Raw genomic sequence first — 576,716 nt, forward strand, 5'->3', positions numbered from 1 at the left:
GGGAAGATGAGGTTGGAAAGGCCTGGATGGGAGAGATTACAAAGGCATATGAGTATACTTTGGAGAGTGATAGATATTTTCTCTAATATGATAGGGATGATATTTTCCAAGATGTACATGCAAAAACTTATCAGTGTATTTTAAATAAGAATTGCTTATTATATATTAGTTATGCTTTAAGAAAACTATTAAAATCTGTCCTAGCAAAATGGTTGGAGAGGTAGGTAAAGGCGGGGTTGTGCAGGATTGTGCAGGCCAGTGCAGTCTAGGTTGGGCAGGCTTCCCTCCTTTCCTAGAGGCCACCCCAGGGTTCCATCATCTTTTACATAGTGCTGTATTGAAGAGTTTTCACAGTGGTCAGATCAGGTTTTGTGCAGCCTCTTTGAGAGGATGAATTTGAAGGGGGCAAGACTTGAAGAACAGTGCCTATTAGGAGGCCACGGTGATATGTAACAGGACAGGAAGCCCTGAAGCAGGACAAGGGCAGTAGGCATGGAAAGATGGGATGCATTGGATGTTAGAGAAAAAGGATGTAGACAAGTGGATCCTGGTGACTGAGGGCACAGAATGTGGTGGGGACAAAGGGTCTAGCATTACTCTAGGTCCTGGCCATAATATGGAGAGAGGAGAAGAGGAGTGAGAACAGGCTTAGCAGAAAAGACAAGAACTTACTTTTGGACAGTTGGAATATGATGCCCCTGTGTGTCATCTAGCTGGATCTGCCCCGTAGGCAGTTCAGGAGAAAGGTCAGAATTTGGGAGTCATCAGCATAGAGCTAGAGAAAATAGATGACATTAAGGAGAATACGAAAAACTCAGGGGGAGGAAGGGAGCCCTGGGGAGTGACGGGGCTCAGGGGGAACAAGCTGAGGAAGAGCCCTCATTGACTTAGAAAGAAAGAAGGAGTCAAGGGAACAAGGGGCTTGAAGAAGTAAATGGCCAAACCTCCTTTTTATTGGTTTAAATGTTGATTAGCGTTTTTTGTTTGTTTGTTTGTTTCTATTACCGAGTAAATATGTACCACCAACTTATAGGCTTAATATAATAATATATATTATCCATTGTTCAGTTCTTTGCTTCACTGACCAAGCAGAGTGTAACTTGCAATCAAGGTCTTCCTGATCCACATTCTCATCTGGGGACTTGATTAGGGAAAAATCTGCTTCCAAGTTCATGCAGAATATTTTTGGCAGAATTCATTTGCCTGCAATTGCACAACTGAGATTCCTGGATTTTTACTGGCTGTCAGCTGGAGGTTTCTCTCCTTTCCCAGAGGCAACCCCAGGGTTCTATGTGGCCCTGTTGTCACCACAGGCAGCTCACTACACAACCATTACTTCAAGATCAGCAGGAGGGAGGGTCTCACTCCTGTCTGCTAAGGTGGATTCTTATATAATACATTGCAATCAAGAGAGTGGAACCCCACCACCTTGGCCATAGTTTGTTGGCCAAAACCAAGTCCCAGGCTTTGCAAGTACTCAAAGGGAGGGTGTTATACAAGTGCATCCTACATAGGGTCACCTCTGAGCCTGGCTGCTCAGAAGTTTTCAGGGTTTGAGGAAGTGAGACCAGTTCAGAGATAGTGATAGTGATTCAGGAAAAAGGTATTGGTGCTTGAGCAGGGATAATGGCTGTAGATAAGGTGATGGGTTTGACAAGAAGAGAACTTCATAGTCTCTGTTATTATTGGCATGTTTGAGGGGAGGGGTAAGTTTAGGGGTGTTATTAGGGCAGATGATGGAGCATCTTGTAATGATATCTGGCAAGAAACATGGTAAATGACTTGAATTATGAGGGTTTACTTGATTAAGATAAAGAGTTGAACATTACTGACATCTCTGTTTTATTATCAGGCAAAGGAATTGACTGGTCCTCTCTTCCATTCCCACAAACGCGTATCACGGAATAAACAGAAGAGTGAGGAGCACCATACCATGCTATTGGTATAAGTCTTTCTATTTTATTTTTAATAATATCTACAGAAAACCAGTGCTAGCGCTCTATGCTGTTTGGATGGCCAGGGTTCAGAGGGAGAAACCTAGTAATCTCTCCCTCCCCCAGGACATCTGCCCTCCATGATGGGAGTAGCTGGAAGAACACCTCCTAAACCATGGCAGATATAGGAGAGTGCACGGGGCTGGGCTGATGGCTGAAACCAAAGAAGCCCCAAACCTGTTGTCAGAGCAGCTGCAGGAGCCATAAATTGCTTTTCCAAGCAGACCAGTGACTGGTGATGAGGCGGGAGTGAAACAGGAGCAGCCCCAGTCCGTACATTTTCCTTTGGCTTCTTCATCCAGCTCAGAGCTGCAGGATTCCAGGTTTTTTCTGGGGACAAACATCCCTGGCTATTTTTTTTCCCTTGGATTTCCTTAGAGTGGGGCAGCTTTTCTTAGCGAGGGTGACTATACCATTGGACTAGCATCCTTTCCCAAGAGAGCAATGAGGAACCTCTTTCTCAAAAGGCCTTCCCTGGGCTTATCATGTTGATCTTTATGGCCTTAGAAATGTCTTTTTGCAGATGAGAAAAAGCAATCCTGTGAACTTGCCTCTGCAAGTCAAGTGGGGTCCTCTGTTGCCAACCTCTAAGACAGAACAATATTCTGTGCATAAAATGTGTGTTTTTGCCTGAGTGGAGTGCGTATGTGTTCAGAAGGGGTAGTTAGTAACAAATTCAAATTTTAACAAGGGCTTTAGTTTACTTGGTGCTACAGAAGAGTTTAAATAAAAGAGGCATCTCAAAACTCAGACTGCTCATTAGAACTATAATAAGAGCAGTAATCTTACATCTTATATAATTCCCCCTTTCCCCTTCTTTCTTCTTCCCTCCTTCCAATATCCTTAAGTGAATAGTTCTTATATGCCTATTGTTATACTAGATGTTATAGTATATACTGTTATACTAAATAAACTAGTTATTGGCTGTCCTTGAAGAACTGTCAGTTCTTAAAGAGCTTCCCCCACAGTCAGCAGCAGGCTTGTTTTGTAGACCAATCACCAACAACCAGCGGCGTATTACCTTGGTGCCATAGCAGACCCGTCCTCTTTGTGGCCTGAATTTGGAGTTCTTTTCCAGCTATGCTACTGGATTTGAGTTGATCCATCCATACTATCATCTAGTCTCCTGGTCAATCTTTTTTGGATAATCTTTTTAAGGACAATCTTTTTTCCCCAATGACTGACCCCATTTGAGGGCACAATCTATCACTCTGGAAGGCAACAAAGACAACCAGAATACAGCTTTGGGAACTTGGAATTAATGAGTGCAAAGTCTGAGCAATGCACCAGGATTATGCCACTCATTGATAATCCATTTCTCTCTTTCTTGGATCCTCTCCATTGTCATATAAGAATGACCCAAGATCCCCATTAAAACAACCACCAGCATCACAGACCTACCAGAGCAAAACTTCTGGACAAAATTATCTATGGTCTTTTTCTGCGTTTTTCATCAGTTTCTCTCTCCTTTTCTTGACAGTTGGGCTTCTATTCTCTCTGTAGTGAAATTGCTTTTGCAAGGTCACTAGTGATTTTCACATTGCCAAATCCAACTGTTTTCTAGAACTATTTTCGCATCTCAGCAGTGTTCAAGTCACTCATTGCATTTTCTCAGTTATTTGTCTTAGTTATTTCTCTTGCTTGGCCTGTAAATACTAGTATGCCCAGGTAACCTCAAACTCTGCTCTGTTATGATCTCTCCCTAGGTGATCTATATAGTTCCAAAGCTTAACATAGTATCCATATGCAGACAATTCCAGGTTTAAGTCTCCCCAGTCTTTCTCTTCAACTTCCATCTTGATCACTCTGTTTGAAAGTCTGAAAGAACCTCAAAATTAACATAGCCAATACTAACTTTATTCTCACCTCCACTTTACGTTCTTTTCCCATTTTTCCACATTTCAGAGTATAAAACTTGATAATTGAGGCCCCAAATCCAGGTTGCTCTCATCTTTGACTTCTCATTTTCTCACATCCAGTCTTTCAGCAAGTCGTTCAAAGTATATTGCATATCTATCTCCTCCTGTCCAGTAACACTTAATTCCAAACCATCATTTCTTGTCCGATTTATAACCACTTTTGCTTCCCTTCAATCAGCTTGTACCTAATACTAGTTTTAACATCATATATCAGATAATTTTACATCATGATTTAAAAACTTCTAATAGAGTTCCATTTTATTTAAAATAAAATCTTAACAGCTTTACCATGACCTCTATAAATTACATGGGTCCTGCAACTTCTCTTGTGTCAACACCTGTACTTCTGCTTCCCTGCTCTGTTCTAGCCACACTGGCCTCCCTTCCATCCCATAGATACTGCAGCTCCTGCCCACTTTGGTCCCTCTATACTTATCCCTCTGCCCCCAGATTTTCACACGGCCATCTCCTGCCTGACATTCCAGCCTCTGGACACACTACTGCTTCAGGATGGCCTTCCCTGAACATCTGAGGATGCTAGGAAGCCTTATCACCCCCCTTGAATCATCATACCTACTTTTATTATTCTGTTTCTCATTATCTGAGATTGTCCCGCTCACTTATCACTTACTGTGTGTTGCCTGTTTTCCCAAGAGGGATGCACCTTTGTGGGAACACAGACCTTGACTATCTTATCTAACACTCACTTCCCAGTGTCTGCAACCCATCCCCAGAGCGCATGGTAGTTGTTCATAAGTCACCTCTCTACTCATGAACCCTCCTTTTTCGTATCTCATGCTGAGTAAAAGTCTTGAACTCTTGATGATCTAAAGGTCCTACATGATCTGCAACCTCTTCTCTATCTCCAGTCACCCTCTCTGAGCTCATCTTTCCTTCTCACTCCAGTCACATTGGCCTGCTTTTTAAATGATGAGCATACCAAGCAGGCTCTTTGCCTTTTTTCTCCCTCTGTTGGGAAATTTCTCAGCTGATATCTTCATGGACTTGCTCCCTCACTCTTCTGTGTCTTTATCTAAGAATTTCCCTGTCACAGATTTTAGTTTCTATCCTAATAATTCCTCTCTTGTATTTTTTATTTTTGTCCTTGACACTTAATACAATCTAAACTATTACCTATTTTGCTTACTTTTCTTCTGTATTTTCTGTCTCTGTCACCTGGCTGCAAATTCTCTGAGGGCAGGGATTATTGTCTATTTAACTCACTCCTGGATTTCAGTGCTTGAGCAGTTCCTAGCACACAATAATCGTCTATAAACATTTACTGAATGAGTGAAAAATTAGGGAGAGCCCATTATAAATTTTGGACTCTATTAGAAAGTCATCAAATGATTCTAAGAACAGCATATCAATTAGCTTTCTGTTGAAAAAGATCCATTTAGAGATTGGGACAAATGGATTGAGAGAGTGGACATTAAATGACATGTTAGGGGGAATCTTGCAAGAAGAGTTTTCAGGAAGAGATGATAATTGCATGCCCAGGGGTGTGGTAGTGAGGTTTTGAAGGGGGTGGATTTGGAAAAGTAAAGAAGCCTAATCTGTAAGACTTGGAGATTGATTAGAAGTGGGGAGTTAAACTGTATCAAGAACAAATCTAAGGTTTCTAGTGTGAGTAACTGTGTGAATGGTAGTTCTATTTCTGGATACAGAAAACACGAGAGGAGGAAGAGCTTTCAGGCAGAAGATCAAGGGCTCAAAGTCTTTGGACTTGCCTAGGTTCGGATGTCTAAGAGATAGCCAAGTGGAAATTCTGTATTGGCAGTTGGAGATTCGGGTTAGGAGCTCAGATGGTTTGAGTCATCGGCACATAGATAGCACATGAAGCCATGGAAGTGGATGATAAATATAAACCAGTATCAGGTCACACCTTTGAGACCAAAACCCAGCAAATATTTTTATAGTTCCAACATGGCTATTTCTCTCTGGGAAGATTCATTTGCTATATTGAATGACATAGTACTCAGTCTTCAAAGTCTCCAACGGGGACCTTGAAGCCAGTTTCTTCTTTCTGCTGGGCCCTACCTGTGACTCTCTCATCAGGGTTAATCTGTACATAACAATCAGCTCTCTCTGTCTGTAGGTTCCTCAAACATGGATTCACCCAACTGTGGATAGAAAATACTCTGAAAAAAAAATGCATCTGTACCAAATGTGCATAGACTTAATTTTGTTGTCATTTTCCCCTAAATGAGCAATTATTTACATAGAATTTACATTGTAGTAGGTATTTTAAATAACCCAGAGATGATTTAAAGTATATGAGAGGATATTCATGGGTTATATGCAAATAGTACATCATTTTGTATAAGATACTTGAGCATCCCTGTATTTTGGTATTCTCAGAGGATCCTGGAACCCATCTCCCAAGGACACTGAGTGATGACTAATTATTATTATAATGCTTACAATAATAATAATTACTATTATTATTCTGTCTTTAAACTCAGTTCTTTTTCACTACCACAGAGTCTGCCCCATCAACCACTGGCTGTAAAAAAGAGAGGAGGGGATGGTGACAGTCACCAAACTCTGCTGCAGATGAGAATTTTCTCCCCTGGGACTTCTGTATGTATCTGTGCTCAGTGTTGAAGGGTGTACATGAACAATGCAATTCCTTTTTCTTCCTCCATGCTTTTAAAAAATTTTCTTTTAAAACTGGTTTAATTGATTATCCTGTTAAATTTTATTTTAACTTCAAACTTGGTTGGGCTCAGTAACTTGGCATGACTTGCTCTGGTCCCACTCAGATTTCTCAGGAACAGCTGTTGGCTATGGATGAATACCTTGCTTATTCTGGGGTCTTCTATGTGGCTTCTCTAAGCAGCTTTTGATTCCAAAGCACCTGGAAGTACAGTCCGATCTTTTAATTCTTGGGCAGGAGATGGCATACTCTGAGGACAGGCAGCTGCCTCCCTTCAGGAAGAGAGGGAGCAGGTGGGGCAAGAGGGCGCTGTGTCACCAAATCCCTTGCAAATTTTTCCCCTTCCTCAGCAGAGACTGCCAATCAGGCTGAATACCACAGGGAGATATTTTCCACTGTGAACAACTGTCCCTGGGACAGGGAGCTGGGGATCATGTTTCAGGAATCTCCTATTGCCCTTAAGAAGCCACACTGATGGCTGTCAAGTGTGTGCAGGGGATTAGAAGGCTCCCAAGAGAGGTGATGAGTCACGAGGCACTGGAGTGGAAGGCAGAATTCTGGAGGGGTGGCCAATGGAGGGGGGTCATATATTTCTTGCATTCACTTCAACTTTTCATGGAAGTAAGTTAACAAAATCATAGTGACTCACACTTTAAAATTAAAATTAATTGAACACATGATAATATACCCATTAAATTTTTTTTTGTAGTTGTGTATGGACAGACTGCCTTTATTTTATTGGTTTATTTTTTGTGTGGTGCTAAGGATCGAACCCAGTGTCTCATACATGCTGGGCAAGTGCTCTGCCACTTAGCTACACCCCAGTGCCCCCATTTTTTATTTTTATTATTATTTGGTTCTGGAATATTTTAGTACCTTCATCCCCAGCAATGTCCATCTGTTTTTTAAATCACACATGTGGTTATACATGAGTATATCTTTTTATGGGGGAGGGGGTACTAGGGATGGAACTCAGGGTCACTTGGCCACTGAGCCACATCCCAGTCCTATTTTGTGTTTTATTTAGAGGCAGGGTCTCACTGAGTTGCTTAGTGCCTCACTTTTGCTGAGGCTGGCTTTGAATTCATGATCCTCCTGCCTCAGCTTCCTGAGCCACTGGGATTATGGGCATGTGCCACTGTGCCTGGCCATAAGTACATCTTCTTAGTAAAATTTCCAAATAATGTCAAATAAACCTTGCATTTAAGCCACAATACTTACAAAGTGTGTTCATATTTATCTTCTCTTCTACTCTCCAAAAGAAACAGATCTATTGCTTCTTGTCTGACAGAGGAAGAATCCAAAAGACAGAGACTGAGAAAGTACAGAAGTCAAATTAGGATCTTCCCTCCTCTTTGCAGCAATTTCCCGACTACACATAGTGGAGGACAGTCAGTCCCTGAAGGTGGCTCTATCCACAGTTGGATAGAGTAAAAAGAGGTCATTTAGTAGAAGATGTCCTCGACTTTTGCTGTGCATCTGCACATCTTTTAAAAGACCCTGGGAAAACAGCACTTGCTAGTAGACTTTTCCAGAGCAATATGGGGAAGGGAGAGGGAAAGGGTGAGGGAGGCTGCTTAGAGATGGGAGGTCAGATGGGAAATCTCATCTAATTCCTAATTTGACTTGATGACCTTACATCACTGCCTGGGATAGCTCCTGATCCTGGCCCAAACCCTTTGTTAAAGTTACCTAATTTATATAAGGCCCCTTTCTTAGATCCCATATCTGGGGGCTAGGAGCGAGGGAGCAGGAGGGGTGATGGTGCATTTTGTGACCAAAGGGATGGATAGGGATTCCAGGAGGCAGCCAAGTAATTCACAAACACCAAGCCTTGGGGAATTATACACATATTCCATACCTGAAACTCTTTCTCCTTGTACCTGTGGCCCATCCCAACTTTGTCAAGGCAAACCAGCCAGGTGACATGGCTCCTCTCCACTTTACTCCCAACCCCTTCCTTTTGAGAACTATTTTATGTGTCTTTGAATTATTTAAGTCAACACTCTGAACTCATTTTGCCAATATTTCACTTGCAAGCCCATTTTGTTAGGGGAATTTGGGGTATTGAGGGTGAAACTTAAGGAATGTTTTATCTGAGCCTTACACTCAATTAAAAGAACCAGTTCTTACCTGGATTCCCTCCTCCAGGGTTGGTTGGGTACAAGGTAAAGAGCTTTGGTTTCATCTCATACTTCTCTCTGCCCTGATACCTATATTATTAGAATTAACTCTCTAAATTATAAATTATTAGATTTCTCCTGAAATGGAGAATTGGGGAAAATAGCTCATTCTTAAAGCATGGGGTAAAGTGAGACTCAGGTTTGAAAAAGGAGGCAATGCCAAAGCTGCAAGAAAAATCTCCCACAATGAGCCTCAGAGTTCCATTTATCAGGGACACTGCTACATCGATGTTCATAGCAGCACAATTCACAATAGCAAGACTGTGGAACCAACCTAGATGCCCTTCAATAGACGAATGGATAAAAAAAAATGTGGCATTTATACACAATGGAGTATTACTCTGCATTAAAAAATGACAAAATCATAGAATTTGCAGGGAAATGGATGGCATTAGAGCAGATTATGCTAAGTGAAGCTAGCCAATCCCTAAACAACAAATGCCAAATGTCTTCTTTGATATAAGGAGAGTAACTAAGAACAGAGTAGGGACGAAGAGCAGGAGAAGAAGATTAACATTAAATAGGGATGAGAGGTGGGAGGGAAAGGGAGAGAGAAGGGAAATTGCATGGAAATGGAAGGAGACCCTCAGGGTTATACAAAAGTAAATACAAGAGGAAGTGAGGGGAAAGGGAAAAATAATACAAGGGGGAGAAATGAATGACAGTAGAGGGGGTAGAGAGAGAAGAGGGGAGGGGAGGGGAGGGGAGGGGGGATAGTAGAGGATAGGAAAGGCAGCAGAACACAACAGACACTAGTATGGCAATATGTAAATCAATGGATGTGTAACTGATGTGATTCTGCAATCTGTATATGGGGTAAAAATGGGAGCTCATAACCCACTTGAATCAAAGTGTGAAATATGATATATCAAGAAATTTGTAATGTTTTGAACAACCAACAATAAAAAAATTTAAAAAAAAAAGAGCAGATAGGGAAGGTGGGCCAAGCACTGGGCCTCACCTTGCCCTCAGCCAGCTGTGGGTCTCAGGCAAGTTATGTTCTGTCTCTAGGCCTCTGTTTCCTCATTGTTAAAATGAGTGCCTGAGACTAGCTGATGATATTGACAATAATGATTATGATAATTGGTAGATGGCAATTCTAATTTCTTCTGATGCAAAAGGCAAGGCCTCCCAGCTCAGGAGATCTGCAAGAACACAAAGAAGAGGGATATTGCTTATTGGCTTTTAAAGCCTTGGGACTGTTTGGCTTTGCTACCCCTTCTAGGGTCCTACCTGCTCCCCTCACTGCTGTAGATTTTCCCTTGTACACCTGTTCTCCTTCTTGACCTAACCCTCTCCGTGTTGATGCCTCTTGTCTTCTGGGAATGGATGCCTGTTGAGGGGTTACCTGGGCATGATGACTCTGTTCAGCCACATCATTCTGCCCCATATGACTGAGAAGAACCCTCTGAGAAGACATAGCAGAGCTGCCTACTCCCATTTGATTGTTCTCTGTTGGAAAGGGCTTACACATGCTGGGTCCCCTCACTTCAGCATCCCATGGGAAGAGTCCTGTTCACAGAAACAAAGGTGCTGCTGTCCACATCTCAGGAGGTCTGTAAGCTCTTTAATTGGCCCTGGATGCCAAAATGTTTGCAATCCAATCTGTGCTCCCAGCCCATCTCATATGCTCTAGGGGTAATAAAAGAGGCATCAGTATACAAAAGAGTTTGCTGCATGGACTAGGTAGCTTCTTTTTTTTCTAGAAATTACTAAATTCTTCCAAACTATAGAAAAAACAACTCCTGAAATTTCATCTGGTGTTTGTGGAATACATTGCTTCTCTCAGATAACATATTGTGGGTGTCTTACATCTGAATCTGTAAATTAGAGTTTCCCAAAGAATGTGGGAACCACTAGTTCCAAGTGAAAAAAATGGATCTGTGATGAAATAAGTAGGATTCCTTTCTTCTGGACCTCTCAGAGGCTTTAGTAAGCAGTTATGCTTTGTCGGTCTTTAAAGAAATGTATAATGTTTGGTTTTTCCTAAAGTTATCTGACCACAGGACTTGGTTTTTCATGGATTGTCTTTCTAGATTATTGAGTCACACAGAATATGCTCTTAAAGATTGCCTTACATTAAAAGAAGTTGCTGTAATGCTACTCTGTGAAGCTGTTTGGTAGAATGATTTTTTTTGGACCAGGTTGGGCACTGAAGAATCTCAAATTTTACATTTTGGGTGGTTATCTTTTCCTCATTAGCATTTGCTTACAAGTGTTTAGTTGTATGTTCATCTTTAAGGGCTCAATATTGCTCCTAGGATGTCAGTCAGATCCTGAATTTTCTGTATAATTGTCCTATCCTTGGGAAGTAACTTCGGCAGTTCCTTCAAAAAAATATTTTTTAAGTCATAGAAAATGTAATAGTGCTATTGTACATGATGTTACTTAAAAACATTTGGCAAAAATTATACATACTTGTTTTAAAATGAGAAAATAAAGGTAAGAAAAATGAAGAAAATAAGAAGAGCCTATAATATTACTGCTAAGCAATTACCTATTATCTCTTTGATGGATTTACCCTTTCAGTCTTTTGTCTACATGTATACATACAAATCATATCTCTCCACCTCCTGAACTAAAGAGAAATTGTATTGGCTTTTGGGGGGTATATTCTAGCCCCAGTGAAGAATATGTTTCTTGAGTACTTTTGATCATTTTGAAGTGGGTAGGATGAGAGAAAGGATAAAATATTGAAGGGGTAACTCAGGAGTTAAGTAATCCATTATGTTATAGATAAATGTACCATGTCTTCCAATAGGTCCTCCATTGAGGCCAAGTGACAGTTTTTCCTGGCTATGTCAGTTTCCTGTGACTGCCATAATAATGTAGTACAAACTTAGTGGATTAAAATAATTGATATACTACTGTACCATTAAAATAATTGATCTACTATTGCACCATTCTGGAGGACTGAAATTAGCATCACTGGGCTACAGAAAAGCGCTGGCTGGGTTGGTTCCTTTGGGCATCTTGGAGGGAGAAAGAGTTTCCTTGCCTTTTCCAGCTTCCAGAGACACTTGCATTGCTTGGATTATGATCCCTTTCTGTATCATATCAATTCTCCTTCCATTATCACATTTCCTACACTGAACTTGATCTTTAGGCTCCTTCTTGGGGACCCTTGAGATTACACTGAGCCCAACTAGCTAATGCAGGATAATCTTCCCATCCCAAGACCCCTGATGTGATCATATAAACAAAGACCCTTTTACTATGTAAGGTGATCAGGACATGGACCTCTTCCAGAGGGCCATTTTCCAGTCATCTACATTGATGTTCTGTTTATTTTTAAAGACTCAAAGGTGAAAATTGGATGTTCATGTTCTGGAAGTCACAGTCTCTAAGGACCATGAATTAATCCGGTGAATATGAGAGTTTGATCATTGCAGAAAGTCAACTACAGTCCACTGTGTCACCTGCCTTGGCTGACAGCTGCTCTCTGGGACTGACATAAAGGACTTTGGACATCTACTGCACTGAGGGGACAAGTGGGCATTCTTGGCGTGGTTCAGAGTTAGATCCCAAGGGCTGTTGTGTACTGTCCTTTCCATTCTGAATTTGAGAATGTAGCACTTCAGAGTGTTCCCTCCACGTCCCTGCCTTGGCTGTGTGCCCCCTTTGAAGTTCTGTAGCAGTTGTTGTCTATAAATAAGGCATGCCCAGGGCCATCAAAGCGCTGAGATGAAGGGCATGGCTCGTTTACGAGAATATTGAAAGTGCAGGACAATGTTAGGGAGCGATCCTGGCTTCATCCTTCTTCCTCAACCTGTCCTCAATCCTCCCACCTTCAACTTGGTGTAAAAAATACATGAAGGCTCCAGAGAGAATAATCAAAGCTCTGTCACACTTGGCAGATTCTTTCTTGCTTCTCTTTAACAAGAAGGAAGAAAAAGAAACAAGCATTTGGATGAGAGCCCAGTAACCCTCGTCAGTTCAGACTTCTGAAACAGCGGTACCTCCTGGTCATCTCCCTAGGAGGCGGCACTAATGATCACCCCGTTTGCTGGGCTTACACTTGTCTTCTTATCTTTGCCTCTACTATGCTAGTTTATCTCATTTCATCCTGTTCACTACACATTGGAGTTGGGGTATAGGAATTTCTATTTTGCAGAAGGGAAATCAGGGCAACAGAGAGGTGAATCAGTGCTTTCCCCAAAGCTTTACTTTTAGGCCTACACAGAAATGATAATATTGGAACTTCACCCTGAGGTGAACTGATGGAACTGCTCAAGGTGGAGATAAATGACCTTGGCCCCAGGTACCACCTAGAAGTGGTGCTGAAAATGGTAAGACTTCTAGATACCTGTGGGCCAATCATGATTAAGCAGCTTGCCCAAAATTAAAAAAAAGTTAAGCTGTAGATTTGAAGTCATGTTTGTCTGCAACTTGAGTCCAGACTTTTTCTCTTCCCTCCCTCCCTCCCTCCTGCTCCCTCCCTCCCTCCTGCTCCCTCCCTCCCTCTTTCCTTCCTTCCTTCCTTCCTTCCTTCCTTCCTTCCTTCCTTCCTTCCTTCCTTCCTTCCTTCCTTCCTTCCTTCCTTCCTTTCTTTCTTTCTTTCTTTCTTTCTTTCACCAGTCACTCTGGAAGCATCTCAAATTGAAATCATCATCTCACCTCTAAAGCATGTCCTCTTCCCAGTTATCTTGTTGTCAATCTTAGATTGGCTTCCCTAGAAACAGAGCCTGTGAAAGACAGTCTTGGGCAAGGTGTTAATTGAGGAAGTGGCCTAAGGAGATAATCTGTAAGAAGGAAAGGAAGCCAAGCAAACATGTGGTTTAGCGGAGTCTAACCTCAGCCTGATCTCTTTGGGGAGCTCTGGAGAGTGTGTGTTGTCATAGTTATCTCTCTTTGAGGCAAGTAGTCTAGATTTTCCCACTTCACAACATCAGTGATTGGGGCTTCTTGGAGTGAAGGGTGTGATCTTCCACATTCTCAGAGAAGGTGGCTCCCAGAGCTGAGTCTCTAGAGTAGGGAGTAGCTACTAAGGAAGCCTTACTCACAGAAACTGGGAAATGGGTGCAACAGCCTGGTAAAGGGGATCTGAGCTGGGCATCAACGTCTCCACCCCATGATCTCAGTCACCACACTGCCATTTACCCAGTTGCCCAAAATAGGAGCCTCACTCATCTTTGATATCCCTTTATGCTACCTTATGTCATTGGCCAAGTTCTCTTGATCCGTACTAGAAATTCCTTTCCAATGTGTTCTCTCTCCTTGATGCCTCTGGATGTTGCTTGGGTTTATTATTATTATTATTATCATTATTATTATATTAGTATTAATATTATCAGATTTTTATATTTGGTCTTTTCCCCTGGACCATTCAACAAATCTCCTTGTTTCTCTTCTGCATCCATTTTTTCCATCCATCAATTCATACAGGCTCCAGAGTTATCCTTTGTGTTTGCTTCTATCACGATATGGCCTAGAAACATGGACAGTTTTCCAAAGACTACAGGATAAAATCCTATTTTCATGGAATGGCCAAAAATGTTCTTTGTAAGTTGTTCTTTCCCACCTGGCTGTCAGTATTTCTCATTCTCCTGGTGCTACACAGTCACCTGAGATGTTTATCCTGTCTCAGACACCTGCTAAGTTTTTGTTAGATTAATTGATGAATAAAGACAGGTGGTTTTGTATAGAGGTTTACATTTTTGGGTTAATATGGAGAAATTGTATATTTCTGAAGGATTAGTATACTGATACTGGGTGTTCTTGTTTTAATTCCAAGTCTGAACCATGTTACCAGGGCATGAACTCTACATTTCACTTGCTTTAACTTAGAATAATCTTGTGATTGCCTTATCTGATTAAGGTCGGTTTGTTTGCTTTATTTTTTAAATACTAGGAGGTCAAGCATTATTCTCTAATGATCAAAATCTTTCCTTTTTTAATCTGCCCAGGTTCTGCCCCCAACCCCACACTGAGCCCATTTAATTTGACTTATTTTGGGGACCCAAGTCAATATTCAGTGTCTACATTGAAAAGATATGGAGGAATCAATTATTTCTTAAGGTGACGCAACTGGTCTTTATAGGTAATAACAAATAATCATCCAGTTTTTACTATTTTCCTATGATGCTGGTCAAGAGTTGGTGAGGCTGGTTGAGGGATACAGGAAATGGAGCTCAAAGGAATGGTGAGATGCAGCCCAAAGGTGAGTGTGGGCCCAGGGGCAGGGGGACCAGCCAATGCACCATTATTCAGAAGTGACTGGGAAGGGTCCACACCAGTTCTCAGTTAGTGAATCTGCAACCAGAGACTGATGGACAAAAAGAACAAGTTTTGAAGACTGAGGAGGACAGAGTCTGAAACTCTAGATGAGGGGCCTTCAATCTTCAACTCGGGTTGAGAGGGAGCTGGATCATATCAGATCATATATATATATATATATATATTTTTTTTTTTTTTGGTAAATGATCTGTTCTCCATGTGTATCAACCTCTCATTTAGAAATATTATATAAGTTGATTTTATCCATAAAAATACAGATCTTCTGTTTCTATTTACTCTACTGGTGTCTGTAAGGCTCATGGCAGTTCATCTACTGAATTTGACCCCAGAAATCTTGGATACAGCATGGGGCTGTGGTTTGGGCCTCAAGACAGCACCAATGAACTCTAATGTCTATAATCTTCAATGTTGTGTTACAGGGTCTCCCAAGGCTAGCTGATCCATCTGCAGTTCTGAAGCTTTATTTTGCAGGCTTTCAATATGCAGTTTCAGTCATACTTTTGTATTTCCATTCCTGTCAAGAAAACATAGTCCTCTTTTCTCTCCATCTATAGAAATCTCACTTATCCTTCCGTGTCTCCTTCAAATGTCAGCTCCTGCAAAGAGCTTCCCGATAATCTCCAAGCAGAGTGACCACTACTTCCTCTGATTTTGTCATTTGTCCCCCTTCTGTAGCACTTCCCTTGTCCTGCTATATGTGGCTTTGTTTGTAATTGTTAATTTTTTTTCAACTAGATTGAAAGTTTCTTGAGGGCAGAGGCTACATAGTGACTTCCTAGCGACTGGTGTAGCATCCTAGGTGCCCAACCAATGTTTGCTTTTTTGTTTAATTGGATTACATTAAAATCAAATGTTCTCTGCCTCCACCCCACACCTCTGTGAGCCCTAGAACATCCACAGAGTCTCCACCAACCAGATTGTCTGTGTGGGAAATGGGATTCACAATAAACCAAAACGAGTTAAGCAGAAAAATCTGATGAGATCACAAAAGATGAGTGGATGGAAGCTCAACAGCCTACATATCTTGCAGGTGGACATGAACTATGTGGTCACATAAGGCTTTACGGAAGCAGCAGAGAAGTGTTGCATGGAATCTGGGATTGAATCCAGTGTGGATCTGAAAACTCTTAATGAGTGAATCTGGAGAGGATTCTGGAGGGTCAGATTCCGGAGACCATGGCATGGATCAACAGCCTCCATCTGGAGTTCTTGGACACAAACATATACCCTTTACTTTCATCTGCAGATTTAGAGTAAAGTTGACCAAGCTGTTCCAGTTTATGAAAACCACCAGTCAACACTGAAGCTGGTAAAATTACTGAAACTGCTACTTTGGGCTCAGAGTGAGCTGGACCAAAATAAAATATCTCCTAAATGACAGAATTTAGCAAAGGTGTGATCGAGGAGCCCAAATAGAGCCTGTACAGGCCAACCCCTCTCAGTCCCATTGTATGGGACTCACCTTCCCTCCTTGTGAAAGATTTTCATTGCAGTAGGTTAATAATGAATAGATAGATAAATTAGGAAAGTTGTAAGTTGTAAAATTATGCCAAGCCATCTGTCATGTTGATTATGAATGAAACACTGTGCTCAGATGTTAGTATTTTATTATTACATGGTTGAGACTTTTGATTTTGTACTTTATTTATTTATTTATTTATTTTGTGGGGGGACTCAGCTTCTTTCTTAAAAGGAAAATGTCCTTTTTTTTTTTAATTGGTTGTTCAAAACATTACAAAGCTCATGACATATCATCTTCCATACATTTGATTCAAGTGGGTTATGAACTCCCATTTTTTACCCCAAATACAAGTTGCAGAATCACATCGGTTACACATCCACATTTTTACATAATACCATATTAATGACTGTTGTATTCTGCTACCTTTCCTATCCCCTACTATCCCCCCTCCCCTTCCCTCTCATCTTCCCTCTCTACCCCATCTGCTGTTGTTTAATTCTCTCCCTTGTTTTTTTTTCCCCTTTCCCCTCACAAACTCTTATATGTAATTTTGTGTAACAATGAGGGTCTCCTTCCATTTCCATAGTTTCCCTTCTCTCTCCCCCCACTCGTCTCTGTTTAATGTTAATCTTTTCCTCATGCTCTTCTTCCCTGTTCTGATCTTAGTTGCTCTCTTTATATCAAAGAAAACATTTGGCATTTGTTTTTTAAGGATTGGCTAGCTTCACTTAGCATAATCTGCTCTAGTGCCATCCATTTCCCTGCAAAATCCATGATTTTGTCATTTTTTAGTGCTGCGTAATACTCCATTGTGTATAAATGCCACAGTTTTTTAATCCATTCATCTATTGAAGGGCATCTGGGTTGATTCCAAAGTCTAGCTATTGTGAATTGTGCTGCCATGATCATTGATATGGCAGTATCCCTATAGTATGCTCTTTTAAGGTCCTCAGGGAATAGACCGAGAAGGGCGATAGCTGGGTCAAATGGTGGTTCCATTCCCAGCTTTCCTAGGAATCTCCATACTGCTTTCCATATTGGCCGCACCAGTTTGCAGTTCCACCAGCAATGTACAAGTGTACCCTTTTCCCCACATCCTCGCCAGCACTTATTGTTGCTTGACTTCATAATGGCTGCCAATCTTACTGGAGTGAGATGGTATCTTAGGGTGGTTTTGATTTGCATTTCTCTGACTGCTAGAGATGGTGAGCATTTTTTCATGTACTTATTGATAGATTGTATGTCCTCCTCTGAGAAGTGTCTGTTCAGGTCCTTGGCCCATTTGTTGATAGGGTTGTTTGTTATCTTGTTGTTTAATTTTTTGAGTTCTTTGTATATTCTGGATATTAGGGCTCTATCTGAAGTGTGAGGAGTAAAGATTTGTTCCCAGGATGTAGGTTCCCTATTTACCTCTCTTATTGTTTCTCTTGCTGAGAAAAAACTTTTTAGTTTGAGTAAGTCCCATTTGTTGATTCTAGTTATTAACTTTTGTGCTATGGGCGTCCTATTAAGGAATTTGGAGCCCGACCCCACAATGTGTAGATGGGAGCCAACTTTTTCTTCTATCAGGTGCAGAGTCTCTGATTTGATATCTAGCTCCTTGATCCATTTTGAATTTACTTTTGTGCATGGCGAGAGAAAGGGGTTCAGCTTCATTTTGTTGCATATGGATTTCCAGTTTTCCCAGCACCATTTGTTGAAGATGCTATCCTTTCTCCATTGCATGCTTTTAGCGCCTTTATCAAATATAAGAAAGTTGTAATTTTGTGGATTGGTCTCTGTGTCCTCTATTCTGTACCATTGATCCACCTGCCTGTTTTGGTACCAGTACCATGCTGTTTTTGTTACTATTGCTCTGTAGTACAGTTTGAAATCTGGTATCGCTATACCTCCCAATTCACACTTCCTGCTTAGAATTGCTTTTGCTATTCTGGGTCTTTTGTTTTTCCATATGAATTTCATGATAGCTTTATCTATTTCTACCAGAAATGCCGTTGGGATTTTGATTGGCATTGCGTTGAACCTGTAGAGAACTTTGGGTAATATCGCCATTTTGATGATGTTGGTTCTGCCTATCCATGAACAGGGTACAGGAAAATGTCCTTTTTAAGTGCTGGAAGCCCTACAGTGAAGAGCGCCCTCTGGGAAGGCTGGCTGGCTGTGCACATGGCATGTCATGAGGATCTGGACACCACCTGTCACTGTTAGGGTGTCCCTGTGCCTGGCTACCACAGGGTGCTGGGTTCCTTGGGCTGCTGGTTAAACCCAGGCCTCCCCTGGAGGGACTCGAAGAGCACCCCTCACTCTTGCTTTCTGCGAGCTTGTAGAAAGATACACAATACATTTGTTAATCTTCCTAAGTCTTGTTGGGCCTTCCGCTTCAAGTTTTTCCTGGCTCCTTGTTTTTCATTTGTTTTTTTTCTTCCATAGGAAAGAATGTACAAATTTATAAATGCTAATTCAAAGATGGCTTTTGTGTGAGGCTAAAATAAAAAAAATTAAATGTTCTCATTTTCCATGTGCTGTTTCTTCTTTAAATGATAAACCAATGCATTCAATTAATGATGACAAGGGGTGAGTTGTGGGGTCAGTTCTTTAGAACCATGGTAGCATATGCTAATTATAGGATTGGTTCTTTAGGACTATTGCTAAGTGCGTCTGTGCTGGGGTCCCTGGGGCTGAGGAAGAGAGGTTTCCTTCTAAGTCATCTATCTTCTCTACGTTACATCTATGGCTCCCAACGCATCGGTGCCCATTCAGCCCATTCAGCAGATACATGTATCAGTTATGGCTGCAATAACACATTGGGTCAGTAATCCAGAGACTTGATTGCTAGACATGCAATGCTAAGCACTGTGACTTTTGAAGAGCTTCCTAATATTTCTTGGTGCCACAAGAAAGTGGCACCTGTAAAGTGGTACAACAATTTATGGGACTGTATTAAGGATCACATGAGTTAATGTATCAAAAAAGAAGAGAAAAACTTAGAGAAAGCAAAACACCTTACAAAATCAAAAATCTCAACCATGTAATAATAAAATACTAATATCTGAGCACAGTGTTTCATTCATAATCAACATGACAGATGGCTTGGCATAATTTTACAACCTTCAACTTTCCTAATTTATCTATCTATTCATTATTTTGCTGAGCATCATATAAGATATAGCAAAATTAAAAGGTTAATCTAATATATGGTGAGACTGGCCACCTGAGAAGGCTGTTTGGCCCTTATGTAGGTCCTTCCTGATGCTGAACTCTCCTGAGCCAATTGCCCAAGTTCATGACGAAGCCCAGTTCAGAAATATGCTTCACCAGAATAACAAGAGAGATCTATGATTTATCTCTCTCTAGTGATCACCAATTTCTAAAACACTACTGTTTTCTTCCACTGTTCATTAGTTTTTGATCTGGGAGATCCTGGCTAGTACATCTTTCCCATTATAGCTGCATCTGAGAACCAGACTGTAATCAGTATTGCTTAGTGGTATGGGATCAGAAGTAACAACTAATTATTTGATTTGAATATTGAAGGACATCCAGCTTATGGACCCAGTACAACCTCTTCCATAAAAGGATGGCACACTTAAATGGTATCAGACTGCCCTGGTTCTCAAGCTCAAGGATACCCTTCACTAGCTAGGTGGTCTTTTAACCCTGTGTAAAAATAGGTACTGGTAAAGCCTACCTGGTAGGGTAGGTGTGAAAAATAAATGAAAAGATTAACATATAGGTCAGTAAAGGCTAGTAATTATTAACTATGTGCATTGAATATCTCATATGAGTATACCTGGTCACATATATTCACTCATTCCTCTAACAGACATTTACTGAGTATCTACTATGTGCTAGCTCCTGTGAGCAACATGGACACTTTCCCTGTGATGCTGGAGCCTATTCAGCTTTATTTAAATAACCCTGGGAGATGGATGATCCGATTTGGTACTGGTGGTAGTGGGGAAGTCTTTAAGATGTTGAGTATCTGACACATTTTTGTCCTTAGCCTTCAGTAACAGCAGCCAAACAAGACGTCGCTGCCTTTTTCTGATTTTAAGTGAGGCAGATTCATAAATGTGGACAGGTAGACTCCATCTTTTAATGAAATAATGGACAAAGAATTTGTAGCCAGTTTTTAACACAAACAGGCTATCTGAAGAGTTTGCTATGTTGTTTTAGTTTTATAGGAAATTTTGATCTGCCACTTGATGTTTTCATTATTTAAGTGTGAAGGCAATCTTGCTTCTAGAGTTTTAGCATTCCTTCACTTTTGTTGCTTACATGTTCCACACATCTGATACTGGAGTTTGTGTTGTTTTATTAACTGTGCAACAGTTCCAGAAAAGGGGCAAACATTTGGTTTTAGTATCTTTTTTGCTGCTGTGACTAAAAGACCCCATCAGAACAATTTTAGAGGAGGAAGAGTGTATTTGGGGCTCATGGTTTCAGAGGTGTCGGTCCATAGAGAGCTAGCTTCATTCCTTAGGGCTCCAGGTGAGGCAGAACATCATGGTGGAGAATGTGGTAGAGGGAGCAGCTCACATGATGACCAGGAAGCAAAGAGAGAGAGGCTCTACCCGCCAGATACAAGGTATCTACCCCAAAGCCACATCCCCAATGCCCATTTCCTCCAGTTATATCCTAACACCTTCAGTTACCACTCAGTTAATCCCCATTAGGGGATTAATTCAATGATTGGGTTAAGGCTCTCATAACCCCATCATTTCTCCTCTGAACCTTCTTGCATCATCTTATACATGAACTTTTGGGGAACACCTAACACCCAAACCATAACACATTTCTTCCATTTTAAGATAATTTCTTTTAAGATATAAAATTTACAGTATAATAACATTCTGTTCCTAAAGCAAGTATTCCACTGGGCTGCAGAAATGTATGACTTCAATGTCACTCATAATTTTAAAACTAACTGTGAGATATACTTCCAAAATCTCAGTTGGGCTCCCAGACCTCAGACAGTAACATGGTATTAAACTAGAAAAAAAATTAATTGCTTTCGTGTTGTTGCTCCCTGCTGGTATGATTTATTTTAAATTCTTCTGAACCCAGAGAAAAGGAGCTATACTGTAATTCAGAAACTGACACATGTTGTTTTGCTCACATCTCTCACAGATGCTTCAAATTCAAAGGAAAGAAGAATTCTGTGGTTTGGGAAACACTGGCTATTGCAACCCATTTTATCTGTTGTGGCAGGAATTAAGTTACTACACATAAGTGAATTCTGTGAACAACTGAGGTCTACCAGCCTTGCGTGCCATGTGTTTTAGCAAATGCTTATTTCTTTCTGGCATAAGATCTGTCTAAATATATCACATTTTTTATTTTTTATAAAGGTAGGGTGATTCAACCATCATGGCTTGCCTGGGACTTTCCCTGTTTCAGCATTAAATGTCCCAAGTCCTGGGAAATCTAGGCTTAAGCAAATTGGGACAGCTGGTCAATCTACAGATAGATGTCAACTAGACTGCATGGCTTTCTGATGACCCTATGCCATTTGTATGAACTTGCTGTGTAGAGTATTATAACCCAATGACACCCTCAGGATGACTGAGGTATATGGTACCATATTGCATCTGACTACCCGATGCTACAACAGCCAGGCAGCTCTGCTTGTCTGAGAGATGATACTCTCTACGTGCACGGGCTTCATAAGCTTTCCCTCTGGGTTACCCAGTTTCCTTGTTGGACTTAAGGACTCTCATCAGAAGTTTGGAGGTCACTGCTGTTTGCCTTCTGGATAAGTGAGGTGGTTGTTATCAAAATACGTTAATGAGCAAAAGGACTTAGGGCAGAGGTAATTTTCTTCTGAATAATTTACTTAGTGAGAAAGAAAACTTGTCAAAGAAATCATGAAGGAAATATTTTGCCTATAGCTTAACCCTCTGGTAGAAAAGATTCATTTTTCATCCAAATTTGAGTCTATGTATTTATTATTCTTGAGAATTTAGTTTAATCAGAAATACAATATTACCCCAGAAGAAAGGTAATCACTTTAATTTGGCTTCTTCATGAAAAGGGGAGACCAGGAGACTTGAGGAAAAGAAAGAAGCATGAGTTGGGTCAGTTCTAGAGAGGTAAAAGGGGAATCTCCCGAGGAGGATTCTGATGACATAGAAAATGCAAGGGTTTAGCTGCTGCGTATCTCACAAGAGATGTACCTGCAGAGCAGAAAGAGCTTTCTCCAGAGTCCTCTTGCCCAGGGAAGTTTTTACTTGGAAGGGCCATGTTAGTGTCCTGCTGTCTTGATGACCTACTTGCTTTCTACAGAAATAAGTGTACAACTTGCAGAGAATGAAATACAAGAAAATGAGAAAGCAGGAGAAATGAAAGTGCATGGAACATTCTTAGTTTGATTCGCTACCACTGTCCCCTCTGGAGTGCTTTTTCTCAAATGAATCCATGATTCTATTTTATTGTGTGTTGACTCAAAATAAGGTACAATACAATATATTTTGGGGTCAAGGAGAAATAAAGATAATTCTTTTCCTTAAGAAATACACCTCTGCTTCATGTATGTATAATATGTCAAAATACACTCTATTGTCATGTATAACCAAAAAGAACAAACAAAAAACAGCAATGTACATCTGAACTTGAAAATATTATGTTAAGTGAAATAAGTCAAACTTGGAAAGTAGAGGATCATATCATTTCTCTTATATATGGAAGCTAGGGAGGAAAAAGGAAAAGAAAGGTGTATGTGTGGGATCTCATGAAAATTGAGGAAAGGGACCAGAGAGAAGGAAGAGGGAAGGGAAAAGAGAAATAATGGGGACTGATATTGACTAAATTACATTATTATATCATGTACATGTACATATATGCAACAATGAATTTCACCATTATGCACAATGTGCAATACACATATTTATTTTTTCCTAAAAAATAAGGGGGAAAAGTAATATATCATCTAGTTTAGGAATGACATGTATACTTCAAATGCTGCCGGCAACATTACCAGCCTATGTATGCATATGAGGTCACATTTACAGTAGCACCCAAGTTTCATTGACTTTGAAATCTGTATTTGTTCATATGGGAACTTAGCTCGCTCTTGGAGTTTATATATCAGTTAGGAGTCCAGTAGGAAAGAGATGGCACATTTGAGCTACAAAATTAACACCAGGATTATTTCTAAGAGATGTAGTTAAGGTTTAGGAAGAGTAATAGGGATAGTATAGTAAAGGAAACTAGCAACAGTAGGAACTGTTACCATCCTTGGCCTGAAGAGGCAAAGAGGTGAAGGGCATCCGAATCTGGCGGGGTGGGGGGAGAGTGAATCTGGCAGGGTGGGGGGAGAGGAAGAGGGAGAGGGAGAGGGAGAGGGAGAAAGTGAGAGCATGGGAGAGATCACTCTATGTAAAAGAGCCCTCTAGTTCCTTTGCATGTACCCCTGAACTCAGGTTATTCTCTAATTTGTGAAGCCAACAAGACACCAAGGAAGCCCACTGGAACAATCCACGTCATCACCCTCTTCTGGCACAGAATAGAAAGGGTAGCGAGTAGGTGTAGAGGAGCAAATGGATGATATCAAGCACATGATTTCAGAGAATTTCCTAGATGATGCCTGTCTTGTCCATCCTCTTGTCTCCTGGCTTTCTTTGTTTCATATCCATGTCCTCCAAAGCTATCTGAAGGATCTTCACCATTGACAGTGCTCCTGGGGCTGAAGTTCTTGCCAATGGTGCACTCTTCCATTATACCTATATTAGTCTAGTTCCTCTCAGAAGCAGATACTAAGACAGGAAATGCTTCTGAGAGATAATGGAGCTGGAGGGCTCTGGGGAAGCTGTTGATCCTAAGGGAAGGACAGAGGGTGGAAGCATTGCAGTCTACCATGTGCTCTAAGGAAGGTTCATAAAGATTGTCAGGGAATCTTTAAGCCAATATTCCTAGCAGAGAAGTCCTAGGTCTTGACTTTCCTTGCCATAGACAGTCCTTGACTGGGAGCAGCCTATAGAAGTGTGTCCTTAGTGAAATAAGGTGATGAATTTTAGGGTGCTGCAGTAGGCCTGTGATCAATTAGGCTTTCTGTAATTGGTGATCTGCAAGGTGCATTCTTACGGCACCCCCATAGGTCTCCAGGAATTCAGAATAGTGTAGGGATACAAGAGAAAGGGGTGAGAGAATAACCTTCTTTCTTGACTTCTCTGAGTTTGCTTAATGAGCCTAAGAAACAATTTTTTAGTGAGAATTTCACAAACAAAAAAAGTTTCCTGTAGAATTTTGTCAATGTCTGGGGTGTGCCTGGTTGCTCTCTTTGGAGTGGCTGGGACCATACTTAGATGCCTTCTGGGGAGGCTTTGTCTTCTCAATTGGGCCAGAGATGTGACTCTAAGACTTTACTTAGATTTCTATGTGAGAGAGGCCTTGGGGTGATTAGATAGAAAGTTGGGGCTTGTCTGGAGGCTGGATTTACATAGAAAACTTAAGTATGTGTGTACATTTGGGGTCTCGGGGTGATTAGGAAGCTCCTCTGTGAACTCCATCATGTGGTATAGAGTTATACAGCTTCTCATTCTAGGTCTTTAGGGACAAAATGTCTCCTTTTACCTCATTTCTTTAAGGATAAAGCTTGATTGTTCACCAGGAAGTTCATAGAGCACAGAAACCAAAGTCTTGGATATCATTAGAATTCTTTTAGTCAACACTAGAGGGATATATCTCCACATAAGAAAATTGGGGTTCTTCTAAGATGGGATCTTGAAGGATGAGGAAGAGGCAATGGGAAGGTAGATGTATATACCATGTTACAAATATGCTACGATGAATCTCACTATTCTGTATGATTAATATATACTAATATAAACAAATTAAAAAATGGAGTCTTCAAGAATTCAGAATAGTGTTGGGATACAAGAGAAAGGGGTGAGAGACAGCTAGGTTGTCAAAAATAATTATAAATGTATTCTATAGGTTATTTATCCTAGGATAGATGGAATTAATTTGTGGATTCATTTTTTTTTTGGTGGTGCTAGGAATTGAACCCAGGATCTCATGCCTGCTAGGCAAGCATTTTATCACTGAACTACTTTCTTCAGCCCTAATTTATGGAAATCTTTTGCTGAAGTAGTAAAAATGAAAACAACAGTTAAGCCTCAGGAGACCCATCAGGAGACTCTATAATACTAGAGCACAATTATTTGATTATGTTTCTGTTTTCCTTGCCAGAGAGCAAGCACCTTGAAATGGAAGTTGTGTCATATTTTTTCAAAACAATTTTTGAATGCATTTAAGTGATTCATGAGTATAATTTCTTTTTACAAAAATAAAAAAAATTAGTAGGTTGAAATCTTTTGTAAACCTGCTCTGTTACCTCCTTTCCATTATGGGGACACACAAATATAGTTCAAATTATGCTGCTTGACCTGCATTGTAGGGATCCAATGTAGAAATAGGGCTCATCAGGCATGCAGGCTTTAAGCTTTTACTCTGATGCACAAATGATTTAGGTGAGTTATAGTCAGGGAGATTTCCTCTCTACCATCCCAACCTGGCCATGCACCCTCTCTCTATATTAATGGCTGCAATTGTACAAGAATCCTTTGGCTTATGACTGGTTGCCAAGATGTGCTAGACAGCAGAGTTGGTGTAAACTTCTACCTTCCCCAGGACAGTTTCACTGCTCTCAGAGTTGTACTGTACTTTCGTGGATTAAATCTGATCTTGCTGGGGCTGTTCTTCAGGTCTATTGATGTTCCTTGAAAGTGGAGACAAGACTATCAAATTCTACCAAAATGATTCCTCTTCCAAAAAGAGAGGGTGGGGGAAAGATGAGAATGTGTTATTATTAGGTACCATACAAACAGATGGTGTAAATTAGAACGGATGGTGGGACAAGGATGGAGAAGTCAGATGTAGACTAAGTTAGATGATATTGACCCTTCTAGGTCCATTGGTTTCTGGGATTTATCAAGAAGATGTGGTGAAAAAAGCACACTCATACATTGCTGGTGGGACTGCAAATTGGTGTAACCACTATGGAAAGCAGTATGGAGATTCCTCAGAATACTGGGAATTGAACCACCATTTGACCCATTTATCCCACTCCTTGGTTTATACCCAAAGGGCTTAAAATCAGCATATTATAGTGATGCAGCCATATCAATGTTTATAGCAGCTCAATTCACAATAGCTAGATTATGGAACCAATGTAGTTGTCCCTCAATAGATAAATGGATTAATAAAATGTGGTATATATACTCAATGGAATATTACTTAGCTTTAAAGAAGGGTGAAATTATGGCATTTTCCAGTAAATGGTTGGAGTTGGGGAATATCCTGCTAAGTGAAATAAGCCAATCCCACAAAACTAAAGGCAAAATGTTTTCTCTAATATGTGGATGCTAATTCACAATAAGGCAGGAGGGCACTAAAGAAGAATAGTGTAACCTTAGATTAGGTAGAGGGAAATGATGGGAGGGGTGTGGAGAGGATGTGGGGATAGGAAAGATAGTAGAATGAAACAGACATTAGTACTGTATGTATATATGTGACTATATGACCAATATGATTCTGCAACATGTAAACTCAAAAAATGAAATTATATCCCCTCTGTATATGATATATCAAGTGTATAAATGCATTCTACTGTCATGTATAACTAATTAAACCAAATAAAAAAAAAAGAAGAGTCAGTCAAACCAATGACTGTCTGGGTCCTACTGGAAAGCAAAGTAAGGAGGGAGGGTGAAAAGTGAAAAAACTAAAGAGGGCCACTCGACCCTTTTGCAGAAGGACTCTGAACAAGACACTTCCTCACTCTGTTTCTTTAGGTGTATACCCCTACAGTGAATGTACACTGTCACCCCATGGTACAGCATGTCTGAGTCATTCTTTTGAAGACCCAGAGACCATTCATGAATGGGGATCTGACCTACAGAGGGCCTTTTTTCTGGGTTTTCTGTTTTGTCACCAACTTTCTGGCAAATTCTTTCAATCACTGAATGCCTGTTTGTCTCACTAGGTTTTTTTTTTTTTTTTTTTTTTTTAACATTCTTGTCTGGGGCACATGCAGTAAGTGTAGCAAAATGTAAGATTCTTTTTCTTTGGTCTTAATAAAAGGCCCCAAGGGAAAAAACCTAAGTAGCTTGGGTTAATCATTAAACATGCCCTATGGTCAGTTCTGAATTTTCACTCTGGCTCACGTTTGGCCAGGATACAAAGGAGTTAGGTAAGTTACAGTCCAACAGGAGTGAGCTACCTGCATGGCAACTGCAGACTGGACTCTCACCAGCTCTCACAGTTTTCAGTTCTTGGCAGAGAGAAACAAGATCATTTGGAAAAGAAAGATAAGTTCTCCCTTAAGTCATGACAGAAACAGAAAAGGTACTGTTTGATTTAGAAAAATCTCTGCTCTCTGTTTTCTAGGTATTGCATCTCTTGCTAATGTGGTGAGCCAAAGGAAACGAGGAGGGAAGGTCTAGAGTAAGAGCCTGGTAGCTTTGTCTTTGGAGGTCCTAGAGAAAGGGAAGCTGAGAGAGGAAGAAAGGAGGAGGAGGGGAAGGGCAGAAGAGAAAAGAGAGTCAAAAAGAGAGGACTTGGCTAAACTCACATGGCTCTCCTTTGTGGATAGAAACTTTCTAGTTAAAAGATACAAAGGGAGATTAAGTTTAGTCTTAGGAAGAATTGGTTATATTTATCATTGATATTATTACTGTATTTTAGAGGAAAAGAGATATTTCTGAACATAAAGTTTAAAAAAAACCTAGTGTTTAAAAGGTTATCTCCATTGTTCTAAGCTTGGGAGTAAACACTAAAATGAAATGTTAAAATAATGCAGCCAGATGGAAAGCAGACTCCTCAGTACTGAGTTTTTGTATTGGGTGTAATAAGCAAGTTCGATCCTGTGCTTCTGGACTAAGTAGCAAATATTCCTGAGGACTAATCTCCATGCAGTAGATGTATTTCTGCAAACTGAATGTTTGTAAATTAAATTCTATTCCAAGTGTATTTTAAAATGTAAGGAAGTCTGTGTCTTAAAGGAACACTTGGAAAATCCACTTGGAAATTTAAGAACTCCTTTCAGAAATGCAGGTAGTCTCTATCTGTACGCCATTTGCTAATGATGAGGGCAGGTACACAAACTTTATCAGTTTTCTTAGCTCCTAGTACAGTGCCCACCATCTAGTGGGCATACGATAAACCTTTACAGTATTAAGTTAAATATAAGTAATTTTATATTTTGGGCTGTTTTAATCGGGACATACCTGGATGACAAGTTTACTGCAACTTTGTTGCTGATATTCTTTTTCTGAGATTGTATTGGGACTCATGTTTTCTGAAATGGTAGAATTACTTCTGCTACTCTCAGTGCTTCCTTAAAAATCTAAATTAAATGAATATTTAGAAGTATATGTGTGTATTTAGTGTTTTTATTTATTTAGTTTTGAATTTTCAGAAGACCTCAGAGACACTGTCTTCAAGAGGATTTTGTCATTCTCCCTGACTGGGTGCTGGAGAGCAGCTAAGCACCCTTTGTAGGGAAGGCTCTGGGTGTTCCCTAAGGCATAAGCGGGTTCAGCCAGGTTTCTATGGATTCTGCCCATCCCACATGGATGTGAAAGCCATTTCTCTCAGATTAGGTAAAACCATATTTAGGGTATTTGAACATGCATCCATCAATTAGAATTTAGTAGGCTTTGTGTGGGATCTTTACACTAAGGGGTTTGTGGAAACGGGAGACTAGTCCTGGTCTCTCCAAAGAAGAGTCTGTTACTGTCTAGAAGACAAGGCCCCTGTGGGGTACAACATTGACTGGCTCAGGTTCACAGGACATGAGCTAGAGGCTTGAGGGGAAGGTCAAGGAGACCTAAGGTGGGCCCTGAGCTGGGCCAGGATCTCATACAGCCATGGAGAAGAATTGGGAATCCAGAAAGGCACAAGTAGCAGCCAAGGCAGAGGCTAATGTGTGGAAGTCTTATCTGAGTGGTAAGAGAACAGCACAGCTACAGTGCAGAGAGTCATGTAAGACAGAAACGGGAAGGTTGGAAGAGGCAAAACAAAGCCAACCCCTCCATGAAAAAATTTATTTCTAAAATTCACCTTTTGATTAATAATGAACTAATGAAAGATATTATTATTCACCCAGTTTAAACATGCATGAAATTAGCTAGTGAAACAAGAGAGGCTGAGTGGTGATCATTTTCTCTAAGATTCTTAGATGATTCCTTTCTCCTGAGCTTGGAAAGATGGTCCCTTTGAAGACACTAGGGCCATATTTATCTCACCTCTTAAACAATTTCTTGCTTCAACACAGCAAAGTGATAGTATATAAGCAAAAATGATAACCAGATTTTTTAAATAACAGATTTAAAAAATCTGTTTTTAGTTGTTGATGGACCTTTATTGTATTTATTTATGTGTAATGCTGAGAATTGAACTCAGTGCCTCAGACATGCTAGGCAAATGCTCTACTGCTGAGCTACAACCTCAGCCCCCCAAATGATAGTCATTTTAAAAATGTTTTTATATAGCTATGCTGCTCCAATCAAAACTGAAAATGCTTTTAACGCCTGAGCAATCTTAAGATGATTGACTTCAGTGGACATGATGGCTGGCTGGCTGCTCTCTGTGATGAGTATTGAAGTACTACTTTTGGCAGGTGAGTAGAATGTAATTGAATGGATTATAGATTAGAACTCATTAGGTAGCCTTGGTAATTATTAATAATAAAAGATTATTTTGATTGTGCATCATAAATATATTTATTTTTTACTTTCCAATTGAAGACAAATTAAAAGTATTATTTTGGAAGGAGGTGTTGAAGGATCTGCTTCTGGGTTTAAATTTTTGTTGAATAATTTTTTTCTGATTTATATCTGAGGTTATATACTAAATTGTTACAAACTTTTAATGGCCAGTTCAATAATAAATTATAACCTTCCTTTTGTAACTCCTTTTAGAGCTACATGATGTAATTCTTTTTAGATTTTTCTGCTCCACCTTCCCTAATGGAGTAACTTTTGTTGTCTTAGTGATTGATGACTGCTTATGTTAAAATCTCCTTTTCTAAATCATGTCTCCGACTTTCTCTGTGAATTTGGTCATCCATGGTCTGATTTGGCTGGGGCTGCCATGATGGTTATGCTGATCTAATGGCTCCCCACTATCCTCAGGTGTTCAGTGTGTTACCTGCATGACTGATGGTACATGGAAGGCCTGTGCCAGCCACAGGTAGCATGGCTTAGATTATTTTTTAATATTTCTGACATGGAAATGAAAACATGTTCTACAGATAACAGTTTCCTGCCTCTTTACCTCATTGAGGAGCTGAATGATTTTTGTTGGTTTCCTTGAAGTGCCTTTACCTGTGGCAAGACCTGTACAGAATCATCAATAAAGATGGAGGGATTTATTAGGATCAGACTCAGTTGATGGTCTGTATGGGAAAACCAATTTAGCCTAGCATGTGAAGTCCATACGGATTTTTGAAAAGGAGATTCCAGTGATGAACCATTCTTCAGTCCTTTTCTGAGCCATCAAGACAAAAAACAATAAAGCAAAAAACAAACAAACAAACAAAAAACCAACCAACCAATCAACCAAACAAACAAAAAACCCCCAACAAAACAAAACAAGACAAAAAACAATGTAGGGAATTTTGATTTCCATTTGGAAGTCATTCTGAACACATGGAAACTAGAGGACAGGGAACTAAGCAGGAAAATTGAAGTGTGAACAGCTTCCAGAAGTTTCTCTCATTTCCAGGAAGTAGAAATACAAGAAATAAATGGTGATGTTTATACTTAAGTGTGGCCAATTGATTAAAGAAGAGTGGGACAGAGACGGGAGGTAGTACTGGTTCAATTAGGAACTAAATGTGTCTAAAGGAAGTAGAAATTCACGATTGTCCTGGTAAACACTGGGATTTTGAATGTCTAAAATGAAAGGGATTAATTTTCCATATAACAGGTGTCAGAAGGAGTGTTCTCCAGACCTGGTTGAAATGTAATTCTGGTATAAATATGTAACAATGAATCCCATAATTATATATAATGAAAATGCACCAATACAAAAAGAAGGCATGTAAATTCTGAACCAGAAACTCAGGGGTTGGGGCCCAATGATCTATGCTTTATCAGGCTCTTGTGATGATTTGGATGCATGCTAAGTTTTGCTTTAAAATATTGGGGAATAGGACCTTCCACACCATGTTTTTCACTTATTTGCAGAACCTTGCCTGAATTTACGTATTGAACCTGAAGAAGGTAGCCTTGCAGGGGGAACATGGATCACAGTCATTTTTGATGGTAGGTTTGGGTTTTCTCTTTATTGACCAACAGTCCTAAGGAATATAAGTTCTTGCTTTCTTGTCTAAGGGCAGGTAAAGGAGCTCGTGAAGGAAACAGGTGGATCCACTTCTGTCTTTGCAGATGCTCACTGGCTAATGTCACAGGGGAGCACATCTCACCGTTGCACATTGAAGCTCACTTTCCTGTTCTAGGCTGTGGGATGGGAGGGAACTCTTAAAGAGACTATATGAAAGTGCATATCATAGTCCTTGGCAATGCTTCCCTTGATAATCTAGGTTATCTTCCTCACAGGCAACTGTATCATTGAGAGCTTCTAAACAATGTGCTTAGCATGACTCTTTCTAGCAAAGTACAGAGTAACTTTGTGGGTTGACAATTCTTTTCCAGATTTAGGCAGACCTGAAGAAAGAAGGCTTTTTTAAAAAAATCAGCACATAAATGAGAGAACTACTCCTTTTTATAGCAGACACAAATGCCTTTGGAGATAAGTATTAATTTGCTCCTTAGGCAAACTGGGTATCTTAGATTGCCCCCAAGTGGCCACTTTTCTCATTGCCCTGTGTGGATTGTCACTGCTCAACCTAGATTTACCATTTACCTTGAGTTTAGGTTTGGAGCCAGGTGTCCTTTACCCCACCAATGGCTCTCAGCTGGAGGTACACCTGGTGAACATGGCTGTGCCTGCATTGAGGAGCATCCCCTGTGACGTCTCTCCTGTCTTCTTGAATTTCCCCGTGGTGACATGCCGGACCAGGTATACCTGTCTAGAATAAGAACAGAAAGGTTGAGTGGGTTTTGAAGACATATTACAACAATTCTGCCGTGACCACAATTATCAGCTATAGCTTTCAGAAAAATTCTGTGTGAATATGGTTCTTACATGTTCCTATCAGGGCTCTAGGACTTAAGGGAAGATGAGAGAATGGGGAAGAATTTTGAGATATTTATAAGAGGGACTGGATCATTGTTTCATTTGTTTAGTTTACAAGGAGTTCTATTGCTATAAAGATTTCAACAAATGCGCCATTTTGGACTCTAAAGTACTCATCACTTGGAATAGACATAATTATAATGATTTTGCATAAAAACAGGAAAGAAATTTTGCTTTGGGTTTAGTTGGTTGCTCAGTTTGATATTATTTCTATTTAGGAAATATTTGTACAGAATTCCAGGTAATCTATTGTTCTTCTCAAATTTTTGTTGGCCTATGAAGATTATAGTAGTTCATTCCTTCTTTTTGTATATCTTAGGGGTGCTTCATGAAAAGAATCATTGGCTAAAGGAAAGAACATTGTCATTTCATTTTGTCTTCTGTTCCTTCTGACTCCCATCTTCCATTTTCTTCTATTGAAATTCACCAACCAGAGTATAAATGCCACCTCTTCCCTGGCCATCCAGCTCAGTGTCATCTCTCCCTTCCTTGACAGGAGCCAAAGGATCCCTTTTTAGTGATTCACCTGCAGGATGCACGTGTGCACACACACTCTTTTGTGCAACTCATCATGCTGTACACAAAATCAAAGCATGTGTTGCCTTGTGGCCCTGTTTCCTCTGCCCTGTGCTTCTCATGACACTCAGTTGCCTACATGTCAGATTCATCATCATAGAATTAAGTGATGATTAATGATGGTGCATAAACCCAAACTTCGTCTAGGGGTTGTGTTTAATCTCACCATCATCATCTTTGGGTGCCTTGCACAATATTTTATGTGTAGAAAATGCTCATCAGAAGTATGTTGAATGAATTTCTTTATAGCACTAGTAATGATTTATAAATTGAGATCATTTTTCCTTAGATTTTTATGGAGTATTTGATCATAACCTTCCTGCAAGTACTTGCCATGAAAAAGCCAAAGCTTTATATGTCTTTATATGTCCAAAGGTTTATATGTCTGATCTCCTCAATCCCAACATACCAATAATTTTAGGATGCATCATTGATTTTGTGTCACTTTTTTAGAAAATAAATATGCCCCCTTTCTTATACTCATTGATTGGAAAATAAATGTAAAATTCAGTTAATATTCAAATGTGAAAAATATAATTTGTCATCACTGAAATGCTATTCTATTCAGTATCATGAAATGATATACCTGCTTTCACTGAGCAGTCATTGTAGCATTGAAATCAGTACTGGCCAAACAAAATGTAATGTGGACAAAAATATAATTTAAAAGATTCTAGTAGCCTCATTAAAGTTAAAAGAAACAAACAAAATTAATTTTAATATTTTATTTAGCCTGATATATACAAAATATTATTTCAACATGTGATCTCAATATGTCATTGAGATATTTTCTATCCTTTTTTGTACCCCAGCCACCTTTCAGTGTGTATTTTATACTCATGGTGTATTTTAATCGAGACCGCCCACATTTCAGATGCTCAGTTAAGCATACAAGGCTGGGGGGAATACAATGAAGGTGTATAGCATAGTCCTTGGCAATGGGAGGTTTGGCAAGGAGGAATTTCTTGACTGTAACTTCCTTTTGTTCACTATATTCCCCCTCTTTCAAAAAACCACATAGATGGCAGCCTTGAAGGGGCAAAGAAACCACAATGGTATTTCTGCAAAAAAGGTCCAGGACTCTCTGTCAGGTTCATGAGATGTTTATGGGCTGCTCCAATGATTGTGAAGCCAAGATTTTTTTTTTTTTTTGAGCACAAGTAAGATAAATGCCTTTTATCAGTTTGTCTGGGATTCAAGCCCTACTTTGCCCTGAACATTTGGTGTTTATACACACGTCTCAATCCACATGGGACTGTCAGATTTTTTAAAAAATGGAAACTGGAAATAGATTATCAAAATTCCTACCAACTCTTAAAAACCTATGAACCCATAATTCGAAGAAATAGGACATTTCTTCATTCAATAACTTTCAATAGGAACAAAAAATTATAACTCCTTTTGCTGAAGGATGCAGTGTTTAAGTTATGGTGATTCTGAGTGGACCGGGGATGAAATGTGATATAAAACCATGTTTGCTTAGCTATGTTTCTCAGTGTGGGATGGCGTTTGAAGTGGTTATGTGTGCTGCTTGCTTTGGAAATTCTTGGTTTCTGATTCATAAGAATTTGCACTTTTTGCCCTCAGATCTCTGCCATCCAAAGCTCATGAGGGTCTGTATTCCCTGGAAGTGCGCTCTGGGGGACAGGTAGTGGGCAGCCCAAGTTCAAGACCACAAGACAGCTGTACTTTCAAGGTGGGTTCTAAGGGTAGAAGATATGTGTCTGCTTAGTCTGAAGGTGTACATGTGTTATCAACAAGCAAGTTATAGATCAGCCAGAGTCTGCTTTGACAGAATAAGAAGAAAGGTGAATGGTATTTATGGGGTTTCTAATGAAAGGATAGTATGTCAGCATCCAGCTCTGTACTTTTTGTACACAGTGTAATGCTCATAACAATTTTCGGAGGTGGCCATTTGTTATCTGTTTTTAGAGATGAGCAACCTGAGGCTTAGGAAGTTTAAATAATTTGCTTATATCACCCAGGTAATAAATGAAAGAACCAGGATTTGAACCTGCATCTAAATCTAACTAAATCTGCTCACTTGAAGTTCATAGAAGAGTGGAAAGATTACCTTTGTGAGTTAGAGTTTCATTTTTTTAGCCGAGCTCATGCTGATTGTTAGGATGATGAGGGGACTCAGGAACCCAAGTTCCCTGGTGCAGGAACCCAACTTCTACCCTCTCATTCTCTCTGCTTCATGGCACATTTCTGCTATTCTTCCCAACACTAGAAAGGGATTTGCTTGTGGAATTCTTTGTCATGTTCAGATAGATCAAAAAGGAGGGAGGAAGAGAGGGAGGGGAGAGAAAGAGAAAGAGAGGGAGAGAGAAAGAGAGAGAGAGAGAGAGAGAGAGAGAGAGAGAGAGAGATTTTATGAGGCCGGTGTCTGACTTATTGTTGAGCCTTGATGTCTATGCAGGGCCTTAATTCTTTGTTTGGATCAGTCTAAGGCTCATTTCAGATGAGTTATACTGACATGTTAATACTATCTCGAAGGTGAGGCCCTAGTCTTTTCATAAAAAAAGCAGAGCTTTGGGAGTGCTGCTAATGGCAAAGAGTGCCTCAGTGTTATAAAGAAGGCAATTTAGTGGTTCACCTGTGCTCTTTTAGAACTTTACCCTTTGGATTCATCTCTAATATAATACATATGAAATTTAGGCAATTTATTTTGAAATTTGGAACACACTCTCCATTGACACTCATCAATTTCTTTCCCAGTTTAATAGAAATCTTGTTTTCTGAAATTTTGCTTTTGCACATATGCAGTGGACAGAAAAAATTTTTTCACCATTCTTTCTTATTAAGAGCAGCATTACCACTTCTGCACCGTCTCAGGAAATTCAGCAGAAGAGAACCGGTCAAGATGCTCCTTATTCTCCATGTTCCTTTTTATCCCAGATAGTAGTTTTTCTACTTATTAAAAGAGCATCAAGGAGAGAGGGCAGGGGGTGGGGAGAAGAAAAACACTTCCTAAAATTGTACATTAAAGAAAACAAGTCTGTCAGTGATTCAACTAGCATGGTGAGTTGATGAAAAATCACCAGGGGATGCAGTTAATGAGAGGCGTTCCAAGCTCAGTAAAATTCAGTGTGTCTCTTTGCTTTGGGACCAGGACTAGGGGAACCATGCACATTAAAAATTAATTCTGTCTTGCCAGTCCACTCCAAAGAGCCTGCTGCGGGCATTGACAAGTTCGAACAACTCACAAAAGGTTTATTAGGCAGCTGGTGGCTGTGGCTTTATCATTCTAATCTGTGCCACCCCCCCCCCACACACACACACCACCACCCAGTCTTGCCATTGCTGACCTCACTTGGGCTCAAGGATCAGCATGTGGGAAGCTTGATTTGGAAGCTCATTAATTTTTCACTGTCATGTCTCTAGCCTGGTGGGTGACCAGGGGCCACTTTCTCTTAGAAATATATCATTTTATGTTGTGCCAGTTCAGAGAGAATCAGAAGTGATTTTTTTTTTTTTTGGTTTAACCCTGAGCACTCTCCATCACTCTCAGGGGAGTTAGGAGGGAACAATAAAGGAGTCACTGCATTCCCCACAGACTTTGGTTGAAGGATCACAGACTGAGTGGGTCTTAGATTTCCCAGTGGAAACTGACAGGCATACTTCCTTATTTGGTTTGAACTCAGTGGTTCCCCTGTCTCCATTTCTAACACGTGCAAGATGGGACAGTACCCACTGCTGTGCTTTATTCAGGAGGTTCCTATGATAAAGTTCCAATTGAAATAACTTTGGTTAAAGGCCATCCTGATGGCAGACGAAGGCCTGGCTGCAGCTCTTGGCTGGAAGGCTGGGATAGGGATTGAATGTTTGGCAGGTGTGTGCAGAACAGTGTTCATTTTTATCTTTTGGTACCACCATAGGCATCTCCTAAACTGTGAAGTCACAGCATTCTTATTTTGACCTCCTGACTGTACATATTTTCTGTGAACCCTTTTCTAACCTTTTTCTTTACAGAATGAGGAAAATAACCTTGATGGAAGATTGTATATCTGTACAGATCAATACACAAACCCACACTTGACAGGCACCATCAGCTTTGTTGAAATGTCTGTTGATTCTTAATGTCTGTTTAGGGCTGTTGATTAACTATTGAGGGATTCTTTGGTGATGTTCTTCTGGGAAGGCAAACTCCTGCCATGCTGGAAGCAGACCAAACAGAAGGATTTGCTGTAGTTTGTTTTGCAAATGGGAAACCTTGTAGGTTGTATGGAATGGAGGCAGTTTAGGAGACTAGGGAAGGTGGGAGTGACTAAGTCTCTCCCTGAGTGAGGCATTAGCTCATGATCAAACTTTGATCTAGTCAGTCCATCTTTTGTGCTTCTTCATTTCTTCACACTGGGCTTGTCATGATTTCCTGAAGGAGTATTTCACTAATCTTAGACGAATCCAGATGATCATAGGTGAGATGGAATTCCTGAAATTCTCCCATCCCCCAGCTTTTCTTCCCAGCAGTGTATTAGTCATTCCAGATCCAAGTTCACAAAAATTTGAACATCTTTTTCATACCAGCCTATGCATGGTGGATGCAGTAGCAACTGAATCAAGCATCATCCTTTAAATATGGAGCTTGTGATCAACAGATGATGTGCTTCATGAGGCGGAGGCATTGAAAGTTGATTTGGAATACTGTGACCAGGCTTTGGCAGGCTCCCATGTCTCCAATCAATACCATTTTCCTCCTTGTTGAAGAACAATATTGTTTTCCCTTCCTTGAGTGTTTTGAGTCATTTTCCTTCCAACAGATATCTTCCATTTCTCCAATGAGCACCTCACTCATGTATTTCTAATTTCTCATTTTTTTTTTTGTTGCTTGCTGATCCTTCCCAGGATGCTGGCTGAGAGTAATTTGTCATGATACTTACATTTAAACAAAAAAATTATTTTCTAGAAAAACAAACACCTTCAAGACTTGAAGACATCAGATTATAATAATGGATTTTAAAGATAGACATTTCTGTGTGATGGCTTGTCTACCTTTCCTTCTAGTAAAATGTGTGCTTAGGTTGGGTATGGTAGGTGAGCAGGTAGAGCAATAGGTTTACCAAAATTTGGACAGTATGGGGCAGGACATGCATGTATGACATGATCAAATTCCCTTTACTTCATCTGTAGAAGAAATGTAATAATTTCTGTCATCTCTGCCTCATGGAAATGTAGGGATGAAGGTGATTTGAGGCAAAGTATCCATTCCCTATTTTAGACTAATGCTTTATGAGAAATGGCTTGTATCTCTGATGTTCATGGATATTTAACTTGGATATTGATATAAAATGTGATGATATTTTTTAAAACAGTTTTCCAAGGCACAGACACCGATTGTTTACCAAGTTAATCCACCAAGTGGAGTTCCAGGTAAGAAATCTTCTATTAACATGGGAATAATTGGGAATCCCTTTTCCAAAGTTTGTTGCTAACTTTTGCCTAGGTGGATGGTCTCTGTAATTGGGAAAAAATAACTTCTTCTCTGTTATTGTTTTGAAAATAAGTCTCGTTCTCTGGTTCATTTTCAACCTGGTTTGGTTTCACCTCTGGGCACTTTTGTTCTATTACTTCACTGATAAGAAAGTCAAACATGATAAGAAAAAGAAGCCAGCAAAATCAAACCAGTTGATGCTGGAGAATGGAGGAAAAAGAAATAACTATTGCTCTTAACTTTATAATCATCCAAGTAAGAACAAACCCTAACCAAACCCTTACTGTGCTCCAAATTCCATTCTAAGCTCTTCATATATATTATCTTACTAGACTTTTGCAGGAACCTGATGATATAGGAGAGGAGCTATTATTATTTTCATTTTGAGATGAGGAAAGGAGATAGCAGGAGGTTATATAAATTGACCAAAGTCATAGAGCTAATCCATGACACAGCTGAGATTGGAATCCAGAGAGGCCCATGGATCCATCATTTTTCCTTATGTTTCATTGTGCTGGATACCATTTGGAAGGCCATGAGCCCTGGTCTTTCTCTAGGGATTTGTTTACAAGTTAGAGAATATATAAAGCAGACACATAATGATTAGGAGGACAGAAGAGAAGGAGATTGTGTAAAGATGGGGGGATTTATATAAAAGGAGATGGGATTACAACTGAGAAATGGATTCAGGAATTGCTAAGTCTGTCTTAAAACTAAGTAGTAAACATGACTAATAAGACACTTTGCTGTCTTATTCTTGGCAAATTTCTCTCTATATTTCAGGCTTTCCAATTTTTCAGTGTTTCCAGAATTGTATAAGTGTGACAATATAAGTTGCTCCATTTTTTATATATGGTTGTGTCTAAATGCATAAATAGATCTAATTGTTTTGATTGACTTGGCTGGCCAAGAATGTCAGAATGAATATCTAAGTTATGGAAAAGTATTTGTGCATTTTTTGTGTTTTTGTGTGTGTGCATGTGTGTATAGACACAGATTATATGTGTATTTAAATTACATTTCAAATAACATGAATTCAGCATTATCTCACTCCTGGGCTTTTCACAGATCTGTTCCATTCCATTAATCTGAGCAACCAAGATGTGATATGTTTTATTAAAGAGATGAGATCTGTGAAAATCCCATGCATATGTTTGGGTTCCTGCTGCTCCAGTGTTAGAAAGCTCCTGTTTAGATGGCAGAAGTCTTGTTAAGGTGAAGGATGAGGAAGGAGCCAGCCCTGAGAGGTGTGAAATGGGATGTCAGTTGGCACTCAGATCTGTCAAGCCCATTTCTACCACTGAGGTGGAGTTCTGCACACTGGGTCCTCCACTTTCTGGGGGAACGACTGGTGGTTGGCCAGGCTGGAGTGGTCCCTCCAGGCAGCATCCACACGGCTGCAGCTTTGCAATCACTTTCCAGGCGATTAGTCTCATTTCATTTGGGAAGCCTGCCCAGAGTAGCAGCTAGGGAGACGGGGGGAGGAGGTAGGGACAGGAGAGACAACGTTTTAGGAGCAGTTGAATTTTGATATGTGGTGGTTAACAGTCCTTTGCTGTGACAGAATCCCCTGGCACAGTGGTCTGGTTTAGCCATTAATCAACCTCAGTTGGGCTTCTTTGTTTAGAAACAAAACAAAAATTCACAGGTTTTCCTAATATCTACAACCTGTTATTTCTTTTTAAAATTGTGCCTACAAAACTAGAAGTCATGCCCATTAAAGCTAGGAAATCACTAGTTCAGCTCTATTAAAGTTGAAGTGAATTATTCTGCCAGTTTTTAGCAGTATCAGAGAACTCGAGACTCTATACCCCTGGGAACTCTGTGACCTTTGTCTAAATCTGGGTTCCTGCTCTTTCTACCCATCCATCTGTGGGATGGCTTTAGTACCACCCTAAAAGTTCCTATCATTTCAGCACAAGTTATCCAATGACTGTAGATGAGAGTTACTTCTTATTAATAACTCACAAGCGTAGTATCAAGGTAGAAGCTTGGTGATGTTTTTTGGTGGCTTTAAGTGTCCGTAGAGAGACCCAGAGTCCTCTGGGTTCAGTGACCTGATGAACCTGGTAGGCACTCTTTTCTTTCTCACTTTATAAGGTTTTATCTCACCAAACAACACCTCTCCCATCTCTAAACATTTTCAGTGAGGCTAGAAGTTTACAGAGGAGATGACTAGATTCTCTAATTATTTGAAAGGCACACACATCCAAATAATTGTGGAGCTGTGTGGTAAATTTTAGCTATATCATCTTATAAGGGTGTATTTGCCTAAAACCTTGTCTTGTGCAGTTCCAAAGGTCCAAGTTTCGTTTTTTTCCCCCAAATATGAAATAAACCAGCTCTTGTAGTATCTGTCAGGGGCTCCCCAACTCCTATGAGCACTGGTGCAGGAGTGGCATGGAGTGCTTTTTGCTGAGGGGGCATTGCTGATAGCTGCATCTGCATTTATGTGTACTCGATAAGGAGCAGATTAAGGAAAAACTTGCTACCTAGTGGAAATCCTTGCAAGAGGTATAGAGGAGGCCCAAGGATAGAAGTCATCATCCATAGATTGGTGTTGGGCAGAAACCAACTGTTGTCATAACTCCAATTTGCTTAATCTGTTTTTTTTTTTTTTTGAGATAGGGTCTCACTATGTTTCCCAGACTGATCTTGAACTCTTGAGCCCAAATGATCCTCTTGATTCAGTCTCCCAAGTAGCTGGGACCCACTGGATTGTCTGATATGAGCTTCTTCATATCACATGTTTATTTTCTTATTTTAATCAACACATAAAACTTGTACATGTTTATGGAGTATGTATACATAGTATGAAATGTTCAAATTGGGGTTTGCATATTGAGTTCCTCAACCTTTATCACTTCTTTGTGGTGAAAACATTTAAATCCTTTCTTCTAGCTTTTAAAAAAATGTTGTACATTATCGTTACATGTAGTCACCCTACTTTACAATAGAACACCAGAACTTAGTTTTTCTTTCTAACTGTAACTGGCCTCCAGCTGACTGACGTTTTTTCATCCCTCCCTTCCCGACTCTTTCCAGCCCCTGGGAACTACTATTCTTTTTTTTAATATATATTTTTTTAGGTGAAGATGGACACAACACAATTCCTTTATTTTTATGTGGTGCTGAGGATCCAACCTGGGTCCCACCCGTGCTAGGAGAGCACTCTACCGCTGAGCCACAATCTCAGCCCCCCTGGGAACTATTATTCTACTCTCAACTTCTATGAAATCAACTTTTTAAGATTTTACATAGGAACGAGATCATGTGGTATCACATGTTTATTTTAGCAAGTGTCCTGGGGAAAGTCCTATAGAGATAGGGCACCCACTGCACATTGTTCTTAGATCCCACGTTGGGTGGATGGTCTACATGAAGCTATGAGAATGGGTGGGGGAAATGTGCATAAACTGGCCCCTCTTTCTGAAAACCTCCCACTTTATGATACCATGAAGAAGAATCATTACCCCTTGTATACTCCTTGCATAGATAATTAAGCCTATGTTTGAAATAATTGGTTATTTTATTTTAGCCTTTCTAGTGTGTAATATTGATCTCTGGATCACACTATTAACTTTACTGTTATATAGTTTATTTCAAAAGTGTGAATTTTAGGCATGATGATCAGCTTTGCCATATTGGGTATATGTATGTTTCATACACATTGCAGGCTGTATGTTTTACATTAATTGTTTGAGCTAACTGCATTCAATCTTTAAAACTCTTCTTAAAACAGGGAAACTAATTAAGGTGTATGGCTGGATTATCACTGGGAAGTTGGAGACCTTTGATTTTGATGCTGAGTACATCGATAGGTATGCATGTTCTGTGTTCAACCCGTTACATAAATGCTGGATGACTTCCTGAGGCCGGCTTCCCCAATAGCAATAAATTTTAAGCAATTGGCACAGAATTGCTATTTTTCTCTTTACAGTTTATGGACCCTGGTGGTGTGGGCTTCAGCTTTGACTTTGTTCATGTAATTGTGACTGGTCGATTAAGTTGGTCCATTTATTTACTGACAACTATCACTTTAGGCTCAGTGCGAATTGTACTGTAGTTACATCCATGGATTTTTTTTTTACTCTTTCTCTTTATCCCCTTATTTCTCAGGATAAAATAAAATCTGTAAAAATAATACGTAAACCAAAAGCACATTAAAAATTTCTGGCTTAGTTTTCCCATTTGTGCATTTAGAAATGCTATTTATAGTGGGATCAGAAGAAAAAATGCACATGGGTATGAAATGCCATTGAACTTGTAATGTTCTCTGGAAATGATTAGGATGTCCACACCAGTTTTTTTTTATTGGACAATCATTAAGTGGAAATGTTACTATTGAGTCATTCATGCTAGGAAAAGACCTGAACAAGATAGAGAGTGTTGAAACTGGGGAGCTTGTGGGAAGCACTAAGCAACTCTCATCATTCAACAGATGAAACAATCCCAGTGAGGATTTAAAAAGTAGACAAACCATATACTCACACTGTTCCCCACCTGCACAGGGCCTGGGTCTAATTAGTCCTTCACCCTGGATGGATCGGAGGCATTCTCCTCTGTTCTCTGTCTCTTTGATTCTGTCCAGCATTCCTGGCATTGAATAATGGTCAGCTTGTCTTATAAGGCTATTTCTCTTCCTGTAAAAAATAGATATTCCAAGGACATTCTTGACAGTATGCCATATTTGCTACTTGGATCCATCTCAGCTTTGTTCTGGGATCCAGTCTTTAAGAGCTGGATAGCTCTGTAGACCCAGTATGGCCAACGTGGAGATAATAGAGGTATGTTTTGGGAGAAAGGACAAATGCTCCCTCTGCAGTCTGAAGGCTTGGGCCATGAGGGCATCCCTAGTTTCTGGCCAAGAATTTGACTAAACATCCATTTAAGACACAGCCCTCAGGCCTCAGCCATATGAACATTTCTGAAGGAAAATGTTCATAACTGTGTGTCCTCCAAGCTTTGACAGGAATGTTTGCTGGGAGCATCACACTACTGTCTCTTGACTTTTTTTTTTTTTTTTTTTTTTTCTTATCCAGCCCGTTGATCTTGGAAGCTCAAGGAGACAGTTGGGTCACTCCTTGCTCTCTGATAAACAGGCAGACAGGAAGCCAGTGAGTGTTTTTCTTTTCCTGATAATGTGTATGTTTTTAGGTTCTTCCTCATGAATATAGCACACACCTTTTAAAAATGTAAATCACTCATGAGTGTTAACTGACTTTTTATGTAGACTTATGTGAAAGGACACAGGAATTGATTCGAAATGTAAATTGAAGTGGAATCTAAAACTTTGTAAAACTTTCCATGAAAACAAATCGCTAATACTTACTAAGAACTTACTCTAGGTCAAGGCTTGCTCTAATGCTTTTACGTTTAAGTCTCTCGATGATCTTGTGAATATGTATGGCCAGTAGTCTGACTCTATAGGTGAGAATGCTGAGGCACAGGGAGGTTAAGTAATTGGCTCAAGTCTTTCAGAGCAAGTGGCAGAGCTATGACCAGAGACCTGTCTGACTAATTGGCCTCCAGGGTTCATGTTCTTAGCCACTATACTGTCATAACTAACCCAAAGAAAAAAAACAAAAAACAACTTTTTAAAAATGAGTATCTATGTGCTTCAGCTTGTGTAACCATCTTGCTAGATTTTTTACTTTGCCCTGAACTGGGTGGGTTTTCTTCGAGGCTCTGGCAAGAATTACATTTCATGGCTTTGCTTTTGGGGACTAGTGTTTAGTAGAGCAAGTTTTATAACTTTTTACAATGTAGTTTCTTCCTAGAGTCTTCATTTACACAGGATCGCCCTTTTTGGGGTTCATACTTTTTTTTTCATAAGAGTTTTGCTATAGATTTTAGAAGATACCAAATGGAAGCTAGGAATAAGTTAAATTTTGTCTCTCATGCCCTGTTTGACTTAGCTTTTTTTTTTTCATTCATAACTTGTTAGTAAGAACTTGCCCAATGAGCTTGTGATAACTTTAGTACCATCAATTTTCTGTGGCCAATTTGCCTTTTATTTATTACTTTGCTGGTTAAAGAGTCAGAACTTGTGAGCTGAGTCATCTGACATTCTCACCTGTTTGTCTTTTCCTTAGCTATCCTTCTCAGGAAGACCGTGGTCTTGGTACTCTGCAGTGCCGTGTGGAAGGCGATTACATTGGTCTGTTAGAGAAGTGACATAATTTTAAAGTCTTACCCATTTCATTCTCTGTATGCAGAAACAACATTTCAACAATTGGTTCTCATGAAAATAATAACTATCATGTGCTGAGAACCCCCTAAAACATACCACACAAAGCAGCTTATTTATAAACTAACTTGATCCCCACAAAGAGCCTGTGAAGTTGTTGGAATTATTTCCACTTTACAGGTGAGAAAATTAAAGCTGGTAACCAGTGGATCAGGATTGAAGTCACACTCAGTCTAAGTCCAGGCTGAGCTCTTAGCTGCTCTGCACTATTCTATTTGTCCTTTTGTCTTTGGAAATCTACATTGCTGATGGTGCTGCCTAAGATATTTATTTTGTGCACCACCAAAAAAAAAAATAAATAACAGGTTTGGGTGGTAATTTGATGACTTCGGAGTCTTTGGGTTTATGGTAGCAACAGCCCAGGAGATTCATGCAGATCCCTGTACTAATGTCTGTTCCTTTGTGTTTCAGGCTCCCAGAATGTTAGTTTCTCAGTGTTTAACAAAGGAAAGTAAGTAACCGGGAGTAGGCAAGTTTGTCGTCATCTTATACTGCCTGATTCTCTCATCTTCCTTTCTTTTTTTTTTAACCTTTTATAATGGAAAATTTCAACCATACATAAACAGAACAGTATAATGAAATAGCATAATGATTTCTTTGACTTGGATGAGCATAATTGCATCCTATGCCTAATCTAGAGGCATTGTACCTATTTCAATGTCGTGGTGGTATAGAGTTTTGGGAATTACCTCTTAGGTAATCCCTAAATTTTGTAGATCTAAACTTGTCCCACATGCCTTATGTGGGATACAGTTTCATGAAATGCTTTGTGCATTTCCTTTCCTTCTTCAAGAAGGAAAGAGTCCAAATACCATCAGCTTTGGAGAGAGAAATTATGATTCTGGATTTCTGTAGGTCTTACTTCATGTTTTGATGCCATATGATTTGCTAGGTACTCCTTTAAAAGTATATCATCTAGATAATATTAAATTAATTGTGATGATAGTGACATGTTACCTATAGATACACAGCCCCAAGTATGAAATTTTTTTCTTCTTTTTCTCTCACTTTGTCCCAAGAACACATCTAGAGTCTCTCTGATATCTACCATAGGCCAGCACAGTACTGGGCCCCTTCACATTTGTCATTTAATGCTTGTGACACTTTTTGAAGGAGTTCTTATTCTCATACACTAATTTTATAGATTAGAAAACAAAATTGACCCGTATTGTTCTTGTGTGTTTAAAGGGAACTGATATCCAAAATGTTCTTGCGGTCTTGGAGTTTGTCCATAGTCTTCCTAAGGCAGCCAATTGAATAAGTATAATCTCAGATGATGTTTTATTAAAAAAAACAGAATTTCTTTTTTTTTTTCTTTTGCAGGTCAGTGGTACACAAAAGTGCCTGGCTGATCAGTGCTAAACAGGAGCTCTTCCTATACCAGACACACTCAGGTACTGTGTCCCTGCATCTTGTAAGCCTCATCCCTTCCTTGATACCTCTTTCTTCTGGCAATTTCTCTGTGACCATTAATACCTGAAGCTGTCCCTGTTATCACGGATAGTTCTTTGGTTTTGTTTGAGATTTGCTTCTATCAATGTCAGCTTTAGTTTCTGCAGTCATGCATTGCTATAGAAATGCCTCACTAGGCAATTCATGTTTGTATGAACCACATACAAACCGAATGCACCACAGGGATAGATCACTCACTCAGGGTGGCTTCTTGAACTAATCAAGAGATGAGCTGAGTGTGAGTTGTAGGAGGCTGCTGCCAGTGTAGCCAAGCAGGCTGTTTTACATAATTTTTTTTGTTTTATAAGTAGAAGTACATTCTAAAATAACAATGAAAAGTATGGCATAGTAAATACACAAACTAGTAAAGCCACCATTTATTATCATTATTATTATCATATATCACTTATTATTATTATCATTCATTATTGTTATTATCCAGTGTGGCCCATAATTGTATGTGCCATATTTTAGAGGACTGGCAGTGCAGTAGGTTCATTTACATCTGCATCACTGCAAACATATGAGTCATGTATTGTGTGCTATATTCCTACAAGAGCTGCCACATCACTAGATGATAAGACCTTGTCAGCTCCATTATAATTTTATGGGGCCACTTTCACAGATGTGATCTGTTGTTGATCAATATTGTTATGTGGCTTGTGATGCACATTAAAAAAGGCTGTATCATAAACTTCTATACAAAATCGATAGATTCAAGTTGAATGAAAAAAAGGAAAGTCATGACTTGTTCTATGTTCTGAAAAATTACAGAAAAGAGATAGCATTTAAACATCTAAGAGCATATTCTTCCAGTTACTCTGATAGCCCATCTCTGAGTGTTCACTGAATAACTTATAATTTGCTGAAATTGATGCTAAGCTATTGCATTCCATCCATGAGTAAACCCTCACACTAGAAAATGAATGTTGAAAATTAGAAATTTGCATAAAATTGCGAACTCAGATAAGTAGTACAAAGTCAGTTGCTAAAGAAGAATACCTAGATTCTAGGATTTGATACAATCACAAAGTCATTGCAGGTATGTCTAAGTGAGTTCATATTCCAGGAAGCAATCAATATCTACAGTTGCAAGCTGGGCTTGGTGGCCCATGCCTGTAGTCCTACCACTTGGTAGACTTAGGCAGGAGAATCCTTTGAGTCCAGGAGTTTGAGACTAGCCTGGGCAACATAGTGAGACCCTGTCTCAACAACAATACAAAACCTCAAATTTGTATTTGCCAAAAGTGCAAGATATTTCACAGGTCATAGGAAAAATGCCATTCACTTTAATTTAATATTTAAAATGTTTGCACATTAGTTACAGAGAATAGTGGGTTTCATTGCAGCATATTTGTATATTCATATAACATAATGCATCAATTTCACTCCTCCTCTTGCCCTTCTCTCCTCTCTGCCCCTGATATCTTTCTTCTACCCTAATGGTCTCTCCTCTACTTGCTGAATTTTAACCTTGCTTTTCTTTTTCTTTTAACAACACGATTAGCATGTTTGAGGGTGAATTTGAAGAAGCACCCAAGGTGATATTTACAGTGACAACATAAACAAGAATGTCAGTCCCTTGCTGAGGGTTTTACATACAACCTCAATATCTATTTTATTAACTAAATTCATTAACTATGAGATGGGTAGCATTAATTACATTTTTCAGATGAGAATACAGATGGAAAGAGTCAAAGTAATTTATCAGAAAGTTCAAGTGCTAAAAAATGCAGATAATTCCAAATCTTTTTTTATTTGTTCTTTTTAATTATATATGGCAGTAGAATGCATTTTGGCATATCATACATACATGGAGTGTAACTTCCCATTCTTGTGGTTGTATTTGATGTGGAGTTACACTGGTTCATATTTATATATTTATATATGAACATAAAAAAGTTATGTCTGATTCATTCTACTGTCTTTCCCATTCCTACCCCCATCATCCAATCTGGTGAACTTCCATTCCCCCTTCCCCATATGTTGTGAATCAGCATCTGCATATCAGAGAGAATATTCAGATTTTGGTTTTGGGGTATTAGCTTTTTTACTTAGCATGATAGTCTACAGCTCCATCCATTTACCAACAAATGCCATTATTTCATTCTTCTTTATGGGCCGAGTAATATTCCGTTGTATATATGTACCACATTTATTTATTAACTCAAACTTTGAAGAGCACCTAGGTTGGGTCCATTGCTTAGCTATTGTGAAATGAGCTGCTATAAACATTGATATGGCTAGGTTACTGTAGTATGATGATTTTAAAACCTTTGGGTGTAAATTGAGGAGTGGGATAACTGGATAAAATGGTGGTTCCAATCCAAGTTTTATGAGGAATCTCTATACTGCTTTCCAGAATGATTGCACCAATTTGCAGTCCCACCAGCAATGTATGAGTGTAATTTATTCCCCACATCCTCGCCAACATTTATTTTTATCTGTTTTCTTGATAATTACCATTCTGACTAAAGTGAGATGAAATCTCAGTGTAGTTTTAATTTGAATTTCTCTAATTGCTAGTGATGTTGAACATTTTTTTCATATATTTGTTGACCATTCATATTTCTTCTTCTGTGAAGTACCTGTTCAGTTCCTTTGCCCATTTATAGATTGGGTTATTTTGGGTTTTTGGTGTTAAGTTTTTCTTTATATATTCTGGAGATTAATGCTCTATCTGAGGTACAGGTGGCAAAGATTTTCTCCCATTCTGTAGGCTCTCTGTTCACATTCTTGATTGTTTCCTTTGCTGTGAAGAAGCTTTTTAGTTTGATAGGATCCCATTTACCGATTCTTGTTTTTACTTCTTGCTCTTTAGGAGTCTTGTTGAAGAATTCAGGTCCTAAGCTGACATAATAAAGATTTGAGCCTACTTTTTTTTTCTTCTAGTAGGCACTGGGTCTCTTATCTAATGCCTAAGTTCTTGACTCACTTTGAGTGGAGTTTTGTGCAGGGTGAGAGATAGGGTCTAATTTCATTTTATCACATATAGATTTTCAGTTTTCCTAGCATCATTTGTTGAAGCTATCTTTTCTCCAATGTATGTTTATGATGTCTTTGTCAAGTATGAGATAATTGTATTTGCATGGGTTTGTCTGTTTGTCTTCTGTTCTGTGCCATTGGTCTTCATGTCTGTTTTGGTGCCAATACAATGCTGTTTTTGTTACTATAGCTCTGTAATATAATGTAACATCTGGAATTGTGATGCTTCCTGCTTTACTCCTTGCTGAGGATTGCTTTGGCTATTCTGGCTCTCTTATTTTTCCAAATGAATTTCATGACTGCTCTTTATGTTTCTATGAAGAATGTCATCAGAACCTTAATAAGACTTGCATTAAATCTGTATAGTGCTTTTGGTAGTATGGCTATTTTAACAATATTAATTCTTCCTATTCAAGAACATGGGAAAACTTTCCATTTCTAAGATCTTTTACAGTTGCTTTCTTTAGTGTTCTGTAGTTTTTATTGTAGAGGTCTTTCACCTGTTTTGTTAGATTCATTCTCAAATATTTTATTTTCTTTAAGGTAGACAATTCTAAATGTTATGCACATAATCAACATGTTCTTGGAAGATTGCTCTCCTTGTCACCCAACCCCAATCTTCTCTGTGAATCTGCAATCACTGTGAACCCTGGCACGCTGGATAGATTGGAAGAATGTCTGATAACACAGCTATTTTGGATTTCTAGGGTTAAAATCTCTTGGAATCAGGACACTCAGGCCAGAACTTTTTCATAGCCAAAGAGGTTGGGGGGAGAGCAGAGATGGCCAACCCCACAGAGCCCCAGGATGAGCACATTCAATCACTAGTCTAGCTTATTAAGCCAATAATCTTTCTAAGTCTCAATTAAACACCTATAAAATGAACAATGTGTTTATAACAACCTATAAAATAGTTGTTATTCTAACTCCAAAAATTATCCAAAGAAATTGATGAGCAAGAATCTTGGACTTCATCTAAGATTTCCTTCCCCCTCTCATTTCCATGTCCATTCAATTGCTAATTTCTCCCAGTTTCACTTCCCATGTTTCTTGGTTGTGATATATTCACTTTATCTCCACAACTACTGTCTAAATCTGGCCCCATCATCGCTTGTTACAGACTATGCTGAAATGGTTTCTAAATGGCCCTTGCTCTGACCTTTGTCCCTTGTTGATCTATACTCTACATAAACACACCTACTCTACACTACATTTCTAGCACGTATCTGATGCTTCTTTCTTGCATGCTGTCTATAAGGGGTCTTATCCCCTACAAGAAATGATCCAGGCGTGCGGCCCGGGTTCAATCCTCAGCACCACATACAAACAAAGATGTTGTGTCCGCTGAGAACTAAAAAATAAATATTAAAAAATTCTCTTTCTCTTTCTCTCTCTAAAAAAAAAAAAAAAAAAAAAAAAAGAAATGATTCAGGCTTCTGTCCATGGCTGATCTGCTTCTCCAGCTCCATTTCTCCATGTATGTTCCAGCAACATTTGGAGACACTGTGCATTTCTTCTCCATATTTAGACTATCATTTGCTTTCAGTGTCCTTTCTCACCTTCACTTGGTCAGTTCTGATTCATCCTTTAAGATTCAGTTCAGATTCATAATGGCACATGCCTTTAATCCCAGAGACTCGGGAGGCTGAGACAGGATGATCCCAAGTTCAGAGCCAGCCTCAGCAACTTAGTGAGACCCTAAACAATTTAGCGAGACCTTGTCTCTAAGTAAAATATTTTCAAAAAGTGTTGGGGATGTGGCTCAGTTGTTAAGTGCCCTTGGGTTAAATTCCCAGTATCCAAAAAAAAAAAAAAAATTCAGTTCATATGTCATCTCTAGAAATTTTGTACCCTCCCCCCATCCCTAAACTTCTCTGCACTTCATATACTTTCTCTAGTTTTGCTAAGCAAAATGACTATAATTTTACTCTTTGATACCTTCTCTATCCTAACATAGTGACCTCCTGGAAGAGAGAAACTGTGTTATGTTTATCTTTGTATCCTTATGCTATAAATTAGTTGTTCTGTGAATGTTGAAAAGTTCACCAAATATCAACTTTGTTAAAAGTTTAAGAACTTCCTAAGTTGATTTTGTCTGTGGTCTGTGTAATTTTGAATGCATATCAAAAGAATGTGTTAGTGGAGTATGGTGGAGTGCTCCTGTAATCTCAGCTACTTGGGAGGCTGAGGAAGAAGAACCACAAGTTGAAGAGCATTCTGGGCAACTTAGTAAGATCCCATTAAAAAATGAAACAAGCCTGGCATGATGGTGCATGCTTGTAATCCCAGCATCTTGGGAGGCTGAGACCAGATGATTGCAAGTTAAAGTCAGCCTCAGCAACGGCAAGGTACTTAACAACTCAGTGAAACCCTGTCTCTAAATAAAATACAAAAAGAGGGCTCAGGATATGGTTCAGTGGTTGAATGCCCCTGAGTTCAATCCCTGGTACAAAAACAAAACAAAAACATGAAAACAACAAAAACAACAAAAAGATAAAGAAGAAAGAATATGTTAATCTTTTCATGTAGCTAGCCAGAAAATTCCAATACCCAATTCCAATATCCAATATCTTATACTGATAAAATGTGATAAAAAGTGTATAAAAAGGGGGAGGTTATTGTTAGAATATTGGAAATGGAGGGAACATGTAGGAACCATTTGTTCTGCCAGGTGATCTGCTTCTCTGGTCGGTGACATCCAGGATGCAGTACGGTGTCCCCACACACTCACATCACACTTACCCTCCCAGCTCAGCCCAGTGGTTCAGCAGCACATTCCCAGTGAATGGCATTGCATGGTGTGGCTTTCTTTCTGGTGACCACGAATTGCCCTAGGCTCTATGGCTCTGCACTCTTTATTGCCTGGCCTCCTTCAGTTGGATGACAACAGTTGGTATTCTATCCACATCTAGCCGTTTGGCTTAGGGTAGGACCCTGTTCACTTCAGTGTGGTCCTGCCATCATATTAATATATTTCTCTATTTATAGATCTACATGAATATTTATATGTATGAAATATAAAAAAATTCTCCTTAGATATTCCATGTGATATTAGACATGTGTCTCCCAAAATACTTGTTTTGTCTTTTAACAGGATCTTATTAAGTTTCCCAGACCGTTCTTCAATTTGTGATTCTTCTACCTCAGCCTTCCAAGTAGCTGAGATTACAGGTGTACTCCACCATAGCCCGCTAACACATTCATTTTTATATTTGAGTGTTGGAGATCATTTTTTGCCCCGAATACCTCCTCTGCTTTGTCTCATGGGCAAAAGCACTATGAAATACTCTCATTGAATTCATATTTTGAAGTGGCAGCTATTTATGATTAGCCCCCTCCTTCATCTTATACGAGAACGCAGCTCCACTTTCCCCTAGAGGGAATGAAATTTGAGCAAAGTGTCATAATAGGAGAGGAAAGGATGAGGTGAAGTGGGGATATGTGGCATATTGCTGTAGAGGACCCAAACAACTGGGAACAGCTTGAGGGGGTGAGCACACAGAGGGGAGCCTGCAGCAGGGGCAGCAAGACTGAGTAACTCGTTCTTCTGCTTAGAGCACATCACAGATTCACATGGGTGACTCAAATTCTTGCCCAGTGCAACCAAAGTTGACTCCTCCAGATGGTGTAAACTGCTGTTCCTGACTTGTAAATAAAGTCCTTGAAGCTGAGAGACAGATTTCCTAAGAAAGCATCATGGTATATAGAAGATTTTCCTGATATGATGAGTGATTCTGCATATCCCCTCCATTTCCGATATTGATTGGTATAATATATATTTACAGTCTTTCTGGTTATGTGCATTTAAAAAATGATTATTAATAGAAAAAAATTTCAACGGATGCTGAACTTGGAAAGTTAGAATAGAAAATAAATTATGATAACTTCTATTATTATATGATTATCTGGGTCATATCCTGATCTATATTTGGAAGCTTACTTTTTTCTTTTTTTAATTTCTTGCAGAAATCCTATCTGTGTTTCCAGAAACTGGGAGCCATGGGGGAAGAACAGATATCACAATTACGGGAGACTTTTTTGGCAATTCTGCCCAGGTTACCATAGCCGGTAACTATGTTGGGATAGCTGAAAATAGTTCACGGTTTCAAACGCTGTAGGAGCTTACATATCTCTTTATGGCCTGGGGGGCTGTGAAGAAAAGCAGTCTTTGCCTTTTCTATCGTTTCATGTCACTAAGGTCTTTTACTGGTGTTTGGTTGTGACCTGGTGGTCTTTTGGTCCTGTTGCTTTGCCAATGGGTTACAGGAACAGGATGTCCTACAGACACACTGAAAATGCATGGGCAATTTCCTCAGGTGTCCCCATCTTGGGGGGTGAAGAGAAGAAAAAGATACAGTTGCCTCTTCACAGAGGTCTACTTCTACTAAAAAGCAAGCCCTTTCCTCACTTGCCCTCCTTACCAGGAGTAGGTGGGCACTGGCTCTGCAGACTCCTCTGGAATAGCCTTTGGAAACTCTGTCACGGTACCTGTCTGGAACCATTGGTTCTGCCAGGTGGTCTGCTCTTCTGGTCGGTGATATGTAGGATACAGGACAGTGTCCCCACACATTGACATCACACTTACCCTCCTGGCTTAGCCTAGTGGTTCAGCAGCACATTCCCAGTGAATGGCATTACATGGTGTGGCTTTCTTTCTGGTGACCACAAGCTGCCCTAGGCTCTACGGCTCTGCACTCTTTATTGCCTGGCCTCCTTCAGTTGGATGACAACTGTTGGTATTCTATCCACATCTAGCCCTTTGGCTTAGGTAGGACCCTGTTCACTTCAGTGTGGTCCTACCATCAAATTGGTGTATTTCTCTATCTATAGATCTACATGTGTATTTATCTGTATGAAATATTTAAAAAAAATTCTCCTTAGGCATTCCATGTGATATTAGACACGTGTCTCCCAGGAAGATTGAGTGCACCACCCAGGCTCCAGGAAAGGGGGCAAGGCTCACTGCTCCTCAGGCAGGTAAGAAAGTCTCCAGGCTGTTCAAAGAACTCTCCAGTTAAGTGCTTAGTCACGAGGGTCTGGAGAATAGGAACAAACATGTTTGAATTCTGTCTCAGCTACTTGGCTGGTTAGCTCAGTGAGCTCCCAGTCTATGATACCATTTCAAAGCTTTCATATCAGGGAGGCTCTGAGCTTTATTCAGTTGCTTCGTGACATTGCACTCCCAGCCCCAGTCAATGTGTAGCCAGCAGAGTTCAGCAGAGACCATGATCCTGACAGCATAACTACCATGCAGACACGAGCTGCTGAAGGAATCTCCAAAACTGCCTCCCTGCATCTGAGGGGTCAGTTGCTTGTTCTTTATCTAAGAAGATAGGAGCAGTGGAGTGTGCTCTTCTGTGCTCATAAGAGTACTATTAGATAAGACAGGAGAGTTGGACACAATGGGGTGCATTTAAATGTTGTTTTTCTCCCCTGTGGGCATCTGTCTACTCCTTTCAAAAATAGGGTTGTATCATAACATTGCCACTAGCAGAGGCCTGCAGTGGGTAGGCACAGAGGAGGCAAAGTAGCAGGTGCCACCTGTCCTCCTCTGTTGAAAGCTTCCGTCTCATAGCTGCAAGCACTTTTCTGCTAAACATTAGTATTGGAGGCTGAAGTGTAGTTGGGGACTAAAGGTGGTTGGCATGTTACCCAGCCCAGAAACACAGGCTGCACATCTGTGCACAGTGCCTGACCTAATGTTTAGACTAGATGCAGTGAGAGTCAACTCTAGAGGCTCAGTACTTGGAAGGAGAGTTGCCCCGCAGGGGAGGAAAACTTTCTAAAGAAAGGCCTTTCAGGTGTGAAAATGCATGCAAAGCTTTGGCTTGAGAATTCTCCAGTTCCCAGATCCACAGTTTTTACTTAAGGAAAGCTCCCATTCAAGGAAACAAAACTATTAAAACAAGTAATTGAGAGAATGTGTGTTTCCTGTGTCAGGAAATACATAGCCTGCTCCCTCGTTGAGCGTTTCCCGCTTTAGCTACTTGGATAGTGGTAGGGTAATTTCCTGAAAGCAGCTATTTTTGACAGTAGTGTCCTTTATGAAATGCTTTTGAAGTTTCTGCTATGGAAGTAGGGCAAGCTACTATGCAAAGAAGTGTTTTTCCACCACGAAGTGTGGTGGATTCTGCCTCTAGGGGACATTTGGCAATGTCTTGAAGGAATTTTAGCTGTTTTACTTTGGGATGGTGGTAATGATACTGGCATCAGGTAGATAGAGGCCAGGGCTGTTGATTAGCATCCTGTGGTGCACAGGACAGCCCCTACAGAGTAACCCAGACCTAAATGTCAACAGTGCTGAGGTTGAGAAACCCTGGGTTAAGGTAACATTATTAAAATATTCTCAATTTTCTGCTTATCCCTTACCTACCTCTCCATCTTATGGAGGAACTACAGTAGAAGTTTAAAATAATAGTAATGACCCTAGCCATCTCTACTGAACACTTATTATATTTTGGACTCTGTATTGAATATATTTCCAGCTTCCTTTTTACTGGGGTATCATCTCTATTGGCCCCATTTTGGTGCATGAAAAAATGAAGACACAGGAGAGAGGCATTAAGCAGTTTGTTCAAAGCTACATGGCTAGTAAGTAGGAGAGCTGGGATCTGAACCCACAGCTACGAGTCCAGAGTTTACCCTTGACCTGAGTCAGTATCCAATATTGATCACACATTTGCTTTGGCCTCAGGTTTAACTTAATATAAAACATAAATTAATAAGCACATTGTTTAAAGTGCCACATATTAGCAGTATGCCACATAATTGGCTCTGAATATACTTCCACACGTTGAGGTTGTAGCACTTGAAACATTTTTCTGGGAAAAGTGAATTTTATGGAATGGAATTTCCAGGCTGAACTGGACCTTTAAAGATACTGAGGTCCACTTGAGGCTTTGGGAGGCACAAAGACAGGCCATGCCACAACACACAACACCCTGTTATCCTTCACTCACCCAAAACATTTGTCTGTTCTGCTTCTCAGTTCTCTTCTCCAGAACTCCTGTTAAAAAGGGCTCCCTACTCTTCTCTGGTCCTCTGAGAGCATCTCCCTTTACTGTTTCCCATCAAGTGTCTCTTTACAAGAGGTGTCGGTCTACCCAAGGAATATTTCTGCTTTCCAGAACATTTGTAGTATCTGTAGAGCCTCTCACCTGATTAGTCCATCTTCTCAGACGACTCACCTTTACAGAGAGTACCTGGGTCATTTTCACTCTGTAATTTTAAATACAGTAGTCTCTCAATTTGGGGAGGGTTGCTGTCTGAAGATTATGAAAAAAAAATATATATGTCTTGTAGGCAATCGAGGGCTTCTTTTTGAAGTCGGAGATGCTTCTGATGGCTTGGAACTGACTGAAGCAACCCCTGGGTACAGGTGGCAGATTGTGCCTAATGCCAGTTCTCCATTTGGGTTTTGGTCAATGGAAGGACAACCTTTCAGGTATGTTGTAGAAAAGGTGGAAGTACTTTACTAGCTTCTGTGAGGCTGATACAGATAATTTAAGGCAGTGAGGTTCTGGAGGAGAACTCATCACACCAGCCGATTCAGCAATGGAGCTGGACAGTGTTCGCAACTGCTAGTGATCAATATGTAAAATTCATATTTTCTACAACTCTGCTTACAATCTGCTTTGGAGATGATAATCCACTAGAATATCAAGCTAAGCAGTCTTGGTGGATAGCAGAGTAGTATCTCCTGCAGATGTAGTGGAGGTAAAGTGAACATCTGGTTGACACCAAAGTAAGATGCAAGAATTTCCCTTTGGGCCTGTGAAGGATCAAAGGCTGGGCAGCAGCAGTTCTGTTGGAGCAGCCATCCACCGCTGAAAGTTCACCTCATGGCCACTGTACAGCAGGGCAATCTCTTGTGGGCTCTGCAAGATGTGGTTTACTGCCATAGTTACTGCTTGTGATCATGATTTTCCTGTTGAGTGTTTTGAGTCTTTACTTTCTTCAATGCTGAGATTTACAACATTCAATAATAATCTTTAAAAAATATGAAAAGTTCAAGACTTGTTTAGACACTGCTTCCTTAGTGCACTCTCAGGATAGTTGGAGAAGCTAATCCTTTGCAGCTGATCCCTTAAAAATCCTTCTCAGAGAGGACAGTGGTGGCTCCTGATGTGAACTTCAGTCCGTCTGAGATCTCCTCAGGGGAATTACCATTTTATATTTCAGCTTAGTTGTGGAATGAAAGGCGTTGTTCCTGGTCTAGGGAATCCCAGGCAAGGAAGAAGCCAAGGAGGGAAGGAACACTGTTGGTGGAATAATGCTTCTTGGAGCTCACTGACTAGGAAACGAACCAACAGTCTACCATTGAAACGTGCTATCACCTGGGGTCCATTGTAGCACCTCGTATGCATCTTTTGATTCATATGATAGGACTTGTAGGTTATGTCCCTTTCACTATCATTTCGAGGAACCACAAACTAGATTGTAAATCATTTTCCATTCTCCCTCTTCTTCATTTTTTAAAATTAAATATTGGTGTATTGATTGATTGATTGATAAGGTAATGTTGTTATATTGGTGACCCTTTAAAACCATTATTTTGGAAACTATTTTCAAATATAAAATTCTCTCTAAAGACAAAAATATATGTATACATTAAAGGAAAGATTTAAAACTTCTTTATTGTGATGACCTGATGATTTTTAGATAATAACATAAGCAAAAACTAGTGTTGATATTTATTTAAGTGTTTTGATCAGTTTTTAAACTGTATCTGTCTCTAAAATAAGATCACTAGAATTTATCTTGAAACATTTCATTGAAATGGTCTTATTTTTAAAAAGTTTCACAAGATTTCCTATGATCTTCTTCAAAGTTACATTTTATGACTTTTAATTTAAAATTATTGACCCTTCAATTGATTTTTCTCTTTGGGCCATAATTGTTTCTAATTTGGAGATTATTCTGCATGTGTTGAGGTTTTCTGGTAATCTCAGAGCAAATTCTGATGGGTGGTCTCTCTTTACTTCTGATCATATGGATTACATTACTTTGGTTGAGTTACCACCATGGTTCATGGCCTATGCTGGCTGTAGCAGGCCCTCTTCTCAGCTAGGCCTTCATAAGGTCCTAAACTGTGGCTGTGATATTGTCAGTGATGACACAACCACAGAGGGATTTGTGATCTTGTGAAGACTGAGGTACTGAGATAATGAAAGATTTATGGCTCTTCCTAGAATACCCTGGACAATCATGTGGCATAAGAGACAGGATTTTCATCATCATTACCATAAAGAAAAGCAAAGTACCAGGACAACCATATGTTGGCTCAGCGATTCAGACCTTGGTTACTCTCACTTGACTCTGTGTTCTTCTGCTTTACAGAGCTCGGCTCAGTGGGTTCTTTGTGGCTCCAGAGACAAATAATTATACATTCTGGATCCAGGCAGACAGCCAAGCTTCCTTGCATTTTAGTCAGACAGAGGAACCAAAGACTAAGGTATTCATCTTCCTCTCATTTTCCTTTTCTTGTACCCTTGAAAAAAGGAAGAGTCAAAGCAGAGTTCTCATTTCTAAAGGTGATTATAATATTCCATGAGATGATCAGGGGCTCTAATTGTTGAAAAAGAATGTGGTTGAATACAATGGTATCTATTATTTATTGAGCATTTACAATAAGCCAGAAATTCTGCTATAGTTTTTACATAGTTCACCTCTAATCTTCACTGTATATCTGTGAGATATGTATATTTATCTCCATTTTCCAGATAAGGAACTTGAGGCTAAGAAAGATTGTATGGCCAATCCCAGAAAGCATGGATAATAAGAGGTATATTCAGGATACATATCATATTTGTTTGACTCCAAAATGTATGCCTTTCCACTAATTTTGGGTAGAGATGTAACCAGCCTCATATAGAAATTTCCTCATAAACTTTGGGGGAGAAGTGAAGATGCCTTTAAAAAATAGCCAAATGAAGCCATCATGTGATATGACCCAGCTATACCACTCATAGGTATTTATCTGAAAGAATTAAATCAGCATACTATAGTGATATGCATACCCATGTTTATAGAAGTAGTACAAATCACAATAGCTAAATTATGAAACCAGTCTAGATATCCTTTAATGAATAAATACATAAAGAAAATGTGGTATATATACAGAGTGGAGTTTTATTTAGCCATAAAGAAGAATTAAATTATGCCATCTTCAGGAAAATGGATGGAATTTGAAAACATATGTTAAGCAAAATAAGCCAAACTTAGAAGGTCAAGTGTCATATATTTTTTTTTCTCATATGTGGAAGATAGAGAGTAAAAAGGAAAAGAAAGGTGTGGGGGGAATCTCATAAAAATTAAAGGGAGATCAGTGGAGTAGAGAAGAGGGACCAGGAGAGGGAGGAGGGGAGAGAAATACTGGGGAGTGATATTGGCCAAACTATATTGTTACATTGTGTGCATGTACAAATATGTGACAACAAATCCCACCATTATGGACAAATATAATGTACAAATAAAATATGGAGAAATAACTTAAACATTAAAAAATGCAGCCAAGATTCAATTGTGCTATTGACAGAGAGTCACCATACTTTTAATTTGGAATTGATTTGCTAGTTGGTTAGAGAAAGGTCATAAATTGTGATGTTGTTGGGTCATTCTAGGTCAGATAAGGAAATTGAGGCTAAGAAAGATTGTATGACCAATCCCATAGGGCTTAATACTACTTTCTAGGCTTAATACTACTTTTTTTCTCTAGGGCTTAATACTACTTTTTTCTCTAGGGCTTAATACTACTTTTTTCACAGCATCATGTAGACCTGTGTTGTTAGGTTGGCTGTTCCTGCTTTAAATATGGTCTGTCTGGCCTCATTTGAATACTATTGAGAGGGAGAGAGAGAGAGAGAGAGAGAGAGAGAGAGCGCTGGAGAGAAAGAGAGAGAAGTGGAGAGAGAGGGAAAGAGAGGAGATGGAGGAGCATGAGCATTAGCAACCACAGGGCTAAGGTGAGTGGCCCACTTGCTGGGAAGGGCTGACTGGTTCAAAAGTCTCACATTAGTAGCTGTCCAGACATTCAAAATTTGAGAAGAAAATGACTGGAAACTTCATGTTTGTCCTGATATGTGAATTTGGGCACAGGTGGAAGTGGCCTCCGTCAGGGTTGGCACTGCTGATTGGTTTGACTCCTGGGAACAGAACGGGAATGAAGGGCCCTGGCAACAGAAGACAGCGAAGTTGGAGCTGTTGGGGGGGGCCAAGTACTATCTGGAAGCAGAGCATTATGGGACAGCCCCCAGCAGGGGAATGAGAATTGGGGTCCAGATCCACAACACCTGGCTGAATCCTGATGTGGTCACCACTTACCTCCGAGAGAAGCACCAGATCCGAGTCCAAGCCCAGAAACTTCCAGAAATACAGGTCTGCATTTCCTTCAGTCCCACAAAGCGGAAAGTCTTGCTTAGTAGAAGTACTGTCTGGGAGAGGGGACCTGAGTTGTAATTATACTGGGACATGTACTAGATAAGATTGTGAAGCTGTTTTCTTAAAAATTCAATTTTATTATTGAGATTACCTTACTCATTGACTTAGTTTTAGGAATTTAAGTTTCAGGTAAGTCTTTTTTTTGAAAACTTATTCTCCAGATCCTTCAAACACACACACACACACACTCATGTGAGTGCACACACAGGAAACACCATTTTTTTGACTAATGCAGGTCCTATTTCCTGATATGCTGTGCTTTCTAAGTCTACTCATAAAGATTGTCCTACTTAGTAGGTCTTTGAGTTTTGCCCCATATTTTTGGTGAGAAACTTTGATGTACTTTTTGTTGTTCACTTTTTGATGTACAAAGACAAATGGATTTGGACTCTGTGTTCTAAATCTTCTAGTCTAACAGTATCATTCACATAGATAACCATAGAACAAAGTAGAAAATGACAGAAGATTTAAGGGATTAAAAGCTACATAGATCTTATTCCAGAATAAAAATGTAATGGGTGCAACAGAGAACGTGTTGGAAGCAGAGACTGAATAAGCCTCTGGGAGAGTGGGACATTTCTTGTGGCTGCTTCTGTCTCCTGGGCCACCATGGAAGAAAGTGCTTGGTGAGAAGGGGTGGAAGTGTGGCATTCAGTGGCAACTTTAAGTCTTATGTTCTCAGAAAATTGGCACAGATAAATGGGGAGGTAGATACATATATTACTCCAAGAAAAGTTTCCATTAGGTGAAGACACTGTGTCTTCAGAGCCTCCTACATCATAGTGCATTTAGAAAACTGAAATTATTATAAAACGGAAATAGCTGGGGAGGAGACATGTTCTGTGTTTCTAGACTGACTGTGTCAGTTAGTCCTGTCTCTCTTGACTTTTTAGATGCTGAATGTATCAGTCAGAGACAGCCTTTTCCTTATGTGGGACAATGTTTCTAGCCAGCCAATCCCTGCAAATGCCACAGCCCATCAGGTGAGATCCTTCTTCAAATAATGAGGAGTAGGGTGGGAGAACTTGGGATGGTCTTGATGCCTACCGTATGGAATCCTGGTAATATTTTTTTTTCCTTTTAATAGATTCAAACCACCATTGAGGAGTTACTTGCTGTAAAATGCACACTGGAACCCCTTTCAGCCAACATCCTCCTCCAACTTGGATTTGAACAAGGTGGTGTTTCTAGCTTGGCAAATTCTTATTCTCTTTCCCATTATTTTCTTCTTCTACTTTTCTGTAAGATAAAAGAACAATCTTTGTCTCCTTTTCAAGGTGCTAACAGATTCAAAGAAAAATGTGAGCACTAGATTTGACACTGAGTGGCCAGAAGAGAAGCTATATGATTGGGAATGAGAAGTTTGGCAGAGGGGTCAGGAGAAAGGCTAGGTGTTCCTCCTGAGCTTTGACATAGGGTAAGGCACTTCCTGGGAAGTAGGAGGTAGGAAGAGGTGCAGACAGACATAGCCACAACTGTGCAATCCTGTTTAATTCAAAATGCATCTAAAAGAATTATTACATTAAAAATTGGTCTCAAAAAATTCTTAACATGTGAGAATGTCTACATGTTACATGTTACATGAGGATGTCTACACTAAGGTGAACTAACTTCCAGTTGACTATCTTTGTCTCTTTGCTTCTCGTTTTTTCTTATGTCTTGGTGCACAGAGAAAGTGGTAGTGGATTTCCATGTCCAGGCAGATGGAAAGGGTTTCTGAAAGCTGGAGTCTTCTAGCTGCAGGCTGCATGGCACGATGCCATGTCCAGCTCTCCTGGGGGCTGAGGGGCCAATATCAGAGCGAACACACAACCATTCCCTGCCCACACATTGGGAAGCTCTATCTGTTTAACATCTTTTCCTGCCTTGCTGTTTTACCTGAACTGCATCCAGGACTGGAAGGTTCCAGCTCTGATGGGGACATCACCAGTGGGACAGAGCCCTTCTGTGGCAGATTCAGCCTCCGTCAGCCTCGACAGCTTGTCCTGACCCCCATAGTTATGCAAATGAGCTATCGACTAGATGAGTACCCTCATGTGAGTAGCAGCCCTCATGCTTCCAAGTCCAGTGGGTCCTGAAGGGTTGATAGTGTTCTCTGGGTTTGAGACTGAAAACTTCCAGAAAGAGGAGCAATTGCTGTGATTTCCCCTAGGCACCTCAGGTGGGGGGTCCTTGGTGTCTTAACTGCTGTTCCAGGTGTAAATAGATACACCTCACCCCCATTTGTATGTTGTCATCTAGAAATGCCTATATTAGCTATAAGCCTACAGAAGGTTTTCTTTGCAGACCCTGCAGTCAGACTGTCAGACCCTCTGGTTTTGAATCCTGACTATACCCTGCAATCCTTCAATATCTTATTTAAGTACAGCATGCTTTGGTTTACTCATCAATAAAATGGGTAATAATGTGGTCTAATTATCAGGAATGTGGTGAAGATTAAACATATACGTATATTAAAGTGCTTGCCCAGAGGTCAGGACTCAGGAGGCTAGTTATTGTTGTTATGGTTATTGTTATTACTGATGGATTGATGGACAGGTTTTTTTGAGCATCTGTTATATCCTTTGCTTCAATAGCTCTGCCATCCTTCATAAAAGGGCAGCAGCTCATTTGCTCTTTGGGAACCACAGTGAAATCTAGAAAGGTGGAGCTCATGGCAGCAGCTTTGTGTTTTCATAGTTGTGCTATTGGCTGTGGGAAAGGGGTTAAATGGTTCTGGTCAGGGGCTCAGCTATCTTTAACCTCTCCTCTATGGCAGGCTCCCACTGGGGGTTGATTGCTCCTTAGGGGAGTGTTGGAAATGCATGGAGATATTTTTGGTTGTCACACTGGGGAATTGCTATTAGTATCTGGTAGGTAGAGACCAGGAATGTCTCTGAACATCCATTAATATGTAGAAATGTCCCCACAACAATGAGTTACCCAGCTCCCATGACATCAAGAGTGCTGAGGTGAAAAGTTTCTTGTGGCAGAAATCCTTGTGTTTATTTGAATTAGAAACCAAGGATGTTGGGGAGTTAGAGTTGAAGAAAGGCTCAAAGAGGGTGAGTGATTTACTTAAATTTGCACAGATAATTGGGTTAAAGCAATTAAGATTGGATACTTTAAAATCCTTAGGCATTTAAAAACTCTGTTGAATGTTGATATTTTTGATCTCAAAAAAGCATTTACTTCACTTCCCTCTAGCTTTATTGAAGTAAGTAAATAACAATTTGCTCTAAATTATTCGTGTCTCAGCTGGACCGGTAAGCTGCAGGAAGGTAGGAACTGGGCTTTCTCATGGCATGTGGCAGGGTTCTAGACATGTGGCCCCTCATTATACATTGTTTAAATGGCTGCTTCTTGCACCAGTGGAACTGAAGAACTTATTTTGTGTCTGTAGCTGTGTATCGCATACAAAGGCTATATGAATAAGATCCTAAAGATGACTGTGTCTTTCACAATTGGCTTTCAAACCATCAAAAAGAAGAACAGCACCTGTGACTGGAGTCTGCCTGGGACCAGCCCTGAGAGGTAGGGATTTAGTAGGAAGGGGAGGAGGGGATTCTTCCAGCTGGGGGAACTGGGGGACAGTGGCCCACTTGAGATACTGAGAGTCTTATATTTGGGACTCAGTTACTAACATGGGGCTTTGAACTTGGTTTTTTTTTTTTTTTAATTTGACAACCAGTTTGACTTAAAAGCAATCAGCTATTAAGAATAGAATAGTGCTGGGCGCAATGGTGCATGCCTGGAATTCCAGCGACTTGGGAGACTGAGGCAGGAGTCTTGCAAGTTCGAAGACATCCTCAGGAACTTATCAAAGACCTAAGCAACTCAGAGAGACCCTGTCTCTAAATAACATATAAAAAAGGGGTGGGGATGATGCTCAGTGGTTAAGCACCCCTGGGTTCAATCCCTAGGGTCAGAGAGAGAGAGAGAGAGAGAGAGAGTTCCTTAAAGGAATAGAATTGTAGAACCCCTATTTGGGAGAGAATTTAGAGACCATCCATTGACATAATAGATGAGGAAAACTGAGAACTTATGATTCACCAAAATGCATTCAGTTAGTGCCTTTGGAAAAATGAAGGCATCCTGATCCTTGATTCAGGGCTCTTTGCACATATTTCTTCTGGGTATTTTCAGCAGCTTTAAACCTAAATGAGTCAGTAATGTCCAGCACCAATCTTCCCTGTGGTTAGAGCTAAACATATAATCTTCTTAAGATGTCCAATTAAATTGTAATTTAAAAATGCTGCTGATGCCGAGTGTCATGAGTGAATGATTGACTTACAGAGTGACTGCCTAGTGTTACAGCCAAAACTGAGCTGAGCCGATGCCAGGTGGATGTTTGTACCCAAGGCACACAAGCTGCTTCGGCACAGGGATTGTGGAGTCTTTGGCTGCAAAGTCCTTGGACAGGACTGTGGATGTTACTCATAGGCCTTTTCCCCACTGTGCTGTCTGCAGCTGGGAGTTCACATGCACTGACCTCTGGGACACATGCATGCATCGCTCCGGGGACCTCCAGCTGCCTCTGTCAAATGTCCCTGTGTCAATTCATCAGATTGTCCTCCTTCCTTTGCCCCAAGAGACTGGTCAGCTCTATATGGATGAAATTATTATCACAGACACAAACATAACAGGTGATGATCAAATGTGCAGTCCTCCATGAACCTGCCTGTCAAATGCCTACCTCACACTTTCCCACTAGAGGTTGTTGTTCTTTTAATAGAGTAATGGCTGATTCTCTACTTTATCTGCTGTGGTTCTGAAAGCAGAATGATTGGAGCTGGGTGACCTTGGTTCTACTTCTCTCTCACTGGTCCTTTTTCTCCTTATTTATCTCATTTATTGACTCTTGTTTCTGGTGCTTGTGTTCTTATTCTATCACTTTTTGGCTGGGGAGCTTTGGTTTCCTCATCTGTAAATTGGGCATAAGAAGGAACCTATCTCACTGAATTTCTGTGAAGCTCAACCAAAGTTTAATATAAACCACTCATTACAGGTTCTGACCATAGTGTGCTTTACAAATTAAGCAGTTATTATTATTGTTATTAGGCCAGCAGGATTTCTCCACCTCTCAATTCAATTTATCTGTCATACAGAGTGCTAGAAGTATTGCAATGATATTTGGTCTCCTATATAGGCTTGAGGTATGATTATGAACTTGAAGGAAGACAGGGAGAGTGAGGAGCCATATGCTTCTGAGAGAATGTCCCTGTCCTTCTTTAGGTCCATCCACACTCCTCCCACTCATTCTTCAGAGCTCAGACCTGGTCCCCTCTTCCACAAAGTTTCCTTTGGCCTGTTTTGGGCACAGTGTTCTCCCCTGGCTGGGTTGTCCTTCTTGTGGTAGAGACAAAGTGTTACCAGGGGCCCAGTGAATCTGGCCATGTTTAATGTGCACCATAGCCAAAACCGAATGGTGCAGTTTGCTCTTAGGGCCTCCCCATTTCTCAGTTTTGTTCCTTTTCTTTTTCTGTTAAATATTTTATGACTTTGGGGCTCAGCTTTCCTGTTTTTTTTTTTTTTTCTTAATAGCTTCTCTCTCTCCAAGGAGAAAAAGATGATATAGTCACTTGAACTTTGATTTACAAAGTGCCTAACTTTTTTTTTTTTTTTTTTTGTCTAAAAATTGCAGATCTGAGTATAGGGAGATTGAGGATAGGTGACAAGAAGACTCTTTGTCAGCCCTGAAATTACATCATCTCTGATACTCATCAAAATTTCATTTCCTATCTGTTTCAGTGAGTTAAGTGTTTTTTTTTTTTTCTTTTGAGCTGCTGGGTCAGATTGGGCCATTGCATATATTTCAAACCATTCTTATTCTGGCACACTTAGAAAATGACAGTATTCCAGAGGCATGCAAGGATACCTCTTGGATTTGTTGGTGCCTAAGATAACTGGCTGGGGGACTTTGGTGTCCCCAAGTGCAGTCTGGATTTCCAGAGGTTTGAGGGGATCAGTATTTCAAACACTTGAACCCACTGGTTGGAAAACTCTGGTGCCATTTCACTTTCTCCTTTAAATGGCATCCTGGCCCTCCAAACCCTGGAAGCAAGGGTCTAGAACCTTTCTTGCAACTGCCATCTTTTCTGCCAGCAAATGCTCTGTGGACCTGGAATCATCTAGGAGTGAGGTGAGGAGGGAAGAAGTAATGGAGAGAGTGGGAACAAGAAAGAAGCCTGAGGTTGGCTTGGGTGAAATGGTTTTCTTCCAACTTTGTCAAGTTACTCTACTGGCAATGATTTTGTTCTAAGGATTAATTCATGGCAACATAAACACTACTCAATTGGGCTCAGGTTTCAAAGTTAATTATATGTTATTTATTTGATTCATTTAATATTTAATTATATTCACCTATCTAATCTCCTCTATAAAAATTATTTTAATCTAGTGTCAGTTTCCATTTATTTTTCATTTAGTTCCTCAGAAGCCCATAAGATGGTCCTATGATCTCCATCCTACGAATGAGGAAACCAAGGCCAATGGGGTATCTCTTAGCCCTTCCCTTTCTCCTTTCTCTTCTTGCAGAGCACACAGCTGGGATGTGAGAGAGATCAGAATCCAGGTATCACTGACACTCGAGCAGACCCTTCAGAGGCCCAGTTGAGCTAATAATCATGTACTGAACACCTACTTCATGTCTAGTGTTGTTCTAAATATTGAGCACACAGAGATGGATAAACCAAAGATGTTGCCCTTGAACTCTTTATAGTCTAAATTGTTTTTTTTTAAATTATTGGTTTCTTTTAGTTATCCATGACAGCAGAAACCATTTTGATATAATTATTCAGGCATGGAATATATTTTATTCTAGCTAGGATCCATTCTTAGGGGTGTACATGATGGTGGGATTCACTGTGTTGTTTTCATATATGTACATGGGGAAATTATGTCAGATTCATTCTACTGTCTTTGAAGTTGTCTTTTTTCCCCAGTGCCTAATAGGAGGGTAAAAGGATATTAAAAATATATGACACTGGTCTCACTAAACTCCCTGCCATGAGATTGTTATCAGTCATGCATGTCAGGATCCCCACTTTACAAATGGGAAAACTGAATCATAGGGAGTTCATGTCAGTTGGCTTACTGGGGATCCAACATAAGTGGAGAAAGTGTTCGCTTTTTCAGCACTCTGGGAATTAACACTGTGATAGAGGACCTGTATGGGTCTGCCTCCAAGAGCACAGTCAGTGACCTTTGGCTGACTCAGAGTTTATGGGACTTTGCCTTGGAATCAATCATCCACTGAAGCCATGACCTTGCATTTCTTTTTGGTATTAAACTGAATGGTGGGTCCTTCTGCCACCTGTCCCTTTGCTTTCTGTGTCAGCAGGTGGGTAGGAACCTGTGCTTTAAGGTTGCACTGTGAGCTGAGTAACCTAACACCTCCATGTGGGATTCTTCATACATTGCTCTGTCGCTTTGAATTACTGGATAATAACAGGATCATTGGTCTCTAGTTTCTCCAGTTGATTATGGAACAGCTCGTCCAGGTGGGAACCTGGTGGAATCCATCTCTGTGGTGGGAACCCCTCCAGTCTACAATGTAGCCTTCTGGCCTGCAGGGTGTGGCCTGGAGCTCCCACTTATCACTGCATGGTAAGGAGTGGCTTTGTACCCCTGTCCCTCCTTAGGATTGCTGGTTGGCTGTGGGAATACAGAAGGGGGACTTCTGTCTGGACAAGGACCTGTTTTACTGCTTAAAGGAATGTTTTCATCTTGAGCATCTAGCATCAGACTCACCAGGAGGTCTTGCTAAAACAGATTGCTGGGCCTCACTTTCAAAGCCTCTAATGAAGTAAGTTTGGGACAAGGCCTGAGAGTTTGCATTTTTTTAATGAGTTGCATTTTTTAATGAGTTTCCTGGTGATGCTGATTCTGCTGTTCTGGGGACCACACTTTGAGAACTATTTTCTATTAACTTTGTTTTAAAATAGTTGAATTTTTGTGCTGTTTCGAGATTTACATTCACATTGTTTTCTGTTTACTCTCCCATTCCATTCCCCATATATTGATCTTGTTGAGATTCTTTGAAGTTAAATGAAATAGTAGTCTTAAGGAACAAAAACAGGCATTTCTGAAAACTCACCACCAGATGGCATTAGAATGCTATAAGTCTGGCTTCTTAGAAGTCAACTATTTCTAGACATTGGTTTACAAAGCAGCAACTAAGGGTCAGGCTCCCAGAAGTCTGTGGAACACATGCATGCTTTAATTCATTCTTTTAACTTTTCACTTAAACCCCAATACAATGGAAGAATTCAGATGCTCTGACTTTAATATGTGTGTTTCATACATAGATATGTAATATGTGTGTTCATGTATGCCTGCCTCGAATCTCTTTCTTTTGTTTCAAAGAATGAGTTCTCATACTTACAACCTGCTGGATGGTATATTAAAGGGAGGGAAAGAAAGCTTGAATCTGTGCTTTATTTTCCTTGATATATTGTTTGTTCCATGGTCCTCTGAGCAGGAAATGTGTTAAATCCACCACCAGAATGAAGAGGTGAGAGAGCTTTGGTGGTAGAGAGGAAGCTTCCATATTGGTTGTCTCTAAATGCTAAAGTTATTAACTCTGAAGTAATAGTGGCTAATTTACATCACTGAGTAGTTTCATGCTGAGAGTGGTCCTCACAACCTTCTTTTCTGAGTGTTCCTCAAATCCCTGTGATGGCTCCTCTGTAAGCTTCTGGCCTAAGCAAGACAGAACAACCTTCAGACTAGGTTATCCAGGATACATTCCCCACCCAGGCAGTGCCACTCTGTCATTTCTCTATGTTGGCTCATATGCATATCAATATGTGGTACTTAAATAATACTATTGACAGATATTGTACAAGTCTCATTGAAATTTTGGAAAATACAGAAAAAACACATAGAAGATAAAATTCATTCATAGTCTCACCATGGAGAAGTAACTTCTGTTAACACATTGGGCCTATATTCTGCTTTTTTTCCCCCAGCAGTGTTTGCATACATATATCCATGTGTATATTGACTTTTTAAATGTCAAACTAGGATCATATATTACATACTCTATGTATTACTAGCCCTTTTCAGCTAATATTATAGGTTGAATCTTTAAACCCCTCGACAATGATTTTTTTTTCTCTTTTTTAATGTTTATTTTTTTAGTTTTAGGTTGACACAATATCTTTATCTTACACTTATGTGGTGCTGAGGATCGAACCCGGTGCCTCGTGCATGCTAGGCGAGCACTCTACCACTGAGCTACAACCCCAGCCCTCAGCAATGATTTCTACTGAGTGAATTGGTCTATTTGGCTTCTGGAACAAAATAACATAGATTGGCTATCTTATATAGAACAGGGATTTATGTCTCACAGTTCTGGAGGCAGGGAAATCCGTGATTGGTGCTCCCATAGGTTCAGTGTTTGGTGAGGGTTTTCTTCCCGGTCCATAGATAACACCTCATCATGTTCTCACTTGGTGGAAGAAAGGAACATCTCTCTGGGCTTATTCTGTAAGATCACTATTCCCATGCATGAGGGCTGTACCCTATGACCTAATCACTTCCATAAAATTTCCACTTCCCAATAGCATTACCTTGGGTATTAGGATTTCAACATGTGACTTGTGGGGACACATATGTTCAGACCAAAGCAATAGCTAAATAGTGTTCCACTTCATGATGTGTCACAATTTATTGGGCCAATCTGTCATTTTAAAAGCAGGATTGGGTTAGGCATGGTGGCACACACCTGTACTCCTAGAGGCTAGGCAGGAGGGTTTCGAGTTCAAAGCCAGCCTCAGCAAAAGCAAGAAAGCAAGGCGCTAAGCAACTCAGTGAGACCATTGTCTCTACATGAAATACAAAATAGGGCTGTGGGTGTGGCTCAGTGGTTGAGTGCCCCTGAATTCAATCCCCAGTATTCTAAAAAATAAAATAAAAATAAAATCAGGATTGGGTGCGTAGTTTGTAGATAGGAGTTATATAAGAACTGGGCTAGCTGGAGTGACTGACAATACTTCAGCTGGGGATACTAGATGAGGCAGCACCTGTGGACCAGAGCACACTGGCTTTTTGTTTGAATATGTAAATGAGACTAGAGAAAACCAAGTTCTCTTTCAACTTTGTGGACTGAAGTCATTCGCTGTTCTCTGCTCCTAGGATTAGTGTTGGGTGAAGGGTGGAATGCTCTTAAAGAATTCTAATGTTTATATTGCACTTTTCTTGCTGTGGTGAAAGAGGGATGCTCAACATATGGGAGCTTGGGCTCCTTTGCCTGGGACCATGGGTGATGAACTAACTGGTCTTTGAGATGGAGCAGTGTTCTATGTGAATTGGCACATCTTGAAGGCTCTGTGGTTAATGCTTTGCTTCTGACATGCTGCAGCTCTGTGCCCACTGAAGAAACAGAAGGATCTGGACCGGTCCATGTGACAGCACAAAGACTACAGAGGACAAGTCCACCTTTGGGAGGACATTTTCGCATCCAATTTCCTAACACAGAGATTCCTGGTAAAGGGGCAATTTGGGGGTGCAAGACCTCCCATTTCTATCTCTAAGGGCATTGTCAGACAAACACGTCCTGTGAATAGTTAGATTGTCTGATAGTCTCAAAGTTATTTTGTTTGTCCCATGTCTGAAAATGGCCTTCTTAAAATTAAAGATGTGGAAAGGGACTTACTGTTTATATAACCCAAACTTTTAAATTTTGTAGATATGGAAATTGAGTGGATTTGCTTCCTGGAACTGTCACAATAAATTATTACCAACTTAGGGACTTAACACTACAGAAATTTCTTCTCTTCTAGTTTTGGAGTCCAGAAGCTCAAGATCAAGTTATTGCAGGCCCACACTCTCCACAGCAGGTTCTAGACGAGGACCCCTTTCCTGACTCTTCTAGTTTTTGGTGGACATTGGCGTTCCTGGGCTGTGGATATATTACTCCAACTTTGTGGTCACGCTGCCACTGCCTCTTCCTCTCTGGTCTCAAAATATCCCCTGCTCTCTCTTATAAGGATACATAGAATTACATTTGGAGCCTACCTGGATAATCCAGGATAAACTCCTCTCAGACCTTTATTTAACCAAGTCTTTTGGCACATGATAATATTCATTCCTTCCCCTTGTAAGGTAACATTAATATGTTCAGGGGATTAGAGCATTGGCATATCTCTTGGGGGCCACTGTTCAGCCAGCTACACTGAGGCACACCCAAAGATCATACAGATAAGTAGTCGATGACAGGGTCTGGATAAGAACCTGTGTATTTGAGTCTCAGGTCAGTCCTCTTCTCTCTAGAGCCTCCTAGGCCAAGTTCCTTGATAGAAGTGTCCTTTAGAGTTAACCTAATGGTGACACCATGGGTTCTTGAGTATTTTAATGGTCATAACAAATGTGGAAAGAAATTGCAGATGCAATTAGGGTAGTGTTTTTAATCTTTAAGAATACACGTTTCACAAGTGATAACAACAGTATGTTACTTATTTGATAAAAGTATGAAGAACCAAAAGGGAGGCTCAGGAAAAACTCAAGAGAGACTGGATAAAAGTTGGTACATAGCTCAAAAATCTCCTGCCGGAGAAGAAAGACATTCAGCTTGCAAAGGATCTTCTTGGGTGGAACATGAGAGTGTTTTTACTGAAATCCGGCAACTTAGGAACAGTTGAGGGCCCCTTAGTCATTATCTGATGCATGAACAAGTGCCTGCAGTGTTCCACTGCCATGATGTCCCTTACTGACCTTTACTTTTCACAAACAAGAGAGATTATTTGAGAGAGTCCTTTCTGCCGTCCTGTTCTGTTGCTGATGTTCCTCACATCGCTGCCTGCAAAAACAAGCAGGGGAAGTCAGATTTCACCTGGCATTTTGAAATGGTGACGGGCCTGAAATTATGTTTAAATGTAGAAAAATGATTTTTTTTCCAATGATGAGATACTTTTGCCCACTGAAGGAACAGAAGGAAAGTGGCATTTTATTAACCCTTCAGGGCAGTGTGGAATTCAAGAGGAAGGCTCTTGCGTCAGTACAAGGCACCCTGTGTTTTAATCTAAACCTCTCTCGTCAGGTTGGCAAGCTTGAGAATATGGTTAGTTTTCATTTTCTTCATCTCTGAAGTAGGCATCAGTACCCAAGTGACCCACCACACAGGGCTGCTGGAAGCAACTAATGAAATGGAAACTTTTGGTAAAGCATGAAGCAGGGTTCAAACACAGAGCTTTGTTATTTCTCTGTGGGGATGTGGAATGGGGAAGCAGGTGGTTGGGCTTAAAGGAAATTCTAATAGAGAAACTGAAGTTAAATGCCAACATTCCTCAGCTGGGTTGGCTAAGTTTTTATGGGTGTCAGCTGCCGTATGCCTCCCCCACTCCCTGTGAAAAGTGGCCAACTTTTCTCTGTTCACAGGGCCAGCTAAAATTTTCCAGGGAAAACCCAATGTTTAATTAGACTTTCAGTCTTTCTATAGATGTCTGGAGCTTATGTTTCTACTTGACAGTCGAGACTGTTTTGTCTGATAAAATGTGTTCTCTGCCTGCTATTTGATATGATTCTGATGGAAGATATTACAACATAAAAAGTGGGCATCTACTTGAGTTTGCACTGGGAAAAATGTTTCAGCCAGGGCTGAAAGTTCTCTTGAAGCTATATCTTGAATTGGAAGGTCTCCTGCAAATTTAGTAGGCATCCTGGTGTTTATTCTTCGTCATCCTTGATGATGAGACCCTGAAAGATGAATTAACCAGACTTGTGTTTTCTATGCCCAAACCTTCCCTTACAGATGTCCCTGTGCACATTTCTGCAAGGCACCTTCGAAAACTCTTACAGGACAATGCTGATAACTTCACCTCCAGATACCTCAATGTCAGTGATTTCACTGTGAAGGAGGATCTAAACTCTTGCTATGAACATGTATGGACCCTTTCCTGGTCCACCCAGATTGGGGATTTGCCCAATTTTATCAGAGTATGTATGATATCACGTTGGGTGCTGTGAATTTGGTGCCTTAGGGAAATTTTGTAAAAAAAAAAAACAAAAACCAAAAACAAAACAGAAAATCAGAATTATATGAATTAAAACCCTCATGGATTATTATTTTGTTGGAATATTCAAGCAAGGGATCCTATGCTTTCTTTCTGGAAGCTTTCAACAAATATTTTGCACTTCGTGTTCCTCTTGAACAATTTAGACTCAATGTCTCTTTTCCTAACTCTCTGCAATAGAGAAGTTGTTGGTCAGTGTCCGTCGTTCAATAATTCCACATCTGTTATTGGATAATTTAAGCAGATGTGATTGACTTAGATTTTCATGGAGGCAGATGGCAGAACAGAAGGAAGTTTAGAGAAGGATTTGCTGTCTTTGGATAATGACAAAACCAGATGCTCTTGCATATTTAGGATTAAAAAATAATCTAATGAACATCTAGCATTTGGTTATTATAAAATAAAGCCCATGATGAAATTTTATTCCAGTTATATGGTATTAAGGGTCATCTGGTTTTCAAACAAAACCATGGAGAGGAGATGGGAAAAAGTGCTCTTATCTCAAAGCACTGTTTTCTTACATTTCATTTTAGTTTTTTGGATTGCAAATACAGAAAATAGAGAAAAATATAGAAGGAAAATATCACAAGACTTAGAAGATTGGTTGGTTATGTCTCTTTTTGAATGTCTCATTTTTTAATAAGTATCTTTCTAATCTACTGGGCTTTCATTAGCTATTATTACTGAAGGTTTCTAGATTTTAATTCTTTGTCACTTCAACTCATTCTCTAGCTATCTGAATATCTCAAACAGAATGTGAAGAACTTCTTATCATTTGTTTTACTCAAGAATACATTTCTATTCTATGGCAGAACTGATCAGAAATTTAACTGTCTCAGGTGTCTGATCAAAGTCTGACTGGGATGAATCCTGTGGTAACCACTCGTGTGGTGTTTGATGGTGGAGTTTTTCTTGGACCCATGTTTGGAGACATGCTGGCCACTGCCAACCAGCACACTCAGGTGAGAGTAGATGGGTCCCTGTGGTGCAGGCAGCAGTTCATGAAGTGAAGGTGGAAGGAAAGTGTCTATTTCTTTGGCCTTTAGTCTCAAAGAAAGGGTTTTTTTTTTTACATGAGTGAGTGGTACCCAGTTGAAAATAGGTTGATTAGCAGTCTATGCAGCTTGCATTTATGACATTTACTTTGTATGCAGAAGAAATTTACTAAAGATTTAGCATATTCAGCTGTGGGTGGTGGTATGTACCCATAGTCCCACCTACTCAGGAAGCTGAAGCACAAAGATCTCTTGAGTTTGTGACCAGCTTGGAAATCATAGTGAGACCTCCATCTTTAAAACAAAAATAGCTCAAATGCAGGCGGATATTAACAAGAGAATAGACAGGAGTACTTGCGGGTAGTTAAGGGCTTAAACGAACTATAGACCGATTCGTAGTATTCATCTATTGGCATTTAGTAAGTTGTACGAAATCTGGGTGGTCATGCTTAAGAGGAAAGATGGGGAAAAGGTAAGGAAGCAAACCAAGAAAGAGAGAGGGAGAGAGGAAAGAAAGAGAAAAGAATAGAAAAGAAAAGGAAATGATAATAAAAAAAATAATAAAATGCAGTAAAATAAAAATCACAATTAAAAAAATAATATAATTAAAAAATAAAAATTAAAAAATTAAAAAAATTAAAAAATTAAAAAAAGAAAGAAAAAAAAAGGCACTGTTAGACTTCCATCTGTATATGGGGTAAAAATGGGAGTTCATAACCCACTTGAATCTAAAGTATGAAATATGATATGTCAAGAGCTTTGTAATGTTTTGAACAACCAATAAAAAAAATAGCATATGTAACTGTAAACATGAATTTAAGTCTTTCTACCATAAATTTAAGAACACTTAACGTGTTTTGTGCCATTCATTATAATTTTAGGTTTTAGGCTTTTTACTGGGAAAATAGAAGAAAGAAATGGGAATAAGTGAATCATTAGCATATTTTAATTTGGGAAATCTTCATAAGTACATTATGGCTATTCTCATGTGTATGAAGTGTCCACGTTGTTTTAACTTCTTTTACTTTGTTTCAGGTGGTTGTACGAGTGAATGACATACCAGCTCATTGCCCAGGTTCCTGTTCCTTCCAATATCTCCAAGAGTCAACTCCCAGCGTCCATTCTGTGTGGTATTCCCTTGGTATGATTTGTGACTTGGCACTGAGACAGTCATGGATCTTAGACTCAGTGATTTTATTTAGAGGCCATGTAGCTGGTGCTGAGGGATAGAAGGTGCATTAGTTCAGTAAGTAGAGGGTGAATAATGAAGCAGAAGGTCCATCTTGAGGTCCATCTAGGGAATATGTTTATTGTTTGAGAAGGAAACAATTTTTTTTTGATAACTTAAATTTTTTTTTTTTTGTCTCTTATTTTGAAATATTCATTTTGATTTTTTTAATTAAGTAGTGGCCTCTCATTACTAGTTTGAGAAAATTTAAGATGGAGTCTGTGTGCTACAATGAAAAATGCAGTTGTCATGGTTGAGTCAGCATTTGACTCTCTGAATTTTAGGAGGGAAAAATGAATGAGAATAAAAATTTGATGTGAGAGAGTGATATCACTAAGAGATGATTTTTTTTTTATTTTTAAATTTCTTTCCTCTTTTCAGATGGTGACATCAATCCACTGGTTTATATTACTGGAACTGGTTTCCCTGATGATTCCCAGTCTTTACAGGTTACGGTGAACAAAATGAGTTGCAAAGTTATTTTCTCAAACCAAACAAATGTAGTATGTCTATCAGACCTGCTGCCAGTCGGAGTACATCCAATCTCAGTGTTGGTGAGACCCTCTGGTCTTGCCGTCAATGCCAGTGGAGAAGGCCTCTTCCTATACGTGAGACCCAGGCTTGATGCTGTGGAGCCTTCCAGAGCTGCAGAGATTGGTAATCTGGGCCTTGCAATGCATCTGACTCTCTGAAGCTAGCTTTCTAGTCAGAATGCTAAATGTAATCCTACAGTATAGTAAATTCCATATATACCATAATTTACAGCTTTATGTTCCTATACATTTCTGCTAATTAGCAACAGACCCTTAAGCCCTTAAGTGAACTCCTTTGTAACATAGTGTAGGTTGGCTTTGGTGTCAAGCGTAATGAGTTAAGTCACCCAGTCACAGAGTCCATTCGCCTAGTGGGAACAATGTAGGATTGGGAACCAGAACATTCCTGGGATTTTGTACTATCTCAAGTCAGATGTGTGAACTTAGAAACTGCAGTTACTACCAAGGGATTTAGTTTCCTAATAATGATGATGACAGCAACAGTATCATTTATCAGGTGCTGCTTCTGAGAAGTCATACATCTTAAAGGCTATACCTGCCCCCCAAATGGAATGATTGTCCACATTCTTCAGATGAGACAATGCTGGTTCTAAGAGGAAAGTGTTTTGGCCAAGGCTTCACAGGTAAAGAGGCAGAGCCAGTGAGCAAACCAGAGCTCTCCGACATCAAGTCTCTTGTTTCCTTTATGTGCCATACTGTCACGGCCTTACCAATACAACCACTAATGATGCTTCACTTATAGGCTAGCTAGCCTTGTGTCAGAGGAAATGAGTTAACAGTTGGGAAAGCCCCTTTAACAGTAAAATCACTCAATAAATGTGAAGTACAGAACTTGTCCTCTAGGAGCTTTGTGCATTGCTGATATTTCACAAATGTGTGTTAACTGACGTACACTTGGCTAGTGTACAATGCAAACTCATGTTTAAGTAGTGAGGATCCAGAGGGCAGTAAGTCTTGTTAATATCTGCCCCATGAACTGGGTCTTAGTTCCATGGAAAACGGGAAATTTCTCCACGACTTGCTACTTTCTAGGGGACACTACCAGTTTAAAACAACCCAGTTGGATTGTAAGAATCTCAGGAATACTCATGCTTATGTTTGCTGATGTAAAAATTTTGGCGCATAAAACTCCTTTCCTTAATGCTTTGGATTTTTCTCATTGTTTGTTCTGGTGACCAGAGGCTTGTAGCTTAGAATACATTTTAAAGCAGTGTAATTTGGCCACGAACTCATTGTTCAAAGGAAGAGTTTGTTTCTGACACTACTTGGACCTAGAAGAGTGAATCACAAGGGCCTCCCCACCTCTTCTCTGTACATAAAACAGAGAAAGCTCTTATTTCTTAGTGGTTTTAGGAAGGACCCAGATGACAAGTGGTGCTCAGCGATCATATTCCATATCGACCCAATAATTACTAGCTTGAGTTTAGGGCATATAGGTCTTCCCACTAGATTTATAAGGGATTGTGATTTTATTACAAAGTTAATTTTGCAGTTCAAGTCACGCCAACTCTCTTCATCTCTCCCCACTAGTTTGTAGACACCATATGAGCAATGGGTGGCTCAGTTCCGTACACAGAGTGCCTGCCATCGGGAGGGTGGCTAAATGTCCCAGTTTTCCTGGGATGGAGTAGGTTCTCAGGATGCAAGATTTTGAGTTTTTAACTAGGATGCAGAACTTTGAGTGTTAAATATTGGTCCCAAGGAAATCAGTTGGTCACTGTACCAGGGACGCTGTACCAATGATACATAGTGAAGAGATTTGAAGGTCTGGGGTGGGGGGTGGGTCATGCATCAAAAGATGAAAAACTCTGAGAAGGGATAAATACCAGTTGGGTGCAAATTTACTTTTATTAAGACTACAGGTAACGGAGGAAGAGAGAGAGGATGCATCCTGGGTCCTGCCAACCTACGAAGCATTAGCCTATGTTAGTCACGCACACAACACTAACTGTGTCACCCAGTACAGAGTCCTGTACTGTAATGGCAGTACATTATGTACTGTATTTCAGTACCAATTGGTACGGAAAGGTGGTCCTGGACCAGCAGTATTGGGATCATCTGGGAGCTTGTTAGAAGCATCGAGCCTCAGGCCTGTCCCAGACCTCCTGAACTGAGGTGTATTTTTAAAGGCTCCTCAGACAATCTCTGTGAATAATACAGTTTGAGAAGTGTGCTAGAGGCGCTTTAAAGAACACCACGTGGAGGACTATGAGAAAAGAACAAAAGAAGACCTGAGTATGTAATGAATATATATCATGTCATCCATAATACTCAGAATCACCACTTCCCCATATGCTGAAGTGCCCTCAAAAAGCTTTTTGAGCACAGTCTTGGCTGTGCCTTACATACTCCCTTGGTCCCCTGTTGTGCTAGGTAGACTGGCCTTCTGCTTATGCAAGTGCCCTTGTGAGGGACCTCAGCTCTCAGCCAGGAATGGAAAGTGTCACCCCCTCAATGACTGCCTTCAACAATGATCAGGATGACAAAAATCGACTTAGCTCTAATATACCAGGCAATATTAATGCCAGGGATATAGCAAATAAAATAAAAAACCCCTCTTTCTGGGAGGGATGGTAGTAAATATATAGGAGAAAAATCAAGAAGGGAATGGGATGAAGAGTGATGGAGGGGTTTGTGTGCTACGATGGTCATTGGCATTGGAGGAATGACGTGGATAACTCTGGAGAGTGGAGACAGGGATGCAGTGCAGGAATGAGTCCTGAGGAAGTCTTGGGGGAGAGAACTTGAAGCAAAAGAAACCTCAAAGGTGCCTTGAGTTAGAATGAGCTTGGCTTGTTCCAAGGACAAGGAGGTTGCTAAGTCTGGACTAGATGGAGTGAGGAAAGTCGGGTAGATGAGCAGATCATATGCCCCATGGGACTATGACAGGAGTTTAGCTCTTATTCTGCATGAGATAAGGGCCAATGGAGGATTCTAAGTGACAATAAGGCCGTACTACAGGAATGCAAAGATGAGCCTGAAAGCTATTACTATCATCCAAGAAAAGAGGTAATGTTGGCTTTCACTCAGGCCATATACAAGTAGATTTGCTCTAGTTTTTTACTCCAAGTGTTCTTTCTTTGAACTTGAAAAATTAAGACATAATTCCCACACAACAAAATTCACCTTTTTTTTTTGGTTTATCACATTTTTATAGGTGCATTGCAGTTGCACGTAATGGTGGGATTTGTTGTTACACATTTGTAATGCATACAATATAACAATATATTTTGGCCAATATTACTCCAAAATTCACATTTTAAAAGTGTACAATTCAATGGTTTTCAGTACTTTTGGGCTGTTAGGAATAATACTCCTCTGACAAGGATTTATGGGGATACATAGTTTCAGTTCTTTTGGGCATATATTTGGGGATGAGATTGCCATATGGTGACTTTGTTTCATTTCTTGAGGACCTACCCAACTCTTTGCAAAATGTCTGCATGAATTCCCATTCCCACTAGGCTACAGATCACCAACACTTGTCATTTTCTGTTTTTGCTTCTGTTTACTTTTTATAGTAGCCATCTTAATGGGTGTGAAGTGGCAGTTCATTGTGGTTTGATCTGCATTTTTCTACTGATGTTTGCATTTCCTACTGATATTTAGCATCTTTTCAAGTACTGATGGGCCACTGTGTAACTTCGTTAGAGAAATGATTGCTCAAATCCTTTGCCAATACTAAAAGTTGTTTTTTTTTTTCATTTTATTGTTGAGTTATAGTTTTTTTAAAAATATATATTCTAGATACTAACTTTTATCAGATGTATGATTTAAAAATATTTTCTTCTATCACGTGGAGTTTTTTTTTTTTTTTTTTTTTTTTTTTAACTTTTTAAACAGTGTTATTTGAGGCACAAAGTGTTTGTTTCTTTTTTCTTCTTTTTGTGGGGCTGGATTGAACCCAGGGTCTTATTCATGTAAGCAAGTGCTCAACTATTGAGCTACATCCCCAGCCCTAAAAATGTTTTTAATTTTGGTGAAATCCATTTCATATTTGTTGTTGTTTGTTTTGTTTTTGGCACTACATCTATGATATCATTGCCTAATCCAGTGTTACAAAGGTTTATGCCTGTGTTTTCTTTTTATAGTTCAGCTCTTACATTAGGTTAGATCTTAGACTATTAGCTCTTACACTTGAGTTACTCTTTTTGTACAGCATGATGTATGTTTCCAGTCTTTTTGATTTTTATCAAATTTTTTAGGAAAAAAAGCAGCGGAAATTGAATAATTTTTAGTGTGTTTAAGAGGCATTATATCTTCTTTTGTAATGAACTGTCCATTTCCTTAGTTCATATTTTCTACTTGAATATTGTTCTTTTTTAGTGATTTTATTTTATTTTTATTATATATATCACATTTATGAATTGCAATAAATAGAAAATAAAGTATGTAAAATGTGTGTGTGTGTGTGTGTATATATATATATATATATATATATATATATATATACACACCCCCATCTATACATATATTTTGTGGTACTGAGGATTGAACCCAGGGCTCACACATATAAGCGTTCTACCCCTGAGCTAAAGCTTCAGTCAATTTAAAAATTAAAAAAAAATTATTTTGAGACAGAATCTTGCTATATTGCTCAGGATGGGCTTTATTTTGTGATCTTCCTGCCTCAGCCTTCTGAGTAGCTGGGATTACAGGCATGTACCAATGTACCTGACTAAATAGCTCTAATTTTAATGTAATAAGTTAGATCTTCTTTTTATGGCATAGGAGTTTATAAAATACTTAAGATGAGCTTTCAATCTCTGAAGTTATATGAAAATTAAAATTCTATTTCCTCCTAGGTTTTTTTTTGGTGCTTTCTCTTATGTGTTTGAATATTTGATGAATTTGGAATATATTTTTGTGAAGGATGTGAGTGAGGTACAAATTCAGATTTAATTTTTTCAGTGTTAACCAGTTTTTAAAATTTACTGAATAAGTAGTCCGTATGTTTCACACTTATGTGAAATGTCATATTTTTCGTATCCTATAGCCACATATTTATCTGTGTTTCTTCCTGGACTCCCATTTTATTCCATTCCATGGAGCTGTCTAAGCATGCTCTGTTATTAGCTTTTGATTATATATTTTTTTCAAGATATTTTAATGCCTAGAAGAAGATATCTTTATTCTTACTTTTGAAATTTGCTCTCAACCTATTTTTATTTTTCATTGACATTTTGAAGTAGATTCTCTAATTTAAGTGAAAATTCTAAAAGAACTTTTACTGGAATTGCATTGGTGTATTTTGTTTAGAGAGATTGTATATTCACTCTCTCTATTAATTTATTTTAGTTTTCTTACCTAAGTTTTAATCTACCCATTAAATTTTTTTCAGTAGCATTATAAAGTTTCTTTATATTTTTCATCTTCATTTGTTTTTCTCATCAAGTTTATTTCCACATATTGTCTCTTTTATGTTGCTCTTGTAGATTGCCTTTTCCTTCTATTTTATTCTCATTTAAAAGTGTATTGTGGTCTTGCTCTGATTCTTCAGGACAAGCTACATCTTTAATTTCAGGATATTATTCCACCCAGTCACCTTGTTGCCAAGGGTTTTCTTCAGGTTGTGTGAGTTCCCTTTCTCTCTCTGACATGCTTCTGACCCCTGCCCTCCTCCTCACTCTCAAGGAGTACACATGTCTATTTGGTGGCCTTCAATACCCTCTTGAATCACCTTCTAGGTAGAAGTCAGAACTGAATCGTTTCTATTTTGAATAATAAGTGGGTTCTCTATTCATCAGCTGGACCAAGGGCTGCTTCTCCAAATAAGACCCTGTATCACAATATCAGTAGGACTGGCATCATCTCTCTTCTTACCAACCTCTGCCGTGAGGAGGGGGGAGTGTCTGTGGCTGCTTTTCAGTGGCTGGCAGAGAACTCCTGATGGCAGTGGGTGATAGCACCAGTCATTCCTATACCATCATGGTGACTAGAACCTAGTACATGTGGTATTAAATCAAAATCAGTAGAGCTAATGCCATCATTTAAAAATGAGGAAAGTGAGAGCCAGTGAACTGAGGGACAATACTACAAATGACCTGCTTTAAGTGGCAGAATATTCTGTGATCTTGACTCTGAGCCTACTGCTCTCTTGACCATGATGCTCTCTTATACTTGGTTTCTCAGGAAAACAATAAGTTTTACAGGATTGACAGGAATGGTATTTTGATGATATTTTCGAATCTAGGACAGAAAGACTTTTCAGAGACTGTGTACTCCTCTGACTTGTGGCAATAGTGCATCCTTATGTTTTATTCTTGAAGATCTTCAGGATGCATTGCTACTACTTTCTGCCCTCTGGCCAATACTTCTGTGTGTATTGTAATTTGTATATTTCAACTCAGTCTTTTTCTGTAGTTTGAGCATGGCCTTGTATTTTGACTAAAGAATTTCATAATTTAATTTCACTTTCTTTCTCTTCTGATAATTAATTTTTGTCTGCCTATATGCCTGTGGATCCTGTATGAAAATGCTGGTTTTGTTACAGGAGGGCTCTGGGCCACCATCCAAGGCTCTGGTTTGGAAGGTGTTAGCCTGGTGTTATTTGGATCTAAGTCCTGTGACATCAACATCACCACAAGTAATTCTCAAAGAATTCAGTGCAAAGTTCCACCCAGGGTAAGTGGAATCTTCTTTTTGGCATTTCCTTTTCTTTGGGTGAACAACCATTATTTACAGAAGGTTTTCAGCTAAAACTGCTTACAATTAAATTAACTAAAAATAACTTCTCATCATAAGAGTTTGCTTATGTTATTTATATTGTCTATTTTGCTATGAAGGGGGAAAATTGATCCCACTGATAGTGTTTCTATTTAACATCTGTTAATTCTTTTAATAATAAGAGAATACAGACAGTTCTATTCTACATGTTCAGTGAATATTAGTGCCACAGAATAAATATATTTTTATGGGGTGCACATTGTGGTAGTAGTTTGCAAAATTTAAATATCCTATAACTTCTCTTCTTTCTTAAGCAAATGACAAAGAACTCAGTGTTCACCAGCAATTTTGTTTTTTGCATGGATGTGAATCCTGGAACTCAGTCTTGTAGAATACCTGATTCCTATGAAGTATCTTTCTAGTAGACTCCTCCATCTTTCTTTTCCATTGAAAGCAAGTCCCTGAGATCTGGTTTTCATTTTGGTAGTGCTCTGTCATGACCCATTAAGGGAGTTGGGGGTCTTTCCTGGTACAGTTGGTGAGTCACTCACAGCTGCAGTTGGATTTCTGTTTAGGGTTGATGGTGGGGTCAACACACCTAGCACACCCATGATCCCCAATGGTGTCTGTCTACTGAACAAAGATCTGTAGGAAGTAGGATTAAGAATATCCTTTTATCCCTGGTTCTGAAATTTTATCTTATCTAGTTCCTTGAATATTATGAAAAGTTGGCTTTTATATGTAAACTACATGCAAATTCCAGTACACTGTATTTTAATTTGTTTAACTCTTTCTTATTGTTGGGCATGTAGAAAATTTCTAGATTTTTCTCTATTATAAATAGTGAAATTTTGATCATATTAAAAAACTATAATTTTTTAGCACACTTCCCCGCCCCCCAGATAAAGTAATCTAAATTCTAAAGCTTTTGGTATCTAGTATTCCATTACTTAAAATTCCTTTTAAGTTTATATTCCCACCATCACTGTGCAAGCTTCTGATTTGGGGCATTTTGGACAACCCTGGGAATTATCTCATTAATATATTTTTAATATATATTTACCATTTGAATGAGTAGAATTTGTACTGTATGGATTTCCTTTATAAGCGTGGATACATATTAAAAAGCAAACTTCTGAGTTTGATCAAAGTCATATATACAAAGGCTCAAAGGAAAATAAGCTGTCATGTTCTCCTACCTGCTTTTCTTCCTTCTTCTAGTCCTCATTTTTGAAACAATAAATTATTTTGAATTCTAGCAACTTAACTTGTTTAATCAATATAGCATGTATACATTATAATTATTTAAATGATGCTGACAGAACCATAGAATTTTTTTTTTGTATTTTGATGTTTTTTTCCTAGAGTTCCTTTTTTTTCTTACCATAGAAATCTACTCTCTTTTTTAAAAAATATCATCATACCAGTTACTTCTTTTATTTGAAGCTTTCTTGTTTTCCTGTGTCAATTTGGGTTGGTTATTTTCTAGGTTATTCTATAGAGTTCACTCCAGTACTTTGGTTGATCACTTTTCTGGTTAGGTTTACTGTTTCTTTGAGTTTATATCTCTTCTTCTTCTTCTTTTTTCTTTTTTTGGTTATATTTATCTGTGAGATCATAAATTTAAAAAAATATGCTACAAAAGAAAATTCAGAAAGAATGAGTAATAAATAGTGTCTGAAAGCACTTGGATGCTTGATTGATAGTTTAGCTAGGTATAAATATTTATTTGAAATTGCTTTTTTTTAAAAAAAAACATTTGGTGTGTTAGTTGCCAATCATTCTTGTTTAACTTTGAGAGTAGATCCTTCTGCATATCTTTTGCACAGAAATTGCCTAATCTCTCTCTTGCTTTGAGAAAGAGAGAGAGAGAGAGAGAGAGAGAGAGAGAGTTAAAAGTCACAAATATACCTCTTATTGACAACTTTATTAACATTTAAAATAGAACCTTTTAAAATAGAAATCCATATGGATTTCTTTTTTTCTCAAATCAAACTGAGATTGGATTTTAAAAACCTATTTTTCAGGGAAAAGATGAATACAGTGTGAATGTGACTGTTATCAGAGAGAATCATTCTGCAGTTCTTCCCAGAGCATTTACATATATCTCCTCTTTAAATCCAATGATTGTGTCTCTGAGCAGAAATCGAAGCAACATAGCAGGTAAAATACATGACATCACAAGATATTTATATTTTTAGAGAACCTACTTATAAAAAAGAAAAGCAATGGTTTATGAATTCTGTTGTATTTTAGATGAAAGCTCCTTTTTTTCTGAAAGCCAGAAAACTATTTTCTTCATGTTAACTGTCATTGAATTAATATTTTTACACTTTTTTCCTTTAAAATTGACAATATTTCTATTCTGAAAATTATGTGAGAATTTGAAGGCACTAATTCAATAAATATTTATTGAGTACTTAGTATGTGCTAATAATAGCATAAACATGTATTAGAACTTTATTTAATCCTTACCACTAATTTGTATTAATTTTTACCACTTATTTATTCTCTAGTCTAAGAGAATAAGTGACTTGTATATTCCTTTTGTAAGGAACAAAGCTGAGATTTGAACCATAGTCATTTTTGGCAATAAGTCCTATGGTGGTAATAATTTAACACAATTTGAGAATAAGGTGTCTAGATTAACTAAGAATTCTTGTTCTTTGAGACACTATGTATGTAAAGAATGCATTTTTTTTTAGTACTAACTGCATGAAACATTTTAACCTTTGATAATTCAAATGACATGACAGGTTGGAATTATAAGAATATCTTGTCATGACATAACAATATAGATTCAGAAAAGCAGCAGGTAAGATCCCTTTCTGGTTTACTGAATGTCAGATAACAGATAGTTTATGGCAGCCATGTCTAAGGGTTTATTATAAAAAGACCATAATATTTTCCAATGAAAAAGCTTGAATTCAGTTTTTCTGGTACTATTTTCATTTTCCATAACTCAAGAGTATATAAATAAAGAGAAGTGTCCTTTAACTTCTTAATATTATTCAGCTCAGATAGTGCAGAAGAAGAATTTGCTGCCTCAGGCAACCAAAGTGTGTAAAATTCCCCAGTGGTATAGATACTTCCCAAGAAAGTAGAAAAACAGGGAGGAAGCTCCATGTTATATTCAGATTTCAGTGACTTAGGCTCTTGATAGACTTTCCTACCCCTAATGAAAAGAGTAAATACATTTCATTAGTGCTTCAAAGACATTCAGGATTAGCTTGACAACTGACCACGTGATATGTGATGCAGTGCCTTCTTTTCAGAATTCACACTTGTATTTAAGTCTTCCTACAGGCATAATAGAGAAGAACATGTTACAAAATCCACAAAGTGTAGTAGCCTATTAGGAAAATCTCTTTTCATTTGGGGAACCGCCTATCTCCATTCAGGAAATGATGCTAATGATAACAATGAAGCCAAGATGAAATGGAAGAATGAGGGAAGAAGGGAGAGAAAACAGGGAGAAAGAATTTGAGGTGCAGAATGATTAGTGTGGTTATTGAAGTCAGAAACAACTTTATCTGAGTGAACACCAGCTCAACCACTTGTTAAAGAAATACTTTTGACAAGTGAATGAAGAATGATTTACAAATTTGGCAGTCCTCAGAACCAGAAGAGGTGCACAGCATTCCTCTCTGCAGTGTGGGCAGGCAGTACATATAGACAAAAAATGGAAGTGAGATAAAAAGCAGCTTGGTTTGCTATAGCTCCCCCTTTGCCATATTTGACCATGGTCACGTCATTTGATGGCCTATGATTGGCTGAACTTCAGCTGCTGTGATTGACTGAGAATTAGCTAGTTATTACAAAGGATATACTCAAAATAATTAGGCTTTCAGTTTGTTTACTATTTTGTTAGATGGCAGTTTGTCATACAGGGATTGAAAGCATGGAGGCAGACTCAGGTCAAATAGAGTTTGATTTAATACACAGCCTCAGACATTAAAGAAGAGGTTGGGAAGACATGAAGAAGTTAAGAGGATGTGCATGTGAGGAACAATATGAAGTCAATTGACATTTTTTGGGTGTGTGTTCTGCACTCTATTTGCTTCCCCAGGATATCTAAGTTAATTCTTACAACAAACAACTTGGGATGGACTTTATTACCATCTGGTTGATGAAAACTCCAAGTTGTTGAGGGTCCAGAGTGAGTCCTCCAAAGCCAAAGAGGTAGTTAAATGACAGATGAAGGATTTGAATGCAGAGTCACAGTCTTCCCATTACATCATATCCCTCTTTTTTGACCTTTTCAAGAAACCTCTTTGTCTAGTTTAGCATGGATTCTATAGATGCTGACTGTGCAGTGGTTCTTCAACGTTAAAGTCTAAAGGAGCTGCAGAGGTGATTTACCTCCAGCTGTGGGCACATTGAAACACAGGAAAGGCAGATACACTTACTTCCACCTGCTATTGTATGCTTGATTTCTGGATTTCACAAAGACTCTAGTTATCTGAAGACTGCATTTCTCTTTCCCTATAATTCTTTTTATCTTACAGACTGGAAGAATACCTTCAATATATTCCTCCTTTGATTATAAATATTTGGAGGTGTTCACAATACATTGAATTTAGTAGATATTTTTCAGGATTAGCTTTTCTATATTCACCCATAGAAGCTCATAAACTTGACCTACCTCCATAGAGTCCCTACTGATATCCACATGTGTCTTATAACCCAGAAAGTCACCCAATTCTATTTTTTTTTTTTTTTGCCCAAACCACTGGGTGACTAAGAGAAAATGCAACAGAAGACTAAATAAAATTGTGAAATTTGAAAAATTGAATTTTAAGTCCCCTATGATTTATCATTGTATCTTGGGATATATCTTTCAAATTGAACTTCAAGTGGCCTCTCGTCCTACCATAAGGCCTTTCCTGACTTCAGAATGTTGTTCTGATTTGAACAATCTCACACCTAATTATGACCTTTATTGTAGCATATCTTCTATAGATGTGATTCTGCCACATATTTTATCATTTTTGAGGTCTTCTTTGAGGGCATATCTGTATTTAACTATTTTTGTGCACCTTGTGGCATGTTTCTATAGGGCTTAATATGTATTTGAGTTATAAGGAATTGAATTAAAGTATTCATAATATACCCAACATTTTATTAAGTTAAATTAATTAATTTATTTTATTTGTTCTTTTTAGATATACACTACATTAGGGTGTATTTTGACATATTATATATACATGGAGTAAAACTTATTCTAATTAGGATCCCATTCTTGTGGTTGTACATGATGTGGAGTTTCACTGGTTGTGTATTCATATACGAACATAGGAAAATAATATCTGATTCATTGTACTGTCTTTAATATCCAGCATTTTAGTAAAGATTCTAATTATACTAAAAAGCTATGGAAATTCAATATGAAGTCTGGGCCCCAGCCTTGATGTTCCCATTTATTGTTATGAGGTTTTTGTTGCTGACCCTGTTTCTTCAAATGCCAAATGTCAGTCATGCTAACTGTCCCATATGTGTCATTAGGATAGTTAGATGATCAAATGGAATTATGTGCATGAAAGTACTGTAAACTATGAGCTGTTACACTCACATACAGCATTATGTTAAGGTTCGTTGCACACAGGAGCTAGAACTTTATATTTCTGTTGGTGGAAAAAAATTTAGAGAAAGGACAACAGGAATTTGCTAGTGGTGAAGACCATTAGCTCTTCAAACTTATTCTTGAATTGTCTTTACATGGATTAAATTCATGCTTTTTGAGTATAATTGCTCTGACAGTGTTGCTCTTCACAATTTTGAAGTTTTAGGCTGTAGCTCAATTAAAAGATTTATTAGAAATTTCATTTAAAAAGTTACGTTAAAATTCTTAATTACATTATTATGTTGAGGGCTGACCATGAAATCCTGAAAGTGTTTTGGCATAGTATAGGAGGTTGAGGTCATAAACCCTCATCAGAGAATATTTTAGTAGGCTTTTTTACTGCTGTGACTAAAAAGATCTGACCAGAACAAATTTAGAGAAGAAAAGTTTATTTAAGGGCTCACAGTTTCAGAGGTCTTAGTCCACAGAAGGCAGACTCCATTCCTTGGGGTTCGAGGTGAGGCAGAACATCATAGCAGAAAGAGTGTGGCAGAGGGAAGCAGCTCATGGTGACCAGAAAGCAGAGAGAAAGGTCTCTACTTGCCAGATACAAATATATACCCCCAAAGCCATGCTCCATTTCTCACCTCCTCCAGGCATACCATACCACTTCAATTGCCACTCAGTTAATCCCTACCAGGGGGATCAATTCACTGATGGGGTTAAGACTTCTATAACCCAATCATTTCTCCTTTGAACCTTCTTGCATTGTCTCACATGTGAGCTTCTGGAGACACCTCATATTCAAACCATAACAGAGAGGTGAACAGATTCTTCTCAACCCAGGAGGGGAGACCCTTTCCATTGGAATGACCCGGCTGCTGAACTATTCAGATTTGGATGTGGAAATACACATCCAGGATACCTTGGCTCAGGTACATGCACAGACGGCACAGGGCCTGGAGGTGGTGCTGCCCCCGCTGCCAGCCGGCCTCCACAGAATTTCAGTCTCCATCAATGGGGTCATCATTCGCTCACAAGGGTAAGGTGGAACGTTCCAGAACTGGGTTGGGATGGGAGGGGGTGGGTATCTGTAACCAAAGAAGGGAAGTCTGTGCTGTAGCTCTTTAGTAAGATTTCCTCTTGGGTTTTAAATACATGGCCTATAGTAATTGCATGGCCATGTCCTTCCCTTAGCTCCCTCTTTGTCCTGAAGTTGCTCTGCCTGGTATTTCTCTAGAAATTCCCTCTCCCATTTCTGAAAAGTAGCTGAAGTGTATGGGACTGATGTTACCACTGATACTGACCCAGCATCTTTCCATGGCATCTTTCCCCCACCATTTCCTCTCTTTTCTGTTCCAGTTATCATTCACTCTTGCTCTCCATCGCTGCTCCATTTCTTTTCTCCCTCCCCTCCAAATACAAACACCTCTTCTGCCTTCCATCTTTATTTTCTCTCTCTCTAGCCCTGTTGGTTATTTCCTAACAATATCCCTGTCTTCTGTAGGGTTGATCTGCACATCCAGTATCTCACAGAAGTTTTCGGCATGGAGCCTTGCTGTGGGTCCCTTTTCGGTGAGTGGTTCTGACATCATTGGTGTCATTTACCCGGTTTGCCTATTTACTGAATACCCAGATTTTACTCCTGGATTAATTAGCTTGTCACCCTGAGATGGGACGTCAGGAAGAGACTTTCCTGAGGCTCTGGTATAATTTAAGGGTGGGAAAACTTGGTGATGCTTCAGCTCAGTGAGCTCATGAAGTTAAAGAGTTTTCATGAAAAGGAGATATGCCTGGCTTTCTTTTCCTAGAGGAAAGGCTGAAATAGCGGATGGGCAGTACTCTTGAGCAGATATTAGGAAAACAAAAGAAGAGCTTCCTGTCTTAACATTTTAGACCCTGCGTGTTCAAGGACCCAAGGAATGAGTCGTTGTATCTGTACTTTCTTCCAGGGATGCAGATGGAGGAACAAAAATAGAGCCACATATATCAATGTGGGAAATGTAAGGACAAGAAACAGAGTGATTCCTAAAACTATGCATTTTAAGAGAAAAACTAAAGAGCTATATATTTACATGTGAATAATGGTTTTAACCTTGCATGAAGTAGCACCTTATCTTTTTGAGCACAGGAAAATCCTTTTTAAATCTGGTTGCCTATGTCACAGATTTGGTTAGGATATGGGTTTTGTTGCTCCAATCTCTGTTCTGAAGGTGGGATTTGGTCTTTGATTATCTCTCAGCTTAAGAGTAAGACAGTGTCTGTGTTTGTCACCACTGTGACTAAAATAACTAATAAGAAAAACTTAGAGAAGAGGAAGGCTTTTTTGTTTTTGTTTTTTGGCTAATGGTTTTGGAGGTCTCAGTCCATGGTCAGCTGACTCTATTGCTCTGGGCCTGAAGTGAGGCAGAACATCATGGTGGAAGGATGTAGTGGAGGAAAACTGCTCAGCTATAGCAGCTAGGGAGCAGAGAAAGAGATTGAGGCACCAGGAACAAAATATAAACCCCAAAGGCACTCCCCCAGTGAACTACTTCCTGTAGTCACTCCTCACCTGTCAACAGTCACCATCCAGTATAGTAGTTTTCTCAGATTATTAATTCATGAAATGGATTAATCCACTGACTAGGCTACAGCTCTCATAATCTCACTTTACCTCTGAACATTACTTCATTACCTAACACAAGCTTTTAGGGGGGCACCTCGTATCCAACCCTTAACAATGTCTGTTTATATGACAGCAAATTCATTAGTATGTTTCACTGGCTTTTGATATCTGATATATATGTAATACAGAATATATACAACATATTAGAATATATAATACTATGTATATGAATTCTTGGAATAATATGTAGAATAATATAGATGATAAATAGAAGACTTCAACAAACTTTATTTCTCTAGTATGGAAGTTGATTGCATATAGATTATGTAGAATAATATGTCATATAATACAACAGATGACAAGAAAACTAAATTTGATTTTTTGTTAGCATGTAAGTGGTAGTTTGTAGGATATACAAAGGTACTTGAAGCGTTTTATCTGAAATATTATAAATATCCTTCATATATATATATATATATATATATATATATATATATATATATATAATTTATATTATTTTACTGTTACATGAATTTTAGTGCATCTGACTCCTGTAGAAATGATCACAAATTTAGCATTGCTGGGGATTGAGGTGAAATCACCTATGTTTCACATACCCCACTTTCCACTGAATTGCCTCAGAGCTGACACAGGGGCTCCAAGTTCCTAGTGAAAATCAGCTTTAACTTTTGTTTTCCATCTCTGCACTTCAGGTGGAACCATCCTCAGCATCTCAGGAAGAGGGTTTGGCAGGGACCCAGCTTTGGTTTGGGTACTTGTGGGCGATCAGCCCTGTGACATGGTGAACTTGACAGAGGTGAGCATCTGGTGTGAGACCCCACCGGCCCCGCTGCTGCCCGATGCAGAGGCTCTCACCATCCCAGCCCCCGTGGAGGTCTGGGCTGGCAACACAACCTTCATCCATGGACCTTCAGCAAGCTTGGTGGGGAAGGGCCTTACCTTCAGGTATGAAGTGGCAGCAACACCAGTGGTCACCGCCTTGTGGGGAGAAGTCACAAACAGTAGCCTGAAGTTGTATGTGGAAGGAAGTGACCTCTCTAACTCTGTCATCCTCCTGGGGAGCTTGAAGTGTGAGGTTGAGACACAGTCTCTTTGGGGCAACCTGAGCCTGTCTGGGTGCTCCTTTCCCCTGCACACTCTGGAAGCAGGTGTCTACCCTGTCCGAGCATGTCAGAAGCACATGGGATTTGCCAACATGTCTGCAGTGCCCCAGCAATTTGTGGTGACACCTCGGATAATGACCATCTTGCCAATGCATGGTTCTGTGTGTGGCGGGACTGTGCTCACAATCAGGGGCTTGGCTCTCAACTCTAGAAGGAGGTCGATTCAGATTGACCTTTCAGGTCCTTTTACTTGTATGATTTTGCATTTGGAAGACCGTATAGTTCTCTGCCGGATCAACCAGATGGGTGACCACTTGCCTGGAGCTTCCTTCACTCTGAATGTCACAGTCGTGGTCAATGGACTGCCCAGCGAGTGTGAAGGGAACTGCACTCTCTTCATGCAAGAGGACGAAAGTCCTGTAGTGGATGCCATGACCATAGACATCAGTGGGTCTCTGACCACTCTGCTGATAAGGGGTCAGCGGCTGGACTCCAGAACTGATGAGCCAATGGTATTTATAGATGATCAACTTCCTTGCAATATAACTTTCTTTAATGCAAGCCAGGTGGCATGCCAAATAAGTGGTTTGACCCCAGGAGTCCACTACCTATCAGCTGTCCAGACAAGTAATGGGTATGCTTGTTTGGGTAACATTTCCAGGAATTTCTCCATCATGCCTCAAGTCTTTAATTATTTCCCTAAGAATTTCAGCACACATGGTGGAAGCCTCTTGGCCATAGTGGGCACAACCCTGAGAGGACAGAACACCACATTGATCTTTGTTGGCCAACAGGCCTGTCTGATAGTGAACATCAGTTCTGAGCTCATCCAGTGCATTGTTCCTGCAGGGAATGACTCTGTTGCTCTGGAAATAGAGGTAGATGGAATTGGGTACCACATCGGAGTTGTTGGTTACAGCGATGTCTTCACCCCAGAATTGCTCTCTGTTTCTCAGAGTGATGGCATTTTAACCTTTGCAGTGGCCCGCATCTCAGGAGCTGCCAATGTTGACATATTTATTGGGAGGACACCTTGTGTGGGTGTGTCTGGTAACTACACGGTTCTCCAGTGCACCACCCCTTTTCTTCCTGCGGGGAAGTACCACGTCAGGGGTTATGACCGAATCAGAGGGTGGGCCTCCTCTGCTCTTGTGTTCCTGTTGAAGGCTACGATTACAGCAGTGACAGAGAACTTTGGTAAGTCAAGCAAGTAATATTTAATGGCTTAATAGCTTCTCTCACTTCTAAGAGTTGGAAAATCAACATCACTCCATGCAACAGAAGAGAAGAGAAGCCTGGTGACTTCTTGGAGTCTCAGTGTCTTCCTGTGACTCGTCTTTGTCATGCTCCATTTATGAACTTTATTTTTCATCAAGGAAACTGTGCCTATTCTCTAAGTATTTTATTTTAATGCATTAACCATTTTTAATTTGTGTTTTAAATTAATATCTTTTGTAAGAGCTCATAATTTCATCATTTAAGAATATAAATGCTTTCACCTAGTTTTAGACCTATATGCCAATTTGCATCATTTAAAATTTATTAACTGTGATTAATTTTGATCATTTTATAAAACTTCACAGATGAATTCAAATGCCACCAATAATAAGCCAATAGCATAGGACAATTGTATCGGTTTAGCTTTTCTCTGCTTTTATTGTTTTGTTTTGTTGTAGTGCTGGGGATCGAAGCTAGGGCCTAACACATGTGAGGCAAATGCTTTACCTCTGAGCCACACCCCTAGATCTTCTGCTTTGCCTGTACTGAGATTTGCCATTCTTTTCCTTCAGATGATGTTTTAGGTTTCTGCTCACTGAAAGCCTTGCTACACTTAAGATCACTCAGATTTGATGGTGGGTATACAGGAAATTATGGATGCAGGATCTTAGGTTGATGAGGTACTAATCAAGCCATTTTTAGAACAAATTTGTCTTCAACTGGGTGGAACACTGTGGAGATTAGAATTTAGGACTGGTGCTGTGACCAACGTAGCTAATTTAGGTTTGACTTTTCCATGCCTCAGCTTCCATTTTTAAATTTTGTAGCATTGGGGATTGAACCAAGGGGTATTCTATCCCTGAGCTTCCTCCCAGACCTTTCTTAATTTTTTTTTGTTTCAAGACAGGGTTTTGCTAAATTGCCAAGGCTGGGCTCAAACTCCCAATCCTCCTGCCTCAGCCTCCAGAATTGCTGGGATTACAGGTGTCTGCCACCACATCCAGATCAGCTTTCTTATTTAATAATGGTATTTGGGCTGGATGCTCACAAAATTTCCCTGTCTATTCCCTAAATTCCATGAAGAAAGAGCATCATAAATACACCTGAAGCAAAAACAAAACAAAACAAAAACAAACAAACAAAACCCCACATTATTCTTGAGTTTGTCAGTTGGCTGTGCAAGTAGCCCCATTCCCCTTGCAGGATGAAGGCTGGAGACTGTGTCTCAGAATGAACTAGAGTGGTGCACCAGCTTCACTATCCTGAGTGTCCCTAAAATATGTAATTCTTGCAGTACTATTAATAATAGCAAAAAGAGAAATAATGAAGGTATCAGGCCATAGAAAATTTGTTAAACAAATTGTGCCTTAATGATGTAATGAGATTCTAAGTAGCTAGTAAAATGAACTGTAATGACATAGCTTTGGAAACCTACCTATACTGTACGTTTAAGTTAAGAAACAAGTTGTAGACTATGTATAGAGTGATCCCTGTGTATCAAAAATATATGTTTGTTGAAAATTCTGTAAGGAGTCACAAAAAACTGTAAATAGAAACAGGTGTTTGGGGGGAACTTTCACTTTCATTTTATGCTCTTGTATGAAAAGTTTAAGAACTATAAATAATCATTATTTTTCGACATAAAATGGTTACATTACAAGATGCTTTATGTTGTTGAATATGGTTGGAATCTAATGGAACCCTGGAGTCCAGAAGCCGGGTGAAGAAGCTAAGGATATCAGAGTCCTCCAGCCAGCTGTGTGGATTCTGCAGGGCATAGGAAGGATAGGCAGAAAGAAAGCAATAGTTTGAGTTTTGAGTTAAGATAGTTTTTCTTCTAAGATCATGAACTTGTGGTTTGTCTTTAAAGGCTGCCTGGGTGGAAGGCTTGTACATGTGTTTGGAGCAGGGTTTTCTCCAGGGAATATCTCAGCTGCCGTGTGTGGTGCTCCTTGCCAAGTCCTGGCTAATGCTACTGTGTCTGCATTCAGCTGCTTGGTTCTGCCACTGGATGGTGAGTAAAAAAATCCCACATATATATTTTTAAAGAATGTGTTTTAAAATGATGTTCTTTGGCTTTTTAAAATATTTGTCATTGCTTCTCTACTAACCATTAATTTTTCCATGTGTTTCTGAAAATAGAATTTTTCTATTCTCTTTCAAAAATGATTGTTACACTCCGGGGCCACGTATTAAAATGGCCCATAATACCTTTTGTCATGGGAAGGGGTCAATATTAAAGGAACTTGAAAAACGTATCGCCTATGTCCTATGGAGTCACGTGACAAGGAAGAGAGTAATTCTGGGTTCTGAATATTAGTTCCAGTGACAGCCATAGACATCAGGAAGGAAACAAGCTCTTGATCTTGTCCTGAGGTAAGGTTGCCGAAGACATCTGCTTTCTGGAGGGACCAGGAGAGGGTGAAGATTATCAAGCTGAATATCTTTTGAATATCAGCTCAATTCCCGAATTCTTATTATAGTCAAAAGAACCAACATTCACAGTATTCTCTTGTTCTTCAACGTCCAAATACTTACCTGATCTCTTACTCAGCAGAAAACTATGATTTCTCTCTGTTTTGAGCTGCATTCCCATCATGTAAATTGTGGTACCAGAAGCACCGTGTTTATGGGGAGAGATTATAGAGGAAGGTGCAAAGCTGAGGGCTTCACAACACATGGTAACTACCCACTGAGCTTCAGGAGGGGATAATCAGAGGAAAGAAACTACCATTTTCATTACAGATCCTTAGTGCATTTGAGAGAACTCAAATTCAACTAGCAATTATCTCATTTACATAATCATAGATCTGGAACCTCTACACTTAAGACCTATTTATAAACATGCTTTGTGTGTAGTGTTTGGAGTTAGGTTCCTAATTTTTTGAATGTGAGATTTACAAAGTAATAAGATCACTTCATCTGAGTTTGGATAATAATTACATGATGGACAATACTATTGCAATGGCAGTTCACAGTGTCCTCCTAAATGATGAGGAAGAGGAAGAAGAGAGGAGGAGAAGAAGATAGTGGTGGTGGTGGTGGAGGGAGAAAGAGTGTTAAGGAGAATGAGAATACAAAAAAACCTTTAAAATACTAGAATTTGAGTTTCCTAGTGTCATGTACACAATGGAAGAGAAATCATTGCACAATAAGAAACCTACGATGCAATAGCAACTTTCAGATGTCATCTTTTATGTTCTTTTGTTTTTTGTTTTTTAACCCTTCTACCTCCTATAGCACAGTGTCAGTCAAGAGAATGTGGAAATGAAACTGAGACTATACACAACTAGGTTCTAAAGCTTACTTAATATTACTTCTCTTTAAAAAAATCTCTCTCATATGCATTGCTTAAACTAATAAACTTTAAAACCCCTTTGGTATTATTTCAAAACACTTAAATCTCAACTAGAAACACAAAATAAAAATCAATGAGATTTCAGGTACAGGTAAATTGTAGTACTGAGAACTCCTAGAAGAAAAATAATAAAATTATTATATTGTAAAAGATTCTTTTAAGTTTTAGAAAAGAACATCTCAAAATTCCTTGATATTTAAGTGTTTGGAAGCTGTAACTTTTAACCTTGCCACTAGGTGTCACCAAAGATTCATCTATTTTACAAGGATCATGTTTGGTGAAAAGGATCTCAACTGTTTTCCTCTTTCATTAGGAAGGAAGGAAGGAAAGAAGGGAGGGAGGAAGAAAGGAAGGGAGGAAGAAAGAGAGGGAGGGTGTTTTAAAATACTTTTAACCACATTCTCTAAAAATGAAGAGCCAGTTCCAAATTTTCCTTACTTAAGATCCAGGATAAGATATGGGGGATTCTGTGATTCTACTGGAACCCAGTGAAACCTTTTGAGTCTAGGATCATAGTTTGGTTTGTTTTTTCTGGTTAGTAGGTCTATAATGGACATCAAAAGTTAAAGGTGTGAGTGTGTGTGTGTGTGTGTGTGTGTGTGTGTGTATGTGTATGTGAGAGAGAAATCATTGGAAGCTACTACTAATTCTCCTGCTTTAAGATAGGATTACATATAACTGTTAACTTCTCTTTAGGATTACATTTTATTTCAAAGAGGTTTTTAGAAGTGGCTTCCCACCAGCTATCCTCACACCTGTTTCACTCTTGCTTTTCTTGGAGAAATCCATCATTCTACCTAACTAGTGCTCCCCCACTTAGCTTCTTCTCAACCTCAATCAGCTGATAGCCTTTGGAAAGCTCAGGTCACAACGGCAGCAGTTCTCAAAGTGTGTTCCATATGGCCAGCACAGCAGCAACTAGTTTTGTGTGTGTGTGGTGGGGTGGAGGCATCTTAGAAATATGAATTCTTGGGACTCACCAAGGCCAAAATTTTCCAAATAAACATTTTAGTATTTCTTTTCTGTTCTGTCTCTGAAATTTCACATGCTTGCCTAATTGAATCCCCAGACAAGGTAACTCTTCTGAGTAAGCAAGGTATAGTCATATTGGGTAACATCATGAAATGCCTGCATATCATCTGGTCCCAGATCTGTTTGTAAAAGTACACTGATGTTTTGCTGGTTTATAATTTTTTGTTACCTATGATTATCCCAATGTGTGTGTGTGGGGGGGTGGGGGTGGGTGTGTTTCTAACATAGCTGTTCACAGCTGGATTTTCCTCATATTTATATGATTTAGTTTTTCCTTCTGTAGTTTATTGCCTTACTGTTTTCATTGGGCTTTTTGTTTGTTTCTGTTAACTTCTCTAATTTACCAAGGCCACTTTGAATTCTGACTCTTGCTTTGAATTTTAATCTTTAGTTTGACTTTGCATGATAGAGTGATGTTTTACATTCCAGGTTATTGATGATGTCTCAGAATCCAAACTTTCTTAATTATTATTTTGTTTGTTCCTATGCCACAGTCCTAATGTGCTTCATTTTCATGACTGGGACAGGAGATTTAAGCATGGGTCTAAAAATAAAGTTATTTTGCTAGTTTTGTGGTCATCTATTTTTACCTTTCCCTCCAAATTATACTTCTTACCAAAGAAGAATTTTACTTTTTCACATGATGGGTTGCTAAAACATCCTGTTAGGTAAAACTAACACTTTGCATTTGTTTAAAAAGAGCAAAGATCTTTGATCTTCCCGTTTCTTGCATTTATACCTTGAATTATACCAAATGACTTTTTCATGGAAACTTTAACTTTTCCAAGAGGCATGAAAAGCTAAAGCGATTAAGGTCACAGAGCTATTTAGCGGTAGAACTTTGAGTAAAACCCATGGATTTTGATCCCCAGCCCTAGGTGCTTTTTATAATCCACCTTGCCAATTTGCATCCACTTAATCACCTATAATGAATTCATTATTTTATAGGTGTTGAGCCTGTTTTTATTTGCCTTAGGGCTTACTAACTGAGAAGTTCTCATGTTTTGTCTATCGCAAGAGAATCTTTCTGTCAGTCATTTTTGTTGCTATTATTCATTTAAAGCACATTCACAGAGAACTTCTTTGGTATCAGGTGCTTTGGAATGTAGCAGCAACTATGATAACATCTGGGTGTGATCACAGAGCTATAAACCCTCTCCTTTGGCCCTTGCTGAGGCACTATAATGAGACAGGCCAGCAGAGGCTCAAAGCCTACAGTCCTTGATGGCTGCTGTGGTACCTGCAAGGACAGGTTAGCCACGGAAGTAACAGACCAGAGATATTTTTCTTTTTCCTCTTTTTTTTTTTTTTTTTAGAATTTTCAGAGTTTTTCCTAAACCACTCGTGTAGAGATTTGTTCATCTCCCAGTTAAAGATTATTGTCATTCTGACTTATTGATGCTTTTTACATGTGTCTCATGACCCAGAAAGGGATGGCCTGAGGGTCAAAAAAACTAAAACACTTGCTTTTCTTCTTAACAAAATATTGATAGTCATATGTATATGATAATCAAGAACTTCTGTTAATCAGGAAACCATGTAAAGAGAGAAGAGTCTAGCTACAAACTTAGGAAAGGTAATAGTTACCGTAAAACCTCAAGAGAATTAGTACCCAGCATACACAAATGAATAGGAAAAAGACAAATAGCCCAATAGAAAAATGGGCCAAGGTCAGGAATGGGAATTTCATAGGAGAAGAAACATTGAGTTATTACTAAATATGAAAAATTGTTCAACCTAAAAAGTAATGATGGAAATGAAAATGAAGGCCACAGTGAGATACCATTTTATACACACTTGATAAAAATTAGGAATCTGATCATTTCAAGTGCTGACAACTGTATGGATAACAGGAATTCATGGCCTGTAGGAATTCAAATGGCATACCCACTTTGGAAAACAGTGTGGCACCGTCTTGCAAAGCTGAACTTACACTTACCATTTGAACAAGATATTTTCTTTCTAGTCATTCACTCTAGAGAAAACCTTGCACATGTTTGTAGTTGCAACTATTTGGAAATACTCCCAATTCCATTGGAAAAAGAATAGGTAAACACATCTTAGCACTTTCATGAAGTGCAGTCTTTATCAACAGTGAGCCTGTATCTGCAATAGTTACATGCAGTACCATAGAGAAATCTTGGAAATTTCATACTGAATAAAAAAAGCAAGACCAAGAATATTTGGTCATGTATTACATTTTATAAAGGTCAAAAGAAAAACTCAACAACCTCTTGTTTAGGAACGCAAACCTGTTTGATAAAGCTATCTAAAAAATGCCAAGGGATTATTTCTGAGAATGAGGAGGAAAGTGAATGGACCCATGAGGGAGCAGACAGATTTAGAAGTATTAGAACTGTTTTCAATCTCATGTTGGCTGGTATATACACCCAAGGTTTTTTTTTTTATGATGATGATTTATATTTTACAAAATTGTTATGTCTTCTATTTGCATAAAATACACATTTAGAGAGTAAACTGATGCTTCATTTTCCTATTGGAGGGGGGACATATGAACTTCGTTCTTAAAACAAAGAGCCTTTGGCTCTTTCTGTGAATTTGCCTAACCTCGTAGTGACTGTTCCCTGCAGAGTCCTTGGCCTTCCTGTGTGGCCTGAAGAACAAGGAGGACAGCTGTGAAGTCATCAGCCACACCTATGTGCAGTGTGATTTGACTGTATCCATGGGGATGGAGAGACTGCCGGAATTGTGGCCTTACCTCTATGCTTGTGAAGAAAGTTCCCAGTGTCTCTTTGAACCAGATCATTGGAAAAAGTCAGACTTTCCATCATTCTCTGGCTTCTTCATCAGGTAGCTACCTTCTCCTTTCCTCTCTGACCTTCCCGATGGCCAATGGACCCACGGAGTCATTGGAAAGCCCTGGCAGGGTGGACGTGGCCTGAGGGCCTGCCGCTCTCTTGGAGGGGCCATTCCATGGTGGATTCCAGCCAGCTTGCATATCAAAGCATCTCCTGTCTTTTTCAAGTGTTCAAGAGAACATCTGAAAAATCTGCCCAGTAAACAACTCACTTTGTTCTTGCTTAGATTTTAATATTTATCTTCCGATCCAAAGCAACATCTGGTGAATGCCAATGGGGAAAAAGATTAGACATTATGAAAAACAGAAGGCTTTCCCCCCTTTTCCCTTTTTCTTTTCTTTCCAAACAGATTCACAAGTATGAAAAAAAGTCATAGAGAAATCCAGCAGATTGCACACTGTTTATTCAAAAGAAGGGGGGTTACACAGAGAATTACTGTAGATCTAGGGCTTAAAAGCCATAAGCTCATAAGGATTTTTTTGAACCTAAAAAAGAAAAAAAAAATCTAACAAATGAATACCACAACCTTCCAGGTTAAATCCCTTTTCTAAACAAAAAAAATTTTTTTTTTTTTAAAGTGTGACTGCGTTGGGAACTCTGGATGGCCTTAATTTCAGTCAGCAGTTCTTTTCCTATATGCAGGGTACTAACTCAGGGATGAACAATGCCCTGCATCCTTATTCCTTATCTAGATAGAGTGGTTACATCTGATAACTTAATGAAGATTAATTTTCTCATTAAGTGGCTGGGGATATGGCTCAGTTGGTAGAGTGCTTACCTCGCATGCACAAGGCCCTGGGTTCAATCCTCAGCAGCACACACACACACACGAAATCTTATTAAAAATAAAGCTAAACAAGACCCATGGCTCTCAGTGAAGGATATAACCAGTCTGATTTTTTAATGTCTTGAGACAGTCTGTTTTATCAGGAACTTGCCACTGGAGTTTGGTGTTTAGCCATTGGAAAAGAGGAAACTCCTTGGCTGATTGCTTCCTAGAAGGATGTGGAGCATCTTGCTGAGGTGGCACAGGAAATGGGGTTTCGCGGGTTGTGCTCTGGTGAGGCTGGATCTCAGAGCTCACAAATGCTGGATACTAAGAAGTACTAGCCAGCGGTTCCTGCTCCACTGAATTCAGGATCTCTACCTGAATCTCCCCCAAAGAATTCCCTTGGATTCTTTGTGCCCTTCTTCTTCACTCTGTGCTGAGCGTGAGGCAACTGAGCCTCAGATACCATTAAAGTTAGACATTTATTATTCAATATCATTTCAAAAGTCTTGTTCAATGTTCTGGCCATTGCAACAGAAAAAATGAGTGTTTTCTTGAGTAGAATTAAATGTCCTAGGATTTAAACAATATGTTTTATATTTAGTGGTGATAGGATGGGGATCCAGTGCTGTCCTTTGTGACCAGTGGGAAGTCAATATGATCATTAGAAGATGATTTGGCAAAGCTCTAATAACACCTTGGTATTCTTCATAATCTATAGCCCAGGAATTTTATGTCTAGGATTTTGTTCTAAAAGAGTAAATAGAAGTTTTAATAGTCACAAACAGCCACATCCTTTGACGTTCCAAGTACAATAAAACATTTTTAAAAAGTTTAAATAATAAAGAATACATCCAAATGATAAGACATTAAGAAACCTATAAAAATCATGATGTAGAGTAGTTAAATAAGTAGAAAATGCTTGCAGTACATTGAGAAGTGAAAAATCACAGGTCACAAAATTGTATATCAATTTAATCCTACTGTTCCATATAATATATATGTATATGTATATACATATATATTTGTACACACTTGAGTGATTGGCAAGAAATATAGGAGAGACATATTCTAAATTGATAGTGTCCATATCTACGTAGCTGAAATACTGATCATATTAATTTTTTTCATTGAATTTTTATGTATTTTTCTAGTGAATATGTGCTGATTTAATAACTGAGAAACAATATAAGTTAAACAAGGGGTATTAAAAAAAGCATGTTTCAAATAGCTTACTTGGTTTCTGTTAGGTTTACGCTTGTGAACCCAGAAGACTATTTTCCATGGTCTTTTCAGGGAATTCACTTTCATCAAATGCTTTATCTCACGGCCAGCATTACCTTATGGCTTTATTTCATTTGTCAAAGACAGACATATAACTGGAAAAAAATATATATATACATATACCTAGCCCATCTGTCCATCTCTCCTTCTATCATCCATCCATCATTTATCAAGTGCCTACTATATTCTAGAATACTATATTCTAGCTATTTTTCCAGGTGCCGGTGACTCACTGGTGGTGAGGCAGGAGAGTGCCTGCTCTTAAGAGTGGGGGTGGAAGACAACAAACAGTATGATCACATGTTGTGCTAAATGTCTTAATGCGGTAGAAAAAATGGGGCTGCTTTGGATAGCTTCTTCGGAGGGAGGAGTGCCTCTGAAGAAGTGTCTTTTATGCTAGTGTTATGGTTGGGATGTGAGGTATCCCCCAAAAGCTCATGTGTGAGACAATGCAAAAAGGATTAGAGGAGAAATGATTGGGTTGGGTGGCAGCCTTAACCCAATTAGTGAATAATTATCTGATGGGGTTAATTAAGTGGTAACTGAAGGCAGGTGAGGTGTGGCTGGAAGAAGTAGGGCATTGCGTGCGTGACTTTGGGGTATATTTTGTATTCAGCAAGCAGAGATCTCTCTCTTTGCTTTCTGACCGTCATGTGAGCTGCTTCCCTAGGGCACACTCTTCCGCTATGGTGTTGTGCCTCACTTTGAGCCTCAAGGAATGGAGCCAGCTGCCTATGGACTAAAACCTCTGAAACTATGAGCCCCTAAACTTTTCCTCCGCTATGAATGTGCTAGTCAGATCCTTTAGTCTCAGCAGCGAAAAAGCTGAGTAAAATACCCTTCTCTTGATCCCAAGAATAAGGGATCACTCTGTAAAGCCAGGGAGTGGGGTGGCAAATGCAAAGGAACCATTAGATCTTATGAGCTGTGAAGAGGCCAGTTGAGCAGGAGTATAGTGAGAAGGAAGGAAAGCTCCTGGGGAGCTATAGGGGCCTTTAGGCCAAAGAAAGAAGTTGGGGTACTCTCCTAAGATAATTACTTTCCAAAGTCCACAGTCAAGGCATGGCAGCCATGGCAGCGGAAGGTTTCTGACTCATGACATCCTTACTGCCATGCTGGACTCTCTGTGTTTGTGATGATAACCTCAGCTGAGCCACATGGGGTCAATGAGATTCCAGGGCCAGGGGAGCAATTTCAGGCTATGTGGAGGAGACAGAATTTCTGCACAAGCCTTTGCTACTTATTGCAAAGGTGTATATAAGAAGATTGCCTTCTGACTTTAGGATCTGATGAGCTGAACCAAAAGGGCAATACATTGGGAGTCAGGAAACTTAGGTTCTAGAACCATCTTTGTCACTATATGAACCCAAAATATTTACTACATTCTCTTAGATATGTTTGTATATATATGCATTTGTACATTCATGTCCATCTTTATCTAAACCTGTATCCATGTCTGTATCTCTACATCTATTTGTACCTATATACATTTTTTTTTCTATTTAAATCTGTCCAATTCATAACATTATTTGGGAGGAAAACATAGCTATTAAGAACATTTGAAATTTTGTAAATGCTCATCTATTTTTGATATACTGGTGTCTCAGCTAATTTGGGTAATGGCTTTTAAAAGAAAAAAAAACAATCTTCAGCGAGGTAATCAGGGACAAATAAAACAGTCTAACAGAAAGGGACTGAACTCTCATCAGAGCAGGAAACATGTGATCAGGGAAGACTGCATGTTGCTGACAGGTATGCACAAGGTGGGCAGTGTGACCTGGCCCACTTGACTCATTCCTTTGCCAGTGGAGCCCTGTAACGGGGAAAGGTGATGGGCAAATAGTCTCCAAACTAGAAAAGAAAAATGGGAGAATTCTGGAAATTCAGACAACTAAGGCTGACATTAGTCCTGACACAATTCTATGAGGAGTGTTTAATCAGATGGTTCGTGAGCCTTCAGAAGTAAAAGAGGTTGTCTGGGAACCAATTCACAAAGAGTATGTTGGTGTCAAAAACCAATGTCATTTCCTTTTGGATAGATCTACTTGTGACTTATGATGTATATGGAGGGCGAACTTTCCAAACTATTCTAACAACCTCTCCACCCCCATTAGCAAAAAGAGTTCTGCAAAGTCCTAAGTGGCCTGACACTAACCTTAAATTACTTTGAAGTCAGGTGTTTTAAAAGTTTATTTTGGTTTTGCCTTCTATTCTACCATATTGCCATATTTATCTAATTATTACATTGCAATTGCATTTTAATTTAGAAGTTATGTTACTTTGCTTTTCCTTTCTGAATCTTGTAGTTTGACTGATTCTCCAGGAGCAAATGGTGTATTTATCCCATGGCTTCATCTACCCCTTGAATAAGCATTCAACTAAATGGGTTTTTAATGTTGATTTTAGTCTCCCAATTTAAAAAATGTTGGAGTGATGTGTTTAAGTCAGTGAGGTGAAATAAAGCAATAAGGAATGTAAATTTTCATATTTATATTTCAATAACACCATCACCTCCACTACCAACAAAAATTGTAACAACAGTTGCCTTTGTTGGATGTTTACTGTGTACCATGTTCTGTGCTAATCATTTTGTGTACTTCATTTTTTTTTATTCCTTAGTACCTCTGTAACATAGGAACTGAGTTATTAGTAATGTCATTTTATAAATGTGAAAACCAAAGCTCACAGAGTCATGTCTTCAAGGCCATATAGATGGGATTCAAATGCAACTGACCTGTTTCCAAGCCTAATATTTACGTGCTTGGGCTTCTCCGAGAATCAACTGACAAATGCAGCATGGGGAAATTCTCTGGCAATTGCAGTCCTGGGACTTTGACTTCACTACTCTCTTCCAGCAAGCTTAGGGGGACACAAAATAAACAGTGTTAGGTGTTATAGGTGGGAGAGCTCAGATAAAGGGAGACCAGTTCCTCAGTGGTCAGCCCAAACCCTGCATTTTGTTCTGGGTGGTATAGTATTAAAATATCAATATAACCCCCAATAGGTCTAGAGGACAGTAGGTATTAAAGTCCTGTCTTGGTGGCACTGGGATGCCAATATTTTAGTATGAAGAAGAAAAGAGTAAATGGTGAGATGTGATAGTTCTGTTGCTCATTATTTCTAGCAAATTGTGGGAGAAACCATTTCAGTATTGATTTGAAAAAAGACGCTGCAGTTCAACATGATTTATAGTTTCTCAGTCAGTGACCTTTTGCCCTTTCCCCCACCCTTCCTGGATTCTGCCATCTTCACTACTGAAGTTCAATCAGCATCTGAAAATTCAAGAGTGCTGCTCCAAGGAAGCAGGACACCTGGATTCTGAATTTGGGAGCGGCATAATTTTGTGTTGACTTTATGCAAATCCCTGATCTCTTTGGGTTACATTTTCTATTCCTCCACCTAATTTACAGGCTGAAATGAGATCATACATATGAAATTGCTGAAAAGTATAAAACATCATGCATTATTATTACTAATAATCTTTGAGTTAGTTGCAACAGTGCCTAAAGCCAGGATTATTTTTGAATAAATATCACACCTGTTGGGGCTGATATCCTGCAATATCCATGCTTTCACCTCCTCTAGACTGCATATTTTCTGTAACGCTACATACACTGCTGTTTTTTATTTTAAATCTAGTCTGGCTTCTCCCCTTAAAGCAAGGGGACTTTTAAAGTGAGTGGCTGGTAGTATAACTGGCACATATATCGAATCTCCTTAGTCTGGGCTGTTAAGTAAGTTTAATTAATTTACTAAGTTAATGTTCCACTGCTAGCAACAGAGCCTCATTGCCATCAGCTGGGGAGAGGGAATTGAAAGCCTAAATGAGCTCATTTTTTCACAGTTGGAATTAGGGACCAGTTAGCCAGTTGTGTGGGTTTTCCAATTTCTCCATCTGCCCTGGGGGGATTCAGGCAATTCACTCCCCCAACACTAAGTGTGAGTAAGATCAGGAAAAGGGAAGGGGAAAAGGAAAAATTAAAAAAAAAAATCTCTGTCCAACATTAGTTTCCATTTTTGGAACTGGAAGTATTGTCTGTGTTAAGTTGGGTTTGTAGAAGCTTTTACTGATGTTCCCGATAGATTGGGAAAAGAAGAAAGGCCTCAGTGAAAGATATTTACCATGTGCATTTTCATTGCAGGGTGAGCAGATAAAGGAAAAACAAATAAACAATAAAAGAATGGAAACAAAATTACAGAAATTTGCAAAATTTGACAAATGGTGGCCTGTAGTTGCCACAAGCTAATGGCTTGCAATGATTAATAAGAGTAAAAATAATTGCATTTCATTAAGATTGATGACACCCCATTTAACCTCCCCTCTCGTTTCAGCCCTAAAGTGGAAAGAGATGAAGTTCTCATCTATAATAGCTCCTGTAACATTACCATGGAAACTGAGGCAGAGATGGAGTGTGAGACGCCTAATCAGCCAATTACCGCCAAGATTACTGAGATACGGAAAAGCTGGGGCCAGAACACTCAGGTATAATCAAATCTTTTTTACAGACTGATTCAAACAGCTCAAATTAAATTTGTAATATTGTGTACATTAAAAAAACAATTTAGTCCAAATGGCAGCGATATATAATATTAAATGCTCTCAAACTTTGAGGAGCTGGTCTAATGCACAACATCTGAATTCATAGTTAACTATGGTTAATCATATATTTTCTCAAAAATAAATGAATGCTGCCTGGGCTCTTTTAAAGCAAATTCTGAACAGATAATCTCCCAGCATTTTGTCCTGATTTCTGCATGCATATTTCTTCATAAAATAAATGGCCTAACATTTAACCAGGCCCTTCTGGAAGGCTTCCAAGTCACTCAGCCCTCCTCAGTGTGGTGGGACAGTGAGTTCCTGGTCCGTCCTGTTTCTGTCTGTTCCGTGGGGGAGCAGTGTGCAAATGTCCACCTTGGTGGGGATTGTGTGGAAGGATTGCAGGGCCGCTGGCCCAGCATCTCTACCTCAATGCATTTGTTTTGAAATCACTCACACCACTCCCTTCAAGTGGCTGTTCTAAGAATGTGTCTTTAAGTCCCCAGTGAAAGATTCACAGCCTCCCCAAGGAATTTGCGAGAATTGAAATCAGAGGCTAAGAGCTCTTTGGAAATGGATCAGATAATCTTTTACAACTCCCCAGGCTTCTCACTGTACACAGACAAAAAATAATATTTATTGAGCACTTTCTCCCCCAGGTGCCTTTCTCTTTATGAAAGCAGTTTTTAGATTTTTCCTCTCTGTCTCTCTTATTTGGAACAAACGTTTATTAAGTGCCTATTATGTGCCACACACTGTTCCAGATTCACTCAAGAGTGCTGTTTGAGTCAAACTGTCCAAATCCAAAACTATACTTCCTGGTTCATAGTGTATGTTTTTGTCTAACTTTTGCACAGGTGCTGACAAGGTATGTAATTGCAAATATTTTTTTTTTCCTGTCCTTCCTAAACTGCTCTCTGTAGTCCTTTCCACCACTCTGGGGGGCTTCTCTGTTTCTTCCATCACTTCCTAACCTTCTCCCTCCCTTTACCCTCCTTTCAGTGATTGTCCAAGGCTGTCACTTCCTGTTTCTTTGTGTCCCCCTCAAATGCCCCTTCCTTTCAATTCACTGTTGATGTGAATTCCTCATTTCCAGAACCACTGTCTTCCCATTGCAGCCTCACCTTCACTCTGTGCCTCTTTCTTAGCAGACAGCTCTAACTGACATTTCAAAGTGAGATGGAACTGCTGTGGGACAGTGAGCAACTGTTAATCCTCTCTGGGCTTCAGTTCCTGTCTGGATAGACAATCGCTTAGTGTTGTTGGGATGCTCATGTAAGCAAATGCTGGTAAAAGGAAGGGAGAGACAGGTTAGCACAGTGGTTAAATCTGTGAGCTTCAGAACTAGAACATTCAGGTTTGAATACATCACTTTCTACCTGGGGGACTTTAGGCAAGTTACTAACCGCTTCTGTGCCTCCATTTCTCATCTGTAAAGTAGATAGCAATAATAGTCACCTAATAGGGTTGTTCTGAGACTCACACATAGTGAATGTCCAGTATTAGCTATTGTTAGCAATGCTAGTTTACTAATAGTCATGCCAGAAAAATGATAGAGAGTTGCTTCTCTATAATTCTTGCTACCTGGGCCAATCATTTAACTTCTAAGATCTTATTTAACTTTTCATTATCTCAAAGTTGAATTTAGAGACTTTTTGAAGGTTACATGCCTCACTTGTTTTAAAGTATTTATGCAACACATAGGTATTGAGGTTTTTTAATATTTTTAGTTGTAGATGGACACAATAACTTAATTTTATTTATTTACTTATTTATTTTTATGGTGCTGAGAATTGAACCCAGTGCCTCATACATGGTAGGCAAGCGTCCTACAACTGAGCCACAACCCCATCCCTATCTACTGAGTTTTAACCATGTTCAAGAGCCTCTGCCATGCTCTGAAGCAAACAAGAAAGTAAGACAGAAAGATGCTCCTATTATTAAGGGATATTAGGAAGTGAGGGCACACATGGAAGTAGGTGAGGTTTGAAAGACAGTATCTAAAGTCAGTTTACCACAGTAGGATGAAGCATTGGGCACCATCCAGACCAGCCGTCTCATTTTAAAGATGAATTAAGATTTAAAAGAGACCTTGGTAAAGGTCACATAGCTCATTATTTGGCATCATAACCCACGCAGCCATAAGTCATTGTGGTGAAGTGAGCCATTTAATCTTCAGGAACCAATGGTGGGGAGGAGCATATTTGTCAGAACCTACTAGACTAGAGCCTGTGTGGGAAACTTCAGAGGGGCAAAGAGGAGGTAGGTGCCACTGCGAGGTAGGTGCCACTGCTGTAGCTTCAAGACATGATAAGCATTGCACTCAAGTGTTGATGATAATGTCACACTCTTAAACACTCTTTTGGGAGCAGAGTCCTATCAAGTAGTACGAGGGGAGCAATAGCAGGGATTTACAGCAAAATCATCAGAGTTTAAGACCTACTTTAGCACCAGTGGAGTCCTCAAGAATGCAACTAAGGTCTCAAGCACAATTCCTATCATGCTGACTGGATCAACACCGTGGAGTTGGGAAACAACTATAGCTAACTGTGCCCGTAATTGTCCAGGGCCCAGAAAACAAAAGGCAATAGAGAAATTATTCATTCTAGATTCTGCTCTCTGGTAGGATAGTTTAGTTTGCTTCAGGATTGGAATATAATGAAACCTATAAATAGAGGGTTTATAACTAACTGAACACAAAATTGACTTATCACCCAAATCAGAATGCCTTTGAGAGTGCAAGGCCGATAATTAATAATTGTGTTGGGATAATATGGCACTCTTGTTGGGGTATGTGGAAACACTACTGGGCCTGGGAACAACTCATCACTATGCAATACATGGTTACTCTATCTCTGAATGTCTGATTTTCCTGCTTTGGCTTGGGAACAACATGCCACCTTTGCTAGAATGCTTGGTTGCCTTATCTTGGCTTAGACCTGGGGAAGACCACCACTGGCAGATGATTAATGAGGTCTATAACCCAGGTTCCCACTTCCAAGTTCAAGGATTTCCTATGTGAGAATATGGGGACATTAATAGAATAGATACTTAAGCAATAAAAGGGTTCCAAAAACAAATACATTTGGAAAGTTGGGTGTAAAATATTTGTGTGCGTGTGTGTGTGTGTGTTTATTTATTTTCCCACTAAAGGACTTTTTTTTAGAGCATTCAAAATGTGAATATATAATGTGATTTCTATAGAAAGCTATAGTGTAGAATGTCGCCCAGACTTACCTACGTCCAGATTTCCTCTGGGGCCGTTACCTCTCCCACTGCCTTCAGTTTGGCAGGTGCCTGTGCCATGATTTTTCCCTGTTGGAGTGAGGGCTCTGTTCCATTATCTTCAGGTGGGTCAGTCCCGTGAGCTCTATTGAAGTATTATATTATGATGTGCAGTGCAGGTAAGTTTCAGGGAAGCAGAAGAGGAATCAGGGCAGAAGGTACTAAAACTCTAGGACAGTGTGAGGTGCATGGTGCATGTGTAGGGAACTCGTGAGTTGCACGTAATTTTCCAGGGCCCAGAAAAACACACACACAGGGCAGAGTGGTGATGGGAAGTGTTACTGAAATCTGGAGATGAATGAAAGGTCTGCTTTCTCTTTAAAGAGAAATTGGCCTGCTCATCCCCCTAAATTCTATCCTCCACCCCACTCCAAAATCCTGGCAAGTCAAATTCTACTCCTCCCAGGAAGGAGATCAGATATTACTCTAGAGAGATTAAACCAGAATAACTGCTCACAGATGCTGGCATTTGAAAGCTTCCTGAAGTCCTACTTAGATTGGTCATCTCCTTAGATTTTTAGTGCGTTGCTATGACATTTGAAGGGACAGATTTCTGGTTTGGGCTAGGAGAGTGTAATAATTTTCAGGCTTACTCACATGCATTCACAACTAGATAACTAGTCAAAGTGTATTTCAGATGTTGCATAACTGACAGCACAAAGCTGAGATCCTTGGAGAATGGAAATACACAAGGACAATGACTTTCTACCTGTGAGCATTATTCAAAACCCAGCACAGGGAAATAGAATCCAGACAGAGTGAAACAGTCTCATTGGAGGGATCATTCAGAGATTGGAGTCCAGGCTGGCTGATGTTGGTGGGATTTGCAGGGCAGGTTGATAGAGAGGAGGGAGGTCTGCAGAATAGGAGCTTAGAAATCTGCATGAGAGTCCTTTGAGACTTTGGCCCAATATTTAAACAATCATAGTGAGTGCAATTCTGCGATGTCTAGCAGTGAATAGCTACCAAGATGCTTGAAGTGAATAAAAATTTTAAAGTACTTGATAATATAGTACTTGGGAAAGTTCAAGTGATGATCAATTAGGGTGCAGAGACCTCATTCAACATCACAGCATTGAGTTGAGACCACAGAAAGGCCATATTTTCAGTGGCAAGGAAATACAGACAACTGAGCTAGATCACAAATAGGATAGGAAAGGAAGGATGCAGGTAGGTATTATGGTCAGGCAGCAGCTTCCTCATGCCCAAACTTGCTATCATTGGTGGTGGAGAGAGTTTTCTTGAGTTAAAAATATTTTGAATAAAGCTGTGGTCTTTTAGTGTGTTATTGATTGGACAAGATCAAGTCTCCATGGGTCACTTGTCCATTCTTCTGGTGACTACAGAATAGCTGTTAGACAGCTATAATGTTTGGCTGGTTAAATCACCATCATTTTTTTAAAAGTATTTATGTTTCAAAATTCATTTGTGTTCTTTAATGCTTTTTTCTCTCTGGAAGATTTTTATTTCCTTAAAATTGAAGAATTTTTCTCTTATGAAATTCCTTAGTACTTTATCATATTCATCTTGTGGAATTTGTCTTCTTATATGTTTAAAATGCATTTATTCATTTAACTATCTTACCTGCCAACTAGACACTAGTCTGAGGTTGAGGTTCATGTAGAATTCTTCCTTGATCTCTCTTTGGTAAATGAATGGATGAAGACATATATTTGTACTGGACACCGATAAAAAATAAAGCCATGTTGCTTAATTTAATCCCTAATTTTTGTTTAAGGAGAGTCTTCTAGAAAATTCATGCAATCCGGTGAAGTAACAAAATTTACCTTTTCTTTATAATGTGTGTACCTCTTTAGAAACTAACTTGAAAATACTTTTCATTCCCTAATCAATTTTGCTTCTCCTGTTACTGAAATCCAGAAACAATTTTTTCCTCTTAAATTTTATTTACTTTTCTTTTATTTCTTTTCATTTCCTTTTGGTTTTTCTTCGCTTCCACCACCCCACTTCTTTTTCTTTTTCCTCTCCCTTTATCCTTCTTGCTTTCATTCAGTTGTGTATCTTTAAGGTTTTTTGTGCCTCAGACAGGGGTGCTATGGAAAGCAGAGCTGAGCTAGTCGTTAGATCAGGGACACAAGCTATAGGGACTTGACAGTTTCCCAACTGACTCCAAGGAACCTTACTGAGTTCCTCATGCCTGTATTTTCTCTGTGAAATGGGGGTCCTAATATATGACAATTTTGTACTGCAGGGGGAGAATGGTCGAGAAGGGTGACATTTCACATCTGAAAGGGCCTTACCTACCTCCTTAGGATAATTAGGCAGGCAGCAGAGACAATGGGACACACAGTAAATGGGACTGCTGGTACTTGGCTTCTGATTCTAGCACTGTCCCTGTCTGTGACTGTGTCAACTCACTTCACTTTTAGATTGATTGGTACTATCCGATGGCCAGCTTTTGGAGTAGAAAGGCAGAACATACCAACCTGTTATAGCTGGAGGAATCTAAGTCCATCTAGAGGCACTATGATATAGTAATTATGAATGTGGGCTCTAGGATAAGCCTAGATTTATTTGAGGCTCATTATTCTATTTGTTATGTAATTTTGGGCAATTTTTTTAAATTTCCCTGTATCTGTTAATTCTATCTCATAGTGTAGTAGCAATTAAATAACGAATAGAGAGACTTAGCATAGTGTCTCATCCATAGGTAATTCTCAGAATGTGCCAGACATCATTGTTTGTTAAATCCTTAATGATGATTCTACAATTGAGAAAGATCATAAATTTGTAAGTGCTCTGCACATTATTATACAAGGTTACGGTCGTCATAATTTATGTCCAAGTTTTTCCTGGTGGTGTCCTAACCAGTGCTTGTTGTGTGAAAGCGGTTTTGCCACTTGCTTGAATCTAAGACCTTGCCCTTTTTAAAAAAAGAAAGAGGACATTCAGGTAACATTTAATATGAATATTGTCTTTAATTCAGCTGACCGAGTTAACTGTGTCTCTCTGTGTATTGACTGAATTCATGACATCAGCCTGTTCCTATCATATGTTCATAGTGAATGAGACTGTGGTTTCAATAGTTATTCATCATATTTTGGCAAAAGAGTCCTTATCATTTCTGGTTACTATTATGTCACTGAATAATTACATCACTATACAGGAGTTGAATCATCATAGGTAAACTATGCTTAATATTTACCTTAAAGTCACACTTACGACCTCAGTGGAAAACAGTGAGTTTTATGAGCTCTATGAAAATGACCTTATTAATGACAGGAAGTGGGCAGTCCCCCAGGGACATGACATGACAATTTCCTTCTAAAGTACAGCTTCATAAATTGAAGCCATCTTGGTCTAGATAAATACTGTGTGGAATGTTCTCAGTGAAACCTGATACTATGCAGAAATACATGAGCTCATTTTTGGGTTTGACTGTGGGAGTATAATAAGCCTTTCAAAATATGAAATTTTAGCTATCTTGCAGATAGGAATGAATGCTATGAAAATTGCTTTGGATGTTAGAAAGGCCCCTATGAGGGTTCTTTGGATCCTACAGAGGAGATAAGGCTTGGGGAATGAAGAACCTGAAGTATTCAAATTAATTTATTAGTTGATTCATTGAATGACTGGGTAACAAATTTCTTTAATCTCACATCTTAATTCCCAGATCTGTGTCATAGAAGAATTATGTGTAAGACTTCATAACAGCTTATGCAAACTATAATATGTGGATGTGTTACATTATCAGCACACTTAATTTTTCATATGAGAGAAAAACTTTTTCACAGGTACATAGTCTAAGGTCATTGTAGTAAATCACAACTTCTGAGGCTTGATAGAAAGTTTAAAACACTCAGCTATGAGTAGGACCCTTCCCAGGTACAAAGGGTCTCAGATAGCAGTTGAGTGGGTTTCAGAAAGTAGATGTCTTTCTGTTTGGTGTGTGGTGGTGATATTATGGTGATGGTACATGTGCATGTGGATTTGTGTTGAAGGAATGATGTGAGTTTTGTTAGTGTTTGGATATATGGTTCTCTTCTTTTTTTGTCAAAAGTAATTAAATGTTAGTTTTGCACCTCATGTATGTAGCATGCCTATTTTCAAGAGGAAATAATCATAGTAGTCTTGACATACAAAAGACAGTAAATTTGGAGATTATCAGTGTCTTCTTAGTGGTTTCTCCTTAAACCTTGTTGTTTCAACCATAGATCTTCCTTTCCAAGGACTTTGCTGTGAGTACCACTGTGCTGAAGTGTGTTCTTTCTTTAAAAAGCTGTGGTAACTGCTTTTAAAATGTATAACTTTATGGAGAACTATAGGAAGGTTTGACAGATAGCTGCAGAGCAGCTGGAGACTGGTTGGTGAAGAAATTTGGGTAAGAGTAAAAAAGGAAGGACATTTCATTTTGGATGAAGGAGAATTTGGCTCTTCAAATATTGAAAGTGTTATGGAAACTGACTCCATCAAATTAAAAATCAGCTCAGAGAGAAAGAACTCCTGTCTCTTAGGAGATTACTTTAGAGGAGAAGAGAAGGAGAATCAGAAGAAGCAGGGGTGTTGAGTGGAATTAAAATTATTGAGCTGGTTTCTGATAATAGCTTTACTCAGAGATTATTTAAATGGTATTATCATTTCTATAAGTGTATGTTAACTTGTCATTGACTCTATAAAATTGTTATTCCAGGCATAAGCTTTTCTGTATGATTTTTGCGTGTTCTGCTCCTTTTCCTACTGGTACATTCCAGCTCTGAGGTAATTACACTAATCTCAATGGAGGGTGCATGTGCCTTACTCCACTGAAGAATTATTTAGCTATAGTCCTTCTGATGTCTTCACAGATTACTTCCGCCAGTGGCAGGAGGATCAGTCAAGATCTCTTCTGGCCCTTTGTTAATCTCAGCTAAAGTGGGCTGATGGTTGGTTTGTGCAGGGGTATTGAGGAATGTGTGACTCCAACAATAAATAAATTGATAACAATCAATAAATTTGGAGAACTTGGGTTTTCCCCAAGGCACAAGTGACTCTCTGGTTACCTTTCTTTATGGAGCTAACACAAATGCAATTGAGAGGAAGAATTTGTGGATGAGGGAATCTTTTCCATAAAATATACTATAAAAGATTATTTAAGTTACATTAGAAAGAAGGAAATAGGTCCTGGCTAAGGGAGGAAGGAAAGAAATGTGTAGAAGTGGTCATTTAATGAGGAAATAAATTGCTCTTAAGAGTTCATAGAATTTACAGGGAAATGGATGGCATTAGAGCAGATTATGCTAAGTGAAGCTAGCCAATCCCTAAAAAACAAATGTCAAATGTCTTCTTTGATATAAGGAGAGTAGCTAAGAACAGAGTAGGGTCGAAGAGCATGAGAAGAAGATTAACATTAAACAGGGATGAGAGGTGGGAGGGAAAGGGAGAGAGAAGGGAAAATGCATGGAAATGGAAGGAGACCCTCAGAGGTATACAAAAGTACATACAAGAGGAAGTGAGGGGAAGGGGAAAAATAATACAAGGGGGACAAACGAATGTCAGTAAAGGGGGCAGAGAGAGAAGAGGGGAGGGGAGGGGAGGGGAGGGGAGGGGGGATAGTAGAGGATAGGAAAGACAGCAGAATACAACAGACACTAGTATGGCAATATGTAAATCAATGGATGTGTAACTGATGTGATTCTGCAATCTGTATATGGGGTAAAAATGGGAGCTCATAACCCACTTGAATCAAATTGTGAAATATGATATATCAAGAACTATGTAATGTTTTGAACAGCCAACAATAAAAAATTAAAAAAAAAAAAAAGAGTTCATATGTTTTTTTTTTTTTTTAAAAAAAAAAAAAAAAACAGGAATAACAACAAAAATCAAGAAAGGTGTGCCTGGATCCTATAGGTTTTCTAAGAGAACATCTGGCCTTTTTAAGGTATGATGATCACTAAAGGGAGATGCAGAAAAAAAAACAGAAGGAATCACTGTGATGTTTTCTTGCTTCCAGCTATAATGCTGGCAACTTCCTCAAATCAATGAGTATTTAACTAATTTTCCATACTCCTCTTTTTCACCTAAGAGAATGTGTGGCAACTCTCAGTTTTTCCATCTCCAGGATCTGGTCTCCTCTGTTTTGAGAACAAGGAAGTACTGTACTTGCCCAGGCTTTTGAAATTTGATGGTGCCCTGTGACTTGCTTAGAATGTGGATAGAAGCATTGCATCTCTGGGGCTTAAGCTCCTTTCATTTGCCAGGGTGACTAGCTCTGACTGTGGACTGAATATATGTCAACATATACGTTCTGTTTCAGGGATTTGCACACATTTGTAGTGGACATTGTGAGAATAAGAAACAAACTTGTGGATATTGTATGAAGAAAAATAAAAATTTTCCCTTGCCCCCACCCCCCATTATGGATCAGCATCCACTTATCAGAGAAAATATTTGACCTTTGGTTTTCTTGGAGTCCAATTACTTTGCTTAGCATGATAACTAATTAGAACAAATAAAAATAAAATAAAATTTTGTTGCATTGTGCCATTGAAGATATGGGATTCTTTGTTACTACATACAATCTTGACAATAGTCAGTCTTGACCAGGTACACATCTTTCACAAGTGGCTCTGTGGTCTTGAGGCTGACCCATTGTGTCCCACATGGTGGCTTTAAATGTTTTTTTTTTATGAGTCCACATGGACATATAACCTGATTTACAATCTTGCTGGCAAATATGACAAGATAGACTATAAAACAGAACCATTAAGCAGAAATTATGGACTTATGTGGATTTAGTGGGGGGGGGGAACGGCTGGATGTTTGATGACGTTTAGTTTGTTCCCATCCTTTGGATTCTCCCTCTGCTCCCCTTTCATTGGTGCTTTGGTCCCTATGCCCTGAAGATCCTCTGTGGACTTTTACAGTGCTGAGAAATTAATCACTTTTTTTGCAATGTTGTTGAAAGTGGGAGTTCATGGGGAGACATGGCTCTTCGTAGCATTTCTGCTCATGCTAAGTCTCTGTTTATTTCTTCCTAAGAAATACTTGTGAATGGGCTGGGGTTGTGGCTCAGTGGTACAGTGCTCACCTGGCATGTGTGAGGCACTGGGTTCGATCCTCAGTACCACATAGATTTAAATGAATGAAATAAAGGTGTTGTGTCCATCTATATCTTAACAAATTTTTAAAAAAGGAATACTTGTGAATATTATGCATCAAGAAAATTTGTTCAAATCAAGCTTGTGTCTATTTCTATGGTCCACATTCATATCCATAGGGCTTTATAATCTATTTATAGATATTTTTCCATTACTCATGCTTTCTCATTTCTCTCTTTAAATTTTGCTGTTTAAAAATCTTTTTACTCGGGAGAGGAGAAGACAGGAGAAAAGAGAGGGCAGAAGGGTATAAAAAGGTCAATGAATCCTTCTAATTTGTACAATTAATATGTGTTAATAATTATGATAAAAATATTGTTATGGATACTTCAACCATAGGCAGAAATAACTCAAATGAGCTTAAATGGTGAGGAGATTGAACAGGCTCGCAGGACAGGAAAGCTCAGAGTCCTAGGAATGGTGTGGTGCGGCAGCTCAGGGCTCTACCCTGCCTTCTACAGTATCAGACTCAACCTGGGCATGTTTCTCTGTGCTCACAAGGTGGTTTGCCAGTAGCCCCCAGGGAAGCTTGCTTTCCTGTTCACATCATATAGGAATGAAAAGGTCTTTCAAGGCAGAGTCTCAGAAGGAGGAAGTTTCTTTCTTAGACTCCAACTTTCAAATGTCTCCTAGTGACACATAGGTCCAAATCAAGTTGACCACACTGCCCTATGCTCAGGGCAAGGGCTTTGATGATGGGTTTTGACTAATGAGTGGACCTTAGAATAGAGCTAATCCCACCTCAAACCTTTGGGTAAGAACCTGGGAGCAATGATGCCTGGGAAAATCTTGAGGCTATTGATGAGTGGGGAGCTGGAGAGAGGCAATTGGGAAGTGAGCTAATGCTTAGCACAATGGTATAGCTTTTGTCTCTACACATCTACAAGAGGGCCTCTTCCTCTGGTCCTCCTCACTGCTCCTTTTTGAGAACTTAAGGCATGCCATTGTATGGAATTTTGATACAGGTTAAAACAATGTTCCTGTAATTTATAAAGGAGTCAGCTAAGTGAAAAGGAAAGAATTTGGTAAACCTCTTGTAGAATTCATTGGGAGAGTTTGCTTTTAACAAACTACTATGGCTTAGATATGAGGTATCCCCCAAAAGCTCATGTGTGAGATAATGCAAGAACATTCAGAGGTGGTATGATTAGTTTGTGAGAATTATAACATAATCAATACTTAACTCACTGATATGAACTTGGTGGTAACTGTAGGTAGGTAAGGTGTGTCTAGAGCAGGTATGTCACTGGGGGTGTGTGTGCCTTTGGAGATTATATTTTGTCCCTGGGGAGCAGAGTACATTCTCTGCTTTCTTGTGACATGTCCTGAGCTTAGTTCCTCCACCACATCCTTCTGCCATGATGATCTGTTCTACCTCAGTCCAGGCCCAAAGCTGTGGAATCAGCCAAGCATGGTCTGAACCTCTGAAACTGTGAGCCAAAATACATCCTCCTCTGCATTGTTCTTGTTAAGTCTTTCAGGCACAGGAATGAAAAAAAAATGGACTAAAACACAAACAAGCAACTAAGAAAGCATTATGAACACATAAAACACATTTTTCCAGAAACCTATAGGACCTCAAATTAGTTTTGTGTTTCTTTTGTAATATATGTCTTTCTTATTTGAAATGACAGTAGTTGTTTTTATGATATATCAGCTTCCAATAGGGTTCTATGCAAGATAACTCTTCTCTAATAATAAAGAAAAGAGCAATCTAAGGAAAGAAATGGCATGTTCTAGTGTTTGCCTCCCATAATGGTCTTCCCAAACACATCACAAATATTAATTAATCCTCTCAGCCTCTGTGTACAGTGAATGCCTATTTATACAGATTGCAGTAGACAAAGTCAACTGACCAAGGCTCATCAGTGGATTAATCTTAAAGACAAGGGCCTTGACTATTGGGGTTCACAGCTATAGTACCAGCCACCTGAAAACATTGCCATTTAGCTTTCTCCCTTCCCAGAGGGAAGAAACATGCACAGCCAAGCAGAAACTAATGTATTTTTTTCTGTTTTTGCCTGATACCCATTCACATAAGTTTGAAGGACATTACCTGATGAATTTACTAAGACATGGAACAAAGGGAACAATATGACCAGCAGAGGGGCATGGTTCTCCTGTGGCAGGAAAGTGAAATAATCATTTTAGATCTTTAGATATTATTTACAGGTACCTCAGAGTGTCCCAGAATGGTTATCTTCTAACAGGACATCCTACATTACTAATTGACTAATTGTATTATATTAGCCATTCTATGGGATTTTCAAAAACTTTTAAACAGATAATTGAAGGCTATGAAATTATGAGGGACTTAGATAAAGTAATGCATTCAAAATCCAAAATGGTAGAACTAGTCCAATCCTTTGAACTTTGAAGTATTGTAACTTTTTAGAGGAATAAGATAAAACCCCTACCTTGTTGAATACAATTTTCAGTAGGAGGGATATAAAAACTTGATATGCAAAGGGTTTCAGTGTGATAACAAAGGTATTTGTATTTCAATGTGGAAAATCAGTGAAGACAAAGAAATCATCCAACTGGAAAAATGACCTGGGACTTCCTTAAGTGTAGCATTGAAACTTGGATCTAGAAGGATTATTAGGATTTGGATGAGAGGAAATGAGGAACAAAGGTATTCTGGTAACTATAGAATCCTAGAGGTGGGAAAAGTAGTTCATATAGAAGTAATTATATTTACCATGGAGTGTAAGATTTGAAAGAAAGCAGTTAGGATGGGAGTCATTGGGAACAAAGGTAGGAAAAAACATCTTGTGTGGTCTTGAGTGCTAAACTCAGGAGTGTAGACTTAATCCATAAGGAAATGCAGGCCACATAGGGGCTTAATAAGTTTTGTAGCCATCACTCTGCCTCATAAAGTGTCCCTTTCAGCCCATAATAGAGTCAGAATGCTAGTCTTATTGAATGGCAGCCCCAGGCCAGGCTAGTCCTTACACAGGTAGAGCTGTTCTCTTGCACTCAGGTGCAGGTACATGAAGGGCTCTGCTGCCAGTCACAGTGAGAATATCAGGAGACAGGGTCTTCTTCAAGTGTCGGGGACAGAGGGAGCATGAGTGTCTTGGAGGTTGCCGTGTGGAGGAATTCCTAGCAACTTTCTCAGTAAGGAACACCATAAGCACAAGGTGCTTGAGTTTCCTGCTGAGATACCCAGAGAGACAGTGGAGTAGAGAGCTGAGAGCAGGCCGTCTGAGTCCTCCTTCCCAGGCTTGGGTTTCCTTTGCCTGTGAGATTATAGGCAAGGCTTCAGGAAAACCTCAGCCTGCCCCCATAAACAGAGAGAAATTGGACTTGTCCACATTTGCTGATGCAAATGCTGTAGGCAATTAGTCAATTAGTAATGTAGGATGTCTTGTTAGAAGATAACCATTCTGTGGTCAAGCGAGACTGAGAAATCCTGCGGACTCAGTTCCACTCTGCAAGTCACCATAGCCAATAACACATTAAAAGCTTGGAGAGTTCTCCAGGAAGGAAGGTAGTTTTACTCTATTCAACCAAGTCTTTCCCGTACTTATTTGATCATAGATTCTTACTGATTTTTCTTCTGTGCAACACTAATTGGCTTTCTGTTAAACACTGTGAGAAATTTTGGAATAGGTCCTTTGTAGGTGTCTTTCCACTTTCATGGTCTGCTTCCGAAAGTTTCTCCTCCTGTCTTGAATTTTAGAATTCCAAAAGAGGTTTATGCTCCAGCCCCATTGAGTGAATTTTCCTCCCTATATTCTAGTATTGACTTTCTCTCACAGTGGAGGCAAGGAGTTCTTTAAAAGTGTTTTTAAAAGAGCTTAGAGATACTCTGAGGAAGATGGTCCCTGGTGGTTTTGTCATATGACTTCATTAGACACCTTGTATGCTAAGGAGCTATCAACTTCAGCTTCCAGTTAGGAATCATCACTTTTCTAACTTACTCTATTAACCAGGAAAGAGCTGAGGGTTTTTTTTTTCCTCTCTCTCTTTTTTGCATCTGTATATAATATAATTTAACCTAGCAAAAAAGACACTGATTGTCTGTCCCACAGGACTTAATTAACTCCCAGCTTCATGGTGCTCCATGGAAATAATAAGAAAAGTAAAAGTTCGAGTGTTCCATACCTGTCCACTTCCACCTCTGGTGCATAATGAGATGTCAGGAACAGTGACACTGATGAGATGTGTAAAAGATGCTGATTGCAGGAGGCAGTGAGATGCTTGCTTAGCTCCTGAGAGCTCTGGCCAGGCTGGAAGAACCACAGATCCGGTGAGCAGTTTTCGCCTTCAGATTACAATTTCCAGCCTTCGCCCCAGTCACCTCTCTACCACCTGAGCAGTGGTTTTGTTAACCTTTAGCTCTGCCTTCTGCACCCTGGTCGGATGTGATGACAATTGTCATGGGGCAGATGCCATGTTTATTACACTGCCTGTAGCAAATCCAGACTGGTAGTGCAGGATTCTACCAGCCAGCCCTCAGGGGAGCCCATTAAGAAATTGCAAGGCTAATGAAAATCATGCTGGATGAAATTGCAATCCTCTGGTGCCACTCCGTGATGGGTTGACTCTGGTTTTACATTTTAATGGGGACAGGGACTGAAGGTTTGAACCAGGACCCTTGAATCAGTGGTACTGGAGGTTGTACCTTCTTAAACCAGAGCTGGAATGGGTAGCCAGAGAAGAGCTTGCTTCTCTCTTTGTGTGAGTTTTCTGCACATTTGAGATAGGAATTTATTAATATTTCTGATATGCTAATACTGTACTGCTCCTGGAAGAAAGCCTCATTCTGCCACAAATTCTGGGGCATGAAATTTGGGCCATAGTCAGACTCTCCCTGCTTCTCATTGAAGTCTTCAGTGCCCCATCCAAGGGGGGTCTTGAGAACACAAGACTCTTAGTAAAATTGCTCTCAAACTTTCCTGTACTGGTGGCTTTTTTTTTTTTATTAGTTGCTCATGACAATACAATGATCTTGACATATCATACATTTGATTCAAATGGTGGCTTTTTAACAAGGACATTGTGTGGCAATAGGAAGAACTGTTCCAGCATTCAAAGTCATCTTCACATCACACCCTATATCCAGAGGTCCCCAGGTCACAAGATAATTCTGCATCCTCTTGCTACATCTCTTCTGCACACATAACTCATAACTTGGATAAATCAATGGTGTTCAAACATTAAAATGAAACAACCAAATATATAATTGCTGTTTGGGGAAGACTGAGGAAAATAGAAGGAAAAACACAATAGGATATTCAATACCAGGTGTGATGCCAATGACAGAAGTATATTCTGCATTTTATTGTAAAAAGTACTGTTGCTACTAACCATAATAGAAAGAAGTAGTATTATTTGCATGCTGACCTCTTATCAGAATTGTGTGACGTGCTTTATTTGAGCTACTCAATCCTCAAAAGAAAGCTGTGAAATGATTACTCTTCCCATCTGCATTTTACAGACTGTTAACTGATCAGAGATGGTTGGGCATCTTGTTTCAGGACACACAGCTGCTAAGTATCAACCTGAGATTGAATAATTCTAGAGTCTATACCACTACTGCTGATTTTCTTTAGAAAAAATAATTCAAAAAAGGAGAACGAAAACCCATTCTCTTTTTTAAACATCACCCAAGATAAATAAACAAAATTACAATACAAATTTGTGGAAGTAGAACACTGGGTAGTGGGAAAGTGTGAATATATTAAAATTTGCTTTCTGAATGCCAGTCACAGCTGTGAGCATGGGTCTGGTGTGCATCACTACAGTTCCTGCCAGAGCCTGCCTGTTTTGGGGCATTGTCCTCTCACTTGTTTTCTGGACTCTTCTAGTGAGAATTTCTGCCTCCTCTACCCTTCTGCTGTAACAGCTGTTTAAGTGGAAGTGTGTGTGAGTGTGTGTGTGTGTGTGTGTGTGAGAGAGAGAGAGAGAGAGAGAGAGAGAGAGAGAGAGAGAGAGAGAGAGTTGGTGGAGATATATAAAAAGTTCGAGTGTTCTGTACCTGCTGTATCTGTCCACTTCCACCTCTGGTGCATAATGAGATGTCAGAAATGAATATATATATATATTTAAGTGGAAGTGTGTGTGAGTTATATATATATAACATATATATACATACTATATATATATATGTATATATATATATATATATATATATATATATATATATATATATATATATTATAGTAGTTACAGAAGAGAAGGAATAAAGTTTTGTTGAATGAATACCTGAATAAACATAATTAAAATTTGTCCTCATGTGCATCTATAGTTCCATCTGCTTGAGAGACTGAAACTGGAGGAAAACTTGATCCCATGAATTTGAGACCAGCCTGGGTGACATAGAAGACCCCATCTAAAAAACAACAACAAAAAAATGTTGCCTACATTGAAATCAGTTTTACTATGAAACTTACTGAAATTGTAGACGTTGAGGGAAAAAAAAAAGTACCATACTCTTTATCAAATAAATAAATTATTCCCAGAGTGGTTTTACTCAGAGATCTTTCCTACTTTAAGGGAAGACATTTTGATGTCCAATATTGGAATAGTTTCACCATTTGCTATCTGGAGCTTTCTGCAGGTTGCAGAGATGTAGGTGAACTTCACACAGGTGATTTTCAGGGTATCTTCTTGAACTCTTTTAATAAGTCTTGATAGTGTAATATTTAGTAGGAATTCTTTATTTTGCAGTATAGAGAGAGTAAGTTCCCTCACTGTAATTTTAGTGAAGGAATGGGTGAGCAGATCTGTAGTTCCAGGATGCTTGGTTTAAGTTTGCTTTTTTTTTAATTTTGAGGGGAATGAGACAATGCTTCTTGAAAGGAAGGGATGAGAGATGCTTGTGTGGAAAATAAAGACATTTTGTGATGTTTAGATGGTTGTCAACATATTGCCCCATAATTCCAACTTCTCTCCCCCTAACACTTGACTTCTTCACAATATTACTTCAGTGGTTTAATATACAAGGAAAAAAAATTTAAAACCACCTTCACATCTTATTAAAAAATACATGCTTAGAGTAGAAAATTTAACAAGAGACCATAGAAAAAGAAAAAGACAAAGAAAAAACTCTCCTTCCACAATTTCAGCATAGAGTTCCTGGTTAAGAATGTTAGTTAGCTGTGTTGTGAATTGTTAAAGGCTTCTCTCGCATCTTTATCATGTAACATGCAAGATGGAGACTGTGGAGATATCTGTAGGCATTGACTAAAGAAGTATAATTTGGTGAAATAATTAAAAGACATTCTCTGTACATTGAAATTTGGAAAAATCATAAGTTTAATGCTAGCAATGATGGGAATCATAGTCTGACTATGACTATGTATTTATCCATAAAACCCATCATTAAGACAATTTTAAAGATTTTTTATTCTTTCTTGGGGAAACTTTCTTTTCAGTATCCTGAGAAATTGACCTATTTTTTTTTTCAGAGCTATCACAAGTAAAACAAGTGAAGGCAGGTCACAATGGGCCTATTGAAGGCAATATGCTTGTTGGGGATTATTTTATTTTTATTAATTTTTACTTTAATATGTATGTATGTATGTATGTATGTATGTATGTTTGTGGTGCTAGGGATCAAATCCAGGTCCCTGTGCATGCACTCTACTATGGAGTTACATTCCAAGTCCATTGTTTAACTTTTTAAATGGACAATTTGAAATATAAAAAGTAGAAAGAATAGCATAATGAACTCTACACACCATCACCCACCTTCAATAGCTGATTTATTTACCTTTTAAAAAGACATTTAAATATGAATGGGACTCTGTTAAGGAGAATTTTAAGGATAAGGACAAATTTTGACTTGAGGATCTCATATTTATTTGAATTTATAGAACATGATGCATCTGTGATTTAGATTAAAACAATCAGAGCAAAATACATATGTAAATGAAGTTTTTCTATAATCCCCTTTCATTGTCTTTATTTTATGTTTCTCTCTTTCATTCTGCTCATTTTAAAAATTTAAATTCATAAGGTTTAAAACCTCTGTGGTATATTTGAATTTTAAAACATGTTTCTTAGAGATCCAAATAAGTAAAGTTATAACAGTAGCATAGCAGAAGATTATTTTATCAAGTGATAGCAGAAAATCTTTTTGTATCCAGGATAGTTTATATCTGGTACCCTATTGAATTCCATTGTCTAAGTAGGTATTCATTAACTTTAAGGCAACAGATAGGAGCTCCAATACATTGAACATTTGTGTGTAACATGCATATGGCATATAAGTGTTGTTTTCTACAAACATTATTTTTGCAGCACTCTGGATTAGATGTTGGTAGCTCCATTTTACAGATAGGGAAATGAACGCTTCAAAAGCTCAAGGCTTTGATAGCTTCTTATTTTGGAGCTGGGAGTTTGAAATGCAGTCTGCCTAACATTACACCTTCTCTTACCCATAATGTGGCCTGCTGAATAAGTTACTAAAATTGATAGTGAATGAACAGCACGATGTGGGAAAAGGTGGGGTAGGAGAGAAAATAAATTTGAGTTAAATCAAAAGAAATATTTAGATAAAAATATCACATCTAGTGAACTAAAACCAGGCTATGTGAGTTCACTTTAACTTCAAGAACATCCCTGTATTTACTAAGTAACAATAGAGTTTCTATTTTATTTAGACTCTTTTTTTTTTTTTTTCATAAAAAGGAAGATTCTTTTTATAGCCCATAACTGTTTGCCTGGCTCTGGAATATGGGAAATCTCTGAAAGATGGGAGGGGCTTCGCTCATTCCTACCCTGAGTTACTATGAAAACATGTCCACAGGAATGAAACAAAGAAATATGCCAAACAAGGAAAGCAAAAGGACTCAGGAGCAGATATTATCAGTGCTTGGAGAGGCAACATCTGCACAAGGTTGTTAAGATGTAGCTAGTCAAGATGGCCGCTGCAGTAACCACAGGCTATGGAGGAGATAAATGGTTGACCCCAGCCTGTGTCAGGCTAGGATTGATGCCACTATCAGCCCTAGTGCCTTCCCAATGATTTTTTAAAAAAATCTTTGATAGAGTGTGTTATCTAGTTACTGGCACGAGGGCAATAGCCTGGAGGGGTGAAGGAAAAGGAAAGAATAAAAGGTCACTCCAGGAGGACAATCTCTGTCGGACTAAATGAGAAAAAAGGATCTGGCTCAAAAAGGGAGGGAATAAATAAATAACAATAAAAGCGGCTGCTAGGTGCATGGATGGGATAAGTGAAATTGCTGTTTCCCTTCTCACTTTCTCTCTCTCTCCCTCTCCCTCCTTCCCTTCTTACTTCTCTCCTCTCCTGCTCACCTCTCTCTCTTTCTCTCTCTCTCTCTCTCTCTCTCTCTCTCTCTCTCTCTCTCCCATCCTCCTTTCATTCCTTCTCATTTTTAAAAGCAAAGTTCTCTTGCAGCAGGGGTGGGGTGTGTTAGCAGTCATAGCTATAGATTATTTTCCTCTTGAACTTTTGTAATGTTCTGATTGGGATTGTTAAGTCTTTTTTGTAAATCTCTAGGAAAGGTGAAATGAAAGGCCTTAGTGAGCACCCCTGTCTTCCTGTAAGATAATAGTGATTCAAGAATGAAGGGGAAAAAAAAAAAGCAAAATGAAATTCCTCCAGGTAATGGAAAATGTCTTTTGAGTATGCCATCAATAATTTATTTATGGTGAATATGTGAACTCAAATCTTCGATGATTCCTGTCTTCCTCTCCACATTCATTCACATAGACACCCCCACAGGTGTACTCAAGTGCACAGTGTTTTTCATAGGTACCTATATATACTTCTGGAACGGTGGGAATAAAATTCCTTTTTGCTCTGTATTCTGTTGCCGAACCAACAGAATTCTATTTCATTGTAATAGGAACTTTAATTGGCTCCTTTTCGCTTTGAAAAAATTTTTTTACAGGGTAAAAAGGAAATAGGGAGAGCTGAAGTAGTATTTATGTCGAAAACAGTACAGCTTTAATTAGTTGAATTTTTCTATTTATTTGACTTGGGAAAATCTAGGCACACACCCTTGTCCCACCCCCAGCATGGAGATTTTTTGTTTGCTTATTTTTGGTACTGGGGATTGAACTCAGGGGCACTCATCCACTGAGCCACATCTCCATCCCTATTCTGTATTTTATTTAGAGACAAGGTCTCACTGAGTTGCTAAGTGCTTCGCCTTTGCTGAGGCTGGCTTTGAACTCATGATCCTCCTGTCTCAGCCTCCTGAGTTGCTGGGATTATAGGTGTGCACCATTGCACTGGCACTCATTGAGTTTTTCTAGGTGGTAAAACGTTGGGACTTCAGGCTGAAGTGAATCCATAGTATGCATATTTTCTTTTGAGAATTCTATGGCATATGAAAGTATTGGTCCTCCCATTACGTTAAGTGAAATAAGTCAAACTCAGAAGGTCAAGGGTCCTATGTTTTCTCTCATGTGTGGAAGCTAGAGAGGAAAAAGAAAAAGAAAGAGGAAGGGGAATCTCATGAAAGTCAATGGGAGATCAGTAGAGGAAAGGAACTCAGTGGTGGGAGGTGGAGTGGAAGGAGGTCCTGGGGAGTAACAATTGACTAAATTATATTGTTATATTGTGTGTATGTACAGATATATAATGAATCTCAGCATTATGTACAACTATAATGCACCAACGAAAAAATGGGGGGAAAAATAAGCAACTCTGTGAAGAGTAAAACAAAATTCAGCAGATTCCATCCTTTTCTGAAGCCATAGGATTTTAGCAACATGACTCTCTGGCTCTGTGACATTGTTCTCACTGGTCAGTGCTGTTCAGGGTCATCTTAAGCATCCCTTCCCCTGTCAAAGGCTTCAGAGTGGCAGAAAGAGCATGAGACTCGAGGCTGGAAGATGTGAATTTTAGTCCCTGCCAACATTTACTAAGTACTTGGTCTGGGACTTAATATCTCAGAACTGTAAATTTCTCCTTATATATATGATGACAACACCCTGTTGTCATCATATATAGGCTAACATCATAGGCTAACAATAGCTTCCTGCAGCAATTTTAAAGTTTAAACAGGTATTCAGGTGTGAAAACCCTCCAAAAGTACTAAAGCACTACTCGAACCAAAATGTTTACATCAGTGTGGACTCCAGTGTGTGTGTGGTGGTGGGGGGTAGGTTATCTGTCACGTGGCCAAAATACCTGCCTAGAGCAGTGTAATGAAGGATTTGCATAGCACAGAAATGAAACAGTGTTTCCTAGAAGTTTCCTTAGGATTATTTAAAGTGGGAGCAAGATAGGAGAATGAAATGTTAAGGCTAGATGAAGAATATGTGGCATGTATTTTTTGAACTTTTAATAGTTATTAGTTGGCAGTGTAAAATATATGCTGTATAATTTCATATCATGAAAGGTTTGAGACACCCAACTTAAAATAAAAGTTTATTTTGTAAAGAATTTCTCTCTTTTATTGCTATGCAAATCATATATAACGAATGCACAGATCTTCAGTGACTGTTCATGAATATATATATATATATATATATATATATATATATATATATATATACCAGGAAGTCCATACCTGTCATGGTCATAGGCAGGACATTCTCATTCTCCAAGGAAGCTGATTTTGCTTTCATTGCTTATATTATTTTATTTTGCGTGAATGGTGATGCCAAAACTAAATCTTTAGAAATTTAATATTATTTTTATTGTTTAAGGAAAATATAGGAAAGGGAAGGACCGAGCAATGATACTAAATACCTGTTACATGTGAGGCTCTGAGTTGGTTTTCACTTACATCGATTAACTCAGTACAAGAACCCTTGAAAAACCTGCATTTTATGAATAAGGGGTTGAGAGCTTAGAGGAACTTAGGTGACTACCAATGGTCACACAGTGAGCATACGGTGAAGTTAGGGTATGAGTTTGTGCTATCTCCAGGGCCTGTTTTCTTCAATTGGCAAAATAAAACAAATGCAAAGATATGGGAACTCAAAAGTCTTCTGTGGGATCAGAGAAATACTGAAAGTCCACATTTTTAGAATAAAAGATCTAAAGAAAAAGAATTTATATCCTGTGACAGGAGCAAGCTATATATATACCTTCTGATTGGAGATTCAGTCTGATTTGATCATCTTTCTGTTTCTGAGAGTGCATTTTTCTCATCATTTCAGATTTACGAAAACTTTCCTATTATTGAGGCTAGTTTTGATATTGCTCAGGGCATAGGCTACATAGGTTTGAAAGCAGAGCCTCTGGCTCCCCCTCTTTCTAGGGTTTTGTCTCTGGGTGTGTTCCTCTGCTTCTGCAAGTCTCACTTTTGGCATCTGTAAATAGGCTAATAAGGTGGATCTTTATAGATGGAGTGTAGTGAGTTATAGGTATGAAAGTTTAGCGTGATGTGTGGCTTCTACTAGTGTCCCAATCAGTGCTTATCATTATTGTTACTATTTTTTTTTTATTTTTGCAGCCTTATGCCTTCATCCCTGAGTGCTATCATTGTTCTGGTTTTCATATCAATATTTTTCAAATCTACGTACATCTATTTAATGTACTACCAAAATGGTAGGATCTGAGTGGATGACAAAGCAGTCAGATTCTGAGACTATGCCATGTCCATGTCTTGTCCCCAGCCCTCAAGGGCATCCTGGGCTTTGCTGGCTGGTGCCCTATCCTGATGCCCTCATGTCATCTGTGCCTACTACCATACCTATTCCTGATCTTGTTCTTGTTTTCTGTTAGATTGTGTATGTGTCTCAGGGGTACTCCAGGCACCCAGTACTGTGCCTGGTTATTAGAGGGTCTACTGATCCACTCTTTGTTGAATGAGTAGCATTTCCAAATTTCATTTCTGGACAAAACTCCTGATAGTGTCATGTATTTTGCCAGTTTTAAAGTTTCATAACATCTCAATCTTCTCTTTTCTTTGGGGAATGAGAAATATACTTCAGGAGTTTTCTAGACAACTGAAAATTTTCCCTTAAAATATCAAACCTTGTTTATTTTGGATATTATCTTCTAAAACATGAAGTATTTTTTCTGCCCTGTTAACTGATTAGAGGTAGTAGTATCAAATAGTCATGCTTCTGGATGATTAGAATCAACCTTAGTTAATTTGCTTTTTTAAAAATAATACTTAGGGCTGGTGATGTAGTTCAGTGGTAGAGCTCTTGCCTAGCATGGACAAAGCCCTGGGTTTGATCCTTAGTTCTACAAGGAAAATAAAAGGTGGAAGATAATACCTTTGCCCTAAGTCATAGTACTGAAATTGCAAGAAGGAGTTCCTCACTAAATGGCCCATGACTGTATTGACAGATTTCATTCTATTCTGTGTTATTGGACTGCAAGTCTCCTGTCTGGGTGCTGTCAGCAGCCTCTACTGCTTTCTAATTGCTCCTTCACAAGCTGACAAAATAAGAACATTTAAAAAATATATATGCAGAATCTGAGTGCTGTCTTGAAGGACACTTTCTGAAGAATGCACAAGGTTTTGAGTATGCATATTGTGACATATTCTCCTCTCCCCATTGCTCACCAGTCATCCTCATGACTGAGACTGTGGAAGATTGGCTTTGCTCCTCTCTATATTCAGCAAGGCTGAATATAGCTGGGAGTGAGAGCACTTGCCTAGCATATGCAATGACCTGGGTGAAAGAAACAATATGGTGTATCCATAATTCCAGAACCAAATGCAATTGCTTACATTTCTGAATTTTCTAACTTAAGAGGTAATTATAGGTAGACATGTTTCTAAAGAAAAGTAATTTTTTTGTATTTATTCCATTAAGTTTATTTCACTTTCTCAATTTTATAATTGGAAATATGCTAACTAAAAATAAATTGTTAACAGGATCAGTGCTATTTGTTAATTAAAAACTAAAGTACACTCTGATTCCTTAATGGTTACTGTAAGTTATTTTTGACAAATACAACTTGTATAGCTTTTAGAGATAATTTTGAAGTGATGTTCCTTTATGACAATAAAGGAACATTTAAAGATTTTATTTGGTATCTTAAAAGAAATTATAATCCAATGGTTCTTGTTATTTCTATGGGAAGAATATCCAGTAATAACAAAATATCTTTGAATGGAGTCCAGCTTTTCTGCTTTCCCCTTCTTCTTCCTCCAGGTAGGACTCTGAATCATCTTTGTTGATTTGGCATAACCCATGGGCCTTTTCTCAACTTTGGTTTGGTGAATGAAAACCTTGAGAGTCTATGTTATTTTTAGTTCATAGATCCTGAACTTCCTCTTCTTTGTAACTGAGATTTCTTCTCCGTTCTTGGAGGCATCCCAGATTAGGTTATAATTTCTGCTTTTACTTTTACTTGGTCCAGAAATGCCTCTGGCAACGGATACTTCTACATTCTCTAGCAGAACACTGGCTTCAGGGAAAGGGTAGTGGTTCTGAATTTCATACTGATATTGGCATCCAGGAATGTTCAAGGTCAAGAAACTGCACAGGATCATTGCACACAGGACTGTGCCACAAAGATCAGAACAATGCCCCCCTCATTTCATGACATCATGCAGGTGGAATTAAATTGCAGGCTACCTGCAAGTGTTCTTTTATTTCAAGCTCATTCCCTCTGTTTTATTTCTTTCTCAAACAAGTCAGAATGCCTTAAAGCCTTCTTCGTTAAGGAGTAAAGCAAAGAGCTCCCTTCTAGGCCTGCCTCTTGGGGAAACCACTTGGTTAATAATGAATTCACTTTCATTCAAAGGACCAGAGTTTTAGTTAGCAAGAATCCACGCCATTTCCCCAGCTTCATTCATCTAGTCACTGTGTTTCCTTCTGGATAATGGAATTACCAATAAAGCATAAATATTTTCATCTTGTCTTTCTACTGAGCAATGGCTCGGGCTGAAGTCTCTGTGATCTTGCTTTATTTTGCCTTATGGTTAGCCTCTTTGTCATAGCTCAGAGTTTCAGACCTGCCTATATAATCCAGGTTGCTGTAGAGCAAAGGACTTCATTAAGGTTTTCTTGCTAGGTTTGAAAACAATTAGAACAGCAACTAGAAAGAGTTAAGAGGGCCCCCCCCCAAACCCTGGAACTAAACAGACATCACACAACAGGGATAGCAGGTAAAGTGGTTGCTATAAACACTTTCTCTTGAAAGCTGTGTCTTTTCAATAAACACACTGTTAGGCTCTAGCAAAATATTTCCAGTTGACTTCATGGGTGGTGCACTGCTAGAAGCTGTTAGCTCATGCTCGGTTAAATTTCAAATGTCAAAGCTCATTAATAGTGATTTTAGCCAAATACAGCTTGTAAGGAGCTGTGCAAACTTAACTTCCTCAAATAAAATGAGAAGAAAGATGACCATTTAACATTGCTTTTCTTCCCTCCCTCCCCCGCCCCTACTTTCTTCACCTCCGCTTCAAGTTTATTTTTGGTTTTATTGACAGTAGGTTTCAAGTTTATATTCCACATTTCCCTTAATTTGCCTTGTCCTTTTATCCGCCCCCGCTTGGGAAACAGGCCTATTACAAAGGTGTTGCAATGTTTCTTTGAGTTTTAGGAGGAGTGTGTTGTGTGTTTGAAGCAGGCCTGGAGGAGTCTGTGAAAGTGTTAAGGCAGAAGGTTCAGCTTTTGAGAGAAACACACTGTGATATGATTATGTGCTCAGATGCCGTTTCCCAGCCCTGTCTGAATACAAATGTAAAAGGAGATTCCAGTTACACAATAATGATGTTTCAAACTAAAAATACCAGTACTGGAAAGCATCCCCATTATTTGTAATGTGGCCAGTTCTCACCACTGTGGTTACCTGGAAAATTAAGTGGAATAAAAGTTTTTTAAAACCTGGTCTAAATTTACTTGTGCAGTTGTGACCATGACTCAACCCAGCTGCTGAATTACATTCCATAAAAAACTAATTAATGATTGAGCTATTGATTATAAATTTCATATCAATATGGTGTCCCTTTTGATTTTGGATTTTCTTAGCAGCAAACTTTATTGTGTTCCCTGTCTGAATTGTCAAAGGCAGCCTGCATTGAGTAAGCAATGACTGGGACTTTGGCATGTGGTGTGAGTGGCTGGAGGAATCCAGGCAAATATCTTAGAGGTGGTTGGTTCTTGAATAGATGTTTTGGAGCCTCTTTGTAGCTTCAGTGCTTTTGAGGAATTTGAGCTTGGGTTGAATCAAGATTTCTGTGTGATTGTAATCAGGGTAAAGGGAGAGTATAGTGGGAATAGAATGTAGGGTGAGTATCAGGAATCCTATTGTTAGCAGAGATTTCTTCTGAGGGTTATAGAATTTCCTGCTTGGGGGTAATCATTGGTCTCAAATGGAGGTTATGAACCGGTAGCTTTTTTTTCCCATTTTTTTTTTGACAAAAAAGTCAATTTTATCCTTCCCCAATAATTTGTTTAGATTTCAAGAAGCTGACTGATTTGGATAAATGCTGCTCTGCTGTGGCTGGGGTTGTGGCTCAGCAGTAGAGCACACTCGCCTCTCATGTGTGAGACCCTGGGTTCGATCCTCAGCACCACATAAAAATAAATAAACAAAATAAAGATTAAAAAAAAGAGGCTTTAAAAAAATGCTACTCTGCTACTAAAGGTGATTAATTGCAAATAGTCCATTAACTTGATATCAAAAGGAACCAGTTACTTTGTTCAAATGGACTACATTCAGATATTGTTCATAGATTTCAGTGTTTTTTTATATTTGACTCAAAGATAAATCTTTTATTAATATTGGCACCGCATATATAAATAAAATAAAAGGTACACTGACAACTAAAATAAATAAATAAATAAACAAACAAACAAACAAATAAAAAGTTTGTGTGTTTCTTTGAAAAGTCTGAGATATTTTTTAGGTATTTCTGCAAGTAGGATCTTGGGGACATTCCTAAAAATACTACCTTTTAGTTTTTATTATTCTCTACTTTTGTCTATAAACATTCAGATTTTGTCCTTCTAATAAAAAAAAATAAACCTGTTTGCTGTGATTGGCTTGCGTGTTGGGTGTTGGTCTCTTCTCAACAGTGAGCTTCCTGAGAACAGGAAATTGTATCATTTATCCTTTTGTCCTTGGGGTCTGGCAGAGTACCTGACCCGATAAATGTTTATTGGTTGAATTTAGTAAAATTTCATTAATTGATACACTAACAACATTATGGTTGAAATATTTAACTTAAGAGAAAAAAATCAATTTTATGGACTCTAACACATTAATTATCTGCATACAAATAGGGGCTGCAAATTACAAATAAATGCTATCAATTTATTGAAGCACGTCTGGAGGCGTTCTGCTGGCAGACCCAGTGCCAGCAGTTTGTTACGCCTGAATGGGTATTTTTTATAGTCCTTTAAAAAAAACATTAAATAATTTTAACAGAGGACAAAGAAATTTTAGGATTCAAAGCAAGAGAAAGCCTTTCAGGAGTTACGGAAACTCATGTTGCTCCCGTTCCACAGTCATAGGGCTGGTTGAATGTGTTAGTTGATCTAATTATTTGATAAGTGCCTACTATGTGCCAAGTATTGTGCCAGTGACTGGCAATACCTAATGAACACATGTCACCCCTGACGTTGAAAACTCAGAATCTAGCCAGGTAAAGCATTGAAATAACTATGGAGCACAAAAGTAGTTAAGAGCAGAGTGCAGGGCAGACAGAGAGATGGACAGCTTCTCAAGGGCCTGAGAATGTCACCACAGGGAGATTGAAATGGAGCCCTTTGAAAGATTCTCTCAAGAGAAGGAGCATATGTACCAGCATGGCCATGATGTGTTAGTGTGACTTCTAGAACAGTTTGAGGATGGTACCTGATCCAGTGGAGGCTTAGGGAGGAGGCCTGGGGAGAAGCTGGAGATGAGGCTAGAAAGACGATTATCGGGTAGTGGCTTATCTGCCTGTTTTAATCTGGATTTTTTTCAGTAGGCATTGGAAATCAGCTCTTATCTAAGCTCCTCACCTGTGTATCCTAAGTGTGTGTGTGTGTGTGTGTGTGTGTTTGTAGAGAGAGAGAAAAAAAAGAAGAGGGAGAAGGAGGAAGACAATGAATCAGGTTATTTTTTCATTTGTTTAAAACTTTGTTCTTTTAGTTATGCATATGAATCAGGTTAATTTTTTTTTCTAGGAAGAAAATATTAGCAGTAGGGAAGAAAATGGAAGGGTGTGGGGAGACTGGAATGGGAGGCTAGAGTGGCTATTGCATGAAATGGTCACTCATTTATTCATTTAATGAGTTTTTGTAACCTATGATGTGCCAAGTGCTGTGTTAAGCTCTGGATGCCTGAACAGAAATACTAGCTCTGCCCAGAGTCAAGAAAATCCAAATAAGAAATGAGAACTCCTTAAACAAAGGTAGTTAGCACTCCAGATGAAGAAAAGGATGAACTAAGAGGCACTGTGAGTAATGACCACTATTTGATGACTGTGGGATGGATGTCATAGGTGAGGGCAGGAGGGGTTGTTAGGTGACTATGGTTTTGGAGCTGAGGAACTCTGTAACTTGATTGGTATTGATGACTAAGTATGTTGGAAGGGAACTATAACACATATCATTGCTGAATGTTCAATATAACATATGGATGATGACGTCAGGCCATTTAGAGAGTACCCAAACTCTCCTTTCACTCAGAGTTTGAGACATAGGTGTGAGAACTGGGGCTTTCTTGTGTTTGTGGGAGCAGCAAAGAAAAGGACCAGTCCTACCTATGTTCTAGATTTCTTCCCATCCCTTCTCAGCAGTGCTGGAGATCTAAATGGCCCCAACCTGTTTTGAATTTTCTATCTCTGTCTAGCTCATCTTCCTCAGTATGCTGTTTAATCTGAAATAATGAATCCCAAACTCCCCCTGACCATTGTCTGACCCCATTTACTAAGTGGGTGGGTTTCTTCTTCCCTCACAGCCATATTTGCTGAAAGGGTAGAGACGTTGGCTGTTTCCGGGGTCCTGACTTCCAGTGCATTCTCTTACAAGCTTCTTGGCCTCAATAGCCACTCCATACTAAAATGCCTGCCCAGGATCTTCCATGACCTCTGACTAAGAAAAAAATTGGTTGTAAGTCTTCACAGTACAACCTGATTCGAATGTGTTACTCTTGGTGGGCCCCAATACTCTCCTAACTCCAATGTAATCCAGTGTGATTTTAAAACCTCAGAATGTATTAAAATTTTAAGACCCTTTATACCCCCAGATGGCTTGGAAGTCTCAGTGTGTGAAGTGAGACCTGGCTCTTTCTCTCTTCTTTCCATCTTTTCCCCTAGTTCTTAGAAGTCTGTCAAGGAAGAGTGGCATGGCAAAAGGAGATATCCTGTGTGGCAGGTAAACTATCTGGGTGAGGTGTGCAGTTGTTAGCCTTCTCATGGGTCTTTTTGTGGGCCCATCAGATATCCCTGCTGGGGTACTTTGTGACTTTCTCTGACTGGAGAGCTCATAGTTTTCAGAGTGGGAGCTGTGCTGCTCTCTAGACAACCTGGTCTGCCTCTTGGGAAAGCTCCCTTTCAGTCATACCAGACCTGTGCCCGTTGGAATCCCCATCCACCTTTGTCCCTTGTGAAGTGGCACATAGCTTGCTCCCAAATCAGTACTCTCTTATCTCTGCTACTAAGCAGGGACAGCTCCAGCAAGGCTCTTGCCTTCAGATGTTCTAGGTGTGAATCAAACACTGGTGCCTTTTCCAATAAGCTGTCCCATTAGCTCTCTGGAAGCTCCTCTTGCTTAAGTGCTGCTTGAGAGGGGACAGAACACACCACAACTTACCAGCATCATGAGTAGTGTGCGCTAAGGACTGCAGCAGGAGGTACAAAGACCCTGGAAGCACAAGAGGAGTGGGGTAGCTCTGTTTTGGAGAGAAGGAATGCTAGTAAAAGCTTTACAGAAAGGGCTGACCTGGTATTTTGAAGAATGAATTTGTCTGGTGGAAAGGGTTGATAGCCTTGCTAGATGAGGTAATAGCAGTAATGAGGATAGAGAATGTGAAATAGGAGTGTATGACGACTGTAGGTGATATCCATGCACTCTCATATACCGAGCAGGAGCGATGGAGACGTGAATGAGGACTCAGGCACGGGGCTTGTAGATGCACATGCACTCACACCCTCGCAGACACAAAGTGTATAAGCCCACATTCCAAAGACACATGTTGAGAGTTTCCTTCTTTTTATTCTTTCACTGTTACTGAGACCTTGAAAAACTTATTTAACCTCTGTTCCAGTGTATTCACCTAAAAAATGAGGAAATCAGATATTTCATAATTCCCCAATATCAAGTGAGGTTCTATAAAGGCACTGAATGAGCTGGATAATTTTATTGTTTTTAATCCATTGGTTTGTTTCATAGAACTACAGAACAACTTAAGAATGTTGGTAATTTTATGAAATTCAAAGACGCATCTTTTTTTCAGTTTTAAAAAGTTGTAGTAAAATATACATAACATTTCACATTTTTAACCATTTTAAGTGCACAGTTCAGCAGCATTAATTATATTTACATTGTTGTGCAACCATCACTACCATCTATCTCAAGAATGTTTTCTTCCCCTTCTGAAACTCATACCCATTAAATCTTAAGTCCCCATTCTGTTCTCTCTAAAACCACCATCCTACTTTCTTTCTCCATAAATATAGCTACTCTAAATACTTCAGTGAAGTGGAATTATGTACTATAAATATTGCGTTGTGTCTCACTTTTTCTCTTACCATAGTTTCCTCAAAGTCCATCCATATTGTATATAGCATGTATCAGAATTCCCTTTCTTGTTAAGTCTGAATGATATTCCATTGTATATACTGAGCTTAGTGCATTCATCTGTTAATGAACACTTACTTGGGTTGTTTCTGCCTTTTCAATACTGTGAATAAGACATGGATGTACAAATCTCTTTGAGATCCTGCTCTCAATTATTTTAGGTGTATGTCCAGAATTTCTTGATCAGAGGATGATTCTATGTTGAATATTTTCAGGAACTGCCTTACTGTACTTCACAGTGACTACAACATTTTTCATATACGTATGCAAAGTACAATTTTTCCACATTCTTTCCAAACTTTTCATTTTCTACTTTTTAAAAAAATTTTGATATTAGCTATCTTAATGGATGTGCAGTGATATCTCATTGTGGTTTTGATTTTCCTAATGATTAGCAATATTAAAATCTTTATATGTTCATTGGCCATGTATATTTATTTATTTATTTTGAGAAATATTTGTTCAAGGCCCTTTCCAACTTTTAAAATTTAGTTTTATTTTGTTATTGTTGTTGTAGGAGTTCTTTATATATTCTGGGTATCTTCTACATGGAATACACAATTTGCAAATATTTTCTCTTATTCCATGAGTTGCCTTTTCACTCTTTAGTTTCCTTTGATACATAAAAGTTTTTAAATTTGATGAAGTTCAACTTACACGTTTCTTCTTTTGTTGTTTTATTTTTGGTGTCATATACAAGAAATTATCGCCAAATACAATGTCATAAACATTTCACTTACATAAAACAAGCAAACAAAAATAAACTGTAAGTTAGTCTAAGTTCTATCTTTAAAATTGAAATGTTTAACCTGCACATTATAATTAAACTTCTTTTTTTTCACTCTCAATATTATATATGCTAAACATACTTTGGGTGCCTTCTTATCATTTTCATTGCTTAGAGAATCAGGCAGGGTTTCAATTGTTTATCACTATTACATTGTCTTCATACGTTCATAAATTGTTCAGAATGTTTAGAATAATGTTTTAAACTAAGCAAGGCATAAATTTGCTTTGGTCTCTCCATGTGAAAAGCTTAAAGACTTGTAGATTGGTTGTCTATAATGAAAAGGAGGAGAGAGTAAGAAGGAAAGGTTAATTCTTTCTGATTGACAAATAATGTGGGATTCTTCCCACTACCACCTATTTAATGTTCCTTTTTGTTGTTGTTGTTGTACTATAAATTGAATCCAGGGGTTCTCAACCACTGAACCACATTCCAAGTCTTTTTTTTTTTTTTTTTGAGACAGGGTCTCTCTAATTTCTTAAGTCCTTGCTAAATAGTTGAGGCTGGTTTTGAACTTGCCATCCTTCTCCCTCAGTGTCCCCAGTTGCTGGAATTATAGGTATGCAATCCACAGGCCCAGTTCACCTATTGATTTTCTAAAACAAAACTAAAAACTACTTTGAGTAGATCCCAGTCAGGGGAAATTTCAACTGAGGGAGGGTGGTGTTAGAAATGGTCAATTATTTGGAATTGGGTAATGAGAGAAAGATGTGCTACATGCTTGCCAGGTTTTTCTTGGGCTCTATTGATGTGTATCTTCTTTAGAATACATAGAGACTACTTCATCAAAAAAAAAAAAATTCTAAAGGGCAAAAATCACTTTGATTGGACTCTGGTCCTAGCTCTACCCTTACTCAATTCATTAAATAATCTTGTAGTAGTCACTTAGTTTCACATTTATAAAACGAAGTATTGATAAAGATATCTAAACTTTTATTAGCCCAAAGTAATATGGGGGAGCATATTGGAAGCTGCATTTCCTCCCATTGGGAAAATGGGGATAAAAAGTTTCTATTTTCTTAAGGGAAAGTACATCCACAGGAATAATTAATCCTCAGAAAGTTGGGCCAGTTGATTTTCAGTAAAGGAGAAATTCCCCAATGTTGGGAGAATTCTGGGAAAAGACATTGTGCATTCATTTCTGAGAGGTGTTGTGGTCTATGATGCCTTTTAATATGGCTCCTTGAATTAGCTTGACCTTCAGTTCTTGGGCTGTTGATTACTTTAAGGCTCATTTCACGGGGGTCTCTGTGGCTTTTGAAATCCAAAACCAGGAGGGGCTTTTTTGGTGATAACTATGCCTGTGGATTGTTTAGTATTTGCCAAGAATTCTGAGTTTTCTGCCTTAAAAGCACATAATAAGAAAAGTTTTTCAAAGTATTTGTATAAACTTACATGTATATGTTATATGCCTGTGTTTATACATTGTGTGAAGAGTATACAATGAATTCCAGGTGACTCTAAAGCAAATGATAAAAGTGGATTTTGCTGTCTGGAATTATATTAAGCTTTATGAATTTTTAGAAGGACTTTGAAATAATTTGCTTTATGAGTTTTCTCTGAAGAGTTTACTGCAAAGGAAAATGCACATATTTCATTAATCTCATTTATCAACAGTCTGAGCAATAAATTATAAATATATATATATATATATATTTTAAATCTTCAAGTACATTTCTTTGATATATTGCTTATGTGATAACCAATTTTGGGATGTTTTACTTATTATCACAGGAAGATTTAAATTATGTCACCAACTTCTTGCTCCTTTTTCTCATATTAATAACTGGCTTATGGAAATTTGAAAAAATAAAATGCAGCTATTTTCAACCTCATGTCAAAATGGCATGTGGTTTTGATCCTGAGAGTGGAAGGTTTCCATCAGACTGCTCTATCTGAAATATCTGGGTCTATTTCCTTCTTTGCCTGGACTGCTGTTACTGGTAGTTGGTGTTATTCAATTATCTCTACATTTTAACCTTGGTGTTTACCTCTAATGCTGCTCAAGTCAGTAAGTGATTCATTGCATCTGAAACTAATAAATAAAGTTCGGAGGGAAAGGGACAATGTGTGGCAGATGCATTTGGATTAAAGTGAACAATGGATTTTAAACAGGTCTCTAAGAAATGCACTTAGAAATGTAATTACACATTCATGATTATAGGTGTAGGGACCATACTGCCTAGTTCATAGTGAGCACCCTGTGAAGGTTCACAGATGTGATGGTGATGGTGATGAAGATTATTTTAACCAAACTGCATCTGCCCTGCAATGAACAGGCAAGCTCCTTGAATCTTAGATTCCTCAGATTTCATCCCAGCTCTGAAACACTGCTTTCTGGGTTTTCTCATTCCTCAAATCAGACTAGTAATTTTATGGTATTAGCATTAACAGAATAATATTGTGCATTATTGAAATCAGAAAATACATGCATGAATATTTAATATTACACAATGCTGCTTTCAGAAGATTTAAAAACTTAAATTAACATTTCATTTGCCCTCCCTAAAAATTACATAAGTCTCTATTCTGAAGCTTAAGGATACAGGAGAGAAAAGTTATTTAGTTGAGGCCAATGAAGATGCCAGATGCAGGATGGATTTCTCTGTCTTCTAAAACTTGGTTTTCCCTTGCAGTGAATTACTCCCTCTCTCCCACTCCTCTTTCTTCTCTTTCCCTCTTTCCTCCCTTCCAGGGAAGGTAAATAAAAAGTCAAATCCTCTTCTCTCCTCAGGAATCAATGTTTGTGGAGAAAGTAGTGTTATTAATACCAATTATATTCAAATACCATTCTCAAAAGTAGAGTCAGAATATGGACTTTCAAAAATTCTTAGCTTCTCTCAAAGGACGCACATCATGGCTATGTTTCGCATCAGGTGATTTTGCAGTTCTTCAGCATAGATAAAAAGGGGTTCTAGTGATATAGAAGTCCTTGTGGCATGAGCTGTTTCTTTAGTAGTTAAAACTCTTCCTGAGTGAATAGAAGGTCTGCATCTAGTCTTCATTTACGCTTCTTAGCATCCTAAAGAATTTCATATTTCCTCACATGTCCTGTATGTGAGAAGTCATTTCTGCAGTGAGAGAACCTGCCTTCTCTCTAGTAATGGCCTTCCAATGTGATCTTGTTATCTCCCCTTTAGAGAAGTTACTTCAATGAAGGAGGAAAAAGAAATTGTGTTCTCTGTAAAAATTGCTCTTCAAAGAAGGCCATTATGGTGGCACATTAGTTTTCTATTGCTGCTTAATAAATGACCACACTCTGGCAACTTAAAATCATGCCTATTTTTTATGTCACCATTCTATAGTCAGACATCTCACACAGTGTAGCTGATTTCTCTGTTCAGGGTCTCACAAAGCTGAAATCAAGGGGTCAGCCAACTGCATTCTCATGTGAGGCTCAAAGTCTTTCTCCACACTCATTCAGGTTGTGTGCAGAACTCAGTTCCTTGAGTCTGGAAGAAGCAGGTCCTCATTTTCTGGCTGGCTGTTTGCTAGGGACTACTTTTAGCTTCTAAAGTCTGCACTTGGACCATAGCCACATGGTCCCCTCTTAGTCACATGGAAATTTTAAGGCCATTGGCAGAATCTCTTTTAAGCACTTACCTGCCTAGGCAAAGTTCATCTCCCTTTTGAATAACTCAATCAACTGACGTCTGTAAAGAATTACATTTGCAAGAACTTTTTGCTATTGCCATATCACATAAGCTAATTATGGGTATGATATCCCCTCATATTCATAAGCTCTATTCCCACTAAAGAAGAGAGAGTTATAGGGTATGTGTACTGGGGTTGAGAATCCTGAGAGGAGCATCTTAGAAATCTGCTTAATGTACATAGTATGTTAGAGGACTTGAGAAGGTCACTTGGCCTCAGTGAAAGTTGAACTTCTGCTAGTATTTTAGGGATCTGCTCCATGTCTTTCTGGACTCCACATATTTCATTTAAGTTCAAGGAATGGACTGATAATTCTCTCCTTGAAGACTTTACTGGGGCTAAGTTGGCTCCAGTCTTCCTTTAAGCAGCTGAGGCATGGGGTTCCCCATAAGGGGTTCCTTCCATGAGGTAATCTGAAATCTTAGAAGGTTACCTAGTCCTGTATGCAGTTTCCTCAAGGTTACGGTGTGGTTGATGTCAACCAGAAGCCTGAGAGAAGACTTGGTTTAGTTTGGTTTGGATCTAAATGTAAGGAACTCTCATGGAGTAACCTGAGACCCATAAGTGTGTCTAGTCAGCTTCTTACCCTCTGTGAGCTATGGACACCACTCCTCCAAAAAGGTGGGCAAAGAAGAAAAGGGAAGACCCACCAAGGGAAATCAATTTGTTTGTGATAATTAGAGACCTACCCATTCTCCTAATTGATTGTTCACCACAAAGTAGCTTGACACTTCTTTAGCCTGGGAGCTAAATATAATCAACTTTTGTTTGTTTCTATGAAAAATTTTTTTTTTACCCTTGAGGAGATCATTATTTCTATTGTATGAAGATGGTAGCCCAAACATTCAAAGTAATTAGAGCAGATGGCAGTGAATACTTTTATAGTAAAATACACTGATGCTTATAAACTGGTTTTCATTCTTTGGGCTTCTTTCTTTTTTTCTTTCTTTTTCTTCCTTGCCATGATATATTCATTTTGCTTCCCTTCAGGTATAAAGGGGAGGAAAAAAAGAAAATGAGGAAAAAAAAAAAGGTTCCCCTGGTGTATGAGACTGAGAAGCTGTCAAAGGTTCATAGCAGGGAAAGTGCGCTCCTGTGTATTCAATCACTGAAATTAAGTGTTTTCGAAAGCGGTGCAGTCACGGGTCCATTGCATGGGGAAATAACATGTTGTAGTCCATCACTTAAAATGTTAACCTTGTCTCTTACTAGTGACTAGGAGCAGAAACACGTGCTACATGCTCGCTGGTTAAATGGCAGTGTGTCAGCTCTGTGAAAAAGGCTAGCGTGTATCTGTCAATCTTCTGATTCGACTCTGTGTGTGTGTGTGCATGCATGGGCACACTTGCGCATGTGGGTGGCATGCATACACACACACATTCACACATGTACACACATATACACACACACCAGCCCATACTTGCTCTTGCCTTTATGTGGTCTCCTGAGACCTGGTCTATTACTAGAAAATGAGAAGAATTGAACCAATTTTCAGTACTTTAGCATACATCCTTTCCTAAGATGTTTTTGCTTTCCAGTTCTATAACGGTATTATAATTACTTATTTTTAGTTACAGAATATTCCATTTGAACATATTTCAATATTGGTAGCATGTAGATGTATTATGCAGAGCATATTATGGTACTATACTGATAGTATGAATCAGAACATACCAGGCATCCCCCAGCTTTTTCTCTAAAGAGTTAGATAGTAAGTGTTTTAGGTCTGGCAGGACATGCTGTAATTGTCATGAACAGAAAGCAACAAAAACAATATGTAAATGAAATGCTTAGGCTGTGTACCAACATCAAAATACTGTTGGGGCCAGATTTGGGCTGTAGAGTGTAGTTTGTGGACTGTTATATGGTACTGATTATTCCCCTTAATTCTCTTTTCTGTGACATGTAGAGAGCTTGCTATCCACCAGGTTTTATGCAGTCCCCTGCATCAGCAGGAAGGTCACAGCACAGCAGTGTCCCTTCCTTCAGTTCCAGCAGCACCTGCCTATCCTTGCTGTACACACAGGACATCAAGCGTGCTTCTTCCTCAGGGTCATCCTCAGATAGCCTCTGCTTTTCTCATCTAATCCCCTATCAGGGTCACAGACCTGATCACTCAATATCATATAGTTCCTCCCACCCTGCCGCTCAACTTCATCTTGTTGTTTTTTTTCTTTCTTTCAAAGCATGCTATTTGTTTTACATATCTATCTATTATGCTACTAAAATATAAGCTTCCTAAGATCAGTGATTTGATATGTTTTGTGTTTAGATCAGTGACTGGGGTATAGTGAGGGCTTAATAAATAAGTGTTGAAGGGGGCCAAGAGGAAGGAGGAGGAGAGGGAAGGGCAAAGCACTGGCAAATGAAATAGATCAAATTATATATCACATATATTGTTGTATGTGTAGGTGAACAAATATGTCACAACAAATGCCACTATTATGAATAATCACAATGTACTAATTTAAAAAAGAAGAAAATATTTCTTGAATGCATTGGACTCATCTACTGTAGTTCAGGCAAGTCTGAAAAGAGTCTGTGATTATTAAATAAGAAAATACCTATTAGGTGCACTCATTAAATCTTAGTCATCATTATTAATTTTTTAACCTTAAACTTTAAATGGAGAAAGAAACATCTGTTTTAAAGTTGTGAGGAACAATGACTCTGTAAGTCATTAGAGGCATCTGAGTAGCTATTGTTATCATTATTTTCTCCAGCAAGTGGAATGATCCTCAGATTGAAAATTCAGAAGAAATCATGTTAGAGACAATTTATAGACCCAAATAGAGGAGACCATAGACTGTGAATCTATTCTGTTTGCAGACTATGATGGTCCTCTGGAGTTCTGAAGTAACTTACCTATATGAACCATTGAGCTAGTATCAGTAATTTATGAGAAATCACAGAGAATAGGAAGAGTGTCAAATTAAGAGATAGCCTGGTGGATTGGTTCACTTTCTAAGGGGGACAAAGAGTAAGCTGGAACTGGGTATATGTCAATGGAGAAAAAGGTATTATTGGTATTTCTTTGAGTGTTCAATGATCTGGGCAGTTGGGAAAGAATTTCTCCTGTTATCTTCCTATCACAAAGGGTTTATAAGCATTGAGGAAAAAAGTGATCACTTAGGGCCAGCCTGAATTTACTAGGAATAAATTATGCCAAACTAATTTAATTTCCTTTTTGTTCCCTAAAGAGTTATTGAGTTAATAGGATAAGGGCTCTATTAGTAATCCTGGATTTGTAGATGGTTGACTTTTCTACAATGACTATCTTTTGTTTCATAATCAGCTGAAGTAATCTCAGCCTGTGTTAATTTATCTGTAGTGTCCAGATTAAAAGTAGAAAAAGGGATTTCATGCACTGGATTTCACCTGGAAGGCAGTCTAAACAAGGGTCAGCCATCCAATATCCTGAACTCCCAAAGCACATTGGTTATGTTTTCAATTATTGAACTAATCACACTTTAATTATCTGGCTGTTTGTCTTTTTCTAAATGATAATGGAAGCACCTTAAGATCGTGAATGGATGGTCACATTTCTCTGGAAGAGATGCCTTTGCATTAGCTTATGCACAAAAGGTTTGGAATTTTAATTGGTTAACAGGTATAATATCACTCAACATTTTAATGCCCTGTTAAAATAGCCAATACTATTAGTTAGGAGATCAAATATATAATGAATAGTGTAAAGACAATCATTTAACTATTAGTGGGAAGAAAACTAAGAATAAAAAACGAGAAAAAATGGAAAACTTTCTACTAACAAATTTCATGTTAGTTGAGAAATAACATATAAACATAAAATGCTACAAATCAAGAATGTATAAGTAATATTCATGTCAGAATTAAAGAAGGATCCCCTCACAAAATAGTGAAGGATCTCACAAAATGAAAGGTCAATGAATTAAATTATTTTTTCCTGATGTGTTGACATACACCTGTAATCCCAGCTATTCAGGAAGCTGAGGTAGGAGGATGGCAAGTTCAGGGGCAACCTGGATGTTATGGTTTAGATGTGAGGTGCCCCCCCCAACAGCTCATGTGTGAGACAATGTAGAAGTGTTGGATTATGAGAGCTGTAACCTTGTTAGAGATTAATCCATTTTATGGATTAATAATTGGAGTGGATTAATGGGTGATAACTATATGCAGGTAGAGCATGGCTGGAGGAAGCAGGTCACTGGGGGCATGCCCTTGGGAATTATATTGTCCCTGGATCCTTGCACTCAAGCTCTCTGCTTCCTGGCTGTCATGAACTGAGCAGCTTTCCTCCATCACACCCTTCTGCCATGATGTTCTACCTCACCTCTGGCCTAGAGGTATGGAGTTGGCAAACCATTGACTGAACCTCTGAAATTATGAGCCAAAATAAACTTTTCCTCCTCTAAGATGTTCTTGGCAGTCTTTTGGTTACAGCAATGAAAAGCTGACTAACACATTGAGTAACTTAGCAAGACAGTCTCAAAAATGTAAAAAGGGCTGTGGATATAACTCAGTTATGAAATGCCCCTGAGTTCAATCTTCAGTACCAAACCAAGCCAAATCAAACACAAAAAAATGACAATAACTTCTATGTAGAATATTGGATAAAAGTAAAAATAATTTCATGTTCACATCAAATTTTTGTAGTTATGAAGATATTCTGAATTATGGTATAGTGATTATAAACTCAAATAAGAGTTGGCCATTCTTTCAAATATATCTTAGGGGTACCCACTCTGTGCCAGATATTGTTATGGGAACTGGGGATACAGCAGAAAGCTGAGAAGCTCTTGTGAAACTTCTGTACAATTTAGTAGGGATTGACTGATGACAAACAAAAACAACAATGTATTGGATGGTGATAAGTACTTTGCAGAAAATAAAGGAGGGTAAGGAGGTGGAGAAAATGTTGGACACAGTAACTTGTCTGTTCTTATTTCCAAGACTTGCATACTGAGCAAGAAGGCATTATGGTGAGGTGTCAAAACAGTTCTTCCTTGTCTTTGTCAGGCAGGAGATACTGACTAGAGAGATTCCCATAACCCACCTCTGCCACCCCAGCTCAGTGCATACGCTCACAAATAGGTCTTTGCTTTGCCTGATGTTTCAACTTGCTGATCAATGACTTCTTTCAAGATGACTCTGGTGGTGTTGCAAGTACATTTAAGGTGACAAGTAAGATTTGCAGACACTGCACATTCCCTGAAGTTCAGAGAAGTGCTGACATTTTGTAAGAAGAAAACAAATTGCATAAGCTTCCAAGCAGAGGCAGGAAAGTTAAATTGCTTTCTTTCTTTCTCTCCTTCCTTCCTTCTTTTCTCAGGCCTGTATGATTTGAACTAAAGATGAAGGCATGTGCTAGGCAATTCTTACTCATCTATTTCCCTACCTGCTCCCTGTGCTTGTAAGTAAATTAGCTGCTTCATCTGCAGAATAGATATGACTAATTCTTCTATCAAAGAACAAAACTAAAGCTAGCAGGTGGGCACCCTGGAAACTGAAGTGGGTAGAGCTTATGTTAGATGGAAATAAAAAGTACATTGGGCTATGAACTAGGTTCATGACAGAGCATATTCTTGACCAAAAACATCACCTTGGTTGACACTGAGCTAGTCTTTCAAGCTCACTCAGAGCTAGGTAACAAATATGAATGCTAATTATTACAATTTTAAAGTATTAATGAAAGGCACCATGGAATAAGTTGACACCCTTAAGTACCTAAGTACCTAATTGATTCCTGATTGTTTCAGATTTTTTTTGCTGTGGGTGTCATGAGGTCTGGTTTTCTTTGTAGTTCCGTGGCTATGGATCTAATCACCTGGCTAATATCAGAAAGAGTTACAACACTGATGATCATTCTTCATAATTCTAATAGTTGTTCCACACACCACCCTACCCAGTCTGCTGGAAGTGAGGGGACTCAGACCAAAGACCCTGAGCTTTGTGTGCTGGTTTGTAGGAAACTTCTTAGTTTCCTTTTGGGAGGTATCTCTCTCTCTCTCTCTCTCCCTCCTTTAGCCCCTCCCTTGACTTGGTCCTCAAACTTTGAAGCATCAGAGGAGATCCACTTAAAATTATAGATCCCTGGGTGCCACCTCCTGAATTTTGATTCGAGAGCTTTGTGAGGATGTCTGAGACATTGCCATTAGGACGAAAGGACAGGATTATGCTAGAACCTTCTCTCTCTGACTTGGAAATTCAAACTTTTGCAAATGTCATTTTACTGGGGACTCTGAACTGACAGTACAGATAACCTTGGCCACCTTGTTTTGCAGTTGATGTTACTGTATTTTTCCCACTGTCTCACCACTTTATTTCCCTCCAGTTTCCTCCTATTTGCCTCCCTTTCCTCTGTCTGTATTTGCAGGAGTGAATTGAAGGATTATAATAATGTATAACATATAGCCCTATAAGAAATTATTTTCCTTAATTTTACTTGATAGCTACCTCTACAGGGACATCAACTGGAGAGTTACACTTTTTCTTACTTTTCTAGTCTGTGGATGGTCATCAAGCAGACATCGTTCATATGTCTGACAACGATGCTCATGGGAAACCATTCTTTTTTCATCCTATGCCTTTCCATCTCTTAAGCAAGGATAAGTCATAGAATTTATTTTCTTCTTTGGGATAAAATGAAAAAACAAAAACAAAACAAAACACAAACCTATGCCTTCTCCTATCCCAAAGCTCCTCAGTGTTTGTGTTGGTTCTGCAATTCAAAACTATCGGCTTAGGAGTCAGTAACCTCTTCTGGAAAATGTACTGGCCCTTCATGTAGCACAATTTTCTATTTTCTGTTAGAAATAGTGCAGGGCACAATTCTCAACATAGGTACAGTTGTTGGCATTACAAATATCCTTTCCTTCTTAATGATTTCCTTCCATCTGCCTCTTCCACGTCACCAGAGGACCTTTTAGGCACTTCATTTTGCAGGAACTCAGGCTTTTCATTTGCTTGGAATCTGGACGGGAAGAAGACCATGTATGGAGAGGCACACACATGCAGTGTGTGTTACCTTGCAGGAATCACCACCTCTATTCTGGTTTTATTCTATTTATCATCCTAATAGTTCCATCACTTCACAAGATATTCAGACATGTTTTCAGCCTCTCACATGGATGAATACTGCTCTCTGTGATTTTTATGTCCTTGTTTTGAAAAAAAAAACATATGACTTTAGAGTGGTCCTACATTAACAGAAGAGACAAAAGTTCTGAGAGGAGAACTGCGGCTGGGATGGTTAGGGGCTGCTTCCTTCTCTGGCTCCTTCTCCCAGTGCTGCTCTTTGCCTCTCACTCAAAGGTTTCAGGCTATTCACTTGTCATCTGAAGTTGGACTGCATTTCATGTATGCATGCATGAGCTTTGTTCAGCACCAATGCACACGCACCAAGCACAGAGGAAAGGCAACAATAATATAAAAAAAAAAAAAAGTGGGAGGATAGATCTGAGCACTTGGAAAGAGGAATGTTCCTATAAAACAGGGACACTTGGCAGTAGAGCCAGTGAAAAATGATACCAATTACATAAAGCAAAATGCCACCCATCAAGCAGAACATTTTAATTCTCCCTATTCCAGGCTATTTATGACTTTTTGTCCAAGACTCAATACATGTCTGTAAAAATAAAAAATGGAATCAACTCCATCTGTTAGGTAGAAGGGAGCCTGTGCTGGAAAAAAAGAGTAAATTCCAGGGGCTGAGCACTGAGGCACTTCGAGTATAACTTTGTCTCTTCCATAGTTTCCTCCTATTTGGGTTAGTTATATGAGGAAGAGAGGGGTGACTTGTTTTATTAAGACACTTAAAATATTTAAATTAATTTTAGTTTCTTTGAAAGTTTCTACAATGATTGATCACCTGCATAATCTTGATTAAAAAAAAAAAAATCCTCTCTGTTTCCCAGGGCAACTCTTCCTTTCAGTTCTGCCGGAGATGGTCCAAGGCTTACAGTTGGTTTCCTGAAAAAGTGCCACAAGATGGCGACAACGTCACAGTGGAGAATGGCCAAGTCTTCCTGCTGGACACCAATACTAGCACCCTCAACTTACTGCACCTCAAAGGTCTGTGCAGTTGGAAGTTCGGTGGCATTATTCTATGCAGTTCTATCACTTGTAGTGGGTAGTGGGGAGGAGAACATTTTCTACGAGTTCTGGCATTTAGTTGGCAATTTATTCTCAGGCCAAATTGAGATTTTACTATGAAAAGGAAGAAGTGTTTGGGGGTTCAGAGTCAAAGGCCATCCTTTTGGTGTTTATAAGTACAGAGCTTGATTAATTTAGTTTTCAAAACCAAAAAAGTTAACTGTGCTCTCAATGAACACGATGCTCTCCTTAGACCATTTATAGTCCTGCTCATTCAGGGCAGCCTCCACAAGATAACAAAACACCCCGAAATGGGGTAATACTGCTGTCTTTGAAATTCACTGCCGAAGAAGAAAGGCCTTCCTGCTTTTACCCTGTTGTGGTTTTGACTTCATGGTCCCATGGAACATCCTGTAAATTGGCTTCCTCATTGCAAAACCAGACACCAAGCTCTAGGATCTAGGAAATTGGAAGAAATTAGAATTCAGATTTCAGTTCCTCCCCGACTTTGCCAAATGGCTAAGCAAGTTATTTCACATCTTTGTGTATTTGTTTTCTTATATGTTAAACAAGAATCAAAATCGTTGTCTACTTTAGGGGTTGATAGTACGGAATGGTTATCAAGTGATTGTGCTCATTGGCAAATAAAAATTGCTTGGGAGACGTGATTTGTTATGGATGTCTATAAAACTCTATGCTAAAACATTATTCTTTACTACAAATACACCTAATACAAATATTTGTTCTTGTTAAAGTAAGAGCATGGCTGTAAATAAAGTATTTCAAAGGGATAAATTAATGTAATTTGGGTGCCTGTGTATTACAGACCCCAATCAGGTTTTTCTGACTAGGTATTTTGTCATTCTGTAGTTTGGAAGATGTCCCCCCAACCACCACTTACCCATCCCAGTAGGAAGGAGAAGAGTTTTCAGTCAAATCCATTAATTGGTTACCTTCAGGGGGAAAATGGCCTGTCAGCTTTGACTCTTGCCCCATCTTTGGAGTGTGTATGTGTGTATGTGCATGTATGTATGTGCAGCTAGTGGCTATGGAGAGTGATCTATTGACAGCCATCAGCTGTCTAAGGACTAGCAATGACAAAGGAAAAGGCCAGACTCAGAGCCTCATCTCAGAGCAAAGATTCTTTTGTCAAGTCTTTAAGCAGGGCTCTCCCCTTGGGAATCCAATTCTCCGGGGTACCATCAGGTGCTGAAAGATCTTGATCTTACATTACCACAATCATGTGGGAGAAGTTTCCTAGCCCAAAATCATGGATTACTAAATCTCTGGATGTGCTATTACTTTCAGGTAAATGTTCAATCAAGGAATGGTCTTCATAGGACAAGATACCAAAGATAAAAATCAGGCATCAGAGAAACATTAAAGGGCGGGAGCAAGGCAGACATGTGTAATATATACATGTGGCTTCTTACCCTTGTAGATTTCAAGATCTGAACAATCCAAATACTTTGCCGTCTATAATGGTTTTCCTTAATACTCCTGGTTTAAACAATATTTTATTCTCTGTTATTAAGAAAAAGTGAGATATGTTTGAAATGACAAAACCCACCTTCTAAAGAGTGAAACTCAGGTATCTGTAGGATCCCCTCTTTCTTCTGGGTAGGAGGACTGTTGGTAAGAATGTGAAGATAAGTAGTGGACATCATCTTCTATATAAATAGTACAAAGGAGTTGAGTAGGGAGAAGGGTTGTATAGAGAGACTTCTTGAGCTTTTTATCATTAGAGACAAGAGTTATAGCTTTTAGACATAGTAGTAAAAAAGAAAGAACCCTGATCAAATTTTGTTCAACAGATATTTTGTGAATGCTTATTAAGTGGCCTAGGAACTCTCTGTAAAATACAAGAAAAAATAAATAATACTTAATATCAATTATATCTAATATGTATAAAAGAAAATGTAACTGGGGAATAAAAGCAAAGGAGTAAAATTTCTAGTTCTAAAATAGGTGATACGGGCAGTGAGGAAGAACGAGGACTGTGAGATTAGAGTTGGATTGGAGAAGGTAGGAGTAGCATTTCATTTGCATCTGAGACATGTTTTGATCACATAGATATAATATCTGCCCAAAATCAAAGCATGGGGAATCCCCCTAGCTCATTTATTGGTACTGCATCTGTTCAGTGGCTCAGGTCAAAGACACTGGGGGCATCCTAGATTTCTTTCTTCTGCTCATATCCTATGATCAGTCTATCAGTGAATGTTGTTGGCTGAATCTTCAACATGTATACCAAACATCAAAACTTATATTTGTGTTGATTTAACCCTAATACCAAAATTTGGGGCCAGGACTATGACAAGTTGTCTCTACATTGGTTCCTGTTTCTCCATTTCTTTGTCTTCCTTATAAGCAAAACCCCAAATTCATTTGTGGTAGTAGTGTACCCAGCTAAAATGCTGGGTTTTCTGGCCTCTTTGTTGCTAGACATAATCTTGTGGTTAAGAGTGGGATGAAGAGATGTAAGAGGAATGTTGTGTGGGAAACCTAGGAAGTCTGCTAAAGAGAGCTGATCCAGTAGGAGGCTTATACATTCTTCCTTTTTCTTCTTTTCTGCTTCCTGTCATGTAAATGTAACAGCTACAGCGTTGGCCGCCATTTATCATGAGGTGAAGAATGGGGAAGAAAATGGGAGAAACCCAAGACCCTATAACTTCAGAATTGCTATATTAGCATTGGACTGCCTACCTCTGAATTTACTTTTTCTGATTGAAAGATAAGCCTTCATTTGTTTAAGTCACTGGTATTTGGCATTTATGCTGTATGCTAAAGTAATCCTAACCTTTTATAGTCAATATGCTTTAAAAATATGTCAGATCTTATTACTTCTCTCCTAAAAACCCTCTAATGGCTTCTCATCTCACTAGGAATAAAACCCAAAGTCCTCTGATTAATGTCTGATTCCTTCTTTGATGTTGTCTTCCCTATTGATTCTGCTCTAGCTCTTCTGTGAATATACCCGCTGTAGGTCCTTTGCCTGGAATATTTGTCCTCCAGACCCACATGACTGGCTCACTCATTTGCTCTTTGAGAAAATATCAACTTACCTAAGAAGATCTGATGGCCATCTTTTCCCAGTTACTACCTCTGTCCATTATTTGCTATCCTTTTGATTTGCTTTACTTAATTTTCTTAATAGTTCTTATTACTATATGACATATTATACATTTACTTGTTTGTTTACAGTCTGTCTCCTCTACTAGAATAAGCTAAAACAATGTGAAGGTCTTCACCAATTTACTTACTGTTTTCTCTTCAGGGTCTAAAATAATGCCTGACATATAAAAAGGGCTCAAAATTATGTGTTGATTATTAAATGAATGGACCAATAAAAGGTACAATGGACCAATTCAGGTACTGAGTGAAATTTAATAAGTGTATTTTAAAAATCCTTGCTCTCTTAAATATCATTTTCTCAACTAAGTTATTTGGATTGTCTTTATTTGTTTTCAATCTGTATCATATACACATGTATGCACATGTGTAAATGCATACATAAACACATTTATTCACATATATACATGTATAGTGTATCCAGACACACATACTTGTGTGTGCATGTGTAACGTTATGAGTTCTTAGGAACACAAATTGGCAAATTATTTTTCTGTTTTGAAAAGGCATTTGAAGAACAACTTTAGTGGTAGAGAATCAAAACTCTTCAATATGTAGTTGATAGACTATAATTCCAAATCTTTAATATCTTCTATGATCTATAATATGTGTGAAAGCACTTGAAGTATAATATAGATCTATTTGAATATGTGACTGAATCATTATTATCATCACCACCAACAGCAATTCACTCTGAATATCTGTTACTGCCTGTCTTTTTCATATCTATTCATGATATCAGAAAAATAGCTGAGTGGAATTTTTATTTTTGTGATTCAATCTACAGGTTGAGAGAAAGCATGAGATTTTCAAGTCCCCAAATAATTCTTTCAAAATACTTTAAGCGAAAAAAAAAAATAAAGTACTATGGTAGAAATTCTTTCTCAGCGTTTTCTATGCTACAAAGAATGGATTCTATAGGAAGTATATATACTTTGAAAAGATTAGCGGTAAATGAAAAGGAAACTGGATCACTTAAGAAGCACACCAGGAACTACTTCTTGAAGAGATGCATCTGCTGTATTATGTTTCTATTCATAGAAGCCAGAATCCCCATGTACAGAGGATGAGGCTCTTACATTCAGAAACCTAAACTTCTACCTGTGGGCCCTTGGGAGTCTTGAACTCTGTGCTTCACTCATATTTTACCTTAAAAGAGACTTAGCATTTTTTTTCCTTAACACATATGACTTTATAGAATAGAAGATAGGATTATAAACTTCTTGGTGGGCTTGGGAAATGGCACCAAATAGTTTTGTGCCATTATTTATGAAGCTCTATGCATTGATTTTTTGAACTTTATTGAAAAATGCCAGATTTTTTTTGTGTGACCATAATAAGAGATTCAGTTATGTTAATTATTATTTTACTTTAATTAGTAAAAGATCCAAAGCTTTCATCTACTTACTGTCTCTACTTCTTCCTTCCTGCTCTCCCTCCCTCCTTTTAAAAAATTACTTTAGGGGCACCTTTAAGCAAAAAAAGAGAATTAATCAACTGATACTAATGATCTGGGATAAAAATATGCATATTGTCTTGATTTCATTGATTATATTTTTTGTCCTTTTATGATAAGATATCCATTGACCATAGGCATTGCTGAATTAAAATTTATTATTTTTATTCCAAATAATTTTGATGAACCATAATAACAAAGAAGCAATGTTACCCTCTTGTCAAAACCTTATGCATCCTGAGCAAGGATTTGGGAATTCAGTCTGTAGTCAGGGAAGCATTCATATTTCCTCAATGAAGAAATGAATCTCTTTCTAACCTAGTGGTCAAGCACCTTGATGTGTGGTGGAATAGAGATAATGACCAATACAGACTCAGTTAGGGGAGCCTGAACTTCCCCATGGTGTTGAGCTTTTAGCGTCTCTTGTACACACACACACACACACACACACAGTATCGTAATTTTGATTGATGAAGCTATTAATTTGCTAGACTTTAGTAATATCTATAAATGTCATATTGTCTACCTTGAGTATACACAATAAAAAGGAAGATGTTTTGTGGTTTCTTGCTACTTTGTTTTAAAATGCTTGAGCAGAAACTTGTTTCCAGTTTCTATTGCTGCTTAATGGTGCACTTGTCCCTTGTAATGTGACTCTCTATTTCTTGGTCTGCTGGTGTATACTAAAGCAATTAAATGTGTGTAAGCCTTTCAAGCCAGAAAGAACTGAATTTGAGTGTAACCTTCACCACTTACCATCTCTGTGACCTTGGGGACCCTATGTAATCCTTAGGTTTTTCCTAAGACAATGCCTGATTATAACAGCAACAGTGACAATGATAGCTAGAATTTATTGTTTGTTGTGTGGCAATATTTCCATGGATTGCCCTCCTTGTGTAGATGGTTTGAGTATGAAATGAGGGAATATATGTAAAGCCCTTATTACAGAGTCTGGCCCAGTTTAAGAAGTCAATTAATTAACACTGGTTGTTGCATTGGAACTAACTTAGGCTGAATATCAGGCCTAAATTATAGTTTTACGTACAAATAGTTACTGTTTCTATATATAAAACCAAACTAGATTTTTGAAAGGATTATGTAATAAAGACCTTGGGTTGCTTTCTTTCTATTACCTTCAGAATGCATATGGAAGTATTTTTCTTTCTATTGAGAGAGAGGGAGGCATACAGAGGTTGAATTAGTAGAACCTGTTTTGCCTCCACTCACCTTGTTGGACTTTGTGGAAATGGAGGCATGTTTTTCTTTTGCAGCTTGGAAAGTGATCACATTTTTTCTAAACTTTTTAAAAATTGTTTTTAGTTCATAATGCTGAGACTCTCAGATCTTTCTGAGTCTATTATAGATGAGATTTCTATAATATAAAAGTTCCTGGTCTTATTTGTTGAGATGAAGTATCTTCTCTTGACTCACCATCAGGTTCATTGTCAAGTTTCTTTATCATTGGCAAAGGTTTGAGGATTTCAGAATGAGGCATCAAGTGCTGTACCCAGCAGTCTTCTATCCCAGGGATTGCATACTTTGTTTTTCCTGAATTAGGTAACCCCTTATAATGCAGTGATTTAGGCTTGTCTTGAAATATGGCTGCCTGAAATATCACTTGTGGTCTTTCTTTCTGTACATCAAGCTGATGTGTATCCCTTGGGAAATTACTCTAGGCCTATAGTTTCACGACTTTACAGATACCACCTTGGATTTGAAGGAAACCCATCTGAAGGCAGGTTGGAGTTTGAGACCAGTGACATATTATGCAGTAATGTTTCTTCTTGTAAATATAGAACGTCTTGATGAACATGAGATGTTTTTGTAGGCTGGTACAATTGGTTGCAAAGTGGTAGATTTAAAATAATTTATCTTCAAGTTAGCTGTAAAAGATTGACTGAATTGGCTCCTTTCTTAGTTCAAACAGCTGCTCTTTGAGGCAGGGGATGGGATGATTATGGCAGATAATACAAAGTTGACCCACTCTGGTTTGGTTAGCAAACTGGGGCCTGAGTTCAAGTTTAAGGCAATTACTGACTCTCCTATGGCATTGAGGAAGCCCTCTCACCCTTGAATTAGTGCACAAGGGGGAAATTATAATGATTCCCTTCCCTTTGAGGGGGAAAGTGCTTTTAGAAGTCTCTCCTGGATGTTACTATTGTTTGTGTGAGCATCCCGGTGGAGAAAGAGTGGTACCGAAGATAATTAACTCACGTCTGGTGTTAGCAAACATGGTGCTTCAGAGGGGGCCTGTCTGTGTAATAACCCAAAGGGGAAGCTTGGTGAAGTCAGCATCAGGAAGAACTAACCTGAGTGGTTTTGAAATCTCACCCTCAACTAACTCTCTTTACTTTGATCGCCTTTGTATGGCAGGATTTTCTTGGTGACAAGTTGGTGTTACTCATTTTATGGGGGGAGTTGTCTATCAAGTTAAGTGGATAATTGATAGATTTTTTACTTGGAAAAGAACTTGATTTACTATTATATTTAATTCTTCACAAATTTAATATTAGGGTGTATTTTCTTCTTCTATCTTTGGGGAAGTTTACAGAGATCTAAATTATAAGCTTATGTTATTTTTCTGATATGAGGTGCCTCTCCCAAAGATCCTGGGTTAATGCAGAAATATTCAAAGGTGACATGATTAGATTGTGAGAGCTGTAACCCAATCAGTCCATCCTAATTTGAATGGATGGGTGGGGGTGGCTAGAGGCAGTGGGTCACTGGGGACAGGCACTGGATGGGGGCATCTTTCCTGTGGCCCCTCTCCCCCTCTCTCTGGCTCCTGGCCAGCATGCACAGAGCAGCACTCCTCTGACACACCTTTCTGCTATGATGTGCTGCTTGCTTTGGGCTCAGAGTGATGGAGTTGGCTGACTATGGACTGCGCCTCTGAAACCATGAGCCAAAGTAAACCATCCCTCCTTTAAGTTGTTCTGGTCAGGTATTTTGATCACAGTAATGAAAATTTGACTAACATGGCTTAGGAAAGCCAAATCTGTTTTTGCTTACCTTTATATCACCAGCCCCATCATGTCCCACAGCATGTAATATGTACTCAAATAATTGTCGAATGAATGAACTAATGAATGAGTTTCTGACCTGAAGAGACTGATGAATGTTAGTTGTGAATTTGTCTATAATCAGAGTCCTTCCTGGTATCCTCAAATGTTAGTGGTTCAGTCCAGACAGTGACCAATTTCATTTGCTATTTGTATATCAGGAGATCAGAGACAAAGGCTTTTTAATGTGGGGGACACTTGGCTCTGAAACCCCTTGTTTTTCCCAATCAGACAATGACTTACATTATTTACCTCCAGAGAACAGTCCCAGACACACTTGATTAGCCTTAAATGAAAGATAAGACACTGCTGTGAGAAGGGGCATGTTTTCAGTACATAGGCAGACAGACAGATAGATAGATATTTAACAATTTACAGTTTTATGTCTTGACAACTTGGATATTGTAATATGAAAAATGCTACCAAATGGGAGCAGTCTTTTCCTAGCACAGCAGCTATAATATTTTCAGTAATGAAAGATAAACGTTTCAAACTTCCTTACTTAAACCCTTCATTGGCTTTCCATTAGCCTGTAAGTTCAAGTCTAACCATAATATGGCTCACAGAGTCTTTCATGACTTGGTTTCTCCTTACCTCTCTATTTCATTTGTTGATTAATGACCCCTACATCCTATTTATCCAGACTGGGAATGGAGCTAGAAATCTGGGATACTTTGGTATCTGGGATTCTTGTGCAGATGAAAATATATTGAAAACTGAGCTTTTGTTTACTATGGGTTTTCATGCACTGGACAATATTCCTGGGGCCAGGTAGGAGATATTCTCATTTTTTATATTATTGGAAGAAATAACTTCTTTCATTTAGAATACTTTTATGGTATAGCCAAATCATATGTACAATATTCAGAGAATAATTATATTTAGAACCTATTGAATAAATAGATTGCTCAGAGAAGTGTATCAAATAGCAGGCTGGTCAGAAATGTGACTGGATGAATGTTAAGGGAACTTTGATAAAGAGAAGGAAGAAGATTATTTCAGTGAATTTGGTAGCTAGGGAGATTTTTATCTATTTATCTGGGGGAAAGACAGTTTTTTTTTTGTTTGTTTGTTTGCTTTGTCTTCTTTGTTTCTCTTCAAAAATAGTTTTCTTTCTGAAGTCTTAAGTGACTTTTTAGAAACCCATGGAATAGCTGAGGGCCTTGAGCACTTAAATGCAAGAAGCTTTATTGATAAAACAATGTAATGAGGGCTGGGACTGTGACTAAGTGGTAGAGCACTTGCCTGGCATATGTGAGGCACTGGGTTTGATCCTCAGCACCACATAAAAATAAATAAACAAAAATGAAGGCATTGTATCTGTCTACAACTAAAAATATTTTTTTAAAAATAATATAATGACTTTCTGGAAGTAGAAAGGAAATCAAATTAAGTAGTAATTGATAGCAGTAGCTATTGACAAATGCATTTAGTTATATCTCAAGTGTTTGAGTTCCTTTAAACATTTCTGTATAGTTTGTCTTTAAAAAATGTTTTTATTTTATAACTAGAGTAGACTTAATTCACATATAAGGCTAATGTATTTTATATTTTGAAGAAAAAGCAAAATCTGAGTTGTACATTCCTTTTTTTCTGTTATCCATAAAATAGGCCAATTCACTAAAATTTGGGTGTTTCCATTTACTGAGAGCAGTTCATTTTCACTATGAGGTTCTGGAAGTGGAGAGTGTATGTTTTCACGTTTATTTTAGCAGCTGACAGAGGGACTGGAAATTAACAGTAAATGTTAGTTAAATGATTTGAGTATTAATCTGTAGTTCCAGGTTTGTATTTCTCAGGCTGTTTTAGATGACAGTCAACATCATGAGACAATGGACCCCCACTCCATACAGCATTCACTTCATTTGCCTGTAGCAGTGTATGAGTACCTTTAGTTCTCAGTGTGTGGTCCCCAATCCACAGCAGCAACATCACCTGGGAACTTGCAAGTAATGCAAATTATTGGGGCCCACCACAAACCTACTCTGGAGGTGATGCTGCCCAATCTTTGTTTTAAGATTTCTAGGTGATTCTGAGGCATGCTCCAGTTTGGGAGCTACTACCCTGAAACAATAAAATGAATCTTGTAGAATTCTCAGAACTGGAAGGCAATTAACCTCCCCTACTTTCTTTTTTTCTAAAGGCTATGTGACCTTTGCAAAGAACAGTGGCAACTAAGCTGGCCACATTGAACGGGCTTATCCTGGGCATAGTATTTTTAGCTGAATCTGAGCTGATGAAAACTCTCTCTTCCAACTGCTATTATATGCAACTCTAAGTCAGTGATTTTATTTTAGATATATATTTTTTTTACCTCTACATTTTCCCCATTTGGCTTCAGTATCAGAATAATTAAGGAATTAATATGTGGCATTAGTTCTGGGGAGGTATATGATTCTTTTCCTGTATCCTGAGAACATTTTTGCAAACACTTTCTAGTTCATATTTTCTTTTTTTAATCAGGCAGAGACATTACAATTAAAATACCGTTAAAGTGATTCTGGCAAGTATTGCAATAAGCATGTTTTTTAATTAAAGGAAGAACAGGGGGATGCATAAGCAGCATCAGCTAAAGGGGAAAATTTCGTCCGATATCTATTTTAATTGAAATGAAAAGCAAATGGAAACACAGCAGCAGCAGCAGCCTTTGCCTGCCCGTGTGTGCGTGGCTCCGTCCCAGGTTGCTTGGTTTAGGTGTTCTGTGCTTGATTAATTAGTACCCAGTCAGAGCGTCCATTCCCTTTGCCCCCAATCCTTAAAGCCTGATTTATGCCTCACATCCCCCATGAATATGTGAGAGCTCAGGCATCTATTTCCTGAGCTGCTAGTGGATAGGATTATGGAGCGTGGACTGAGCTCTTGGGGGCTCTCGTTTGCCAGCCAAATTGATTTTCCGCCTCTCTGGCTGGGGACAAGCCCACCTCGAAGGCTTGCCAGGCTCTGCTCCAGTGGATCAGGCACAAGTCTAATCCGGATCTTTCCAACAAAGGAAACTGTGTGCATCCCCATCACAATGCAGGTTTCCGGATGGATGTGGCTGCCTTTGCTGGGTGCTACACTCCTGTTCTTCCTGGCCTCCTCCTGGCTCCCACTACCACAGCCCACAACAGTAGGGCACAGTGATGAACTCCAGCTCTGCCCAGATCATTCAGCCATACTCGTGATGGAGGCAGAGTCATATCTGTCCGTCCAGGATGGTGATCATCTCTATTCTTCAGGAGAAGGGAATTTCCCAGGTTTCCCTTACTATGATGTGACAATTTAACAATTGAACAGTAATGAGATACAGGCTGCTAAAAATTTTAAGAAGAAAAGCTAAATGGCCGTTAGTCAATGTGAGTAAATAAATGGGACGGTTTGCACCTTAAAATTCAGGTAGTTCAAGCTTTGAGTAAATGAAATATCTAGTCTGGTGATACAGATTATTTAATTAGTTGGGGTCCTCAGATCTCTGCCTGGTCTCCCTTCCATTCACCTCCCACCTTCCCTTTGCTTGTGATGGAGTCACTCTTTGAGTTCATCTTATCACCTGACACTATCTCCTCACCCAGCCTGCTGGCTCTGGCATTGCCTTGATCCTTCTAAAAATGACATTAAGTGTTTGACACTCTCATTACCACTTTTATAACCCTTGAAACTTTTCTTAAAGCCTGTGTCTCTGCAGCCTTTAATGTCTTCTTTCATTTATCTAATTCATTGACTCACTTTCAAGAATCTCTGCTACTTCTCCTCATTCTAGTCTTTAAATCTGGGTGTTTGATAGTCTCTTCCTCTTGTGACTCTCTGTCTTCATTCCACATTTCCTTTCCAAGAGACCTCATTCACTTTCACAGCCAACTTGCCATTTTTACTTGAAAAATATTTAGTGACGACATACCACATTCCCCATGTGCCAGGAACCTTTCTAGGCACTGAAGAAGCTATGGCTATGAACAAAAGAGATCTAAATCTTTCTCTGTGGAATGTACTTCTCTAATGAAAATAGTAAGTAAGTAAGCGAATTATATTTTTGTTGGATTGGCTTACTACCACAGAGCAAAATGTAGTGAGTAGAGAATGCACATTGAGGTGGGTGGGAAAATTTGCACATGGCAAGGGCCATTGCTATGAGGAAAGAAAGCAAGTCAGTGTGCACAGAGTACTGTGAGCAAAGGGTAGAATAGAGGGAGACTGGACCAGAGAAGGCAATACAGAAGAGGGTCGCTGGCTTTGACTCTGAGCCATCGGAAGATTTTGAGCAGAGATAACTGATATGGTTTACATTAAAAGGAAAACCAGCAACACTGGGTGCTGTTTTGACAGTTGACCTTGAAGCAAAGTAAGGGCTGAATAATCCAGAGATGAGATGAAAGTATCTTAGACTTTAGAAGGATTTATGGAGGTGGTGAAACGATCATGGAAATATTTGAAGGTAGAATGCATCAGATTGCCTGAAGGTTTGGTTGTGGGACAGGAGCAAAAGTCGACCCTATGGTTTTCAGAATGAGCAACAGATTGGAGTAAGCCATTCATGGAAATGGGAAAACTATGGCATGGTCCATGAGGCCATAGGGGGAGTTGATTTTGGATGTGCCAAGCAGAGAAGCCTGAGAGGCATCCAACTAGAGATGTTGGGTGTATGAATCTTGAGGGTGGAAGTCAGGCTTGCAGATATAAATTTGGGAGTGATCAGCAAGTAGCATAGGATGATGTTTAAAATCTTGAGACAGGATGAGACAACCAAGGTGGTGTGCACAGTCTGATAAGTGGCCAAATTGTCTTGGGATATACCAAGTGTTGGTTGGGATGATCAGAGAAATCAGATGGAAGGGACTAAGGAGATACCTGGGAGTTAGGAGGAAAATAAGGAAGATATGGTGCTAGGCAAGTGAGAGGAAAGAATTTCAGGAAAGAAGAAGCACCCAGGGTGTCACAGTCTGCTGGCCACTCAGGAGAAGTGAGGGCTGAATTTCTCAGCATGGTTGCCATTTATGACCTTGACAGGAACAGTTTTGATAGAGAAGACAGGCAAAGGCCTGACCAAGGAGGGTTCAGAAGAGAATGGAAGAAAAGAATTGAAGACAGGAGGGATGGCCAGCTCTTTTAAAGAGTATTATTATATGGTAAAACACTTAGGCTCTATTTTTTTCTGTGAAGGGAAAATAGAACTTTAAAAAAACACAACAAATTATTTTGTGGTCATTATAGAGGATGGTTAATTGTAGGGTTAGCCAAAAATAGGTTTTGATGTGCCTTGCAAACATTAGCTAGCTGTTAAAAGTCTCTTTTACTTCCCTTTAAAAGAAATAAAAGAGATGTTTAATGGAAAGAAGTGATTACATGTAAAAAGTTATGATCATTTACTTATTTTAGAGGGGAAGTAACAATAATGATGGTTGATTGATTTTTATAAAATTACTCAAGGTCACTTGTGGGATGTAGTCAGCTTTCAGGAAAGCAATTTAAGGGTCACAGTCAAAGGCTGGTCTCAGCCCTGCTCTTTATTTTAGCTTTCAGAAATGGGGTCGAGCTCTATAAAGTGAAAAGATAAAGTCCTCCCACTGTCCTCCCATTCTCAAGTCACTGTCCTGTGAAGCAGGCCACTCTGTATTTATTGTAAAGCAATAAAGCGTGAGGATAGAAATCTTGAGGTCTTGGTGCAGATCTGGAGCACATATAAGCTTTATTTTCACAAAGAGAAGCTTTCACTCTGCTTATTGCTTATTGTTTCAGGCAAAAAATAGCTGAATTCCTCATCAGTCTCTCCTCTTAATGTACCTAGATGCACTTGTATTTGCCACTGATGAAGTGGGGAACAGTTGGTTTTTGGCAGGGGTCAGTGATGTTTGCATTAATTAGTCCAACTGATAGCACTCTTCACAGTACAAACTATTCCTTTTCTTTGAGTAGAACTCTTCTCCCTTCATTAACAGCATTATTGGTTCTGGTCAGTAACCAATGTTTCAAAATTTCTAAAATTTGTTTCGGTGTATTTAATATTTTGCTTACTGCTATAAGGGACAAAGCCCAGGTTTATTCATTTGTCCACTAATCCTTATAATCTTCTTCAAATCCTTTTTGGAACGAGGTGAGGTGTATCTCCATTAACAAAATTAAAATAAACCATATACAAATAAGCCATAGGCAAAAGTATTTAGGTTAACACTTGTTTTTTCTTAACCCTAATTAGTAAAAAACTACCATTTGTAGAAATGGGTAAAATATGAGCTTTTCTATAAGGTGGCCCTAGGTTCTAGTGCTTGGCTCTACCTCTTCTGGGCTGGAGGAGGTCTGAGCTTCTTTCTCCAAGCCCATGTCATGCTTTGCAAAATAGAGAATGGGAGGTTGACCTTGAAGACTTATTTTAAAAGTCATTTCAGACAAAAATTTAAAGATTTTTTGGTTCATGGTAGTGCCTAACAAAGGTTAGCACCCTTGTTTTCCTATAGTCTAATTTGAATTGTTGACCATACATAGATTTTTCTCAAGTGAAATTCTAAGTTCACTGCAGCCTAGTTGGTGTGGGGAAAGCATGAGCTTCATGTCTCCATTAGTGTCAAATGTGCAGTTGATTGCACTCTTAAAGATGGGCATGTTCAAGGCTCTAGAGTGGGGAGGACCCTCAGTGTATACACGATTCTACCATCCACTTTGCCAATGAGAAAACACACTACACCTGAGTAATCTGAAGCCCAGAGATTTTTTGAGGGTCACTTAGAACCTGATAGCAGAGTCAAGATAGGAACTCAGAGTCTGTACCCCGCTTTTGCCACTTACTCATCAAGGTCATTTTGGATTTCCTGATTATTTGAAATAAAGAGTCCTGCCATGCAAATCCATGATCCAGCACTTGAACATATTTAGTTATGATGTCAATGAAATGTGACTGTGTATGAAAGTTTTAGTTAACATAAATATGTGAACCACATCAAAAGATGTGTTTTTTTCTCCTTGTTTTCAGGGGGATTCATATTGATTACTGCATTTCTAGGTGCAATGATAATGGAAGGGAAAATTAAAGTCAAAATTGCTCGTGGTTCCTATGGATGTCTGGTAATCAGAGTACAATTGCTACAGCATGAGTCTATAGACTGACAGAAGAGAGTTCCCTATTTTTGCATTTACTTACCTTACAGAATAATTTTTATGATGTGGTCCAAAGGGAAAGTCAGGACTGGTAGCAGTGAGATGCTAAAGTGATGGGACAACGGTAGCAATAGCCTGGGGAGCCGAAATGGTGAGTGTGATGGCAGCAGACTCCATTACATTAAGAATCCGGTAGCTATCAGACCTTAGAGCAAGGACCTATAAGTATCATTTTAATAACTTTCACCATAATTCTCTGAAGGAGGACTTCTTCCCATGAACATCTTACAGAAGGAGAAATTGTATGCCTGGATGAGGTCTGTCAATCTAATTGTGGCTGAACAGAAAGAGTCATGAGAGGTCAAGTCCAAATAAATATCTTGTGCCTGTTACTGATGGTGTGTGGCTTGGAATTTGTGAGTGAAGACTGAAAGTCTTGATGAAGTGAGGCAAAGAAAACTCAAGAAAGTTTCAGAACAGAAGGTCAGGGAAGAAGTGGCCTCTACATTTGACTATTGGTCAAACATTTATTAATCATTATCTCTGCACTAAGATGAAGGTTAAAAAAATAACTAAAGGCATCTTAGCCTTTTCCTTCTCTACCTCTCATTCCTCCAGAGTGTGATTAATCACTCTCAGTTGTTATTTCTGGACAGAAGCAATGATTCAACTCGATAATTTGGCACACTGGATATAGGAATAAATTTAGCAGGTTCGGGTCTTTGCTGTCTATAGCTCCTCACTAAGATTCACCGTGTAATAATGGAATCTACCCTTTGAGCCACTTTTTTCTGGGCCGAGGGGGGGGGGGAGAAGGGAGATACTAGGGATTGAACTCGGGAGCACTTGATCACTGAGTCATATCCCCAAGCCTATTTTGTATTTTATTTAGAGACAGCTCTCACTGAGTTGCTTAGTGCCTCGCTTTTACTGAGGCTGATTTTGAACTCATGATCCTCCTGCCTCAGCCTCCCAAGCTGCTGGGATTACAGGCATGAGCCACCATGCCTGGCTCCTTTGAGCTATTCCTAACATGCAAATTCAGCAAAAGAAATTCTAAGCAAAAGAAGATCAAATGCATAGGATTTGAGATCTGATTGAAAACCAACAGGCAGGTCAATATATTTGGAATATGTAGTAGTCAGCTTTTTATTACTATAATGAAGTACTGGGTGCAGGTTACTTTATATAAAAAGAGATTTATTTTGACTTAAAGTTTAGAGGCTAGAATTCCAAACAATATGGTGCAACCTTTTGTAAGGTCCCCCTTAGCTATTGCATGTGGCAGGAACATGTGCATATCTCTGTGTGGTCTCTCTCCCTCTTCTTATATAGTAACTAAGATTCAATCACAGGGGCTAGACGCTAATGATCTAATCGAATCCAATCTAATCACTTCCCAGTGGCCCCCCCTTCTAAACATAGCATGTCAAGTTTCCAGCCTCTTACTTCCATTAACATAAAACTTTGGGGTATAAACTGCTGCATGAGTTTGAGGGGGATCAACCATATTCAAACTATAGCAGAGCAGATGAATGAAAGAGTATATTTCAAAAGATGATGTTGGAGAGATGTTCAGAGATGGGTGGCAAATCAAGAGGGGTCTTTTGTAGCTCAGTATAAGGACTTTGAATTATTCTGAACAAGATGGGAAGCTGTTATAGGGTTTGGAAAAGAGAACCTCTGGTGCTTCCAATATAGTCACAACTTTAACCACTTCTGTACAGAGTAGAAAAGTATAGTGCAGTACGTTTGCAAACCACTTTTAGCAGGAAGATAGATTTAATAGCTTGTTCATGTTAAGTGTTTACATGTGATACTTTAATTATTTCAACATTATTGAGAAATTGTATATGACATGTAAATATTTTAAATCCTTCTGAAGAAAGATATTATAGAGATAAGAGTATCTTTTTGATATTGAATTATTTGCTCTCACTATTGAGAATAGTTTTATCTTAAAATTATATTTCTGTGTTATAGATAACTGGGACATTAGAGCAGAATGGTGTCTGAATCAGTTAAGGTTATGGGTTGTAAATAACAGAAGTTTAACTCTCTTTTAAAAGGAAACATATCAGGAAGGTATTGGGTAGTGTACTGAATCAATGGAAATCAGTTCGCAAAGCAGGCATAGAAACAAACAGGAATCAGGGCATTGGATAGGGAGGTGACAGGTGGAGGTCTCAGAAGCAGGAACTCTTCCAAGACTCTTTAGAATACCACCACTGGAATTAAGATTTAATCATTTCCTGTCTTTTCTCCCCCTTTGCTTCACATTCCTTTTGAAATTTTATTATGTGTCTTAAGCTATAGTAGGAAAAGAAAGTCTTGATTGGCAATGTCCCTCAAATCTATTCAATGGAGGCAGAACTCTCAAAGAAATTAGTGTCTATCATCAAAAGAAAGTATAATGGATGATACCAGTTAAAAATGCCACAAGTGACATTATGTTAGTCCTAATTGTATTACCTTTTATTGTAATTCTTTTACTTTTGGCACATTTCTTCTCTCCCTATTTTTTTATACTTGTTTCCCAATTTTTATAAGCTTTATTTTGTAAGCTGTTTTTATTTCTTGTTAAATGATAAAGTTAGAAGCCTTCGAATGCTTTGTTTAACCAGTCCTAAATTTCTGTATGTTTAGATTATTGTCTTGAAAAATATTACAAATGAAGCTTTAGAATGCCTTACTTAACTGGCTTAATAAAACATTGTTTCTATTCTTGAGTGTCAGATATACCCTAATATAGTTCTGGAAAAGAGTGTAAAATAAAATAAGTCTAAGTTCCAGAAAAAGTATATAAATGAAGGGGATTTCATCAGGCATTGGAACTGTCAAAAATGGGTGAGACATACCCTCTTAGGGACTGACTGTTTTCTCTTTGTCTATTAGGGGGCAAGCTGATTTTTATGGATCCAGGACCCATCCAGCTGAGGGCCCACTCCATCCTTGTTTCTGATGGTGGAGAACTCCGGATTGGATCCAAGGGCAAGCCTTTCCAAGGCAAAGCTGAGATCAAACTCTATGGGAGTTCCCACTCTATGCCCTTCTTTCCCTTTGGAGTCAAGTTTCTGGCTGTGAGGAATGGAACTCTTTCCTTGCACGGTGAGTGAGGCAGTTGACTAGAGGAAATGAAATAGGGCTCTGTATAGTAAATGTGCAAGCAGTAAAAATCGATGTATAAAAATGGAAAATTTACATCTTTCATCAATCAGTGAGCATTCATAATCTACCTTTATGTGCTTACAAGTCTTTGTGATTAAGCAAATACCAAAGAAATCCCCAGTGCCAATGCTTACAGTCAGTATGATGAAACTGAAGCACAGTAGATGAGTCATGTGTTTTGAGAATTTTGAAAGTTAAAAGACACTTTGCCTCTCCAGCTGTGCGATGCTACTGGGTATGGAGAGTGAGACCTCCTTTCCCTCTGCTTCTTTCATTTTTATCTTCTCTTTCCTTTTCCTCCTTTTACCCTATTTCCTCTTCTTTATTCCCTTTCTTCCTCCCACCCAACTTCCCTCTCCATTTATGTTTTCAGATTAGACTGCCATCAGTGTCTATTCAACTGCTTCCCCAAAGCCCTTCCCTCAGGGGGTGTCTAGGATCTCACATGACATAGAGCTTGCACATTGAACACATGTGAAATAAAGCTATTTCCTCTCTATATAAGACTGTCCCCACTTCTATATTATATAGAAAAGAGTAGCCACTGATGTGAGGTGTATAGTGATGTATCTATCAGAGAATCCCAGGCACCTCTGTGGCTCATCAATCTTCTCCCTCACCACCTGAGGTCTCAAACAGATTTCCCCTCCAGCATGGTGGTATATCATGGTTAAAATCTTTGCATAATGTCCCTGGCCTTTTCCCAGGGCCAAAGGTGGGTCTGATGACACTGAGGCTTTAGAGAAAAACTAATTTTCTTTTGCTGTCAAGTATGCAAAAGAGTGAGCAATGTGATTCACTGCTTTGTACCCAGAAAGTCCCTAATGACCCAACATTCACTCTACTTCTCAGAATAGTATAATTCACCATTATTAGGTGCATAGAAGACTCTTTTGGGGAGAGTGTATAAATCTAGATTTCTGGGTCTCATCCCCAGAGTCTGATTCAGTGGGCCTGGGGTGGAACCCAGGAATGTGCATTTCAATGGAACCTACATGTGGTTTGATTCAAATGGTCCCCTGACTGCACTTGGAAATTCACTGATTTTAGTAGTTGACAGTTGTGGAATCAGAAATCGGTTTAGTTCTGTTACTTTTGAGCTATGACTTTGGACAAATTAATCTCTATGAAAGCAGAAAACAGCCCCCATGCTGTGCTCATGAAGGGTTTCTGAGTATCTGGCACACAATAACACACAAGCAGTATTAGCTATTACTATTTTGATTATATTCTTTTTCTTTTTCCTAAATCATGGAGTACCCAGTACCAAATATATCATATTTTCTTTTAGGGGGTAAGGAAATGTTGAGGGGGCAGAGGCTTTTATTTCAAAATTTGGCATAGGGCCTGTCCTGCCTAGCAATTTTTGTCCTTATTAAATTTTGTGCCTATCTCTTCATCAGCTAGGAGAGGATTTAGCCTTGGAGATTATGAGTCAACAACATTCCCAGGCACCTTTTGTTCTGTTCCCACCACCCAGTGAATACCTTTAGATTTTAATCTCTCCGGGTGCAGCTGCTTTTCAGCACAGGACAACCACTGTTCCTGGACATGGTTAGAACCAAGTTCTTGGAAACCACTTTCGTGGGCCCTAGCATACTCAGAAGTAGAGCACTGCTCAGCAAATCAGGCCCTTTGCAGCCTTGATTTTGAACATACAGAAGTACAGCCACTGATGGATTCTAATTTAACTACTCCTTGGGTAATACTGTTCCCATCCTCTCTCTCCCTTTGTGTTCTTCATTATTGCCCTTTGTAACCCTTCTGCTCTAGCTGATTTTTATCATAGATTAAAATGCTAAGCAAACAGGCTTTGCTGTTCAGTTGTCACAAGAAAAGCTGGAGTTGAAAGCACATTTTATGTCTTTCTATAATTGATGAAACTTGCACACACTCATGTATAGAAGACTTTCACCAGACATTAAACCACCCCTTCTCCCATATACAGCTGTACAGGACAGGGGATGTTCTGAATCTTGGGTGGAGTTCAGATTATTTAGTAAGCTCTGTCACCTGCTCACTTTGATGTGTTATATGATGAAAGGGTTGTAGGATTCCTCCAGAGTAAAGGTCTGAGGTTTGGGTGGTTGTAGTCAATAAGGAAATTTCACTCTTGCCTTTTGCCTTGGCTGTCCCATCTGCCAATCCAGCTTCACCACCTCGAATAGAGTGCCAATCACTTGTCACTTTTCAAGGGGGTCGCTGTCAGCCTGGGCAACTTGAATTTTTGACAATGTAATTATGGCTCTTGCTTCCACAGTGGGAGGCTGAGCAGAATGGTGGGACTTTTATTGATTGTTCAGCAGGGAAATTTATCAATGTCTCTCATTTCATTTCCAGTTCCTCCCTGAGAAATTTGGTTGACAGTTTCTTAGGAGAAAAGCAGTATTACGGCCTTGACTGGACTTCTGTCTTTGTCCTTTTCAAGAAATTACAAGATACAGACATTAAATATAAATGGAAATTTCCGAGAAAAAGCTAGTATGTGGGAAATGATTGAGGAAAACACTAGTGCAATTGTTATGATCATAAGAATTTAGTAGAAATAAATAAGGGAAAAAAGCAATGTAAGTAAGCAAGTTTAGACATGGCTGGTTTTCTTTCTGTAAGTACCATGTTGTCTGTATTTCACAGTTCTTGTGAACACTGTACTGTATTCTATTATTTTGGTTGCTAAAGAGAATAAGGCTGTGGTTAAGCACAATCCAGTGTGCACGGAGTAGGATGTGTATGTAGAAGTGTGTTCCTGATTAGTGATTTTCAAACTGTGTTGCATGGAACCCAAATGCTTCCCGGAGGGCCTTTCAGGGTTCCAAAAGCTGAAGTATTTGGAAGTCACCTTCTCACTCCATTACCACTCTTCAAGGTCCATAGAGCCATGTGAGAAGATGCGATTTTGCTTTGCAAGGACCAGGAAGTGTGGGGTGTGTGCACCTGAGTGCTCATGCATGTATGTGTATGTGTGCTTGAGTGAGGATATGTTCTGGGAATCATCGCACCCAAAGAAAGATAGTTCCAGAAGAAAAGTGTTGCTGGGAAGACAAAACCCATAGGTACCCTCTAAGTTACTTCAACTAAAATCTTAAGATTTTGACTTTTAATTCAGGATCTAATATTTCAAATTGACTGAAGATCGTAGGGAGGAACAGTCATCTTTGGTACAATATTTACTATTGTATAAACTGGAGCATAAAGTTGAAGTCACTTGTCATTTAGGCTGAATAAAATGTGTGTGGGATCAGGCAAATGAAAATGCCTATTAAGTTCCTGGTACAGAATCCGGAGCATAGAAAGGTCTTATCAAATATCAGCAGAGATTTAAAAGATTGCTGAAATGTTTTCTCTAATTGGACCCCAAATTTGAAAGTTTGATGTTTCCCAGAATTTTGAAATCTCTCTTTATCCAAGAGCCATTATATACTCTATTTTTTTTTAGTATATATTATGGCTTTCCTCCTTCCTCTCCAGCGATCTTGGATTTCTTCAGTTCAGAATTGAAAGGATTTTCTGCCTTCCCCTAATTTTATCACCACAAAAAATTAGATGGGATTTCATGGGAAACAAGCTGGTATGGTGTGTTAATTGGCTGCAAGGCTACACAAATGGGAGAGGTACATTTTTAGGGATGTTTGGGAGACAGAATAGACTTGTTTTTCTTTGATCACTATCATTTTCCTCCTCCTCCCCCCACCCTCCTCCTGCGTATATGTATGTATGTTATAGGAAGTTGAACCCAGGGTTACTCTACCACTGAGCAATATCCCTAGCCCTTTCTTTATCAATTTTTATTTTAAAATTTAATTTAACTGTTTTTGTGTTGCAGTACTAGGGATTGGACTAGGACATTACACATTCTTGACTAGCAGTCTGACACTGAGCTACATCCCCAGCCTTTTAATTAATTAATTAATTTTGAATTTTGAGATACCATCTCACCATGTACTTGCCAGGACTGGCCTTGAATTTGCAATCCTCCTGCCTCAGCTTTCTGAGTTGCTGGAATAAAGGTGCACCACAGTTCCCAGCTTCATCCATATTCCAATGGATATTTTTTTACTGTCCTTTAACAACACCTTGGGCTGGTACTTTTCATTTGCTTTCCCATATTACAAAAGTCAGGTTTAATGAATCCAGTTTAAGCCTTCAGTCTTGTACTTTTCAAACATTCCTTTCTCCCCCTAAAAAGCTGTAGCAGAGGTGCTTGGAGTGGTAGGCGTGCAGTCTGCTGCTTCATTCTTCCTTCCAACTTTCTTGTTGTACATTCTCTTGCTGTGGGCAAGTAGGGGAGAGGTAAGGCAAGAAATTGAACAAGCTTTTCACTTAACTGTGCAGTGTGTGTTCTTTTGGGTGTTGCTACCTCTCTGGATAACACTGGCTGATTGTTGATTCTCTCTCCTAAGGTGTCTGCATGACATCATTGGAGCCTGGTAGGAGATCTTCCCAGGGCACAGTTTCCCAATCTGGAAAACCCACCAGGGTTTGTAATATTCTAAGCTTCCACCGTGGGGTTGGTCTTGAATGGGGTACCAGAAAGTTGGTTCAGGTCCGTCTACCTTGCCTAGAATCCACTTGATCATAGGAAGTTTTTACAAATCCTTCCCTACCCATAGATGCTCCACTCATCACCTATTTCACTGTCCTGTGCATATGCTAATTCTTACCACTGCTCAGAGGTATGAACAACAGCAAATATGCTACATATGCAAGCATTTAATCTGGAAAAATGTCCATCTCCCCTGCTCTCAGGAAGCTTCATGGGGATATGTACAAAGCTCTCTGTCTTTGCTTATATGGAAAAAAATAGCCTCATGCATTCTCTGAGATCCTTTGAATCTTCTCTCTTTATCACTTATAGCCTGAATGGGGTCTGCTCCAGAGATGGCTGAGATGGTAGATTTAGATTAGTCTCCTTTAGCTAAGTCCAAATAGATGCCTACTCCCTAAATTTTTAAGGCTCCTTCCAAGGTGGGGTGCTTGTCATCTCTTGTCAAATGCTTGGTTCATCCTGGTGGGTTCTGCTCAAATACATGTAACATATGTACACAGGGACACTGGTTCAAAACAGAGGAGCCATTGTTGTTTTGTTTGTTTTTATAGTATTTTGTTGTCATTTAGGGCTGGGAAGGGAGGAAGATGTAAAAGAATGGAGAAATGGAGTGTGAGGAAAATTAAAAACATTCCTGCAATGTTAAATTCTAACAAATTTCAATACAGCTTTGGGGTTTTGGTCACCTGGCATGATGTAGCAGATTGCGATTAGACAATTAACACTAGTGTATGTGAATCTAGTGTAGTTCAGCATGGGAAGACAGCCAGGGACAGAATGGCTAGCTCTCCCTTGAGTGCATGAATAGTGGTTCTTGGTTCTATATTGTCCAAAACATAACCAGCATCACCAACAAAAAATAAAGCAAAACATTTTCTCTGTTTTGTTCAATAATGCTTCAACAAGGCCAAAAATAAACTGTATTGTGCACGGTGGCAGAAACTTCCTTCCAAAATCTTATTGATCTGGACAAGAGTGATGATGAAACAATCTATGAGAAAGGGATCCCTAAATTAATAGTAGAAACCACACTTTAAGGAACTTTTAAAAACACGTCTAAGTGAGCATGCTGTTTTTAAGGTCTTTTAATTTTAAGTGTTTACATGTAAATGTATACTGCTAATTAGAAATGAGTTCTAGCTATTCAATAATCCAAGTACAGCAGGAACCCCACTTAGAAACACATTGGAAGGTACTTCAGGTTTCTATATATACTTGAAAATGTTGGCATTACTCAGGTCTTTTTTGGTTGCAAGTGACAGAAAACCCAATTCAAGCAAAAATAAGGGCATTTATTGCCTCATATAACTGAAAAACCTTGAGGCACAACTGAGTTCAGGTGCTCTAATGAAAGCATTAAGACTTTGTTTCTCTGTAGCTCTTGGTTCTGCTTTTCCCTGAGTTGGCTTCACTGTCAGGCAAATTCTTCCCTCATGAAGCAGAAATGGGGCCCTGTTGCTCCTGATGAAAAAGATGATTACCTATTTCCCAGAGCCACTTGACCTTTGGGTACACTTTGACAGTCCCCCGCTTTGTTATGGCTTAGATCCAGAATAACCCTCAAAAAGGTCATGTGTTAGAAACATGGCCCCCAATGTAGCAAGGTTCAGAGGTGGGGCTTTTAGGCAATGATCAGATCAAGGGATTTTGATCTCATCAGTGGATTAATGCATTTAATGAATTAATAATTTGAATGGAATTCTTGGGAAGTGGTGAAAACTATGGGCAAGTGGAGCATTGCTGAAGGAAACAGGTCACTGGGGGAATGCCCTGGGAGGGTTTAATCTTCTCCCTAGCCACCCGCTTCCCAGTTCATGAGCTGAGCAGCTTTCCTCTGCTGTGCCTTTCCATTATGGTGTTCTGCCTCACCACAGGCCCACAGTTTGGAGTTGGTTAACCATGGACTGAGACCTCTGAAACTATGAGCCAAAATAAATCTTTCCTCCTCTAAGTTTTTTAACCCTTAGCTTTTAACATTACCTATTACATTTATTTTATTAATTATATTTATTTCACTTCCTCTCCCAGTAAAATATATATACATCAGAGGGGAGGTAAAGAGAAAATACTGGGGAATGATATTGGCCAAATTATATTGTTAGATTGTGCACATGAACAGATATGTAACAACAAATCCCATCACTATGGGAAACTATAATGCACCAATAAAAAATTAAAAAACAAAACTAAACTAACCAACCTGTGAAGTACTTCCTTATAAAATCCCAACTGTTTATAAAGTAGTAAAAATGGTACCTATGTTCTTATGGTTCTAAACTTACACCTCTATTTTCTTTTGGCTGGGATTTCATATGATTATGGAGGCTGGGAAGTTCTAGGATTTGCAGTTGGCAAGATGGAAACTAAGGAGAGACAAAGTGCTGTTCCCAGTCCAAGTCTAGAGCCTGAGAATCAGGAAAGATGATGGTGTGGGTTATTGTCTGAAAGATGGCAGACTGGAGATCCAAGAAGAGCTGATGTTTCAGTCTGAATCTGAAGGCCAGATAAGACCAAAGTCTCAGTGGCCAGGAAGAAGTTCCCTTATCTAACCCTTTTTTGTTTATTCAGATCTTCAATTGATTGTACACGGGACACACCCATTAGAGAGAAAAGTCTGCTTTGTTCAGTTTACTGATTTAAGTATTAATGTCATCCAGAAACGCCCTCACAGACAAACCCAGAATTACATTTGGCTAAATGTCTGGACATCCTTTTGTCCAGTCAAGTTGATATATAAAATCAACCATTGCAGTCACCAAAGTGGACCCCATTTTCTAGATATATCTTGTACACATAATTCAGACAGAGATCAAGCCTCTTGTCTTGACACAAAGTTTTTCAAGGGAAAATAACTAGGTCTACAATCTTTCTCTTCTGCTCAGGATTTCTAGCTTCCTTTTCTCTCTACAGTATGGTTGAAGGCATCTTCTCTAGGTGAGCTTGAGTTTACTCAGTCATGGAGTAGTCACTAACCCATTTTCCTATGGATTAAGTGTTAAGATCTGGGTCCAAATTCCATCTCTAGCAGGAACCAGCTAGGAGTCTTTGAAAAGCTTCTCAGTGTTTAATCTGTCACATCTTGAGATGATGCTAAAACATTTCTAATGGTGGTGTTACAGTTAAGCCAAGTAAAATATATAAAGTACTAAGCACAGAGACAGGCATTATGCAAGTACTCAATAAAAGCTTATTATTGACAATGTTCTTGTGTGCTTCCAGTTTTGATTTGGTGAGCTTGCCTCATTACTATTCTAAGAAGGATGGCATATTTTTTGTTTGTTTGTTTTCTAGTAATCTCTCAGCCAGAAATCCGGCTGTCATTCTTCATACCTCTTTTTCTCTAATTTCTCATATTTTGTCTATCACCAAATTCTGTTTAATTTTGTGTTTACTCATGAACCCACATGTTTCTCTCTATCTCCCTTATTGTCACCTTAATTTATGATACCTTTGACTTGTGCCTGGAGTATTGGATTAACATTCTAATTCATCTTTTTGTTGCTGTTCTTTTCCCTCTCCAATTCACATTTGTCCTGGAATCAAGGTGATATTTTTAAAACACAATTCTGTTTATAGCATTCTGATGCTCAAAATTCTTCAGTGGCTTCCCATTGTTTCTAAGATAAACTTCAAAATTTCTGCCATGACTCTAATGTACTAGCTAACTTGGATCCTGCCTAGACCTTCTATCTTGTTTTCCTTCCTCCTCATTTCTATTCTCCAGTAGTAAACTTCTTTTAGTTTATTAACTGGTTAATATAGTCCAGCTTTTACACTTTTTACATTTCAAGTATCAAAAGAAACTCATCTCTGTTAAGTAAATGGAAAGCTATATATGCACAATCTTGTGATTTTCCCTTCAAAGAGCATTCTTTCACGTGTGTCATCAAAGCAAAACTATTAATAGCCTGGTCATGGAGAAAGGGTACCATTGAATTAGGTATTATATTCAATATTTGTTAAAATTGGATTTCACCTAGACTCTGGCACTTTATAATTTTCAAAGCTATTTCCATTCTTTCCTCTCACCTAACTCTCACGACACCTCTGTGAAGAGGCAAAGATTGGAATTATTTTGAGAGATGATGAAACTATGGCTTGGATGTGGATATAACTAAAGTTTGTGTCATCCTCTTTATGGCTCAGATGCACATGGGATGCTTCTGTTTTGTGTACACATCACTGATATTTCTCTGTGGCAAACATAGAAAATATTCCTTATGAGTGTCTTAAAGTCTTCTCAATTTTATTTTTTTTTTTGGGTTATTTTGGTATTGCAAGTGAGGCTTTATTCCTTATGGTTTCTTTTGTGATATTCTTCATAGAGGCACAAAAAGCCTCCTTATTTCCTATTTTTTTTAAATTTTCTTTCACTGTTTTTATGCAATTTTATGATCTCTGTAATTGCAAATATACAAAAATTTGCCTTTATGATTTTTCCCTTTAATTCTGTGTCAAGAAACTCTTTCCTATGCAAAAGATTAAATATTTACCTATTTGTTTCTGAGAACAAAAATATTTTATCGAAGCACAGCAATAGCTGCTTTGCCTTTCAGTAGCAAAATTGAGTATTTAGGATAGAGATTGGCTCCTTGAGAAAAAAGTTTGCTGACCTCGACTTTAATCAATCTAGAATTTATTCTAATATTCCTTGTAAGTCATCTATCCAATTTTCCCCTGAGTGGCTAGTTAATGTTCTCAACACTATTTACTCCATATTTTTGCAATTATAGGAGGCTGAAAAATGACCCTGAAACATGTTTCTGGTCCTGATCCAGGAGACCCACAAATATTACCATATTTGGTAAAAGGAACTTTGCAGATGTAATTAAATTTTAGATCTTGAAATGAAGAGAGTATCCTGAATTTAATCAATCTAGAATTTATTCTAATATTCCTTGTAAGTCATCTATCCAATTTTCCCCTGAGTGGCTAGTTAATGTTCTCAACACTATTTACTCCATATTTTTGCAATTATAGGAGGCTGAAAAATGACCCTGAAACATGTTTCCGGTCCTGATCCAGGAGACCCACAAATATTACCATATTTGGTAAAAGGAACTTTGCAGATGTAATTAAATTTTAGATCTTGAAATGAAGAGAGTATCCTGAATACCAGTGGGTCCTGTGTAATCACGTTGGTCCTTATAAAAATAATGCAGAAGGTGTCAGTCTGAGGAGGGAATATGATGCTGGGAACAGAGATAGGAGAGATGTCCTTTAAAGGAAAAGGAAGGAGCTATAAGCCCAAAACTATGCATGATGCTGAAAAGGGGAAAAGGCAAGGGGATGAATTATCCTCCCCATGCCTCTGGAAGGAGGCAGAACTGACAACACCTTGACTTTATCTGAATGCAAATAATTTCAAAATTCTGATCTCCAGAACTGCAAGAGAAGAAATTTGTGTTCCCACTGTATTCAGTAAAGGAATTTACAGAAAAAAAAAAATGGTATGTGTATTCTGCTCCACCTGTCCTAGACAGAGAGCTGTCTGCATGTGTGTGCTTTCCCGCCTCCTTTCCTGCAGGGTCCTTGGTCACTATGGCATAGTAGAGGCAGCAGTGCCTGTCATTGTTGGCCTTTGTAGCAGTGGCATCAGTGCCAGGCTCTGCAGAAGCCACCCCCAGGAACTTAAGCCACGGCCCTTTTCACAGCATCCAGCAGCAGTATTGCCATGACCCACAAAGATACCTTGAAGTAAGCACATTACTTACTTATCAAAGCCCCATAACATAACCAAGATCAGCTTCCTAAATAATGAATCACTAGTGGAGAACTTGATGCCTCTCATCAACCAATCAGATGTGGGGGTCTGCAGGGAGCCTTGGTCTTTAGACAACTACCTGGAGGTATCCAAGCACTGTAGACCTCATGGGTTCTCAATTGATAAGGTGAAGGTGGGCTTCACATCTGAGTGGCTGTCTGAATGAGTTGGTCAGTGGCTTAGACAACTATACATGGCTTTCTTCCCTGGGATGTATTGTATATTGGAGAAAATGAGCTGGAAGGGGTTTGACTTTGATGTCCTGATGGATGTAAATAACCTGGAGACCATGCCAGATGAGCTTTTAGCTATGTTGAATGATATGTATGATCTTGTGTCCCCTTAATCCAGGAGACTAGTAATGAGCCCCCCACCAGGCAATGACCCATTGAACATCTCCCAGAAAACCCACCAGTTTTCCCCTTTCACCTTCTTGCAGCTTCTTCACCTTTCCCCATCATCCTCCATTCCGCTCCTTTAATTTAGAGCTGGGCAGTGAAGTGGGTATCTCTTAGAGATAGGAGGCCTGACTACTGCTTGTGATCATGTATAAACATAGCATAGTGGGTAAAGGAGAAAAAGACATCCCCTCAAATAACAATGGTGGCATCTGTAGAAGCTCTGAGTTCTACCTGGGCTCTACCTACTACCACTCCTCTACTTTTGGGAGTTCTCCAAATAGGAGTCCTCCATCTTCCATCCCTAGGTGTCTGCTGTAGCTCTGCATCCCAAACCTTATGACCCTCCTAAAGAGAAGATGGTGACAGTGAAAGTGAAGGGTGAGGAACTGGATTAGAAGCTAAAAACTACAAAGCAAAACAAGATAATATACGTCAGACCGCAGGAGAGGAAGAGGTGGAGCAGGAGGCCCTCACTGGGGAATGTAAAGAGTTAAAAAGGATAAAGGAGGCTCTGAAAAAGAGGGTAGATTCCCTGGCCTAGGAGATCCAATATTGACCTCTTGATAGAAGAGGTATCCAAAGCAAGTGGGGGAAGAGTCCCCTAGTGGGATAATAGAAGAGTCCTGCACACAGGAGTCTTAGCACTGATGCTGTGTTGTAATAAATTATTTTCTAATAAGAGTAAAGAAAGAAAAGAGAAGGTATGCATAGAATTATAGCATTTTCTTTTACAAATATTAAAGTTTTTCAGTATATACACATAGGAAAGGAATAATAGGAAAGACCTATATTAATGAGTTAAGATTGCAAGTGCTTTTCTGTTTTTTCCTTCTCTAAATTTGTACTTTAAGTATAATACATTCATAATTTTTCTAAAAGTAGTTATTAAAAATTAACCTTTTTTTCTTGTCACCATCACCTCTCCTGGAAGATATAAAACCTAGTAATGATAATCAAAATGATTATCTATCTGATCAAAAGTATAGCTGATTTATATTATGGTATCCCCTCAACTCTCTGAAAATTGTGTTTTATGGTTGCATTTGTGAGGCTTACATAGCTTATTTAAAAGCCAAAATTGCTTTAACTCTTTTAATTTTATTTTTTAATTAACACAATCATATTACATACTTACAGGGTGCTGTGTAATGTTTTAATATGTGCATACAGTTTGTACTTATTAAATCAGTGTAATTAGCATTTCCATTTCCTTATCATTTCTTTATATTTAGAGCCTTCGAGCTCCTCTCTTCTAGTTTCTCATAAATATATAATAGGTTGTTGTAAAATATAGTTACCCTATTGTGCTGTGGAATGCTAGAACTTATTCCTCCTGTCTAATACAATTGCTTTTATGACAGTCTTTGAAAAGAGATGGAAGGTCTCTGCTGTGGTTTAGAAATGGTTCAAGTTTTTCCCCCAAAGTTCATGTGATAAAAGCTTGGTCCCCAGTGTGGCAATATTGAGAGATGGAAAAATTTTAAGAGGCAAAAAATAAAATAAAATAAAATTTTAAAAAAAGCATAGCTGATTTTTAAATATATTTTTGGGGTAATCATAAGTAGATGTTAAAGATATTTCATAGAAGACTTTAGCTCTTCTATGACCAAGCGGGTTTTACATCACTAACTGAAGGACATTCACTTAGTTCTGTATGGCCTAAGCATGGTGTTTATTGAAGACCTGAAATCCTCACAGGAGCTAGAAACAAGGATCCAGATGTTTCCACTTATCTTACAATGTCCTGCTTCTTCTCAGACTTGTTTCAAGTCAAAGCCACAAAAATATAAAGCTCTAATTGCATAGAAATGAAAGCTAGATTTTTCTCTGATACCTTTAGGAAAATATTGCTCATTGTGCCATTTTAAATAACAATGGTTAGCTTTAGTCTAAACCCTTGTGCCAAAAGAACAGTGGAGTCCTTAGTCTTAGAACAGACCTTGTCCCAATTCCCTTTCATCACAATGCAGAAATGCTCACTTCAGCTGAGGATGTAGCTGGCTTGATCTGCCCTTTTTCAGAGGATTGCTGGTGATTCATCCTCCTTCAGGGAGGGAGTTCCCTGCTTGCTCAGGACCACTGAGATGAACCTGTAATGATGCAGAAGGCTCACGGTGCACACACACAGCCGAGCTCATGCAGGGTACCCTTCCAGATTTTGTCTTTATCCAAGGGAGATATCACAGCAAGTGGTTCTCAAGGGCAGAGGGAAATGGCACATGAACAATGTCTCTTCTCATTTTGTCACCTGGGCAAAAGGCTTATCCTTCAAAATCCAGCTCAGCTATTACTCTTCTGGGAGGCATTCCAGAAACAACCACTCCCTTGCTGTGAGTGAAGTGTTCCCTGTCTGTGCACCACTAGACCCTGGGTCTCCCCCAATCTCGTCTCTTAGCACGGATCATTTGTGGTTTTACTCTGTGTAGTTCTTGTACTAGTAGTGAGTATTGGATATAGGGGATTCTATTCACTTTGTTTTGTCTTCCAGGTGCTTGAGAAGTGTTTACCTGTATATGTAGGAAAATACAGCATTTCTTGTTTTGCCATAATAATGGGGAAGCTGTGTCCAGAGATAAGGGTGAAATACAGTGTGTATACTTGAGAATAAAATTTTTGGCTTCTTTTGTGAGTTCCTTTATATTTCTATTCTGATGTCAATATTATTTTAATCAAATAGTTCCTTTCTCTCTCCCTCCCTTCCTCCTTTCTCTCCTTCCTTCCCTTTATTCCTTCTAAATGGTTTGGAAAAATCTTGGCAGTTATTCACTTGAAATAAAGATTTAATTCCTACAATATAAACAGAAGACAATTAGAGATTTTAAAGTGTGTCAACCCTTAAAGTTTATTTTCTTTCTCTCCATGCCCATTTGGTAAGAATGGTTCTCTGGGACTGACTAATTATAGATGAATGACACTGAAATGCTTGAACAATAATTTGTAGAAAATATAATTATGAGCAGAAGTCATTAGTGGGAGTAAATGAATAGTTTGTTGGTTAGCAGGTCAATGTTGAAAGCCAAATGTGGTTAAACACTGGATTAAATTACAAGACCATACTCCTTTTGTCATTTAAGTATATTTATAAATTACTGAGCTTTTAAAACTGCTTTTATATGCTTTTTGATTTATGGTACAGAAAGGAAAGGAGCTGCCCAAGCTGGGTTTCAGGAGTTTGACAAAGAGAATGACTCACACATGTGCCATGTTCTCTTCAGCAGAGGGTTCGCCAGTCTGCCTTGTGTGGTGCTTAAATAACCTTTATAAAGTAATGCATGTGATTTTTGAGAATCAAAGCTAATTGGGTATAGTTAATTTATAGAGGCTAGGAATTTAATTACTTATCTAGTTTTCTAATCCTGGATTCAGAAGTCCTGCTTTCAGAACTAGGTACTGAGGCTTCATTATTACACAACCTTGTTTTTGAAGAATTTTAGTTTCTCATTTGTGCAATTTGTAAAATAAAAAAAAAATGAAACCCAAGGAGTTCTCACATCAGAGAAAAACTAGGTTGTGTTTATTCAAAAATTCCAGTAACTTTTTTTCTGTTTTATGTATTGGATATTGTATGCTCAGTTAGGTATAATCTGACAGGGGGTTACAAGTGATTGTCTATAGGAAAAAAATTTTAAATAATTAGTTTAAACCACCCTGAGTTGAATGCTGACCACAAATCTAATGCTTTGTTGGGAATTGTGACATAAATAAAGGAAACACAAAACAGTGGTCATGCATTCATGATCCATTCTTCAGGAGGAGAGATGAATCATGCACACTGTGATAATTACAGAGCTATTGCATATTGAAATCTATGGCACTGGCTCTAGGTTAGAACTGTTCCATCCTCTCTAGGCTGGTACTCCTGAAATATTCAGGCTCAATGTGATCGTGCATAGATATGTCATTTCTGTAATTCGAATGAAAAAGTTATGAGATAGTCTTACTGCTTTCTAAAGATTCTGTCGACACTTGAAAGGACATAAGTGTATTTTAATAGTTTAAAATGGCCTTTAAAGATTCTCTATAATCTTTTCCCATTCATTCTGACTTGACCACTGTTAAGAAAAATTAGTTGAGTAGTATCTTTGTGATCTCTACTCTCGATTCTGCCACACATAACTTGCATGTATATAATCGATGATCCTTGCATATTGACTGAGCATTGTGAACATGTGTCATTAAGTTTGAGAGCATTTTGCATTGTACTTGATAAACATTTTCTATGCTTGGCATGAATCTTTCTACATAGACAGTCAAGAAGAGGTCAGAGAAATCCACACATATGCATATACATAAAAACAAACTTTATTTCATTTTATTGTTCCCAAAGGTTAAGATATACAAACAAGCAATAAAATTAAAATTATTTTCTTTTGGGGATGATTTATGTCTTAATTTTCACCTGCCCTATAATTAGAAATTTTGAACTCTGTAAATATTTTTAAGATAAAATTATTGCCTGAGTAAACTTTAGAAATTACATCATTAACCTGAGACCTTCCTAAGACTAGAACAAAATTATTGGTGCAAGTGTCTGCACACACACAGACAAATAAAAAAAGGGAAGTTTAAAATAATTTGAAAATGATTTATGGTTGGCTACCTCTGTAGTTAGAGATTCAAGTATTATTACTTTATTTTAGTGCAACAAGGGAGGACAGTAACTTGCTGTGGGCTAAAGGTAAATTATGATCTATTGCAAAGGAGGAAGGAAGTGTACTGGGGAAAAAGGAAGGAGTTGGGAGTAACCCATGTGCTTTTTAAAATATTGCTTTAGATAATGCCTTAAAAAATTTGCCATAACCTTTGCTGGAAGTCCAGAGTAAACTGAGAGATAGATGATCTTCTTAAATCTTTGCTAGTTAAGGACTAACATGCTTGGTATGAGGAGAGTCAGATGGAGATGCCAGAGTGTAGTGCAAACTAAGAAACCCAGACTCATGAGGTTTCCCTTCTTCAAATTTTCTTAGCAAGCCTGTCCTGGATATACTCAGGTTTAGTGTTTTAAGGGATCATTTAATGCACCAAGACAACCATCCCTAAGTAATTTTGATTTTGCACTCTGCTTACCTTATTTGTAAAATGAGTTGAAGTCTTCATATGGGAAATTAGTTATTGCCTCCTATATCAGAGCCTAAGGATCATTTCTTCTTTTTGGAATAAGAAAGAAGTAGTAAAAAATCTCATTCTCAAAACACTAATGTGATGCAGGAAAGAAAGAAAAAAGAATAACATTTATTGAGAGTCTATAATGTAGCAAGATCCAAACTAGATGTTTCATACATATTGTCTCATTTTAATTTCTCCTAAAACCTCGTGATGGAAGACCATGCTATTCCTGTTTTAACTAAAGCCTGTTCACTGAAAGGAACCTGGTTATGTTATGGCAACACTGTGACACCAATCCAGGTTCAGTCTGATGACGTTTGCTGTGTTCTTCATACCTTACTACTCTATCCTGGATTGCTTTCAGAGATGAGAAAATAATACTCCCTCCCAGCTTACTCCAAACCAAAACCAAAACTAGTATCCAAAAATTGGTGCTTTTTGATTTTGAAGCTTGTTCCAGACTCTTTTTCACAGAATTCTTTGGCCAAATAACATCACATTCTCTATTAAATATCTGAACTTTGTTTCTCTGGGCTGCTTTAGGTTCACTGCCAGAAGTAGTTGTCACCCATCTTCGAGCAGCTGCCCATGCCCAAGACAGAGTGTTGTCTCTGGAAGACGCTGTGGACTGGCATACTGGGGATGAAGTGGTCATTGTCAGTGGGACAGGTGTCGAAGGTGCCAGACCAGCGGAAGAGACTGTCATTGTGGAGGCCGTGCACAATGCTGACCTCCACCTGAGGTCGCCCTTGAGGTACTGAGTGACAGCTTGGCTGGGTTCACGTGAAGAAGAGGAGGTTTTAACTGTGTTGGGGTCTGGACACTGATCTTTCAGTGCTGTATTTTAAAATTAAATAATGCTAACATTCTGACAAGAACATTACAAAGCTTGAGATGTTTTGAAGACTAAGACTTCTTAAATAAGATTCTCTTGTTAAGACTCTCAAACTTTGGTGTTATATCAATTGGATAGTGCATAATCAGCACAGTTTCTAATTCTTATATATTTCTGTAGCAGTTCACTCCTTTAAATTTGAGTTTCTGTAAAATAGATCCTCAAGGGAAGAATCTCACTCATCTGGTGGCTTACTATCACCATTCTGAATAAGATTAGGGGTGACATCTTCAGATGTATCTTCCTCTTTTTCTCTTTTCAGATATTCTCACAACTTCACAGAGATTTGGGTGGCTGGAGAACACCGCATTTTAAAGGTCACAGTGGCTCTGCTCAGCAGGCGTATTACCATACAAGGAAATCTCACTAGTGAGAGGAAGACATTCCTGGCTTCCTGTCAAGAGGCCAACATGGCAGAAGGTTGAGAATTATTTCAAAGTTCAATAAGTAATGGAAAGATCAATAAGTAAAAACAAATTTTCACCATCAAATGATATGTGTCAGTGCTATGATTGACCACTTTCAAAACAGAATAAGCTCTTAACCTTTGCATGTCCATAAAATTCTGTAATTTTCAGAAGGCTCTTGAGAAATTCTCATTCCACACCCCCATACTTCCCAAGGACCTTAAGAAAGAAAGAGACAAATGACAAAAGAAATAGTAAATTAATTGTTTCTCTGGTGTAAAAAAAAATCCTGTTGAAGAATAAAACCTGAGAGTTGAATTACATTTCTGGGTTAGATGTCAAAGTCTTAGCACTGATTCCAAGCTTCTTCTAAGATTCTCAAGGAAACCCTAATGCCAGAATCCCAGGCTCAAGCAACACATTCCTATTGATTAGGCTTGTGCTCCCACTCCTGTTGAGGTTTCTTTCCTGAGTGAACTACCACATACTTTAGGTAAGTGGTAGGAAAAGTCCATTTATCTTCTAGTAGAATAGCAGGCACTGAATCACACTGATGTGCCTATTAAACATCTATTTCAGGGATGGTTAGTTTAGTAGGTTATGTTTTGGTTTCCCAGGCTGTAGATTATGAGGCTTTCATATGTTGTGAAGACATCATTTGTCAACTTTGGTCCAGGATGGTGTGGGTGTCAAGGATGACTTCCAGGCATAAGCGGTGGATGGATGATGAGGCTATTTACTGAGATGGGAAGAGGAGCAGGTTTTGGGGTGGGAGGGTGATGATCATGAGTTTAATTTTGTACATGTCAAAATTGAGATGGCTGGCCAGCAATGGTGCAGAGATGTTTGGTAATATCTGGAAGCTGGAAGAAATGCCAAGACGAGAGCCAAAGATCTGAGTGGTATCTGCGAATGGGTGCATGTAGATATGATATGACTGGGTAGCGTGTTGTCAGTATATGGAGAAGGATACTGACCTCATCCCCCTCCACCCAAGTCATCCACTGATGAATATGTCATTCTCTAAAACAATGTTTGGGAAACAGTCGGTTAGAATCAGTTGATTGTCAACTTTAAGTATTCTGCAAAATTGCCATCTGTGTATTATTCAGACTCTCTTGATAATTCTCATATAGGTTTTTTCAGATTACATTTTGCAAAATATTGTATTCGGTCATGCTGCCAATGTGACATTGCTTCCAGGTCTGAGTCATTATAGATCCATTAACTCTTAATGGAAAGCATTCCTCATTTCATCATAAATCTTAAATGTAACTACAATATCCTCAGAATAAGTCACTCAGCCTTTGGGTGGGGCTGAAATATTAGGCACCAGTAGCTAAAGCCAATCATAGGAGACCTGACCATTTGAAAACATTATCAGAAGCACCAAGAGTTATGATAAAGCATGCAAATACAAAACATCTCATTATCTGCCTCTTATGTCCTCATCCTCTGGGCCTTAGCAAATAAGCCGACTCTGAAATTTACTATGGAATGACACATTGTTTTGTATCATTGCTAATTCTTGTTTTATTAACATGAATAATAAAGAATCAATTCAGGATATGATGTCTTCTCCATCCTGTGGTTAGTTCATACACCCATAAATCATGTGTCAGCAGAAAGCATTCTGGATCCTGAGGTCCCAACACTGTAGCCATGGGAGTTGTGTCTTTTGGGTTCAGGTAGTTTGCTGTCCTCAACTAGTGGCACAGCTGGGGAAGGAGGAGATGTGCAGAGGCAGCCCTTGCTTTGCCATTCTGTGGTGGCCTTATTGCTAAGTCCCTAAATTGTAAAATAGTGCAGGAAAGGGGAAAAACCCACTGGACTGTGTAAAAAGTTCTGTGACAACATTCAGTATCCACATCTCTTCCGTAAAATTGTGAACCATTTGAAGGTCATCTTACTGTGCATTCCCTTCAGTGGAATTTGGGGATTGAAATCAGCTTCTGTTTAGGTTGGTTGTGGGTTGCAGTCTGCTACTTTGTGACAATATTTAGCTGAATATTTGGGGGGTTTCTGGAAGCAGTAAAGACAACATCATGCCCTAGTTATTGAATCTTTTAATGAATAATCCAGAGAAAGGAATCAAAGTAAACATGAAAGCTATTAAATGAAATAAACAGTAATAGTTTGTCCTTGGTGCCAACAGTACCTTTCCAATGGGGGGAGTTGTCTGGAGGTATGTTCTAGTTGCTTCAGGTCCTCTGGACCTTATCCTGTGTTTCAGGCAACCTGCAGCACTGTTTGTATTCCAAGAGTGAGAAGATACTGGGATCCAGGGATCTGGGGGCCAGAGTCATTGTTTGGTCCTCCCCAGAGGAACCCAGCCAGGTCCAGTTGGAGGGGGTGGAGTTCCGAGACTTGGGACAAGCCTTCCATAAGTACATGAGATCGCTCACTCTGGTGGGCACTATGAGAGGTAAGCCAGACCTACACCTTCTCTTTTCCCTTCTTCACTCGTGTTTGAAGGCACTTTTCTTTCTTCTCTCATGTTCATGCAGGGGTCATAATAAGTAATATGTGGGAATTGAGGGATTCAGAGATAGATAATTGCTTATATTGTTGATCACTGTTTTTCAAACTTTAGTGTGCCTAAACAAGCAACTTGTGAAGCTTATTGAAATTCAGAGTTCTGGACCTTTCCCTAACAAGTCTTGTCTAAGGTGGGCCTATGGATCTAAATTCTAAATATAGAACCTTATTATTCTGGAAAAAGTAATCCAAGGAGTAAACTTTGAGAAACATCACAAGAAAGTATGGTACTTGTGGAGTGAACCACAGAATCCTGTGCTTTGATTCCTGCTACTGCCACTCACTAGCTTTGTGACTATAGGCAGATCACTATTGAATAGTAGAAATAATAAACACACTGGGAGTCCAGGAATAGTGGAAGGCATTACTATGAAAATTTGTCCTAACTCAGAAGGATCTTCTATCTGGAAAAATGGGAAAAGATGACTGAGACCAGGTGCTTTTCTTGGGAACATGGAATAGGCAGGGGTGCAGATCTTAGGTAGGAAACAGGAAGGATAAAATCCAGGTGAGAACCTCCAGATGCAAAATGAGATCAAAATCAGAAAAAAATAATGTAATCAGATTAAAGTATAAAAGTTCTGAAACCAGGATCAGAAAGTTGTAGGATGTGTCTCAGTGGTTGGGTGCCCCTAAGTTCAATCCTCTGTACACCGAGCCCTCTGCCCCCTACCAAAAAATATTATCCTTTATTAGTTTCTATTAAAATGCAGATATGTTTCTTTGCATAACAGGGCAGGTAACACAGTAGCCCAGAGGTTAGATATTTCTGTCTGGCATACTTACCAAAGAACCTTTTATTAGGCCTTCATGAAGGCTCTCGTGCCCTGTGAGGTAAATTGACACTGACAGTATCATTAAAAGTTGTTAGAATTTTTTTTTTTTTTTTTTTTTTTTTGGTACTGGGGATCTAACCCAGGGGTGCTTTACCACTGGGCCACAATCTCAGCCACTTTTTCTAATTTTTATTGTGAGACAGAGCCTAAGCTGCTAAGGCTGACCTTGAACTTGTGATCCTCCTGTCTCAGACCCCAATGTCCGTTGGATTACAGGTGTGTGCCACTACAATGGTGAAATCTTTGCATAGTGCTTTCAGCAGTTTACTAGTCCCGTAAGTTCCACTCACAAGAGCTATTCAGATACATTAGTTGTTACTGATTATTTAGATGGACAGGCATGTTCTCCTGGGGTGACATGGTGGAAAGTCAGTTTGGAAAAATCTGTAACAGCCATTGTTTCTGAAAGAAGTAGATATGAGTGAGGTAATTTACGTAGTGCATCCCTGATAAGTAATATGAGGTTCCCTGGTTTAAGGGAAGCTGAGATTGAGAGACACGGGGAGGTAGTATCTATGAGGTATCACAGTTGAGAATTTTCTGGGTAGTTCAATTTTAAAAGTAATATTCCATAAACAAAACTAACCTTTCCAGTATCCCAAATATTTGTCATCTCCATATTTTAGTACCTGGTAATAATACCAAACTCCTTTTTCAGGATTTACAATTTAACTATTTGCATAATAACTATTTTAGTGTTTTAATGTCAATTTATTTCATCAGACTGAAGATACACAAATTCATCTTAGTTTTCTTCATCTTTACATCTCTAGCATAATTAACAATTCCTAAATATATACTATTGTGCATCAATTAATAATTTGGGAATGTTTTGAAAAATGCATAGTTAGGTAATTTTCCTTGTATGGACATCAGAGTGTACTTATACAACATAGGTGGTCTAGGTACATCATTCTATGTGATTTCTTGAGGCAATCAAGAGAGGAGGTTAAATATGAAATATATGAGGTTGCTACTGATATATTGTTTTACAGCAAACTTTTTTATTTTACAAATAGAAAGATTATACTAAAAATTTTGTTTTATACAAATACCAGTAACAAAATCATATATTATCATTACCAAGTATTATATACTCTACATAACTATTTGTGCTGTGCTTTTATATACATGGCACTGCAGAAGGTTGCTTCACACCAGGATCACCACAAGCATGTGAATAATGTCTTGTGCTCCAATAGTATGATAGCTATCACATCACCGGCAGATAGGAGTTTTCCACTCCATTATAATTTTATGGAACCACCATCTGATATGCAGTCCATCATTGACAGAAACGTCATTAGTTATTAGGTGGTGCATGACTGTGCCTGATAGTCAGTAAATATTTATTCATTGACTGATCCAGGCCATATAATTTGATTTGGGGGGGTCATATATACAGAACGCAGATACAGAGCCAGACTAACAATTTTCCAAAATGTCAATTCCTTATAGCATAATAGAGGATACTTCCCTGTTAGCTTCATAAACCTACCGTATTCAAATGTGAGAGTCATGATCCTCAGGGTCAGTGTTTGGCCTTGCTAACATTGTGGAATAGGAATCTCGGACTATCTTTGGCCAAGAATACTATTGCTTGGCAATTTGTATATACTAATTTACAGCTCAAGGAATAATGACCACATTTCCTTAGGCAAGATGCAGTTTTCAAGGATCAGAGGTGATCCATAAGCAGTACTCTCCACAGTCCTTAACTTCTCATCTTCCCATGCTGTGGGAAGAGTTTATGCCTATCAGGAGGCCAGATAGAGTTCTTAACATCATGTATTCTATTGTGGTTTGAAGATCCTTTCTTTTCTCGGGTGATTCTTTCTTAATACTTGATCCTTAGATTTCAACCTCTATCTTTGAGGGCCATTACCCTGAGTTGCCCATTTTCTTGATTTGATTGTTGCTTCAGTCTCCTCTACTGAGTTCCCTTATTGTGTGGGAAAATATTTTTAGCCATGGTGTAGCTTGCTGTGAACATGGCCAACAGAATCTAAGGAGTCTTTGAGATCCCACTGTGAATGACACTTACTTTTTCCTGCTCAGATTCCTATGTCCAGGGCTGTACTATAAGGAGCTCCTTTAGCAGAGGCCTCAGCATATACAGGACCTTGGGCCTGAAGGTGGACAGTAATGTGTTCTACAAGATTTCAGGTCATGCTCTGCTGGTGGGTGAGTAAAACAAGCTTGTTTAATTTCAGAATTCTTGAGTAGGATGCACAGTTTTCCACCAGGAATTCTCCTAAAACATTGAATTCCCAATTTATAAAAAAAAATTTAGCTTTCTTATTAAGTTTAATTATTATTGATTGGCTTCCTAAATTTTTATCAATGGGAAACTGATCTTTTAAAGGTTCAGATGAAATTATCAACTATATAATGGGAGGTATTAAAATTTTACTGCCAGAAATTTTAAAATTCTAAGTCAGATGAATATATCCATGTACAATTTCACAGATTGTCAAACTTGGATATTGGACAAGGATTTAAAAATCTTAAATTCTCTTCTTAAATGTTCCTATGACTTGCTGGAGAAGTTCACAGTCACCCGATTTCCAATATTGTCTCCTAAAGTTCATTGCAAAACCTAGAATTATTATCCTTAGAAATCTCAATTTGGAGTAAGGAGGGTAGGGAAAAGAGAGGTACTGGGGAACAAAACTAGCCAAATTATAGTGGTATATTGTGTGCATATACAAATATATAACAATAAATCCCTCTATTAGATATAAATTATAATGTACCTACAACTCTAAAAATCTCACATTGCATTATATCATCCCTCTTTTTAAAACCCTTTAAGAGTTTCTTATTGTTGTTAGAATATAACAGGAAAGTTATAATCTGGTCTAAAAGGCCTTTTTAGTGATCATTGCCCTGATAATCTCTGTAAACTTGTCTTGCTATTTTTTTCTCCTTCTGCACCCTAATGAGGCTGATCTATTTTATTTTATTCTTTCAAAAGATCACACTTCCTTCTGCCTCAGGGCCTTTGGACAAGCTATTCCCTTTGCTCATGCCACGCTTTTATCTGGTACAAGATCCTCCCCCCACCCCCAAACCCCTAAGTTCAGTGCTTCTGTTAAGCTCTTTAAACACCAATCAACAGTCATCAATTTAAAATTATATGTCACATTTGTGACTATCTGATTAATGTCATTTTACTACCAGATTCCATGAGGACATCGTCGTCTTAGTACTTAGCATAACCACTAGTGCATTGTGGGTCCATCGGTTGAAAGAAATGTATGAATTAATGAGCAAAAGAGTCTAGTTGTATCAGAATAAAAAAGCAAATCAGAGATTTTCACTGAAAGTTAGATTAAACTGTATTTGTTAAATAGTGTTTTGTATTTAACTCTGTGATATGATCAGTGGGAAAATATATGTTTCATTTAAGAACAGCTGTTGAGATGAAAGCTGCAAAGGTTCTAATCCTGAGAGAGAAACTGTTTAGTGAGGAAATATGGATCTTATACACTTGCTTTAAAACAAACTCCAGCTCTAAAAGGCACAGAGCTAAGAATATTGGAGATGCTCAGGTGCAGAAAAATCTTTTGGTTATAAAAAGGGAGTCCAAGAGAAGTGAAACTAACCAACATTGGATTTCTTTATTTTTATTTTTGTCTGTGTAAAAGGAAGGGTGACACCTTCAGCAGAAATTCAGGAAGAGATCCCAATGATATGTAATGGACATTAATCAGGCAATAAAGCAAGCCCACAGGAGGAATTCTCCTTGGATATTATGAATTATAGGCTCTTGACATCTAGTGTATTATAATGAGGAAATTAAAGTATTTGTTAACACATTCTATATAAAGTAGTCTATCTTGTTGCAAGTTTGCAAACACAGACCTGTGAAATGACGTGGACAGGGTTCTGTTGAGCTGTTCCCTGTTGATATGGCTTAAGTGATGAATCTTTCTCTACGTGTCATGACCCAGGCATATTCCTCTGTTCTCTTCCTCTCTATCTCATTGGGTTTGAGGGTCCCTGGTACCATCCTGTTCACTCCTCCAGGACATTCCAGATCCTTCAGGGGAGTAGGGGACCTGTGGATTGTTGGTGGTCAATTTGAACATCTAGGGCTGAGACTATACTGACACAGCTTGTGTCTGCATTTGACAATAGAGACAGTCTCCAAAGTAGTGAAATAGAAGACAAATTACTCTGCTTTTCTTTTTACTTAAAGTAAACTTCTGATCCATAATACTCTAGAACTAACATGTTCATACTATTTATATTTCTTTATATGGTTCATAGATAAAAACATAAAAATAAAATTAGAACAACCAATACCCCAAGTGAAAATAGGTTGCAGTGTCCCATGTTTTCCTGAGTGGCATCAAATATGCTGAATTGATATGGTTTTTTGTTCTTAGGGACGTACATGGGGATGAGCTATATCTCCTGGGAAACGATTCCTGGAAGAAAAAATGGTAAAATATATAAGTTGATTTTTTAAGTCTGTTATAAATCTATTACAATCCATTTTCAATTGTTATGTATTTTATACACAGACCTGATGGCAAAATGTTAGATGTCTCCAATTTATTCAGCATACTAAATGTTTTCTAAAGATGTATCTATATTTGTATCTACAAATAGACATATATCTACATATAGAGTACATTTTGTGGACTCTAATATTATTAGTAAAATCCAGTGTTGAGCTGTGCAAATTTTGATTGTGTTTGTGAATTCCCTGGGTTTGATTTATCTTTTTTGAAATTAGACTGGTCAGAACAGGGAAATATGATAAGAAACAATGTGATCATCAGTGTTTCTGGTGCTGAAGGCCTCTCCAGTCCTGAAATGTTGACACCATCTGGCATCTATATCCGTAGTCCCACCAATGTTATAGAGGTAAGAGCTTCATCTCCCCCAGAAGGGTTAGAGATAAGGGCACACAATTTACTCCAAAAGCTCACTAGAGTAGCAACATATGATTTGAAACATTTGCTTGCTCTACATTAATATCAAGAAATTAATTTATGCTTTTATTTGTTAGACAAGCACTTCAGAATAAATTTAATCATTTCCTCAGGACTCCTATAAAGAACTCTTTGGAGCAATATTTATATAGAACATAAAGAACTCTTTGGAGCAATATTTATATAGAACATAACAATGGAGATATTGATTATTTTATAGTCATTCAGATTAATGCAAAGCATATGATCTCTCTGAATTATCCACTGTGAATGCTGATTTTGATCTCTCTTGATTCCAATACCAATTGCTTCGAATACCAACATGTTTACTATTTTGCTATGTTAAATGTGACCATATTGTTGCCTTTTAAGCGTGTTCAAAATTAAATAAGGAGGTGTATGAGATCATGTCAGATTTCAGGAGGATGAGGTATACATCTTGTTTTTTTTTTTTTTTAACCCCACTTACTTGGTGCAAATTAACATTAATTTCTCTTGGCAACTTTTTAACAACTTTATAACATTAGTCTTTCTGTGTACAGTTTAATCATAGAACTGTGAGTGAGGGATTGCCTCAGAATAGTGGAAGATCACTTAATTTCTTCCTTCCCAGTGACTTTGTCCCCTCCACTGTCTATGCAAGGGGGCAGGGCCATGGTATTCCAGGACACTGCTCTGAGCATCTTCTGTGCCATGACAATTCTGCCAAGCTTCTGAGGAACTCCGAGGATGAGCATGTTTCTCACCAAGCATCTGTTTTTTTTCAGCTGAATAACTCTTATAAAAGTTGTGGTTACCAGTTCAGTCCTCCTTAGACTCTTAATTGTGCTTATTCCAAGCACATCATTTACACACCATTTTAGGCGCCTAATAGGGGTGGCTAATATGCCAGCGAGGAAAGGAGGCAGAACTGCATGCATTGTAAGAAACCAAATTCTAGACAAATTGCATTTAACTTGTTGATCACTACAAGGCTTGTTGCACAGCAAGCTTGGGGTCTAAAGAACTATGTATTCATGTACTTTCTTGACTACATTGAAATGCCTAGAGGAAGGAAACCCTTGAGATTGCCCAGCTCATCTTTCAGAGTGAGGCTGAGATGTCCTTGCCTCACTGTGTAGGAAGTATACTTTCTCCCAGGCAGGTCTCTTGGCCACTACTGATAGGAAGAAGTATCAACCTGCCTATAGTTGCTGTGAGCCAGAGAACCATCTGAAGAGCTGGTGGGTCTCCTAAGCCTTTGTAGACTGACCTATAGAATGATCCCCTGTGGAAAAACTGGAGGGGAGGGAACGGAGGGAGTGAGATAGGTCAAATTATGTTATGTACATGTGTGAATATAGCACAATGAATCTCACTATTATATATAATTATAATGTGCCAATTAAAAAATTTAAAAGAATTGAGTTCACAATAAGCTATTTGTTTCTCATGCAGACGACTAAGGAGGACTGAATGGGTAAGCACAACTTTTATCAGGGGTTATTTAGCTGAAGGTTACTCAGCTGAGGAAAGTAAGGAATCAAATCTAAAATTTAAAAATCATTTTGATGATTGAGAAATAGAAGTTTAACCAGTGACAGCATTTAGATCCTGTTGGACTCATCTGTCAGTATTAAATCTTTCCAAGTCCAGCCCAATTTTTCATCCAGGTTGCTGGCTTTCTAATATGCTGTATCTTCTGTGTTCTATTGTCTGGACTGTGCCATCACTGAAGACAAGGGTGTTAACTGAGCTGAAAGAACGAACAAGGCTTGTCGTCAGAGCAAATGCCCGTTTATTGAGGAACAGCTCTGCATATTTATAGAGCCAGGGGTGGTTTGACAGTTGTCATGGGGTGCTTTTTGATTAGAGGGTAAGGATCAGGTGAGCCAGCAGGACTAGTCTGATTGGTGGTTAGGATCAGGTGAGCCAGCAGGGCTCTGATTGGTGGGTAAGGATCATGTGAGCCAGCAGGGTTATGATTGGTGGGTAAGGATCATGTGAGCCAGCATGGCTCTGATTGGTGGGTAAGGATCATGTGAGCCAGCAGGGCTCTGATTGGTGGGTAAGGATCATGTGAGCCAGCAGGGCTCACCATTGGAAGGCTCTTCTTGGGGGATGGGGAAGTTAGTCTTTGGAGCCTGGGTGACTCCCAACAGGGCATAAATATAAAAGCATGAGAATTATAAACTTCATTGGACCTTGAGGGTCATTGAAGGTCATTTCAGTTATTGAGCAAGTGATAAGTTAGTGTTTGTTGAGGTTTTCTTTTCTGGATGATACACAAAGTACTCTGAAGAATATATTCTAGAAATGTAGTTTTATTGCAAAGGGGTATGAGACAACAACGATAGTAATATGTATATGTGTGTTTGTGTGTATATATCTGTAGTGTGTGGAACAGAAAGAGGAGCTGTTTCATGGGTAGTGGTTTTCGTTTAGCTATGTGACTGGTTCAGGACCAAATTGCCCCTTGAGAGAATGTATATAAGCCTGTGTATCAGTGGATTAGTATGTTTAATTCAGACTGTCTTTGTTATTTTAAACTTTAAATTTTTGAAATAACTTCAAACTTAGAAAAATTGCAAAAATATAAGAGAGTTTCTATATGCCCATCACCTAGTTTCCACCAGTGATAGTGTAACTACCACCTGGTCATGGAACAGTATCAAAACCAGCACATTACACTGGTATGATACTGTGAACTAAACAAAAGCCTTTATTTAGACATCAAGAAGGTGGCCTAGGCTTTGTGTCTTGGCAGCATTCCCAGGAGCCTAAACTTTCTCTCTCCATGTGCATGAGTCTTCCCTTGAAATCTCTGACCTGACAGGCAGGAGAAGAGATCTTAAGTCTATGCAATAGTTTGTGGATTTATATTATTCCTCAGTTGTCCTGACCCAGAGCCTTGGACCTTTCTCTCAGTCACAGTGTAAGGAATTCACCCTGGCTTCCAGTCAGCCACCTTTACAGTTCCCTCACCTTCTACTCTGCATGGTAGAAAGGAATTTCAAGTGCAGTATCTCCATTTAGTTTACACATCCACAGATGGTCTGCTGTGTCCCTGTGCAGGCTGCAGCTTCTCCAGCTTCAGTTTCTCTGAAAAGCAAACTCTGAGTCCTACACCTTTTTACCCGTGAGGACTCACGTGCTATATCCTGTTGGAGTCTCCCAGGGCCTTATGGGATTCCTTTGTACACTCCTTTATAGGCCTTTGAGGTGCTTTCTAGAAAAAGGTGGCAGTTCTTCCACACATTGCCGTGGTTTCTTGGCAAACTTCATGCCCAGTCTGTCTTCCCTCAGCATTGGTGTCTGTGGCTCCTTTCACAAGCATTGCTTGTATCTGTCCAGAGGCTCCATCTTGCTGGAAGGTGTAACCTATGTGAAACTGTCCCCATCTTCTCAGGCTGGACAGTCTTTGCTTTCAGATACAAGGGACAGCTCATGTCCAGAGCATCAGAGTCTCCCATGTTTATGTAGATGTTGGAAATTCTCTCTGAGCAGACTCCTGTTTAGGAGAGTCTGTGGGAAAATCCTGAAGAAGAGCCCTTTGGAGACACCATTTAATTTGAGGGGAATTTGTTCTGGTTTGTGAATCAATTTTGTAAGGAATTCTGTGTTTAAAGGCCCAACTTCAGTTCTCTGGCTCTCTCCACTCAATAGGTAATGCATATTTAAGAGCTGCCTGAAGGGTTAACTCACTTTTTTCTTGTGACTATAGATGCACACCTCAAGGAGCTGGCTTACTTGGGCAGTTAATTTCTCTCTGGAATTTCTCTTGCTTGAATGTCCATAATACATTGACTTCCGCAAAGAATTGATTTCCACACAAAATTCCCTGCTTGCCTTAAACCCTTCCCCGCAAGCCGTTGGCTGCCTGCATAAATATGTGGTTTCCTCATGAATCGTTTGTAGCATACCCAATTGGAATTGAGAGTAAAAGGGCTGGGAAGAAATGTGATCTGACTGTCGATGTGCTTCTTTTATGAGAAAAGTGAGACTTATCGACTGATAGAGGACCACGGTTGCAATCTCCTGCCCACCTGACAAGGCACCTGGAAAGTGTTTATATGTGATCATGCAAATATTCCATAAACGCTAATGGCATTAGGGCAGATGAGTCAACAAATCCAGCCATTAGCTAAAAATGCATGCTTTCTGAGCACTGGTGCTGGCATTGGTGATGAAAAGAGTTATAAGCCATGGACTATATTTTTGAAATGTTGAAAACTTTCCCCTTTTCATAAAGTCTTGGTAATGAACTGTCATTTCATTGGTAATGAAGTAGAAGTGTGTATCCAAGTGAGATCATCAACTTTAGCCTTCAGGGTACAGTTCTCATTATATACTTTCAGAAAAGGTGGGTTTAAGAAACCTCTCTCTCTCTCTCTCTCTCTGGCCTGAGGATCACAGGTGTGGGTCTTGGTGTGATCACTTGTGTGATAGGGATCTGGACACTATGCACAGGTTTTCTTGAAGGTGGGGCTTCACAATTATTCTGAAGGGAAAGATTTTAGTAGTTAATCATGATTGGGAACAAGAGCTATGGCATTTCTTGTGTATTGATGAGGATCAAAGAAATATACTGGGCATTTATATTTGCCCATTCAGAGACAAAGATTCTTCATGGGCTTGAAACTCATTAGTGCATACTCTGTTTTGTGCATAGGGAAGAATTGAGATAGCTGATTTAATATTACTAAATGTACTTTTGACATGCATAAGGCCAGATTTGATTGCTTAAAAACATATAAATACCCACTTCATTAGGACTATTTTTAAAGCATTGATTTTATAACTGATAATATCTTCATGCTTAAGTTGGAAATATGGAATTCCATCAAAATTTAGAGATGGGCTACTGGAAAGTAGGTATGGATTATTTTCATGGATCCAGTGTAGATTGAAGACTACAGTTTCTCGGCTCTGGCAGTGCTGATATTTGGTCCAGGTGATCCTTTGTGATGCATGCTGTCCTCTGTGCTGCACTATCTTTGATTTCTACTTACTGCAGATAGCACTTTCCTCCACCTTCTGAGTTGTAACAATCAAAAATGTCTCCAGAGAGTTCCAAATGCTCTCTGAGGAATGAAATTATCTTTGGTTGACAAGTTCTGCAATAAACTAAGATCAATGAAGGCTTAGAGAGGACCCTGGATCCCTGAAGTCATGTTAGCATCTTGAATAGTAATTCAACTGAATATCGTTGATATCCAAAATCCACTTTTGCTGAGTACCACGTGGTGAGACCTGTGACAAGCACTGTAAATGACCTCTGGAAGATGGAGAAGTGCTCAGAATCAAAATAATGAAGTGCAGTGGAGAATGGGTCAATTAGTCCACAGAGGGGAAAAAAAAAAAAAAAAAAACTATTCTGCAACTGAGTAAAAACCATAAAGAATGGCTGTCTTCCTACTAATACCCAGGATAGGAGAACTTCCGGGGCCCACAGTGAACAACAAGCAAAAGTTCAGTAACAGCATGATGGCTGCATTGATGTGAGCTGGTTCCCCTCACCTGGCCGCCTGCTCATCTGACTTCCAGCCTCAGGGTGAGCTCTGGTTCTGCCTCATATTCCACCAGAGCCTGAAGCCCTCCTGGGATTGGGATGTTAGTCCCTCCTGATAGGAGTCAGGGAACTGAAGAGTACTGGTTTAGAAATAGTGCATGTTATTTAAAAATAGTGCATTGTTGGATGTTGCATACATGTAATCCCAGCTGCTGAAGACGCTGAGTAAGGAAGATCACAGATTTGAGGCCTGCTTGTTAACCTGAGGGAGACACTGTCTCAAAATAAAAAATAAAAATGGCTGGTGATGCAGCTCAGAGACAGATTGCTTGCCCTGCATATTGGAGGCTTGGGATTCAATCCCCAGAATCCTGACCCAAATGGAAAAAATAAATGTAAAAAATCCTATTTCAGATTTTTTCTCCACAGGGGCTGTGCTTGGCTATGAGTACATGTGTGTATGTGTGTGTGTTCCTTGTGGAATATTTGACACATCCAGAGAGGAGCAGGGTCTTCAAGCTCCCCTTCTGTCAAGGGTGCTGCTACATCGTGATTACCAGTGGGTCACTCAGGGTCAAAGAGACACCTTTAGTAAGACCTAAAGTTGTTATTTCGTTTATGTGTTAAAGTCAATAAAATATTACTTAAAGGGAATGAGGATGTTATGGAGAAGGAGAGTTCTGGAATCCCAGAATAATGTGCATCTAAATGTCACATCTATTCCCAACCTACCTTTGGGAAATGTCACACATCCTTTCCCTCAAGTCTCTCTCTGCACTCTGAGCTAAGCATGTTTCTTTTCTATGTGATGACGGTGGAAGGGATTCTATATTGTCTGGATTTTGGGTGTGGAAAGAGAAACTCCTTAGCTAAATTTGACCTGAAAAGCATTCTTTAATTTTGGAGAAATATGTATTTATGTAGCAATATCACTTACCCTAGTCCTGTTTACCAGGTAACCTTGTGTCTGAAGGGCTAGACTACTGTCTTTATGGTGAGATTAGATACACACCTAAAGAATTGACTTACTTGTACAGTTCATTTGTGTTCTGTTAATGCCCACAAAACACCAATTTTTGCAGAGAACATGTTTCATATGCTGTGCTCATAATTGGAAGGCCACAGCAAATGCCCCTTCCTCCCTGCCTGGTCACCAGACTCTGCTTTCTGCTCTGCTGTGTATATTTTACCCTACTATTTGGTATTCTGTTTCCCTGATGTTGGGGAGAAGAAAGAGAGGATAGGCTCTTCTGAAATGCACAGAAGTGTTGTTTCCAGATCTACTCTAGGCCACTGTTTCTATCATTTCCCATTTTGACTTGGAGTTGGTTTTGGCAATTATTTACTCTCTGACTTTGGGGAAGTTACCCAGCATTCCTGAGTGTGGGTTTCTTTTCTGTTACACTTGTAATCATAATATATACCTCACAGAATTGTGAAAATCAATGAGACACTTGAATCTGGCAACTGGACTAAAATGGCTTCTCTATAAATCTTTATTTAAGATGAGTATTATCATTGTACTTTGTAATAACTTCTTTTAGAAAATATAAAAATACATCTAAGTTTCAAATTGAACTGAAGTGTAACTTGCACAGAACTGGACATTCTTTTTGCTTAGGGTATAGTAACAGATTCCCACCCTGATTTTCTAGGTTTCTTTCCTCCTTCAGTTTTCAGCAGTGATTTCTATTTGTAGTGAGTTTCCAAAGCAACTTATGGCAAAATCACCAAGAAGTGATCTTTTCCAGTGTCTCTCTCCTCTTTGAACATCTTCTAGTATGAGTAACTACACAGTACATTGTTGCTCTCTCAGTCATCTATAGGAAAGTCATTCTCAAAATGGGGTCAAAGATCACATACATCACAACCATCAGAGCATCTTGTGATTAAGAGGGCACCTGTGTCCCCATCTCTTCATCATGCTACCATCTGCTAAACTGGAATGTTGGGTGGTAGGGCCTAGAAATCTTTCTCTTGCATACCCTCACGTTAGGGTTCCCAGAGAAAATACAGCATACCTGGCCAAATTTAAATTACAGATATGCAACATATCTGTATATGTATCTTCTTTTAGTATATGTATCTTCTGTATCATGATTAGAATATACTTATATTCCAATTTCTGGGTATTTAAATAATATGGAATTCAAATTTCTCTGGCAATTCTGTGTTTTGTTTTGTTTTGTTATGGGGGCCACATCCCCAGCCACTTTTTTTTTGTTATGGGGGCCACATCCCCAGCCATTTTTTTTTGTGTGTGTGTATTTTATTTAGAGACAGAGTCTTGCTTAGTTGCTAAGTGCCTTGCCAAGATGCTGAGGCTGGTTTGAATTTGCAAATTCTCCTGCCTCAGCCTCCCAAGTCACTGGGATTACAGGTGTGTGCTACCATGCCCAGCTGAATTCTGTTTTTGTTTGCTAAATCTGACAACTTTACACTACTACACATTAAAGTTTAAGAAGTGGTTCTAGTCTGGCACAGTGGCGCATGCCTATAATCCCAGTGGCTCTGGAGGCTGAGGCAGGAGGATCCAAAGTTCACAGTCAGTCTCAGCAACTTAGCAAGACCCTGTCTCAAAACAAAAAAGTAAAAGAGCTTGGATGTGACTCAGTGGTTAAGCACCCCAGGATACAATCCCCAGTACCAACCAACAAACAAAAAACCAAAGTGGTTTTAGGAGGGTGTGCATAGTGTAGATGCCACTGAGCCCAGCACAGAGGCAGGAATTCCACAGAAGTGTTGTTTACAGAATGGTGTTTAATGCCTTGCTGGGTCAATGGTGTTACAATTCTTCCTTATCCCCATTTTTCTTTTCTGTGTCCTGATCCGTGTTCAGGATGAATGTTCCAAGCCCTGCATTGTGTGCTGTTGAGACTGAGTTACTTATAGGGAGGACACCCTGGGCGTTCTTTGCCCCACACCACCCCAACTGTGTCAAACCTTGATAAGGTCAGGATGAACCATGTGGAAGCCTCTGAGACTCGCTGTATTAGGGTGGAACAAGTGTAGCCTGCAACAGGCTGAGCAAGCTGTTCTTAACTTGGATTCCCTCACTAGACATGAACATCTTGGCCTCAGACAGGCTCTCAGGCTGGGGGCGCATATGTGTACAGTGACATAGGAAGCAGTCCAGCAACTCCATCGATGGCCTTTATTCTTCCCATCCACAGTGTCACCCTAGTGCAGTAGTCTGATGGGGTCCCTGGTTTTTAATCAGAGTTCTGTCTCCCTGATGTTGGGGAGAAGAAAGAGAGGATAGACTCTTCTGAGATGTGAGCATCTGCCACTGGCAGGGCTCAGAAGCAATTCAGAAAAAGGGTCAATAGAAACGTCCATGGAATAGCCAACATGCCAGTTATTTTAGTGCTTGGAGTTTAGAGGTTGCAAATTCAAAAGTGTACAGGGTCTAGGGAAAAGCATCATAAATATATAAAACCAGAAGGGTGGGGAGTACGGAAAGATAATCCATGGCCAAGAAGGTGGGTCCTTCTTATCTCCAGCTGATCCTGGACCACACCACAGGAATTTGGATTCAGAAAAGCTAAAAGTCTGATTTTTTTTATATTGTCTCCTAATTTTAAAATGATGGAAATAGAATAAAAAATTTGGAAACATTGGGTAAGCCAAGTAAAATACATCTGTGTGCACTATCAAACCTTTTAGAAAGTCAATTTTCTTAGCTATCTTACACGGTATTACATAGCTACGAACATGTTATAGAAACTTCTTAGAATTTATAAAAATAATCTCATTATGTTTAGTTTGTGCAAAATTAGATTCCAAAACTCAATGGTCCAATAGAGAATTTAGATTTTATGTGAAAATATAAAAGACACTAAATTATGTTGATAGCAAATCCTATAAAGAAATATTAAGATGATTTAATAATTTAAGCAGCACAAGAGGGCATTGAGGAGATTTGGCTTGTACTTGAACTCCACCACCATGTCTCAAACTCAAGCATGGCTAACTCAATCATTTGGCCTTCTGCTCAGAGCCAAACCATTGACTGTGTATCTTTGTGTATATCATAGAGGAGAGGCTCAGATTAAGTGTCACATGTAACCCTCTCGCTGTGCAAACTTAAAAGGTAGACAGTAAAAGATGCTAGTTCTTGAAGTGTGCAAATTATGATCTAGGTGAGCTGCCTGGAGGAAAGGGAATGGGAAAGATTTTGATCCTGAGGGGGAAAAATAAATCCACAAGCGTTTCAGTATGTTAACGCAAAGTGTATAAAAATGTAGAATCATTGCAAATAAACAGTTTTTTCTTTTTCAGCAACCTCAACATATGTGGAATATATTTCAGTTTAAAAAAAATTATTCATAATTTCTGTAGGGGAACAGAGTGTGTGCTGCTGGCTATGGATACTTTTTTCATCTTGTGACCAGCCAAACATCGCAAGCTCCGCTCCTGTCATTCACTCGGAACATTGCACATTCTTGTACAAGGTAACTTTGGGAAAATTCAAATGTGAAATGCTTGTGATTTAGCATTTTTCTTTGGGACACTCACACGAGGGAAAAACATTTGACATTTTCATTTGATATTTGGTGATGCTGAAACTGGAGTTTTGAGATGAGACTATATTCCCTGCTTCTGTTGGTGGATGGGGTTTGTGCAGGCCATAGGCCTCACCGACTGCTTTCTGGGTTCTTTTCTCACAAATTTGAGGAATACAATCCATGTATAATAACAGAAGAGAAGAATGAATGGAGTAGGATTTACTTAGATAAGAAAATAAGACAGAGCACTCCCACAATAGAGGGGAGATTGATAGCAGAAAACCCTTGTTGGTGTGCTAGCCTGAGGGCCTATATGATTTTTGATTATGATCATTGACCAAAATTTATTTTAAACAGGCATTGAAAAAGCACCAAAGCAATTGGTCAAAATCTATGTTAAATAGATGCTGTTTAACATAGATAACAGATAACATAGTGTTAAGGCTCTTGGCTTGGTTCTTTAGTCTTTGAGTTTTAATCCTTCCAGTAACACCCCTCTGGGTTCATCCCCACCTTCCATTTTTCCTCTGGGACAAAGGGGTTGACTAGAATGTTCCCAACATTTTACTTACTTTCATAAGTAAAGTCTCATGGTCTTTACTTATGAAAAAGACTTTGATGGGGCCCATTACCCGGATTGCTTGACCATTATATATTCTTATTTAATGTTGCCAATTTATTTTTTTAAAATCACATTATTGAAGTGTGATTAGTGTACAAAAAGCTGCATATATGTAGTGTGTACAACTTAATAAATTTGGAGAGAAGTATACACCCATGAAACCAATGTCAAATCTATGCTACAAGCATATTCATTACCACTAACAGTGTTATGTAACCTTGTCCAGCATAGCATCCTCTAGGTTTATCTACATTGACACAAATAGGGGGATTCTTTTCTCTTTAAAAGCCATATAATATTCCACTGTCAGCGTGTACACATTTTCTCCATTCATTCATCTGTTCATGAACACTTACAGTACATGCTTGTCTTAGCTACTGTAATTGTGTAAGCATTTTGGATCATGAAAATTTGGTGGTGAGGGGAAGGAAGAAGTCACTTGAGAAGGCAGCAGGTCAGACTGTACCTGTTGTACCTGGAGAGAATTCTACAGACAGAGCAATTAAACTTCCAAGACATTGAAGCAACTGGCGATGCAAAGATCATAGGAAGCTGGTGAGTCTGACTCAGGACCCCAATGGAGAAAATAGTCTTGGAGAAGAGGCTGGGCCCCTGACTTGCTCCTTTTAAAAGAAGAAGAAACTTGTTAAGTCTTTGTTATGTAGACAGAAAGGCCTTCTAAGAGCAAGGACTTGGGAAACAGGTGGGGGAGAGAATTTGAGAAACATGAAAAATGCTGTCTTTTAGAATCAGATTCTGATTCAAATCCCTTAACTCTACTCCCAGTAGATTCACTTTTTTTTTAAGTCAGATACCTTATTTGTAAAATAGGCACAAATCTGCATTGAAAGTTCAGTGTGAGGGGTTGGGCTTGTGGCTCAGTGGTAGAGTGTTTACCCTAGCACATGTGAGGCACTGGGTTTGATCCTCAGCATGACATAAAAATAAATAAAGGTATTGTGTCCATCTACAACTAAAAAAATTTTTTAAAAGAAAGTTTGGTATGAAAATTAGAAATGATTTATGTGATACATTGAGGAGAACACCTGAAATGTAATAGCAACTTGATACTTGATAGCTATAAATAATTATGACAATAATTTTAGTAATGTAACTATGATGTTAAATGATAAGATGAATAGAATAAGGATTATGAACAATTGCTCAGCAATGTTGAGATGCCAGTTGAGGCTGGGAGCAGTACATGCTGTTGAAATTATCATTATGACCATGAAGATTTTATCCAGCAGCTCTGAGCAGTTCTGGAATGTGAGGAAAGAAAGTATCCCTACCCAGAGTACAGTGATGGTCAGGCATTCCAGAAAGAACAAAAGGTGAAAGGATTACAAAGGCCAGTATCCACTCATGTAAGAAGGGTGAATTCAGAGGGGTTGATAGAATAACAAGGAACCTATAGGCTGCATTTTGTTAAGATGCAGGCCCCAGAGGCAACAGATTGGAAAGGCTGAGGGATGAGCAGTGACAGAGAGGAGGTTCACAGGCTTAGTGACCTCCACTCTCTCATATTTACTACTTTTATGTCTGATGAGGGATTCATATTCAGAATATATAAGGCAAATGCTTCAATAGCAAAAATAGGGGCGGGGGCAATAGAACTAAATTGACATTTTTTTTTCCAAAGAAGTCATGCAAGTGACCAAGAAATATATGAAACAAAAAATTCTTAAAATCACCAATCATCAGGGAAAGGCAAATCAAAATCACAGCATGATAACACTTCATAGTTGTTACAAGAGAGATAATCAGAAAGACAAAAGGTAAGTATTGGGCAGGATGTGGAGAAAGTGAAAAGCTTGTACAGTATTGGTGGGAATATAATGTGTGGATAAACACTCTGAGGAGCCCTCAAAAAATTAAAAATGGAACTACCACATGATCCATCAATTTCACTACTGTGTATGTATCAAAAAAAATGAAATCAGTCTGTTGAAGAGACATCTGTACTCTCATGTTCATTTTAGCACTATTTGTAATAACAAAGAAATAGAATCCATGTGTCTATCAAGTGATGAAAAGGAAAATGTGGTACACATACACAGAGGAATATTTTAAGCTCTAAGAAAATGTCAAATACTGTCATTTGTGACAATATGAATGAAGCCGGAAGACATTATGTTGAGTGAAATAAACCAGACTCTGAAAGACAAGGACCCCAGGATCTTACTTATATGTGGATTCTAAAAAGTTTATCTCACTTAAATTGAGAGTTGAACAGAGGTTAGCAGAGTCTAAGGAGAGCAGGAGAGAGAAGGATCAAGTACCAAGTTACAGTCAGGAGAAATAAGTTGTGGTGTTCTGTTATACAGCAGGCCTGGCTGTGTTGTAGGATTCTTGCACAGAGAGACAGGATACCAGGGCTTTCAGCAGGAAGCCGTGTTTATTGGTGCTGGAACTGGCCCAGCAGGTTCGTAACTAAAGGCTGACCCCCAGCACAGCAGGGCATTGCTTCATATACCCTGTGTTAGTCCTCCCCATACCTGTTAGCCCTGTTGCCTCCCCTATATGGTGCCATACATTCTGATTGGATATTCTCTACTATAGCGATGCAACAGAATTGTGGTAGAGTTACCACATATTTTGGACCTAGGTACTAAGTGTGCCATGTCACCTTCTTTTTGTTGTGGGAGAGCTAGCTACAGATAATGATAATTTCAAAAAATCAAGAAGAAAAGATTTTGCATATTCTCATCATGAAGAAATTATGTTTGAGGAGGTAGACATACTTACCCTACATGAACATTACATAACGTGTACATGAATAGAAGGATCACATGAATTCTATAAATATGTACAATTATTCTGTATTAGTAATCCCAGAGACTCTGGAGGCTGAGGCAGGAGGATCTCAAATTCAAGGCCAGCCTCAGCAATTTAGTAAGGCCATAAGCAACTGAGCAAGGCCCTATCTTAAAATAAAAATAAAAAGTTCTTGAGATAGGGTTAGTAGTTGAATGCTCCGGGGTTCAACCCCTAGTACCCAAACAAAGAAGCAAATGAAAACAACAACAAAAAATGAATAAACAGAAAACAAACAATTATTATGTATCATTTAAAAAAATAAAAACACATAAAACTTTTGTAATTCCAAGGTGAAAAATTAGGAAATTAGAAAATAGCAATTGGCTTAGTTTTATTCTTTGTTTCACTTTGTAGGTATGGTCTCTTTGTATATCCTAAATTTCAGCCACCTTGGGACAATGATTCTGGCCCCACTGTGCTCCAAAACTTCATGGTTTGGGGAAGTGCAGGTGGTGCCCAGGTAAGTTTCATTAGCTTTTTGAAAAACTAAAACTGTTTCTTATTTTATTCTGACAGTGTATTACATATTTCTAATGAATGGGATGATTTATTGGTGAGAGTGACACTGACACGTCACAACACCAGTAGCATCAGAGGTGTGTGTGGAGTAGTTGAATGAACAAAGTCTTGTTGGTCATCTAGAGTTAGGTCATTTTCTCTATGGGACTTTTCAGCAACCCCAATAGAAAATAGGATTTAATAACCAGGATGAATTAGGGATTTTAGAGGTCCATCCATTCTTCCTTTCCCATACCTACTTGCAGATAATAAATCAAAGTACAAAATATAAAATTTGTCAATGTCACATAGTTGCTTAGTAGCACAAGCAGGTACATAGTCCAGATACGTTGTTGCACACTGGATACTCTAATATCCTGAATAATGCCTATACCAGTCTTAGGAAGAAGCATGGCTCATCATGAGAACACAATTCCAGCTCAAGCTGCCATCCTTACTTTAATCAATAAATTCTTCATGTTTAATCATTTATGTTTTATTATCACATGATTTTTTAAAGAAGACACTTTGTATATTCAATGCTATTAGCAACATATAAAACTATACAGGGTGGCGTTGATGCTGTATGAATTGCATACATTTGGTCTCTGAAATCTGGTCTTAGAAATCTGAAGCCAAAGATATATAAATGAAAAAAAATGTTTATAGCACATTCATGAAATAAAATAAAATCATATAATTAGCTCACAATTAAAGTCAAATATTTATTTTATATATCCAACAAGAAGGAGACACTTGTAAATAAGGAAAGCTCAAAAATACATCATTAATATGAATAACTGGAAGACTACCACTTGCTTTTGGTAGTTTGTTTTCATTTCTTTCGTGGGGGGGCGGGGGAGTACCAGGGGTTGAACTCAAGGGCACTGGACCACTGAGCCACCTCCCCAACCCTATTTTGTATCTTATTTAGAGACAGGGTCTCACTGAGTTGCTTAGTACCTTGCTTTTGCTGAGCCTGGCTTTGAACTTGCAATCCCTCTGCCTCAGCCTCTTGAGTCTCTGGGATTACAGGAATTTGCCACCACCACACCCGGCCTGTTGTCATTTAATTTTATGAAACACTTTCTCTCCCATAAAGGATGAAAAGTTGACTAGACACACAGGTTTACAGTCTGTGCTCCCTGTCCTTGAGGACATCTCCAATGAAACAAGACAATTAAAAGACATTTATTGAAGATAGTTTTTATTTTTTATTTTATTTTATTTTTTAAGGGTCTGCCATCAGGAATTCTAATCCTGTGAAAGAAAAAATAGGCCCATACAGATTGAGCTCTTGTGCACTTAAGTTTAGTGAGTCAAAGAGTTCAAATAATAAGAAGGTCTTTGGAACTTCACTCTTATGAGGAAAAATAAAGAAAACGAAATAAAAAGCATGATGGCAGGGAATTTAGAAAGTAATTATCTCCAAAATAATCCTGAGTAAAGAATCAAGATTTATTCTTCCCCACTTGAAAACTTACTACAAAGTGATGATAGTCAAGACAGGTAAGGGAACAAAAGTAGAAAAACCAAGCAGTGGAATACAGTTGAGAGTCTAGAAATAAGCCCCTAGGTTTATGATCAAATGAATTTTGATGAATGATGTTTAGACCACTCAACGAGGACAGGAACAGTAACAGTCTTTCCAACAAATGGCATTTGGACAACCAGTGCGCCTCATGCAAAAGAATGAAATAGAATCCTTTTCTTGTACTATTTACAATTGGCCCAATGAATCAAGGACCTAAATGTAAAAGCAAAAATTATAACACTCAGAAGAAAGCATAGGGTAAATCTTCTGGACTAAGGATTTGGCAATGAATTCTTAAAGACAACACCAAAAACACAGGTGACAGAAAAAAAAAAAAAAGCAGATAAATTGGACTGCATCAAAATTAAGAAAATTTAGTGCCACTATCTAGACATCCTATGTTATTTTCCTCAACTAAAAATCCAAAATAGGGAAGACTACAGAGGTAAAACAACCTATAGAATGGTAGATTATGTTTGCAAATTATGTAGTTTAAATACATAAAGATTACTGTTAACTGCTATAACTCAACAACAAAAAGACAAATGATCCAATTAAAAAATGAAGGTAGTGATCTGAATATACACCTCTGTAAATAAGCTCTTCAATAATCATATGGAGAACTTTTTTTTTGTTTTAATTTTTATGATGCTGGCTATTAAACCCAGGACTTCATGCATGCTAGGCAAACATTCTACCACTGTGGTCTGTTCACTACCCCACAGGAAGAAATATGTGACATCACTAGTCATTAGGGAAAGACAAATCAAACGCTAAATGAGATACCACCCCACACCTACTAATGTGTCCTGAACAAAGATGATAAGTAGTTGCTGAGAATGTGGAAAAATGATTCTTAAATACTTATGTTGGGAGTTTAAAATGCTCCAGTCTCTTTAGGAAATATTCTGGTAGATTCTTAAATGATTAAATAAATAAATAAAATAAAGTTACCATATAACTCATGAATTACAGTCCTAGGAATATACCTAAGAAAAAAAAATTAAAAAATATGTACAAACAGAAACTTGTATCCAAATGTTTATAGCAGTATCATTATTCATAATAGCCAAAGGACAGAAACAACCCAAATGTTTATCAGTGGACAGATGGATAAAGTGTGACAGATTCATGCCATGGAAAATGCTTCACCCAGAAAAAGAAGTGAAGTACTTACATATGCTGTCATATGAATGGACCTTGAAAACATTATGCTAAATGATAAAAGTCAATAACAGAAAAAAAGGCACCCTATGTTATTTTCCTCAACTAAATATCCAAAATAGGGAAGGCTACAGAGGTGAAACAATTAACACTTACTTAGGGGTGGAGGGTCAGAGATAATAGTGGAAATGGAATGAGGAATGATAGCTAAAAGGACATGCATGAGCTTTCTTCTTGAACTGAAAACAAGGTTCTAGAGTTGACTGTGGTGATGTTTGCCCATATCTGTGAATATAGTAGTACCACTGAATTGTAAAGTAAGTTAGGTGAATTGTATAGAATATGAATTATATTTTAATAAAGCTGTTTACAAAAGGGTAATATCCTATGTATCTGGTTATGCAAACTCTCAAATGTTCCCATTTTCTTTTAATGACTTTGAGAAAATCCTCCCTAACTTCTGCTTCATTGGTAAGATGGAGACAGTAATGGTAGCTAAAGAATATTTGTTTTAAGTGTTAAATAAATCCCTAAGTACCAAGTTACAATTCCATAGGAGAAATAGTTCTGGTGAAATAGCACAGTAGAATAATAATCCTAATGTACTGTATATTTCAAAAAAATTAGAAAGGTATTGAATGTTTTCTGTACACACACATGAATGATGATAAGTATCTAAGAAGACAGATAAGCTTATCCTTACTTGAACCTTATATACTCTATACATGTATTGAAAATTCACATGACCCCTATAAATATGTACAATTTTATGCATCAAAAAATGATGATGATGATGATGATGATGATGATGATGACAATGATGATAACAGTAAGTCCCTGAATATGAAATGCCCACAAGATCTTCCTGAATGCTCATGAACTCTAGCTATTATTATTGTGAGTTTCACTAAACAGGATTGGAAAGTAATACACTGATGTTGATAATTATGTCTCTCAAAATTATACCAAAAAGTGCCCTTTACATCATGAAAACTACATTTGTATATAAGTTTCATAAACTCCCATTATTTCTGATCATTTAGACCCAAGTGTTATGTATATAGATACTAGAACAGAGTATTTCATTACTAAAATTCCTATTTTTTCTCATTGGATTTATTTTATTTTATTTTTGCTAATTGATTTTAATTGACAAAAAATGTACATATTTATCATGTACATTATCATGTTTTGAAACATGTATAAAGAATGTCTAAATTGAGCTAAATTGTGCATTAACTCACATACTTACTTTTAGTGATGAGTACGCTTTAGATCTGCTCTCTTAGTGATTTCTAATATATAATACATTGCTATTAACTATAGTCACCATGTTGTACAATCTTTCTCTTGAATTTACTCCTCCCACCTAACTGAAAATTTGTATCTATTGACAACATATTCCCATTCTTTGTTCCCCTCCTCCAAACCCCATTCTATTCTGTGTTTGACTTTTTCAGATTTCATATGTGAATGGGAATATGTGGCATTTGCCTTTCTTTGCCTGTTTTTTTTTTTTCACTTGGCATTAAATCCTTTGGATTTATCCATGTTATCACAATAATGACAGGATTTACTTCTTGTTTAAATCTGAGTAGCATCACATTTTCTTTTTTCCATTCATTAAGTGATGGACACTTAGGTTGTTTCCACATCTTGGCTATTGTGAATGGTGCTGCAGGTGGATGCAGGTGTCTCTTCAACATATTGATCTTTTTTTCCTTTGGATATATATGTAGTGGTAGGATTTCTGGGTTACATAATTGTTCTTGTTTTTACTTTTTTTGAGGAAACTTCACATTGTTTACCATAGTGGTATACTAATTTATATTCCCTCCATCAGAGTGTAAGGGCTCTCTTTTCTCCACATCCTCACCAACCATTATCTTTCTCCTTCTTGGTTATAGTCATTTTGAAAGGTTTGAAGTGATATTTCACTGTGGTTTTATGTTTCATTTCTCTGATGAGGGGTAAAGTTGAACAGAAATTTTCTATTGTGTGTAAACATGAGGCTGGCTGTATCTATTTGATGATATTGTTAAGATTTTTGAAACTTTTCTGTTTTAATAATCTTAACTTTGAGGTTATTTTATTTCTTTTGTATGTAAAATTATCTAAGGGGTAAAATATTTGCTAAAGTCTCACAGCAAAAATGTTAATTCCAAGCAAGTGATTTGACACTTCTATGTTAAATAAAAGTTGAAAAAATACTTTCTTTTCATCAAGTTTCATAATGCAAAGTAATTCTTCTAGAAGAGGGCAAATTGACAACACACTGTTAAAGTTGAATTGTCTCTAAAAATAGGTGCATTTTGCTATTGTATATTGGTTTCCTTTTCAAATCAGCACATTTCTTAGCTCATGCTAGGTGTTAGCTGGTTTTGAACATGAATGTATTTGCAAAAAGAGCATATTTGTGGATGTATGTAATTAGGTAATAGCTGTTATCAGTTTTCAGCTCATACCATACCTACTTGTTTCAAGTAAACCTATGCCTTCAAAGAACTATCATTTTATAGAAAATATATATGTTATGCATAATGAAAATTTCAAATACAAAGACTGATTGACATGTAGAAGAATGATAGTATGATAAATCAAATTAAGGATACCTTGGCCTTAATTAATAAGAAACTTCCAGTAAAGGTATGATACTCTTTAATGAATAATTAATACATTTTATTATTATAATTAACAAATTGGTTTTATTGATTATGTTAATGAATAAAGGGATGAGTCTTAGTTTTAATAATAGTTCTGACCTGCACCCTGATTTTAAAGATGTTGAACCAAAGCCTATGAGAAGTTAAATATCTTACCTAAGATCATATAGTTAACATAAGACCAGTGGGATTCTTTCAACATTAACAAACTAATTTTGTTACTACTTGAGCACATACAGCCCAGTTGTCATAAATGTACATATGTATCATATGCTGAGTCCACACACAATTAATCTGTAGCCATGCTAAGTTATTTATTTTATATTTACAATCTGCTGACTATACGAGTTAATATATACTGTATTGAAGAAAACGCTAAGCACTGAAATTCCTGGGTGCTGTTTTTCTGCATTAACTATGTACTTTTTATGCACTGTAAAACTATTTTAAATAGGTGAAGAATCCACTCTGACCTTTCAACATATTAATTCTTTCAAGAGAAATGGAAAGTACAAAGCGGGTATAAACAAAGGGGACTAGTTAGTGCTAACCTTGTGGCAATGTCTATATGTATATGCATGAATAAAAGTTGCTTAAAAATGGCATAAAATGCTTATTTATATTAATTGATAATTAAAGAAGTTTCAGGAATACTGTAAGACAAACCACACCTCAGACCTTTGCCATAACATATGCTCTTATCTTATAGATTTTTAGAAGTAGCAATCTTCATCTGAAAAATTTCCAAGTTTATTCATGCAGAGACTTTGGAATTGACATCTTGGAAAGTGATGCAAATACTTCGGTTACTGACAGTTTATTATTTGGTCATTTTAACCAAAAGGTAAGTCCTTAGTGTGATTGTTTATAGGTTGTCCATAAAAACAGAATCATATGTGCAGGGATCCCTGATGATCCACGATGTGTAATTTTAATACTATTCTTTAGTGGATCTTATATTTAACTGGTAAAAACTAGAAGAGCTTTTTATTTGTAACAGTGATGGTATTAAAAATAAGATTCAAATATACACTGAAACTCAGTGTTTCAGTGTTGGGTCCTTATAAATAGTAATATAGTAATAGCTAGAAGAATTCTTATTTGATTATAATTCAGGCTTACTATTAATTTCTATATTGAACCTAATAATTTAAATTTGTCTAACCTTACAAGGATTATAATATAGTAGTTTCATATTGTCTCTCTGCTCCATGTTTTACCATTTTATTAATAAGACCCTTACTCCATTTAAGGTGCCCAGAGACTGAATCAGATAATATAAATTTACACAGTTTGTTACAGTACAATAAGATTCTGTATGTATTCCCTAGCTCTTGTTTAAGTATGGGTTCTACATAAAAATTAGACTATAGAAGATGTCTCCTCCACTGAATGGTCAGAGTATCAGAATACAGATGAGACAAAGTATACTTCCCAAGGGAGCAGTCCTAGTTCTCCTTAAAAGAATTCAGACTACAGTAATCTCTTAGGCTTTAGTCCTTTATGGAACTCCTATATTTTTTGCTTCAGAAAGAGCCATCTGCATACTAGCAATCATATTGTCCGAAAAATCATAGACAGAAGAGGCCTCCAACATTCCTGGGAACCTTGGGAAAAACTTTCTCTCCAGTTTGTTGCTGAATATGTTGTCCATTTGAAATTTAAATGATAGTTATTGACTTATGCTTCCACTGGAGATTATTACATAGCTCTAGATAGAAACACTATGATTTACAACACCATTTTCTTACTGAGATACATTTTTCTGTATTTGATTTTAAATTTTCCTTAGTTCAATTTCTTTTAAACCATGCTTTCTGAAAGCAGGAACCTGACATTTCTTCCTTTTCTACTATAGGGTCACCAACACAAAGGATGAGTCTTTTCAGACTATAGTTTCCAAGAAAGGATGGCACTCAGATTTACATTTTGTGATACTGGTAGATCAAAGGCCCTTGAACTTTCCAGAATAACTTTAGAATAGATTCTAGAAACAAAACACCCATCAAATTGGATAACTGTCCTGGTAAATTAATGCTGCTGAATATCTTAATTGATGTTAAATAGACATCATAATTAAAGGGAGAGTGACATAAATTAATATATAAATTATGATAAAAGGGTGCTTATCATGAGATAATCACAAATAATCACATGCCTGGGGTGTAACTCACTAGGAAAGCAGTGCAGCTGAGGGTTTTTTTTTTTAAAAAAAAAAAAAAAACTCTTTTAACAAGTGTAGGACAAGAGTCTTCTGATACAAAATGTTAAACTCTTTTGTTCTAGAGAAATCTAGACACTGGTTAGTCATCCAAATCTTAAAGCCATGTGATTTCATTGTTCAGTGTTACCTAAAAGATTATCTGAGTAGAATTTCTCAATTTGCAGTAAAGAAATGGAAACTTGGGGGAATCGAAATACAGCTCAAGGTCTATTCCTAGTATTTCAGATCCAGGGATACTTTGATATCTTCCCAACTTCTGATCCAATAATCTTGATTATATATGGTAAATGGCTTTGCCATGAACATGCATTGGTGCCTACACCAATATTCTCTGAAGCATTCTCTAGGAGTGCCTAGCCCCAAGAATATGTCTGGGAAAGAAGATTAATTATGTCTACACTATGCTGCTTTCCATATTGTCTGTTTTCCAAAACTTTAAATAAAACCTAATGTACAATATGAGGACTCTAGTTAATAAAATTGCATTGGCAATTTTTAAAAAATAAATCAATGTTAGTTGATCTTGTAAAAAATAGTAAATATATGAGATAACATGGTATTTGCTTCACTATAATAAACATTTTACAATCTGTATATATCCCATAACATCATATTATAAACCTTAAAGACACACAGTAAAATTCATTTAAAAAAAAAAAGAAAGAAAAAAATTACAGGTTCTGAGCAATTCTAGGATTAAAACAAATAAGAAAAATATCCATTAATCATTAATTAATACATTTCTGAAATTTATTTTGCTAATCTCTTTATCACTAGGTATCAGTTGTTTGAAGTGGGTGGAGCAGAGGTTGTAGAACTATGACTTCAGCCTCTATCTCTCATTCCTGAGATTTCTCTCATGCCCGACATTCCTTTAGGAATTAAGATTTTTAGTGGATTTGACCCCTTCCATGTATAGGCCTCTCATCCACATTTAATTTATAGCATTCTATTATCAGGGATTCATGTCCTCAAATAGATATCAATTTCTAGAAGAACTTTTTTTTTTTATCATTAGAAAGGGTTTATTTGGTACTCTCACACCCAATCTATAGTAGATAGAATATTTTAATTGACATGAAAAGATGCACTATGGCATTGCTACACATCTCAGTCTGGTTGAGCAGTGTGTTGATACACTCTCTCCTGACATTCAATCTAATTAGCATCCCCTTTCAGACTCAAAAATACCCTGATTTGGATTTAATCTATGGTCACCCACCTTTTGAACTATCTTTGGGGTGATTGTCTTTCTGTTGCTATTATAATTAATCTGAGCAGAAGATGGTACTTTTAAAAATATCTTATCAGGCACCAGGCAAGGGCTGATGGGGATGCTTTATTCTTTCTCCTTCTTCCCTGGCATTTAGTTTCCATTTTCACTTGTGGATCTGTCTTCCTCAATTTAAACCTTTCATCTTTTTGTTTCCCTAAAGTCTGGTGTAGGGCCCCCTCTCTTCTCATCATACTTGCTCTCCCTGGGAGAAATCTCATTTTCTCTTGTGGTTTCAATTACCATCTTCATGCTGATGTCTCTCATATATTTGCATTTTTTTCCCTACTATCTTATTCTGTGCTTCCAGTTTTGCAATCCGTTTTCTTTCTCTTTCCGACTTTTCTAACTTGATTTGTCTTGCATTGTATCTCTTTAATAGTTTCTCATTTGAAAATTATTTGTTCTGTTTTGATTGTCTTTTCTCTTGGCCTTAAATTTTTAACATGCTTGCTTGTCTTAATGAAGTCTAAATTACAGTAGCATGCATGAACATTACCTGTGCATTTCAAGGACCTTCAACTGCTCAGCTTCTTTCTTTAGCCTTTCATGCTCTGTGTTACTTTCCCTTAGTATTTGTCCTACTTTTTAAAATAAATGTTTTGTGAAAATATAATATTTATGAAGAAAAGTGCATAAACCACAAGGGAAAAAATCAGTGGATTTTTATAAAGCAAACCAACCATGTAAATATCACCCAGATGAAGAAATAGCACATTATGGGTTCCTCTGAAGCCCTCCTGTCCCCCTATTCCAAATCCTACCCATAACTCTACAGTCAGAGGGGAAGTGTTATACAGACTCACATTAGTACAGATTAACTTTTCTTTCTTTTAAATTTTATATCAAAGGAATCATAGAACATGTAACTCTACTTTACCTGGCTTCTTTGGCACAATACTATGTCTGTGAGATTCAACTATGTCTTTATTGTTTTCCAATAATTTATTATTCCAACCATTACATACTATTCTTTTTTATGACTATTCCAATCATTACGTATCTTTCTGTTTTTAAAGGTATGTTACTACTGATGACTATTAGATTTTTTTTTAATTTTTGCTATCTTTTATCAATATCCTTCTACATGTCTTTTGGTGTTCATATTCATACATTTCTGTGGAAAATAAGTGAAGTTGTAAAATTGTTGATTGTAGAGTACCCCTTCATCTTTAGTGGATGGTGCCAGGCAGCCATGCAGATGGTTAGCGCTCACATCAGCAGAACCTGAGAAGGGTCTCCTTGTGTACCTTGGAATTTCTCCTTTCCATGCCCTGGAGATTTCCTTCATGTTTCTATAGTGTTGGAATTCTTGGTCCTCATTCCCACCTCTTCCCTCCTTCTTTCTAGTTTATTTCCTCATTTTGTTAGAGCATAGCCTGTAGTAACTTTCCAGAGGAAAGGGAAGTTTAAAAGGTGAAAATTTTGAGCTACTTATAAAAAACCCCTTATAGGTACTTTGTTGGCTATAAAATTCCAGATAAGAGTTAACTTTGTCCTAAATTTTTGAGGGTAAGCACTATTAATTCCAGCTTCTAGTCTCGAGGATGATGGTTTGAGATACTCAGATGCTGGATATTTTATATGTAATTACTTATGTTTTTTCTTCTTGGTAGCTTTTGGAGCTTTATCCTTGTCCCAGTGTTTTACGTCAATACCATGTTTTTGGTGTGGCTCTTTGTTCTAGCTACTGTGTTAGGTATTGTGTGGGCCTTTAAGGACTGGAAAATTTTACCCTCCCTTTTTAGGAAGTTCTATTCAATTATTTCTTTGATAGTTGTCTCCCTTATATTTTCTTCTTTTTTTACTTAAAATATTATTATTTGAATACTTGACTATATAGATTGCTTTCCTAATATTTTTCTGATTTTTCGTCTCTTTGTCTCTTTGTCTTGCTTTTTAAGATATTGCCTTAATTTTTCTATTCAGTTTTTTATTTCTGCTCTCCTATTTTTATTTTTTTTAAAGAATTCTCTTAAGGGTTCTTTTGTTTGTTTCATGGCTATACTTATTTCTCTTAAGTTATTAATAATGCTGTTTAAATTTTCCTCTGATCTCTACAGTATATTTATCTCCATTTGGTGTTTTTTTTTCTTTTTTTGTCCCACTGATGTTTATTTTTGTCACTGTTTTTCATGTTGAAAGCTTTTATAAAAATTCTACTGATTTTCAAAATGTAACTATTTTTAACAATGGAACAGTGAGCAAGTCCCTAAGAAATTGACTGAATGGGGTTTGTTGAAGTGCTTTTATGGGAAAGCTTAGAAGCTTTTCTTTCACTTCAAACATTATTTTTTTTTTCATTTTAAGTTTTTTATTTAAACAGTGATAGACCTGCAAAACAAATCTAGAATTTGTATTTGAAATTCATGCATTTTCTTTAAGGGTACTTGAGCATATACTGAATCCAACATTTTGTGATAGTTTATTTTTCTATATTGACTATGACAAACCTGACATTTTTGATGAATAATTCTCAGAATTTTAAACACATACAAATATATGTAACCATGACCACCACAGTCAAGATGCAGCAAGTCAGTTACATCAATCTGAATTCTGTGGAGCACCATCTTTGGAGCCACATCCTCTTCTCACTTCTGACTCCTGACATTACTAATCTACTTCCTGTGAACAACTGCCTTTTCAAAAACTATATAAGTGGAATTGACATGGCTCTCCAGTGCCAAACCTCTGGTCCCTGTCCAGAAGCAGCAGAAGAAGGGAGGAGCAGTGGAATAAGCAGCTCATGTAGGTTGGAGCACAGGTGCAACCATGACCTGAGGTGATCCTGAAATGCTGGGAGCCAAAGCTCATTGATGGTCACCCTTCAGCGATCAAGCCTGGGCACTGTATGGACACCTGCTGCAGAAACCTGCTCCATGCAGCAATGTAACCCAAAACCTGCAAGCACAGACCATCTCACGACCTCAATTTCCTGCTCCCTGGAGAAAATGGAAGAAGGCAGACCTGAAAGGAAGTCTGGTTTGGACAGTTGACCAATAGCGGTGGTTGGGTTCCAAACCGTAATTTGAATACAGTTGGACCAGTAGCATTTTACTTCTGTCAAACCCTAATTAGCTTAAGTTTGAATCTATAGCAGTGATCCAAGTACTATATAAACTCCTAGACTTGCACTCTCAGAGAGGAAAAAACTTAATAACAGGTCTTTTATTGCAATGCACTAGTTGTGTTCCTCTTCTGCTCATAAATAAATCATGCTATTACACTCAGTCATCCTTGTCTGTATACCTGAATTTTTGAATTCACAAGACAAGGACCCTGAAAGAAGAAAAATTGACAGTGAGCTGCAGGGGTCAGCTTCCACACTGGATGGTATGGCCTGCTATTAAGAGTTGCCTCTTTTCAGCTGCAGCTGCACCTGCCGGCAGAAGCAGTGAATTGAGTTTCATCTCAAAACTTTGTTTTCAGAATCATAAGGCACCTAACTTTTGGGAACTGACTTTTTTTCATACCCAAATGTGTTTGGGAAATCATGCGATTTGTTTCAAGTATTTTTTTAAAAAAATTCTTTATTGTTACTGAGCAGTGATAGATGTAATATGGTTTGTTTATCCCTCCATGTCTAAAAAAGCATTTGAGTTGTTCTTCAGATTTGGTGGTTACAAGTGGAATCATAACCATTTATGTCAGGGTTTTGTGTGAATGCAAGTTTTCATTTCTCTAAGGTAAACACCTTGGGGTTAAATTGTTACATCTTATGTGAAGAGTGTATTTAACTTTATAAGGAACTGCCAAACTGTTTTCCACAGTGGCTATCCCATTTTGCATTCCACCAGCAATGTATGCATTTTAGTTGTTCCTCATCATCAGCACTCTTTTTTATTTACTCAATCTAATAAGTATATAGTGAGTGTATCTTATTTTGATCTTAATTTGCATTTTCCTAATGAATATTATGTTAAACATTTTTTTCATGTGCTGATATTTCCACTTTATTTAGGGAAATGTCTTTTATTTTATTTTTAAGATAAATTTTCTGTTTTATTGCTATTGAGTTATGCAGATTCTTTTTATATTCTGGATCTAAGATCTTTGTCTTATATGTGATCAACAAGTATTTTCTCTAAGTCTGTAGTTTGTTTTTTATTCTTTTTTAATGTTTATTTATTTATTTTACTAATTATTACTATAATTCATAATTTGTATTACTTTCTTTGCTTTTTCTTTCTTTTCTTAAAAAAAAAAAAAAACACAGGAAAGTCTTTGTATGTCAGCTGGGATTAAAACTCCCAAAAGATGGGAACTGCTGGTTTCTAAAACAACCTTTGTTAATTTTGATCTCATCAACTGTGTGGCCATAAGAACCTGTTCAGGCTGTTCCCAAGGACAGGGTAAGTTTGAATAGACAGGGGAAATGGTAAACATGGCCAATGTTCAAGTGAACATGATAAATAGTGGCAAATCCTTTATGGGTCAATATTTCTTTCAGATCCAAGATTGCATCACTAGAAACTGTTACTCTGGCTTCTTAAAAGAATTCCTAAAGGAGGCCCAGTATTCCTGTGTCATTTCTGTAGTTCCCTATCTTCTGCTTGTCATGATGCCCATCAGATTCTATTAGTATGTTGCTGTGTCTCAGTTGAATGCTGAGCTTCATAAAGGCTCTCTTGCTCAATGTTTTATTACTAGTACATACTGGAGAGCCTGGTACCTAGAGAACAGTTCATTTATAACATGAATAAATGGACACATGGGCATAAACTCGCTTGCATATAACCCCTTCTGAAGGATCCAGTTCAAGTGCTTGATGTTTTCAGCAGCTTAATGCTTGATATATGCACAAATAGAGCCATAGCATTCTTGCTTACTTGCTATCCACATCTCAGAGGTGGTAAGAAATACCTTGGAGGACTCATGAGTGGAAGGAGGTAGAGAGCAATCTAGTTTATCTGATCATTGTAAACAGCCAAGCAAAGTAATTCAAGTAAATATGCTCTTGTGGTTTAAATCACCAATTTAGATAATTGTTTGTTTTTTTTTAATTAAATGAATAATCAGCAAGTCTTCACTTGACTTTTTTCCCCCTACATAGGCAGAATCAAAGATTGTTCTTATTTGAGAGGTATCTAGGTTTAAAATTTTAAAAATAAATTGTATAAATAAAAAATGCCTTATGGCAAATACTTCAAATCACAATTCTACAGTTCTTTAATAGCTTTACTGTTTCATATCATTCATAAGTCACTGAAACAAATACCATTTTCCCATCATTGTATAGAGAGTGATGAGTACAATATCAGAGAACCAACACAGTCAGCAAAGGGGTCCAGGGAGAGGGAATGTAAGACTTCATGGGAGTGACTTTTGAGTAAGGTTTTGAAAGGTAAATAGATGTTTGCAAGGGAAAGTAGGCAGAGGGAAATGCCTAGGTTATTTGCATATTAGCATATGCAAAAAAATAGAGATTCTAAAGATAAGTCTGTTTGGGGAATCACTAGAATCCTCCAATATGTCTGAATTGTAGAGCTATGGGTGGTTGTGTTATTAGGTGAACTACACAGATTTCAAGAGGTAGAATTGTGGAGTCTTTCCTACATAGCTGTATTTACTGCATGTATTCTATTGCTAATGCAGAATGGAAATATTAGTCTCAGTTTATGTCTTATTCTTTTTTATTTCCTTTTTTCAATATTTTCTAATGTATATAATAATACAGCACCATATGTACTATAAAGTATATACTCAGTTTTTCTTTTTTAGTGGCAGGTATGTGTGTTTGAAACAATCACTGCTTCTTCCAGGGCAACTGGGCTGGCAGTACCAAAGAATCACCTGGTGATGATGTTAGGGAAAGCACTAAAAAGTATAGCCCTAGAGCTAATACATTGAAAGTATGTTACTATTTATACAAATGACTAATCAAATCTTGCTTTTGAAGGTGAATGTTTAAAGTATATACCTCACAGTTAAAAGTTTTGCTGATAGGGTTAGAGTCACCAGAGAGGAACAGAAGCTGAAAGATTGGAAGACTGGAGTATAGCACCTTTAGTATTTAGTATTTGATAAATTAGTGTTCTCTGTCTCTGTTTCCCACAATACCAGTGTTTTTTACCCTTGGTACTATTGGTATTTAGGGCCAGATAGTTTTTTGTCATGTGGACAGTCTTATACATTGTCGAAAGTTTTGCAGCATTCCTGGGCTCTACCTACTAATTGCTAGCAGCACTGTCAATCCTCCCTCCAGTTGTAATGGCCAAAACCAATTCCAAATGATGCCAAATGTGCTCTGGGGAGCAAAACCTCCCCTGGTAGTGAACCACTACCATAGAGCACAGGGTGTTTGACAGCTGGGCCAATGCTGCTCTTTGGTCCCTCAGTATCTCAAGCACTCATAACCTGTCATAAATACTTGTGGTGTTTTTTTTCTTGAATGAATAAGGGAGTGAATTATAAAAGTGTATAAATATGCAGCTTAAAAGTATTAAGATGAGCCTGGTGAATTGAGTTGTCATTTGTGATAATTGTCTCATGCTGTTGATTTGTAGGTGGATTTACTGTGAAGACCAACCAGTTGAAGTTTACAGACTCTTCAAATTTAGTAGCATTTCCATTTCCTCATGCAGCAATTTTGGAAGACTTGGATGGTTCTCTCTCTGGGAAAAATAGAAGTCACATTCTGGCCTCTATGGAAACCCTTTCCGCTTCTTGTTTGGTCAGTGCAAGCTTCAGTCAGATTGTCCGGGGCAGTGTCTGTGGGGAAGATGTTCTCTTTCATCGCATGTCCATTGGTTTGTAAGTAGAATTAATTATACATTTTAGCTTTCCAGTGAACATGTGTGGGTCATTTGGGTTATTGAGGCTTGTATAAAGAAATTGTTTTCTGACTATTTAAAGAATTTAGTTCCATAAAAGTGAAGTGTGAATAATTTTGATATTTTCATTCACATATTTCTGATAGTTTCAGCCTGGTTCAAATGGCAGTTGTCAATATCTTTGGGCCAGATCCCATACCCACAACCTCTTATGAACATTTTAAGATAACAGCTTCTTCTTTAAAAGATTTGCAACCAACAGAGAATTTGAAATATATTCAAATTAAAAATATTATTGAGAAAATTCCAATAATGTCCATTCTCATTTATATACATGTACTTTCTCCGAGCTCTCTTTACGTGCTCACTGTGCTCCAGGGAAGCAATGGCTGATGCCTCCTATTACTTGCAAAGTTGCTCCCAGTTCATTTTCCTTGTTAATTTCATGAACTATTGGATTCGTACAATACCTTTCCTATTAATATTGAAGCAAGGACTCCTTGGTTATACTACTCAAAGTACCATTAAGTCAGCAGCTGGGCTGTTTATAATGCATAATAGGATTGCTTCTGCCCTCTTTAATTTCCAGGTAATGATTGCTGAGTGTCTAGGGTTCTCTCTTTTACCTATTTCAAATGCATTGTATATATTTAGCCACACTTATTTCCTTCCTTTATTTTAAGTGTCCTAACTCCATGAATATTAAGTCACGTAATTCAGTCAGACCACGTTGGCATCTTATTTGAATAGGTAAACTCCAGAGAGCGAGAATAATTGTGGTCAGGATTGCACTAACTCTGCATTTTGAATGCATATGGAATCAGTATCTTGTCGTTCTGTTTTGGAAGTCTCGATAATACACTGAAAGCATCGGAAAGTCACTTTTACTTTCCATATTCATTATTCTAACATTAATAGGCTCATTTCCAGTGAGTTAAATAACAATAATAGGGGGATATTATTTTTATATATATTATTTATATACATATTATTATATATATTTTTTCTTTTTTAAAATTTTATTTTTTGGTGCATATTAATTATACAGAATGGTGGGTTTTGTTGTTGTATATTTATACATGCATATAACATAATCTGATCAATATTACTTCCTAATACCTCCCCCACTTTCTAACCTTCTCTCCTCCTACTTCCCTTCCTCTCATCCGATGATTTCCTCTCTACTTTCATGAGAATTCTTTCTCTCTTTTTGTTCTTTGAAGGGATATTTTTTTTATTCATACTCATGATTGGGTACAGTGTGACTTACTTTTTCTTATTATTCTTAGAAATAGGCTAATTTGAACTGTTCATTAGAGGTTTTTTTTTTTTTTAGTGCTGGGGATTGATCCCAGGTCCTTATGAATCTGAGGCAAACACTCTACTAAGGGAGCTATATCGCAAGTGTCATTTAGAGCTCTTACCAAAGATGACTTTAATGTATGTTTGAGATTTATGAACATTAGTGATTAATTTCCTGAATATACTTTTTTTAATGAGGAAAATAAAATAGATTTTGTAGTTAAGAGGAATATTTTATGCTTGTATGATATTTATTTCTATGTATTCATGACAATCTCTTTTGTAATTGCTTTGGGACATTCTTAGGTTGTTTCTTGAAGCAGCCCTTGTCAACATGCTGATAGAATGTTCTGCAGAGCCTCAGCCTTGTCTGAGAATCTGCTTTTTGAGATCTTCATGGTAGGAGACTTAGGTCCTTGCCTTGGCGACAGATCATGCTGTCACCACTCAAAGACAGACGAAGTTGAGAAGATGATAATCCTGATGCTATGATCTAAGTTGATTCAAAAGACTCCGCATGGAGTGAAAAATTCATCCTGATTTTCTTGGAATTTCCTGTTTTAACATAGAAAAATTCCAAGTCCTGGAAGACTCTTTAGGACCACAAAAACCAGGATGACTGATCACCCTTTACTCACTATGCTTCCATTTAAAAACTTCAGACTGACCCACAGGTTTATGGACAACAATCTGAATTTAATCATAGGGAAGTCTCAGCATACCTCCAGTTGTCAGTCTCTTGGCCCTTGTGTCCTGACCTCTAGGAAAAGGCAGCTGGATTAGGTGAACTCACAGGCCTTGCTCAAAGTATACTCCAAAGGCTCACCAACATCACCACTACCAGGGAGCCCCTCAGAAATTCTGAAACTCAGTCTGGACTTTGGACATCCTGAATCAGAGTGCCCAGGTGATTGGTATGACAAGTTTGGGCAGCACGCATGGCTCTAAGGTCCTTCTAATTTTATCCTTCTATGATTCTAGCCTTAGCTATTTGTGCTCCGGGGCTTGATCTTTGTCCCAGAGCATTATAACCTCATTAGGAACATGTCAGAGCTAATGAGCAATTTGGATTCAGTGTAGATACAAACTTTGCTGCATTTCATGGAGAAAGGATTAATTTGTTGTGCTATTTGCCTTGGGGCAAGCACCCTAAGAGTTGATTTACAAAGCTCTCACAGTCATGATCTTTTGGGGTTGCATGTTGATGGAGATCTGATATGGCACAAGCGCCCTGCTGTCTTCACTTTTAACTGTTCACCCCCTCCCTCAGCAAGAGGTCCCCAGAGGGCAAGAGTGAGGCTTTATATAGCGGCATCAACAAGGTGCTCCTTCCCCCAAGTGCTTGGAGTGTGATTTCTTCCGTCCCCTCTCTGGTCTGTTTTTACTATAACTGTAACTTCTTTGTTTGACTTCAGTGACCTTCTGTTCCTGTCCCTCACTACCTCATTTTAATCTGATGAGTGCCCACCATTGTGATACTTTCCATTTTATAGGTTCAATGCTAGCAGCTGGTTGCATATAAATATTTGAAGTCGGTCATAATATATTTAATGTTTGGTTGAATAATAAACTGCTCCCCTGTACAAGGTGGAAATCAAGTTTATGTCTTGTTAAAATGACAACATGCTTGATCTGCATGGTTGCTGCGTATGTTGGTCTCTCTTGTACCTGTTCTAAGAACATGCTTTCTGTTTTCAATATTCTGAGTCATGTTCCTTCTCTAGCTTCTGTTCCTAACAACCTCCCTCTGTGAACTTCATTCTTCCTAAAGAGGCAAGGGTTGGGGCCTTATTTTACAAAAGGATGTCATTGAACATTTTTTTCCAGAGCCCCCAGGATGACATGCTTTACATAGTTCTTGAATTAATCTGTCCAAAAATTTAGATAAATGATTTGCTCTGCATAGAAATAATTTTGCACGGAATGAGGATAACATTCTTGATAGATTTTTATGTGCTATTTTTAAATGTCTTTTGTAAATTCCAGTCTCTGTTCTTTAAATGCTGGTTTACTTTAGGGTTCTGTGAACTTTCATTTTCTCTCAGCCATGTACCCATCCCAGGCAGTCTTGGTTACTTTCACGTCAGTTAAGATTCACTGATGATTACCAATTGTTTCCTCCAGTCCAATGAGTGTACACTCTGGAGCCATTTTTCTGCTGCCTTGAGACTCTGCACCGTCCAGTATTATAGCCACTAGAAATGTATGACTGCTGAGCACTTGACATGTGACTAGTCTGAACTGATGTGTGCCATAAGGGGAAATTAAACACAAATTCTTGAGGCTTAGTATGAAACAAAAACAATATAAAATAGTTTAATAATTTGCTCATGTTGGTTACACTGATGATATTTTGGATATATTAAGTTAATATGTTACTAAAAGTAATTTATCTGCTTCTTTTTACTTTCTTATTTTTTTCCTTCTTTTTACTTTCGGAGTGTGGTTACTACCTCTGACTTCTTCATTATTGCTTTTGTGGGTTTCTTGAATTTCCACTGAACAGCAATACCTTGAGTATTTCCACTAGTAGACTTAATAGTCATTTCAAACTCATCTTGCCAACAGAGAATTTATGATCTTAGCCTTAGACCTGTAATCCCTCCTTGGGTGTTTAGAATCCCGCTGAGGCAAATGTTTATCTAAACCAGAAACATGGAGTCACCCAAAACCAACTCATCTTCTTACCTAACTCATTACATTAATTATCTAATAGGTCCATTTTATTTTCAAAAAAGAAAAAAACCCCCACAAATCAAACAAAACAAAAGAAAAACATCCTTCCTGAGTATTTCTGCTTCTCTCCTTTACAACTTGGCCCACTAGTCCAGGCTTCTAACATGTATAACCATGATAGCTTCTGAGCATACCACTTTGCTGTGTTCCAATGCTTGAACTTTGAAAATAAAGGTCTGGTCTTGCTTGAAACTCCAGTACCTCCAGAGGAAGGTCCACCATTTTCAATGTCTCCTGGGCTTTTCATTACCTGCTCCCTGCTACAGTTCCAGCATCATCTCTCAAGACTGTCTACCTTCCCTTCAATCTGTCCTCCAGCTGCTTTCAACTTCTTTGCCCCTTTCAGTTCATGAGGTTCAGCCTCTGTGAACTCAGCATGGAGCTTGTTTCCTCTGGTAAGCTTCCCTGAGCATCCTGGGTAGATTTTGGTCTCCAGGCTGTATGTCAGCTCTGATCAATACTTTTAGTCCCTACGTAGATCAGCAAATTGTATGTTTTTTCTTGTGCATGGGAAGGAGTGTTTATTTGTTTGTCTTAGGGTGCCAATACCATGTTGAACAAACAGTGGTTTGAAATTAGTTTTGTATAAATTAATATTGATAAAAATATTGGAGACTCCTCAGAGGCTTCCTTTGGTGTCATTATTGCTCATTTCTCTCTTAGGAGCATATTCATGAGGTGTCCCTGGCATTGACCTTTGCTTCCAAAGACATACACATAGAAAGAAATGGAGCTGTGATTTGTACATGCAGATCATTTTTAATTACATCTCTATTCTCTACTTTTGAAAAATAATTTCAAATAAACGTATATGTCCTGACCATGTTTATTGTACAGCCTACAAAAACTCAAAAGGGTTGGTTGGACAACTTAAAACATTTTGCAAACATCTAATTTCCATCACACTCAAGCCAGTCAATAACTGGAAGACAAAACCAAGGTCTGAAAAAGTCTATGAAAACTGAAAAAGCTAAAGAGGTCTCTAGACCTCTAGATGATCACTGTGAGGGCTCATTTATCATTCTCCTCCATCCCAATTCCCTGTATGGATAATACCAGGGCAAGAAAATAACTACAAATGTATGCAAACTTCTAATAGAGGGAGTGGGCTGAAGGTCCCCTGGAGAAAGAGTTGGCTAAAATAAATCTTCTGCTCAACTGATAACCTAGGAAAGCAAAAGTTCAGAGGACATTAGGAAAAAGCATTAAGTGTTAGATGCTTCTAGGAATTTTAGAAATAAAGACTGAGAATAGCATTTTAATCCCTGAGTCTTTTGGAGCAAAAATAAAAAAAGTGCCTGCATTTGTTTTTGCTTCTAATCTCACATCAGTAAAATGGGCATAATAGCATTTATCTCATAAGGTCATTGTCTGGCAGATAATAGGTGCTCAATAAAAGTGGCCTTTAAAAAAATCTCTGTTTTACATTTGTTATATACAGAGGAACACATCAGCAAACTACTACTTGATTAAAACACTATAGATTTTTATGTTTCTGAGAAACAAATGCCTGGCAAGGAAATTAAATTTGCTCAAATGTAACTTAATCCAATTCTTGCAAACAAGTGAATCATTTCCAATAATCACATGACATTATGCCAATGGAGCAAAATCTCCCAGGTGGTCATAAAATCTGGAGTCATGCAGTACATAGGCTTTGATTCTTTGCACCCGAGTACCTTCTGTTTCTTCCTTCCTTCTTCTAGAAAAGAAAAGGTTAATGTTCTTGTTGATCACCTTGATTCTTAGATCTTGCTTAATATCCTCTCCTGTCGTGCTTGCGTTCAGTTTTTACCTATGCAACTGCTCTTAATGTGTCAGTGTTCAAAGTATGAGGCACCCCCTGCCTCTGTGAATGCAAAAGTAAAGAAGAGTTCAAATGGAAATTTTGGCCTAGCTTTTCGTCTAATAATCACCTAACTCTCCTTCCTAGGGATAAAGAGGCATAGCATCACTAATGATATCTTTTCAGTCCTTAAAAAACAAAAAGAAAAAAAAAACATGTAAGACAGGGAAATTTCAAGATGTATTATCCTCTAGCAGGGTTACGGAAGTAAAATAGAAAGTAATCTAAAAATCATAAAGGACCCAAACTGTGCTATACCAATACTATAGATTATTAAGTTTCATGAATAATAAAAGAGTACAGTGGTGTGCCAGCAAATGTTTTAACAACTAGCTCTGCAGAAAAAAAAAGACCTGGATAGTAGTATTTGCATACTTCTGCAGTGAATATACTCTCATATAAATTATTTGAAGCTGCAACGTTACGCTGAACATAGAGTTGGGAAGAGAAACTAAGAAAAATTCTCACGAGCTGATGTCAGCTAGTTCTACCACAGTATCAGGTATGTCTGTATGTGTGTGTATATTATATATATACATGTATGCATTTTATATACATACATTATATATGTATATATGTATGTGTGTATACATATGTGTGTGTGTGTATATATATATATATATATATATATATATATTTGAAAAGGAACAATACATATATATGTATATATGAAATGGGAGAATGGAAGATAGGTGTATTAGTATAACTCCTACCAGATGCATATTGTTATTTTTCAGTATCCCTGATAAGTACTTGCCTGCATTCTGGTCACATAGCTCTGGGTATGGTATTCTGCTCTGAGGCAGTTTTCTAGCTAGATGCAGCAGATCAAGGCAAGAGATGCCATGGTGTATAAATTGGATGATGGAAGACTCTTTTCTTTGTGGATTAAGATAGAATGAGCAATAAGTAGTGCCCAAATATGACAGTAGATAATTCTATTGCAAAATGGTAGAGGCTACCTTAGAGGTAGTGCCAGGTTGGTTCTTGGGGTCCTCTACTATCATTTATTACTTTAGCCAACTCTCAACAAAGAGAGAAGTATATATTTAAAAAGTCATGGAGGAGGAATGGTCGGGTGAACCCACCAGCAGCACAAGAATTATAAAGTTGTATGACTTGACTTTTGGGGTACTCATTTTATTTTGCCTGATAATTTAAGAATTTTTAAAGTTAGGGGAAAGGCTTAGTGATTTTTTTTCCTTTAGGTTTCTTACTTTACTCAGAAGGAGCAATATTTAAGTATTTCTGAGTCAATAGTTTATATGGAGAAAAACCTTACTGATAGGCATGAAATATTACTGGATGGTGGTAGGACAGCAGATAAGATAATAACAAGGACTAAACTTAGTGTACTTTTAAAGGCTGCTCATACAAATCCAGTCAACAAAAGCTTGTTGGTGGAGCTCAAAATTTCAATTTTTGTCCTTTTTGTGCAGTAAAGAGAAACAGCAGTAAGCGCAAATATCCAGAAGTTGCTTGCAGCACCCTTTGAGGCTAGCTATTATGATGTGTCTAGCTTAGGAGATGTGTAATTATAAAGAGTTTATTTCACAATTGTTCTGAATCAAGAACATTTAGAGCTCAATGCAGTGTTTTTGTAATACACAGAGATATGAACCCTCAGGAAAAGTAAGCTAATGGTAAACACAAACCAGGGAGTTAATATTTGTTCTCATTGGTATTGTTGATTGCCTAACAAATCCTTTGTGGGCAGTATACATTCAACAGTTTTGCACAGCACATGGGCACTAAATTACGTAACTGTTTAAGCAACTCATATGGTAAATTGGTACTTTGGGAAGTTTTTATCCAGAGATAGAGTCATATTTCTAACGGAACATATCCCTTAATTAAAAGGAGATTTTTGCCTTTAAAAAAGAACAAACATTAAAGAACCCCACGGAAAAAAAAGCAGCATGTTAGGCCTACAGTCCTTTGTCTTTTCAGTTGTATACAGGAGCTGCTGCTAATGCAGAAGGAAGGGTTAACATTTAAAATGGACTGGTTGCCTCCTGATTTCTTGCACATAAAGCCATGAGAAGTTCAGGGAGAGACTTCTTCGCCTAGTAATGAAGCTCTCTGCTGCTAATGGCCCATGCAGACTCCCTTGGCTCCTCCAAATTAGAAATACTTTTGTGCTCCTTTGCTTCATTAACAGTAAAGAGAGGGAGATTGGTGGCTATTTAGGGCACAGGGAAATTGGTGGCTATTTAGGGCAAGTGAAAATTGTAGTAATTATGGTTGGTAAATTCTCTTCATGGTGTTCTTTGACTCTTGATGTTCTTTTGGTGCTTTTCAGAAGAGCCCACCACTGTCAATGCTGGCATTTGGCCTAGAAGGATAAAAGCTGATGTGACTTTTAATATTTGGCCCCTGGTAATGGTCAGTGTGAGGCGTCTTGCTTACCAAGAGATGGGTCTTTTACATTTTTTATTTGCTCTTTGCAGTGTGCCATATGACCATATCACCAGCTGTGATGGAGGGATGTTTGATAGCCCCCTGACCAAAACTGGTGCTGTTCATGGTTGCCTGTGAATTTGTCTCCTGAATAAACCTTGGTTGAAGATGGATCAGGTGGTTTGATAAGATCAGAATTCTGAGAGAATATGCCTGGCATGAAGAGGGAAGAGGAAAGTTTAACTTAGGATCACAGTGTGCTCTAGTGCCTTTTTGGGTTGACCAAGGGGACAGCATCACTGAATCACATTATTGGTGCTGACTGGAAGGAAAAGAACCTCAAAAGAATGTATAAAGGCCTGAAGACAAGTAGAACTTAAATGCTGTGATTTCATTGTTTGTATTTGAAGAAGGGGACGTGTTTGTAAGGGCCTTTAGAAACAGGAGTCTTGAAATGCTTCTTTCAAAAACTGAAATACCAATCTATAGAAACCGAATCAGAAGAAGTAATATATAAAAATTGGTTAGTGAGTGTGGTACTGGTAAAATTTTGAGAAATAATTATGTCCAATTAAGATGACCAGGTAGGGAGATTCTTGGGGCCACATTGATGGCATTTCTGAAAATACCTAATTGGTTGTATTGATATATATTGATATAATAGTTTCTTAACTCTCAAGGAGATGTGGGGGATTGCTAAGCAAAGAATGGCAAAATATAAGCTGGTGAGGCAGGAGGAATCAAATGGGAACAGATGAATGGATTTGAACAAAAGGAGTTTTGTTGTTGGATAATTAAAATAGAACTATTCTTTAGTGGCCCAAACCTGAGTCCTAGGCTGTAACCTTTGTCTACAAACAACATTGGGCTTTACCAACTGCCCCAACACCTTCTACACCAACTCTCTCTGTAGGCTATGGCTGGTCATGAAACCACCTAGTTTGACTGGCCAGTGGCACAGCCAGCATCTGTGCAGGCTCTAGAAGCTCAGGTTCCCAGGTCTCTTCTTTCTTATTCCACCAGTATTCAGTGTTTCTGAGGGCCCAGGAAAATGGTTGTGGGTTTGGCTGGGGATTGCTTGGGAATGTGTAGAATCCAAAGCGTGAAGACCATGTAAGACCAGAATAACCACCTGTCCTCCACCAGGAGACTGAAGACTGGTAATTGGAGCCTAAAGAGCAAAATTCAGGAATACCTGGAAAAGAGGGGTCCTCAAGGAGATGAGGACTCAGATCTTTGCAAAGTCACTGGACAATGCCCAGATTGTTCTATAGATTGACAGGGTATATTTTGCTGCTGATGGTTTTATGGTCAAGTGTGAGTTGGAGCAGATCATATGCCAGTCTGAAGAGTGACATCCATGGGCTTCCCAAGGTTACTGATGACACCAATACCACTTAACTGTAGCTGGAGATGGAAATTGATGCTCTTGGAAGGAGTTGATATTTGTGAAGGAGATTAAGGAAGAACTGAAAGGTCTATAGCCAAGAATACTAGTTCTGGGTTGACAGAATAGAGGAATGCCCCCAAATATCAGGACCTAAGCAAGATCGTGGAAGAAATGTGGACCAAGTATGATTAGCTGGCTCAGAAGAACTGAGGAAAGTGAAACAAATAGGTCCCAACAGAATGAGGAGAGCTGTAATCCCCAGAGATCAGAGTTCCTGAGATGAAGTTCATACAGCTGAGAAGCACAGTCCAGTCCTCAGAGATTGACCTTAATTCAATGTGATATCCAAAAATCAGGTTGGAAAAATAGCCTGAGGGATGTGGAAGTCTGTTAAACCATGCAGAGGGAGCAATTCAATAGGTCCTGCTATACCTAAAGCGCAGTCTGGCACAGACCAGGAATAAGAGACCCTATTGAACATCAAGGTCAAGGTGGAGGCCAAGATTGCCACCTACCATCACCTGCTGAAATTTGGAGAGGACTTCAATCTTAATGATACCTGGTCAAAACAACTCCTTGCAAACCATTCAAAAGATCACACTTCACAGGATTACACATGACAAAAAAGGCGTCTGAGACCAGTGACACAAAAGTACTCAGGCATTGAGGCAAAAGAAGCAGTGTTCCCTTAGGGGAGCAGGGAGGCAATAAAAGTTCAGAGGTCATTGGATATATGAAATTATTTTCCAAAGTGTTTCAATTGTGAGCACTTGAGTAGAATAGAAGAAATATGGGTTATTAAGGAAAAAAATTAACATTTTCCTGAACCAGGACCCACTACTAGTGCATATGATTTGTCCATGACCCAAAGAGGTTTTCTGACCACTAAATATAATGTTCAAGTCCTTGAGATAAACATTCTGTAGATATGGGTTGACTATATCAAATTCTGATAACTTAAGATCAGTTGCTTATTTCCTTTGATGAATAAGTTCACAAGAAATATTCTAACACCCATGCAGTTTGCTAGCTGGACTTCTCTGTTGGGGAGAAATGTTACTCAGTAGCCAATAGGAGTGTGCAGGTACATTTCACACTTATTTCTTCATTTGACAAATATTTTATTGAACTCCCATACAAAAGACAGTTTTATTTATTACTGAAATTAATTGGAAATTCCAACTTATTGATTAGTTTCTCCTGGATTTAGGACTTACAATTCTTTATTCAGATCCCATTCATCTCTGTGGAAGCTGAAAGGATGCACTTTCACAACCTGAAACACTTGAACTCATTCTCAGGATGGTGGGGAGTCCCATCCCATCCTAACTACTGACCTTGGTACCTATTACAGACGACTTATCTACCTCTTTGATTTCTTAATTCTCACCATCTCTTCTTATCACATTTGTTTGCATTTATTCCCCCAAACTTATTTTTATTTATTAAATATATTCTCTAGGCAAATCCTGGGACTGAGGGTTTCACTCAGGGGAAGAGATAGCCAGGGATATTGAAGACAAATAGCTAGAAAATACAAGAAAGACAATTCAGCATTCTAAAGGTGTTCTAAACATTACAATTTTAAAATAAATTCTATAAATGTAATGGTTTTCTTTTTGAGGATGTGAACACTCAGAACTAGAAGTGGGGACGGGGTGAAGTACCATGGAGGCAAGTCATGCAATGGCCTGTAAGTTAGAACAGAGGCTCTGTGTGTCCACCCTGAGCTATGACTATAAGCTAAGGATTGTCCAGTTATTCTAATTTAAATGCTGATGAAAATGGAGCATATGAACTCTCAGTATTTCAGGCCCGAAGAGAAGAAGAAATTATCCCCTCCCCCAAGATTTGTAAAGGTACCCTTAATGCTGCATAGAAAATATGGGGAGGGCTGGGATTGTGGCTCAGTGGTAGAGCACTTGCCTAGCATGGGTGCAACCCAGGTTCGATTCTCAGCACCACATAAAAATAAAAGGCATTTTGTTGTGTTCCATCTACAAAATAGATTCTCTCTCCCTCTCTCTCTCTCTTTAAAAAAAAAGACAATATGGGGAAAGAGTAGTTGCTTAATTTACAAATTATCCCACCACCAGCACTTTTATTTCATTAACAGATTAAACAAACACATTTACTCTCACCAGGTGTAAATGTGTGTATGCATGTGTGCGTGTGCGTGTGCGTGTGTGTTTGTGTGTGTGTATCTCAAGTGCTATATTGACAAGTCCTATTCTCTGTAACATGAAAGCTTTGGGGAATGTTTTAAATGAACAAATACCACGGATAGGCTTCTAGACATACAAATAAGTTGGGAAGAATGGCAAATCTTAAGTGAGCTGTAGAGAGGTGCTGTTGGGCATGGTGATGCCTACTGAGTGCTAAATGTAGATGATCTTTTAAAGTTTCACTGTACTTACAGGAAGTTTATGTGCACTATCCTTGTCTCCATTTAAAGTTGTGGTTCAGTGGTAGAGCGCTTGCCTAGCATGTGTGGGGCCCTGGGTTTGATCCTCAGCATCACATAAAGATAAATAAATAAAGGTATTGCATCAATCTACAACTATATATATATATATATATATATATATATATATATATATATATATATTAAAAAGAAATAAAAATAAAGGAAACCAAAGCTTAAACAGAGTTAGTCATTTGCCCAAGTTCATATGCACTCCTGTGTGCAGATCTACTTTTCTAACTTATATGTATTAGACTCCAACTTGCTGAAGCATTTAACATTAATAAATTTCCCTTAGCTGGGCATGATGGAACACCCTTACCCAGGAGGCTGAGGCAGAAGTAGTGCTTGTACCCTGGAGCTCAAGGCCAACTTGGATGACAAATCAAGATCTCTCCTACCAAATAAAAGTTCCCTTTTGATAATATGCCACCGTATTATAAATTGACTTTAGATATCCTCATGTACCACTTCACTTTGAAAACCCAACATCCTCCTCCTCAATTTCCTCTATTTTGAGAATTTAATTATCTGCCCACAGCAAAATGCCACAAAGATTCACATGAAAACTGAACCAAAGGGGAAAAGAGTCATAACATGTACTGATTTAAAAAAAAAAAAAAAACTTTTGTTTTATTTTTTAAGACTATTTTGACTCACTTTTAGAGACTTAGCATGTGACTAAATCTATTTATGTTCTAATAGAGACTTAAAAATCACTTTCTGGAATGGGCTGAGTAGAACAACTTGGGAGACATTGGATCATAAATTTCTGTCTTATGCTATTTACATATTTCTGCCATACTCTGCATCAGTTCCTCCATTTGCTAAAATGTAGTTCTTGAAACCCTTTATATAAATTAGAATGACACTGTTTGCTTTTGGAAGATCTTATCATGCATTCTTCATTCATATAACAAACACTATCTGGATGCCAGGGTCTGCAGGACCCAGTGCTGCACAGCAGGTATAAAGAGGCAGAAGAAATATCTCTAACTTAAGGATTTTATAACCTATATTTTTAAAAAAGCAAACTCAAAAACACTGAGGGGCTGTGCTAACAGTGAGCACTGGACAATAGGCCAGCCCACAGAACAGGCACCAGATCACCTCTTCCTTCTAGGGAAGGCTACTGAGGGCTACTTGCTAGTCAGTTGAAGAGGACATCTTAGAGTCTAGGCACGTCAGGTTCTGGACTTCTATCATTGCACCCCATAGATATATCTAATTACTCAAAGTAATGTGTTTCTGCTGTTAATAAACTTGGTAAATGGGCTGAACTCATTGGCACATGCCTGTAATCCTAGCGGCTCAGGAGGCTGAGGCAGGAGGATTGCAAGTTCAAAGCCAGCCTCAGCAAAAAGCAAGGTGCTAAGCAACTCAGTGAGACCCTGTCTCTAAATAAAATACAAAGTAGGGATGGGGATGTGGCTCAGTGCTTGCGTGTCCCTGAGTTCAATCCCTGGTACCCCCCCCAAAATAAATAAATAAATAAATAAAAACCCAAACTTGGTATATGGGAAAATTCTGACTGTAAACATTTCTTTGTTAAAATAATCATATATAGTTCTGGCCCATGTGAACTCACTGAGGGAACATGACATGTATTAGTGAACTTAGATCTGAGTGTTACCAACTGCAGTGTACCAGGCCAGGGTAATTTGGAAGTGATCCAATGCCAACTTCCCTCTGGAGTGTTTTGATCCACACAGTGACTGCTAAAACCTCTACAGATACTCAAACGATGTGCCTAAGACACACAGGAGAGAATAGAAATATGATTATAATTGATGGACAGGAAATACACTAGATCCAGAAGGGACCAATAACCAAGAAACGCTTTTTTTCTCTCTTTTCAAATTACCCTAGGGTTAATTCTCCTGATGTTTCTTATGATTTAACCCTGAAGGACAGCAGAAATAAGACAACCACTGTCAATTATGTACATGACACATTGTCCAACCATTATGGCTGGATGGCTCTGCTTTTGGATCAAGAGACCTACTCATTGCAATTTGAGAATCCTTGGATCAACAGATCTTTGCAGGTAATCCCAGGGATCCATTCATTGGTTGGTATATCTCATCCCCAATATGTGATTCTTGTGTTTCCTTCTGTGAAGTAATGAGTTGCAAATATTAGCATCGTCTGATGCTGGGGAAGAAAACTAAAGCTGCATTTTTACTAGGTGAATATAACTTGAATATGAGATTTGGTTGGTTTGTTAACTTGAACATTTCAGAATCTGCTTAAATCCCATCTTAAATGCAGAACGGCTCTGCTTGAGAGATTTAATTTATTAAATCAATGAAAACAGCCTTGCAGCATTATCTAGAACTGCATTTTTAAAAATTTCAGGTTAAAAACCAAGCAGTTTTTATACCCCAATTTGTAGCCAGAGAAAATGTTTTAAGGAGGCATTTGTACATTTCATACTGCCACCTTGTGGTCAAAGATTAACTTCTCAAGCAGAGGTCTCAGTCCACAGGCTGGGTGGGTTGAAGGAGTCAAAGGTCTTGGGGAGCAAGAAGGAATAGCTACATGGAAAGTGTGTATATTTTGGGGAAAAAAGTAATCCAGTGGATCCCTCAAGTCTCTTTTCTTCCTTTAACACAGTTCTTCCTGTCTCCTACACATTTCCTCAGTCATGATCCATGCCAACTTCCCTCTGGAGTGTTTTGATCCACACAGTGACTGCTAAAACCTCTACAGATACTCAAATACCTAAAAGAGCCTATTTTAGGGAGAGAGAAGCTGCTTTAGGTGCATTATGGTTATGAGGAATTCAGAACAGAATCTCCCGATCCTTTCACCACTGCCCTCAGCAAGTATATTCACCTCTCTTTCCTTCGCTTGAGGTTCCTCTGGGAACATTCTGGGGAGTTTTCAGAAAGTAAAGGTGGTGGGATGTGGCTCTGGAGGTGGGCATCCCAGGTGTTATTCTAGCTCAGCTCTCTCCTGTTTTATGAAACAAAGCAAGTTACTGAACCTCTTCTTGCCTCAGTTTCTTCCACTGTAAAATGAGACAGTAAGAGTAGCAATCACAGAGGGTCTTTTAAGAATTGAATGACTCTAATGACTAGTGACTGAGGGTGCAGTGATTGCTCTAACACTGCTTGCTGTTACTGTTGCAAATGCATGTCACTCTGTCATTGCCTGCCTCTTCAAGTTGTGAGAGAAAACTGGGAAGGGATTCTAGATGGGGCCCTGGCTCTTCTAGATGTTTGACCTGAGACAAGTCAATTCACTTGTCTGAGCCAGGGTTTTCTTCTTTGCTAACCGAGGTGGTTTAAACAAGATGAACTTGATGGCTTCTTTCAGTCTTCCTGTTCTATGGTTTTGTAGCTATGAAATTTTGTTTGTAGTTTTGAACTTTTTATGGAATAGATTTAAGTAGGCCCAGTTCCCACAAGAGAAGTTTTTGTTTCTAAACTACTCCATCTGTGTTCTAAACTCTTGGGTTTTTTTTTTTTTTAGGGGAGAAAGGGGTGTTCTTACTAAATGATTGTTATTTTGGTGTTTTTTTTTTTTTTTTTTTTTTTTTTACTTCAAGTATGAAGCAACATTTGACAACTTTGCTCCTGGCAATTACCTACTGCTGGTGCACACAGACTTGCCACCTCTGTCTGATATTCTTATAAGATGTGGGAGTCAGGTGGGTCAGTCTCTGCCATCTCTGCCATCACCTGGGCGGGACCACGGCTGTGACTGGTTCTTCAACAGAAAATCAAGGCAACTCACATATCTGGGTAAGTATTCAACTGGGGGAGCATTTTGAGGGCATTGAATCAGAAACCACCATTTATTTTTGAATTCTAGACTTTTGTGCTATGATGTGAAGCACTGAAGGGAACAGCTATGTATAATTTATAATTGAATGAGTAGGCTCTGAAATCAGATTGCCTGGGTTTAAATCCCAGCTCCGAGACTTAATAAGTAGGAGACACTAAGCAGGTACTATTTCTAAGTCTGATCCTCCCAATACCTTCTTATTGTTCATTTTTTCATAGGATCCCAATGTTAAGATCAGGATTGTCTACCTCTTTTGGCTTCCTGGAGTTTATGTCTCATTCTTTTTCCATCCTAATATCAGCACTGGTCACTCTGAGAACCTTGGTGTCCACTTGTACCAACCTCATCAACTCACTGTAAGACCACTTCTTATATGGTCTGTAAGAAAGAGAATCTGACAAAACTTATCTCAAATGATGACTTTCTCATAGATTGCTCTTAATAAATCCTGGTCAAATTCAGGGTACCTTGTCAGTATGGCATATCCCCTGCCACAAGCCACACTTGGTCCCAGCCCCTTGTCTTTCCCACCTATGCCTACCCATGTCACATCAGGGTCTGGGACTCTTCAGTTTTAATTGCACCAGAGAGGAGAGTCTGGTGCTTTTTCAGTTTCTTGCCAATTGGACTATCATGTTTTCTTTATACTGAATTTTACCATTTACATTTTATTTCTAATTTAATCCATCCATAAATATAACCTAAAACTATTAAAACTCAGGATGGACAGAGATTGCTGACAGCGTTTTACCACTGGAGCCAAATACAGTCATTAAGTAAGAGCAAATAGTTGCCATTAACTTTATAACTATTTACTTGCTATGTACTCTTGAAAAAAATCAATTTTAATTGCTCTCTTTCTATTACTTAGCACACTTCTGAAGGGGCTGTCTTTTCCATTGGTCAGGTTTTGTTCATGAACTGCAAGCTAATTTGAATACTCACTTAAGCCAAATGTTTATGACACAAAGGAAAACCAATCAAATGATGCAGCCACAGATTTTCTCCCCCTTTGCTAGCATTATTAATTGAATTAAAGCAAGTCATGCCGTCACACTTTATGTTCACTTCTTTGGTATAAATGCACATCTGTCTAAGTATCTTTACCTGTGTGCATATGTACTTATGCATAGATGTATATTTTTGTGTGTGCTTACATATGACATAGGTGACTATTTTAATATAGTTCATTAGGTAGTCTTTATTAATTTAAGAAGTATTTGTATCAAAATGTCCTAAAATCTCTACCTTTATTTATGTTTTGAGTAAGGAACAGGGAGTCACAGAAGGTTGGTTGAGAGTGTCTTAAACCTGGAGACCCTTGCTCCCTGAAGAGGATTCCCAGTAGTAGCTCTCATGGTCAGTGGTACTGCCCTCAGCAGCACAAATGAATGATACAGCCACTTCTCTTCCCATCTCGGGGCTGGCCCACTGAGGATGGAGGATTCCAGAGGAACTGAGGCTTGCACCACTCCTCCATGGAGGTTCCCTTGCAGCTGCATTGGGTTGTGTAGATTTGGATGTAATTTTTGTATATCCTCTGCATAAATTTACAACATTGGTAGGGAGGTGGTGTTAAGGTACCATGATTTCTGCAGAACTGTCAGCATTTCCCAGTGCCATGTGGCAGGGAGGTAGTTATTGTAGACAGTATCCCAACAAAACCCCAGGAAGTAGAGTCCCAGTCCTTGGGCCACACATTTGATATATTGATTAGATTGCTACTTTTACCTAATTGTCTTTTCCAGACTCTATAACTCTAAAATATGGACTGAGATAATTTACATGAAATACCTTAGGCCAAGACATCGATGTCTACATGGGCAGGTGCTAGAATGGAAACGCATGGGAGGAATGGTACCCACAGAAGTTTCATTTCATTGTAGGGAGCTCCTCCACCTCTTTCTCTGCTGTTTTTTCCCGGGTTCTGGGGGTGCTGCTCCTCTCTGTGCTGTTATTTCATTCCTAGTGCTACTTCACTGATGGCTGCGTTTCATTGACTTTCTAAGTGAACCCTCTTTGTATTGTTTGCTTGCAACCTCAGCACATGCCTCAGGACAGGAAGTTTTTACAAAGTCACAATTATCTGTGTTTTCCCTATTGGGCTGCTTCACATGTGATTAATCTTAGACCCAGCTGAGAATGGAAAAGATCCGAACCCAGGCATTCTAGCTCCTGGCTATGGATCCCTCCACTAGAGTGTGCTGCCCACTAAATAATCATTGATCACTGACCAAAGAGGATGGGGGGGGGGTTTGCTAGGCAGGGTTATGGACGAAAACTTCTCATTGATCCTCAGTAACAAAGAAAAAAGTGCTGCATGTATGTTTTGACTCTTGTATTTCTCTTTTCCACCAAGTCAAGTTTTGTCTTTGTTCAGCCAACATCCTTATGGAGTGCTAGGTTTTTGAAAAGTTCATAGCCAGTACTTGGGGCTTACAATTTTAATCAGTGACTGACTGGCTATTCTATGTAGGGCATGGCATTATAATTGTTCCATGCCTTTACTAGCTTCATTTATACCACAAGATTAAGAGTATTTACTTGTCTTGAAAATGTGGTATTAAATGCTCAAATATAGTATGATAAGCATGCCATATTACTTTACTAACATTTTTCTCAAGAGATTAGTAGGTTTTTTCTTTTTCCCCAGAAAATTACCAACATTGTGCATCTTGATTTTGGTGTGCATGTGATCAGTTCTTTTCCTTCTCTTTCTTTCTTGTTTTGGTACTGGGGATTGAACTCAGGGACACTTGACCACTGAGCCACATCCCCAACCCTATTTTGTATTTTATTTAGAGACAATGTCTCACTGAGTCTTTTTCTTTTTCTTTCTTTTTTTTTTTTTTTTACTAGGTTTTGTAAAAGAGTTGAGGTCCATGATCATATGACATTAATGGTATATTGTTTCCATGACCGAACTTGAATACCACTTAAGCAATTGTTATCTGTAGAATAAGATAACTTAATTCATTTGAAAAAAATATCTCTTAAGGAGTTTGGTTCAGGTTGCCTTTCCAAAGCTACTAAACATTTTGCTCGAAGAGCTTCTTACAAGAGGCCACAAGTTTAAGAGTTTGTGAGCTATGGTTGCATTAGGAAGCAGCAGGAGCAACATTGGATGTGATAAACTGTTAAGAATGACTCTTCCCAATACTACTTGTCTGCCATGCTTGGGAATGAGTGTGACTGTAGAAAAGTGTTCTTTTCTCATTGACAAAGTTGGGAGTCAAATCCAGCAAGCCTGTTTCTCCCTCCACACAGTTTCCCTTATTGGCAGCTTATGCCTCTGCCTCACAGAACCAGTTCCCTCTGCCTCTTTCCCTGCTGTTTTTTCCAGGGATGTTTCAGTTCATGGTGAACTATTTTTATTTTTTAGTTACATTAACGCTATGAAATAATTAGTCAGCTAATTAATCTGGTTTACAAGCTTTGTAGGATTCTTCAGCTGTCAGTCAGGCCCAGGCCCGAGGCCTCCCTCTACTCTCAGCTCTCTTGCTCATGTGATTCCTGTTGCCATGGCTACTGGCTACATCTGCTGACACCCACTCTCTATTTATTGCTTAATTAAGAATTTCACGCTCAGCCCTTATCTGCCTCTAAGAACAAGCGCACACTGTTAAGAAATTCCAAATTTAGGCCCAGACACAAGGAAAGCCTTTCTTAAGGGCTTGGCTGTATGGAGCCTCTCTAACGATCCTCTCGGCATCCCAGCCGCCACCCTTCAATCAAAAATCATTAAATGGGGCAGAGATAATGAGCATGTAGCATATCAAAAGAAGGATGTTTGCTTGGTCCAAAGGAGGAAAAGCTGCTAGGCCCCATGCTCAGCTCCACTTCAAAGGGAGATGAGACCCCCTCATCACTGGGGCCTGATAAAGCCTCATTTGTTCTGGGCTTGACTTATGCAAAAGGTCTGGTATGTCAGAGTCCCATCTCACAGACGTGAGCTCCCCCCCACCTCTTGCTTCCACCTCCACCAGCCCCCGCCCCAGCCTTCCCCACACTCGTGTGTCAGCACTTAGGCAGCTGGGTCCCCCAAAGCATCAGGCGGAGCGTATAATCACTGACTCTCCACTCACAATGGACACTTGTAGGGGGGTGACCAGGAGGAGGTCTTCATCACAATAGAAGCACAATTATTGCAGCTGCTGGGGAGGGCTGTGCTTCTTCCTGTAGAAATATAATAGGACTTGCCCAAAACAGGAGGTGAAGGTTGGGGGGTAGGGATGGGGGTTGAGAGGGGTGGAGAAACAATCTTGAGTTGATTATTCATATTCTGACTCTTGGAAGCCCGATGTGGAGCCAGTGGGGTTCCAGCAGCTGCTCGTACACAGCCCTCTTCTAATAATTGTACATTCTGTCAGGGGTCAACTTACTTTTGACCCTCTCCTTTTATATTGGTAAAAGGCTCTTTAGGGCAAACTGTTGGGTTGTGGCAGGGTGCATTAAATACTCAGAGCCCCTTCCCTTTGCTTTATCCCCCACCCAACCAGCAGCCGGTGATAAATTCATATCAGATGCTGCACCATTCACGGTTGCCCTCCTGAGTTCACACAGCCCCCACTCAGGCAGCAGAGATGCGGAGGAAGCTGGGATATTGTGTGAAGCAGCAGCTGAACAGGTCCGCCTGGGAGGCTCCAGAGGCTCCTGCTGCACTACCTTCTTCTGATCTGACTGAAAAAAGCCCTCTCTTGGCAGGCTGGCCAACCCACGTGTCCAAATGTCCCCCTCACCAAGATAAAGGCTGGCTGTGTGTCCAGGAGCCAGGGCTGTGCTCTACAGGGTGAGAGCACCGTGGACAGGAGGACAGATGGATTTAATTGTCTGTGCCAAGTTGCTTTGAAGAGCTCAAGTCACATCACACAGAGGGATCAGAAAATGTGCTGTTAACTTGGGGGATCTGAAATTAAAGAAGCTTTCCTGAGTTGGAAGCCAGGCTCAGGATCCTGGCTGTTGTTCAGGTTTTCTGTTCTCAAAGCAGTGTGGGCGCTGGCTGATGCCCGGACTCATCTGTTCTTCAGGGCGGCTGGAAGACCCCGTGTGATTCCTTGAGAAGGAATTCTGTTAGGATCTGAGGAGGAGACGGGAGTCCACTGGCTCCCCTAACCTCTTGGGAGGATTTTGTAGGCAGAGCGGAATCATAATCTTTTGCAACTCTGCAGCCATTCCCATGCTGAAGCCCTCTAAGGCAATCTATAGCATTCTAGTTAATAAATTAATTTACATTCTTATAGAAAACTCATTCCCCAAAGATCCCCAAGGACCTTTACCAGTAATGTAGAGGATTGACTTGAGGGAAATGTACTAACCTTTGCAGCAAAAATATAGATAATGGAATAGGAGGTGGGGATGTGAAAAGGGATTTTGCCTCTTGGTTAGAAGCAACTTCTCCAAAAGGAAAAGATGTGGGGGAGGGGAGAAAGGAAGGAAGGAAGTGGGGGTGGGGAAGAGAGACAGATTGAGAGAGGGAAACTTAGAAGTCAGAATTTAATGGACTTTTTAGTAATCTTTCAGGTTAGGGAACTAAGTCTCTGCAATACTAAATGGCCAACTTTTATTCACACAGCTTATAGGTGGTGCAACCAGTACTCAGACTCAGGTGTTTTAACTCTGGGAACATTGCTTTTACTATGATGTTACTTAAAAAAACAAACAAACAAACAAACAAACAAACAAAAAACTATGCTTTTGTAACTACCCTTTTTCCATTTACAAGAAAACTCTGTACTTACTAGCTAACATTCTGCTTCCTAGACTAGATATACAAGCACCATTGTTATACTTTTGTTACATTCTTTTGACTCCTATACTACCATATATTTAATAAATATTTCCAAAAACCAATTCATAACTGCCTTATTTTTAAAACCTAACTTCTTATTCATATAAGCATGGATTTAATGGGCTAGTTCTTTTTTCTAAATACCTTAAAATTCATAGCCACTAAAACAAAACTTTTTATGCCATCAAGATGGTCACTACATGTTGTATATTTAGGGAATATAACGTGGTGGTCTGCAAGGTTTTGGTTGAGTTCATAAAAGGTGGCTATATAAGGATCTTTTCTATCAGGGTCTTTCTCTTCACTTGTTAAGCACACCTGCTCTTGTGAACATGCCATGTGTGAGTATGGTACAAGAGAAGTTGTATAATGCCTTAAATTGGTATTTTTAAAATTTATCTTAAGGGCAAGCCGGCAGAATGCTTGTTCCTAGGTCCCTCCCTGAAGTTTGTGGTTCTGTAGGTCTGCAGGAAACTCAAGATGTCATGAATGCCTCCACATAAGTGTGGTAAACATCCCTCTGAGTCAGTGCCACAATTGCTATTGTTCTCTGAGTTAATTAAGAAGGTTTAATTGAGCTAGCTCTCAGGACCGTGGGTAATTCAGATATATCTGTCGGTGTCTTGATCAAATTCTTTTACACATAAAAACTTACACTCTTTCATGAATGAATGCTATTGGGGTTAATAGAAGACTCTAAGGTGATCACAGGATTGTCATATTGTATTTCCACGAAGGTCTTTAAAGGACCATGTGTTATGAGGGCCAAGGTGACTTTCATGGTTGTCTCTGTGAAGCTGAATTCATAACAGGAGTGTTGGTCCTATGAATCAAGCTGCCCAGGGACCAATTGACAAGCAAGCCTTTTCTGCCACTAAATAAAAATGGTTTGCTTCTGGGGAATGAGTTTAAGTACACCCAGCAGGACAAGACAAACAGCAGGAGAATGCAGGTATATGAGGCAGTTTTGAGGAGAAGAGGTGGAGAGAGCAGACATGGCAAGCTAAGATGAGAGAGGACTAGATCCAACAGCTATGTCAAGAAGTCAAAGCTGGGTCCTGGGTCAACTGCAGACAGAAGCAGAAAGCAAAGCCATGAGCCAGGGTGGGATACGGTTTGTAGAAATCAACTGCAGTTTGCTATTCTGCGTTCTTTTCATTGTGTGGTCAGTGGCTGACTTATTGGATTAACGTGGACTCAATGAGGAGTTCTAAAAGGTGAATAAACTGAAGTATCAAAGTGAGACCTGGGATATGAAGGGAAGAGTCAAATAGGGAAGGAGTCCGCGGCTAACTAAGATGCCACATGCATTTTTCTTTTTAAATAGGTACTATTTCTCCCTCCAAAATTTCAAAAGAGAATGAGACCTGTTAGGGAAGAATTATTTATTTTCTTCCCTAGCACCCTAGAGGGGACAAAATTTACCAGATACAGCACCTCACCCTGTAGGCACTTGCATGGCATCTACTTGGATAACTCCCCTTCCTCTTACCAGGTGCCATTTCTTGGCACATTTTTCTCCTCCTCATACATGGTTGTGTTTATAGCTAGCTTAGATCATATAGTACTCATCAGAAGAATATGGCAATTATTGAGTCAAATGCTTTCCTTCTTTTGGAGAACCAGTTCTTAAAATCTAGGAAGGATCAACTCCATGGGACTTCATTTACAAACAAGGAAGATTAACCATTCTCATATTATGAATATAAAATCAGAAATTCGAAGCACCCAGAAAGCATGCCTACAATGGCACGGCTTGTGGAAGGCTTGGGAAAACTCTTCCCAAGTCCATACCTTTATTCTTAAATGACTTTCATTCCTCTTTATACTTATTCAAATTGGAAATGACATTTCACATTTACAGTCTTTTAGAGTCAAAATACTTAGCAAACTAGCAGATCTCGTTAAGTTGCTTACAACTCTGTAATAGTGCAGCTCATCATGATTAGGTGCAGCTGTAAAAAGAGCGGAAAGAAAGTAAAAGCATATTTCTTGAGCCTTGTTAACTGGTGCCTAGCATAACATGCATGCCATAATGGTAGTGTTGATAATAGCTAATGTTTATTGTTCACTATGTGCCAGGCCCTGTACTAAGCATGTTCCATAGAATATCTCACTTTTTTTTTCTTTTAATCAACAACCCTAGAAAGTAAATAGTATGATTTTCCCATTTTCTGATGAATTGTGTGAGGTTCACAAATGGTAGCTAACTTGTCATTTGTCCTTTTCCAGGAAGGGGAAGAGCCAATATTCAAATCTTGGCTAGGGACCCTTCCACATTTCCCCCACCACTCTCCCTTGTCACTCCTGACTTGGAAATGGTGTTTGGGAAGATTTCCTCTTGCAACCTGTGTTCACAGGTTCAGAACCAGCCCCAGAGGTACATAGAGAGCAGTGGTGTAAAAAGTCATACTCTGCCAAGATTTCCTACTTTTGATAATGTCTCTGTCTGTTTTGATACTGAAACTGCTTCATGGCCTTCTGACACTTAACTTTAAAGGATGACTAATAGATTTTTAATATGCCTTTTAGCTTTTCAATGTCTGTTTGGGGAAGAGTTCCTCCTAGAGGTGAGGGGGCATTTGTGCATATGTAGAGACAAGAAAATCACTGGCCACTCAGTGCAGGAGCTATCCACAGGGCGCAGTGACAGCTCCACATTTGTCACGCACTGCACCAGGAAGCCTCTGTTTACTAGGAATAGTACCTGGGTACAGGCATAAGGGAACAGAGGACAAATGGAGCAGCCTCTGATGGATGTTAGATGTGTGGAGGATGTGCTTCCTCAGTCCCAGAAGTCAGTGCAATTAGATCTGCAGCTCAAGGTTGCTTGCCAAATCCCTTCTCACTCAAGGGATTTTGGATACATTGGTTCTTTTACCTCTATTTTAATTTTTTCATCTATGTGGTGGGAAAAAGAGCTGTGAATCTTCCTTTCCCCCAACTATTCTCTTATAGGTATAATTTTACTTACTTTAGGTTGAATAAATCATTGTAAAAACTTGTTAGTACTTCCCTTACCTCGGGCTCTGTCATAAAGAAGAGGGTACTGAAATCTATGTTGCTTAGAAACCATTAAATAAGAGTGATTTTTTATAACATCTTTAAATGAACTGATTTCTCTTTCCAAATGTTTCCTAGACTTCTTTTTAATTTCCCTTCCTTAAGAGTTTGATTCTAGGGGCTGGGATTGTGGCTCAGCGGTAGAGCGCTCGCCTAGCATGGGTATGACCTTGGTTCGATCCTCAGCACCACATAAAAATAAAAGGCATTGTGTTGTGTCCATCTACACCTAAAAAATAAATATTTTTAAAAAAGAGTTTGATTCTATGGCAACATTTAATCCCTCGTCTTGAAGAAAGGCATTCCATTGTTACTATCTTTGCATGTTTTCTGATGATGCCATCTTGTCTATTATTGTCTTTTCCTTTTCTGAGTACTGGATACTCAGAGTAGAGCCTTGTAAACTTGAGATTTCTAAATTGGCCCATGAATATGAAGTCTCTACCTTTCCAGAACTACTTAGGGTCATAACATACATAAGAAAAATCCCTCTCTTGAATATTTGGAGCCAGTGGGTTTAGCTCAGAAGAAGCACCTGCCAAGCATGTATAAGACCCTGGGTTCGTTTCTAAGCATGTATAAGACCCTGGGTTCGTTTCCCAGCACCACAAAATGAAACAAAATATGAAGACAAAGCTAATTACTGATGCAATACTAAATGAACTGTTGCTAATCAATAACTAGGAATTGAGTTGAGAACAAATTTGGGATAAATGTCATAGTATAGAATTGGAAGGGCTTTTCAACTTTTAGAAAATGTATAGATCAGTGTACACAAAAGTGGATATGTCAGAACTTACAGATTAAAAGAGATGAGATGGTTGATTTGTGGCTTTATTATTATTATTTTATGTTACAAAGGTGAGTAAAATATGCAAGAAGATAAAGGAACAATATAAGCAAAGTCTTGGAAGTAGTGATAAAAATGGAACACATCAAGAGCATGTTGTCATTATGCCTGGTCTCAGGATGTGACAGTACAAAGAGAAAGTCAAGACTCATGCATTTTATTATTGAAAAAAAATTAAATTAGAAAATGATCAAAATAAGAATATAAGAATTGGAGAGCTCTCATCATTAATCTTTTTAAGGATTATTTTCCTTATAATGTTCCGAAGATTATGCTTTGTCATTAAAAAGAATGATTTCTAGTCTATCCCATCTGTGATGGAAGAAAGGGTTTAGGGTCCCAAGGAAACAAAAATGGAGAGCAGGGGTTTGACCAAGACCCCAGCATTGGGCCCTCCAGTGGTGGGAGGTGTCAGCTCACCTGAAATCTGATAAGGCAGAAAGGTAATTAACCAATAAGAGACAAGGTGTTACCAGAAAAATGGAGTTCGCGCACCTGATTACTAATTAATCAGGCGTGAGAGCACCTTGTAGATGCATTCACTATTTAATTATAGCAGCCTCTCTTGGCAAAGGAGCATATGTTCCCAGCTTAATCTACTGGTTTATACTGACATCAAATTGTCATTATCAGAAAGAATCAGGCCTTTTGATTATTTCCACTAATTTATTGAACACTTAAAATTAATGAACCCCAGGTCTTTTAAATGTGCTCAGTTGGTTTGGAAGATGGGAGGAAAAGGGGGTGGGGGAAAAGACTTCATTAAAAGGGCAATTTGTTTGGATAAAGGTAAAGCAAATACATTTCATGGGTGATCTGAATTATATTGGCAAAAACCACATGAATTCTGAAAAGTGAGCCTACAAAATGATGAAGACAAAATAGGATATGGGGACTGACCTACTGGACACCATTGGCTTTCTAAGCACATATGGCTAAAAGTCCCCCCATTCCTCAACTATTATTTGCTAGTTCTCTTGGAGAAACTCATTGTAATTAAGCTAAATCAAATTAAAGCAATCAAAATAAAATATTAGAAATCAATTTTTAGGTTAACTAACAAGGACATCATTTATTTTTATTCTGAAAATTTAGTTAGTCTGGGAAGCACATGTAAAGTCATCTTTCTCACAAATGAATTTCCTTAATATTAAGATGATCCTTGTGTGACATCCATGTTGTGGCTTTTTATATTCAGTTGCAGGTGAAGGTCAAGTTCAAGTGATTCTCCTAGTGAAGGAAAGTGTGCCCCCAACTATTTCAGGTGAGTATCAACCCACTGAATGGAAGTGCCTGGTACAGAAGAATGTCCTCTAGTAGTTGTAAACTTCTCCTCATTGTATTTATAAACAAGAAAATATCAGCCCTAATGTGTTTATGCCTGACAATTCTCTACTGTGTTACCCATATAACTAAAATATGTGTCTGCATGTCAAAGAAAGATATAAGGGTGCATTTATTTGTCAAAACAATAGAAAGTAAGAATTAAAACATGTAAATAAGCACATTTCATAAATTATGGACCATATGTGCACATAGGACTCCAGATCTGCAGATGGGCCATTAGGCCCCCTCCAAATGGAAAGAAAAATTCAGGGTATCTCTAAACTTTAATTGTTTCTGGTAATTTCAGAAAAAACGGGTAAACAAACTCTCCCCAAAAGTCAGATGATTTTGTGAACTTTAACTCAAAAAAGCCAAATTCTCACAATCTGAATGTCTCATAACAACCGTTTAATGTATTTCATGGTTTATTTTTGTTTACCCTGAGTCAGTTTAACACTATGTTTGCAGGAGGGATAAATCTTTTCAGAGGTGGAGTTTTCCTTGATTTTCAGTGTCATTTTGTGTTATGTCAGAACAACCCATATATAATAATCAGAAAATTGTCTAATTCCTTCATTTGAATTAATAAATTAATGAGGCAAAGATATTGGACTAAAACTATGAACTAAAAGAACTAATGGCTTCTAGTCGATGCTTTTTGGGCAATGAAGAGTATAAAGTGAGATTGTTTTTGTAACATTTTCTGAGCTTCTATAGTACTTTATTTTCTATTCCCTCTGTTTTTAATCCCTCTTTTCCTTTAGCTGGCTTAAAATGTGTTTACTGAATGCCTCTGAATCAGGTATGGGGGATTCAATAATGGACAAGATGGAATCGTCTTTGACCTCATGGGGTTTTATTGTCACTTGGGGATGGATCTCAAACAGGTGACTAATTTCCTCAAAATAACTGTAACAAAGAAAAGGTACCCTGTAACTCTTATCTCTTTGAAAGTCCTATACTCAAATTCCCTAAGAGATTTTAATGGATTGGCTGAGCCCCTACTTTGAAGAGGCCATATGTTGGGGAAGCATTCAAGAGAACACCAGACTGACCTTTTTCTAGTTCAATCATTTATAGTCAGGGTAGCATGTCATGCAGTTCCTCATGTGAAGATTTCTGTATTAGGGATTCTGTGGAAGGACAGCTTGGGTGATCAGCAGCTGAGGCATTTCAGAAGTTTCACTTTGTCAAAGACAACACACTGGGTAAATAGGAAGTCAATGCTTCATAGAGTAGTTTTTTTTTTTTTTTAAGGTATTGGAGATTGAACCTGGATCTTATGCACACCACACAAGCTCTAGCCCAAGTAGTAGGATTGTAATAAGAAAAGGGACCATATAGGTATTCCTATCCAATCTGCTTTACTTTACAAAGGGTGTGGGAGTCTGGAGATTAAACAGTTTCCATAGTTATATCTTAGTGTTTGAGCCTAGAAAGAACTCACATGTCCCAACTCAGTCCAGTGTTCTTTATGCTATCTCATGCAGCCTCTGATGTGTTTAAATTACTTTTTTTGGACATATATTAACTTATGAATTAAACTAAATTCTAGTTTAATTAGAACTAGCATATTATCATTTATTAGGAAGAAATTTCAAATAATATGGGTCCAAGACACTGCCTGATTCCTATGGTATAGGTTATATATGCTAATGCCAAAACTTAAATATGGGAGTATATTTTATTTAGTGAAGGAAGGGTCATATTGAAAACAATAAAATTATTGCAATATCAACAATCCTTTGCCACAAAAAAATAGAATGAATAATGGAGTTCTCTATGTCAACCCATTCAATTATTTAATACAAATAAGTAATACTGATGAAATATTTGGGAGACATATTTTGCAGAGAGACCCTCTCAGTTCACTCAGTCAATTGAGGGCCTATTTTGTGTACAAAATTGTGCTGTCATTGTGAGGGCATTGTGGACAAGAAATTGTTGAACTGTTCAGGGCTGCAGAAACTAGGGTACATATGGGCCAATATCAGAGAAAGGCAGAGAAGGTGGTGGTGGTGTAAGTTGCTATATAAAAGCTTAGTGGTTTTGGTGAGAATGGAGGCTGTTTTGGGTTAAGGAGGAACCATGAGTTTGAAGAGCCTAATTCAGGTCTTTGGTGCTTCTCTAACATTTTAGCTTTACTGGTATCTCTCAATGTCCACCATACTATACTGTATACAAGACAGGAGAGAAAAGGATGAGTGAAGCAATTCCCTCTTCACTTGGTGAAAGATGAAGAAATTTCTGAAAAGTCTGTGCTTCAACCACATTGTCATGTTGGGAGGCTAATTGGCAAATAATGTCTACAATCACATGAGAACATCATCAGACAGTCTCTTCCTAAGTTTGTCAATCCTTTCCCCATAGACCTAAATTTATATTCTTTCCTCTGGACTCTGAGAATCAGTCCCTTTCTTGTTTGAAGCCAGCCTATCCTTTCCAGCATCTGCTGAACTTTACCTATCAGATAACGACTCTGTCCTGTCTGGTTGATTTTTTTGTTTGCTAATTCCTTGTGTTCAAGGCTTCTCAATGAAAAACAGACACCCCTCACCCAAAACATTGTGGAAAGGAAATCTTCCTTTAGTTGATATCTCTTCTGCAAACTTCCCGAAAGGCTAGCATCCCTTTGATGCAAAGCCACAAAAAGTGGGGCAAGTGAAGGCATGGTAGGCAATATTTCACTCACATGTCAAGCTTGAGACCATCTCCAATCTGGCTACTTTTGAGTGACAAACTTTTAGAGGGAAACAGAATGACACCTTCTTATAAATGCTGGTCCTGACAAACTTTGTGGACTTCAGTTTGAAAAGAAGTTTCATTCTTCAGTGACTGGAAAGGCAGACTGAGAGTCTGCAATCTGAAAGCTGTCCTCTCTTCAGTGAACTTCTGGGAAGATCTGACCCAACATCATTCCTTCTTCCCCTCCAGTGCATTCCGCAGTTCACTGCAATATGGTCTCCTCCTCCACCACTCCACAGAGGCCACTCATGTCTTGATCACCCAAGCCCTGATACTATCAATGGTCACTTCTAATTCCCTCTTTTACCCGAACTTTGCTGTTAATGAGATCACTTCTGCCCTCTGGACTGCTATTTCTTAGGCTTCTAAGGAAAGATGAACACTGTATCTCTGACTGTTGCTCTTGTTGGCTCCTTTTTCTGTCTTCAGCTTTCAATATCAATAATAGTCATATGGGGTAGAAGCCTGGTATTAACTGTTTAGAAATCTAATTACCCAACAAGGGACTGAAACATGTTTTAATCTTGAGGCAGGATGGTATGTAAAATGGTCAACTTTGCACATAACATTTCCTAGTTAAAATAGCAACCTGAAGGTCTGGTTTGTTCAATTAAAAATAGTTTTACCCCTCCTATAAGCTTGATTGAAAATGACAGAAGTGATATTACTTTATATCACCACTATCTGTGATATAAAGTTGAAGTAACAAAGGGTATTTGAGGTTTGGCATGGAGTTTTAAAGAACCTAGCCATTGCCCCTTTAAAATATCACTAAAAATGCATTAGAAACATCCTGTCTGGCCATTGTTGTGTGAGTTAGTGGCCACCCCAGGAGTTTCTCTTATCAGATTCCCACTTGGATATTCAGTTGTAACACTGAGAAGGAGGGAAAACTGGAAGAAGGCTTGGGAAGGCATTAGAGGGTAGATGTTCATAAAACATTTAAAAACTTCTTTTGAGTGAGGCTTAATCCAAGACATTATGCCATGGTGTATGGTGTACTTTGTGGTAATTAAATTGCCTATGATTTCCGCTTGGCCACAATCTCCATACTTTCAACTTATCCTGGTGTTCTAATTAGACCATGGCTACTGGGAAATTGAGTGCTGGCAGAAAAATAGTAACTGAATGTTCCCCAAGGTTCTGACATCAGACATTTTCTCTTTTCACTTTGCAACCCTCTGGAGCTACCACAATCATCATTGGAGATAAAATACAATCTCTGGGTAGATGATGCCAAATCTCTCTCTCTCTCTCTCTCTCTCTCTCTCTCTCTCTCTCTGACTCAAAGCTGTCTCCCAGCTTTCAGATTCAGGTTCATACACTTCTTGCTTGTCATATTTTTTCACCTGGAGACTTCAGAGGTATTCTGGACTCTATATGGACAATTCATATAGAAGTTGATAGAATTCATCAACTTCTGGAAATTCTGGGTCTCCCTGCCTTCATTACCCTTTGCACTTTGGCCTCTGATCTTTTCTCCTGCCTCAGCATTTACCTCCTGCTAGTTCTGTGATTCAGCAACATTAGGTCTCTATGGTTCCCTGACTTGATCTCTTGTTTCTTGTCTTTGCTTATGTTCCTTCCTCCATCTATGGTGCAAACCCTTTCCCATACCTTTACTACAACCACAACATCTTTTTACCTGTGTAACTTCTTTTTCTTTCTTTCCTGCCCTTCTGGGGATTGAACAGGGCCTTGCATATGCTCGGCAAATGTTCTGTCCCTGAGCTACATCCCTAGTCCTTTTGATTTATGTTATTTTGATACAAGTTCTTGCTAAATGGCACAGACTAGCCTTGAACTTCCTTCCTCAGCCCCCTGAGTAGCTACAGGTGTGTGCCACCATGCCTGACCACCTATAGCTTCTAAGTTCTTAGAAATACTGCTCAGCTACTTATGGCTCCTTCAGGAAGCTTCTTTTGGCCAAGTCTTGCTTCCTTCCTTTGTTAGGTACTATTAAAGAAAACACCTCTGTGTACATGCATGTTTTGATTCTCCCAATATTTAATGACAAGACGGTATTAGCTCCTTAGCAGCCCAGAGATATTTTAGTCCTTTTTGTATCCTTACAATTTTAGGGCAGTTCTAAGAAGAAAGGTGCTCATTATTTGTGCTTGCAAATTTAGCCAGTAATAGGTGGGATTCACTCCACTCATCAAAAGAGGAGGGCTTTTCATCTTTCTTTTTGAAATAGTCTTTCTGCCCATCTGACTCTGTCCCAGTGATTCCAGAAAAGAACAAGAGGATACAGTTCATTGTGCTGTTGTACATGGTGTGATACTGGAAGTCTCTATTACATTCACATTTGGATTCTTTCATAGAGATGCCAGTGGAATGGTTGAATGCCATTTCATCATCAGAGTTAGAATCAGAGAGAGCTAACTGGAACATATGATCTCTGTGTAAATTACTGCCCTGAGAAGTGCCCAGATCACTATCCTGCCACTGATATGTGTTAAGAGCTGTAAGGAGATCACACTGGCTTAGTCATGTACTAAGGAGTTTTTTTTATGAAGATAATCAGGACTATTAGCAGATTTACATAGAGAGATAGATCATACCCCATTACTTACAATTAAAAGAAAAGTGGAAAGATCCTAAATGTCAGACATCAGTGACATTATGGAACGTAAATTATAGATTTTTTTTTTGCATTGAGGATTGAACCCAGGGGTGCTCCACCACTAACTTATGTCCCCAGCCCCTTTTATTTATTTTTAAATTTTGAGACAGGGTCTCACTAAGTTGCTAAGGCTGGCCTTAAATAAATGATGATCCTTCTGCCTCAGTCTCTCAAAATGCTGGGATTACAGGTGTGCACCACATATCTGACAAATTATAGATTTTGGTATGAGAGAATATTAGTAATTATTAAAATTATGTTCACAAGGAATTTTAAAGACATTAGAAAATGCATAGGAAAATGGCTAAGCAAAAATGGTTATGCTATCATTCAACTATATAAAAATGCAGATAAATTCTAGAAGGAAACACCAATGAAGGGTTGATAGCAGTTATCACTATGAGGTGGTGACATTATAGGTAATTACTATTTTTTCATTATTGAAATTTTCCAAATACTCTGTGATAAGCATATGTGATATTTATAATAAAGCAAAACTCAAATGTTTAATAAGATTGGAATATATTTTTCCCAGAAATGGAGATAATAAAAGAATTGAGAAATTATTTTCTAGGTGAAAAATATTTTTAATAGAATCTTATAAAGTATCAATATCCATGATGAATATAGATGCAAAATTAATAATAAAATTTTACTGTCAAATTATATACAAAACACATTAAAAATATAGTGCACCATGATTGAGTGGGTTTCATTCCAAGAATTCAAGGTTGGTTCAACATATAGAAATCAATAAATGTAATTCACCACATCAATAGACATACAGGCAAGATTCACAAGATTATATCAATAGATGTAGAAAAAGCATCTGACAAACAGCATCCATTCATGTTCAAAACACTAGAAACACTAGGGATAGTAGGAAAATACCTCAACATTGTAAAAGCATATATGTTAAACCCAAAGCCAACATTGTTCTAAATGTAGAAAAACTGAAAGCATTCCCTCTAAAAACTGGAACAAGACATGGATGCCCTCTTTCACCACTTTTATTCAACATAATCCTTGAAACTCTGGCCAGAGCAATTAGGGAAAAGAAATAAATTAAATGGATACAAATAGGAAAAGAGCTTGAAATATCCCTATTGGCCAATAACATGATCCTATATTTAGAAGACCCACAATCTCCACCAGAAAGCTTCTAGAAATCATAAAAAAATTCAGCAAATTAGCAGGAAAATAAATTAATACCCATAAATCAATTCATCATCTTAAATGATGAATCAGCTGAAAGAGAAATTAGAGAAACTATCTCGTTCCAAGCATTAAAAACAAAAACAAAAACAAAACTGGGAGTCAATCTAACAAAAGAGGTGAAAGACCTTTACAATGAAAACTACAGGACACTAAAGAAAAAAATGGAAGAAGACCTTAGAAGATATAAAGATCTCTCATGTTCTTGGATAAGCAGAATTAATATTGCCAAAATAGTCATACTACTAAAAGTGTTATACAGATTTATTGCAATTGTTTTTAAAATTCCAATGATATTCTTCATAGAAGTAAAAAAAAAAAAGGTCATGAAATTCATTTGGAAAAATAAGTGACTCAGAATAGCCAAAGCAATCCTTAATGAGAAAAGTGAGGCAGGAGGCATTACAATAGCAGACCTTAAATTATACTGCAGAGCTATAGTAACAAAAACAGGATGCTCTTAGCACCAAAACAGGCATGAAGACCAAGGGATAGAATAGAAGACACAGAGACAAACTCACATAAATACAGTTATCTCATACTAGACAACAGTGCCATAAAGATACATTTGAATAAAGATAACTTCTTTAACAAATAGTTCTGGGAAAACTGAAAATTTATATGTAGCAGAATGTGAGTCCTTCTCATCCTGAACAAAACTCAATTCAAAGTGAGTCAAAGACCTAGGCATTAAACCAGAAACCCTACATCTACTAAAGAAAAAGTAGGCTTAACAATCCATCATGTTGACTTAGGAACTGAATTCCTCAACATGACTTTTAAAGTGCAAGAAATAAAACAACAATCAATAAATGGGATGGAATCAAACTCAAAAGCTTTGTCACAGCAAAGGAAAAAAACAAGAATGTGAAGAGTGAGTCTATAGAATGAGAGAAAATCTTTGCCACCTGCACCTCAAAGCATTAATTTCCAGGATAGATGAAGAACTCAAAAAACTTAATACACAACAACAACAACAACAACAGCAAAACCCAAATAGATCTAATCAATAAATGGGCAAAGGAACGGAATAGATATTTCACAGAAGAAGAAATAGTCAATCAACAAATACATGAAAAAATGTTCAACATCTCTAGCAATTAGAGAAATGCAAATTAAAACTATACTGAGATTTCATCTCACTCCAGTCAGAATGGCAATAATCAAGACTACAAGACTACAAATGTTGGCAAGGATGTGGGGAAAAGGGTACACTCATACATTGCTGGTGGGACTGCAAATTGGTGCAACAACTATGGAAAGCAGTATTGAGGTTGATTCCTCAGAAAACTTGGAATGAAATCACCATTTGACCCACTTATCCTATTCCTCAGAATATACCCAAAGGACTGAAAATCAGCATACTATAGGGTCACAGACATATCACAGACATGCTTATAGCAGCTCAATTCACAATAGCTAAGCTACAGAACCAACCTAGGTGCCCTTCAACAGATGAATGGATAAAAATAATGTGGGATATGTATACAATGGAATATTACTCTGTCACAAACAAAATTATGATATTTGGCAGAAAATGGATGGATCTCTTATGCTAAGTGACTTGGTCCCCAAAATAAGGCTTGAATGTTCTCTCTGATACGTGGATGTTAACACACAATGGGAGAGGGGATAGAAGTTCAGTGGATTAGACAAAGGAGAATGAAGGGAAGGGAAGGAGAAGGGAATAGGAAAGACAGAATGAATTGGATCTAACTTTCCTATGTTAATATGTGAATAAATCACAGTGAATCTCCACATCATGTACAACCACACAATTGGTTGAAATAAAATGTACTCCATGTTCATACCAATATGTCAAAATATACTGTACAGTCATGTATAATTAAAAAGAACAAACTAAGAAAAGAATCTTATGAAGTATTAAAAAGTGGTTACTTTTGGAGATGAAAATACCCCCAGATTCCTAAAACAAGGATAGAATTTGGAAGTTTTATAGTGAATTTACCTGTGGTTTTTTTTTCCCTTTATTTTTTAGCTTCCACCTCTGCACCTGAATCAATTTTAAAGTGGTCAGTTCCTGAAACATGGCAAGACATTGAAGAGGGATGGGGAGGACACAACCATACCATACCAGGCCCGGGGGATGACGTCCTGATTTTACCCAGTGAGTGATACACCCCAAGAGATTAATCACAGACAGACTGAGCCAAGTCAACCTGATTGGGGATTATGTTTTACTTACATTTTACAACATAGTAAATACAGTAGAAAGGAATAACCACTTGTTTTATAGCCCTCTTTGAGATAACATAGGAGTCTCACAATGCAGTGAAATCCAGAACAGACAGTCTGGACTATGTTTATTAAAAGTGAAACGAATAATCATCATGCCAAAAGAAGGGAATCATTTGCTAACTAGATCACTTTCTAATGTTTCAGAGGACAAATTTACAGCTTCCAATATTCTTAAGTCTGAAAGACACAAGGAAAAATGGAGAACAACTTATACATGCCTCCTTATTTTTGCCTTTGTGAATTTTACATACAGGATTTAGGATTTAGGTGGTGCACGTCTATAATCCCAGCAGCCCAGGAGGCTGAGGCAGGAGGATCGTGAATTCAAAGCTAGCCTCAGCAAAAAGTGAGGTGCTAAACAACTCAGTGAGACCTTGTCTCTACATAAAATACAAACTAGGCCTGGGGAATGTGGCTCAGTAGTCATGTGCCACTGAGTTCAATCCCCAGTACCAAAAAAAAAAAAAAAAAAAAAAAAGAGGTTAAAATAAAAACAAAACAAAACTCTCCATTGTCATGACTTCTCAAAATTATAGAAAAGAAATAGTTTAATAAATTATAAAAATATCTATCTGTCCATTCGTACATACATTCATGTGTTCATCCACTTCCAACTGTCTCCCATATACCCAGGTACAGGAGAAAGATAATTCTTAAGACAAACAGAAACACACACCCTTATTTACAACATTCTTTTTCCTTAAAAGAAAGTTCAAGATAGTTCCAGAAAATCTCCCTAGCCTGAGAAGGAAATATTTTTCATAGAATAATTATATTTCCTCCAAAAGACCTAATTTCATTTATGGTTTAATTTGAACCTCTTAAGGTAATAGGAATTAAAAGAAGATCTGTCATGGAAGAAAATTTGGCCATCTGTGAAATAATAATAATGTCAAATACTAAGCACTAATAGTGTACCAAAAACTGTTCTCTGTGTACTAAATTAGCCCTCAGGAAGACCTTGTAAGGGAAATAATATCACAATTTGCATTTCTGCAGACAGAGACACAGAGGCCCAGGACAGTTAAGTTACTTATTCAAGGTCACACAGCTTGCAATTCAGCAGAGTGAGGAATTTGAACCCAAACAGTCAGATTCCAAGTCTTTATTCTGAAACACTACTTTCTCTTTCTAAAAGGACTGAGGGTAAAATAAAATGAAGTAGTTATGTTGTCTGCTCTATTTACAATGGCAGAATGAAGACAGAATAAAACAAAATACACTGATCACCTTCTGGGCCCTGGTGATGCCTCTGTGTAACCGCACAGAAGGATGCAGAGCAGGAGGGAGTGGACTGCCCAATACAAACTCGAGTTATTGTCGTCCGGCTTCCCCATCATCCACCTCTCTTCAATGGAGGATGTAACTTTTTGAATAAACAAGCTTGTGAGTCATCTTATACGGAAAAGGAAAATCTGTTCTGTCTCAGCCATCTCTTTGATGAATCTAGCCAGCGGATTCGCCCTGGGCTATGGTTTTTCCCACTAAGCAAGCTGTTTCTCCCACCCCATGCAGGAAGCAAGAGAAGCTTTTGAAGGTTGCCAAGCTTTTAGCGTCCTCTGGGGCCTTTGTGCTGAGCGATGAGCCATCTCGCCCATCCTGCCTGGCAATGCACTCCCTGTGCCCACTGTGCCCTGGCTCCCGGGAGCCCCTGGTGTTCCCCGTCGTCCTCTGTCCCTTTGTTCATGGTTAGCTCAGAAAATGGGTCTGAATTCTCCATGAAGCTGCTCTTAAAGAGCACAAATCTATGCTGAAGGAACAAGGGAGGGGGCAGTGGGCACTGGAATTGTAAGCTACCTTCTCATTAGCCCTTCAGTGCTGTGGGGAGAGCAAGAGAGCCAGTGTCTCTTCAAGGCACACAGTATGTTCATTATTTGTAGTTTTCAAGTGGAAAGGCAGGTGAGTGAAGAGAGACACAGGACATAGAGTCCGATCCTGGACCTCTGCCCATTGTGCTCTCCTCTTCACACATAACCTCTCTTCTAAAGCCAGCAAATGACCTGCTCCCGGGTAGCACTGGAATCCATCCTGCTGCCCAGTTTTGAGGCTTGTGCAGGAGCTGCTGTGATTTTTTTTTTTTTCCCTTCTGACTTTTGGTGAATGCCTCCTGATGCTTTGACCTCCTCTGGACAGAGCCTCGCTCCTCTTCCTGCCTGTGGTTTTGCCTCTCTCTCAACCCTTTTTCACCTTTTCTTGGCTGTGCTGTTTCCTGCATTCCCACTCTGTTTGAATCAAGTTTCTTCACCTAAGTCTGATCCAGGATGGATGCTCAGGAAGTGTAGCTTAGGTGATGTGCATGAGCTCAGGGATACCAACCCTGATTCAATCACACCATGAATCTGGGGTTTGACAATACTAGTACTAGACCTTAGGAATCTGTGGAAAATAACATCCTTTGATCAGATTCCTGGAAATTATTAAGTGATTTTTATGATGGTAGCAAGTGTCATTTGAGTGCTTGGTGTGCGTCAGGTACTGTGCTCAGTGTTTTATGTTGATTTTTTTCACTCAATACTCACACTTACAATACAAGAAGTTCCTATTTTCCACATTTTTGCTGACAGAGAATTTGGAACACAGAGAGGTTAAGTAACCCGCTCACCTTTTACCCAGTCAGTAAGGAAAGAAGCTGGAGAAGGAAATCAGAGAGTTTGGTTAAGAACTCTAATACTTGATTGTATACTTTTTTTTAAAAAGTTACTACCTTTACCTGCACTGATTTTAAATTAGGCTGCATATTATCCTGAATTTCGATTTCTCTGCTATTCACATTGTTCCCTTAACTAGAACTGAAAACAAAAACAATATTATCTATTATCTATCTATTATCTTATTCACTGTATGTTAGATGTTCTGTTTAAGGGATTTAATCTTACCACACTTGAAAAATCTAAAGAAACTTTCAAATAGGTATCTAATGCAAAGAAACATTATCAAAAGCACTTGCCTTGCATCTATCAGCAAACGTAACTCAAATTAACAGCCGTTTCCTGTTCAGTTTAACAAATATTTACTGAACATTTCCAGTGTTGGAGGTGAAGTGCCAAGTACTTAGGATCAGGGCCCCAGAGACAGTAAGGTACAGCCATGACCTAAAATAGCTGGTCAGTAATAGCTGATTTAGCTGAGTTAGTAAAACTCACAATGCCTTATCATACAACATAGTTATAATAAACACAGAAGGTCTTTAGAATCAAACTGTCTCAGGTGAGAGAGTAAAGATTTCATGGAGGAAGAAGCATTTGAAACATTTTGAAAGATGATGTAAGAAGTTGGGATGCAGTTATGAGGCACATGGGGGATATTGAGGATTCAGCTGTTAAACTAGGATAAACCTGGGTTCACATTGGATTCTGATGTTTACCAACTGTGTAACATTGGTGGAAACCTTTCTGACCCTCATCTACAACATGAGGGCTATAATTAATATATCATACGTTAAGAAGATTCAATGAGATGGCAACTGTGCACATGGTCACTGTGTAGAATATGGTGGTAATGAAATTATAGATGAGAGCTGTGATTTGTAATGTATCAGGTGCTTTTTTCCTTCATTTTTCCATCTGGCCGCCCCTCTTGGCCTCTGGTATTAGCGACACTTTGTATTTGCTTTCCAATGGCTTATTATTTAATTTTCACAACATCCTTGGAAGCTAAATAGGTAATAACTATTATTACAGTAAAAACCCATTTTTACATAATACGATTTTAATGGAACTGCTGATTTTACAAAATGAAAGTGACTGGTAAAGAAGATTTAAGTGATACTTTTGAACCTCTAATATAATTTTATGGTGTTTTGTGTATTTTAATTCATTAATAAAGGAAACGTGTAGAACATTCCCATCATTATTCAAATAGAATAGCATAATTTTTCAATAAAATTCTTAGGGTAAATTGCCTATTTCCATTTTCTGGGAAATCAATTTTATGGAATGACCTCAGACCCATCCTATTCCATAAAAATAGGACTTTACTGTACTAATAAAAGACACCACTACCTTAAGTATGGTACCGTTTTCCTTCAAGGCGTTCTTTCTTTACAGACATTGGATTTTGAAAGAGCTATTCATTTTTCTCTGTGGTATTATATGGAGTAAACTGAGTTGATCATGAAGAACTAGCTCTTTTAGTTTAGTTTATGATAACTTTGCCTCATACAAATAAGTACATCTGGCTGTCTCTGCCTTCTAAATAGTTGGTGAATTGGCCCAATGTATTCTAGAATTCTTAAGTGTTGGGAACAAGGTCTATGTAACTTACATACAAATTCTAAGCCTTGAAGATGAGTTGGTCAGTTGGAAAAATGATCCCTTTAGCTTCTCTTCTCCATGCTTTTTCCTGAACTTACCTGAGAGGATTTTTGTAAGGTGTTTTGGGGCTTTTCTCTGAAGGATTCTCACCCTTGGAAGGTTGATACCTTTTGCACGGGGCAGACTTAGTGGAAGAAGAATGTGTTATAATTCCAAATGATAGGATTCTGTTTTGAAGGGTACAGCGATGATATCATGTAGCCTCCAGCATCTTTTTTTTTTGTGTGTGTGTATGTGTGCATTTTGGTTAAATTCACTGTTTTATTCTGTGTATTACTTTGAACTGTTCTTATTTGCAAAGATGAATGGGAGAGTACTGTTGTTTCTTTTATAATAATCCCTCTGTTTGTTCTGATTTTCAATACTTGGGTACTTTAAATGGCAAGAAAGGCTCATCAAAGTTATGTGATGATCAAAGACGGTAATATTTAATGCATTTCCTTGTTTAAGTGCAAGGCATTATAACAGATTGGTGATCTGAAGCAAGATGATCATAAACTAGGAAACAATATTTGAGGGGAGGAATTTCTATAAAATACTGTGATTATAGAATTATGGTCTTTTTCTTATCTGTGATTATATTTAATATGAATTGCACATACATAGCAATTTGGGTTTAGAACACCAATTAGAAACAAAACATTATAAACATTGGTGTTGTTTCTTTAGCTGGAATAATTCTTGTAATATTGGCTTTGTGCCATTTGTATGGGACAGAAAACTATAGCTTGCTACCCACTTATTCTGAATTATTAGCAAGTGGGAGGGGAAGAAATTTATGCTTAGATTATTGGCATCCTTTCTATGATGCATGGCATCAGAATGGTATAGTTGGAATGTGGATGTTCTGGAACTCTATCATTACCTGACAAGCTGCCAAGAAACCTACAAGCTTAAAACACCCATTTTATTTTGCTCATAATTTGTTAGTAGGGCCATGTTTGAGAGTTATTGTTTGGTTTTTTCCAATAATTACAGTCAGACCACAGCTAGAGTGAGGTTAACTAAAGGTTAAACTTGGCTGCATGGTCAAAGATGTCTCAATCATGTGGCCAGCAGTTGAGGCTGATTTTTGGCTGGGAATTTATCCAAGAAAATCAACTAAAAGTCCTCAGTTCCTGTTCTCATAGGTTTCCCTATGGAGCTGGTTGGGCTTCCTGACAACATGGTGGCTAGATTCTGAGAAAGAGTAGCTTAAGAGAGAGTACCCCAAGAGCGGGTGGTCCAAGAGAACTAGATGGAAGCTGCATGCCTTCTGAGCCAGTCTTATGTCCCCAGAATATCATGCTCCTCACATTCTATTGGTCAAGCAAGGCACCAAGATAGCCCAGGGTCAGGGAAGGAAGATTAGTTTCTATTTCTAACTGGAAAGAATAGCAAAGACTTTGCAGCTGTCTTTAATCTACCACTGTGTATATGTTTATATGTGTGAGTATGTGTGCATGTATGTAATTAAGAGAAGATGTATCTGACTTAATTGCAAAGGTATTTTAGAATCTTCTAAATTTGTGCTGTTTTTCTCATCTAGGCAGACCTTATTTAGATTTTGTTGGCTTGTGTGAATCAGAAATTACATAATACCAGGAGAAAGATTGGCCAAAGGATTTCAATTTCCTTATTTTTATTACTTACAATGCATAGTGTTATTGCACGTTTTCTTCTCTTTAAGTTCTATTCTTCAACCCTTCAAACATAATTCAACCCCTGATTTAGGATTACTCACTTTAGAAGAGGATGAGTGACAGTGTGTGGGCTGCAACCTGTGGCCAAATTCCAACATTCAAGACCAGGAGCATCTTCTCAGAAGGGAGGAGTGTGGGATTCCAAAGAGGGTGGGGGAGATAGAGGAAAAAAACGGGGGAACTTTATTTCAGGGCAGAAATGAAAGATTGAAAGAGAAAACAATCAAACATTTCTTTGACCTTATTTAGAACACAAACTGGAAAGCCATTTTTTTGAGACTTTATAGGGAGAAATAGTAGACAAATACATGATTTTTAAAGAGGTACCTTTGACACAGAAGCTTTTATCAGTGTTATTATCAAATAAAAATAATCAAAAAGAAAATCTAAAAGGATCTTTAAAAATAGTATAGTCCTTTGTTTTTGCCAGTTAATTAGAAGAGAACAGAGATAGATTTAGTGAATCTTACTTCATGATAAAGGATGCTGAGACCATGTCCTAAGCACAGAAAGGAAAAGTAAGGATTTTAAGCTCCATAAAATAGATGTTCCCTTAGACATCTCTAGGCAGGATTGTTTTATTTTAATATTGAATGTAAATTGACTTTTCATATATCTAATCATTGAGAAATATACTATAGAAAATTACTATTTAAAAGTAATATAAGAAAAACATTTTTTTGCAATATAGAGTCCTTCAATGAACAGAATGATTAGCAACTTATTTGTTTTATTTTGTGGTGGATTTACTTGTATTAGGTAAATATTAATATGTTAAATATAGATAACATGAAATTATTAAGTTGGTAGAAAACTTGGTGTCTGTTTAATCCAAGTAAAATAAGCTAAAATGATCCAACTGTTTTATAAATTGTGAATAATATGTTAATATTATTCTCCAAATTATATGATGCTTTGTACCAAGACTTAGAATTTCAGTCTTCTTGTTTCCAACCCAAATACTGTTATCTACCTCCTAAAATTTAGGAGAGGGAATACAGAACTTGTCTGTTGTGTTTTAGATTTGTGTCTGTCACATAGGATTGCATTTGTGAGACACAGCACTCAGAGGTTGGTAATTGCTTCTAAAATGCAATGGACATGATTCAAATGGCTAGTCTAAGTAAACAGCACTAGCTCTTAACTTCCTGGCCAAGACAGGTGACATGGTGTCCTTTGTAGGATGGACATCCAAGAGATGGAAGTTTTAAAAAAATTACAGATATGTGTAGTTTCCTCATAAAAATAAAATTTTGATTAAAGCAACAGCAGCTATCTTTATTTCCTTTAAGTGACATAAAAGGAACATAAAAATATAATTATGTTGAGATAGGTTAGCACTTTTTCTCTAATCTCAAATTGTCAATCTATGTTTGACTCAATCATAGTGTTTGTTTCTAGGATAATTAGAATCCGCTTAGAATCTTCTCTTGGGATCCAAAGTCATGAAGCCCCTGACACTTTTTATGGCTTGCTAACTTGCTGGAACTAATTAGAGTTTTACTCTAATTGAGTGATTTTTTTCCAAACCCTATTCTTTTCTCACTCACCTGAGAAACATACTCATTGTCAAAGTCTGTTAGTCTTAGTATCATAAATTGTAGTAATTTTGGGAGGGGACATACTTCCTCAGGACACATAGATCCTAATTTAGGTGGGTGTAGGGGTATAAATCTTGGTTAGTGTGAACTATTTAAGAGACCCTGACTTATTTTTGTACTTAGCCTCACCTAGGGATCCATTGATTGTACATTTCACATTCTCTTCTTCCATCTATGAGAGGTCTGGGCCTACTGAGCACCTGTGTTCCAGCTTGAGTGGATCCTAACAGGTATACTTATAAAATAGCCATGATGCATTCCTTCACTTACAAGAGGTGTGATCTATTTATTTATTTGCTATTATAGTAACTTCTTTCTCTTGCATAACCTCTACAGAATTCCATCTGCAGTTTGCAACTAATTCTTTATGGGACTATGTATTAACCTCCTCAGAATTTTGAAGAATATTTTAGGCTTTTCGATACAAATGACAAGCTTCACAGGAATGGTAAATGTGGTGGTGGTTGCCATATAAAAATATTATGTAGCATAAATTTGATTGGAAAGCAGAATTAGCAAGTTATCAGTTTTATGCAGGGTAAAGGGAGATGAGTCTAAGTATGATCAGAACCTTTACATGCAGGTGACTGGCTATGGGTGCCATCAAAAGAAATAGAGGATGCAGGGAAGGAATAGGTTTAGTAGGAAGAATAATAATGTTCATTATAGATGTATGCTAAATTTCATGAGCAGATGCCTAGATGGTAAAAAGGAATGTGGAACAGGAGTTTAGAAGGAAAGCCAATGGGGAATTTGGTTTTAGATTTGGTAACCCTCAAAAGAGTTGAGCAAAGAAGTTTTAGGGATTGAACAAGGGTTAGAACCAACATGGGGACCATTGCAGAGAAACGTAAGAAGGTGGTAGAAGACAAGATCTTGGAGGAAAATCTAAGTGGTAAGAAAATATACTAGAGAAGGGGTAGCAATGGAGTCAAGGGAGAATCAGGACAACATAGGGCAATAAGTGAGCATACCAAGATAATGGAAATTAGGAGGCCAGGAGGATGGAATTAAGGAACAGTTGGAGAATAAATTATGTACTCTCTGCTGGCTCCTATAAATCAAATTCAAAATCTAGTGGAAAGTCTCTTGCTTGTCTTGATAGTTGCACATATTTAGTTTGAATTAGTGTCTTCAAGGAGCCACCATATCTTCACTAAAATGAAAGCCATCACTCCATGATGAGACAGCAGACTTCTAGGGAAGGCAGTAAGATTGTCTTTGATCATCGGTCACTCTCTGATTAGCATGCTGCCAAAGTATTTGGAATTAATAGGCTCATGTGATAGGTTCAGACCAATCAAACTGTTTAATTTGCACAGCTCAATTAGTTCAAGTGGAAAAGTAGAATAAGCTATGTCTTATAAGATATTATTGTCATTTTTAAAGGGGTATTGTGTTACAAAAATATAAACACCCTAAAAATATTTTTAAGAAGATTTAGGGATCATGTGTAATGCTTATAATAAGTTCAACTCTAGAAGTAAATATTAAGGTTCCCATTATTCAAAACAGGCAGCATTCGTCTGTCAAAACACACTGTTTAATTTCTTTTAGTTATAGAATACTGAGCATAACATCCAGAGTTTTTGATATTTATTTTGTGATGTCAATCTCTTTAAAATCATTAATAAATTGATTGGCCAGTTACCCTGGTTTCTCCAGGACCGAGGGGTTTCCTGGAACACAGAACTCTAGTAAAATCTGGAAAGTTGGAGATCAACTGGAATACGTAGATCTCCCTAGGAGGAAAACACCTTTAAAGTCATACCAATCCCATTTTTCTGTGATTTGCAGTGCAACAGATTTGCTAAGGGTTAATGAAAATTTTCCTTGACTTAAATCCATCAGTTTATATTTTACCCAGTTTTATTCCTCCAAGAACTTTGTCTCATGGAATTAATATTGCTTGAGGAGACACAGGCCTTTCTAACAAGAGAAGGAGACCTGAATGATTGCACATGTATTTTACCCTCCTGGTTAGGGTTGGGGAAGTGCGAGCCAAGCAAGGAACACTGCCCATGGAGGTTTTTAATGTAGAGCAGGGCTTTATTCACTTGCTCTAATCAAATTACTTCTTTTTCTCTTTACTTTATGGTCTGTTTTCCATGCAGATATTTTTGGAATGTAGAATTAAATAATTCATGATTTCCCTATTATTGGTTTAGGTATAGTTGCCATTTCTTGAATTGATTATCTTCCCTGGAGGGGGCTTTTGGAGTCTCCTCGTATGCAGAGGTTTAAGATAAGAATTTGGCCAAGTAACTAAGCATTGCAGGTACAGATGGGCCAGCAGGCTCACTTTTGACCCTTGGGCTTGACTTCACTGTTATACTGCCTAGGGGGTCTTAATGTATTTGTGTCCTAGTTCCCTTTAGGAGTCTGGCGAAGCCTAAATCTAGTCTCAGAATAATGTTTTTGATACATAAAATAAACCAGTTATGATTATAAAAATAAACCAGTTATATTGATAGAGCTATGAAAATATTAAAAATAAAATTTGTGATATAATAGCATGTTTCTATATGAAGACTGAATAGCAATATCTAGAGCTGGTTCTAATAACTATCATAATTTCAATGTCATCATTGCAGAATTTTTCTCCAAAAAGGGGTGCCATAAATGTCCTTTTGTGTAAATGCATGATGTGGTGTTGTAGCCCCTGTGGAGAAGTGGAAGCTCATTTCTCTTTATTTAAATCTGGGCTGGCTTTAGTGATTTGCTTGACAGAATGTAGGCGTGAAGTTCTGGGAGCTCAAAAGACTAGATCACAAGGACACTTGCATTAGGAGACCTGTTCTTTGGGTGTCTCTTATTTGTTATTGGAATGATCCTCTCTTTTTGGAACAAGGTCCTTAGGCAATGGGAATCCAAAAATTGTGTGGAAAGCCCATGTTTTCCATACTGGTTAACAAGCCAAATAAGCCCCAGCCAGTAGGCAATGTTAATTCTCAGCTATGTAAGCAATCTGTGTTGGACGCCCAGGCCAGTGAAGTCCAATAGTGGGTCATAAATGTTGACAATTCTGAAATTTTCTTCCTTTTATCTGCAAACACATTATAAGTTCCAAATTTTATTCATAGGTCAACATTCCACAGAATTTCTTACCTGTGTCCAACAATGTTTCCTTAGAAGGGGAATCTAATATTTGGTTCATTTGGATGACACATGGGCACTGGTAGTATTAACAGCCCACATGCTATCCAAAGGAGACAGAACATTAAAATCTCTCTTTGAAATGAGTATTGTTCTTCTCTAAAATTGATTTACACTTGTTCCATCACTGTCATTTGCACAATGTGTGTGGTATTAAAGCCTCGTTCAGAAATCATGTGCTAATCGAATACCTATTGACTGGGTACATCACTCAAAATGTGTCAGATACTTTTCTGGGGATAAAATAGTAGGCAATAGAGTTGCAGAAACTGACCTGGGTCTCACTTCCTGCTGGTAGAGACAGAAATGTAATCACACCTATAATCATAAACAATAAAACTAAAAAAAAATTTGGTATAGGAAACTTTCAGAGCCATGAAATCATATACCACAGGGATCTGGATTGGAATGCAAATGATTCCACTACAATCCATGTTGTAAGGCTAAAACCAGCCATTTAGTGCTAATTAGCTTTAATAATAAATTGACCTAGCATTTCTCAAAGTGTTTCCCATGAAACTAGTTCTTATCAGCATCACATGGGAGAAAACAAATAAGTCAAATAAATTTGGAAAAGCACAGATAAATTTCTTTTCATCTGGTCTTTTTAAAGCCTTTTATATGATCACATGGGTTATATAACTTCCACAGAGAGAGAGAGAGAGAGAGACAGTATGTGCTGTTTCTCAAATACTTTTGATCATCTAACTCTCATCACAGAATAGATTGTCATGTCAGTGTTTGAGGGAAATAGAGCACATTGTACTGTCACACTTAATCTCAACTCCCTTACTTAAAAATAATATTTGATGTTGTCTTGGACTCCTTCTATCTTCTTGGCCCACCATTTGTTGTTTCCATTCCCAAAGTTACCCTGTATTCCAATGTCTGTTGGAGCTCCAGCCATTCCAACTACTTTCCAAGCAACTGGAAAATAGATTCTTCCTGTAAGTTTCACATAACTTTTCTGTTTATATCTTTTGGGCCTAAATTTAGCCAAATTTTGTTAGTTTTATTGTTTATAATTATATGTGTGATTATATTTCTGTCTGTACCATTTTCTTACTAAATCCCATGAAAAGAGACTTGGTAAATAAAATATTTCAGCTAGGTGATGGTGTATTCAGCTGAAAATTGGAATTTTCATAACTAAGGAAGGAAATAATAAATGAGTTCCCTCTGCCACATTTTTTCTCTCATTTAAGAGCTGAGGAAAATGGGTTCAAAACTGCATGCTCAAGAAAGAGCTAAAAAATCATAGAGACAGTACAGAGTCAAATTTGGCCTCAGGATTCCTTGAGTCTCTTGAGTTCATTACTCCAACTCCTACATAAGCATGAATGAGAAACAAAAACAGCTTTTCAAAAGGCTTATGACACAAAGGATGCAGGTGTGTGTACAGATAAGACCATTTTAGAATAGATTTTAAAAGATAGAGTAAATTGCTTCTTGGAAGCATGTGCCCAGATTTGGAAATTAATGGCACTTGATTAACAAGATCCTGCGAGTGGTGCGTGGCATCTTCATGTTTAACTTCATTCTTCAGATGCAGTCTGAAGCCACCTATTTTTGCCTGGTTCAGCATCAGTGGACTAACCCATCTAATTACATTTCTCCGGCAGTGGTAAGGTATGGAGAGGTAGGTGGTGTCAGCAAAGCCAATGTGGGAGAATCTTGAGGAGGTGATGACTTTCTGTGATCTGCCTGACCTGCCTGGACTGGGCACTGTGAACGGCCCTGTCTCTCTGCTGTCTTCCAGCACATTTTTGATATCTTTGTGCTTCCATTGTTAGCACAGATACGGGAAAGCTGTGTGGAACCCCTTTTTCCTTGAAAAATACAGAGGAATGTGTGTCTAGAGCTGAGTTTCCTTCCACTGGTTCAAGTATTGGTAATTCCCATCCTCACCACAGTGGCAATTTTTCTTACTAAATCACATGAAAGAGGGAAATGATCCTATGAAGGTACAGATTTTATAAATAGGATTTAAGTTTAGCAAGGCCTCCTCTGTCAAGGGATAATAGTGTGGTTCACAGATTACTGACTTGTAAATCCTCTGGGTTAGGGTAGAAATGGGGCTGAAAAAATTTCCCCTTGAAAAACAAATCTCTGATGTCCCAGCTTTGTGGTGATATGGAAAGAACTTCCAGAACAGAGACTACCCTGGAAGGCCTATGATTGCCCTGGCCCTTGGCCCCTCAGGGGAAATGTCCTGCCTCTAACCTTCTGACTCTGTACCAAGTTGCTTTTCTTGCGTTAGAAAGATGAAGAGCTTGCTTTATAATTCATTTTATCTTTCACCCTCACACTGACACCAGTAAACTGAGGAAAGGGTGTGATTTTCTTTCCAGTCCTGGTCTATTGCCTCAACATGTTTTTTTGTTTGTTTTGTGTGTGGTGCTGGAGATCAACCCCAGGGCCTCCTGCATTCAAGAAGGCACAAACTCTACCACTGTGCTACATCTCCAGCCCTGCCTCAAAATTTTGGGGCTACATAGCCTACCACATGGACTTAGGCATGTTACCTCATCAGCGTCCTTGATTAATTTCTTTGTCTGTTTTTCTTCATTTGACTGATTTGGATTATTGAATAGCATGTTACCATTAACATGCAACTACACAAAGTATAGGGGAGGTGGGCCTGGCCTGTATTAACTGTCTAATGCAGGACACATTCAAGAGGGGGGTGTGAAAAAGAACATGCTGAAGAGCAGATAGAAAATATTATAACTTTTATTTTTATCCTGTCCTTTGAAAAGTTTCTCTTCATGTATGTTTCATGATGTAGGTTTTATTTGTGACATTAGTATTATATCTGTGTAATTATCAATTCATCAATACGTTTATAATTAAAATAATACAGAGAACATATGGTTAAATTTTTACTCTTCCAAGAGAGAAAAGAAGTACACAGGTTCTTGAGCCCAGGAACTGTATATATTTTAAAAAAAGTTTGAACACATGTTCTGTGAAAATATTTCTGTACTTAGGAGAACACAAGACTACCATTTGCTTTGGGGTACTCATAACTTGTGAAAAATCCACCCAAGTTTCATGATCAGTTTTTAAGTCTCTTTTGTCAATGTATTAAAACTTTGTTTTCTAAAATGTTTTGTAGGGCATTAAAGATGGTGTTATTTGGCATATATGAACTGAAGAGTTAACAGCTTATTTTTTTTTCTTTTGTTTGATTAATTGGAAAACAAATCAACGTATGAAAATAAAATATATTTAACCTCAAAAAAATTTTTTTACTCTTTCAGAGAAGGGCTATTTGTTATTTATTTAAGTTTTAAAACCATATCAGTGTTTACTATGGTAAGAGTCCCCTTTAAAAATATGTGGTAGCAAATATGTACTATATATAGTACATCATCATGACTGTATATCAGATTTTAAAATGCAATGACAAAATATAAAGTTAGCAAACTGACCTCAGGAACCCAAGCTTAGGTAGGAAGATGAACTTAAAAGAATTTTATTTTTCTCCTATTTGATCTTGAAAAATCTGTATAGAAATCTGAAAAACCTAGTTGTCAAAAGCAGTACAGAGATTTAGCCTTGTTTCTCAATACTGAATAGTATTTGGGGGATTTCCTAAAACTTTTAGGATAAATTTAAAACTTGCTCATTTGGACCACATGTTTTTGGGGCCCTGACTTCATTGGCCACTACTTCCCTGCGTGTGTCACAGCTGAGCCATGCTCACCTACTTTCTGCCCTCTCCTTAGATAGAGCAGACTGTTTCTCCTGTCCACTTATTTATACTTGCTCTTCTCTCTGCCTTTCTTTTTCTTCTTCACCTCTCCCAGCCCCGATCATCTTCCAGCTGACTCCTTTTCTATCTTTTAACACTCAACTTAGTGTCTCTTCTAGAAAGTGTCCTTGATTTTCCAATTCGTTTCATTCTCCTTCCTATGTTCCTATAACACCTTGGACATGTCTTACTTAGATCCTTGTTCTGTTGTTATTGTTGTTATTAGTATTATTTAGCAGAGATTGATTGACCCCAGAGGCACTTAACCACTGAACCATATTCCCAGCCCTTTTTATATTTTATTTAGAGACAGGGTCTCACTTAGATCCTCACCAAATTGTTGAGGCTGGTTTTGAACTCACAATCCTCCTTCCTCAGCTTCCAGAGCCACTGGGGTTATGGGCATGCCTCACCGTGCCTGGCTCTTATTCTATAATTATTACTTACTTTTATGTCACCTTGAGAACAGAGACATCCTTATTAGATGTTTTATAACTCCAAGACAGAGCGCAGAATTTGGCATGTGCCATGAACTCAATAAATGCTAGAGTGAATGATTAATGACTGAGATGCAAATACTGACCCATCAGTCCCTCCTAAAGTATTTCTGGGATTCTGGAAACTTAAGGAGGATATTTCACTGTTATACTGAGAATTTTGCCAAACAAAGAATGGGTAGAGAGTGTCGGTCTCTAAAGACCTTAGCAAGTGAGGAGGGGTGCTGATCTTGTCTGGAAGACCTGGTGGTCCTCTGTAGCACCTGGTCTGGGACATATTCAACACAGTATGTATTTACAATCTCTGGGCCAGACACTTGCTCTGCTGAGATGTGCTTCCCCTGCAGGTAAGAGGATGCTCTATGCTGGAGAAAGTGGGTTCATTCCTTTTCTTGATGGAGTTCTCTCAAACTCTAGTATTCCCAGTAGGTGCCTCTCATTTCCCTTCACCCCTGGTAAGCTGGTGGCCTTTCATTCAAACTCCTGCACACAGCTTGCCTCCTCCCTCCTCCCCATGTCTTCCACCTGAGCAGTTGATGGGCCTCCTGTAGCTCAGCACCTGAGGAACTGATGGGCCTAGTGTGGCTTGCCAATCAGGAGTTTAGAGCTCTCCAGGGATTTACTGCCATCCCAGCCCTCAGGCCTCCTGTGGCTCAGCATCTAGGCAGTTGACACACCTCCTGTGGTTTTAGCTAGTGAGCAGCTTGTGGATCTTCTGTTTGCTGTGCAATAGTTTCAGAGGTTTCCTTTTCTCATTTGCATAGTATGGATGCACCTGTTTCTGTTTGTTTTCTTCTTTGGTGAAACTCTAAGAGTGTAAATGAGAAAATGATGTGGTTTAGAGCTAGGACATTGGCTACTGCTGAGGGGCCCAAGTTTTGCTGTTTGGAAAACAGCTGAGACCTCAATTCTAGTCCTTTTGAGGAAATTATCTGTGACTGAGGGAATTTCAGAGGGCCGTAACTCTTTTAGGCTCCTGGCATATGTACTTGGTCTGTATTTAATGCTATCTTGACCATCTGAATGAATCAAAAAAACTTCATTCACTTCTTAATTTATCTTATTCATCAGAAAGTACCACTTGAGGGAAGGCTTCAGGCAGAACAAACTGGCTGAAATAGTTCAAGTGGAGAAGGAAGGAAACAGTTAAAGGATTTTAAACTGCTAAAGAGGGCTTTTACATTTTTCTGGGAAAGCAGCAGTTTGTATGGAAATCACAGCTTTTATACATTAAGTATGGTTATGAGTCTCTTCCCTTAAGCTGTGTGAGAAATGTGGGCTTCCCCCCACCCCCAAAGGAAAAGGAGACTGGAACCAAATACTCATGTAGCTCTCTGCCCAGGATTTTCAGGTAACAAAGAGAAGGGAGAGGCTGGTTGGTTCTTAGGAAACAGGAGATTTTATGGATACCATAGTTGTTGTTATACCATGCTTTGTCTAAGCCTTGCTTAGAAAGGATAACTTTGGCCACAATTTTTATAAACTGTATTATCCAAGTATCTTCTCTTTTCCCATCGTGATTCACCATCTTCCATCACAGACAAACAATGTCACATGCACTGATAAGGACCACATCAGGATGTCAGTGCCAAGGGCCACGTTTGTTTTTGCAGGAACCCTGGTTACTTGAATAACAGCTGTTGGAGGGATAGGTTAAAGTCAGAAGACCATAAAACATTATCAGCAAGAAATGACACAGGAATTGTAAAGGTATTCAAATATCTTTTTTTTTTTTTTTGAGCCAAAAAAGGGACTAAGACTCTTCCTGTAGTAATAGCATTTTGTAGAGTATGCTGATACAAGTGGTACTACAATTAATAATAAACCCATTATTACAATGAGATAATAATATGAGCTTGGATTTTTAATGTCTCATGCACTGCATTAATTTTTTTTAATCTCACTGAAGAAGTGGTCAGACATTAACACCATATTTTATCAATAAGGAAAGCAAGATTAGAAGCAGAAGCTCTTAACCTTTAGTATGTGTGAGAATCAACTGAGTTGGTTTTAAAATATTAGTCATCTAAATTTTGAATCAGTTCTGGTACTGAAGCAGGGCATCCCTGGACCACACTTTTGAGAAAGCCTGACTTAGATGTTTAGTAATAGTCCTGAGGTCCCACAGCCAGAAAGTGGGTATGTTTTACTCCTGCTGCCCTATCTACACTGCCCTTCCTGTTGTTATGTACCAGAAGGAAGGTTCAGTATTTCTTTTGTTGATCTTATATATCAAACTGTATATGACTATTGGTCATTCCTTACTTGGAAGCATCCTTATACATCCTTGGACTTCTGTAACTTGATTATTAAAAAAATGTAAAATAGTGCATCAGTTGTTTTCTGTACAAAGTAATCAATAATAAGAGATACAAAAGCAAAATATCCAAGAATACTTTAACCTGTCTTCTTGCCCTTTCTTGGATAACTACTGTTATTAACTGAGCTTATTATATAATTTTAATGTGTGTGTATATATATATATATATCTTTTCTATGACTAAGCATTACTTTTCTATCCTAAGCATCTTGGATTAATTCACATTGGGATTTTCCTAGCCACCTTATGAGGCACTGTTAACTCACTTTATCAGACATCAGGGCAAGCTGAAAAATGAAGATCCTAGCTAATTGGTGGAGAAATAAAATTTAAACACCATCATCTGGATTCAGAGCTCTTTATGCTGTGCTAAGCTGTGCCTCAAATCATTAGTGAAAAAATATGTTCTTAGTATTCATACATGACTTCAAAAAATGTTGAACAATTGAAATACTATCTTATCAGTAAAGAAAAAATCTACCACATCCTTTTAAATGACTGCATAGCACCCCAGAATAAAATGTGGTTTATTGAACTACTATCTTGTGATAACACTTAAGTTTTTTCTCCAGTTTTTCACTTTCATCAGCAATATAAACAATAAAAATGTTAATGCCTATTGTACTAGTAGAAGAAATTTCTCTATGCCAGTTGATTCCCACAATATCATCTATAACCTCCTATATCTGAGATCACACAGAGGCCTCTTTAACAATGAAAATCTAAATTAAAAAAAAAAGAAGGTGAGATATTGATTTTAATATTTTAGATGAAAGCAAATATACTCCAACTAGCAAGGGTTTTTGAAGAGACTGATTTGGAGAAATTTGCTCTAGATAATCCTTAGCAACCAAATTCTTAAAAGGACACAGAGATGGAAGAAAATAAACAAAACAGAGTTCAGAAGCAGATCTGTGGATATATGAGAATTTACTTGGTGAGTAAGATTTTGCTCAAAAAACAGTGGGAAAGACTAATTTCAGTAAATCTTATTGGAATAGTTGTCTACCCATATGTTAAAAAATCCTGTTATAATATCAAGCCATATCATGCAAAATCAACTAAAGTTCTATATTAAGTTTAAGGGAATTATAGGAGAATATATTTTATATTCTCTTCATATTCATATTTCCAAAATATGCCTGAGAATATGCTGCAGCTAAATTTTCCCCTTGTTCCATTGTGTGTGCATTCGCTCTATTTTGGGTCTTGTCTCTTGGAATAGTGGATTGACTGTTCAGAATCACTCTCATAGTTCTGTGGTTTTGTGATTAAAATGACTGTATGTCTTCCCATGAATCCTTATTTCAGGAAGTTGTCTCCAGTGAATATGGGTGAGCAAAGTTGAGATAAGGAAAACTTTTCAGAGAGTAGTATAATCCATGCAAGGTAGCAGAGTTTGGTCTTGACCTAATATTGAATTAGCAAGCAATAGCTGAAGTCAAAATGAATTAAAACTTTGTACCAAACTCCAGTTCAAGTAGCAGAGTCAAGTTTTTCCTTGTTTCTCAGACACTCAACAATGTGAAGTATTTCACATGAATCCAAATGTAGAAAGGGCAAAGGTGGAGATAAAATGTAAACTAAGAGAAGTTAGAAACACAAAGTAAAATAAAGTCACGTCAATTAAGAAGAGATTGCACAGCTTACTGTCTTTCTCAAGGTATTGCTGGCAGTGGGAGAAAATTGCAAGGACAAAAGAGAACTCAAGAAAAGAATTATATACATACAAAGGCATACTCTAATACTTATGGAGGACTAAAATTTCACTGGAAACAAATACAAATCTAACTAGTCTTGACTTTTAATTTCACTTTCAGTTTTTGATTTTTTAAAAAAGGCGATTTATATTCCTTGCTCAAAATTCAAAGGCATAAAAGAATAGTTCTTGAAATTTTGTCTTCAGTTTTGTCTTCCTGTCCCCCTGCTTTATTTCCTGGAAATAACAATGTTACTGATTCCTTGGATTCCCCTACAGAGATATTCTGTGCCAAATATATGAAAAGTATACATTTTTTTCTTATTACCCTCCCTTTACATAACTCTAACATATTATGAATTGTTGCATCTTGCTTCAAAAGGTACACTGTTTTGAAAATGCTTGTATATTAGTACATAAAGTACCGGAGGTATAATTCACATACCATTCAATTCATCCATTTAAAGCATACATGGCTTTTAGTGTATTTACAGAGTTGTGCAACCATCACCACAATCCATTTCAGAACATTTCTTACTTTCAAAAGACACTCTGCACCCCCTTACCTGTAACCCTATAATCCCTCATTCTTCCCAGCCCCAGGCAACCATATATATATACTTTCTTTTTTGCTTATTCTAGACATTTTATATAAATGGAATCATACAAGAGCTTCCTTCACTTTGTGTATGATTTTCAAGGTTCATCCATGTTGTAGCATGTGATCAGTTTCTATTTACAAATGGATGAATGGCTAAAAAGATCCCATACATAAAGTATGTGTTTATTTTGGTATATAGGTATATAGACATATATTCGCTAATTAGGCTATTTCATGTGTTTATTTTTTTTTAATTTTTAATGGGTGTTTTTAGTTGTAGTTGGACACAATACCTTTATTTTATTTATTTATTTTTATGTGGTGCAAAGTATCTAACTTAGTGCCTCACACATGCTAGGCAAGCTCTTTACTGCTGAACTACAACTCCAGGCCTATTTCATGTGTTTATATAGCAGTCACTCATTCTTATGTATCATTTCTCATTAATTACATTTGTTCAAATACCCAGATATATGGATTTACTTCACACAGAGTTTTCTAAGAGATCATCCCTAACTGGGTTTGGGCAGATGGAGTCTAATGTTTACCTTATATGACTAAGAAGGGAACTGAAATGGTTCTAATTTCTCAGGCCATTGAAGATATCTTAATATTTACTCCTTGTAACAGTCTCCTTTCAAAGGTCCTTTTGAAAAGAGATAAGTGCACATGGGTTACATGTTCCCCTGGCTTCTCCTTCTTCTTTCCTATTTAAAGAAAGCAGTCATCTGCTCTCAAAGAGAGTCTCCCCTGCTGCTCTCTGCATCCTATGTTGTCTTCCTTTCTCTGTCCCTAAGTCCCCTAGATGTCTTCTTCTCTCCCTTATTTGAAGTCTTGACTTCTCTACAGGATACTTCCTATCGGTGTATACCATTTGTTTGTGTGTATGCACCATATGACTAAACAAATTCCCTTGAATCCTCATCTACTTCTGGACACGAATTCTTCTCTCCACATTCTACTATTGCTCCTTTGGTGATTTCTGAGGACATAAATTTTCTAATTGTGAAGCTATTGACAGTATTTGAAACTATGAACATGTTTTTCTTTTTTTCAAGTATCACACCCATATGCCCAACTGTCAACTGAAATCTCTGCTGGGATGATGTCAAAGTTCAGAAGCTAAAATAACTCACTGAGATCCTCTGCCCTTCCAAGTCTGCTCTCCCAGTTCCACTTGTACCTTCTCCCCCCTCCAGTTTTCTCACATCAGTCCATGACATCTCCTGCTGTTACTGATTGCTGAAAGTTTTCTTAACGCTTCAACACACCCTGGTTATTTTGATTTCTGAAAAGTACTCAATATGCATTTTTGCAATCTTTTCTCTCTCTACCCTAACTTATGTGTTATCATCTCTGGGATGGACCACTAGAATGCCTCTTAATTACTTGCTTGCTACATTTACCCTTATTTACTTCATTCCGCAGAGACATCTTTTGATAATACAAAATGGCTATGTGATTTCCCTGCTAAAAACCCATTGGTGGTATAAACTGTGTCCTCTCTACTTTTTTCATTGTGACTCAACCTTTAGATCTTGGTTCTTCTATTCTTCACTTTTCAATGTTATTCTCGTAGCATTATGAATTTTCTTCCTTAGCAATTTGCACAGTTTGTGCCTATGTAATTATCTTTGTGATTGTGTTTTAATGTCAATTTCCTCCTCAAAACATTAGGTTTCATGAGAACTGAGTCTGGTTTCTTTGGTTCACATAACAGGTTCAGAGAGAGCACTCAAACGTATATGCTTGACATAAAAGAGGGGGTAACTAGCGATTGAATGCCTCTTACATATCAGGCACTGGAATATTTTGTGTGTGTGATTTCACCAAATCTTTACTGTTGAGCTCACAGATTATTCTCTACATAGACATGTATCAACGAGTAGAGCCTGAAAGGAATGCAGACGTAGTTGAAAAACCATTGGAACTATAGAACTACACAGACCCTGGATATGTGTGGAGTATGGGTAGATAGAGTACCAATGGGATTCTGAACAGTAGGGCAGAATTAATCAGCTTTTTTTTTTTTTTTGCCTCTGTGACTAAAGGATTCAACTAGCACAATTGTAGAGGAGAAAATTTTATTTAAGGGCTCATAGTTTCTGAGTTGTCAGTCCATAATACAGCCAGCTCTACCATGGCAGAAGAATATGGCAGAGGGAAACTGCTCACATGGTGATCAGAGAGAGAGAGAGAGAGAGAGAGAGAGAGAGAGAGAGAGAGAGAGAGGAAGGGAGAGAGAGAGAGAGAGAGAGAGAGAAAGAAGAATCTCCAATTAGCATATACAAATATATACCCCAAAGCCCCAATTCCCACCTCCTCCAGCCACACCCTACCACTTCAATTACAATTCAGTTAATCCCTATCAGGGGATTAATTCACTAATTGTGTTAAGACTTTTATAACCTAATCAGTTCTCCTCTGAGCCTTCTTGCATTGTCTCACATGTGAGCTTCTGGGGAACACCTCACATCCAAACCATAATAAGGGCATTATAAGCAAATTAGGTTTCTCAGGCACTAGAAGGAAAGGAGGAACAGACACTGTCCTACTTGCTTGGAAACATGCCTGGACTTTGCAATGATTATTTTGGAACTGTAATTATTTTGATTATTACATCAGAAGCAGATACTTCTTTTACTTTTTCCTTCCACCAATACTCACCTGATCAGTCTTGTAAAAATAGTTACTTCTCTATGTGAAATGGAAGTCTTATTTTGTTTATGGATTTTTTTGCATATACTGCAGTGTCTGACAAAGAACTTGACAATATTTGCTAGGTGAATGAACAAATTTGTTTGTCAGTAATAATACTTTTCTTTATATACTGTTCTCCTCTGGGGGACTTCTAGAGACCCTGGGTTAAAAAGAGGGATTCATTCTGATGACAATATCTTTGCCAGACAGAATGGAGATATTTTAGAGTATTGTGACTTCTGGAAGAAGTTGTAGAATCTGGAAATTATTATTGGAATACTTAGAAATGTGAATAAGAATTCTAGAAACCTTCATGATTTCTGGGACAGTATTTTAATTCAAGTGGAAAGGAATTTATTTTGAAAACCCCAAGCAAGAACTCTTTGCATTGAATATATAGAATTTACAGAAATCACAGACACATTCAATAAAACCTCTTGAAGGCTTTGGGACATTATAAAAATATGGAAAATATGGAAATATTAAAAATACTAAAAACTTGCATTGAAATGTGTGTATGTAAGCACATTAGTAATGTAGGAGCATAATATATAGACTGGTTTGCTCAGAAATTATAAATTTTAAGACTATATCAAAATGTTGAGTATTTAATCAGTATTGATTAATCAGTATTAATCAGACTTGAATCATTAGTCAGGTATTATGGTCTAAGCTCTCTCAAGCATTACCTATTCATTTATTAATAATGTCTATCATCTTAAAGAACAAATGGCATATTAGTATCTTTCAAGAATTTAATAAAATTTAATTAGAAGAAATAATTTAAAATTTGAGAAAAATAATAACAGTGAAAAGAAATTAAAAAAAAAAAAAAAACCTCAGTTTTTTGGATCTATTGCCCTCTCTAATGTCAAACAGAGAAAAAAGGAGAGGATTTCTTTTCTTTTTTTTTTAAATTTTTTATTGTTGGCTGTTCAAAACATTACATAGTTCTTGATATATCATATTTCACACTTTGATTCAAGTGGGTTATGAGCTCCCATTTTTACCCCATATACAGATTGCAGAATCACATCAGTTACACATCCATTGATTTACATATTGCCATACTAGTGTCTGTTGTGTTCTGCTGCCTTTCCTATCCTCTACTATCCCCCCTCCCCTCCCCTCCCCTCCCCTCTACTCTCTCTGCCCCCTCTACTGACATTCATTTGTCCCCCTTGTATTATTTTTCCCTTTCCCCTCACTTCCTCTTGTATGTACTTTTGTATAACTCTGAGGGTCTCCTTCCATTTCCATGCAATTTCCCTTCTCTCTCCCTTTCCCTCCCACCTCTCATCCCTGTTTAATGTTAATCTTCTTCTCATGCTCTTCGACCCTACTCTGTTCTTACTTACTCTCCTTATATCAAAGAAGACATTTGGCATTTGTTTTTTAGGGATTGGCTAGCTTCACTTAGAATAATCTGCTCTAATGCCATCCATTTCCCTGTAAATTCTATGATTTTGTCATTTTTTAATGCAGAGTAATACTCCATTGTGTATAAATGCCACATTTTTTTTATCCATTCATCTATTGAAGGGCATCTAGGTTGGTTCCACAGTCTTGCTATTGTGAATTGTGCTGCTATGAACATCGATGTAGCAGTGTCCCTGTAGCATGCTCTTTTCAGGTCTTTAGGGAATAGACCGAGAAGGGGGATAGCTGGGTCAAATGGTGGCTCCATTCCCAGCTTTCCAAGAAATCTCCATACTGCTTTCCAAATTGGCTGCACCAATTTGCAGTCCCACCAGCAATGTACAAGTGTACCCTTTTCCCCACATCCTCGCCAGCACTTGTTGTTGTTTGACTTCATAATGGCTGCCAATCTAACTGGAGTGAGATGGTATCTTAGGGTGGTTTTGATTTGCATTTCTCTGACTGCTAGAGATGGTGAGCATTTTTTCATGTACTTGTTGATTGATTGTATGTCCTCCTATGAGAAGTGTCTGTTCAGGTCCTTGGCCCATTTGTTGATTGGGTTGTTTGTTCTCTTATTGTCTAATTTTTTGAGTTCTTTGTATACTCTGGATATTAGGGCTCTATCTGAAGTGTGAGGAGTAAACATTTGTTCCCAGGATGTAGGCTCTCTATTTACCTCTCTTATTGTTTCTTTTGCTGAGAAAAAACTTTTTAGTTTGAGTAAGTCCCATTTGTTGATTCTAGTTATTAACTTTTGTGCTATCGGTGTCCTATTGAGGAATTTGGAGCCCGACCCCACAGTATATAGATCGTAGCCAACTTTTTCTTCTATCAGACGGCGTGTCTCTGATTTGATATCAAGCTCCTTGATCCATTTTGAATTAACTTTTGTGCATGGCGAGAGAAAGGGATTCAGTTTCATTTTGTTGCATATGGATTTCCAGTTTTCCCAGCACCATTTGTTGAAGATGCTATCCTTCCTCCATTGCATGCTTTTAGCCCCTTTATCAAATATAAGGTAGTTGTAGTTTTGTGGATTGGTTTCTGTGTCCTCTATTCTGTACCATTGGTCCACCCGCCTGTTTTGGTACCAGTACCATGCTGTTTTTGTTACTATTGCTCTGTAGTATAGTTTGAAGTCTGGTATCGCTATACCGCCTGATTAACACTTCCTGCTTAGCATTGTTTTTGCTATTCTGGGTCATTTATTTTTCCATATGAATTTCATGATTGCTTTCTCTATTTCTACAAGAAATGCCCTTGGGATTTTGATTGGCATTGCATTAAACCTATAGAGAACTTTTGGTAATATCGCCATTTTGATGATGTTAGTTCTGCCTATCCATGAACAGGGTATATTTTTCCATCTTCTAAGATCTTCTTCTATTTCTCTCTTTAGGGTTCTGTAGTTTTCATTGTATAAGTCTTTCACCTCTTTTGTTAGGTTGATTCCCAAGTATTTTATTTTTTTTGAAGATATTGTGAATGGAGTGGTTGTCCTCATTTCCATTTCAGAGGATTTGTCGCTGATATACAGGAATGCCTTTGATTTATGCGTGTTGATTTTATATCCTGCCACTTTGCTGAATTCATTTATTAGCTCTAATAGTTTCTTTGTAGAGCCTTTTGGGTCTGCTAGGTATAGAATCATGTCACCTGCAAATAGTGATAATTTAAGTTCTTCTTTTCCTATTTTGATGCCTTTAATTTCTTTCGTCTGTCTAATTGCTCTGGCCAGTGTTTCGAGAACAGTGCTGAACAGAAGTGGTGAGAGAGGGCATCCCTGTCTTGTTCCAGATTTTAGAGGAAATGCCTTCAGTTTTTCTCCATTCAGAATGATGCTAGCCTGAGGCTTAGCATAGATTGCTTTTACAATATTGAGGTATGTTCCTGTTATCCCTAGTTTTTCTAGAGTTTTGAACATAAAGGGATGCTGTACTTTGTCGAATGCTTTTTCCGCATCTATTGAGATGATCATAAGGTTCTTATTTTTAAGTCTATTGATGTGGTGAATAACATTTATTGATTTCCGTATATTGAACCAGCCTTGCATCCCAGGGATGAATCCTACTTGATCATGGTGCACAATTTTTTTGATATGTTTTTGTATCTGATTCGCCAGAATTTTATTGAGGATTTTTGCATCTAGGTTTATTAGAGATATTGGTCTGTAGTTTTCTTTCTTTGAAGTGTCTTTGTCTGGTTTAGGTATCAGGGTGATGTTGGCCTCGTAGAATGAATTTGGAAGTTATCCCTCTTTTTCTATTTCCTGAAGTAGCTTGAAAAGTATTGGTATTAGTTCCTCTTTAAAGGTTTTGTAAAACTCTGCTGTATACCCATCCGGTCCTGGGATTTTCTTAGTTGGTAGTCTTTTTATGGTTTCTTCTATTTCCTCAATTGATATTGGTTTGTTTAGGTTGTCTATATCCTCCTGACTCAATCTGGGCAGATCATATGACTTAAGAAATTTATCGATGCCTTCACTATCTTCTAATTTATTGGAGTATAAGGATTCAAAATAATTTTTGATTATCTTCTGTATATCTGAAGTGTCTGTTGAGATATTGCCTTTTTCATCCCATATGCTAGTAATTTGAGTTCTCTCTCTTCTTCTCTTCGCTAGCATGGCTAAGGGTCTGTCGATTTTGTTTATTTTTTCAAAGAACCAACTTTTAGTTTTGTCAATTTTTTCAATTGTTTCTTTTGTTTTGATTTCATTAATTTCAGCTCTGATTTTAATTATTTCTTGCCTTCTACTTCTTTTGCTGTTGTTTTGCTCTTCTTTTTCTAGGATTTTGAGATGAAGTATGAGATCATTTATTTGTTGGTTTTTTCTTTTTTTAAGGAATGAACTCCAAGCAATGAATTTTCCTCTTAGAACTGCTTTCAATGTGTCCCATAGATTCCGATATGTTGTGTCTGTGTTTTCATTAATCTCTAAGAATTTTTTAATTTCCTCCTTGATGTCTTCTATAACCCATTGATCATTCAGTAACCTATTGTTCATTCTCCAAGTGATGTATTCTTTTTCCTTCCTTCTTTTATCGTTGATTTTCAGTTCCATTCCATTATGATCAGATAGGATGCATGGTATTATCTCTACTCCTTTATATTGTCTAAGAGTTGCCCTGTGACATAATATATGATCTATTTTTGAGAAGGATCCATGTGCTGCTGAGAAAAAAGTGTAACTGCTTGATGTTGGGTGGTATATTCTATATATGTCAATTAAGTCTAGGTTATTAATTGTGTTATTGAGTTCTATAGTTTCCTTATTCAACTTTTGTTTGGAAGATCTGTCCAGTGGCGAGAGAGGTGTGTTGAAGTCTCCCATGATTATTGTATGGTGGTCTATTAGACTCTTGAACTTGAGAAGAGTTTGTTTGATGAACATAGCTGCACCATTGTTTGGGGCATATATATTTATGATTGTCATGTCTTATTAGTGTATGGTTCCCTTAAGCAGTATGTAGTGTCCCTCTTTATCCCTTTTGATTAACTTTGGCTTGAAATCTATTTTATTTGATATGAGTATGGACACTCCTGCTTGTTTCCGAAGTCCATATGAGTGATATGATTTTTCCCAACCTTTCACCTTCAGCCTATGTATGTCTTTTCCTATCAAATGTGTCTCCTGTAGGCAGCATATTGTTGGGTCTTGTTTTGTGATGCATTCTACTAGCCTGTGTCTCTTGATTGGTGAGTTTAAGCCATTAACATTTAGGGTTATTATTGAGATATGGGTTGTTCTTCCAGCCATATTTGTTTATTTATGTTACTAAACATGGTTTGTTTTCCTTTTTGATTATTTTTCCCCCCTTTACTGTCCTACCTCCCACTGTTGGTTTTCATTGTTATTTTCCATTTCCTCTTCCTGTAATGTTTTGCCAAGGATGTTTTGAAGAGATGGTTTTCTAGCTGCAAATTCTTTTAACTTTTGTTTATCGTGGAAGGTTTTAATTTCATCTTCCATCCTGAAGCTTAATTTCGCTGGAAACACAATTCTTGGTTGGAACCCATTTTCTTTCAGTGTTTGAAATATGTTATTCCAGGATCTTCTAGCTTTCAGAGTCTGTGTTGAAAGATCAGCTGTTATCCTGATTGGCTTACCCCTAAATGTGATCTGCTTCCTTTCTCTTGTAGCTTTTAAAATTCTCTCTTTATTCTGTATGTTGGGCATCTTCATTATAATGTGTCTAGGTGTGGGTCTCTTATGATTTTGCACATTCGGCGTCCTGCAGGCTTCTAGGATTTGGGGTTCTGTCTCATTCTTCAAGTCTGGGAAGTTTTCTCGTATTATTTCATTGAATAGATTGCTCATTCCTTTGGTTTGAAACTCTGTCCCTTCCTGTATCCCAATGACTCTTAAATTTGGTCTCTTGATGTTATCCCATATTTCTTGGATGTTCTGCTCATGGTTTCTTAACAGTCTTGCTGAGCTGTCTATGTTCTTTTCAAGTTGAAATACTTTATCTTCATTGTCTGATGTTCTGTCTTCTAAGTGTTCTACTCTGCTGGTAGTATTCTCAATTGAGTTTTTAAGTTGGCTTATTGCTTCCTGCATTTCTAGGATTTCTGTTTGTTTGTTTTTTATAACCTCTATTTCCCTGTATAGTTGATCTTTTGCTTCTTGGATTTGTTTATGTAATTCATTGTTGAAGTGATCTTTCATTGTCTGATTTTGCTGTCTGATGTCTTCCTTGAGACTCCAGATCATCTGAAGCATGTATATCCTGAATTCTTTATCTGACATTCCATCTGCTGCAGCTATTACCTCTTCTAACGTTGAGTTGACCTGCAATGCTTGTGGTCCTTTCTTTCCTTGTCTCTTCATACTGTTCCCGTTCCTTTCTACTTGGTGAAACTGTTGTGCTATTGAACTTTCCCCCTATATATTTATATTGGTCTTGTATAGTTACAAAGTCTCCCTCGCAGGCGCGGGCGGGGGCTCTGCCCCTCCTCCAATTGGGGCAATGTGCCTACCACGCCGGCAGGCCGCTGGGCCTGCTCTGCCGGTCGGTAGCAGGTCCGCCGACCTTGCAGGCGCGGGCGGCGGCTCTGTCCCTCTGCGGGCCGCTAGGCTTGTTCTGTCGGTGGTCGCAGTTCTGCCTACTTTGCAGGCGCAGGCAGCGGCACTGCCCCTCTGCAGGCCTCTGGGGCTGTACTGCCAGTGGGTCACAGGTCCGCCTACCTTGCAGGCGCGGGGGGGGGCGGCTCTACCCTTCCTCAGGCCACTGGGCCTGTTCTGTCTGTCGGTTGCAGGTCTGGCCTGTTCTGATGGTGGTCACAGTTCCGTCTACCTTGCAGGCGCGGGGGGGAGGGGGCGGCTCTGCCTCTCAGCAGGCCGCTGCTCCTCTTCTGCCAGTGTGTCACAGGCCCGCCTACCTTGCAGGAGTGATTGGAAGCTCTGCCCCTCCGTGGGCCACTGGGCCTTTTCTGTCGGTGGTCACAGTTCCGCCTACCTGGCAGGGGCGGGGGGTGGGGGGGTGGCTCTGCCCCTCAGCAGGCCGCTGGGCCTGCTCTGTGGGTGGTCACAGTTCCCTCTACCTTGCCGGCGCAGGGGGAGGGGGCGGCTCTGCCTCTCAGCAGGCCGCTGCTCCTCTTCTCAGGATTTATTTTCAAAAAGGAGCTGATGAGGGAAATAAACTCCTTGAATGCAGCGTTTGCTGCATAGAATATTGCCTAAAGAGCTTTTTTAAAGAGTGAATCACTTATTTTGTACAGCTTCATATATTTTTTTCTTCAGGTTTAAAGTGTGAAAATGTATTAATTTATTAGTAGTTGTTCTTAATGTCTTTTCTAAGGAAACAAATCTAAATGCAACCCACATATGAAGTAAGTGTGACGTCTGGTTCAGCTTGAACACAAACTGCAACTTGTAAAAACATAACAGTATGCTCACCTGAGCATTGCCACAATCTGCCTTCGTAGGTATGTGAGCACATTAGTATTCACTATTAGGGCTTGAGAGGGATTGTAACCCCAAACCTCAGGTCAGCCCAGATTCATTAACAATGAACAGGAGTAATAGAATTACGTGAAGAAAGCCAAACTATAGTTTAACATCTGACCTCAAATTTATTGAAATGAATACTCTCCACTTTTAGGTCTTCAGGGGATTGTAGGTTCTAAGGATTTTTGTGAGACTAGATTATGTGAGCAAGCAGAGCACAGGGCACCCTGTTTCAAATGACAATGCCAACTCAGCCACTCAGAGACTTCCAGGCCCTATAGAGAGCTCAGCAGCATGACTGCATCTCAGAAGAAAAACCCAAACAAAGCAAGGCGGGAAGAGAGAAGGCAGATTCCTTTCTACCTTTATGAAAGCAGCCACACTTTCTAGCAGATTTTCTTTCAGAATTTGGGATCCAGAGGATTGATCTAATACAGTTAGTAATTTTATTTAAAAACCTTCCCATTAAATAGATTCAAAATATTTTTGAAGAACAGATGGTGTAGGCTAGAGGAAGAAATAAACATTGTATATTAAGCATTTTATTGATCAATTAAAATATCATAATTTAAATTGTTGATTCTACTGTGGGAATTATGCTTGTCTCTATGTGACTTGAGACACAGAGAGTAAATATGGGGAGTGGGATGGAGATTTATTATATGAAATTTAAATGGGTCTCTTTCCATTTGGTAAGAATAAGGGCTGTTCTCCTTTTCCCCTCCAATTCTCCTTCTCTCCTTCTCTCTCTCTCTCTCTCTCTCTCTCTCTCTCTCTCTCTCTCTCTCTCTGTCTCTCTCACACACACACACACACACACACACACACACACACACCAGGTGAGCAGATGGGTTTTCATGAAGTTGTTGGGAAATTGGCTTTCAGACTTGAATCATGTGCCTCTGGGCACTTTGAAAACTGCCTCTTCTGCCTATTTTTAAGACCAGTTTGAAAAAAAAAAAAGAAAAGATAGAGTAGAATAAAGAAACCACCTGTGTGGATTTGATGAAAAAGTCAAACTATAAAGTTTGCAGCTCTTTGAAGAGTTTGGTTATAGAAGGAAGGTAACCTCATCTTCTAGAACTGTTTTATTCAGCTTTTTCTACAAGGAACTATTGAGAACCAAATACTGTCCTTTCAGTAAATTAGTCTACTTGACACTAATTTTCAATCATGTTACCCTTTCATCCCTGTGAATTATTTATGTCTGAGAGCTTCCACTACTTTAGGAGTATTTTTCTTGGGTGTATGAGCCGTCTTCATAAATTATGATAGACTATTTGAATAAACCATTAGATTGACCCAAAGTTAAACAAGACCACAAAGAAAACACCACCAATCATTGTGTAAAAATGTATGTTTAAAGTATTTTAAGTAATCATTTTTGAACTACAAGCATTGTTTTCTTCACCTTTTAAGAAGGAAGGCTAAATCATTGAATAGTTATGCAAATAGTATTAAAATTTACTTTCCCCTTGGTTTGCATATTCATAGGAAAATATTTTGTAGCCAAAACTGAATGCAGATGCAAACCCGCTAATTATGGAAGGTGCAGGAAAACAACAGCCTATAAATGGTCCTTGTATGTCCTCCTGTTTTCTCATGTCATTGCTCTCTCTAAGCACTCTCCAGGACATCCAGAGTTGGTGCAGCCTGTGTTCCTGACAATGGCAGGGTTGTACTGGGAACCACCTAAGTTAGAGGCCTTGTACAGTGAATACCATACAGTGGGCCTGCCTCCCCTAAATTATCCTTGTTCATGTGACCCCATCATTATTCTGAGGATCTGTGCCCTTTGCCCTTGATCTCATTTCTATGGGTTTTAGACAAGTGTCAGACCCTTGGAATGTTACATGCTTGTGACCTTGATTGCTGAACTTTGCTGGGCCAAAAAAAAAAAAAAAAATGAGTTTAAATCTAGCATTGAAATTATATGGAATGCTTTGTAACTCTAGTAGTCGAATTATTCCTGATACAAAAGGAGCCTGAGAATCTCCATCAGAGATGTCTGTCTTTTCATTTGGCTCAGGTTTTCTGGTTTTGATAGTGGCTAATCATTTATAAAAGATTGGACCTTTGTTGTTCTTTTTTCTTGCTGTTTCATTTGGTGCATAGGGAGACTCAGGGATTTCTTTAATGTTGTTTCCAGATATTATTTCTAAAGCTTTATTTTTAATTGTCAAAGTAGACACTTTCAGAAATACAATAAAACATTGCCTGGTGATAGATACTAGGGTAAAGATGGTGGGTGTTTAGTGCTTGATGGATGAACAAGTGGTGGGAGGGTATAATTTGGAACCAAGAGGCACTACCCCATGGCTGGTCTTGAGCTCCTTTGGGGGGAAAACAGTCTTTAATTACATCTGGAACTCATTAATTCTTTTTGGAGCCTCTTTCCAGATCAGCTCCGCCATCAGCCTCCTATTGAGCAACAGAAATTCCAGATGGTTCCCTCCATATGCCAGTGCTCATTCTCTCAAGTAGGATAGATTGGTCACTGACAGAGGAGGATGGAATAGCTGAGGCCAAGGCAGGACAAGGTGGAGAGCATTGGGGTGGTCCATCATTCATGTTTACTAGATGCGTTGTATAAATAGCTATTTCCAAGTGAGTGCTCTGGAAAGTAATTTCACAGAAAGGATGTTACTTCTGGAGAAAGTGGAATGTTGACCCCAACTCACACCTGGAAAAAAAGAAAAAGTCTCCACAGGCTTTCATTGCAGCTAAGAACTGGTCAATTGGCCTGCAGCTGATCTGCCCTGGAGGGTGCTTTGGTGTGGATTCTTCTGCTTGTGCCACTGTGATCTCTGCTATTGTGACTCAAAGAGAACCCACTTATAAAAATCTTATAGGACACATTTTGTTTTAGCAGAATTTTGTTAAACATAGATGCATTGATAGACTTTTCAGTTTGAAGTAGCTGAGAGTGACGATAGGATCGATCTTTTTTTTATAAATAAAGGGTGTAGTATCATTTCAAGTCTAACACATTTATACTTATTTTGTTTATATATTGTCTTTATCTGATGTTAGGAGATACCTCTTTGAATTCCTGGCACTTGACAAGACTTGACATGATACTAGGAAGGAAAAGAAGAACAAAGAAAAGATGGATAGATGGATCTAGGAAATTTTAAGATAAAGTGTGGAATCAAAATAATTAGAGCAATGTTTCTGCTCCTGTCTTTATGCTGTCACTTTCCTCTTGTAGCTGTTGGATTTGTGTGTGTGTGTGTGTGTGTTGTTCTTCTTCTTCTTGTGTGTTATTTTTGAGCACCTACTATATGCTAGATATTGTTCTGGGAAAATAAATGTGAGGATGGTAGCTATGGTTCCTGTTCTTGTGAAGTTATGATAGTTAATCTGTACAGACTCTTGGGAAATTTATTGGTATATTTGGAGTGGGTAGAGCAATTAAAAGGAAATATTTCTTCTAACAGGTTATGTGATAGAGTCCAAAGGGAAAATTAAACTCTGGGCACTTGTATTTTAGCTGGAAATTATGTTTAAAGTGCCTACCATCATATGTGGGGGTGTGTATGTGTCTGTGGATATGTGTGTTTTTAAGAGAGAGAAAGAGAGCGAGGGAGAACTTTGTGGGTGAGAGAAAGAACTTACTGAGTTAATTTTATTATTTTCTTCTTTAATTTCAATAGCTAAATTTAGGTCAAATGGGATAGATTTTGGAATAAAGGCAATTTGTACAAAACTCTTGTTTTAAAATTTACTTGCTTGGAATAATTTTTCTCTTAAATTTATGAACCCATGAAATGTGTGCTAAACATAGAAAATTCTCTTGATATTTTACTTTTTATTAGAATGTTTTGAAAAGTACCAGAGATGGGACTGAAATATATATTTATTTTTATCTGTTTAGCCTGATCATTCATTTTGTACCAGTCAATAATGAACTCTTGAATTTAAGGTATGCAGGGAACTAAACTCGATAGATGTAGGCAACAGTTGTTTACTATTTTTATTTTTAACATTACAATAAGCATGAGGGACTTTTTTAAAAGCCTTTTTCTCTAAAACATAAATACATTGAGGCGTATACCTGCTTACCTACAGTAATGTATGTTTGTAATTCAAGTAATTCATTTTAGTGCTGTGATATTAAGTGTGTGGACAGCATCACATCAATGGAGTGATAAAGAGAGGTTGTTTCCCCAGAGGGAGTAGTGGAGCCATCGAGAAGACTGGAAATGACCAATTATCAGAGAAAAAAGCGTGTATTACCTTCTGAAGGATGAGTGGGTGGTGCTGATGATGCTGGACTTCATGTCCACCTGAGGGACAAAAGGAAGAAGAGTGGACTTGCAAAACCTATGGACTAGGCCTGGAGATGTTATACTTCAACTCTGCCTGCACTTTGTTGAAATAGAACTCAGTCACGTGGCTTCATCTAACTTCAGAAGAGGCTGGAAACTAGTTAGGCTAGTTAGAGACTAGAGAGTCTATTAAACTAGAGTCTAACTGTGAACCCAAGAGAAAAACAGAAATGATTAGTTTATGGCCATTATAGTATCTGCCACAGGAGGGCATGACTCATATCTCTGGAAGCAGGCAAGGGCTAAGAAAGACAACTGATAGCAAGTTAATTGGCTTGGACAGGTCCTTATGAACAGCGGGGTGCATTGTTTTCTGGACTGAGGTATGAGATTTATGTTAACAAAAGAACTCTCTAAAAATCTTTACATGTGTCAGTGATTATGGTACTTGAAATTTAAGCAGAAACATTTATTTTGATATCTTTAATTCATGCTGAATTACTAATAAGCTTTAGAAAATAACAATTAGTACTTTGGCATACATGAAATATTAACTACTTTAAATGAGAATGTTTTATTCATATATTACTTTATTGTGTATTTCAGACAAAATCCATGATAATTTCTTCTGGAGTTTTATGGAACAAGATTTTATGAAAGTGGAGATGAAGGATAGTGGTTTTAAATGGTTCATGGGCTCTATAAGCATGCCAAGCAAATGAACAACAGTGCAAATAGTGATTTTATCCAGCACTTGCTAAGCATGCGCCACATATATTGCCTTACACAGTGGTAATTAGGAAATTACCAAAGACTTACTAGGATTATTTAAGTACTTTAGATCTATTAACTCATTTGATCCTCACAGGAAAAGTTCTAGGAAGGAAGAAGATTTTTTTATTATTATGCCAATTTCACAGATAAGGTAACTGAGGTACAAAGAGATAAAGTTGCTGGTCTATACTTCAGCAAGTAGTGGAGCTAGAATTTACATCCCATTTTTTGCCTTATGAGGCCCAGGTCATATCTACTGATTTGTGTCTCCCTGAAACTACAGCCCAAAGTAAAGGGACAGGGACAAAGGGCAGGCAGCTCACTTGATCTGTGTGTTCACACTGAAGTTTGGGACAGGAGCAATGCCTTTCAGCCAGAACACTTGTTGTGTTAGGCAATGGCAGCATTTACTATTCATGGCTCCCCGCCTGTCCTTTTAATAAGGCCTAGCCTTTGGCAAACTCTGTTCTTTCAGATGCTGCACCTGTCCTGGCAAAACGTTGCAATGTAAACAGCTCCCGAATTGTCAGGGGGAACCCCACAAAAAATCACTGGAGGAGAGATGGTGATGCTTACTTCAGGTCTGTGTCTAATTTCTTTTTCTTCTGCAGACAGGACTGTCCTTGTGGATATCGATCTTCCCTTCCTCAGAGGCCTCTATGTAATGGGGACTTTAGAGTTCCCTGTGGACAGAAGCAACATCTTGAGCGTGGCATGCCTGGTTGTTGTAGGAGGGGAGCTGAAAGTCGGTGAGTAGAGTCACAGGGAGGGGCAGCAGCATGGGAATTAAGCTTGGTGAGAAAGGGCTCTGGGAAATGGTTGGTGGCACCAAGCAGTGGCTTAACCGAGGCTGGGAAGGGCTAAGGCAAGGGATGGGTTTGCTAATAGAGCTGTGGTCATGGACAGAGGGGACTTCTACTGGTCATTTTCTTATGTTCACCCTCTGTAATCAGTCCATATGCCTGGCCTGGAGTCTGCATGCTGCTACTCATTTCAGGGTGCTTTTTGCCTCCTCCAGGCTACAGATCAGTTCTTCTGTTAGTTATTTGTATCAGACTTTTTGTGGCTCACTCTTGCAGAAGATATCATCGATGGAATTGAGATCATCTAATCAACTACCTTGCAATGAAATTTCAATCGTGGTTTCAACATAGTTCTCTCAGAAAACTGAAGGAAAACCAAACTTATGTCCTAAGACATGATTGGGGGTATATATTCCCAGGGGTGTTAGAATGAAGGGAAAAGAGAAGTGAGGGAGAAAAGGAGGAATATCAAACACAAGGTGACCTCTCACACCTCTCGAGGAAATCACTGTTTCCTTGGTATATAGGAGGCATGGAGAGAAGACTTTTAGAACCACCACATCTTGGGTCAGTATTAGGCAGAAATATACCAGGTCAGGCCATTCACTCCTTTTGTTTGTTTGTTTGTTTTGTTATTTCTGTGTCTACCTGGGAAGATAGTGGAGCGGGGCAGATAACTCAGGAGATTCTAGGAGATAAAGGTCCTCCAGTTGGGACTTGAGGCATGTTGCTGGTGTCCCAGGCAGGGAGGAGAGGATATGGAATGATGTATTCATCAGATTGGGTTCATTGTTTTAAAAAATAACAAACAAACAAATCATGAGTTGCTATCAAGAGATTATATACTTGGAACTACTGCAATCATAAGTATAAATGCTGAAATAGTATATATCCTGGCCCCGAAGGAATATACCTTTGACTATATTAAAGACATTCTATTTTTGCCTCCAAAAGAAATTAAAAGAAATTTCTCAGAAAATATAATATCCCATCCCAAAGAAAGAAATCTTTGATGGGAAGAAAATATTTAAATGTCTTTTTTTTTTGGCATCATCTCATTTTGGGATCTCTGTACAGAGCTGAAATCACTGTTAAGAACATTCCTGAAAAATTATGGTGAAGCCTCTTCTTGAGTAAGAGAGAATTCACTGATGCAGTAGAGAGAGGCTAGCAGCATTCTGGGACCCTGAGTAGGGCAGAAAAGGGCTGAATTTGGAAAGGGAGATGTCAAAAGAAGTGGTCCAACACAGTCGACTTCCTGCTACCATCACAGATACAGTTCTCTTAAGACAACCAATGACTAAACTGTTTTTCTTCAGCCAAGCCACCCTCTCAGTCCTGCCAGCTGTATTGTCAACCCTAATTCCTACTCTTTTTTTCTATGTGCCATCCAAATACACATCTCCACATGGTACTCTCCTGTAGGAGTTATTTTATTTTCCCTTGGGTTTCAGGAGAATCTAAGACTTTTTACTTATTTCAGTGCATCTTTCCACACTGAGGAAATACTTTTGGATTCTGGACTTTACCTCCCAAATTAGTAATATTTGCCCATCTGTTTAGTATTCTTATCAAACCCCCATCTAATTCACTAATAGAAATATTTAATAAAACTAAGCCCTGCTTTTGTTACCAGAGAACTTATTTCAGGTTGGTATCTTCTAATGCTAAAGTTGGTCTTTTAAGTTATTTTTAAGTTTCTGAAATCACTATAGTATATAACTTATGGTCTGAATATCTATACCTTTGAAGGGAAGTTATACTACATCAATTTCCAGTTTTTCTTTATAAATTCCAAATCTTATTTTTTTTAAGTTTCTTCATTTTCAACTTTTTTTTTACCCATCACTAGATAATGGTGTATTCTTTTTCTTTGCACTTCATCCATATGTTCCAGGCCTAAAGGTTGATTATTGGAACCCATCTGCCCAATTCTATGTGTGTTATGCCTGAAGGAAGACTTTCAACCCATCTGTCCAATTTTACCACACCCTAAAGAAATCCCAACATGAAATAGATAATGTGACTAGTTAGTAAACAAACTTAATAGATGTGGACATTGGCACAGAGTGGTGCCAGAATGTATCTGCTATCTGATGCCATTTGATCCAAGTCCCCACAGTATGGAATCCTATTTCTTGGTGGTCCTGCTTTTAAGGCAACTGGTGCTGGCAAAAGGTGCCAATTGACTTTTAGTAGAGTAAAATCATAGAATGCTGGCATTAGAAGGAAATTCAAGATCAAAGCTTTGCTCAGAGGGCTACAGCTGTATCACAAATGCCAAACTCAATTTCATTCTTTCTGTTCAGCACTTGTCTCATTAGTGTGATAGAGCACTTTAGATAAGCTTAAAGCATTTCACTCCTGTGTCCATTCTTTCATTTATCATGTGTATTCAGAGCCTACTATGTGCCAAGACCAAAGGAGATATTGAATGTATAGAAATAGAAATCCTGAATCCTTGCTTTCAAAAGGTGTCTAAATAAAATGATAGAGAAAAAATAAGTAAAAACATAATTACAGGGGTCATATCTTTTGAACTGGAGAGGGTTTAAAGATTCAGGAAGAAAGCGGAAGACACATATTTATGGACTATCAGTATATGGGTAGGGCAGGCATGAATCTGCATTGTAAGATTTAATCTGGAATGGTGGTAGCAGATGAAGCTTCTTGGCCTTTTATACTATGCCATGAGGGCAGTGGGTAGTCTCTGGGTAGTTCTACACAGGGAAGTGGTATGATTTGGTTTGATCTTAGCAGTGTGGGAAAAGCAAGAACAAATTATAAAACTGATTGATTATAACTAAGGTACAGGGGTTAAATAGGAAGGAATAAATTAGGAAAATATGAGAAAATTAAAATCTCCAGAATCTAGTGACCATTTTGATGTGCTATTTAAGATGCATCTTAGGCTCTGGGCTGGGAGATCCTTATTAATGGGTTGCAAGGAATGAATCCTCTTTTCACCACTTGTTAGTTTAGTGACCCTGTTTCCTTACCTCTAAAATGGAAAAAAAAAAACTATAATTTTATTTCAAAGATTTTTATGAAAATTAAATGAGCTAGTATTTATTAAAGTGCTTGAATATCACTGGCACATAGTAAGCCCTGTGCAGTGGTTGGTTAAATAAATAAACTCATACATCTCAAGCTTAGATTTCAGTGGCATATGTAAGGTACAATCTCTAAAGAGAAAATAGATATATGAAAAAAGGATCTAAGAGAGAAGTTTATACTGAAGGTGTATATATACGTGTAGGATCATGAGCCTGATTTTGAAATCAATGGTAAGTATAGAAATAATCAAACAGAATTTGGGAACAGGGAAGGAAAATGACTGAAGGAGTGCCAGACTTTTAAGGATGGTAAGGGAATCTGATCTGAGCTCAAAAAGGAGAAAGGAAAACACACACACACACACACACACACACACACACACACTCAACACAACTGCTATATTGGTAGAAGGAAAATGACATGACGAGAATTTCATCTTGAAACAAAGGGGGAAAATTATAGGAAAGAGAAACTGGTCAATAGTATGAGATTCTGTGAAGAGGACAAAGAAAGTAGGAGAAAAATCATCATTTATCTTGCTCTGGCTTTTTGTTTTTTATAATGGCTGATTAAATATAATCCTGACAAATGTTACTTTGCATGGGGAGCAAATAACAACACATATTTCTCAAGAGGCACTAACTCTTAATAAGTGCAATATCATTTATCTATTCTTTAACAACTTCATTTTGGATTTTAATATTCTTTAGTGTGATTGGACACAGTAAATATCATCATCAAAAATGAACAGTTGATCATATTGAGTGACATCCTCAAACCTGTGTAGAATTGATTTCATGAATAACTAATTTACATTTTTGTAAGAAATGGGAAAAAATAAGTGGGGTATTAGGGAAATAACAATTCCTCCGATGGAGTGATTTTTTCAGTTTAATTTTAAATGCGTGTGTTCCTTTCTCCTTTTCTTCCCCCTTTCTCTTTCTCTCTCAACTGAATGCCAACTCAGTGCCAGATAATGTTCCTGGGACTGGAATATTGATCATTGATCAAGACAGATAAGATTCCTGTTGGCATTTTTTTTTTTCTGGGGGAAAATGACAAAGAAATAGTAATGAATGGGAAAAATAGGTTTAGATGGCTATCCATGCTTCAGAGGAACACTAAGTAGGGGGATGATTTCAACAGAGGTCTAGGTTGGATGTTTTCTGTCACAGGTCACTTAGTAAAAGATCTTTCTGAAGCATCAATATGACCTCAGATCACAGAGACAAGAATGGACTACACCTGCAAAAATTTGGACAAGAGAGCTTTAGACAGGAGGAAGAGTTGGTGTAAAATTCCTGAGGCAGGAATGTGCTTTCCATGGTGGTGAGGCTGTGATTGCCCCTGTAGCTGTAGATAGTAAAGAATAGCAACAAATGTATCCTAACATGACCTTCAAGATTCAGGCCGGATTTTAAAATATAGTGTTGCTTTCTAAAGCATAAAAGTAAAAAAATATCCAATTTGTGCTGAGAATTGCTACTTACTAATATCTACATCTACCTGTCTATCTATCAATCGATCCACATTATATATAAATATATAATGGGAATATATATATATATATTTTATATATATATATATATATATATATATATATATATATATATATATATATATATATAACTGAGACTCTGAAGGACTACTTATTTGTTCCAAGGTCTTATATTTGGTAAAGAACAAGACCAAGACAGAGGCTATTTTAGTTATCTTTAATGCTCAGCCTCAGCCTTCACGCTCTCCTCAAGGACTATCTTTACTCTGAAGCCTTTCCTGTCACCATTCAGTAGATTTCAGAATATTCTTTTTTCAGGTCCATTCTACTTATTCATGTTGTCATTTTATTGCTGTATAGTGGTATGTTTTCATAAATGTCCTCTCCCTTAAAGGGTAGATTTCTTCAGAACATTTTACACAATCCTAGTCCCTTCTGCATAGTAGGCTTCTGATAATGTGTGTCTCACTGATTAGCGTACACAGAACTGCATGCACATATCTGGTTCTATCTTTCAGCTCAGTGTATTTTTCTTGTAACACATCATACTTAAATGTCTGTGTCTGTAAAGAAGGAATTATAGTGTTCATGTTTAAATGACTGTAATACATTTATTTCCTATATGAAAGGAACAAAGCAAGTGTAAAAAACACATTGAAAAATTTGGTGATTTTATACAAATCCAAATTCAATTTTTATAGTCTGTTTAGGAGTGATGAAAAATTCCCAACTCAAAGCCTGATAAATAAACATTGGTTTGATGAATGTTCTAAGTGTTTGCATTTATTTCCCACAAAGAGCTGTCTGAACTCATCTCCTTCAGTCCTGCTTCTTCCTAGGTAAGATGTTGTTCCTGTGCCTTAACTTGTCTTCCTTGTTATCAAAGGTATCAGTGATGCTAGCAAAGTATTGACCCAAATGTTCAGCTTGTGGGAGACTGTTGTTGTCTTGTACTTTTATAATTTCATATAATAATTTTTCTTGTAATAGTTTAGAGAAAGATTTCAGAGAGGATAATCATCAATAATAAATTTCTATAACTTGTATTATTATTGTATAATAATAATTTATTATTGTGTAACTTATAAAAATAGTAATATCAAATAAATGTACTATATGTAGTATATAATAACACACCTATTTAGATACTCAATTTATATAAATTTGTATAATTTATTTATTTTATGCAAATAAATTTATGTACTGACTCTTCTGGTGATATTTAAAATTTAGCAGACCCTTAGCAATGGCTAGGTCAGCAAGGCATACCCCACACATCAATGTAACTGGGACACAGAAGTTCATTGTTTCTTTGGCCTGTCACAGCCAGATCATGTGATGAACTGCCTTGTTGTTCAGTAATTACACTAGGTACTTGGGCTTTTGTCCTAAAACTTGTCACATTTTGTTTTTCAGAGCCAGTGATGGGTATTTGTCAGCCCTGTCTCACATTTGTAGCCAGGAGCCTAAGGTCATCATTAGCAGATGACTTTGATTGTCAGGAAATGAAGTACAAGGTCTATGGAAATTTCATTCATTGCTTCCATGATTGGGGTTTCTCAATCCTAAAGAAGAAGAAAAATCCATACACAGTTTATTGCCTTCCAAACTGCCAGTTCTGTAAGGCTCATTGGATGATTAAGTAATAAGAAGGAGACAAACCTGAGAAAAGTGTAGATTAAAATGTATCCTCCAGCCTAAAGCCACAATACCACCGAGCAGCCAGAGAATCTTGTGTGTGATGTTTGTTAAAAAACAATATATTAGGGTAAAGAAATATTAATAAATGTCCTCTTTCAAATTTAACATTTACTGGAAAACAATACAAATACCGATTTAAGTTGTAAATATAATTTTCACATAGATATTTGTAATAGATGGTTTGTAAATTAGCTAATGAAGATTATCAGTCAACAAATCACATTGTTTACATTGACAGTTGTCCAATCAAACTAATAATTAGCTAATAAACTAAAAATAAAGCATCAAAGGGATATCACTATTATATTATTCTTAATTCTTTGTCTTTTAAGGATACAGAAATGAAGTCCCATTTCTGTGTTCAGAGCATCTTTAATGAAACTGACATGTAACACTTAAATAATATGTGTTTCAAAATGAGGTTAAACATAGAAATAATCTCTTTATTTTCTGACGGATATTATACTTTCGCAAAAATCACATTACCCATGAATTTTCTGTATGTATTGTCAAGCAAAACACTAACATAGAGATTTTTCTGATGTACTGAATATATTTGCAGTAATCATGTTTAGGATTATAGTGTTGTCAATATTAGTATTTCCTAAACTGTACTTCTAACTCAGAAACCTCTATAACAGTAACATAAGCTTTCTTAAAGAGCCATCAATTTTCATTTAATTATAAAAACAATCACATAATAAAACATTAAATACTATTTGATTAGTTAATTTTGCCTGGAAAAAATTATTTTTAAAAAATAGTTGAATAAGTTAATAAGTGAATGATATGGGCTATTGTGTTTTGGTGTTTTATTTTGTTTGGTTAGAAAACTGTTGTAAGATTTAATGAATTTGAGAGCAATATTCTTTTTAATTTTTTTTATTTATTCTGATTTGTTGTACATGATGGCAGAATGCAATTCATTTCATATTATACATATAGAGCACAATTTTTCAAGACGCTGATTGTACACAGAATATTTTCACACCATTCGTGTCTTATACATGTATTTAGGGTAATAATGTCTAACTTATTCCACCATCATTCCTTTTTTTTTTAAGAGAAAGAGAGAGAATTTTTTAATATTTATTTTTTAGTTTTCGGCAGACACAACATCTTTGTTTGCATGTGGTGCTGAGGATCGAACCCGGGCTGCACGCATGCCAGGCGAGTGCGCTACTGCTTGAGCCACATCCCCAGCCCACCACCATCATTCCTACCCCCTTGCCCGCCCCTTTCCCTCCTCCCTTCCCTTTGCACTATCTAAAGTTCCTCCATTCCTCCCATGTTCCCCACCCCACAATCGCCATTATGGATCTCCATCCTCATATCAAAGAAAATATTCAGCTTTTTGTTTTTTGGGGATTGGTTTGCTTCACTTAGCATTATATTCTCCAACTTCACTCATTTACGTTCAAATGCCATGATTTTATTCTCTTTTAATGCTGAGTAATGTTCCATTGTGAATATATACCAAAGTTTCCCTATCCATTCATCTACTGAAGGGCATCTAGGTTGGTTCCATAATTTAGCTATTGTGAATTATGCTGCTATAAACATTGATATGGCTGTGTCCCTGTAGTATGCTGTTTTTAAGTCCTTTGAATATAAACCAAGGAGTGGGAGAGCTGGGTCAAATGGTGGTTCCATTCCCGGTTTTCCAAGGAATCTCCATATTGCTTTCCAGATTGGCTATACCAATTTGAGTCCCACCACCAATGTATGAGTGTGCCTTTTCCCCTACATCCTTGCCAGCATTTATTGTTGTTTGTGTTCTTAATAGCTTCCATTCTGACTGGAGTGAGATGAAATCTTAGAGTGTTTTGATTTGCATTTCTCTAATTGCTAGAGATGTTGAACATTTTTTCATATATTTGTTGATTGATTGTATATCCTCTTCTGAGAAGTGTCTGTTTATGTCCTTGGCCCATTTGTTGATTGGGTTATTACTATTATTTATTTATTTATTTATTGGTGTTTAGCTTTTTGAGTTTTTTATAGACCCTAGAGATTAGTGCTCTATCTTATGTGTGAAGGGTAAAGATTTGCTCCCAGGATGTAGGCTCTCTGTTCACCTCATGGATTATTTCTTTTGCTGAGAAGAAGCTTTTTAGTTTGAGCCTATCCCATTTATTGATTCTTGATTTTAATTATTGTGCCACAGGAGTCTTATTAAGGAAATTGGGCCTAATCCCACATGATGGAGAGTAGGGCCTACTTTTTCTTCTATTAGACACAGAGTTTCTGGCTTAATTCCTAGGTCCTTGATCCACTTTGAGTTGAGTTTTGTGCATAGTGAGAGAGAGGGGTTTAATTTCATTTTGTTGCATATGAATTTCCAGTTTTCCCAGCACCATTTGTTGAAGAGGCTATCTTTTCTACAATGTATGTTTTTGGCACCTTTGTCTAATAGAAGATAACTGAAGTTACGTAGGTTAGACTCTCTGTCCATTGGTCTACAGGTCTATTTTGGTGCCAATACCATGCTGTTTTTGTTACTATTGCTCTGTAGTATAGTTTTAGGTCTGGAATAGTAATGCCACCAGCTTCATTCTTGTTGCTAAGGATTGCTTTGCTATTCTGGATCTCTTATTTTTTCAGATGAATTTCATGATTGCTTCCTCTGTTTCTATAAGGAATGCCATTGGGATTTTGATTGGGATTGCATTGAATCTGTATAGTGCTTTTGATAGTATGGTCATTTTGACAATGTTAATTCTGCCTATCAAAGAACAAGGTAAATCTTTCCATCTTCTAAGGTCTTCTTTAATTTCTTTCTTTAGTGTGTTATAGTTTTCATTGTAGAGATCTTTCACCTCTTTCGTTGATTCCCAAGGATTCTATTTTTTTTTTTTTGAGGCTATTGTAAATGGGGTGGTTTTCCTAGTTTCACTTTCAGTGGATTTGTCACTGATGTACAGAAATGCCTTTGATATTTTGGTTTTATTTTATATCCAGCTACTTTGCTGAATTCATTTATTAGTTCTAGGAGATTTCTGGTGGAATGTTTTGGGTCTTCTAGGTATAGAATCATATCATCTGCATATATTGATAATTTGAGTTCTTCTTTTCCTATCTGTATCCCTTTAATTTCTTTCAACTCTCTTATTGCTCTGGCTAGAGTTTCAAGAACTATGTTCAATAGAAGTGGTGACAGAGGACATCCCTGTCTTGTTCAACTTTTTAGAGGGAATGCTTTCAATTTTTCTCCATTTAGAATGATGTTGGCCTGGAGCTTAGCATAGATTGCCTTTATATTGTTGAGATATGTTCCTGTTATCCCTAATTTTTCAAGTGTTTTGAACATGAAGGGATGCTGTGTTTTATCAAATGATCATCTCAATAGATTCTCAGCATCTATTGAGATGATCATATGATTTTTATCTTTGAGTCTATTGATGTGATGAATTACATTTATTGATTTCCATATGTTGGACCAACCTTGCATTTTTTTTTGGATGAACCCTACTTGATTGTGATACACTGTCTATTTTTGTATTCAATTTGCCAGAATTTTGCTGAGAATTTTTGCATCTATGTTCATTAGAGATATTGGTCTGAAGTTTTCTTTCTTTGAGGTGTCTTTGTCTGGTTTTGGAATCAGGGTGATATTGGCCTCATAGGATGTGTTTGGAAGTGTTCCCTCTTTTTTTTTTCATGAAATATTTTGAGAAATATTGGTGTTAGTTAATTTTTAAGGGTCTTGTAGAACTTAATTGTATGTTCATCTAGTCCTGGGCTTTTCTTGGTTGGTAGACTTCTGATGGTGTCCTCTATTTCCTTGCTTGAAATTGATCTGTTTAAATTGTGTATATCACCCTGATTTAGTTTAGGCATATCATATGCCTCCAGAAATTTGTAGATGTCTTTGTGATATTTTCTATTTTATTGGAGTACAGATTTTCAGAATAATTTCTAATTATCTTCTGTATTTCTGTAGGGTCCATTGTAATATTTCCTTTTTCATCATGGATGTTAGTAATTTGAATTTTCTCTCTTCTTCTCTTTGTTAGCATGGCTAATAGTTTATCAATTTTTATTTATTTTTACAAAGAACCAACTTTTTTGTCAATTTTTTCTATTGTTTCTTTGTTTCAATTTCATTGATTTCAGCTCTAATTTTAATTATTTCCTATCTTCTACTGCTTTTGGGGTTGATTTTTTCTTCTCTTTCTAGGGCTTTGAGATGTAATGTTAGGTCATTTATTTGTTGATTTTTTTCTTCTTTGAAGGAATGAACTCCATGCAATGAACTTTCCTCTGAGCACTGCCTTCATGGTGTCCCAGAGATTTCAATATGTTGTATCAGTGTTCTCATTTACTTCTAAGAATTTCTTTAATCTCCTCCTTGATATCTTTTGCAACCCATTATTCATTCAATAGCATATTATTTAGTCTCCAGGTATTGGAGTAGCTTTTATTTTTTATTTTATCATTGATTTCTAATTTCATTCCATTGTGGTCTGATAGAATGCAGGATAGTAGCTCTACTTTTCTGTATTTACTAAGATTTGCTTTGTGGCATAATATATGGTCTATTTTAGAGAAGGATCTATATGCTGCTGAGAAGAAAGTGTATTTGCTCATTGATGGATAATATACTCTATATAGTTAAGTCTAAGTTATTGATTGTATTATTGAGTTCTATAATTTCTTTGTTTAGCTTTTGTTTGGTAGATCTATCTAGTGGTGAAAGAGGTGTGTTAATGTCACCCAGAATTATTTTGTTGTGATCTATTTGACTCTTGAACTTGAGAAGAGTTTGATTGATGAACATAGATGTTCCATTGTTTGGGGCATATATATTTATAACTGTTATGTCTTGTTGATGTATGGTTCCATTAAGCAGTATGAAATGTCCATCTTTATCCCTTTTGATTAACTTTGGCTTGAAGTCTATTTATTTGATATGAGGATGAAAACCCCTGCTTGTTTATGCAGGCTATGTGAATGACATATTTATCTCAACCTTTCACCTTCAGTCTGTGGGTGTCTTTTCCTATGAGATGAGTCTCTTGAAGGCAGCATATTGTTGGGCCTTTTTAAATCTAGTCTACCAGCCTATATATTTTGATTGGTGAGCTTAAGCCAATAACATTTAGGGTTATTATTGAGATATGATTTATTACTGGTCATTTTTGTTATTTAGCATGATTTGTTTTCTCTTTTTTGGGGGGCTTTTATTTTATTGTAGTTCTGCCATTGGCAGATTTTCATTTCCTCCTCATGGAATATTTTGCCAAGAATGTTCTGTACTGCAGGCTTTCTTGCTGTAAATTCTTTTAGCTTTTGTTTATCATGGAATGTTTTTATTTCATTGTCAAATTTGAAGCTTAATTTTGCAGGATATAAGACTCTTGGTAAGCATCCATTATTTTTTAGAGCTTGGTATATGTTTTTCCAGGATCTCCTAGCTTTGAGAGTCTGGGTTGAAAAATTTGCTGAGATTCAAATTGGTCTTCCATTATAGGTAATTTGATTTGTCTTTCTTGTGGCCTTTAAAATTCTATCCTTATTCTGTATGCTAGGCATTTTCACTAGAATGTGTCTTGGTGTCAACCTGTTTTAATTTTGTACATTTGGTATCCAATAGGCCTCTTGTATTTGATTTTCTAATTCATTCTTCATGCTTTGGAAATTTTCTGATATTATTTCATTGAAGAGACTGTGCATTCCTTTGGTTTGAATCTATGAACCTTCCTCTATCCCAATAAATCTTAAATTTGGTTTTTTGATGGTATCCCATAATTCTTAGATGTTCTGTTCATGATTTCTTACCATCTTCACTGTTGAGGTCAAGTTTATTTTCAAGATTGTATATTTTGTCTTCATTGTCTGAGGTTCTGTCTTCCAAATGGTCTAGTCTGTTGGTGATCCTATCTATTGGGTTGTTTACTTAGTTTATTGTTTCTTTAATTTTAAGGATTTTTGTTTGTTTTTTTCAGTATCTCTATCTCTTTTTTGAAGTAATCTCTTAAAACCTGTATTTGTTCTCTTATTGCTTTGTTGAAGTGATTGATTATTGCCTGTATCTGCTCACTTAGGTCATTTTTTAATTCCCAAATCATTTTAGTTATGTATATTCTGAACTTCTTCTCTGAAATTTCACCTTCTTCACTACCTATGGATTCTATCATTGTAGTGTCTTGGTTTGTTTGGGGCACTTTCCTCCCTTGTTTTTTCATGATGTCTATGTGTCTTCCTCTCTAGCAGTGTAGATCTGAGATATTATAGCTTCTGCCCTATTGTCTTATAGTGTGCCTGCAGGTTACCAATACTTCACTTTTAAGGGAGAGATCAATATTATAGCACTCAATGTAACCAATGTGCAGCCATATATCAGCTTCTATTTTTACATTTACAGTTTTGTCACTATAAACAGAAATGATGAGTTCAGTTATCTTCCACAATATAATCAATAGGTTTGCATAATGGTCTACAGTTTCTGCTGGTGGAAATATCTCATGGTCTGGGGGTTTACTGAGATGTTTATGAGGTAGGATGTGAGAATATAGATGTATTAAATTATATGACTAGTGGGAGTATAACCATCGGAAGTTGGCTGTTAGGAGAAATAAGAGATAGGCAACCCTATGCAAGACTCTCTGTTACATCAGCAACAGGATAACTGTTAGCACCCCTAGTAGAGAAAACTCTGGTGCAGCCAGGCCACAGGGACCTTGGTGTTGTATTAATAGGTCCTTACTGTTGTCTCTTGATGGAAGCTGCCGCAGACGGCTGCAGCAAAATAACCGGGGGGTGACGAACAACTTGTGTACGTTGATACAGCAGGAGTGGAAGCCGTTTATTGTAGGACAACAGAGGTATTTATACATTCCACACAGCTTATCTAATTAACATAAACTAGATACAGCAGTCAACCAATCAGGAATCTCCACACTTAATGGCTCGCTGGTGTTACTTCACAAACCACTCCCTCTGCAAAATGCCAGGCGCCATCTTGACTTGTTTACAGACTCTAGCAGGAAGCAGTGATATTACAGTTTCGTGGTGGTGGCAGCCTCAAGCCTGTATGTTTCCTGATTTTGGGCTGTGGAGCCATGCTTTGGTGAATAAGGAACCCCAGTGCAGGTTGGTTCTCTGCACGAGTGTAGAGTGGCTCTGCCCTGGAACTCTGGGCCACAAATGCATGATGGGAAGGTGGGCTCTGCCTGAGAGGAATATTCTTTGTGTTCCTTATAGTTCCTTGGGCTGGCCAAATGAATGATCACTTAGTTTTTATGCCTCTGAAATGTCTAGTGTCTTAACACTTTGCAAGGTGGACATTAATTGCTAAGAAGAGCTTGCCTTATTTTTCTTAATTTTGAAATGAATGTCATATTTTTATTTTTACCTCTACTGTTTTTATTATTATCATTATGAGCCAACATTTTTTAAAGGCCTGTTTTATATTAAGACATTGCATTGTGCTTTGCACTATTGAAATACACTAAATCATTTAAACTGTACAAGAAATGAATGATATTATTGTAACCATGTTACCATTGGGATACTCAGGCAAATAGAAATAAATTAATCTGATGAACCTAATGTATGAAGATTTATATATTTTGCAAGTAGTGAATGAATAACACATTTGCATATTTATTTTAATATTTTATCAATTATTGATAAATTGAGAGGCAACATTGAAGATAAAAAATTTGTCATCCTGAACAAAATCACCCTGTGAGGGCTTAGACTTAATTATATGATAATGACTACTGGTTTTTATTACCAGTTATTTTTAAAAGTTTAAAGATTTTTAAAATAATATATAAAATTATACATATTTATGGAATACTCTGTTATGTTTTGTTACATATATACATTGTGTGATATTCAAATCATGTCTGTCTATTTAAATGTTTGTCATCTGTTACTTCGTGAGCTGCAAACCCCTTCCACTATCCTCTTATTTTCTGGAAAAAAAGTATGTTAGGATAACTGAGGCAAATATACACTAGGAATTAAAGCTAATTTAGAAAAGAGTATGCATCATAATTTAATTGGTTCAGAACTGCTTGCCATCTAGGATCTAATAGTGAGACCATTCTGGAGGCTCTACTCTGGAGAAAAATAGAGCAGGACACGAGAAAAATAGTCATGCTTTTCAGTAGAAGCTCAACTTACAGTTATTACCATATAACCTACTTCTAATGGCAGGAGTGAAATGAGTAGAAGTGATTTGGGTGTTGGTTTCCTAATCCATGTTTCATGTTCAATCATTGTATTTATAAGAATTTCAAGGTTAATTCAGGTACAAATACAAACTATTTCAGAATTTGGTTATTTTCGATTCAGTGAATAGCAACTGAAAAAGTATTCAGAAGATATATTTAGAATTTGGGCCAGTTTTCATTTGTTTTAGAAAATGAAACTTACTGATGAGTGTTCTTGCAACATAATAGTCACTTAATAAATTCTTAGTCATTGTAAAAGATGACATGTATATAGAAGATTTTCAGAAAATAAAAATATATAGTTCAATTACACATTATTTATCAATTCCAGTAGAAATATAGTGAGATTTAATTATTATTTTAACTTCATATATCTTATTTCTAATGTAATCAAATAAATTTTATAAATTTCTTTTCTTTTTTTATATTTATTTTTTAGTTGTAGTTGGATACAATACCTTTATTTTATTTATTTATTTTTATGTGGTGCTAAGGATTGAACTCAGGGCCTCACACATCCTAGGAGAGCGCTCTGACCACTGAGCCACAACCCAAATCCTATAAATTTATTTTCTATTTGGGAACATCTTGTGAAGTAATTGTTCTCTTACTCTTTTTAATGACAGATAATCTGTTTTTTATTTACCTATTAAAGACATTTATACTTTTCAGATATAATATTTTTTGGCTACATATATGGAAAATGTATTTTCTCATATATCTTGCATTTTTATTTTTCTCACAGTATCTTCAGATAACTGGAAAATCTTTATTTTCATATGGCTCTTACTTTTCATTGTAAATTATACATTTTGATTGAAGTATAGTCAGAAAGCATAAGTTATATAATTCTGATCCTTTTAAATTTGTTAAACTTGCTTTATGGTCATCATATAATCAGTTCTTATAAATGTTTTCTGCATGCTTGAAAAGAATGTGCATTCTTTGTTGATTTATTTTTTCATCTTTGCTTATTATTCAAGCAGTGTATTTTTCAAAAGTGCTGTAACCTTATCTTATTTATCCTGAGACAGGTGTGTTGACTTTTCCACGTTTGTTATAGATAGATCTATTGTTTCCTCATAGTTATCTCATTTTTGCTTAGTTTATGTATTTTGAAGCTAGGATATTAAATGCATACAAGTTTAAAATTGTGAAATGAGATTTTTTTTTAACTACTACAGAGTGTTTGCTTTATTTCTAATTGTTTCATGGTGGAGAACTGGTAAAAATTATCTAGTTCACTATTTCTGTATAAAATTTTTACAAATGAACTCTGCTGGCCACATACTATTTACTCTCTCAGCTCACCAAGGAAAGAGTTAGGCAGAAGGCAGTTTTTGAAGTCTTGAGGTAATACATGGCATACTGGAACAGCTGGATAGGACAACAACCCAGACTTAGTTGACAAAGAAAGATCCAAAGAGAGGTGGCATCTGAATTGTGTTTGGCAGTAAATAAGAGCCATGATTCCAAGGGGAGGGGTAATGTTTCAGGCCAAGAGAGCAGAGGCAAGGGAGCAGGTGGAATGCTTAGGGCTTGTGAGGTCAGCTATTGAGCTTGTTAGGAAGCCAGGGGTGACAGGAAGGGGTTCCACATGATCAGAGACATTTCTAGTTGTTTGCTGTTTCAAAGCATTTAAAACTGTTTGTGATTATTTATAACAATAACATTGCAGCGAAGAATTTGGGCATTAAATTTTGTCCATACTAGCTCTTCAGGACAAATTTCATGAAGTAGAATTATTGCATCAGGGGGCACAGATATTTTCATGCACAAAAAGGGGGCATCTAAGTCAAATGCATAGAAAACTTTTAGAAATCAATTACAGGGAGCCAAATGTTGAGGGGAGGTTAAGAGGAAGAATGAGGGTTAAAAAAAAAAAAAGACTGAAGGCTCTTGTGTGCATGGAGAATGCTAAGAGATTGGTAAGTAATCCAGTATGGGTTACCCAAGTACAAGGTGTGGGGAGTCGTGTTGATAGAGTGGGCTTACGTGTAAACTTGGATTTTACTTGATTCCATCAAAGAGGTTTAGTTAATAAAATAATAAAAGGTCCTTTCCCCCTTTTCTTACCTTTTGAAGTTCATGGAATCCATTTGTACCATATTCCCCAAATCATTATAATGGTTATCTTTCATACACCAGAACTTATTTTCTTCCATCTCCCCAGGTGATTTTAGCATCTGGAACCTGTTCTGTTTCCCCTCTGTTACCCACCATCATGCTAAGTAATAGCAACTTTGCTTTATTTCTCTTTTATTCCTCCACAGCTACATATCCTAGAATGGTACTTATTAAGTCTAAGGCCCAACTTCACCACCTAATAGCTATGTAATTCATGACAAGTTACTTAACCTCTGTTTGCCTCAGTTTCCTCATGAGAACCTCTACAATATTTATCAAAAGCCTGCAAGAATGAAATGAAATCATGTCTGCAAAAACATCTGGAACAGTTTTGCAGCACAATGACAATTCTTTCCCCTCCCATTATGTGTATATAAATTCCTCCAGATTTTACATGTTTTTTTGCTATGGTTTGGGGCAGCTGGGAGTAGCTTTATGTTGATAAACCAAGGACAGACTATCTTATCTGGAGCATCTTCTCTTAGAAGTGGCTACTCTCATTTAGGGGCAAAGTCCATGCTGAAGAAAGTTCCTCATCTTTCTTTGCTAGATCTGAGAATAACACCGAGGATCTCAGCCTTTAGTTTTCCATTTGTCAAGCTTTTACAAATTCAAGAAGCAGTGCATCTTGATGTTAGAATAGCTTTTATTTCCTCTTTTATCCTTGCCTGGATTCTACCCAGTCTCTATCCTCTGCCCCCTACCCCTCATCTTAACAAAAAAAGAATCCAAACTCTGGTTACTTCGGATACCAAAAGATCATGGCAGGCCGACTAATTTTGCCCAGGCTTTCTGCGAAACTCCACATGTGCTGCAGTTTTGGGTTGCATAATTGATTTAATCTCTGATTTTAGAGAAACGCTGAACTCTTTTTGTGGGACTCTGCATATATTTCTCTAGGGCAAAAACTGTCCTACTTTTTTTTTTTTTTTTCTCTCTGGTATCTGTTTAGTGCTAGGCCATTTTTTTTTTTTTCCTCAAGACTTTAAACTACCCTCCGTGAAATAAATGAAATCACAGTTGGAAAACAGCTTACTGGACAGACTTATAACCGCAAGATAAGAGCTGTGCCCTACACATTTGCTTAACATTCTCCTCCTCCCCTGCTTCCCTTCTTCCTGCTCTAGCACATCTTTGTTTGAGCTGAGAAGATACACTTGTTTTTCAAGTGGGGATGGGTATTACCTATACAGAGCAGCAGCGGACCTTAGTGTCCTCTTGGAAATATACAGCCAGTGGGCTCTAATCCTCACTCTCTTGTGACCTGACTCTAGGCACTTTCGCTTGCCCCTCTGAGCCTTCCTGTCAACAATTCCTTTCAGAGTAGAGACTGTGAAGCTTGCAGTGTGCAGATGGGTATTTAGCAGGCTTCAAACTCACCTGGAGCCTTTTGTCTGACCAGTTACCTATGAAATGCCAGTGGGGACAATGATTTTTATGCTATTTGAAAAACCACTAACCCAAAGGAAAACTGGGTAATTTTAAGTTTATCAGTTATTCATATGGTAACTGGCAATCTCACTTTTGGTTATGTTTTCAGGAAATTTCTGAACTGGAAAGTCTTGTTTTTGTGAACTTGTTTGATTCACTATAGGGTTTGAGGACTACTTTTCTACCACTTATTTCTTAAATGACCAACTCTTTCTGATATTTTCTGTACTCTATGATATATTTTCAAAAGAATATATACTATATAAATCCTTATTCGCTAGCCCACTTCAGCAAATTCCCTGTACAATTTCATACTGTGAAAGTGACCAAACACCCCTGTTTGTAGCCATAGGCTTAGGTCAGCAGTGATTTTCATATGTTGCCTGAGTATCCTTGTCTCATACCTTTATGTGTCTTTATGCTGCTAAAAGAATTTATAAAAATAACACTTGCTTAATAAAACACAGGCAAACAGACCTTTGTTCAAACATAGTTGCTTACTAGTTGCCTACATTTAGACAAGTCCCTTAACCTATGAGCCTACTCATGTATGAAAATTTTAAATTGGGCAAGAATCATCCTTCTTGGGTTTATTGTGAAGATTCAATACTAAATTGCATATCCAGGGATTTGTGAATCCCACAGCCTTAGACAACATGTCAGCCAGGTTTTGCTGCAATAATTGTGTGGAATAAGTAATCTCTAAATCTCAGTGGTTTGTAAAAGAAAGATATTTATGTTCAACTGGGTTGTCCTTGGCTCCAGCTTGCATGTTCAATTCAGATTTGTTCTGTATGTGGTTCGAGAGCAGAGAGGTCATTGAAGGAATTCTCCTTTCCTGGCAGAGAAGGGCACTGTAAGAGATCTGATGAAAACCAGCCTGTCTCTATAAACATCTACTGAGAACTTATATCACTGTCACTTCCACCAAATTGGGGCTAACTATTAGTAGATCAGGATAGTGTACCCTGAACTAAGGAAGAAAGAATGGCGAATATTTGCTGAACAGTAATCTAGAGAAGTTCACTTGTACTCATTTCTTTCCCTGCTCTTATTCCATCTATGTGACTGTTAGTGCTTCTCTCTAAATTTCTCAGCAGCAACTTTGCATACTGTCTCAATTTCAAAGTACTTTGAAAGATATACTTTTCTTTGTAAACAGGTACTTTAGAAAATCCATTAGAAAGAGCCCAAAAGCTACTGATTCACCTTAGAGCATCAGAAGAAATCTTTTGTGATCGTTACAGTGAAATTCGTATTGACCCAGGAACAATTGGTGAGTATAAAATTGTTTTTATTAAAAATGGATTATTTGTGCATGTCTCTCTGTGTGTGTGTCTGACAGAGAAGTGACATTCATAAGACATCTACTAAATTCTGTGCATTTAGATGATTTGTATTTATTATTTCACTTACCAGTTTACCTGTGAACAGCACTTATTTTACAGATTTCAAAACTAAGACTCATGAACAATCTGCAGAAGGCTACGCAGCCACAGCTTTGTAGTGTCAGAACTCAGAATTATATCCACATTGGTCAAATATCACAGTATGAACTAATAATGCATATTATCAACAATAAATACTATATGATTGTTGGTACATTTAAAACTTAAAGATACTTAGATTACTAAGAGACATTTACTGTTAACAGTTTCTTCACTTGACATTGCTATGATACCATATCCTATTTTAAAATTGTTCTGTATAAGAGCATAGAAACTGGGTCTAGACTTGTATAATCATGTCAGAACTTCAAAGCCACTCAGTCTTAAGGGATAAGAGGATGTTCATCAAATTTCAAGTATTTTTTTTCATTGTCTCTGTTGGCATTACTAACTTCATAAGTAAAGAGGGATAGCTAGGTATCCCTCATACTTTCAAACACTGTATTTCTTCTAGTTATTTCCTTTCCCTCACTTACTGAACAGTTAAAAGAATCAGTTCACTGTTCTTTCATTATGTTTGTAAATACTATGCTGTCACATTGCTTAAATGTGTTTCTGCTATTGGCCAGGGTACTGATTTCACTGGCTCCTCCCCTACAGCAGTGTTGTGTCATGTTTTCAAGTGAGTCTGCTAATGTTGGGGCAAAAGAGAAATGACCATTCTGTATGAAGATTCTGAACACTATGAGATATTAATGTTAGGATAGCATGACATTTGTTAACTTAGTTTTAAGTTCTTAGTTCTAATCATTAGCATATAATACTTTGATAGTGTTTTTCAGTTTTCAAAGGATTTTCATGCATACTATCTATTTATTTTATTTTTCCAATAACTTGAGGTTGAATCATTTTTGCACTTTTTCCAGTTGACAAGCTAGAAGGATCCTAACAAGCTTGTTTGACTTCTGTTCTGGGGAGTGATCCCATTGTATTAAAATTTTAGTTAGGGGCATACATGGATGTATGTCCTGATCCCTGATCCAGCCATGTAGTCAAATCAGTGTTTTTCAAATTTTCTGTGATACTAAATTGAAATAAAGAATGAAATATTTGTTTCACTGCATGCTTAAATTTTTATGGTATCCTAAGTAAATGAAAGATTTTAATCCTTTAAAATCCTTTATAATCTCCTTGAAACAACTATGAAATGGTGTTGTTTTACAGTAAACCTTTGATGATTGGAAATGACCAAGAAATCTGCTTTTCTGGTCAATTGAATTTTCTGGATAATTCAGATTTAAGGACATGACTGCTTTTTGTTATAAACGTTGTTGTTGGAAATCTCTGTAAATTACTTCAGAATTATTCTGTGCCTAGTTTACTTGATCTAAGGTGAAAAAAGATTTTTTTTAATTAAATGATATCTTGGGGAAAATACTCATGAAACTAAATTATGAAAGGTTGGTTCAAGAACATGTCCTGAACATGGGATTATTTTTAACCCATTCATTCTATTTTTTTTTTTTTTTCTTTTCTGGTACTGGGGATTGAACCCAGAGGCACATCCACTGATCCACATCCCAGCCCTTTTTTAGTATATATTTTTGACATTGGGTCTCACTAAGTCGTTTATGACTTCATTAAGTAAGTAGTCAAGGCTGGCCTCAAACTTGGGATCCTCCTCCCTTTGCCTCTTGAAACACTGGAAATTCAGGTGTATGCCACTGTGTCTGGCTCATTAATTCTTATTTTAGTTTTGTCTTCTAATTTTTTTTTTGAGTTAGAATATGGGAAAATTACAGATGTTAATATTAATAGTCAATTAAGTTCTAAAATGAGGATTTTATTTTTTTAGACCACAATGGATGAAAAGCCCAGGCATATTATGGGTGTCTTATTGGTATTTACTTTATTTGTAAATTTTTCTTCTGAATATTCTGAAATTTTTAGATTCTTAAAAGTTTAAATTTTTTAAAAAATTAAATTTAGATTTTAGATTAGTGGCTTGCAACCAAATGGGGTCCATTTGAGCATAGGAAAAAAATATGAAAGCTTCAAGTCAAATATGCATATGAACATGTTCACATATATGTATATTTATTTATCTAAAATAATGAATATTATCTAAGTTCATCTAAAAAGCTTACATATGTTTGGAGTACATGGTTATAATTTTTTTCTTTTTACTTCTGGAGTTCATGGTCACAATATTTTTAGATCACTACAATATGAGTAAGTATGCTCAGTATGGCTGAAAATGGCAAAGAAATATGTAAGAGGAGACACCTGAAGGAATAAAATGAGAGTGCACCAAGCATGTTCCTGTTAAGACTTTAATTTGTGAGGCTGAAATAAATTATAGTTTGAAACTAAGGGGCCTAGAGACCTCTCCCTTGATATCTGTTAAAAGACAAAATATTAAGTCTAACCACTGAAAGCAAAGCTAATAGTACCAAAACCCTATTCTCAGGAAATAAAATTAGCTTTGCCTCTTGGAGAATCTAGGGTATAACATAAAACATTGAAACCAGTTAACTTCCAACAGAATTGCAAATACTTTTAAGTTGTTTAATGGTGGAAAGCAATACCTCTCCAAATGTAACTAGTTAGCCATTATAGCAGTCTGTGTCCCAGACTTTAGGTATGTAGCATTCACTTCTTGATCGGTTTTGAGAAAATACATATCACACCCATGTGAGGTATATTTGACTTACTGTAAAACACAGCACTGAAATATTCTATTTTCTGACAAGATGGACACCTTTATTTCTAGATTCTGTATCACATATTTCACACAATAGCCTCTGAAGTGAGTTTTACTTACTTGGTCATAATGATTCTGAAGGGTTTTCTCCTTTTTTACTTTTACTTCTTTTACTTTTCAGGGGTTTATGGAAAAGTTCAGCTTCACAGTGCTTATCCTAAAAAATCCTGGACACATCTTGGAGCAAATATTGCCTCAGGAAATGAAAGGTAAGGAATGGTTAAATTAGACACTTTTATTTTTTGGTTTAGTTTAAATATATATATATATATATATATACATACATATATTTATATTTATATATATATATATATTTATATATATATATATATTTTGTTGTTATATATATATATATATATATATATATATATATATATATTTAGTTGTTGATGGACCTTTATTTTATTTATTTAGATACAGTGCTGAGAATTGAACACAGTCCCTCACACATGGTAGGCAAAATGTTGACCATAAATTAGTTCTCACAGTTTACCCTGCCACTGAGCTACAACCCCAGCCCATGGGTTTAGTTTTTTGTCTACTGGAGGTTTTGTTACAATGTGGGATTGGATTTTAGATTAGGCATAGTAATTCAAAATTGAATTAAATGGCAAAGTAAAATGTTATAAGGTACTTGAAAAACCTCCATACCATAATTAGGAGAACGGAACATGCAAAGAATGGAAGAAGAGCATAGTTCATTCTAGGAGTGAATTCTAGATAATGCATATTTGTTATTGTCTACAAAAAGGTTTTTTTTAAATATCTTTATTTTATTTATTTATTTTTACGTGGTGCTGAGGATTGAACCCAGGGCCTTGCACGCGCTAGACAAGTACTCTACTGCTGAGCCATAACCCCAACCCCAATAAAAAGTTTTTTAAAATGTGAATTCCATGAGATAACAGATGAAGTGTGAGTTGAGAGTACGATAGAACTGAAAAATCATCAGTTTAGGATACAGACAGAAATCAGAGTGAGAATAAATAACAGTGAGAAATGGCATGAAATTTAATGGTTCAGCATAAAGAAAAATCACCACTGCTTTAAATTGAATATCAGGCAATATGAAGAACCAATTGATGCAAATCTACAAAGAGTCAGAAGACAAGATCGGCAGATAAAAATGACAAAAGAGAAGGTACTAGATAGAGATCAGAAAAGCACTAAGACAAAGAGATTGAATTGGATTTAAATTAGGGGATAGGAATGAAATTCAAGAATTCTATAAAATATGATAAACACTGAAAATGATTTAATAGTGTAACTACGGTACATTTAAACCCTTAAAACAAAACACATTCTAATAATTGTTCTCATGAAAGAAACTGTTAATGTGTCAGTCAAGAAATCAAGATTCTGTTTATCTAAAACAATGGATGGAACCACCAGGTGCATGCAAACACTACTGGTAAGTTGGAACCCTGAAGTGGGGGTTGGCAAGGTGCAAAGTTCTGAGCAAGAGCTGATGTTGCTGTGTTGAGGCAAGAAACTGAATTTCTTCTTCTTCAGGAAAATATCAACTTTTTTATTTTTAGAGTCTTCTGACTGATTGATAAGGATCACCCGCATTATTGAAGATAAGTGTGTTAACATCTATGAAATATTAAATACACATCAACTGACTGTGTTAACCACATCTACAAAATATATTCACAGTAACGCCTAGATAAGTGCTTGATGGTGTTATATAGACTAACAATGTTGACCCATAAATTAGCTATTACAGTTCAAAATTCTCAAATAAAATCTGGGATGATAGTCTTGGAAAGGAGGGTGGAAATGGCACATGAGAGTGCCATAGGAAGTTTAAAAATAAGTTAATTAGTTCTAGCAGAATTCAATATAAATAGATATTGTTATGGTTTAGAAGTGAGGTATCCTCCAAAAGCCCATGTGTGAGACAATGCAAGAAAGCTTATAGGTGAAATGTTTGGGTTATGAGAGTCTAAACCTAATCAGTGCATTAATCTCCTGATAGGGATTAACTGGTTGGTAACTATGGAGAGAGAGTGTGTGGCTGGAGGAGGTGAGTCCCTGAGTACGTGCCTTTGGGGTATATATTTTGTCCTTGCTGAGAAGAGCTCTCTCCCTCTCTCTCTTTCTGCTTCTTGGTTCCATGTTCTGAAATGATTTACCACCACTTACTTCTGACATGATATTCTCGGTCACCTCCCACTCTAAGGAATGGAGTCAGCTGTCTATGGTCTGAGATCTTTGAAACTGTAAATTCCAAATAAACTTTTCCTCCTCTTATTGTTCTTGTCAGCTCTTTTGGTAGGTCACAGCAATGGAAAAGCAGACTAAAATACCTTCCAAATCACTGAAGGGATCAAGAAAAAAAGAAAACATAAATAAGTAGGAAAAGAGAAGAAAATGAATAGTAAGAGAACAAAACAACTAAAAGATATATAAAACAGAAGAAAGTAAGAATAAATCTTTATAGTAGAAATAAAATATTGTTAAAATTACCCAATTTAGGAAAAATATGAGCTAAAAAATCAAAATATTTTATTTTCTTTTTCCAGAGAAAACTTTCAAACCAAACATAAAATATTTAAATATTGGATAAAAATGAATTATTTAATTTTAAAAAGAAAGTTCTCAAAATTATCAACAAAAGTATAAAAGTCAAAATAAATGTCTCAAATTGTTCAAATAAGTACATTTTACATTAATAAACTTCAATTTCCATTGAGATATCAACAGGAAAGCTTTATACATGATTACCTGATATAAAAAATATATAAATGAAGTCTCTTAGAAATATAAAATGAAATTGACAGAAACCAAAATACAGCCAGGTGCAGTGGCCCACACCTGTAATCCCAGAGACTCAGGAGGCTGAGGGAGGAATATCACAAATTCAAAGCCAGCCTTAGCAATTTAGTGAGGCCCTAAGCAACTTATTGAGATCTCATCTCAAAATAAAAAAATAAAAATGGGCAGAGGCTCTGGCTCAATAGTTAAGCTTCCCTGGTTTCAATCCCTGCTACCACAAAGCAAATAAACAAAAGTATAGTCATCTAAAAAAATTTACTTACCCCTTTCACATTTATTTTGAAATGTTAATAATTTGACTAACATAAAGCCAATCTCATTTAAATATAAAATTCTTTAAACCAGAGTATACATTAATATTTAAAACCTTGATAAATTTTAATGCTAATAAGGTCTGATCACAATATAATGAATGCAGAGACAAAAACAAGATATAAACAAAGAACCTGAATTTCTTACAACATAAAAAAAGGCAAAAAACATTTTTATCAAAGAGGTCATCAAACCATCATCAACAGAATATTTGGGAAATAACCAACAATAAGAGTACTACAAACCATTTGACCCAGTCATCCCCCTCCAATCATCCCACTCCTAGATTTATACCTAAAGGACTTAAAATCAGCATACTACAGTGATGCAGCCACATCAATGTTTATAGCAGGTCAATTCATAATAGCTTAGGTGCCCTTCAATGGATGAATGGATAAAGAAAATGTGATCTATCTATCTATCTATATATCAAATAAAATTATGTATATGGTATATATTTATTTATAAATATATATATATATACATACATATGTGTGTGTGTGTGTATATATATATATATATATATATATATATATATATATATATATTACTCACCAATAAAGAAGAATGAAGTTATGGCATTTGCCAATAAAGGGATGAAAATGGAGAATATTATGCTAAGCAAAATAAGCCAATCCCAAAGAAGCAAAGGCCAAATGCATTCTTCTCTGATATGCAGATGCTAATTCACAATGGTGGCTGTGGGAGAATAGAGGTATTTTGAACTAGACAGAGGGGAGTGAAGGGAGTGAAGTAATGTATTTAGGAAAGTGGGCATAGGGGTAGGAATTATAGTGGAATGACTCAGACATTATTACCATAAGTGCATATGTGACTGCATGACCTCTGTAACTCTACATCACATACAACTAGATGAATGAAGTTATACTTCATTTGGGTATAATGTGTCAAAATGCATTCTACTGTCATGCATAATTAAATAGAACAAATAAACAATAAAAACCCAAGAATATAACATGTGAAATATGATTGAACTTGACAGCACATAAGATGTTTCATGATTCAATGAGAAAACAAAAATAAAGAAGCCAACCTGTCCATGTGAGAAATCAGAAACAAAACAACTAATAAGTCTAATGAAATCAGTCAATGCAAGGTAAAGGCAAAAATTGGAAAACTTATTAAAGTTTTAGCCACTGTATTCAGGCAAGAAAAATGGATTAGATTTAACTATTGTCAACAATTCAAACGATTTTTTGTATGGATTATAAAGTATTTTGTCCTAGAAAACTAGAGAACCATCTTAAAACATATTAATTGCATTTAGCAAGCACATATCAATAGCCTTTTAATATATGAGCAATAAAATGTTAAATTATAGTGTAAAATTCAATTTAAAATATCTAGAAGGAAACTTTAGAAAACTTACAGGACCAATAAAGGAAAGCTATATGACACTATTAAGAGGCATATAATGAGATAAATATGATGAGGCATAATATAAATTGAAAGATTCAAAGTTTTAAAGATGTCAAATCTAATGCAACTTTAATCAAAAACCAAATATATGCATCAGAATCTGCTCATTAAAGTCTAAGTTACTTGGGATAATAAACATTTGAAAATTGCCAAACATTAGCAATTTGTTTTTTAATATATGCCTTTAGTGTGAGGAAAGTAATGTGTTATTAGCACCCACATGGAAAAGAATGTCTAGAAATATACCCGTGCACATATAACTGTATTACTTGTAAATTGAATAAATTAGCAATTTATTTGAAAACATGCTGGAATATTTAGTAAATGCTAGGGAAAATATAAAATTAGATTTTCACTTTATACTTTACTCTTAAATTATAAATTATAAATGGATTACAAAATAAAATGTAAAAAAGTTAAAACCATAAAATTTATTTGAAGAAAATTAAGTGAATATTTGTAACTTAACCTAGGGGGGACTTTTCTAATAATAAAATTAAGGGAACAACCATAACAATAAGAAATAATATATTTGATGACATAAAAAATTAAAATTTCTACATGTCAATTAAAAAATGTAAGGGCAAATTTTGAACTAGAAAACATTTGTAACATACAACAGTGCAGATGGAAGAGTAATGTATTTAGAACTCATAAAAATAGTTTAAAAAGTGTGAACCAGAAACATAATCTCTAAAAGATTTGAATATGTGAGCCATAAAAGAATCCATGCATCTGAGTAATCCACATAGAAAAAATATATCTTCTTCTCTACTATAAATGAAATAAATGTTAATTAGAATAGCAATTTAATGCATTTTAAAGTTTTTAGTTGGCAGATAAAGAATAAATTTTGAGTTGACAAAGTGGAGAAAATAAAGGAATTTAGTCAAAACTAATGTTTTTTATTAGCCTAATTTTGTAAATAAAATATCTTTGTATACATGCATTTGGATAGAGAAATGTCTAGAAGGATATGCAGTACAGTAAGGCTCCCTGTGGGTGAGAGGATAGGTAGTGATTGCTTTGGTGTGCTTCTCTCTCTCTCTCTCTCTCTCTCTCTCTCTTCTCTTCTCTTCTCTCTCTCTCTCTCTCTCTCTATATATATATATATATATATATATATATATATATATTTTTTTTTTTTTTTTTTTTTCCATAGAATAGGTATTGCTTCTGTTGTTATTTCAAACTTTTTATTTGCACAACATGGTTTTCAAGGATGAATATCTAGTGTCAAACATTAAACTATGGTCTGGAGATAAAATAACAAGTAAAGACTGACAAGAACTCCATCCTCAGACATTAATCAAATAAATATTCAACAAATGTAAAAAATTATATATATGGTAAATGATGTAAAAGGAGGGGTTGATAGGATCCCAAGAATATGTGCATAGAAAAACTCAAGGCAGGGAGGGCAGTTAGAGAAGGCTTTCCCAAAGAGTGATTTCAGAGAGGGAAATTTAAAGACATAGGAGCTTTATTTAGGCAAGTTGGGGTGTGTGTAGAAGAAGAGCTTTGGACAGTAGCAGCAGTCAACACGCAGCCAATATCTGAGAAATACTATATGCCAGGTCTGGTTTCAGCACTAGGATATAAAGACAAAGTAATAGGGATTGCTGTCTTCCAGGAGCTGACATCTCGGTGGGGAGAGAAACAACAAACAAGCAAACACAGAAATACAGACATAATTGCAGAATATAAAATGTGCCAATAAGGAAATCAGTAGGGTGGTATGATAGAAAATGGCTAGGGTGGGGAATGTGACAGGGTAACCTTTTGGATTACCTATGTCTCTATGGGGGGATTTCTCTATGGGGAAGAAAAATTGGAGCTGAGATCTGATGGAAAACCAACTGTGTAATATGAGTGGGAAAGAATGCACTATGAAGAGAGACGTACAGTATTCTCCCCACAGTGGCCTATGTGTAATGGAAGGGTCAGGAAAAAGGTCACTATCACCAGAACCCAGTCAGCAGAGGGTAGAGTTGTATGATATGGCAAGTGCCCAGTTACATGGGACTTTGGGCATGAGACAGCAAAGGTGAAATTTTTGCATGGTTTTATGCAGTGGAATAATGGAGTCTGGGTTGTTCTTAAGAAACAGGTCTGGCTTTGTAGATGATAGGTTGAGGTGACAAGAACAAATGTGGGGTGTTGAAACTGTGAGATGAAACTTGATTCTCTACTTCTGCTTGTGGCTGGGGTCTGTGTAAGCTGATATCTCTATAGCCAAGAATGCCTGTTGTAGTGTTAGCAGCTAATCACAGCAGGGGATGCCTGCTAGCATCAGCTCCCAGAGTAACAGCCAGCAATGCTGAGACCAGTTCTCCTCCACTACTCTCCAGTACATTGCAGCTCTTAATGGGGGCTATGCCTTCCAGTGTCTCAACAAACCCCAGCAACTCACTGCCAATTTCTTTCCAGTTCTTGTCTTGTAAACTCAAAGAAGGAAATCCACAGACAATAATAAAAGGCAAGAGTGAAAAGAGAAGGGTTTATTCACATGAGAATACAAGAGACAGAATTCTTGCAGGGCAAGAAGGATCGTGTTAGCAGGTTGAAGCTGGGATATGTTGGTCTAGGGGTTTATATAGCTCTTGGGCCAATACTGTTGGCCCATTTTTCTGCTGCTACAGGACCAAGGCTTGGATTCAATGTCATGAGACCAATTGAGGACAGAAATCATGGTTGCTAGAAAAGTAAAGGAGGCAGTGAAGATGAGAAGAGACAGATATGCTAATGACTGCATGTTGAGGTGAGGGAAGTGTGCTCCAGGTATTTTGATTGTACAACCTGGTAGATGATGGAAACTTGCATGAAGATGAGAGGTCAGGGGGGTGGGAATGTTTTTCCCAGTAGAAGGTGGCTGGTACATGTTAATTTGGAGACAGCAGGCAGAGATGTCAAAATGCAATTAGGTTCATAACTTAGAAGTCAGGAAAATAGAAGGAAGTCCTCCTGGAAGTAGTTTATGACAGTAATTCAGAAGACAGAGGTAGAGGAAGAATTTGGAGCTTAAGAATAAGATTAGGGTCACTCTGACTTTTTAGAATTTGAGAGTAGAGGAATCAACATAGGAGGTGATGGAGAAGGAGAGGCCTGAGAAGTGATTCTGTTGCAAAAAGAGAGGGTGGAGAGAGTGCCAGCATGTTTGATATGGAAGGCTGGGTCTGAGCATAATAGGGTTTCAAGTAGTCATGGGGGTCAGAGCCATATTGGTTGGTAATATTAAGAGGTTTAGTTTTTAATCTAAGAGCACTGTGATTCTGTCAGATTTTAAGGAAGCAGTGTGATTGTGAAGTATTCCCTATGATTATATTTATAGGAGAGGTCTAAAGTAAATTTTGGGATGCCAATTAGGAGTCCAGAGCAAGAGCCAGGTAAGTGATGGTTGGAAACTGCAGGCCATGGAGAGAAGTTGGAAGAATTATAAAATATAAAATATTTAAGATACTGAGTTAGTCAGTGCTTTCCAGAGAGGCAGACACAATAGGATAGACACACACACACACACACACACACACACACACGAATGGGAATTTATTAGAGGAATTGGCTCATATAATCAAGGAGACCAAAAAGTACCATGGATGTCATCTGCAAGGTGGAGAACCAGGAAGGCTGGTCAGTTGGGTCATCAGAAAGCCTCACAACCTGGAATGCTTGTGTAACTCTCCATCCAGCACTTCAGTTCTGATAACCTGTGGGACCACTGGTATAAATATTAGAGTTCTGATGTCAAGGGTAGCATAAGGAAGTTCCTCAAGGGTAGGATAAGGAAGTTCCAACCCCAGAAGAAAGAAAGAAAATTCATCTTTCTTCTACCTGATTTTTATCCTGTCCCCTACCAATTGAATGGTACCTGCTCACACCAAGGGCAGGTGTTTTCCCTTCAGTCCACTGACTCACATATCAATCTCCTTTGGAAACACCTCCACACATACAATCAGAAATAATGCTTTACCAGCTTTCTAGATAGCCCTTAACCCAATCAACTTGACACCCAGGATTCACTGTCACTGTGTCACTGACACATCCGATGTGAGCGGCTTTCCTGTGTCTCTGTGTGGAGCGGTGGTAGCCTCATTCTCTAGAATAGGATTGAGTGTGGGGAAAAGTTTATGAATTCAGACATGGTCATGCTAAGTGTGAAGTGCCTTTCTGAACCCCAGAAGAATCTATGAAGTAGGCATTTCTAATAGGGATCAATAAGAAACTTTAATTATAATTAAAAGGTTAGCAAGTTGGAATTTGGCAGGAGCCATATGAATGGATTTTTCTCATAGAATGTGTTAAAAACCTCATTCTGAGTCTGAGCTACAGGCTATTTTGAAAGAAATTCAATTTTATTAATTAAAACTATCCATAGTTATTAGCAAGCTACCATTTATTGAGTTCTTATCATGTAGGTTTGCTATATATCCGGCCTCTCTAAGCATTTTACATGCATTATCTCATTTAAATCTCTCAGTGCTGTAAGTAAGGTATTATCTGCATTTTATGGATGTGAAAATTGGGGCTGGAGAAGTTAAAGAAATTTTCCAAGTTTGTAAAGCTAGAAGTTCCTGTGGCTGAATTTTTATCCCAGTTTGTCTAATTCTATTGCTTGTGTTCTATGTATTATAAATTAAAAATGAAATTTCTTAGTATCAGTCAGATGGAGGAGTGATTTAAAGAGATTATAAGAATGGTATGTAATTATCATAATGTCATAATGTACTGGTTTTATGGATGTTTTTCTTTATATATATATATATGTGTGTGTGTGGGGGGGTGTATATATATATATATATATATATATATATATATATATATATATATATATATATATATATAAATTTAAGACTCACAGGAAATTATAAAAATAATAGTTTCCATACACCCTTTTCTCAGTATTCCCTGATAATAACATTTTACATAGCTACAGAACATTAGCAGATCTGGCAAGATGATACTGGCACAGTATTGACTGAACTAAAGACCCTGTTCAAGCCATTTATTTAAGTATTGCCCTACAGTCTTAATGCTAAGTCAGTTTAATAAGCCAAATGTATTTTGGTAAGATCACATTTTATTTGGACCTCTTTCTAAGCTTCTACCAACAGATTTAAATATCTGAATTTATTTGTATATAAATAATTTATCAATAATATTTGTGTGAGAACTTAAGCATAAAGATTTCATGTTAGCTATAAACTTACATTCATTTTTTTTGCACTACCAACAAAGTAAGCTTAGCAAAATATTATAAAGAAAAAATGTTTTTCTTTTTGTCCTATGTTATTTACAAATTTATCTCTAAATTACTCTTATCATAGCTTATTTCTGTTGGTTTTGGGAATACAGATGAATAAAACTGTTGGAATTTTTATGTAGTGTAAGTAAATCAAAACAAATTATATAAAGATAAAGAACTTGCTTTTCACCCATTGCTCTGTTATGTATGTGTTTCACTTGGGCGTATTTGGGTAACCATGTGTTCTTCGAGATGAAATGGTGACTTTGTCAATTAATCTTATGAAAATATTTATATTTTATTCTGACCTTTGGAAGATTTTTAAACAAAACAGAAACAGGGCCTGACTTGTGCTTGAATCTGATTTAAGCTATGCAAAAACTGACTGCTAAGACATTGCAATAACATAGCAGTTTTTCAGGTGACACCAGATAGTGGCTTAGATAAGGGGTTAGTGATGGAGGAGGAAAGAAGTGATTAAATATATGTTGAAGACAGGCACATCCTTTACTGATGGATTGAATTTTACATAAATGAGAAAAAGTAAAAGCATATTCTGAACCATTTTACCTGAGCAACTGGGTGAGGAGCAGTGTTACCTATAGGAAAATATGGAGAACGTTTTGCAAAGTTTCTTTTTTCACCCCTGATTCCTTACTGCCCTTACTTTGTGGTAATAACTTGATCAATTTTACTCTCTTTATCCTCCCATCTTACCTCCACCTGGTTCCTTTCTTTTTCCCTATGGGTCTCCCTTCAGTTTTCATGATATTGTTTCCCCACTGCCCCTTTTCTCCCAATAGCTTCCACATATAAGACAAAATATAGGTCTTATCTTTTTTCTAAGTCTGGTTTATTTTGCTTAATACTCTGCCCTCTATTTTCATCGATTTTCCTGCTAGTAAAATGATTTTATTCTTCATGGATGAATAAAGCTCCAATGTGTATTTATACCACATTTTCTTTACCCATTCTTTTGTTGATGGACACCTAGGCTGATTCCAAAACTTGACTATTGTAAATTGTGCTTTGATAAATATGGCTGTGCATGTATCTCTAAAGTATGCTGACTTTAATTCTTTTGTATAAGTATCAAAGAGTGGCATAGACAGATCATATGGTAGTTCTGTTTTTAGTTTTTTTGAGGAATCTCTGTATTGATTTCCATAAAGACTATACTAATTTACATTCCAACCAACAGTATATAAGAGTTCCTTTTCCCCTCATATCCTCACCAACCTTTATTATTATTTGTATTCTTGATAGTTGCCATTCTGACTAGAGATGGAATCTCATTGTCATATTAATTTGTATTTCCCAGACAGTGAATGATGTTGAACATTTTTTTTTCATATAATTATTGGCCATTTGAAATTCTTTTGAGAATGTTAGTTCATTTGCCAATTTGTTGAATGGTGTGTGTGTGTGTGTGTGTGTGTGTGTTGGTGTGTGCGCGCGTGTGTGTGCGTGCGTGTGTGTGTGTGTGTTGGTGTGTGCGCGCGTGTGTGTGCGTGCGTGTGTGTGTGTGTGTGTGCATACGTGAACCTTTTTTGATTTCTGGATCTTAATCCTCCATCACAAGAGTAGCTGGCAAAGATGTTCTCCTTTTTCATAGGCTGTCCTTTCACATTGTCATTTACTTTGCTGTACAGAAGTTTGAAAATTTATGCTACCCTATTCATGGATTCTTGCTATTAGTACTTGAACTATAGATGTCCTATTTGGGAAGTTATTGCCTGTGCCTGTTTGTTGAAGTGTTTCCCCTATCACATTTACCTTTAGAGAAAGAAAGTGGATAAGGCATTATCCAGTATTTTTGTCCTATAGTGCCTTGTTTCTCAAGTGATATACTCATTTATTTTATTTAAATTTATTAACCAATAAGTTTAAAATGACATGCATTTATGATGTGTGAAATCATTTGGAAATATGTGTACATTGTGGAATAGCTAAATTGAGCTAATTAACACATACGTATGTATCTCATATATTTATTTTTTTGTAAATGGTTAAAATATACTTTCCTAGTAATTTTTAAGAATGTGATATATTGCTAGTAACTATAATCATCATGATACACAATAAATCTTTTCAACTTTTTTTCCCCCTCTAACTGAAATCTGTTTCTTTTGACAAGCATCACCCCAGTTCTCCAACCACCAGCCCCTGGTAATCACCCTTCTATTCTTTGCATCCATGAGTTCAACATCCAGATTCCACACATAAGTGGGGTCAGGAGGCATTTGTCATTCTGTACTTGTCTAATTTCACTTACATAATGTCATCCGGGTTAATCCATGTTGTTGAAAATGATGGAGTTTCCTTTATTTTTAAGACTGAATAATACTCCTTTGTGTATGTGTACCACATTTTTTTTATTCATTCATCAATTTGTGAACACTTAGGCTACTTGCATTTCTTGACTGTTTTGAATAAGCTGCTATGAACTTGACAGTGCAGATGTCTCATGGGTATACTGATTCCATTTCGTTTGGATACGTACCCAGAAGTAGTCTGCTGGGTCATGTGGCAGTTCTACTTTTAATTTGTTAAAGAACCTCCATACCGTTTTCCACAATGGCTGCACTTATTCACATTCCCATCAATAGTGTGCAGGGTTCCCTTTTCTTTGTGTACCCATTGCCCTTGTTATCTTCCATCTTTGGTATAATAACCATTCTAACAGGGCCAAGGTGTCTCAAGTGATTTATGAATTTAGTCTGTTATTTACAAGGAAATAACTCTGAGCTGAAAAGCAAATTAAGTTGTTCGATACCTCATCCTTTCCCCTGATCTTGAGCATCATATTAATAGTATCTCTTCCACAAGCTCCTGTATCAAATTAGTGACATATTCTTTGGATGCATTGTGTTTAGAATATTTTTTTTCCTCTTCTCGTTGCTTCATTTATCACTTAAGCACTACATGTGTGGCTTTCTATAACAATTTTACTATTGGGACTCTCTAAATACTTAGTAAATAAAATAAAGGTATCAGATGCAGTGCCCTCCCATCTCTTCTTTATCTGTACAAGTTTTGCTTATGCTTAAAGATTCCATCACATTCTTCACAGAGTTATCAGTCTTCCCTCTGGCACATATTTTTTTATCATCCAAACCATTATAACATGTGGTCTTGACTTTATGATTTCTAATTTTAATAACAATATGCTTCCTAACCTGTGTCAGTAAGCTGCTTAAGGTACCTATGTCCTGTTCCTCCAAGTGACCTCTGCAGGAGAAGAAAATATATTTTTATTGATTTGGTATACCACTTATATCTGGTACAAAGCAGAACATAATGAAAGTGTCCAGTATATGCCTGTTACATTGAAATTATGTAAAAATCTTTTATGGAAATCAAAACTTATTGAGGTTCTTGGCTCAATAGCATATTATCTAATAAATAAGAACATCTTTTCTGGAATTGAATTTAAAAAGTGATCACAACTTATTTTGCTTATTACTCAAACTTTATTATAACAAGCCAGTTCAAGTATTAGAATATAGAGTCAGACCTGGTGCAGTGGTGTATGCCTGTATATCCCAGCTACTCAAGAGGCTGAGGCAGTAGGATCCCAAGTTTGAAGCCAGTCTGGCTAACTCTATGGAATTCTTCCTCTCAAAAAGAAAACAACAACAACAAATGATATAGAGTTAGTAGCTTTATTCACTTATTAGCAAATCTGGGCCACATGTGTAACCTTTAAAAGAAGATGATTCCCTCTAGTTCAATAAACTTCTCTGTCTTTACTTAAATGACCTACTCTCTCCATGCAGGAGAAATGCGTATGAGTTTGGAAAGTAAATTAGCAATAGTATTTGACAATAACAAACAGTTTGATCTTTGTGGTCAAGCAAAGTAAAATAATTGTAATTGTTCAGTGAATTAAATGTCTAACTTTAGGCATTTATCCCTCTAACCAGTTTCTTTTTCTTTAATTATGAGAGCAATAATACCTAGCTTATATAATAATTGTAAGGACTAAGTGAATTAGTGTATGTGAAATTTTTAGCCCAGTTTCTGGCACAAGACAGGGTAGCTAGTGTAGAAATCAGGGTTATTTTAGGTGGAGGTTAAAGTAAAACTAACTCTTCTTAATCCACTTGGGGAATTCTACTACCTTCACTCCCTCCTTCTCCATTTTTGCATTTTTCTATTTCAGCCACAGTTTTCCTACTGAATAGTAGTATTCCCACTTTTGTAGGCTGCAAGCAAACTCAGAGCTGTTGGGGTTTTTTTCAGCTATACTACCAGAGAAGACATTACTCTTCCCTCAGTTTCATTCAAGAGTTCAGGGGAGAGATTTTAGCAAACATTCCTAGCCCTGGTGAGAGCTTTATGTGACTTTAATCTATAGCTCTCACTAGAGCCACTTAAGTAATAGGGTGGCTGAAAGGAACAGTTCTCAGAAGAGGTGTGATGGATTTCCTGGAATGAGGGAAGAAGGAGGTCAGGTAGACAAATAATTGATATCTACTATAGCTATTATAGTTGTTGAGTTCTTTTTAACATCATTATAGGACTCTATTTCTTTAATACTCAGCATAGTCTAATGCAGTTTTAGATTCCTCATTATATTTCAATGTTACTGACAAAAAAAATTAAGCTGGAGTTAGAAAATAAAAAGATTCAGTGTTAATAGAGCTCAGAAGTCGGTGGCCATTGCTATTTCTTGGGGGAAAATATTTTTGGATCGCTATACTCTGAGCCTGGGGTCAAATGCAGCTATTATCATTAAGATCTCCCAAAGCGTAGTTTAAAATTTAACTTGTAGGTGTTTATTTATGAATGTTTTATACATGGTTGCAAGAACCTTTAAATCAAATTTGCATATACTTTTTGTTCTCTGTAACTAAATAAGTACTATATTTTTGATTAATAGGCATTATATTTTCCCAGAACTAGGTTAAATATTAATGCCAAAATAAAGGAAACTGCTGATATTTTGTTGATATTTCTAAAAAGTTATCTTTCAGGAGACTTCCTAAGTGATTATTCATAGTTTCCTTTCTCTTTCCATATGGTTCCCATTTGTATCCAATTATTTTTCAAACAGGTCTTTTGATCTTTGTTTGTTTATTGTTTCAAGTATGTTTTTCTCAGAACAGGCAAGTTTCTCCTCTTCCCTATAGCTGCAGGACTCTCACTAGAATTAATCAGAAGCATAAAATATAGCTGCATTTTTAAAAAATTTATAGTTATCAAGTTAGGATTTCTTGAAATGACTGAAGGATAACCAAAATGGTAGAAGACTGGGACTAGTAACAGTGGCTGTTGAAATTGAAGGAAAACTGATACTGGGACCACAGTTTTCCCTGAAGTACCACTGTTACTATATAGACACATTAGAAATGGAAGGGACGATGTGCTTTTAACACCTTTGTGTTGTTCTTGTGACATATAGAATTCCAAATCTCCAGGTAGTATAGAGGAGAAATTTATTTTCCATGATCTTATAAGGTTTTGAAACCTTCATGGAAAAGGTCAGATTAAGCTCATTCGTGTTTTTAATGTAATGTTTGGACTAATAGTTTTAATAATTCCATGTACTCTTTCCCTAGTGCATTATTAGATGCTATGGGATGTGCACATCTAGATGGTCATCTTTTCATAAACAGTAACTAAAATACTAAAGTTAGATAGACACAGAAGAAATGAGAACAAGGCACTAGTATTATGTGAACTTTTTGATGGTACAGAAAAGGCTGAGCATTCAGACTCCCAGGGAAGACTTCTTGAAACAAAGTAGAATTTTAGGATGAGTGAACTAAAAGGGAAAGTAAGCTCCTCTTACTGGAGTAGAGGACTTATATAAAAGAGTTAGTGACTGAGTATTTTTTTTTTCAAGCTTACATAGGAGTTCACTTGGAATTTTATGTTCTATGAATTTTGATATATGTATAATGATGTGTATCACCTCATACACTGCTCTCAAAACTCCCTGTGTTCCATGTGGGAGAAATTTAATCTCATTTATAAGGATCTTTTTACACTATTATGGTGATCTATTTCCTGAAGAGCTTTATTCAGCAACACAAATAATAAAAAAGATTACCTAATACAGATTATGGGAGAAAAGACTGATTTTTTGTTATTAATTGACTTTGGTGTGATTTTAAGTATTTTTTCTTACTGTAATGTACTTCCTGCTAAGTTAAAAAATTTAGATTTAAGTAAAAATCATGAATAAATTCATTGCTCATAGGTGGGCTAATATTTTAACATGTATTTTTCCTATCTTCTATTTGGTATGCATGTATTATGTTTTTTGTTTGTTTTTAAATGAGGCATGTTGTTTTATATCCTGCTTTTTAATCAATGCCTCATGAGCAAAATTCTTTGCAATTTTGTACACTCCTATAGTAATGTATTTTTAAAATGAATATATAGTCTCCAGTGTATTTACCAGTTTTTTTATTATTTCATGATTACTATGATATATTATGAAATGTGGGAGTAGTGTGGGTTTTTTTCCCTTACAATTTAACAAGTGAAGAACTAAGAATTAGGTGAAGTAATGTTATTTAGTGTAAAGAATTTTGGGCGTGATCAGGTTCTCCTTTGTACCAACTCATTCTCTGACTCCATTCAGTTACCTAATTTGAATTTTGCTATATCTTTGAATCATGGTCTCCTTGCTTTTTAAAGTTAGCATTCATTTTAGTATTCTGTTACTGCGTTTCCTTAGAAATCATAGAAAATCAGGAACAGAAGTAATACCCTGATTTCTTTCATTAAAATTGCATGAATTTGCTGTATTCCCATTTTATATTTCTTTTTTTTCCTAACTTAAGGTGCACAGGTTTGAATTAATTACAATCTTTGGTTCATAAGAGACTCATGTTATTGGCACATAAATGGTCAGCTAATCCTCCACCCCTACGGTAGAAAAATCTCTAAGCTATTATTTTAAATACACATGACATATAGTTTTTTTTTTTTTTTTTTTTTTTTTACTGTTGTGTCTGTAGGACCTCTATAGTGTCTATAGAGCAGTGGTTCTCTCAGCATATTTTGCATGATTGAATGGCTTGCATGTGTACCCTGTGCCTAGATGAGCATTCATTGATAGGAAAGCATCTGGGGGGCAAAGCTTGCTAAGATTTGGGCATTAGTTAAAGAGGAAGGGACATTAAAACAAATTTACACTGTTGGAATTGGTAAAGACTGTGAATGGAGAATAAAGCAGCCATATTCACCAGGAAAAGCTTGGCAGTGTGACAGACTGGTCAGTGTCATGCAGTAGAAACTGGCACCTTTAAGACTCACACTTGTATCTGTCTGACCATGAAGCTTTAAGGGTTAATGCATGATAAATTGTCCAAAAATGCAACACAGTTTTTCAGAAAAGTTGAGGAAAGATTTGTTTATTTATCATTCTGTTTCCCAATCAATAAGGAAGATTGCTATTATAGAAGACCACATGAAGATGCACACACTGTGCTCTGGAATGCATACTGTTTTATATTCCTTTGCCTTGAACTTCATGGCTATAGAATATCTTTGCATCCCTGTAATGTGTACATAAACAAGTCAGAAACTGGACTCCATTGGGATTAAAATGTACGCAAATGCCTTTTTCCTTGTCTTCTTGTTTCCTTCTCAGTTTCCTTGAAGGATTTGTCATTTGCTGGGATTTCCTTTGCTCTCTGTAGAATTAGCTGATCTCTGTTGCACTACTCATATATTTGACACCATCTTTATGCTGTTACAGAATTATAGTAGAAGATGCTGTGGACTGGCAACCCTATGACAAATTGGTCCTTAGCTCCACTTCTTATGAGCCTCATGAAGCAGAGGTCCTCACTGTGAAAGAAGTCAAGGGTCATCATGTCAGGATCCACGAACGCCTCAAATACCAGCACACTGGTAAAGCTCTGGTTTGTTGGTTGAAGGAAGTGAATGCGTCAGGTGCTCAGACACCTGCCTATGGATCTTTCATCTGGTTGCCATTCAAAGGAAAGGATATGCCTTTATTGCTGCCCTGGACTTACCCCAGAAGACTTTATCTTTATTTCTTCATTCATTTTAGTTGTTAAAGAATACTTAGATATAAGGGAGGTTTTTTTTTTTTTTTTTTTTTTTTTTTTTTTTTTTTTTTTAATTCATAATGACAAGTCTAAGAGTAGAAGCTTTGAGAATCTTGTTCAAGGTCACTGAGCAGTTTTGTGGCTAAGCCAGAATAAAAGTCATAGACACTAACTTTCCAGTTAATTTCCTGGCACATTGAATTCGTAATCCCATAGAATATGCTAGTTATTGTCAACAATTACTTCATTTTCCATACTTAGAAATGTATCCTTCCTGACACCAAATACATATTATATATTGATTGCTGCTGCTACTAAGACTAAAAAAGGAGAAAAACTTACAATATCTTTTTGTAAAAATACTTAATATTTTTATATTCTATACATAGTACAAATGTACTCTATATAAATAATAAACAAGTATAATCTTCCTGTTCTATTAAATAAATCCACCTCAGGAGATATAGCTATTTAGTGACAAAATATGAAAATAAAAGGGTTAGATAATTTTTTTGTATTATATATGTAAGAGGGAATTATATGTTTCCACCAACACTGTCTGAAACTACTTCTAAGTCATAATTTCAAGGATTAATTCCGCCCCCCTCTCTTTCTTTCTCTCTGTCTATTTTTGTTGAGATGAGGGTCTCACTATGGTGCCCAGGTTGGTCTCACACTTCTAGGCTCAAGTGATCCTTGAGCCTCAGCCTCCTGAGCAGCCTGTGCTACCATGCCTGGATTGATTTCTTTAAAAAACAAAAACAAAAACAAAAAAAAACGTAGCAAAGTAAAGAGAAATCATCAGCAATCTTTGCTCATAAAAGCCAAAGTAAAATGGCAATGGAGGCCATGAGACTGGCCAGTAGGTCCTTCCATCCTTCCATCCCATGCTGTAGGAGCTTGTTCAAGAAGTGGAAAGCCTGAGACTTGCCGTGAGAGCGTGCTGCTTCTCTTTTTGCTTTACTCTAATACCTTGCAGCTTGTGCTCTGTCACTGCCTGGGCTGATCTGCGATTCCTTACTCTCCTGGAAGAAGTTGGTGGATGATATACAGCATCTCACAATGGCGATTTAAGGAAGGGAGCTGGAAACCTGCTAATTGGACAGGTCTGCCTTGATTTCTCTGTACCAGTGGCCTGTTCTGGTCCCCACAGTTATTGAGAAGAGATGAATTCTCACTCAAACACTTACTCTGATCCCAAAGAGAGACAAGTGAACAGATTTTTCATTTCTCAGCTGACATTTGTGAAGAATGCCCGAGGAAAAGTAGACCTTAATGTTGGTAGGACTTCCGAGGGGAAAGAAGTGTTTTCATTTGTGAGATGCACTGGGTCCCCAGCTAGCCATTTCCAAAATAGGTTTTTAAATGTTTTTTATTTTTTCTTCCCAACTCCTTTTGCCCCAGGAAGTGTCCACGTCACGGAAGATGGCCAACACATCCATTTGGCTGCTGAGGTTGGACTGTTGACCCGAAATATACGAATTCAGTCTGACACATTGTGTAAGGGGAGACTACTTGTGGGGTCCTTCAGGAAGTCTAGCAGGGAAGAATTTTCAGGTAAATGAAATTTAAGTTACTAACCATTACCACTTGGGACCTATTTATCTGGGACACTCAGAAATTCTAACTGTGAGAATTTTCACTTACAATACAGAATGTTCAAATTAGATGTTCCTTTGTCCTCTAAAAAGCTATGAATTTTCAGTCCTAATCTGTGCTTAATTATCAATGTGATGTTAAAATAATATACCAGAGATCAGCACATATGCACATTTTTACCTCAAAAAAAAAAAATCTTCAGCAGATGTGAAATTTCCTCTGCTTTGAAATTATAGATGATTTAATGACCATTTGAATTTTATATCTTTCCTGAATTTCTATTACTTGTTCCCAGTAGCATGCTATATCTGATGGCAGACATCAGCTCATGCTATAAATTAATGGCTTAAATTTAAATAAAAATGATTTCCATATTTTCCACTGCTTTAAGGATCAATTCAATCTTTCTTTTTTATTCAAGCTTTAGCCCTTTTGGAATGTTGCAAAATTGTTTGATTAGGACCTCGTTTCTTAAACTTAAACTTGTGCTTCTTAAACATTCCAAAGTCGCTCCCAAAGTTTGGGAAAGGCTATCTTTGTGGTTCCATTTTGGAAAGTTGCTACGAACATAAATATAATGAAATCTCAGAGAAAGTCTGTAATAAAGGATCTAGCCACTTTCCAAATATGTTCATCATGGGACCTTCTGTTGATGCATCTGTCTCACCAATTTGGCAAAAGGCAATATTTGAACTCTAAATTACAGATTCAGGATTTCTGGTCCATAGAACAAGTTTTCTCTCCACAAGTTCTAGTTCCATAAAGTCTTGCCAGAGGTGATTTTTTTTTGACCCCTAGGAGGCAATTGGCAGTATTTGTAGTCAATTTTATTTATTTATTTATTTATTTATTTATTTATTAAAAACCTTTTTTTTTAGTTGTTGATGGGCCTTTATTTATTTATTTATATGTGGTGCTGAGAATTGAACCCAGTGCCTCACACATGTGAGGCAAGTGCTCTACCACTGAGCCACGACCCCAGCCCAGTCAATTTTATTTGTCACAAGTTGGGCATTTCCAGCGTCAAGTAGGTATATCCTGTAATTTCCTACAATGCACAAGACAGTCACCCATCTGGGTCAAATGTCAATAATGTGGAGGATGAGAAATCCTGCTCTAGAAGACTGAGACAAAGGCTGGGTTCTGGTCATGTAGAAATGAGACATTTGATGTTATGAATATGGAGAATAGGAAAGGGACAAGATAGGACCTCCGTTAATTGAGACTGTAGGCCAGGCTGGAGCATGGACCTGGAACAGGAGAGAAGACCGAACATAAGGTTTTAGCTGAGCATGAGGCATGAGCAGAACTAGCATCAAGACTTATCTAAACCTCTTACTTTACTCATTTAGGGCTTTCTAAAGTATCGCCAAGGCGATAAAGAGAAACTATATTAAATTCTTATAGGAAGCATGCTGGTTTTCACCCAGTGGAAACTTTGTTCTTATTTAATCCTAATAGTTTTGTGAGAGAGACATGTTATCTTCCTATAGTAGGAAACAGTATGTAATTCAATTTCCTATTTATTTGTATAACTCCTTAATAAGCTTGTGAATTCCTAGAGGGTAAGGTTGGGTCTTTCATTTCTGCTCTCCTAGTATGGTGACTGCCATGTATTAGGTACTTATTAAATATGAACAGATAAAATTAATGAAGAGTAATAAAAGTCATTTAATTAGTAAGTGGCAGATTCAAACCTTACTCTTAAGTCCTTATTAAATAAGAACTTAATTCTGTAATAATTTGGGGGTTTTAACAAAGTTATAAAGATAGTATGAGGAACCCCAATAATTTTTTCACCCAGTTTACTTTACTGTTAATATCTGACATAACACTGGTACATTTGTGAAAACTAAGAAATCAACTTTGGCATATTAATATTAATCAAACTCAAGACATTTTTCTTATTTCACCTGTTTTTTCACCCATATCCATTTCTGTTCCAGATTACAACACAGGTTATCTTTCTACATTAAGAAACCTTGATGATCAGGAAAATAAAAATCAAAACTGTACTAAGAATTCATCTCACTTTAATCAGAATGACAATTATCAAGAACACAAATACAAATAATAATAATAAATGCTGATGAGAATGTGGGAATAAAGGTACACTTGTACTTTATTGGTGGGACTGCAAATTAGTACAATAGGTCTAGAAAGCAATATAGAGATTCCTTAAAAAACTAGGAATGAAACTGCCATATGATCCATCTGTCTCAATCATTGGCATTTATCCAAAAGAACTAAAATCAGTATACCATAGTGATATAGTCTCTTAAATGTTTGTAGCATCAAAATTCACAATAACCAAATTATGGAATCAGCCCAGATGCCTGTCAGTAGATGAGTGGATCAAGAAAACTTGATGCATAGCCAGGTGCTGTGCACACACCTCTAATCTCAGCTGCTTGAAGGGAAGCAGGAGAATACCAAGTTCAAAGCCAGCCTCAGCAACTTAGCAAGGCCCTAAGCAATTTGATGAGATTTTGTCTCAAAATAAAAAATATAAAAAAATTATATATGGTATATTTAACATAATGGAGTTTTAATCTCACAATGAAGAATGAAATAATGGCATTTGTCAGTAAATGGATGGAAATGGAGAACATCATGCTAAGTGAAATAAGCCAGACTTGGAAAATCAAGGGTCAAATGTTTTCTCTCATATGTGGAAGCTAAAGCAAAACAAGGGAAAGGAGTCAGATGGTGGTAGGAATAAGATATAAATACATAGAAAAGATTAGTGGAATAGAAGGTAGAAAAGAAAAGAAAGGGAGGAAGGATGGGAAAGTGGAGGAATTGTGGAATGAATCTGTGAAGTGTCCCCAAAAGCTTACATGTGAGGCAGTGCAAGAAGGTTCAGAGGAGAAATGATTTGAGTTGTAAGAGTCTTAACACAATAAGTGGTTTAACCAGGATAGGGATTAACTATGTGTAACTGAAGTGGTAGGGTGTGGCTGGAGGATGTAGAAATTGGGGCGTGGCTTTGGGTATAAATTTGTATCTGGCATGGGGAGAACTCTCTGCTTCCTGACCACCGTGATGTGAGCTGCTTCCTTCAGCCACACTTTCCTGCTATGATGTTCAGCCTCACCATTAGCCCAAGAAATGGAGCTGGCCTTCTAAGGACTAAGACCTCTGAAACCGTGATCCCTCAAATAATTGCGCTGGTTGGGTCCTTTAGTCACAGCAGCACACACACACACACACACAAAAGACTAAAACACTAAGAAAATCATGTTATATACATATATAAGTGTACCAAAGGAAATTTTACCTTTATGCATATGTAGAAAGTACCAATTAACAATAAATAAATAAAGAAGCAAAAAGAATATCAGTCAAGTAGAAGGAGGATAATAGGGAAGTGAGGAGGGAAGGAAAGCAAGGATGGGGAATGGGGATTAAAATCAAATTACTTGCATGCATGATTTTGTCAAAATGAGGCTAACTGCTATGTATAAATTATAATATTAAAAATTAAAATATCAGCACCCCCACCCCAGCCCATCCCTAAACACACCAGAGCCTGGATGAGGTAGAATTTGCAGGGGTAGGTCAGGGAGGCCACCCATAGGGGTTGAATGGTTATAGGACTGCAAAGCAGGCCAGGACAATTCCTACTTTAAATTGGAAGGCTATATCACTCTTCTCTTTTTGACCAATAACATCTAGCTAGAAAGTTTTTCAGAACTGTGATTCAAAAGGAAAAGTAGGAAAGTACTTAAGAATGAAATTATTGCTTAATTCTTCATATAATTGCTCAAGACATTTGAAGTATTTGCTACCGATTAATTTTTAGTCATTGGTTACTTTGCATGCAAGTAATAGGTCTTGAACAATTTAAAACTGTGAATTACAATCATACAAGTATAAGCCATTAAAAATAATTAAATGATGCCTTGACTGAGGCACTAGAACTACCATCTGTAATAGAAAACGAGCTATTTGTGTGTGGACTTGCTCTTGCATTCGGTGCCTTTTGTGCCAAGGCAAGCTATATCACCTGATGAGTATGTTTTGGATGTTTTATCATTGTGAATGTTTCTATAACATCTATCAGTTCCTCTTCAAGCAGTATTAGCTGAGAAATGCTGGAATCCTGTTGTCTGGTCACAAGGAGACCCATATGTCTATCACTTTGTGTCCTTCCCACAGGGCTTGTTTCTTCACAGAAGCTGATTTTCAAGGGTTCTAACTTTTCATCTGTGAAAAAGGCAGGGGAGAAGTGAAGGGTTTAGGCTGGACTACATTTGAGCTTTAAATACGATTACTTAAACAGTGAAATTGAAACTTTAAATGCATAGTGTCCTAATTTTTAATGGAAGAAATAACTTTCTACTTTACCTTTGTCAGTACTCAGTACCTCAAAATTCCAAAAGCCAAAGAAAGGAGTGAGGGCCCAAGGTGTGCCCCACCTAGCAAAAAAATGCATGATGTGTTTTTGGCATTTATAGCCCAATTACCTGAATCCAATCCAAAGTTAGTCCCTTTGTACCGCCACAACTTCCACTCTGGTTAGTGTGCTGCCTAGGTTAATAGCACAGCATTATGTATAGCAGCATATGCCCAAGTCCCAGTCCTAGTTTGTCAGTTAAACCTTTTTTCCTCTGTTTCCTTATCAGCAAAATGGGGATAATGACTATACTGACCTCATAGGATATTTGTAAAAATTAAGATTTGACATATACATGAATTAGAATAGGACCTGGCATATAATAAGCTTTATATTAGAGTTATGTATTATAGTTACTAATTCAGTTCATTATTAATTTATAAGAATTCACCTGTCATCAGGAATATATACACTGACTTATTAATGTTCATTATATTTTAAAATCAATGTACTGGGTGAATATTTTTTACCCATGGTAACAATATCTCCTTAAAACAGTACAAATAAAATCCTCAAAGAGACTAAATAATTTACTATTCTCTTCTGATATAAAAGCTGCAGAAAATCTTGTTATTATAGAAACGAAACAGGAAATAAAGTATAGTTAGGACAAGAATACAGAAAAGATTTCACAAGGTCTTTTGAATTATTTTGAAAGTGTGTTATGGTTTCTGTTATATTTCCATCAAGTAGCACATTTAATTTTAGATTTCTGGACATTAGTTGGACACAAGTAAATTTTGCACTTGTACTTCTCTTAAGAAATGTTTGGAGTGTTTTAAGGGGTTGGTCATTATATCATATACACGATATCTTTGTGGAGATGGTTGTGGTCTTTTTACTTGAACTCACTGTGACAGAGAGGGAGATTTGACTCAGGTGAGAAGCCAGGAACACATGTTCCTTTCATTGTTCCCCAGGACCTTGACTCAGCCCTCCATAAATGCACAGAATCTTTAAACCAGCTATACCTAAATCCAAAGCCTCTTTCTTTTCCTTACATTTTCTTTCCTCTCTCCCCATCCTATTCTAGACACTTCAGATTGCACATGGAATCTTTTTATGAATTAATTTGATATTACTAGTGATTCATATTTTGATAGTGAGACTCAATGGTGTGAAATATAGATCTGTTGTTGTGTATAAACTGCTACATTTTAATTTAAAAAATCTGCATGTTCTGATGCCCTGTAGTGGATCTTCCTTTTGCATTTTATGAGGAAGAAGCCTGATGACATGTGTTTTGTTGATAGGTGTCCTTCAACTTCTAAATGTGGAAATTCAGAATTTTGGCTCACCATCACATTCATCCATTGAATTCACTAATGTGTCAGCAGGATCCTGGATCATATCTTCTACGGTACACCAGAGCTGTGGCGGGGGCATTCATGCATCTGCAAGTCATGGCATAATTTTAAACGACAATATAGTGTTTGGCACAGCTGGCCATGGCATTGATTTGGAGGGTCAGGCCTACTCTCTCACTAATAATCTTGCAGTTTTGATGACACAGTCAGTGTGGTCTGCCATTTGGGTGGCAGGAATCAAAGTGAACCGCGCAAAGGATATCTACCTCCATGGCAATGTTGTGGCAGGATCAGAGAGACTTGGCTTTCACCTACGAGGACACAGGTGCTCCTCTCAAGTGCTTTGGTCTGGCAACGTGGCCCACTCAAACCTTCATGGTCTTCATGTGTTTAAGGAAAGTGGACCTGACAACTGTACCTGTATCACTGGCTTCCTGGCTTTCAAGAACTTTGACTATGGTGCGATGATACAGGTGGAGAATAGCGTGGAGATGGAGAATATCACTCTGGTAGACAATGCTATTGGTCTTTTGGCAGCAGTGTATGTGTCTTCTGTTCCACAGAGATCCATCAGAAATGTGCAGATTGTGCTTAGGAATTCAGTCATTATAGCCACCAGCTCCTCTTTTGACTGTATTCAGGACAGAATGAAGCCTTACTCGGCCAATGTGACATCAACAGATCGAGCGCCTCCCAATCCTAGAGGAGGCCGCGTTGGTATCCTGTGGCCTGGGTTCACCTCAGAACCAAACCAGTGGCCTCTGGAGCCATGGCACAAAGTGAGGAATGGCTATTCAGTTTCAGGAATCATGAAACTTGAAGGTAGGGTGTTTGGACTTATCCAAGTAATCCAAACGGTTTCATACATGTGTGCATAGACTTTTAAATAGCATTCTGAAATTATATCAACCAAAAGGTCTAGTGTAGTCTAGTGCTTGTGTCCAATTATAGTCTTCTGTTTTTATAGCCACAATGTGGTTTATAATGAAAGTGAGTTATTGCAGTTAATTGGTTTATACATGTTGGAGAGGTTTCATAGCAATTACTTAACTTGATTATTTGACAATTCTTTTAGCTAGATGCTATTTATCCTGTTATATAATAGAGTAAACTGAGATACAGGGATTATGCCTCATGTGATGTTGCTAGTAGAGGGATGAGTAGCTAAGGTTAAAATCATAGTTTTACCACAATTTGTGCAGTTCCTCTTATATCAGATCATTTTTGGATTAATGTACACACTCCCCACTCACTTAGTTTACCTGGCAGTTGGTTTTTCTGTAAAATAAATGGATTTTGATCAAGTCTTTGATAAAAGTATTATTCTAAAGACTTTAATGTGTTAGAATACTCTTTTCTTCTGCATACAATGTCCATGTGTTAAAAATTATGGATATTTTATATCAAAACTTATGGAAACTCCTGAGCCTATCCTGAATAGCTTTAAACTGACTCTGGGATATCCATTATTTATGGGAATATTTCATTGTGGAATCCATATTTGTGATTGATGACTTATATGATATAATATTATAGTATATTTTTAAAATTTTTCCAGGTGTCACCTTTTCTGGTTTTGTAAAGAGTTGCTCTAGTGGTGACCTGGACATTTGTATTCTGCCAAATGTAGAGAGCCCTGGAATCATGCACCCAATAATTGCAGAAAGGACTAGGATGCTCAGGATGAAAGATGAGAACAAGTTCTACTTTCCTCCATTACACCACAGGTACCACTTTGATTATTGAGAATAAGTCATGTTTTTGAAGTATCTGGCAATTCTTCAACCATCCCCAGCTATTTTTTAGAAAAAATGAAATCATCAAAGATCTAGAAATAAGTTGCTGTAGAATGAAATAGGACATTGATTTAATGACCTCAGTTCTTTACCCCTCCTATATTCTTGTCCTTTCCTGTATGATTTTTGAAATATCTCTTCCAACTAGGCAGAAGTTATTTTCTTCCCCCTGAGTTTGGACTAAACCATCTGCCTTTCTTTGGCTGACAAAAGAGGTAGAAGTGATGAGGAGAACTATTTATTGATGCTGTTTTATAGTTTTGTCTTAATTAGAGAGACATTTTTGGAATATTTTCAAAATAACTGGAAACAAATTGCTCTAATTCATCACTCTTTTATGCAGTAGTACAGTGTTAGTAGTATTCAGAAAGAGATCCTGGTTATGAGGTGGCAAAGATCTTGAGAGACTTTGTGCAGACACAAGAATATAGAAGGAGATTATGTCTTCTCCCCAGAATTCTTGAGCTGAACCTCGAGACAAATACTCACATTTCAACCCTGTGGTACTACTGTTCTTTGACACAGGATCTGAAAGTTTTTCAAGAATATGAAAATTAGACAGGGAGTATGGATAACTTGTACTTTCCCACAACACTGGAGAAACTCCGTTAATTTACGAAAAGAATCTAAAAAATCCCACCCTAACTGGAAACTTTATGTGTTTGGCCTAACACCAGTCCCCCCCACCCTTTTTTTTGATGTTCATTCTTGAACCATTTTAGGTACCTAAGCACTTAGATATGCAATCCATTGTGAATAGCCATGTTTCCTTCTATTGTCCAATTTTTCTTCTGTTCACTTCTCATACCTATGGGTTGAAATAATTGTAAAGCTACATGTTGTAGTCAGTTTGTGTGCCTTTAACAAAATATCATAAACTGGATGATTTGTAAAGCCCAGAAATTTATTTCTTACAAGATCAAGGCACAAGCATGATTGGTATCATGTGAGGGCTGCTGTCTGCTTCGTCCTTCTGAGCGGAGGAATATGATATCCTCCCCTGGTAGAGTGGACAGAAGGACAAAGAGTCTGTCTTCAATGTTGAGCCCTTTTATTAGGGTGCAAATCCCATTCATGAAGACCCTATCCTAATGACTCAGTCATATCCCAAAGGCCATACTTCTCAATACAGTTGCATTGAGATTAAGTTTCAACATGAATTTTGGAGAAGCAGCATCATTCAAACCACAGCATTACATGATACTTCATTCTTTGTACTATAATACCAACATGTTGTTGACATAAATCAATATTTAATATTTTTACTACTGGCACCTAAAAATAGTAGATCAGCCAAAGTAAAATAAATGATCTATAATTCACTGTTATAAGGTACATACCTGTTACTTATTTTATATACTACTCAACTAAATTCTAGAAGTGCAGGGATAATATATAGTTATATCACCATTACATTACCCAACCTGTCAGTAGTACTTTCCAATAGATCTTTGAATGAGATTATCTATTTTTACTGTTTGTATATAGTTTAAATATAGTTATATTTATAGATATAATCTTAAAATATTACAAAACTCTGAATGTCTATGAAGAAATTATTATAGTGTTCAGTAGATACCAGAAGTGGAAGCATGTATCATACCTTGCCTCTTAGAAATTCAATAATTCATATAAATATTACATAACCAGATGTCCAGAATATTTTGTTAATAAAATTCTCTTTCTTCTTGACCAAGTAACTGGGAAATAACTTATTTTCTATGAAGTTTTATTTCATATCTACTTAACATATTATTAATGATACAATTCTGTTGAACTTATTATATATGAGCTTAGCACTACCCAATGTTTTCTTCTTGCTGCCTATCATGAAATGAGAGCTGCTTTTTGTCTTTCTTCGTAGGAGAGATTTGGAAAGAGTGACCTGCCCTGAATCAGATTGTGAAAGTCCAAGAAAATATCTCTTCAAGGATATGGATGGTAGAGCCCTGGGTCTGCCTCCACCAATCTCTGTATTTCCTAAAACTGAGGCAGAATGGACTGGATCTTTCTATAACACAGGTTGGTTGTGTCTGCACAGGATGCCAGTGGTAGTACTAGCATGTGTGTGAAGGAGCTGGTTGGGCTGTGTGGTCTAGTGGCAACAAAATATACTGCATAGGAACTGAGTTCTAGAGTTGGAGTCTGTGCTAATATACCATGAAAGTCACATGCATCACAGAAATGCTGTCATTAAGAGGTATCATAACATTACTGCCGTGCCCTGTATGGTTTACCTGTGTCTATGTTGCAGGCACAGCATCCAGGTCTGTGCATAGGTGGAAGAACACTCCTCTCTCTGGCTGGGTCATCTGGTTTAAGCAGCTCTCATATTCAGTATTCCACAGCATGCATTGAACCAGCCCTTTTGGATTTTGAGCCCACCTATCTCTTCTGTCAGAACTTGAAGGCTCTCACTCTGGACAGGGTGGTACAAGAGATACCACGAAGTTTGTCTCCCTTTTCTGCAAGTGTCCCTTAAACTGCACTGTGCTCAGAAGTCCTTCTTCTTTCTGATACAACCAGAGCCACTTTGCATAACAACTTTTATATCTGGATCCCTGGGAAGATCATTGTCTTTATATTTCCACTAACAGTGAGACTCTGAATTCCCATTTGAATTCATCTGGAACCTGTTGCAGGCATATTTAAAGAATATTTCCTGCTTTCTCCCTGCTTCATTGGTTGATTCTTTTAAAAATTTCTTTTCTGACCACTCTTCTCCTTTTTAAGTTCTGAATGTATGACTGTCCCAGGACTATATGTTCTTAGAACTTTTACTTCTTTTCCCTAAATTTGCTCAGGACCAAGATGGAAATACCATTCGTTCAATGGTGATAACTTTCAGTTTGTAGAACCAGTCCATAGTCCAATCTTTACACAATAGCCAGAATTATCTTTTTAACTTTCCAGTGGCATTCCATGCACACAGAATTAAATCCAAACGACCAGCCTAGGAGAGTTGGAGTATTTGACTCCTGCCTGCTCATTCTCGCATCACGTATGGCTTCCCCTTTGCTTACCTATCATGGTCTTCTTAGCAATTTTTCCTTTAATGTAAAACACTTATCCCTAGCTCAGGGTATTTGTACTGGCTACTATTATGTTTGGAACATCTTATTATCTCTTCTTTAAGAACTGATTCCCTTTTTTCAAATAATGACTCCTCAGAGAAACCATCCATAACCACTCATCTAGAGAATTATTTTGTCCATTATTATCTGGTCCCACTAGGCATGCATTTTTATTATTATTTTTTGGTCAGAATCCCATTACCTGACAATATATTATAAATATAATTGCTTAATTGTTGATCTGTTTTTTTGCCCCTTTAAACACAAACTTGATGAGGGCTGGGATTTTGTCTGGCTTACTGATGTGTATTTGGGATGATGCCCAACAAATATTGGTTGACTGGCTCATCAAATGAATGGGTATGGATACCCAGGAAGAATGTTAACAGTATTTGTTCCAAACCATTCAAGAGCATCCAGAAGAAATTAAGGCCTTCAGGTCATTGGCTTATGGATTTATCTCTAATATTGAAGTCTGCAATGCAGAAGATTCTAGGTAAATTTTTTACTTGGCTGCATCTTTCTTCCATTTGAACTACTGTCACAGTATAAAATTTGGCATTTAGTATATTGGTATAATTCTTTTAATTTCCATAAAATTCCATGTTTGAACAGTTATACTTTTTTTGTATTCATCTTGCATCTTTCTGTATAGTGAAGACTTATCTTTGCAATAGAGTGACATGCTATGTGGACTATAGTATAGGTTTTAAAGTCATGCTAAGAATGTAGAAATGCTGAGTAAATATTAATTTCAGTATATCGGTTATATTTTTGAATATAACCAGCAAATACATGTTTGCACAGAAGAATGAAATTCAGATACACACACACACACACACACACATACATGTACATATATATGGAGAGAGAGAAAAAATATGTGGAGAGTTGTAAAAGAAAAATAAAGATAATAGGCAGCTACTCTTCCATTTACTGCTAGATCTACTCAAATAGATTTCTATAGTTAGATTTTCTATTGGTTTTAAGAATCATCTCATTTTTACAAGTGTTTGTACCATCCCATGTGTAAGTCCATGAATTGTAGGACTTTTCTGGACTTGTTATTTGGTAAGGGACATATTTCTGTGCAATTAATAAAAAGGGATATGGGTCCTATGATGTTTAATGAAAATTAAATTTCATCCTAAAAGAAAAGAAAATGGACTAAAGATAATGTCTAGTTTAGATGCAAAGCTTAGAATCAAGTGGTTTATGTGGCTAATCCCAGAAAACTTCAGTAGGAAAGTGGGAAATGAGACTGGGAAATAAAGCCAATAAAGGATGTGTCATCAAGCAAGTGAGCACTGTGTAAGCTAGAGCTCAACTCTGCTGGAAACGCCAGGAGATCATGACCCCAAATGGTCCCAACCAAGTCCTGAGGAAGCTAATGATGCACTTATAAGTTATACCTCTTCTTGCCATAGAATGAGAGATGCTTCAAGCTATATGGACTCTCTAGCCCTTGGGCTTTCTCTCACCACAGACCAAATATACTCTTTCCTGTAGCCAGAAAATATTTTTTTTTTCTTAGAAGGAAGTCATAGGTTTTTGCAGTAGCACACTTTGATATACAAAGGTGGGTGCCAAAAACAAGGATGTGAAAATATCTGTTACAAATAGAACTCTGAAATATAAATCCAATACTCCATGTTTAAATCATAGGGGCATTTTTATGAACTTTTTTAGGTGGTTGCTTACCCCAATATGCAATTCATTATTTGGGCACAAATAAGCTGTTGCCATTGTTTGCAATGCTGGTGTGCTAGTTTTTTCTTAGCTCTCTACCATGGCTATGAAACACCAATCAATGGTAAAACTCTGGAAGGTAATATACTACTACCTGCCATTTACTATCAGGGTATGGACTAGTATATATATGTATGTGACTGGCTGAGTGTATATATGAAGCAGTGTATTACCAACTGTCTAAGGTCCCGATGTTTTGAAACTTTATAAAAATTAGATGACGTTGCTATAGGTGCCAATGGCAAGGATTCCCACAGTGGAATTTGCTGTTTGGTGCATTAGGAAAATAATACATGTCCTCCTTCAATGAAGGAGACAACACTGAATCATGGTGCTTTCTAGGTACTAATAGATTTGTAGTATTTTCCTTTGATTTCCAAAATATGGGTAAATCTTTTCTTCTCTAAGGCAAGGCTTTAACATTTTTAAATTATTCTTTCTTAGATACTTTCTACTCTTTGTCCACAATCTATTAGATGAGAAAAGCATAAATTTAATTTTAAGAGAATTGTATTTTGTATTTTTAAAAGAGCAGTCTGTGCTCTTCTGTCAACCAGAGAAAGAATTGTGACTCAGGTGGAAATGGAGACCACTAGAACTAATGTCATTGGGTTTGTCATACCCTTATGTGTTTTATCTCTTTCATTGGCAAATCTCTCCTATCCATTTGGAATCCATTGTTCTTTGAGGTTTACTTTGAATTTGGAAACAACTGATTTTATTTGCACATTTAAGTTGTACTCACTGGGTCCCAAGCATACTGTCAGGCATCAGGAGCAAAAACCACCCATGTGGATCAGCTAGTAGAAACGCTGTGCCAGTGTTTTGCTATCTGTGTAGTGCAGGGTGTGTAGCCAGGGGAAAAAGTGAACTGTTAATTTTGCTTTATACTTATCTGCAAGTTTGCATTTGCAGCCAACTTTGAAAAATTCATGGCAATAGAGTGCAAGACAGCTAATCCCAAACAGGCGATCCTTTGCAAACTACTTGCATTTTATTCCAGAAAGAATTTCTTTTGATTAGATCTGTAAGTCCAGAATCATTTAGAAAAAACAAAGCCTTGAAATTGATATCTCACTTAGATGAATATTAATACCAGGGCTTTCCGTTCTGGCTTCTTAATCATTTCCTGTTTGTCCCCTTCTAAAATGAATGGCATCACCTCACAGACTAGTTCACACCTGGGAAGGACCTGTGCTGGTGTGAGGAGACTGAAAGAAATCAGAGCTTTAGTTTTGATAGCAACCATGCTGAAGAAGGCTAGGAGTGAGATAATATAGAAGCTAGTATTACTTGAGCACCTTTCATGTGCTAAGTGCTGAATTTGGCATTCTCCTTCCTTCCAAAAATGTGTTTTTGTTTGCTGACTATCTACCAGCATCTTTCTACGTGGAAACCATATAGTGACCAGGATGGTATCATGAAATATATACACGAAACACAGTAGAGATAAGAGGGATTTAAAAAAAATAGTGTTTTAGACTAGAGAATTAAAATTGTGCATGGGGGTATATGGAAGTAGATATTTGAAATAGAGTTACATTTCAGTTAAAAATTGAAGGAAGAGTGAGGAGTCACTACTCTGAGAAAGGGGAAGATATTTCCAGGGATGGGGACCAGTTAGAGCATGGGCTCTGAGATAAGAATGATCTCAGCAAGTTTGAGGGTGTGGGTAGAAAGGAGACCAGTGTGAATGGCATGTAGTTAATGAGAAATAGTTGCAGGTAGACAGGAGCAAGCTCCTTTGTAGGCCAGGTTAACAGGCTTCCAATTTGTTAAAATGGAATTATTTAATTTTATTATGTATGTTTAAGTTGTACACCATGATGTTTTGATATGCATAGAGAAATGGTTGCTATAGTCAAGCAAATTAGCATATCTTCATCTCAGATAGTTATTCACCTTTTTTGTTATTTTTTGTGGCAAGAGCACCAAAAATTAATTATTAGTAAAAATTTAATTATAATACAATGTTATTAACTGTAGCCCTCATATGGTACATTAGTCTCTAGACTTATTCTCTCTATATATCTGTAAGTTTGTCCACTGTTTTACATCTACGTATTTCCTCTCCCCTCTACCCCTCTATCCCTGGTAAGTACTGTTTTTTTTATTCTCTATTTCTATGGACTGTGTTAAAGGTTCAGGAAGGAGGTGGTAGGATTCTGTCAATTCTCTGCAAAGAGCCTACTGCCTGCTGGGGAGTGATTGCCCAATGGATTGGAGAAAGCTCCAAGCAGACAGTGCACTCAGGAAGCTGTGTAGGTTGAGACAAAAAGGGGGCTTCTAGAGGTGCTGTCCCACACCAGTGCCCCACCAGTCTGTGCCGGCCCACAAGCTCTTGGTGACCACTCAAAAGACATAATTACAGAAATTTACCATTGAGAAACATAGCAATTTGGGCTGAGGATGTAGCTCAAAGGTAGAGCTCTAGCCCAGCATGAGGCCATGGGTTCAATCTCCACTACTGAAAAAAAAAAAAAGTGCTTTCCCACAATGAGGCAGAAGGGAATTGTGCATCAGAAGGTAGAAACACAGCAATGTGAACAGAGTCTCTTCAGTCTAACAAACAAAATGCAAAATGTGGGGCTTACATTTCATGCGTCTAATTTGTATTATAACTTACATTTATGAATTTACATTAATTTATGTCTTTGATAGAAAATTTTAAACAAAACAAAACCCCCAATATTTCTTCACAATGTTGTCAGGATAGGGCTTCCCAAGGCTGGCTTATCATCAGATTCATCACTGCCATAGAATTGTATATGCCCTTTGAAGGAGAAAAACAAGGTATTTAAGAAGGCAATACTTTTAATTTAAAAAGAGGGCAGTTTCAATTTCTCATGAGAAATCAAGAATTAGTTCTCCATATGGAATACTAACAGACATAAACATTTACATATATACACACTGGATATATTTCTGAAAGGGAAAAAAAAAACATTAAGAAGACACAGGAATGTTTGCAATCTAGATTAAGTCTTGGAATAAAAACAATATGTTAAACCCTTACGTTTTAACAGATATCCTCTAGTACTGAGGTGAGTCAAATAACCTCAAAATGTCACCTTCATCGCAAATCACTGAATACAAATGGGTTTGATATTGTTTATTTTTTAAACTCCACATTGAATCATTATTTTTTTTTAAAAAACTAAGTTTCACGATAAGCTTTTCCCACACTCTCCTTGACATTATTTTCATCAAATTAGGGCTGTCTGAGCAGCACTTTTGATCAAATCTACATTTAGGGCAGGTGTGAATTTCCCATTCTTTACAAAGAGGGTGAGGGACATCTTTCAAATTGTGTTACTTCTTGGACACTTCTCAAGAAAGTTATAAGCCATAGTGAGACCTTAAGAGTGACTTGTCTCAAATCAAAAATAAAATATTAGGCTGATAAAAAAGAAAATAAAGTTGGCCTTTGACTGTCAGCCCACATCATGATGAAGTGGCTTCTAACTGAATAAAGGGAGAGTTGGAGTAACCGGCAGAGTGGCAAGCATTTTCTCAACTCTCTGTTGCTAGATCTCAAAATGCGCCTTTTCTTTAAGCTTACTAGGCTTCTATTTCTTCCCATTTGTCCTGAGAGTGACAGCAAGGCGGTATTATAAAATGAGAGAATGGAGAGGGCGGGAGAAAATGAGAGGACAGAATGGAGAGAGGAAACGGTTGTTAGAAAATTTGTCTGCCAATATCTGTGCTTGCAGAGGTCTTTTTCTTCTAGCTAGAGGGGGAAATACCATTCTCTTTTCCCAAGCAATTATAGGCCCCAAAGATTGAAACTTGGTATATAGCTCTTTAATCTCAGCAGATATTTATGGTTAAACATTAGACTTTTAGGATTCCAGATGTCAGGGTATTAAAATATAAAGGCACAGTGAAGTCTCAGAAAATATTAGACTCTTTGGGATATGTGGCTGCAAGGGATTTTTATCCCAGGCAAGGATAAGGCATCTAGTGGTACTTTGTAAGACTCAAAGAGCAACTTTCCTTCACCTCATTTTCTCACTCTCCCAGGACTTGCCTGGTCTTCAGGCAATGAATGGCATAGCAATAACTGATTGCTTTTTGGAGTAGTCCATGCTGAGCTTTGGTATGATTTTCATGTGTGATTTGTAAAGGATGACATGAAAAGACATGTGATTGGTGGGGACAATTTCCTTTACCTTTCCTCAATCTGGACATTTTATTACTGTGATTATCTTGCTCCTCAGATCTTCCATTAACAATAACTATCATAAAAAAAATTCACTATATTCCTGGCTCGCTGCTGAGGCTTGTAGATGAATCATCTCATTTAATGTCATTAACAGGATCTATCCTATGAGAAACACTCTTACTGCCTTCATTTTTTAGATATGGAAACTGATATGGAGATGTAAGATACTTTGTCCAAGTCACTTAGCTAATGAGCAAAGGACTCAGGACTGAAGTGTGTTCTTAAGACTGTGCTGTATTCTGTCCAGAGCCTACCATCCAAGTTTTCTTCCTTCTTTCTCTATGTTCTTTTATGTTAGCTATCTTAAATCTATCAATTTCCTCCAAAGCTCTGTCAAAAAGTACAGAGCATACTGGGACTGTGCAATTATTCCAGCAATCACCCACCCAACTAGTAATAATGATTGTCCCCATTTATTCAGTACACTCCATGTGCCAGTCATTATACTCTGTAGTTCAAACATCCTCACTTATCCTTACAACAACCTGAACATCTAAGAATTGTTTTCCCTTTAAGCATTTGGGGAAAATTAGGTTTCAGAGAAGTTAACTAATTTTTCATGCTTCCACAGCTAGAATGTGCAGAACTAAAATTTAAAACTATGTTTGACTCCAAACTTGGGCTCATAACCACTTCTAGATAATTACCATGTGGTCTAAATCATCTGGTATAACTCTGTGCAGATATATATTTAACCAAATAATTCACATATTTCTACTGTATTTGATAACAAATAGATTTTTAGATTTTAAAAAGTAACTGTCAGTTCCTTTAGCATTTTTGAAAGGCAGTGTAATAACAATAAAAAGTCTCATTTAGTTTATCTTATTTGTATGTAATACAAATATGTATTTATAGATGGCCATTTCTTTATGTACAAAATAAAGGGACTATGTTGCACCTAAGACAAACCAAATTTTTACAGCACTAACCATTGGAGGTTATTTGATGAAAATGAAGTAGTTATAGAGAACTAGCTATGGTCCTAAGGTCAAATTTTATTGTGGCAATTTTTCTGTAGCTTCCCCTTTATGAATGATGTTGTTTTTTTCTTTTTCTTCCAATCTAGACAGTATCTATTGAGTACTCAGTGAGAGCAAGGTGCCATGCACTTTTAGGAATCCAAAGAAGAGACAATTCCTTCCCTCACACATGGTGGGAGGCACGCCACGGCATGGGATGGAAGAATACAGTTGATCCAAAATCAGCACAAAGTACACTGTGGAAATTACATGTAGTGGGGCATGTAGACAAAGGCACTGGGGAGAAAATGGAATTTTTAATGAGATCTATGGATAAAGATTGAAAAGGACTGTGTGAAAAATGTAAGCAAAGGCATTGTGTTTAGAAACAGCAGGTGCAGGTCTGTCCTCTGTAGTGCAGTGTAAGCACCTGCCCTGTGAAATGCTCACTGCCTTTTCCACATGGGTGTGGATATCCTGCTCTCAATGCATCTGCCTGTCACTCAACTCCATTGCTGTACTTCTCATGTTCTACTGCCTCTATTGCACAGGTCTGCCTTTTCAATAGACAATAAGTATCATTGTGATGATATATATATATGAGGTATTCCCCAAAAGCTCACATGTGAGACAATGTAAGATTTTTTAGAGGTGAAATGGTTAGATTATGAGGTGTAACCTAATCAGTGGTATAATTAATCAATCCACTGACATGGATTAACTAAAGAGTAACTATAGGCAGGTACTAAGTGGCTACAAGAGATAAGTCATTGGGGATGTGTTTTGGGGATTTATGTTTTGTTCCTGGTGAGTGAAGCTCTCTGTCTCTGCTTCCTGGTGCCATGTTCTGAGAAGCTTTCCTCTGCCATGCCCTTCCACCAAGATGCCTTGATTTGCCTTGAGCCCAGAGGTAGAGAGTCCACCATATGTGGATGGGACCTCTGAAACTGTGAACCAAAATAAACTTTTCCTTCTTTAATTGTTCTTTTCAGGTCTTTTGGTCACAGTGATTAAAAAAAAAAAGTTGACTAAAACAACCATGAAGGCAAACATTTTTGAATTTTTAGTACAGTTCCTAGAACATAGTACAAACTTGGTGAATGTTCACCAAATGAATGAAAATGTCAAAAGTCACAAATTCTAATGTGATAGTCAACTCTCCCACAAAATACATTGCATAGACTTAATTAACGCATAATTTATATTATCATTTTCAAAGAATGTTCCTCAATCATTAAATCAGGGGATTGTGAAAATTATGGTCCATGATCAAATAAATTTTGAAAATTCTTTTTCCAATTAAATTTATTAAAATCATCAATTAAACTCATTGAAAAATACACAATGTAGCCTTGTAAGTGTGTGAACTTTCTGAGAAAATAAAGGTAGAGGCCACCTATGCATTGAATGGGGATAGAACCTATTCATCTTACCAAATCAAAGATGATAAAATCTTATGATTTCTTTCCAACTTACATGTCTTCCTGCAAACTAATAAATTAATATGAGGCAATATTTCCCAAAATGTATTCTGAAGCTCACTAACTGCAAGGCGTGAAGTGTATAGAATCAACAAGTATTATTTGAGAAATACTGGAAAACACAAAATTAATCAGTAGTTTTGGTTTAATCCCAGAGCTTAGAATTTGTAATATCTCGATATATACAGAATTGCATGTGGTACCACTAAACTACATCCCTAGAACATTTTTAAATTTTTATTTTGAGGTAGGGCTCTCACGGATTGCTCAGACTGGTCTTGAGCTTGTGATCCTCTTATTTCAACCTCCTCAGTATTTGAAATTACAGGAATAAGTCACTAAGCCCAGCTGAAAGAATCTTTGATTTAGTTTTCAGTGTTTGTTTTTTTATATGCTTATTTATTTATTTATATTTGCATTTATATTTTTATATTCACAGTAGGTGCAAAAACTGGTTCTAGTTTTTGATGTTTTAAGGGCAATAATTAAAAATACCTTAGAAATAGAAATGTTGATAAAATAATTTTTACAAAATCAGAAATAGTTGGGTGAGTGGCACATACATATAGGCTAATGGCTCAGGAAAATAAGGCAAGAAAATTGCAGGTTCGAAGAAATCTTCAGCAACTTAGTGAAGCTCTAAGCAATTTAGTGAGATCCTGTCTCAAAAATAAAAAAATGAGTTTGGGGTATGGCTCAATGGTGAAGTGCCCTTGATCTAGTCCCTGGCACAACAAAACAAAACAAATAAATAAATAAATCCAAATTCATTTGAGGATTTTTGTCTACAGCAAAGATGGCATTTTAAATCAGAAGGAAACACAAACTCCATGTAGTGATGTTGGAGTATTTGACTAAGCATATAGGAGAAAAAAAATTATTTAGAAATTTACATATTTCTCTTTATAAAAATAAATTTCATGTGCATTAAAGTTGAGAAAAGCCACAGGTTTATCAGAAAATATTAATGAGGTTGTATAATCATAAAATAATGAAGATATTTTGTTTCATGAATTAAAATTAGAAAATAGAACAAGGTTTGAAAAATGTTATATAAAAATTAAAAACTTCTATAAAGAATTTCTAGAATAAAACTTAAAAACTAGGAAAAGATTGTAACCCAATATGTGTATATATATGTGTGTGTGTGTGTGTATATATATATATATATATATATATATATATATATATATATATATATAAATTCATATAAATATAATAATTATAGATTTATATTTATATGAATTTTTACTAAAACTTAAGATGGAAAATAATAAACTATTTGAGAAAACATGGAAAAATTTCAAAAAGCATTTCATAGAGAAATAAATACAAATTTAATAAACATAAATAAAATTCAATTTATTTCAAAGCAGAGTAAAACTGTTGCACTGAGTACAGTCACCAGAATTGGATATACTCACTACATCTGCAACTCTAAGCAAGTTACTTATCTTCTTTAGTCTCTGTATCCTCATTTAGGAAGCAGAGATATTAGTACTATATGCTCATATGATTATTGTAAGGATTAAAAGAGAAAAGCTCAATGAAGTGTCTACCACTCCTATTAAGACAACAATGACTACTGCTACTATAATTAAAAGCATTATTGTTTTACCAATCAGATTGCCAATAATTAAAAAGTGTGATAATTCTCAGTGTTGGGGAAAGTGTGGGTAAACAATTCTTAAACATTGTTTTCAAATACTACTTGTTATAGCATTTTGGCATCTAACAACCATCTGAAGGCTTATATTTCTATGGCAGCAACTTCACTTTTAAGAAATTATCCTACAGATTTTTGTTGAATGAATAAATGAAACAATAAAACATATACAATGGAAAAGTAAAGATCCCATGCCTCTTACCCATCTGCTATCCTGATATTCAGGACTGTTTCTCAGAGGGAAAGATTAGGAAGTTATATTCTTTTAAAAAATCATGTACGTGTACTACTTATTATTTTAACAAGAACAGTGATTCTAAACTCATTTATATGACCAATAGAAATCCTGAAAAATGAATTGGATGTTAGGTATAGCATGTCAGCAAAAGGGAAACTGAAGAAAAAAAATTTTCCTAGACCTAGCAGCCAATCTTTCTGCTATGGAATTAAGGACTCCCAGTGGGACCCGATTCCAATTTGCTTTGCTCCCTCACAGGAGGCATATTAATAAAAATTGAATGTAAGTTTCTGAAAGTAATTGCTATGCAGAAATGGAGGTGAAGCTAATTTTTAAAAATGTGGTTATGGATAATAATCTCTCCCCTTTTGGGTGATGTTCATAGGATGCAACTTTCCTTATGCCTTGCTTATGTAGAAACTAGCCTGTCCGTACATCTGCGCTGTACTCTTTGTGTTTGACCACGTTAGTGGCAAAGGGGCAGATCCTAGAACATGATAGCTTTAAAGAAAGATTGCATATAAAGACCTTAACCCCATCCTGGCATGGGATAAGCATGAAGTACCTCTTAGTGACTAATATTCCATTGCTGTTGCTGCCCCTTTTTATCACGGCAGTGCTTGGGATGGTGACTTTGAACATTTGAGCATCACCAGCTTCATTGGTTTTGGCATTCGTTTTCTATTGCTGCTATAGCAAATTGATAATACTTTAATGTCTCGAAACCACTCCCTTGTATTGTCTCACAGTTTAGTAGGTCAAAAATATGGTGGACTTGACTGACTGTCCTTGTTCCAGAGCTGTCTGAGAGAACTTTCTGCTGTCTCTGGGCATGAATCCACTTCCAGTCTCACTCGGGTTCTTGGTCAGATTCAATTCCGTGTGTAAGACTGAGGGTCCATTTCCTTGCTTCATGTAGGCTGTGGTTTCTGCTTAGTTTTTAGGGAGCCTGCATTCCCTGACTGTGGCTCCTTTTATCTTCCAAGCAGGCAACAGTGAACTCTCATGCTTTGAATCTCATTTTCTCTTCTACAGTTCTCTGAAACCAGCCAGAGAAAGTTCTCTACTTCCAAATGCTCAAACTGCAAGAAAACCTCCCTACTTTAAGAACTTTAATCACATCTGCAAAGTCCCTTTGCCATGTTCACATATTCAGGATTAGGGCATTTTTTGGAGGAATATGCCATAATTTTTCTAAGGCCTTAATTAAAGTTGGGCAAGGTGAAGTAAGAAATAAGAGATTAGAATACAGATGCTGTCTTTGTAAGATTTTATTTTTCTTTCAAGAAAGAAGTTAGATCTCATTTATCTTGTTTCAGAAGTACTATGGAAATGTGAATAACTTCATATTTATTCTGTAGGGTAAATATCAAGCTTTGATGTAAAAATTATCAGTATAATCTTGTTGACCTTGACATGAGTACGTAATGTTATGAATATTAACATCATTTTGTCTAATTTTCATCACAAGTTGAAGCAAGAAAATATTTTATTTTGATGTACATTTTAAATATGTATTTTACTACTTAAATTTTAATTATAATTGTTTACTATAAACATCTTTGCTGATTTTTACTATGCTACTGCCAGCATTTGCCTCATCCTCCAATTGTCCCTGAGTTAATGGAACCAGAATTTGGGCATTAAGGAACTTCTGGATGTCCAGTGCCTGATGATGCTTGGTGACACAAATGTGAACTTCTATAATAAAGGAAAAAAGCTCATTTTCCCCAGATCTCTCAGGCACATCTATGGCCCGCCCAAATAGCTGAGTATGAGCTTGCAAAAGCTTAGATGAGGGAGCACTGCATTTTGCAGCAATTAATTTTGCAAAGGAAGCAGTCTGTTTAAAGATGCCTGCAGCACTCACTAAAATGGGGGTTGTTTTTCAAGGCCACCAGAGCTGCATTTGGCTAAGGCTGGCTCATCAACAAAACAACAATGCTAAAATATGGCCTCTTGGGTTTTGCAAAAGAAGGGACTAGAGGGGCAATGAATTATGCTCACCTGCTAGAACTGGGTGAAGGCTGTAATTGTTTAGCCCCCTAGCACAACCCTGCAAGGGTTAAAATGACAGAGATATTAGTTTGTGATGGCTAAAATTGTTGGTTTGAAGCTCTCGGCAATACGCAGAATGTTATTTACCGGACTTGGTCGATTTACTTCTTAATGCAATAATGACCTGTGAAATGAAACGTGAGCTAGACAATTGTTCCTCATTGTTTCCAGTAAAACATCCTTTCATACCCCATTAAACCACCATTAATTCCATATGAAAGAGAGTCACGCACAAGCACCCTATGGTCTCTTTCTTTCTTTCTTGGACTTTCTTGCCCCCATACTTTTATTTTTTCCTTCTTCTTTGTAGTTCTTCTTTTCTTTCCATTTTCCTCCTTATTCCAATGAAATATGAACATAATGGGGTACACGATGAATAATTCCTTTTAAGGAAACCCTGAGTCACATCTCTTCCAAAACAGGGGCAAGGTTTCAATTGCTGTGCATCCGCATGGCTCTTCATTTACCTTGGAACTGAAAATAGCAACAGAAACAGAAAAGTGTTTTGGAACAAGGAGCAACTGTTTAGTCCTACTTAAAAAAGATCCAGATGCCTATTCCAGATGATTGGGTGCACATCCTCCATGCTGGTGTGCTGACTAACCACTAGTGGGGAAGCCAGCCAGGTCATCTGACCCCTTCACCTGCCTGGGGAGGAGGCCCTATAGCAGAAGCACGAGTGGGTCACGAGAAGCCCAGCTATTTTATAGCAGCCTAACTCGTTTTCAAGTACTTCCTTTTATTTCTGGATCCACCTTAACTTTTCCATAAAGGGCTGAACCAAGAAGAGCCAAGCCACAGGGCATGCAAAGTGCTCCTGTAGTATTTCTTCTTTCTGACCTTCTTCTCCCTGCAGTAGCACACCTGGGGGCTATCTTCATTTTGTTCACTTCATGATGGGAATTTTTAGCTATATCCGGCTTGCTCTTTGTTATTAGCATGGTCCCTACAGCATTCTAATTTCTGTCCCTGTGGTTCCATTGCCTTCTCCTGTTTCTGTAATCAAAACTTCCTTAGCCTCTTTCTCATTGTGATGCTTATGGCTACATTTAGAACCCACCTGGATAATTTATCCAGTACATCCTCCCACCTTCAGATCCTTAACTTAACAAAATCTCTTTTGCCACAGAGGTAACATTCATAGGTACTGTGATTAGGAAATGGATATCTTAGTGCCATAATTCAGACTAAGATGCACAGTGATTCCAGGAAACCAAGATTAAACACACACAAACAAAACAAACATGTACACACACATACACACATAATCTGAAAAGTATCCTAAATCACTTGATTGCACACAAACATACAACCCATCAAAAATGTCATCTCACCTTTGATTGTTTTTAAATAACCATTCTTATTTTAACTTCCAGTTTGAGAGTTAAAAAATACATCATCACTCTTTGAAATTCTCAGTAATTAATTTCCCCATTTCTTTCAAAATTGTTCCACATAACCTGAATTGTGCTTCAATAGTCAATAGGTTTATAGGCATAAATTCTGACATTTATCTATCTATATGATACCTATCTGGTAATTAGAAAGGCCAGATTCTTTATATTCCACTTTCCAAACTGGGTCCTTCATGCTGGGGGATTAATGGTGCAAGAGGTGGAGCACTAGCAAAGGTTTTCTTTGCTTATGACATGGAGAGAAAGCTTTGTAGACCTACCATATGAACTCACTGAATTGTTTTAAAGTGGGGCTCATCACCTCACTCTTTGCTAGATGCTTCCTATAAAAAGTATATCCACATTTCTTATGCTACTGTTGATATTAAGGAGGTCTCAGGACAGGATGACTCCTTTAAGATCATGCAACCTATGGAACCAGACTTCTTATACTTGATCTAAACTGGAAGGCCGAGTGCAGTTCAGACCAGATTTTTAGTCCCTGTATTAGGATGCCTTTAGTAAAAAGGTAATTAAAAAGAAATCAGTAAAGTAATTAGTGAAGTAAATAAATGATTAATGGCTCATTTAAAATGACTGTCATTTTATTTCTTTTAAAGAAAAAGCAAATGAGTAACCCTTTACTCATCAGAGTAAGCCCATTCCTGTGGGGGTTTCATGTGGCACGGGAGTTTGCAGAGGCTGCTTGTACTTCAGGGGACACACCGTATCCACCCAGGAGGAAGGAAATCTCCCTGCTGCACAACCTTGGAATTTACTGGTGATATCATTCATTCATGTTACATTTTCCTTAGAATGCTTAATAATAATAACACATGATGGTAACTCTCTCCGCCATCAGATTATAACCTCCTGGAGGGCAGGAAAGATTTATTAAGCTAATTTTATTTTAACTTAACCAACACATCTTGTTCTCTATTACCATCTAATAAGGGTCTTACCCAGTGCCTTTCACATGTTAGACACTGTGTTAGTGCTTTATTTATCTTTACAATAACTTAGGAAGTTATTGTATTATCTTTCATATTATTTCACCAGAGGGAAGAGGTACCACTGAGATATTTAGCAGGGGTTGGAAACTCTGGGATTGCAGCTACATTTTGAATATGAAGAAACTTAGCATCTCAGAGTTTCAGGACTTTGCTAAAGATTATATAGCAAGTGGTAAAACCAGGATTTTTGTCCAGGTCTTTCTGAATTTAGTGTTCAAGCTTTTATTGTAAGTACCTATGATAATTCCTGCATATAAGCTCTGTGGAGAACATATAAGTAAGATTCTATTTTAACTTTAAGATAACAATTTAGTAGGAGGGGTAACCCAAGGAGTTACTCCAATAACATCAATGTATGTATGCGTAAATATATATACCATATTCCAAGAGCATTTATTGGTATAGTTGGTAGGATTTTGGCAGAAAAAGAAAAGAGATTTTCATATTGAGTTTAGGCATAAATAAACAACTCAGTTTTACAAAACATGAGGCTTTTCCTTTGGATGCAGTATGGAAAACATGTTGAGCAGAAAGAGAGGGTGGAGCCATATTGATGGAGAGACTTTACTGTCCAACCAAAATACTAATAACACTTGTGTTTTCACTTCAGTAACCATTGAGAAGGCCTTAAAGATTTTGGAACAGAGGAGGAGCCTATAGGAAGCTAGGCTACAGAGCACAGCCTGTAGGAAGATTGATCAGGCATAAGGAAACAGAATGAAAAAATAGTTTGGAGCATGGACCAAGTAGAATGACTCATGAGGATACTGTCCCAATTGTTTAGATTTGGAGGAAATACATTGACTTGGAAGAGATTGATGGCAACTAGTATGGAAAGGATGGAATAGATCAAAGAAATAAGAGAGGAAATCAAAGTTTCCTTACTTCTGACTTTTGGGGACTGTGGAAAAGAATCAACAGTGTCTCTATTGTCCATAGACAGCCTATTTTGGAGGATAGAGGTTGCAAAAGCAGATATGGAGGGATGAGAAAGAAGAGTATGATTGCTTAAGCTTTGCTTTAAAGAGTTTGGAGTGCCCACCTTATGGAAGAGGAGCCAGTGAGATATTCATCAGGTGGTTGAAACCTCTGGGATTGGAGCTTGGTAAATAAATTTCAGCTAGAGTTAAAACTAAAATTTATCTGGAATAAAGTGGTAGATGGAACAATACAGTAAGTGAGATTGGTAAAGAAAGGGGAAATAAAACTAATGGAATGAAGAACTTGGGAAATACATTTTAAGGCAGGAGAGCCTTTATTTGAAGGTGTTTGCAAGCAGATGAGCAACATATAACATTTTATTGTTTGTCACAGAGGCAAGAGGGCACAAAGGTATCACTATCCACTGGGGAACCAAAGCTCTCACTGCATGTTTACCTGTTTAGTTCTAAGCTGCTTTAAGGAAAATAATAACCCTCAATGAAGATGAATTGGGGGGCATTTAAAGAGAAGAGATGCTGGGTCAATCTTCTTCACTGAAGGAAGAAATAGGTGCAGATACACTGTGCTGTGAAGGATTGGTCCTTCTTGGCCTTGCTGACCCTCAAATACATTTCTTATCTGAAAATTTTCTCTTTTCTAGTCTAAAATGGCTATTGTTGCTTCCAGAGCTTTTCCTTTAGGAGGTTCAAGTTAAAATGTGCACACTTATTCACTTAGGAAATCATTGATTCAACAGATACTTATTGGACATTTCCTGTGTGCCAGGTACTAGTGTACAAAATGACACCTTGTTATAACATTCTATTAGAAGAAGTAAACCATAAGAGACAAAGCGCGCACACACACACACACACACACACACACACACACACAAATGTATGATTGCAACTATTATAAATGCTATAAAGAAGAAAAACGGGTGTGCCATAATTGCATCATAGTTAAGAATGCTGATGGTGGTGGCCAGTGGAGGGTGGCTAGTGTTCATGGAAGTGCACACTGAGACCAACATGGAGTTGGAGATGGCCAGGTAATGTATGGAGGAAAAAGTCTTCTAAGCAATGAGAATTTTTTGAGAAAGCCCCAAGTGAGAAGAGCCTGAGCATTAAGAGGAGAGAAGGGTAAAGGACTGATGGAGAATGGAAGGCAGATGAGCAGCCTGCGACAAGAATGGGAACCTGGAGGGAAGTCAGGTCCTGAGGAGTCTTGAGGGACATATTTTAAAAAATGGAATTTTGTTCTGCTCTCAACGGAGGCTTATGTAATTTACTTGGCATTTTTAAAACTCTGGAAGGAAGAAGTTTGTGAAAGTAGATAAGAGGAATGAGTTATTAGTTTGATCTCAGTGATCCATAATGGCAATGTGAATTATTCCGGTGGCAGTGGAGACTTGATAACTTTCTGAAAATTATTGAAATCTTAGCATAATATAAAAATATAATTCATAGTAGAATAGATTAAGGATGTTTCATTAGCAATGCCCACCCCCCAACCATGCACTCCTGTGGAGGAGCTTTTCTAGTGTTAGAAATGCCAAATATATGTCATTCATGAGAATCATTGAAGTTGAAACATTCTTAAAATATACACAGTAAATTCTCTTTGAAGACCTCCTGTGTGTGTGTGTTTGTGTGTGTGTGTGTGTGTGTGTGTGTGTGTGTATTTGTGTCCTGGGGATTGAACTCAGGGGCTGTATCCCCAGCCCTATTTTGTATTTTATTTAGAAGCAGGGTCTCACTGAGTTGCTTAGTACCTTGCTTTTGCTGAGGCTGGCTTTGAACTCATGATCCTTCTGCCTCAGCCTCCTGAAAAGCTGGGATTATAGTCGTGCACAACTGTTCCTGATGAAGATTTTCTGTTTCTTTCACAAAAGAGTTATGGGTACAAGCCATGTATACAGGAACTGGATTAGGCTCTGGGGATACAAATATGAGAAAAGAATGATCTTGTTCTTGAAGAGCTGCAAGACTTGTTTCTTGATGTATGTGGCCAAAGTCACTATACCCGGCCAAATACATAACTAAGTTTTTACTAAAAGAAAGAATGCCATTTAAAAAATGTAATTTGTCCAATTAAAAGATTGGAAAAATGTTCTATTATTATATAAAGAAATATGATTATTTGTAAGGTAACTTACAACTTATAAAAACAGTAACTTTTTTTCATTTGGTTCTCATAAGAATTCTTTAGGTCAGTGGTTCTCAATGGAGTGGGAGAGTGATTAATGTTAACTTTGTCTCTGTGTGACAGTGGAAAATATTTGAAGATAGTTTTATCTGTCACAACTGCAGAGATTGCTCTGGGGACCCAACAGGTGGAGACAAGGGAGGCTACTAAGCATCCTACTATGTGTTACATAGCCCTCCTCAATAAAGGATTATCTAGCTCCAAATGTTAATAATTCTGAGATTGAAAATCCTTGTTCTAAATTCGATTTCCTTTTTTGATCTATAGGAAAAATTTGCCTAAAACATAATCTAACTCTTATTTTGGCATGTTCTGTATTACTGTGTGTTACCTGTTTCTGAAACTTTTAACATCTGACTGACACTGAAGTCCAATCTGTGTAAGTACTTAAATTGGCTGTTCTTTGCACATTTCTATGAAGCTGTCATGTCAGTATATTGGCATGTGGTCATTCTTGTTAGCTCAGAGTTTCATAAGCCTCTAAGGACTATGTACTGAATTAAGTAAGGTGGTGAAATGTTTGGAATGGCTTAAGTACACACAGTATAACTCCTGTACCATGTTACAAGTAGTTAAATGATAATTTCTCACAACATAAATAGGAAATAAACTGCAAACACATGATCATTGAATTTGTATTTGCTTTTGTCTTGATGCAGGGTGCTTGCATCTATCATTGTGTGGAACTGCATTATCAACTTTAAATGCCGCTTCCATGCTTTTTTATTTGATTATGTCTCCATTTATAGTTGTTCTCATTTTATGTGAAAAAACAGGAAATATCATAAATCACTTTCATTGAGACCATCTCTATTTATCTATAGATCAGATGGCAGATAATAAATGTTATTTAATGATTGTGACATAGTATGGCAGTATAATCTTTTCTCCGTGCTCAACTTCAGATCCCACCAGGAATAACCTTATTGCTTAAACTTCAAGTAGATAATCTGCAAGGGAATTTTTAATATTTCTATGTGTCCTCTAAAATTTTAACTCTTAGGAAACAGTGACTAGATCCACATTTATAGTCTGCGAACATCAGTAGTACTACTTGTGATTCAGTGGAAACACAAAGACAACATTTCCCTGGATTTTTCTTTCCAAGAGGAAGTAGTAGGTGTGGGTGAGATTCCTAGAGTAAACAGCATTCTGCACATTGTTGGGAGAATGTGGTGCACACCTTGGAAGAGTGGTTTAGAGAGGGAGCAGGGCTTGCTGGGAGGCCAAGTAAGCCTTGGTTCACTTGGCATGATTTGAAGGAAGCTGGGGAGTGGTTCCTTTCCCTCCTACAAGGTCTGTTCAACTTGCCTGCCCACTGGGCTTGAATTCCAGCATAAAAAGTGGATCCTTTGGGTATAGTAAAGATTTTTTGTGTGGCACAGGCCACTATTAAAATGTTAATGCTCTGAGATGAAGCAGAAATTTTAACCATTAGAAAATAACTACTTAGCCAAGGTTTATTTAACCTAAGTTTTCTCTGCTGGGTCACCTTGTCAAGTGTAAGGCCCTTTGCATTGAGACACATGGTGGTACTTGAAGTGAGAATTAAAAAAAAATAAAGTCTTTTTCTCTCAGTCTGGCTTTTGCCTACATGCTGGCCTTGTTTCTTGACAGAGCTCATCCCTCTGAACCCAGGCTACTTTCTTCTGCAATGGTGCTGTATGCTTTCATGACGGTGTCCGGCTTCTCTCTTCCCAGAATCTCCTTCCTTATCCTGCCTGTCAAGAGATTACTTACTCAAAATATTAATCAGGGCAAGGAAGTGAGTCACAACCATGAGAACTGTAAGCAACAGATCGATATTTGGCTTGTGCCTCTGGGAAGGACATTGCAAACTCTAACAGAATTGAAGAAGTAGAAGAACCAGGCCCTTGAGGACTAACAGGAACTGAGGCCAAGGACAAAATGCTGCCGACATCTCTCTTTCTCTTTTGTGCTTACCTCTGCTGCTCATGACACTTAGCCTCATTTTCTCCTGCGGTCCAAGAGCTTTTGTTATACGCAGTGGTGGTGAGGAAGAGGGGGAATAGACTCAGTTATCCCAGCTCAGTAAGCCCTGGTGAAAACACTTCTTTTTCAAGATTTGTATATCAGACCTGGGTTAATATGGATAATTCTTATTTGGCCACTAGCACTTCAGGATCAATCACTAGATCCAAAATAATGGAGGAATGGTATTGACAAGATTTCAGTTCTAGATCTCTGTGGGAGAGGTCAGGATCCATAACCAGGAAAGGGAGGAAGAGAAGACATGCAGAGCAGCCAGGCAGCAGCTTCACAGTCAGCCCCACTCAATACTCCAGACCCAGCTGAGCAGGAGCTTTGTGCTGCTTTTCTTTTTATTTATATATGACAATGGAATACAATTCTTATTACACTATAGAGCACAATTTCTCTGGTTGTTTACACAGTATATTCACACCAATTGTGTCTTCAGACCTGTATTTTGGATAATAATGACTATCACATTCCACCATCATTAATTACCCCATGTCCCCTCCCTTCCCCTACCACCCCTCCGCCCTATGTAGAGTTTATCTATTCCTCCCATGCTCCCCCTCCTTATCCCACTATGAATCCAGCCTCCTTATATCTAAGAAAACATTTGGCATTTGGTTTTTTGGGATTGGCTAACTTTACTTAGCATTATCTTCTCTAACTCCATCCATTTACCTGCAAATGCCATGATTTTATTCTCTTTTATTGCTGAGTAATATTCCATTGTGTATATATGCCACATTTTTTAATCCATTCATCTATTGAAGGGCATCTAGATTGGTTCCACAGTTTAGCTATTGTGAATTGTGCTATTATATACGTTGACGAAGCACTATGCAGATTTAATGCAATTCTGATCAAAATTCCAATGACATTCCTCATAGAAATAGAAAAAGCAATCATGAAATCCATCTGGAAAAATAAGAGACCCAGAATAGCTAAATCAATCCTTAGCAGGAAGAGTGAAGCAGGTGACATCACTATACCAGGACTTAAACTATACTATAAAACAAAAATATAATACAATAATAACAAAAACAGCATGGTATTGGCACCAAAACAGACTAGTAGACCAATGGTATTGAACAGAGGACACAGAGACTAACCCACAAAATTACAGTTATCTTATATTAGACAAAGGTGCCAAGAACATTCACTGGAAAAAAATAGCCTCTTCAACAAATGGTGCTGGGAAAACTGGAAATCCATATGCAACAAAATGAAATTAAACCCTTGTCTCTCACCATGCACAAAACTCAACTCAAAATGGATCAATGACTTAGGAATACAACCTAAGACCCTGCATCTAATAGAAGCAAAAGTAGGCCCTAATCTCCATCATGTGGGATTAGGCCCCAACTTCCTTAATAAGACTCCTGTGGCTCAAGAATTAAAATCAAGAATCAATAAATGGGATGAACTCAAACTAAAAAGTTTCTTCTCAGCAAAAGAAACAATCTGTGAGGTGAATAGAGAGCCTACATCTTGGGAGCAAATCTTTACCCCTCACACATCAGATAGAGCACTAATCTCTAGGGTCTATAAAGAACTCAAAAAGCTAAACACCATAAATAAATAAATAAATAAATAACCCAATCAATAAATGGGCCAAGGACTTGAAGAGACACTTCTCAGAAGATGACATACAATCAATCAACAAATACATGAAAAAAAATGTTTATCATCTCTAGCAATTAGAGAAATGCAAATCAAAACCACTCTAAGATTTTATCTCACTCCAGTGAGAATGACAGCTATTATGCATACAAACAACAATAAATATTGGAAAGGATGTAGGGAAAAAGGCACACTCATACACTGCTGGTGGGACTGCAAATTGGTGCAGCCAATATGGAAAGCAGTATGGATATTTCTTGGAAAATTGGGAATGGAACCATCATTTGACCCACCTATCCCTCTTCTCAGTCTATACCCAAATGACTTAAAAACAGCATACTACAGGGACACAGCTACATCAATGTTTATAGCAGCACAATTCGCAATAGCTAAAGTGTGCTGCTTTTCTTAAGTTAATGTGAGAATAGGCTCTTCTACCTTGAACTTCTACCTCTGAATAAACTCAAATTATTGTATTATTTTTTGTACATTTGAACATATTTACATGATTCTTTCTGAAGTTGGTGATGGGTATTTTTATTGTTTCATTTTAGTTATACATGACAGTAGAATCCATTTTGACATTATTATAAAAGCATGGAATTCATCATGTTTTAATTCAATCCCTAGTACCTCTCATTCCCCTTCCTCCCCAACCCCCTGTTCCCTTTTCTCTATTGATCTTTCTTTCATTTACCCATAGTTATTTTTTTTAATTAGTTTCTTATGAATGTGCACAATGGTGAGATTCACTGTGGTATATTTATATATGTACTTAGGAAAGTAATATTAGATTCATTTACTGTCTTTCCATATCCCATCCCGTCTCTCTTCCCTTCATTCCCTCTTTGTGTATTGGGTGTACCCTTTTCTCCAAGTCCTCACCAACATTTATTTTTACTTGCATTCTTGATAATTGTCATTCTGTTTGGAGACAGATGAAATCTCAGTGTAGTTTTATTTGCATTTCTCTAATTGCTAGAGATATTTAACATTTTTAAATATATTTGTTGACTCTTTCTTTCTTTCTTTCTTTCTTTCTTTCTTTCTTTCTTTCTTTCTTTCTTTCTTTCTTTCTTTCTTTCTTTCTTTCAGAAGTATCTGTTTAATGCCTTTGCCCATTTATTGATTGGGTAGTTTGTTTTTTGGGTGTTAAGTTTTTTGAGTTCTTTGTATATCCTGAATATTAATGCCCTATCTTTGGAGCAGGTGGCAAAGATATTCTCCCATGCTGTAGGCTCTGTCTTCACACTCTTGATTGTTTCCTTTGCTGGGAAGAAGCTTTATAATTTGATGCCATCCCATTTTATTGATTCCTGATTTAACTTCTTGTGCTTTAGGACTTTTGTAAGGAAGACAGTTCCTGAGTCAACCTGTTGGGAGTGTTGGACCTATATTTTCTTCTGGCAGGTGCAGGGTTTCTGTTCTAATTTCTAGGTCTTTGATCCACTTTGAGTTGAATTTTGTGCAGGATGTGAGATAGGAGTTAAATTCCACTTTGCTATACATGGATTTCCAGTTTTTCCAGCACCACTGCTTAAAAGGGCCATTTTTTCTCAAATGTATAATTTTGCAACCTTTGTCTAGTATGAGATAACTGTATTTATGTGGGTTTGTCTCTGTGTCTTCTATTCTATTCCATTCATCTTTATGCCTGTTTTGGTTCCAATACCATGCTATTTTTGTTACAATAGCTCTGTAGTATAATTTGGAGTGTGACATTGTGATGTGTCTTGCTTTGCTTTCTTGCTAAGGATTTCTGTGGCTATTCTGGATCTCTTTTTTTTCCAATGAATTTCATGACTGCCTTTTCTATTTCTATGAAGAATGTTGTTGGAATTTTGTGGAAATTGCATTGAATCTGTATAGTGCTTTTGGTAGACTGGCCATTTTGACAACATTAATTCTGTCTTTCCAAGAACATGGGAGATCTTTCCACTTGTTAAGTTTTCATTAATTTCTTTCTTTAGTGTTCTATAGTTTTAATTGTAGAGATCTTACATTCACCTCTTTGGTTGGTTAGATGGATTCCCAAGTTTTTCTTTTTTTTTGAGTCTATGATGAATGGTATAGTTTTCCTAATTTCTCTTTCAGCTGATTCATCATTGGAGTGTAGGAACATGATTGATTTATGGGTGTTTATTTTGTATTCTACCACTTTATTGAGTTCATTTATGAGTTCTCAAAGTGTTCAGGTAGAATTTTTCTGGGTCTTCTAAATATAGGATCATGCCATTGGCAAACACAGATAATTTGATCTCTCTTCTCAGCTCCTCCATCTAGGTCAAGAGTGTGGCAGTGACTCATAGGAAGGATGTGGTCAAGCTACGTTAAAAGAAAACCATTTCAATCTCATACCTCTCTTTTGTTAGCATATCTGGGCAAAGCCTTATTCAGAGAACACTGTTTTAGTCTTCTGTTGGCCATATATATATTTGTTTTACAACAAATAACTTAAGACCAAAGTACCTATAAAAATAATCTGCATTCCAGCAAAAGCAGCTTTAGTAACTTTGCTCTCTTATTTTTAAAAACTTATTTGATTTTAAAGAATTCCACCTTTGTGCTATAAAGACAAGCATAATGAACATGTGCATACCCACCATCTACCTCTAGAAGTATAACTTTTCAAAGCTTATAAAGACAATTGAAGCCACTTTTGGACTTTCTGCTTCTAATTGGATTCTTTTCCCTATCCCTGTGGAATTTGGCATCTCTCATTCCCTTATATTTCTTCTGATTTTTCGTTAAGCATGGTTACAAGAGGAGAGAGAGAGAGAGAGAGAGAGAGAGAGAGAGAGAGAGAGAGAGAGAGAGAACGAATGAACCAGCATCTACTGTAGGTAGGCATGTACCCTATCAGCAGCATGATCTGAGGTCAAGTGACTCTATTAGGTGACACATTTCTCTCCATGTCCTCCTAGAGCTGGCACTGACTGGATTGCTATTGTTGAATAAATAACAAGATATCCTCAACAAGCAAAGTGGGATTGTTCTCAACAAAACCAAAACATAGCTCCCAATTTTGCTGAAGGAAATGGAAATCCTCCAGTGTATTTCTTTTGTGTCCTTCATCAAACCAGGTGTTTCTCAGCATCCTGTTAATAAAATTTAGCCTTTAATTTTAATTCTGAGCATTCTAGGCATCTGGGAGAAGATACATAATTGATAAATGAAAATCGTGATGATCTTTGAGAGCAGCTCAATCTGAATTCCGGCTTTTTCTGTGTTAGTAAGAATTTCTTTCCCAGGTTCTTCATGTCTTTCAGGAAGAAGCGCAGTGAGGTGGAAGGAGCTTTAGCATTCTTGACTCTCCCAGTCACCTTTGGCAAGTCATTTATGTTCTTTGAGCTCATTTCCCCATTCGTGCCATGGGCAGGCATGCTAATAATGGTTCTGCCTGCTCTTCTGGGTTGCTTTTAGAAAAATAAAAGAAAATTTACATGGATTATAAAACTATAAAACCTAGAGGATATATAGCTTTGGTGAATGATATTCTGTGTTCCATCCTGTAATTAGGAATGATGGAAATGTTTACTGTAGTGGAGTGGGTTTTTTTTAGACTTGAGATTCAATCATAGAATTTTAATTAATCATTTCCACTTTATGTATGATATAAGCATTTAAAAATGGTCTTATATTCATGTGCTTTGACATATCCTTATCCAGAATCCAGATGTTAAAAATCTGCTTACTGATTATGTAACAAACTGGTAAATGTGAATCTTCCTCATCTATTATAACTTAGCAGAGGCTCTAAGGTCTAATGACAAAATAACAGTCTAGAAAACATTTGCCTTCAAGGGAAGATTTTGGAGTGTTTGCCCTCTCTATGCAATGTTCTGCAATGATGAAAAATTTCTGTCTGTGCTGTCTAACATGGTAACTGACAGCCACATGTAGGAACTGAGCACTTATAACATCACTAATGAAACTGGGAAACTTCATTTTTTGCTTTATATTATTTTGAATAATTAAAATTTAAACCTACATAGCTACATGTAGTAAGTGGCTACTATGTTGGACAATGCAGAGTAAGATCATCTCTTTGGGGCTTGTAAAGGAAGTGGCTGAAACCTAGTGTGATCTCTGTTTATCTGGCCCATCCTGTATCTCCAGTACACAGGAGGGGGTGAGAATTCATTGCCATGAGAGAAGACTGTGGGGAAGATCATTTGTAGACAGTTTCATTGTGTTATGCATTCTCCATCTCTTCTCACAGCAGGTGGAACATAGTGCTTGCCCTCATATTTCACACTAAATAACTTGGTCTTCAAGGCATCACTAGCAGAAATTTATAGATAGAGATTGTTGTCTAATACTCAGAAAACTCTACAACTAAGAGATTGGTTGAAGCAACTTATGCTGAAGAAAGCTCCATGTCCAGCATGCTGAGCAAAAAGACACCTGGCCAACTAGACCAGATATGGGCCTGTTAGAGAAGTGCATTATGGATCATGTTGACAGGCACCCACCCAAGAGGATGAGGTCGCGTTAAGTGAGTTATAGACATCACACAAAAGACTACCAGAGAAGTCTTAAAATGGCCAATTGGAACAGGCACTTCCCATGCCTGGTGGATAAGTGCAGATTCCAAGGTTAAATCTTTGTTGAACCAACAGAAGTTTCTGATTCCATAAAGGGTCCATCCAGGCAAATGTATTACCAACATTTTTAGTCAAGGATGATCTTTTTCACACTGTATTGCACTCCCTTCTCTCAACTCCAGGCTCCAAGCTCAAACCTAGAGAACCAGAGTCCTCAAAGTAAGTGGAGGAAGAGGAATAAAGGAAAATGGTGAAAAGTCAACCCAAATTCCCTCCTGTCCCTGTCACTGAGACGATCTCAGGCAGAGGAAAGTAAGAGGTTTTTGAAAGGATCTGAGATGATACTAGATTGGTTTGAGATTTTTCATATTTGAAAGTAATCAAAAAAATTGTATCCTCTTCCTAGAGTCTCATCCCAGGATCTGAGAAAAATCATAAGACAGCATGAGTTTAAATGATAATTGTTTAGAAATACTAAATCTCCTCCCTTGCACCTGCTGAGTCTGGCTCATTCAATAAACTGATGGAAATAATAAGGATAATTAATTGTGCATTATTAATGTAATGATAAATAGCTAACATTTGTAAAGTGTTTGCAAACTGCTAGTATTTGGGGGGTGTTGGCAGGGCTGGGAATTGAACTCAGAGCTTCTGCATGAGAGGAAAGTCCTCTGTCACTGAGCTATAAACTTAACCCCCTGCTAGGCTTTCTTCTAAGTCTTTTATCTGTTTTAACCCCTCAGCTGAATATTCATGTGGGATTTATTCCTGTACATCTGAGTTCAGATACGAGGACCATAGACTGTCTCAGTCAGGCTAGAAATTTCAGTCACACCTCTAAAAAGTGACTATCCTCTACTATTAGTATTTATCAAATACTTTACATGTACTATTTCACTCATTACTTTAACAGTACTATAAAATTAATATGCATTTTATCCGTCATTTTGAGGAGTACATTGAGATTCAGAGAAGCAAAGCCAGTTTACCTAGTGCAAGGCCTGATCTGTCAGACCTCAGTGCTTTGGTCTTTGCCAAAAGACCAACTATATGGGCAGAAAAGGCTGATGATCACCTAGTTTTCTCTTCTTGAAAAGAAGTATGTGAATTATAAAGAATAAGAAGTGTTTTGCTCAAGCAAAATTAAAAAGTTAATATATTCAAACACTGTAAACCACATGGAGTACTAAATAAGGAATAAGTAACAATAAATGGGTTTCTCCTCTTGACTTAATCTTGATAAATTCTTAACTTCAGTGGGGAGAAGAGTATTCAGAAAATGGCTCAAATTCATGGTCGATGTGAATTATGGCAAATACACTAAAAACAAAACCAAGGAGAACTGTTCATTTCTGACCCCCTCGAGTACTCCTGACCCTCTCAAATCTTCCTCTCCATTTTATTTCATTGTTGTTCTTGAAATGAATTTCAAAACCCAAGAGAGGAATAAGGCTCCTACCAAAAAGAAAAGGAAGAAGCTATGCTGTTACGGTTCAGTGTATTCTGAACTCTTGAAATTTGGGGACTATTTATACTTCAAGACAAATAGAGATCATGTTAACAATAGCAGATGTTGCAAGGAAGGATAGAGTTTATTATAGGCTCGTCTATGTGGGATCAGAAGCAATAGGCTCTTCCTGTGGAGGAAGTCGGTGGGCAGCTGCAACTTGGCTAGAGAGAGCTCATTATTGTATTATGGTCTAGGCTGAGAGCACAGTGTGGTGCCCATCTCTGTTGGTGAGATGCACGTGCAGCTTCGCTACTCTGAGTACATTTTTCTTATTTGTCCCAGGCATTACTTCCAAATCTGAGTAGGTTACTCAAATGTGAGGAAAACATGTAACTATTTTGGAGGGCACAGAAGATGCCTCATATTTGCAAATATGATTGGAAGCATTTATCTTTCTCCCCCCCCATCTTCTAAATATTAGCATTTAATAAAATACACATTTCTTTCATTTATTTTGAACTCCCTCCAAAGCCAGCAAATACCAGAACCTCCAATGTTATGATAGGATAGGTTCTTTATTGGTTTGTTTTCTTTTCATTCTTTCTGTTTTTACTGTGATTCTTTTTCATTATAAATCCTTATGTTTCCAACTCAAGGAGCCTGACTAATCAGAAGGGCTTCCAGCAGAGGTAGACAAATATTCTCAACATGGTCCTGAGACCCTACAGATGCAGATAGCTCTGCTATTCACAGGAAATGAAGAAGTCAGGTCCATCCGAGACAGGGGATTTCCTCTTCAGATAAAGTTTGTTAGCTATTGAATATAGTTCTATAAAGCTGAGGGATAGAGACAAGATGATTTCAGATGGTGGAGGAAATGGCTTCTTCTTATCCTGGATGCCACCAAAAGCAGGGCCCAAGACCAAGCCGTGCACATAGGTTATTGATTTGGGAAGTGGTCCCAGGGAATAGGAATGAGGGACAGCAGTAGTAAAACAAAGTGGAGGAAGCAACTCAGGATGCCTACAGGAAGCACTGACCTTGGGAGGTTTTTTGAAGACCCTTACGAAAGGTATTTAAAAACTGTTCATGGGCAAAGGGAGAAGACAGAGATTCATGTCTGTGATTGGCCAAAAATATCTTGGTTACACATGTATGAACACTAAGTGGTTCACCTCATGCAGTAGCATCAGAAAGGCCCCCTGGGCAGAAGGCAAGGCACAGTTAACCTTCTCTTCATGGAACTGGGAGCCACAGCAAACTGGAGTAAGAGATGGGACTGAGAGAAGCTGAAGTAGCTTATAGGGCGTGGCTAGTGCAACCTCCAAAGGAAATGGGTATTATAATTCTTAGTCAACTTGGAAAGGTCGGACATAAGCCCCATCTGTATCACTTTTCAGCTATGTATTCCTGCTCAACTTGTTTGCCCCTAGCACTACTAGTTTTTTCATTTTAAAATTTCTGAATTGGTGGCACTTCCTTCATCTGATTGTTTGTAATGAGGAGAAGAGTTACATAAGGTTAGTGTCTGTCTATACATCATACGTGGTCAGTTCTAACATTGTTATTGATAATATTAGATGTGTATTTGATGAGTTTGGACTAGACCTCAGACCAGTGATGGCAAGACATTTAGAAAAGAAATGAACTGGAAATTTTAAAATATTTTCTATTGGATAGGGAAGATTCACGTATGCCTAAAGTGGAAAATAGATTTCAGTATGATGAGCTGAAGCATAAAAATTCAAAATGATTTCTAAATCATTTTAAAAAGAAATAAAATATAAATATGATATTTGATTATTGTGTATTTAATATTGCTGAAGGAGCTTTACACACCGTAGCAACATTTACTTTCCTGGTATTCCACATCTGTATTCACAAAAGAAGGGCATTGAGTCAGATGTGATTTCAGTTCCTAAATTCTGTATCCTCAAATGACTCATCATTCCCAAACACTGATTAGTCAGAACAGCCGATTCTCCATTTGGCATGATTGTGCATGGCACACACAAAAAAAGAACTTACCAAAAAGATATTCATTAATTGTAAAATATACTGACTATTCCAAACTCATGATAGATTGATTTCCAAGAATTTGGTTATTTTCCATGTGTTTTCACATAACGACCATGTTAAAAATAATAAGCTCATTTCCAGGTCAGTAAACAAAATGTATTTTAGTTTTTATGTTTCATAAATGCAGTACTTTATTGATAAGTTTTCTGGATTCTGAACACTACTTGTTATGATGATTCTTTTCCCAGCAGAAGAGTTCTGCCATTTTTATACAAAGGTCACTACCGTCTCTACATCAATGGTCTAGGAAATCCCTTCTTTCAGACAGCTGGGCCTATAACATTTTCTAAGTTTCTTAACTTGCTCTAAAGTAGGATACTTTTGAGAGGGAAAGAAGGAACTATTAATTATTTGGCTGGGACAACGTGCATAAGTAATTATCGTTTTGAAAAAATTAAGATAAATAATAGCCCTAGTCTTATACCCATGGAAGTGCTCTCAGGATCTATATGTGAACCCCAGCAATGTGAAAGACGTTATTTATTTTCACTTTCATTTTGGCTAATTAAAAAAAAATGTTTGCTGAGATTACCACGTACTACACACTTGGGATACGGTATGATAACGATGGATATGGATATGGTAACTCTAGAGGGTTTAGAATCCAGTGTGAAAGAGACGTTAAAAGAAGCTAATTGTAATATAAAGCATGGATGTGATAACTGGGAAATTCAAGAACATCAAGGGACACATAGTGGAGGAAACTAAGCTTATATCTAAAGCAGGGTTAGGAAACTTTTCTGGAATGTGTCAAATAGTAAATATTTTAGTTTTTAAAGGCTACTGTTTGGGGCTTGAAGGGCTGTATATGAAATTCAATCTGCCTGGAGAATAGCACATAATATTGGGATAGGAATAATACGTTCTCAGAATATCTAATAATCCATGTTAAGCATTTTGACTTCATCTTAAGAGTGGTGATGATTTCACAGAGAATTTTAAATGAAGAAATATTATGATCATTTCTACAGTTTAAAAATTATGTTCTGAATTTCCAGTTAAAGTAACTTGGATGGGGGCAAGAGAGGACACAGAAAATCCAGAAGGTAAGGAAGCAGAAGAAAATGAGGCAGCACAGATTGGAATGATAATATGAGAACTACACAGATTCAAATGGGATTTTTCTGGAGTGAAATTGGCTGGCCTTGTGACTGATTGGATTTAGGGGATCACAAAGACAGAGAGGCAAGGACATCTCCCACGTTGCTCCTTTAATAGTGAGTGGTTGGTGGTGCCGTGTACGGAAGAGAACAGGTTTGGAGAAGAATTCAGTTTTACATTGAATATGCTGTACATTCAAGCAATGTAGAAGGAGTCAGATATACAGCTGTGTACATAGTTTACATGAGAAATAGAGGATTTGAGAATCCTTCAATGGATGGCAGCCAAGACCAAGAGACAGAAGGAAATTGTCTATAGAATGAGAAGAATCCCTGCCTCATGCTGAAGCAATGGCTAGGCAAGGAGGATCTTACAATGCATATTCACAAGGAGTATATAGATGTGAAGGAGGAATTCAGGGCAATTGTAAGGTCACTAAATTCCTGAACTGAAAACATTTCAAGGTGGGTTAGATAATAGTGTCAAGGACTGCAACTAGGGAAACACAGTAAGCTTTGATCACCAAAGAGGTCATTGGATCCAGTAACAGACCTCACTGGTGATCTTGATATAAACAGGTTCAGAGAGATCTTAAGACTGGAAGTCAAACAGGAATGGGTTGGGGAATAGGAGTATGCAGATATGCTGAAAGTAAAGCCTTTTGTTAGGAAGTCTAGCAAGTACAGAATGTTTGGAATTAAGGGAGACAGGATAGTAGCTGGGGTTAATGGGAAGGGGGAAAGGATTTGATAAGACTGGGGAGATCTCGGATATACTTTAAAGCTCACAAGGACATGTAAGTAGACATAAAGAGCAAGATTGCTTGAGAAATTGGGAGGATGTGGGACTCAGAGTACATACAAGTCTGCTGAGGAGGGCGACCAGGGTTGCTATCCAGCCTGTGCTCTGCTCACTAAGGATTGCTTCCTGGCATGACTGCATTATACTGGAGATTCCTTGTTCTCTTTTGCAGACAGTTATCCTTTGGACTAGAAGAGGTCTTAAATAGAAATAGAAACATCTTAAATGAGGCAAAAGAAAGCAGAAAGAATGAGCAAAATGTGGGTCGTTGTTTTTTTTTTTTTCAAATGTCATTTTCAGTTTCAACATTCTTCATTAGGGTGAGTTTCAAACTTTTTGATGGGACAATCATCCTCTTTCTCTTAATGTCAAAAAAACTAATCAGAGTATCACAGTGACGATTGTTACTTATTATTGATATTGGAAATATGCATTTTGACAATAGATACCTATATATTCAACAATTCTTTTAATTTAACATGTTTTAGTAATTGCCATGAAAATAAAAGTTGGAATCTATGTGTTAAAATACTATATTTTCCATTCTTTATGATGCTTCATTACTACATGAATTCTCTAGTACTTTGTAATAATTTTAAAGGTTCAACTTATAGCATCTCCATCATTGTTCAAACCCAAAAGTTAGGGTCTGGGCTCAAATGCTATTTTAGACAAAGGCAGAATAACATACACATATAAAACAAATTGTTCGTCCTTGGCTATCCAAAGCATTGAAGTAAACTTCATTCATATTTTAGAGAAGAATCACACTTTCTTAGATGTTTCATAATAAAGAGTTTTACCTGGGATTGGACTACAGGAAAAAGGAAGGAGTGGACAGACAAGGTAGTGAGACACAAACCGTCAGTGATTAAGTAAATAGAATTTTTTTTTTTCTTGTGTCTATTGGCTCCTCTTCCACCTTCTCGTTGTCTCATTTCTCCTTTTTCTCTCCCTTACTTACTATTTATGATACCAGTGTCCTACTATGGACTGATTCTGAAGTGGAGGTAAGAATTGCAAGTGGTGTCTGTAAAGTTGTCCTTTACAGGAATGGGAAAGTATGTTCAACTTTAAGTAGAAATGAAAAGCACCTTATCAAAGGTGCAGTATCTCTCAGACAGATTGAAGCATTACTTCTAGTTGTTCACATGCACAAAGAGGCACATATCTATGGGGTATCTATAAAATGTGACTGATCTGCCTCCACTCTATGTAGACCTATGAGGACAAGAAAAAGAATTGAGATGAGATAGTAGCAAACACTACAAACACAGGCATCAGGGGTTTGTTTCAATTGATGAAGAAATTTCCAGAGAGGAAAGTCACCTAGGAATCACTGTGAGACTTAGATTTTCCCACTTCCTTCCTTCTGTTATTGTAAATTGTAGGGGGAAATTACAATTGATTCCCATAAGTTTAGCCCTGGGGCATTTAACATTTGTAACTGCCTCCTGTATCACCTTAATAGATTTAATTTTGATCCATGTTGGTATTAAATTTAAGTTGAATTTTTTATTCTTAGAAATTGATACTCTGTGTATGATGCCCCTCTGTGTATAAGGCATAAATGATAACTTCAGCTAGTCAAAGCCAGTAACTAATCAGAACTCTTCTTTTCTGACCATATCTACACACATCATTTTTTAATTATCAATAATGATTGAATTCAGGTCCAGCTCAGGAAAAACCATGAATCAGGTAAAAAAAAAAAAAAAAAAATTTTTTTTTTTTTTTTGCATTTGCCTTCTCACTTTCTGTTTCTTCTTCAAGCATCAGTCCTGGCCTCATTTCCAGTTGTTACTTGGATATTTGCACTTTAATAGAAAACTGCTGCCAGTAAAAAGCCTTTAAGGCCCAACTAAATGAGTGGACTTTTAGATGGAAATGGGACCCTATGGGAGAGACATTTCCTAGAGAAGGGCAGCCTTCCATTTGTGCTGCTGGCTTTGCAGGTGTATCACATCGGGTTCTGAGGAGTTGCTCCAAGACAGGGTTTCTACTTGTGTCTCAAAACTATTTTTGTGAGTCTTTGACCCGACATCCCTTGGGGCTAGTGTCATATCCTTCATCTCTTCATAGGCAAAATTTTCAAAGAGCAATCTGCCTTCGTAGACTTCCTTACTTCCCGGTCTCTTACCACTGCACTGTGGTCCCTTCCCCATTTTTTTTTTTTATGATATTGCACTGTGAAATATTAGCTACTGCCAAATCGACTAGATTATTTTGCCCTTATTTATGTGAACTTCAGGGAATTTGACACTGAATCCACCCCCTTCTTCTTAAAATTCTACCTTCCTTTAATTTCTAAGGCAGTGCACTCCCCTGTTTCTTCTTCCCATCACTACCAGGATAACTGAAAAGTGGCCTGAGCTGGGGACATGTCCATCAGCAGCCCTCATGTCCTTTGCTATGGACAATGGAGTTTTCTCAATTCTTATATCAAGTACTAAGCACATGAATCTCCAAATGTTCCTTTGACCTGATCATATTTCTCTTTTAAAAGAGAAAGTTGGGAGCCAAAATTGTCCCAGCCATTCCTTCTTTCTCATATTCTCCACCTGAATCCTCTTACACTGTTATCTTCAATGTTAATGTTCTCTAAGTTCTTGTCGTTAATATCTTTTCTTTCTCCTCTTTCCTCTCTGAATCACATCAATGCCCTGGCCTTTGACTCCCAGATCTTTGCTGAGGACTCTCAACTCTCTACTCTACCCTGACTCCCACTCCCAGCCTCAGGCCGAAATATCAATTATCTATCCAACATCTCCATTCTGGTTGTTTCAGATTGCCTTGTCCTCAACACTCCACTCTTGACTCAGTCTTCCAAATCAGCAGTCACTAATTTGGATGTGGCCTTTCTCTCTGATTACTCCTTCCCTCCAGTGTTGGCATGGCTGGTGTGACAGTGTGACAAACAATCCTTTGAGAACGTATCAGGTTCAAATGAAGGTCATTACTGCAGTGATGTGAACAGCCTGCATTACCTCAGAAACTGCAGAGCATCTTGACTTTGTATGTGTGTTTATTGTCATCTGAGGTTTCCAGAAACTAACACAAAAAGGGTAGACATCCGCATCCTTTTGGTATGGAACAGGGAGATGCTGAAGTTATTATCTGATTCATATCTGAAGAAAAATGGGTCCAAGTTTCTTTGTAGTTCATCAGTCAGACATGCTGCTCTATTTTAGGTCATAGTTCACCACAGAGCAGCTTTGGAGGGAGGAAACTGAGAGTTTGGTTTCTTTTTAAATTTATGTAAAAAGGTATGGTTTTAATTCTTGAAATTACTAGGGGAAAGTCCTGCTTTAACTGGGGCCCTCAGAATCTTAATTGTTAGGAGAAAAGAAACTGTATTATGATAGTTGTAGTAGAAACATAAAATATATCTTAACTTTGTCCTCATTGTTCCTTCTGATTTAGTCAAAATCACCTGGAGTACCCTGGGATTCCCAGTGCTATACATCTGTATAATGAAAATGGATCAGAACAGTCATGCAGTAGCAATGCAGCCATTCTTAATCAATTAAGTATTCTAAGAGCCAGGGAAGAATTAGATATCTGAAGAAAAACCTTCAACAGTGTTTACAGAAGACCTCCATCTATGAACAATAGCACTTTATACAAATGTTTATGGAGCACCATGTATATACATTAATCATATCACATATTACATGCAATTATTGTGCTTTGTCTTTCTTTCTTCTTTGGGATTTTAGCAATTTGAGTGCAGGGAGCTATTTGTCTTGGTGCCTTCTTTATCCAGGACAGATTTAAGGAAAATTCAATGCCAATTAGTTGAAGTCAAGTACAAGCAAAGAAAAAGAAAAAAAAAAAAAAAAAAAAAGAAAGAAAGATGGATTTTTGCTAGTTTTGAGTCCCAGAGAAAATGTGGTACATTTGAATTCTTTATTTTTTATTGTTTTATATGAAAAATGTAGAACAGTTCTGCTAATTACATTGAAATATGATAAATCTGATATAAGTTTTGAATTCCATAAACAACAAATGGTGGAAATTTGTTTTTTTCTTTTCTTATTATACATGTATGTGTATATATTATTATTAGTTTTGCCTCTTGACCCACAAAACCTAAAATACCATCTGGTCACTTAGAGGAAAATTTTGTTTGATTCTTGCTCTATGAAATACTCAGATGAATTCCTATTAATTTGAAGAACTAATTAGTTTCAAAAAATTTTCCTAATGCAATATTTTAACACTAGCCTGGATTTTAAAATCATAAATTTTATGTGACACTTGTATCTATGTCTGATCCTTCCGTTTTTTGTTTATTTGTTTCTTTTTGGTCCTACGGATTGAACTCAGTATCTTGCCTGTGCTAGGCAAGCACTCTGCGCCTGAGCCACATCCTCAGTCCATTTTATTTCATTTTGAAACTGTCTCCCTCTAAATTGTCCAAGCTGACTTTGAATCTACAACCCTTCTGTCTCAGCCCACACATGCCTGGAATCACAGGTGGCAACCCCATGCATGGCTGGTCTAACCCTTCTTATATGTCTCATTTTTCTTAGCAAGGGATGGAATCATTATAGATCCTTAGTGAAAACTGGCAAGTTTGTATATTTCTTTAGCTGAGTAGTCTTAGGAAAAGACTGTACCATATCCCACTAGAATTTAAATTAGTGGAATCTTCAAAAAGTAATATAAACAAAAGTATTTAAAATGAGGATCATTTTAAATGACTTGGTTGGACTATAAGAAACATATCCAGAAATAAATGGTGAAAATTTCAGAAAGATTTAAATCTCTGCCTAGCATTAGAAGTTGGTGAAATCTGGTCTAGGGTATCTGTCGCTCAGTGGTAGAGTACTTGCCAAGCATGTGCAAGACCCTAAATTCAATCCCCAGCACCACAAAAACAAACAAATGAACAAAATGAAAAAAGAAGTTGGTGAAATCTATGACTGACTGACAGGCAGTGAATTCAGCTTGTGAGATTCCTTTGGATTAATATCTCAGGACAAATAAGCGAATTTTTGCTTAATTCTAGTTTAATAATTTAAAATACAGCATTACCAGTAATACTAACTATAAAAAAATTTTAGTTAACTATATAGCAAAGGAAATTTCATTGTGTAAAATATAACAGAGAGTTAAAGTCTTGGGTATTTAAGACTAGTGTCTTAATGAAACTTTTTTTTCCTTTTGGTTACAGGGAAGTCCATACTAATCTCACTTGTTTAAGAGAACGTGCATTTTCGGCTGCCTGGATGAGGCAAGTTGTGTTGTAAATCTTGCCTAAATTTAGCTTGAGTAAACCAGTCAAGAATTTAACCTCTGTTTGACAAACTAATTGGCTGGAAGTTTAAAACCATCAGTTATGTAATAAAACTGTATGCAATCAATTAGGGTGAACTGATTATGTTCAGGCTGCTTCATTTCTGAAGAAGCTTGTTAGCAGTTGAATTCTTGAGTTACTTGCTTAACTCCCAGAAACTGACTCAGCCTTTTGTATAAGCATGAGGTTCTCAATTCCTTGAAAATTTCACAGGGTTTTCAGGTAATGGGCTGCATTTTACCACAGGTAGCAATGCTAAGTGCACAGGGATAGAAGGATGCTGGCCTATTATCCCTTCCTTAGTGTATCTCAAATGAGCTATTCATATCAGATTTCCCCTTTGAGTGACATAGATGAGGAATGGGTGCAGTGGATTGGGATCCTGAGATGGGGACAAATCCAGTTTTTTACAGTCTCTTGCTTGCTACTGGGTAGCTGCAGACAGGCTTTAGGGGCAGTAAGCCATCCATCCCAAGGAATTACAGCAGGAGAACCCTGGTATGGCCCTATATGGAGCTGGAAAGCTAGAAATCTGAACTAGAGTGAGTTTTCAGAGAAAAGAAAGCAGAGCAGAGATGGAATGTGGTGACACTTCTCAGGCAAAAAGGGGAATTGAGTCTTCACCATTGATGACATTCGAGAGCTCTCTCTATTCATCTACATTTTTGATGTTTTAAATATCTTTCATAGTTTTTCTTCTGTCTGCATTCTGGAACTACTTTTTCTAGAATCTTGGAAGTGACGGTTTTTATTCAGTTACTAAAATTTACATATTTTACTTCATTTCTAATTTGTTCTAACTTCTCAGAAACATCTGATAATTCCATCATTTTCTATGAAATCAGACTTAAAATACCGTTGATATTTTATGATATTTTATTTATGTTCTCAATGAATGAGTACCTGGAATTGATCAAACCAATGCTAAATTCTCTTGGAAATAGTTCCAGGTAATATATTATAGGCCTATCCTTAGAATGAATAAATTCTCATGTAATTGATCACTGTTATCTGAAAAACACCACCCACCCACCCACACAGATACACACCATGCCTCATGAGGACAAAGGCCTGTTGTGTCCTATTCACTATTATTCTCAGAATAATAGTATAATAACACTCTCCAGGTATTTGTTAACGAATGTGTTATGGACAGTCTCTAAAACATGGAGCACACTTTTATGGTAAAATATTATTTTAAAAATATTAACCACACAGTTCAGGCCCATTACAACTCCTTTTAACAAATTATATAATAGAATTGTAGAGGATCTTTTAAAACTGTATTAATACTTTATTGTTTCATATTTTTAATATCAAAATATATTCCATAAAACACCTTATTGGAAAATAAAATAATGCTATTTTCCAGTTGGATTGCTAGCTGCTTTATAATAACTATGTCCTAGCCTATCTTACTGATGTGGACAGACATCTGTTTTAATCAAGTCATTCTAGTGTTCTTAGATTACAATTCTTGCTCTAGAATACCAAGTGCTGGTGAAGGAGTGTAACTTTTACATCTTATTGACAGGAGTGCAAAATTGTGTATCTATTCTAGAAAGGGGTTTTCAAAGTCTCTTATGAAGTTATACATATATATTTAACCTAAGCCCAAGAAATCCCACTCCAGGTCATTTAAACAAGAAAAATGGAAAGTCATGTTCAAGGAGAAGCCTGTAGATGAATATATACAGCTGTTTCATTTTGTGACAGTCAAAAATAGAATCAAACAGAGTATCCTTCATCTAATATTGACTATGTTTTTACATTTCACTAGTGTTCAGAAGCAAAAAGGAACAAGTTCTTGATATATTCACAAAATTGGACTATTCTCAAAGACAGGCAAAGTCAGAGAGTACATTATACCAAAGGCTACACATTGGTATAATTCCAGTTACATAACATTCTGGAAAAGGGAAAGCTATAGCAATAGTAAATCGATGTGTGGTTGCCAGAGGTTATGGCATGATGGAGCTATCACCATGTTTCACTGCATAATCATCACCCTGTATGTTCATGAATATTCTGTGCATCCTAATCTTGCACCAAAGATAGTTTAGTAATAAATGATTTTTAAGTAATACCAGCACTTTAGAAAAGAAGTTTCATATAATGGTTGCACCCTACTCTTTGAAAAAAAAAATGGCGTAAAATCTATGACAATTTTGCAGTGCAATATAGTACGATAAAGGGTGATGCAAAGGAATTTTGGGAGATGAGGGAATTGTTTTTTATCCTGATTGGGGGTGTAGTTCCATGAACTCCATAGAACTGTACACTAAAAGAAAAACCCTACCATATGACACTGAAAAATAAAAAAAAATCTCTCAGCTTATGAGCATTCAGTAAGTCTTCATATAAGACTTACTTACAGTCAAGTGTACATTCTTTGGCACAGAATAACTGGAGACCATGTGTTTTGGAAACCATGCACAGTTTTCTGAGAAGTGGAAAAGTGGAAAATGTCAGAAATATTATAATTTAAAAAAATAAAATAAAATGGTTATGATCAAAAAGAAAACTAATTCAAAAAGTAGAGTTGTGGGATCGTGTTTGAACTTGTCACTTTATTGTTCAGTTATGTGGATTTCTCCCCCTGGTACTTACTCTGGCATTAATTAATATAATAGCATTTGAAAGAAAGATTAGAAATGTGTTATCTTAGAAATAGACTTGCTCTAAGGGACATACATATTGATATACCAGGAAAACTTGGGCAATTTTCTCACTGCTGAGATTTTTTTTTCACCCACTCTGGAGTCCAATGGAAACCACATATTTATTAAATGATTGATGCTTGTGCTCCTTAGGAACCATGGGAATTACCATCCTAGATCAGATCATTAGTCTGCCTAGTCTAACATCTTGCTTCTGGCTTAGGTAATTATCTGATGCTTTTGAGGGACGTTTAACTCTTCCTTGTAAAGTATTTGACCACTGTTTCACATAGTGTTGATTTTCATTGTTGAGGTATAGGTGAGAAGTCTGGGCAGAAGATAAATAATACAGCTCAACTAATTTTTTTATATTTTTAAAATATATTTTTGTTTTTACCATTTGATGAGATTGATTAGCTCACATATGAGAAGGAATGTTGTGATACACTTGATTTAATTCTCAAAGATGTAATTTTTATACTCTACAATGAGGCTACAAGATAAAAATTCCATTGAGGCTAATAATTTTTACACTTCTAGAAGTTTTTTGCATTTAGTTTAAAAGAAAAAGAAATTTTCTTCATATTTGTAATGTAGTTATACGGTGCTGTTCAGTGTTCTCAGAGTTAATTTTTTTCTAAATAATTGATAATTGCTAAATCTTTATAAAGTTCTTCTGTACTATTCTGATATATTGCTTTGATTTCTAAGAGTGTAACAATTTAATTGGCTAAGATGATAGGATCCTTCTGCTTTCCTGTTTCCTAGGTAGATGTGGTATAAGCATTATTTTAGGGTCACAGTAACTTATTTAGCAGTTTTAAAATCTTAATGGGGAGATTTTGTATAATCAGAAAAAAACCTGGTAAGAGACAAACCATTTTGCAAATCACCAGAATCGGAATTTAGGCAGCCTGATAAATGAGAATATTTGAAGTAGTTGTTATTGTTTATAAGCAGAGTTCTAGTTGAAGTTTCAAATTGGTAAAAAGGCAACCAAGAGCCTTAGGTTTACAGGCATGTGAAGAATCCTTCTACAGCACTGACTTCTCAACTAGGATAACTTTGCCCTTCAAAGGGCGCATTGGGCAATGCCTGGAGACATTTGTGGTTGCCATAACTGGGCTAGATGTGTTTACTGACATTTGGTATATAGAGGCTGGAGATGGGCCAAATGTCCTGTAATGCACTGGGCAGCTCACTGCAGCAAAGTGTGACCCGGATCAGTATGTCAAAAGTGCTGAGTTGGGGATGCTCTAAAGTGGAAAGAGTATTTCAGCACTGAGCACAGCTCCTTAATAAACATGTTAAGTGCAGATTATATATTGACAAGATTTTCACAAGCAACTTCTCAGTACAGACTCAGGGCATACAGGGAAAGTATTCATTATTGTAATCAAGCAAATTGCAAAGAAATGTTAATCTAACAACAAATTTCATGATATTTTTTTACAATTATTGCACAGCGTGTTTGATTAGGCACACATGCAAAGCAACTCATTAAAAGGACTATTCCTAGTATAACTTTTAACCTGAAACTGAACATTGTTTTCCTCTCTCCTCTGTTAATTTTCAAGGCTTGTTCATTAGGTTTTGCTCATCTCCCACTGTGGATAATATGAAGTTTCTGGAGCTCATGCTTACTAGCAGGGCTCTCTTGCTCCCACTCACAGTTCTCCAGGGCTATGTGGGACTCTTATGTTTCACCACCTGTTTTCTAGTTCACAGATCCTCCCTTTTGCTGCTCTATGACTAAATGTGAAGGGGTTGGGAACATTCAATCCAGACATTTTGTCCCTCTCCCTCTGACTTCTGAGTCTTTAAACTTATTATATTGAGATAGGAAACAGCAAGATAGGAGCTCTGGACAAGGAGAATGTTATAACATGAGATGTCCCAGAAACAGTACAGAGGAGAAAGGTTCAAGTATCTCAGACCCTGGTTTGGGAGTAAAAAGAGTCACTTTCTGGACATTCAGACAGATTTTTTCTTAACTGGGTGGTGTTCATGAAGGCTGCCATGAATCTTGCTTTACTGTTCTGAAAAGTCATCTTCCGGAATCTTCTGCCCTATTTCCTTCTCTTTAGGAGATCAATAATGCATCTGATGTCCACAGAGCAGCTACCATTTTCCAGTGACTTTGTGTCTACCCATTGCTGCCAAATGCTTAAAGCAGAGCTGGCTTCAAACTAGCATTTTAAGTGTGACGGGTTAATAGAGACGGGGAATACTCCTTTCTACAAATCACAGCATGGCTTGAAACTTGGTGTTTATAATTCCTTTTAAATCCACAACCAGATAATTTTTTAAAGTTCAAACTTATAAAGGCAAACTGGGACTGCTAGCTTATTAAACATATTTTCATTGAAATTCAAATAAGGAGAGCAGATTCTTTCTTCAAAGGAAGAGAGGGTAGTTTTGTTGTTGTTGTTTTAGCCCTAAAATGGGAGAAGTTTCTTCAGGAACCAAAAAGATCATCAAAGGAAACTGTTTCTACTTCAAATTTTTTCTTTGGGCTTTTGCTGTCCTTCTTCTGCTCTCACATCCAGATGTACGACAGATATAAGAAAATAAGGCAAGAAAGTGATTAAGATTTCCATTCTAGAGTTCATATTGCATCAAGAATTTTATCCATCTTATAGCCTTTGCAAAACCAAGAAATTTGTAATTGATGCGCTTTCCATGCTTCCTAAACATATTCACATACACCCACATTGTTATTATTTTAAACCAATGATAGGGGACAGCCATCAGTTTTGATTTTCAAAACCTTTGAAGAAAATGTTCTCAGGATGTCAAGAGTGTCAGTCTCTGAGACTCTGGTGAATGCAGCATTGCTTCAAGCTGAATAACTGTAGACATGCATCCTAAGCACAGGTTGGATATACAGATGTTATGTCTTGAATACCACCAATATAATAGACCTCTGGACTTCAAGGTTTCTGCTCTTTTTCTTCCTTGTCTCCTTTTTTCTTTCTCTTCTTCCTATCCTCCATTTTCATTGGACAAAGTGGTCTCCATGTTTTAGAAATAACAGGATTAAGTACTATGGTGAGGGGCCATAGGGTTGAGATTGAGGTTGCATTATAAAGACAAGTTAAAAGCTTTAATTTATACTTGAGAATAACAAGATATGAAAGGATTTTGTTAAAATCCTTTGTTCATTAGATAATGTTTATTTAACAAGATGAGTGTTTTCAATGAGATTAAACTGTGGGTTTTATTGAAAAGACTCTAAGAAGTAAGGTCTCTGTTCTTTAAATCCCACTGATTTAAAGAAATATTACTAAATACTTTCTAAGTCCATTTTTATTCAGCTTCGTCTACTTGCCATTGGTTATAATAGACTTAGAACTTTAAAACGTGTTTTTTATTCTTCGTTTTCTGTTTTAAAATTTGGGCTAGCTTGTTTTCTTTGAGCTTGTTGTTATTCAAAGTTTCCAGCAGAATTCCAATCCTCCCTAGTCAGTGCTATTAGAAGAAGCCAAGGTATCATGGCCAGTGACAAAGCTGTGAGTGAGGACATCTCTTCAGTGACAGAAGGGATGTGCATTACCTTCTATGGGTCAGAAGTGCTGTGACTGTACACCTGCTCCACCCAGAATAGTCCAGGACTATTCATGCTGTCCCAACATGATGGCAACAACACTCATGTCCCCAAGTGTCTAGGTTAACCAATAAATTATAAGATCACTCTAGACTTAGAAGGCCATAAAGAGAAAGTGTCAATGATCTCTAGTGTCTCAAGTGGTTTTGTTTTGTTTGGTTTTTCTTTTTTTTTCTTGTAAGTAGATGGTGTGGTGGTTTGTGAATAAGAAAATTAGATGAGAAATAAAGTGGAGATAATCCTCAATTTTTAATGGTTTCACTTATAATTTTTCAACTTTTTGTTAGTGTAAAATCCATATGCATTCCATAGGATCTGCACTTTGAATTTTGATCTTTTCCCAGGCTAGTGATGTGCAATAGGATACTCTCTTGTGAGGCTAAGTAGCCACAGGGAGCCACAGCTTCCAGTCAGGAGCGGAAAGGATCAGTGCTCTACAGCATGCTGTGTTGCTAAACTGTGCTGTTCAGTAGGTTAGGCATATTAAATGCATTTTTGACTTGGGATATTTTTAAGTTACAATAGGTTTATAAGGACATAACTCCATCATAAGTCAAGAGAATCTGTATTTTTTGTATCATCAAAGCAGTTGTATGTATGTGTGTATGTGTGTGTAATTATGTGATTGTCTACAGAATTCTTAAACTTCCGTAGGAAAAGGATTAGATGCACAGCTTTGTCCAGTGTGGGGGATTTTCAATGGAGACATGGTCAAGGACAAAGTGAGAGGTTGGTAAGGCTGTAAATACTGATGGCAAAGGCCATGAAGAGGGAAGTAAACATCAGGTAAGACATAGAAAAGAGCAGGGAGAGGCCTGGAGAATGGAGATCAAAGTCAATGAGTTCAAGGAATGTGTCCAATAAGAGTATAAACACAGAGACACAAAAAACAAGAGGTTTGTTTGATGAGACAGATTTTACTTAGGATGTTGGAGATGGAGTGATCCTGAGAAATGAAAATGTCAGGGTAGCCAGGTGTGGTGGCCCATTCCTATAATCCCAGCAGCTCCGGAGGTTGAGACAGGAGGATTGTGAGTTCAAAGCCAGCTTCAACAATTTAGTGAGGCCCTAAGCTACTCAGTGAGACCCTGTATCAAAATAAAATATAAAGTAGGGCTGGGGATGTGGCTCAATGGTTGAGTGCCCTTAAATTTAATCCCTGGTACCCCCACTCTCCCAGAAAAGAAAGAAAATGCCAGGGTATGGCCATAAGAATGGGTACTAGCTTGGTGATCACTTAAAGGTAAAATCCTTTTAGTGGTGATTTTAGTAAAATCCTTTTTTAGTGGTGAGAGTTGAAAGGAACCTCAATAATAACTTATTTAATCTTATTTTTAAAATGGTGGGTGTGGCACTCCAAGAGCTAAGGCAACTTATTTAAAAACAGGTAAATTGAGCAAAACTGCTGGTAGAACTCAGGTTGCCTTATCCCCAATATGGGGCTGTGTTTAATAAACCACACCTTTGTATCCTTAAAACAGCCAACTCTTGATATGCTCAGTGAAGGCAGAAGCACCATAGAATAAAATGGCTCAGGATTGTGCTCTGATCTCTCCATGCACACTTCATCAAGTAAATTCATGGTGTCAAATTCTAGAAGCCTGCTGTGACCAATGGCATGTACATCAGAGAGAAAATGTAATCCCAGTGACATGTGACATGGAAAGGTCACATTGCCTAGCACAGGCCCTTAAGTCTAGTTAATTAGTGGTATTTTTTGGTTAATTCAAATGGATAGCGCTCAAGGCAATACTATTTGTGGAATGTAGTCTGATAGTTTAGTTATTCTCTCTATACTCTAATTTGAAATACTTTAATTATTAATGCACATGGTTTATGAAAATAATTTCAAGATAACTTTGGAGATTGTAGTGTTAAACCTTAACTGGTTTATTCATTCATGAGCCTATTCATTGTATGAGAATTTTTATGGGCAACACATAGAACATCACGACATATGTCAGGAGGCCTGTAGTGTTTGTTAATTCATTATAGTTTGTGTCAAGTTCTAAGTAAACTGTATGAAACTTGCATTTCTCTTCAGCAAATGGAAATACCACTTCTCATACTGGTCATCCACTGTTATTGTGAAGGGCAAATGATGGTAAATGTAATGGTGGCAGAGAGAATGATGTCTGGGAATGGTTTCCCATCCTGACTTGCAACCCGACACTTGGGTGTCCATGTGTATTTATTTAACCAATAGGAACTTCAGTTTAGTCATTTGTAAAATAGAAATAAAAGTACTATTTTTCATTGTTTGGCTAATATCTATATATAATTTATATATCTGTAACATAAAAATATTTATTACTAATGTACCATAATAAGAATAAAGTCATTGTATAAGATATTAAAAGGTGCCATGCAAACATAAAGTATTTTTTTCTCCTTTTATCTTCCAATTCATGTTGAAATCATTCCATATTCTTCATCTTCAGATTCCCTTTATTCAGGCAATCAGAATAAATTGAGAAGCCTAACTTAGTGACCATCTTACCTCCTGTTTCATTCATTCCTCTATTTGTGGGGGTGGGGTACTGGAAACAGTATCATCCATTTCCATGCATAAAAAAAAAAAATTAGCTACAAATGAGTAGAACACAGATTCCTCTTAACTTTCAAACTGACCGTGAGCAAAGCAGAAAATATGGGCATTATTAATGGAAAGAAATTGATGTGTTAAGTTTATTTAATTTAATACATATTTACTGATTGTCTGCTGTGTGCCTGCTACTTTTCTAGGTGATAGTTGGGGTTCTCAAGTGTGAAGAAGACCCCTGTCCTCATGGAGTTTTCCTTGTTGAGCAGAGAAGGACCAAGTAATTACACATAATAAATGTTATCAAATATATTAGAATATCCTAAGTATAAAAGAAAAAAAAAACAGTAGAACAGCATAGGAGGTCATAGCATGTGTGGACACAGGCTGATCAGAGTGGGTCTTGCTGAGAAGGACACATTCAGTCAAGTAGAAGAAGGCATGAGTCACATGAACATCTGGGAGAAGAACAGAGAGGTCTGCCTTGGCAGAGGCCCAATGGGATACATGCCCAAAGAGTTTGAGATGCAACCAGGAGGTCGGAGTGGACTGAGCAGAGTGACTGGAAGGGGCAGTAGCAAAAGATGTGGGTCACAAGTAAAGTGCCCTGGTCCCTGACCATACTTTTGGTGTGGTTTCAAAGATCACAAAGTATAATTCCTTTAACATATAAATCTGAAGGGCAATCATTCTTCTTTACAAGGGGAGCATGACTCAATGGTTTGTAGAACTTCTCGCCCTGAATCGGGAATGCCATTCCATGTTCAGGCCAGGTCAGATTTATGTGTGGTTAGCTAAACCTGCCATTCATCTATGGCAACACTGTTGATTTGAAAGTAAATTATGGAATGAATTCTGTCAGTCAGTGATCAGCACAGAAAGAGCGTTAGAAAAACTTTTTAGAAGCTTAGAACATATCAGATATGGAGTGGGCAATGGAACTTCCATGGGAGTCTAGGTAAGGCAGCAACATCAAATGTTTTACAGAAGTCTTATCGGGGCCAGATGTCCTTATAGAAAGTTCATCCATGTTTTCCTGATAGTAAGTTTAGTCCAGCCTCTGACATATCAGCCATCCCTCACACCATACCACCAGAACCTTTCAACATATGTATACTTTTGTTTGCATGCACAGTGTCAGGGAGATTGTAGGCAAGTGCTCTACCATTGAGGGACACCCACAGTCCTAATATCTAAAATAATAATATTAACTCCTATTAACGACACTCCTGGGATAATAACAGCAACATAAAAGATAGTACCTTTATTTTCACTTTAAAGATGAATAAACTGAGTCTTATTATGCTTAAACAAACAGACATCCAAATATTCAGTTGCAAGTCAGGATCTGAACCATATCACAGTCATTGTTCTAGGCACTTCGTCACCATTTCACCTGCCATCCATTTCCCCTTGGTCACTTTTCCTATCAAGGTCCTAATGTGGCCTGGTAATAGTTCCTAAGACAACACTTTGGTCACTGTCACAGGAAGACGTAAACTCTTGTTAACCAAAAGAACAATTTGCTTGGGAGAATAGTAAAATGAAGTACAAAGAAGCAATTGGTAAAGAACCTTTGGTTAAGGGCTAGGGTTGTGGCTCAGCGGTAGATCGCTTGCCTAGCATGCGTGGGGCTCTGAGTTCGATCCTCAGCACCAAATAAAAATAAATAAAATAAAGGTATTGTGTCTAACCAAAAAAAAATAAATCTTAAAAAAAATAACCTTTGGTTAAAAGTCGTACTGTGCAGGACTTCTGGATGGGAGATGACAAAGTGAATAGTCTTTGAAGCATCAGGAGATACAAATACAAATTTCAGTTTCAAAGTAGTAGTAAAAATATTTCTTTTGTCTTTACCCTATTTCATAACATGAGAACAAGTATGCTCTCAATGAAATTAATAGTGGGAAAATTTAAGACAAATAAAAGGAAATACTTGTACAGTTAACGTGTAATCAGCCCATAGACTTCTCTACTGAGGAAGGTCAGGGAGTCAAACGCCGAAGAGGAAAAGAAAAGAGAGGAAAATCTGGTTAATTTTATGACCAATAACAACATTGTAATTATGCCCTAAGTTAAGAATAACGAGATTGAAGCTTTGGGTATAAAACGATCGTCTCAGAGGACAGGAAGGAATTCTCCCACTCTTACCCCTAACCATTTGAATGACACCAAAGATTCAGCCAGATGCATTATGGGGTGCAGTATCTTCCCAAGAGGCAGCTCCTATTAACCTTGAAAACCATTCTTGAAAGACCAGTGGCTGGTTTTATCTGGAAAATCCTGTATTTCAGGGGAAATCAGCCTTGAATTTGAGCAAAAAGAATTTTGTCGTTGGTGGAATGATAAACTCCCCAGTGATGGATACGGTCCAATTTTGCTCTTGATTCAGTGTGTGAATTTTTCTAAACATAATATTCATATAACTAACTTAGTATATTATAATGGATGGTAGTTGGCCTTTGACACAGAGCAGGTCCAATGGAAAGCACATGAGCTGTCCCTTAGGAATTACAAATATGCTCTTGCCCTTTTGCTGAGCTTTTTTTTCAAAGTTCAAACGAGCTGCTTGTAGCTTCTAAGTTGGTTTCTTGGTGTGCAATCTGCTGCTTGAGCGCTTGTTTGAGACCTTAATGAAGCTTTGAATCCTTAGCAGTCTCTAAGGGCTCTCAAATTAGTTTTGAGCAGGTCGCCAAGTAGAGAACGCCTAGGAGGGCAAAGCTCATCTGTAGCCACTTTTTAATGAACTTCCAAGAACACAGAGTAAGGGTGATAATGCCCTGCAGATGCTCTTGGAGCCTCCTTAAATGGTAGATGTAGCCTCAGTCAGAAAGTCAGGACACCTGTCTTTGCCTCTTAGTATTGCTGCTAAACTAAAGGGCACCTTGGCAGTATTTGCTCTTTGTCTTTCTATACTTATTCACTTAAAAATTTTACTTCATTTACTCACAAAAAAACAGGCATAATGTGTGAGCCAGGGTTATTAACAACAGCTAACAAATAAACCCCACATCTCAGTTGTTTAACGAAATAAAAACTTTGTTTCACTCCCATCTCAGGCTGGGGAAGGTGAGGTGGCTCCCTTGACAGATGTCATCCTAGTGGTGACTCATGGAGCCAGGTTGCTTCTAACTTCTGGCTCTGACATCTCAGGCTCCTTCAACTCCAGTGCTTTGGTTGTTTGTTTTTGTTATGTTTTGTTTTGTTTTTGTATTGAGGATTAAACCCAGGGGTGCTTAAACACTAATCCACATTCCCAGTTCTTTTTATATTTTGTTTAGAAACAGGGTCTTGCTAAGTTGCTTAGGACCTCACTGTGTTACTTAGGGCCTCACTAAGTTGCTGAGGCTGGCTTTTGAACTCCTGATCCTCCTGCCTCAGCCTACAGAGTTGCTACTGCACCTGAAAAGTTCAGCATTTTCTTTTGGAAAACAGAAGCAGTAAGAATAAACCTCTTAGTTTGTCGTGATAAGTAAGTAAAATATGACTTATGTTTTGATGACTTTCACAGTACCTGTCATATAGCACACACTCAGGAAATTTTGGTATTTCTTCCTTTTGTTGTACACAACAGGTACTGGTGCAAATGTATGGGAAACCTTGGTATGCTACGATGAGCAAAGCTGATATCTACACTCAAATTGTTCCTGAGCTTAGTGTTGTTACGAGCAATTTTTTTTTCTATAAATGTGACTCTAATTAGGCTTCTCTCCTGAAGGCAAGCATGAGATCTCTTCTTTTATTTTTAACCACCATATTCCCAAAGTTTAGCTCAATATCAGAATAATGGCAAATGCTCTAAAGTAGTGTTAAAACAATGCTTTTAAAATATCAAAACCATACAGGTGGAAAGGCTAGAAAATGACATTCTTTTCTGGTTTCCTTCTCTGTCACCCAGAATTTATTTAAATTTAAAATATCTAAGATTATAAGATAATATCTATGGTGACTATTGTTTTTCTGAATCTGTATCAGGTGTCATACAAATTGAAGAGAGCACCTTGAAGTAGTTCTACGTGACCATAGTATACCAGTGCTTATTGTTTTTCACTCTTATGAGTGGTTGAGTATAACTAAACTTTTGCTTAATTAAGTATTCTCTTCCATTTTTGAGATTGCATATTATTTTATTAGAATCTGTAAATAAATCTTTTAGTAATTGTTCTTATAGCTCCCACTACCACTTTGCTTCATAATTTGTCTAAATCCTTTGTTAGAATTAAATTATTCTTTCTCCACATATTTAGTGCCAACTGTTGCTCCTCAATAATCTGGCTATGTTTTGTTGCTCAAAATTGCCCAAATTGTCTTTACAATATATATCTTCCTCAGATCTGATGCACCAGTTTCAGGAAGAGTCATTAAAATTAAAAGATGACTTGTGAATCACTTGTCTGCAGTCCCCTAGCTTAGTACCCTATTGGTAAGAATTCTAACAAAATCGATTTATGAGAATCCTGACTGCTGATTTGTTGAACTGACTAAGCAGCTTCTGGTTGATTTCACAATATTTCCCAAACATTCTCCCTTCCTGATGCCTATTTATTACCTTTAGTGAGTAGATTGCTTGGTGAGCACCATCTCCTCTTTCAATCCACTTTCCCCTGCCACGTTTTACAGACATCTGAGCCATTAATTGTTATACAATCTCCTTGTGCTAGATAGATATCTAGATAGATTGCTCTCTGTACATGAAAGGGAAACTGAGGTGGACAATGATCTGTCAGTGATCGAAGGTCACAAGGAGTTAAAAAAAAATCAAAATTGGAATTCACACTGCAGACTTGTCTCTGTTCATCGGATCAGAGCACTTCTTTTGGCAAGATTCTCTTTGGCTTTGCCTTCTATGGCTGATACCAGGAGCACAAAGCATGATGCTCTCATGGTCTCCATTTCTCTGTTTCCAAAAAGCAGCATCAGCAGCAGCCTGTTTCTTTTTCCCTTCAAAGGGAAAGATCTAACATAGCAAAATGAGCAAGTGAGCCATCTGTGTGCATGTTTCTCCCATATTTAATCTGTTGAAGCCCAAATGTAAGAACTCATCCTGAAAGACTACAGCAGGCCAATTTGGGGTTTATGAAAATATCTTCCTCTAAGTACTTCAATAATTTTTGGGTGTACTGTATTAAGGAAATTCCTTTTCTTTTGTACCAGGAATTGAACGCAGGGGTGCTTAACCACTGAGCAACAGTCTCAGTCCTTTTTATTATTTTATTTTTAGCTAGGGCCTCCCAAATTGTTGAGTCTGGTTTTGAACCTGCAATCCTCCTGCCTCAGCCTCCCAAACTACTGGGATTACAGGTGTCACCACTGTGCCCTATTGGAAATTTCATCTTTATAAACACAATGGCAAAGAAGGCAAATTTTCTGAGACCTATAGAAATAGTTTTTCATAGAATTTTAGCAGAAAAGCTTAATTCTCAGATATTATTAAATGAATCAAATACTGGGATGATTCCTATAAGGGAAATTTGTGTTTAGAGAGGCAAAAGTTCCAGATTAAATGTTGGTTGAGAACTTAAACACAATCTTTCTTCATGCTAAGTTTCCTGATGACAAAAAAAAGAAAAGAAAAAGAAAAAAAGGAAAAAAAAATTCCCTTAGATTCTTTGCTCCCTTTCATAATGCAGCATGCTATATATATATATATATATATATATATATATATATATATATATATATATTCAGAAAAAAAGAGGTGCATCACAATATAGCATATAAACTTCATCCATTAGGGTAGGCTATATTAGGGTTTAGGAAGCCATATCTAATAACCTGCAAACCTCAATAAATTACAACAGCAAAGTTCTATTTCTGGGTTGCTCTTCTCTGTCTAGGGTTGAGGGGGATCCAGGATAAGAGATCAGCCTCTATCTCCTACTTTGCTGGTCTCTGTGTGAGAGACAAATTTAGAACTGGTAGAACAGAAGTTTGTAGACATTTTCTGTAAAAGGCCAGGGAGTAACTATTTTCAACTATGTAGACAAACAGTTTATGTTGCAGTTAGTCAGATTTCTTGCTTTTTCTGTTGTAGTTCAGAGCAGTCATGAGATGATACACCAACAAATGAGGACTTCTGTGTTCCATAAAACTTTATTTATAACAATAACCATTGGGCCGGATTTGGCTTGTGGTCTATAGTTTACCAATACTGTCAATTAAATTATATGGCCCCAAAGGAACACTTCTTACCTCTGCTCAGCAGTTAATGACTGATTAATGATCCTGTTCCAACTTAAGAGGGAAGTACAAGTCTGTCACTTCCTGAAGTCAGATTGGGCTTATCTGTACACACACACACACTACACACACACACACACACACACACACACACGGGAAGTAATGAAGCAATAGTGAAGCAGTTATTTTTATGGATCTTAATCAATGCTTGATTAAGTATTCTGGTCTTATAAAGTTCCTCTATCCTTTTATGCTTTCCCTTTAACTGAGAAGAGTCAACTTTACAAGTTGACAGTGTTAACTTGCTAGTTAAAAGGCCTTAGAAGTGGCTGGCCAATCAGAGATGACACTGGTTTCCCTGGGTTTATTCAGCATTGGTGGCTCTCTGGGGTAGACATCTGGAGTCCTTCATAAATCTTCACCTTTGGGAATCTCAGGGAAAGTGAGGAGCTGCATCCTAGAAGCAGGACTTAGGAAAAGGATTTGGAAGTAGCAAGGGAGGCATTTTATCAGATGACATTCCATAACCATGAAATCGCCTCAGGGAAAAAGTCCTTTTCTCACAGACCAATATCTAAGTTTCCTAGATGTTTCAGAGTAGCCTCTACCTGGGGTGCAATGACAAGGTGGAGTTTGCAGGTGATTTTACTAGAAATGGAGTAAACCCATCTTACCAGAAGGGTGCCTCTTCTGTATTTCATTTTCTAGCAGGCCTCCATCTCCCAGTCACAACCAACTCATTTAACTATATATTTATTTTGTCCCATCTGTGTCCCTCATAGTTTTATTAAAGCCACACATCCCTTTACCTTCAATTGGCACTCTTTTGAAAAAGTTTTGTTGGTATTGCTCTAAGAGCAAAATTTTCATATTTCATTTGTCTTTACATAGCTCAACTCATTACTATGTCTGGCTTTTCCCCATCATTTAACTAGCTATGGAGAAACATATATCCAAGTGGATATTTCATTCAGTCAAAATGATGATAGTAGGAATCTCTGTGTATACCTCTATAAATGGAAATATCTGTTCGTATTGATTCTAATCCATAGCTCCTAAAATTTTAAAGCACTTTCTTATATATGCTCACATAAGCAAAACACTTTAGCAAGCCATTTTTCATTATTAAAAAGTTAAAAACAAAAGCAGGATCAGATCACATCCTTGGACTACAATTCATTAGATGAGGGAGCTCCTGACTTTTGTCCCCTTAACCAGTGATATTTCTGTTGAATCTGAGAAGACTCTAGAGTCATGGCAAAGAGCACCACCTTCAAAAGAGTGAAAACAATCTTCATCTAAAAACACATCTAGGGTCTAGTTGATGTCTTTGATTCAGGTAATGCTGTACTAGACCTTCACATTGTCATTGATTTAAATGAAGGTACTATTATGGTTTTCTCCCCGCAAAGTTTTAAATTCCATTGCCAATGTCAAGCTGTCATAGAAAAGAGATTCAATATTGCTAAAGAGACTGTATGCCAAGTTTTTGTTTGGTATAATTACAGGTTTTCTGTGACAGGCACTATTCTGAGCATTTTAAAATATATTTGTCATGTTCACATTATGAGTGTGTTACCTGCTATGTTTTGAATATGATTTGTTCCTTCTAAAACTCATGTTGATATTTAATTGTCAACAAAATGGTATTGAACAGAGGGGAATAGCTTTTAAGAGATGTTGGGTCATGCAGGTTCTGCCTCATGCAAAGATCAATGTAATGTGTGAAAGAATGGGTTTGTTACATTATAGAGCATGTGGTCCTCTTTGTCCCCAGCTCTTTTGGCACAAACTTGTTTGCACTTCCATTTTTCTGCCATGTGTAGAGTAGCATGGGACTTTCATTAGAAACACACCAGTTGTGCCCATCTAATCTTGAATGCCCATCCTCAATAACTGTGAACTAAATAAACCTCTTTTCTTTATAAAATACCCAGTTAGGGGTGTTATGTTATGGCAACAGTAACAGACCAAGACAATACCATATCTTTAAACTTTCCTAATGTAGGAGGAAACTGAGGCACAGTGACATGAAGTTACTTGACTAAAGTCACAGAGAACATAACAGAGCCAAGATTTAAATGCAGACAGTTGGCACCATAGTTCATTGACCCAAAGTCATGAGAATCACCACTGTGCTATATCATCTTTCCCAACATGGTCAACGAACGTGTTTTTTCTTTAATATTTATTTTTTAGATTTAGGTGAACACAATATCTTTACTTTGTTTCTATGTGGTGCTGAGAATCGAACCCAGTGCCTCATGCACTCACACATCCTAGGCAAGTGGGTTACCACTTGAGCCACATCCTCAGTCCCAGACGTATTTTGAAGGTCTTACAAACAACTGAGCAAAATTTAGGCTCCTTTTATTTATGTAAATTGGCCAAAAATTCACTGAATATTGGCAACTTTATTTTACTGAAACTATGAAGAAAATGCTAACCACCCCCCGCCCTGGCTTTTTTATTTTTTATTTTTTGGTAGTACTAGGGATTTAATCCAGAGGTGCTATATACCATTGAGCTACATCCCCAGCCCAATTTTTAAATTTATTTTTTTCTTTAGAGATAAGGTCTTGGAGAGTAGCCCAGGCTGACCTTGAACTTGGAATCCTTCTGCCTCAGTTTCCCTGATAGCTGGGGTTATAGGCATGTGCTACTGCACCCAGCTGCCAAATCCCTTTACTAAGGCAACTTTGGTGTACAGATATTTGTTCTTGAATAAAGTCAGTGCAAAAGGAAAGAAAGAACTCACAAGCATCAGTTTGCTATCCACAGGTAATCAGGGAGTTGGGTCATTACTGATACCTCTCTTGCTCTTTACTTGAAACATCTGGCATGGCTTTTCTGCCAAACGCTTTCTTAGAAACTCTTTACTGTACCTGAGTTCCCATACAGGGCAGTCTTGACTTGCAAAGAAGATTAATATAAAATATCAGGCAAAGGCTTTGTATTCCCAGCCCAGATCTTTATCTCAGAATAAAAGGGGGAAATTTATCTCCTGTGAGTCACGGTCACTGAGGAGCTGGGAACATTTCCCTGGCAGGGAGAGTTGGCAAAAATAGTCCTAGTGGATTTCAAGTTAATTTGACTAATTCTTTCACCACTTGTCAAATGAAACTACTTTTGTTTAGGTAACAAAACAAGCTGTTTCCTCTGCCATTTCTCCAGTGAGCAGTATAGGCACTTGTGGCGAACACACATTACTGCTAACTGTTATGATGTTTGCTGTCAAATTCATTTATTTATACAACTGCTGTAAAAAGCCTGAGGCCCATAAGCAGCCATGAAAGATTTCAGAGTCATGGTGTGGGGTCATGAGAGGGGGGGGAAAAAGTCTCCACTGGTTATGAGAAAGGAACTGACACAGGAAATGGTCACATATGGCGCAGATTTATTGTGTCCGGGGCTTCCCATTCAAATCTCATTATAGCCACAGCTCAGAGCAGGCCATGGCACAGTCACATTCATTTCAGTTTTGGCATCCAGCAGAAATTACTGCCGCTGCTTCAGAACGAGGGCTGGAGAGGTGATAAGTTTATCATTCTGGGGAAAGAGTATGCCAGGAATCTTATTTGTAAAGAATGCTGTTGGCTGTCCTGCCTTTAAACTAACCCATGAACGTTGCTTTGTTTAAAGTTGGCAGGCAAGGTTTGCTAGCAAAAGAGAAATAGGAGGTGGAGAGTAAGGGTGGGGCGGGTGGAGAGTACTACAAAATGAATGAAGGGGAAAGTTAAGAAGAGATGAAAAGGAAAACCATCTTGGATTTTGCAAGGTTTTTATTTTTAAAGGAATAAAATAAGTGCTCTACTGATAGACACATGTGCATGTGCATGCAAACCCATATGTACATATGTACATCTGTACATACACATATGTGGTTCTCTTTTGCCTAAAACATAGATTCTTGTTTTTCACTTGTAACTTGCCTCTTTCATCAACATTCATATAAATGCTTGCAACACGTATACATGCTATTCCACACTATGAGGCAAATACTAGTTGCTTCTTGAGGAAAAGAGGAAAGAACCCCCCTCCCCAAAAAAAAAAAAAAAAGGCAAAAGCAAGTGTGACATTTCTTTAAAAATACTCCTTTTCTGATTATGGCAAGTGGAACAGCTTATATGTATTGACAAGTTTGCTGTGGACTTTGTGCATGTTTCATATCATTTAACCTTCTCAATCAGCCTAACTGGGTACAATTCTTAATCCCTTTGACAAATGAAAAAACTAAGTCAGAGAGAGGAGAAGTAACTTATCCAAGGTTTTGCAACTAGAAAGTGGCAGATGCAGAATGCAATGCAAATCTCTTCAACTCTAAAATGATCTTTCACTTGGTAAGCTGTACTTCCTGAACTTGAATTTGTCCCGGCTGCTTTCAGTGTAGTAGTCAAAGAATAAAAGTCATGAATAGGACCAAATTCATTGTTATTTGCAGGTGAAATTATATCACAACAAAATAGCAAAAATACAATAGCACTTTCCAAGACATTTATTTCCAGCGTATATTAATGATGACATTTCAGCACAATGAAAAATGTATAGAATATTTGCTGGAATTTGTTCCACTAGTGTTCCGTTGAGAAAAGTAAGGGTTTTTTTTTTTTTTTAAATCTAAAAAAGCAAAAACAAAATTGAAAATGTATGAGTCAGAAGAAAGTCTTTCTACATGTATGACCCATTACTTGTCCTTTATTACTTATTTTTTATTTCCTGATCATTATTTTTCTCTAAGTAACACTTTTATTAAAAAATAGAAAACATTCAGAAACACCCATAAGAACTTAGTGAAGGCAGAAGGACTTCTGGCACCCTGAAATGGCTGATTTTATGTGGTTTTCCATTTCTCTAGATTCACATGGAAATGTGTCCCCATGGAAAAAGGAGCTAAGTACAGAACTTTGATGAGATGGTGCATAGTGTTGAGACAGATGCTATGATCTGTAGCTCCTGAGGTGACCAGCCCTTTCCATAGCTGTAGATGTGTGCACCTCCCCCCCCCCACATCTAGCAACTTCCTGTTAAACTGCACATCATCTTTGGTCTGTTAGAACTGTCTTTTCATGTGGGGGGGGTCTCAGGATCCCAGAGCATTGAAAGACATTTTACTGCACTGTCACTGTGTAACAAATTGTGAAAACCAATCTGGAAATGCATTTATTTTGAAATTCCAGGAAATAAAAATTTCAATATTCATTGTACTTTTTCAACCAAATGAACTTACATTTCTCAAATGACTTATAATAATTACTATTATAATTGTATATATAATATATAATTAATATATATTAATATAATTAATATAATTATAATTAAATGCAACTTACTCATATATTTCTGAATATAAGTAAGTGTACATGTCATTTGTAATAACTAGAGATTCCATATTATAGTCACTCAGTAGACTCTAAAGATCTCTGTTCCAGACTTTAAATTAACAAAATTGTGTTTCCTGTCATCTAGATTGAATATATTATGCATAAGAGCATCACTTCTAGTTACTTTCACTTTATAAATATAATATCCACCTATTATTTTGAAGCTTTTAAAAACGTAATTTTTAGCTAGCATTCCTCATTTTGAAAAAGCAGGCTATTTTGCACTACCATTACTAATATGACCAAAACATATTTTCTTTAATAATTCTACTGAAGATCTCTTTGACTAACTTTGTATACTTAGGAACATGGCTTTGAGATTTTGGAGTGTCACTCCTCATAGCCTGAGGACCTGTGACAACATATATAAGTGGGGATAAATTCAACCTGTCTTCACTTTATTTGATCTGTGCCTATTTATATTTGTTAGATTAGAAATAATGAGGTGTAAATGTTGTTTGACAGAAAAAAAATTGTAAATGATTTCTTTTCATTTCTTGAAAGTAAGAGAATGATCATATGTTTTGTTTTTGTCAAAATGTTGTATATTTTACTGTACCACAAATTGTGAAATTTGTCACAAAATGGCTAAAAAAATTATCGAGGGAAATGGTGGTGTTAACCTCGAGGAAAAAAAAATCATTAATGTTGATGTATTTCATTCAATTTTAAACACATAATTTTTTCTCTTTTGTTGAAAATGGGAAGATGGAAGGATTCTATGTGCCTTTGAGTCAAAACATTTATTTTAAAAATACTTTTTTTTCTTTCCTTCTGATCCATTTTTCTAAATAAAAAATTGAAGTTGTTTCTTTCTTTTTTCTTTCCTTTTAATTTTTTTTTCCCTAGCAAAGACAACCCCTTTGGCATATTTTCTTTTCAAACGTGAAATGAGGTGGAAAATCCTCATTTCACGACAGGAAGGACAAATATTGACACAAAGTTAATATTTGCTAGAACCCTGGAAGCAACCTGAGTGTATGTACACACACACACACACACACACACACACACACACACACCCCTGTTCCCCTTCCTCCTTCTCCAGACAGATCTAGCTCACCTCTTGTCTTGGTTTTTACATCCATGGTTTCCAATCTAGGGAAAGGTGGACTGAGCATATTTCATGTCCAGGATGTTTTTAGAAAGTAAAGTGTACCAGAGCAAGTGCTCATGTGCACACATGCACACACATATACAACCTGCTTCATCTAATTTCCCCCACTTAGAGAAGAGCTTCTGGACTTTATCACTGCTCTTGTCCATCTTGAATGCAATAGCATATGCCAAGCCAATACTCATTGGTCACTCAGCATTCATTAAGTGCTGTCCACTCTTGCCTTTTTTGAGAAGAATGCCCTGGGGTGACGGGGCGGCTGCCCTGACAGGCTGGATCACTTATCTGTTCACATTGATTATCAGAGTCAGCTGTGGCCAGACCTTGCTTTTTCTCCTTCTTCCCTCAGCCCCTCTTACAAGCACCCCTGCCTGGATTTTCATGAGGAAATAATCAGATTAGGCCTTTCACGGTGAGTTCATATGGAGTTCTCTTTCTCCAGTGTGCTACTAACTGAATAAATGTGTTTAGTGGTAAATTGTAAATGACATTATGATTACCAAAGCCAGCATGGGTTTCATTTAAAAGTGATCAGAACTGTAGACCACAAAAATTGTGACTGGCAGATAAGGCCATTTGGAAAAGTGGGAAAAGAAACGACAAAAACAAGTAGGAAAGATAATCATTACTCAAAACTAAACCTTCTCCAACTGAGAAAAGCAGGAGGGAAAGAAATCTGCAGGAAGAAACAATGAAACCCAAGTTAGAAATGATGTGAGACTGTTACCATGAGCTCCTACCCGTTAGAGCTGGAGGACTGAACTGTAAGGCTGCCTGGCTCTGTGTGCACTGTCTCTTAAGGGTACCTAAGTAATCACTCTGTGTGCTCTCTGCCAAATGAAAATCGAAACGACTGTGCTGCTTCCCTGTGTGTTGGTTTTGCCCCCTGCTAAAATTTGGGATGATAGAGTTGATTAACTCTAGAGATGACATTGGAGGAAAAATGGTAAGATACTGATAAAAACTACCCCATCACCTAATCATTGGTAAGTCCTGGAGAAATAAAAATAAAAAATCTTGGAGTAATTTATCAAGACCAGGATTTCAAGTTAGACTGCAAAACTGCCTAATCAAGATTACTTGTTGATCATTTTTCTACTATCACCTTTTTTTTATATTTGTGACTATACTTTTATCCTCCTTTTAAATATTTATTCAAAAGGCCAAATAATAATATGAAAAAAATGAGATTTCACCAAATATGTGATTTGGCAATAAGCAAAATTCTTTCCCTGTGTGCCTGTTAATACATGGTACAGAAAAGCCCTAAGGATTGTAGCCCTCTCTCACAGTGTCAGTCATTGTACCTGAACCTCACGTCTAAATGCAATCCAAAGGGAAATTGCTTAGATTACATATCATTTTGCCAGAGGCATATGTAGAAAGAAATTTAGAAATATGTTTTTTTTCCCTCCCTCTTCTACCTCATTATTACTACTAAATAGTACATTGGGTCAGAATCGCTGTGACTCATTTATTTTTTAATCTATGAATTAAGGATCATTAAACTTGCTATCAAGAGGTTTTAGATAAGGGAGGCTAGGGAAGAAGAGTAAGATAGAAGGCAGGCAGGCAGGCAGGCAGGCAAGAACCGCTAACCATGTGATGTGAAGGCTTCTTGTAGGGTCAAGATTTGTCCTTGGCCTGTCCATTCTGCGCCCCTTCCAGGTTCCACACCACTAGTCTGTAGACTTCCTGTTAGATATTTTTGTGCCTACAGCTTGCCTAAGCAATCATTCTATGTTGGGTGAAATGACCTTGGGGTGACCACCATCCTGTCCATATAAAATCTGCTTAAGTAGTAACTCAGAGCCCCCCAGGGACAAAGACTGCCTGAGCCCTCAGATCCCTTCTCATATTCCATAACCACAATACCCTTAGTGTGAGGATGCAGTGTCCTTTTCTGAACAGTCTACCTACCATGCACTTTCTACCACCTCCAGAATGAACATCTCTTTCCTGAGATGTTCAGGAGCTCATCTAACCTTTTACACCCCTTTTCCAAAATTTGCTCCCAGTGCTGCATGGAATTCTTAAGCTGAAATCAGCACGATCTTCTTTAACTTCAAAGAACATTCTTTTCACCCTTTTCTTCTGTTGGAACCTTACTTTCTTGTAAAAATGCCCACTCCCTTTAAGTACCTCTTAAGTCACAGCATCAGATCTTGAGTTTCCTTCCTGTTCCCATGCTCTGAGGAACACCCGTTAGGTAAAACTCCTGCACCTCCCAGGCTGCTCCCATCTGGCTTACTATCTGCGCTCCCTGTTTCCCATGGCTTATGCTCATATAGTAGGCCTTGCTCATTATTCTCTGATTATAGGGACAGGATCGCTGTTTTCTTCCCCATTCTAACTCTGACATGACTCTTATCAAGGTAGATAATTTAGCTAAAACCTTGACTGCTTTGGAAATAAATATCACTCAAAGGAGAACAAACAAAAACTTTTTATCCTGAATTTGCTACAGCAAGAGAGTCAGCTGTCATCACCTATCTTTGTAAAGAATCAAAGGTAGAGTGAGAAGTCTTTATGACCAAGAAAAGAGAAGGCTTCAGGTGCACCCTGAAAGGAGGCTGTTGGTCTGGGAAACTGTAGGTGGGCCAACTAAATAGGGTATTCAATGTGATTGGCTAGGGGTGTATATTTGGTTAGAATCTACTAGCTTGGAGGCTAGTGGCAAAACAGTAAATTTTTATGAAAATTTGCAGCTATTAATCAAGTATTGGCTATCCAGGAGTTATTGTTTACCTTTCTTGAACTGGTTGCTGCTGATAATGGGGTGGCTCAGTAGACTGGTTCCTGTAGATAGTAGGTTTTTTGAGTTTCATTTTTCTATTATGGTATGGTCATTTGTTTGTATATTCAGACTCTCATTGCTCAAGTTATCTTTTGGTCTTCTATAGAGGAATAACTGACAGGGATAGGCTTTTAATAAAAATTATCATTATTATTAATTTTTTTTTTTAATCAGGGATATTTTCTTTTCTCACTCACTGCATTTACCACTCATTGAAACAATGATAACATTGAAGTTGTCATCACCACTGACCTTCAAAATAATGAACACAGGTATCCTGCTATCAGACTATAATTTATGTTTTTCTAGCTCACTTGTTCAAAGCCCTTTATTTGTGCTTAAACCCAGTTACATGTATATTTTTCTCCCATATGCAACTGCCACCTCCTTTTATTTTCCTTCGGACGCAGCTTAAATGATCTATGCTTCACTTTAATTCTTTCACAGATACTATTAATATTGTGACCCTTAATCTCTTATTCTCAATTGCTGGGCATAACCCCAGCCCTAAGTGAACCTGTTATCCTAATTGTCTGAGCTTTTACTAGGCTGTCAAGGCTTTGGCTCATATTCCCTGCAACCCAGACCAATTTACTGTGAAGACAATGCAGTTTAGGTTGTAGGGTCTTCATTTACATGAGTCCCTTCCAAGAATCCTAAAAGAGTCCTTGAAATGTGTTTGCATGGATCTATGCTTTTGTAAAATCTTTAATGTTAAGACATTTTAGCTAATGTTAGTTAATTTTACATTCTCTTTCAATTCCAGATTCCCCTTCAACATAAGTGCTATAGGGTTAGGTGACAATGGACTGACCATAGCATTTTCTGGAATCTGGCTAAGGGGAAGTTGAGTTAGACACATGTTTGGTCTGGATTTGTAGGGAGTTATTTTTGGTTCACAATCACTTTTACATTAAATTACTACTGAAGATCTGAGTCTACTTACCCAGTGCTATGGCACACAGGAACCAGATCCTAGGTGTGATGTGAATATGTCTTAGGATATGCAAGGATAAAGCAAGAGGTGAAGGAGATGTAGTGTTGAAGTCACAGTGCCATAAATGCACTGAAAATTTATTTGGATAAAACAGCTTATATAGGAGAAAAAATCATAAAAATATCCTATATTTTTAACAATTCTGAACATTTATACACACCAAAAATGAGTTGTGGAACTGAAAGAACTGAACTTCTAAACTATCAATGCTAGAAAAAAAAAAGGTTTTAGTCATCTAGACTGAAGAAAAGACTAAATTATCTTTGTAAGACATTTATAGTAAATCTTACAATCTTTTTCATAAAAAGAAGCAACACAAACATATATAATAAGAAATAAAGGAAAAAATATAGAGGTGAGTTGGTTGTATCAAGAAAACATTTCTTTCCCCTAGTTTCTACCAAATTTGTGCTATATATAAGGCTTGTTGAACTTACAATTGTGTTGTGCTTCTTTTTCTCATTTTAAAGAATATTTGTTCTTACTCATAAATTTGAATTTATAAATTTTTGCCTGCATTTATAGACTGATTCCCTCATGTAATACTGAGTTTAAGCCTCTGCCACAGTGAGTATTTTACCCCATTTTCTCAATCCACAAATGTTCCATCCAACCTTCTGCCCCTAATTTTCAACACCCCAACACTTTGTTTCCCTTCTCACTCTTGGCTTTCAGCTGATGACCTTGATTTGTTGCACATCTCCCAGCAGAAAAGAGTGCTACCCACCTCCACCTCCTACTTACCTCCGCCTCCTACTTACCTCCTCCTCCTACTTACCTCCACCTCCTACTTACCTCCACCTACACATGTGTTCTCCCTCCTCTATGCTCCATGGGAGATATGCATCTTTCAACCTATCCAATCTCACTCGCTTTTGAAAGGGCTCTGAACTCTGTTCTTCCTTAGCCTCTCAAGATGCTTACTCTGCCAATCATCTGCTCTCCTACCTCAGTCTCTTTTTTCAGGGATTTCTTATCTGTAGAACTTTATCTTGCATCTAAATACAAGCATCCATCTTTTTTTCCTTGTACACTTTAAGAAGCTCTGAGTTATCTATTAAATGTTTTTTTACAATTTCATCTTGAGTATCAGACTGGTTTGCTTCAATAACATTAAAGACTTAAATATTTTTTAAAAAACTGATTTTTCAACCCATGTAGAGTATTTCCTGTGATTGAAATCTTATTGTTAAAACTCATAGAAGTAGTAGGCTTGTACTACCAGAGATTACTGTGTAATTGTTTGGTGGGAATATGTGTTGGTTTTGTCTGTTTTATCTTCTTTTAAAAAATAATCTTTTCCAGTTAACTACAGCAATGTGTTCAACTATATAAACCCCTGCTTCCATTGTGTAAATGATACTCACTGGTAGGTTCATCTCCCTTATGAAGAGGTTGAGGAAGTCACTTCCTGTCATTGTTCTCATCCTGTGGTCAAAAAACTTCAGCTCTGACTGCTGAGTAGCACAGGACTAGAGGAACACGGTGTCTTTCACAAGCCTGGGTAGCCTTAAACATAGTTAATTTGTTATTTATTACAGATTTTTTTTTGCATAATGTTATTCCTAGGATAGCAAAAATGTTCTTTTGTCAAGAAGATCTAAACCAAAGGATAAATTTATTCTTTGTATTCACATTTATTCAAAATGGGTGTGTCCTTGATGAGAGGAAAGCATGGGGAGATTATTTTATAATAACCAATGTTTGTTGAAACGCTTTGTGCTTAAATAATGATTTGATTATGATTTATCGCCTCCAAAAATTTATGCTGAAATTTAATCCTGGTTATGAGGTGTCACTATGGTGGAAACGGAATACAACCATGTTGTTTGTTGTTTAGAGGTGGGGTCTTTGAGAGGTGATTAGGATGAAACAGGTCATCAGGGTGGAGTCCCCGTGACTAAATTATGGTGGTTTTATGAAAAGAGAAAGACCAGAGGACTCACACGTGCTTCATCTCTTTCACTATGTGATGCCAGGACCTTCTTCCTCAGGACTCTGAAAGCAAGAAGCCATCCCCAGAAGTGCTTCCTAGATCTTGCACCAGTACTATGAGCCAAAACAAAACTCTTTTCTTTATAATTTGCCCAGTTCATGGTACTGTGTTATTAGCAATAGGAAACAGACTACTACAAGGCACTTATCACCAAATTTGTGAAGGTCATGGTCGTAAATTTTCAACTAAATGTTGGAGAAATCAAAATGCTTTAGTCCGTTCACAGAAGATGCTCATACACAGAAGTTTAAGAGAAAAAATAGGGGAGAATTAGGGATGGGAACAATGCATGCAATTGGCATTGCACTTTTTCCTTTGAAGTCAGGAAGGTAATTGGCTAAGCTTAAGCCAGCAAATAGTTAACATGTAGTGGAAAAGCCCTCTGTGCCTGTCATTTAATCCCTAGTCCCAGCACTCTGCTTACTAGTAACAATAAGACAACTAAGTCTTTATTATTGAAGAGAGAGGTTATGAGGTAACAAAATCTTCTTCCTGTTTTTTGTTTAAACATACACATGGAACTCCAGTGAATATCTATTCACGTCCTTTAGTTTCTAGATCTTTTAATCCAACTCACACAGAACTCCAATGAATCTTGAAGATGTGTGATTTTTCATAGTCTTTGACCTTACTCAAGGGCACGAAGCCTAAGCTAGACTCTCACAAGTGTACATGTGTGCTTACTACACAAACTTTCGGCAGGGATTGTGCCCTCTCAAATGCTCACCTCAAAACTCTAACTCTTCCTATCTCAAACCCTTCTCTCCTTCTTTCCCTTATTCTCTGACTCAAGATCTTGCCATCTTTAAGTCTAGTCTGCCACAAAGAGGGTCAGCTCCATTCTTCTCCAGCCAGTGTCACTGCTGAATAGATGAATAGAGGCTCTGGAATCCTGAGGGCAGAGATGGCTTGGGGGACTAGACTTTGGGGGGGATTTGCTTCTGGGTGGAATTGGAAAAATCAATCAATAAATTAAAAGGACTTTTTCAGTGGACCTCTTTGAAGAAGTATGTATGTATACAAATAGTCCCTGTACCTTGTTACTCCAAAAGAGTACTTGACTCTTAAAATAAACGATTCACTTTTGTTATTTTAGCCTTAGAGTGCTCCTGTTATCAGGAATGTAATTATGGAAAAATCCATGTACCTCCATGTTTGTTTATTTAATGAATAAATGAGTGATTCCCAAAACACTCTATGTCACAGTCTATTGTGGACAAATCAATGTGAATCAAGAACAGAAGAAAATCTATGTAAACATAGCCAGTCATAACTTTCATCTTATGGACTCATGAAATAGTTGAATTTCTCAGAGTTATCATGTATTAATAGTCAACTTAGGGGAAAATACAATAAAATATTTGATAGTCTTGATTATTATTTTTATTTTGCATTATCTTAAAAATCTGTGAGCTATGGAATAATTTTATCACTAGATGCTTAGAAAGAATAACAGAAAAAGAGGAACTTTTAAAAGAATATTACATGTTAATTAGCCAATATGTATTATGGAGCTTCTACTGTGTTTGAGGTAAGATGTTAATCTTTGGTGTAATTTAAGTATGAGATATAGTCCTGTCCTTGAGCAATAACCCCTTAAGGGCAAGGTTGTGTACTTTGGTTAGGTGAGATATTTAATTACATATAGGTATCTAGTAGCAGAGACTGATTGAGAATCAAATCTAAGAATTTAACAGTCCAGAAAAAGTTTAGAACTGCTCTCTTCCATCTGTAGGAGAGATCTACATCCCTAGCAAGTTTATAGGATTTTATTGAACTTGCTACTAAATAGAACCTTGGAAGCTAAAAATGTATGGAGCCCATATATAGGAAAACAAGGTAATTGAGTTTCATGGATTCTAATTTCTCTACAAAGGAGAAAGCTGAGAATGAGGGAAGTATTTGTATAGAGGAGAGAGAGTTTGAGAGAAGAATGGAGATGATTGAACTAAGCAGGAGGGACAGCGGGAGGGAGTAAACCATGAAGTAGAATAGGACTTCCAGTTAGGATGGAACGCCCATTTAAGTTGGTGAACATGGCTATAGAGTAGACTCAATCTGCCCATTTTGTGTGGCCTTTTTCTACAACTCCCTTCTGCTTGGGTCAAGGTATTGAGAATACAGATAGTTGGATTGATCCTAATCCCAAATCCAATGTTGGATTTTGGCTCTGTGGGTATCAAGCAAAGAAGCAATATAGGGTTTTTGCCAAGAAAATTATTGAAATAATGGGCCAGCATATCCAAGATAGATACTGATGGACATGAGATTTAATTGTGCTATGGTCTGAATGTCCCCAAAATCCATGTGCTGAGACAATGTGATAGTGTTAAGAGGTGGGGACTTTAGTAGAGATACAGAAGCTCTACTGAGCAAATAAGTAAATGAATGCCCTCACGAACGGAAACATCAACCCCATATGCAAGAGGGAGGCCCTTTTTGCCCTTTCATTCCTTCTATCACATGAGGACACCAAGTTTATCTTCTTAGGAGGCTTCCAGGCACCATTTTGGAAGTAGAGACCTAGACGTCACCAGACATTGGACCTGCTGGCACCTTTATCTTGGACTTCCCAGCCCAGATTTGTGAGAAATAAATTTTAAAAAAAATTAACAGTCCATAGAGGTCACTTTAGAAGACATTGTATCTCTTATATGAGAAGCAGGAAGAAGGAAGAGATGTATAAATAACCAGAGATGTGTAAAACTGGGTGGAATGTGAATGATTAATCAATGACATCATCATGGATGGAAAAAAAAAAAAATATATATATATATATATATATATATATATATATGAAAATAGTGAACTCTAGAACATAGAAAAGGAAAATCAATGTGATTCAAGGATTTTTCATGAGGAAAGGCCAACTGTCACTCGGAAAGGATAACTATAATTGAGACTGGTCACCAGGGTCTCAAAACATAATTTCTATGGCCACCAAGATAAATCAATGAATTTACTTCAACTGGATCCATGCTTTTGAAGATAATTCTTAACTTAAAATCTGCACTATCATATTATTGAACCACAAGGAGAAAACATACCGTGTAAAAGTGACAATTCTTTTGGATCTGATAATTAAATTTTTGCTTAAATGAATAATTCAGCATTCAGTTTAATAAGCACAATTTCTTTAAGAGGCATAGAGCAATTCAAAATTGTTTTATCCTGTGTCAGTTTTTAAGAAATCTATTTCGCCTACATTGTTAAATTTGTTGGCATAAAGTTTCTAATGTTAAATTATCCTTTATTGTAAGATCTGTAATAATAAACCTTGCATTCCTGTAACTGGTGATTTGTAATCTTTCTCTTTTTCTTTTTCTATGGTCAGTTTATGTTAGATTAATTGGTCTGTTGTTATTTCCCAAGAACACTTTGTTCACTTTTTCTTGTTTTGTTTTATTGTTGTGGTTGTCTCTTTTCAATTTCACTGATTTCTACTGTCAAATTTATTATTTCCTTACTTCATCTTACTTCGGGTTGTGTGCTCTTTTTCTGAATTCTTTTTTTTTTCCCACTCTTGATATGTTGGTCCTTTTCCATATATAATGAGGCATAAATGAGAAAAAATTGTATATACTTAAGGTGTACAATGTGATGTTTTGAGATGCATACACATTGTGAAATGACTTTCGTTATCAAATTAACTAACATCCATCAACAATTACCTTGTGTGTGTGTATGTGTAGGTGTATATGCATCTCTGTGTGAGAACATTTAAGATCTTCTCTTTTAGAAAATTATAAGTATGCAAGTTAATATTATCAAGTTGTATTTTAGATGTTTTTCCAATTTCTTAAAGTGTATTATAAAGCATTTCTCTTAAGTTGTTCTTTCTGATATAAGCATTCAACACTGCAACTTTCCTTAGAGGTAATATTTCAACCACATCCCACATATTTTCTTATGTTAAAATTTTGATTATTCAGTTTGAAATGTTTTGTAATTTCTGTTGTGATTTTTTTTTACCATCATTGTTTTTGCTATTATTTTCAAGGGAAAAGGAAAGCGTGTTCTATATTTCCAAAGCAACATTTTGGTAATTAAATCTAGTGATATCATGGACAATATTGAAATAGACTTATAATAACATCATATGGAAGGAAGACTTGGGTAAAACAGATCATGTTCAAACAGTGTTTCTTATATTAGTAATTTTGATATTTTTTAATTCTTCAAATTACTTTGAAGAACTTGCACTAAGGGAAATTCAAACTATGTAGAAAACAATGCAAAAATATTTTGTGAAAATTTATTTTAAAGCAAAGGAAATCTTTTTGGGAGATAAAATATCACTGGGGATTCAGAACGAGAATTATCATAGGTTCACAGGGCAATTAGGAATGGTGGGAATAATGGATAATGATATTTCTTTAAATATTTTTTATTAGCCTAACCATCCTCAACTTGTGCTTTATTTAATGTCAACAATTCTCCCAAATTATTACTTTCTTCTTTTTATCTTACTGCTCTTCTTTATTCTTTATATTTGGGGGAAAAGAAAGTGTGAGAAAATTTTGAAGTTTGACATCTGAACTCTTTTACAATCCAATCATAATATGTATTTTCAATGTTAGCGTACCTCCATAAATTCTCTTTTACAATCCCCTCAATTCACCTCTTTGTCCATTGACTTGAACATTATTACTGCTTCTCCCTTACTCTTTTTCCATTATGGAGCTGGGATATTTTGGTATAGTGAGAATCACACATATTGGTCTCTGTTACAATGGAGTTAGAGCTCCTAGAACCTCTTTGGATATGGATGATAGGAAATATTTTGTACTTATATTTAGGGGTTCCTAAGCCAAAACTCCTGAGATTTTTGTCATTTTCTGTGTGATAGGAACTTCTCACACAGAGCTTTTAAATTCTTTGAATTTTCTGGGTGATAGGAGCATCATTTGTCCTACTGAAGTGAGTTTTGATAGCCTCAGGCTGGTGGCTGGTGGCCAGGGGATACTACCATGTGACTAGAGGATTGGAATATTTAGCCCCACCCCTTTACAACCAAGGAAGGGAGAGGGGCTGAAGGTTGAGTTGAGCACCAAAGGCCAATGATTTAATCAATTTTGCCTTCATAATGAAGCCTCCATGAAACCTAAAAGGACTGGGTTTGGGTAGCCTGTGGGATGACTGAACATTGGGAGGTGCCAGGTGGTTTTTTTTTTTTTTGCCTCTTTCCATGAACTTTATACTATGCATCTCTTCCCTTTGGGGGTTCATTTGTATCTTCTGTTGTATCTTCTATAATAAATGGTTTAACATGAATAATGTGTTTCCCTGAGTGCTGAGCCTCTTTAACAATTAATTGATCCCAAGGACAGGGTAAGGGAACCCTGATTTACAGTTGATTAGTCAGAAGCACAAGTCACTTCTGGGACTTGTGATAGTATCTGAAGTGTGCGTGGGGGGATGATTTTGTGAGACTAAGCCCTTATCCTGTGGGGTCTGATGATAATAACAGGTAGTGTCATAACTGATTTAAGTTGTATGGCATCCAATTGGGGTCAGATGGAGAATTGGTTATTGGTGGGGAGAAACATCCCTGCAGTTTTGATGAAGTATTCTGTGTTGTATAGCATGTGTGAGGATGGGAAAAAAATTTTTTTCCTCCAAATTCTTTAGTGATTATTTATAACTTAAGTCTTTTACTGATCCAACTCTTTTTACACTTAGTTATTATTTTTACCAACTTCAAATAGTATACATCATGTAGTATCATTAAAATACAACAAACAGCTATTATTTAAGGCATGTATATCTTTTCATATTTTTCCCAATTTCTTTGTTTGTACTCTTGCTGGGGATTCAGCTCAGTGGGTAGAATGCTTGCCTCTCATGCAAAAGGCCTTGGGTTCAATCCCCAGCACCACCACCAAAAAAAAAAAAAAAAGAATCTTTGTATTCTCAATCCAGCACTCTTAGATGTTCAATAGATATTTCAGGAAGTTACAGAGAATGGGAGTGATGGATTGCAGATCATCTTTGAGTTATCATGGCTCATGTGTCATTATTTTTCTTTGTTTTATAGGTACATATAGAGAAGAACAGAAATGTACTTATCGAGCATTGATACAAGGCTTTATGTGCAAACAGACTGACCAAGTACTCCTAATTATTGAAAATGTTGATGTCACTTGGGCAATCCAGAATGTATATCCAGTAGTATCTGTTACTAGTGGTTTTGTTGATGTATTTAGTAGTGTAAATGCCAATACCCTCTGCTCTACCCCTAGGCCTGTATCCACTTTCTATACCATTTTACCCACCAGGCAAATCACCAAGGTCTGCTTTGTAGATCAGACTCCTCAAGTTTTACATTTTCACCTATTGGGAAACAAAAGTACCTCTAAGTTTCTTTTGGCTGTATTTTACCATGAGCTCCAGAGACCTCACATTTTCTTAGGGGAAAATTTTATTCCACCTACCCTAGTGCAATCAGTTTCCTCATTGCTGGATGAGCCTATTGGTGCCAACTATTTCAATATCATGGATAACCTTTTGTATGTTGTCCTGCAAGGAGAGGAGCCCATTGAAATACGCACAGGGCTTTCCATTTATTTGGCCTTCACTGTGACAATTTCAGTCCTAGAAAAAGGCTGGGAAACAGTGATGCTTGAGAAACTAACTAACTTCCTACAGATTGATAAAAACCAAATCAGATTTACTCATGAGATGCCTGGCAATGAAGGGACCTTAAAGATCATTGCTGACAGTAGAGCCAAAAGAAAGCGCAATTGCCCAACTGTGACCTGTGCCAGTCATTATAGAAGAGTTGGTCAGCGTAGAACTCTCATGGAAATGAGCTCAGACATAATCTTACCACCAGCCACTATGGAAACTATCTCAAAAGTGATCATCATTGAAATTGGTGATCTGCCAAAAGTAAGGAGCTCTGAACTGATCCCATCCTTATCAAGTAGCAAATTACAGAAGTTGGCTCGCCAAGTCATCACTGCTCAACAGACTGGAGTGCTGCAGAATATTATGAATATGACTTTTGGGGCATTAGTGGTGACTCAATCAAAAGGAGGAGTCATTGGCTATGGGTAAGTACTAACATAATAATATCAGAATCAGGGCTGATCTTTCTTAAAGCATTTTTTGGTGATTATTAATTATAGATAATGATGTGTTTCATTTTGGCTAACTTGTGTATATATAAAAATATAATTTGATTAGTTTCACTCCCTAATACCTTCCCTGAAGACTGATTTCTTGAGTTCACATTGACACGTAATTGCGAATGTCAACCTACTTACACTGAGTCACATAATCTGGCTGTGTTTTAAAGATGAGAATAAAAGCTCAAAAAGTCATTTAAAGATTAAACTATCAATTTTTAAATTCATTATTCAATCCACATTCTTCATGATTTTTCTATTTTACAGGCATTGGAAGACATTTTATTTTGGTAACTTAAAGTAAAAGTATATAAAAAAATGTTTTTCTGAAGCAACTTATTTTCAGTTAATTTGCTCACTTACTTATTCATATAATAAATTTAAGCAAGGGGCTAGTCTCTGGGGTTGCTAAGGTCAAAAAGTAATTCTTTTGCTACTTTTGTCATTTTTTGGTAGTGCTAATAAATAAGCAATTAATATTTAATGGATAGTATTTATTTGTAAATAACCATCTTCTATGTGTGTGGGGTTCTCTAGAATTGAACAAAAAGGAGAACCAAAAAGAGTGACTCCTTCACACTCACAGGTCTATTCACAAATACATTCATTGCCTTTTTATGCACAGGGTGACCTATCTGAATGATGCTTAGCATTTTTGTACTGTGTCTTTAAAATGGAGACAGGTGTTCTTTCTCAGTGAAAAGAAGCTGAAGCAGTTTTTGTTTGTTTGTTTTTGTTCCCCCCCGCCCAATCTGGTGTATTTGAAGGACATTGGAAATTGTTAGCTTAGAATTAAAAAGTACTTATAGTTTATGATTGCTCAAGCTATTAAATCTTGAATATTTTTGCCAGCCATCAAACTTTTACCTTATTAGTGATGTTACTATATTGTACATGAAATATTAGGAATCTAAAAAATTTTATAAGTAATACATCTTAGCTTATGCTTAATTTTTTTCTTTTCTTTACCATAATTTTATTTAGGTCTCACTGAGTTACTGTAAGTATATTATAGGCATGTGTACCTCATTCAGCCCATTGCTTGATTTTACTTAGAATTATAGTTCTGACCTGTCCTCATGGGTCATCATTCCAAAATGACTGATTTTGATTTTTGTATAAAACTACTCGGTGAATATTAGATCCTTAGCTGGAAAGAAAAAGTCAATGGGGGCTGAGCCGCCCCCTCCCCCTGTGCCGGCAAAGTAGAGGGAACTGTGACCACCCACAGAGCAGGCCCAGCGGCCTGCTGAGGGGCAGAGCCGCCCCACACCCCCCGCGCCTGCCAGGTAGGTGGAAATGTGACCACCGACAGAAAAGGCCCAGTGGCCCGCGGCGGGACAGAGCTTCCAATCACTCCTGCAAGGTAGGCGGGACTGCGACCCACCGGCAGAAGAGGAGCAGCGGCCTGCTGAGAGGCTGAGCCGCCCCCTCCCCCTGCGCCGGCAAAGTAGAGGGAACTGTGACCACGCACAGAGCAGGCCCAGCGGCCTGCTGAGGGGCAGAGCCGCCCCCCACCCCCCGCGCCTGCCAGGTAGGTGGAACTGTGACCACCGACAGAAAAGGCCCAGTGGCCCGCGGCGGGACAGAGCTTCCAATCACTCCTGCAAGGTAGGCGGGCCTGCGACCCACAGGCAGAAGAGGAGCAGCGGCCTGCTGAGAGGCAGAGCCGCCCCCTCCCCCCCGCGCCTGCAAGGTAGACGGAACTGTGACCACCATCAGAACAGGCCAGACCTGCAACTGACAGACAGAACAGGACCAGTGGCCTGAGGAAGGGTAGAGCCGCCCCCCCCCCGCGCCTGCAAGGTAGGCGGACCTGCGACCCACTGGCAGTACAGCCCCAGAGGCCTGCAGAGGGGCAGTGCCGCTGCCTGCGCCTGCAAAGTAGGCAGAACTGCGACCACCGACAGAACAAGCCTAGCGGCCCGCAGAGGGACAGAGCCGCCGCCCGCGCCTGCAAGGTCGGTGGACCTGCTACCGACCGGCAGAGCAGGCCCAGCGGCCTGCCGGCGTGGTAGGCACATTGCCCCAATTGGAGGAGGGGCAGAGCCCCCACCCACGCCTGCGAGGGAGACTTTGCAACTATACAAGACCAATATAAATATATAGGGGGAAAATTCAATAGCACAACAGTTTCACCAAGTAGAAAGGAACGCGAACAGTATAAAGAGACAAGGAAAGAAAGGACCACAAGCATTGCAGGTCAACTCAACTTTAGAAGAGGTAATAGCTGCAGCAGATGGAATGTCAGATAAAGAATTCAGGATATACATGCTTCAGATGATCTGGAGTCTCAAGGAAGACATCAGACAGCAAAATCAGACAATGAAAGATCACTTCAACAATGAATTACATAAACAAATCCAAGAAGCAAAAGATCAACTATACAGGGAAATAGAGATTATAAAAAACAAACAAACAGAAATCCGAGAAATGCAGGAAGCAATAAGCCAACTTAAAAACTCAATTGAGAATACTACCAGCAGAGTAGAACACTTAGAAGACAGAACATCAGACAATGAAGATAAAGTATTTCAACTTGAAAAGAACATAGACAGCTCAGCAAGACTGTTAAGAAACCATGAGCAGAACATCCAAGAAATATGGGATAACATCAAGAGACCAAATTTAAGAGTCATTGGGATACAGGAAGGGACAGAGTTTCAAACCAAAGGAATGAGCAATCTATTCAATGAAATAATACGAGAAAACTTCCCAGACTTGAAGAATGAGACAGAACCCCAAATCCTAGAAGCCTACAGGACGCCGAATGTGCAAAATCATAAGAGACCCACACCTAGACACATTATAATGAAGATGCCCAACATACAGAATAAGGAGAGAATTTTAAAAGCTACAAGAGAAAGGAAGCAGATCACATTTAGGGGTAAGCCAATCAGGATAACAGCTGATCTTTCAACACAGACTCTGAAAGCTAGAAGATCCTGGAATAACATATTTCAAACACTGAAAGAAAATGGGTTCCAACCAAGAATTGTGTTTCCAGCGAAATTAAGCTTCAGGATGGAAGATGAAATTAAAACCTTCCACGATAAACAAAAGTTAAAAGAATTTGCAGCTAGAAAACCATCTCTTCAAAACATCCTTGGCAAAACATTACAGGAAGAGGAAATGGAAAATAACAATGAAAACCAACAGTGGGAGGTAGGACACTAAAGGGGGGAAAATAATCAAAGAGGAAAACAAACCATGTTTAGTAACATAAATAAACAAATATGGCTGGAAGAACAACCCATATCTCAATAATAACCCTAAATGTTAATGGCTTAAACTCACCAATCAAGAGACACAGGCTAGTAGAATGGATCACAAAACAAGACCCAACAATATGCTGCCTACAGGAGACGCATTTGATAGGAAAAGACATACATAGGCTGAAGGTGAAAGGTTGGGAAAAATCATATCACTCATATGGACTTCGGAAGCAAGCAGGAGTATCCATACTCATATCAAATAAAATAGATTTCAAGCCAAAGTTAATCAAAAGGGATAAAGAGGGACACTACATACTGCTCAAGGGAACCATACACCAACAAGACATAACAATCATAAATATATATGCCCCAAACAATGGTGCAGCTATGTTCATCAAACAAACTCTTCTCAAGTTCAAGAGTCTAATAGACCACCATACAATAATCATGGGAGACTTCAACACACCTCTATCGCCACTGGACAGATCTTCCAAACAAAAGTTGAATAAGGAAACTATAGAACTCAATAACACAATTAATAACCTAGACTTAATTGACATATATAGAATATACCACCCAACATCAAGCAGTTACACTTTTTTCTCAGCAGCACATGGATCCTTCTCAAAAATAGATCATATATTATGTCACAGGGAAACTCTTAGACAATATAAAGGAGTAGAGATAATACCATGCATCCTATCTGATCATAATGGAATGGAACTGAAAATCAACGATAAAAGAAGGAAGGAAAAAGAATACATCACTTGGAGAATGAACAATAGGTTACTGAATGATCAATGGGTTATAGAAGACATCAAGGAGGAAATTAAAAAATTCTTAGAGATTAATGAAAACACAGACACAACATATCGGAATCTATGGGACACATTGAAAGCAGTTCTAAGAGGAAAATTCATTGCTTGGAGTTCATTCCTTAAAAAAAGAAAAAACCAACGAATAAATGATCTCATACTTCATCTCAAAATCCTAGAAAAAGAAGAGCAAAACAACAGCAAAAGAAGTAGAAGGCAAGAAATAATTAAAATCAGAGCTGAAATTAATGAAATTGAAACAAAAGAAACAATTGAAAAACTTGACAAAACTAAAAGTTGGTTCTTTGAAAAAATAAACAAAATCGACAGACCCTTAGCCATGCTAGCGAAGAGAAGAAGAGAGAGAACTCAAATTACTAACATATGGGATGAAAGAGGCAATATCACAACAGACACTTCAGAAATACAGAAGATAATCAAAAATTATTTTGAATCCTTATACTCCAATAAATTAGAAGATAGTGAAGGCATAGATAAATTTCTTAAGTCATATGATCTGCCCAGATTGAGTCAGGAGGATATAGACAACCTAAACAGACCAATATCAATTGAGGAAATAGAAGAAACCATCAAAAGACTACCAACTAAGAAAAGCCCAGGACCGGATGGGTATACAGCAGAGTTTTACAAAACCTTTAAAGAGGAACTAATACCAATACTTTTCAAGCTACTTCAGGAAATAGAAAAGGAGGGAGAACTTCCAAATTCATTCTACGAGGCCAACATCACCCTGATACCTAAACCAGACAAAGACACTTCAAAGAAAGAAAACTACAGACCAATATCTCTAATGAACCTAGATGCAAAAATCCTCAATAAAATTCTGGCGAATCGGATACAAAAACATCAAAAAAATTGTGCACCATGATCAAGTAGGATTCATCCCTGGGATGCAAGGCTGGTTCAATATACGGAAATCAATAAATGTTATTCACCACATCAATAGACTTAAAAATAAGAACCATATGATCATCTCGATAGATGCGGAAAAAGCATTCGACAAAGTACAGCATCCCTTTATGTTCAAAACTCTAGAAAAACTAGGGATAACAGGAACATACCTCAATATTGTAAAAGCAATCTATGCTAAGCCTCAGGCTAGCATCATTCTGAATGGAGAAAAATTGAAGGCATTCCCTCTAAAATCTGGAACAAGACAGGGATGCCCTCTCTCACCACTTCTGTTCAACGTAGTTCTCGAAACACTGGCCAGAGCAATTAGACAGACGAAAGAAATTAAAGGCATCAAAATAGGAAAAGAAGAACTTAAATTATCACTATTTGCAGATGACATGATTCTATACCTAGCAGACCCAAAAGGGTCTACAAAGAAACTATTAGAGCTAATAAATGAATTCAGCAAAGTGGCAGGATATAAAATCAACACGCATAAATCAAAGGCATTCCTGTATATCAGCGACAAATCCTCTGAAATGGAAATGAGGACAACCACTCCATTCACAATATCTTCAAAAAAAATAAAATACTTGGGAATCAACCTAACAAAAGAGGTGAAAGACTTATACAATGAAAACTACAGAACCCTAAAGAGAGAAATAGAAGAAGATCTTAGAAGATGGAAAAATATACCCTGTTCATGGATAGGCAGAACTAACATCATCAAAATGGCGATATTACCAAAAGTTCTCTATAGGTTTAATGCAATGCCAATCAAAATCCCAACGGCATTTCTTGTAGAAATAGAGAAAGCAATCATGAAATTCATATGGAAAAATAAAAGACCCAGAATAGCAAAAACAATGCTAAGCAGGAAATGTGAATCAGGCGGTATAGCGATACCAGACTTCAAACTATACTACAGAGCAATAGTAACAAAAACAGCATGGTACTGGTACCAAAACAGGCGGGTGGACCAATGGTACAGAATAGAGGACACAGAAACCAATCCACAAAACTACAACTACCTTATATTTGATAAAGGGGCTAAAAGTATGCAATGGAGGAAGGATAGCATCTTCAACAAATGGTGCTGGGAAAACTGGAAATCCATATGCAACAAAATGAAACTGAATCCCTTTCTCTCGCCATGCACAAAAGTTAATTCAAAATGGATCAAGGAGCTTGATATCAAATCAGAGACACGCCGTCTGATAGAAAAAAAAGTTGGCTACGATCTACATACTGTGGGGTCGGGCTCCAAATTCCTCAATAGGACACCCATAGCACAAAAGTTAATAACTAGAATCAACAAATGGGACTTACTCAAACTAAAAAGTTTTTTCTCAGCAAAAGATATAATAAGAGAGATAAATAGAGAGCCTACATCCTGGGAACAAATCTTTACTCCTCACACTTCAGATAGAGCCCTAATATCCAGAGTATACAAAGAGCTCAAAAAATTAGACAATAAGAGAACAAACAACCCAATCAACAAATGGGCCAAGGACCTGAACAGACACTTCTCAGAGGAGGACATACAGTCAATCAACAAGTACATGAAAAAATGCTCACCATCTCTAGCAGTCAGAGAAATGCAAATCAAAACCACCCTAAGATACCATCTCACTCCAGTTAGATTGGCAGCCATTATGAAGTCAAACAACAACAAGTGCTGGCGAGGATGTGGGGAAAAGGGTACACTTGTACATTGCTGGTGGGACTGCAAATTGGTGCAGCCAATTTGGAAAGCAGTATGGAGATTTCTTGGAAAGCTGGGAATGGAGCCACCATTTGACCCAGCTATTCCCCTTCTCGGTCTATTCCCTAAAGACCTAAAAAGAGCATGCTACAGGGACACTGCTACATCGATGTTCATAGCAGCACAATTCACAATAGCTAGACTGTGGAACCAACCTAGATGCCCTTCAATGGATGAATGGATAAAAAAAATGTGGCATTTATACACAATGGAGTATTACTCTGCATTAAAAAATGACAAAATCATAGAATTTACAGGGAAATGGATGACATTAGAGCAGATTATGCTAAGTGAAGCTAGCCAATCCCTAAAAAACAAATGCCAAATGTCTTCTTTGATATAAGGAGAGTAACTAAGAACAGAGTAGGGTCGAAGAGCATGAGAAGAAGATTAACATTAAACAGGGATGAGAGGTGGGAGGGAAAGGGAGAGAGAAGGGAAAATGCATGGAAATGGAAGGAGACCCTCAGAGTTATACAAAAGTACATACAAGAGGAAGTGAGGGGAAGGGGAAAAATAATACAAGGGGGACAAACAAATGTCAGTAGAGGGGGCAGAGAGAGAAGAGGGGAGGGGAGGGGAGGGGAGGGGAGGGGGGATAGTAGAGGATAGGAAAGGCAGCAGAATACAACAGACACTAGTATGGCAATATGTAAATCAATGGATGTGTAACTGATGTGATTCTGCAATCTGTATATGGGGTAAAAATGGGAGCTCATAACCCACTTGAATCAAATTGTGAAATATGATATATCAAGAACTATGTAATGTTTTGAACAACCAACAATAAAAAATTAAAAAAAAAAAGTCAATGGGTAGAACAATCAAGGTACATCTGAGGAATTCCTGCAGATATTGGGTCTGACACCAGTCAGGTACACACCCACATAGAATGCGGCATATCATTCCATCACGAGGAATTGAGAGAGCATCAGAGAAAAAGATCACTTTTACTTTTCACCCACCATTCATCATAGTCCCCATGTTTTCACTTTTGACTCAGATATTTCTGATTTAATAAGAAACTACTGAACGTGTATATTGTAGCATTGATTTTCTGTTGGAATGTGTTATATCCTCCATTTCTTTCTATTTCTCTGGTATTTTAAGAGAGGTTTCCTAGACATAATTCAAAAAGTAAATCTTCTGAAGATAAAGTCTGCTTTTTAAGCATGTCTGAACAAATCTTTGCAGAATGAGAAACCCATGTTTTATGCAATTGAAAGAGAATTAGCAAGGTTTCTCAACTCCTAGGAGTTGCCAAATATGGTAAGTACAGCCCCCCAGCCTTGCAGGCCCCAAGGCCAGCTTTGTTTCCTTCAGCTTTGATCAGTGTCAGTGGAGACTTCCATTCAACTCACTGGAGAGCCATTGACAAGCTAATGAATTGACCTTGAGACAGCAGAAATGCGTCCAGCAACCAGTCCTTCCTGGAAAAGTACCATGTATGTTCTCCAGAGATTCATTCTTGTTAATCTAATGGGGCTTTGGAAATTTCAAAAAATGAGGCCATATTGGATTGCTGCATTTCCAGGAGCATGCTGCTTACTTTCAAGAAGGTACCAACTTTGGCTTTGTGGGAGAGAAATATGTATATTTGGTATTTGGCAGAGTTGACCATAAGCTATAAAATAGGGAGAATATTCTGGATTATCAAAGTTGTCTCAACCAAGCACACGACCCTTAAAAAAGGAGAGCTTTCTCCTGTGGTCAAAAATAGCAGAAGAGGAAAGCAGAGCCTTTGAAGTGTGAGAAGGTCTTATGTGTCACTGCTTTTAAGGTGGAAGAGGACATGTGAAAAGTATGGTAGGTAGACTCTATGAGGAGACAGTGGACATTGCTTGACCACTAGTGAGCAGACAGGGACCTCAGTTCTACAGCCTCAAGGGATGAATTCTGCTGATACCCAGAATGGGTTTGGAACTGGATTCTTCCTGAGATCCTCTTCAAGTGCATGGAACTCAGCTGAGCCTATTTAGATTCTCACCCATTCCCTAATGAATAATACACTGGTGTAATTCTAAGTTGTGGTATTCTGTTATGCTGCAAAGCATAAAGCTCTTTGATTGTGACATTATCATGAACCATGGACCCAGAAAACAGCTGTGGGTCCATGAAAGGGATAATGACAATGTGGGAGATTACATCTGTGTGCTTGTGGGTGTGTGTATGTGTGTGTATTTATCACATTAGTGGCTTTTTAAGTTCCCCTCTTCTACATAAGAAGTACACTTTTAAATTGCCTTAGAACAGAGAAGAAAACTAGGAGAGTCAATAGGTGATGCCAGTTAACTGATATCAGTTCAGGTTTTTATTCTGCATTTTTTATTCTGTATTTATTTCTGCAACCCAGGCACCTGCTTCTAGGAAACAGCTACTTGAAGTATGCAAGGCAGAGTTTTCAACACAAGAGGATTAGCTTTCAAGATTGGTAGAAACTTTGTCCTGGAAGATAATCCTGTGTTGCCATTTCCTCATTGCAAAGCCATGACCTTACCACTGCAGAGTATTTTGATGCCATATCGTCTTTTCCCTACAGAGTAAATTCACTACTTCATTAAGTTAGGTGAATGACAAAATTATTGTAATACTGTTTCATATTTGTGGCCTTAAGTTCTGCATAAGCAAGTTTTCTAAACAATTAAAAGTTGTTCCTTTAATTACTAGCAGCATTTTAAAAAGTCTTCAACTAAAACTAAAAAAAAAAAAAGACACATTACATAACATCCAGCCTTATTAAATGGGAAATAACAGAGAACATTCACACTTTTATTGATGATTCATGGTTATCATTAAAACTATCATTTATTTCACAGCACTGTTTCTGCAATAATGCCCTTGGGGACTATTGTTCTTATACTAAATGGTCTCAGAACACTAAATCTTTGATTCTTGTTCTGCAGTTTACATCTTTTATTTTCTATTTTCCTTGTGAACAGGATGTTAATTGTAATCTTTTGCTGCTGCTGACATGTCTGCATCCAAGGATTCCCTGCTTTCATGTATTTGAGATTCTAATTCCAAAATTGAATCACACTACCTAAAAATCAAATAAGTTAAGATTTTTGTGCACACATGGCAAATTTATAAGTAACTGCAATAGACTCATGAAATGCTACATTTTGGTGTTTTTTTTTAATTCTCCAAACATTATTTTAATAGCTATTATGTTCAAACTATTATATGGATTCTATAAAATCTAGATCTTTTTTTAGTGGAGGGGTAAAAAACATTTATTCAGCTAGTTCATTAGAATATATTAACGTCATTCTATCTTTCTTACAAAAAAAATCATTAATTGAATATGAACCAGCTTAACCACTAGTATAGTTTTCCATAAAACTGACTTGAATTTATTTTCATTTTTATAGTTATTCAGTAGTCAAGGTTTCAACTTACTGCTGTATTCCCAAGAGTTCCTAATACAGTTTCATTCACAATAAATGATCATTTGATATTTATGACAAATAGTGAAATGTAAACTTAATGGCATCTCTATTATTCTGACAGTCCTATGTAAATAATACCTAATATCAAATCTCTTCCTTAGAAAAACCTTGAGTGGTTTCTGCTTTTCCTGGCCAGACTGTGACTGTCTCCCAATATAAACAGGAGATTTTGAATATTTTTGTAAGATCTTTAAAATTCAGTTATAGTTTCCATTCTTGATAAAATATTTGTTAGGTTTATTATAAAATATTAATTCAAATCATTTACCAATTACAATACTTCACTTTTGTTTCCTAAACTTAATGTTTTAATTGATATTATTGAAGACATATCAAATTTATTCCATGTCTTTATATATTCCTAACACAGTGCAGTTTACACCTAGGTTGCCTCAAATCTCAATTTTAAATGAGCAATGGAAAGGAATCACAAGAGTTTAATCAAAAATACTATAGCAGAGCAGTAAGCACACTGCTTGAGTGGCTCATCAGAACTTGAAACTGGCCAGGCCAGAATGGGTGGTGGCTTTCCATAGTCAATAGTGACCTGAGAACAGGAAGAACACAATTGGCACTGAGCTGTCAGGATTACTATAGTGAAAAATATTGGGTGCCTATAATGTTCCAGGCTCAAAACCACTGCACCATAGCGCCCAAAGAAAACTGTCAGATTATAAGGCACATCTTCTCTCCTGGGAGTTGACAGCTTCTGAGGAAGCCTGAGTGGGTTTAATGGGGAGCATGAGTCTCATGGAATGGAAGTAAAATGGTATGCATCAATTCAGAAGGAGAGCCAGGAAAGTTATTTTTGTCTTACAAACTATAAAGGAGAGCATTCCTGAGGGGCAGAGGTCATGCTGTTTTATTTATCTTCCTGTATCTCAAGGTGCCTTGAACAGTGTACATAACAGGAAGACTAACATGTTTGTCCTGCACAGTTGAGTAGGGGACTTACTTTTTCCCCCCAGGGTATAGTATCATCTAGACTCCTATTGAATTTAAGTCCCCTCATGCTAGAGACTATTCTGCCTTCTCTAATCTATTTTATTTTTAACTTTCATAGTTGAAGATGGACAGAATGCCTTTATTTTGTTTATCTTTATGTGGTACTAAGGACAGAACCTAGTGCCTCATACATGCTAGGTGAGTGCTCTGTCCCAGTACCCTTTAATCTATTTTAAGCAAAAAAGAACAAAAATTCTCAGGACACCCTGATCATTTAATCAAAATAGGTTCTTTCAAGGAACCTGACTAGTAGCTTTGAGAAGGCTGAAGAGGAAGGCTTCCTTTTCCTGATCTCCACCCTCATCCCACCACACTTGGTTTTGACTGATGTTAGTTTTTCACCAATAGGATTTATCTGTTTGCTGAGTTTGCCATGCAAATAAAAATAATCCTGTCCTCCTCAGGGTAAACATTTCAGATGTATCAGATTTAAAAACAAGAATTGAAATGAATACTGGTAATCTCTGAACTGGGAATTTTCTGTATTCTCTTGATCTCTCTCCTTTATCCTGCACTTAAGCATTGGAGAGAAAAAAATTTTTTTCCATGTACCTGAGTGGATATTGGAAGCTATTAAATGGTGGTTAAAACTGGGAGGGATAGAGGGAACTTTCCTCCCCCATTTTTTAAAGTTTGGCTGTAGGTCCTTCTGCCTGCAGGCTACAGTCACATTAGCAGTTGGAAATTGGATAACGACAGCACAATGACAAATCCAGGTTGCTTGCAATAAGTTGCTAATCCCTTTGCTTTAATATTGGAGCAGCGTGTAATGATGTTTGGACATCACTCCAGTTTACTGACGACCCCACTGGGGCCAGCAATAGAACCTTACAACTGTCTAACAAGGCGTCAGGTGACTCCCGTCGTCACAGCAACGGACACTGGAATCTAATCTTCCCTCCATCCCTTCTAGCACCCAATAACGCCTAGATTATATAAGTGGCCCATCATTGCTTGGTAACTTGAATCAATTAACGTTAATTCGCACAATGCTATGATGTATTGTGATCACTTTCATTTCAGGGAAGGGGGAGAAATTGCTATAAGTCACCTAAAATGAGGTTGTCTGTGGTGCTGAGGTATTAATTGGGTGTCCATATTAAATGCAAAAGGAGCCCCATCGTGAAAGGAAAGTGGATGAGTGACTCTCTTGGCTGCTATTGACCTATCAGAAGAAGACAGTGCCCTTTTCCTTTGCTTTTATCTATTACAGTTTTCCCTATTGCGTGTCAAGTTGATGTATTATAAAAAATTCATTTGGTGACCTTTCACCCCCTTAGCAGATTAAACAATTTCACTTGGATGGCATCATTAACAGGACCCTGCATTTAATGATGATTTCTCTAAAAGGCCACGGAGATTCGATTTTAAGCTAACAGATTTATTGCACTATTATAACATATCGTAAAAAACTGTACCACCTACGGTCAGGTTTTAGGATAGAAACTGCTTAAGAGTTTATGTGGAGCTTAAAGTGGTATTACCTTGGGATATGCTGCAGCAGCAAGTCTCTGACCTCCAGTGAGATGCTGTTTACATTTAATAAGAGATGTTTGCTCACAATAAACTTTGAAGTGTGTCAGGGACAGGCCTTTCTACAGTGTTCAGGCAGTTGTTTCTCATCGCTTTGTCTCCAGACATCAATGTACTTATGTCAGAATCTTTAATGGGTCTCTCAGTTTCTTTAACCCAGACTGCTTGCCTGCACTGGCCCCTCATCAGAAAGCCTTTAAGGACTAGGTTAGGAGAGAAATAGGATCTGGTAACAATGTTAAAATTTTCCAATAACATGGGACCTATGGAAGGATAGAATTAATGGCACAGATTTTAAAAATCTGGTTTAAATTAGTCCCTTTAAAAAAAAGGGTTGGGGGAAGGGCCCATAGTCACTCAGGCTAAGCAAATTAATAAATGAAGATTGAGCTAATTGAATTCCTAGGGAGTGATTCTAGCACAGAGGCCAGAACTTTAGTTGGTAGGTGACCAAAGGTATGACCACAAATGCCCACTCTGCCTGCTTGTCCTAGGGTTCCCAGGGGAGAGGGGAGTTACTTCGTACAGAAACTTCCTCATGTTGTGATCAATGGATCGAAGCGGTGTTTGCTTTTCCACTATTACTCCTTTCAGGACTAGTCTTCAGCTTTACCAAACATGTACCCTTCGGGAGGGCAAATACTTTCTCCTCACATGAAGAAGGGGAAGAAGTTGGGCAATAGAATAAGTGATTTGCATATATTTACTGAAGGGAGAGGATAAGATACTCAAAACAAAACAAAACAAAACAACCTTCTTAGATCTGCTCTAGGCTGATTTTAAGGCAACTCAACAAAGGATGCTATGTTAGGGGAATATATATGATACGTATGATATATAGTGTCTGTATATTTCATTTAATTGTCAAATATATGTTGCATGCCTGTGATTTAAAACATAATAGATTTAATGGAATATAAGTGTTTAGTGTCCTTTTAATAAAGCTAGCTTGGTCATCCAACATATTCAAATTCTGGGTGAAGATGTTTAAGTTATCATGGATTATGTAACTATTTTAATACTAAATAACATCAGCAATTAACATGCTTGAACAAGATGAGAAGTGATGTATCTCACTGCTTTACCACTTAAGACCTTGGTGAACAACAACTAAGACCTTTATCAAGTTACGTAAGTTGTTTGGACTTATTATTCCTCAAATGTAAATAAAAGCACCCATATCATAGCGTCATTTTTAAAATGCAATGAGTTTATACTTGGAAAGTTTTTAATAGCTGGTACGCAGTTTTTGCTCAGAAAATGTCCCAAGCATTATACTCCTCAGATGCTTCTTGCAATCACACTAAATTAATCAATTAGTGCCATAGGTATGGAATCTACTTAATGCATACACACCGGGAGAACATAAATGTGAAATGGTGGTTGTGAGGATACTAAATGCATAAAGTGCTGGTGCATTGGAGTTTTCTTTTGGCTATCTCTTCCCAGCTCTTTTCAGTTACACTATCTTGGTTACCCAGGAATCAGCATGTCAAGAGAATGTTTACACCACAGAAATTGGAACACACTACAAATCACAGTATTTTTTCCTCCACAAAACCAGGATGTTTTCTGGGAGAGCTGGTTAAATAGCCTGCTATTCAACTTATAGCAGCCCCTAAATAATTCACTCTGATAATTTCCTTTACCAAGGCTTTATTTTTTGCTGAACTTAATACACAATGATAAAAATATAAGTGCATAGTTTGTGCTTCTCCCCTGTCCCACCTAGTTCACTTTTTATTATGCCTAAGCATACATATCAAATATACATATAATTTACATATCAATATAAAATGAGCCATTATATAGTATATTATTAATTTTCCAGCAATAAGGGCAAACAACATATTTTCACTGGTAATAATGTCTTTGGAAAAGAGTTACTGCAATGATATTTGTAACCCTATGGATGTATTCTGTTTTTATTTCTGCTAGAAACACAAGTAGTTTCAAAACTGAGAACTGGATATACACTCGGCCCTATGTTCTTTCAGTGCTAGTCCAGCCTTCAGATGGAGAAGTGGGAAAAGAGCTGCCCATGCAGCCACGGCTTGTTTTTCTGGATGAACAGGTAACTTTGCACAGGTAATGGACTTTATATAACACGTTTTAGGTTTGTCATCATTGATACACTTTTGCAGAGTAACCAACGTGTGAAATTTTCAACACAAAACTGTTTACTGTTATTGTCATTTTTCTTCCAAGTCACAGTCTGCCTCCCTTCCATTTTCTATGAATGTTCAGAATTTTATTAAGGATAAAGAAAATTCTGATACTTTTCTCCACCAGGAAAATTCTTGAAGCATATTTCTCATATCTTCTCTGAAATCTAGCCTTCCTTTTTAGTCAGCTTTTTCATTTCTGTAACCAAAAACCCTGACAGGAACAATTTTAGAGGAGGAAAAGTTTATGTGGCACTCATAGTTTCAGAGGTCTGAGTTCATAGACATCCAGAGGAGTATGTGTTTTGGCCCATGGTTTCAGAAGTTCAGTCCATGGTTGGCTGACTCCATAATTCTGGGCCAGAGATGAGGCAGAACATTATGTTGGAAGAGTGCAGAGGAGAAAAGCAGCTCAAGACATGGCACCAGGGAGCAGAGAGAGCTCCATTGACCAAGGACATGATATAAACCCCAAAGCTACCAGCCCAGTGACTCACCTCCTCCAGCCACTTCCCAGTTAATCCACATCAGTAGATTAATCCACTGATTGAGTTGAAGCTCTCATAATTTAACCCCTTAGCATTGGAATCTTCCTGCATTTTCTCACACATAAACTTTTTGGAGACACTCATATCTAAACCATAACATCTATTCAAAGAAGAATGTCTACATCTGAAGAGGTCTTCTCATAGTGAAAAGCTCATGACATCACATATATATTATGGTTCTATGTTATCTTTTGAATTATCTCTCTACATGTGGTTCAGTAAGTCATTAACAAGAAGCTTCTGTACATAATACTATTTTCAGGCTCCATGGCCACTGGTTGTATTTCATCTTTTCTAAGTTTATAAAATTTATGAGGAAAATGAAATAGGTTTACCACATCAGTTTTCTCCTCTTTACAAGTACATCTCTTGACACATAGGGCTAAGGTCCATACTTGGAACCTGTCACCTTTGATCTAGGCTAGCACTTCCAACTCTCTCTTTCTTCCTTCTGCTAACCTTTCCCTTCTTAGTGACCTTAAACTAATGATGACACTCTTCTCTTTTATAAACTTAGATGTCCTTTCTCCTGTTTTCTGTCCTGCTTCAAATTTTCCCATCATAATCTCTATTCTCTTTCAGTAAGCTATTTTGGTATCTTTTTAATATGAGAAAGAAAGCATTTATTGTTTTCCTTCATTTATTTCTATTGAACATATATTCAATAAAAATTTCAGTCTGAATCGGCTTTTCTTTTAGATAATTTCACAGAATACTCTCCTGAATCCAACTTTTTCTCTCCACCCCCCATTTTCAGAATCGAAGAGTGGAGTCCTTGGGGCTCCCTTCAGAGCCTTGGATCATTTCAGCTTCCCTAGAAGGGACATCAGATTCAGTGCTAAAAGGTTGGTATTAGTGACTTTCAAATATCTATTATTACTTTGTACAGAAAATAAATATTTTCTTTATCTTAGTCTATGTTTTGTTTTTATAACAAAATGCCTGAAGCGGGAAATTTTTATAGAGGTTTATTTGGCTCAAAGTTCTGGAGTTTCAGGGATCTGCATCTGGTGTGGCTTTCTTGCTGGTAGAGGTCTGAGGTAGTGCAGGGCATCACATGGCATGAGATGGGAGTGCATGTATGTCCATGTCTGTCTGGTCTCACTTTTATAAAGCCACCAGTATCTATTTGTGGCCACTCTACCCTGATGATTTATCCAATTCTAAATACCTCCCAAAGGCTTCAACTCTAAACACCGTAGCCAGATTAAATTTTAACCCTATTAATATCTCACAAGTAATATTAAATTTCAACACATGAACACTTGTCTGCCACGCTTGAACCATATCCAAGCCATAGCAGTTCCCATTAGGAATTCATAGCATCATTCATTTATTCTCACTATGGTGTAAAATAAAGGGCACAGATTCTTTGGCTTGGTCTCAAACCCCAGTTTTTTTTTTTTTTTTTTTTTTTTTTTATGAACTACTTTCTCCATGACACGTAGTGGTTTGGTACAGTATCATGGGCTGGTACAGGATGGAATTCACCAGGTACAATGTAGTTTCAATGAGGAACAGAAACACTTGTTCTCAACGTTCTGTAGAATAAATCATTGATAAATGCAAAAGCATCTGATCCTCAGAGTTCATTTCCTCCTCTCTATCCTTTGTCTTGTTTCTGTTCTTGCCTTTTGTTCAATTCCAGCACAACTGCCAGTTCCATCTCTTTTTCTTAGAGCTTGTGTATATGAAATTGAAAATGGGTTTACTTGGAATAAAGATTCCGAAGTCTTGGCTCCCCCCAAATTATATCAAATATTCTATAGAGAGGACCAGGAATGTGCATTTTTGGGCCAGGTCCATATAGAAACAAACATGTATAATGTGGTTTTTGAATAAAAATTAATTCTGAGTTCTAAATTCTTGGCCATAGAATCTACAAAAAGAATCCCACTACAACATACCCAAAGATTAAAGAATGTACTTGCAGGTGTGCCTAGTAGTCTGCCACAGATGAAGAACTCAGAATTCCAAGGATCATTTCTGTGCCACTTGTTTAGTCTTTGTTTTAGAGCTTAAAAAGGACACCTTCTCTAATTACAAAGTAGTTTAATTATTGAATTTTAATGTTTTAAAACAGTACAAATGTGATCCATGTAAAATAGTTTTAGGAGGGAAACCACAAGGTAGAGCAAAAGGAACAGGGGGAGGGAGGAGAAGGAGTAGGGGAAAATACTGGGAAGTGAAACTGATCAAATAATGTATTCATGTAGCAATACACCACAATGAAAACCACCATTCTGTGTAATAATAGGCATCAATTAGAAATAATTAAAAATAATATTTCCAGAAGAATATATTTGAGAAACAGAAAGAAGGCAAATAAACCTAGTAACTATGGGAGATAAAGGGGGTGGTAAAGTCAAAGAGTTGGCCTGGAGCCAGACCACCAAGGGTTCTGGAGACCACATGGGGGGTCTGAACTGTATTCTCAGTGAGATTCCAAGCCTCTGAGACTTCTAAGCAGATCAGCAACAACCTGTGACTTCCATGTTTTGATTCCCACTCTGCTCTAGAGGGTGGATTGGAGAATAAGGATGAACCTACTAGTCTAGGGATCAGTGACTGGAGAAGACCAGACAAGAAATAATGGAAATAAAAAACAAAGCACAAAAACAAACACAAACCTAAATGTTGTTTCAGAGTGTCTTTTATAAGTAGAATCAACAGAGTGTCGTGTAATGGAAGTAAAGGAAACAAGGATGTAAGAATAAATCTATATTTTGCCTCCATATATTGTTTGGACATTGGTCTCCTTTACTGAAATAGGAAAGACTAGACTAGGAGAAACAGAAAAATGTCAGTCTAACCCATTTGCTGGGTCAGATTAGATAAAGGTATAGAAATACCTTTACCTTTACCTATACAATGGTTTTAAGTTTTAAGGCAAAAGGAAAAAGAAGTTTCTTCTTCTGGTTGTTATGGTTTGTGTTTCAAAGTGTGAAAAGGGTTGCCTTGCTTCAGCCTATCCAAAGTTATTAATCACTGTTCCTACTATGAGTCTTTTCTATTTCATGAGCCAAAGTTTTCAACTCCCAACATAAGTTTTGCCTAAAAGCTTCAAACTCCCAATGCGCACAAACTTCCTCTCTACACAGGGACCTTAAGCTTTTATCTGGCCACAAGTAGGATTATGTGCTTTTCTTCTCATTTGAGGAAATGCCAATCATGCACAATCACAGTTCAATTCTAAATTTGGCTATCAGGTGAGGAAAATTCATTTTAGATCAACTGGATATAATCAGGAACAGGATGGTTCATTGGAACTTTCTAAAGCCATCTTCGATGTTTGAACAGGAGGTCAGAGATTTTAACAGTCTAAAAAAAATGAACCTGTTAAGTCCCTTTAATTATTCCATAGTTTCAGTGAGAAAATTCATAAGATATTCCACAAACTCAAACTGGTTAAAACAAATTTTAAGGTAGGTCATGGGAAATATTTCTAGAAAGGAAAGCAGCTTCCCTCATCCACACAACATTTATCCCAGATAGGCCTCCTCAAAAAAAAAAAATCTTTATGGGGTGATCTAATTTAAAAATTAGAACCAATGAATTTATCTTGTCTGTTTGAATTCAGAGCTATGGAAAAATTTAGACCAAGAGCTGGGTCACTCCCAATCAAGTCTCTAAATTAAACATTTCTATTGCTGTTTCAGATTTTAAATACTTTCTAAGTATTAGCTTTATTGTTTTTCAAAAATAATAATAAATGTTTTTAAAATATGCACATTAAGAGATATCTGTCAGTAATGTTAAAACAACAACAACAAAAACCAGAAATAAAAGTTTTAAGTAAATCTTATATTAGTACCATGATATTTACATAGGGAAAAAGTGGGGAATATTGTCGAGTTTTACAAACCATTCTTTATAGACATATGGTTTTAAGCACTGGTTATTCATGTAACATTATTGCTGTCATGGTAATTATGTGCCCTTTGAGATTTATCAGTAATATGTTAGAAGGAGGTTTCATACCAATGAATCACTGGCAATTTTAAATTGCTATGGCATATATATATATGTATGTATATATATATATATATATATATATATATATATATACACACACACACACACATATGTATATGTATATATATGTATATATGTGTGTGTGTTTGTGTGTATACATACACACACACATACACAAGGTAATATACTTTCATATAATTGATCTACTAGCCCTACCTTATACAAATTTAAGGATTATTCACAACTCAGATTTCTTACATACTTCATGGGCATTTCTATTGTTTTTATATTGCCTGGAATATTGTTTTTCCAAACTTAGAAATGATTGATCTGCCAGTCTAAACATCAACCTACCTACAAAATTGTCCATTTCCAAGAATAGGCTGAAACGCTACATTTATTTCTTGCTCTATCCAACCTATGTGTCTAAGATCCTTTACATGACATCCAGAAAGTACATAAAATGCTACAATGAATAGGAGTAAGTCCATCACAGAAGAGCTAAATCTTGTCTCATCTGCTAGCTATAGATATTTTTGACCTAAAACAGATCAGCTAATCTGGTACAGAACGCCTAACTCTCTTGAGGGTATTGCTCTTTCATTTTTTTTTTTTTTTTTTTTTTGCTATGTGTCTTAAAAAAAAGAGAGAGAGAGAGAGATGAAGTTGTTATGAAGAAGTTTGCAAGGTAATGAATTCTCCTTCACATAGGCTTCATGATTCAGTCTCGGATCTTGGGTTGTTTAGCATCCCATTTTGTTTCCTACAAGGCTACACCTCATCAACTCCAGAGAACAGAACTCTCTCCTGAAAAGTCTCTTGAGGAGGCAATCACATCTTGTGATTAAACATTTCATAGCTTCAAAACTCTCGCTGTTTAAAGCTTGTTGTTTTCTTGTTAGAACTATTTTCCTACCATCTCTTTTCAAGTTGCCTTTCAATTATTATGGCTTGCAAATTCCCTATTTATCTACCTATTTATTAAGAAACCAAATCCCTTCAGCCTGCCCATAAAAATAATTTTCTTCCAAACTTCCAAAGTCCTAGTACCCTCCTCAGTTTCTTTTTATACAGTTTAATTTTACAGGCCCAGGGAACACTGTGTGTTTTGTGAGAATCTCCCACAAAACTTTGCAGAATTACATAACCTGTTTGTGCTCATATTGGTAAAAATAGCACCCATAGTACAGACTTCTTGTTTTTTGCTTTGGGTCATTTTTTTAACCCGAATAGTAAAGTCTGAAGATGAAAGCAGAGTCCCAAATGGTCTATGTACAAATTTCCAGGAATAAGCCACATCATCAGGAAATCATGGTAATAAGTAAAGGCTCCAAGTCTGGCCAATGTGAAAAATCAAACATTCAAACCATGTTATGAGCCAGTTTTGAACTGTTGGTTTTGATGGAATCATTCTGCCATTGTTCAAGGCCATTTTGTTGTGTTGGTGTTATGGTAAAGAGAGTGCTTAGGATATAACAGTAAGTTCCCTTTTGATAATAATCTATCAGCATCAAATATTAATTTCCAGCCTTTCTCATGTTCCAGTATTACAACAGATATTCTAATGTGTCTATTGAAATTTACCTACTTCTATCCTTTTCTCCACAACTTAATAATACCATATCTAGGTTTTATACATATTCCATGCCTTCCCCACATTCTATTCCTTATTTCTAATTCATTCCTTTATCAATACTTTATGTTTTGCCCACACTTCATACTTTATCAGAGTCCATGCCTCATTAATTCTTCATGTCTTTTCTAATCCACACATTGCCCATATTCAGTACCTTACCTATACCTACCTTCTCCTATATCATTCTTTACTCATATTTTCTTCCTCATTCCATAGTTTGTCTTTCCATACCACCTTTCACTAGTGTTCCCTTAATTATCTTAAGGACATCCACACTGATCATCTTAGGATTATATTGGAGCCATGCAAAAAGAATGATGCATGAATCCATTTGTTATTACATTCTGTTAATATCTAAACATGCTTAAGCCAGTTGGCCCACCTGGATCAGTAGCCTCCCTATTGTCCCTTTCAGGAGATCTGATGGGAGAGTATGAGGAATGACTGAGGGTTTTTTCTATGCACAAATTTTGTGTGTGTGTATCATAAAGTAGGGAAAAATCATATGTATTTTTTCATTTTTAGAATGCTCATCTCACAGAAAGCACCCTATTTCATATGATTGAAAGTTTCTCTTGAAGCCATCATGAAATATTTCTCTTTAACTTCATAGGAATAGTACCAAAAGCATTTGGGATGGATTATCTAACTTGTTCTAAGTGTTTCCTGGAGAAAAACAAAATAGCAACTGCAAAACCATATTTATATGTCTAGTCTCTTTTATTCTGCCATTTAACTTCATGTGCTTTTTTCTAAGGAGAACCTCCTTCATGAAAAAGATGTTTTTCCCCCCAAAAGTGGATTTATATACTCAAAAGACAATTATTTAAGGATCTTCCAGATCCTTCGACATTTTATTATATATCCTAGTGGCAGAAAAAAATGTATTTCTAAAGATAATGCCTTAACATTAATTATACAATAGTTTGCTAGTGTGTACAGCAAGGGGGAAGTGAATTCGTTGTAGAGATGGTTTAAGTTGCAAAGATATTTTAGAAGCCATATACTCTGTGGAAACACATTCAGGTAATATTCTCTGGTAGCCATGTAATCAATTTCAATATTGCTTCCAGCCCAGCACCCTACTTCATCCAGCCAGTGCCTTGTTTATACCAGCTTGATCAGGGAGACTGTCAATGGCATTTGTATATTTTATAATAGCTATTCCAAAGATATGATGAACCCTGGAGTAATGTACTGTACTTGGCAGCAACTGCTTCAGCTTTTGGGCACATATGCTTCAAATCTGAGAATATCATAGATATATAAGGAAATCTTTGTGGAGATCTCTAAGGCAAGCTGGTATTTAACGCAAAAGCAAACCCATTTGGAACTAAAGTACTTTCCATTAGGCAGTTTGGCGGCTGTTCTATGAGGCAGACTCACTGTGCTCCATGGACACATTTCGATTAAATGCTGCTTTGTATTCTTCCAAAGATGGGAACAATAAGGACGTTTGTCAAAGGAAAAACTGCAGCAAATGATTTCATGTTGAACATCTGTACTCTGCAGTTCATTGTTTGCAAGAGTTTATTGACCATAATTTTGATGCATATAGGTTTTAAAGAGTATAAACTGCATTTATCTTGGGCGCCTATCATTTATTTGAGTCTTGGCTTATTTATTTCCATTTTTTCTGGGCATTTTATTTATTTTGGGAGTCTAAAGAGATGAAAGAAAAGATGTTTCCCCAAAAAGTTTTAGTTAGCTCTGCAAAATTGATGAGGAAGACACTGTTTTCACAAAAAGGATTGAGCAATTGAATTGAAAAATGTACCACTAAGCATGCTATATCTTTATGATACCTTTCAGCCTTAGAGATCTCAAACCAATTTATAAACTTTAACACCACTCTATACTCTGTCCACCATAACAATTATAGTGACATTTCCAGAGTGAAGTATAGCAGCTGTTAATTAGCAAAGTAATTTAGGGGTAGTAGAGTCCAAAACAAATTTATGGTGTTGGCAATGTAATCCTGAGTTAAGTTGCCTCTTTTCCTTTTATAAATGTATGGTTTATTGTTATAAAATGTGAACTTTCTTGTTTGCATTTAATTCAGTGAAACTAAGACCCAGAGACTATGCTAAAGCATGGTATATATGTTGGTCATGATTTTCTGACTAGCTGTTATTCTGATCTATTGGCTTAACTCTGCTACCACATAAATACTCATAAAAATACTGACCCCCTGGAAAGATAATAGACTTTTTCCTTGACAGACTTCTAATAATAAAACGTCAACCTATAGTAATAGTTAAGAATACAAATTTTGAAATCAGGAAGATTTCGGCCATAATCGCAGAATTAAGTAATTTTTATGCATCTACTATTTTAATCTCTAGAATATTGGCAATAGCATATTTTACAGGGTTGTCATATAGTTATAGATAATGATATGTATAAAGCACAGTGTCTAGCATATGAATGTTTCAATATATGTTTTCTGTTATTATTCTATTTTTAAATATTTGGTTTTAAGACTTGTCTAAGAACTTGATGGGTTTGGTAACCTCTCTAATTTTTTAAACATTTTCCTTTATTGTCCAGTTTCTTGTCTTCAGAAAAGACTTGAAGACACTGATCTCGAATAGATAACTAATAGCTACATTTTGTTTTGTGTTTGTTTATAGGGTGTACCCAGGCAGAAACACAAGATGGTTATGTGAGCTTCTCCAACTTGGCAGTCTTGATCTCTGGGTCAAACTGGCACTTTATTTTTAATGTTACTTCCCCTCCAGGTAATTTCAGCACAGTGTGCTTTTATTATCTGTTTCCTTTCAAAAAATGATCCCTTCATCTTTATAATGGAAATAACTCCTCTTGTGAGTAAGAAGTTATACTAGTTTAGAAAAAAAACTCACTTGGCTGTATCATTAACCATGTGAAGAGCAAGCACACATAGAAATTAAGCCTCAGGAGGCTTCATGGTGAGCAAGAATCCAAGTGTATATTTTCCTCTAGATGTGAAAATTTAGTTTTGTGTGTTCTACTTATTTCTTTTCTTATTTCTATGATACTCAGTTCAATATTAGTGAGAAATTTTAATTTATAAGAGAAGCAGTCTTGAGATATTGAGTATTATGAAATCTTCTCTTTGGGTCCCCCTCTCCTCATACATTCCCACGTGGAAAATGGTGATAAAGCCTAGTAACCTCCTGGGACTTCAGAACCACAGGTAGAGGGTGTGAACAAAATGTGATATGACTCAATTTTCCTTGATAAAACACTTAAAGAAATTTCCCTTTTGGTGCATTCAGGGCATATCTTGTGAAAATATATAATGAGTACTTGTCAACAAGTTATTTAATTCATTAATGAAGGAACCAGAAGGATGGCAAAACTATTTTAAAGAGCATTTGAAGTATAGCACCATATAGCCAAAAGAGAAATTCTGAAATAAGTTTGTCAATTGGATACAGGGCAATAAAGCCATATTCTCTGAGGTTACATACTCACATATCATTTATTTATTTATTTATTTAACACCTCCTCATGCACCTTTATTTTTATTTTTATTTTTTGCCATTATACTGAGCTTTATTATTATTACTATTATTATTATTATTATTATTTGCATTACAATTCTTAATACACCTTTATACCACCATTTATCATATCTCTGATTGTATATAAGGTATGTTGACACCAAAGTCACATCTTCATACATATATTTTGTATAATGATGAGGGTCTCCTTTCACCATCCATGCTATTCCTCTTCTCCCTCCCTTTCCCTCACATCCCTATTCCCTATCTAGAGGTAAGCTTCCTCCCTTGTTCTCCCTCCCAGCCCCATTTTGAGTCACCCCCCTTATATCAGAGAAGACATTCTGCATCTGTTTTTTTTGGGGGGATTGGCTAACTTCGCTTAGCATATTTATATCTTTATTGGATGAAACTTATTTGCAGCTTATCAATCTTCTACAAATTAACAAGTTTAAACTCTAATTAATGATAAACATTACTATGTGCCTGAAATCCCAGCTACTTAGGAGGCTGAGGTAGGTGAGTCATTTGGGTCCAAGAACTCAAGACCACATTGGGCAACATAGCAAGACCCCAACATACATAAATAAATAAATAAATAAATAGTCAATCAAAAGTATACTCTAGAGAATTTGATAAACTTTTGATAAGACCATTTTGAAAAAATGCCAGTAGGTCTTGAATAAAGTTTGAAATCATCTTCCTTTAATTCCAAGTTTTGTATTACTTAACAAACTATTTTTTGAGGTGATGTAATACTATTAAGTATAATTTTGTGGGGCAGCTATCCTTTTAATAATACCTTTGAAAGTGTGCTGATGTAAGCACAGTTTCACAGTGTGACATGTTCAGTGTACTTGAACAGGGAACTTCAGGTGTTTTATCTTGTGCATGAGTTTCTGAATGGATGTGTTTTAAAGGGTCAGATAGGCAGGGCTGGATATTGGTCTCAGATTTGTTCTGGTATTTAAAAGACTTTTGTCCTTTAATTTCCTTAGTGATTATCTAAGACTAGCCAAATACATAATCAATGTTATTTTAAGGAAAAAGTTATAAAACTAAAGGTAAGATATATTGTAGACAGAAACTTCTCAGTACCACATGTGATACCCAACTGACCTTGGCATTCACATTTGGTACATCACTACTTTTAGTTTCCTCCATGTAACTTATAAAGTAGAATAACTAAGGATTTGTCTTAAAGTTTTTTCCCTAAATTGTTCTTCACAATTTTCAAGACCAAGTCTATAAACTGAGGCTCTGTAAGAAAGAGATTTTACAAAAGAACAGTAAAAACATTAAATGGTCTGTACTCTAGGGACCTCTTATTGACATCATGCTGATTAATGGTACAGATCCCAAGAGTAACTGCTTGTTTGCAAGTGTATCAATTTCTAGTGCTAGAAGGTTTGGAAAGCAGACTTTATTCACAAATTCAGGCCAATTAATTATTTTTTTTTGTTGGCACTCAAAAATAATAGGTTTGATGAGCATTGATTCATATAGCTTTTTCATTTATATGTGAATCAAGCAGAGAGCTGGTAATAATGTTCTTCAATTTCTTGGGTAGAGGAGCAATTGAATAGATATTACCGTTGTGGATACAGAATCCTCATAAGTCTCTCATACATTACAAACCCAGCTCATTATGGCTTCTTTTTTTTTTCTTTTGGTACCAGGAATTGAACCCAGGGGCGCTTAACCACCAAGTCACATCCCCAGCCGTTTTTAATATTTTATTAGAGACAGGGTCTTGCTGAGTTGCTTAGGGCCTCACTAAGTTGCTGAGGCTGGGTTTGAACTTGTGATCCTTCTGCCTCAGCCTCCTGAGTCAGTGGGATTACAGGTGTGTGCCACAGCACCTGGTTCCCCTTTGACTTTTGTTTATTCAGTCCCCAACTGAAGGACATTGAATTATTTCTGGGTTTAGGTATTTATGCATAGAATTACCATAAACATTTGTGTATAGGTTTTTGTGTGTATAGGCCAATTCCTTTTCTAGATTATTTTATGCCTTGCTCCATAATTAATAATACGATAAAACCCAAACATTTCAATCTACAAAATTGCAAGGGCTTCAGGTGAATTCTTAGATATATTTTCTCAATAGGAAATTCCTCATCTTGCCCCATTATACATAACCAAACTAGCTCCGTCTGCCATTAGTCTACTCCCATTTTCCAATTCTTTCGAACTTCAGAAAGTCTGTTGGCACTCTGGGAGTTTCTGTGCCCCTATTTTAATGTGATACCTTCCATATTTAAAGCAAATACAGAGCAAGTAGTTCTAAGCATTCTGGAACTGTGAATATTCTTTTTTCCTAATTAGAAGAAGAATGAATGAATCTATAATTTTGTGTTGATGGATAAGGTATGTCTGAGAATAACATGAGACAATTGAAAAAATTGGATAGAATTACACAGGTTCTGCCTGTGTTGGAAGGAATGAGTATGAATTATTGGTGGTATCGTATAGTTCTTCAGGAATATAACTCTTGGATTTATTATTGACTCAGTTATTTTATAATTTAATTTAATAAATATTTATTGAGTACCTGTTAAGTGGCAGGCACTATCATAAACAAATCTTTTCCACAAGTTTTTATTAGTACCATTTGAATATATTATGGAACTTTTTTTTTTTTTAAACAGGAGCCAATTTTACAGCTCGATCTAGGCCCTTTGCTGTCTTGCCTGTGACTGGAAAGGAGAGGTCAACCATTCTGATGGCTGCTTCCCTGTGCTCAGCGGTCTCGTGGCTGGCTCTGATCTGTCTGGTGTGTTGTTGGCTTAAGAAAAGCAAAAACAGAAGTACGTGAATTTTTTGTTTTGGAGGGGGAAGGAATAAAAATATTTAGAAAAAAAATCTTGTATGTTTATTTTTTTATTTCTTCAAAGAGTAATGTTTGTGTGCTTTGCAATACATAAAACTATGTGGAGTCAAACTGTTCAATTAATATAGTAGAGACAAGGATTGCAAAATCTTAAATAATAGCAGCGACAAAATAATAAAAGCTCAAATTCATTGAATATTCACTATGTACCAGGCTCTAAGGACTTTAGATAAATTAATTATTAATGCTCACAACAACTCAATTATGCAGGTGATAAATATTATGCCTACAGTACAGATGTGGAGAATGAGGCATAGAAAGGGCAAATAACTTGCCCAAGGTTACACAGCCACAAAGCATCCAGGCAGTTAGCTCCATGTCCCTCTCCCTGAAACATTATGTTCCATTGCCAGCTGACCCTGCAGAAAATGGGCTAAAGAATCACACAGAAACATCCTTTTCTCCTTCAAAAGAGGGAAACAAGTGCTGGGCATTTTTCTCTGGAAACAAAGAAATTAAGTATGTCCTTGAATATTTCCCCAAAAGCAGAGTATCTTTTCATTTTTTATTTTTTAAGCTGAGTCATGAGGGAAGGGGGTCTCTGAAAGAACTTCTGTCTATCTTTCTAGCTGGTTCTTAGGAAGAGAAAGAGAGGCAGATAGAGCATTAGTAAATCCCTTATACTAGCCAAACATTATGCTCCAGACCACCACATGTATTTATTATAACATCAAAGTTATAAGCAAGAATGAGTAAAAAGAGCCAAAGTTATAAGCCAATGAATAAAAGAGGCAAAAGGCAAAATAATAATAATAATAATAATAATAATAATAATAATAATAAAGTACAAAAGAGAAAGGAAAAAGGAGGTAGCACAGTTCTACCACCCAAATATTCGCTGTGCTTGAATTTCTGAGGGATCTTCAGGAAGGGTTGCTCACTTATCAGACCCTGTATCTGAACTTCACGATGGCCAGTTGGCCCTGCCTCTCTCTGTGTCCTGGTTATTCGGGTGGACAAACTGTCTGTGATTTGTTGAAAAGCAGTTTTTTATTTTGTTTGGGTTTCAAATCCAATCATCTACCCACACCACACCCCCGTGTGTGTGTGTGTGTGTGTGTGTGTGTGTGTGTGTGTGTGTCTGTGTGTGTCTGTGTGTTTGTAGTACTTTCGGTTTTGTAATAAACTTCTGTTTTTTTTTTTTTTACATCAAGTGATCCTGTGTAACAGGTGATTTAATTCTCGGCCTCAATTTACTATCCAAACATACTAGCCATTTGAGGACTCTCATTAAGCTCTGCAGATCTTATCTCCTCTTGTTTGTTCCCTCAATGCTAGAAGTAGCTTATTCTTGAAGTTACTTGTATCTATTATTTCAGTCCTTTCTGTTCTTTAAAACTTTCAGTATCTGTGAGCACATTTCCTTATATTAAATCTCCACATTTTTCTGACTGGGTACATTCCTAGTTAGTTTAAAAATTATAAAGAGATGGAAAGAAAATTGACAAAAAATTTCACAGCAATTAGCTCTATATGAATAACTTGCTTTTTCTTTTTTATGTTCTATACTTTCTGTACTTTAATTTCTAAAATTAGCATTTCATTACATTAGAATCAGATAAATGTACTGCTTTCTAACTTCCTCATAAAATAATTCTCCAATTCAGCTTATGTTCTATGTCAGAGTTGGCAAAATTTTTGTCTGAGGACTCTATTATACTGTCAAAAATTATGGAGAACCTAAAGAATTTTTGTCTGTGTGGGTTCTATACATTAGCATTTCCAAATTAAAAATAAAACAGAACATTTAGAGTTTATTTGTTAATTTATTTTGAAATAACAATAATATAGACAGTGAATGTAAGCATAATTAACACTTTTATTTTTTTAAAATGTATATTTTTCAGAAAAGACATTATGAATAAAAAAGTGGCAGTTTTACAAATCTTTTAAATGTCTTCCTTAATGGGAGTCAGCTGGAATCTTCTAGCAGCTTCTACATTCAGTCTGTTGCAATGTATTGGTTTGTGCTGAAGTATATCAAGGAAATCCAGCATCATACAGCTATATAGTAGAAAAATGGAAAATAACTTATTAGGCTTTACAGATAATTGTGAATATTCTTTGACAAGAAGGACTTAAGGTCCACCTCAGTTGCACTATTACAAGCACCTCTACTAGTCTACCGTGTATTTTTAAGTGGAGCATCTACCCAGGCATGGTTTTGAAGCACTATCTCTTGGTCATTTGATACATAATTTTTCACTGAGTTTTGCCGGCTGCTAAATGTTGATATATATTTCCTTCTACAATTAAAAAAATCACAAGTGTTCATATTAGTCTGTAAGATTTTCAAATCCATGAAATTCATGGAAATTAATATAGGTTTTCCAGAATTCTAAGTTGCCCATGAAAACTTGATTTAATCACTCATGAAAAATGCTGTAAGTTCTTTCTTTCTTACCATCTTAGTTCCTTCATTTTAAAAAAGAAAACCTTTCAAATACCCAAATACTAATGACCAGTTTGTCCTCAATCATCCTTTTTAGTTTGGTGAGTAGAAATGGTGTTCCATAAAAATATCAGCAAGTTCACCTTGAAACTCACCTATAAAATTATTTTCCCTTTAGGAAATCACTATTTATATTTTTAATAAAATTAAATCTCTTTATAGTTTCATCAGAGATATTCTTAAGCGAGATAGACTTTTTCTTTGTGGCTGTTGATTTTCATTTTGTTGACTGTGATTTCATCTCCAGGTATGTCCTTCCTGATCACACCTATCTCCAAACATTTACTTTCTCCCCCACAACAATCGCCTTTTCACACTACAACATAGCATTTCTTGACATTATGTTACAAATGTATTTATTATCTCTGTCATCCATACTAGAACAAAAGCTCTATGGAAGCATGTATGGAGTATTTCTCATTCATCATAGTTTTCACAGTGCCCAGAACAGTATCTGGCATGAAAATGTAAATATGTTTGTGATGATTACATTTATTAAACAAATGAATGGAAAATTAAGTATATGTTCAGCCACAGATGGACATAAGATTTAAATTTTTCAGTCAAAAGCATGCATCTGTTTGAATTCTGTTGATTGTACCAATATCAATTTCCTGATGTCGATACTGTTTTAGTCAGCTTCACATTACTACAATGAAACCTGAGACAACTAACTTATAAAATGAAAAGGTTTATTTAGCTCATAGTTTGGGAAGTTCAAAATCCAAGACCAGATGGTCCCATTGGTTTGGCCTCTTCTAAGAATAACAGATAGAAGCACATCATCCAGGGAAGACCTATAGTAACAAATATTTACAGCTCATATTGGGTGGAGGGAGGGAAGGAGGGAAGGGGGGGGGAGGGGAAGGGAGGGAGGAGAGTACTAGGGAGAAAGAGAGACCAGGTCCCACAGTCTCCTTTGAGGTTATGTCCCTAGTGACCTAAGGACCTCTGAGAAGGCTCCATCTCCTAAGGGATTCACTACTTCCCAACAATGTCATCCTATGAACCAACCCTTTTTAGAATCTATAATTATTTCAAATCAAAAAGTTAAAAAAGTTAGTAATATTCTGTTAATTATTAGCTCTGTCCAACAGAAATATAACATGATCCACAAATGTGAAACACATAGTAATTTTCTAGTTGTCATTCATCCTAATATAGTGAAAATATCATTTTAATGTGTAATGAATGAAAAAAAAAAAAAAACAGTATATACCCCAGCACAGGATATTTTACTTTTTTTCAAAACCAGCTATGCATTTTATACTTAGGGCACATCTCCATTCGAGCTAGTCACATTTTAAGTGTTCAGTAGCCACACGCGACTACTACTGTTTTGGACCGACAGTTTTAAACTGTAATGTTGGTGATTGGTACATGGGATTCATTATTGCTTAAGTTCTGAATTTATTATATGCATTCTATTGCGTGTATTTCACAAGGATACTGGGAGGAGGCTTAAAGAGAAACATTTTATAAATAAAAAAATGTTCTTTTAATCAGAAGAAATACATTTTTGTGTTAATACAGAAACAAAACCTGAAGAGGTACCTAAATCCCAGACTAATGATCAGAAGAACCATATCCATGTCCCATCCAAACGCCGTCGATCACAAGAAGAAAAAGAAAAAGAAGATGCTTTGGCAGAAGAAGGTGAGTTTAGACAATGCCAACAACTCCACAGAGGAGACTCACTGGGAACAAACTGTGGGTCCATTACCTCCCCCCACGAATGTCAGTTTCTAAAGCAATTCTGTTAAAAGCCTTTTCTTTTTGTTTTTTTGTGACTTTTTTTCCTCAAGCAAGTATACCCCAGCATAAGAAGGTACAGGTTCAGCTGATTTTCTCAGCTAGTAACCAATTATTTAAATTGATGCTTATATAGTTTTTCTTAGTAGATTATTGGTTTAACATTTGAGTTGTTACATGAGAAAAGGGGAAACCAGAGTATAGGCATATAATCTTTCCCTCAGCTATTACAAAGCTGCCAATTTGGCAACATTATTGAATTTGGGAAAACAGAGAGTGTAGTTGCCAAATACCTACTATGCAAATTAGATGGAATGTGGAACCCTCAAGAAATATGTCAGCTTTGCTATACCCTGCTTTGTCATTTAGTTGTATTTTTTAGCAAAATGCATGATTTGCCTATATTTTGCATTATACCAGATGATTTTACTTGTTATATTGTTAAATTGCCATTAAAATTGGTGCCAAGCAAAGATTAGCATTTACCTTGGATCAATGCTCTGCCCTTGTCCTGTTAAGGATGCATATAATAGGAATATAGAGCCCAGGACACAAGATGGTTTTGCCAAGTATGGCTATGGTGTATGAAAAACATTCATGTGATTTCCATGGGTCTGAAACATTTTAAAACATACTCTAAAAGGAAGAATGTTCTCTTTTTTTTCCAAGTAAGAATCAATTATCATATTTTCTGCTTGAAAAAGGAATACCAATCTTACTGAGTTCATGTTTAATCAAAATAGAGCAGCTCAGTGCACTGATGTGTGTGTGTGTGTGTTTTGCCGGGGGGGGGGGGGGGTGTTTGGGTGTGTCTGTGCGTGCATATGTATGTATGTTTGTTTGTTTGTTTGTTTGCCTTTTTGTGTCTTTACCCATGGATAAAATGAGTTTCAAAAAAATTCCAGATTATCCATCTCTTGGACATACAAAAAAATGTTAGTAGGAGGTGTGGGTTGAAGTATGAGTGGAGGAGATGAGAATGGAGATGGAGAGAGGGAACAGGTTCTTTCTAGGTGCCATTGAAGATCATTTTAATTTTGGCTTCTTGTCTTTCTTATTAATGGATAAGACTCTTGTCCATATTATTGCATGTAAACACAGGGCAGGTGTTTGAAACAGTGCCTGGACTTAGCTCTTGACATTCAGCTGCACTCTTCAGTGAATGGCGGGAACATTGCTGATCTCTCCCCTCATCTAATTTGGTCATCTACATGACTTTCAGTTGTCTCACTTAAATTAACCACATTAAACAGTCCACACACCTGGATGTTTTAATAAGGAACATTTATGTGGTGGCTTATTAATAAATTATCAGGAATGAGACAGGGACAGGGCTTCTTGGAAGAGGTTTATTAGAAAATCGACACTGAAAATAGAAAGATGTGTTATCCAACCCACCTCACTGTAATCCCTGTATCACAGTGGATTTATTTATTTATCACCTAAGCTTCTTCCAAATCTTAACAGAATCTTTTCCAAAGCAAATAATGAGGTATCATCTATAGTTTTTGAAAATTATTATCATCTACCTAATTATTGCTAGCTTGAAATAAATCTGGTTTTATTCCCCTATTTCCACAACATTTTGTTTTTCCTTTTCTCGCTCTGTTTTTAAACTTTTGGGGTGTACTGTTAAAGTGGTTGGCTGTCTTGCTGCTTGGCCCTTTGCCATTACTAAGCATTATTATTGCATTTGAAATTATTTAGCTGATGGAACTATTACTACTAAATTTAGGTTGTAAGCTTATTGTGATATTACTTTTACCAAAAATCTCATGAAAGTAACAGGGTTTCTAGACAGTTGCTACAGAAGGATAAGGGAAGTAAGGTATATATATCTTATACTGTACTGTTCAGTGCTTTTGATGTAAAGAGTCATCTAAATCACCTTTCAAAATTCATGTCTGATCATGTTGCTCTGCTACTTATAGATTTAATGGATTCCCACTGTTGGTTGGAGGGGCAGGGGAATGTGACGAGATTGGGCATGGAACCCAGGGTTGGACAGATAAGATTTAAATCTGACTTCCTTTAAATCTGACTTCCTGGAAAAAGATATTACTCATCTTTGTGACATTTAGGTGAGAACCTGCTGAAGTGTCTATAAGTTACTATTTTAATCTCCCCATAAATAGAAAATAATATTTACTTAGTACACAACAAAGTCTTGTCTGTACATTTGCAATGGATGGTATCTGGTTCCTTGTCCTTTATGAATTCCCAATATGGTTGGTACACAGGAATAGTATTTGGTGGACAATTGGAGAACAAGTTAATTCAATAAACAAGTGTAAAGCAAATGCAACAATATCTATTGGAAGAACTGAAATATGGGAGGGAATGTGAAAGGCAAGTATATCATTTTTCTGAGTTGAATGTTTAATCCTCTGAGTGCTAAATCACATCACACGGTTTCATATCTTATTTAGTGAAGGCTTGATTGTCCATTTTGCAGAAACTCTGGTTCATAGAAATGCCAGGAAAAGACTTCTGCTTTGCCCTGTCAAAGCTCAATCTCACATCACTTTTACTCAATGGTTTCTTTGTTCCTTTAACTTGGTCAATAACATCCAAATCTCCCAATGTAGACATCTCAGAGTTATAGATCTTGAATTCCTAGTTCACTCTTTCTTTTTTTGAAGAGAGAGAGAGAGAGAGAGAGAGAGAGAGAGAGAGAGAGAGAGAGAGAATTTTTTAATATTTATTTTCAGCGGACACAACATCTTTGTTTGTATGTGGTGCTGAGGATCGAACCGGGGCCGCACGCATGCCAGGCGAGCGCGCTACCGCTTGAGCCACATCCCCAGCCCACCTAGTTCACCCTTTCCCACTCTGTCCCTTTCTTGCTTATCAACCTCTATCATTTCCACTTCTTCTGTGTCCTTGAGTTTCCTCTCTTGTTGCTTTACCTCTCAGATGTGTCTACAATTCAGTCACATTTACCACATTGCTGGCAGGTGTCTCTCCTCTTTCTCTTTCCCTTCCAGGACAGAATTCCCAATCTGTAACACAGGCTTCCCCATTTCAAAATGTTCTTCTCCAGTGTATCCGCATAGCCACAGTCTCCCATTTCTCCCAAATCCAGATCAAATACTTTATTTTCTTTTTTAAATTCTCTTTATCTAGAAGGAGTGGTTCCCATCTCTCAACTTCTAGAACTCTACCCTTGTTTACATAACACTTACTATGTAATGTAATTGTTCGGTTTCTCCTATCTTTTGTATAAATTCTGTATCTTTTTTAACCCCAAAAGCTCTTTACTATAGAGACTTATTGTTTTAGTTATTTTTTTTTTTTTGCTATGACCAAAAGACCTGAGAAGAACAATTAGAGGAGAAAAAGGTTATTTTGGGGCTCATGGTTTCATAGATAGGAGATTATTTTCTTTGGGGCCCAAGGTGAGGGAAAACATCATGATAGAAGAGGTGGCAGAGGAAAGTGGCTCAGGACATCATACCAGGAGGGAGAGCAAGCAAGTTCCCTTCACTAAGGACAAAATAGGAGCCCAAAAGGCACACCCTCAAAGACCCAACTCTTTCAGCTATACCCTACCTACTACCTACAGTTACTACCCAGTTAATCCCTAGAAGGGGATTAAGATGCTCATTAGGTTAATTGTTCTCATAACCCAATCTGTTCACCTCTGAACTTCCTAGCATTGTTTCAGATGTGGATTTTGGGGGACTCCTCACATCTAAACCAGACCAATTATGATATAAAACCACGAATAAATATTATTGAGTAAATGATGAAGATAGAGATGAAATGATTCTCCCTTCTTTCCGAAGACCCTTGGATCCCAGCAGTTGTTAAAAACTGGTAGAAAAGAATAAAGAAAAATTATCCTCAATTTCTTTAAAAACAGATCAACAACAGGATAATGCCCATGACTGACGACAGTATAAGGACTGCTCATCACTGTTAGCAATGGGCAGAATGTGACATGGTGTTTCCTGCAGTGCTTTCTGCTGACTACTATGGCTGCCTCTCTCAGTTGTCTTGACAGTCCTCTGTCTTTGCAGATGTCAGTGCATTTTTCTCCAAATCTTGCACTGATGTTTGGCCACTCACGAATTTTATTTGTAGAATCCATACATCCAATGTTGGGAATTAAAATTCTACATGTAAAAAAAGGCTTGCCTTTATACATATATGATTATGAACTTCAACTTCAGGGACTCCTTATCTCTATCATTTAGAGACTGTTAACTATATCTGATATGCTTCATGAATGTGGAATAAAAAGGACTGTTTATGAACTTATCTTTTATGAGCATCAATCTAAAAGAATGCCAGAGGGTGAAGAGGAGAGAGATGGCTTCAAGGTGTTTAGAAGTAAGGAACAGCTGAGACATTTCCCAAGCTCTCAGAAAAGTAGAAATATGTTTGGAATTCATTAATGAATAACATGTCTATATCACATAAGGAAAAAAGATAAGAACATCCCCTATTTTAAAACCATGAAAAAAAAATTAGCACTTATTCAATAAGAAAAGCTTAATAAACTTATAATGGTTTTGATATGAGGTGTCTCCCCAAAACAGCTCATGTCTGAGAAAATGTGAGAACATTTAGAGGTAAAGTGATTGAGTTATGAGACCTTTCACCCAATCAGTGAATTAATCCCCTGCTAGGGATTAGCTGAGTAGTAATTGAAGATGGATGGATAGGGTGTGCCTAGAAGAGGTGAGTCATTAGGGGCATGCCTTTGGGGTACATACTTGGTAAACTGAGCTTAGTTCCTCTCTCTGCATACTGATCACCATGTGAGCTACTTCCTTCCAACATACTCTTCTGCCATGATGTTCAACCTCACCTCTATCTCCAAGGAATGGAGCCAGCTGTCTATGGACTGAGACCTCTGAAACTGTGATCCCTCAAATAAACTTTCCTCCTCTATGATTGTTCTGGTCAAGTCTTTTGGTCACAGCAGTGAAAAGGTTTACTAAAAGAGAAATATTGCTAAATAAGTGTTTGAACACTATGAAATATTATATTTAACAATGGAATATTAGAGTACTTGTACTGAAATGAGGACACATTGTGTAATGCTGAGGAATGTAGGTAGAGATAAATTAAAAGGACAATGTTGGAGATGGTTTGCAGATGATATAATTGTTGGAGGTAACTGCTATAGTTTATAATTAACTTGAGTAACTTATTCAAATAAAATGTCAATCTATAAAGACATAATATTTTATAAATGCTAAATAAACATCTTTTCCTTATAAGTTTATTCTGCCTCAGGTATTTTATTATATTTTTATTTATTTATTTTGTACTGGGGGTTGAATTCAGGGGCATTCTACCATTGAGCCACATACCCAGCCCTATTTTGCATTTTATTTAGAGACAGGGTGTCACTGAGTTACTACGAACCTTGCCATTGCTGAGGCTGGCTTTTAACTTGCAATTCTCCTGTCTCAGCCTCCCCAGACACTGGATTATAATCCCACTGTGCCTGGGGTATTTCATTATAGTACACAAAATGGACTGCTACAAGAAATTAGGAGTACGTAGTTACAAAATGTGATAAAATATACAATAGTGGCCAAGGGATATGATATCTTGGGAAAAATATTAATGAGAGATGTGTTGAAGGTATATAACAATAAGATGTGTTTTGCTGAGTAGTTTAAAGAGAAAACATGAATGTAAAAGGAAATATGTTTATATTTAGACTGACTAATATTTCAGGGACCTCAATTATTTATAAATTAGCTTGGTTTTAATGCAATTTCAATAATTTTGCACAGTGTAAAGTGGCATAAGATGAATACAAAGTTCATCAGAAAGTACAAACCAATGATACAAAGCAAATTTTCTAAAAGAAATTGATTTTTTGACAATGGGAATGTGTAACTCTAGCAGAGAAATAATATTTATGTTACTATTCTTAGTAAAATGTGATACTGATAAAGGAATACCCTAATGGAAATAGCCCCAATGAGTGTGTGTGTGTGTGTGCATGTGTGTGTGTGTTGTGTATGTGTTAGGGTGTATTCTTGTGTTGTATCACATTATGTACATATATATGCATATATGTATATTGCATAAGTATAGGTTATAATTATATATTATACATAATAAATATATATGTTAGGTATAAAAATGTAATACATGCTTAAAAAATAGATTAAAGCAGTCTATACATAGAGCTAAATAATTTGACTATTTAGAATAATTATTAACCTAGATTCTCACTTCAAAAAATATACCAAAGTAAATTCCAGAAGCATAAATGAGCTGAGTTTGATTTACTAAAATGCATTCATTGTTAGAGGAACAGAAAATCAATGGAACAGAGATCACTTGTGATTCAATGTGGGAGACTAACAGTATGTTTTCCTTCCTTTTATTTTCTCTAATTTTTATAACTTTTGATTGACAATCCATTGCTTATTAAAATAAATGATAACTTTCCACTTAAAGGAAAAGTAGTCTAGATAACACTGGTGATATTGTTTACTAATTACTGCATATGTATTTTCTAATATGTGGGCAAGACGTTTTCCTTTATCAATAAATGATAGAATCCATTTTTGACATATTAGTTGTCCACTTCTCTTCCTCAGACCATGTTTAGACTTCAAAAATGTCAACTATTTTGAGACTGCTTATTGAATCTCCAAGTCTTCTAACACTGAACACTGCACATGGAATTGGCATGAGAAAAATAGAAGGGAAATTCATTACTAATGCTCTGATAGCAAAAGAAGCCAGCGACCAGTACTCACAGCAATCTTAAAAAGCAAGGGCATAGTGTATATTCACTGCTCTTGAAAGTTTCATAAGCCACAAGATGTTAAGAAGAGCTGTAAAAATTGCAGCCGATTGTAGGTTTACCTGGAAGCACCCCAAATCAGACTGTAGGTGTACCTGGAATCACCTCAAGCCAGTAAGGGCCTCATTTTGTAGAGAAGGGATATATGTGCCCCATATTTGGTCTCATTCTCCCTAAAACTTGATCATACCTACCAATGGAACTCTATGAAGCATGGGTACAGGCAATTTGAAATCTCCTCTTTCCTTTCTAATGGAAACTCATCAACCAGGCAGTGATGGGAAGAAGGCATGTTAATTCATATGTTTTGATACTAGCTATCCTTCCTTCCCTAAAACCCAAACATTCAACTGAATGCCTTAGGACACATATCTGCTATAAATTCATTTTTTATCTAATTTGTCTGAGATCTAAGCTTCCTGTGGAGGTCCTAGATCAAAGGAGCTGATTCCTTCTGATGTCGGCACTGACATGTAATGTGTGCTGACTTAGTTCTGTCTATAACCTCACAGTGGGAGGTGGCCAGCCTCCCTGGGCACCTTTACACAGTGAACTTTCATTTCAGCTGGGGAGTCTGTCAGGTATGTTGCTGATTGGAGCTTCCATGTAAATAATTTATGGGAGACTTTTAAATGTTTTGGGGTCTGCAAAAGAAAGCTAGGCTTGCATTAGTCTTTTATGAAGAGGTACAGACTTGAAGAACAAGGGGGGGAAATATTTCCAATGAAAGTCTCTCAAAAACAGGATAACAATATTTTCAATGGCTTAAAAATAGGTGACTTGTAGCATTTGATTCATCTTACACAAAGTGCTATTGGTTTTACCAAGGGATTAAAACTCAAAGCCTCTTTTCCTTTTTTAAGTTTGCTTCTACCTGACAATTTATTCTTCTTGTTCTTTGGTTATTTGCTGATCCTGATAAACTATGCCTTTTCCTCCTGGTGAGAGCAGTAATTATGGAGATGATACCAAGCCCAGTGCTTGGTATAGAACTGGGCATAATGAGCGAACAGGGTTGATAGCACAAAATATCTCCTTCCCTAAAGGCACTCAAAGTCCTAAGAGGAAGATGGGACTGTCACACAAAGAAAGGTGACCAATAATAGAAACAGCAGCACAGGTCAAATGAGAAACTCCAGTCAACAAGTATTGAGGCATAAATCAATGTAGTTGAGCTGTCAAGAAACACTTCTGGAAGGAGTTTCAGATCCCATAGGAAAACTAGAGTAACCGGAAAGTTCTCACAGCTCCAAGCAAGAGAAATCCTCCAGGCAGGTAGCTATGGCAGATAAACGCTAGACAAAAAGACTGTGTGGAAAGTGAAAGGGAGATATGAGTAATACAGACTTATCAGGATATTAATATAAGCATTGTGGGAACAATTGAACAACATGATTACTTTATCTTATTTACTGGTCCAAGTAAAAAGCATTTTAGAAGTCACACACCTGTAATCCCAGCTATTTGGGAAGATGAGGTAGGAGGATCATAAGTTTGAGGCCAGCCTGAGAGACTTAGCAAGACCCTGTCTCAAAAAAAACAAAAATTAAAAAATAAAAAGAATTATTACGTTTTCATAACCTCACCTCATTACTTCATTTTCCACCCATCATCTGTTGCTAGATTAGATTAAACTACTAATAAATTGGGTTTTTAATTCTGATATAGATAGCACTATTGTCTTCTGACACAAGCCAGGACAGCTCCCAATAAACTGAGAGAAGCATAATACACAAGTTAATACGTTAGCATCTACATTGTGTGTAAAAAAAAAAGAGTAGTTAATGAATTTAGTGGTGAAATGCAAAAACATTAGTGATAGTAGATGTCGATGACCTACTTCCCAAGGGTTGAAGATGAGTCTTTTTTTATTCATCATAAGGCACATGAAAGATGACCTTTGCACATATGACATACTGATACGCATATATCCAGCCAAACACTCTTCTTAATTCTTCATTGGTGTCTAGGACTTTATACATTGTTGTATGGTGCTGACAAGCACAGAATCTGGACCAAAAAATCTAGAATTCTCTAAACCAGATCTGCCCTTGATTTACCTGTGGTATTGGGAAGGCATACTTAGTCACTCTGGCCCTTAATTACCTTTCTTCTGAAGGGCAGATAATAGCTGGGCATGGCACACCACTGTAATCCCAGTAAATCATGTGGCTGAGGCAGAAAGATCTTGTGTTCAAAGCCAGACCCAGCAACTTTATGAGATCTTGTCTATAAATAAAAATACAAAAAAGGACTGGAGATGTGGCTTAGTGGTTGAGCACCCATGGGTTCAATCCCTGTTATGTATAAATATATAAATGACAGATAATAATAGCATGCACTGCAGAGGGTTATTCTAAGGACAAATTACATACATGATGTAGTGCTCAACATGTGTTATTTGGTATACTTGCTGTATAAATGGTACTTTAAATTATTAAAGTAAATTTTGAAGGCAAAAGAAAGCCTAAGTTTAAACACCTAAGGACTATCATATTGAGGTTGTTTGTTGCTGTATTTTAATATGAATTTGTTACTGTCTATGTTGGTGTATTTTAATATGAAATTATCTTACTGTCTGTGAGACAGAACTATTAATTTAAGGTACTTTTTATTAAAGTAAGTTGTAGACAGAGTTAGAAAAGAAACTTATAGAATCATTTAATAATTATTTTAAGTGATTAATGCATGGTCACATGAGATTATTTGAATTCCCATGTACATACTTAGAAGCTTTACAAATATGGTAAGTAAGCCTACCATCTGTACTTTTGACTTTTGTGAGATGAATCAAAAAATATTACACAGACTGGTCTTTAACTCTTGGGCTCAAATCATTCTCCCAACTCAGCCTCCTTGGTGGTTAGAAGTACATACAGGTGCATACCATCATGTCCAGCTTCACTTTCATTTATTCTTCTATACATCAAGGACGATAGTATTAATGGTTTCTTGGGTTGGCTCTAAGAATTGAAAGAATGAGCGAATATTACATATTGAAATCAGCACTTGGCACTATTATTTAAACATTAGAAATTTGAACAATGATGGTTACTATAATGGTAATGGCAATTATCATGATAGTTATTTTAGTCAGCTTTGAATTGTTCTGATCAATGTACCCAACAAGAACACCTTAGATGACAACTTTATTTTAGCTCATGGTTTCAGAGATTCAGGCCATTGTTGGCCAACTCAATAGCTCTGGAATTGAGCTTAGGCAGAACATCACGGTGGAAAGGTTTGGTGGAGGAAAGATGCTCAGTTCATGACAAACAAGAAGAGAGAGCAAAAGTAAGTTGCCAGGGATGAAATATAAACCCCAAAGGCATGCCACCTGTGATCTACTTCCTCCAGTTTCCTATCTGCCTATAGGTACCACCCAATTCAAGTGGTTAATCCACTGGTTAGGTTAAAGTTTTTATAATCTAATTTTTTCACCTTGTGAACATTGTTGCATTATCTCACACATGAGTTTTATGGGGGCACCTCACATCCAAACCATATGATAGTCTTTACCATATTGTTGCTTTTGGGCAGTACTTCGCGTGCTTCAGCTGATTTAACTTTCAAATAATCCCACAAGATAGACACCAGCACTATTATTGTTTCAAAGATGAGCAAGCTGAGGCACAGTGTGATAAAGAACAGTTTACATGTTTATTCAGCAAGTAAAGGACCAAGCAGGAAGTATAACCACATTTATTTGATTATAAGCCTATGCTATTAGCTGCTATGTTATATAGCTTTGGGGAGTCATATTTTATATATTTAATAACATAAACAACTGTTCTGGTAATTCTGACTATGATATCACTAAAATTCTATGTATTCTTAGTTCATCATTATTTACTACTCCAGTAATGTGAGAAGTTACTTAACTCATTTACTTGGAGCATGATCACAGTATTAAGTGTGTGTATATATATAATAGTGCACTTCCAAGAATTGGGCCAGATTAGAAAAAAAAAAAAAATGCCTAAATCATTAGTTTACCAATATTGTACTCTTCTGAGTTAATTTTTAATTATGTTTAATAAGAAAACTAAAGTACAAATGAAATCTCAATGAAAGAAAATAATAACTAAGGTTACTAAAATGAAGGAAATTTTAGTAAATTAAGTAACGACTGATAATAATATGAAATTTTACAATTGAAGCCATGACAGACTAAGAGGTGGAATGAAAGTCACACAGCCACCCAGAAAAAAAAAGGGGATTTTGATAAGAACACTAACTTCATGACTAAATTACAATTCACTTTCTCTCCTTCCACTATTATACAACCAAACATGCACATGCTCATAAATGTATTCATATATTTATATTAGCTCCACCTATGTTTATATTCATTTTTATAAAATCAAAGAGGTTTAAATTGTAAATTTGGTGTACAAGCCAAAATACTAGATAAGACTGATTTTTCAGGTTCACATTTCTTAATATGGGTGTGGGTTTCCCAATAATTAGACCTGCCTAAAGTCTATATATCAAATTTAAGCTCTGTGCTTACACTTAAAATCCTTGTTTATTTAATAACATCATAAAAGTGGGGTTTTTTTGAAGACATATTATCAAACTTATTGGATGGTTAATTACAACTTGGGTGTGGGATACAGTACTCTTATTTTAGGAAAAAGTGTTTTTAAAGGTATTTGGAAATTGATCATCAGTTATAATTCAACCTTTAATTAGTTGATAATATATTGTCAAGATTCCTAGATATTCAAAATATGTTATCAACTGATTAAAAACTAAATGATTTCTTCCCCTATTTCTCTTTCCACAGATTTGAGAATGAAGGTCATGCTGGGCAGGCTGAACCAGCTTCCCAACCATGCCCTGGACGGAGTGTCCAGAAGGAAGGTGAGCAGCCACACTGTCCCAGAGGAAGTGGCTGCTACGGCTGCTCCCAGTATTACCGGTGTCACATCCCAGAGGCACACTTGTGCTCCGGGGTCTCCTTCTCAGCAGTTGTACCTGCAGGAGAGTGGGAACTGGAAGGCAGCCCAAGAGCAGCTGCTCAGATACCAGCTGGCAGGCCAAGATCGACTTCTGCTGCTGTGCCCAGACCTCAGACAAGAGAGCCATCAGTGGCAGGGACAGAGTCAGCTCATCAAGAGAAGTAGCAGCTTGGGGCTTTCCCAAGAGAAGAAAGCCTCCTGTGGTGCCACTGAGAAGTTCTGCCTTCATTCTGCACAACCAGAAACTGTTCAGGAACAGCTGTAACCAGGGAATGGTGAGGGCATTTGGACTGAAAAGCAGAATGTTCAAAATATTTCCAGACAATAAACAGGGGAGGTGAGGGTGAGGCCTGACATGTGTTCCTGAGTAGGTAGAAGGAGTTTGACTATGAATCCCATTTAGAGCTTTAAAATGTCTGTGGACTGAAACAGTGTCTGATTATATATCTTTTGAGTCTATCACAGATCATTTGCCAATGCTGGACAAATAATAGATTCTTAAACACTTGATAAGTTTTTATTTGTTTTTAACTTAAGCCATCTCTGCTCCTAGTTCACCAACTTAATAATTGTATTAATACTGACTTATACCGGTAGGAATTGTTATTAAACTTCCCCTGGGATGACCACCCACAGCACTTTGGACTCCTCTTATGGAAAGAATCATGGAAAGGTCTCATCTGCAAGAGTTAGTTTTTCAGTATTACAGAAAAGCATTTGTTTTCCCTGTTCATACAGGTATAAGCTGGTCACCTGCATTTGAAGACTGGAAAACATCCTGCTTCCTCCTGTATCAGGGCTTACCTTCCAATCACAAGACAACTACCTAATTTTTTACAAGTGGCTTATTTTGTAGCTTAAATTCAGTCATTATTGAGAACCTAGAGTAGTGCATGCATATCAGGTTTGCATCTTATGAGTATTTACAGTCAAAAATTGATATTTTCATGTGCTTTGCTGAGATTTTACTCAAGAATAAAGATGTCAAATACTAAATCTGAGAAATAAAATTGTCAATGTATCATAGCTATATTTCTCTCTTAATTAGTAGCTGAATCAAATTTATAAATGGAAGACAGTTTTATTGGAGGACCAGAGATAACCAAGTGTCTAAGTAGATCTCCAGCTAACTCCTTTATTAAAGAGCTGCTTTTTTTTGGAGAAGAAATGCATAAAGCTGCCCAACAGAAGGGAAGAGAGATTACATCAGGTGCAGCCTTTCTAGATTGTGCTTAGGGTCTAAGGGAGACCATAGCAAAGGATCAACTCATATTGATAAATTGAGTAAGGATATAAAGGTCAATTCTCCTAATTCATACACTTGCGAATGTTCAAACTAGAGGATACTTTAAGCAGCCAGAATGTGTCCTTGGCTCTGTATCCAGAAGGATTTATGCTCCAAGAGTGAAAAGTGCAGGTAGCAGAAATGAGAATTTCCAAATGGAATTGTCCTCAGATATTCCCAAAATGTAAAACATGATTTCCCAATATCTGAAAGGCTGAGGGGCACTCTTGAGTTTGGGTTGAAAGAGAAGAAGGACATACACTCTTCTATTGCTGAATTTTAAATAATGAAATCTGGGATCAGGACCCATGGAAAACACTGACAGAAAACCATCATCTTCAGGGAATCCATGGGAAGGTATGAGTCACCCGCCATGAGTGGAGAAGAACAGTCTCAGCCTCAGATTTTAGTACTGTCCCTGAAGGGAAATGAGCAACATGCTCTTTGGTGCTGCGTTGGGTTCTGAGTGAGATAGAAGTTAGATATCAGGGTTGGTGCTCTCCAGGAGATTTCAATCCAAGCTATTTTGTGTGTAAAGAAGGACACTGAAGTACAACTTAGACTGTAGGAATTTACTCTGTAGGTATAAGCTGGTCACCTGCAGGACATATCCTCTTTGTAGATGTGTTTTGGAAGGCAACAGGATTTAAGAACATGACAAAACAGAGTTGGGAAGATGGCTGAGTAGAGGCACCCAGCACTAGTCAGCTCCTCAGTGGGAAAAACAAAGAACAGGTGTGAATTGCTTGAGGAAGTGGGTGGCTACAGGTGACCACTGGAAAGTGACAGAAGAGAAAATGTATTCTGGTGAAATTCAGAGAGTAGGGAGAATAACAAAGCAAGAGAGGCAAAAATACCCCAGTACCTACTACTTGGCATATTGGTTGGGAGAAAAGGGTTGACTGTCCCCTCCAGAAGGGTAAAGGTGAAAGACAGAGTCACAGCATGATGCAGAAGGCTATACACCCTGCAGATAAACAGCTTAACTGAGCAAGTAACCTAGAGTCTGCACAAGAAACTCGCCTGACATTTCACTGCATCTCTCAGAGTGCTGTACCCAGGAGCCATCTTGAGAAGGGTCCTATTATTGTCTGAGAATCCCTGCTCTTCTGTTCAGAAAATCTGGCATAATCATATCTCAGGGTCCCCATGAACACCTTGCTGCATCGGCTGGGAAGTTTGTGGCTACACGAGACATTCGTGGCTTGGGGGTGCCTCTGAGACAAACCTGCAGAGCATCTTATGCTGTGGAGAGTGCAGGCTGTGACAGGGAGGGGACTGGAAGACTATGCTCTCTAGAATCAGTGGTATTAATGAACCTGCCCTCTGGCTGGGAAACCAGTCACATGTGGTTTCATGTGGGGGCCAGAACTGAAGGCACAGGGCTTGAGGATAGTCAACTGCTGTGTTCCCACAACCCCTTCTCTAGCACAGAACTCAGTGGTTCAATTTCTTCTTTCAATCTCTGAGGCATTGACCTTTACCATACCCCAGGTGCACAGATTAAAAACTTGCAGAACAGATATATACACCAAAGGTGTCATGGAGAGACTTACCTGTCACAGCCCTGGAACTGGCCCTTTCCCTAGGTACACAGACTGAAAACCTCCAGAGAGAATATACCCCTAGTACAGCCAAGGTTCTGTCTTAACCCACTGGGCAAGAAACACCTGACACAGCTTCTACCCTGGTGTGAGCTGGGAAGAATTTTCATAAGTTGTAGCTTCAACACACTACCCCCACCCCACCATACTAGGCAGGTTCTAAATTTAGAAGACCCAGAGAGATTAGCTTGTCATGGCCTGCTATCAGCTTCTCTTATTTGAGTCTCCAAACATCTTGCCTAGGAGAAATTTTTGACTCAGTTTTTTTCTCTGTCTATTCTGTCTTTTATTACTATTACTATTTTATTTTTAATTTTCAATATACTCTTACTTTCTTAATTTTATTTTATTTCATTTAATTTTTAAGATTTGATTTTTCCCTTTCTCATTTTTTTTTAATTTCTATTTTTATTATTTACTATTTGTTCTCCTTTCTACTTATTTTCTTCATTTCAATGATTAATTTTTATTTCTTAGTCTTTTAACTCTCTCTTTTTCCTTCTGGTGCTGGGCATGGAACCCAGAGCCTCATGAACACGGGGTAATTGCTTAGTTTTGAGTTATACTCCCAACTCAGCAAAAAAGAATTAAGCCCATTTCCAACCACAATCCAGTCCCATTCAAAATTTTACTTAAAGAAAATATTTATTTAAATACCTTCTAAAAAAAACACACACACAAAAAGAACATAAGCTCCCAGATATCAAACCCTCCTTGGTAGGCATAGCTAGTGGGAGGCTGAGGTCCAGCGCCTGGGCAGATACCTCCACAGTAACTACAGGGAGAAAAAAACTCAGTGGCTGACATTGAGTCTATGAGGGGATCTCTACATAGATTGTAGCTGCATATGGTCTAATTGCATAGGGGTGAAAAGGTTGAAGGGGAGGTCCAACGAGGGGAAGCTCTGATTCCAGTTTCCTCCCCATAAATTACCTACATCTACACCAGTCACCAATCAGAAGACGAGAGTTCAACCTTTTAACAAGAGTTCAGAAACACACATCAGAATCACTTTCAAACAGAACTTCTGTCAACAGTGCCTGTGGAAATCCCCAATGGAAATCTCCCATAAGAGAAATAACCACAGAGGACACATCCCACATACTTTGCTGCCTACGCCATATATTCCTGATGTTCCAGAGTGTCCCTACTCTCAGGACTTGCAGAGACAGTGGACCTTTCATACTCTAATACAGCATGTTCTATGTCCAAAGCCAAGAACTACAACAAAGACGCTACAGAGAAATTATACCATAGAGCCCAGTTGGAAATAAACTCAACATTACATGATAAACTAATAATTACAAGTCACATTAAGAGAAGAAATCCACGTAAAATGAAGAATACCACATAAAAACCTAAGAGAGTTTCATCCCAAGAGATGCACATATCTCAACATAGAAAAATTAGAAATATCTATAAACATAGTAATATCACCTCCTAAGATTCATAATGCATAGTAACAAATTAAAAAGATATCAAGGTGGTGCTGGAGTTGTTGCTCAGTGGTATAATACTTGCCTAGCATGTGTGAGGCACTGGGTTCAATTCTCAGCACTGCATACAAATAAATAAATAATAAAAAGGCCTATTAACATCTAAAAATTTTTTTTAAAAAGATATCAAAATGGTAAAATGCTGGATGAAGAATTCAGAGGAATGCTTTCAGGAAAGCTCAAGTAAATCCAAGAGAACACAAAACGAATATTAAATAAATTCAAGAAGGCAATGTGGGATATGAATGAGCAATTCAATAAAGAGAGACTTTGAAAAAGAACTAAACAGAAATCAACAAATCAGATTTTTAAAAACTCAATTGAAAGCCTCATCAAACAGATTAGATCAAGCTGGAGAAAGAATATTAAGAGTTTGAAGTCAACTTTAGTACATATTACCTTCTGATAGTAATAAAGAAAAAAATAAGACAGAATAAAGGGAACATGCAAAATCTCTGGGACACCATTAAAAGACATGAAGACCAATGGGACAGAATAGAAATCACAGAGACAAATCCACATACCTATAGCCATCTGACACTTGGTAAAGTTGGCAAAATATCTGTTGATAAAAAGAGACTTTAAAAAAAATGGTGCTGGGAAAACTGGATAGCTATATGTAAAAAATGCAACTAGATTCCTATCTCACACCCTGCACACACACTATCTCACACCCTGCACAAAAGTCAAATTGAAATGCATCAAAGACTTAGGAATTAGGTCAGATACCTTGAAACTGTTATAAGAAAACATAGGGACAACACTCCATCAATGTAGGGGCAGGTGTTGACTTCCTAAATCATAAAATTCCTAAACCAGAAATAAAACTAAGGATAAATGAGATGCCATCAGATTAAAAAGCTTCTGCACATGAACATGATTAGAGAGCCCACAGAATGAGAGAAAATCTTTGCCAGCTATTCTACCGGTAGTAAATTAATATCCAGAATATACAAAGAACTCAAAACACACACACACACACACACACACACAACACAATCAATAAATGACAAAAGAATTAAACAGAAGCTTCTCAAAAGAAGGAACACAAATGGCCAACAAAGATATGAAAAAATGTTCAACATCTCTAGTAATCAGGGAAATGCAAATCAAAACTACACAAAGATTTTATTTTACTCCTATCAGAACAGCAAAGATTAAGAGTACAAACAATAATAAATACTAGCATGGATGTAGGGAAAAAGGTATACTTGTACATTGTTGGTGGGACTGCAGATTGATAAAACCACTCTAGAAAGTAGTATGAAGATTCCTCAAAAAACTAGGGATGGAAACATATGACCTAGCTATCCCACTCCTTGGTATATTCCCCAAAGAACTAAAATCAGAATACTATAGCAATATTATTATCTCAATGTTTATGCAACACAATCAACAGTAGCTAATTTATAAACTCAACCCAGATGTCCATCAGTAAACAAATGGACTAGGAAACTGTGGGTATATGTACACAATGGAGTTCTACTCAGCCATAGAGCAGAATGAAATTATGGCATATGCTGGTAAATGGATGGAAATGGAAAACATTATGCTAAGGGAAATAACCAGACTAAGAAGCTCAAAGGTCGAATGTGTTCTCTCACCTGTAGAAACAAAAGTAAAAAGAAAAGTGGGGGTGGAGGTGAATAATAAGATATCAAAATACATAAGGAAGATCGGTAGTGTAGACGAGGAAGATCAAGAGGTAGGGTGGAAGGATGGGAAAGGGGAGGCAAGGCAGAAGGAATTCTTTAAAAATCATGTTATATGCACATATAAACATACCACAGGGACTTTCACTATCCTGAGCACTTGTAAAAGAAGAAATCCAACTAAATTAAAAACTGGCAATAATCAAACATAATAATTACAGTAAACCATTAAACTTCTAAGATGAATATGAGAGTATAAGAATATTCAAAAAAAAGAAAAAAAAATAGAAGTAATCAACCAAATGACAAAAACAAGCATATGAATTTAAATAGTAACTGAATGTAATAGGTCTTTACCCTTCAATTAAAAGACAGCCTGGCTAAGTGGATTGAAAAATAAGAATGAACAACATGCTGGATACAAGAAACTCAAGTCACCAACTCAGGCAGAACATCCTTTCTCCTCACCATAACTATTTGTCTCTTTTTTGTAAATTCCTGGCTCATGAATGGCATTGTAAACTCTAGTGGCTACACGGGGTTTTCAAAGAGCTGCAATCTTCTTGGTAAACATATTTCAGAAGTTAAGGGTTTTGAGGATTATCACATCACAGCCATCTTAATCCTTGCTCTACTTACTGAGAACTGAGGTTTATCCACACATACCCCCTTTCACTCTAGTAACTTTCTTCACAACTTCAAATTTCAGCTGTCTTTCTCTATACCACATAGTTATCTGCCTAATGCGAACTTCCACAAAGTTATCTCACAGCCACTATGTTAACACAATCTTAAAACCTGAGGCTCCTTATGCTTTTTCTAACTCAATGAGTGATGTCACTGCACTCAGAAATCTGGAAGTCAACCATGACTCCTTCTTGTCTGTTATGCCCAGTCAGCTCCCAGGTCTATTATTTCTACTCCTTCTTCCAATCTTTACTATCCCTCTATCATTCCTCCATGTGCCACAAGACCCATTGCTCTGGAAGGCAAGTTTCATCCTCTCTCAGAACCATAATTAACCTATTAATTATACCCCACCAAAGTCTGGGATCTTTGAGGTCAGAATTGACTGAATAGCAGCCAGAAGCATCTGGAGTAGTATTCAGAACTACAGTATATGGCATGGAATTTCACAGTGGAGCCAGCCTTCTCTGACCCATAGCTAAACTAGTTCTCTATTTTTCTCTTCAAAAATTAGGAGAACATTATGTACAACCACAAGAATGGGATCCTATAGGAATAGGCTGTACTCCATGTATCTATAGTATGCAAAATATACTCTCCTTCATGTATATCTAAAACAAAAATAAAAACGTTGGAGAAATGGATAATCACTAGAAACAAAGAAAGAGGTTCTTAGTTCATTCATTTCTGGAGATGAGCCAGTAGAGTACCATTGTAGACCAACCCCAAACTGATTTAGACCATTAACTTTGGCAACTATGAAAAGCTACACCTTTTGTCCAAATAAATTATTGAAAATGACTTCTTCCTGTGTAATTTTAAAGAATATCTTTTTGTTGCCCATTTCTGATTTTCTATACATTATGGACTCCTTCCTCCCAAGAAACTGAATATACTAAAACTTTAAGGAGCTCAAAATGTTTTAACAGTATATTTTAAGTGTTTTTACTAAAAAAATGATAAATTTGATATGTCAAAATGCATTCTACTGTCATGTATAAGTAATTAGAATGAATAAAAAATTTAAAAAAGAAGATGAAAGGGAAGAAGGAAAATATTATGGAATATGAAGAAGAGGAAAAGCATGTGTGGAATAAGTGTGTATGTAAAAGAACTACATTCTAAACATCTATGGCAACCAATGATGTTAATTATTACTAAAAAGATCAATACATAGCAGAATAAATATATTATTTTGCAGCATGGACAAAAATGCCCAAAGAAATAGCTGAAAGTATTCAAAGCAGTTGTTTATGGAGAGTGGGAAAATTTTTCCAGGGGATTATCTAGATTTTGCTCTATGTCTTGCTGTACTATTTGAGTTTTACAATGATGTACATTATTATTTTGATTAAAAAAGTAATAGAGCAATTAAATAATTGTTGTGTTACCAAAATTATAAGGATGTACAGTGATGCATGTGTTAAATTAGAGCCAACTTGAGCCATTCCATAGTGTATACATATTTTAAAACATTATGTAGTACATGAAATATATATATGATTTTTGTTTCTCAAATCAATACAAAAATGTTTATAAATATTTATGAATGCCAAGACTGAGAGGGAAGTATGAAGGGAGGTAGAATAGTTTGGACAATTTTTTTTCCTACTTTTAGGATTGTATTTAGGATGGTATTAGATAAATATCTCTCCCAGAATAAGAAACTAAACCAATTTGATCATGGTGTGGATGTGGCATATTTGACCATAATATTGCCCAGTGAGCTCGCCAAAAACCAAGATGCCATGAGCTCCCTCAGGGACCATCCCTTTCAAAGATTATTCATTTGAATGAGTCTCTTCCATCAAGCAGTCTGATTCCAAATGTATGAAATTACTATACATTAAAATACATGCAAACTATATGCAAAAATGAGTATGGAGGGATAGAATGTAAATTACATGCAAATATTATTCAGCCAAGCTTCTATAAAATTGTACATGTCAATAATAGTAAAGAATTTTAATTAATTCTGTCATTTAAAATTCATGTATTTATTCCACCTTTTGCTTCCAGAATTTTTAATGCTTTAAGTGTCAAATTTGAAAAAAAACTATAAGCAGAAGGAATTAAGCATGATTAAATGGCAAACAGTTTATTTCAACCTATGTTATAGCACTGTGGCCAATTAATTATAGGCATGTTTGAGAAACAAACCACGCTTTCAGAATGTAATTTTTAAAAGTCAATGCAACGCTCTTTAAAAGTTAAATGAGGTCTAAATGGTAGAATACAGAGATTTGAGTATTTGTTAATATTTTTAACACTTGTTATCATGAAGCTTTAAAAAATTACTAAAAATGGCTGAGAATCTCTTTGCTTGGAACGATGTAAGAAAAGAGATTCTTCTCATCAGTCTGGTCTGTTTTGAGACACAGGATTCATTTAATGCATTTGTAGCACATTCTAAAATTGCTGAAATTCGAAGAATTTTTCTTTATCATCTTTAATTTTAGTCTCAAAATGATCTCATTTATTATTACTATTATATCTTTTATTTCAAAATTAAAATCTGGAACAAAGGGATAGAGAGTATATTTCCTTTAGGACATGTGGGCAATACTCACTCTTCTCTCAATTTTGATGTAACTAACAGTCAGTTGTAATAACTCTGTTATGGTCCAAGCCAAATTGGAAATTTATTTGGAATGTACTTGCTTTCCTTTGAAAAATCCCCCAAATTTAGAAATACATTCATCTAGTAGAAGGATCACTATAGAAACTACTCAAGTTATACCACTATACTAAAAAAAAAAATGCTAAACAATTTGTATAATAAGTGTTTACCTATACTTTGTTTATATATGGAGAGATAGCCAAGATGATTTTGTAAAAAATAATTATCTCTGGGGGATGGAGTAGGAAATATGGGTTGACATGTGCTTCAAATTGTATTTCAGTAATATGTTACTATTAAGACTAATTTAGGGCTGGGGTTGTAGCTCAGTGGTAGAACACTTGCCTCACACATGTGAGGCACTGGGTTTGATCCTCAGCACCACATAATAAATAAATAAAGATATTATATCTGTTTACAAATAAAAAAAGTCTTTAAAAAGATCTACAACTAAAAACATAAAAAATACTAATTTAAAAATATTTTCTCCAAGTTATGATTAACTAGAGTTTGGCAATCTTTTTAGATCACAGAAATATGATATGCTTACAGGAAATGCTCTTAGTCCTTGATGGAGGAGAAAGTTATACACAGAAGAATCAGAAAAGAGTGTAGTAAAAGATAAATGAATCAAGAAGTCAAGGAGGAATAAAAGGAACAGTAAGGAAGGTGTATATATGAAAAGGATGTGCTATAGTAGACAGTGGTTAGAGTGTGGCTGAATCTGCTTTCTTAGCACAGTGTCCCAGGTATGTTAGGTATGGTACCACCACCATCCATTCTGTTTCATAAGCCCACAAGTAAAAGATGTACATGGCAATGGCCTTAGCATCTCTTAATAAAATTCAGGAGTAAAAGAAGAATCTTCCTATTTCTCTTGTGGAAGAAATACTGGGAAGGCAAATGCTCATTCTGATGAGCAACATGATCCCCTTGGTGATGAGAAGCAACCACCTGATAGCACACTTGCCTCCTTCAGTCAGCACCACATGGCTTGCTTCTACTAGTCCCTATCTGCAGAAACTTACTCTAAACTAAACCAAGTTCTGTAACCTTGAAAACAAGGGCTGACTCTTGTTAACCACAATTGTTGCATACTTTTTAGGGAGGTTCCAGTGATTAAAACTCTTGTGATGAGACCTGAGTCAACAGGCTGTGGCCTTCAGTATGTAAATAATGGGTGCACTTGCAAAAAAAAAAAAAAAAAAAAGCTCCAATATTTAATTAAATAATCCCTGCACAGCAATGGAAACAATTAAGAATGAAAAGAGATAACCTACAGAATGGGAGAAGATCTTTTCTAACTACTCTTTTAAGCTTAACACCAAAACAACAAATAACCCAATTACTAAAAGGGCAAATAAATTAAACAGACACTTTTCCAAAGAATAAATACAAATGACTAGCAAATACATGAAAAACATGTTCAGCATCATTAGCAATTAAGGAAATGCAAATCAAGACTACACTGAGATTTCATCTCATACCAATAAGAATGGCAGTCATCAAGAATACAAACATTAATAAACACTGGAGAGAATGTGAAATACAAAACAAAACAAAAAGAACACTTTTACACTGTTGGTGGGACTGTAAATTAGTACAACTACTATAGAAATCAGTATGGAGTTTCCTCGAAAGACTAGGAATGAAACCACCATATGACCCGCTCCTTGGTATTTATTCTAAAGAATTAGTAATCATATTACATTGATACATTCATACTTGTGCTTATAGAAGGACAGTTCACAATAGCCAAGCTATTAAACCAGACTAGGTGTCCATTAATGGATGAATACAAAAAGAAAATATGATATATATATACACAATGGAGTTTTATTCAGCCATAAAGAAAATAAAATTGTATCATTTGCAAGAAAATGGATGGAACTTGAGGACACAATATTAAGTAAAATAAGCTAAATTCAGAAAGTCAAGGGTCCTATGTTTTCTCTCATATTTGGAAGCTGGAGAGGAAAAAGGAAGAGAAAATTGGAGGGGGATATCCCATGAAAATCAAAGGGAGATTAGTAGAAGAGAGGAAAGCAAATGGCAGTGGGAGGCTGGAAGGAGGTGGGGAGGTCCTGGAAGTGACATGGTCCAAAATATTTTGTTATATTGTGTGCATATGTAACAACAAATCTAACCATTAAGCACGTATAAAAAATCTGATGGGAAAAACAATATCAAGGGAGCTTTTAAATTACTTTATTAGAAGACTGAATAAAGTTCTTGTTCCTTTTCTTTGAAAAAAAAGTAAATAGATAAATAAATAAACAATCTTGGGTACTTATCCATACTTCCCATGATTCTAGAAGTGCTATAAATTCAGGCTATAAATATAGTAATAGCAAATATCAAATCTACCCTACATACATATTCTATTTCCAAAGATGTCACTGCCTCAATTATCATCTCTCTTTGCAACATCACCAATTTTTCCCCACCTACTAGTTTATTCCTCAGCATGGTTAAGAAGTTCCCACCTTACCTGTAACCCCAGTGACTCAGGAGGCTGAGGCAGAATGATTGCAAATTCAAATCCAGCCTTGAGAATATAGGGAGACCCTGTCTTGAAATTAATAAAAAAGGTTTGGGAGAGCTGGGGATGTAGCTCAGTGGTAAAGCACCACTGGATTCCGTCCCAACACAGCAAAAAAGAAACAAATGTTTCCATCTTAGCAAAAGATTTGATTCTATAGACAACTTCAAATCTCTTTCCATTTTTCTACTTTCATTCCAGCAGTTATCGAAAAAAACTCTGGTTCACACATTTCATTACTTCCTTGTTTTCTGTTCAGTCAACCAACACATTAGTGTGTCACTGGGTTTCTCCTTGGAATGGAAGCTGATTCAATGCCCATCACCATTGACCTCCAGACTGCCAGTTCTGAAGAACGATTCTCCTCCTCACCTTGCATAACCACTAAGGAGCATGAAATCCAGGCTTTCTCTCACTCTTTCTCAGACACCATATCTTCTCAGCTTTTTCTCTCTCCTTGGTTTCCTCATATATCATCACCTTGTATGTTTTCTTAATAAACAATAGGGTAAAAGCTCACACCTTGGTCTATGATCCAAAATTCATGTTCTTTTTCTAAAACATGATAATTATTAACATATATTACTCATACAAATTAATAGGATTCACTGTGACATTCCCATACATGAATCTCTCAAGCACTGATCATGTCTGCCCACCTTTCTTCTGCCTTCATCCCACTTTCCCCCTGCCTTCTGTGCTTTACCTTCCTTCCAGACCCTCATAGTCCCTCTTCTACTTGGAAGACCATTTTAATTTTTTAGGTTCCATATATGATAGAAAACATACAATATTTGTCTTTTTGTGTTTGGATTATTTGGCTTAATGTGATATTTTTCCAGTTCCATCCATTTTCCTGAAATCAACAGAATTTCATTCTTTATGGCTGAACAATACTCCACTGTGTCTGTACCATGTTTTCTTTACCATTCATCTGTTGGCAGGTACCTAATCTGATTTCATACTTGGCTTTTGTGAATAATGTTACAATAAACATAGATATGCAGATTATCTTTTTGTATGTTGATTTTATTTTGTTTGGATATACACCTAGGAATGAGGGTATTTAATCCTGCTATGGATTGAATATTTCTGCCCCCACCCCAAATTCCTGTTGTAATCTTAATTTACAATATGATAGTGTTTGGGAATAAGACCTTTAGAAGGTAATTAGAGTTATGAGGATGGGGCATTTGTGATGAGATTAATTTCCTTATAAAAAAGGAAGAGTTGTGAGGTCTCTACCTTTCCTCCACTCCTGGCTATGTGAGGGCACAATAAGAAGCTGGCCATCTACAAGCCTGGAAAAGGAGCCTCACCCGTAGCAGAATCTGTTTTTAAGCCTCTCAGGCTATGGTATTCTGTTATAACAGCCTGAATTGGCCAGGACTCCTTCAATGCACACTCACATCATCAATACGGGAACATGTCATTTCTCTTTATCCTTTCTATTGTTTGCTTTAAAGGTTGGCCAACTTGGAATGAATCATATTATTGCTTCTAATGAATATACTTAACATACATTTAAAAATATACTTTTACACTCCTGCCTCAATCTAGTCTTATGAATCTAATTTTTTATTGACTAGTAGGATCAATAATGTTAACAACAGATTTTACTAACAGTGATGCTAAATTAATCTTTTAAAATATTTCTCATTTCAAAATGATGTTATCGTTTGCATTTCATGTTACAAGCAAACACTTAACAACTATTTAGATGTATCTTTATCCTCAATTTACTTCTATGTTCAGATATGACATTTTATATCATGGACCTTTTATTCATATACGATTCATTACCTTTATTTTATCTGAATATGTTGAAGTACATGTAGTAATTTTTGCAAGGAATGAATGAGGACTGTATGTTTTCTGATGCCCTTTTGTCATGGAAAGTAGCTTTCATACACAAAAACAGTTTGGCTACATATAAAATATTTTAATCACAATCTTTACTTTGCAAAGTTATGGAAACATTCCAGTATTTTCTGACTTTAGTGCCTTATAGGATACATTCAGAAATGAACATGAGTTTTCTTTCTTCCTGTCTAGGGATGATTGAAAAACCCTAGTATCTTTTTTCCTACTTTATTTTAACTTATGCCCTGATAATTTTCTATAAATAAAATTTCTCTATGAAATACTCTATATTGTTTAATCTTTTGTATATTAATAGTAATTGCAAGGAGAATGTATGTTGTTTGAATAAGGGAAGTAGTCTTCATAGGGAAGGGGAACTTAAGTAATATGTTTGGAGAATGGGTATGATTTAAGTATATATAGGGGCTGTTTCAGGTAGGGGAACTGTGTACATATGACTAGAAGAATTCCTCATCCCCACATCATGGATTCTTCAATGATGAATTATTGCTGTTGGATACAGGAAATAAAAGGCTGAATGAATAATTAATGACCATTTTAAACACTTGAGGTTATATTTAAAAGGTGGTAGAAGTGGTTTCAACTGGGACAGATAGAAGGATACTCTCTGTAGTACAAGAGATTAGGCATTAGGAAAAAAAATCTGATGGTTTGGAAAAATTGTCAGTAAATATGAATATTTCAGCATTCCCCTCTATTAAAAAAAATTAAGGCATGGTTAAATTCCCCTTCTCTAGTCTAATTTATACACCAGAAGAAAATGGAGTAAATAACCTCTAAATTCTCTCATGCCCTAATGTGTCAAATGAAACTTGGGTCACAGATAAATGGCACTCCAGTCAATAGTGCTTTCAGATCTAGTTACTATGCATTTCCGCCCAAGATGCTGATTCCCAGAGGTCTCCACTTTGTGCCACATCTCTAACTGCATTCTCTGATGAGTGGCAGAGAGGAAGTTAGTTATTCCAAATGTGGGAAGGATTCTGTGCATCACTGCTGCTTTAAAGATGAAGGAGGTCATCTGGTAAAGGATGTACATGGCCTCTAGGAGCTGAATGTGTTCCCCAGAAAACAGCCACTATGGATCCAGGAACTGTAGTTCTGTCTATGCAAGGAAATTAGTTCTGCCAACAGCCTGAGTGTGTGTGGTAGCATAGCCAACTCTTCCCCAGATGCTCCAGATAAAAGCCCAGTCAGGCTAACATCTTGATTTCAACCTTGTGAGAGCCTAAGGAGAAAATCTAGTTGTACTAATCAGTTTTATTTATTTCTTTTTCTCCCCCTCCCACATTTTTATTGGTGCATTATAGTTGCACATAATAGGAGACTTGTTATTTTGTATTTGTACATGCACACAATAACAATGCATATTCTTTTCAAGTTCAGCATGGGACAACTTGAAGAATAGTGATCGAATAAATGGGTATTAATTTAAGCCACTATTTTTGATAATAGAAAACTGATATAGATACAATGGCTTCACTGAAATAAGGGAAATTGGTCCTGTCCTCCTGTCTCTTCTCCATTTCTTGATCTCTTTTTCAGCTGGCATGAATCACTTTGAGGCCTCCATAAGCTTAAACTCCCCATTAAACCCACATATTTCCCTCCCCAGGAGCAGCTGGATGGTATCAGTTCCCAGTGCTTAACCAGGTTTCACACTGGCACACCACCTCCTTCCATTGTGGAGATGGCCAACTATCAGGTCTTTGAGGCTCAGTCAGTTTATTTCCATCGCTGAACTCACAAGACAAAAACAAGCTAAATTATTGCCTCTTCCTTTTCCTCCTCTCTGACTTCTCATTTCTCAGTCTGTTTCCCCAACTAGATTCTGACAAAAGTTATTTGCAGCATTCCCATCTGCTCCATGAGTGACAGGAGACTGGTGTCAAGTGAGAAAATGAAATGTAAATTTTATTAAACACCCCCTCTCATCTCTGCGTATCAATCCAGATTCCAGCCGAACATAGCAAATCAAATCCTGTCTATGCTGGGCCTCAGGGCACACGGAAAATCATTTCTCCTTAATACCATTCCCTTCTAGTAAAATATTTTCCTGTTTAGTAAATGAAAATTTTAAATGCAAACCCTGTATTAATCCTGGTGAAAAGTATATCTTCAAAATGAGCATTTGAAGGAGGGAGCACAAAAGAGAAGAGGGAAGATTTGGGGGCAGAGGAGAGAGAGAGAAAAGGGACGGGGAAGTGGAATTGTATTTAGCTGTGTCTTGTGCAGTCTTGTCTGGTAGCTGTGCAGGGATGCATATCCATAGAACAAATGGTAACAGTCTTTGAAAGCTTGAACATTAGGACATTTATCCACATGCTGTCCTGACTCAGAGATAATAAAGGCCTTAAATCTGATACACTGACTTGAAATAGCATTAGAAATATAGATGCTTCATTTTAGATGTGAATATATGTACAATTGTTGACTTGTTTGTGGTTTGACAGGTGGTGTCGGTGCATAGAGAAAGATCTAAATTTGGGGCTTTAAAATATGATTAACTTCAAAGAAAGAAGCACGTTTTAATTGCACATTGAATTAAAAATAATATTTAACCAAAAATTAAGTTAGCATTTAAAATACCAGTACAATTTAAAACACACTCTCTATTTACCCACGTTTCACTATGTCAGTTTAAATTAAAATTATAAATATTATGGTCTATTTAAAAAGAAAGTAATTTAATCTATTTTCTTTAGCAAATCTTGAAATATTATTAAAAATAATTGCCTTCAAAAATATTTTGCTGGAAATATGAAGACAATATGGACATTTCCATTTAATTAAAATATTAGTTGTATTTATTATTGATATGCATAATATTTGGGTTCATTTTGAAATAAATATAAAACATGGAATATAATTTTCTCCAATTCAGTCCCCTGTTCCTTCTCTTTCCTTCCCCTCAGGAGACCCTGTTCCATTTCCTCTACTGATCTATATTTACTTATATATTTTTTAATTAGTGCATTATGGATATACACAAAGGTGAAATTCACTTGGTTCATTCATATATGTTCATAGGAAATTCTAATTAGATTTATTCAAAAGTTTTTTCCTTTTCCCATACTTCCTTCTTCCCCCTCATTCTCTTTCCTTTACTTCAGTGATCTCTCTTCTATATTCATGAGATTCCTGCCCCCACATTTACTTTTATCTTTTTCTTCCCCTTACTTTCATCTAGCTTCCTCATAGGAGAGAAAACATTTGACCCTTGATTTTCTGAGTCTAGCTTATTTCACTTAGCATGATCTTCTCCAGCTCCACCACTTAACAGCAAATGCCATAATTTCATTCTTCTTTATGGCTGAGTGTTATGGTTTGGATATGAGGTGTCCCCTAAAAGCTCATGTGTGAGACAATGCAAGAAGGTCAAAGGAGAAATGATTGGGTTGTAAGTGTCTTAACCCAATTAGTGATTTAGTTCCCTGATAGAAATTAACTGAGTGGTAACTGAAGTGGTAGGGTGTGGCTGGAGGAGGTGGGCATTGAGGGTGTGGCTTTGGGAATACTTTTGGCTAGTAGAGTCTGTCTCTGGGCTTCCTGATCACCTCCTGCACCATGATGTTCAGCCTCACCTAGATCTCTGAGGAATGGAGCCGGCCTTCTGTAGACTAAGACCTCTGAAACTCTGAGCTCTCAAATAAACTTTTCTCCCCTTAAAATTGTTTTGGTCAGATCCTTTAGTCACAACAATGAAAAAGCTGACTAAAAACTAAGTCAAACTCCATTGCGTTCACATACTACATATTCTGTTAGGCTGGTTTCATAGCTTGGCTATTGTGAATTATTGTCTTATAAACATTGATGTGGTTGCATCCATATACCCTAGAGTATCCTGACTTAATATCTTTGGATATATATCAAGTAGTAGGATAGCTGGATCATATGATGGTTCCATTCCTAGTTTTTTGAGGAATCTCCATGCTGTTTTCCAGAGTGATTGCAGTAATTTTTATTCCCACCAACAATGTGTAAGTGTATCTTATCCCCCACATCCTCACCAACATTTATTATTGTTTGTATTCTTGATAATTGACATTCTGAGTAGAGTGTGATAAAATCTAAATGTAGTTTTGATTTGCATTCCCCTGATTGTTAGAGAAGTTGAAATTTTTTTTCATGTTTCCTATTGGCAATTTGTATTTCTTCTTTTGACATATTGTCTCTTTAGTTCTTTTGCTCATTTATTAATTGGATTTTTTCTTTCTTTCTTTCTTCTTTTTTTTTTTTTTTGGTGTTAAGTGTTTTGAGTTTTTTATATATTTGGAATACTTATCCCCTATCCAAACAGCGGGTAGTAAAGATCTTCTCCCATTCTGTAAGCTCTCTTTATATACTCTTAATTGTTTTCTTTGATGTGTTGAAGTGTTGTAATTTGATACAATCTAAGTTATTAATTTTTGGTTTTATTTCTTGCACTTTAGTAGTCTTGTTGGAAGCAAATCTGTGCCGGTACCAGTATGTTAGAGTGTTGAGCATACATTTTCTTCTAGCAGTTGCTAAATTTCTGGTCTAATTTCTAGGTCTTTGTTTCTTTCACTTTGAGTTGACTTTTGTGCATAATGAGAGATAGGTATCAAATCACATTATGCTACATATGGATATTCAGTTTTCTTAGCATCATGTGTTAAAATGTCTGTCTTTTTCCAATGTAAGTTTTTGGCAAATTTCTTGAGTATTTGATGATTGTATCTATGTGAATTTATGTCTGTGTCCTGTATTCTACTTTTATTCTATTTCATTGGTTTTCACATCTTTTTTTCTTTTGCTAATACCATATGTTTTTGTTACTATAGCTCTGTAGTATAACTTAAAATTGAGTAATTTGAGATTGTGATGCCTTGAACTTTGCTCTTCTTACACAGGACTGCTTTGCCTATTCTGGGTCTCTTATTTGTCCAAATGAATTTTAGTACTTTTTTTCCCCTAGTTCTTAGCAGTTATTTTTCACAAAGAAGAAACACTTTTGCATAACAAAAATATTAAACAAATCATCCATCGTAGGTTACCAATAGAAATTTTGATGTTCAAATTATGCAACATTCACATGAGAAAATTTGAGCATTTTACATTTACCATATTATTCCACTTAATTCTGTATTTCATTTCCACATTAAGCACATCCTTATGTTATTTATGATTTTAATTGATGAATAATACTTCTACATATTTATGGGTAAAATGTGTTAATTTGATGCATATCTATAATGTGTAATGATCAAATTATTCTTAAACACTTATTACCTTTATGTATTAATAATTTATAAATACTTTATTTTAATTCTTTATACAAAATATAAATAATTCAATGTGAACCATTGTCATGTTGTTATACTGTAGAACTTTAGTTATTTCTCCTACATACCTGTATTTTGGAACTCATTATCAAACTTCACTTTACATCTCTTCTCTCCTATTCCTAGCCCCTTTTGACCACTATTCTACTCTTTACTTCTGTAAAATCAATGATTTTAGCTTCCAAGTATGAGTGAGAATACATGGCATTTGCTTTCCTGTGCCTGGCTTTGTTCACTTAACATACTGTCCTCTAGTTCCATCATTACTGTCATAAATGGCAAGATTTTATTTTTTATATGACTAAATAATATCCCATTGTGTATGTATTGGTGAACACCTGAAATCATTTCATGTCTTGCCTTGACTATTGTGTCTACTGCTGCAGTGTACATGAGAGTGGATTTGTCTCTTTGATATGCTGATTTAATTTCCCCATGGCTATCTGGATCATATGTACTTATATTTTTAGTTTTTTTTAGGAATCTCCATACTGCTTTTCATAATTACTGTACTAATTTACATTGCTTTGAACAGTGTAGAAAAGTTCCTCTTTCTTCATCCCTTGCCAGTATTTATTTTTTTCACCTTGGTTATAGCCATTCTAACTCATAACTTATTGTGCTTGATTGGCATTTTCCTGATAATTAGTGATACTGAGTGTCTTTTCACATATTTTTTTTTGCCACTTGCCTATCTCTTTGGAATAATATTTATGCAATTTGCCCTTTTAAAAATTGCATTATGATTTTGTTTTTCTATTGAGTCTTTTGAGTTTCTTATGTATCATGAATAGTAATCCTTTACCAGATAAAAAGTTTGCAAATAATTTATCCCATTGTACAGGCTGCCTATTCATTCTATTGATTATCTCCATTACTATGTGCAAACTTTTAGTTAGATATAATAAAGTTTGTTTATTTTTGCCTTTTTTTCCCTGTGATTTTGGAATTTCTCCAGAAAGAATCAATTCCTAACCTATTTTTAATTTGTTCATTTTTAGTGAATCAAAATATCTCTGAGTTGACTTTTTTGGGAATATATTTGTATTTAGACCATCTATCCTTATTTACTAAAATTGGAAGTTTAACTAGTACATGAAATTTTCATGGCTAAAATCAGAAAACCCCAGAAAGTCGCTGAAAAATAAATGTAAGTTGATTACTTCAAAGCAGAAATTTCGTATACATTTATAAATAAATATTTTAGATAATATTCATATTTTACTCATAGCTCCTACATTCCGCAACTGTAGTTCTAAGCTTCATAATGGCAGTTTTGCTTCTGGAGAATGAATGGAGGGAGAGACAATGATCATAGGGCTAATATCATGTGCACCTTAGCTCTCTCTAAGAAAGATTCCTTGCAGCTGCTAATGTTGCATAAGTTCTACCAATGGTGGTAGAACTTAGTCACAGGTGTGTATCTAGCTTTGAGAGAGCTTGGAAATGCAGTCTTTAGTTTTGGTAGTCTTGTGCTCATCTGTGAACAAAGGAGACAATAGAGATTGGGGGACAAATTTGAGTCTCTAATATACTAAGTGAACTTCTAGCTGTGCCTGAAATAGTACAGTTATTTACTTGTTGTAACTAGTTACAATGGACAGAAATGATTAAATAAATTTGTGCTATTTATATAATTAAAGACATATTCATTAAAAATTATGCTTTCACATAAAAGTGGCATTATTTTTAATAATAAGTGAAACATGTAGCATGCAAATCAATAAAGATCTGACCTAGATTTGCATGTGCATTTATACCCATTTTTATATTTGCTATGTGTACTAGGTAACAGGAGACACCTGAGAAAAGTGGTATTATTTGCACCTTTTATATTTTGTTTTTAAATTATTCTGAGTTTCAGCAATTTAACCTGTTACCTTTAAATGAGGGAGTTTTAAAAATTCAGTAAGTTCTGTTTAAATGAGGATCAGAAACCCTAGCCTCTTCATTAAAACATATATCTCCCAATGTTAACTCTGTGGATGCCCACCTGTACAAGTTCACTCATGCTGATGTGTTTTCCTCCTTCCCATCCACCTTGTAGGTGGATCAGCTGTAGGTTTTGAGCACAGTCTTTAGCCTTTAGAAGACTTGGGGAACATGCCAGTTTTAAAAGGTCATGGAGCCCCGGCCTCTTGAGAAAATTCTCCATTTCCTGTTTTCTTTCCTCTTCTTTGTCAACCAAAGGTGAACATGGTCTATTCATCAGAGTACAACAAAAGAATTTTACATCTGGGAAAACACTGCTCTTATCCCTGCTCTCCCAACAGTTGTCTGGCCAGGAATGGATGGAAGAAGTATGCCTTAGTGTGCAGCCAGCAGAGGATGGAAGTGTAATAAACGTGAGCACTGACTAGACCCAGTATTAGTGATGGTGCTGGGAAGCTGTCCTGGCTTTGGGCTGCCCGAAGGCAGTGGTGATCCCCTGCTTGTCCTATCTGTCAGTCTATTTGATCTCCAAATGAATTGCTTTTGATAACAGCTATATAAATGCAGAACTGATCCGCTGGGCCTTCTTAAATGAGACTCCTCGCTTTCATCTCCCAGTCATTTCAAAAAGCAGATAGACTTGTTAGAGGTTTTAATGCAATGATTTATGTTTTATCTTGCTTGGTTTGAGGCAGCATTTATTTAGCACTAAATTCTTCCCAAGCTTCTATGTGAGGGGAGGAATGTTTGAACACACATTATTTAGGGTTTGCTTTTTTTCGAAAAAAAAAAAAAAGCAATAATACATGTTTTCCTGTTTTATTTTATTTAGGATAGGCAAAAAAAAATCCTTTATTTTGAGGAGGCAGGGTGGGGAAAGAAAAGCCACTATAACAGACACTAGTATGGCAATTTGTAAATCAATGGATGTGTAACTGATGTGATTCTGCAATCTGTGTATGGGGTGAAGGTGGGAGTTCATAACCCACTTGAATCAAAATGTGGAATATGATATGTCAAGAAATTTGTAATGTTTTGAACAACCCACAATAAAAAATTAAAAAAAAAAAAATTAATAATCCCATTCTTGAAGAAGTTATCAGGAAAGAAGCAATAGCAATTTGTAAATTCTTTAAAGCAAGTGATTTAGTTCTTTCCATGTACTGACTAACAGAAAAGAAATTGCAATTTATTTAACTAAAACAAAAATTAATAAGATTTTTAGGGGTTTTATATGCAATTTACATTATCCATAAGAAACAATCTATGGAAGTTGAAATTATTTCTGTCTTAGACCTTTCTCTCCATCATTTTCTAATCTGTTTCTACTTTCCTCTTCTCTCATTATATGAATGAAGATGTCTCTCTCTCTCTCTCTCTCTCTCTCTCTCTCTCTCTCTCTCTCTCTCTCTCTCTTTCTCTTTCTCTTCCCCTCTCTCTCCTTATGGACCCCAGGACCTTGCATTATGCTAGGCAAATATTCCACCACTGAATTATGTCTCCAGATAAGAAAACTCAAAACAATGGAACATCATTCATAATATAGATCTTTCCAATATTTCCTACTTTTGTATGAAATTGAAGCTTGGATTATTTTCTTCTCACATGCAATAAGAGGTCAGACTTTAAGAGCAAAGATAATTCACTGCAACTAAAGAATGAAATAGAACTTGATTTCCATTTTATTAGAGATTTATCTTACTTCATGAAATAATTGTTATAAGAAACACAATTCAGATTGTATACATGTGTATAATTCAAACCATCTAATTTATCTGGGACAAATTGCTATTTAAAATTTTAATTATGAAATAAAATGTGATTTTCAAATAAAACAAACCATCAGCCCAGATCTGAATTTTTCATTGATTCTATTTGGTGCATGTGCAACCATTCTCATACAAAATACCATGCCAATTTAGTTCAAAAGGTAAGATTATAAAGATACCCTCTTAAAAGCAATATATAGTAGAAAGAGAAATGGAAGCTAGAGAGTAAAACATATTTGACATGTTTATGTCTAGGAGATGAAATTTAGTTTTTGAGAGGTGAGGGGTCTCAAAATTCATGTGTTGAAGCTAGCTAGAGATGGATATATTCTATGCAATAGAAAAACATTTGTATCTTACATAAGGCTTTTAATCTAAATTCTTTTTGAGTCAGAAGAAAAGATGAAGCTTTTAAAATGTTGGAACATTTGGTTGAAGCAGCCTATTTTGTTGTCTCAGCATTGAGTGCAACAGGTTTACAGCTGTTGGTGATAATTAAATGGCCCCAGTGGTTTTTTTTTTTTTCCTTGTTACTATTTCTAAGTATTTCTATAAATACTGAAAAACTTGAGTTTTTTTGAAACAGAATATACAAGAAAAAGGAAATTTAACAACTATATATAGTTTTCCTAAAAGATACCCTGTATTGATAATTGTAAAAATATCAATAATAGATTATTGTGATTAGAATATTCTCCAAAGAGGAAAATATGACAAATAGTTTGATTCCCTTTTTTTTCAGAAGAGTAAGCTAATAGAGTTAACTAATAGACATGTATCTTAGAAGCAAATGTTATGGATTAGCTATGAAGTGTTCTCAAAAGCTCCTGTAGTAGCACAGGAGGCGGATTGATGGATTAATCATTTAAATGATATACTGACCGATAACTGTAAGTAGGTGGGTCATGGCTGGAAGAAGTGGGTCACTGGGTGACTGGCTTGGGAGTGATATTATTTCTGGCTCACAGACTCTCTTTCTCTTTTTCTATCCTAACCAGCTGCCATGAAGCAGCTTTCCTCCATCATGCTCTTCTGCCCTGGTGTCCTCCCCACACTGGGCTCACAATAATGTAGTTGGCCAACTATGGACTGAGATTTCTGGGACTTTAAACAAAAATAAACTCTATTTACTCCTAAGTTGTTGTCAGTTCTTTTGGTCACAGTGATGAAGAGCTGAAAACCTTTGGTACTAAGAAGTGAAATCATTGCTGTGATGAACCTGACCATGTGATACAGAAGGAATATGGAAAATTTTGGAGATGCAGAATGAAGAAGCCTTAGAATGTTGTAAGGAAAGCTTAATGGGCAATTCTGATGGGATCTTGGAAAGCCAGAATACTGATAGGAATGCAGACAGTGAGTACTAAGCTAATGAAATTTCAGAGAGAAATGAGAACTCTACTTGGATTTGGATTAGATCTGGCAAAGAACTTTTTACATATTGTCCATTTCCTGGGTATTTCAGCGTGACTGAATTTAAGGGTGAAGGACTAATTGTTACTGTTGAGGAAATTTCAAGGCAGTACATTCAGCATTCAGGTGATGCTATGGATATTGCTGGTATCCTTTAGTCATGTTTACTGGGGCAGAAAGAAGAGCAGAAGGATTTTAGAACCCTGTAGTTTAGCAAGAAAAAAATTTAGGTTAAGAAAGGTATGATTGTTGAAGAGATTCTGCACTAAACAAAGGGTAAGTAATTTGAACAGAGACAATAGGAAAGATGCCTCAAGGGCATCTAGAGAATTAGTAAGACCACATCCATAACAGACTGAAGAGTATAAAAGTGAAAACTTATTTAAGTATTTCAGAGACTATGGGGCACTCTTGTTGCACAGGGTACCTAGAAAGTTGTTTCCCCAGGATTCATCTCAACATGCTCAGCAACACAGGCACTCAGAAGCCACTGCAACCATGTCTAAGGAGGCCTGGCTACTATGCAAGCTGTATGCAGATTCTGGCATTGTCCGCAAGGGGCTGATCAAGCAGAAATGGAGGATGCTGGAGTTAGGGTGTTATGGAGGCTTCCACCATGATTTCAAAAGAATGTCTAGGAGGCCAGACAGAATGTGCAGTTTTGGAATCCCTGAAAACATCCCATGAAAGGGGGAATGCATCAAGCTGTAAGAAGATGCCAAAGCTTCAGTGGAGACCACAGGAATTAAGAGTTGCAATTAATACCCTTCTTTCTATGCCCCTGTTTCTCCCTTTTGGAATGGGAATGTTTATTCTGTGCCATTATATATTAAACATATATAGCTTGCTTTTAATCTCTATAGGAACTCACGGCCAAGAATTTGTCGTGAATCTCTGATGAGTCTTTTCACTTGAACTTTTTGGCAATTCTGAAACTGTTAAAACTGTAGTACTCTTGGGAGTGAACTAAGTGCATTTTGCACTGTTACACAAGCTTTTGGAACCAGAGAAAATGTTATGTTTTGGAGGGGTTCCCCCAAAGCTTCTGTGCTAATTCACCAGGTAAAATTATTAGACTATGAGAGTCATCACCTAATTAGTGAATTAATCCATGTACTAATGTATTTTCTGGATTAATAAGAATGGATGGTTGAATGGTAGCTGGAGAAAGATGGGGCATGGAGAAAATGGATCAATGGGGACATGACTTGGGGATTATATATTTTGTCCCTGGATCTTTCCATTCCTTTCCCACCCTCTTCTTTCCCTCTTTCCTTCCCAGCTACCATGAGAAACTTTTCTCTGCTATGCCAACCTGCCATAATGTCTTGCCTCACCTTGGACTCAGAGCATTGGATGGAGTCAGCCAATCATGGCCTGAGATGTCTGAAGCTATGAGCCCCAAATAAACTTTTCTTCCTTTTAAGTTTTTCTTATCAGGTCTTTCACTCACAGTGATGAAAAGCCAACTAATACAAAAAAAAATTATGATGCCTGTATTGCCTGATAGTTACATTGCTGACTTTCCCGTGGGATACAAAGATGACTTATACCTTCTTCTGAGTGCACAAATCTTAATTAAATGTGTAGTGCCATATAAATCACCTTAGGAAAATATGTTATTAAAAAGTACAAGACCATTTTATGTTCTAGAAAGAGAAATCATTATAGTAATGATTTTTAAAACCTTCACAAATAACACTATCCAAATGAACCCATTTATGAAAATTAAACCCACTTAACAGATAAGAGTATCTATTATAAATATTATTCTATAAAATTTGAGATATTTCATTGCTATAATTTTGGACAGCATTTTTTCTTTTATACATATTAAAGCTTCAAGGTTTAAAGTGATCTGCCTAATATAATAGAACATATTAGTACTACTTGTTTTGAATAAACTTGGGTCTTTGACTTTAAGACCAAGGCACTAAATATTTGGTGAAAGAGAACTCACATTATTCTCAAGATGAGCTCTTCTGAAGTGGGTGGCATAATGATGATCCATTTCTTTCCAGTAGAAAAATCCAGGCCACAGGTGTTTTTGTAGCTTACTCAAAATTGCTGAACATCAGGCATATTGAACTCTCACTTTCATCCTTTTGATTTGTGTGCTCCACTCCCCCATGATCCCAAACATATTTCTTGAGGAAAATGTCATGGAATTTATTATCCACATGTATTTCCAAAATGATCTCCATTTGGGACAAGATCATATCTTAATGAAAGCATATTTCACTTCTTTTTTGAAAGTGTACCATCTTCCTCACTCCAAGACATGATACGTATATACTGTCCAGGTATGTTACAGCATACTTTCTCTGTCTTCAATGTATATATGTAATTATATTGCTCTCCATTCATCCAGAAAATTTTGAGATCATAGGAGTCTTGATTTCTGTGTCAGTTTGTGTCACTGTGACCAAAGCACCTTACAAGAACAACTTACAGGAGGAAAGATTTATTTTGATTCAATTTTTCAGAGGATGCTGTCCATGATCAGCTAGCTCCACTGTACTGGGCTTGAGGTGAGGCAGAAATAAGGCAGAAGGAAGTGACAGAGGAAAGTAGCTTAGGTTGTGGCAGCTGGGGAGGAGAGAAAGGTTGGGGGAGAGAAAGGGAGAAGAAGGGGTTGGGGCATATCACCCCCGTGACCTATTTCCTCCAAGTAGGTCCCTCCTCCAGAAAGTCCAACAGTTATCAATGTATTATTTCTGATGAGGTCAAAATCTGCATGATCCAATTATTTCCTAAGACATCCTCCTCTGTACCTTGCTGCTTGGGGACCATGCTCTCAACACATGAATTTTGTGGGACATACCAGATCCAAATTGTAATAATTTGCCTTAATAGATTCACAATATATGGACTTGTAGAATTAGAATTAGTAGGAGCTTAAGAATTCCTCCCTATATAATGTGCTTGTATTAAAGATAAGGAAACAATCTAAATAGATTAATGTATCCACAAAGAAGGAAGGTAATGGTTGGTAATAGGGGGGTGGAAATGGTCAAAATATGTTATACACATGTATAAATATGATACAATGAAACACACTGTTCTGTATGATTAATATGCACCAATAAAAACAAGCCTTCTATTTATTCAGTCACATGGACCTAGTGGTGACTTTCAAAAATCATTGTAATGTAAAGTGTGATAAATCGACTTAGTGGATAGAAAAGGAAGCTCTGAAGTCAGGTGTTGGGATGTTAATCTTTGCCATTTACCAACTCTTCAGGTTTGGGTAAGTTAGTTTAACTTTCTTTTCTTCTCCCTTTCACTATTTATTTTTTAATTGACAAGAAAAATTGTGTATATTTATGGCATACAACATAGTTTGATATATGTATACATTGTGAAATGACCAAGTCAAGCTATTTAATATAAGCATTACTTTATATTATTTATTATTTTTATAAGGAAAACACTTAAAATATACTATCTTAGCCAATTTTAAGTGTACACTATACACATAAGCATAAATTATGATGTTTCTGACCCAGACAGCTTGTGTCTTTTCCCTGCTTTATGAAATTATGAAACATTAACTCACTGGTTACAAAAGAGTAAAATTCAGACCCTTCACAATTCTTTTTTTTTTTAATTTTTTTTATTGTTGGTTGTTCAAAACATTACATAGTTCTTGATATATCATATTTCACACTTTGATTCAAGTGGGTTATGAACTCCCATTTTTACCCCGTATACAGATTGCAGAATCACATCAGTTACACATCCATTGATTTACATATTGCCATACTAGTGTCTGTTGTGTTCTGCTGCCTTTCCTATCCTCTACTATCCCCCCTCCCCTCCCCTCCCCTCTTCTCTCTCTACCCCCTCTACTGTCATTCATTTGTCCCCCTTGTATTATTTTTCCCTTTCCCCTCACTTCCTCTTGTATGTACTTTTGTATAACCCTGAGGGTCTCCTTCCATTTCCATGCAATTTCCCTTCTCTCTCCCTTTCCCTCCCACCTCTCATCCCTGTTTAATGTTAATCTTCTTCTCATGCTCTTAGTCCCTACATTGTTCTTAGTTACTCTCCTTATATCAAAGAAGACATTTGGCATTTGTTTTTTAGGGATTGGCTAGCTTCACTTAGCATAATCTGCTCTAATGCCATCCATTTCCCTGCAAATTCTATGATTTTGTCATTTTTTAATGCAGAGTAATACTCCATTGTGTATAAATGCCACATTTTTTTTATCCATTCGTCTACTGAAGGGCATCTAGGTTGGTTCCACAGTCTTGCTATTGTGAATTGTGCTGCTATGAACATCGATGTAGCAGTGTCCCTGTAGCATGCTCTTTTTAGGTCTTTAGGGAATAGACCGAGAAGGGGAATAGCTGGGTCAAATGGTGGTTCCATTCCCAGCTTTCCAAGAAATCTCCATACTGCTTTCCAAATTGGCTGCACCAATTTGCAGTCCCACCAGCAATGTACAAGTGTACCCTTTTCCCCACATCCTTGCCAGCACTTGTTGTTTGACTTCATAATGGCTGACAATCTTACTGGAGTGAGATGGTATCTTAGGGTAGTTTTGATTCGCATTTCTCTGACTGCTAGAGATGGTGAGCACTTTTTCATGTACTTGTTGATTGATTGTATGTCCTCCTCTGAGAAGTGTCTGTTCAGGTCCTTGGCCCATTTGTTGATTGGGTTGTTTGTTATCTTATTGTCTAATTTTTTGAGTTCTTTGTATACTCTGGATATTAGGGCTATATCTGAAGTGCCTTCACAATTCTTGACGATGGGAACTTTTAGGATCCCTGGAATTAACTGCTTTAGGAAACTTCTTCTAAATTTACCTTCTCATTGGCAGAGTATTCATTGTGACTTCCTTGTCCCTATTCAGTGCATAGTTTTCCATAGCTCATACTACACTAACTCTCCCTATAAAAACTCTATCCACTCTTGGGAGAATAGAACTAAAATACTCCAAGTTGGTCCTCTCTCCCATTTGGCTAACAGCTGGCACATAGGAAGTATTAATGTATATCTTGATTTGTCAAACTTTTCAATGTCAACTCAGTTTTAATGTTGCCACACACCATTTTAGTTTGTCCAGGAATAAAACAGGTACTAATCCTCCAGGTTATCCTATATATTTCAAGCTCTTCAATGAGTCCCATGGAAGTCACTTTTATTGTCAGCAGTCCTATCCTTCTCTAAATGTGCTCTTATGAAATAAAATTTTTGTAAAGAAAACTACTCATACATTTCTACTTATTATTTGACTTTTTCATGGTATTTCTGTTAAAAGTTCAAGGATCATAAAACTGAATATGGCACATTTCATTTAAAAGTCTTGCATGTGAATAAATGCTTCATACTTAATTTAGTATCTTATATCTATCAAATTAATGTCTTTGGAGCAATTGAGAAAAAGAGAGTTTCATTTAACAGGTTCTATAAAATTATTATTATAATAATTCAATGAATGATTGTGTGGGTTTTCCCTGTGTGGTTTTCTGCAGATTGGCAGCAGACATGATACGATCATGAAAGTGAATGGAACTCATAACATATTCAAATGAACAATTGCAAACATGTGAATTAAATACTAATATTAGAATTATCAGCAAATTATACAGACTAAAAGGAAGAACCAAACTAAATTTTTTAGAACTAAAAAGAAATTATTAAAATAAAAATTTATTTATGGTCTCAGTAACAGAATAGAGATGTCAAATGTTCTAGCCAAAGTTGAAGATAGATCAATAGAAATTATATAATCTGAAAATAAAGAGGAAAGCATTAGAAAATGAGTAGACCCTGAGCAAGCTATGTGCTGTCTGGAGCAAACTCACTTAAATATAATAAGCTCAACTAAGAAAAAAGTGTAAAATGATATATAATGCAAACTTTAATCAAATAAAAACTGGGGATTTGGGATGTAACACAATGGTAGAGCATTTGCCTAGCATATGTGAGGCCTGAATTCAGTCCACAGCACTGAAAAAATAAAATAAAATGAAAACAGGCTGGGATTATTACCTTAATATCAGATACGCTAGATTTCGAGCAGAAAAAAATTATCCAAGGAAGAAAGGGAGGGCTGGGCATGTGGCTCAAGCGGTAGCGCGCTCGCCTGGCATGCGTGCGGCCCAGGTTCGATCCTCAGCACCACATACAAACAAAGATGTTGTGTCCGCCAAAAACTAAAAAATAAATATTTAAAAAAAAGAAAGGGATATTACATATTGATAAAAGAGTTACTTCATCAGGAAGAAGTGACAATTCTAAATGGGTATGAAAGGGAATTTTTTTTAAATGTACAAAATAAATAACTGAAAAAATGAAATGAGAAATAGATCCATCACTAAATTGGGAAACAGGACTTTTCTCTCAGTAACAGAATTTATTCAAGAGAAAATTGAGAATGTTATAGACCTTAACATTTCCATCAGCTGATTATGCTTGAAAGTTACAAAACATGGCACCAACTGAGAGCATAACACATTATTTTTCTAGTGCATATGTGAGAATTACCTAGATGGATCATAAAACACATCTTAACAGTTTTAGAAGGATTGAAGTAATTCAAAATGTAATCACTAAAAACACTTTGGAATATATAGATACACACTTTTGGAATAATAAAAAAATATCCAAACATTTGAACATTAAATAGCATACTTCTAAATAATCCATAGGCCTAAAAAGGTAAGTTTTATAGAAAATTACATGATATTTTGAATTGAATAAAACTGAAAATACAGCTTATTGAAATTTTTGAGGTATAGATAATGTAGTGCTTATAGGGAAACTGATAGAGCTAAATGCACATATTAGTGCAAGAAAAAGTAATCTAAACTTTCATCTTAATAACCTTAAAAAATAAAAAAAAATAAGTCCTAATCAAATACAAGGAGGAATATAATAAGAAGAGCAAAGGGAAATAAAATGAAAAATACAAAACAGTAGATAAAGTCAATAAAAGCAAAAACTGATTCCTTAAAAAGATCAATAACTGATAAACTTCTAAAAATGTCTCTAGAAGTTAGAGAAATATAAATCAAAACTACACTAGTTTCTTCTCACTCCAGTCAGACTGGCATCTAGAATACAAGTAACAATGAATGTTGGCGAGGATGTGAGAAAAAATGTACACTCATACATTGCTGGTGGGAGTACAAATTGTTGTAATCACTCTGGAAAACAGTATAGGATTCCTCAGAAAGCTCTGAATGAAACCACCACTTCTTTGTTTATAGCCAAAGGACTTAAATGTAGCATACTATAGTGACACAGCCACAATAATGTTTACAGCCTCAATTCACAACACCTAAACTATGGAAGCAGCCTGGGTACCCTTTAACAGACTGTATGGATAAAGAAAATGTGTTGGGGCTGGGATTGTGGCTCAGCGGTGGAGTGCTTGCCTAGATTGGGCAGGACACGGGTTTGATTCTCAGCACCACATAAAAATAAAAAAAGGCATTGTGTTGTGTCCATCTACACCTCTCTCTCTCTCTCTCTCTCTCTCTCTCTCTCTCTCTCTCTCTCCTTTAAAAAAAAAGAAAATGTGTTATAGAGAACTAATCTCTAGGGTATTTAAAAAACTCAAAAAGTTAAACACCAAAAAAACAAATAACCCAATAAATAAATGGGCCAAGGACCTGAACAGACACTTCTCAGAAGATGATATACAATCAATCAACAAATATATGAAAAAGTGTTCATCATCGCTAGCAATTAGCAAAAGGCAAATCAAAACCACTCTAAGATTTGATCTCACTCCAGTCAGAATGGCAGCTATTATGAAGACAAAACAAAACAAAAAGTGTTGGCGAGGGTATGGGGAAAAAGGTACACTCATTTACTGCTGGTAGGACTGCAAATTGGTGCAGACAATATGTAAAGCAGTATGGAGATTTCTTGGAAAATTGGGAATGGAACCACCATTTGACCCAGCTATCCCTCTCCTCAGTCTATACCCACAGGACTTAAAAACAACATACTACTGGGACACAGCCACATCAATGTTTATAGCAGCACAATTCACAATAGCTAAACTGTGGAACCAACCTAGATGCCCTTCAATAGATGAATGAATTTTAAAAAGTGGCATATATACACAACAGAATATTACTCAGCAATAAAAGAGAATAAAATTATGTCATTTGCAGGTAAATGGATGGAGTTAGAGAAGATAATGTTAAGTGAAATTAGGCAATCCCTAAAATACAAATGCCGAATGTTTTCTCTGATATAAGGAGGCTGATTCATATGGGGTAGGGAGAGGGAGCATGGGAAGAACAGACAAACTCTAGATAGGGCAGAGGGATGGGAGGGAAAGGGAAGGGGCATGGGGTTAGAAATGATGGTGGAATGTGATGGACATTATTATCCAAAGTACATGTATGAAGACACAAATTGGTGTTAATATACTTTGTATACAATCAGAGATATGAAAAGTTGTGCTCTATATGTGTAATAAGAATTGTAATGCATCCCACTGTTATATATAAATTTTAAAAATTAATTAACAAAAAGAAAATGTGTTATATATTCACCTTGCAATATTACTAGTTCATAAAGAGAAATGAAATTCTGGCATTTGCTGGTTAATGGGTGGAACTGAGACTATCATGCTAAGTGAAATAAGCCAATCCCCCAAAACCAAAGGCCAAATGTTCTCTGATACAAGGGGGCTAACTGACAATAAGGTGGGGTGGTGTAGGGGAGAATACAAGTACTTTGGGACACACAAAGGGGAAAAAGAGAAAGGAGGAGTAATGGAAATAGAAAAGATGTTAGAATGAATTGTACATTACTTTCCTATGTTCATAATATGAATACTCTACAAATGTAGTTTCACATCATGCACAACCATAAGAATGGAAAGATATACTCCATGTAGTATAACATGTCAAAATATATCCTACAATCATGTATAACTAAAAAGAACTAATAAAAAATCTGACAAAAATAAGAAAGTCATGCTAGGCGTGGTGGTCACATGCCAGTAATCCCAGTGCCTTGGGAGGCTGAAGCAGGAGGATCATGAGTTCAAAGCCAGCCTTAGCAAAAGCATGTCTCTAAGCAATTCAGTGACACTCTGTCTCTAAATAAAATACAAAATAGAGCTAGGAATGTGGCTCAGTGACTGAGTGCTCCTGAGTTCAATCCCTGATATTCCCTTGGCCACCCCAAAATAGAAAAGACACAAAATAACAATATAAAGTGTAAATGAACATCATTATAGATCACATTTATTGTATGGTTTGTATTTATGATTGCATATCATGTTAAAAATGGGAAAAGAGCAAACTACAAATAGCTCAACACACATAGATTAACTTAACAAATTATTCTAAGCAAAAACACAGACTAAATTGAACAACTCTTCTGAATCTACAGAAATACAAATGCAAGTAGTTCAACAAAGAATAGAGTCCTTGAGGTCAACAATATTGCAGACAATGAGTCTGCTGACTTTTCTTCCTCCAGAAGATGCAATGAATGGATAGCTACATGTGGATTAATTCTCTCTGGGACAAATCCAGAAGCTAGGTTAGAGACTATCAAAAAATATCTGTATTGAAAAGGTAGGAAAAGCTGATATACACTAATTGTATGAACCCTGTATGACTCACAATTGGGATGGAACCATCAGCTTCCAGCTTCTGTCTAAAAAATGAAGACCTAAACTTAAAGCTCCCAGTAAAGGGACTGGTTCATAAATTTTGTAGCTCTGAGAGTGAATGGGGCTCTACATTTTTCAGTTTTTTGTGTCCAAAGAAAGAGTCCTTGAGGTCAACAAGGTGGCAGACAAAGAGCCTTCTGCCTTTCCTTCCTCCAGCAGATGCACTTTGTCTGCCATATTGTTGACCTTAAGGACGTTATTCTTTGTTGAATTACTTGCATTTGTATTTCTGTAGATTCAGAAGAATTGTTCAATTAGTCTGTGTTTTTACTTAGAATAATTTGTTCAGTTAGTCTATGTGTGTTGAGGTATTTGTAGTTTTCTCTGTTTTCTTTTATAACATAAAAGTTTTCCCAGCACCATTTGTTAAAGACACTGTCTTTTCTCCAATGTATGTTTATGGCATCTTTGTCTATTATGAGATAACTATTTTTATGTGTAAGTTTTCTTGTGTCCCTTATTCTGTTCCACTGGTCTTCATGTCTATTTTGGTACAATACCATGCTGTTTTGTTACTATAGCTCCATAGTATAATTTGATGTCTGGTGTTATGATGCCTCCAGCTTCACTTTTCTCACTAAGGATTTCTTTGACTATTCTGGTCCTCTTATTTTTCCAAATAAGTTTTATGATTGCTTTTTCTGTTTTTATGAATAATCAGCAATCCCTTTTATATATATCTTTTATGGGTATAAATCCAAAGGAATTGAAACTAGTACTTCATAGAGATATCTGCATTCCCCTGTCCATTGCAACATATTTAATAGCCAAATTTTAGAAACAACTGCTGTATCCATCAATAGATGAAGAGATAAAGAAATTGTGGTATACACTGAGGAGTGGGATAGCTGGGTCAAATGGTGGTTCCATTCCAAGTTTTCTAAGGAATCTCCATACTGCTTTCCAGATTGGTTGCACAAATTTGTAGTCACACCAGCAATGTATGGGTGTACCTTTTCCACCACATCCTCTCCAACATTTATTATTGCCTATATTCTTAATAATTGCCATTCTGACAGGAGTGAGATGAAATCTTAGAGTAGTTTGGTTTGCATTTCTCTAATTGCTAGAGACGTTGAACATTTTTTCATATATTTGTTGACTGATTGTATATCATCTTCTGAGAGATGTCCAGTTCCTTAGTCCGTTTATTGATTGGGTTATTTTTTTTTTTTTGGTGTTTTTATTTTTATTTTTTGAGTTATTTATATACTTTAGAGATTAGTGCTCTATCTGATGTGCATGTGGTAAGAATTTTCTCCAATTTTGTAGGCTCTCTCTTCACCTCACTGATTGTTTCTTTTGCTGAGAAGAAGCTTTTCAGTTTGAATCAATTCCATTTTTTATTCTTGATTTTATTTCTTGTGCTATAGGAGTTTTGTTAAGGAAGGTGGGGTTAATCCAACATGATAAAGATTTGGGCCTACTTTTTTCTTCTATTAGATGCAGGGTCTCTGATCTAATTCCTGGATCCTTGACCCACTTTGAGTTAAAAACAGCATACTAAAGTGATGCAGCCACAATGTTTATAGCAGCACAATTCACAACAGCTAAATTGTGGAACCAACCTAGATGCCCTTCAACAGATGAATGGATAAAGAAACTGTGGTGTATGTATACACAATGAAATATTACTCAGCACTAAAAGAGAATAAAATCATGGCATTTGCAGATAAATGGATGAAGTTGGAGAATATCATGCTAAGTAAAGTAAGCCAATCCCAAAATACCAAAGGCCAAATGTTTTCCCTGATATGTTGATGCTGATTCATAATTGGGGTTGGGGGGAAGCATAGGAGGAATGGAGGAACTTTAGGTAGAGCAGAGGGGAGGGAGGGGAAGGGAGGAGGCATGGGGGTAGGAAAGATTGTGGAATTAAATGGATATCATTACCCTAAGTACATGTATGAAGACACAAATGATATGTCTCTACTTTGTATACAACCAGACATGAAAAATTGTGCTCTATATGTGTATTATGAATGCATTCTGCTGTCATGTATAACAAATTAGAATAAATAAATAAATTTAAAATAATTTAAAAAGAAATTGTGATATACATATAGAATGAAATATATTTAGTCTTAAAAATTAGAAGATTATACTTTTTGTGGAGAAAAAAAAGGGGGATAAAAAAGGAGGACATTATGCCAAGGGATATAAGTGAGACACAGAAAGAATAATACTGCACTTATATGTGGAATCTGTAATAGTTGAGTACATAGAAACAGACTAGAATGTTAGTTACCAGGGGAGCAGGATGAGGGGGAGAGATGTTGCTCAAAGGGTACAATTTTACAGTGATGTGGGATAAACAAGTATACTGATCAAATGTACAGCCTGATGACAATAGAAATAATATGGTGTCATGTACTGAAAATTTGCCAGAAGAGTAGAGTCTAGGTACTTCTCTCCATCCTCATTAACAAATATGTGAGAACATTTATATACTAATTTTGTTGGCTCTAGTAATCTTTTCATTATATATGTGTATGTTAAAACATCATGTTATACACTATACACATACATTAAAAATAAATAAAATTTTTAAAAGAATCAACAAATATGTTGACACAGTATGGTAACCATAGATTAAAAAAAGGTCAACTTTGATTTAAAGATCGCCCAATACAAAAAAATTAACTGTAAATTGATCATAATTATAAATGCAAAATATTAAACTAATACATTTGGTTGACCCAACTGAGGAGAAAACTTTCCTGACCTAGATTAGAGGAAAACTGTTCAGACACTGACACCAAAATCACAACACACAAAATAACATTGATACATTGAGCTTCATCAAAATTGCAAATGAATTCCTGGTGCAAGACTATACTAACAAAACTAAAGGACAAATTGCAGATTGAAAAAAGTGTTTTCAAGTTACATATCCAACAAAGGATTCATATTCCAGTGCCAAAATAATCAAACAAAAAAATTCCCTAATTTATGTAAGGAACTTCATTAAGCATTTCAATAAAATGGGAAAAAGGGATGGTAAATAAGCACATGAAAAGATTTTTCAGTGTCATTAACCAACCTGGGCCAGTGAGAGGTCTCTGAAATTTTTCACTATGTTTGTTCAAATTCTAATTCCCAAATCATAGATAATTTTGTCATCCATTGCTATAAGCTGTTCCTGGAGAAAATTACAATTAGCCCAATTAGTTGATTTGTATATCCATATTAAGTTATGCAGTAAAAAGTATCTTCTTTAAGCTTATGTGAGAGAATGAGAGAAAATGCAGAAATTGAACATTGAATACATTGGTCTGCCTTCCTTCACAGATATCAGGAGAAATATGGACTATGCTGAGTATGCAGTTTTAGGTCAGCTTGAAACACCAGAGCCCAGTTCAGACATAAGTGAGAGGTGGGAGACACGAGGATAGGAGCCACCAGGTGATTAAACGCTTTGTTCAAATATGGGTTATCCAAAGTATGATGAAGATATTTAGAAACATCTGTGTCTCATCTCATTTGGAGTGATAAGGAGACAGAAAAAGAAGCCAAGAAGGACAGCTATTATGTGATTGGGAGCACAGTCTTTTACTTTGCAGATTGTTGTCCTGAGTCTCAACTCTTCCTGCAGTTGCATGGTGATTTTGGGGTAAGGCATTTCACCCAGTTTTCTCCTGTTGTGAAATGAGGCTAGTAGATGTACTACTTCATATAATTACTGTGAAGACAAATGAGCTAATACAAATGAAGCACGTAGCTGAGTACTTGGTACATAATAAACATTTTAATGGAGCTTAATAATTGGCTATAGTTATACTACTTCCTTTATTCAAACCAACAATGACATTATTATTATAGCTTATGATAAACACGTGTTGTGCTATTATTATTTATATACGAGTTAATAATTGCCTTTTTTATTTGCTTCATTTTCTATGTTCCCGTCACTAATCTAAATGTAAACTTTCCAATAAAACCAGAAAGTACCTTCATTAAAGTCAAATATCAGATATTTTTTATTTTCATATTTCTTTGCAACCACACTTTTTGACATTCTTCGCTCCTTTATCTAATTTGAATTAGTTATTTTATGGATCTACACACCCCTGATCCTCAGGATGCATCTACACTATTAGCCTAGAATGATGATACCTTTCTTCTCTCTTTCTGTTTAGCCTGTTTCATAGATTCCAACTCTTTTACTTTCTTGGTTCAATCTTTTTCGGGAGTACACTCTTCAATCACTTTATAAGAGCATAATGAGAAGTCAGTTTCTGAAATCTCAGATATCTGAAAATGTCTATTCTATACTCACAATGTATAATTTTAGTGATAAATAGATTAAAAATCACTTTTTTCTCAGGATTTTAAAGTAGCTGAGCAATTGTCTTCTAATATATAATGTTAGCATTTAGAAGTTGATGCTATTCTGATTTGGATTTTTTTTTTCTTTTTAGGAGCTTTTAAAAATAATTTATTTGACAGCTGGGCATGGTGGGATGTGCTTGTAATCCTGGCAACTCTGGAGACTGAAGCAAAGAGGATCATAAGTTTGAAACCTGCCTCAGTATGTATGTGAGACCCTCAATAACTAAGTGACATCCTATCTCAAAATAAGAGATAAGAAGGAGTGGGAATGTAGCGCAGTGGTAAAGCCCTCCTGCATTCAATTCCCAGTACCAATAATAATAACACTTTGTTCATCACTATTACTCAAATATATTATTGATCATCTTTTTGATTCTGCTTGACATTCTCTAGACTCAATGTGGAAACATGAATGTCAGGTCTGATTAATTTTCTTGAATTACTTCTTTGATGATGTTATAGTTTGAATATAACATGTCCACTGAAAAGCTTAGGAAAAACAGTAGCATTCAGAGGTGAAATGACCAGATTAAGAGCTGTAACCTAGTCAGTGAGTTAATCCATTTGATGGATTAGTAATTTGAATTAACTAATGGGTGGAAACTGTAGGTAGGTAAGTATGGCCAAAGAAAGTAGGTTACTGGGGGTATGAACTTAGGACTGAAAGCTTTGAAACCATGAGCGCAAAATAAACTTTTCCTCTTCTAAGTTGTTCTTGTCAGGTATTTTTGTAACAGTCTGAAAAACTAACTAAAACATGATTTTTTCCTTTATTTTTGCTGTTATTTGTTTTGGGTATCTCCATTTGCTAAATATTGGGCAACTAATAGGAATTCCTAATTTTATTGAATTTAAAAAAAAAACACATTTTTTTTTCTTTTTTTCACTTTATAAGAGGATTCCTCTATTCTACAATTTTTTTTTTGTATTTTTCTGTTGGTTTAACACATTCTGATTATGTATTTTTTTTTAAATTTCCAGGACCCCTTTTTATTCTCAGAATGCTCTTCCTGAGAATAAAAACCTCTCCTTATTTCATGAAGACATACCTCCTCCCCTTAGTTCTCCTACGATAGCAATTTCTCAATCCATATGTAGATACATAGACACAACATTTTTCTTTACCTTGCTTTCCTTCAAGTTCTGTTTATTTTCTAGTGTCTTAATATGCTAGAGATCTGCCTTCAAATTCCATTTATCTGTGGCATCATATTTATATTTAAAATGAGACAAAAAAGAAAAGGTAAAGAAAGTAACTGAAAGCCCTGTGTGCCTGAGTGAGCTCAGTGGGGCTCACTGTAGTTGATCAGTCTGGGATTTTACTATTATATTAGAGACACTAACATACTACACTCTGTAGGTCTTTTTCTAGTGAATGAAATCAATTTCCTTAAAAAATATTACCGTTCTGCCTGCGATTTGTAATCATAGCTACTGCTTTTCTTGGAGCTAAACAGGGAAAGGGTACTAAGACATTCTCAGTTTCTGGGATGTAGCCTTTTATTTCAACCATTTGTAGCCTGAATCTATACTTTTTCTGACTCAAACTCTGTGGAGACCCAGCTGTCTGTCTTTTCTTGGGATTGGGAAAGAATTTAAAAGTCTAACTCTTCCTTAAAATCTCTCTACTTATTGTTGTTTGCACACAAGCATACCTGATACCTTTCAGGGGTGCTGGTATGTTTTCTAGGGCTCTGTAGCAGGGAGCCATTTAGTTGGTATCCTAGAGAAGTTGCCTTCTTTTCTCTGCTAATTCAGTTATATACGTACACGTCTGCTTTCCACTGAAACATTTTGTAGACATTTGTCTTCTGTTATTTCCTTCTTTTTTGTTGTCTTTGTTTGGGTGGGAGCTTAAATATCCTGTTCTTTTTTCTGTCATCTTAATGTTTTTACTAGAAGAAGGAAAGATAAAATAATGTAGTCAATATGCCATGGTAAACTAGACATCTTTGCCATAAATATTTTATCAACCCATTCTTTCACTTACCTCTTTTCTCTGATTCTATTGTAAGTCCTATCCCCTCTCCCACCACCTTTTTTGGAGACAGAGTCTTGCTATTTGTTACCCAGGTTAGCCTCAAACTCCTGATTCTCCTTCCTCATTCTCTGGGGTAGCTGGGATTATAGGCACAGTGCCACCAATCCCTGCTCGATACCCTTGTCTTGTTGTTTATCACTAGCTTGTCTGTTCTCATCTAATGCCCTATTTTCCCCCCTGCAATCTTTAACACTTACTTGGCAAAATTATCTTTATAAAACCAAATTCTCATTCTGTCAGTACTCTGTGTAAAACCCTATAGTGCACTAGCAATGAGAACTTCACAATGTGATGCACTAGGTCTTGCTTGAGTCTGATTCCCTACACTTTTCCTCACCTCTTCCTTAAACACTGTCCCAGTCAAACTGATCTCTTTAATAGTCTCCAAATGAATTCTGTACCAGAAAATGCTTTCATCTTTCTTCCTGACTATAAGTTTCTATTTTTCCTAACAAAACTCAACTCAGGAGTCACCTCAAGAATTCCATCTGCACCCACCAGTACATCTCTGTGTCCCCACAGTGTCTCTTCTGCATCCTCTACTCATAGCAGTTAGGCAAATAGGCAATGCCAATATTGTGCAATTTCTTCCCTGGAGTAGCTCTGCTCTGATCCAAGTATCTGGCATGAAGCAAGCAGTAAATGTTTGCCAAATGGATGAATCAATGAGTGTGATGGCTGTTGGGCAGGATTGGTGTAACATGCTGTAGATTAAAGAAAAATTATAAGTTTATCAACACTGGTTCTGAATTCATGAAAGATACTATCAGTTTCTAGAAAAACTGTTCCACTGCAAACTTAGATTTGGACACTTCTCATTCTACTGTGGATTGTTGGTCAGTCATTTTAATTATTTAAAACTAGTGAGTGATACAGTGGAGGAGAAAAGAGTGGGCAAGTACTTTAGAGTAAATGGAACTGAGAATCTATTGGTAAACAGGGAGAAGTTGCCAGAAATGAATGATCTCATGAATCCATGACAAAGACCTTGGTCCATGTCTTGCTGCATCAAACCCCATGTTCCCTCATGGTACTGTAGGACACAGTGTCTTCATCAAGAAACTGCACTGGTTAGCTTTGTTTCCATTTTGCTCAGATTTCTAAAAGGCTATTAGCTTTTATGGGTGAGAAGGGATGCTCAAGTCCCTTTCTCTCTGTGAATCTTTTGTGTGTATTGCCTCCCTACCCATGAATAATACTATTTTCAGTATCATTGACTGATTTTAGTAAAAGAAAGTTCACATTTATTTTGATGCTTGTTTCACTTGACGTCAGCTCCCCCTCCCCCTCTTTCTTGCTGTTGGGTTAAAACACCTTTCTTTAGTATTGAGTTTTGGGGGGTTGCTTTAAAATAAAGAGAGTAGAAGTGCAGGCCATGGTGCTTTTCTATCTCCCCCTATGTATCACTTATTAAACTCCTGTTGCCCTGACCATTGTTGCTTCCCACTGAAGTCTGGTTTATTTACTTGAAAATCTGATTTGTTTCATTTTATTACTGTGTTTGCGAAGTAACTGATATCAGATTCGGAGGGAAAGAACTGCCATTTACCAGCAGGCTGTGATGGCTTTGCCTCGGTCTGCAGGCCTGATTTTGAGGCCTCGTCTGCCCTGGGGCTCCCACAGAAATAAGATTACTGGCAATAACTGCTTCAACTGCTTTGAATAACAGACACAACTCAGAGAGCATAAAATTAGCATAAACACAGCACTAGTGTGTTCCCTCAGCGGATATGAGACAGGCAGGCTATGGAAAATTGACTGAAATGGGGTCAGACAATGTAGAAATCTGAAACATAGGAAATACCGCCTAAGAGATATGAGGTATTACCACCTCTTTCGTTTTCTTTTATCTTTCTCTCTATATATTCATGCAGTTTTAATGATAAAATGTTAGAACTGATGAAAATTAAAGATGCAAAATCACCACCCCTCCCTTAAAATGCCTACATTATCTTTCCAGACAAATTATTATTAATCATTTCTCAGCTTTTTAATCCTGAGGGTAGAAAAATAAACACATTTTCACAGTCATTTAAAATTGATTTTTCTTTTTAGGGGGATATTAGTTTGAGGATAGAGAGCTTGCCACAGAAAGGAGGTGAACAGCTAAAGCAGTACAGGATTGTAGCTTGAAACAATTCCTCCCATATCTATTTATCAAATATTAAAATGGAATATGCTGCCGACAAATGCAATAAAGTCTAACATTACAGGGACGAGAGTGACGCTGTGCATCTCAACAGGCAGATGGAAGCTATGATTTTGCTGTTTTAATAATATGTTGTCACATATGGAATACAGTTTTCAATATTACTGCATATAGATGGGCCCCACTGCTTATTTATTTAGTTTTGGTGTGATATTGGCACAGGTCCAAGTTACCATTCCAGAAAATGGAAATGGTCTTGGAACTTAGCATTTTTCAGTTTTATCTTGGTCACATACAACATTCAAAGGTTGCCAGCCCAACACTTCAGATTTAGATTTGGGGGGGAGGGTGTAAATGTTTAATGACATTGTCCTGTCATAAGACTAGATTTCCGTCCCTCTAGCACAGTCTGAATACATTTTGTTTCATAACTTTTCACATTTGGAATTAGTTAGTTAATGTCAGTCTCCCCAGTTAATCTGCAAGCTCAGTAAATTCAGGGACTGTTGTTTGGATACTATTCACTACCATATTCTTAGTGCTCAGGACTGTCCTGTTATTTATTAGGTACTCAATAAATATTTACTGAATGTGCAAAGTATGACTGAATGCCACAAAGATATAACACTTTAGGGAATAATACACATTTTAGGCATTGATTCTGGTAGTATCTTTATTAAAATTTTGATTAATAAAAAAGATGATGACAGTGGGTTCACTGTCTGGATTCTCAAAAGAAATGTACCTTTAAATATATATAAAATGATGCATAAATACCACTAGGTTTCCCTAAACACTTCTGATAGAAAATATATCTCACAGAGTAATTCTAAAAGATTCCAATATTGTAAAGTGCAAGTGACATGTGGCAGTTTTTCATTTAACATATTCATAGAGAGTTAACCAGTTTACATTGTCAGGTGTATGTTCACATAATACAGTGGCACCAAATAGATGCAAAATATCAGATGTCATTTTACTCTATGTTGCAAAGATTTTGGTGAGGTATCCATTTGTATATCTTTAAATTTTGTTTAGATGTGCCATACACTCTGCAACCAAATGGACAAAAGTCACATTTGGCTTTCCTTTGTCTAATTATAATATTTGCTTAAGCTTGGGGAAGAAGTCAACTTATCATATTTCAAACAATTTATAATGAGGGGGGCATCTTTTCCTCTGATCTCATAAGAACTCCAGTCTGAATCACCTAGTTGAGACAGAGAAACTGTATTTGAGCACTATTAATTACTTAGATGCCTATAGCTTACTTTCCTAGGTCAGTATCAGTGGGCAGATACTGTGTCTCATGTCACTTATATTTTCAAATCTCTGCATATGGGTGGTTTACATCTGAAGAGGTATACTGAAAAGTCAATACCCTGAATTTAGCTACCAGTTTCATGTACATCAGCTTGCATGCACACACAGAGAGAACCAAAAAATAGATGCTAATCCAAGGATCATCTTATACACATATTTGATCTTAACTCATTTTCCAAAAAGATTTTTCCTACCCTAGAGTAATCTCTGATTAGCAGATCATAAATTATCAGGTTCAGTCATACCTGTATGTTTAGAGTAGAAGGGATTAGAACAGTCAAATTCTGTAATGGAATTTATCGTGACTAAATAAAGTGATAGTAGTTCACTTGGTTCTTCTTTGTTCATGAAAATCCTTTTCTTTGAAGTCCTTCAGAAATGGAGCCCTGTCAGCTAAATGTGTATAAATGAATATGATCCCGTACATAGTTGATTGAACCATCCACATAAATTGGATTCTTTCTTTAATAAAGTTCATCTTGAATGTGAGAAATTCTAACTCAGTCTGCACTGTTAGCATGAATTGAGGTGATATAAACTGTGAATATGTGGGTGATTATTTTTCTCCAGCAACTAGAGCAAGAGAGAAGATCAAGTAGATGTTGTACCAGCTAGGGATTGTGTTTGCAGCATATGACAGAAACCCAACTACTGTGGCTTATGTTTTCAAACATTTTCATATGATGAGAGGTGCAGAGATAGGCAGTCCTGGGCTGATAAACTACCCATACCATTTTTTATTTTGTTCTGCTCCACTAGCTTTAGCACGTGGCTCTCATCTCTTGGCTACCAGATAGTTATTCCATATCCAGGAATAATATCTATATTCTGGAAAGAAAGAGAAAATTTCCAAGCCACTGAAGTTTGCTCTCTAATGTTACCACCTGTGACTTCTTCTTCTCCATGTTTTTATTCACCTGAATGATCTCACTCTATCAATATATAGTTCCAAAGTTTTCTAAGAAACTAAAATTGAATGGTGGAAATGTTGTAACTCTGAACAAAACAGTAGTTCTTCTAGTAATGAAGAAAAGGTGAATAGATGAAAATGGACACAGAACAAGCAACCACCAGGGTTGGCCACAGATATTAGTTTAAGAAAGAGAGAAAGAGCAAGGAAGGAAGGAAGGAAAGAAGAAAGGAAGGAAGGAAGGAAGGAAGGCAGGCTAAAAACTGCAGACTAGGACTTTGGTAGTCTAAGCAAAAGAGAATAAGAGCATAGGTAGTTTTCCTGCTTTCTGTTCCAGTCCCTGATCAGACCTGTCTATTCTGTCCATAAGCCCTGAGTGCCCCTAGGGCAAAATACTTTTGTTCCTGCATCTCTAGACCAAGTTGCTTTATGTTCTTTGTAAATACATACATACATGCATACATACATACATACATACATATAGGGTCTTATAAAGAAAGTGGTCCTATAAGTAGATAAGAAAGATTAGTCTACTATTTGAGTCTCCTTCTCCTTCTTCTTCTGTAAATGTATCTTAAAATTTAGAGCAGTTTTAGATTTACAGCAAAATTAAGTAAAAGTACAGAAAATTACCACACACCCTCTGCACAAACACATACATAGCCTAAGCTTGTACATTGTTACAAGTGATGAATGTGGTGGCACATCAAAATCATACAAAGCCCATGGTTGACATTAGAGTTCACTTTTACTGTTGTACATTCCATAGTTTTGAATAAATTTATAATGACATGTATTCCCTATTATAGCATCATAATGAGCATTCTCACTGTTCTAAAATTCCTCTGTTTTCCACCTATCCATCCCCCTATCTCCCTTGAGCTCTTGCAACCACTTATCTTTGTACTGTCTCCATCAGTTTAACTTTACCAGAATGTCATATAGTTGGAATCATACTTTATATAGACCTTAAAGATTGGTCTCTTCAGTAAGTAATATGCATTTAAGTTTCATCTGTGTCTTTTCATTTCTTGACAGCTTATTTCTTTTTAGGGCTAAATAACACTTTATTGTCTGGACGAACCATAGCTGATGTATGCATTCACCTAATGATGGGCACTTTGGTGGCTTCCAGGTTCTGGCAATCATACACAAAACTTATCATAAGTTTTCTTGTGCAGGTTTCTGTGTGGCTATAGGTTTTTAATCTCAGTAAATACAAAGAAATGTGATTGGTGAATCTGAGTCTCATTTCCACATATGGAATTTCTACAAGGGCCAGGGCTACATCTATGTGTTTTCTCAATATCTGTTTGATAATCTGTGGTCAGCCTATGAACTTTTGCACACAATTACCACAGGTATGCGGGTTTGCCAGTACATAGCTTACTACTTGATTTAAATTAGACATTACCTTTTCTTTTCTACACATTCATTAAGTTGAATCAATTAATTCTAGCAGACATCTACAAATGCTTGGATCATACAAGAAAACATACTAGGATAATAACTATCAATAATAATTTTTCTGCAAAGAAGTATAAGGACATTTTATGTGGCTAGCTCAAAATAAACAAAACACATTACAGCTTTTAGAATTAAGGAAATGGGAGTAGAAAACAGCATCATACACCTGTCTTCCCCATGTTTCTGTCTCTGGATACCATAATTGTTCTTATTCCCCAATTTGGACTATTCATTCATGACCTATTTCTTCTTGTAAACACTCAAGATCTACCCATTGCATTTCCATCCTTTTTACTGACTGCACATTTCCAAGTTTCTCTCTATGCAAGATTTTGATTGTGGCATGACACTAACAAGAGTCTTAGCCATCAAATAATTGTTTTGTTCCTGGTTATATGTGCACAATAAATATTTAGACTCTCCTGTGGGATCATGATCATCTAATGAGTTATTCAGTATTATGTAGTATATCTACTCTAGCGAGCTTACTTCTATGAGCCTTTTGATTCATTCTTCCACCATCAGCCGTGGAAATTATGGCATTTGTACTGCAGTCTGTGTGTATGGTTTGAAAGCTATAACTTTCTCAAGCTTTTACAAGCCATTGAAGCAGCATGTTGGCACTGTTTACTGGGGTCCTTGCAAGAATATGGAATCTTATGTAATAGGAGAGTGTTCCCTAACTAACAAACTCTCGCTATTCAATGTCCTGTTCCTCCAACTTTAATGTAGCATTCTTATGATCCAGTATCATATGAACTCTCCAGGGTCCTGCTGGTAGTTGAGGACTAGGTCCTACAGTGCCTTTTCAGTTGTGACTCTTTATTCCCCTTAGGAGGTCCAGAATTTCCTCAGCTTAGATTATGATTTGAACTTAATCACTGCTTTGGGAACTATGAAGGCACATGAGGGTATACCCTGATTGGGACACTTCTTTTGTTTTGAATAGTAGAGGTCCCTGTACTGTCCTCAAGCAAGGACAATTTCTAGCAGCAAGGATTAGGCCAATGCTGCTGGTACAAAGGGTTTACAGCAGTAGTTTCAAACCTAGTATTCCCCCTGTAGCATTTGAGAATGCCTGCAGACATTTTCAATTGTCATAAATTAAGGGTACTAGCAGCATCTGGTAGGTAGAGGCTGTGGATGCTGGTTAACATCCAACCAGTAACAGGACAGCTCCCACAACAGAAAATGATCCAGTCCCAGATGTTAATTGTATAGTAGTTGAGAAATATCAGTTTAGAGGAATTTAGGTAGTTTTGATTTGTTATCATACTGGATGTCTGTATAATTAATCTTGGTGTCGCATTCCTTTCTAATCAGCACCCTGACATAGCATATCTTCTTGGGGTCTTGGAGTTCTACTATTCTTATGATTCAACTCTGGGCTACATCTCACCTTGCTTTTACAACTGTCTCGCAACTGTGAGAGATGGACATCTGTTTGTATGTTGCCAAGTAGGTCTTCCATCCTTTATGTTTAACTTTTAATTTCCAGTTAATCCTTCCCTTTATTTTCTAAAGAGCCAAATATCCCTAGCAAAGGCTATTCAATTCCATGGTTCTTCTAGTTACTGTCTTCTCAGCATTCCTCAATCACCTGATACATTACACCCACCAGAGCATTTCCTTCCACCAGCAGCCAACACAGTTCTCCCCAGGTGAAAACTTAGCAACTGTGCTGATGCCTGTGCCACGTTATCTACACTCTACCTTCTACCAGTGATGAGTAACTCAATGCTTCCTGGCTGGCAAGTGAGCCACGTTCAGAATCTCATGCAAGCATCTGCTTTCTCAGACCCCTGATACAGTTACCAGTCAGATTCACCCAGAAAGGAAATCAGACTCTGCAATGGAGGTTTTGTACAGACGAGTTATTAGGGAACGTCCATGAGATGAGCACTAATGAAAGATGGGAAGGAAGCAGGGGCAGCAGAAGAGAAATCCTACTGTGGCTCAAGCACAATCTTTTTTTTTTTAATTTTTATTGTTGGTTGTTCAAAACATTACATAGTTCTTGATATATCATATTTCACACTTTGATTCAAGTGGGTTATGAACTCCCATTTTTACCCCATATACAGATTGCAGAATCACATCAGTTACACATCCATTGATTTACATATTGCCATACTAGTGTCTGTTGTGTTCTGCTGCCTTTCCTATCCTCTACTATCCCCCCTCCCCTCCCCACCCCTCCCCTCTTCTCTCTCTACCCCCTCTACTGTCATTCATTTGTCCCCCTTGTATTATTTTTCCCTTTCCCCTCACTTCCTCTTGTATGTACTTTTGTATAACCCTGAGGGTCTCCTTCCATTTCCATGCAATTTCCCTTCTCTCTCCCTTTCCCTCCCACCTCTCATCCCTGTTTAATGTTAATCTTCTTCTCATGCTCTTCGACTCTACTCTGTTCTTAGTTATTCTCCTTATATTAAAGAAGACATTTGGCATTTGTTTTTTAGGGATTGGCTAGCTTCACTTAGCATAATCTGCTCTAATGCCATCCATTTCCCTGCAAATTCTATGATTTTGTCATTTTTTAATGCAGAGTAATACTCCATTGTGTATAAATGCCACATTTTTTTTATCCATTCGTCTATTGAAGGGCATCTAGGTTGGTTCCACAGTCTTGCTATTGTGAATTGTGCTGCTATGAACATCGATGTAGCAGTGTCCCTGTAGCATGCTCTTTTTAGGTCTTTAGGGAATAGACTGAGAAGGGGAATAGCTGGGTCAAATGGTGGCTCCATTCCTAGCTTTCCAAGAAATCTCCATACTGCTTTCCATATTGGCTGCACCAATTTGCAGTCCCACCAGCAATGTACAAGTGTACCCCTTTCCCCACATCCTCGCCAGCACTTGTTGTTGTTTGACTTCATAATGGCTGCCAATCTTACTGGAGTGAGATGGTATCTTAGGGTGGTTTTGATTTGCATTTCTCTGACTGCTAGAGATGGTGAGCATTTTTTCATGTACTTGTTGATTGATTGTATGTCCTCCTCTGAGAAGTGTCTGTTCAGGTCCTTGGCCCATTTGTTGATTGGGTTGTTTATTATCTTATTGTCTAATTTTTTGAGTTCTTTGTATACTCTGGATATTAGGGCTCTATCTGAAGTGTGAGGGGTAAAGATTTGTTCCCAGGATGTAGGCTCCCTATTTACCTCTCTTATTGTTTCTTTTGCTGAGAAAAAAACTTTTTAGTTTGAGTAAGTCCCATTTGTTTTTTCTAGTTATTAACTTTTGTGCTATGGGTGACCTATTGAGGAATTTGGAGCCCGACCCCACAATATGTAGATCGTAGCCAACTTTTTCTTCTATCAGATGGCATGTCTCTGATTTGATATCAAGCTCCTTGATCCATTTTGAATTAACTTTTGTGCATGGCGAGAGAAAGGGATTCAGTTTCATTTTGTTGCATATGGATTTCCAGTTTTCCCAGCACCATTTGTTGAAGATGCTATCCTTCCTCCATTGCATACTTTTAGCCCCTTTATCAAATATAAGATAGTTGTAGTTTTGTGGATTGGTTTCTGTGTCCTCTATTCTGTACCATTGGTCCACCCGCCTGTTTTGGTACCAGTACCATGCTGTTTTTGTTACTATTGCTCTGTAGTATAGTTTGAAGTCTGGTATCGCTATACCGCCTGATTCACACTTCCTGCTTAGCATTGTTTTTGCTATTCTGGGTCTTTTATTTTTCCATATGAATTTCATGATTGCTTTCTCTATTTCTACAAGAAATGCCGTTGGGATTTTGATTGGCATTGCATTAAACCTATAGAAAACTTTTGGTAATATCGCCATTTTGATGATGTTAGTTCTGCCTATCCATGAACAGGGTATATTTTTCCATCTTCTAAGATTTTCTTCTATTTCTCTCTTTAGGGTTCTGTAGTTTTCATTGTATAAGTCTTTCACCTCTTTTGTTAGGTTGATTCCCAAGTATTTTTTTTTTTTTTGAGGATATTGTGAATGGAGTGGTTGTCCTCATTTCCATTTCAGAGGATTTGTCGCTGATATACAGGAATGCCTTTGATTTATGCGTGTTGATTTTATATCCTGCCACTTTGCTGAATTCATTTATTAGCTCTAATAGTTTCTTTGTAGACCCTTTTGGGTCTGCTAGGTATATAATCATGTCATCTGCAAATAGTGATAATTTAAGTTCTTCTTTTCCTATTTTTATGCCTTTAATTTCTTTCATCTGTCTAATTGCTCTGGCCAGTGTTTCGAGAACTATGTTGAACAGAAGTGGTGAGAGAGGGCATCCCTGTCTTGTTCCAGATTTTTAGAGGGAATGCCTTCAATTTTTCTCCATTCAGAATGATGCTAGTCAGGCACAATCTTAACAGTGGTCCCAGTTAATTTCCAGGGAGTGCTGAAACTCAGATGTCCCTGCAGAGTTGCCCAAATTCAGATGAAGGAGTAGTTCTTTGCTTTTCTGAATCATCCCATTAATAAATCCAGGCTGCAACGCTCTTTAGTGGAGGTTGCAAAGAATGTGCTAAATGTAAACAGAAATCCTCTAGATGGGCATCAGGTCTTTCAATCCAGAAGGGAGACCTGAGCAGCACAGCACAGCAGACATTGCAGCAGGTAACCCACTCTGGCTGCACTAGGTAGAGTTTCTGGGCATCCAGGCTCTCTGCACTCAAGGGCCAAGAAAACAGAGAGGAGAATGGGGAGCTTCCACCAGATTTCCTTCTATACAGCTGGCAGTAAGTGGAGGGCCTCTTCACTCTGGTGGCAGGATACTGTGGCAGTCTATAGGTTGGTGACAATTTCACCTAATGGAAGCTGAGAACTATATCAGCTCTCAGGCAGAGATAAGAAAAAATAATAGTCAACATATGTATACTGAGAAAATGTTACCTTTGTGTGTTTGTGTGTATGTGTGTGTTTGTGTGTTGTTGGAAATTGAACCCAGGACTTTGTGCATGCAAGGCAAACACTCTACCAACTGAGTTATATCCCCCGCCCAAATGTTATGTTCTTTTTTAAAAAGAAAAAATTTAAATTTATATATGACAGCAAAATGCATTCTACTTCTTATTACACATATAGAGCACAATTTTTCATATCTCTGGTTGTATATATAGTATATTCACACCAATTCATGTCTTTATACCTGTACTTTGGATAATAATGATCATCACATTCCACCATCATTAATTACCCCATGCCCTCTCCTTTCCCCTCCCATCCCTCTGCCCTATCTAGAGTTTGTCTATTCCTCCCATGCTCCCCCTCCCTATCCCACTATGAATCAGTCTCCTTATAGCAAAGAAAACATTTGGCAAATGTTATGTCCTTAATAGCTATTTCCAAAATTTTTCTTAGCCTGTTAACTATCTTGGTGGAGAGTGTGGAACTGCAAGCTTACAGAAATGCACACAGGACTGAACAACAAGGAATGGGCACCGAGGCCTGTTACCTGAATTAAAAAAGAGAGAGAACTTTTCATTACTGAGAGGAAGAAGAATTGAAAAGAACACTATAATTGATTAGGATCACCTAATGACAAGAAGCTGATTCAGATGGGCTTAAAAGGTAGTACCTTATAATTACAGAAACAGAGTGGTGCGACTGCTGGCCTATTGAAGGCAGTGGCTTGGGCCTGTCCTGATGGACCCAGGTTCTTTTGTTTGTTTGTTTGATTGTTTTTTATTTATTTTGCTCAGCCACTCAAGGTTGAAACTTCTTCATGGTGGTCAGCTAGCTGATGGGGCTTGTTTCTGAGAAGCAAGGGAAGGAAAACCTCTCCTTCAATCCTCTTTCCTTTCAGAGTGGTGGGATTATCCTAGGTCACATGAGTCACACGGGACTCCCCAGCCCTGCCCAGGACAACCTCTGTGCTGGATGTGGTCTGCTTTCCTTAAAATTCAATATAATGAGGAAGGAAAGACACCTAACTAAAACAGGGCTCTGTTTGTAGGGGTAAAAGTGAAATGAATGTTGAATAGACAACCAATCAGGTTCTCCATTAAAAGAGAGAGAGAGAGAGAGAGAGAGAGAGAGAGAGAGAGGAGAGAAAGGAGTAAAAGGGAGATTGCAATTGAATAAAAGCTGGGAAGGTGAGGGTGAAAGGCCAGATAAAATCCCCAAAGTGTAGGATGCCAAAAGATATTATAAGAACAATGATGGCTAATTTTCCTCTTATAGTTATTCATGGTCATGCTATGACCTCTAGTCTATTTCTTTTCTCAAACATCTTGCAAAAAAAAAAAAAAAAACAACCCATTATCTTCAAGAGCATGTTGTGAGAATAAGTTTTGTTGTTTTTTATTTTAATTTTTATATTTTTAATTGAGATCTAAATATTGTGTATCTATATGATGCAATGTGATCTTTTGATATACATCCTAGCAAGGGTAAGTCAAGCCAATTAGAATATCCTCTCAGAATCTTTAAAATAAAATCTTTAAACAATTTTGAAATATAGAATTCCTTTCTCTTAACTGTAATCACTATGTTGTGCAATTACTCACTAAAACTTATTCCTCCTGGGACAGGGGTTGTGGCTCAGCAATAGAGTGCTCACCTAGCACGTGTCGAGGCCCTGGGTTCAATCCTCAGCACCACATAAAAATAAATAAATGAAATAAAGGTATTAAAAAAAACTTATTCCTCCTTTTCAGCTGAAACTTTGTATATCTTTACTTTATTTATTTATTTTTATATGATGCTAAGGATTGAACCCAGGGCCTCACACGTGCTAGGCAAGCACTCCACCACTGGGGTTTTTGCCACAACCCCAGCGCAAAACTTTGTACCTTTTGATGGACACCTCCATGTTCCTCATCCCTGACATCCCTTCTGCTCCTGGGCTCTGGTAGCCACTATTCTACTCTCTCCTTCTATGTGCTTGATTCTTTTTAAACTTTACATACAAGTAAGACAAAATATAACAAGTATTGACAAGGTGTGGAGAAGAAGGAACCCTGATACACTGTTGGTGGAGATGTTAATTAGTAGAGCCATTTTGGAAAACAATCTTGGGGTTCCTCAACAACCTAAAAATAAAATCACCATATAATTCAGTAATCTCACTTCTGGATATGTATCTGAAAAACACAAAGTCAAAAAGACAACTGCACTCCCATGTTCATTATTCAAAAAGATCACACATAATCAAAGTGACCATCAATAGATGAATATATTAAAAAATGGTATATATACACAAAAGAATACTATGTAATCTTGAAAAAGTGACAACAAGAATAAACTTCAAGGACATTATATCAAATGAAATAAGTCAACCACAGAAAGACAACAACTGTATTATTATGAAATATAAAATAAAAGGTTGTAGTGCAGAATGTTAAGTATATGTATTAGCATGTGTGCTTGTATACACATATACAAACAAACAACAACAAAAACCCCAGATTTTAAAAACCCTAAGACTTGGAGAAATACGATGAAACACACTAATAAATCACAGAACTCTTTCTGAACTTTTTTTTTTTTTTTTTTTTTTTTTGGTTTCCACAGGGCAAAGGATTCATGTTTGAGACAAATTCACCTAGATTTCAAAGCGTAAGAAATCCGGTTTTATCAAGATTACAAATAGCATGTGCCAGAAGCATTATGAATAAGAATGATATTTGGGGATGATAAAAGTCTTCCAGAAATTTTTAATCTAATTGGGAGAGAAAAGTCATATACACCTAAAAACAAAACATATTTTATTTACATAGATTTCTAACATTGTAGCAAATGAGTAGCATAGGCTAGAACAATTCAGAGGAATAAGACTTCCTTTTCAAAACAATGATTACTTAATGTCTGCTTTGTCAGACTTTCTTTGTTCTAAATTTTTTTTTTTTTTTTTTTTTTTGAGTCAGGGTCTCACTATGTTGCCCAGGCTGGCCTTGAATCTGAGATTCTCTTGTTTTTGCCTAGTAAATCTCTGGGATTACAGACACATGCTTTTGCATTTGGCTTCTAAAGATAATTTCTGTCCCCACGTTAGACACAAGGAAATTGATGCCTGAAAAATCTCTAAGGATGCTGCTAGTTTTGTTGCTTTTGGTTGGTTTTGTTGTTCCTAAAATTCTGGGGGAAAATTCCTTTCATATCTTCCATTTATTTCAGTGTTTCCCATATTGTGCTTACTGATACCTATGAAATGGAAGCATGTTGGAGAACTCCTTTTGCTTGTCAAATATTTTTTGTGAGTTAAATAATATGACTCAAAGACAGTTGCTGTCTTTCAAATGTTGCAGATGTTGTGATAAGTAGAACGTTAATTTATTCAAACTGTTACTTCACACACAGAATCATAGCTTTTAAGATTATATTTATTATGTCATAGGGCAATAATAAGTTATATAAAAAATCACTGATTTGTCAAGTAGATATATTTTTGTCTTAACAAGCACCACACAGTCATACATTTATGAACAAGATGACTACATTGGTTTGCATTTATGCCTGATATAAATGTAACTATTATTATTTTTAAAACCTCAGGTAAGTGACTTAGCTTATCTTTTGCATTCCTGCAGAAAACTCTGTGTGTCTATGCACATTTACACTAATAAAGTAGAAATAGATAAAGTGTGTTGAAGATATGTCAGATGAAATCACTGATATGAAACTATTGTTATTGCTAAGCTTGATATCTTTCTCAGTTTTCTTTTGGTGGGACAAAAGTTGGTCATTACTGTATTGATTAGAAAAAAGAGTAGTATTTACTCTATTTTTAATGACAATACCCAAATCTTAATTAAATGCAGCGTGTAACATCATGCATAGATTTCAAAGTCTCTTTTCTTCTAAGCTTCAAATTCTTAAAATTCCCCAGCAAGGCAGCTTTTTCTCCATGACACAATCAACCACAACAGGATTTTTCCTACCCATAGATTGAATGCTATTTCACAAGCAACACTGAAATTAATCTCGTTTTTAACACGTCTACCTATATCTATCATAGTTCTAGGTATTTTGTGTAGGTACTCATTTTGTAATAAATGAAAAATTTAATTATTTAGTGTCTATATTTCCAGATAAGTCTCAACTTTCAGATAAATTCCCCTGTAGCATCACGGAGGTGCATTTTCCAATTTTCAATTAAAAAACTATAAGATATCTTCCATCAACTAATGCAGTGCTATGCACAGATTGGTATGAAAATTATTACTGTCATAATCAAGAAATCACAAAGGTATCAATTTATTAAATTAATGTATCAGCCACCATTTCTATTTATTTAGCTTTATCTTCATATTGTCAGGAATTATTTCAACTGATTGGATTTATTTGACCTGTAAATTTCAAGATGAAAATTAAAAGGAAGCAATGAAAAGAACTCTCTGTACTTGAGCATCTAAAAATTATGTGAGGTGGTATTTCCTTTCCTTCCATATCTTACCTTTATTCAGATGTGTGCTATAAACGTTTGCTTGGACTCTTTTGACATTAATAAGCACGGGGTACAGAAAATTTTAGTGTGGGTTCTAGAGTCAGAATGAACAAGACAAGTTTCTAGAAACTTACTATCATAAACATGTGTAATAATGCAGTCATACATGTGTAAAATCATGGTCTCATAGGTTAATGGTTCCTAATAGAGAGGGAGTATTTGTACCTGAGGGACATTGGGCGAAGTCTGGAGATGCTTTTGGTTGTCATAATTTAAGGACAGGGAATGGTGTACTAAGGACATCTTGCAGAGAGAAGCCAGAAAGTCAGCTAAAAATCCTGCAATGCCCAGGAATGTCTCCACAACAAATATCTAACCCCAAGATTTTAGCAGTGCAGAATCTGAGAAATTTCAGGGAAAGGGGCAGACTATAGGCTGAATATTGAAAATCTGGATTAGAATTTAGATCTCCTGATCATAGGAAAAATCATATCACTGAGTTCAGCTCCTGTGTAAAGGATGAGTCCATTTTCCAAATGGTGCTCACTTGCCCAACTGCAGAAAATATACCTACTTTAAAGGATTCTTTTGGGTTTAGATGAGATGCATGTGGATATCCAGAAGGTTCCTGTTAACTCCCTACGCTAACAGGAGATCCAGCGCTCTGTAAAATCAATCTGCATTTTCCAGTCATTCCCAGTAATAAAGGTAACATATCTGGGCCCTTGACTTTAGGTTACATTATCTCCCAACAAGCTCCTCGAAAAACCCTGTAAATCAGTTTACCAGAAATGTCCAAATATACCTGAGCCTTAGTAATTTCTTAGACTAAGTTTGAAACTCCACTACATAAGAACAATAAGAAAGCACACTTACATAAATTTATCAATAGCATTTTCATGTATAGGTTGAGAAATAATATATACCATAGACTCAGCACTCATCTAAAGAAATAGACCATCTCCAGTCAGCAGACAAGTATGACCCACCACAACTGCATCCTCCTCCGTAAACACCCATGAACGCTCGCCTTCTTTTCAGAATGTCAGTCTCAATTTGGTGTTGATTATTTGCATGTTTTCAGTTTATATATTTACTATATGTGCTCTTAAATAATATATTGTTTAGTTTTGGTTTTTATCCTTATAAAAATATTATAAGGCCTATTTTGGGCCTTGCTCTTTTCCTCACAGAAATAATAATTTTGTGACTTGATTCAACTTCATGAATAATTAATTTTATGAATACACATTCATTATTATTGATGTTATACTTTGCTAATAAATATAGCATAACTAATTTGCTCATAGCATATTGAAAATTATTTGCACTATTTCTTGTGCTTTGCTATCACAAATAATGTTGTTATGAATATTTTCTTTCCTTTTCCAGAAAAAACACTTAGGGATAGAGTGATAGGTATCAATGAGTATATTTATTCAACTTGGCTAATTAATGTCACCAGAAGAAGGTGGAAATTTTTATTGTATTAATCCTTCTTAAGTCATTAACATACTTTTTGTTTTCTAGCTTAACATATATTAAGTTCGAGGTTGTTTACTTTTAATCTGTACCTCTCTTTTAACTAATGAGTTTGAATATCATTTTTTATGCTTCATCATTCAATTGTATTTTAGTGAAATGCCTGTTACTGGCTATTATCCATTTTTCTTACTGATTTGAAAGTAAGATTTAATTGTTTATATAGCTTGGACACTAAACCTTATTTTTTTTTATCTTTTATTGATTTTATTTTTTTCAAATACATGACAGCAGTGGAATGCATTACAATTCTTATTACACATGTAGAACACAATTTTTCATATCTCTATATAAAGTATGTTCATGTCAATTCATGCCTTTATACATGTACTTTCTTTGTTTTTTTTTGCATTACAATTCTTAATACACATATATACCACAATTTTTCTTATCTCTGTTTGTATATAAAGTATGTTGACACCCAATTCAAGTCTTTTGTTACGTGTAAGGATTTTATTGTCCTTTCAATTTCTTCACAGGTATCACTTGTTAGATGGTAGATCTTAAAATTTTTGAGACAATGTATGCATTTTCTAAAAGTTCTTTAAGGACCCCCTTTCTGTTCTTGTTCTTAAAAGTATTTTTCACATTATCTTGAAAAAAATTTTAACCTTAGAATGAGTTATCTCTCATTTTTGTTGAATGGCATGTACCCCTCATGCATTTTTTTCTTTTTATTCTTCATCAGGAGATGAAGTACTCCCCAAGTACTGGGAATTGAACCTAGAGGTGCTCTGCCACTGAGCTACATCCCCAGTCTATTAAATTTTTTTATTTTGAGATAGGGTCTCAAATAGTTCCTGAGATTGACCTTAAATTTATGATCATTCTTCCTCAGTCTTCCAAATTGCTGGGATTATAGGCATGGGTCAATGTGCCTGGCTTGCTATGATTTTATATGTTTGTTATCAACCTTAAAACAGGTTGAGTTTCCCATTACATAAGTGGTATTTATTAGGCAGATAATTACTGCTAACAATGGGTATTATTACTTTGATTTCATCTATAGTATTTTACAATGCAGCTTTCCACAGAGTATTGTTTTTTTTTTTTTTTTTTTTTTTTTTTTTTTTTTTTTTAATTTGTGGGACAGCATCCCTACTTAGAACCAAATTCTTTAATGGATGTCTTATGTGGTGACAGAGGAACTAGTTCCAATACATTTAAACAGCTACAGTGAGTCAATTCACTGTTGTTATGCTTACAATTTTATTGTAACCTATGTAACAATTTGTTTAAACCATGTGTCATCTAATAACAATTATTAGAGACTCTCCTTAAGAAACAATGCACTTGAATTTCACAATCAGTTCTGACTTTTCTTGTTTGGCATTTTATTACAGGGAATGAGTCCAGACCTAGGGGAACAAGGTCATTTCTTTAAAACATAAAGCTCTTTCTTAACCTAAAATTTTACTACTCCTTACAAAAGGAATTTTTAAGAGATGCAATTGGTATATTTTCTAGAAAATGTCAGCTGTCCTGCCTTAATTTACCACTTCTACTTCACTAGCAAAGGGAAAGAGCTAGCTAGAAGCTTCCTATTGCCAACACAAGTACAGTTTGAGAAGCAGTGTTTGTGGGAGAACTTGATAGTTCAAGTCCAAGGAGGTATCCAACTCTCCTCTATCACTTATGGGCAGGAATAAGGACAACAACAACAACAAATCAAATCACGAGTAACACATTCTCATTCTAGACCTGCAGGCATTTAACTTGTATTTGGGTCCAGAAGCCTTTCTTTAACTAATTCTGTTTTTATTGGCCAGTTCTTCTTTCATTATTTTTATAAAAACTAATCAATGTAAGCCCTCGTCTAGACAGCAGAATCAGCAAGTGTTCCTTCTCTGTGCCTGTCTCACATCCATAGGGCTGCTGCCATGTATTCTAAAGGATACATATTAAAACTTCCTATAGAATTTACTAGAAATGAAAAAAAAAGAATTCATGAAAGAGCATATATTTTCTGCTTTTTCACATGCATTTATATTTATTTTTCCTAGTTATTGTTTTATTTTTGTCTCAAGCCTCATTCAGGTAGCCTTTATAGCACAGTCCTTAACTAGGGGGCTAATGACATAAAACATAGTGACATAAAACCCACATTGTGTAACCCATGAGAGGTGAAGAAGGGATGTTAGGTATTCCTTCCTCTTTAACTTTCATGAATCTCTGGTAATACTCTTTGATCGCTGAAGACCTAATCCAGTAAAAGTTGAGGAACTCTAGTATGTGTCCTTCTTTTCTACCATTCTGTGTTCTGTATCCCATTTCAACAGGGAAAGCAGGAGAGAGGGAAGTGTTACTTATGTAATTTCTCCCAGGCCAGATGAAATGAACCTGGCAGGGGCAGATGTTAAATTGAAGCCTTTGAAAAGTTAACAGTGACTTCTGTAATTGAAACCTTAGGGAGGAAGCCTTCACACAATTGCCGATGGACAAGGAATACACATACAAATGTATTCCTAGAGTCATTTCTTACATCCCCGCTTCCAAAGAAGCAAAGAAACCAATAGTTGGACAGTAGGGATGGACAGAAAATTATCAGTCCTAAAGAACAGAAGGCCTCCAAATCACCCCAATCTCAGCTGTAATTCCAAAGAACCCCACAGCCAGCCTTTCTCAGTGGACCTTAGGCATTTCTGGCAGGAAAGCCCCTGTAAACTCATATACATATATCAAGTGGACTTCCGTGTACATGCGTGGGATTTTTGTTTTTGGAATATGTTCTTTCCAATGTTTAGCTATCTGACAAACACTCGGTCATGCATCCGGAACAAAGCTGTTGAAATAATGTGGTCTTTAAAATGTTTCAATAAATTATTTTAGTCCTGTCTTGTTTACAGCCAGTTATGCCAGGGCAGTGCGGTTGCACAAAGGACAATGAAAGTGGCTGAAGACAGTTTGGGAGCATATGATTTACTGGGGCAAACTGATCAGTGACTGCTCCTGGAGTTCACTGGTGATGGGCTGAACAGCTAGTCCCTCCGTCCCTCAAGATGCTTTACCAAGCAGTGCTTTTTCTCCCTCCCAGTGTTTTGTCTAGTGGTGGCTGACTAGACATGTGGCACATGTTCTTTCCACAGTGCCCTCCCTTCTGCACCAGTTCCTCAGTCAAAAGAGGCTTTATGTGTTAGGCTGCAGAAGCAGTGACATCATGAGCACTAGCTTGCTTGTGTACACCGCATCCCAAGGAGCAACTCTCCCAGCTTACATGCAAGAAAGAAGCTCTCTACAGATAACGCTGGTTTGCCCTTATTCCCAGAGTGCACAAGACAAGGCTAGAGTCCTTCAAGATATGTATCTGGACTTTCTGACTCAAGCTTGTTCTTCTTGTTCCCTTAACTTGACTGTTTTTTGAGAAACAGAAAGGGAGCATTCAGGGACACAGCGTTTTATTGTCCCCTTTTTCTTCAGGAACATTACATGTTCTATGGTCACTTCATTAGCACTTAGTCCTTCCAGATTATTATTAAATATTATTAAATATATAATGATATATGCCAAGCTTGTTTTATACAACTGTTTTGATTGGCTGCACAAAGAGGGCTTAGTGTGTATAAATCAAAGTTCCATGTATCTGTTGCTTTGAGGTATTTGTGTACTTGAGGTGTTAGGCATGTATATCCCAATTATAAGTTTTAAAAGCCAAAAACAGAAAGAAATTGTTAGGATTCAGAACTGTGAACTCAGGGATTTTAATTTTTGTTCCACCTCTTTCTAGCTGCATAATCTTGGGCAAACCATGTGACCTCCTTAAGGTTTAATTTCCACCTTTTTAAGTCAAGATAATTATTATTCTAGCTTTATTTTGATGAAAAGTACTAGGACTGTGTCTGGCTCACAGTTAGATTTAAATACAATTAGTTATAATTTTTCTAATCATTTTACTTGACTTGCATAATAATGTGCATAAAACAATAATGATACAGTTAAGATGCATGATACAATAATTTGTTATTAGTATTATTATGTTTAACCTATTATGTCAAGGAAGACAGTCTTCCTTGAGAGCAAAGAAGAATCAACTTCACTCTAAATTTGTTGGTGACTGAGCAAAAGGAAAAAAAGAAGTGCAGGACAAATTCTAAGGCCAGAATTATTTTCAGCACACCTGAGATTTTATATTTGTGGTAACATATTTCTTTCATGTGTGTTTTGCTAATTAATACAAATTACCCGACTCTATCACCTCTTTTCCACCTTATCCTCACCTTACAAACTCATCTTCTCTTGTTCCCTTCAGTTCCTGCCCATCCTCATTCTTTACTTCTTTTATGTCTTTCTTTAAACTTCAGTTTTGGAGATCTACTTTTGTATCCAATCCTTTGAGTTATTTTGCGTTCTTGTGCTTATGCTGATATGAGAAAAAAGTTGCACAGGAATATTCTCCAAGGTATATGCCTCACTCTCCCAACTGTATTTTGCTATTGTTGTTGTTGGATTGTACATCTTATCAGAAGTTCACTATGCAAGATCTATTTTAATATAGAAATTAAAATATTCTCCAGGCTTCAATATTGTATTCTATCAGTTCAGTGTCTTGTATTCTTGATTGTTCTCTTTTCCTCTTTTATTTACTTAGATCTTTCTTTCCCCCTTGAGGAGAAAGGCTTCACAGAATTAGTGAGGCACTCCCAGCCAGGGTCCAGATATTTCAGACAGCATAGTGAGCTGTTACCTGGATCCTACAGCACCTTCCCTCACCCCAGGAGTAACTGAAAGACCCGTGTGTGCTCTAACTCTCTTGCTGCCACCCTCAGGCACCTGGAGGAATGGAGAAACAGCTGAGGACAGGCTTCCCCTTCCCAGGTAAAGGCAGTGGCAGGAATTGGCCTCTTAATACATATGCAGAGTAGGAAGAGAATGTTAAGCCAGATTTGTAACTTTTCCTTTTTTTTCCCTTTCTTTCTTTTTTTTCCACCTTTTATTCATTATAATTTTTTTATTGGTTGTTCAAAACATTATAAAGCTCTTGACATATCATATTTCATACATTAGATTCAAGTTGGTTATGAACTCCCAATTTTACCCCAAATACAGATTGCAGAATCTCATCGGTTACACATCCACATTTTTACATAATGCCCTATTAGTGACTGTTGTATTCTGCTACCTTTCCTATCCTCTACCATCCCCCCTCCCTCCCCTCCCATCTTCTCTCTCTACCCCATCCACTGTAATTCATATCTCTCCTTGTTTATTTTCCCATTCCCCTCACAACCTCTTATATGTAATTTTGTATAACAATGAGGGTCTCCCTCCATTACCATGCAATTTCCCTTTTCTCTCCCTTTCCATCCCACCTCATGTCAACCAGTGGAATGGAAGTGTAGGGACTGAGGGTCAGAATAGACTCCTTTCCCCTCTTATGAAAGAGAAAACATGCACTTAAGTAAGAAGGTGTCTTCAAACATACATTAGGTTTTTTGAGTGATAAATAGAAAGCAGAGTATCAATTGGTTCCTATCCCAGGAGAAAACATTTCTAACACCTTTTTTTCTGGCACAGTACTTAAAAAATTGTGAGAATCTCATCACTACACACACACACACACACACACACACACACATACGCACGCACGCACGCACGCATGCTCGTGCGCGAATCTCACAATTCAGAAATGTTTTCTTGAAATTAAGCAATACTTTACTAATATGTTTATAACTAAATATTTACATAAACCTTTTTCTTTTTTTTTAATTGGAGAGAGCCTAGAATCTTGGCTAGGCATTCAAGAGTCCTTTATTAAGTGACCTTTCCAACTTCTTCAGCAAAAGTTTTCAACTCATTACCAAAACTCATTGGCTTTTGGCTTTCTTTTTCATTCCGTGTTTTTCATGCTGTTTTCTTCTTGCCGCTGCTAAAATAGTGTTTCTTATTCAGAACCACAGTCACTTTTCCTGACCCCTTTAACTGATTGTTATCTGTCCCTTCTATTGTTTTCCTAGAGAACCTCTAGTCTTTAGTGCTTTCTAGCAGATTACCATAATGCAAGAATGTGCAAATGTTGGTGTAGTGTCCTTGTAAAATGCCACTTCCTACGCCTTAGTCTCATGAATTTGTTAATATCAACATTATTTTCTATATACTTGTCAGTTAATTAATTAATAATTAAGTGTGTGTTTTCCTTTCCCTGTTCAATTCCATGATTTTGAAGGACAGTTTACTCTGTTTACTTCACAAAGTGCCTTAATTCTAAAAAATATCAGTGCATTAATTGATGTATTTTTCCTTGATCACATAAAATCAATTTTATTGTGCTAAGTACAGTACTAGGAAGAAAGTTGACCTACAAAGTTATGCTCACAAGAAAAATAAAATATAACAGCTATTTTTTTTTTCTTTTTAATGGTTGAAAGAGGGGTAAAAGAAGGTTCTAACCAATGCTTATCATTAAATATTGATTGACTTGGGGCCAGGTATTCTCCTAATATTTTGGTACACTACCATTTAGGAGACACATAGAATTCTTTATTTTCTGTCATCCATTGCGGTAAAAGTGAATACTGAGAACCGAAACCTAAAAATTATAAGGATGCCGCAGGACATCTTGTTGAACGGAAACCAATTTTCCTGGTGAGAAACTTGGTTTCATTTTTTATTTTATAAATGTTGGCTTAATACTGATTATGTGTCATGGAAAAGCCCCACAACATTCGCTACATCATATGCTGTGAAAATTATCCAGCTCATATTATACCTCTAAGCGCTTCACCAAAATGTAATAATTTCCTGAAACATAAAAGAAACTTTTCCCCATCTTTATTTTTTGTCAAGTGAGAGAACTGGGTTTGTACTTTAATTCCACATTCAAAACTAGAAGCAATGAAACCACTTTATTTCCTCTTACTGGCAGCGAAGTTGGGTGGCTCTTGGTGGGGGGTGAACTGAGAGCTCTGCTATTTCTGCCCCTAGGATCACTGGTTCCAGCTTCCTGGGTATCAATGGAGGCAAACCATCTTCGTGATGCCCAGAGAAGATGAGAATCCAAACCACCGACTTAAAGAACCAGAAAATCCAATTTCCGGAAGTTCAATGCATATATTTCCTTGGTCTGGAAAGAATTTTTGTAGATACTCTATAAAAATAGCTGTAAATTCTCTTCCAGGAAAGATGGCTACTTAGCCTCCATATAGTAAATAGGAGCGCTTTTCGCTATTCCTGGACCTGTTTCTTCTAGTTATTGCCACATGCTATTGCTTTCCTACCTAAAGCTCATCAGGATGCCCTCAAGAGATCTAGGCTAATGGAAATGAACTGCAAACAAGAGCCATTTTACAAACAACATGTCTGTCCAGGTCTCTCATGTTCTGTCTCCGAAGTTAACTGCTTTGAATTCCTTGAGCTTTTTTAAAGTTTAACTCTCTTGGGCAGAGAGATGCTTTTGTTGAGATTTCTGGATGACTGCTACACCTTCTCAAATCCTTGTCTCTTATCATGGTTCAGTTCACACTTTGCACCTTAAAAGAGTGCAGGTCCACCTACTGTACTTTGGGTCAGATTGGACCTTGTACTGCCTTCCTCCGAGAGTGCTCCACTTTGTTTTTTTCCTTGCTTTTTAGTCTTCACAAGAAAGTTCTAAGCCTTTCAGCCACCTTCCCAGCCGATTGCCTGAGGCCTTATATCCCTGATACCATCTGTAGGTTGAAAGTATGATGATAAAAGTCTTTGTTTCATATCGAAGGGGTTAGATTCCAGGGGTTCTTTTTTCAAGATTGATGGTCTGTACAAGAGATCTTTTTTTCTCTTTTTAAAAGTGTTACTCTATTTTTTTCTTCATCTCATTTTCTTCTGCCCGACCCCCTCCCATCGCTCTCTTTCTCTCTCTCTCTCTGGTGAGATTTGGAACAAAGATTATTTTTGATATTTCTGTTAAGATATTGGAGTCATCCCCTTAATTCTTCAATTTTCTGAAGACATGTTCTTTCTATCTACATTCCTATATATATACCACACCCCTCTTCTCCTTTTACTACATGTCTATGACCTGTTCCATTCCTAAGCATACAGTCTGGTGGTCACATTCCTTTACTCACTTCAATATTTTCAGTAACCATTGGCCAGAATGATGGTTTGTAGTCCATCATAGTCATCCCATTTTTCTTGCCAATGATTGCTTTAGAAATGATGTATGCCCCAATGTTGGCCTACAAGATATTATAATTACAATGGGTGCTTTGGGCATTGCAAAATTTTGTAGATTTTTCCCCCCTTAGAAATCGATCAAATATTTTCACATTGTTAAAGTGTTCGTAATTTCTTATTCACAAACTTTCTACAGGAAAAATATCCAATTTTCTAAATTGCTTAAATGTGAATTAATAGCTATACAGCATATTGCTAATATTTCATATATATATAATATACATAGATAAGTATATCTATATATTATAGTCCCTTTTTAAAAAACATTCTTTAACTTGTATTTCCAGAGGTGAAATCACAAGGTCGAAACTAGGTAAAGTCTGTGTATCGGTTTCTAAAAAGTTTATACTGACTTCCACTGCTGTTAGGAGGTTAGAAAAATGTCAGTCTGGCCACACCCCTTGGAAAGTATTGGGCATTACCTATTTTTACTAATTTGTTTGAATTTGCTTTTGATTTTCAGCTAGCTAGAACTCTTTTTTTTCCTCACCCATTTATCCTAATATTTCTCTTTGGACACTTTTCATCTATCTTCTTTCTGTCAATCATTTGTGGGTTTTTATTTACTCTTTTAAAATAAATATTTGGAAGCTTTTCGTATTACACAGTTATTGGTGTTTGCCTTATTTGCTGAAACGATTTTCTTTCCTATTTGGGCTACCTTATTTTGACTGCAGAAGTTTGAAACTTTAATGTTATCAAATTTGTTTATTTTTCCTTCATGATTTCTTTTGCTGTTTTTCAGTGCGGAGGGTCCTTTCTCAAATCCCCCAAATCTAGTGAATATTAAATTCCTCATCTGACTTTTCTAACATTTTATTGTCATATTTAATTATTTTCTCCATCTTGAATTCCATTTGACCAATATTCAGTATTACAGGTTTTGATGTATTTTTCTCTCCAAAATGCTAATCAGCCATTCAACTGCCATTTACTGAATAATCCTTTGCTTCCCTGCTGCTTTGATAAAATAAATGTTACATATAATAAAGTATTTCAAGGACTCTCTTCTGCTCCATTTAGCTTTGCTTTGTAGTTTGCAAGATATTTTAACATACATTATCTCATTTCATCCTTCCTACCCCACACTGATTGCTTGGTTCACCTCCTGCGGCTTCTCCTGCAACACAAACATTCAGCAATGAGACTTGTCCCATCCCTCTTTTATAGATGGAAAACAAAATCCTGAAAGGTAAAGCCACTCATTAACTAGTCCTCTCTGCCATTCAGTACTGCCAAATGGAAAGTTCCAGTGTTTACTTTCCCAGTGCCCTGGGACACCTCATCCTTGCACTGGGGAAAACACTGGTCACCATTTGTATTGGTTTCGGGGTCATCAGGAAACCTTTCCTCTGAGTTCCCTCAAACTGCAAACCCTTTTGTGCACATACCCACCTTTCAGGATAATCTTGGAGCTTCTGCTCCTACAGCAGAGGGGAACAGCTGTCTGTCTGGCTTCCCAGCCTGCATATATTTGGCACTGACTGAGAACTCTGCTTTCTGTCACTGCATTTGTGCGGTGACACATATTCTCCGGTGATTAGATTAACGCTGGCAAAGCCAATATGAAAAACCCACACAGATTACCACTGTCACCCGCAGTAATTACATTTATTCATTTCCATTTAGCCAAGTTTTTACAAGCAGAGCAAGGGGCCAAATAAGCAATAAACACAGAGGCAAGAAATTAAAATGCTGATCTGTTTGCTGTGAAAACAATCAAACTATCATCTTTCTTTAGGCACCTCATTCATCATCGGAGAGGGCCACACTGGTGAAATGGAGGTTGGGAGCCTAATGTTATTACATGTAAATTCACTAACATGAAATTACTGCCTCTGATGTGATTTTACTAATAAATTAGTTCATTTCTACCTTTTCGCTAGAGACTTTAGGGACCGTGGAGAATTGTACATGTGTCTCCTAATCTTGCCTGCTTTATTTCAGGCTGGCTAGCTGTTAAATTTCTATTTCTTTTCACTCCCTCCCATCTGATTCTTTAGTTTCCTTGCTATGCCTTATTGGATAAACATGCCGTACAATTTGTTGTCTTCACATGTAGTTTGAAAATAAGCAGCTTAAGGACAAATTCTCTTTCGCATGCGATGAGAACAGCATCGGGAAGCATTATGAATATAATGGTTCTCGCAGCTAGTTGGCAGCTATTATTAATTCATTGCTGGGTGTGGTGGTTTTTCTCATTTCTGTATAAATTTTCAATTTGAAAACGGAATGAAGCCAAACTTTGCTATGTCAAGTAGCTATTGAAGCAAGGAAATCAATCTGCAAGCAGCTCCCTAGACTTGCAAGCCCCTCTGCTGTGTCTTCAAAGTAGCAAAGACTGCACAGTTGAGGAGCAGGCGATGGCTCACAGATGACAGATGCACCATCTCCTTGGACGCCTCCCTCCCTGGGACTTGCACGGTGCTTCTCTTGCTTACTGTTAATGGCCCATGCCTGCACATAGAATAGTTCATTTATTTTTTAAAGTTTTCATATGCCCTACTGTTTATCCCCACCCCAACCTCGCAATCCATTTTTACAAGATTACAAATGGTTTCTATGAACATGAATCCACCAATGAAGGAGTGCGGATGAGATGAGACCTGGGGAGGGAGGAGAGACCAGTCTTTAGGGGAAACCTCTCCCCATCTCAACACCCCTCCATTTGCCCCAGAATGAAGATTCTATGAGATGTGGCCCAATGTGAAGCCCTGAGGGGAACACACAATATGTACAATAGCATGTTCATGCTCGGTACAGCAAAAAATGTATTTTAAAAGTTTCTTCAAGGCAGTGGTGTAGTGAAAACCAAAGGCATAGAGATGGTAGGCATTATGCATTATAAACGATACCCACTTCACACCTGATCATTGCATACAGTTCTCTCATCCTCATAAATGGAAATATTAAGGAAATAAATCAATATAAATAAGAAATAACTAATGTCCTACTAATAATAACTAATACCCTTTGGTTCCATACTCCTGAATTTCACTCATTAATGAATGAAATATATAAAACATCCATTTAAAATAACTCTATTGAGTAAATATCTATTGACCAACTATAGTGTGCAGAACCCAAAGCTAAGTGATATCAAAAGATAGAAGGAAATACTTTTGCTTTTCAGGGTTTACACTAAATTCATATTTTTTTTTTTAATTTTAGTTTCTGAGGTCACTCATGCCTCATTGTACACCCCTAGTATGTTGTACTTTTCTCATAATTCTTACCACAATCTTTGTTATTGTGTTTTGTTTGATTATTTCCCTATTATCTTTCTTCCCAGTTAGACTATCTTGTTCATTAGAACAGGGACTTTGCTGTAACTCAAATCTGGATTGTCCCTAAAGGGCCCATGTAACAAGGGCTTGAAATTCAGCTTTGTGTTATTGAAAAGTGCCAGAAACTATTTAAGAGGTGGAGCCCAGTGGAAGGTTTCAGGTAATTGGAAGCATGCATTCAAAGGGGATTGTGGGACTCTGGTCTCTTCCTCTTTCTTTGGTTTTTTACATCCATGAGGTGATCATTGCTGGATGTGGTGCAGTAATTCCCTGCCATAATGTGCTGCCTCACCACAGGCCCAACAACGAAGGGGCCACCTAACAATGGATTGAAACCTCTAAACACATGAGCACAAATAAACCTTTCCTCTTTATAAGTTAGTTATATCAGGTATTTGTTATAGTAAAGAAAAGCTGACTAACACAGACTCAGGTTTTCTCACCATTCTCACCATTTTCATTGAGTATACATGAAGTGTACAATACATATTAAATACATGAATGGAAAATTGAATTATATAGTTGTGTAGAAACAGAGATAGTATAGAAGTCATTTTGAGTAGGTATTGTTCCAAGACAATTTTTTAATGAAAATAGTCAAGAAATAGTTATTGAGCATGTATTACATGTAAGGTCTGAGGATATAGCAGTGAACGAGATAGACAAAATACTTCCCTCATGAGCTTCTACTTGTAGACAGAGTAGGTAAAAGAAGGAGTATATTTCCAATCATGAATGATATTTGTTATATTTTTGTATATAGCCCTCTATCAGATATTGATCCTATTTTTTTGGAACAAATAGTTTTGTTCAATTTTTGTCCATTTTAACATTCTTATTGCAGTACTATATATAATATTATATATATATATATATATATATATATATATATATATATATATATATATCATACATATATATATCTTATATATGTATGCATGTATGTATGTATCATACATATATTAAGCATATATATTGCTTATATATATATATATATATATATATATATATATGCTTGTATGTGACACACACTTGCTTATATATGATATATTTGCTTATGTGTGATATATGTATATCATATATGAATATGTGTGTATATAAATATATATGTATATAGTATGCAGTTAACAAAGGCTCTTAACAGTCACTTAGCCTCACATACTTTCTTTCTTTACTCTGTGGCGTATTCTGTCTAACTCTGATTCTTCCACACTGAATGGCTTTGAGAGTTCCTTCCTTTATATCTAGTTAACGCCTTTGCTTTTGTGGACTCACTACCTGAGATGTTGATGTTACCAGGTGTGACAGTGGAATCCACAGGTGGCCCTGCTGCCCTTCCATCTGCTGGACATACTGTAACCCTTCCCCTCTCTATAACTTTGCTCGACTCTCTCCCTGCTCTATTCCTTCACTTCTCTGAATTCTCTCACATGTCAGTGTCTTCTTTGTGCACCATCCCTTTCACCAAGGGATCTAGACCCAAGCACCAAATAACACTTCATTGCTCTAGGTTGATAGTTTATTTAGAAAACAATCATATTCAGCTCAGAATAATCCTGCTTTGCCATTTATATCATTAATTTTTTTTCCCTACAGTTCTTGCACTCCGTGTTTTATTTCCCCAATCAGATCCTTGTCTCCCCAGGGAAAATACTTTTGTGTTATCTATAGTGGCTGCTATAGTACTGTACTTATGATAAGCACTCAATGAACTTTTATTAAATGAATAAAAATGAATGAAAAGTCCTGGCATTTGAATTCTGAAGAACTCCAGTGGAAACTATCAATTGAATTAATATTATTCTATTTATTACTACATCAAGGACCACAATGTTTGATCTTCATTTTCTCTGATTCAGAATAAAAAGTGAAAGAAAGAATCAGTACTGTATTTTCAGAGTGTTTTGAAGTACTCAAGATAAACAGAATAGGTGAATGGACACAGATACAATCACCTGCATTTTAAGACCCCTCCAAACACAGGGTTTAGAAAATACGTTTTCTGTCTACAATTAGTTTCTCATTATTGTTAATACATCAAAACCATTATATTAATATAAAAGGCCAACACAGCTTTTGTTAATACATCAAAACCATTATATTAATATAAAAGGCCAACACAGCTTTAACAAGCATTACTTTTTTATTATAATAAAATGTTGATGAAGTTTACCATCTTACCCATTTTTAAGTTCAGTGGCATCAAGTACATTCATATTGATATGTAACCATCACCATTATTCAGCTCCAAAATTGTTTCATTATTCCAAGCTGAATCCATAACACCCTACCCTTCCCCAGAAAAATATTGCTTTAAATTATTGAAATATTGGCAATATTTGTAACAAGTGTTTAATCCTTTACTTAGATCAAAATCAATAGCATATCCATCAACAATAATATTTAATTGAAAATTGTATACTTCCTTAGAGAGCAATTACTACATATTGAAAAAGAATAATTCATGTGAACTTAGAAATAGCTTACACAAAGAAGTAGAATCTGTTTCCTATATTTACTACATGCTTCCTCTATCATTGTAATTAGTTATAAGAAGGATTCAAAGGTCAGGAATAACCTATGTACCCATTTCCCAGAATTCTGTAAATTATTGAGCAATAGAGACAAATTATAGCATACCTGAAAGTTGTGGTGTATTTTAGGATGACATATTTTGGTTTTCTTCAATAGAATCAAATTAAAGGCATAAGAAGAGAGCTCTGTACATGTTTGTGCCTGTGTGTTTGTCCCCTGAATTCCCTCTGTTATCAAAGAATGTAGCATAATTCCTCTATTGTTCTGAAAAACTCTCCTAAGCAAGAGATGCTTCAATCCCACAACTTCCTTCCTAATCCATGGCCTTCTCAGTTAATCATGTATATCACTAAGTGGATTTAGAAGCCTCTCACACGAATAGTAAATAAAGGTATGGTTTAGTGTTGGTTTAATAATATATTGTTATCTTGCTCAACACTGTAATTTCCATGTTCTTATTGATTGTAATTTATAACATCATTAGCTTTCTAAACTGCCATTAACTAATGATGGACTCTGTGAGCTTAACAGCTCTTTGAAATCAGTTACTGACAAGTTGGCCCCAGAAGCATTTATCAAAAGGGTAATGGATCCCTATTGGAGTGACAATAAATTAGGTTATGCTGTTATCGAATTAAACAATGGATGAAGGAAAATTAGCTATCAATAAACATCTATAAAGCCTACCCGATTATTCCCAGTCAATTATATCAATTAGAGATCAAACAGGGAACCCCTGCAGTAAGTTAAATAGGACTAACCGGAGCCCAAAGAGGCCAAATAATGCTACAAAATGCAACACCAGGGGCAGCTGCAAAGGAGGTAATCATTGCTGCCATTGACAAAAGGGCTGCTTTATTAGAACACAGGGTACTGCCTGGAGGCTTGCTTCTGGCTCCAGGACAAAGATTCCCTAATAAAGGCAAAAAGAGGGAGAGGGAGGAGACATGGGAAGAGGAAGAACAAGAGAAAGAAAAGAGAGTAGTGGGAGGCAATGTCCACATGGTATGAAGTAAGATAGTGCAGGATATTTTGTTTATGTGCAGCCTCCCCCTTTACTGGTACAAAAAATTAAACCTCTTGGCTCATAAGGATAAACCACCAAGGGATGCTTTCCGTAGGGCTATTATCATTTTTAGTGAGTCTCAGTCCTGCATAGATACATATTGGCATGTGTGTATATACACAAGTATGAAATGCAGATAGATATAATATGATATAGTACATAAGGTACATAGGTAGATACATAGGTAGGTAGAAAGTATGTATAGTCTACTCTGTTTTGTGGGAGAAGTGTTCTGATAAGCTTGTGCTGATTGTTATTAGGTTTCTTCATTAAAATGTATGAAATCTTCAGGAAAATGGAGCAAAATATGCTTTCAAGTGACTTGAGAGCATCAGTGAGATGTAAGGGGAATATATGGTAGGCTTTCTTAAGGATTAAGTTTTAATTCCCATAAGTCTTACATGCAGTGAACTCCCAATAAACACCTGTTGTCTAAGTTTGACAAAAGGCCTCAATTATACATATAAGTAAAAGGAAATCATGAAGCACAAAATAATGTACTGGCCATCTGAGGCTGAGTCCAAAGCTGTCCTGACATATGTGCCTTCTTGGTCTTGCTGACATGCTTTATAAGGGATGTATATCTTTCTACTTCATGCCTTCAAATTTTATGGACATTTATCAAGTGTTTCAGAGAGATCCCACTTTATTGTTCTCCATGAGAAATTGCTCACCAGGAGCAGCTGCTGATTCTTTGTCTCTGCCCGTTTTTCACCCTTCTAGGAATCCAACTGAATACCCATCTAAGTACCTTAAATTACCTATTCCCACTTGTGAGCCTGGCCACGTTCTGTTGGGTTTGGTGTCTGATAAAGCTTTTCAGGAAAGCCTGGGGAATGCAGGCATGTTAAGACCTGGTTGTGGCACCAGACAGAACACTCATCAGCTTTGTGTTCATCAGCTCCCTTAATTTCTCTGTTTCCTCCTCAGTAAAATGGAAACAATAAATCTGACCTCTCAAGAACAGTTGTGAAGATTGGAGGTGATGCTTGCAGAATGTCTGCAGCTGCTTCGACCCTCCCATGGACTCATTTAGCTTTGAGTTTTGGTGGCCCTCATCTATGAAATGGGCTGACAGCCCCTGATATCTTGCAGGCCTCTTATGGAGCACAAAAGCAATAATCATTTTGAAAAATTCTGTGTAAACGATAAAGCATTAAACAACCGTTAACTGCTATAGAAACCACAAAACTATCTACCTTTGAATTCAATAAGAGACATGTTGATTCTCAGTGATATCTTTCAGAAACAAACCATTTTGTAGATAACTGAGATAGAAATTGCTTCTTTCCCATGTCCACGTTCACCGAAGTCCTTTAGTCACTTATTCCCAACTTAGTCATTCCTCTTCCAAGTCCCTTCTCTTCCTTGCCCTGATGGTACACATGCATACAGGTACCTTGACTTGGTGCTGAGCTCTGAGGCATTTGGGGCTACTTTTATGCTCACAGAACTGCATGGCTTCTCATTCTTTAGTCTGTATGATCTATTCAGGTCTAATTTTCAATGTCCTGTTCTGACCAGGAAGAAATCATCATGATTCCTTCAGCAGCAATGATCATTTGTTCCAATCCCTCTTTTCAACATTTTGATTTGGTGATATAAGAATATCTGAACTGCTACAGAGCTTCAGGACAGGATCATATCTAGACGGGGACACCGATGATGGTTCCTGAGAAAACACAGGTATCTTTTAAATAGTCTGATTCTAACATAAGAAGATATGCCTAAATGTGTCACTTCTATATGTCTAAACATCTCTTTTCTTTGCCAGTTAAAGAATGACAAAATTCAGGAAAATATCCTTGCCTGCATATAATGAATTTCCAAATGTAGACAAAAACCAGTTACTCAAATTCTACTAAAGAAATGAGCCTTTTTTAATATTATAGCTCAGGCAAATGTGGGCTTTATTTTAAATATCTAAAAAGAAGATTCAACATGTAGTTAACCATGTAGTGTAAAGGGTACTTAAGGATTCAGTTTTGTCTGGGATTAATAAATCAGAAAACCACAATTCCAGTGTTGGCACTGTGACAGAGATGTTGGTTGGCAAGTGGTCTGATGCTATGGTCTTTCCCAGGATCTTTCCCAAGCATGGCTGTTAGGGCTGAGTAGGTGCCTCCTATGCCTTCATTTCCTGACATGCAAACAGAAGGTAATATTTAAATCATAGGATTTTTGTAACAATTAAATGCGAACACAGATAAAGCTTCCCCACAGCACTGAGAATGTGGCAAATTCAGTGTGGGTATAGTGTTCTTAATGTAATTTTTAAGAAGTTAAATTTTTCAAGTTCTGCCATGTGTCAAACATCTGACTTACACATTTTCTTTTGTAAACCTGGAGTCTCTATTTTCTCCACTGTAAAATGGAAATGGTAGTGCTCACTTCAAGGGGTGGTTTCAAATGCTAACTTATTAGCAATAATGCATAGCTTTTAAGTGGTAGACCTAAGTTTTAAATATGTTGGTCTGACTAAAACCCATGCTCCCTCTATGATCTCTGTGGTCTTCAGTAGTCTATTGAGCAACAGACCTTTTATTTGTTAATATTTTTTTACATAGTTTTTATTTTTATTAAAACTTGAGCTAGTCCCCTAAAGTTACTTTATAGATGTTAACTCAAAGGAAATGTCAAGTATTCTTAAGAGAAATGGGGGGAAGAATGTTACTCTTTGCTTTCATTGCATTTTAAAAATGAGGCACTATGTTTTCTTACAAATAACAAAACTACACTTATCCAATATTTGTTCTAAGAGTCTTTTGTGTCTATGGATGGTACAATATAAGAATTTACTGCTAATAACCATCAAAGGCATTCATGAAATCTCACAACCGGGAGAAATAAATTGTGCAAAATATAGCCCTGAAGAAGTAGGTAGCTTAATAATTGTAGAAGTGGTTTGAAAGATAACAGTTCTGCTCTGAGGACATGTTAATCTTATAGTGATGTGAGTATGTCTGTGTTTCTATGTAGAGGCTTGGAATAGATTATATATATATATATATATATATATATATATATATATATATATATATCACTAAGAACATTTTGTCTATTTATTAGAATTATTTCTACATATATAGTACCATTTTATATGAGGGGGTGGCAAAGTAGAAAAGGAAGATGTGTCTGGGGAGAAGTAAAAGGTGAGAATCACAGACAAAGTTCCAACCTGAATTTGAGAAGCTTACAAGGGAGAAAGAATGAACATGTATTTAATAAAGGTAAAAAATTTATAGCATATTATCAATATAGACAGGGCTATGGTGCACTAGTGAAATTTAAGTGCGGTTAGGCAAAAGGATTAGAAAACACACCCTGTTCTTCCAAAATGCCAGACAGCTGTGCTATATAAGCTTGGATCCTCCTGCCAGTGATGCATTTCAGGGTAACAAGGCCTCTTCAATGCTCATCTCATTGGTTAAGGAGTCACATGTAGATACCAATTGACAATATTTTCAGCCTCTTTCTCCAAACCACATTCTTTGGCCACTTCTAGAAGAAGAGAGAAAGGAAAGGAAGGGTTTACTGAATTCCTACTAGTCCTCAAATCTAATATCCTTCCCGAGTTGCTCCACTTAGGCCTTAAGCCTGTGAAACTCTGCCTGATAGATGTATGATCAGACAGAACAGCCTTGAAAACATACAAAGGCAAAAAAATAAATCTAGTTAACACAAATGCTTCTGGAATAGAAGCACAAATATGTATTTAAAACATTTGTGGTTCCACATTACAAAATGCATATTAATGTTAGCAGTAGACACAATGATACACAATAAAATGCAGACTTTAATTCAACAAAATGTCTAAAATTAGCCAGTTAAATTAGCTATAGTAGTTAACGTTTATAAATTGGCCCACTGAAGCTACACAAGATTTCTGAAAAAAACATTAGCAGTTGAATATGCATTTATCACTCTGAAATAGACACACTCTGCCACATTGCTTTTGAAATCATCTGGGTGGCCTTGAATGAATTTGTGGTAGTTTCATTAAAGGCTTGATTGTGTAATTTGGTCTGTGATTTTAATTTGTTCAACTGGCCACTTTAAACAAAGTTAATTTCTCCCTATGCTTAAACTTACTGCTTGGTGTTCCCACATTAACACTTTGAATCTCTGAAAACAATTTCTGAGGCCTTTTCCTCAGACTCATTCAACACATTTTTATTGAATACTTCCTAGTACCAGATACTATTCTAGATCCTGAGAATAGAGCAGTGAATAAAACAGCAAATCCTGACTATATATGTTTTTTTTCCTACTTGGGGTGTATTAATGATAACCATGATAAAGAAGAAAATATACATGGTACCAGGCTTTTTAGAGTGCCAGGAAGAAAAATAAACCAGTTCTGGGAAATAGGAAGCATGCAGTCTTTCAGAAGGGGAAGGAGTGTTGAAAAATTAGATGAAAGTTGGCAAGTGCTCCCCAAAGTGATACTTAGGTCAAGAAATGAAGGGAGGGAGGGAGGGAGTTGTTTAGATATCCAATCAAATGGATGAGAAAAATAAACAGCAAATGCAAATGCCCAGAGGCAGGACTGCATCTTATTATGGTATAGATGTGAGGTATCCCCCAAAAGTTCGTGTGTGAGGCAAATGGGAGAAAGTTTAGAGGTAAAATGACTGGGTTAGGAGCGTCTTAATCTAATCAGTACATTGATCACCTGATAGAGATTAACTGTGAGGTAACTGTAGGCAGGAAGTGTTTGGGAGGAGGCGGGTGTTAGTGGAGGTGTGCCTTTGGTTATATATTTTTTCTCTTGGTGAGCAGAGCTCTCTTTCTGCTTCCTGATCAATTGTCATGTCCTGAACCACTTTCCTCCACCACACTCTTCCCCCATGATTTTTTGTCTCATCTTGTGTCCAGAGAAATGGAGCCAACCTTCTATGATCTGAAACTTCAGAAACTGTGAACACCAAATAAAATTTTCCTCCAGTAAAATCGTTCTTATCTGATCTTTTGGTCACAGCAGTGAAGACATTGACTCAAGCATTTCCTGAGTGGTTAAGGGTTATAACAAGGAGGCCTGAGTAGAGTGAATGACTGGGAGAGGAGAGGAGGTGAGCTTAAAGGATTGAGAGGTCCAGACCAAGTAGGACCACAGCAGCCTTGGCGAGAACTGTGGCTTTCACTCTATGTGAGATAAAGGTAGTTAAAGGCTTTGGAATAGAGAGACACATGTACTAAGAACATCTCAATCTTTTGAACTAAAGACTATTTCTTGCTCAGGATTAGATGAGTGAACTTATGATTTTAGCTGTGATCATGAAAACAAATTGGGGGTTCCTAAATGTGATAAGGTACAGCAGAGATGAGGGCAGAACCTTGCTGATCTCTCCATTCAGCTTTGACACATGTCCTCCGTGACACCTCCCATTTGTCCCCTGCGTAATCCCACAACTGCAGATAAAGCCAAGCAGCAAAAAGTCCTTTTAAACCATCATTCAGATTCCACTCAATCCAGACATTTTATTGAAATAAATTTTCTAAAAGAACACAGAACTGAAAATGACCCCCCAAGGCTACAAGTCCTAAGAATAAAAGTCTTTTGGTAAATCCCTTGATTTTTAGGCCCCACATGTGTGCCTTCCCATCAGTAGCTTCTTTGCAAATGGGAAGATATTACTAGTGCATGAAAGTGTTTTAACTATCCAGCTTGCTCTCCACCCAGGAGGCACATAACCATTAAAAAGAGTAAAATACATATTTGTTAATATTCACCTGTTATAAATTGTTTCTATCTTAGACAAGTGGCTGCATATCTGCAGGAGAAGAGAGTACACAGAGAACTTGAAAGTAAATTTTTCTCTTCGATCATGGAATGTACAGATTGCAATGCCCACAAACTCAGCCAAGTTCAAAGACAAAAAGGAACCCAATGATATATAGATTGACATGAAATTCTTTGGCTCTTCTTAGCACTACTTGTTTGAAGATGAAGCAGTCACCAATTAGAAAGGGGTCGTTTTCTAAATTCTCTTTTTATCCCTTGATTAGGAACTCAAAAGACATTTTTCCCTGAGAAACAAGAAGATTGATGGTGTTTGAGTTCCTTCGTGAACTCCCGAAGCCTCCTTAACCCAGAGCAGGGTTGAATTATAGCAAAGATGTGATATCTTGGGAGAACAGGTCAAACAAAGGGCAGAAGAGAGAACCAGGAGAAGAAAGAGGAAGAGGAAAGAGTCTCTTTTCTCCTTCCCAGTTGTTGAGATGGGTTTAGCCAACATTTTGAAAATGATGGTTGCATGTGGTACCTTCCCTATCTGTTCTGGTGCATGTTCCTTTTCATCTCACCAGTAGTCTTCTTTCCAAGTCCCATGGGTCTTATGCTCAACATCATGTGACCTTCCAGCCCACCTCTCCCCAAAGTGATTTGCGATTCAAAATGATTCACCTCAACTCTACCCCGAACAAAACTCCCCCTGGGTCCTGCAGATTTTGTCCACATCACAAGTCGGGAGGAAACTTGATCACATTATTTCATTTTGATGAACAATGAACAGGCATAGATAGACCTTTAATAAGTATTATATTTTATGCAAATAAATCCGGACATGGTGGAATTTCTGTCAGTTTGGTCGTATGAAAGGAAATAAACAACCAACATTAGTATAGATAGAAAAGACATCACCAGGAAGGGTTTCCCCCGAGATCACTTATTCTAATTAATCCTCAAATCCTTAAAATGACTTTCTCAGCATTGTCCTTCTCTAATTTTTCACATGGGTTGAAGGTTTTTCAACAGATACCCGAGTGTGGCAGTGGCAATGTTCATGGTGATAGAATTAGGTTTCCATGAGTCTGGGAATGTGGGGATGAGTGAGAGTCGTTGGGAAGGTGGGGGCAACATTGTACCTTTTATTTTTCAATGTTGATTCCAGAAAGATAAGCCACCCCCAAATCTCCAAGGGTCTTTTATGATCATTTATGTTCACCTTACTTTCTTGTTACATTCTTTCAACCCAATGGGTATCAGAATTTTGAGCAAAATAAGCTGTTATAAAGGCAACTTATTGTTATCCTCATAAAAGAAAGCATTACAATAACTTATAGAAAGAATATAAAGCATCTTTCCAGTCTTTTATCATGTCTTGGTGTCTGCAAGCTAGTGATTTTATGATATTTTTCTTTTTAAGTAGGATATTACCTTTCAGTTGAGAATGGAATAGTAAGCCCCAGAAATTTTAGCTCCATGAAAATAAATAAGAACCATGCCTAAAATAAGAACCTAGAAGAGTTACTGCCTAAAAAAAATTGTAGCTGAGCCACTACCATAAAACAAGACTAGATGAATTCCAAGACAGTCAATTTATATAGCTGTACTCAGTGGCATAGTTTAAATTCCACAGCCTCCAAGCATATTTTTGCATAGAAACTTGGCTCTAGTTTCTCCATCCCTGATTTCTATGAGCCCACACCACCCCTCATCCCCACCCATGTAATAAATGTACAAAATGCCTCCATCATAAATCTATGGCCTTGCTGCTGTCACAGTTCCTCAGTGACTAACAGAAAGCCCAGGCTGCAGGAACACCCAGGGCAGCACTGTGAATGGGTTTAAAAATGAAGATTGGACTTTTTTTTTTGAAGACTCCTTCCCTCTGCCTTTGCATAAGTTGCTAACAACCGTATTAGTTAATGATCAGGCCCTTGATCTTGTGAAGTAATCATTCCTTTCTAAAGAGCACAGTGGGGGTAATTCTTACTTTTATTTGTTTTCTTTTGCATTCACTATATCTGTTTTTTTTTTCCTCCCTTAATTCATGCTCCTATGGTTTTTCCCTCTGTGCCTCAGCTATATATTGCCTTGAAAAATCAATAAATCCTTTGCACATAATAATGCTTACCTACTCTACCTCACAGGGGTGCTGTGATGCGTAATTAATTAATGTGTGTAAAGAGCTGAGGGATCATGCAACACGAGACGCCCTATAAGTGAGAAGAATCATTATTAATAAGTGTTATTACCCAAATGCCTCTAGATGTCAGCAAAACATCTTTTAAAAAATATAATTGGGCAGCCTGTTTTGAAAAGCCTAGGTTCATTCTTTCTCCCATATTGGGAAGACACGGAGAATGGCATCAGGAGCCATGCTAGTGGATCTTTTTCTTGGGGCTCAGGAAGGCTCACTCAATCTTAGAATGTGGACTTTGAATAGAAGTAAGATTTGGAGCAGGGCAGCACTGCGATTCCTAGAGGCCTGAATGGGTGGCAGGCTGGGCTCTTTTCTGAAAAATCCATATGAAAGAACAGCGTTTTTTTTTTTTTTCCAAAAATAGCATTTCATCTCCTCATCTCTAAAGGTGCTGGTGTTGATAACAAATGTATGAGAGGGTACATATCTATATATGCCCACGTGCATGCACATCTCGTCTCCTTGTATTTGAAAATGTGCAAGAGGAATTCACCACAGAGAAACTGGTGCAGGTAGTGCTGAATACATTGAACCTATTGATGGCCACTGTATTGGCTTCCTTCCCTGTTGGAAAGGTGCAAATAAAAATTTAGGCAATTTCTCACAAAATACAGGCAATGATATTCCCAATTTATAGTCAACACATATCACATAGTAGTCTAATTGATCAGTTATTGATATTTATCTCAGAACCAGATATCCCCTTTTCTGCTTTTTTCGTGAACATCATTTGGTCCAGAGAAATTGAAGTATGAAATGTAGATTCAGACAGCAAACCAGAGCTAGGGATACATGTGAAGAGGTTCCTCAGGAATGTGAATGAGCACTAGGTGGAGGTGAAGTGCGAGGAAGAAGATAAATTCTGTGGGGAAAGAGCTTTCCGTTAAATGAATTTTAATTTAATTAAACACAACCTGTTTTGTGCTGCAGTATGTTTAGTGACGACGACTTAGTTCTCCAAGTTTTTCTCATGTGATGAAAGTTTTATTTCGAAAGTTCCAGCAATAAATAAAAATAGTTCCTACAAATTTTATATATACATATATTTTTCTTTTTGAGGTGAGTATTCAGGAGCACTCAACCACTGAACCACATCCCCAGCCCTATTTTGTATTTTTATTTAGAGAAAAGGGCCCTACTGAGTTGCTTACACCTCTCCATTGCTGAGGCTGGCTTTGAATTCTTGAACTCGAAATCCTTCCTGTCTTGGCCACTGGGATTATATTAACTCAAGTATAGTTAAGTTGCAACTTTTTGTTGTTATTGTTGTTGCCAAGTATCACTCGGATGTTGTTTCTTATAGAGTTTCCCATCATAAAGTGTGGGTTGGACTGTTATTCTCTCTTGGTCTGGGGTAATAAGAGGGTGTTTAGAGTCCAGCTTGCCAGGGCAGAGCAGTCAGCAGCCTGTGACCCATGCAGTACACCTGGTGGCATATGCTCTTCTTGGGAAGAATGGAACAGCCCTTGATGGCTCTAGAGTAGCTTTCTCTGGACCCAACTTTGAGGCTTCAGACCAGAGGGATATGACGGATTATGGTCCTGGGCTTGGCACTGACAATGAATATGGTCATTTGCTTTTCTTATTCAATAATCTTGTGACTGATGAATTTGAGTTCCAGAAATGGCCAAGGAGAGAAAATGGGAGAGCAAAAAGATGAAGTACAAATATTACTTAATAAACACTTTCTTCAGTAAATTTAAAATCACATTGAGAACTTCAAATTATATAGAACTCTGCTATTATTTTGGAGCAATAAACAGAATGCCATAGGAGCCTTTCTGAAGGATTCAGCTGTGGGGATTTCTTCCAGATGTATGGCTGGTGGAGAGGTTGAAATGCATACCTGCCATCTACTGCCTCCTCTGCTTTACCTCCCAGCCTGTCTCCTCCTACACTCTTGCCTTGCTCCTCCTGACAGGTCTCCTTCCCTATACAGAGATTAAGCCAATCGCTCAGCTTCCCAGTTCCCCTCCTGGGATTGTCATAAGACTTAATTAAATAATGTTCATGAAACACTCTGCTGTTCAGGTGTCCCTGGATAAAATGCAAAGCACAATATTATTGTGATTATTATTAATTAGGATGATCCTGTCTGAGACAAGGGAAGCTTCCTGCCAGCATGGGAGAGTTCTACTCTGGCCTCTAACTTGGCAAAGAGGATTTACAGTAAAGATGGCTGATATGTATTCATGATCTTTGGGAAACCTCAAGAAAGCAAGATGGATGCCAAGAGAACAGAAGACCTAAAGTTGCCAGGCTTATTTTTAAGAGAGAATAAAGGGAAAAAAATGTAAACAACTCATGAAGGCCCTTGATTCCAGTACTCCTCCCTCCAAAAATAATTGGGATTGTTTATTAAAAGGCTGACTTTATAATCCCTGGATAATGTAGTAGCAACTATTAAAAACCAATCTGGGACACAGAAACAAACACTCTGCCTTCTCCAGTTCTTCCTCTGATAGGATCCTTAGACCAAATATTAGCAAGATGTAATTCACACAGAAGTCAGGTTTCTTCAAAAACATCTCATGTGAAACTCATGGACAAATTTGAGGACCATTGAGTGTATATAAGTAAATTGTCAGGGTGCAAAGAGTAGAAGCCAGGAGACTGGTTACTGGACAGGAATTGTCCCAGGTGGGGGCCACCATCTTAGTTAGACTCTGCTCTGTCCAACATCTTTAATTGAGGACTTAAGTGCCATATTATTTGGAATGAAAGTGGATATGTTGAATATTTTTAAAATGTTGATGACTGGGCATGATAGACTAAATCTTAGAAGAAAACCTTCCGCAGGAACAAGTGTAAAGCTTTACAAACAAAAAATGCAAAAGCCTCTACCAGAAGATGAGGCTTGGCATGGATTATGAGACTTTTGGTACTCAGCAAGGTTGGCGGTACACTGCCATGGTCAAGAAGCTAGACACAGGCAGACTTCCTTAACCAGACTTCTTGTTCTGGGAAGAATATACAGGCAATATCAACAAACTGGGATGTGGCATAGATGGTCTTTGAAGTCAGATTCTGTGCTTTATGAATCTGGGCACCAACAGAACATAGCATAACAGCTGGCACAGTGTAGGAACTCAACAAATGTTTGTTGGATGAACAAAGTTAGGGTTTGGAAACATGCCATACAAAGTTGGATTGATGAAAGTTTTGATGTTTAATTGGGAAAAGAGAAGATTTGGGATAATATGATTACTATCTCCAAGTATTTGAAGGATTGCCATATGACAGAGAAATGAGATAGGTCCTAATGACACAAGGGTCATCATGGGGACTAGTGTTTTCAGATTGCTCAGCTGCATACTTCCGGTGGCAGCATGCACAGAGGAAATGTCTGGGGAGCCCTGGAGATGCTCAGTGTACAGCCTGCACAGCTGCACAGAGAAGCCTTGAAAGTGTGCAAGCTCAAAATGAATGGAAAGTTTTCCCCTATATTTTAGACAAAATCAAATCAAGTTTTTAAAGAGTCTTTGATTTTCTTTAGACCTTGAGCTACTGTTGGTCTACTTTTCCAAATCATGGAGTTTATAAAGATAGTTCAGGAAGTTTTTGTTTTGAAAGGTGGTAATGACACCAGTTTCAATTTTAGCTAAAACATTATCTAGATATTTTCCTTTAAAGGAGGAGCTTAAACATATGGACAGAATGTGTGTGCTGGCTGCTAGCTCCTATGATCAGGCATGGGATTTAGCCATCGCCCAGTAGCCAGCCAGTGAAAAAAGAAGCCCATTGCAACTTTAACCATTCCATAGTTTAAAATCATTTTTAGCCCTAAACATCAGGTTAAACAAGGTAGAGATAAAAAATTAATTAAAATAGTACTATATTAGCTAGGTTCTGTTTTAATTACTGTTTTCTCACAATTTTATTCTATTATTCTTTTAATGTCAGTGAGGTACATAGTAAAGTTCCCTCTTCCATTTTTTAAATTTATTGGGTTTATTTTTATTTATATTAATAGGAAAAGAAGAGCTAAAACTATCTTTGTTTGCCACCAAAATGATCCTATATTTATAAGACACACACCAAACAAAACAAAACAAAACAAAACAAAAACCTCTACCAGAAAACTTCAGGAACTCATAAATAAATTCAGCAAAGTAGGAGGATACAAAATTAACATGCATAAATCAATTATTTTCCTATAATCTAATGACAAATCCTGAAAGAGCAATTAGGAAAACCATCCCATTCCCAATAGCCTAAAAAAAAAAAATGTGGGAATCAGTCTAACTAGAGGTGAAAGACCTCTGCAATGAAAACCACAAAACACTAAAGAAAGCAATAGAGGAAGACGTCAGACAATGTTTTAATTACTTTAAAAATACTAATTCATTTTAATCCTCCTATTAATCTTACACTGTAGACACTATTAGTGTGCCCATTTTACAGATGAAGGAACTGAGGCACAGAAAGTTTAAGTCATTTGCTCAAGGTTTCAGAGATAGGAAGTCCTATGGTGGGAAAAGAGGGGAAGCAGGGACTTTGGGTTTAAATTCAGTGCTTGGCCCCAGGGTCTCCCTCCTAACTATCACACTGTGCTTGCTGTCTAAGGGCCCCTGAGAACCCTCCTGCAGCACTCATTGGATCAGCGTTCTTAGATTTCTGCATCTGCATTCCTTCAAAACAAATACAGGAAGCATAGCAATGATTCTGCCCAATGCGGTTGTTCATTTGTTGGGAATAAAGTCTGCCTGTATGGAAGGTGCATTATTTGCAGAGACACAAGGTAAATAGCAGCCCAAAACCTTTTCTCTTGCCCTTTAAAAATCTACCAGAAAAATGTTTTTAAAATAATAACCTTAACATAAAGTGCAAGAACTCCAAGCAAAAATTTATAATAATATTTTTAAAAAATTATGTCATTGGGTAATTTTGCTATTTTGTAATTTTATTTATTAGTGCCTTATAGTTATACCTAATATTGGGGTTCATTTTGATAAATTCATAGATGCATATAACAGTTTTCTTCATGTCAAACTCTGGTACTTATTTTTAAAAGATTTTGATGCTATAAAACACAGTTAATTCTCAATCCATACATTAATAGAAATGATTTCTCCAAACCCAAATTCAATGTTTTGTTCAAAATCTATTTGCATGCAAATAATGCTTTTTCTTACATAATTAAATAGCAAGTTAAACTGCATATCTTTGTCAAATGGGAAAAAGTAACCATTTCTCTTATATGTCACATATTATTAATCATATAATTTTTATTAATCATATAATTTTGAATTATATTTTGTTTTAAACTTAATATTTTATATTTAAAAGTATGTTCTTATATGAGGATAAATCTATGTAATAATTTATAAATTGTTCATAATGCATGTTTGTCAACATTATATATATTCATATGAAAATATATTCACAGTTTGAAATGTTGCAAAATCCCATTGCGGAGGAATCAAAACAGAAATCAAATTGAAGTAACAGAATATTATGAGCTTTCTCCTGCTAGGTTCTGTGTTATGCCATCATTATGCTTTTACTGCTTTTGCTCATAGGGTAACTTCAGAATACTTATTGGAGTTCATCAAGTTTATTTCAATGAAAAAACAGCTAGGACGTTGGGTATTTTCTAAAAAATGGAGCCAAGTTTAGCTCATAAGTTTGTGGTTACGGAGGGAGGGGAACATTTTTAAATGCCTTCTTTGATCTACAGTACTTCTCCAAATCCTACTCATTTTCCAATTCCCAATTATTTCACCACACCCAGGCCATCTCTGAGCAGTTAGGCCAGCCTCCTTGATCTTGTTGAGGAATTAATGTGGGTGCTTACTCACCTGGTGCCTGCACTGCCATTAGTAGAGAAGGTCTCCTGCCTTTCTCTTGCAATCTCCTTCTGGAAATTCTCTCTGTTATGGTTTTATAGTGAGGTTTCTGGCTCCAGGGCCACTCTCCTTTTCTAAAATTTATCTCTATTTCTTATTTTTCCAATCAGAATGTGGTAGTGTCTATCCTGGTGCTCCAGGTGGTCTTGGTCCTAAATTGATCTGAAGACTAGATAATATCTCTTAACCTTAGATTTTTTTCACCTTGCTTTTTGTGCCCTTAACAAAAAACAAACGAAAAAAACAAAAAACAAAAAAACTTGGCCTGTGTTTCCTATCTCTCTGCTCTATGGGCTAAAAGGAGATAAAATGGGAGCTGGGATGCCTGCAGGAGACAAGATCGGAGGGAGAAACCCTTTCCTAATGACCAAGATTCTTTAGGGTCTCAACTTGCGTGCTAATTTATCGCCTTAAGTATTACCAGAGCGATCTAATCTGTTTAATTTCACAAAGTTTCACTTCCTTTCCCTCCATAAATCTCCTCATTCCTAGTTTTATGCCAAGGATGACGCTCAATGGCTGCATTAGCTAAAAGAGTAATGGAAATTTAGAAAGTAACTAATGACCCAAAGTTTCCTGGGAGAACTTTTAGAAATAGCCTGAGGATTGAATTACCGATTTGATCCTCCCATTCTCAGCCTATTGTGAAAACCCTGCCCCCTACAGTTGTCTCCTCCACTTTAATGTACTTCTTTGGCAATTCTATTACCAGTTATCTCTGATTATTGAAAAATTTAAAAAGCATCAAAAATCAGAACAACCTTAAAGGTAAGGATAGTAGCTGGTGGTGGGAAGACAGGAATAAAGAAAAAAAAATGCAATTGCACATCTGCAAAAAAAAAAAAAAAAAAAAAAAGTACATAAAGCATCTAGGACATGTAACCTGTTCAATGGCCTCTTACTCTGTCTCTCTCCCTGTCTCAACAAAGGACTAAACAGTTAAAAATGGAGACACTCCATGCCACTTAATAGCATCTCTGTTGATCTTTCTCCAGTAGGTGTAAGTATTGAGAGCAACAGCACCTCTTGTCACCAGCTGGGGATGGGGAGTGGCTGCCTCAGGGGAATCTGAGCCTAAAAAATCCACCACTGAGAAAAGGCAATAACAGAAGTCTGTTGCTGTCTAACCTGCCATATAAATGAAACAATCAAGCAAGACAACAAAGGAAACTCCAGTAACCACCAGAGGCAAAAGCAGTTGGTGTAATATATCCTGGCTTCAGTGACTATTTTTAGTTTTCACCCATCCCCCGCTTAAAAAAAAACACCTCTAATTTAGATTAATGGGGAAAAACATTAAATAATTCAAGGGAGTCAGAAACAAGACAGGTGAGTAGCAGAGACACTGAGGGCACACACCTGAATAAAATAAAAACCACATTGATACCTTGAAATCTATGTGTGAACATGCCTGAGTCAATGAATAATGGAGATTGTTTAAGAACTAAGGGAAAATTATCCCTTTATTGGCGTCTATTGGAGTTAACACTTACCAAGATTTCACCTTATTTCTTTTTTCTTACTCATGAATCCATATTCCAAAAACATGAAGTAAACTCAGAGAAAGGATTTTCATGACCATAAGGAAGAGAAATAATTTATCGTAATCATTATTAGCAGCTCAAACCTTTAGTCTCCCTCTGGGCAAGATGCTGTAGGTGCTGTACCTAGTGAACCAGCAGGTCCAAAAATTGCTGCAAATGTTTAAACTACTCTTTAACAAATTACTTTTTTTTTTTTTGGTATACTACTGGGGATTGAACCCAGGACCTCGTGCATGCCAGAAAAGCACTCTGCAACTGAGCTACATCCCCAGCCCTTAGCATGTGTATTTAATATCATTTCACCTAATATCTTGGTGTCATTGGGCAAAGCTGTAACTCCTCAATGGAACCGTGGAATCCTTCAGACTCAAGAAAGATTTAAGTGCTTCAATCACAAATCTATGGAGATTTATATGTATAATTATTTTAGAAAACTCTGGAAATAATCTTGCTGGTATAATGTGCATGTGAGAATAGCCAAAGTGAGATGACACTTTCTCAGAACCTCCTGTTATTATACTACATCTATTTCAAACTGTAGCTTCCAAGGGACCCGAGAGTGACTACATAGTCCATTTACTCTCCCTCATGACTAAATGGCATTGTTCCAAAAGGAAATTCCTCACAGTGTAGAATTTTGTTCCATCCATTCAAATCTTAAACACTTTGAGACATTGGATCCCCTCTCACTAACCACTCCCATATGTTCACTAATGACTTAATTACTGAGATTCCTTGGAGAGACATTTACATTAAGAAATAGATACATAATTGTGGAATTTCCAGACACCAAGGCAGACCAGTGGTGAGTAGAGTGCCATGGAAGGATACTATGTCTATGCAGTGCAGAATGAGGACATTGGAGGAAGGAAAGAAACCTAGAAAGTGAGGAGAAGGGTTCTGTAGTCAAAGGGTAAGGACAAAGTTCACATTTCACTTAGTCAATAACTTTCCTTAGACTAGCCTTGATTGTCATCATCATTATCACTTGCCAATCAATCCTACCCTGTCTCTGTTGGGACATTTATGAAAGAGCAGAATTCTACTGATATTGTCCTGGAGCCATCTTTGAGGATGAATGGCAAGAATACAGGAAGAGTGCACAAAGAAGAGATGTAACCCTCAGATGCAGACCTGGACCAAGCTGAGATGCAAGTGCATGTGGCATGGAGAGTGAGGAAGCAGAGAGAGTCAAGTGTCCAAAAAGAATCACTTTATGTTCAGATAGACATCAAACACTTCTTCAAAACAGGCTACACAGAAGAGAGCCCTAGCAAAAAGGACTACAGCTAAAAGCAGACGTGGAAGTTGTGAAGAGTGGCTGAACCCAGATTCTCAGGGAGTCGAGTTGGACTTTAACAGAATCCTTGTGTCTACTGTGTAGACACAAGAGAATCCTTGTGTCTACTGTGTAGACACAAGAGAAGGAGAACTATGAAGGTCAGGACTCTAGCTTAGTGAGTCAAACTTCCATGCAGGGCTGGAGTTGTGGATTCGTGGGAAAGCACTTGTCTAGCATGTGCAAGGACTGAGGTTCAATCCCTAGCACTATGGGGTAGGGCGGGGACACACATTTCCATGTAGAGGGCAGAGCAGTGACATAGAATGCAGGCACATGGAGATTTTCTGAAGGTTTCAGGAAGGCACATTTCAGTATGTCTTCATCATTATATTGTGTTTCATAGCACTATGTTCTTATTAAATGGGATCCAATGGTACAACGACTTATTAATCTAATATGTAAAAATATCCTCCATATGAAATTAGGTCAATTCTATCTGGGCAGGTGATCAGTATCTGACTGAGGACTATAGCCCATGTTGGCTCTCATATGTGACAAATACTCATTTCCTTGCAGTGATACCTACAAATGCTTTTTTTTTTTTTTTGAGTAATATAAAGTCTGCCCCTTTATATTTTCAGCTCTGCTTTTCACTAATCCTGATGCTTATTCTATGTCTTTGTGTCCCTAAATCTCCTCTCTGTCTCTTTTTTTCTCCCCCTCAAGTTTTCCCCCATGTTTGCTAACTTTTCATTTATGCCATGTCTCTGTGTTTCCCTTACAGATAACATATAACAGATCCTCAGATGTAAACTTGTGCCCTTTGTAGTAATTGTAGCTTATATTTATGGATACATTTAAAGACAAGTGGTCCATATGGGCACAACTAACGAGAGGACACGTTAAGCATGGCATGCACATGAACTCACCCCTCGTGGCAGCCCTAACGTGGTAGCACATAGATACTATTACAAACAAGGAAACCAAGTCAAATAAGGTTACCAGGAAATAACAGAACTGGGATTTGAACCCCAGCAATCTGCTCTGAGCCCATGCTCTTAACCTTTACAAAATACTGCCTCCTTTATGAATAGCATGTGTTCAAAAACAGCCCCTTGGGGAACAAGACCTTAGACATATCTTTAATGCTTTATAGCTCATAAAGTTCTTTTACATACACCATTTCATTTCATCTCTGTATCTGGGGAAATTGGTGTTATTAGCAAAATGGAAAGACTGCATTCAGGATTCTGCAGAACTGAGGCTTGGGTTCAGTTTTTGTGATCTATGTGGAGTGTTTTTCCCACTTTAACTGCTTTAACTGCAGAGTTGGCCTTCCCCTGGGCAGGATCCAGATGTCCATGAGGGCTGAATGTGTAAGCCTGGTATGTGGAAGGAGGGAGAAAAAAATAGAAGAAGAAAGGGGATCTAGGCAAATATGAGAAGAGATTTGGTGTAAGTACAAATTTGGGCTGTAAGTACAGAAATTCTTAGTTCATTAAGGTAGGCAAGGGAGAGAAAAAAAGAGAGGGAGAGAGAGAAAATGAGTTGTCCTCTCTGAAAAAGCACCCTTGCACTAGGGAGTATAGACTAGCCCAGGTCTTTTTAAAAGTCATGTGCATGGGACTCATCTAGAGACCTTATCTCCATGTAGGTTCTGATCTAGACTAACTAGGTTGAGGGCTGAGAGTTTGCATTTCTAACAGAGTACCCCCAACTCCCAGGATGCCCATGATGCTGGTCCCTGGACCGCATTTTGAGTGGCAAGAGTTCAGATGACTTTTAGAGAGAGTCTCCTAACTTGTTCTCTGAATTCCATGAACAGTTTCTAAACTCCTCAGCAGTCTAGCATCGCCTAGTTTATAGTAAACCTGTCTGTTTCTCTCTGATAGAAACCTGCAGAAGCTGAGCAACCCTAATTCTGAAACTCCAAGTGTAGAAACAAACTCCAACTTTGCCCAGGAAATATCTGTACCATGTGGCCAGAAATCTCAAATGCTGTGGAACAACTGAGATCTTTCTGTGAGTTAATGAGGCAAGAGCATTTCTTACAATACCCCCATCCCCCCAAAAAAAAGTGTTCCTAGAATCTATTTAGATATATCAGGGACAGCCTACTCTGAGTGACCTACATTTAGGGAACAAGGTTAGTCAGGAATGGATACCCAACTCCAGTCCAAACTCTTCCTCTCCATTGGGAGCCCAGAGTTTTCACTCACAGATCACATAGGGCTGAGCAGAGTGCTCCTAGGGTGCCCTTTCTGTTTTGACAGAAGCCCTTTGAAATGATATTAGTGCTGGCTAATGGTCTGTAAATGTGTCAGAATGATGCCACCTAGTGCCTCGGATGCCATTTCCCCTTGTGAAGTCACACTGGCTGCACCACAGCAAGCCAGAATATAATTAGTGTTAATTTGGTTTTTCACTGAATGACTACTGCACAGCATTCAAGGTCTCCACTTTGTGCTTATTGGGAGATTTCTTTCTTTCTTTTCTTTTTTAGCATGCTGAGGAGTGGGAGCAGGAATGTTAGGGAGGGGACTGCACATTTGGCTCCTGTTTGGGCTGATTGGTATATGTTACCAGACTAAGTGTCAAATTTGATATCCTTACTTTCTTTGCATTTGGAATTTTATGGTTTCATACAAACTGGAAAGAATCCCAAGACAGAGATCCTGAGTTTCTTGCCCCCTCCCCTCAGGTATCATTGAACCTAAGACTTTTCAGCTAAACCAGTACCCATTAGCCTTCTAAACTAGTTGTAAAAGCCACAAATGCAGTAAACATGCTTACCAACACACAATATCTGATGCACCTAATGGTCCTATCAACTTGAAATACAATTTTAATGTTGAGGCTGATATTCTATCTTTTAAAAATTGTATTCATATTGTTCTGATGCCTGGTTTCTTTTAGAACTATACTAGTGTCTTTCAGGTTCTGGTGCTGTGGCTTATAAATAGTTTTGAGATTTGTCTAACTTAGGTATAAAACGCACTTATGTAACTCTCTGAGATAACTCACCTCAGGGAGGAAGCTGATATAGAGGTCCAACTCATTTCTTCTTGTTTAAGTCTCAAGAGAAGGCAAATAGCCAAGCCTACCTGGTAGAAGAGCTACCTAGTGATAGGCCCTACCTGGCTTTCCACAAGTGAGCATGGGCCAGTGGTTATATATACACATATTAAAAGACTTGTAAAGTGAAACATCCCAGATGCTTTACCACATTTGGAAGAATTTCACTCTCTCTGGAGAACTTTGATCCACCCAAATAGTAGAAGGCAGAAGTACCCCTAGAATGTGATCATCCAGTCAAGGTTGAGTACTTTAGTATAGAATTGAGAGTCCCAAATATTTTGCCTATGACTGTCAATGATTAATATAAGAAAAGCTCTTGGGAGCAATCAATTCTTTTGGCTTTCTTTGTTTTTTGTTTTTGTTTTTTGGTCGTGCTTGGGATTGGGGATCAAACCCAGGGCCTCATACATGCCAGGCAGGTAGCCCACTACTGAGCCTCATACCCAGCCCTGATTTTCTTTATCATAATTTAGTAGGAAAGGGTTATTTTATCCTACACTCAGGATCTTCCAACACTGTGAGTACTAGATTGGATCAGACATGGTTCAGCCTTTCTGAAGAAAGTCAGTATAACTGGAGTTTAAAAATAGGGTGATAAGTCAAACACTCAATCTGGAAGTGGCCAAAGGCACAAATCACATTGTCTTGGGGCTAGGTCAATGCACCATGAAAACAGAATTATTTCATTATGGGGACCCTACTTTCTATTACAGAAGCTGTACCCTTCCCTTTCCAATAGACTATTTCTTTATTGACAAGGAAGGAAAGTCCCTGGCTCTGTGATTTCTCTTGGTCACCAGCAGCATCATGAACCAGAGTTTCAGTGCTTAATTTACAAGGAGATAGACAATGAAAAATCAAGATGGTAAAGAAACCTGTGTACATTACACCTGAACAGAAGTTTAAACAAGAGAACGTTTGGTAAGGTAAGCTCTTAGAGGGAAATTACCATATCATGATCTCCAAAGGCACTCTCCAAAGACTGAGGAGAAAAAGAAAATTCTCTGTGAGATGTAGATACCTCAAATCACACCATCCTGTTTCTGTCCTGTAATATGTATGACCTTATATGGTCTCAGGATTTGAATTTATCTTAAAGGCCAATTTATTCCAGTTCCTGTGAATCCAAAATTTGAAGACACGGGCCACTGCTGCACCTCCTCTAAGTATTTCTCCAAACTCTAGGTGAATTCTCCGAGTTTCAGAGGTTCTACTGCAATGAACGTAGTTCATTTCCTTCCCACCTCTAGGTCAATTATGAAATTGCAATTAGGCAATCAGCAGAGTGGGAAAGTTCAAATCCTGACTCTGCAATGACCAGCTCTGAAATCTTGGGCAAATTACTTAGTTCCCCTGGGTCTCCATGTCCTTTTAGCTAGAGTGAGGATATCATGCAGAACTTAACTTTTGTTAGTTGGACTCTTGAAAGGTCTAAGATGCAGAGGCACATCCAGGCTAGCCCTGCTGACTAGGAAACAAGGGAGAATGAAAAACCATCTCAGCAGCCACAGGAAATCAGGAGGACTCAAAGAAACACAGGTTGAATAGTGGAAGTCAAGCCAGGTAAGGCAGCATGTGCATATAATACCAGCTACTCAGGAGGCTGAGGCAGGAGGATCACAAGTTCAAGGCCAGCCTTAACAACTTAGTGAGGCCCTGTCTCAAAATAAAAAAAAAGAGCTGGGGTTGTGGCTCAGTGGTTGTGGCTCAGTGGTTAAGTGTCTCTGAGTTCAATCCCTGGTACCTCACCCCCTCCCACAAAAAAAAGAAGATTGGAAGGTAATAACTATTCTATTTTAGGCATGCCAAGCTTGAGATTTAAGTGGTCAGATGAAATACTCAGAAAGATCTACAAACAAAGAATTCAGGGTTGTGTTTGGGCTGGAAACACATATTGAAAATTTGTCAACCTAGTAAAGCTAGCACTAAAAGATGGCCTCCTGTTGTAAAAAATAAAATCTATTATTTTAAAGGTATGGTTCAGGATGAGATCACTTAGAGACAAGAAGCAGATAGAGAAAAGGTCCTGAACAGATACATGGGGGCATTCCAACCCTGGAGGGATATAGAGGACAAGCAGCCAACAAAGAAAACAAGAAAGGAATCCCCAGAGGGAATTCTGGAGTCTGGTAAAAGGGGCACTGCAGAGGCTGAGAAGGGAGAATGTCTCTAGGTAGGTGTGGTGACCACTCTACACACCTAGAGTAGGCTGAAGACAGAGAATGCCACTGGCTTTAGCTCTGTTCAAAGTGGGACATGGTGATGGCTGACCTGGACACTTGAGTCCCCCACTAGTTTTTGAGAATGTCAAATGAAAGAGTGTGATGAGGGCTTTTAACAACCCTCTCAGTGCTGTATATGTGAGCCAGTTGATACTGAGCCATTAGCACCCTCTCAGCCTTCCCTTGACTCACCTGCTTCCTTTCCCACTGGGCCAACCTGCCATCTTTATCAGGATTCGTTCCATTTTTGTTCAAATCTAAGTTCAGGAAAGCATCTCTGACTTTCCTTCCTTCATCTTCCCACCCCCTGCCAGTGTATTTGGTCACTTTCTAAGGCACTTTCCAGCATGTACCCTCTGTACTAGCACTTGTTGCATAGTACCACAGTTATTTATTTAGTACCTCACTGGACTAGACGGATCTGAAAATAAGTGACATCCCTTAACTTCACTTTTCCAGGATCTACTTTAGCACAAAATCTTCAGTAAATGTTCATTGAGTTTAAGTGCTCTCCCTGGTACTGAGCTGAATTTTTCTCCCTTGACTCCTCAGGTGGCTCCTGGGTCCTTCCTCTGGGCTCACGTTATTAACATACGCTCACTGGGTCTAAGTGCATCTTCTGAGGCCTCAACCTCAGGCTAAGGCTGCCCAGTAAGAAGAGGTCAGATGCTGGTGAGAGCTTAAGCATTAGAGAATTATACTATACAAGCTATTTGTTGTTATTGTTGTTTAGCTTGACTTTCTTCTTTGTGAGTGATATAAGTAAGATCTTCCACCCAACAGGATAAATATGTTCAGGAACACCTAGGAGGCCATGGCCAATTAAAAACCTGGAACTTGTATATAAGTCAGTCAACAACAGACAGCAGAACCCAGTGGGTTGTGGGCCACTGTGCTGCAGTTATGTTGGAGTTAGGTTGAATTTGTGTCATTTTCACAAGCACATAACGTTCCTAAGGATCCTTACAAACTGTTAATTCTACTCTGGTTTTATGAGTGGACTCATAGTGCAAAAGATGTAAACCACACTGGACTCAGAAGAGAAAAAGTGATTGTGAATTTAGCACAAATACTTCTGCAGCAGGCTCCTGGGGTGCTCTTGGAAACCCACACTCAGAGGCAGCATGCACACACCACCACCTGTGAAGTGTTAACCAAGTTAGTTTAGAAAGTGGGAGCTCAGTCAAAATTTTAACCAATGCAATGTTAGGGATTCCCAATTGCCTAATGGTGTGAAAGGAATCTGATATCCTAGAACAATAGAAAATATTGGAGTAAAATGGCACCTCTTATGGATTCCTGGGCATAATTGGTGGTTCCTATCCACCATCTGCAGAGTGGGAAGTCTATGGGAGTTAAGCCTTAAGTTCAGGTTTTGGCATCTGTAGTTTTCTATTATAATCAATAATATCTACAAACAAGGAAGAGGTGAGATGTCATCCTATACAGGCTGTTGTAGTTAAGAATCTGACGTCAAAAATCTTTCCCCAGGGTTGCTGGTTTGGTCTTTTCCTCAGATGGTCTTTTTTCACCCCTAGCTTTGACAAAAACATTATGTGTTATATATCATATCTCCTTCCCATGTTTATCCCCACCTGGCTTTGTTGGTCTTGGAATGAAGAATATTAGGGACTATAGATTCACTCATGCAATGCACACACAGTTCTCTCTTTTTCCAGATTGTCGTTAGTCTCTCATAGTGTCATGAGTGATGTGATTCATGAAGGTCTCCTGAGCTCCCAGCACTGCAGGGAGACGCTAGCATGAGACCTTAGAAAGTCACTGGCTAAATGATGAAAAGGAGAGCCCATTTCTCACTACAAAAATCACCAAGAGGGATGTTATTGGAGTAGAGGCTTTCATTGTTGATGATCAACAAGTGATGTACGAATCAGAGCAGAGTATCTTGAGAAGATTCTTGCATCTCAGTTCTGTCCACACTTCTTGGGTACATACTTTGAGCAGGTGCTGGGTTCCAGTGTATTAAGGCAGACAGGACATAGGCCCTATCCATGAGGAATTAATATCTACTGTGACATAGACTCCACAGGTCACCAAATACTGATCTTCCAGGTTCTAAGTCTGATCTAATATTGGTATTCACCATGATTCATAGCTTTCCCCAAAACACATGTAGTTGTTTGTCAAAGACAAACTGAAGTGCTCACTGGGTGATCTTCGGCACAATTGGATATATTTCTTAGAAGTCTCCCAACTCCTGGAAACTGTGATTTCAGGAATTAAAGACCCTAAGTTTACTTTGGATTTATATATTTGTCCCTTTGCTGGCATGTTTGGAGTCTATGTATTAAATTCTGTAAGATGCACTGGATGAACCTGAGTACTCCTGAATCTTAACATCTAATCATTTTTCTAAATTTAATCACCGTTCTCTCATTCCGTTGCTTCTCATTCCTCTCTAATGAGATTCTCTCTCTCTCTCTCTCTCTCTCTCTCTCTCTGGAAACCCTTATCCTTTGAATTAGAGTTTGGAAGAGAATTCAGACATTGTGTTATTTCCTAACAAAAGCACTCTTTGTGCATGGCTACTCTGAGGCTTCATCTCTTATCCTCTCTGAGGATCCCAGGTTTTATGGATTCAGGTTATTACTTCCTCAATGTCTCTTTCCAACAATTGTTACAAACACTCTATATTCTCAGAATACCAGAATGAACAGGAGACTCTAGATTACGAAAGAGAAATGGGCTTCTTCTGGAGCCAGCCTGCTCACCCTTCTTCAGCTATGTGAACTTGGATCTGCTGACATAATTTCTTGACCTTTCAATGCATTGTAGATAAAGTATAAGAAATAATTTATTAAAAAAATCCATTTCATAATATTTTAGTGAGGATCAGATCAGTTATCTCCAAGAAACCATAGGTTTTATTTGGCAATTTTGGTAACTGTATATTCCCTTCTCCACATTAGAAATAAATTAAGATGTACACTGGATGTCTAATATCTTTTTGTAAATAAATAAATAAATAAATAACCCACACTGCTAGGCTTTCCCTCTCCAACAATTTCCACCAATCAGTGATCTTAGTAACTCACAAAAACTATCAAAATTCCATGCACATGGTATGTTCTCAATAAATATTTTGCAAATAAGTGGATAAATATGTGTTGCAATATTAAAAACTGTAAGTTAGATAGTAAAGCCAGCAGATCATAACAAGAGTCTGCTTTCCTGTTAGATTATATTAACTTTTAAGAAGTTACACACTTTCCCCCCAAAAAAAAGATTATTAAGAGAGAGCTCTCTTGCTGAGGTATTGGTATCTCACCACATAAACTACAGGAGGCTCAGAGAGCAGGAGGCTCTAAGAGTGGCATGGAATAAGCAGGCGTTGGGGTTCTGGCCTGCTAGCTGAACATTAAGGGCACTGGAGCAATAATGCCCCAAATCGCTCTAATTGACTGAAAGAACCATTCCACAAGCACCTGGCTTATTCCCAGGGAGGAGCTTATGAGGCCAGCTAACCTGATTCACTATGTCATTTTCTTCCTTGTGAGAGACTGCTCCTTTCTGTGGCCATTGAACAGAGTAAGTAAGATACTGAAACACTGGGTGACCATATGATATTCGGACTCACACTGTAAGTTAGCAATAGCCTGGCTATTGAGTTCTGTAGAAGAGCTCAGCTATGTATAAATTCCCAAAACTGTGAAATGATTTATATTCAAGCATTTATGCATGGGTCACAATGGTGAGTATACAAAGCATAACCAGCAGACAGGAAATATTAAATAGTGGCTACATAGTCCAGTGATTAAGAATGTGCTCCTTGGAGTCAGACTTCCTGTCTTGAGCCAAAGATTGTCATGTATTAGCTGTGTGACTTTATGCAATACTATAATTTCCTCTGTGGCAGTTTCTTCAGTTGTAAAATAGTGTCATGAAGTACTAACCTCATAAGAGTGCCGTGACAATTAAATAGGATAAAGCCTCAAGAGCAGGTATCTCTCGGAGATCCTCTATTTCTGCATTTAACAAGGTGTTTTGCTCCATTCTCTGAAAGTTCCAAAGAATGGTAATCTGTGTTATCGGGGAAAAAAAAAAGGTTTCAAAATAAATTAGATGAATATCAGATGAACATTACATTAAATAAATTTTAGCAAACCATATATAAAATAAATGTTAGTAGTTCTACAACTACAAATTTTAGGTGCAGTTTTTAAACTCCTCCTTTTCTGATGACATTTATCAGTATATATTCCTAATCTCAAGTAGGTGCTTAGAACACATGCTGACCACACTCATAACCACAGAGCTCCAGGGAGTGACTACCCTTAACTGGACTTGGAGGAAGTGGTTCCAGGGAGGCATAAGAGGGATCATCAGATAGCCGCATGTCAAATGGAAACTGCTTTGGCTGAACAGTTGGCTGAGAGAGCAGAAGCAAGAGAGGGACCAATTTATCTATTTTGGAATCCTCAACTATCCCTAGAAGAAGGGGGCTACTTAATAGCTCAAGTTGATTCTTGAAATACAGGATTACTGTGAATGCTCTGGGACTCCCCTTGTTAATAAATAGCATACCATTGCTTAAGTCAGAAAAATCTACATAGGTAGTAAAAATCAACTTTATCAACAGGACATGTGTGGGACTTTAAATTTTTCCTACAATGGGTCTAATAAAGGTATTTCTTAATTTAAAAAAGTTTTCCCTAGAGAGAGAAAAAAATCAATTAAAGATTGCTTTAAAATTATGCAAGATATATTAAATTGGTTTTAGAAATTATTGTACCTGAATAATCTCACAAAGTTTATGAGATGAAAAAATTATATCTGCAAGTAACTTTTCAAAAGGAACTCAATGATTATTTGTAAGAACACTACTTCTATGCACTCCTTACATCTCCACAGTTAATTCATACAAATATATAGTAGTCATATAACTTAATAAAATGCAAATCAATATTGGCACTGATTTGTTAAGGTGTCTGATACTTTATTTTTATTTTATTTTTATTTTTATTTTGAAACAGGGTCTTACCTAGTTTAAATGCCTAAAGTATAGACATTTCCCTTTTGGATCATATTTTAAAACCTATCTATCTCATAGGAATCCTATGAGTATCAAATAAAATAATTTCTAAAAACAACACTCCCCTTGCAAAAAAATTACATACTCTTCACATATAAAGTCAGTCTTCCACTTCTGATTTTAAGCAAGCCAAGAGTGCTTCTCCCACCCCTCTATCATTCAAAATAATCTCCCAGGTCCAAAGGTTTAATTGAGCCCATATTCCTCTAGGTTTTGTACTTGCCATTTAACATGGCAGCACATTTATAGTGGGTTTTAGAATATTGGGACACAGATCCGGTGTTTGAAATGAATTAGGATGGTAGTATGTGTTGCAAGTGAGGTTGGAGTAGAGTGAAGTTGATAGTTGAAGGGACTATTAAAATAGAGAAATATTAGTCAGGACTATTTAGTTTTAAATGACCTCACCTCCTCTATTTATGTTTAATCATTTTTTATGATTTTTTTGTGGAATTGAAGATTGAACTCAGTGTTGCTCTACCACTGAGTTACATCATCAGCCCTTTTTATTTTTATTTTAATTTTGAAACAGGGTCTTATCTAGTTGCCCACATTATACTTGAACTTGTGATCCTCCTGCCTCAGTCTCCCAACTTCCAAGGATTACAGGTGTGCACTACCACACCTGACATCTCAACTTAAAAAACAAACAAACAAACAAAAAAACCCCAGAGTTTGTGGGTTGGTATAATCGGGAAATTAAAGAGCCTGTGTAATTCAGAGTTTTCGTTCTCTCTGTATCAGCTGACTTGTCTTCTTGCTTGTTGACTTTGTTTCTTCAGCAGATTCTCTACACTGGTAGAAAAAGAGGGCTCTGGCAATATCAGTACCTTGTGACCCACAAGGGAGACCTAACTGCTTTCTTTAATACTAATTTTGAAAAATCTGGGGAAAGACTTCCATTTGCAAGTCTCCAATCCTACCCTTCAGACCAGGATAAAAAAATGGGACCAGAAAATAAAGTACCAGGACTAGGGTTGTAGCTCAGTGGAAGAATGCTTATCTAGCATGTGTGAGGCACTGGGCTCAATCCTTAGCACTACTTAAAAATAAACAAATAAAATAAAGGCGTTCTGCATTCTGTCTCCAACTACCAAAAAATAATTTTTTAAAAAAAGGACCACAATTGGCTCAGCATTGTGCAATGGCTGGATTAGAGGCAGGAGAGAGAGAGAATGATAAATGGTGATTGATAAAATCACTAAGGCCACAGGAAAAGAAGAGGAGTTCTCTAAAGGGAAGTATGCTAAACGAGGGGCGTGGCTTCTGAGCAAAAACCCATGTGTGATTCTTCACTCCCATAAGTATGGCTTCCCCAAGCAGGCCTCATGGGAAATGCCTGTTCTCTTCACCACAGATTTGGGGCACTGATGCTTCTGAAGGCATTTGTAGACAAATGACCATCAGGCATTCCTAGATGGCCACACTCTTATAGTGTACTCCTAGCTTGGTGTCTTCTGTGGCCTCTTTATGGGCTTTTGGCCAAGGTACCTCAGGCATCTCTCGGAAGACCTCCTTATGGGATTGGGAATGGCCTTAAAATTAGTTTTCTTCACTTCAACTCAGGTCTCAATTCTCTATATATTCCCAACTCCTTCCCTGATTGCCTCAAACTCTGCAGCAGCACAGGTCCATGAAACTGCAGGATTCTTTTGTTTGGTAATTCCTCAGCAGAAAGACTAACCCCACTGCTATACTGATCCACTTGACCTTTGATTGGTGCCATTAGGAGGGTTTGGGGATAGAACAGAAGGAATTTAGCCTCTTGCTTATGCTATTGCAGTAGAGGATTAAGGGCTTCTGTGTTACTTGAGCTTTTGGGTTGTTGTTGTTGTTTTTATCAGTTAACTTCAAAACCTGGCAGCTCAGCTTTCTCTATTTCATCTGAACTTCTGACAAATGGATGCAGTAAGCATCAGTAATTAAGCTCAAGGACTTTTTTAAAAAAAAAAAAATATTTAATTGATTTTATTTTTTAAATACATGACAGTGGAATGCATTATAATTCTTATTACAAATATAGAGCACAATTTTTCATATCTCTTTTTGTATATAAAGTATGCTCACACCAATTCATTTCTTCATATATGTACTTTAGAAAATGATGTCTATCACATTCTACCATCATTGCTAACCCCCTGCCCCCTCCCTTCCCCTCCCACCCTTCTGCCCTATCTAGAGTTTGTCTGTTCCTCCCATGCTCCTCCTCCCTACCACATTATGGGTCAGTCACCTATATCAGAGAAAACATTTGGTGTTTTTTGGGGATTTGCTAACTTCACTTAGCATTATCTTCTCCAATGCTATCCATTTACCTGCAAATGCCATGATTTTATCCTCTTTTATTGATGAGTAATATTTTATTGTGTATATATATGCCACATTTTTTAATCCATTCATGTACTGAGGTGCATCTAGGTTGGTTCCACAGTTTAGCTATTGTGAATTGTGCTGCTATAAACATTGATGTAGTTGTGTTCTTGTAATATGCTGTTTTTAAGTCCTTTGGGTATAGACTGAGGAGTGGGATAGCTGGGTCAAATGGTGGTTCCTTTCTCAATTTTCCAAAGAATCTCCATAATGTTTTCCATATTGGCTGCACCAATTTGCAGTCCCACCAGCAATGTCAAGGCCATTCTTGAAGCATAAAAAGACAGAAAAGCCTAAGTTTACTTTCGGGAGTAGCTAGCATATTCCTTGGGCAATCTAGAGGGGTGTCTTGGAGTGCTTCACCAATGGGTCTCTCAAAATGATAGCAGATTCCCTGGGGTACTTTACAAGCCTTGACAATGTATCTTAGGAAGTTTTTGTGGAAATGGCAGGTTATTTTTGGAGACTGCAAGTGGATTGTTTATGTAAGGTTTTTAGTTCTGAGAAGAATCATACTTCAATTTAACCCACAGAGGAGTTTGGAGAAAGATAGAAAAGCAGTTTTCTAGTCATTGCCTAAGGCCTTCTGACAGTCAGTGGGGCCAGATATGGTCAGGGGGTCTTGCTTGAGTTCAACAACTCTAAGCAAGTCCAAGGCACCTCCTAACACCTGTCACTGCTGCAAGTTGTAACTTCAGTGCAAAAAAACAACAAATCGGAAAACAAAAAATCATTGGAATCTCTTTCCCCAGAGTCCCAAAGAGACATTAGAGGTCTTATTATTAGATCTCCTCCAGAGGAAATCTTGATAAAGTTATCAAAGGAGGAGAGGAATGAAAACATTTGGATTCAATCTTCCAGAGCAGATTATCTTGACCTCAGTAACATTTGAGGAAATACTGTGTGTTTGAAGATAGTTGATTTAGCTGGTGGGACATAGAGTGAAAAAGAGACCATTCTCTTAGAACAACTCTCAAAAGATTCTATAAGAGATTCAACTGAGAGTACTGTAAAAAGGCAGTTTTCCAGTATTCCTCTACATGCTCATTTCTGGAATCTCCAAGTTTGAGTTTAGTTAGTGAAAGCTGCTCAGGGGTAAGAGGGTGTCCAAGGTCTAGATGGTATTACTACTTAAGCAAGTCCTACTATATACCTTTATAGCTTGTAGAGATATTTATCAGATAAAATAAATACTGGTATTCCAAAGAACTAAGAATAGTTACTTCTATGAACTAACGGTATTCTCAACATTTCTACTATTCCAATTAACCAAACTAAGTTTCTTAAACTACATAGTCTGAAAATACAAATATTTTTTTAAAAATCACTCCTATTTGAGACCTCTAACATACCTACATATATAATCATGTAGTTACTATTGAATAGATTACAACCTCATAATTGATCAATCATTCATAATAGTTTATGCTTTTTATTTCCTGGATTTTGGTAGGCATTTAAAAGGGATAAAGGAGCTATAAAAAGTAATTTCTCACCTCAAAGAGCTTAGTTTACTTGGGGGTAACAAGATGATAATATGTATGGAAATACAAACAAGAAAACTTCAGTTTAATTACCTGCTAATGTGGGTGATTAAGATTCTAAAGGTTGTAGGAATCCAAAGGGGCAGATCTAGGAGTGGAGGAATATGCTAGGAAGGCTTCTCATGCCTTGGGTTTGGGCTCCTCCTGCTGCCTTTGATACTTGGTACCATTTTTTTCCATTTCAGTCATCCTCCTTCTTGGGTCTCTGTCTCCCAGCACAAAACACTGTGGTCATTTTTTTCTGTTCTGTATCTCTGACTGCTGCCCTTCACATCCTACTGGTTGACTTCAATTTTAGAAACACACAAAAAATTATTTTTACACTTGATAATTACATTTACCAATATGTTCTGTAATGTTGTCTATTCATCTCTTCTCTTCTATTGGGGAAGTGTGTGTGGTTAAGCACATGTCTCCCAGAGCCCAGGTTTAAACCCCAGTCTACCTGTTCCTAGTTCTGTGGAAGTTATATATCTTTCTCATGAATACATTTTCTTAATTATAAAATAGAGCTAATAATAGTACCTATTTTATTGGGTTGTTGTAAGGATTAATTGAGCTAATCATACTGCCACTCAGAACTATGCCTATCAGAGATAAAATACTGGGAGATTCTTCGCTGTTACTCATAGTATTTTTTACCTTCCACATGAATTATTTTCTCCTTCTTTAAAGCAATGTTTAATGGTGGTTTAAATGAGTTTTGTGTAAATTCCCTAACTCTTATATGTTTAAAAATGTTTCACTTTGTCCTTAAGCTTAAATGGTAATACACTTGGAGATAGAATATTAGGCTGGTAATTATTTTTCTTCAATTCTTTGAAGATATTATTCTGTGGCCTTGGCATTTATTGTGACTTATAGAAAGTCTACAGTCAATCTAATTTCTGTTTCTTTTAGGGTTATTTATTTTTTCTCTGGATAGCTTTTGAGCACTTTCACTTGTATCTGATGGACACCTCCAGTATGTTTCTAGTTTCTAGATATAATAGCATCATTGTTATCCATTCTAGATGGTGTTTACCATGTCCTTTTTAATTTTCTGTAATTTTCAAAAAATTTTATGGTATTCATTAATTCTCTGTCATTTCCATCATCTTTTTTTTTTTTTTCTCAGAGAAGTCTTATTTGACACTTGTTGGAGCCATTCAATCTTTCCTCAGTAAATGTTAACTGTCTTCTAGTATTTTTATCTTCTCATCCTTGGTGCTAGATTTTAAGTTAATAACTTGGTATATTTATAGCTGCTTCAATTATTACAATCTAGAGTTTATTTCATTTATAGAACTTCATTTCATTGATTATATTTTTACTGTTTGTACGATTTCCAACTACTCCTTTCTCATATATTGTTTTTATTTAGTTTCTATTTCAGCTCATCATTTATTATTCTTTTTAAATGCATATTTTCATACCTATTTAGAATTCTAGACATACATATTTTGGAACTTTTCTCTGAGTACTCATTGAACGAATTTATCTGAATTTGGTTTCTCTGTTACCACTTGATTTTTCATGTTTTAGAAGTTTGGTTTGCATTCTTATTTTGAATGGTTTATTTTCTATTTGCTTCCTCTCTTCTTTAAATGTTTTCCTTTTGTCTCTTCCTAGCCCCCTATATAAAATTAGATCTCTTTTTTATTGGTTGTTCAAAACATTACAAAGCAATTGACATATCATATTTCATACATTAGATTCAAGTGGGTTATGAACTCCCATTTTTACCCCAAATACAGATTGCAGAATCACATCGGTTACAAATCCACATTTTTACATAATGCCCTATTAGTAACTGTTGTATTCTGCTACCTTTCTTATCCTCTACTATCCCCCTCCCCTCCCTTCCCATCTTCTCCCTCTACCCCATCTACTGTAATTCATTTCTCTCCAAAGGGGAAAATAAAAAAAAATTAGATCTCTTAAGTAAGTTCCAATACTCCTAGGCCTTAGTTCTTTTTTCATCAATCACGACTTGGATCGTTACCTAAATGAGTGTAATGTCCCCAGTGTTTCCTTACCTCCAATTTTGTCCATTTCCACCAGCATTTCTTCTTGAGAGCCAAATTCTTTGGCATTCTCCACACTTCTCCCAAAACAAACTTCCTAAAAAATAGAAAATTAAACACATTACTCACCTCCTTAAAAATACTTTGGTGGGTGCATTCATATTTCTGGGATGCTATTTTTGTTTGACTTATAAATCACTTTATGATGGATAGGGTCCTGCCTTCTTCAGCAGCTCCGTCACTCACCATCTTCCTCCCTGATCCCATAACTGCATGTTTAACTCCTTGTAATACCTTGAAAGCTCTGTGTTCTCTCAGACCTTTCCACACTCCAATCTTTCTGACTACAGCACTGTTTCCACGTTTCCCCTTGATCCGCCCTTATTTATGATCTAGTGGATGCTTGTACATGAGTCAAAATGCTGCTTAGTTATGACCTTCTCTGGAAAACTTTATAAGCTTATCCTCCTACCTTCTTCTTGCTCCTTAAAGTTCTCTTTTACAGAATTGTGAGCAGCTATAGTTCCCAGCCTACCACCATCATTGTGTTTATTTGAACACCATCTTCCCCATAATCCTTTAAGTTTTTTGAGTCAAAATCTATATCTTTCTTTTACCCTGTTAACTTCCATCCTCCCAGGACCTAGCATCATGTCTGTCCTGGAGCAGGTACTCAGTATTTTTTGAACTAATGTGTGAATGAATCAGATCCAGAGGCATGTCAGTAGTGACTGTTACAGAAAGGGTAGGAAAGCTAGGGGAATAAGGAGAGTCTGAGAAACATTCCTGAGCTTTATTAAAGGTTCTGTTAGAACTGCCAGATGCTAACATTATTGATGAGGGGCTTAGTTAGGGCGACTTAGCTGATTACCTGGAGCCCCCAACATATGCATATGGAGCCTCAAACCTCTCCTGGTAGCTTTCATTGCGAGGCCCATAGTAAATATTGAAATATGTCTCATTTTTATGAGAGAAGACCTCTATCTGACAGGACCATAGTCTAGAGGGAGATATAGATGAATGAAATGATAATGCTAATACAACTTGATAGCTGCTAACAGATATGAATAAAAACCACAGATACACAGAGGGGAAAATGAATGACTGCTTATGGGAATCCAAAAAGGCTTGATGAAGATGACATTTCATCCAAGTTCTCAAAGGGAAGAAAAAATTTAGGCAGAGAAATGAGGACTTTCCGGAGGAGAGTAGTGTGGAGAACCATATATGTGCTAATTTGTGTGCTTTGGGTTTTAAAAGCATGGGAATTTTTTAAACTGTGAGATACAGGGAGATAGACCACAGAACCTTGACTTTTGTGTTTGAAATCCCAGATTAAGATGCCAGTTTCCTCCTGGACCAGCTGCATTACACTGTGATTGTTCTTTTAAGCTCAGTGTCACCTTAGGTAGGCAAGGCTCAATACTTAGGAGTTTCAATTTCTTCATCTGCAAAATAAGAAAAGCCAAAAACTCATCTTTGGCATGGCTGGGAGCAATAGGTTAGTTGATAATTGTAAAAGCATTTTGCACACTATGAAATTTTTATTTATTTTGTATTAGAATAATGCAAACATTTTAAAATAACTGCGTAAATAATGAGGTCTTTATCTTTAGCCAGGATGTCTGAAAATTAAGTAGGTTACATGCATTTTAAGAAACAAGATAAAATAAAATAGTCTAAAAGCAAAATCCCTCACACCTCTTTGTGTCTCTCAAGAGATGAGGAAATCTACCTTTTACATGTTCTGACCTTCAACAGGACTGGCAGTGCTTCAAAGTTTAGTTGAGGTGCTATGCTTCTGAGTTAAAAAAGTTTCAATGGTTATAAAATGGGATGAAATTTCTGCTTTGCAAGTGCCATTGTGCCACAAGGGGGTAGGGGAGTTCTGTGTAAGTCTTTGCCATGTGCTCTTCCTAACCAAATCTCTTGACTAAAAAATAAGATTAAAAAACCAAAACAAAACAAAGCAAAAAAAAAAAAAAAACTTACATCAAATGCTACAGAGATGTTTAATTTAATAGATATCTTCTATACCATCTACAATTCTACTATCGTTTTCCTATAATTAACATCTGTCCAGAGACTTCAGTAAAGATACCAAATACCAACATACTTAAGGTCTGTCTTTCTGTCTAATGATCAGCAGGATAGTTCTAGAGGGCCACAGAGGGTGACCTTAGGGTTGGAAGATTTGGTTACAAAGGCCACCTTTCATTAATCTGAACAGATAGCCACAGGGCAATGTGAATCTTCCACAACTGGATTTTATCACAGCACGTTCTCCTCCATGTACGCCCATTAAAAAGAATTCAATAAAAAAAAAAAAAAACACTTTTAAAAGTCTTCTGTTCATTACATACTTCTTGAATGAAGAAGAAAACAAAATGACTAGATGAAAGGGGAACCGACTAATCCCTTAAAGAATGCACTAAAAAAGTTGTTCACAATGTGTGTGCCTCTTAAGCAACATGCCTTTTTTAAAAACAACTTGTTGGAGCATGTGGTGGTAAGTCCATGACATCATTTCTGGATAAGGTGTCCTTCCTCAGTGCTGAGGTTGTCCAGGGCAAAATCATGGCGCTACTCTGTGGAGCACAGAAAAACACAGCTGGGACACTAGGGAATTCCTCTTATGATCCACAGGCCAAGTTCAATTATTTACCTTTGGTGTTACAGAGTTAATAGATTCCACCTGCACTATGTGGGTCCTGACACCCCTTTTCTTCCATACTCCTGAAATTGAATGCCCAGCACCCACCTTTTTATTTATTATTATTATTATTATTATTATTATTATTATTATTATTATTTGGATTTTCTTACTCTTTAGCTTGGACTATTAAGTTATCTGTACTTTGAGTTCAGATAGTTTGGTTTATTTGGTGGACTTTAATACTATGTCATCAAAGTTTCACATCATTATTTTTCAAGTGCTTAGTGAAGAAAACAAAAGTCTGTGTACATGATGGCTTAAGTACAAATTCACACAGCCACAGTGTTTCCCCTGCTCCCCTCAGTGGCACACAGCCATTCTGGGCCCACAAGCAATCTGTCTGTAATAAGTGACAGATTCCGCCTCCTATAAAGGAAAGGGCCGGAGGAGAGCAGCCCAAACCCAGTACAATAGCGAGGCAGGTGCTCCGGTCAGACTCCACTCTACCAGGAAACGCTTCTGGAATGCATGACCAATTTGGTTTCAGAACAGAATACTCCCTTTAATGGACAGAAAACACTAACCTTTTCTTTTTCCTTTTTCCTTCCCTTAGACCCCCACCCTACAGACTCCCCAGTTTCAACAAGCCCCCTTTTCACTTTAACCCTTTCAAAGGATAAAGGGCCAGGCTTCAATCTGCACACACCCATCCATCTATACATAGCTCTGCTAGCAATCCAGGAAGAGGAGGGAAGATTCATTGGCAACAAGAACAAATGTGCTCTTAGCCAAGAAGCACCGGAGCCTTATGGGTCATTTTTTCTTTTACATTGTCATTTTACAACAACTTCAGGAAGCCTACTTTCACAGAAAGGACTGGAATATAACATGTCTAAAAATAAGAGAGGATGAAAGGAAAAAATACGTTATTAAATATAAAATATCAAAATCACATTAAATTATCTCTGTCCTTTTGGAGATTTAAGTGAAATAATCAGTTCTCACTTTAAGGAGTTTCAGAGTGTTATATGATTTTTATGATGCTAAATTAAATAATAAAATAATAAATAAATAATACTATTATTATCAATACTATGGGTATAGCTCACACATTATTTATAGGTGGCAACACTGCCTTGTCTATTATTCAATGTGTCAGTTTTCCTGCATATAAAGAAAATAGCTAGAACTTGGGAGAAAATCATTAACCAATAGTCCAGTTAAAGTCTTCATATATGTACCCTGACTCTATTTGACCAAGCAAGATTTAAACAGACTTGTATGGTTTATTTTCCATGCAACAGTGTTTGAAATGCAGTGATGGAGAGTAATGTCTATTAACAGTAATAGGGGTTTCCCCTCCGAGAGTTGTTGTAACTTATCTTTGAAGTTAAGCTCATTTATCATGGGGAGAATAGACCCCAAAAAGTACAGCAGCCGCAGCATCCTGCCTGAGGCAGAGTTGGAGATTTCCAATAGCTGCTGTAAAGAAACATTTTGAAAATGCGTTTATTACTGCACCGATAAATCTTTAAAAAGAAGAGTTTTAATTACAGAGGATGGCAAAGCCAAGATTTTTCAAATGAATCCAAAAGTATGACTTGAGAGCTTTACCCCCACTTCCATGCTACCCAACCCTAGATAAATTTATATATCTTCTTTATCTGGGAACAATAGTCTGCTTTTAAGCAGGACTCCTGAAGGATATCTTTCTTTGTACTATAGTATCGGGAGAAACAATGGAAGTGAAATACAGTAAGTCAATCTATATGCACATATGAGGAGCAAAGAATGTGAGAGGTGCACCGTGAATTCTTTGGGGGCATATTGCAGATTGTGTATACGGGAGAACGTGTCATGCATGTGTATGTATCTTCCCTGCATGGATGTGTGGACATGTGCTACTACGCAGCTTGATCCTCAATTGTCTGCTTCTTTAAAGAAAGAAAAAAATATATATTAGTGTTGCTTATGTCCTAGGACTAAAAATGAAGTCCTATTTTTTGAGGAAAAAAATAAAGCTAATGAAATTAGGGGTTGTTGAAATCAGAGGCAATTAAAATGCACACATTTTTTCCCCTAGAATCTGCAATTGTATTCAACATTTGCAGTACAACGCCTGCCTGTAGGATAAATAATTTAATGGGTTTTGTGATTTGGTACTAAAAGCATAACAAAATCCTACAGCTGTAGTCTCATTTTTCTCCACACTCAAACTGTTCCCTTCTTAAATTGCATATTTTGTACAGTTTTTTTTTTAAGAACACAAAGTAGGTTCCACAGCTTTGAGAACCAATTTCTAACATAATAGGTAATTGCACATAATTACAGGAGTTTCAGAAACTGAAACAAGAAAACAAAACAAAATAAAATCTCTTCTCACTCAGGTCCTTCCTTTTTATTAAAGACTGGGATTAAATTATCATCTGATTCTATTCAATTTTGTCCTTAACTGCAATAAATTATATATGCTAAAAGTAACAAAAGGTGAAAACTACCTGAACTGCTTCTGATGTCCAGTCGTTTAGTACTAATTTAGCATTTTGATTATACAGATACAAGGACTTGTATTTTTATAATTTTTTTTTTACATTTTTTTTACTTCTGCTACATTATAAGGGAATGTGGTCAGTTTAAGGCTTGAAATTATGTGGACTGTATTTTAAATTATTTTACTATTTTCTGCATCCACATTCAAGTGCATCCTAATATTCATTCTCTCACACACTAAGGACCAAAAGAGCATGCAAACCAATAAAGAGGATTTTGCACTTTGAAATGAGAGAATGAGAGAAAAGTCTGACAGTAAGGGGAGACTTTTTTCTCATCTTTTCATGTTTGTTTGGTTTTGTGGTGATTTAAGTGGGATTGGGGCCTGGGCAGAGGTAAGGTTTGTCTCTAAGGCCTTTGTGGGAGTGAGTTTCGCAGCTGTACAGCTGAGCTTCTGGGTTTCCTGTGATTGCGGTAAGTGGTGGTTCTTTTCTCTCTCTGCTCTTTCTTCCTGACAGGAGATTGTAGATTGGAGGTTGAAAGAAAGTTTTAAGAACTTTCTACTGCACTTTCCTATTTCTCTGAGTGAAAAATAAATGCATCCTTCTCAGTGGGTAGGTAAAACTGGATGGATCATCTTTTAGTTTGTATGGTAGTTGTGGGTTACTAAAAGGCTTACAAACTGACCATTTCTCAGATATCAGGAGGAGGAAGTAGAGGGGGGAGAGAGCGTCACAATCCAGCTAATGGGCTTCACTGTTACTTAGGGCAGTCATATCTTTTATTGTTTATATTTCTCCTATGACAATAACATGCCACTCAATATCACATAAAATTAATAAAGTACATATTACAGATCGGCAGACATCTTTTTCTGAAACTGTAGGCTTGTAAGTATCTGAACAAAATGTATATGAAACAAAATAAATTGGGGAGTTCAGATCATTTTTTCCCCAGTGAAACCAGGGAATATTATGGATTACTGGTTATTCAATACTAATTTCTTTGTTCAGAGTTAGAAGTGAGGAAAAAAGTTTATAAGTTTGATCAGAAAAATAAAATTTAGGGATTCTGTTCCCTATCAATATGTAAATGACTTCAACAACAACAACAACAACACAAAATTCAAAATAATAGCGGTGTTAGCATTTCCAGCAAAAAGAGTTTCTAATTTCAAAATACAAGTTGGAAAAGATTAAATGTTATTATTCTTATTTTGCAGATCTGAATGATGACAGCGCAAATCACAGAAGGTTAGAACTGGGATAGGAAGATACTGATGTTGCTTGAGAGGCGGTATGGGGAAAAGAAAACTGCCTTACTCTCAAGGAATCCAGAAAGACTTCCTCAAGGAGATGACTTTTAAAATGTCTCTGAACCTCACTTCCATCAAATGCAAAAATCCTACTACTAGTGAGTACTATTCTTCCATCCCTTATACTACTAGTTCTTAATCTACTGTATAAAGTCTACATGAATACTACTACCGCTATTCCACATGAGGGCAGGGACACACAATGAGTTTAGAATTTGTCACATCCTGTGTTAACATTGGTATGTCTGTATTCTGCCATGCTGTGAAGTGTTCATCATATCTCTTCAGCTTTTCAAGAGTGTCTGGCATATAAACATTTCACAATATCTGATAAATGAAGAAAGAAATGGAGATTAAGGCTCCTGGGGTCCCAGGCTTTGTTTAGATCTGTGAACTTATAATAATCAGATTAAAAAAAGCGTAAGTAAAATTATACTTTTCTACTTTGCTATGATCTTATGATGTTTCTTGCTTAATTCCTGCCCAACACATCACAACCCAACCTAATAATTCCCCCCAATGAGAAAACTGTTGAGTGTGGTGAAGTGATGTTTTTCTTGTATTCCACACAATGTCTCACACAATTTGGGAACTTACTAACTACATGTCAAAATGAAATGAATAGTGTATCTAAGATTTAAGGCAAGGTCAGCAAACTAGCCTAAGGTGACCTACAGCTTATTTTTGTAAATAAGGTTTTGTTGGAACACAGTCACACCACTCAGTTACAAATCATCCATGTTTTACAATATAATGGCAGAATTGAGTAGTTCCAACAAACATCCTATGGCCTGTTAATACTAAAATATTTACTATCTGGTCTGCTGTAGGAAATACAGACTCCTAACTTATACGATGGGCTCAATTTCACTCACACTTTAACTTGGAGACCGTGAGTTCTGGTCTTCCACCTCTGCTCAAAGAATTAAGGTAAATTATATTTATGGTAATATCATTAGTAGGACTTGCTGATGGAGTCCATGTACACACTCTTAATTAAAAGTGAGAGAGACATTTATTTTGCCTCTAGAGTCACATGAACCTTCTTTTCTCACTATCTTTAGACTGTTTTCAGGAAAAATCTAATGCCTCATGTTTAATTCTGGAACATGACAGGTTGTGTTGTGAGATGCCAGTATATGCTATTATAATAAAGGCAGCAGAATACAACAGACACTAGTATGGCAATATGTAAATCAATGGATGTGTAACTGATGTGATTCTGCAATTTGTATATGGGGTAAAAATGGGAGCTCATAACCCACTTGAATCAAATTGTGAAATATGATATATCAAGAACTATGTAATGTTTTGAACAGCCAACAATAAAAAATTAAAAAAAAAACATAACATAATAAATAACAAATACTTGTTTTTATAACATTTTAGCCTAGATATGAATGATTCTTGGAGATATGAAGAAAAAGTTAGTTTGAGAAGCACAAATGCAGGAATTGATATGTGCATATATATTGCATGTTAATAGCATGAAGTTACTGAAGTTTCATCATACTGAAATCATCTTTTTTTCTATAATAATGCTTATTGTTTTTACATTTTTCAAAAGTGGTATATAGAAATTTCAAAACAGACAGTTGAACCACCTATTGTGTTTATTATTCTATAAAAACATTTAGAATTTATATTCAAACCTTGTAGACTGTGGTTTATGTATCACAAGTAAAGCATGTGTACATGATTGGTAGAAACACATAAACTATGTCTATACTATGTGGGTTATAGTTAAATAAAAAGACTGACATCTTAGCTGACATAAAAAAGCTCTTAAATTAATTATGCTGTTGTGAACCCATCAAATACATCAGGTTATGAGAAGGAGATGCCTGTGTTTCAGAATCCACCCCAAGATTTAACACACACAGTCAATGTCAGGCTAGATACATATGTTATTTAGATTTACATCAAGGGGTGGATAGTTTCTGAATGAAGAGGTTATGAATATAGGGTTAGTGTTCATGTATCCAGTCTTGACCTACAATTCTGGTTTCATCCTTTAAACTATGTATGACTTACTAAATTTAGTAAGTAAAGTCTCCCTTGATTTTTTTATCTACAAAATGGAGATGCTAATAGTTCCTCCTAGTAATATACTTCTGATGAGTTTATGAATTGACAGAGGTTGAGCTTTCAGACCAGTAATGGGCTTCATAAATGATTAGTATTATTTCTGGTTCCCCAAGCAACACTAGTTTGTCATTGTTGACCCTCATTAATTTTTTTTTTCAAATGGAGTTTGGTGGTGGAATGTCTATCTCAGATCCTTTACAGCTTTAATTTTTTGGTTGTTATAATTTGGGGGAGATGTGGAAAGAAATGTAAAGAAAAAGAGTGGGTGTTAGAAGAATTGATTCAATCAAAACCTGAGATTATGATGATCCAGTCACAGATCTGTGCAGGCACCTGAATGTGAATACATACACATACATACACCTTCACATTTTGACTCCATGTGTGGCATTAACAGTTATTCATGGAAGAAACCTTAATGGCCTTTATGGCCATCAAAGAGCAACTAAAAAGCTGCTATTCATAATAAATTGAGGTCTGTTTTATTTTCATGTTCATTAAAAAAAAAAAAAAAAAAAACTTTTCTGGAAGTGTAAAAAACCACAATTTTCCCTGCAAGTAACTTTAAGAAAAATACTTCAGTGTAGAGGTTAGAAAAAAGAAAAAGCTTCCAGCACATTTAAAATCAGCTGAATGCACAGAAATCAAGTCCTTTTTTTTTTCCTGAGGATAGCTGAAAGTAAGTCAGAAAAAGAGTCAAAATTTTGGATTTCATTTGTGAGCCTAAAAATATTAAATATAAATTAGCAAGACTCTAGAAAGACCTTTTCAGTGAGCTATGTTTATCCACAATTAGGTTCATCCACCAGAGGTCATTGGATGATCTGATGACATATTTCTACCACTTTTTGAAATGAAAGATTACTACGCCCTCTAGTCTTTTTAAAGAAATTGCAGTTTAGTCCTCCAAAATTCATTTAATGGAGATGAAAACTTTTGGGAACTATAAAATTCTTTTATTTTTTCTTTTTTTCCAGTATGATAGCTTATCTTATGATGAATTGCTTCAATCCTGATGGGGCTACTGGGACCATGGTTGTCTATACAATAACATAAACCAGGCAAAGAATTTGATATGAAGGTACATTTTATAGTCATGCTACTTACTTACTGTTTTATTATCATATAGCACTGTGTTAGAGGTGAAAAATCCATTTGGGGATTTTATATCCCAGTTCCATCTATCACTTAGTATTTAATCTTGGACAATTATTTTATACCTGGAAACTCAGTTTGCTTACT

The 576,716-nt window shown here is 37.3% G+C and overlaps 1 protein-coding gene across 1 annotated transcript; it reads left to right on the plus strand.

Annotated features, from left to right (window-relative positions):
* Positions 1-30,020: 30,020 nt before the first annotated feature.
* Pkhd1 (PKHD1 ciliary IPT domain containing fibrocystin/polyductin) lies at positions 30,021-462,296 on the plus strand. Its single transcript, XM_027938269.2, has 66 exons — positions 30,021-30,075; positions 31,646-31,723; positions 32,336-32,480; positions 34,821-34,929; positions 38,549-38,606; positions 42,410-42,488; positions 43,710-43,784; positions 44,763-44,827; positions 45,329-45,368; positions 46,241-46,311; positions 53,321-53,422; positions 54,236-54,331; positions 56,657-56,798; positions 58,694-58,808; positions 60,452-60,730; positions 61,687-61,776; positions 61,881-61,971; positions 62,687-62,829; positions 64,176-64,306; positions 65,243-65,418; positions 68,242-68,380; positions 71,139-71,263; positions 73,527-73,711; positions 74,628-74,750; positions 75,819-75,924; positions 76,393-76,668; positions 83,059-83,189; positions 85,259-85,394; positions 89,641-89,836; positions 90,302-90,369; positions 92,116-93,723; positions 95,615-95,758; positions 100,726-100,945; positions 107,339-107,489; positions 150,899-151,055; positions 168,687-168,899; positions 185,320-185,530; positions 185,934-186,091; positions 188,312-188,503; positions 191,511-191,636; positions 193,847-193,903; positions 194,200-194,330; positions 204,231-204,343; positions 208,194-208,299; positions 214,408-214,542; positions 221,415-221,550; positions 223,705-223,951; positions 237,979-238,156; positions 239,663-239,858; positions 250,801-250,866; positions 259,514-259,642; positions 295,131-295,268; positions 314,485-314,598; positions 317,596-317,683; positions 334,967-335,121; positions 336,687-336,839; positions 342,534-343,409; positions 344,146-344,314; positions 346,248-346,405; positions 417,585-418,602; positions 433,313-433,448; positions 434,845-434,932; positions 442,332-442,439; positions 445,838-445,996; positions 450,065-450,187; positions 461,857-462,296. The coding sequence occupies exons 1-66, from the start codon at positions 30,021-30,023 to the stop codon at positions 462,294-462,296; spliced, it is 12,222 nt and encodes a 4,073-aa protein (XP_027794070.2).
* The last annotated feature ends 114,420 nt before the right edge of the window (positions 462,297-576,716 follow it).

Source organism: Marmota flaviventris, chromosome 6 (genome assembly GCF_047511675.1).
Source record: "Marmota flaviventris isolate mMarFla1 chromosome 6, mMarFla1.hap1, whole genome shotgun sequence".
Classification (NCBI taxonomy): domain Eukaryota; kingdom Metazoa; phylum Chordata; class Mammalia; order Rodentia; family Sciuridae; genus Marmota; species Marmota flaviventris.

Bases quoted from the DNA above. Each gene is read 5' to 3' on its own strand.
- Pkhd1 (XM_027938269.2), top strand. From the start codon at position 30,021: ATGATGGCTGGCTGGCTGCTCTCTGTGATGAGTATTGAAGTACTACTT. The intron at 191,637-193,846 runs GTGAGTAAAACA...TTTTGTTCTTAG, and splicing joins AGGTCATGCTCTGCTGGTGG to GGACGTACATGGGGATGAGC. The intron at 250,867-259,513 runs GTGAGTATCAAC...TTTATTTTTTAG, and splicing joins TGTGCCCCCAACTATTTCAG to CTTCCACCTCTGCACCTGAA.